The sequence below is a fragment of the Eucyclogobius newberryi genome, unplaced genomic scaffold, assembly GCF_026437365.1.
Source record: "Eucyclogobius newberryi isolate DKJ021-1_F unplaced genomic scaffold, fEucNew1.0.hap1 SCAF_12, whole genome shotgun sequence".
Taxonomy (NCBI): domain Eukaryota; kingdom Metazoa; phylum Chordata; class Actinopteri; order Gobiiformes; family Gobiidae; genus Eucyclogobius; species Eucyclogobius newberryi.
This window is the reverse complement of record NW_027315746.1, coordinates 25,569,000-26,119,587: the sequence shown is the minus strand read 5'-3', so window position 1 is coordinate 26,119,587 and position 550,588 is coordinate 25,569,000. Positions and strand designations below refer to the sequence as shown.

The window sequence follows — 550,588 nt, the reverse complement described above, 5'->3', positions numbered from 1 at the left end:
AGGAGCTGCTGCTGCTGGTGGTGCTGCTGGAGGAGCTGCTGGTGTGGGAGCTGGTGGTGCTGCTGGAGGAGCTGCTGGTGTGGGAGCTGGTGCTGGAGGTGCTGCTGGAGGAGCTGCTGCTGCTGCTGCTGCTGCTGCTGGAGGAGCTGCTGCTGGAGGAGCTGCTGCTGCTGGAGCTGCTGCTGCTGGAGAAGCTGCTGCTGCTGCTGGTGGTGCTGCTGGAGGAGCTGCTGCTGCTGCTGGTGGTGGTGCTGCTGGAGGAGCTGCTGGTGTGGGAGCTGGTGGTGCTGGCGCTGGTGCCGGTGCTGGAGGTGCTGCTGGTGCTGCTGGAGCTGGTGCTGGTGTGGCGCTGGTGCCGGTGCTGGAGGTGCTGCTGGTGCTGCTGGAGCTGGTGCTGGTGTGGCGCTGGTGCCGGTGCTGGAGCTGGTGCTGCTGCTGGAGCTGGTGCTGCTGCTGGAGCTGGTGCTGCTGCTGGAGCTGGTGCTGCTGGCGTTGGTGCCGGTGCTGGAGGTGCTGCTGGTGCTGCTGGAGCTGGTGCTGGTGTGGCGCTGGTGCCGGTGCTGGAGGTGCTGCTGGTGCTGCTGGAGCTGGTGCTGGTGTGGCGCTGGTGCCGGTGCTGGAGCTGGTGCTGCTGCTGGAGCTGGTGCTGCTGCTGGAGCTGGTGCTGGTGCTGCTGCTGGAGCTGGTGCTGCTGCTGGAGCTGGTGCCGGTGCTGGAGCTGGTGCTGCTGCTGGAGCTGGTGCTGCTGCTGGAGCTGGTGCCGGTGCTGGAGCTGGTGCCGGTGCTGGAGCTGGTGCCGGTGCTGGCGGTGTCATGCGCTCCTCGATCGATCGTCTCCTGCAGCAGCGATGATGACGATGAGCATTATAATAAAAGCATGATAAAATACCTTTTGGAAAAAACTGTTTACAATTTATAATACTTCACATTGATTCCAACTTTAGATTAAAATGTGAACGTGTTATTTTTGGTTTTCATGACACAATGTGGACTATAATAAGAAAATGGCAATTAATTGAATTATTATATTTGGCAAATCCAAATAAAACATTGATACTATAGTAAAGAAAAAAAAGAATAGGAAAGAATAATTTAAAAAATATCTTATTAAAAATAAGTGAGTCGTAGAATAAATATATTGTTAGTTTATAATCGGAGAGACCTTTATCAGTGGAAGTGGTTACATCTTTTGTGTTTTGGTTATTCTAAAGCCAGATTTTCTCTAGTTTGGCTAAAGAAATAACAATATATTCCCTTCTTTACTGTTGGACGGTCTCAAAGTTGTCCAAACTGAGACAACTGGGACATGTCTTGAATAAAGCTAGGACAAATCAATGGTTTGGATACATCTGCTGGAACATGGGACACAGGGCTCAAAACTGGGATTGTCCTGGGTAGATAGGGATGGAGAGGCACGGACTGCATTTCATGTGACTGAAAATTTAGACAGGGTTACTTAGAGTGTTGACTGTAAATTACATTTGTAGAACGTTTGTTTTTTTGTTTGTTTGTTTGTTTGTTTCGGTGTCTGTTCAGAACTCTTCTTTTCTGCTGCATTAGCTATATTTATCATTTATTTAAAGGAGACGTATTATGCGTTCATTGGGTAGTTAATACTGAACTATAACATAAGTAGATCATTATTCTACATTTTGTTCACTGCAATATTTCTGTAAAAGCTTTAGTTATAGAAACAGGGCTATTGACTGTAGACCTGATAAGCTCCGCCTCTTCACAGTGACTTTTCACCGTAATAAGCAGTGGATTGTCATTTACATGTTTTACCTTTTTTGAAAATGGGCTACATGATATTTTAGAACCCTCTGTATCTTATTTTTTCCAATAATTACAACTAAGTGCAGCGATGTGGGCAGGATAGGGGGTAGGTGAAAACAGGAATTTTCTGAGCACTCAAGCCTCAGTCGCACGACAATACATGATTACTTGAACATGCATAATTCAATTGAAATACAACTTTGAGTAAACTAATTGTGACGTAGTAAAAAATCAAGTTGTATTTATTTAACCTTATAAATACCGACAATACAGACGACAAAAAGTGTTTCACAGGCAGTCATCTGTACACTCTTTTAGGAACAACACATTTCAAAATAAAACATTATTTTCAATCTAATGGAATTTAAATTTACTCTTCTGAGCTCAAGTTATAACTGAAACTTGGCCTTTTTCACTCTTACAGCTTGGGTCATTTAGGCCTATTAAGGTTTGGTCACTTCTTCAGAGCTCTCAATAGTATTATTAGACTGGTCTGTTTTCCAAAGTGTTGTGACGCTATTGTAGACAAGGGAAGGTTGTATCTCAGACCACAATTCCTTTTTATTAACAAAACATTGCCCCTTCACTCATCTTTCAAACCATTTTTCAAGATACAATGCCAAAAAAATCAATTGCATTTATTTCACTTTATTTATTTCAATATAATACAACAACAACAACAACAACAAAATATTTGGTGTGGTGTAATCCCTCAGTTGTTGCATTATGTTGTAGTGGCTAACAGAATTGTTTTTGGTGTGAATCATTATTGTCCTAGTCAAAAGAATTAAGATATAAGTGATTAATGACAGTTATTTCATTACGTTGTCTGCACTGAAATGGAACAAAGGCTCATGGTCTATGTAGTTCCTTCTGTTTCTGTGGCTGCAACGAAACAATGCATTTGAACAAAGACGTTAATAATTGTAAATATTGTGACAGCTCACTATATTATTTTTCTACTATTTTTAGGCAGGTTACAAAATTCTGATTCAGTATCTTTTGTGCATGTTTATGCCATATGACATTAAAGCAGTCGCCTATTCAGTGACTTTTTCACATTCCATCTTTTACGCATACCTCTAGGTGAAAAAGCGCACTTGCAAGTATGAGCATCTACGACCCGGTAGCTTCTTCTACAGTGATCCCCAAAAATATATGTGGGCGTTCCAAAGAGGGAAACGACCGGCCAAAAACAGCAAAGAAATAACACTTACCGAGTTCTGCTTGAGCTAAAAAGTTGTCACATTTTAAAAGACTTTCTTCAGCTTCTATACATTTGTGTCGTCCTCCTGTGTGGCAATTATAATGAGCTCTGACTGGAGCCGGCCTCTGCGCTGTATTTCACCGTGTTTACCTTCAATCAGCCACAGTTTATTTCCAGTGCGCTCCGAGATTGATTTGTTTAAATCAAACACCACGCCACATGATGTAGACGTATTAGCGTGCGCTGCGACTTCAAAACACAGACGAGAGAACATTTAGCACGGAACTGTAAACGATGAAAGTTACACTAAAGGCTAAGACCTATAGGTTAAGTATTGATGATTGATAGTGGTATTTATAAAACATTTTGACCTCCATTAGGCGTCCAAAGCACTTCAAATCATATTCACTCAGGGATCGAGAGCAGGGATCGAACTTTGGAACTTTATGTCCGCCACCTGCTGTCTCCGTGGTGACCAGCGGATGTTACAGGTCAAAATCTGACCCCCGCTCCCTTTTATTTTGATCATTAAAAACACAGAATTTGATCATCGCAAAATAGATCATTTTAATCAATACTATAATACTATTATATCGATGTAGACAGGTGGTTTCATAACTTTAACAGTCTTTTCCTTTGTGTACAAATCACAGGACAATTAGAGTGGTATAATTAATACAGTTTGTTGTTAATGGCTCAGTAGTAGAGTTGTAATACACATTCAATACCAATGGCTACCTATGGCTTCATAAACGTCAATTTGATTCTGACTTTATCGAAGGTCTCTTCTTGCTTCCCTCCCAAATTATGCAATAAGATCATAACATCACAACTCTGGATTGGGAAGATCACTCTTACATTTGTGAAACATATGTCAGATATGTTTTTGACAACTAAACAAAGAACTAAACAAAAACTAACAGCTAACATAGTAATTACCACGTAATATACTATTATTATGTCATCCCCAAAAAAGTGTTACACATGCATTGAATTGTCTGTTGTTAAATTTCACACTGACTTGGTGCTCCATCCATATCATGAATATAGAATAAATTGCCTGTCACATTTAGTAGAAAAGCTGTATTATTGCTGTTGTTCAGAGATAGAATGCAGGCTCAGCTTCATGGCACCACCACCTTCTTCAATGTGTTAACCTACATTTAGCATTACCATTTAGCATGACCTGAACTCGCATCTCTGTAATGATTCTCCGACACAACATTCAGGCAGACCGACACAGCGCCTGCTTCTGTTAACCATTTAAACTGTCTTTTTTCCACAGATCAGTAACTTCAACACCACCATCACCACAAGTTCAGCAGTTCAACATACAACAGTCCCAGCTTCAACGCCGCGGCACGCAATGTCTCCACATCACAAGCCCCTGTAATCATGTTATGAATAAATATTAGAACGAGCTTCATAAATCAATTGAGAAATATATTAATGATTTGGGCAAGGAACCGTCTGTGACATGCCAAATCACTACACATTTCAACATATTTGACTGTTTATGAGGACGATAACCAAAACATTGCGACAGACACGAGTCAGAATTTCTATTGAGACTGATGATTGGGTTATTTATTCAAAAAGTTCAGGAACACAAACATCAACACGTGAATGAGGCCATTGCATGATCAGTGCAATCCGACCTTCACAAACCTGTCGTTAAGTGATGACAACATTTCGGATGCTTGCAAAAGAGTTTTTAAATGTCCAATGTTGCTAAACTCGACTTTGCCAGTGCAGCGTTTAAGTGGCTCCACCTTCCCTTAAAGGTGTCTGCCATCTGCTTGTCTTCTGGAACGTTCTACTGAATGGTTCTTTGCAGCGCTACAGTTCACAGTGGTGGTGGTGGTGGTGGTGGTGGTGGACCCAAAACTCAAACAGAACCTTGTAGTCAGATTCGTTTTTTTCCGTGACGCATGTGAAACAGAAGAGGTCCTTTTGAACAAAATCGAACTTCTCGTCTTTTGTGCTTTGGTCATTGATTCTGCAGAAATTGTAAGCAGTAATATTTGTTTTGGTGCAGATGGACCGTGCGTGTCCCGGATTGACTAATTTACCTGTCATTCACAACCATATGAACTCAGGGAGATGAAGCCGGTGATTGATATAGATCTGAATAAAATTAAGAGGGAGATCATTCTTGAGTTTCCAGGTAAGCCAGCTCTAGAGTCTGATTCTGGCTGCGACAATTTGCAGAAGGTCTTTTCCTCTCTAACCCCAATGTCACATTACAATGTGGTGTCCAATAAAGCCTACAGGCCAAAAAATAATATATATATTTATTCGTACTGAGAGTGGGGTTTCTTTTCTTCTAGTGCACTTTAAGCTCACCAGTACCTGTGATTTTTGTTTCAATTCCATTCCAAGTAAAACAATGGCAAATATCACAATATTGATATTGTGATATTTGAAATATCATAATATTGATTGATCCCATGTTGAACTGATCTTAAAATGTAATGTATATGTACAAAAAATCTAAAAAATTATCAAAAAACTAACATTTTTGCACTGATATATTTTGCATAGAAATCAATACTGTTTGATACCTCAGTCAGAACCGTATATATATATATATATATATTTTTTTTTTTTATATTGATCCGTCCATCACTGTTGAAAATTGTCAGCTGTTTTGTGAAAGTATTTGGGACAATGAAATGTTCAGGACAAATAAGGCGAAAATGTATGGACTTTAAAACTTGGAGGAGCCCTCTGATATACCACCCGATAATAATCAAAGTGTTTTTAGAGCGAGAAGTCCTCACTATGTTAGAGTACTCAAACACATGCGGTTCCATTTTGGATGCGCATATCACATTATAACACACCAAAAAATCTGATCATTATTGGATTTTTGAAACGTAATCTGATTTCTCTCTTATTTCTCACTCTGTACAAGTTTTGACAGGGCAAATTTCCCAAAAATGGCAAACTAATATGGCAATATAAGACATTCTATAAGACCTTTAAACAAAACAAACTTGTGCTGAATTCCACAACAAATAGTGCAACATTCAAGCTCCACAAACAGTAGTCCAGAGAATGAATCACAGCTCACAATGTCAAGCCATGACAGAATCCGTGACAGATTTATTGGCCTGTTCGCTCCCACAATACACTCAAAGCATTTCATTACAGCGCTGTTGACTAAGTTGACCTTCTGATTGGTAAATAATGTGTGTTTACTGAGCCGGGGTTTCTTTAGTGCGGGACAGCCCTGCTTAAGCCCTGTGTAAGCACCCTTCAGTGGCATTGACAGGCTCGGGGGCCGCACACGCCTCGGTTCCTGGCAGGAGTAAAGCCGGAGGTATCTGAGGACGGGAACGGAGCCAGCACTTCTGTTCTACACCTGGGCAGAGCTCCGCCAGTGTTCCACATCAGGCCCGTTCAGCGTGCGATCTCAAAGTGAAGCTAAGTTTCTGTTTACCGACTGTGTCAACAAGTAGATTGCCGTTTCAAGTGCGTGATCGTGCCTCCGGAGATGTTATTTTTGAAGGCAATTCCAGCGCAAAGTGCAGTCCTGGCTCCAACATTTGAAATAAAGAAAGAAAAAAAAAGTACACAAATAAATGTACCTCTGCTTTTTTTTTTTTTTTGAATGGATTGTTTATGTAAAAATAATTCAGATTTTCAAAAGAATAGGTTGCTGTCATGAGAAATCGCAACACTCTAAACTGGCTGGAGTTTGACACTTAACGAGAGGCATGAATTCAATGGTGGAATGTCAAGCTTTTAACTGTCAAAATGTCAGATGTTTGGACCTGGTTTCATGTGTAATATCGCTGTATTTACTGGGTCCTTACATAAAACAAAAACTGGCACAAAGTTTGATGTTTTTTCTGCCAGAACAAATGAACTGAGTCATTTGAATCAGAAGAGCTTCTAAAAAGGACTCAGAACTGAAGTTTAATTTGACAGGTTTGTGGACTTCCCCAGCATCAAATTATAGACCGTGAACGCAATCAATTTATTAAAACACGCACATGTATTTCACAGACTAAAGCATTTTGTCATAGTTTTCATTATTTAAAAAAAAAACCTAAAACTAAGTAAAAAAGTAATCACAATGACCAAAACTATGACATACATTGTTGTCGACCATTTTAAAACCATCCCAATGTATTGATATTTGATAAGCCATATCTCGTCAATCTTCCCTAGTCGATCAAATGATATGTGAGTTTATACCTGTTGTCTTACCATTTGTATCTTGCTTTATTCAATCAGCTGGCTGACATTTTACTTTTTTTTTTACATGACACAGAACAGAACACACAAATAACAGAACATGACCAGAGAGAGAACAGGAAGCTTTCTTTTAAGACAGCAAAAGACAAAAAATTGAGGCACATATTGTCCAAAGTAAAGGTCCCATTTGGTCAAAGTACATTTGACCGATTGTTGGTGCAGCTTGTGTCATCTGTTTTGCTTTGTTTTACTTGTTTGTCTCAGTATCCATCCATCGAGTCCATGGCAGGAGTTTGATAATCCAAATACATCACTCTGAAGACAAGTGGAACGCCAATGTCCAAACTGTCTGCAATGCTTAGATAATCTCAGTCTGATAACACATCATAATTTATATTTACTTATAATTACACTTGTACTTGTTTGTTCCTGGTTAGAGCCCAGTTTAATTCTGATATGGATTTGATTTGGTCGGTCCATATTTAGTTTAGTTTAGTTTATTGTAGTTTAGTAGTTTATTTGAATGTGGTGTTTGTGCGATTGTGAGCACACCCTTTGTTAATCATCAGAAGTTCAAAATTAATGCAAAAACACCAAGTATTTTCATTAATTTAACTTCTTGAAACTTGAAACTACTTGTGTGGCATTAAAGGGCTAGTCTCCTGCTTTGACATGAGATGGCAAAAGAGTCCAAAGACGAGGGACATTTCTGTGACTCAACACTTCCTGTTTCCGGCTCCAAATGTTATCACCCTCAGAGTGAGACTGTGGGAAAATGTCATGTTTTCCTTAGAAAAAGTAATGCACAATAAATACTGTAAAAGTGAATGGATTAAACAACCTTACATCATCTTTTTACTTGTTGACTTTGTTGCAGAGTAGCTATATATGTGTTATATATGTGTCTATGGTATACAGTGGATAAAGTAGTCATTTTTACGGCCAGAGTTCAGCCGCAGTTCATTCTGTCATGACTTTTGGCAAGACACTTCACCCAAAACCAGTGAATGTGGTGTGAGGAAAAGGGAGAGATTAATGTTAGGCCTAGAGACACAGTAGATGCCTCTGGGTAACTGAAGTACCTCCACAGATTATGGGGAGTAGCACTGTGGCACAGGAATAGTTTTTTTTATAATGCTCTTGTAAAAGTAATGGTAAAGTAACTGTGTTTTAATTGGATGTTAAAGGAAACATGGTATGCAAATGTGACAGCTACTGAGCTTTTAAACTTGTTATAACAGTGTTCCTTCATTATTAGTGCACACAAAGTCATATTCAGATTGATTCATGCACATTTGAATAATCCTGTATTGTCCTGTTTTCACCTACCCCCTATCCCCGCCCAAATCCCTGTCAAATAGAACCTTCGGGCCAAATAAATAAATACAGTTGTAGTTTTAATACAAGTAAATGTGACTACCAGCCTCAGAATATATTTATAAAAAAAACATCCAACAGATGTAACCAATGGCAAATTGAATTATTACATTTATTGACTACTACATTTACTGAACATTTCCAAAATACGTCCTAGCACGGTACATTTTTGCATTTCTCTACATTGCTTCAACTGTCACGACTACACTTTCCCGTCTGCATGATTTCCCTTTGCCAAAATGACCCGAATCCCTTCATACAGGTGAGCACACAAAAGCCGAGGAATTTTGGCTCTTTTGCCGGCCCGCTCTGTAATAAGCTTGTCACTCATTCCTAGAGGGCACATATTCCCAAATCCCCCACGCTCCCCTCCTCTTTGCACTTTCCTTTAATAACACCTGGTTTTAAGGCAGATCAGCCAGGACAAGAATGGACACTAATCCTTTGCACTACCCAGCGGCCGTGTACGCCTAAACAGTGGATAATTGATTCCCACAGCCTTCTTAAAAACTGGCCCGGCCCCCGCGTTAACCAGAAAACGTCGCTGTACTGCCATTTGAGGCGATGCTACGGACAAAAGAATGTGATGTGTTTTTTCGGGGGACTATGGAGGCTGGAATGTCAGAAGTGTTGTAGGTGGAAGTTGAAATTTTGGTAATGGACACTAATCTTTTTGGGTTGTCAAGAGAGTTCAGCTGAGCAGATGTGGAAGAGATACTCAGGACTTTAAATGTTTTATTCATTAAAGTTGGGGTTCACTAAAAGAGAAGATTCATAAAGAAATGAATAAGAAAAATATGGTCCTCTTATGCATTGTTAAGGCATTTAAAATGATATCAACATTGCATTGAGCGCTGCCATTTGGAACCACGCCCAATATAACATCTTCGTTACATGCGCTGAAGCAATACAGGGGACAAACCTAATTTTTGAGATTTGTTCGAGCAAGTGTGTATTCTTAGAGTATTAATTGTTTAAAACTTCCTTAGAGTCTGTAATAATAATAAATTATGTATTTATGGTTTAGCAGCGCTCTTGGACTGAGTCCATCTTACACTAACCTCCAGTATTTAGGAAATGTTTTTCAGTGCAATAAAAAACAAAACGTTAAACATTTGAAATAAAAAAGGAACATTAATCTGGTGCCTGTATTCTGTTTTTCATGGAACTTTTTTTTTTATGTATCTAATTGATTATTTATTTATTTAATTAATTAATTAATTAATTATTTTGAAATGGGACAGTGCATAATGAACATATGATACATATATAAATATGCCAGATTTTAGCCATCTGTTGTCCCTGGTCAGGTTGATGTACTAAAAGGTAACACAATTTAAAACAGCACAGAACACATGACAATAACACAGGAAACACATGTAAAATGAAGAGTGGACACATTACAGGGAAAGACAGGAGCAATTCACTACCACAAACTCAGGACTGATCAGACAGAACTGTTCACATTAGTTTACAACTCATAAGTAATTCATTTCAGTGAATAATATTAGAAGTAAAAATGATCATACCCTACTGTATTATATATCATGTATTGCATGTACCTCAAAGTGCTGTATTTATTACATGGACATTAAAGTCCAGTGTTCCTTTTATTTGATGTGCTTGTATATTATAGTAAGTAAGTAAGTAAATTTGATTTGAACACAGAATAAAACGATAAAAACACAAAAAATTTACAGTGAGCAATACATATACAACAATATACAGTAAAATCAGCCGCGAAAACAAATGCAATTAAAAGGCTTGACTAAATAAAAGGGTTTTAAGCTGACCCTTAAAAGCAATAACTGAGTCCAGTGACCGCAGGGAGAGCGGAAGATCGTTCCAGAGTCTGGGGGCAACAGCCTGGAAGGATCGGTCTCCTCTGGTCCGAAAACGGGTGCGAGGAACCAACAACAGTTTCTGATCCAAAGACCTTAGTGAGCGAGAGGGAGCGTACGGTTTTATCAGATCGATAATGTACATGTGTTTGTGACTTTTACTCCTTTATTTCAGGAAAATGCTCTTTACTCCATACAATATGTTGTAAAAGTAACTCATTGAGGGGGAAGTGTTGATATGATATAGATGTGATATTAATGATATTAATGACCATAATGAGGAAATTATATTACCTTTACATTTTAATACACTTTTTGTTGGATGAGAACCATAATGAGGAAACAGCCAGAGAAAATCCATAATCCATAAATCTATCCAGACATAATTGAATGGTTCTGGTCCCATAAAATCCTGGTCATTTCAGCATGATGTAGGACCTTTAAGTGCAATTTGTGCTTAGAGGTCCCGCAGATGTAAATGAGGTAGAATGTGCTGTAAAAAAAAGCATTTCCCTCAGGCAAATCTCCTCAAATGCGCTCAATATTGGTACACAATAGATGTAGTCTTTGTCTTGGGTCATTTTCGACAGCACAAATGTGAGAAATGGTCTGCACTTTGGCTTATGTCTCCTCACAACTTTGAAAACAACAGCACATTTTCATAGTTTCATCAGAATTGGTATTTATGAGGTTTCATTTGATCGAAAGTTTGAGGCAGTCCAGTACTTTGACATGAGGTACATCATGTTTTTACTGAAGACAAATTATTTCAAGTATGCTCCAAAATATTTCTCTGGGTTATTCTCATCCAAAAGATTTGATCAGTACTAGTCAATGGATTTCAGATGATATTTGTAGACTTACGGTACATTCGACAAAGCTGAGTCATCTCAATCCTCTCAATCTTTTGGTCCTGGCCATTATTTCAACTGTGCACCAGCCGCAGCAGCAGAACTCTCGGCCTCCTCAGTCTCTCTTTCTCTGTCTCATCACAACGGGAGGAAGTATGGCCTCCAAAAAAATCCAACGTTGTTTTCCTTCATCACATGACCAGTGCTTTACCTGCAGTTATTTGATTTGATTTGACCTTTAAGTACAATCCAGCGTCTGTGTGTTTGTGTTTCTCAGAGTTGATGGTGAAACACGTCATTTGTCTTATAAATGGGTATAAATGCTCTTGGCTGACGTCTCTTGAATCTTGTATCACTGTGAATGAAAATAAAATGACACCTTCCAGACCTTCCACCGCCCTCTTAGTGGAAGTGGGCATGTGACCAAGATCCTGGCTCCAGCTCTGAAGATCGCTCCTCTGACTCTGCTCGGTGGCAACTCTCCGCTCTGACAATGGGCTGAAATCTAATGAACTAAATTCCTTACGGAGCCAATAAATCCAGATTCCTAGAAACTCTTAGACATGAACTGCCTTTCAAAGACATGGCTTGATTGTTTGTAGAACGTCCATTTACACCGTTTTCTTTAAACAAATGAGCCTGCGCCTGACCTTGTCTCGGTATCGCGTCCCAGGCTGGAATGTGGAAGGGATGGGTGGACCACATGATCTGCTCTGCACCAGACATGTTTGTGGTGAGGCCTGCAGGCTGACGGTGCGTCTCGGAGCTGATGAGGAAGTCTTCTGTTCACCTCCCATTACATCTCCAACAGTAATTAGTGAGATCATTGCCGTAATTAGGCTTGCCACAAGGCAGTCGGCTAAATGAAGACATGCTGCTTCTAGACAGCAGTAGTAAAAGTGTTGTCGGAAATTCGGAACTCTGATGCATGAAATATGTTGGCGACATCTGCCGGCCTTAGTGGTTATTGGCGTCTCATTCACCTTTTTTAGTCCCACAGAGATTTGTGGTCATATTGTACATGTTTCTGTTTGTTTTTTATTGGTAGGGAACAGAATCCTGGACCTTCTTACGCCAACAATGTTCATTTTATTTTATTAGATGATATTACCTTGTTGACATGTTTCTGTTGTTAACTGTAGACCAGCAGGAAAAGCTTGGAGGAAAGCCTCATCATCATGGTAGATGCTGCCTCACTTAAAAACAGAACTATTTCATTTTAAACAGTTTACAGAAATCCAAAGTCTTTGCTCACTTCCCTAATGCCTTCTGAACATCCACTTCCTGCTTTGCCGACAGTACAATGCCTCATAATTAGATGCAGACAGCACACAGTGGTCTAATTTTGACTATAGATGCTGCATTTACAGTATATCTGTGCTCGGGCAACACAGATTTTTGTTACATTGAAAAATCAGGTACAGGCTCTCTAATACATTGTTTTTATTAGTTGTCATTGACAGTTATTTTACAGTGGTCTGATATGGCTCAGTTTGTGCTACGCAATGACAAGGCAAGTTTATTTGTAGAGCACAATTCCTACACAAGGCAATTCAAAGCCTGTTTTCCTGTTGCTTCACACATCAGGAAAAAATACATTAAAACCACACAGACGTGACAGAAATCACAAAACAGTTTAAGACATAAAAGAGAAGAGTGCAAAGAAAATGATTTCAGTCATTTGCCACTGGGGCCATCTTATTCAAAACATGAGGTCAACGATGAAAAATCCCTATGCAGTTTTCAGACCTGTCAATGAGCTGTGCTGCTAAGAAGACATTTCAACATCCTTTAGTTCCTTATGTTTGCCAGAAGAGGGAGACATACACTCTTAATCCAAGAATTTTCTAAGTCACACACTTTAATGCTTGTGAAAAATAATACATTACATGAATCTACATTTCTGCATTTCTCGTTTCGATTGTATAATTTGTATTTTGATGTGTCTTTTAGCTGTTTCTGTTTTACATTTGTCTCCCAAGTTGACTCCATCCATCCTTTGAGTGATACACCCATGTGCTTGCTTGTAGGAGTGTAACCTATATAAAAGTTGACGTGGATAGACAAAAGTTGTACCTGAGCCTGTGTGAACATGTCCCTCACTGTGGAACACTGCTGCTGTTGTGGCTGCAGAGACAACGGGGACAAAAGCACGCCGGTGGTTTGAGAGCTGCTCAGTGGTCTCTGTATAGTGTTGATGCATGCAATAACGCCATTGAAGATTAAAGCCATTTAAGTGACGCTACAAACAATAGCTGCTTGCTTTAAAGTTGCTTTGTTTGCAAAAGATGCTTCATAAAGAACATTATTTGAGTTCTGAAATTAACTTTAAAAACATTCTGGAATACCATTGGACAGAGGTACCGAACCGAGGAATCTTTTTGATGAGAAAACAAGATTGCAAAAGTTATAACAATCCTTAGTGTAGCAGTCGACCGGAATAGAATTCTATAGTTCACAAATAACTTTTAACAACACCAGCTCTCAGCACCACTAGGAGCGACGTTTACCTGTGATGACGTTCTAGATTCTACAGAACAAACTTTCTATTATTCCACAAACATAACTGTTTACTCAGGGTCAGGCCGCGTCAGCACTCACAGCCATGACAAGCGATGATTTACAAAGAACAGGTTAGCGTCTTTGGACAATATTTAGTGAGCCGTGTTAACAACACTGAGCCATCTGCATTGCATCGCATTTATCAGACGCACTGACGTCCAGCTGCAGGCACAGTGTCCTCCCTCCACAACCTCGAGTGACCTGCACAGGAACTCAAATGAAGAAGAGTATAGAATAGTTTGGTCTGAATGAATTAGAGCTCATATAGTAGGTTGTGAAATAAGGTGTTTCCATTGAGAGTCATTCATACAAGGGCTGCAAAGGGAGAAGATGACGGAATATTACATAGTTTTATGTAACAGTGAAAAGAAAACAGCTGATATTAGCCCCATTTTGACTTGCCCTGGTCCCACAGACCTGTTAGTCTAGGAGCGCTTCAGCACAGTCTTTTAATGGTGGAGTGCGTTTCCATGCTGTGGGCCTGGCTCTGGGTCCGGGGAGGGTCCTGGGTCCACTTGGACAGCTGACGTCACCCAAACATAACAAAGGATTTTAATAAATGATATCTAAATTGAACCTGAATATTATATTATATTTAATCAAGAAATGATGAGTCAGACCCTGCTGGATGCGACTTCTACCAGGAAACAGGCCGACACGCTTCACTTCTGCCTCATCTCTGAAACGTCACAGGCACAAAAGGTCAGCGTTTTTGTACCACCCCAAATTGTCTTTTTGTAGGAAAATCATGCACGTAACATCTTTGTGAATAAGACGCTCGTAAAGGTAAAATTAACTCAGTTTACATTACTCTGATATGATATATTTTTATCTAAAGTTTGTGCATTATTTAATATCTTGTACCTCCAAATATCACTTCACATAATAAATCCCAGATTGTATCCAAACAGTTACTCTCACTTCAGCAGTAGTTCCCCCCAATTCATTTTACTCATATAATGCAATTTCCTGAACCATTATTTTGTACTTTTAGTTGAGTAATATGATGTAACACTACGAGCACGTGTTCCTTTCCAAATGTACTGCGTGCGTTGGCTCTTTAACTTTATGTAATCTTGAAATGTAGGCACTCGGTTCTTTTATCAGCCCTTTTCATTGTCTCGTTGGCGGTACAGATTTGTCGCTGAGCTCAGAGCTGATGTGGAAGGCGTGGCTGTGACCTTACGGGCCTCACAGTTTACTCTGCAGGTCCGAGAGGCGGTGGAGGTCACAGATAGGGACGTCGACGCCTCTGCCAATGCACATCCTGAAGATAACACCGCGGGGCTCTGTTCCCATGTACCACTGCAGCAGGAGAATGCACTGAAATGCTAACGTCTAATCTAGCGCCATGTTATTCTAGAAACGCAACAGGTTTGTCACAAAAAAAGTCACCACATGAATTCATCTAAGCAAATACAGTAAGTACAAGCCTCTTACTGGATGACTGCTGCAGGTGATGATCTTTCAGCTGCAACACGGTATTTAAACCCAACCATGTGGAAAGACGAATCCCGTGGTCATGGAACAGATGTCAGTGTGTTTTTAGATGGGTCAAATCATTGATATCGAGCAGAGAATCTACTACAGATCTGAACCCCAGTGAGAGTGTGTGGGACGAGCTGGAGAATGTGAGATCTTGGTAAAAATAAAGAAATAATGCAACACTGGATTTGAATGTATATCTTAATACTGCAGAAACTTATTGAAACTATGCCATGTGTGCTGTAATCAAACCTAAAGACAGTACAAAACAATATTACAGTGTGTAACTTTTATCTCTGCCATTACTTTTTTTAAACAGGCTCTAATGTCATAAATACAGAAAACATTCACACAATTTCTGAAAACAATAAATGGTGCGTTCATATTTGGAACACTAAAACAATAGGATGGTCCCTTCATGTTCTTTTACTACTGCACTACACTGCTGACATCTAGTGGAGATCTGTGTGCTGCGTACGCTCTGCATCAGGGGTCCCAACACAGAGCAGGGGGCCACAGACTACATGACAATGACGTGAATCATTAAACATGTTAAATTGAATGTAGTTTTGCCTGCCACCACACCTTTAAAAAGGCTTGGAATATTAATTTGAGGTCTATATAATGTCAGAATGTTTGTTATTTAAGTCATGATAGCAACATTTTTTACAATTTTACAGTAAAAAAGCAGAAAACCAGCAATTTGGCCCCAGAGTTTGGACCCTCCAGCTATAAATCGTTTCAATAAGAGCTCCAAATACTGATCTCCGGTGAGAGAATGACAATAATGTACAAAGTTTGTTCCACTATAACTGGAGGAAGGGGAACATGAAGCTGTTCTGAGGCATGATCTGTGTTGTGTCAAGGGCCACTGCGGACGAGTTTCACTGCTGGACATGTCCTCTCCAGAGTGACCTCATCGAGCAGTGAAGTCACTAAAGAACAGACAAATCCCCCGCCAAACACATAAAGGACTATTGTATGTCATCTGGGGGAAAGGTCAGGGTTTGTGTAACGGCTGTGACAAAGGCCAGATGTAATCATTGTTGTGATATAAAGCATTTCGTTTAGACCAGATTCAGGACCACGATGCTGGCAGGTTGTGCAGTGTTTCCCATGAGCACTTGCCAGGGGGTACACGGAATTAGCGCCTGGAGTGTTGTCGAACTCAATTTTGTTACCAAGGAATACGCTCGATACTTGATACCGATTTTGATACCACAATGATCAATAGAAATGTACTTTCTGTTGGCAAAAGAGTGTCATTTTTGTGTTCTTTGTATTACCTTATATTTCCTACCAGTTTTGATTGAGCTCAAAAACAGTAAAACTATTCAGGAAAAGTCAAATTTGGTCCTGTTTTAGTATTGATAATTGTTCAAAACTAGTATTGATTCATATTTGATTTTGACAACCCTTTAAGGGCCAGATTTAGTATTTTATTGAATCAAATCATCAAACACTCAAATATACTTTTCTTCTTTTTTTATTTAATTTTTTTCACACATAACAACACATAACAAAAAGAACCTAGAACAAGACCAGAGAGCTGCAGACAACATTAAAAAAATAAAAAATAAAAGAACTCAAAAGGCACAGGACAGAAAATAAATCTTTACACTTTAAACAAAAAACGTTGTCCCACCTGGTACAATATTTGTTAAATTTGTCCAGTTTCAAATTGAGTTCTAATGTGCTATTTTATTTCATTTTTTCTTTTTCATATATCCATCACAATGTTAATAACGTTTTTTTGGGATCAATAGACTTCAAACCTGCAGACAGTTGTGTGTGATGGCAGAGGCACATCGCGCACATGAGTATTTACAATGTACTATCTTAATGCATGACATATTTGCATAAAAATAGTACTACATTCATTTTCCTAGATAAGACTAGATTATTTGTGATATGATTGGTGACTTACAATAATGAGCTGTAACCATTAGCCATGACTGCAGTAACCGTGCTGTCCACTAGATGTCAGCGTGGCTCAGGCCTCGCACAGCCTGACGAACACGACGCGAATAAACTTACACAAAGCAATAAAACAAAGCAATAAAGATCACTCCAATGAAATGTTACCAAATACATCATGAGGAAATTTGAAGGCAATAGTATGAAATTAAATTAATTTGTAAGAGCAATAATTTCCACACTTTTACTGCTTATAAAAGGCCTTAATATAAGCATAATACGCATATTTACGTTTTCCTCATTGTAGCTTATATATCTCCATAAACTCATTGTTAATGTATTTATTCCCACATTTTAGACACTTTAATTCTTACATATGGCATTACACTACTGCAACACTCACGTATATTCTCCCACTTGAGTCACATAGAATGGCCTAAGCTATTTTAAATGACTTAAACACATGTAATAATAATTTTAGAATCTCCCTCTATTGTTGGAACTCTTTATCGTGCGTAATAGTTTCATTGGTGATTGATCAAATTGGTAACGGACACACATACAACAACAAAAAAAGCATAAATACTAATGGAACGTAGACTATTTGTTATATAAGCCCTAAACGTTGTTAATTGGCGAGGCTGTATAATTTATTGTGGACTAATCCGCGCGTAAGGAAGCGCGTCTAAACCCGGGCCCGGGATAAAGGAGCTCGGGGCTAAATAATGCTTCGGGAGCAATTCACACATATTTATTTGAGCATTTTAGAAGCTTCAAGCCGGGGAGTGAAATCCGGACAGGTTGTTATAGCTACGCGGTCCGCAGGGGGTTCTGATGCGTGTTTAAAAGGCCCCGGGACCCTCCCTCCCTCTCTCGTCTTTACACTACATTATATATCACACTCACTCACGGCATGCTAAATACGCCTCGCTTCTTCTTCTTCTTCTTCTTCTTCTTCTTCTTCTTTTTTTTTTTTTTTTTTTTTTTCTCAATGAGCACTAAAACGCGACGTGCACCCGGGCTTCAAAGCGTCAGAGCGCGCGGCGCATCGTCAGAATTCACCCTTTGGCAACGCGCACTGATTGGGTCCTTAGCGCAGACAAGAGGCTTTTTAACTTTTTAATATTTGCCTCCCCCCCCTTCCACCTCCCTCCAAGATCCTCGCGGACGCATTATTTGCTCTGTCAGTGGCCGTGTGCAAAGTGTGCGCGCAGGTTAAGGAGTAATTGTCCCACTTCGCTCCGGACGGTCCCGCGCGTGAAAGCCCCGCAGACGCGCGTGGAGAGACGTGCGAGAGAGATGTTGTTCCGCCAAACTTTAAGGATGATATTGTTGGGATGTTTCCTGGTGCTCTGTGGGCTCACGCATGTCATGGCAAGTTATCCCATCTGGTGGTAAGTTATTCTTTTTTCTTTTCTTTTTTGCATTGGAGAAGTGTTTGTTGACATTGTCAGCGCGGAGGTTTTTTTTTTTTTTGACTTTGTGACAGAGAAGGTTTTAAAATGCATAACGAAGAGGTGTGTTTCTCTGTTGACAACTTCTGATGGGACAAATGATGACTTAAAACGTGTCAAATTAATTGCTGAGAGATTTGATTGTAATGTGTACGTTTGGAACAAGTGCAGCAGGTGCGAGTTTGCATCGTGGGCATCATTTTATAACATAAATATTGAATCATAAGTGGTACATTCAAACTTTAAATAGCCAAACTTAAAACAAACGTATTTCTTCTCATCTATCTGAACTCAAGTAAAGAAGATTTGATTGATCATCCATATATATTAAAACATGTATAATGAAATAATGCTTATTTATTGGCATCTTTATGAAAACATTCACAGTGTTTGTCTTTTTAAATCAAATGTAGTAAAAGTTTAAATGGTGGAAGTCCATGAATAGAAAAGGCCTCTTCTTTGGCTGAGATTTCTACCACAGTTGTGCTTGTTTAATGTCAATTGGAATATATTCAAAGACAACATTCATTGGCAAAGGTTCTGTCTTTTGTATCCGTCTTGGCTAAAACTTTCATAATTCGACATAATTGAGCTTCATTTAAGGCCAGCTTTGAGAGAGATGGAAAAGGACCAGACCTGCTCAGACTTGGGGAGCAGTGGTTTACTCCAGGCAGGGGAGGGCCCACTCACTCACTCTGCTCATTACTGAAGCCACTGATCAATTCGACAAATCATGGGGCACCACAGGCCTCCGCTGGCTGTGAGCCCGATCCATCATTTCAATGTAATAGTCTCAGTAATTATATTTGTGGTAAATACTTGTTTACCTATCTCGTCAACTGTGGCCAATCGTGAAGAGCATCCCAGACTCGGACTCATTTGTGATTCATCTCATTATTGTGAAAAACATGCAAAATCAAATCAAATTAAGAAAGACCACTGCTTTGTGAGTAATTTACACAATTCACATTCATTTATATTTTTATTTCGATTTGTTGAGAAAAAAAACTTGAATAATTGAGTGTACAGTCTCTATTTTTATTATTTACTCGTTTTATAGCAATAATAGCGGTCATTCTTAATTGACATGACATATATACATTTATCATTTCTATCAGGAAACTGTTTAAAATTGATAACAAAAGCTATTTCAATGTCATTGAGTATGCATATTATTTTATGATTGTCTAACACTTACAATAGATAAATTAGCAGTGGTCGAGTTTCAATATCAAGTATATCAAATGTCAAGTCATATTAGTGTCAGTATCTTGTATCCATAGTTTTCTGGAGTTTTCACTGAACTCAATCATCTCAGTTTGATATGCTTTGTCCATCAGAACATAAATGAAAGCTTCTTCTCTTGATGAAATGCACAGAAAATACTTTACGTCATCAATGTGTTCATTTCTCCTTTATTCACGTCCTGACATATTTCGTTTAGAATATACGCTATTTTGAAGGAGGCTGAAACGTTGGCATGTTTGGCTGTTCAGACACAGGCCCTCTGCTTAAATGGTCTCCAATGCTAATTCTGATGAGGAACTAATTACACGCTCAGCTGGAAGGAAATCCTCTCAACACAGGCCCTTTGGACTGAGGCAATGGGAAGAAGTGGCCCGCTCATTTGAGCCAAAGCACAGCCTCACAGCGCTCCATGCATTCACATACCACCCAATTGAGGGGGATTTTATTTTTCTAAACAAGTGCAATTAAAGTGGAAATAATATGCTTTTTAGCTGCTTGAAAAATGGAAAAAAAAAGAAAAATTCTGTCAACATGGCACTAGCAGATGGTTTGTAGTTGTATTTAAGGCAAGACACTGCCGGTGAATAGTGGGGGGGAAAAACAATTTATTTAGAGATTTGAAAGTTCTTCAGTGGTAAGAATTTTGTGTTTTTTTTAAACTGCATTACACATTTTTCATCATATAATGTTTTCATATGTAAATGGTCAAAACTGCACATATTTGGGACATATCTGAAAATGTATCGAGCTAGATTTAAATGTCTAACTTCATGTTATTGAGATGTTTGTTACAAAACAATTTACAGAGGGAATTTTGGATGTCTTATTTTGGATTTGAGTAACAAGATCTTACTGGAAAATTGGCGTAAACATGTTTATTTTGTATTCTTTTGGGGAATTTAAACAGGCTTAGAATTAGTAATCAAGATCTTACGTCCAATATATGGATCCAACATGCAAGTACCGTAAATAAAGAATCCTTATTGGACAGTATTGCTTTTTTCTAGGTGAAATCTTGTAGGAAAGCAAAAAAAATCAAATAATAATACTGATAATAGTTTTGCTTGCAGTGTTCAGTGAGGCAGATAATACAGAACCTGACTGCGTACCCTCTAGATTTAGATGCCTATGTAATGTTGAAACTGCATGTTTAAATCTGTTCATATGAAGTTCTTGAGGTGCAAAAATGTTCCAAAGGTTTTAGCTGTATCTCCTTTAACCTCTTGACTTCTGCCTTGTCTGACTGACACGAGGAAATATGCAGTTCCCATCTTCCCCCATAAATACCTGGCTCCGCTGATCTCCTGTGTGGTTGCGTTAGATTAAAACAGCTAAAGCTAACAGAAGCGTTTCTCCCAGATTGTCGTACCACTGACGTCACACAGCGCTGCGTGTATTTTTGTGTCATGGCAACTCATCCCAAGTCAAATATTCAGATGTCTTTAAGGATTTCCCTGCATGCATCGTTATTGTTTGGTTTAAAGAGTTCTGGAATGAGATTTTGAAATCATTTGTTCAGAAAAATTGTGTAGTTGGTGTTTTCAGCGCTCACTTTTGACATTTATGATCGACATCTGTTGATATTAAAGGTAGATTACCTTCTAGAATTAAAATACCTTTGTGCTGTTAGCAAGTATAATGAGCTGCAATCGCAATCTGGCAATGGATTCAATGGAAACTCCAAAACGTGGACCAATTATTCAGAATTACAAAGACACAGGCTTGTAACAACCAATGCCATGTCCCAGTAGGTCTCAAATGGCAGATTTGATTTCTGAATGTTTGTAAGCCAAGTGTTGCCTTGGGGTTGACAAGGTTAAAAAAGCGGGCACCAGTCATTATGGCACCGCAGACACGTACAGGCACCAAATGTTCAAACGCTTAGCTGAAATAGCCTTGTCTTATGGCATTACTTAATTACAATAGATACAGTCTGGAACGTGTCATATTAGGGGGCGCGGTCGGGTGTGGGGGAAACTCACACCACGTTGATTCAATGGGAAACGCACCTTTTTCGCTCTTCTAATACATTTCCCGGTGCATTATGTGTATTTTATGCACAACTAATTCAAGTCAAGTGACAACTGAGTCATAATAGAAGTTGTTGACCTGACGTTACCTCAGAAAAGTAAACGGATTGCTTTGTAGGTATAAAAAATACAGCGAGCGACACTAGCATCGCAGTAACATACGGTATAGCCCGTAGCTGCCATTAGCATTCTTGATATTTGTACAAATTTGGGCCGTTCAACCACTTTATTCTTCTTTCAGTTTTATATATGCACAATAAATAGCAAAGACGGCATTTACATTTGTAGTTATAGAACTATAGATAGAGCAGTTCTTCTAGATTAACATGAATGGTCCGTTAGTGGCCGTTCCCTCACATGTTGACTGTATCTATTGCCAAGATCAGTTACACCATAGGACAAATAAAATATCAAGTTGCCCAATCCTATTTTTTTGTATTCTACGGTCGCCAAAGTAAAAGTAAAAATCTTCTTGTGCATGTTTATAACTGTTATCATGTTTATTTCAGACCCCATCTAGTTTTTGATGCACAACGGGCTCAACAAAACTAGCATTAGCATGTTTTTAGTGGTCATAAGAATATTTGGGATTCATACTTTTATCTTTTGTAGAGCTAAAGTCGACTTAAGAAACTCTTGGTAGACTTCCGCCCTTTGCATCAGTTAATCGACTAAAAAGCGCATACTCGATAAGTATTTCAAAGTTTTCCTGGACAAATCAGAATCACATAGACTTATTGACTCATGTGATTTCACGTGAAACCCAGAAATTGTAGTTCTTCCCTAAAAACGAATGACATAAACAATCACCCATTTAGAACCAATTAACCTGGTATTGAACTTCCTTCCTCGTCTCCTTCTTTCGCTTCCTGCCCACGCCGTCATGCGATGTTGGACTTTTGGGACAGGTTCATCTCTGCCCGTCTCTGTCCGACCTGCCGTGACACAGTCCGCCCCCACCCCCCTCACTCCCTGCTCTCCCCCGCCCCACCTCTGAAGATAAATACCTGGAGGTGAAAGCTTGCCGCGCATTCCTTCTCCCAAACATACTCTCTTGATGTCAAAGTCAGCTCCAAGGCCTCGGGGCCCACCAGAGTAAAGTGGTAATTCTGAGGTACCCTGCATGGGCTTGCTGAAATATGCATTAAAAACCTACACTGGATACACTTAAGGATGAGATGAGGGAGAAGTGTGTCACCCAAAATAACATTACTGGGTTTTAATATTGATAATTGTTTTGTATTTAAAGTAAGGTTGCTGTGTCTTCCAAGTGGACAAGCTGTGTCAGTGCCCTGCCTTTACAACAGTGATGCTAATGCAATCGTTCTAACATCATAAATCATTTAGTGCAGAATGTGCCCTGCAATTTGGTTACACAAGAAAAGCAAGAACCATTAGTCAGTTTCAGTGAGACATGGTGACGCATAATGCAATAAAGGATATGCGCAGATGAGATAAAAGGCTATTGACTTTTAAAGAATAACAAATTATAACTTTCAATTCTACATATGACGGGCTTTCATTTAGACTAGGGAATTATGTGTGGGTGAATACTTTGGCATATCTGAGTTTCTTCTGTGTATTCCCTCAGTATTAATCACCAAAGAATGGCTAAATGTGTAAACGATGATCCTAGGTAGTGTTGAGAAATGAAAGATGAACCACTTGTTGGTAGCAAAGTGGTTAGCTCTCACAACATGAGTGACAAAATCATATTTTTATTAATGATAGGTTAAGGTACACTATTGTCCCTGTTAAATCATGTTTTCCTCTGCATTTGACTCACCCTTCAGTGTTATTGAGCCTGTCAGGAGCAATGGTCGCTGCAGTGGGGACCCATCTCTTGGTCAGGAGTACCTTAGCTGGTGGATTTGACCTATTTGCATGTTTTTGAGCTGATGGGAGAAACCAGAGGAGAGAACTGTGCAATTGCTGTTGGAATTCATGTGCAATTACTGTGAAATTCATGTGCAATCTATGTGCTGTCGTGACACATATTCATGTGCAATTACTGTCGGGATCACATGCAATGGTATTTATTTATTTGTCTATGGGAGTTTTTATTTATTTATAGGAGATCTTCTACTGAAAGTGTTTTTCAGACTTCCTATAAGTGATCTGTTCTTCTGTATCTACCTCTGTATCTACCTGCGTTGCACCAATGAAATTTCCCCATGTGGGACAATAAAGGAATATCTTATCTTATCTTAACTGCAAACTCTGCACAGTAAGGCTTTGGCGGTGCCGCTCGGTGGTCGAGTGGGTAGCACGCATGCCGCAGCGTTGTAAATTTGAATCCGGTTATGTTCTTCCCTGCAGTCTCATCCCCATTTCATGCTCCACTGTTCTGACCAATAAAGCCTACGGGAAAAAAAACTAAAAAAAACAAGAAACAAGAAAAAGGAAAGGCTGTGGTCGCCTGGGAATTGAACCCAGGAGCAGCCACTGCGCCGCCAGGAGCTGCATGTCCACTTGAGTGTTTCTAATTTTTTCCATCAATCTAAAACATGCGCTGTAGACTAATCCTCCAACTGTCTTTAAACCCGATCAGGATCAGATCTGGAAAGGTTTACAGGGCACTGAACTGCAACCGTCTACTTCTCCTAAGACTATGTCTCCACAGAATTTAAAGTACACTCAAGGCAAGGCAAGTTTATTTGTAGAGCACATTTCATACACAAGGCAATTCAAAGTGTTTCACACAATAAGAAAAATGCATTAAAATCACAAAGAAATGACAGACCATACACATAGCATTACAGACACTCTTTCCCATATTTATTTGACATTGCCAAAATGACAGGTGTCTCCTGGATGGACACATCACTTTTAGATTGATTCTTTCCCATATCAACGCGCTATCTACAAACTGCAGACATCTGTGCTGAGCGTATGTATCTTTTACGACGACTCTCGTCGACGCCTCCACCTGATGTGGCGCTTTGTATCTTTAACGACGGACCCAGCTTCGACTGATTTATTATTCTGACAGAATATGCTATGTAAGATGCCATTAACAGTAATATGAATCGTGAAGAAAAAACACAGGCAACGTGTCAAGAGAACCTGTTCTTTTTAAGGGCAACACAAGACAGACAACAAGCTAGGAATATGTAAAAAAAAAGTTGACCTGCGGCGCTAGTTTTCACCGTCTTTAGTTTCCAGTAAACACTTGTAAAATATGTTCCCCTCCTAATCATTGCTCTAAACTTTGGTACAATCCTCAAACCTGTTGCAGGCCCAAAGTGCCTGAGGCCATAGAATGACAAGGGCCAAGCGGAGGTCACCCTAAAACATCAGAGCCCCTGTTTACTGATGGACAACGCAGACAAAATGCAGACGAACGCCATTTCCTCTGAAGTCTTGGCCAACTTGCTGTCACTTGCTTTCTGTGCTCGGCGTTCATGATTAACTCAAAACGGTCTGGTCTTGCAGAAGTCGGCCGATAAATTCCATTAAAAATCTGCGTCACGTCTTTCTACAGTACGGTTCAATTAGCAGGTCAGCTGATGTCTTACGCACACCTTAACACAAAGCATTAAAATGTAATAATTGCGGTATTCAAGGTCAGTATGCATGAATGGACCGGCTAAAAGGTCATACGTCTGAGGAGGACAGCCCCGGGCCAGTGTCAGAGCCCAGGTAATCTTGTTGTGATCAGCAATTAGCCGCCGCACAACACTGAATGGGTCAATACACAGAGAAATGTTAGCTAGCGACTGAGCAAGTGCACACCTGTTCCACTCAGGCAATGGGACTTCAAACCTGCAACAGTTTTGCAGTTTTTTCTTGTTGTTGTTTTTTAAAGATTTTTCAGCTTTATATAGGTCAATGTAGCATGAAATGGGGATGAGAGAGGGAAGGACATTTAGCAAGCGAGTTGTCGGAGCCGAAATTGAACTGACGACACATGGAGCTAAACTTAGGTGCTATTCACTCGATTAGAACCGTTTTAATGGATGTCAAATCTTGCTCCACTTTTTTGTTTTTGAGGAACTTATCAATTTGACTTAACTAAATAACTTCTAAAATGAATGGCGTAATTTCTTTCTAAAATATCCCTGTTTGTACTTTTTATTTGTCAGGTTCAAATCCCGATCACAAAACAGTTTGAGTGATTTTATTATTTGTATTAATATACTTAGTAGTATATTAGTAATTAAGTATTGATACAAATAGAAAATGTCCTTAGCGTATTGGCTATCACTAGTTTCACTCCGCCTACTTGTCCAGAGAATCTAAAATGTAAATAATGTATTTTGTGATTTTCTTTTTATTCTTTTTTTAATTAAAAACAGACATTTTTGGAGAAAACTGTCAATATTTTGTCATGGGAATCAATACTTCGATACTTCAGCCAGTATTGATGTATTGATCTTTTTTCTGTCACTTTTTAATTGGATTTCTTTGTGTGCCCGTGGCTTATTACCAAACAGAAATGAACAGATACTGATCACGCCATAAAGTTACTGACTACAATAGATTTTGATCTGAAAGACTGGTTCAATCACGTTCTTGCCTGAAAGCATGTGGATGACTTTGTGGTAAAATCAATTCGTACATGAGTTATAATCAATATTTTAATTACAGCGCTTTTATCCACATAAACATTGAAATATTGTGTTCCTCTACTGATAAAACCCTCACAGATTCCTTAATTGAGCTCTGAGTAAAGTTAGTCAAACCAGTGCAAGAGATTGTAACCAGCTATGAGAAGATGGGTCACATGATCACCACCAAAACTCTACATTGCCAACAAGCTACTTTGTACCTTCTGTACCCTGCTCTGCCAATGATAATAGGAACTACTACGCTTTTAAACCATTTTGCGCACTCCTGACACAACCAAGTCGGCTTATATTATTTTTGGCAACGTTTAATTAATAGGCGCACGTCAGGTCACAAGTTCAATGCTTCAGCTCTGATATTATCCTTTAATAAAAAGCTCAGAGTAGCGTCCAAGTCAGCCCACTAATAAATATAAGGCTGACATCCCGCTGACAAGTGCCATTTATAATTGCAGCGTTTCAAAACTTGTGCATGCAGTGATACAATGTCAGTGCATACCGGCAAACTTAATCGAGAGAGCAGAGAACGCAATAAAAGGCGCAAGACACACAGATGTAATCGGGAAACCAAGTTTGCACTTGTTGGAGCCTCAAAGAGAAGAAAGGGCTTTGGCGTGTGTGCTATATCGCTAATACACTGAGAGGTTTCAATGCAGGGTTTAGACTCTCATTAGCCTAAGCTGACGGCATGTTGGAGGGTATGGACAGTTAATAACAAGGTGTAGCTTTGCAGTTGTCAGCTTAAAGTCTATGAAGACCTCTGGATGGAGCGTGGACTTTCATCTCCACCAAACATGGGTTGCTCCTGAAGTGGCAGGCTGCAATTTCACTAGACACAAAGGCCAGGTGAAGGGATCAGGCAAGGACCGCAAATAGTGATGTGATACCGCCAATAAACAAACAACACAGACGTCAAATTACACAGACGGAAATGGGTATTCCTCTGCAGATTCAAAGGCACTGCTAATTTGGTTCTAGATGCAATGTATTATACTTTCAAATGATTACAGAGGATGGAAGAAGAAAATCCAGATTTTCCAGATCCTTCAAATTATAGACGGTCTTAATTCAGGAGGTCAGTTCTTAATTTTATGAAGGAATATAAAATTGATCAGCCAGAATTCTCCAACACAGGTCGATATTTTATTTTGGCTATTAGGGCTGTGCTCAATATATCGACATCGCGATATATCGTGACGGACTTCTTGGCAATACGTGTATCGATACAGAGATGCGTATCGTGATACTTTTAAACAACATAAAGCCATTATAAATTGCAATATCCTACACTTCTGAACCTACAGCCTGCTGCATCAAGGTTGAATCTGAGGAGCTGAACATGTGACTTCATCATAGGACAGTTGTATTCTGTTGTATTCTGATATTCAGGACATTGTGAACATGAAATTCAAATGCATTTTGATGTTCTACTTAATCAAAACATAATTCTAGTCAACTTTTAACACAAGTTTTAAGGGCTATCCATGAATCAGGGCATGTATCGTATCATGTTCCAAGTATCGGGATTCGTATCGTGAGGTACTCGGCAATACCCCGCCCTACTGCTGAAATACACAAAGCTTTTTAGTGCGAAGAGGGAACACCACAGAACAGGACTATACTGCTTTCTTATACATTTGTGGCAAAATAAGGCTGTGGATGAGTTTGTAGGAAATTTTAATCACATAGTTCTGGAGAAATTATAAAAATCGGCCCTACGTATCAACACAAAAATTATCGGCAGAGCTTATCGGCCATCGGTTTCTCTGGGTGCTTTGAGATAGAGAAACGCTTTCATCGGCTGTGAAAAAAACCCATATCGGTCTCAATCTCTAATAAAAATAGAGACCAAATCCTTGCTGTGACAACCCCAGTTAGAAGTGTGAGAGTATACAAAAGAAATGCAATGCTGTGTAGTCTGATGTTAGCTGTTTTGTTCCCCTGGTTCTTGTAGGTCACTAGCAGTGGGTCACCAGTATTCGTCGCTGGGCACCCAACCCATCCTGTGTGGCAGTATCCCCGGCCTGGTGCCCAAACAGCTGCGCTTCTGCCGGAACTACGTGGAGATCATGCCCAGTGTGGCGGAGGGCGTGAAGATCGGCATCCAGGAGTGTCAACACCAATTCAGAGGCCGACGCTGGAACTGCACCACAGTCACCAACAACCTGGCCATCTTTGGACCTGTGCTGGACAAGGGTGAGGAGGATGGATGTGGATTAACTCTTCAATAAACACTTTTTTATGTTTCTTTTTGGTTTTTTACATATGACTAATAGAGATGGCAAGAAAGGCCCGTCGTCATGTGTTTGTCCTTAGCTCTGCCACTATCCGAGCAGATCATATAACACCATATTCATCATATTTTTTTTATAGATTTACAACATTTCTGCCCCAATTCAAAGAAAGCTAAGCAATTTCAACAGTCCCTCAAAAAAAAAACTCAAAATTACAACAATGTTTTATTTTTGTAACGATTTGTTCAGAAGTTTCTAGGTATTTTTAAAATGCTGTACCTGATGTTTACTGTCTTAAAAATGTAAACTGTTTGCAGTGGTCCCTTTTCAAGTATTATTCTTACATATAATTGTAAGCACTTTTCACAACTTTTAGTGGCAAGAGCAAGTTTTGCCATAACGTTAAAGCTAACAACAACTAGCATGCTAACAGCGTACTTCCTGCTTTTCAGGGGAATAGAACGGTGTATAATTAGAGGCAGACAGTACACAGCCGTCTCATTTTGACCCAAAGAGCTGCCTTTACAAAAAAGCTGTACTGGGACAAAACTGATTTTGCTCAACTACACTGGGGAAACAATGTTTGCACTGCCTCTTAACTCCTTTAGGGTGCACTATGTAACTTTTCTGGTGGAGGGTCCACCACCTGCCTTATCTGTCACTGACTATATTTTTCTTATAGAGGACATAGTGCGTGCCCACCACGAGAGCTTGTACCCAGAAGTTATTGTTTTGCTGAATGTTCCACAGTATAGCATTGAACGTATCTATCTTTCATAGATTTAAACACAGCTATGCCATGAAAAACATTCTCAACAGATCTGACCTGTAACTTGTTCTGGTGCAACTACTACAGAACATTCCAGGCAAAGCACTAACATGAGAAAAGTTACATTGTGCCTCTTTAAATACTTAAAGCCTTACGTAAATACACAAAGCAATAGGACATATTTAAATTCTTGGCCCTAACAGCCTTCATAAAACCACAGAAAAATGCTCGCGTCTATTAACATCACACAATATTCCCCATGTCTTGAATTTGCATTTGAAAAGCTGCACTCCCCGCAAGCATCATTCATTTTGCTCATTCAAATCCTTGTTTAAATAGACTTTGGGTTGAGCGAGCGCGGAGCAGAGAAATAATGTACACAATTAAGAGGAGAGAGTGAGTCGGGTCTTGTCAGAGTTTTCTTTAGGAGGGAATCCCCTGTGATTCTTTGGCCGTACGTTCATCTGAGGCGCATTACGGCAGACTTTACAGTGTTTGTGGCAACCCATTTTTCCCATTCAATTCCTAGATGATGTATTACGGTGTAGCCTTATGGTAATTTGACTGTAATCATGGGCTCACCAGTGTAGAAATCCCCACCGTACAATGCTCAATCGACCAAAAGACAAAAATTGCAGTTTTACGATAAAACGCTTATGAACATATAATACATTAACACACAGGCACATTTAGTTCCATGGTGAGAGCAAGAAAGTTGTTTGCCTTTTGATTTATTGATTGGTCTAATTGAAATAAACACGATTGTTTTGTTGTTGGTTTGAGACTATAAATTACAAAACATAGACTTTTGGGTGGTGTATTTGTTCCCCTCTGACAATGCAGTGAGCGCCCCAGCCTTGTGCATGTACGCAGGGGGCGGAGGTTAGGCAGGCCAATTGCTTTTAATAAACTCAGTTCGTCGAGGTGCTTTAAACTCAAGTAGGTGGCTAACGATAGGGGTTCTCACTTTAAAGCCCCATTGTGGTGCAAAATGCCAGCACATCCCTAAATCGCGGGTTAGTGAGGGGAAAGGGGAGGCTGCTACCGGGCTTTAGTAAATCATTTTGATTGGATTAAGGTCACTCAGGCCCTTAATAATGTGAGAGGTCGAAGTGGCTGGATTAAGTGCCTTTGTCCCGGGCTGTGCAGAAGTGACTGGGGGCTCATGGGTCTTTGATAGGGCTTAGTCCCAGAGGTTCCCATTTCATTGGGTTTGATTGATGCCAGGGGTTTGTCCGTGCTACTGCGCTATTGTCCTCGCTGGTGTCTGTTTGTCTGAGCCCTGTGTAGGATTCTTCCTGTCTTTTAAGGTCGGGGCAAAAGGATGAGAAAGCAGCTTTATTGACTTAAAGACTTAGTGCAATAGATAGCCTTTTTATTGACTAGGACTTCTATACTTCATCAAGTTTGTGTCTGTGCAGATACACAATGACATGGCAATGATGGTTACAAGTGCTAAATAGTCCAATTCTGTCGTTTCAAAGATGAACGTGAACAGACAAGTCATTGCTTCTGTAATCTCAGAATTGTTTGGAAGATATTTTGGGAGCATAAAAGACATCGCTGATACATTTATAGCCATTACTTTTCTTCTCAGAAATTAAGTTTCCAATCCATGCCAATTTAAGTTTATAGCCCGTCAAGAGAGAGGAATTAATTGTCTGCATTTGACCCATCTTTCAGTGAGCGCTTGGGGAACCGTCTCCAGATCTCGAGCCAGGCTTTGACCTACTGTGCATGTGCTGGGTTGATGGGGGAAATTGGAGCGCCTGGTGGAAACCCACAAAGACACAGGGAGAACATGCAAACAGAAAGGCCCAGGAGTCAAACGGGTGACCATGTGACATGTGAAGCGCCTGCCACTCAGCCAATGAACCACAGAGTCTATACATAACAGTACCAGTATACTCAAAAACAAAGCTAACAGTTCATGTTTGCTTAAGAAAGGGCTGTAGTTTACTCCAAGATGGTTTAGGTATGAATCAAGCTGAAAATATGCAACAATATCTGCTTAACAATAAACCTATTCTTAAAAACCTGATTAACCAAAAGTATGTAGGTGACTAAAGTTTCTGCACATGGAGTTCCCTGTAAAGAGTCCCTCTCCTCTGCAGTGCTCCGCTCACATGCTCTGCTATCTGTACTCTCAACACTGGCCCTGCCTTTAGGCTACGTCTGCGTCAGCACTCATTAATTTACATTAACCAAAGTGTCAAAACATGCACCGCTGGAATCTGCCCGTGATGAAAGGCGATAGAAAGCTGCGCAGGTGTTCTCGACCCACTAGCCAATCCCGGCGCGGCTTCAGCATTTGAGGTATTTACTGAACACCTACCGACGATACGGCTATAATCAGGCCCAACTTTATGAGTCATATGATAGAATTAGTGAGGGGAGCGTGGCCCAGGTAAAGGAGACGGTCACACTTTTACAGGTGTTACAGCCGCACAGGTACAGGCCTGTTCTTCCCTACACAAACCATTACATGTAAAAAATAATTTAATGTTGAAGGAAGCCCCAGTGACCTCATGTGTGGGGCCAGGCCAAATCCATTCAGTTTGGACTAGTTTATATGCCCTCTGGGAAGTGCTGCCATAAATCATTAACGTCAGGATTTCATATTTTCCACACACCTTCAAGTATGGCATTTCGAACAGAGAAGATAAATTAATAAACTCAAATGATCCTGATCAAGATCTTCTTGGGCCAAAAATTAAAATACAAAATCTTTGAGGCCCATTTGAGGTAGTTGCAATCATTGTAATGCAGGAGTCTGCTTTACATACCGAGAGCTGCTTTTACTGTAAGTAAATGGCAGAGAGCTTTAAGCGGTCGCTAGAAACTAAGCCAATAACAGTGATGACAAGTCTTAGATGGGGTATAGTTAGAACTAGTATACATTTATAAGTGCACAAAGTTTGTCATCAAGGGTATACAGACATGATATAACTGCTAAATCCTTTGAGTTGCTACTTGGAAGGCGGTTGTTGACCCCCTGTACTACCCTGTGTTACCAGTGGCGAGCAGTCAGGGCTATCAAGGTAAGCCTAGATTGACCAGAAAATCTAATATTACCGTCTGTCACAGCTATATTTAAATTGGTCCAAATATATCCAAATAAACCAGTTTTCCCCTCACTTCTGCTGCTGAAGCTTGGCTGTAAGTCACGGTGTCTGTTAGCGGCCTCTACAGGCCACTGAGCAATACTGCGTGGAAAGCTTGGTTCTTCTTCTCATGCTCCGCTCTCTAACATGAGCTTTTACAACCAGAGCTGACAGCAGCTTCTTTTGGAGGTCTGCGCATGCGCTCTGAGGACCACACAGTCTCAAACCACACTGGATAACCCGGAATCTTGGATGTTCTGCTTACTGCACATGAGCAGAGGAGAAGTGAAGCAACAGCAGCGCCATGTTTCAACAAGTGAATTAAAAACTATATTTTAGAGACTTTGTTTGTAGCTAAGGCTCTGTTCACGTTTCTAATGATTAGTCGGTAGTTAGAAATCATCATCACAACATAGAGCACTAATTTGTGTCATGAATTGATCGGTGACGTGAGAGTATTTACTCCATTCAGCATTTTTGCCAGTTATGAGAGGTTAGCTCAGTAGGATAGGTGCTCACCCTTCACTTTTCTCACTTTTGCATGTAAATGTTATCAACTAAACAGCCCAAATCTATTTGCCCATCCTTTAAAGTCTGTCTTCTTTTCCAAATAAAATTTCACTTTTCCACTCAAACAGTGGGCAGTAAATGAGCTAACGCTTGTTTACAACTGTCTTGTTTGAAGAAAAAAAGTGTTGTCACGACACTAACAATGTCAAACTCAATTTTGATATCGAGAATATTGCTTAGGTGTTTGGGTTACAAATGTTTGGACTATAGAATAGAGTCATTTTCAACTTAAAATAATAGCATGTTTTGATTTTATCATTTGGTCTTAAACTGGTTTTGATATTGAGCAAGCCATTCTAAAATAAAACCATTCAGGAAAAGTCAATTTGGCCCTTTATACATAATATCTTTGAGTATATTTTGTTACTAGGTTTCTTATTGATTTGTATTTGGGTTTTTATACTTTTGACAACCCAAAATCTCTAAGTACGGTAATAGTATACAATAGTATAAATAGCAGTGATTATGGTAGTTTAGAATCTGTAGTTAGTTAGTTAGTTAGTTAGTTAGTTAGTTTTTTTGTTTGTTTGTTTGTTTTATTTTATTCAGTTTCATTTTTCCTTTTGTTTTTGCTTTTCTGGTAGATTTTGTACTTGTGTGTGCATTTTCTGTGCTGCAAACCAACTAGAGAAACATAAGTCTGAGCTGTAGCTCCCTCGTGTTGTGATACGTACTGCGACACCTCAGACACTAACACGGCAGAGGTCAGGCTCTGTAGGCTGCGACCTACGACCGGAGGATGAGAAAGTGTAACTGCTGAGGATGAGCCGGGCCGCCCCGAGCCCTTCTGGAGACGCATGGGTGTCCGTACTGGGGGAGGCTATCATTAACTGCGGCCCCAGAGAAAGAAGGCCTGTGGTAAATGGGCTTGATGGGGGGACCTTAGCCCTACTCCCCACTGGGCGCCGCTCCGAGCACAATATCTTCGCAACCATGAGATTAAGTGAAAGAAAAAGTGCTCTTCCCCATTCACACGCCCTTTAGATTGTTTTATTAAACCATTTGAATAGGGATTTCCCCCCGTCTGCAGACAAGCGCGGTCCGGCTAGTGCATAGTTCTGTGTTGCTATGACTTAACTTGGTCCCCACTAATCACCAACCAGGGCAAATTTCATATAAAATATCTGGAGCCATTGTGGGGCTAACGCAGCGTGACAGTGGCAGCACAATAGGGGATTGAGCCCCCCAGCAGGTCGCAGGGACCACTTTAGGCTGATAGGGTCTGGCAGAGTTTAGCCCCGTCGTAGGAAAAGTGTCTGGAAAGCTCATAAATGGGTCATAAAAGCAAGAAAAGATGTGATGCTAATCCTCGGGCTGGTGTTCCAAGGTGAAGTAAGTCCTCTCACTGCTATTAGCATGCCATGGCCCTGCAGCTATTCAGCCACGCAGTGGGGCATACGGGAAGCCGGGGAATTTGTTGGAATTTGTGCTACAGGAGATTTAAGCAAAGTTGTTTGTCAGAAGTTATTCACAGTATTCACACTTCTACTTTCAATTGGTTTGGTCTGTAAGTGTAAAGGGGACACATTATGAGGTTTTAACAGTGTTCCTGCATCATTAGCTAACTCATAGTTGTATTTCAAAGTATTGTCCTGCATTTGAGGCTTGAGTGTTCAGGCATTTTCAGTTTTCACCTACCGCCTATCCCCGCTCACATCCCTGTACGTAGTTGCAATTATTCAATATTTAGAGTTTTAAAATGTCATTTAGCAATTTTTTCCTCCTAAAATTTAAAACATGAATTTAAGTCCAAAATAACCAATTTAGTCCAATGTCAGTCAATTTTAATGTTAGTTATGATGTTGGTCCAGTCTTTAATTGTCGGCGCATCATGTAGTCATTTTTCAACAAGAAAAAACATAATTGATCATCTGTTTGCTAAGGTGAAATGCCAGTTTTGAACAGGAAGTCAGTTTGTCACCATACAGTGAACATACTTTAAAATAATGATCTATGTATATTGTAGTACAAAATATGACAAAAAAGCATGATATTTATTCTTTAATGACTGGACCTTGTTTTTTTCTCTCTTGTTTTAACAGTCAAATTGCTTTTCCAGAGTTGTGCGATTAGCTTACTTCTTGCATTCAAGCACAATTTTTTGTATTCAATTCTTAGGAAAATAAAGTTTAACTGTGTGAGTCTTAAGGTGTGAGTAATTTTGAAATGTAGGCCCTCCACCTTTACACCCCTTTGGTTTGTAGCAATGCACTGGAGACTAGAGGGTTTATATCACATATTATACTTTTTTCCTGGTATTCAATATCAAACTATTACACATGTAGATTGTGATTTTACATTTTGTCCATTGAACTCCAATATTGATCTAAAACAGCTTTATAATATAAACAGTTAACTTAACATTAACTTATGATAAGCCCTGTCTAGAGAGGTATTTCACCATGGCAAGTAGCAGATTTTCATTTAGTTTTGAAAAGTGGCTATGTGACATTTTAGAACTCTGTGACCTATGATCACTCAAATCTCAAATGCAAAACAATACAGGATTACTGAAATATACCTGAATCCACATACTGTGAGTAAATAAATGGTGAGGGATCAGTGTTATAAACTCATAAAGTCAATTTTACTTAATATATCCCCAGTAAATAACTTAGGGTGAAGAGAGTGCATTAAATTTTACGTGCTGAAACAGAAAGAAACAACCATTCCTCCTGGTTAAATTTACCTTTCAGCTTCATTTACTTTGTTTATCAGTCAAAGGTTTTGGACAAAGACTTTTTTCTACTAGAGGTTTGAAAAAACAACAAATTCTTGACATGTTTCTTCAAAAATGCTTCAGCCAAGGTCTCTTTTCCCGATCAAACACCCCACACACGGCCTGAGTTTGACTGCAGGTAACCCTCTCGTGCTCTCAGGGCCTGGGTGGTAGAAGATGCCAGCAGACCTTTTCTCTTGCATCATTGTTTCTAATGCCCTTTTGTCTCTGAACTGGTTGGAACCTGCTGTAAGGGCGGAGCTCATACCCCTAGCTTTATGCACTGCTATTTCCCCCTCCTGTGTTGTTCTTGTTCTGCAGATATAAATATAGACAGGCGCTCTCCATGTTTGCATAGGCGTCTATTTTAAGCCAAGCCGTAACGTAAGCACTGACTTTTGACAGGTTTGATGCACTGAACATATAGAGCTGGTTTTCACGCTATAAGACTTGATGTCAAAGTCTCTGATGACGGGGAAGGACTTAGAGCTGAGGCCATTTTTTAAATAAATATCCAAACAGCAACATCTGATTATTGTTTGAGTCCACACATTTGTTATATTAAACTTGTGACTGCCCCATCAACTACCAAACGTAAAATGTGTGATTGAAAAACAGTTATTTTACCTCAAAGTCCCATGTAATTGGTGAGATTTACAACAGACACTGCAGAATCTTATGACTTTATGCTAAAGCAACAGGTTCTGTGCATAGCAGCGCAGTGGCTAGCTCACCCTGTCTCAAAGCTAATGCTAACTTTTATTAAAACCATACTCTATCAAATAATAATAATATTTGTAGAATATATAATATTAAAATACCTCAAAAATAGCATTGAGTTAGCATTATCAGAATTGAGAAACAAACACCTTCCTTTTAGTAATATAGGGAAATATTCACCTCATCTGTAAATATTGTTAGCAATATTGCTTTCCACTGCATGATCTGTCAGTATTTATGGACAGGAAATAGTAATGGAGTAGTAAAAAACACTCAAAAGGGTGGATTATCTTGTTTGCACCCTCATTTCAGGTGCGTTAAATAATGACACTTAATGGAAAGGTATCATCTTTGCACCTTCAGTTAATTTGTCCTGCTAACACTGAGCTAGCCAGGTGTTTTAGGGTTAGGTCTCTCAGTTTGTATACTACTCTCATTGGAGCCACGACTTGTGCAAGGCTGCTTCCGAAATGTTCTAAAGGCTTGATTGAGTCTTCTAATGATAGGCCTGTCATTTGGGTTTCTTCCTCTCATCTCGGTAGAGGATCCTGATCCTTGTGAGTCATTCCTTTGCTATGTCAGACAGACAAACCGTGGTCCTGCCGCTGTTGGCCTAATTCAGACACAAGGCCATTGAAGTCTGGGCTACACCTCCGCCTTCATGATCTCAACACCGCAGACGATTATAGACACGAGTTAGACACTTGACGGCTCAGTTTGAGGGAGCCTTTCATAGACGTGGGCATTGACCAAGCGACAAATCAATCATGGTTACAAGCAAAGACACTGAATAGTCTAATTGTTGTTGGGAGTTAGCATAATATGGGTCACTGAATACTTTTTTAGTTGTAGTTATGTCAAAACTTTTGTCAAGAATGATCATAGAGAGTTTAATGTAGAAAACTAACAATGTAATGTATATCCGTTTATGTATTTGTCCTTGATTAAACCACAAACTTATTGTTGGGTGTCAAGGCATTTACTACTTTATCTCTGTGCTTGGACAGGGAAAAAGAACATTTTGATACTTGTGTACAACATTTTTTTTGAAGAATAATCCACTTCAGCTGTAATATTTTAATGATAGACAACAACAATCAGAAATCATAATCAGATAAATATTTATTGCCATTGTCCACACAATTCACCAAACTTTGATGATATTGTGCAACATAAACCAATAAATAATAACGTAAAATAGAAGAAACTATGATAATGAATAAAAGGCCTCCATAAATAAGCCATAAACATCCAAAAGATATCACCGTTATCAGTAGCATTTTGACCTTGTAAGTCTCACAAGTGACTTTATCTTTTTACTTTTTATGTTTTTGTCCGCAAATGATTTTTCTCTCGACCATATCCTGTTATCTGTAAGTTTTTTGAAAGGTTATATAGCTTAAATAAGTTAAAATAAATCTACATTTCCGTCTCTCCTGTGTGCTTGCAGCTACTCGCGAGTCCTCCTTCGTCCACGCCATCGCCTCGGCGGGTGTGGCGTTTGCCGTGACCCGGGCCTGTGCGGACGGATCAGCCACCATCTGCGGGTGTGACACGAGGCACAAAGGCCCCCCCGGAGAGGGCTGGAAGTGGGGCGGCTGCAGCGAGGACGTGGAGTTCGGCAGCATGGTGTCCCGGGAGTTTGCCGACGCCAGGGAGAACCGGCCGGACGCACGGTCAGCCATGAACCGGCACAACAATGAGGCGGGGAGAGTGGTACGTTTTGGTGGTGATCTTGTTTAACTGTTTCAACTTTTACAACTGCAGAGGTCAGAAAATGTTACCCAATAGTTAGCCCCAAATATCACACTGTTTCATGAATCAAACATCTGTCTGTCCCACACCTCTTGATTATGTTGTAACAAATGCATAGAACTGCTTTGGAATTAGTTATGTGGTAACTAATGAGCAAAAAACCTGTTTCTGTTTCTGAAACTTTATAAACCACTAAATTGCTGAAATATTTAGCAGAATTTTAGGTTTTAGTTGGAATCCAAGTAAACCCACATAACAGCTTAGGCTCCGTTGTGATCTCTAAAATGTACTTCTGGAACCACAACGGGACTGTTAGGTTCCATAACCATCGAGGTTAACAAGTGCTGTAGACCAACTAAGTGAAAATGATTGACAATAATGATTTTGTGAACATAAACTATACAGACTTTAAATCTGTGCCATTTAACACATATAATATTAAAACTACTTCCTCCAAAGTCTGACCTCTCGATTCAAAAACCTCTCCCAAATAATTGACGACTTCACAAGCCTCAATCTGTCGATCTTTTGATTAATTGCCAGTCCTCGCCCAAGTATTAATTATTATAAGACACACTTAAGTACAAAAGTGAATTAAAATAACAGCAACTAATAAAGTAAACTAATAAACTGAATAAAACAATGTCTTCTTTTCCTTCAGTCCGTGAACGACAACATGTTCCTGAAGTGCAAGTGCCACGGTCTGTCGGGCAGCTGCGAGGTCAAAACCTGCTGGTGGTCTCAGCCCGACTTCCGGGTGATCGGGGACTACATGAAGGACAAGTATGACAGCGCCTCGGAGATGGTGGTCGAGAAACACCGCGAGTCGCGTGGTTGGGTGGAGACCCTCAGACCCAAGTACAACTACTTCAAACCCCCGACGGAACGCGACCTGGTCTACTACGAAAACTCGCCCAACTTCTGCGACCCCAACCCACACACGGGCTCGTTCGGGACACGTGACCGGGTCTGCAACCTCACGTCCCACGGCATCGACGGCTGCGATCTCCTCTGCTGCGGTAGAGGCCACAACACGCGGACTGAGAAGCGCAAAGAGAAGTGCCACTGTATTTTCCACTGGTGTTGCTACGTCAGCTGTCAGGAGTGCACCCGGGTGTACGACGTGCACACTTGCAAATAAGACACGTCGCCACTTGTGCTTTGTATTCACCAAAATGTCAGAGACCAGTGGGCAGAAGGCACGGAGACTGTAAACCTGTCGGGGATGTCTGTGAATCAGCGGCAGACACGAGTGCTTTGTCTCCTCCTGCTTTGAAGCTGAAAGAAGTCACCCTGCCTTAATCTGCTGGAAAAGTTACTGGTTATTGTGATAGACGAGCCAGAACCAGTAAAACGTTTTATGTATTGACGTAGGAGAAGACTGTGGTAGACTGAAAGACAAACACCATATTGGTGAAGCCTTATATATATATATATATATATATATATATATATATATATATATATATTTCATCTATAGTTACAACGTTGTGCTGCACTGCTAACTCCTTCATGTTACGTGTCCAACCTCTCACAGAACACACAGCATGCATTCTTTTTCTGTGCATAGCCTGGCAAGTCGGACCTGTTCACTTAGGACACTAAAGTGGGTCTGGCACATTCTGTCTCACCGATCATGCGTTGTCATGCTTTGTTTTGTGTTATTTAAATTCAGTAAATCCATGAACAGTTATTCTCCACCGCTTAGATATTCACCGTAGTATGGACTAAATATAAATACTCTGAAGTGGATGAGTATGCCGAGGATGTATGGGTAAGAATGCACTTGCACTTGAGTGAATGTAGTTGTGACACTGTTTACATGCTCTCTAAGCTAACAAGTTAACGTCTTGAGCCTATCAACAAATGAAAACACCATTTAGCAAATCTTCCTGAAATGTCAACCTATCAAAATGAAAACACGGAGGCTTCTACTACCCTAAATGTATTGAATAGAAAAAAAGTTTTGACCAAAGATGAGATCTGTGGAGATTGTCCAGAAAAACTGTCAATGAATCCACTAAAGGTCAGCACTTGTCCCGATGAGTATTCTGAAGCATGATCAGAGTGTTTTTGACAGTATTAGCTTTGCCACCGGTGACTTATAAGAACACATTTCCTTTTTCTTGTCTGTTTGACTCTTCTTCCTGTACAACAACTAACAAGCTAGTCTGTAACATAAGCTCTGAAATGCAGTAAAACGTGACCAAAACCTGTGGGAGATGATTGTGTTGTTCCCTGAACTAAACCAGCAGCATCACTCAGCTCTGTGTCCTTAATGCTGCTAAAGTGTTTGCATATGTGCGTCTAGGTTTTATACCCAGCATGTCTTTGTATATTTGTATATTGATTCTTTCTGTGAAAGACATCTATTTTTATAGTTGAACAAAATGTGAAGTTGTGACTAATTGTGTTTTTAATATTCAGTTTAACAATGTAGGCCTATTTCATTTTTTTGTTTTGTGTAGTTGGTTTTGTCAAACTTAGTGATTTCTACTGTCCTCCCTTATTTCAAATGCAATATTATTTATTGTTTGGAGGTGATAAACTACTGAGACAAAATGTTTAAAAAAATGGTGACAAAGTGCATTTCACTGCTGCATCAGCATTGTTGAGGAGTCATTGTTTACAGCCATGTGCTGCTGTCTCAGGCCTGTGTTAGAATCAAAGCTTCCTATTGAGTTATTTCAATTGAAAAATCCCAGTTTAACCATTATGTTTCCTTCACTTTATACATCCATATATCAACATTGGAGATGTCTTTGTTTTTAAATCCAAAGGTTTGTACAAACTAGTTTTTCATGTATTTTAAGTGTTGTTTTTTATAATTATTTATTATTCTAAGCTCTGTATATTAGTAAATGTAAGTATATATTTGCATAAATACATTTAAAGCAGTGTGACTGGTAACACTGTAGGCCTTTTACCTCATCTTTGTTGATTCACTGCTCACTGCTGTTTGTCCAACTGCCTGTCGTAGATCTCTAATGTTAACTCTGTAACGTCATAATAAACCTTCAGATACAACTACGTTTTCTTTTGGAGATATTTTCTGATCATATTTCTCTTTTAAGTCAAATCAAGCAGGTCAATAAGACTAATGTCCAGAGCTCCTAAAATCAACTTTTGACACCAGTGCTTTATGACCCACCAAACGTCCAGGTTTGGGGTTTCAGACTCTTAATTTAGACGTAATCTTTTGTTTGAAGGATCCATATATTTTTAAAGGTTGGGTAAATTTGACAGATTTGCACATTGGTTGCAGCGAAACAAAGCTAAGATCTGCAATGATGAGCGTAGAGTCTGAAACAACACTGTACTACATGCTTAATGCTGAGGGATGGAAAAGGCAAGTCTTCCCTTTTCAAACCATGTCCAAGACACAATAAGAAGAGGAACATGTTGGCGCCTGGTTTAAATGAGATTGATGCTTTGTGGAAGATCTCCGAGCAGATTAGCAGTGCGTGTGAATAGGACTCCCCAGTGCACCAGCTCAGCCCCAGACCCCTTACAATCCCAGCAACAATGTCCCCATCAAAGGCCACCTAACCCTATTATCACAGAAAGATGGATACACGTCATCCATGGTGCACCTATGTCGCTCACAAATAACTAGAGAAAACGGTTTGTTATTTTTGTCCATGTTTTCATTTGTTGGTGTTTCTAATAGCACGTTGAGCAATAGCAATATTACTGGGATTGACTGAATTGTACTATTATGAATTAGATAACATAGAGTAACTTAAGATACTGCATGATTTATTCACTTCAGATACCAAGTGACAAGTATTGCAATCCAATATCAGTTTTGTATCAGAATGTATTGAAACTCGTCTACTGTAAATAACTTTTGTGTAGAAAGATACACTCCGCCCCAGCTTGAACTGATTTGAAAATGAAAAATAAACACACAAAAAATACGTTTTAAACATTTTTAAAAACGCCTCTTTGACTACATACAGTATTTTGGCATGAGAATGAATACTTTTTGATACTTTGATACGTCAGCTTCACGTATCAATATATTGGTATCTGCCCATTACTGATTTATTATTCTTTCAGAGTCTCAGTGATTTGAACTGCAACGCATGAGGAAAACTACATGAAGCCAATGGACAAAAAATATAGTTAAAAAGCTTACATTTCCTGCATCCTACAGAGGGGGGGGGGGGTTAGTGGAAAATAAATGATGCCCGGCCACCTGCAGAGTAAGGAAACCACCCGGGCTCAGGTTAGTGACTGGGAGGCTCTCAGTTGCTCTTTCCCCAGCCCCAACCTTTGACCTTTTTCACACCAAGTCAATGGAAGAAAACAAGTAAAAAACATGAAACAGATCACAGGATGGACAGAAACCCCGGCCCTGCAGCGAGCCTTTAGGAAATGGGTCTTCCCCTTGCACGTCGGCCCACCTAAAGCTGTGTTGTCACCCAAGTGAGACGGACATTGTTAGCAGATAGTTGCCATCGGTGAGCTACAGAGAATCCTGACTGTGAGAACTTCGACGCAAAGTCAAATAACCATATAAATAAGCCTCAATAAACAGGAAAACTTTTCAAATAAATGTAGGGTTTTGACACTGTTGTTTTTGTCATTTGTGCGTCACAACTTTGGCGTTTTGCTTGAGAGCTCGAGTTAATAAAGGTTTTATAGTGTGATTTTATTGTATTCAGTTTGTAATCAGCTTCAGAACTGTTTGTAAATGAACCTTTTGACAGTACAATTTTTTGAAGAAGAAGAAACTGTAAGATTTTTCACGTGATTTTCAAAGCCAAATCATCAAACTGAATTCAACACCTGCTTCTCCTTTTATTTGGATCTCAGGAGATAAAACAAGTTGATCACATTGAGCACTTGATCACACATCAAAGTGGAACTTGGCTGAATTCACTTTTTAGGTTCAAGTTTCTGTTTTGACAGGTGCAAAACGAGAATATGTGTAATGCTTATTCTCTATGTAGATTGCAACAATTCAAAGTGTATTCTATATATCTCTGGCTGTCACGGGAACGCCCCTAATTTCCGTTAAAGAAAAAAATAATTTGCTCTCCAATGTCCCTGTAGGAAATCGGAATGTGCTGCTATAAATACTATGCTGCTGTTGTGTAAGTTGTGTAGTCAAAGTGCAAAGGGGAGGGTATTGTGTGGGCATTTTATTATGTAAGCCACTTTGAAGCCAGAACTTTGATGTCTTATGTGTTCCTCTTTTTGAAATTAGATCTCAGCGTCAGTAGAGTGCCGTCAATATTTTTATTGCACAATGTATGTTGTATAGTAAAGTAAAATCTAACATTTAAAAGGCTGGGATAATTGTGAGGCCTTATTGATTACAAAATTGTTGCGCTCGGGTTGTTCTAAAACTTCTAAAGCTGTTCTAAAGCTTTGCATGTGAAAGTACCAGCGTGCCAAAGGGTTTGTCAAAGCTAAGATCAAGTTAGAGTAACAAAATAACTGTTAAAACTACAACCTTAGTATATTTATTATTTGGAAATCAGGTACTACAGCATTAAAATCAGTCATTTCATATGTTTTTGCATGGCTTGGAAGTGATAATTCTTCTCACTTGTAAATATATACTGAGAGCATTCACACCTCACCTGACGCTTCTACAGATCATTCTAATCTTAAGCGTTTCCCGAGTGCTGTTTCTCACACAATGCTAATTACAAAGTTAAACACAGTAAAATCACCAGACAAGACAAAACTCTTCAAAACTTGCTAATATCTTCACATTTCATATCATGCCGAATGTGGGGGGAACGTGCAAAATGTATCGCCTGCCTTGAAAGCATTTGATGGGTTCTCTGGTTTTAGATTTCTAAAGAGGCTCGTCCTCATGAATGGAGACGTGACACCTGTAAGCACCCTTCTGTCTTTTGAAGTGTCTGTTTGTATTGTTGGAGAATCTACAAAGACATTTGCCACCTCAGCACTTACATTAGTGAAACTGGGTGAGGATCCTCTCTGCAAAGGTCAACCAGTCTCAATGGAAAGGGTTTATTGGAAGAATTTATTCGGCTACTAAAAAACACACACATTTACAATTTGCACCCATAACAGTTGTGGTCATTGGATTTGACTTGGCTTTTAGAAGAAGAAAAAAAATGTTTAGAATTTATATTGATGTTGGTTGTAGATTTATTTGGCTGTGAAATCTAAAACAAAACCTCAATGTCCAAGTTTCAGCTGACCAATAGGGACAGGGCCCTCAAACGGATCCCTGGAGTTGCTGGGGCAGTTCTCTACCCTCCGTGCAGCCCTGGATGTGAGAGGTGCTCCGGTTATGCAGGTGGTGGTGGTGGGGTGGTGGGGTGGTTCCTGAAGGTTGACGAGGGGTCATCAGATCAGTGAAGTGGGAGGAGAAGGCAGACATGATGAGTCATTAGTCACCTTTTCACCTCAATTTCTGAGCCCTGGGCCACGGAGCAGGTTGGGTTCATCTGCACCACAAGTTTCAGTCTTATCAGTTTCCATGATGTCGTGTAAAACTGATCCGATGTTAGTCAACGTTGATAGCGACTGCACTGATGGTGTACAATGTGCTGTCAGTCGAGGATTGTTGTAAGTTCTTTTTGGAAAGTTTACCTTACAATGGATTGTTGCGAGATTTTAGATTTTTAAACCATGAAAATTGTTTGACAATTGCTGATGTGTATCAGTTTTCAATAACGACTGTTTTCAGCACTATTCAGTCAACCAATCCAATAATAATAATCAATAATATAGCCGCAAGCGGCAATGATCGGCCCTCGCCACGCCGCCGCCACGCCGCAAGAGGAGGGGGCGCTAACGCGCCCCAATTGTCCTTTTATTACGCCTACTGCTGAATCTGTGATGCTGTCACATCTTCTCCCCTTTGTTTTACCATCAAAAAGCAATTTTATTTTGAATTCTTGGCAAAATGTGCAGCTTTGCCGCACAGACACCGTGACTCTTTGAATAAAAATGTGAATCACTTTTGACGGTTCACCCCTGAAGATGAGTCTCACCAAATTTCAGGTTAATAGGGCTGACGCCCTGGGAGGAGTTTGTGAAAGTCTAAAGTGTAAACATGTTCTGGCGATTTCCCCATTGGAATAACATGGGAGGTTTTGGTCATTGTTACGGCAAAACCATAACAATTATGACATGGGTCTCATTGACTTTTTTGATGGGGATGCCAAAATTGAGTTGCGTGTCAAATTTCATAAAATTTCGCAAAACTAAACATTTAACCTCTATATAAAATCTGTAGGGGGCGCTGTGGTGCCAAATTAATTTATTTCACTTCAAGTACGTTTAGCGCAAAGAGTTTAACAACTGATTCTAATTTGACGCAATTCGGACTTTATCTGCGCAAACGGCAGAAATGTTAAATTTGGGAGATTTCTGAAATTCTAGCTAAAGTTTGCGGCTTCGCCGCACAGAGACCGTGACAGGTATCAATGTAATTTGAATAACTTTTGATGTCCCACTCCTCAGTAGCATTTTCACCAAATTTCAGCTTTTTAGAGCCAACGCCCTGGGAGGAGTTCGTAAAAGTACGACGTTTGGAAAAACTCCCGAGTCCTGCTTAGCCATTTTTGAACCAATATGGCCGACATTTGGTTGGGTGGACGGCGTTGCCGTAATCATATTTTTTACTTCTCTTGTCACCATCTACCTCTGCGCCAAATTTCATGATTCTACGATCAGATTTTTTTTGGGTCATTTCCTATCTCTCAATGCATTTTTGGTACATTTGGGGGCGCTGACGCGCCAATTTTTTTTTATTTTAGAAAAGGGAAATAGCCAGAATGTAGAGAGGCACGATTTTTAGAGGTGTGCAAATTTTTGTGACTTTTCGTCAATGTTCACTGGGTGAAAAATAGGGGTGTTGGTCCCGAGAAGAAAGAAAGAAAGAAAGAAGAAGAAGAAAGAAACATAGCCGCAAGCGGCAATGATTGGCCCTCGCTTCGCCGCCGCCACGCCGCAAGAGGAGGGGGCGCTAACGCGCCCCAATTGTCCTTTTATTACGCCTACTGCTGAATCTGTGACGCTGTTACATCTTCTCCCCTTTGTTTTACCATCAAAAAGCAATTTTATTTTGAATTCTTGGCAAAATGTGCAGCTTTGCCGCACAGACACCGTGACTCTTTGAATAAAAATGTGGATAAATTTTGATGGTCCACCCCTGAAGATGAGTCTCACCAAATTTCAGGTTAATATGTCTAACGCCCTAAGAGGAGTTTGTGAAAGTCTAAAGTGTAAACATGTTCTGGCGATTTCCCCATTGGAATAACATGGAAGGTTTCGGTCATCGTTACGGCAAAGCCATAACAATTATGACATGGGTCTCATTGACTTTTTTGATGGGGATGCCAAAATTGAGTTGTGTGTCAAATTTCATATAATTTCGCAAAACTAAATATTTAACCTCCATATAAAATCTGTAGGGGGCGCTGTGGCTCCAAATTAATTTATTTCACTTCAAGTAGGTTTAGGGCAAAGAGTTTAACAACTGATTCTAATTTGACGCAATTTGGACTTTATCTGCGCAAACGGCAGAAATGTAAAATTTGGGAGATTTCTGAAATTCTTGCTACAGGCCGTGAGAGGTATCAATGTAATTTGGATAACTTTTGATGTCCCACTCCTCAGTAGCATTTTCACCAAATTTCAGCTTTTTAGGGCCAACGCCCTGGGAGGAGTTCATAAAAGTACGACGTTTGGAAAAATTCCCGAGTCATGTTTAGCCATTTTTGAAGCAATATGGCCGACATTTGGTTGGGCGAACGGTGTTGCCGTAATAATATTTTTTACTTCTTTTGTCACCATCTACCTCTGCGCCAAATTTCATGATTCTACGATCAGATTTTTTTTGGGTCATTTGGGGTTTTTGGTGTGGGTCCCTGGTCACTGACGGGTACTTTCGTTAATTTTGAGTGGGCTCCGCCCACTTTGTGTTTTTGGCCCTCTATACAGTAATAATGTTCAATTTTTGCATTACATGCTTATATGCACGGAACATGCAAGAGATGGGGAACGTATTCGTGAGCTACTTAGGGCAAATGAGTGCTTTATATGGGGATGACGACCGCGAATGTAAAGTGCTCGTTTAGTGCGCACTTTTGCACGGGCTTCGCCCGTTTACAACGGTAATGTTCCATTTTCCTACTACTAATTAGTTTGCACGGGGCGTGCATGAGTGAAGGAGTGCGTTAGTGAGTGTTTGGAAGTGGGCGAGCGCTTCGCGTTCGATTTCGTGCGCACTACGTGCGCACTTTCGCAGCCGTGCTTTGCACGGCCTTACGAGATTAATAGGCCTCTCGCCAGCTTGTGGCGCTCGGGCCTAATAATTTATCTCTGAAGGGCAATTTGTTGCTCAATTAACTAATGCAAACCTTTGATAATGTGCTAATCATGAGCGCCATGTAACCAAGTATAACTAATGTGAAAACTTGAACAGGCCACATAAATGCAGCACCTGCTGATTTACATATTTGTGTTAGTTAATATGATCATGTCAGATGCACCTCTCTGCTTTGTGGGGTGTGCTGATGGGGGCATATCAGTCACAAGGTGAGGATTCTGAGAGGATTGGGGTTATCATTAGCAGGACTGGCGCTGGCCTCTGCTAGTTCCAGTAATTACTGCACAAAGGGTGGTGCTCGCCTTCCCACTGCTTTTCCCACACTGAACCGCAGGCTCAGAATTCCAATCGGCCCCAGACCTGCAATCTCCTCACTTTTAGACAGCAAATTACTGACAAGTCCCATTCTTCACAGCACTATAATTGCTTTTTAGTGCTGTTTTTTATTGAGGCAGCCCCAGCCCCTCCTTTGCCTCAATAAAGTGAAGTCAGGGAGGGGGCGAGGGGTTAATATAGATAGCATTAGCTCCTAATTGGAAGCTGTCTTCGTACAGGAAACTTTCAAACAACCTCTATCAGACAACTCTTAGCAAGAGGTAATTTATAATTTGACTCACTAAAACAGGATTCAATATTAAAACCAGAAAGAAAAAATAAAATTATTATCAGTATTTTGGTCAATATGGTCATGTATTTACAGATTGCTTGGTTGTACTAAACTTCAAAAGGCTTAAATCGTGAAAATGGGCTTTCTTGAAAACTAAATAGCCTTTTTCTGTTTGACGTTTGCTTTGTGACATTGTGGTGTCAGTCGGAATAAATGCTAATGAGATCATTTCAGTTTTGTATGTCTTCTATCAACTGAACTGGATATAACAAGTTTAGAGATCGGTTTGTGAGAGACAGAGCCTATTCCAAACAGATAAAGTTTGTGCTATTTTTCCCACCCTTACACTTTACGTTCTCAATGTACTTTGTGCAGATCATTAGTCTCCACGTCAATGCACAAAAAAGATCTCATTATAGGTCTAAACAGATCCGTAACATTCTTGGCTCAATCAAATCCAATAAACGTACTTTTCATTTACAAAGAGCACACATTCTCCAAGTTCCACTGCCGGACAACCGCGGCGTAGCCATTTGCAACAAGACCACGCTAAAGAAATGAAAACGGCTGTGGGATTAGAGGATACACTCAGGATAAAGGCAGAGCAGATACTTGGTGTGATCCATTTTAGCTTAAAGATGGAGGGTCTTAACAAGGATTTGAGACTTTAGAAACCATTGTGCCTTTATTTCCACTCACTCAGTGGCCAGTGGCCATTTTGCTGTTCGTATGTGCCCAAAACAATTTACTTGGCTACTTATAGAACATTGCTAGTTTGTATAGACTCAATTGTCAAGGAAATTGTAGCTAGATCTTAAGTGCCCATTGATTTCTACTTATTTATATAATCATTTCCCATCAAAACACAAACTGAGTTGATTATTTTGTATCTGTTTTTATCTACATGGAACTTCCCTATTACTTCCACATCAATAGGCTTTATGGCTATGTTGCTACTTTGATTGACACAGGAAATCCTTCTTGTTGCTCCTTAAATGTAAATTCAACGGGGTTTAGTAATGGGAAGCCAGGGCTATTCATTTGTAAGATTGTTACTGATATTTATTACAGTGTTTTATATTGGCAACTCTATTTTCTTCAGTGCAATTCCACTGGGGATGGATAAAAAAAAGATTCTTCCAATACCTTGCTTGGTTTTATTTAAGATTATGTTTTCAGTTAAAAGCTGTTCGGCCCTGATAGAAATAAAGCCACTGCACACTTGTTGTTCCGTTATTACATGGAAACAGGACTTGAGGCAACAGTGTCTTCAAGCAGCCATCTTTGTAGGAGATGCAAAGGGCCTTAGGGCTACAACCTGCAATTGACTTACGCAGCAGCCCAATTCTGGTGGGCCCTCATGTGTCCATCTCGTACTGACACCTCTGACCTTGTCACAGTGTCAAACAGCTTGTCAGGGGCTTCAGTGAAGTACAATGACAAGGCTGCTAATGCACTAGCCCACGAGTGCTAGGCACAAATGAGAGGCTGCAGCACTGACAGCCTGCAGGCAGACAGGTGCGCCTCCACACAGCAGCTACAGACAGTGGAGCAAATACCTCTGCTCATGTGTTCTTTCATTTTATATATTATAATAAATCCATGCACACTAATAGTCAGTAATATTTTAGAGATAGATAGATGATATTAATATATGATATTAATGATATCATACTCCAACGAAAGGCACATGTGACGATTCAACCCAAACTGCTGGTGGAAGAAAAGAGCAGTTAAAAGTTCCAGTTTCAGTGTGAGCTTGAGGTAAGATAAAAATGTATAGTAATAAAAAAAAAAATATTGTGATGATTATACAAGCTTTTTATTCACTGCCACTCGGGCATAACTATTGTTGATCATATCTCACAACATAGTACTGTAATCACATCCAGAAACAGTTTGTATTACCAACATCAAGAAGATATACTAAGGTGAAAAACTAAGGTGTATAAATTGTTTGGGATAAAAACCCTTAGCCTCAAGTGTGGTTTAGGTTTGGAGGTCACTTTTTGTCCGGTTTTCTGATTAATTTTAATGCTATCCAGTCCTGAATGCAATGCAAAATGTTACTGTGTCTGCAAGCCAATGGATTCCTTCAACATATCAAAGCTTTTAAAAAGAGTTTCTTTTGCAATCTGGAAGAAAACTTTTATACTTATAATCCAGACCTTAAATCTCAGGTCAGTGCAGTGAGGTGCAAAACATCACAAGTCAACCAGTTCAGGATTTTAACATCTTTGCTTAGTTTGTATGTTTTGATTAGCGTTTTCCAGGTCGTAAATTGAGATTTCCTCCACTTGAACAAACCGTTTGTTTTTGCTTCTGTACAGGAACCGCTGGCTCATGGGCCCCTGGTGGAGGTTTGGGGCTTCATCCCTCCTCTGGGCCCTGTGGCAGTGTCCTGTGGCAGTGGGCGACTCCCTGTGCCTGGTTGCAGACGGCTCCTCTGATGGTGCTTCCTCTACTGTTTTTCCTGTACTCATCCTCATGTATTAGCGTGTGTGTGCATGTGAGTGTGTGAAGGTGTGCGTGTATGTGTGAGTGTGTGGACCTGTGTGTATTTTGGCATTGTTTTTAATGCATTGTAAATCACTTTGTGTTAAAAAAAATGTGTATACAAAACACTTTATAAAACGTTTTTGATTGATTGATTGATTGATTGATTGATTGATTGATGAGTCCATTTTTAATGTCTATCTATATAATAATAATATATATATATATATTACAGAACAAATATTTGGACACACCTTCTCATTCAAAGAATTTTCTTTATTTTCATGACAATGAAAATTGTAGATTACACTGAAGGCGTCAAAACTATGAATTAACAAATGTGGAATTATATACTTTAAAACAACTGAAAATATGTCTTGCCTTCACTCTGTGGTGTCTGTCCAAACTTTTGGTCTGTACTGTATATATATATATATATATATATATATATATATATATATATATATACTACTACTACTACTACTACTACTACTACTACTACTACTACTACTACTACTACTACTACTGCTATATTGGGCCAATGGTAACACGAGGGGGGACCATAACCCTGCCTCACCTCCTGTCAGTGGGTCTGTCAAGTAACCATTCATTTTAATTCTTGATATTGGACTATCAATATTTTATTTGATTAAGTTGTCTATTTAAAATGTAATTAAAGTTAGCACTTTAAATAAATAAGGCCAGCTGATAGAATCAAAGGCTTTACCAGTGTCCAAAATAATTATTACAGCTTTTTTTGGTTTTGGTTTTTAAATGACATAAATTAATATTCTATTTTTATATTATATATCATATGTTATGTGTAAAAATGGCATCTTTTTAAACAATAACAGAATCTGCCATAACAAAAAAACATTACAAGAAGAGGCCATGTCCCCATACATAACATTTAGTTAGATATTTCCTGGGGCAAAGTGGATTCATTCCCATGAGGATTTATACCTTTATTAATCAAATTAATATGTATGCTATAATATATATTTAAAATCTAATTTTACTTGGATGAACATTGTGTAGCCTACGTGTGTATTGAGAGTACCTATCATCAAAATGGATAATTCTGCTATGATCTTGCAAAAACAGGGCATTTATGGTTATCTTTGAGGGGCTTATATAACTGTGAATGTTTATAGCAATGAAGACTGTTCAGTCCAGACCATCTTTGGAAGAGGTTGAATAGCCTGTCAATGTCATAACTGTCTGAACATTGGATAAATAAGACTGAGCCACATCACAAATCATTTGAGATCAACATGACAAACCCAAAATTACAAATCCAGATATAAAATTGATTTTGATGCTTGGTGGATGTTGTCCTGGAGGCTCTGCTTCAACATGCTGTGCATTCCAACCAATTATCTACCCCAAGGTGCAACAGGTTCACACTTCAATCTTTGATGCCTTCTCCATGGGATCGAGCTGGATTTAAAACAGGGAGCAAGGGCGGGACAATCCTTCAAATCCTGTATACACAGCAAACATGAATCCACATCAAACCAACCCACTTTAAGTCATCAGAAAACATGCCATTGTTTTATCTTGATTCTTTCAAAGAAAGCACCGACACATAGAAGGCTTCCTAAAGTTCACACAAGGTAGAGAAATGTCTCTTTAACATATAGGTCAATTAAAGGCCATGGACAATTTAGGGGAAATGGGGCTGGGAAACCTCATGTCCAACCAAGTCATCCACAGCCCGGAAATTCAATTCCTGGCATGGACACCTTGTTCTGTTTGTACCATTTTACCTTGCCAGTATGCCACATCACCCCATTTTCCTGAGCTCCGCTCCCGCACAGAGGCCCCCATCCTTGGAGGGCTTGTCTCAACCATCTGTCACGGATGTCCTTGTACATCTTCTATTGACTCCGCCAGCTCCCACGAAACACTGTTTAACGTGTTGTTGAAAGTAAGGGAAATTTGAAAGAGAAGTGTCTGAACACTTCTTATATGGTAATGGCTGTTTCTGGCTGTTAGGTAGATATCACAGTCTAAAAGTCAATTAAAAGATCACTATTTGATATCACAAAGAATTATATTACACAATTATTGTGTAATACAATTCGTTCTTTGTGTTCTGGCAAATCAAACGACACAATATGAAAGTGAAAATGTACATATGCACTGGACCGGAGTGCATTATGTAAAGACCCATTATAACCTTTTTCAGGCTTTCGACAATCATCTAACAAAGCCGATTGGCAGTCTACACTGGATATATTTATCCTTTGCCCCAGCCTGCTTGCATCTGTGGCGCCCCCTACTGTGAGAGGCGTGGGGTATGGTGCCCAGTCCTAATTGTTGCCAACAGACAAGGCCAGCATGGATCCTCACATGGCAGTGTGCTGGGACGTAGTAATAATGTTCGGTTTGTTTTTCGTTTCACACATCTTTTGGGATTTTGCCCGCCACATAATCCGATACATGAAGCGCAGGGGGAGGTGTGCCACGCCTGTCTATCCAAGTTCTAGCACTGATTTTTCCCAAAGTAGACCCTTTGTACCCCTAACACCAGCAATCTACTGGTTCCCCAAGGACAAGTTCAAGATGCAGTACTGTAGTCCTAATTATTACTAGGAAATGTAAACTTTTATATTTGAAAAAATCTTCATAAAATTGGGTCAACAGTTTGAGTTTGATCCGTTCTGCTGTGTCTACACAGTGCAAATCAGCATTCCCAAACCCCTTGTGGTGTTTTTATCCATGCAAGGCTCTTTCTCAGAGGGGAGTAAGGCCCCTACTGGGAACCTTAAGGGGTCCTACTGTGAGGTCCAAAATGGTCCCTTGGCAATCCTCTCTTTCACAAACTTCATAAGACTCTCATACTCGTTGGTGTTCACCATAAATGTACCTCGGCGTGACTGTGCAGAGAAACCTCATCTATCAGTGACATGGAGAGCCAGTCATCGTGGAAGGATTGTACATCCACAACACCGATTTGAACCAATCGGATTTAACCAATGTGTCTGTCATTGACGGTTGGCTCCTCTGGATTTCCATCATGACTTTCAGCGCAACAAACCAGGTTAGTTGGAATAGTGCATCCAAAAATCAATCTTATATTCTTGAGGTTATGAATTTTGCTCTGTCTTGTTTCTATGGCTTGAATATAACATTTAGGTAATGTTTTTTATCTCGGGTTTACAGTTACTTCTTCTGCATGCTCCTTATTAATCTTGGTAATGTTATTATTATTAAAATAAGGCTCACAGTAACTTGACAGGCTCAAATCATTCCACCTGGTGGTCATAATTATGTACTGCTAATTTATGTGTTTCAGGTGTCATCACAACTCTATTTTGAATATGTAAACCAAGCACTGGCAAAAATACTAGGAAATAAATAGGTCTAAATAAAAACAAGCAAAAGCACAAACAAACAAACAAACAATAAATAAATGTGATTCACTAGAATGTATTCTGCTGTCAGTGATCTAAAGGAAGCATACCAACATTGATGGATTTGACCCTGCAGTATCAGTGGTGTAGTGACGACTGTGAAGGTTTTAAAAGTGCTATGTGTGTGTTTTGTGTCTATGACAAATGAGCAAAACCCTCATTTTAGTGCATCTAAGTTATATTTGGAAGAAGCTGTGAAGGATGCCCGGCGTACAATAGACTCTCGGGAAACTGAATATTTTCTAACATGTATGTCTGTAATCAAAAGGAATAATTCTGAAACAAAAACTAACACAAAACACAAAATGTACCTAGGTTAGTACTATGGTCTATGTCAGTGGTTCCCAAAGTGAGGTCCAGGGGCACCTGAAGGACCTCAGAGGCAGCTCATTAAAATAATAACATTTGAAATCAATGTTTCAAATCTTTGTTTAAGTTCACCATATTAAGCTTATAGTCATTATGTAGCTACATCTGAAAGGAAAACATTACTTGATAATGATTTCAAATAGATAATAAAGTAAATGGGCCTCACAAGCAGATATGTATTAAAGTTATTTTAGATTTGGCATGTACCTCCACTATCAATATCACCATGACATCCGTTGACTTTTCCAGATAAATTTAAATAGCAGAATTGTTTTTATTTTTGACTCATCAGAAGAACATGAGCAGCACTTTTTCCCCTTTCATCTTAATGTGTGATAAGTTGAGGAACAATTAGGCCCACTGTTCTGTAAACATGTTTCAAAAACATAAATAGTGCACTGTCGCTGTGAAAATATGCTGAAAGCCATCTCCAAAGGCATTTTGGCACCGCTCACCCACAAATTAAGGTGGCATTATGTGTCTGCACTGTGTGGTCCATCAGCTCCTCTATACAGCCTCCTGCCTCCTGCTGTTGCCCCCTCTGCTGGGGGTAGGAGGCATAGTTGACCCTGGTTAAAATTCAACACATCCAACAATAACATGCCAGGGCATTCAGGGGCAAAGTGGAAGTGTCCTGGCTTATAAACACAGTCATAGATCTTCAGTGACTGGAGTCGTACCGGAGGACAGACTGCATGGCACCACCGCCAGGACCTAACAAAAGATTTCCTTTATCTAAGCGGCGAGCCAATGATTACCACGGCAATATCTCTTCCAACATGTATTTTAGAGATGCTGGATAAGTATGTATGCAAATGATGCCAGTTTTGATGCTGGTAAAATGTATGAGACAACACAAATTTAATAGGCTAGATTATATTTTTTTTAAAAAGGACCTAATTCCATTTGAATATTCAAAATTATTGACAATAACTGATCTAAATCTGATGAAAATGCTAATGTTTTTGCTTATGAGTACTAATTTGACCTGGCCACCACTTGGAGGCTGGCTGTTATGAGAGGGACACTTTTGTCCTGAGGGTTGTTACACACCCCCAAACTGCCCTGACACAGGATCTGCTGACTATAACTGACCAGTACTTGTGTTAAGCTGAGACTTTTGTTCAAGCTATTTAGTGTTATTTTATTCAAACTAATCAATATGTTGTAGAAAAAGATTCAGTTGTAGTCATCTAAAACAGTGTCCAGATGATTACAACTGAATCTTTTTCACAATGTAACACTCCTGGACGAATGAGGGATTACACCACCTGATCAATATGCTCGATTTTCCCCTCTGGGTTAATTTAAGTAATATTTCATCTATCCTCAAATTTATGTTTGAGCTTCATCAAAAATTATAAATGTCTCTCATAATCACCTTTTAAATAAACAAATAGTGTATACTATTTTAAATGACTTTAAACAGAGCTCTGATATCACTTTTACTTTCAGTGATAGTGATACTGATAGTTTTCAAACTTTAGAAAAGATTTTAATTGAACGTAGGCCTAATCATAAACATTGAGCCAATTTGTAAAGTGTGATCATATGTCTCTTTCATAATAGGCAATAGGATTGTATGTAGTTGTAGTCTTTTACTTTTTGATTACTTGGTCAATGATGGACAAAAATGGTTATTAGTTGACCATTAAACAAAAACTCGCCCGAAACGCAAAATTGACCTAGATTAGTGCTATAGTCTATGTCAGTGGTTCCCAAAGTGAGGTCCAGAGGCACCTGGAGGAATCTTTAAGTTCACAATAACAAGCTTATAGTCATTATGTAGCTACATCTGAAAGGAAAACATTACATAATTATGATTTCGAATAAAGAATAAAGTAAATAGGTTTTGGGAGGCCTCTATTAGAACATGGGGTTGTTAAGGGGGCTGTGGTGGTGCAGACATTGGGACTAAAAAGCAGAAGCCCACAGTCCAAGAGTAAGAGCACCTTTTCCCAAGTTACTCCAATTGGTCCTCACAAGCAGTGCCTCACCCCATGTATTTAAGTTATACTTTAGTTTAGATTTGCCACTATCAATATCACCATGACGCCCATTGACTTCTCCAGATTAATTTAAATAGCAGCATTTTTTTCCTTTTTCTTTTTGACTCATCAGACAAACATGAGCAGCACTTAAGATAAGATAAGATAAGATATTCCTTTATTGTCCCACATGGGGAAATTTCATTGGTGCAACGCAGGTAGATACAGAGGTAGATACAGAAGAACAGATCACTTATAGGAAGTCTGAAAAACACTTTCAGTAGAAGATCTCCTATAAATAAATAAAAACTCCCATAGACAAAAAAATAAATAAATACCATTGCATGTGATCCCGACAGTAATTGCACATGAATATGTGTCACGACAGCACATAGATTGCACATGAATTTCACAGTAATTGCACATGAATTGCACATGAATTCCAACAGCAATTGCACATATGACAGAATTGCACATCAGTATTAGGTTAGGTCAGTATTGCGACGGGATAACGTGACGATCTCCGGGTAAGACGACTGTTCTCCGCAGTTTCATGAGTTCCTCCTTTGTGGAAACGCGGTACGGCGCCGGCCGGGGGGCGGGGCCGGAGCCGGGGGGCGGGGCCGGAGCCAAGACACATCGTAACGACACGACGAAAACACTCAATCCAGCCGAATAAAGTCAAAACAAGTTAATTTAAAGCGATTCCAGTGCGTGTCCCGATCGTTCGTGAAGTTCCTCTTTCATATAAACGTGTACCGACGACACGCCGTACTTTAGCGCGGCCGGAGGGCGCGGGGGGGCTGGTGGGCTCGCTCGGAGCTAGCTCACGTCACAACAACACAACGAACGCAACGAAAAACGCTCAAATCCAGCCGAAAAAAGTCAAAAACAGTTGAATTAAAAAAATATTCCAGCGCGTGTCCCTATCGTACAGTAAAATAGAAAAAATATACTAACTATATTTACAAAATATAGGAGATAAAGCACAATAAGTGTGAGAAAGAAGAGAGAGCGTTTACACCGGGCTGCCAGCTGTACCAGCGCCTTATGACGTATTATTCCCCTTTCATCTTAAAGTGTGATAAATTGACGAAAGATTGGGCCCACTGTTCTGCAAAAGCATGTTCCAAAAACATAAATTGTGCACTGTCGCTGTGAAAATATGCTGAAAGCCATCTGTACAAAAGGCCCCTGTGTTCCTGTGTTCTTGTAGTTCCTGGGGCGGCCACTAGAGGCACTCCAGTGCCGCAGGGTGCTTTATGACATCACTGCACCTCCAGTGCCCTCTCCTTTGTTCTTCCTTGGCTTTGTGACACAACATAGCTGCTACATTCCGGCTTTGTTCCTGGCAGGGTATATAAGAGGGTAATATGTACTGTAATGGTCGTCGTCTTCTGTATCTACCTGTGAACCTGAATAAATCTACCACCAGCAGCTCGTCTCTTCTCGTCTTTCCGATCCTCATTCCTGGCCTCCAGTAGTGCTCTGACCGGCGCTCTCGGGCAATGACTTCCACGAACCAGAACCAGCACCCTACAGTCCACCCAGTCCGGAGTTACCTCTCCAACACCATCTCCAAAGGCAAGTGTGTCTTCTCCTTGATACGCCATATTTAGCCAAGGGGGGGGCGCGCCAGAAAAGGTTTGAGAAGCTCTGGTAGTAGCTGCGTGTGGGTGTAATTCTGCCGTGTGCCGCAGGGGGCGGTGTAGCTCAGCCTCAGAGCAGAGGAGGGAGGGGCTCAGCGGAAGTGGTGGCGCACTGACGTGTCAAAACAACAACGCCATTTTCCCCAACAAGGAAACGCCTTAACGACTCAACAAACAGCTCCAGCACTTTGTAAGATACTTTTACCTCATTTGACTGTGGATCTACGCGTCAAAGAGCATTACCTAACGCCATCCGCTTGTTGTGAAACGCGTGTGTATATTTATCGAATGACATTACGAAAATAAGTTGTCAAAACATGGTATAGAGCCGCTCTAGCTAGCTGTGGCTACACGCTAGCTAACTGGGGTGATTAGCCTTATCGATTCAACTTTGGAATGTTTTCAAAATCCGGTTATTGTAGTTCTTGTCGCCTTCAACTGTCATCCTATTTCATTAGATTTGACAGTGCATTTTGCTATACTTTAGGTTCACGCTTAATGTGTTACGTTTTCAGCCGTGGCGTTATAATTCATCTCTTCTGTGTTTTAATTGTCTGATAACTCGTTAAACCTCTGCCGTGTGTTCAGACTGGTTCCCGGGACCGTCGCCATGGGGAACATTTTCACTTCACTCTTCAGCATGTTCGGGAAGAAGGAGATGAGGATCCTGATGGTGGGACTGGACGCTGCCGGGAAGACCACCATTCTGTACAAGCTCAAACTGGGAGAAATTGTCACAACGATTCCCACAATTGGTGTGTCTCCGTGTTTGTGTCTTTGGGGCCGAACGTGTGTCGTGTTTAAACCGTCTAAACTGTGTGTGTGTCTTTCAGGTTTTAACGTGGAGACGGTGGAGTACAAGAACATCAGCTTCACGGTGTGGGATGTTGGTGGGCAGGACAAAATCAGGCCATTGTGGCGTCATTATTTCCAAAACACACAAGGTGAACGGGTTCGCCTGTCTTTGTTTCAATGGTCAAACGGTGGGGAGTAAAATAACGAAATGTTGATAATATTGTGATGTTTTAAAATTTCAATATTGAGTAAATTTATGGTAAAAAAAAAGAAGAGAAATTGTTAACTTTCAAATGAGGGAGTATCATTTATTTTTCTGTATTAGTTTGAGAGAAATTGCACATTTGTCTGATAATTAAGCTTGTTTTTAACAAGTTTCAGTTCAATTAAAATCGCCTGAAAATTGTTATTACAGTACACACCAAAAATCCTGATAAGGGCAAAGTTAATGGATTAATCACATGAATTGATTATAGTAATAGTTGTCAAAGAATTCACTAATTGAATAATCATTAACGCCAAAACATTCCACGATTTGAGAGAAGAGGTTTTATTTCTCAGACAGAGCAAGAATCACAAAAATGACATAGGAAATGTGTAAAAAATGTTGTTTTGGATGTAAACACTCAACCAGGATGTCCTCAGTTCAGCTCTTTTCGGGTAAATCAAAATCTCACATTCACTGGCCTTTCGCGTTCGGAATAACTAATCAATTAATCGAAAGAATAATCACTAGACTCATCGATTACCAAAATAATCGTTAGTTGCAGCCCTAAATGAGGTGGTGTCAATATCGCCCACCCCTATGTTCAAACCTTTTAAAACCTTTTTCAAACCTTTTCGTTCAAACCTTTTAAAACCTATAATAGTCTGTTTGCTCTGTTTCCAGGCCTGATCTTTGTTGTGGACAGTAATGACAAAGAGCGGTGCACGGAGGCGCGGGAGGAGCTCATGAGGATGTTGGCCGAAGATGAACTGCGGAACGCTGTGCTGCTGGTGTTTGCCAACAAACAGGTGAGTTTGGACATCAGACTGGACACAAAGCTCTCTAATGCCAAGTCAAACAGTTTCTGTTTAGAACAACTGTATCATTTACATTTGTAAAGTAGTAGGTTCTAATGAGAGCCCCATATGAAAAAGGGCTGCACACCACATAGATTAACATCACATACAACTAATGATGTGTCCATTCCTAATGTATAAGTTATATCAATAAATGTGGTACAAGCGCAGGTTTAAAGTGAAATAAATGTATGTTTCTATCTCAGAATGGTAGATAAGAAAACAAACAGTTTAACTTTGAAGTCCAGTAGTGTTGCCTCAAGTACAATTGTTGTATCTGAAAATGACATCTCAAACTGTCTCGTAGGATCTTCCAAACGCCATGAATGCTGCTGAGCTGACGGAGAAACTGAGCCTGCACTCTCTACGCAACAGAAACTGGTACATCCAGGCCACCTGTGCCACCTCCGGAGACGGCCTGTATGAGGGACTGGACTGGCTATCAAACCAGCTCAAAAACAGCAAATAATAGTTCCTCCGCCGTACTACTCCTGTTCTCCACCAAATGTCTTTGTATGTACTCATAAGGTGTTGAAAACCAAGCGACCTTGTCACAGACTGGAAGCTGCCTTGACCTCAAAGCCCTTTTTTAAGAAAACAGACGTGGGGTTAGGATATTCTATTCTTGTAAACTTTATTTTATGGAATTGTAAATAGATTTGGTAACGGGGAAGAGTCTTGCACATAAACTCATTCTACTTCTGTCGCTTTCTTTTTGGTGTAGCCTTTTATTTTAAATCAAAAAGAGGCATTTGGAGAAAAATCACCAGCAGCACCTTGGAGCCCACATTTCAATGCAATCTGATTTTTACAGTGTAGGTATAGAATGAACCGTTCTAGTTAGAATTGTTCACAAACATGACATTATTTACTTTAACAGCATTTCCAAGTCATGATCCAAGATCTCAGGTTGTGTTTTCTTGCCAAGCCTGATTGCTACTTCTCTGTGATGCACTGTGCAGATGCAAAGGAATCGCGACGCTCTTCGTGTTTGTACTAAAAAAGGCTTTATCAAATCAGAATTTTAATCATTGCTATTTTGTTTAGCTTAGAGCCTCTATATATTTAATCTGCATGAAGTTTAGGAATGTCTTAACAGCGTACGAGGCGTGCTTGTTGCAGTCTTCAAACTACAGGCTTTTGCTTAGGTGTGGAAAAAATGTATTTTTGTCTGAATGTTTGAAAACTGTTTATTTTGATCTTATGTCCTGTTTTGCAATGTGAGATAAGGCACTGTAATTGAAGGGACTGGATATTTTATGTAACTGATTTCTGTATTTTCTATGCAATAAAGTTGATTATTGAAAAGCTGTCTTAATTGTGTGTTACATGGTATTAATTTATCTAGTGTTATGTTTGATATTTTACGAAAACCCTGGGCAGCATTTAAAAGAAAATAAAAACTTCAATTGGAATTTGATTTAGGATTAGAATAAACGAAAAAATATTCACTTTTAATTGCAAGAGTGGTATAGTTTCTGCTATTAAACGTAACTATGCAAACTATTTTCTCCCATACTTTTGCTTTCAAGTAAGTTTTAAGTTGTACTGCTGCATAAAAGAGTTTTAGCTTGAATAGAATGCGTATAATAGAAATACTACTTAAAAACTGACTCTAAGCCTGTGTGGCAGCCTCCCCACTGGGCCATACACTCTTTGACCTGGGAAGAAATGTGTCCCCTCGAGGTATCCCGAACGGGCCAATATTTGGGTTAAAGCCGTAATGAGGAGAGCACACCCTTTCCACATTGTATGGAGCTCGCAATTTAGCACGGCATTCTTCTAGCTTGATTAGGCTGCTATGGTTAATGCACCCAGGCCTGTAAAGTATGGCTGCGGAGTGAAGGAGATCTGGGTGTCTCCATTGTCAGCCGTGCGTCCCCTGCTGCTGCCTGTGTGAGGTGCTTTAACGGTAACCAGACTGCTTCTCTCCGCACTCTTCATTCTTGAATGGCTCTTGCTCTTTTTAGTGTACCCCGCAAGTGTCCCGGCAGCAGAATAACCCTCTTTCAGCTCAATTCAGAGCCTTGTGCAAACACTACACTCCATTCTGAGCAGCGGACAGCATTCCAGGGGGATCACAGCGGTGCAGGGTCCGAGCCGGGATGGATGGTCAAGGATTTGATGAGCAGGTTGGGGGGGATAAATAAAAGCAAAGTTTGAGGCTCAAATTATTTAAACATCTAGACAAAATTAAAGAGTATAGAATTTAATAATCTAAAATTGTTGCCATGTTCTGTGATTTAAAACTGATTTTTATTGGAACACAGAACAAAAACAACAGAGCAACAACACAACATAAAAACATAATAAAATGTAATAAAAAAACACAGAAAAACTGTGTTAAAAAAGAATTAGCAGGACTAGGGAAAACATAATTAAAGTAGAAAATAAAGGATGGCATTCAAAAAAAAATATTTCAGAATATTGTCTCATTGTTTTTTAAATTTGTCTATTTTTAAGTGAGTCCTGAGGTTATTTTTTCCATTGTTTGTATGATCGTATTATATGATATTAGTCCAGTCCTTAATCGTTGGAGCAGAATTAAAACATAGGGAATGGTAACACTGGTATTGTAATTGTTGATGTTTTTCATGGGTCTCAGCTTCCTGTTATATGCAACATTTTGAGGATTTTTCCAATTCAAAAATGCGGTCCTAATTTCTCATCATTCTGCAACCCCTGGATAGGCAATTCTCCTGTCAATATTGGGCACCAAAATTCTAGATCAGTCTGGTTTTCATACATTTTCTCTCTCCAGATTAAGCCCTTGAAACTACACTTAACCAAACAACATGAGCCTGGACAATTACAATATCGACTTATCGGTCAATAGATATTTGTTGGCATGTTTCATTCTGCTATTTATTTAGCACAGCTTAAGTTTTTGAACAGTGTAATTAATTTAAAAAAGGGTTTACTTGGATCCTGTTTTTGGGTTATTGCGTGAGTGGCATTAAGCAGTTTCAATATTACAATTTAATGTGATATTTTTTCTGTAGCACCTTTATTGTAACACATTAGAAAGATTAATTTTAAGGGTCTAAAATGTTGTATAAACATAAGTATTATATACAAATTAGAAACTGAGAAAGGAATAATTGATGTTAAGCGTGTATGAAATAAAACACACTGAAGTCACTGAGCAAAATATTTATCTACTCATTTAACCTCATAAAATCAAAGAAAACACTTTTACAGCAGTTGTAAAAGAATGACAAAAATAGTTAAAAACATCACAACTACCCGTAGTGAACCCTCGTCTCAGACGCTGTCCGCTGTGGCACCCCTCGGCTCTTCTGGGTCACGTCCAGCGCCTCTCCTGCCTCGTCTGTACGACCCACCCTTAAGTGGGGGGGTGTATCACATTAGTCCGTGTCGTGGCGTCGCCTGTGGCTTTGTGCCTCTCTGCCGGGGGCCGTCCTGAGCCGGGCCCTGGGAGACCCCCCGTCGGACGAGTCTGTGTCGTGCCGCTGCCTCTGCCCGCCGTGGGAGGGGTGCGCGCCGGCCTTTGCTCCCCCCTGTGAATGGTTGTCATGGGGTCTGGCTCCACTCTGACTATGGTATGATGGATTATGACGATGGTGGTCCTTTTTGTGCCTGAAGAGCGAAAGGAAGCAAACAATCAGTGGTCGGGTCGCAGAGCTGGACGAGTGGTGAGTGAGAGGTGTTCAAGTGGGGCTCTCGCTTCAAAAGACTAGTTTACTATATCTTTTAAGAAACTCTTATCACACGTATGAAGAGGATGGAAATGGATATCCCTCAACAATAAACTGTGGATTTTTTTCATTGCTTACTGTAAGGTGCAAGTGTTAAACAGTTCTTTTGAAACCAGATGCCCTGTCACAATAAACATACGGATGTCTTTGCTAAAGGACACAACTACAGAGAGCACATGGGTGAAGCGCAAACCTTTAAGTGCATATGACAGGTTAAATTACACTTTTCACTAAAACTTAATTACAGTTAAAATCTTACTCAAATTTTCCTAGTTTTCCCCAGTTTGATCTTTTACTTCCTGGTTGAACATGTGCAGCAGAACGAGCAACCATACTGTAAGCAAGGACCAAAGCTCCACTACATTTACTCATATTTAAACTTTAAAATGTGTTTTCCTTATGTGTGAACTGCATTTTCAATTAAATGTTGCTTATTTATGAAGTAGACAGAGGAATTCATTTTTAGAACTTTACAATGCCCAAGTTATTTCACCCAATTTTTCCTCACAAACTCCCAATTGACTGGTGTAAATGATGATATACGTGCACAGATACTATCCCACCAAAGAGACATAATTAGTCATATTACATTTTAGGTCCTTTCAAAATGTAACATCAGATACCTACTTTTTTATATTTCTGTCTAATAAAATATCAAAACAACAACTGATTTCCCTTTAGGAAGCCAAATGTCTGTAATTGGAGTTTGAGAACCTGTTATTTTTCTGACTAGACCAGGGAGAGTATGGACAAGAATATTGTATCTTAGTGCCCTCTAGTGGCGAGATCTGGACAAACCTTTTCCCATCTTCCTCTGAATCTGAGCAGGACGAGTCTCTTCTGTGTCTCTTCTTTTTCTTTTCCTTCTTTTCTTTCTTCTTTTTGTCTTTTTTGTGCTGCTTCTTCTCCTTCTTCTTCATTTTGCTTTCCTTCCTGAAAAAAAAACACAGTAATATGTGGCAACTGGCAACCGTGATTTCACTCCTGGGTCTTGTTTTACTGCCTCACCTTGATTCTTCATCGACTTGCTGCTCTTTCTCAGACGTTTTTACTGTGGACGGTTCTAACTGACCCTCTGTTTTGTGATGCTGGAGGAACAATATTACATTACATTTTACAAGTGCCATCTAAAACATTTGAGAAGTGAAGTAAACTTACAGTAAAGACGGGCAGTCCCATTTTGGCAGCTTCCTTTTCCTTTTGAGACAGCACCATCTTCCTGCCACCGCTGTGCAGACAAATAAACATGATTTATTAGATGGAAATTGGAAAAATTAGAATGAAATAGAGATGAACAGATCAAATGTTGTTGTTGGAAGCCACACCGTTGATGTATTTCTACACTATTCACTGGGTGCTGTTGATGGAGATGGACGCCAGGACAAATGAAATGGGTGTCTGGACGTACCTAGAACTGCCCAGTCCTGAGACACGATCAACGTTTCGCTCATCTCCTTCTGGCTCTTCTCGTCTATAAACTTCTGCCAGGTCCTGACAGAGGGAACAACAACATTGTCAGAAGGAAAATACAAATGCTTCAAAAATCTTTTGAGCAGCAACAACATATTGAAAGTAGAGCTGAGAAATTTGTTTGCATTACCTCTTTGGTGAGACCAGTGGGTTGTCTCTTTATATTCTTGTGTCCTCTACAAAAAAGACAGAATGATTGAATGCACTTTTTGCTGATTTGGTGTGTAAGCTTTATTCTTGTGTGACTCACAATGCTGCCATCATGGCCTCCTGTTCAGCAGCTTTCACAGCAGCCATTTCCTCTTCTTTGGATAAACGTTCACCTTTTTTGTCTTTGGAGTACCAGCTCAGATCTTTCCCTTTCTGCCATCGTCCGACAGGAGCCATCAAGGAGTTCCCTGCAAACAAACACCAGTTATTATCCACAAACATAATTCGTTTATACCTACAGGTGGCTACGGCAATATTTATTTGACTTGAATTGTTTTATCTCTCATCAAAACTACGCAACCAAAGCCGCAAGCCTTTGCTTGAAATGATAGTTCTTGATCACAGAGTATGTAGTGATCCAGTGGTGACTGGCAGGGCTAAAAATACTTCATGACTTCAGGTCGGTCAGTGGCGCTGCGCCACCGCGTAGCTCCGCTTGGCACAGGGACAGCGCTGTCCACATGAGACGTGTCCTCTCACAGGGCCGTGAGGGCAAAGACCCACGCTGTGTAAAGCCGCACACACGACCAGTCTCCTCCAAAGCCGCCAGTACGTCCACAGTGGAATGAGGGACGCTCGAGGTAAAGGTATGTGAGCGGCAGATAAGTTTAGTATCACCGCGCTTCTTTCACCGATCAGAGCCATGTGTGCGCACACGATAGGAGCATGCGCCACTTACCCAGATAATTCTCCCGGTGTTTATCGACTTTCACGTCATCCCAGTTGAACTGGTCCTGTCCCCCTCTCGACCCGCCAGCCCTCGACGAACCAAACATTTCCCGTAGATTAGCGGAGACGCAGAGTGCGGTATTACCCGTTAGTTCCCAAAGCTAACGTTAGCGGCAGTGCTCAGGCCTGCACTGGGCTCATCTCACACTCTTCACTAAAGTCTCCTGCGGCTGGTGAACGGGCCACTGCTTGATCCAACCACCCAAAAGATCACGGTAAATACTAGTTTACAGCAAATTTAGCTTCGTTTCGTTGACGCCGACGCGTTTTCTCGTTTGCTTTGCTATGCTAATGTGAAGCTAAAGTCTACCGTAGTTGCTTAAAGCGTGTTTAAGAGTTACTGATTTAGTAGTTTTCTCATTTAGCATTCGTCAAAACGTATTTTGGTGTACGCGACTTAACTATTACACACACGTATTTCCAGATCGCTAAAGTTTAAACAGCAGTTTCGGTGTGTGGTTACGCGTAATTACGGCGCCCATGCGCTTGTTATTGTTTTGTCGCGGAGTGATGACGTAGGCTGTATAAAGCGCTGCCCTGATGGCTCTCACCGCGCTCACTGCAAAAGTAAAGCTCGCTGGAGGCACAAAATCCCCTGAACACGGCTCCCACAACTCGGATTAACGCACACTCGGATGTACATGAGATATTTCTCCAGGTTATTTTCAGGTAAGCGCTTGAAAGTGTTCTTTTCCTAACGCGTCTTCTGCAACAAGGATCACCATGATGCCATTCGTCTGCCAATGCCTTCCATTATCTGTGGAATGCAGCCTGGTTCGTTTATTTGAGAACATTTGAGCAAAGTACCATAATACACATAATAACACCTCACATGTGCTTTGATGTTTATTGCCTTTTTAGTATCAAAGTGCAGAGCAGTTGTGATAAAGTGGCTCTGTATAATGTCTCTTCCAGTTTTTCAGTCTAAACATCTACTACTCCCGGAAGATAATCAAACGTACAAAACATAATTATATGTATGTTGCTCTCTTACAACATATGATAACATATGATGCATAAAGGCACATTTGACCATTTGTTGGCCACTGATTCTTAATTGAGTAATGGATGGTGCATGACTGATCACATGCTGAATGAGCAGAACAGTGCCAGATAATAGTAAACGTGTGGTGTTGATGATCTCACATGCTTGTCATTTACTGTCTCATGCCCTTAATGTCAAGTTTGTTGCCGTGCAGAGTTTTAGTCCATTTCTTCAGTCACTTTGGTGTAATAGTGGTGTGTAACAGTAAACAGAACTGGTGCAGCAGGACAGGAAGGACACGCTGCTTTGTCCTGCTCTTTTGTTATTAATGAAGTAAAGTGCAGATTCAGCTGGACAGAAAACTCAGCAAATTGACCAAAGTAAAAGCAGCTTCCTCCTTAACTTCTTGAATAACCAACCATCAATTGTAATTATTAACGTTTGAAAATGACGCACGTTTGAGTTAAAAAATAAAATTAAAAATTTGGAACGTAACTAGACCTTAAAATGATTAAAATGACTTCTGCTGTTTCTTCATATCTGTTATTTGCATACAAACAGCCTTCTAGTTAAGAAGCATGTGATGAAATGCATAAAGTTCTTGTATTATATATTTTTTGATATTGCTTAAATATGTATTTGTTTTTGTTCTCATTTTTTGTTCCATTTAATGCATTTGTTCCTGTTAATGCTCCTGACCTGAAATGTATAATTTGTAGTTAAAACAGAATTTTGATAGAAAAAAAATTAAACAAAAGATAAGAATCTTGTTAAGATTTAACAGATTAGCGAATTAGTGCAAATACATGCATATGATGATTGTCAAAGGGCCTAATTACAAATAAAATGGTGTGATTTCGGAGGAAGGCTGCAACAAGCTCAAAGATCAATCGCAACTAATTGATTATTGAAATTATTGTCAACAGTGAGTTGAAAAAGAGGTTTTGTGACTCAGTTTGAGCTGTAATAACAAAATATTTAAAATAAAAACATTATCTGGAAATATTATTTGATCAGAATGTCGTAAAGCGGCATCACTTAAGATTCATCTCTCTTCACCGGCCTTTAGCAATCTACTAGTCTAATAATTGATTAATTGAAAGAACACTCACTAGACTAATTAATCAGCAAAATAATTGTTAGTTGCAGCCCTTGACTCTGAAAAACTGTAGTACTGGCATTATTAACTGTGACATCACTCAATCAAAATGTCAAAGTATTAAAAAAAAAAAATCAGATTTTCCTTGATTATAATTTACTTATTTTATTCATAAATATCTTGAAGCCTTCAGTCACCAGTGAAAGTATACTTCGAAATATTGAATGAAACAAACAGGTCAATGGGAAAACCATGTAAGTTTGTATTCAAAACTACATTTTGAATCACTGTAAATTGTCTTTTTGATCAGAACCCTTACGAAAAAATGGGCTTGAATTCCTCATTCAAGCCCTCAAGAGCCAGTGTCTGCAGGGGGTGAATCCAGACAGAACTTTGGAACACAAGTGATGATCTAGACCGTGTGTGTGTGTGTGTGTGTGTGTGTGTGTGTGTGTGTGTGTGTGTGTGTGTGTGTGTGTGTGTGTGTGTGTGTGTGTGTGTGTGTGTGTGTGTGTGTGTGTGTGTGTGTGTGTGTGTGTGTGTGTGTGTGTGTGTGTGTGTGTGTGTGTGTCAGTCAGGAGGTGTATGCCTTTAATTAGCCCGGCGTGTTGAAGTGATACGTGTCAGATGCACCTGCAGAGGCCGAGTCTTTCACACAGAGAAGGCTGAAGTCGTCGTGTTGTTTCTGTAAATGGATTAGCCCGACTGGAACGTTAGGACAGCCGTAATGTTAATGTGGAGCAGTGCCATTTCAGACGAGTTACGGAGCTGTCTGAGAACCACTCGGCGTGTAAGTAGAAGTAGCTCCGCATCCATTCGCTAGTTTTCACAAAACATAGTCCGCATGGAATGATCCTTTTCTTGAATAGCACACGCACGGCTTCGATTCATTGCAACTAATCGATTGTTAAATCAAATCAATTTATTTTTGTAAGGCCCAAAATCACAACAACAGTTGCCTCTGAGGGCCACAGGGAGAAATGAATCAACAATGTCTGTGGTGGCGAGTGAGTCAGACAATGTCTGTGGTGGCGAGGGACGATGTCCCAGGGTCCTCTGTCCTTAGACTCTCCTTCTCGGCCAGGAAAAACTACAAAAAAAAACCTGTTAAAGTATCCCTCATCTAATTTTTACGGTAATCAAAATGCACTCAAGCGACATCACTTCAGCCTAATCTCGGTCTAGCTTGATCTAAATTCTAATCAGTTTGTCAAAGAATGTATTTCCCAGATTTATTTGCTGCACTGATGGCACCAAACATTTTTAGATTCAAGTTGTCAAGTCTTTTATCGTTCCACCAAAAAATATCAACAGCAATACAAATGTACTTTGCTGTTTCATGTTAAAAATAACTAGTTAAATGTACCGTACTATTACTAGTAACGTTTGAAAATGTTTCTATCTCTTAGTCTGTTATCTGCCTAAACAATACATTTTTTACATTCTGAATATGGAATAAATAAGTACTTTCCATCTGAATAAATATTTAATCCTTTCCATGGTCTGCTGCCGCTTGAATAACCAGTGGTTCCTGTTTGTACTGACAAAACAAGTGACATCATTTATTTCCCTTTTAATCACTACGGAAATCCCCAGGAGCAATAAGTAAAGTAAGAAAAGTAAAAGCAGAACCAAAGCAGGACCTCACTAGATGAAAGATTTCAGATGTAGAACATAGTGTGAAGTCAGTAAGTAATAGTTAATTTTGTATTATAGTATAAAGATACAAGATAATTGTCATTTTGTCACCAGATTGTTCTCTTCTATTCTAGGCCACTTAAGACAAAACCTGAATCAGTAGTTTCTATTTAATTCCAGTTTGTTTTAAAAAGTCTTAAATATAAATAAAAGCCAAATGCTAAAATAGCTTTCCATATTAATTTCCTGAACATAGAGTAGTGGTGGATCAAGTACATAATTTGAGTATTTTTGTCTCCTGTATCTGTACTTTTACTTAAGTAAAAGTATCACACATAATAATAATAATAATACAAATATTGAAATACCTATAGAAATGTACTTTTATGGCTATATATTCTCATTTGCTCAAAGCCGGGACTTGAAAAAACCTTCAGGGAAAATATCGTCATAAACATGCGTAAAAACATCAGGAATAATACTTTAAACTCTGGAAAGTACAGAGACCTGCTCTCCAATGCGGTAAAAGTAAAAAGTATTGACGATTTGAAATGTTTTGAATCTCTATATTATTGAATTATTCAATATTGTATTCAGTATTGACAATATATCTGACGCTCAGTTATGTGTGTGGGTGTGGTTGTGTGTGTGTATTGCCTCTCCCATGCATTCTCCAAAAGCGTCCCGCCCGTCTCATTCCCTCCTACCATCTGTGCACTTTGAGCTGTAACAAAAATGACAGAAACAAGACTAAAGAAATCTACTCCTCGAGGTAAAATCATTTTCACTTTCTCCTGCAGGTGAAGCTAATGAACTCCAGGCTGGTGTCGTTTTTGTGTTGTTTTTTTCCACTGCAATCACCACAAGCTCAAGTGGGGCTCTCCAATTAGACCACTATTGTCTCTGGTTTAGCTCCATGGTTACGTCACAGCTTTCTTTCCTCGCCACGTAGTGAGAAGTGTCGAGGGTGCGGTGTTTTCGCTGACTTGTGCTCTCTGTGTGACTCATGAACACAACACGAGCAGGTCTGAGCACCCTCACCTCACACTCACACTTCCTGCTCTGTTTGTGTGTGCGTCGTGTAGCGATGGCTGGACCCCGGCCCGTGGTGCTGAGCGGCCCGTCCGGAGCAGGGAAGAGCACTCTGCTGAAGAAGCTGATGAAGGAGTATGACAGCGTGTTTGGGTTCAGCGTGTCCCGTGAGTGAGCGCGCCGAGCGATGCTGTGGGAAACCAGCCGCAGTGAAAGTAAACGTGTGGTGGATTGTGTTGCAGATACGACCAGGAAACCGAGGCCGGGAGAAGTCAACGGCAAAGGTAACGCTCCGGCTTTGATTCAAGTAACTTAGCAACAGTGTGTGACTTTCTGGAGATGGAAATCCCCTGCATGAGTCCATGGAAAAGGTCAAAAGCATACTTCAGAACACACCGTGCAGATTGTGTTTTATGCCACACTGTGGAATATTTTAGTCAAAGGAACTATATTTCCATGGAAACGAAGAGGAGGAAGTTTTTCCAGGCCAAGTACGAGTCAGGTATTTGGAGATGCAGGAAGAACACATGTTTTTAATAAATGTTTAGAGCAAAAGAACCATCCAAAATGACAAAAACACGCTTTTGTTTTACTCTATTTTGGCCTAAAAGTTATATACTGTGCTTTTTCATCTGAGGACATGAATGGTGATGTCCATAAAAAATTCACCTTTTCAGTACACTTTGAATTTAGACTGTAAATTTAAAGTTTAGCTCATTTAAACTACTGAATTTGAAGGCTTGAAACGATGTTAAAGTGCATAGTTATGTGTTAAGGCTCGGACTGCTCATTTCACTAAAACATAGTGAACATAATTATATTTCACTAATAATTGTACATATTTTTACCCAGTTTGTAATTTCCTGGTTGGACATGTGACATAATTAGGTAGAGGTAGTTCCACAACAGTTACCTAGCAACCCATACTGTAAACAAGGCCCAAAATTCTATATACATCTCAATCAATATCATTTGACAAATAATAAAACCAGATAACACCTTTTGTATTTATTTAAATGATTGTAAGTTTGGGGGGGGAAATTTTTACTTTACTCCTTTTTGTTCTTTTTTTTTTTTTTTTTGCTTGACTGATTTAAAATTATGATAAATATTCACCAATATTCAAGTAATTATTCGAAAAACATATGCACATAAATGTTGGGAAAACACATTCAGCGACTGAAAACATGTTTTTTCAGAGATTAAAAATCAAGGGGTAGAAATTAAAAATATGATGGAAAAAAAATGATCTTCCATAGTTAAAATGTTTGTAAATGTATTAGTCGAGCTTTAAGTAACAGACAATAGAGAATAGACTGTAAATGAACCCACAGAATGCTGGTATTTTCTAGTATTTTTTAGCACCTTTTTATTATAAACAATTTGCTGAATATTAGAACTAAAACATAAGGATCATTAAAGAGCAAGTATAGCAGCCAAAAACAACCCAAACCGCGCTGATCCCATCGACGTCCTCGTGTTTCTTCTTCTCCTGTTCGCAGACTATCACTACGTCACTCGGGAGGCGATGCAGGCCGCGATCGACGGGGACGAATTCATCGAGAACGCCGAGTTCTCCGGGAACCTGTACGGCACGAGCAAAGCGGCGGTGCAGGACGTCCAGGCCAAGAACCTCATCTGCATCCTGGACATCGACATGCAGGGCGTCCGCAACATCAAGCGCACCGACCTCAACCCCATCTACATCTCCATCCAGCCGCCCTCCATGGACGTGCTGGTACCACCACTGCACCGCCGCATCCACCCGTATTCACACTCACTCAGCACTCACTCGATGGAGAGTATCCGAGAATGCAGTGTTGACAGCCCTTTAAACCAAAGCCCAAAAACTGAATTCTGTTTCAAATCAGAGAAGCAAGTCTCAAAAATATGCTTTAACCATTTTAGGCCTTCAGTAAAACATCTAACTCATGCTTTAGTTAGCTCTGATACTCAAGAGACGCTCAGTAACACTTTATTTTAGTGTACACCTATCACCATCAACTGCTCATTTGCATACAGTTAATTTGATGGTAATTGGTATTTATTTAGCTAAACATTTAACACACTGAGCTCGAGACTTCTAATTCCAGGGTGACGTGGGGCAAAGGGACAAATGTAGCACACAGCGTGTCAATATTACTTTCTTATTCAGCTGCTACTTAGACATTTACTAACACTTTATTTCCTATTAATAAATGTATTACTGCTTATTGATATGATGTTAACAAGTGAAACTACATTTCCCCTCGCACTCTAATAACACTCATTATTACTGCTTATGAATTAGTTTAGTAATAGGAAAGTGTTAGTAAATGTCTAATTAGCAGCAGAATAAATGATAATTGACTCTGAATTAACCACTTTTATGTATGCAAATTAGCAGCTCGTTAGATGTTTGTAAATGTGCTCTAATATAAAGTGTGACACGTATTGTATTAGTGTGACCATTGTCTGATGGTAAAGGGCAAATGTCCTCAGTGAAACATTACACACTATACACACACTACACACACACTATACCCACACTACACACACACTACACACTATACACACACTATACCCACACTACACACACACTACACACTATACACACACTACACACACACTATACCCACACTACACAAACACTACACACTATACACACACTATACACACACTATACCCACACTACACACACACTACACACTATACACACACTACACACACACTATACCCACACTACACACACACTACACACACTACACACACACTATACCCACACTACACACACACTACACACACACTATACACACACTATACACACACTACACACACACTACACACACTACACACACACTATACACACACTACACACACTATACACATACTATACACATACTATACACACACACAGGTGAAGTGACATTATCGTCTTGTGTTTCAGGAAAAGCGTTTGAGAGACAGAAACACGGAGTGTGAGGAGAGTCTCCAGAAGCGTTTGAACATCGCTAAAGTGGATATGGAGTTAAGTAAGTCTGAGAAAAAGAAAAAGAAACAAACTCGATCCATTTCTCCTCAAACGGTGTGTGTTCTCCAGGTAAAGAACCCGGCATGTTCGACGTGGTCATCATCAACGATCACCTGGATGTGGCCTACGTGCAGTTAAAGGAAACTCTTCTTCAGGTGAAATGAAAACACGGCTTTTTATGGAACTGTATTTTTAAGATTTACAATTATTTATGAGCAATCCTTTTCTGCAGTCTAATTAGAAGCAGTAAATTAGTCTGAGAACAGTTTCCTCACACTTAAATATGACATGATTAATTATATACCGGTAATATAAATGATCTTTTCCTCAGTCCTTTCATTTGCAAGTTATTTATGTGGTTTCCAGGATATAACTCTTAAACATTCAATTTGAGTGACTCTTTTTATAAGATTACTAAAGCTATGTAATGTTTTATCAATTGTGAAATGATTAAAGTATGATTAAAATGATGTGTATTGTGCGGTTTGTCTTTCAGGAAATCAACAGTGTGAAGAAGATCTCGGCGTCGTCGTAGGAGACGGCCTCGTACGCTCGGCTCAAACATTCCCCATCGCTCCAGAGGAAACTTACTTTAACGTGCTCTTTCTAAATCTCTTTGACATAACTATCCACACAAGCTCTCCAGTGCTGCTGAAAGAATAAGGAAATGTTACTCCACAGATGTTTACGCTTTATGATCTGGGCGGAGTTTCCTGTTCAGCCATGATTCTGTTGACGTGATTGGATGAAATGCTGGGGGAGATTACAAATGTTCAGTGGCTAAATCTGTTTTATTATTTACACCGTGACTAAATTGTTATTCAAAAATGCCACATAAACTGGACTCTACGTTTCCATGTTAAGTGTCGTACAGTTTGCTACTTCTTAAGTGTCAATACAGTTGCAAAACATTTACTTGAGTAAAAGTATCACATGTATAAATCTACTTCAGTATTCTTGAAGTACATGTAGTGATGAGAAAATGAGTAGAGGTTTGGGTATCGTAAGCAACTGAACCCATTTCCTAATCTTTAGTCACGATGTCACCATAAAACTATAAAAGTGTATTGTCCTCAGTCCAGGTAAATGTGACTGAAGTGTTCTGCCTCTAAGTACTCTAAGTATTAGTACTTTGTTACGTTCCGCCACAGTTTCTCTCTAAAAGCATCTTTACCATTTGAAGTTTGTAATCTCCCATCTTTGAGCTCTGGACATTTTATAAGAAGAATAATTCTGAGACGGCTCTAGCTCCGGCCTTTGTCCAAAGGTGTGGAGTATATTAGTGCTACTGCTGCTACTGTTGTGTCTGTGGATCAAATCCTGTGTCAAATGTCGCTTTAGCTAAAGCTTTATTTCTTGTGTTAACTTTTGTATTTAAATGCTAAAATAACATTATTGGACATCAGAGTTTTTTACTGCTACAATTCTGCATGTATCAAAACTTTTACTTGAAAATATTTTATGACCCTTTTTTAACTTATTAATTATGAGACATCTTTTTCCTGAAACACTCATTCCACAGAACTGTGTTTGTTCGGGTCGATGTGGAAAAAGATCTTCTTAAATAACTCCAAATGTTTTGTGTTTGACTCCTCTTGATCATAAACCAAACTGTCAGTTCAAATAAATGTTACATCCGGGTATGTGACTGTTCTGTTGTAAAAATCACACCAACATTAACATGGTTTATCACATTTTATTGCAATGTAGCATAGGATATACAAGCATTTCACATAAATAACATGTCACACGTTCTCTGTGCTTTTGACTGACTTCAAATCATGATTTCAGTAAAGGTAGTTTTTCAGACTGCTTAATTTATTTCTACATTCAATACACAGCCACACAATACCTTCATATGAATAATCCATAGTATGTTGTGGTAAAACACATTTTATCTACACAAGAACAAGCCATAACATAATGTAACAAACCCAAACAAAACAGTCAAGTTTGTTTTTCTGTAAACTGACGGAACTTGACCACCGCTCTTACATTTGACTCAGTCTGATATAGTCAGGCTGGAAAAGTATTCACTGATCAAAACAAAGAAACATCTTTATAAACAGATCAAAATCAATCACAGTCAAGTCAATAATGTTAGTGTCGTAAGAGTTTAACAAAAATACTGTGCAAACTAAGGACACTGACCGACTGTAAATGACTCATTTTCTCTGTCAGAGTTGGTTGAAGCTTCTCCTAAAGTAATCTCTTAACCATTCTAAGTATCCAAGACACAGCAGTGCAACTGTATTTAGGTAAAAAAACAAGAAAATATAAACCAAACATATGTTTTGTTTATCATAAACAAAACGACTGCAGCGGTTGCATTTGAGAGCTTCGGGTTTAAAAGTAAAAGTCTTGGGGGTAAAAGTCTGAATTTGACAATTCAAATCAGAACATGTATGATTCCATTAGTAGCGTGCAGTGACTTTTATGGATGGGCAGGTTTGGGGTGTTCATCAATATTTGTGGATAATATTTGCAAAAGGGAAAAACACTTAAACGCAAAAGCCAGCGCAGTACTGCTCAGCAGCCTGTAGAGGCCACTAAAAACACCCTAACTTCCAGCCAAGCGTCAGCAGCAGAAGTGAGAGGGAAAACGGGCTAATTTGGATATATTTCAGAACAATTTAAATATAGTTGTGACACACAGTAATTTGAGATTGTATTGGTCACTGCTTGCCTTGACTGTCCTGACCACACGCCACTGGATTCCGTACATTGCTCCCAAAACGACACATTCAAATGTCGACTTCATGACACAATTGCTTATTTTCTGTTTCATAAGTTTACCATCTGATGCTAACTGCTCGAGTTAGCCTCAAAATGGAATGATGTGCTTTGGCTTGAGTGGACTTTGCCATACATTTGTCCACTGTAGTAAGACTGGCCCAATATTTTGAGTATTTACTTTTTCTGGTGGTGCTTTTCACTGACCTGCAGAGTGACTGGTTTGCCCACTGAGGTGTAGCCATAGGTCTGAGTTGACACCTTGGTTTTAAAACTCTGCTGTCGCCCCTCCACTCTCTGCACCTCGGAGCAGTACGAGGGCTTCACCTCCAGCTTGGCCTGTGTCACCAGGATGGGGATGTTTCTCTCTGTGGCGGTGCACGAGCTGCTGGTGTGTGGGTGAGCAGAGGACGAGAAGAAGCTGCCGGACAGATGATCTCTGAAGCGGTTGAAGAGGCCACTGCGCTGCCTCTGGGCTGTGACAGGACGGCCCACGTTCAGGAGCACAGGCTGGCCCACAGACGAGCCCCCGATCTCTCTTTGTAGCACAGAGATCTCACAGGGCTTTTCCACAGAGGCGCTGCTGGAGCTCGACGTCCCGTAAGTCTCGCCCTCCTGAGGAACGTAATCTTCTAAGTCTTCCAAAGTCAAAACCCTTTCTTTTGGGACTTGTATTGGAGCTTCCTCGTCCTCCACTAGAATAACGGTCTGCTTGTCGTTCTGGTCGTCGCTGTCTTCAGTGGAGGTGTTTAGGACAGTGGACAGCTCCAGTGGTTCTGTGGACACTGGCTGCACCGGGACGCTCCCCTCCTCCGGCTCCCAGGACAGGGCCTGAGCCTGGGCCTGAGCCTGGGCCTGCTCCAACAGCTTGTTGTTGGAGTTATTGGCGTTGGGGTTCGCGGACAGACCTCTCTTGGGTCTAGACGGAGTCCCAGCGCGCTCCAAGCCTGCCGGAGAGAGGCCTCTTCTCCGGGACAGGCGAGGAGACTTGTTCACCTTGTATTCAATGACCTCCTCCACCTCCACCCAGCGCGGCCGGCTCTCCTCGCTCTGGGTGACGTACACTGTGGGGATGGTGGTCTTCCTGGGGGTGAGGACCCTCCTGGTCCGGGCTCCAGGGTCAGGGGTGGAGGTCTCAGAGCGGTGCCCAGCGACGAGGGCTGCTCCTGGGGATCGGTGCCTCCTCATGCGGGAGTTCTTTACCACCGTGGTGATGGTCTCCTCGCTGTGAGCAAGAGCCAACAAACATACAGTTTGATTTCATACATCAGCTAAAGTAAAACTGAAATGATTGTGTTTAGAGGGTCAAAATGTTGTTATTCATACATTCTTGTTTCAGCGTCACTTCTGTGCACTATGCCTACATTTGATAGATTTGGTTTTATGAGCAAAAATAGTTTGAAACAGTTAAAAACGATATGCCTAAAATATATTATAAGATTAAAACTACCGTCTACATGACCAAACACTTCCAATGGTTTAAAGAGTGATTGTTAAATTCCATAAGTCTTTACTTGACAAACACTTTTGGACCCATGTAAGACATAAAGATTTAATTTTTGACAGTGACACTTGAAGTCCACATCACCGGGACGACAACAGCCCCGCCCCTTCACCAGCCTGTGGTAGATCTCATTTACACACTTATATCAAATCACATGCACACGCCACAGTTTACACACACACAGTTTCCCACTGCTATACTTACATGATGATGGTTTTCCTGGGTGATTTAGTCTCCTGTTCCGTGACTACAGCAGAAAGTAGCGACACAAAAGAAAGTTAGAGCACACTAAACATTAAAAGAGAAACACAGACTTGCATTCTTTTCACCTTCAATAGCGATGGCTTGTTCTCCAGAGCGGGCCACAACAGTAGGAAGGACTAAATCAGCGGCACACTTTGCAGAGCCGAGACGATTAGACAGCTAGTGACACAAAGGAAATAACAATCACACATCTCTTTTGTGTTGAGATGAAAAACGGAACTGTATTTGGGACTTGCCTCGCACTCGTAATGTCCAAGATCTCTCTCAGTTGGGTTTTTGATGACCAGAACCACCAGTCCGCTCCTCATCTCGCTGTACGTCTGGTACTTTTCCTGGTCAGTCAGCAGCCGGCCCTCTCTGAACCACCTGCATCAAACACAAGTGAGACACGCAGCACAAGCATCAAGGCGTTGGAAAGCAAGAGAGCAGCAACGCCTCAAAAGGATGTGACTCAAGAAGTATTAAGTGGCCCAGGAAATTACTATAGAAAAGACGGACAAAACTTTAAATGATGCACGCGATCTAGTATTTCTAAAAAGAGAGTCAAATGAAACAGTAACACACAGGTGCAAATGCAGGCGGTGGCATTTCAAACATGAAAAGAAAACTGAAAAGGACGCTCAAGTTGGGGAATAAGGGAATAAGCGGTAGAAAATGGATGGATGGATGGACACTCAAGTTTGCATTGCAGTTTTGTTTCATGTAGGATAGAAAAGGTAAGGAAAAGGAAATGTAACCAAAGCGTATACGCAAAAGTGTACAGTTGCAATAGAACTACTTAAAAGAGACATATGGTGCTTTTCAGGTATTTAATATTGAACTACAACATCATCAGCATCAACGTACATCATTTTACCTTTTGTTCATCGTAAATTGCGACATTGATCTAAAGCGGCTCTTAATAAAAACAGGCTCATTGACTTCCTGTTCAAAACTGCAGATGTGATAAGAAAAAAAATATATATATTTTTTAAAAACGTATGTTGATGTTTATAATCACAAATAAATACATTAATGTGGTTGGAGATAAGGGGTAGGTGAAAACAGACCTTTTCTGTCAGTTGCAGGACAATACAGGATTACTCAAACATGCAAGAATCAAAATACAACTTTGTGTAAACTAAAGTTGAGGAAAATAAAAGTATAAAAGCTCATCAAAGTTCGAAAACTGTGATAAGAGGTACAATTTCAGTAAAACGTGACTCAAGTAAATCTAATCTAATCTAATATCATATCATACCTGATCTTAGGAGACGGAGCGCTCTGTATGACGCATGTGAACTGAGCGTCCTCCCCAGCGTAGAACACGGAATTCCTCATTTTGTTCACAAAGCGAGGAGGAACTGCAAAGACAAGACGTGGGCGTTACCCTCGCAGCGGCGCACTTGTACTTGTACTTGTGCGTTAGCGGCGGTTTCGGGACGTACCCTGGACTGTGATCTTGCCCAGAGTGCTGGCGTTTCCGGCCGGGCTGGAGGCGAAGCACATGTACTGGCCCGAGTCGTCCGCGCTCATGTTGTCCAGGATGAGCGTGCACGAGCCGTCCGGGTCCTCGATGATGATGTGGTGAGGGTCGGCCTCCACGGCGCGTCCGTCTGCACCAGAGTGTCACACAAACAGGCATTCGAATGTAAGCTTTGCATAGACGTTACACATATCTTCTGAGGCGGTAAGTAGCAGTTATAGTGTTTAAGAAGACAACGTTATATGAGTGATATCTAATGAACAACTGAAACAATATACAGATCTTTTCAACCAATACATAGCCAATATTGGTTATTGGCAAAAGAAACAAGACAAGACCAATATCAATGTTTTTGAAATCTATAGCAATATCCACAAATTGATGTAAAGTTGTAGTAAAGTTCACATACTCAAAAATATCCCATAAATAACATTTTATCAGAACGAGAATGAGCCCTCATGGCAGTCTGTGCTGCCCGGTGGTTGAGTGGTTAAGGCACAGCACATGAGTCGATATTTTTCGACTCATCTGGGGAAAATCCTCCTCCGATATCACAGATACTAATACATACACTGATATAGCGACCACGCCTAGAATAAATACATGAGTAGTTTCCCAGAGAGTTTTGTAGTAAGGACAGGGGGCGCTCTGGGTCAGTTCTCCATTTGCTTAATTCCTATGAACGTTGGTTAATTTGCTATAATCTCCATGATTGACCGATGACATTGTTTGAATTTCAAACTTTCAGCTTGTGAAATCAACAGTTTTGTGCAGCTCTGCCTTGTGATGACACTGGTCAAGATGTGCTGCCTGCTTGATCTTGCACTGGTCAAGCTCTAAACTGTTGTTACAAGACCACTGACAACTCATATCCCAATAGCATCCTAAATGTGAAATAATATCGTACCTTTGTACCAGGTGACCACAGGTTTAGGCGCCCCGGTCACTTTGCACGCCAGTTTGACCGTTTGTCCCAGCTCTGCCGTACAGTTGGCCAGGATTTCATCAAAGTCAGGAGAACCTGCACAGACACAGACACGTGTCAAACACATTCAGAGCAGACGTGCAGCAGCCATAAGCTCTGGTGTGGTGCACTGACTCCACGCGGGCAGGCTGTATCTCTGCTGCAGCTCGCGCAGGTCCCGGAGCCACGAGTTCTTGATGTTGACGGTGCGCGCCTGCAGCGTGTACTTCCTCACAGTGTCCTCACGCTCGTGCCAGATCTCAAAGGCCCTGTCGTCGCCCTCCACGCTCTCGTTCACGTCCATGTTGTTCAGCTGCAAACACACAGACAGAAGTGACCCCGCTGGACACTCGGGGCGGCTGAAACTTCATAAACGCCTTACCTTCATCATGTTTTTGAACACATAGGTCTGTGTGTCTGTGTTGCTCTCTCTCTTGGGCTTGCAGATGATGCAGTAGTTCTTGAAGAGGAAAACGTGACGATGGTGACCTCTAGAGGACGATCGGATACCGGGCGCTCCCTCCCAAACTTGGAATGGACCCTGTTGAGCGAAACAAATATAAGTAAGAGAAGAAAAAGTACTCTAAAAAGTACTGCCCGTTGGTCAGGTCCTACTCAGAGTAGGATAAATATCTGAGTTCTTGATTCGCAGATTGAGAATGACTCTTGGATGGGAGTCCAAGCGTTCAGGTAACTACAACTGAATCTTTTCCTACATCAAAAATCTTGTTTCTGTAACTTTCTGGAGGTAGAAATTCAACTGCATGATTCCATACACATATTAAGGACAGAAAGGACTCTTTAGTGCAATTAAACCATCAAACAGACTAAAACAAAAGCATGTTTTTTATATATATAAAAAAACATGCTTTTGTTTTAGTCTATTTTTGGTTTAAAAAAAAAAGTTATGTAAGGTGCTTTTAAGTATTGCAGTTTAAGAATTTCATACAAACAAAACTATTAAAGCATCATATTGTGATTAAAAAATAAACCTCAACCATTTCAGCAGGTCTAAAATGGAGATGCTTTTACTATTTAGTACAGTTACAAATGTAGTGTAATCAAATGAAAAAATATGCACTCTTCGATGTACTGTACTTAAAGTATTTTATCTCTCCTCCACCTCTAAATAAGAACAGAAAGCAGCGCTATGATTGGCTGTGCTTGGGCGGTCCACCTCCGTTTCACTTTGCCGTCTGAAAAAACTGTCCTAAAGCCCTGTCGGCGCTCGGAAATAATGCATGTTGAGGCTGAACAAAATAATATGTGTGTTTGCTGTAACCCGACCGCTATAAAACTAGCAGACAGAAAAAAAACTATCAGCATTTTGTTAAAAAAACGCAAAATTCTTTTATTTTTCAAATATTTTGCCGACTCACCGACCGGTCTTTCCTAAAGCGCCGTGTAGAATAATTTTATAGCGCTGGTAAACAAACTGTTAGTCCTGAACACTCGCAATACTGACCTAACCATGTGCAATTCCGTCATATGTGCAATTACTGTTGTGATTCATGTGCAATTACTGTGAAATTCATGTGCAATCTATGTGCTGTCGTGACACATATTCATGTGCAATTACTGTCGTGATCACATGCAATGGTATTTATGTATTTATTTATTTGTCTATGGGAGTTTTTGTTTATAGGAGATCTTCTACTGAAAGTGTTTTTCAAACTTCCTATAAGTGATCTGTTCTTTTCTTCTGTATCTACCTCTGTATCTACCTGCGTTGCACCAATGAAATTTCCCCATGTGGGACAATAAAGGAATATCTTATCTTAAACCTATCTTTCATCCCAAGGAACAAATAACGCATTGCGCAACGCATATGCGTCTTCATTTTTGGTCCTCCATATGCTTGACTGTTAAAGCCTGACCCCTGGCGGTCACTGCGGGTCAAAAAATTGCAAAATTTGGATCTTTTTTTTTGCCTTCAAAGTAAAAAAAATAAGAATTTACCTACCGACCGACCCACTTGAAAAATGTTTGGTCGGGTTACAGCAAACAGACAGTTTATTTGGGGTAGCCCGATATTAAAAATCAGGAATCTCAGCTTTAAGTAAAGCACAGATATCGAAAAAAAATCGACTTAAGTACAGTACTTTTTCTTTTCCACCACAGATAATTACTGTGTACATCATCACTTTGGGCCAATAAGAGCAGCACCTGTCTGACTGGCTCTCCCAGCACTTCCAGCGTGGCAGGGTAGTTCTCAATCAGAGACACGTGGTGAGTGTTGTCTGAGCGCTGAGGCAGGGCAGACACCATGGCGTAGGCCTCCTCCAGCAGGCAGCAGTTCTGCCCGTTCTTTGCCTTGTTTCGAATCAGCTCCTGAACGCAACAGAAAGAAAACATATTGAGTTTTTTTTTGTTGAAATCTAAAAAAGATATAGTTATTTGTTGATTAAAGCCGTCACCTTGAGAACTGCCTTGTATTTCTGAATCCTGTCCAGTGGCTGTTGGAGGTGGGCGTTGATGCTGCGCACAGGGGGGCCGCTGGGGTCCGCACTGGCTTGTTCGACTTCAGTATACTCCTGAATTAGAAGAGAAGATAATAATAAAAAATTGAAAAAATGTATTTTATTGCAATTGAGACCAGACTATTTATTTATCTGATTGTCTGTTATTGCTTTGCCTGGAATGTTCCACAGTATTACGGCTTTAAACGTATAAACCTCCATGAAGTCAAGCAGGTGACACAACCGGGTCAGATCCGTGGAGAGACGACACCCCTCACAGTAATGTTACGTCCACGCCTCTGCTTTTAAGGGCAGATGCTGGAGACACTGAACGCACCATTAGAATGCACGTTTTTTCAAGGTATTTGTTGAAAACAAACACCTGAGTTTGAAACGTTTTAAATGAAGGTTTCTTAGTAAACTGTTTGTAAGGCATTACGATGCACTAGTTATTTGTTTGTGAGCAGTTAAGACAATTAATAGCATTTGTAGATGGATTTTAACACCTTCTAAATGTTAATAAGCCATTCACCAAAAACGTGTGTTAATAAATCATGTAAAAACATTTTATAGAGCGTTAATACGCTGCTTATGAAACGTTAAAGAATAACCAAGTGATAAATGCTTGTAAATGCCTTATAAGTGATCCTATAATGCATTATAAATTGTTTACGAAGGAACTTAATTTAAAGAAATTTAAAGTTCCTTCGTAATTGAATAAATGTAAGATGAATAAGTTTAATGCCATACTGTAAAACATTCCAGTCAAAGCAATAACATCTCCATGGAGACAAGAAGGTGAAAAGTTACAAGACGTACCTTAAAGAAAACTTACGACCAATCCCACTTTCAACATTTGAAGTACATGGCGGTAATAAGAATGACATAAAGAAACAACAAAAACAACTTAAGCTCTAAAAGTACCTTAAAGAAGTGGTGGACAGTCTTATCACTGACAATGGCCTCGGCCCGGCTCTGGCCCACCAGGTACTGCAGGTACTTCTCAAATCCCTCCTTATTCTTCAGGAAACACATGGCCACGTCGTCGTCCGTCTCGCACTCGTTCAGCTTCGGGAGGAATGCTCTGGAACCGTCACACAGCAGGTCATCAAACACTTCTGATTTATAATAGACTACGACGGCGCGGTGAGAGAAGAGACCTGTTGTGGAAGACTTTGATATCCTGGATGTTCCTGAATATGGTGTCTTTGTTGTCAGTGACATCTGGCGGTGCTTCTGGAGTTTCTGCATGTTTCAGGTGGTGAGAGGTGAAGAAGTCCACCTCTTTGATGAACTGAGATTCCGAGTTCACCAAGTCCTGGATCAGTTGGCTAAAAACAGTAAACATATTATTCAACTGTATTATTGGTTATAAAACAATGAAACATAAATATGAAGTATAGCTGGATAAAACGTACAACAACTTCCTCTTGTATTCGCCCTCAGACACCTCCTCTACGTGGCCCTCGGGAAGGTCGCCAGCGTCAGCAGAGAGCTACAAACACAATGGTTTATGAACTGTTTAATACCTTGAATGATTTATTTTTGACCAGGTTTAGATCTGGTGGACCTGTATTGTCCCCGTCATTGCCCGATTTGGAAACCGATTCTCCAAAATGTGTTCTAACTGCACATGCCCAAATAAGTCATCATACTTGGGACAAACCTTATTTTTCCTCTGTTCAGTTTTCCTCTGTTCTCTAAACATGTGTACTTGAGGCCACATCGGACAGAACACACAATAAAAGTAGTTTAATGAAGGATGTGCCAAATGGGCCAGGTTCCAAATCGGGCGATGACAATGTTGATTTTTTTAGGAAGGAAATAGCTGCAAAACCTCTTCCTCGCTGTGTGAGAGCTGCTGCCAGACTTTACAACAAACACTGTTAGCCCTGAACACGTGTATACTCTCATACCCATGTGCAATACTGACATAATCATGTGCAATACTGACCTAATCATGTGCAATACGGTCATATTCATACTCAATAATGTCATATTCATGTGCAATACTCCGAGGTATTGGTGCAATATTCTCCGTCCAGATAACTGCTGTAAATAAGAGTGTTTACTTTTGCCACAATTATTACTATTTTGTATCTTATTTTATTTTATTTTAATGACTTTTCTTTCTATTCCTTATTAAGAATATGAGAGTTTTTTTGTCTATGAATGTTTTGTTTATAAGAGCTTTTCTATTAAGAGTGTTTCTAAAGCTTTCTATAAGTTATCTGTTCTTTTACTTTTGTACCTACTTGCGTTGCAACACCAAAATTTCCCCATTGTGTGGACAAATAAAGGCTTATCTTATCTTAGAAATCCAACCTACGACACAGAGACCGTAACAACCACACATGTGCAGCGCTTTAAACTACTGCACCACCACCGAGCAAAGTGTCAGCCTTCTTATTCCACTCCTCGCTGTTACAACACTGAAATGTCCCCCTTGTGGGACAAATATATATTCTTTTGTTCTATTCCATCTGGTCCTGGGACTCACTTTGAGCTTCTTGTCCAGATAGGCAGGAGAGACCCAGCCTTGTCGGGACGGCGTTGTTTTGGTGGGTTTGGTCCTGACCAGCCATTTGAGAGGGTGAGCAGAGTCCAGCACCTCCACGTACTGGCCTTCTTTCAGCGAGATGGACTCTTTGCACGCCATAGTCGGGTTGTAGTCCGCCGTCGCCACGTAGATGTCGAACATCTGCCGAAGAGCCCGTACGGCACAAGACAGGATTACTGCGCTGCTGCTTTTGGTGACTTTGCACAGGTGAAGTGTGAGCTCACCTCTCCGCGGGCGTCCCCCTCGTCGGACTCGGAGGAGGAGTCAGCGATGAGGGAGGCGGGCCTGGAGCGGCCGTGGTGAGGAGTGGCCGTGGGGGTCTTGGTTTCATCGTCGCTATCGGCACCGGGGACCCGCAAAGAGGCTGTCCAGCACGCAGAGAGTTCATGTGGGACAAAGGTTACGCTGTATTAGTCCTGTTTTATATTGGCAGCAGAGCAATTCAAATGTCCTGGACAAATCTGAGCTGCTGCTTATTATTGGAGGTTCATTCACAAATACTACAGCGGCAGTTTAGCTTTTCTGTGTCGCCTTTGTTACCTCATGCATTACTCATTAGTAGCACAGTGGGTTGAGTAGAAAGTAGAAACACACATGCCTTTCTGCACACAATATCCTTTGGGTGGTCAGTCCAAACCTATGTAAAAATATAAAGATGATATTAACATGCAGAAACATGCACATAAGAGTGTAATAAAATAGTGGGACATGTAACAGGTTTATTCAGTAAATATACCTGATATAAAAGTACATATGAATCCATCTCTGTTAATAGGCCATAATGGTTTCCCTAAATGCTAAACGTTTGCATTAAAAGCACATAGTGAGGTAGTGCACTGAGATACATACTGGTGTTTTTGGGCCAAGATTTCATCCACTGGAGCACTTCCTGATTCTGTGGACTGTCTGAATAACACATTGATTCAATGAGTTGTCACTTGCTTGTAAACTAAAGGATGAATGGTGAATGAGTGACGTTAGCATGAAGCACAGGACTCAGGTGGTCCACATGCTCTACAATTAGCCCTTTACTGCATTTCCTTGGTCCTTAGACTCGTTATATTTATATTGTTTGTTTTCTTCTTATTGGCACTAAACTAATGATGGTAAAGAGAAATCCTATACTTTGAACTGTTACTGCTATTTTCAATCTTAATGTGATGATTACTCATTCTTTGATTCAGTTACATGACGATTGCAATTTATCCAAGGACCACATAAAGGCAGAAGCATTTGATAAGCAGCCAAACTAAAGGGACGGTAACTTCCCATTCAAACAGTGGTTTTGAATGACATCACTGTGATGCACATTGATTGCATGTAGCAGTGTCAGAAGCAAAGACAACAAACATATATATAACATATATGCATCAGAAATGACTTGTCAGAGTCCATTTCAGTAACTCAACAGTTAATTATTACACACACAGTTTTATCAAATACAATTGAATAGTGAAGTATGTAATTTGGATTCAGGGTGAACTTTGTTTGGGACCATGAGTTATTGGAGATTGTGTAGAAGAACACAGAAAGTGTGTACCTTGTGTGATTTTAGCAGACACCATTTCAGTGATCTGGGAGGTCAGTTTCATGAGGAACTCCTCAGTCCCGACTTCACCCAGGTACGGGATCCTTGTCTCTGATGACATAAGCAAATGAGACATTTTACAATCTATAATACGTTCTATTATTTGTTCAGAATATTAGTGAAATTATTCAGTACCTTTTGGTCTGGCTGCTTCCTCTGCTGGTGGACTTACTGTAATTCCAACAACCCTAAGAAGCAAAACCTTCAGTTTTCCCTTTACTTACATGATTCCATACTGTGCAGAATAAGAGGAACTTACTCTGCTGCTTTAGCCTCTTTCTTTGGCTGTGCTGGTGCTGCAAAAAGGAAATGAACAAACCCATAAATAAATCAGAAATAAATATATTGTATCTTATGTTTTGTGTAGAGCATCAAGTGTACAGTGGTCCACTTCGAGGTGGGCAGTGCAGATGGACTGGCCGGCCTTGTTGGTGGCGATACACGTGTAGGCCCCGCTGTATTCTGTGCCCACATCCATTAAGATGAGGCTGTGCTGGCGCCCGGAGCCGGCTATCTTGTACCCTTTAGTGTCAGGCTTGATCCACAACACATCCTCCACGGACTCTTCTTTGAGCCAGTTAATAGTAGGAGTGGGAGAACCTACAACGAATCAAATCAACTGTAATTACTGTGAAATGACATGAAGTATTTGTGTTTAATGTGTATAAAAGCACAGCACACCTTCCACTTTGACAGACAGAGTAATGCTGGCTCCTTGCTTGACCTTCCTGTTGGGGAACCTCTCGATAAAACGTGGCGGCACCAGTGGTAGTTTGGAGTCCTTCTTATCTTGAGGAAGCATCTCTCCTGGATCTAAGAAACACATTGTATATATCAGAAGAATATACGCAAGAATATTACGTAAAAATCAACAATAAATATAAATTGTCGTCTTTTAAACTTCATATCAGTCAGGCATTTCTCACGTCAGAGCGTTTGAGCTACATCTACTGGCCGCAGAGGGAATTACAACGGGGAGCTAAACAAACCTAGCTTGCCCCCACCATGCTAATGCTAATGCGCAGCTGTAATGAATGTGATTTGACGGGAGAGAGGTCAAGAATATTGGGTTAATTGATAATAGTGATTATAATTTATCGTAAGAACCAAATAAGAAGAAGTCTTTTTAGCTCAATCTATTGTTCAAAAAATATACCTAAATGTAAATATATTTAACTTTATTTTGAGTTTCAGAAAGTTCACAAACTCGATAATCATGAATAATCGTAGAAAAAGATTCTGCAAGGGACGATTTTAGGTGAGGGATGATTTTCAATGAGACACTCCTGGACAAATGAGGACTAATCATGAATAATCGTTAAATCATGATACATGATTTCTAGACTTAAAGACGATCTCGGAGCTTAACCTATGATGTCACAAAACTGGGGAGTGTTTTCTGAGGCTCAGAGAGGAGAGGACTTGTTTTTGATGACGGAACAATGTTATAACAGACAGTGAATTGTGCGTAACGATAAATAACAATGGTCAACATACTCAGCACCAGGAGACGAGCAGAGCAGTACGCTGACCCGGCTGCGTTGCTGATGAAGGCAGAGTACTCGCCCATATCCTCTTTAGTCACCTCCACGATCTCCACACCGTGAACATCCCTCTCGGCCAGCAGAACAACTCTCTTTGACGAACGCAGGGGCTGGCCGTCTTTGAACCAGTAAACTCGAGGTTTGGGGAATCCTGAAGGACATACATGGGTAAGAGATGAGGTGATTTCAGTGATTGCGGTTATTAAATATGAAATATGCCGGAGTTCATACCCTTTACTCGGAGCTGCATCTTGACGATCGGTGAGCCTGGACTGACGTGGAGGTCGTGAAGCTCCTCCACCACTTGAGGAAGCTGGTCGTCTTCAGTGACAGACTCAAAGGTTTCTGTTTCCCTGTTTGCACATTAACAAAATACAGTACTTATCATATACATAACACACCCTATATGACACGTTTTGATAAGTTGTGTAGCTGTCATTTAGTAAGGGTAGATTTTCAAGTTCTAAGTTATGGGTGGGTGAAAACAGGGCGGCGACAAACAAATATTTTAGTAGTCGACCAGTAAATTGATTATTTCTATCGTCCATTGAGACTTTTTAAATTCATTATCAACCAAATAAAGTTTCAAATCTGGTGAATGAAGGCTTTTAGAAAGAATATTTACAGATGTATATCTGGTGTATCATTTCAAACCAGGCAGTTTCTCTGTATGTTTTTATAATTGCTGGAAATATGTGTTGTAAACTATGTCATATGCAGGTTTGAAATAAATAAATATTATTGACAAAATTTTACATTTTGATTTAATAATGCCACTGTCTTTTTGTTTTGTCTTTGTTTACGATTACAATGCTCAATCTAAGACAATAACTATTATTTTATATGGTCATGGTCAGTTGATTAATTGTTGTTGTACTTGATAAAAAAGAAAATGTGAGATTATATTTCCTTTCAATTCATCAATAATGTGCTTAAAGTTTTCTGCTTAATCTTACCACCTATCCCCACCCAGAAATGAAACATGTAAAGAACAAAGTGTAAAATGATGATCTGCTTATCTTATTGTTAGTAGTTCAAAAATAAGTAAGTGAAAAAGAATAATATATTGCCTTTTTAAATTTAGCATCACATTTCAATCTACGTAGTGTTACCTGGATGTGTCCTTCGCACTGACATATGAAGACGTCTCTGTGGCGTCGGCGGCCGTGTCATAATCTGAGCTGCAAGACACTGTAAAAACAAATATTGATTTTATTATTACCAACGCGCATGAGTTTACAAGTCACTAAACAATCTGAGCGATGGCCGCTGACACACATTTTGCTTTACAAATAGAAATGACGCAGGATATGACACTTGTCTCCTCTCCCAGTAAATCAATCAACAGTTTTTGGTTCAGCAAATTGGGATTGTATTGCAGCCTATTTCTGTTAATAATCTGACATTGAAAAAAGTAATGAGTCTCTTGCAGGTGGATGAGGTGGTTCCACAAAGACGTATTTTCAGAAACAAATGCCGTCGTGAAGTATCTATGACAGGGGCGTCCAAACTTTTTTCACCGAGGGCCACATTTTGAAACTTCTACGCAGCAGAGGGCCACAAACAACCTGACAATGTCGAATTGTTACTTATTAAAGTGAAGTTTTGCATTTGATATATTTTCGATGAGCCTCCACACCTTTAATAAGACTCGGAACATTAATATTAGGTTGGTATAACATCACAATGCATGAATGTTTCCAAATGTTAAAGTAAAAATACTACTTTTTGTTGTTTGGACCAACAGCAGGAAGCCGGAGGGCCAACAGAAATGAGTCTGAGGGCCGCATTTGGCCCCCGGGCCGTAGTTTGGACATGCCTGATCTATGATGTACTTACTGTCCACCCTGAGCTCGGCTTTGGTGGCCGTGATGCCGCTGCTGTTCTCGGCGGTGCAGCGGTACGCGCCCATGTCCGAGGGCAGCACGGAGGTGATGATGAGCTGGTGGCGCCCCTCCTGGTCCTCGTTGATCATGTAGTGGTCGTTCTCCTCCAGCAGTTTGCCGTCTTTGTACCATTTGACTGTGGGAGCGGGTTTGCCAATGGCCACGCAGTCAAAGCTGACCGGGTAACCATCAGGAACGTCCTGGCTCTGCAGCTCGGTCAGGAACACTGGGGCAGCTGGGAAAGAGTGCAAAGAAGAAAGAAGAGATCTGACCCATGTGAAGATGTTATGTGGAGCAATCAAGACAAGATTTTCTGACATTTTAATGTACATTATTTAGATTTAGGCGCAAGAGTAAAAATGATAACCAGTTAGCTTTATTAGGGACAAATAATATGTTTATAATAATGTCATTTAGTAATATAGTATGATTCTGCACTGTGTTGTAGGACTGATATATTTATGCACAGTTATGCATATAATTTAAACAATCTAAAAGTCCACTAACACAATCCTAAAGGAGCAGAATTTTTTTTTTAATCTTATACTATCTGCCTCTTTCTTAAACAAAAAAATAGATGGTCTGGAACAGAAAAAATTAGTGGTGTCTTCATAAATAGTTTTGATTAATTATTCAATTAATTAAATTTGATTTGATTGTTATTGCTTTATATTGAGTGCTAAACATATAGACATTAGAAAATAATACATTCGTTTCCCGCCGCTTGTTCCTGTTCGGGGTCGCAGGTGACTGGAGTGACTGGGAGTGACTCCCAGTAACTTTGGGCCTTAGACGGGTACAGAGGCCATCCCAGGGTTGCTAAATTATATTTCAGAATTTTTCTTTCTTTTACTTTTGTTTTTATTATTCCTTGTGCATATCTTGAGTGTTATTGTGTCTTCAGAGCTGCAGAACAACATTTCTCAATATTGAGATCAATAAAGTTCACTCTTAAAAAAAAAAAAAAAAAAAGAAAAAAAAAAAAGGAAGAAACCAAAAGTCAATTTGAGTAGAATTATCAGTGAGTGCACAGTAAGTGATAGAGATAAAAATGGATCAACCAAGTACTAGTATTGAACCAATAGGCTCAATAGTCGACACAAAGTTTTTTTAAACAATATAGTAATGACTAGTTTGACAAGCCTTACATAAACAGTTCTCACCAGCAGCCCCAGTCATGAAGGCAGGAGCTTGTTTATCTGGAGTGGGAGTTTCCGTGCCATCCTGCGAGTTTTCCATCTTCCTGATCCTCAGCTCCACCTTCTGCAAGCTCGCCTCTATTATGGTCGTCTCCACCGGGACTCCATGCACCGTGAATATCTCCTGGAACCTCTTGGACGCCACCTCTGCATCCGAGCGGGTGTCGAACTTTATGTAGATGTAGTTCTCGTCCTCTCTGTAAGAATGCGGGTCCGGCGTCTTCAGCTCTCCTTCGTCGGCGCTCACAAACGGCTCCTCCTCCACGTCGGGCGGCAGGCGGGTGCGCCACAGTTTGCGTAGGCGTCTGCTGGCTTGCCTCAGCGACTCGTCCATCTCGCTTCCAGACGAACTCTCCGGCTCGCTGTCCGCGCTGTAGCCCACGGTCAGGGGTCTGCGTCCGGACGATTCCCTGGCCGTGCCCACTGTGACTTTGGCGCCGTGAGAGGACACGCCGAACTTGTTGGTGACCTCGCAAGTGTACACGCCCGTATCCTTGGTGGTGACGGCTGTGATCACCAGAGCGCACGTGCCGTCGTTGTAGATGTCGATGTGGTGGTGTTTGCCGTCGGTCAGGGGCTCGCCGTCTTTGAGCCAGCGCACTTTCTCCGGCTTGCCCTCCGCCACGCACTCCAGGTGGATGGTGCCGCTGGGCTCCTTAGTCTGCTCTTTGAACACCTCTTTGAACACCGGCTTCATCTCTTTGCGGGCTTTGAAGCCTTTGAACGCGGCTTGGATCTTGACGGCGGCCTCTGTGAGCTCCGGTTCGTCCTCCTTGCTGATCTCCATGACTTCCTCTGTGGAGACTGCAGTGGCCTCAAGTGTAGTGCTGGTTGTAGCTGTTTTAACCTCTGTCTGCTGGACGATAGTCTGAGAAACCAGTGTTTGTTCGGTGGTGATAACATGTGCCGCTGCGACTGTAGAGGTGCTGCTTTCCTTGAGGTAGGACACGAGCGATGCCTCACTCTCGGAGCTGGTCGTTGAGGTGACCGCCAGCTCCTTCTCAGAGGTCTTCACGTCCACAGTCTGTACTGCAGTGATTAGCTCTTGTTGGGCGGCTTTAGTTTCGCTCTGCTCCTCTGTTTGCACTGAGGTGGAGTCCAGAGTGAGCTTCTGACTCTTTTTGGCCAGATCCTCAGCAGCAGCCTCTGGAGGAAGACTGCTCTGTCCAAGGTCACTCTTTGGCTTTTCATCTACACAAGTAGATCACAATTATTTAGCCCAGTCAGTACTTTATATAGTGCTATGTAAAATCAATGAAGCAAAATTGCAAACAGGAATTAAAGTATTACCTTGAGAGACACTTGGCTTTTTAGGTTCCTCTGTAAAAGAAAATGTGTGCATTTAATCATTTTTAAATATGGTCTTTGAATGTTTTATTATTATTTATGCAATTATTCTGATCTATACAGATATTTACAAAAAAAAGGAATTGCCCCCAAATAATAATGTGCCCATGACAATTTGACCATCATAACCCAAAGTAGATTGTGTATTTAACATTTTCTTTATGTTTTCTTTACATAAGTGCTGAAATAAAGAGCACAGACTCACCGAGCTGCACAGTCTGGGGCAGCTCCACAGGCTCTCCTGCCCCGGCTTTGTTGATGGCTGCCATTCTAAACCTGTATGCTGCCCCAGGCATCAGGTTTTCTACCACAAACTCTGTGTTACAAACGGGCTCTGTGTGACAAGGCATCCACAGGACACTGTCCACCAGCCGCATCTCCACCCTGTAGCCCAGAATAGGACTTCCTCCGTTGTGTAGAGGGGTGAACCATGACAGGCTCACAAACTGGTTGGACTTAATTAAGACTTCAGGATCCTCTGGAGGGTCAGGTACAGCTAAGTACGACACACAATCGAAGCATTAGTTTTGGACTTCAAAATTCTTCTTGTGGAATCTGTGGTACTTACTGATAATGGAAAGCTTAGCCAAAGACAGTGCATCTCTGGCTGCAAAGGTGATTTCCTGTTGAGGCATAAGAGGTGCCTTTTTCAGGATCAGACAATAGGAGCTGCCCTCGGCCTTCATGGCCCAGAGGTCACTAGGCTTCAGCTCTACTCCGTTGGTGTACCAGATCACCTCAGACATCGGCACCGGCTCATTGAGCTCAACGCAGAATTCCACCTTTTCTCCCACTGCAGCTACTTTGTCCTCCAAGGCCTTCACAACATCCAGCTGCCAGCCTGCCAGTCAGGGAACAGAAGTCAAGCACAACATTGTAACGACAGTAAATACGTGATTATGCTGCAAAACAATCCAACGTTTGTCTGAGAATATATCTAATGTAATCTAATATATCTAATGGTGGACCATATTTGTCTATTGTGGATATGGTGACCACCTGAAAAAGTTGCAAATGTGGGACAGGTCATGGTATTTGGAGGGACATGGTGGGACAGTTACAACTTGATATAATAACTCAATTAAAATGAAATGTAAGCTTATAGCCCAGGTCACTAATAGACATGAAACCTTCAGGCTCTCTGTCTGAGATGAGGGAGTTTTAAGAAATTGTACGAAATTAACTGGAAGCTGGCGCATTTCCTTCGTTTTCTCTCGCTCCAAAAATGCTGGAGCCCAGTGTAGAAAGAGCAGAGCAGACGTGGAGGAAGGCTGACGGAGTTGGGGCAGCACAGAACTGTTTTCTGTGTTAAGATGCAAAATGATGTGTGTTTTATTACAATCTGACACATATTCACAAAGAAACGAGTCAGATGAAGATATTAACTAAATGCAGAAGTGCAGATGAACCACAAATACACTAGACCGTGGTCATTGTGAGCCTTTTATGAGCCAGGCCAACTTGTCTTGGTGTGAAATGATACTTTCTTGGCCCGACCCGCACCACGAGCCCACTGCCCGTGCATCACTGATCACCGCCACACGTCATGATCATTCTGATGTCCGTTTTATTCTGACTAAATTAGAAAGAAGCGCAGCCTGATGAGAAGGTTTGCTTTTTGATTATTTGATCAGTTGGCATGTTCTCCCCGTGTCTGTGTAAGTTTCCTCCAGGCGCTCCGGTTTTCAGTGCTTTATAATCTAACTAAAATCAACTTCAATTCATGAAAAGGCGGGACATAATGTAGACATGCGGGACGCAAGACAGAAGCCCAAATTACAGAACAACCAAAAGCAGGACAAGTGGTCACCCTCATTGTGGATGATGCTTGGAATAAGATATCAAAACCTTTTAATACATTTATTATGTGCTTGCTGCTTTGTTGACAGTTTAAAGATGGTATGTATACATATAAGAACAAAGCAGAGAGAGACATTTGGAACCAGAATGTGTTGATCCAGTGTTGTGTGAGGTCTCACCTTTGACTGTGAGCTGAGCGGACGCGGACGCCGTGCCAGCTCTGAACGTCACGGTGCAGCTGTCCTCCACACGCAACTCTTTGAGGAGGAGCAGGTGACGGAGGCCACTCTCAAACGACACCACCTCCACATTTGGAGACTCTTTCACTGGTGTCCCGTTCAACAGCCACCGACAGTCTTTGGTCTCAGGCCGACTCAGGGCACATTCAAACAGGGCCTCACCCCCGTCAAACGTTTCCATGTTTTCCAAATTCTGGACAATGGTGATGGGTTTGTCTATGATAAGAAAAGAAAAAGACAATTATTCACCCACATACTAAATAAAGTATCAAAACACAAATAGTGGGAAACAATTAACAATAGAGGATAAGACAGGAGAATTAGGGTGTGTTCACATTAAGCAGTCAAGTTGATTGATTTGAGCCAGTGCAGTGAAAGGTCAGATCAAAATGTCAAATGCCAAATGTCCACTTTTCAGTTGCATGTAATTATAACATAGTCATTTCTTATGTGATTAATTGATTCTCCACCTTATCTCAATAGAAACATGCTTGTTTTATGTTTGTTCCTTTGAATATAAAGTAATTCAAATTTTGGCAGCTATGCTCACTTTATTTTAATCACCCTGGACGAAGACGTTTTTAATTCAAATAGAAAATAAAGTAATCACACATTCATAAATAAAGCCGTGTCCTGCTTAAATGAATGCGGCTTTAATTAAAGTGAGCAAACAGTGCTAGAGTGAACACACCCTTGAGATGGTCGCTCTCATGTGGAGGGCAGCTCACCTTCCACATGCAATGTTGCCACCACACAAGTGCCCTGAGCCTCACAGGAGTAAGTGCCTCTGTCCTCAGCGGACACGGAGCTAATGAACAAGCGCGCCACATTCCAGTCCTGCTCCACCACCACTCTCCTGCCGTCCGGCTGCAGAAGCTGCCCGTTTTTCCTCCACTCGGCTTTGACCGGCCGGGAGTACTGGCAGATGAACTGAGCTGGCTGGTTCTCAAACACCCGCAGGTCCTCCATCGCGCTCACCACCTCCACTGTGGGATCTGAGGGCGAGGCCAGGGTCATGAGGCCAGCACAGAGGAGCCACATGCACAGGACATGCCTGCTGACAGAGGGGCTAAGCCCAACCCTCCCTTTATTAGTCTTTTCATTAAATTGTATCCATAGGTTGGTTTGCCCAAAAAAATGTAGTTTTCATTTCAGTCACTTTCAATTGAATAATGTTACTTATTGGTGATACTTGACCAGAAAGGGCAAGTACATAAGCCTTTCTGTCAGCATTACAACAATAAGAGCTTATGAATGTATATGGGCATGGAAAGTGCACTAGTCAAAGTCAGGCTCAGAGTTACAGGAAAAGGTTTGATGTTATGGGCTGTATAAGGATGAACATGGCGTCATGGAGCAGCAGGTGAGAGTGGATGGGTGGAGCAGCACTTTTACCACAGTCCAACAGAACCTTACGCTCAACAAAGCTTTATACAATATATACAATATTTCATCATCAAAGTCAGGACTGTCCATTTGAATCAAAATCTAGAGGGCTGCATGTTGACCATAATCACGATCATGCATTTTCTATTATCAAACTAAATATTGTAAATTCAAGCTGTTAAGTTACAGCAGATAACAGCAGGAGAGTCTATAAGTGACTATATTATAGTGAAGACCACATACAGTGAGGAAAGCAAGTATTTGAACACCCAGCGATTTCGCAAGTTCTCCCACTTAGACATTATGGGGGGTCTGAAATTTCATCGTAGGTGCATTTCCACTGTGAGGGGCATAATCTAAAATTTAAACACCTGAGAAAATCAGTGTTAATATTTGGTACAGAAGCCTTTGTTTACAATCACAGAGGTCAAAAATTTGCTGTAGTTCTTGACCAGGTTTGCACACACTGCAGCAGAGATTTTGGCCCACTCCTCCACACAGATCTTCTCTAGATCTGTCAGGTTTTAGAGTTGTCGCTGAGCAACACGACACAAGGGAGTTTCAGCTCCCTCCAAGATTTTCTATTAGATTTAGGTCTGAGACTGGCTAGGCCACTCCAGGACGTTGATTTGCTTCTTACGGAGCCACTCCTTGGTTATCCTGGCTGTGTGCTTCGGGTCATTGTCATGTGTGAAGAGCCATGACCCATCTTCAATGCTCTGACTGAAGGAAGGAGGTTGTCACCACAAATCTCACAATACACGCCCCCATTCATTCTCTCCTTAATACAGTGCAGTGATCCTGTCCCCTAAAGCATGATGTTTCCACCCTCATGCTTCACAGTAGAGATGGTGTTCTTGGGATGGTACTCTTCCTTCTTCCTCCAAACACGGCGAGTGGAATTTATACAAAACGTTTCTATTTTGGTCTCATTTGACAACATGACTTTCTCCCATGACTCTTCTGGATCATCCAAATGATCACTGGCAAACTTCAGATGGGCCTGGAGTCTGGACATGTGCTGACTAAAGGAGGGAAACCTTCTGTGCAATGCATGATATTAAAACATGACGGCGTAGTGTATTACCTTAAACTGTCCCAGCTCTCTTCAGGTCATTGACCAGCTCCCCCCGTGCAGGTGAGATCTTGCATGGAGCCCCAGTCCGAGGGAGATTGAGAGTCATCTTTTTCCGCTTTCTAACAATTGCTCCAACAGTTGATCTTTTTTCACTACGCTGCTTGCCAATTGCCCCGTAGGCCTTTCCAGCCTTGTGGAGGTCAATCAATTTTGTCTCTGGTGTCTTTTGACAGCTCTTTTGTAGTAATAGAGTCTGACTGTGGGGTGGATAGGTGTCTTTATGCAGCCAACAAGCTTTAAAAGGTCCTATTATTGTAGTTTCATATGTGGATTAGAGGTGGACTTTTTAACAGCAGACTAACAGGTCTTTGAGAGCCAAAATTCTTGCTGATTGGCAGGTGTTTAAATACTTATTTGCCGCAATAACATACATTTTTTTTAGATTCTGTCTCTCACAGTGGAACTGCACCTACAATGAAAATGTCAGACCACTGGGAGAACAAGCAAAATTGCAGGGTGTTCAATTACTTACTTTCCTCACTGTAAGTAAGAAAGTAACATTCAACAGATCTCATTTGTTTGCCTTTGAAAGCATCAACTTCTCAACCGTCTCAGTGTTAAACTACACCCAGAAGTCCTCATCGCATCAAAACGTCACCACCACAATTGTCCAAAATCTAAATCCTCCTCTCCTTGGATACAAAGCCCTCCTCAGTGACAACATTCTGTAGTGTCAGCAAAGAGTTAAAGTTACAATAATTTGACTAGACCTTAGTTCAGTGTGTGTAGATTTATAAAAACATGATGTGAAAACATAACCGTGATTATGTCTGTAAAGTCATGTTTTTGGCAGCCCAGCTGACAGAGTAGACAGAATGTGTAGAGAGGTTGAACAATTTTGTCATGGAATGTGTTGCTGCACCCACTGGATTGGACAATTACTATATCAAGTCCAGCGCATGGCAATTGATATAATATTAGTGGTAAAAAATAAAGATCTGATCATGCAAAATCCACAAGGAGCTGGTGAAATAATAATGTTCAAAAAGTTGCCAAAGGCATTGCTGAAAAGCAAGCATTTCGGTTAAGCAACTTTTAAAAAGCTGGGGAAGTTAGATGTTCATATCCATTAAGTAAAGCCTTCTTTGTCTCAGCCTGGATATAGTAGCTCTTCTTAAAGTACTACCTTTGACTAAGAGCTTGGCCGTGGAGAGCAGACTGCCCATCTTAAACATGACAGTGCCCGAGTCGTCTGTGGCCAGGTTCTTGAGGGTCAGCGTATAGATGTGTCCCGAGCACATTCCTATCTCACTAAACGCACTGTTTTCCAGCAGTGTGCCGTCCAGCCACCACTGCACTGCACCAGGCGCCCTGCCGGACAGCTGACAGGAGAAGGTCGCCCACTCCCCCACAAACACATCAGTTGTCTTAAGACCAGTCAAAATGAAGACTTCTTTCACTGTCGAGTTGAGGCAGACACAGATATGGATGCTGAGCCTCTTGGAGAACTAAACACTTCAAAGATACCAGACAAAAATATCTAAGATTTAAAAAAAAATGCTACCTTGCACAGTCAAAGAGGCTGTGGTAAGCTGGTCTCCAGCGTCACAAGTGTAGAACCCAGTGTCTTCTGGCTCCACGTTGAGTAGGCGGAGCTCCTGCACACAGCTGTCCTGCTTTATGTTCACTCGCTTACCCGAGTGGAGAACCGCACCTCCCTTTCTCCACTCCACACGCTTAGGCTTAGAAAGCTCACAGCGCAGGACAATATCATCGCCCTCTACAGCTTCCTGGTTCTTCAGTTCCTTTAGGAAGAAAACTGGGGCACCTGATGAGATTTTGAAACAGGAATATAAGACGTTGACATGGCCTCACAACATTTGTGATTGAGAGTAGACGTTTCTTAGCTTTGCTCCGGAGTTGGCAGACTTCATTACCTTCCACTGTGAGCTTTACTTCACATTGGTCATCCCCAGTGTCACAGGTGTATGACCCAGAGTCCTCAGGCACCAGGCTGTGGATGCGCAGCTGGTGGAAGGCTCCGTTCTTCTTCAGGTCATATTTCAGACCTGCTTTGAGGACAGTACCGTTCCTCGTCCACGTCACAATAACATTAGGGTCTGATATGGTGCAGGCCAAGGTCACTGTCTCACCCTCTAATGCCAATGTGTTGTGAGGTTTCTCCACAATCATCACTGGAAAAATGGAAACTAGATTAGCTTCAAATTAGCCAATTGCAACTAGAAGGAATTAAAATCAACCTAGTTTGACTGAATTTAACCTTTTTTTGAAACCTAGTCTGGCCGCAGTTATTTTATTACTTGGTTTACGGATTTTTAGATGAAATATATTGCACAGGCGGACGAAATATAAATATAAATATAATTTCAATTTCAAAAGATGTTTTCTTCCGGGTTTGTCCAAAACGCACCACAGGAGGAGGAGAGGGGGATACGCGGTGCGCAGGAGCGTGTAACTGTAGATTTAGCGTGTTTTAGACAGACAGAACTGACGCTGTGGTAAACGGGTTTAAAATGTGTATTTGCGATATAAAGGCACACAGCAGACAGAGAGACGGGCACAGAGCAGATCGGAGCAGCTCCGTCAGACTTCTGCAGGAGTTTGTCGAGAAATTGCTTCACGCGCTCTTATCTTTTGACTTAATACCGCTTTTTACATTTAATTTAATGCTATTTTGGGTTGTTGGCAGTACTTTATTAAAAAAATATATATAATTTATTTTAGTTCTATTGTATAAATCAATAATCTAAGTGCGGCGGATCCGTAAACCAAGTAAAAAAATAACTAAGGCCTCTGGTAAAAAGAAAACGTCACAATTATATTTGTGTAATCTTGAATAAAATATTTTGAATTGTGATTATAGAATTGTGATTATTATTAGAAACAACAATATCTGAAATGTAAATGATTCTCAAAATGTTACAGATGTTTTAAGTAAATTCAATTTTGTAAAACTGATTACATGGTAAGTATGGGAATCACAGAGTAGGTGAGTGAAAAGATAAGATAATCCTAATAAGATAATCCTTAAAATAAAATAATCCTTTATTGTCCACACATGGGGAAATTTCAAGGGAACAAAGGAATTTTCATGGTATCAATAAATGTGTCTTCCTGGATTTATTGATAGTGATACTAAAATTCGATATTGTGAAATTGCTACCTTCAGGAGACCTATTGCGCATTTTTCGGGAACATAGTGTTAAAGTATAGCTATGATATTAGATTTTGTTCATTGTAAACTTAAATATTGATCTAAAATATTTAATAACAGCAATATATAGGTAAATAATAGGTCCTTTGACTTCCTGTTTAAAACTGCCAAACTGATAAGCCCCGCCTCTTCATGTTGACAATTCACAGTAGCAAGCCGCAGCTTTTAAATTACGTGGAGGTTTAGGTGTAAACAGATATTTTTCTGTTCATGATGAGCAAACACCATTACAAGATGGTTTAAACGTCATAAAAGTTGATTTTATTTAATGTTTCCCCTTTAAATTATATTATTATGAACACTATAAGGTCTTTTACCTTTGTGTTTCTCCTCCACAAGAAGACAAGCCACACACTTCTCCTCTCCCAACACAAAAGCCACGTCTCCGGACTCGTCTGTGGTGACCATCTTGAGGACCAGCCGGTGCACTGTGCCCTGGCTGCTCATCTGATTCAGGTCGTTGTTCTGGAGCAGGTTGTCCCCGAGCCACCATTGCCCGGTGGTGACTCCAGGGTGGGACAGCTCCACCTCGAAGGCCGCGTCCTGACCGACGGTGACGGTAACATCCCTGAACTCCCGGACGATTCGCACGTGCTCTGTGGAATCATGGACGGCTTTCAGGGAGCGCTCTTTACTGACACTGCTTCAAATACATCTTCAGAATGGTTATTTCCAAGTTTAAATGGGATGGATTGGATGAGAGGATGAGAGGGTGAAGACACAAATGGATCTTGTTACCTTTGACGTTGAGGGAGGCAGTGGTTTGCTTGTCGCCTGTATCACATGAATATTCTCCACTATCTGCAACACTGAGCTTGTTTATGAGCAATTTGTGAGCGGAGCCCTTCTTCTCGATGCTGTACTTGTCTCCAGTAATGAGGACCTGTGTTCCTTTGCGCCAGGTCACTTTGGTGTCAGCGCTGGAGGTTTCGCACAAGAGCGTGGCCGTGCTCCCCTCTGTGGCCTCTTGGCTCTCCAGGACTTTCTTGAACGTGACTGGAGCGGCTGCTGGAAAGAGCAGTGCATTTAAATAGATGTTCACCGAAATAAGACCTGACAGAAAGCTTCCACGATTCAATCACCATGTTTCTATAAAGAACAACAACAACGCAATCTGTAAGGAAAATTAATTTAGAAAGGACCAGAAATATACAAAGCGATTCAAAATCATTAGAGCCCATGCACCAGACAGAATCTTTCAATAAAGAACCAGCTGACACGCAAGTAAGAGGCCAAAGAGGAAGGTTCAAGACGTTTACAATAACTGTGATGCTATTTCCAGTTGATCTCAAATGTCAAAATCAAACCCTACATCTATTTACCATATAGATGCTCTATTTAAAAGATGTACTATGCAAACAATTATAAAAACAATAACTAATCTATATCAATTCCACTTTTGAACACCGGAGGGCACATTTTAGAGCACTTTTCTACATTACCATGAGGGACCACTGTTCTAATTTCCTTTGACCCCCCACGGAGACAGGGGGTGAGTGAAAACTGATTTTCTGAGCATTCAAGCCTCAGTTACAGGGCAATACAGGAATAATCAAACATGCATGACTCAATCAAAATACAACTTTGAATAATGATACAGTTGTAACAAGACTCAATTGAATAAAGTTGATTTAGCTTAACAAGTGTTCTTTGTCGCATGTTTGGGGTTATGTTGCTATGACTACATTTAAAAAGCTCCTGTCTGGTCTTACCTCTGACAGTGAGAGAGGCGGTGGACGTGTTGTTACCCACAGTAAAAATAACTGAGCCCGAGTCTGCTGTAGTGACCCCTCTTAACGTGAGGATGTGCACTGGACCCTGAGTCTCAATCACATTCATCTCATTGTTCTGCAGCGGGACGTCCTGGAGCTTCCACTGGGCCTCGGGGGCGTCTTCATGGGAAAGCACACACTCAAAGCGGACATCTTCTCCTTCATGCACAACGCAGCTATCCAAGAACTTCAGGATGCAGACGTCAGCTTCTGTTTGGGAAATTTACCAGTATTCAAGGATTCAGTCAAAGCTGAAAATGTGTGAACTCAACAAGGAAAGGCGGGAAAGGATGGTAAAGGTTGAGAAGGAAATAACTCAAGTTTATGAGCGAAAAAAAGAGTGGAAAAAGAGAGTGCATAAAAAGTGCAAGGAGGAAAGGAGATGGGGATCAAAGTGCATGCTACATACTGTATATAGGTTCTGTGTTATTCTTTCAAATGTATTTATTATTGTGTGGGCAGAAGAGGAAAGTAAAAAATATTGTGAAAGAAGGCTGAAACTGTGTATGAAAAGTGCTACAGTGGCATGCTCAAAGGCGGTTTGGTCAAAAGAAGGTCAAAGTGAAATGGGTTAAAAATAGAATAAAGTTGAAATCCTACCCTTCACTGAGAGGACAGCGGAGGTCCTTTGGCTGCCTGTGTCACAGGAGTACTCTCCTGAATCCGCTTTCTTCACTTTATAGATGACAAGCTGCACAACTGTTCCTTCCTGTTTCAGGTGATATTTGCTGCTGGATTCAAGCACCTTGTCCCCAAAACTCCATATGACCGAGGCTCCCGATTTTGTGATTTCACAACGGAAAGTGATGCTCTCGCTAGCCTGACTGCTAATGTTCTTCAGTTTGGTCTTGAAAAGAACAGGCTGGGCTGGAGAAAATTGAACATTAAAAGGCACTGTTAACATCTGAGAGAATAGAGGCACCTTCAGTTTACAGCAGTGGGATGACCAGGTGACTAATGGCCTCCATAAAGATGATCATGGATGAAGAATGACTTCTCTAATCAAAACACAAAGCTTTCCACACAAAAAGCTCATATTACATTACACTACAATGTGCATCCACACAACATCTATGTTTTAACTGGAATCAAGTGTCTTGTCATTGCAATTCCTACCTGTGTGGTTTATACCTATAACAGAGGTTTAACACAACTTTAAAAGGTCCTTAACTTCCCTAATTTAAAATCAAAATGAACTTTTAACTTAAACACACAAGACCAAAATATATGATATTATTGTAGCTGTGAGCCTACCCTTGACCATGAGCTGAGCTCTGCTCTGCTTGTCCCCAGTGTCACAGGTGTATGAGCCAGCATCCTCTAGGTCTACATCATGGATGACTAGTGTAGCCAGTGGTCCCATCTGCCTAATGTCATATTTGGCACAAGGACAAAGGCCCAGCTCCCCTTTTTTCCACTCCAAAGAAAGGCCGGCTTTAGACAGCTCACACTGTAAGATAACACTGTTTCCCTCATCAGCTGACTGGTTTTCAAGCTCCATTGTAAAAGTGACTGGAATTGCTATTAAATAAAGAAAACATGTTAAAAATTAATATGTCACCACCAAAAACGCAAATGTAACAAAAATCACAAGTGCACATCCTACCATTAACTGTCAAAGAGGCGGAGCTGGTTGTGTCCTCACAGTTACAAGAATAGCTGCCTATGTCTCCAGGTCTTAAATCAAATATTTGCAATTCATATTTGCATCCAGTTTGATTTATCTTGTACTTTTCTCCGAAACCCAGTACTTGGGTTCCCCTTCTCCATTCCACAGGAAGCCCAGGTTTGGAGAGCTTACAGAGAAAAGTGACAGTGCCTCCCTCCTCAGCCTCCTGGTTCTGCAGATCCTCAATCACACTCACTGGAACAACTGGAGGGTAAATGAAAATAATTATGTGTGTGTCGTACAGCAGAGTTAATGAAAGGGCACCTTCAAGTTGTAATTTCCTGTAATCTATTGGTAAATTGGAGTATTGTGACTAACGTATATCGTTGTAGAAAAAGCTTCAGTTGTAGTCATCTGGACTCAGTTTCAACTCTCATCCAAGAGTCATTGTCAATAAGCGAATTTAGGCCGGGAACTCAGACATACTATTCTGTAGTAAGTCCAGCCCATTGGGCGGGCCTACCTGAAGTGGAAAGAGTTGTTTGTTTCAACAGAAACTTACCCCCTTTGTTTTTAACGATCTAGCCTATTTGTTTACACACAGTCCTTTAATGGGCTATTAATCTCCACTTTGTCTTTGTGAGACCCTGGCTCACTCACCCTGAGGACCTGATTAGCATCCAAATGTCCTGGTCCTCTACCTCTCCAGGGTGTCAATATTCCATTATAGACTACAGGAAGGTTGAATCTTAACCCCCCATTCCTGTTTAAAAAAGGTCTTTCTTTTTTAACAAAAATAGCTTCCTTAACTCCTCTTTCAAACCATCTTTTCTCCCTGCTTAAAACCTTCACATCACCGTCTTCAAACGAGTGATTGGAGGCTTCAAGATGGAGATGCACGCCGCTCTGTGGTCCTGAACTTGTATTTCTTCTGTGCTGATAAAGCCTCTTGTGCAGAAGCTGTTTAGTCTCTCCTATGTAACGTTCTTTACAACTTTCTTCACTGCATTGGATCGAATAAATTAAGATTGCTCTGTTTTTGGGTCGGCATCTTGTCCTTAGGATGAACCAGTTTTTGTCTTAAAGTGTTTCCTGGTTCAAAATAAATAGGGACTTCGTGTTGTCTGCAGTTTTTTCCGACAGTCCCAAGACATAAGGGATAGAAACACCCTTCCTTCTCTGTTCAGTTCCCTTTTGTCCTGCTTCTTGGTTCTCTTTACTCTGTTGAGAGCCCAAGCGGGGTAACCACAGGCTGAGAGAGCATTCCGGACGTGTTTTTCCTCTTTCTTCTTGCCCTCTGAGCTGGTGGGCACACCTTGAGCTCTGTGTTGTAAGGTTCTAATCACACCCAGCTTGTGCTGTAGTGGGTGGTTGTAACTAAAAATCAGGTACTGATCCGTGTGTGTGGGTTTCCTATATATTTCTATTTGGAGCTTCCCGTCCTCTCCTCTGATAGTGGAACAATCAAGAAAGGCCAAGCGGTTCTCCTTAGCGTCTTTTCTAAACTGAGTCCAGATGACTACAACTGAAGCTTTTTCTACAATGGAACACTCCTGGACGAATGAGGGATTACAACGACATATTACTTAAGTATATCATCAACTCCTCAGACTGATGTAGAAACACCACTTTTATGACCACCATCACAAATATGCAACAACATTAACAGTGCGGTCAACCTTCCAGCTGGGTCACCAAATGAAAATACTGACCCCTGAAGAAACTGATGTGGGCGACAATCATCCAGTAACACAAAAACCAACAGCTTTGCTTTTAATATCTACTAATTATCACTGCTTTGTCAGGGGTGACAAATCCACAAAAGCCAGGGAGCCAGATCTTGTTGAAATGCAACACTTGCAACAGTATTTGTATCCATTGACACAGAATGACAGCCGCGATGTCTTAAATATACTACCAGCAGAAGGTTTATCGTATCACCAACAATGCAAGCACATCGATACCCAAAAGCAAGAAGACTTTGTACAGGTTGCACATTGACCTCACTAAACCTACCTTCAAATGTCACCTTTCTTGCCTCGTCCTTCTTAGGAATGATGGAGGCTGCACTAGGGGCAATGGACATCTCTGCTGTAATTGACGTTCATTTCAATACTACATTGCATCTGTGTACTTTACAAGTAACAAGAAAAACAGACAACACTTACAAACTGCAAGCAGCAACAATGGAAGCTCAGAGACAGAGACATGATCCAAATCTCCATTTCAACACATTTGTACAACACAAACATTACAAACATATCTTCTCAGCATCAAGCATGTCAGAAGGCCTTATTTTAACAACTCAAAAGGGATATAAAAAAAAATACAAAAACATTTAACATAGAAGTGGCTAGAAACCATGTACTTATACCTGTGTTAAGTTAGAAGCGCTATGATAATAACATAATAAGAACACATACTGTAAGACTCCATAAAACTCAGCAGCTGCGATGATCAAACACAGTATAAGGTCTTCAGCAACAGCCAGAAGACCACCAACATTTAACACACAAGACATACCATCAACCTTCAACTCCTCTGCCGCCTTCTTTAGTTCAACACCGGAGGTTTCATTTGGAGCAAGAGACTTCTCTGCTGCATTTCATTTCAAGACAATTTTACTAACACTAAACACCATGAGAAAATACTGCAACACACAAAAGCACTTTACTTTACATGATAATATGGAACTACATGGATGTCTAATTGTGGTGACCGTCCACCTGAGCTCTACTTTATTTTTATTTAGTTTTATCTTTCATTTTTTAATTATGATTAGTATAGCAGTGGCGGCTGGTGATGCAAAATATAGGGGGGCTATTTGACATTAGGGTTAGGGTTTTTTTTAATGTCCAAAAGGAAATTTTCCATATAGCAATTTTGGCTGTGATGATTCAATACAAAAATGTAAAATGTTATACATATGTAGTTCAGGGTAACTATTTATGAAAAGAAGTTAAGCGATGCTTAATGCTGAGCGTTGGCCTTATCCAGCTTGATAAACTAAAAAAAAAGGATCCTATTCTGTGTGTCAAGTTAATGGAGCACAAGTGCTACACTGGTTCGACACATCATGTCCGATCGGCTTGGATAGGAAATCAGCCGCTTTCACTTCATCATGAATATAGTTTTTATTCACAGCCAGCAAACAGTCAAGGAGCTCATTATGAATTGTTTTTGACGTACCTTAGGACACTTTCGTCCCTTTCCCTGACGCTGCCATGATCACGTGTGAGGTGAACCTGCTACGCTGTGTCTCCAGCGTAAACAGTGTAGCTCCGTGGCGTATACACTACGCTTAAATGGGTGATGAAGGAAATCGCCCATTTGAACAAGTTTTACTATGGCTTTTCTCATAGTGACGTAATCATTTTCTTGGAACTTGATTGGCTAAAGAGTCCCATTAATTTCCTACCAGGCTCACGGGCAATTTTAAACAGCCCCACGATGTACGTTGAAAAGAGACAGGCTGCGTCACACAGCAGACCGCAAAGTATCCTATATATATATATATATATATATATATATATATATATATATATATATATATATATATATATATATATATATATATATATATATATATATATATATATATATATATATATATATATATATATATATATATATATATATATATAGGATACTTTGCGGTCTGCTGTGTGACGCAGCCTGTCTCTTTTCAACGTACATCGTGGGGCTGTTTTAAATTATTTCACATATTCAACCAAATAATGATATAACATAATTCTGAACAAATTATGTTGTTTTTGTGCAGTTAAAAAATTGTTAAATACAATTTGATATATAATTGACTAAAATGTACGCCCTTAATGGACCAGCCGCCACTGTAGAATACTTCAATAGTATACAGCATCTAATCCATGATCTCAGTTGCCATGCTTATTCCAATCATTTATCATGCTGTAACTGTGCTCTAACATTTGAAATCCAACAACATGTCTACAAGTCGCACAATGAAAGCACATGTAAACAATACACACAGATCCACGTTGAAAAGCTTGTCGAAACAACATCTCAACAGAAGCAAAGAGCGACAACGAGGTCAAAAACATACCTTCCACTGCTTTGGTGGTCTCAACAGAGGAGGAGCCCAACTTCAGCTCTGTTATGACAAAGTTCAGGCTTGATTTATTTCACTTCCAGTCATATTATTTTTGTTACTACTTCCACTGTAATACTACACCATGCATTGAGTATCTGTCATGTTTCTGTAGAGCTGTACGTTTAAATTTCATGATCAGTTCAGGTCTATTTCATTGAGAGTTCTACAGTTAATCCGTTCTCAGTAAAAGCTTGTGGTTTGGAGAAGAGTTCTGAGACTGAGGTTTTTTGTGTTAAATGGCAATGATTAAAAGTCTGTCTTGTTTATGTCCTAAATTAATATTAGGTAAGCCATTTGTATTTGTTTTCCCGATGGACAAATATTATTGGGACAGCACTATGTTTCTTTATCATCATCACAAATCGAACAAAAGGCCTCCGATACAATGTTTGCCTGAATACTATAAAAAAATATATATTAAAAAAAGTATACTGGATTTATACGCTTTTCTTCATCAGATTTCACCTTACGCATCCTTAATGTGACAACAGATTCACATGTATCTTGGAACATACAATATCATACATCCTGCGAGCAGCAATAAAGGAAGCTACAATGTAAGATAAGATGGTCTGAAGATGAAACAACTACAATGCAAAACAACACTACACAATTGTAGAGCACAGAGAAGTAAACCTGAGGTAAAAGTATATCTTCAACCATTTTATCAGCAAAGCAAATGTTCAGTGTGGGATCTAAATGAATATTCAGGCCATCTAAATGATGTCTATAAAGTACTGTACAGTCATGGCTGCATTGTGTAAGAATGCCTCATATTATTTCAATTATGCAAAATGATGTCCAGACCTGATACAAAATACTCCACACAGACGATTAGCACTTATAGAAACTACTAGAGAATACTCCCAACATGAGCTGCAGAAAACATACCTTCGACCTTCATCTTCTCTGCCTCGTTCTTCTTAGGTTCAACACCGGAGGCTGCGTTTGGAGCAGTCGACTTCTCTGCTGCAATTCATTTTAGCCCAATTTTACTTCACTATATGACGGACTACATGCCCAATAAGACAACACTTCAGGACACACTTGCAACTTAGAAATCAAACAACAGGGAGCAAAATAGTCTGCTGCGGTCAACACAATGAAAGCTTGAGCAAGAATAGAAAAAGCCACATCCCAAAAGCCTGCTTCAGAAAACCACATAGAACTGGAGAAGACAAACGCCAAGTAACAGAGATAAAAACATACCTTCCACTGCGTTTGTGGTCTCAAAAGAGGGTGTTGCCGACGTCGGTTCTGTTATGACAGATTTGAGGCCTTATTCATGTACATTGTAACCCCATGTATAAATGCATAAATGTCTAAAGTGATAGAAACACCACTAAAATCTTAGTAGTGCGTTCATATTTTAGAAAGCAGCCATTGTGCGCCATACCTTTATCTTTAGTCCTCTGCTTCTGTTCTGCTTGTTTTTCAGCAACTAAGATCAAATATAACTTTATTATTCATTAAGACACAGAAAGACCAGCGGACAACATTTTGGCCAGACAAAATAACCAAGCTGTACACTGATTTTAAGCAGAAAAGATTCATACAGTAGAAGCTTTTGGACTTCACACCATAAGTTTCACAACCAGACAAGCGATAACTTTACAGTATATAGCCGGCCAATATCAACATCTTAAGGGCGCCATAAAAAGCCATACTGATTAATGTGAATCAAACATACTGCAGCAAGCCTTTGCTAGGCATCAATACAAAAGTAGAATATCTATCGTCTACTTGAAGCCAGCCCGCACAAAAAGTATCAAAGAAATTAAAATTCTGGGCACCACAAAAAAATAATAATAAGCAAAAGGTGTGCATTTATTCTCGGCTCATGAAGGAGAGCAGAAAGCTTGGACCTCATTTTGGCGGCAGAAAGCGGTGCAAAAAAATCAAGTACCTTGTGTTACTGTTGTTGTTTCCTGCTTGTAAATCTGCTGAGTTTTAGGAATCTGTCCAGTGGATGACAGCATGACAGCTACAATAATGAGAAATATAAAAGGTTGAAACATCTGGAATTGCAGTAGTTTGAGCATTGAATAAAAGAATATCGGCACACCAGGTACTATCAAATACTATAAAAGACAAGGAGCAAGTGAATATTGAATAGAATGGCATAAAACATCTTTTAAATGTTATATCACCTCATACTGTATGTCACATAAAATATCACAAAATATCTTACCCTGTGTAAAACAGTATAATATGTTGAAACCACAAGGGTCTATCTTAGGTCCCTTTTTTCCTCAGGAAAGAGATATTTGTCTTTAAACTGTAATGTGTGAGACAAGCCAGAGCTTGGTCAGGAACACAATATATGTCGAATTAAACACCTTCACATACGTAAAATAGACTTAAATGGCTTAGCTGTTAGCTAGCTAGATGTTATATAGCTATAGGATTGGATGCAGATAACCTGTAACAGAGTTATTTGATCTGTCCTTAACAAAAGGAAAAAAATAGAGAAATACGGTCCCTATAATGTTTTAAAGTGCTTTTTGCATTGGTCTTTATTGCTTCCCCTTGGCCAGGTCATCTATTCTACTTTGTCTTAATGCTAAAGCTTCTACAAACAAGCAGCAGCTGACAATTGTCATTATATTACCTTCAACTGTCTCTTTAACTTCTTTTTGCCTGGACGCTGCTTCAGTTTTACTGTCTGAAACAGAGCAATTGCTGGTCAGTAACAACTAGGACAGTTTTACCTCAAACACATCACAAACTGCAACAAAAATCAAGCTCTAAAACTGTACGGCAGGTATAACAAATGTAGAGGGACAACCCAAGTTCTATGTTTTAGATATAACTACAAAGTTCACTTCAAAAGCCAGTCTGGACCAAAAGCAGCAGATAATGTAGAGCAATATGCCAAAGACGCCAAAGGACAAACAACAAAGTTCCCCGTGAATTACCTTCCACTGTCTCATTCACCACCTGCTTCTTTTGCTCGTCTTTGGAGATTATGGACGGTGCTTCAGGCTTATTGGCTGAAATATACATGATGTATGAGAAACATAGAAGCTTAGAAGACCATAGACCACTTGAGAACTATAGCAGTGTGATATTGTACTATTTATTGTAACGTGCAAGTTTCAAAGGAAGTAATTTCACAGAAGCCATGTTGTTAACTGCACAAACACAAAATGACGAGTGAGCTCATGACACAGCGGCAGCACATTTTCCTCCCTTAATACCTCCTGTGTTTCTGTGGTCACCTGCCTCTGAGGTGACTGAGTTGGAAACTGATAAATAATTCTTTACACAACACATTTCTTCAAGAAGGCATCAAATAGCTTAAAAGACTGGAGACCATTAATTAAAAAAATAAAGGTCTGGGGACCACAGAAGTATAACAAAAAGCAAAAGGTGTGCATTTATTCTCGGCTCATGAAGGAGAGCAGAAAGCTTGGACCTCATTTTGGCGGCAGAAAGCGGTGCAAAATAAATAAATAATCAAGTACCTTGTGTTACTGTTGTGGTTTCCTGCTTATAAATCTGCTGAGTTTGAGTAATCTGTCCAGTGGATGACAGCATGACAGCTACAATAATGAGAAATATAAAAGGTTGAAACAGCTAGAATTGCAGTAGTTTGAGCATTGAATAAAATAATATCTGCACACCAGGTACTATCAAATACTATAAAAGACAAGGAACAAGTGAATAGAATGGCATGAAATATGTTTTAAATGTTGTATTACCTCATACTGTATGTCACATACAATATCACAAAATCTGACCCTGTGTAAAACAGTATAATATGGTGAAACCACAAGGGTCTATCTTAGGTCCCCTGTTATTTAGATTTCCTATCTGTGAATTATCCCTCAGGAAAGACCAGGCTGCAGAAATAATTGTCTTTAAACTGTAATCTGTGAGACAAACTGGAGCTTGGTCGTGAACACAATATATGTTGAATTAAACACCTTCACATATGTACACAAGTTTAAGTTTAGCTAGCTAGATGACACATAGATTGGTTGCAGATAAACCTGTAACAGAGTTCTTTGTTCTGTCCCTAACAAAGAAACTGCCCCTATAATGTTTTAAAGTCCTTTTTGCATTTGTCTTCATTGCTTCCCCTTGGCCAGGTCATCTATTCTACTTTTTCACAATGCTAAAGCTTAGAATGACAATTTTCAGCTGCTGCTTGTCTGAACATTACCTTCAACTGACTCTTTAACTTCCTTTTGCCTGGACCCTGTTTCAATTCTCCTGTCTGAAACAGAGGAATTGCTGGTAAAAAAAACAACTAGGACAGTTTTACCTCAAACACATCACAAACTGCAACAAAAATCAAGCTCAAAGACTGTACAGCAGGTATAACAAATGTAGAGGGACAACCCAAGGCTTATTGGCTGAAATATACAAGATGTATGAGAAACATAGAAGCTTAGAAGACCATAGACCACTTGAGGAAACTATAGCAGTGATGTATAACAACTGTGATATTGTACTATTTATTGTAACGTGCAAGTTTCAAAGGAAGTAATTTCACAGAAGCCATGTTGTTAACTGCACAAACACAAAATGACGAGTGAGCTCATGACACAGCGGCAGCACATTTTCCTCCCTTAAAACCTCCTGTGTTTCTGTGGTCACCTGCCTCTGAGGTGACTGAGTTGGAAACTGATGGTTTTAAAGCCAAAAGGATAAATAATTCTTTACACAACACATTTCTTCAAGAAGGCATCAGATAGCTTAAAGGTCTGGGGACCACAGAAGTATAACAAAAAGCAAAAGGTGTGCATTTATTCTCGGCTCATGAAGGAGAGCAGAAAGCTTGGACCTGATTTTGGCGGCAGAAAGCGTTGCAAAAAATCAAGTACCTTGTGTTACTGTTGTGGTTTCCTGCTTATAAATCTGCTGAGTTTGAGTAATCTGTCCAGTGGATGACAGCATGACAGCTACAATAATGAGAAATATAAAAGGTTGAAACATCTGGAATTGCAGTAGTTTGAGCATTGAATAAAAGACAATCAAATACAATATAAGACAAGGAACAAGTAAATAGAATGGCATGAAATATGTTTTAAATGTTATATTACCTCATACTGTATGTCACATACAATATCACAAAATCTGACCCTGTGTAAAACAGTATAATATGGTGAAACCACAAGGGTCTATCTTAGGTCCCCTGTTGTTCAGATTCATATCTGTGAATTATCCCTCAGGAAAGACCAGGCTGCAGAAATAATTGTCTTTAAACTGTAATCTGTGAGATAACCTGGAGCTTGGTCAGGACACAATATATGTTGGATTAAACACCTTCACATTATGTACACAAGTTTAAGTTTAGCTAGCTAGATGACACATAGATAGGTTGCAGATAAACCTGTAACAAAGTTCTTTGATCATAAAGAAAAATATACCGTCCCTATAATGTTTTAAAGTCCTTTTTGCATTTGTCTTTATTGCTTCCCCTTGGCCAGGTCATCTATTCTACTTTTTCACAATGCTAAAGCTTAGAATGAAAATTTGCAGCTGCTGCTTGTCTGTACATTACCTTCAACTGACTCTTTAACTTTCTGTTCTTTTTGCCTGGACCCTGCTTCAATTGTACTGTCTGAAAAAGAGGAATTGCTGGTCAATAACAACTAGGACAGTTTTACTTCAAACACATCACAAACTGCAACAAAAAAAATCAATCTCAAAAACAAGTGTCCAGCTCTAAAACTGTACTGCAACTATAACAAATGTAGTGGGACAACCCAAGTTCCAACCCCTGTTTTAGATATAACTACAAAGTTCACTTCAAAAGCCAGTCTGGACCAAAAGCAGCAGATAATGTAGAGCAATATGCCAAAGACGCCAAAGGACAAACAACAAAGTTCCCCGTGAATTACCTTCCACTGTCTCATTCACCACCTGCTTCTTTTGCTCGTCTTTGGAGATTATGGACGGTGCTTCAGGCTTATTGGCTGAAATATACATGATGTATGAGAAACATAGAAGCTTAGAAGACCATAGACCACTTGAGAACTATAGCAGTGATGTATAACAACTGTGATATTGTACTATTTATTGTAACGTGCAAGTTTCAAAGGAAGTAATTTCACAGAAGCCATGTTGTTAACTGCACAAACACAAAATGACGAGTGAGCTCATGACACAGCGGCAGCACATTTTCCTCCCTTAATACCTTCTGTGTTTCTGTGGTCACCTGCCTCTGAGGTGACTGATGTCTGGAGACCACAGAAAAATAACAAAAAGCAAAAGGTGTGCATTTATCCTCGGCTCATGAAGGAGAGCAGAAAGCTTGGGCCTCATTTTGGCAGCAGAAAACGGAGCAAAAAATAAATAAATTTAAGTGATGGTTTTAAAGTTAAAGGATAAATAATTCTTAACATTTCATTTCTTCCAGTAAATAGATATAAAGATGGTGCTCTGCACATCAAAGTATTTTTGGGGTACTGATAAGTATGGTATATTTGATGATGTTTGCTCTGATCTTTTCTAAACATGTGCTTTGGTGTCTGTAAGTGGCCACTCTTATTTTTGAGGCCACTCCTATTTAAACCTCTGTCTCAACCTCAGTCACCCTCAGTCAAAACTTTGCCTCTCCACCTGTAAATAAATTTCACCTTGCAAGTAAGACAGTGTACAGGAACTAAATGTGTCGTGCATGGAATTGTGAGGAATGATGACACACATTTCCAGTATTTTATATCATCCTTTTTGGGTTACACTTTTTAAAAAACACACATATACTAACTGTATATACCTAAATGTGAAAATATTATACAACTGACATAAAGGGAAATATCATGATACAAATAAAATACCAAATGTTTAAAAAAGAGGATTATTAAATAATAACAAATAAATGCTTAATAAAACAAAATGTCCTACCCTTGACACTGAGTTTGGCGGTGGTCTGTTGGTCTCCACACACACAGATGTAGTCTCCTGAGTCTTCTGGCTCCACTTTGGTGATGAGCAGCTCGTTCATACACTCTCTCTGCTTCAGCTGGAGTCTGTCTCCAGACTTCAGGCTCTGTGTGCCCTTCTTCCACTGCACTGAGAGCCCAGGTTTAGAGAGCTCACAGTGCAGGGTCACACTGGCCCCCTCCTCAGCCTCCAGACTCTGCAGCTTCTGACTGAAGGTCGCTGGTAGGGCTGAGTGAGCATCAGCAGATTAGTAAGTAATGACAAGACAGACAAGTTTAAGACAATCTCTGACAAACAACGGCCCTGGGCCCATAGACAGAACACAGACAAAGCTGTTACAGGTGTGTACAAATATAAAGCTGGACACATATCTAGACTTTTGGGCCAATTCATAATTAGAGTGTAAATCAGGGCAGACTGACAGCTGACAGTTCATTGGAAAAAAACATACTACATGACACAAGACAGACATGGCAAAACATCAGACACAGTTATTCATTTTGTATAATAATCCTCTTCCTACCCTTGACACTGAGTTTGGCGGTGGTCTGTTGGTCTCCACACACACAGATGTAGTCTCCTGAGTCTTCTGGCTCCACTTTGGTGATGAGCAGCTCGTTCATACACTCTCTCTGCTTCAGCTGGAGTCTGTCTCCAGACTTCAGGCTCTGTGTGCCCTTCTTCCACTGCACTGAGAGCCCAGGTTTAGAGAGCTCACAGCGCAGGGTCACACTGGCCCCCTCCTCAGCCTCCAGACTCTGCAGCTTCTGACTGAAGGTCGCTGGTAACACTGGGCAATCCAAACTTTTGGATTTAGCCATGGTATAACAATCCATTGTACATACAGTATTTCATTATTACAAAAGGCCAGTGGAATAGTTTGTGGAATTATTCTTCATACATTTAGAAAATTATAAAAATCAGCATGATTTTATTCATTGATTAATGGCTGTTTGACTCACTATGTAAATTTGTTTATTTGGTGGGGACAGTGAATGTAAATGAACATGGGCTCATTAGCATCCATTGTCCCACATTCAGTCTCACAAACACACCAGCATTAGACACCGCCCCACTGTGGCACCTGGCATTCTGGTCTCCCATCCAAGTACAAACCAGGATGATCCCTGCTTAGCTTCAGAGCTCTGAGATCAGCAAGTTGGTATGGCCTGGTTAGTACTTGGACATTAAAGCATATGAGAGCATTTTTACTACTATACTTTAAGTGGGTTGGAATGGTTTGAAAGAGAGGAGACATGGCTGCAACATGTGATCAAGTTGTTAATAAAACATTTTTGGTGTTAGTTAGATGTAACTTAAACTCAACATAGAATTACAGTTTCAGTCTCATTCAGTCTCAGTTAATGACACAAATAGGAAGGAGCTGAGATCTTCTACAGCCACATTAACTTTTACAAAATATAAAAACATGCAGAAACTCTTACCTTTGACAGTGACTTTGGCCATGCTCTTGGCGGTGCCCACGTCGCAGGTGTAGATGTCAGTGTCCTGCTCCTCCAGGCCTGTGATGGTCAGAGTCAGGAGGCCCTCTTTCTGAGTCACCTGGTACCTGCCTCCAGCTCTCAGCTCCGTGTGGCCCTTCAGCCACACCACAGTGGACGCGCTCTGAGCTGTTTCACACTGCAAACTCACAGAGCCCTTCTCCTCAGCCTGGCTGTCTTGCAGAGCTCGGGTGAAGGTGTGCATTGGCTCTAAACAAAAGAGGAAACAATTATTCATATCGACATGTTTTATCTTAATACCGAGTGTTGTTGAATATGACATTACTTTAAATAATGCCTGTCACTTAATAACTCATGTCAACAACACTTATCCATTGCACTGCCAATGTTTGCACATTTGTGTATATATTTAGTATTTTTATTGTATTTAGTCATCACCTTATTTTTCATGCCCACCTTATTTGCCATGTCTGTTTTCATTATTCAATGTATGTCTTTACAAGTAGACAATTGGGATGGTAAAGGTAAAATATTTGAAACAAACAATATCCAAATAAGGAAGTGATTCAAAACATGTGATTAATTACTACACATACTCTCTGTTCTTATTACAGTAAAGCAACTGCTGGAAATAACACTCCTGGCCACTGGAATGCCTTACTTCAGTTGAATGGTCAAATATAGAGCAGGCTAAAGATAAGCAGTGATAGCTGCTGTTCATAGTAGTTGCAGTCCACCTTTGATCTCCAGAGTGGCCCTGGTGGTGGCTCCTCCCACCACTTCACAGCTGTATTCCCCTGAGTCTTGTGCGCAGACGCTGTGGATGGTCAGCTTCATGAGTGTGTCCTCTTGGCTGATGTCATACTTCTGGCTCTTCTTGATCGCTCTTCCGTCTTTGGCCCATTTGACGGTGGAGCTGGACTTTGTTACCTCACAGATGAAAACAGCGTCCTCACCTTGGACAACGCTCACATTCTCCAGTGCTTTTGAAACAGATGAAGCTTTGCCTATAAAATATTAAAACTATATTAGCATTTTTACCTAAAAAATCATCACATTTAATCAACATCATATCATACCTTCGACTGTTAATGAGGCTTTGGAGCAGAGGTCTTTGATACTCAACACCACCTCCCCGGCATCTGCAGGAGTTACATCACTTATGGTCAGCATGTACTTGCGGCCTTTGCAGCTGATTTTGTATCTGCCTCCGTTAGAGATGGTTTCCCCGTTCAGGGACCAGGAGCACTCGTCTGAGCTTTCACGGGACAAAATGCACTCAAAACTGCAAGTCTCTCCTTCATTGGCCTCAGCAGGCTTCAGCCATTTGGTGATGCCAATCGCAATTTCTAGAACAGAGTACACATAATGCAAATTTATATAGAAATTCTACCAAAAAGATGCAAGACCATAATACAACATGTTAGGTAATGCTAGGTCGGATGCAGAATGAAAGACATGGGCACATATTAGCAGATTGTGGTAAAAATATACAACTGTTATAAGCTTTTAAAGTGAGGCATATCATCCTAAATTAACCTGTATGAGCCTCATTATAAGTTTGCTTAGAGTATTATTTGATGTTTGCGTAATCCTGTATTGTCCTACAACTGACAAGATGTCATTTTTCACCTACTCCCTATCCCCGCCCCTATATTAGATTAAAACTAAACTAAAGAAAAATCCCCAGTTTGCTGAGGTGAAATGCCACTAAAAATGTTGGGTTTGTCAATTTTACATTTTTGAAAAGAAGTCAATGGACATGCTTGTATTACTAAGGAGTTTTAGATCAATTGTTTTGTAGTTTACAATGAACAAAATGTAAATAATGATGTACATTTGCTAAAGATTATTACTAAGCACTAGAAAAAGAGTATTATGTTTAATGGTTTACCCTTCTGAGGGCTGAAAGCAAGGTTAGGCCATGTGTTACGGTGAGTGAGTGAAGTAGAAAGCAATTCCGTGGTTTGGGACCTAAACCAGACTAGTCTCTATTGTAATTAACATTATTCTATTATTGTATATTTTTTTAGATCAATATTGAAGTTTACAGTAAAGCAAATATCATAAATGAGGACAAATAAATCATAATTCACTCTTGACAATGAGCCGAGGTTTCTACCCACCTCTGACAGTGACCATGGCTTTGGAGGCCTCGGTCCCCAGGTCGCAGATGTACTCGCCGGCGTCGTCTTTGGTCACGTCTTTGATGATCAGCCCCAGAGACTTGCCCGTGTGCAGGAGCTCATACTTTGGTCCGGCCTTCAGAACCTTCCCGTCCTTTCTCCACGTGGGGGAGACTCTGGGCTTGGAGGCTTCGCACGCTAATGTTATCATGCCTTTCTCCTCTCCTACAACGTCATCCAGAGACTTGAGGAACACGGCACATTTCTCTGTAACCAAAAGTAGTCTTCGTGTCACTCTATGTTTTAAGCCGTAAAAGGATTTCTCACATATCTTTTAAACCGTTTTGTTTTCCTTACCTTTCACCTTGAGAGTGACGGACTCTTTGATTTTGCGCACTTGAACGCTGATAGTGCCGCCGTCTTGAGGCGCCAGGTTCTTCAGGGTGAGCTTGTGGACTTTGCCGTCGTGGCTGATGGTGTTGAGCTCGTTGGTGAAGAGCGCTTTGTCGTTGAGCAGCCACTGCACCTCCTCGTCGGGGTAGTTGACCTCACAGGTGAACACAGCGTCGGAGTCTTCATCCACCTCGGTGTCGGCCAGGTGTTTGGTGATCTGGACGTCACGCACTGCAAAGACAATATACAATCTCCTCCGTGATAAAGAAGTTTCAGTTATTTTAAATATTTATCCTTAGGCCTTAGTTATTTTATTACTTGGTTTACGGATCCGCCGCACTTAGATTATTGATTTATACAATATAAATAAAATACATTATTATCTTTTTTTTTTTTTATAAAGTACCGCAGACAAAGCAAAATAGCATTAAATTAAATGTAAAAAGCAGTATTAAGTCAAAAGACAAGAGCGCGTGAAGCAATTTCTCGCCAAACTCGTTGGAAGTCTGTGACGGAGCGGGTCTGTCCCTTGTATTGTTGTTGCACTAGAGTAACTTTTCTTTTCTGGCATTTCATGTTTAAGAACTTCTACTGAACTCACACTTTATACTACTTAGTTCAGTCAGGCGTTCCCGCATCATAACTGTGTTCACACTCCCTCTACTGGCAGTAGAGGGAATTGCCAAGGGGAAATAAGCAAAAGCTAGCTTGCTCCTGACAATCCTGTAGTTTTAATGAACATAATTGATGGCAGAAATGCTCAGAACGAGTTTGCCGATGATTTATGGACTTAAAAACAGCACAGAGGATCTCAGGGTTCTACCAGTGTTAACCAAACATTTGGAAAAGTGATTTTTGAGGCTCAGAGAGATATGACTTAGGAAACAAAATTCAATAAACAAGCGTGAATGTAGCTAACTACAACTCCAGGTAAGTTTTTGATGAGCGGAAGAATGTTATAGGATGATGGTTGAAAGCTCAAAAAAGTCAATATAGCATAATGCGTGTCCTTAACATCCGGGTTGGAAGAACGCTCAGATCTTTAGCAAGATTTTATGCTGAAGGCATTTCAAGTTGCAACCAGCCCTGCATAGTGTGACTGGAGTAGACAACAAGAATAAAATAATATTAAATTAAGCACAGAATTTTAATCAAGTTCACAGTTTGATTACTTGATGCAAATCTTAAAAGCGACTTAAAAACACACCCTCACCTTCAACAGTGAGGGTGCCTTTGGTCTCGGCAGGTCCAGAATGACAGCGGTACTCCCCCGTGTCCTCCTCCGTGAGCCGCTGAATGGTGAGCTGGGCCCTGGTGGCGTCCTGCTTTATGTTGTACTTGTCCGACGTGGCCAGAGGAGCGTCGTCCTTGAACCAGTGAACGTCTTTAGGAGGAGCAGAGAACTTGCAGCTGAGGATCGCCGAGCTCTTCTCTTTCGCCTTCACGTTCTTGATTGGTTCTGTGACCTCCAGAGGGCGCTCTAAATGACACAAGAATGTATTTGTTAACAGACGTTACTTGATGGTCAGGCAGTGTATTTTTGCATCACACATCAAATAATTTTCAGTTAAATCAATGTACATTTTATGACATTTTGTGTTTATTCATATGTATTTAAGTATTATTTTTTTACCAATAGTGACACAGCAGTTTATCAAGTTGGTCCACTGCTCTTTTGTTCACTTTTTATATTTTTGCTAATAATGGATTTTTGTTGACGTTTAATTCAGAGCTCTATCCAACTGCATCAGCATCACTTTTTTGACAGAAAAAACTAAATATAAAATTGTAAAATATTTATATTTTTTGGTTGGGGATTAGGTCTGCATATTTTCCTTATTAATTGTGAATCTTAAAGTCTGTTCAAGGACAACAATCGTGTCTGGAATAAGACTGGCCTAGTAATCATTATAAACCCGCTAAAACTGTCAATGTCCAGCACAATTTTTTGTATTCATGAGTTTCCTGTTGCGCCATTTTAAAGACCATTTAAAAAGCCTCAAAATGTCAATTATTGCCATGGTAACGGTAATTTTTTTTCATTTCAGGCCAGCTCACGGATTGGCCTGTTTGAATGTTGTCATGTCATGTGAACACGACCTTTTCAAATACCTTTGACAGTGAGTTGTGCCTGAGACTTGCTCTTCCCGGCTGTGAACACGACAGGTCCCGTCATGGCGGCTTTGGTCTTTTTAAAGGTGAGTCGGTGCAGCGTTCCCTCTTTCTCCATCTCCACGTCGGCGCTCTCCTTCACGCCGACGCCGCTCAGAGTCCACACAGGGGGCTTCACCAGCTCCATACTGATCTCCACTTCAAATACGGCTGCGAACGGCTCGGTCACTTCAACAGAACTAAGCTCCCGCACAATGCTGATGGACTGCTCTGTGAGGGAAAGGAACACTTTGAATAAACTGAAATCAAAGTGGCGGTAAATTCAATATACAATTAAAAGTATTAAAGCCAAAAAAAAGTAAATTAAACCAATTTTGTCATTGTTTATCTGTTGTTTGTCCAATAAACTTTCAAAGATAAGTTTAGTGGATGTGGAATGTTGGTGCTAGTGTTTTCACATTACTAAAAAAAGGAAACGCATGCTGCAGTTTCTGATCCCAAAATAATACATACACAATTCTAGTTCTGATATAGATCAAGATCATTCTAAAACTATTAAAGGTGACATATTGTGTAGTTTATCAGTTATTTAGTACTAAACTACAACATACATAGATTCTATTCATTGTAAAACGCAATATTGATCTAAAAAGGTTAAAAATAGAAGACGGTCCACTGACTTCCTGTTAAGAACTGCAGCAGATTGTTATTTACGTGTTTTTACTGTTAAAAATTGTTGCGTTACATTTTTGAAACCTACATTATGGTCCAGAGTCTGACAGTGTTGATCAATCCCAGGTAAGAACAGGGACGTGCTCAAAATTGAAACTTACTGAGCGATCAAGCTTTGCGTGCAGGACAATACAGGATTATTTAAATGTACATGCATCAATCAAAATACAACTTCAAGTAAACCTACAGTGAAGGAAAACTGTCATAACATGGTTTAAAAGTCATAAAAGTAAATCACACACAATTATGTCCCTTTTAAGGAAAGATGTATGTTTTCAGAATGGATACTTGGGTATGAGTATCTAGTTTTGATACTAGTTTTAATATAAACTAGCATCTTAGTATTGATTTTTTGACGGATCAGCAGACGTTACAAATATTAAGACACCATATAACAGACAACAACTAAAACCTCATTGCATAAGCAGTCTGATGGCAGTTGTGCGTTTGCGTTTGTTTTTTCCTCCATAGTTACAACCCTATGCCGTGTTACAGTCATGATTCCCGTTACCTTCCACCAGTAGTTTACATGAAGTCTTGTCATCGGCAGCGTCACAAATGTACACGTCTTCGTCCCCGGAGTCCACGTCGTTGACGGTGAGCTGGCGGTAAACGTCTTCGCTCTTGATGTCGTACTTCTTGCCGGGCTTGAGCTCCGTCTTGTTCTTGAACCACTTCACTTTAGCACTAGCGCGTGACACTTGGCACTCGAGATGGCCGCGGTGCTTATAAATGGCTATCTTATCTCTGAGTTTCTTCACAAACTTGACTGGCAGTTCTATAATAACAATTATTCAGACAATTACTTATTTAATATTGTTTTGAGAAGTAAACGTTTTGTGAAAGGCTGGAAGCAGTCGAGTGTTTAACAGCCAGCGGTATGAAATTGCTGTGCATCAATAATTCCCTTCGCATACAAAGGCCAGTCTCTTATATTATATTGTTGTAGTTTTTTTGCCATCAGGTCTCAATGAGGCACAACAATGTAGATGCAAACGTCATGTGGATTGGATAAATCATCAACCAAAGCATTGTCAGATGGCTGCACTGCATAAGTGACTGAAACTTTATGTTCAACGCTTTAAAGTAAAGTTTCTTTGTCTTTGTCTTTATCTGAAACTGTTTATATTGCATTAATGAGCACTCATTATTTGTCTATAAGCCCTAATAAGACATTTGCTATCACTTAAAACTGTTTAATAAGAAGCTTAATGCTCTTAGAAACATTTTGTGCAAGGTTTATTAACACAAATGTTTTGGTTAATGTCATAATCATCTACAAATAATAGTAACTGTGCTAAGTTCTTATAAACAACTAGTGCTTATTAATGCCTTTACTAAGGAACCTTATTTTAAAACGTTAACATCTTTGTCCAACATCAAAATTAGCATTAAAAGACATATTTACTTGTTTTTAAAGGGGAAATGTTACAGCCGTCCAACAATGATTTGTGTGTGATTAATACAATGCATTTGCAATCACATGTATGAACTGTCACATAAACTACAGGAAACATGCACAACACACACAAGTACGACTGCAGCACACTCATTACCTTTCACTTTCAATTTTGCCGCAGAGGAGGCTTTCTCTGCTGTGAATTTGATCTCACCCATATCTTCTACTGAAACAGACTTGAACACCAGCGTGTAGGTCCGGCCTGTGGAAACCACAACTTCAGTCGTTCAAACCAAACAGATGGACATTTGATTACGATTTGTATGTTTTATGGTCTTACCTTCTTGTCTCATTTTGATGTTATCACTGGCCTTGATTTTGTTGCTTCCCTTGTACCACTGAACGTCCACTTCATCATGGGAGACTCCACAGACAAATGTAGCGCTCTCCTTTTCCATCACCTCCACATCCTCAAGCCTTTTCACTATCTTTATCTCTCTGGCTGCAGAAAAAAAAGAAAACATTAGGGTCGCTCCTTGGTTTCCAGGTTTGTTTTGAACTTTCACACTGATGGAAAACGTACCATGAACTTGGAGCTTGGCAGAAGTGTTGTCATCTGGCGTGCGGCAGATGTAAGCTCCAGCGTGTTCAAATGTGCACTTATTGATGACCAAAGAGTGCTTTTTGCCCAGAGAATGGATGGAGACATCCTTTCCGGATTTTATCTCCTTTTCATCCTGAAGATTCAGAGTGGTTATTATTAATGATTTTCTTAAGAATAAAGAAAACAATTGTTTTCAATGTCACTCACCTTTAACCACTTAATATCTGCAGTTGTTCTAGACACTTCACATTCAAAAGTAACCTTCTCCTGTTCAGCAGCACTAACATCCATGATGGGCTTGCTAATCATAACTGGTGGCTCTGTAAAACATACATGCATTTACCAAATGCACTTAATCTGACCAATATGTTAAAAAGTTACAATAAATAACAATAATAATTTATATTCCATTTCTACTCCTGTAAAAAGTAGTATTTTCTATTTCATAAACAAATACTCTCAATTAGCTAAAAATAATTGTTTAACAGGGACATACTGTGAAAGTTGATGAGCATAATATTATTATGCTCATCAACTTTCACAGTTTCCTCATCATCAGTTTACTCAAAGTTGTATTTTGATTGATAGCTGCATGTTTGAGTAATCCTGTATTGTCCTTCAACTGCGGCTCGAGTGCTCCCGTTTTCACCTACCCCCTATCCCCGCCCATAACCCTCTACTTTTTTGTAATTATGTGAAAAATTAAGACTTCAAGTGACACTTGAAGAGTTCTAAAATGTCACAAAGACAGTTTCCAAAATAAAAACATGTAAATAAATGTAAATCTGTTTGTTACGGTGAAATGTCACTATGAAAGGGCAGGGCTTATTAGTTCTGCAGTTTTGAACAGGAAGTCGATCAATATTACTGTTTACAACGAACAAAATGTAAAATGATGTTGTTCTTATGTTACAGTTTAATACTAATTACACAGGGAGAAAAAAAACATAATATGTCTCCATTAAGTGAACCAATAGATCAAATACAGTTATTTACATCTTTAATTCAACCCAACTATAAGAACCATGTCAGATGAAATTATGTCTCGTACCTGTGACTATAAGTTTGGCAGATGTGTGGACGCCCTCTGCTTGGAAAGCGATCATACCGGCGTCCTCCCTCTTAAGATTGGACACAGTGAGGACGTGTTTCTTTCCCAGAACCGTGGTGCTGACACTGGCCCCAGATCTGAGCTTGGATCCATCTTTGGTCCAAGAGCCTTCCACATCGGCCTGACTCAGCTCCACCTCCAGAGTCACCGTTTCTGTCTCACAAGTTTTAGTCTCTTTTAGACCCTTCACCAGCAGGATTTTCTTCACTAAATAACACACATAAACAAGTCAATATTTGAATATTAATGCGTTTTTTGGGTCAACGGCGGTTTCTTACTCTCCACATTGAGTTTAGCCTGTGTCTTGTCATCCAGTGTTTCGCAGGAGTACGAGCCCCGGTCAGCAGTGGTCACCTTCTTGATGACCAAGGTCTGTTTGGCGCCGCTGACTTGTATCTGGACGTTTCCGGACGGCTGAATCACGACGCTGTTCTTCATCCACCGCACGTCCTGTGAGGGCTTGCTGAGCTCCACCTCCATCTTGGCGTCACTCTGCTCCTCCATGGTCAGGTTTTCCAGCTTCTTTTTAAACGTCACTGGTTCGTCTGAAAAGTACATTGGACAGGAAGAGATAGAACTTTAGTAATCGGACGGTGGAGCAATGAACTTAACAAAAACGCAGATAGTAAGAAAGGATTGCAATTAAAAACACATTCCCAATATTAAGATAAGATAAAATAAGATAATCCTTTATTGTCCACACATGGGGAAATTTCGGTGTTACAACGCAGTAGATACAGAGGGAAAGGACAGATAACTTATAGGAAGTTTCAAAAAAACACTCTTAATAGAAGAACTCTTATAAACAAAACAAAAAACTCTTATAAACAAAACTCCTCTCATATCTTAATAGGGAATGAAGGAAAAAGAATAAATAAAATAAAAAGATAAAGATAAAAATTAAATTAAATAATAATAAAATAAATTAAAGGTGGTATGGACGATTTTTTTCAGCAAATTTTTTATCATATTTCCTCGTGGCGTGGATAAATCATTTGTCCTGCCACGTATCAATCATAAAACGCACCTACCGCTCACCTGCAGCCGCGTGCGGTTTGTCCTCACGTTTCCGCGTGCCTAAGCGCATGGATCTATCATAATATAGTTCCCTCAGTGTACGGGGCAAAATGAAGATGGAGAAAGACAGTTCGAGCTGACGCAGAAGTGGACAGAAATCTACGGGAGACGAGTGGTGCGATGCGCTCCGTTGCGCTAATAAACAAACGCACGTGTGTGTTGTATCAGTCCACACGAGGGAGTGCGCATGCGCACTTCCGCCTGCGTTCTCAAATCGCCGAAAAATCGTCCATACCGCCTTTAAATAATAATAAAATAAAGTAAAGTAAAAATAGCTAGCATAAGACAAAATCATACTAATATTAATGGTAAGCAAACAAAACACTCTTATTTACATCAGTTATATACACATGAATATGGCCTTAATTGCTTGTGAGTACGACAGTAATTGCACATGAATATGACGGTATTGCACATGGTTAAATCAGTATTGCACGTGAATATATTATATATAATAATATATTATTGTCCATGTTAAAAATAATTATTATAAAGATGAGTTGATACATTAGCATAGTCGGTTACTGCTTTTCAGTGAATACGATTATAATGTTTTTAGATATAAATATGAACGTCACTAAATATTAGGCACTGTATAATGTTCTGTACAAACATTAAGGAAGAAAGCGGTTATTATTCTGTAGAAAAAGAGTTATTAAAGTCGATGAAACATTCTTACGTTGGACTTGCAGAGTAGCCGAGCATGTTTTCCCCTCCGCGTCCATGCTGATCTCTCCTGCGTCGTTATGGGCGACGGACAGGATGGTGAGAGAGAAGCTGGAGCCTCCGTGCTCCGTCTTGTACTTTGGCCCGACAGTCACGGGTTTGTTGTTGTGGAACCATTTCAAGTTAGTGTCTGCCGGGGTGACGGCGCACTTAAAGATGGCGTCTTTGCCTTCCATTGCTGCCACGTTGTTCAGTTTGGTCGTAATCCTCACTAGTTTGGGCTCTGGAAGAGAACAGGCGTATTCTGATATATATAATAAGTTGTGTTCAAGACATTGTAGAATCTTGTCTTTCATTTCAGACAGAAGGCAGGGGCAATTTTTGAAAGGACTACCAATCTGTACTTCACTTGATTCTTATTATAGTTGAGGACTTATATTATATTTATTTTTCAAATGAAGTGGAGTCAAAGTAATGTTGTACTCCACTACATTTCTAGTAGTATATGAAGGTTTGCTGCTGCACAGTGTGACTTGGCTTTAATCTATTTAAGAGGCCGTTCAAAAATCGTGCCATAATCTACAGCTTTAAAGGACAAATATTATGGACTATTAGTATTGTTGTTATCCTTTAAACATGCTCTTGAGTACCTTTGGTTTGGCGTATCATGTTTTACAACTAAAAAAGTTGTTTATAACAAACAAAATTACATTTTGATATCTGCCGTTTCCTGGGACAAGCTGAGTTTTGGCTCCATCTACGGGCTGCAGAGGGAATTACAAACATTTAAAGCTAAACAGATCCACAATCTACGCATTTAAAGCTGGATTTAAAAAAACAGCAGAGATGATTCTAAGAGTGTTTTTGACGCTCAGAGGGGAGAAGACTTACATCAAACTAGCGCAAATAAAGCTAAATGCTACTCAAGATATGTTTTTGATGAGGGAAACAGGGATAAAAACTAAACATTCTTTGCATATATGTGTCCTTTAAGCCCTTTCAACAGTTGTGTCTGTGTGCGTTTCAGCAATGCCACCACTTTTAGATATATGAACTTAATGCTACTTTTTGTTTCACATGGATTGACCATATTAACCATAAACCAGGTAATTCTCAGATTTGAAAAGAGACTTGTTGAATATAATGATGTCACATGAACACAAGGATTTCACTGACCCTTTGAGGAGACTTTCGCTGTCGTCTTGTCACTTTTACACTCGCAGCTGTATTCTCCCTCATCTCCCTTGCTCATAGCCGTCACAGTGAGAACCCGTTTAGTGCCGTCCGCCTTTAGACTGCACCTGCCGTCGCTCTTAACCTCACGGCCGCCATGGCGCCAAACTACATCCCCTGTGGCCAGATTCAGCTCGCAAACAAGGCTCAGAGTCCCTCCCAGCTCCACTGAGGCGGGTTTCAAAGGAACGACAAACTTCACCGCCGCCTCTGAAATAACAGAACTTGTGGTCAGATAAAACACGCTACACAGTATGTAGAGCTTATAATATTTAGAGCTTAACCTTTAACATGCACTTTAAACTCTAGCTTGTCGCCGGAGGTCTGGCACGTGTAGGTTCCGCTGTCTTTGGCCTCGCTGGATTTGACGACAAGCGTCCGCGACACGCCATCTTTTTTCATCTGAACCCGAGCGCTCTCCTTCAGCTCCACTCCGTCTTTGAGCCATTTGACCGAGCCGCCTTCCGAGGTGAGCTCTGCGGTCAGGACCACGTCTTCTTTGGTTTGGACAGAGGTGTCTTTGACGGCCTTTTTCTGGAACTTTACCGCTACATCTGGGAAATTTAGGGAATTGAGGATTTTCTTCTTTACACTTTCATAAAAATTAGTTGTCTTTGTCCCAAAATACAAAGTAAATATGTTTTTGGTAACAATTATTAAGTTGATTGACAGCGTCCCTGACCTGTCAATGCGATTATACAGCGCTCATGACCTATTGTCCAGTCAACACAGACGACAGGGACGGATACAAAAAGTGACCCAGCTAAAGAGTAAGTTAAACGAGAAAATGTAAATTATAATAAAACGCTTTAGGCCCTATTAGTGCTTACTGGCACTTTGTAATTTGTCAAAGTGAACGCCAACTCTAGCAGTTTAGACATCTATTAGGATTAGGCCATTTGTGTCGCGGATGTAGGATAAAAAGTGTTGCTTGTCGCACCAGTTGTGATTATTGTGCTGATTTTGGCTGCTAATACTTTTATACAGCACAAATGTTCTGTCGTAACGTGTGGAGAATTCATTAATGTTAAAGTTAAGGTCACAATATGGCATCAAACAAACTACAAGCTCACTTAAAATGGCCAAACTACCAAAAATATATTGTTTAAATTGTACTTGTTTATATGATGTTGTACTGTTAACAGAGCAGTCTTAAAAATGAAAACAATAAGATGTTTTATAGCCATTAAGCAATTGCTTTAACAGTATTGAACAACATGTAGCTTTAAAAATTAAAAAGTAAATACCAATAATTCTAAATGTATATATTTTATAGGCCAATATTTTCCTCCTCCCACAACATGTGACTATATTGTCATTTTAAAACCAGTAGGAGCACATATACGCTCCTAGAAGAGTAATAAAGAACATCTTATACTCTTGATCAACAATGTCCATTAGTGTTACCTTGCACTTGCAGTTTGAAGGCGAGTTTCTCCGCCCCGGCCTCACACGTGTACTCTCCCGCGTCTTTCTTGTCCATTTTCTCGATGACCAGCTCGCGGCTCTTGCCTCTTGTCTCCGTGTGAACCACTTTGCTGGAGGCGAGGAGTTTCCTGTCTTTGTACCACTTCACCTCCGCCTTTGAATCGGAAACCTCACAGCTCAGTGTGGCCTTCTGAGACAGCGTTGCTTTCACCTCCTTCTGGACCGAGTCTTTGTTCGTGAAACCGGCCGGAGCTTCTACGAAAGACACAACATTGCAGCGGATCAAACGAAACTCCAACAACTTATTCAAGCAAATGTCACTGTACCTGCTACGTGCATCTTAAAGGACAGCTTCTCAGTCCCGGCCTCGCACGTGTACTCCCCCGCATCCTTCTTCTCCACATTTTCGATAATGAGTTGCCGACTCTTGCCTTTGGACTCCGTGTGAACAGTTTTGCTGGAGGTGATGAGTTTTCCGTCTTTGTACCATCTCACCTCCGTCTTGCTGTCAGCCAGCTCACAGCTCAGAGTGGTTTTCTGCGTCAGCGCGGCTTTAACCTCCTTCTGGACCGATTCTTTGTTGGAGAACGCTGATTTTTGAACGATTTTTTGCTCTGATTTCTGTTCCGATTTCTGCTCCAGCTCCGTAACCTGTATTTTGAAGGAGATTTTCTCACTGCCGGATTCACACATGTATTCACCGGAGTCTTTCTTCTCCACACTGTCGATCACGAGCTGTCTGGTCTTTTCTTTAGACTCCATGTGGACGGTGCGACTGGAGCTCAGGAGTTTTCCGTCTTTGTACCATTTCACCTCCGTCTTGTTGTCGGCCACCTCGCAGCTCAGCGTGGCCTTCTGGGAGATACTGGTTTTTACTTCCCTCTGGATGGACTCTTTGCGTAGGAAACAGGATTTAGCCTCTGATTTAGCCTCTGAGAAGACAAATACAAGAACACACATTCAATCCTATTGGCTTAAAGGACCTGTATTTGATAAATGGATCATACAACTAACTGAGAAAAAACAAGGCTTTAGACATGTATCTGTTCATTCTACCACACATTATGTTGCTATAGGCATTTAAACCAGAAATAACCAGAAAGAGCACTGTTAGCATGCTCTAAAATGGGTGAAAATTGCTTAGAAACTCATTGCAGTGAATAATTAGGATGTTAGGAATGTGAGGAATTTCTCTCTTTCTGTCCCTTCAGCTAATTTTATTGCATATACATTTATATAATTATAGTATTTACCATGTTACAATCCGATGGTCTTTTCTCTTACCTTCCACATGGATTTTGAAGGCCAACTTCTCAGTCCCGGCTTCACAGATGTACTCTCCTGCATCCTTCTTCTCCACTTTGTCGATAACCAGCTGTCGAGTCTTACCCTTGGATTCTGCACGTGTCGCTCTGGACGAGGTCAGCAGCTTTCCCTCTTTGTACCACTTCACCTCAGTTTTGGAGTCGGCCACCTCGCAGCTCACAGTGACCGCCTGCGACAGCACAGCTTTCACATCTTTCTGGATGTATTCTTTGTTAGAGAACGCTGACTGGACTTTTGCGTCTGGGGAGGGCAACGTTAAACATCACAACGTCATCAGAAAGTTCAAAAATCAAGCCATTAAACACTTTCAAAGATTTAACTCACATCAGATTTAAATCCTAATGTTTTTAAGGCGTTTTGATTAAAAAAAAAAAAAAAAAAAAAGCAACAATTTTGAATCAACACAGTATCAAGTGTAATTTAATTTGCTGGGAAAATACAATTTAATAGCCTCAAAATTCAAATTGAGTTTCACAAAAAGTATAATTTGAGGAAATGTATGTAATATGTCTGTAGATAAAATGAAAAACTATTGCAAGCTCAATATTTCTTAAAGTTTTTGTCCAGTAAAACAGTGTCATATTCTCCTGTTGAATAAAAAATAATGTGCAATTGCAAATTTGTTATATTTTGTGATATTCTGATTTTAATTCTACCCGTCTCCATTGAAGTCTCATATCCATTCCGGACGTTAGAGTCTATAAAAGTTAGAGCTGGGTCATACCTGCCACGTGTATTTTGAAGAGCAGCTTCTCAGTGCCCGCCTCACAGACGTATTCTCCAGCGTGGCTCTTCTCCACACTGTCGATCACGAGCTGCCGACTCCTGCCTTTGGCCTCCGTGTGCAGAGTCTTGGAGGTGGTCACCAATTTGCCGTCTTTGTACCACTTGACCTCAGAGTTGGTCTCGGAGACCTCGCAGCTCAGAACAGTCTTCTGGGAGAGCGTCGCCTTCACTTCCCTCTGGACAGACTCTTTGTTTGTGAAAGATGGCTGTGGCTCTGTGGAAAGTTAAAACATTCAAACATTATGCAATTGTTTTCTTATATTAATGATTGGAGAGAATGATGATAGTAGAATGATGATAGTAATTGTTTTAGGATCAGTCCCTAATAAACATAAGTAGAAAGCCATCCAAATAAGACAAAATGGTTCTTTTCTTCTTCTATATAAACAAGACCTATGATCTAGTGTGATCAAATCGTTTTATTTCTGATCAATATTGAATGAAAGTGACCTAAAATGAGGCTCTAAGACTTGGCTCAGCTGGATCGGAGACTACTGGATCTACTGTTAATAATATACCGTAATATACTGCCGTCTGGATAGTTCAGAAAATATGGTGATTTTATTGTTGACTAATATTAGATACAGTGCCATCTGCTACACTTCTCTGCTGTTATTGTCTTGTTGAATCTGGTTATTTTGATTTCATATTGTTTCTCTCTCTGTTGTTTTTTTCTTCTTTTTACTATGGACCGTGAATCCACAATAAAAAAAAAGGTATCCATCTGTCGATCTCATTCAAAAGCAATTTTCAAGCATCTGTGTTGGAGTAAAAAGTAGGAATGGCCTAATATAGATTTTTTTTGTTTTTTTTTGGCTGAAACTGATATTGACAACTTTTCCAACACATAAAATATATGGCAAGGACGACAAATTTAAGTAAAGTCAAGTGTAGTTCAGGTCCGAAATTAAGTATAACAGAATCTATATTCCTGGATTTAAGGATCATTTGTTGTAATTTTGATGAATTTTGTGTAAACATACAGCCTCATCTTTAGCTTCATTGCCTGAGTGCAGTATACTGATGTTTTACCCACACTGGTATATGAAGTATTGCCAATTCTAATATTCACAACAACATATTGCCCGTACGTAGTCAAAACATCCCAAACACAATGTGATTATTCGCGTTCACCTGTAACTGCGACCCTGAACACCAGCTTCTCCCCTGCAGCTCTGCACGTGTACTCTCCGGCGTCGCTCTTCTCCACCTTCTCCAGCACCAGCACTCGGGTGGTGCCTTTCACTTCGGTGTAGACGGAGCGGCTGGAGATGATCTGTTTCCCGTCTTTGTACCACTTCACCTCCGTCTTACTGTCGGACACGTCGCAGCTGAGAGTGGCCTTCTGCGACACGACGGCGTTCACGTCTCTCTGCGCCGACTCTTTGCTGGAGAAGGCGGTTTGAGTTTCTGGACAAAAAACACGTCAGTTTCATTAATATTACAACGTATTACTCATCGTTACTCTTAAAGTTGACGTACCTTTGATTTTAACCTGGAATGTGACTTTGTCTGCTGCGGTCTCACACGAGTAATGCCCTTCGTCGCTCTTCTTGGCGCCCTTGATCACCAGTTTCCTTTGGGTGCCGTTGGAGACAAAGACGGTTCTTTGGTCCTCAGTGATCGTCACCTCGTCTTTCTTCCACACGACGACCGCGCTGGCCGGGGACACCTCGCATTTCAGCTCCAGGTCGCCTTTGAGGGAGGAGGCCATTCCCATCGGGCCCCGGGCCTTGTTCAGGAATTTGGCAGGTTCGTCTACAAAAGAATAATGTTTACGATAAGCTAGACGTGTTTTTATTAGAGAAGTCATTTTCATTCTAAAAAAACACCTGACAGAATCAAAGGCAGCAACAGCAGCTTTTGTTTGCCTTTTCTTTGGCCTTATTTTAGTCCGTAAAGCGACAGTCTCAGTCGAATATACTTTGAGTTTAGTAATGTCTCTGTTGTTGCTCTGATTAAGCAGAGCTAGCTTGGTGGCTAAAAGCAGGGGGAGATAAAGGCCACTTTCCCTTGGCCCACAACAGTATATTTCCTTAAAACATGGACTCAGAAAGATCTTATTTGAAGGGCCTATGACAGGTATGCAGCTAATTATAACAAATATATTTTAAATTGTGCTAAAAATTATACAGATTTTATCCCAGAATAGCACAATGACAACATCACTCTAGGAAATGACACAGCAACCACAAAACCAATCTAATGTCGCAATGTTTTTAAATTGACAAATAAAATGAGAGCACCTTTATTTTGTTGAAATAATGTTTAGAGAGTCAAGTTTATACATATTTTTAGTCAATCATGCATAAACTTTGGATGGAATGAGTGTCCCTAGAGTGATGTCACTTCCTGTCATTTTCTACAGATTTTCCAACTTTTCTCTACAAATAGCTACTTGATTGTCGAAAAAATATAATTTATATTTACAACAGGTATAGATACACCAAATAAAGTCAAAATTAGACAATAAAAAACTGTCATATGCAAAGAAAGGTAAAGAAAGCTCATCTGTGTATGATCCCAAAGTCTGGATCTGTAATAAATGTGCGAGTCGCCTCCAAAGTCACACATGTCTATCGGCTTTTCTACTTTTATTTACTTGTTCTTTGTTGGTTTCCAATTTGCAAACTAAATACTAAGCAGAGTTGTAGACTTTTATATTTGCTATCAGACTGTGTTGTGATGTGCTCTTTCTTGGCCGTACCTTTGAGCGCCAGCTGCAGTTTGACTTTGTCCTCAGATAAAACGCACTCGTAGACTCCCACATCTTCCTCTGTCACATTGTGGACTCTCAGGATCCTCTTGCGGTCGATGATCACACATTCGTACTTCTTTCCCATTTTAATCTCACGTGCATTTCTCATCCAGGAGACCTAGATAAATATTATTTTGAAAAGTCAATGAATTAGGAATGAAGTAGCCTGTGTATCGCAAAAGTACTTTGAAAAGAATATATTGAACTGATTGAATATCGTACATGTCTAGGAACAACTGGTTTGATTGTTCACAATTAAAGGAGTTCTATCAGTTTTAAAACAATACAAATGGCTTCCATTTGTCCAAATGTATTCTTCTCATTCCAAACACATTCCTAGCAGCACATCAGCTCAAACACTGGGTTTATGACTGATAAAACTGCTTTATAGTAAGATGCAGGCGGCTGCGTACCCTAGCCTAATTTTGATCTTATATGAGCTGCTTTTACATCATAATATTTTAATAATAATATAATATAATAATTTTTTCGTGTACAGGAGAGAAAAAAAAATGTAATACAGAGTAGGGATGTCACGATAAACATTTTACTGTGAAGAATATTATGAAAGGAAACATAATTATTAACAATTACTGAGAACGTGACCAAACAATAGTGGAAACTTGTCTAACACACTACATTTCCTCAGCTTTATGAAATTGAACTTTCTGAATGACAAAATAAGTTAAATTGTTTTTAAACAGTTTTTTACATTTGGATTTATGTTTTGGACTCTAAATTTAACTAAAGACTTAATTTTGCTCCTAAAATTGTCACATCATCAAGTTTAGGCTCTTACGATTATATTCTGAACTAAATAATCATGATTATCGATTAACCGAATAATCTTGACATGTTTAATACAGAGTAGATCTTGTTGCTGCGAATGGCATGTTTTATTTATTCTACAGGCTGGTTAATAAAGAAGCACTAAGTAGGTTTTAAGGTGGAGGGTAAAAATCCTTCTCGTCTTTTTTTTTTTGGCAATAAAAACCCATCTAATTGAATAAATGAATGAGTCAGTGCAGTGTGGGTCTGTGTGCAATGGGGATCAGTGCAATACAAACACATTAAAAACAACTGAAACACCTGAGCGTCGTAGTCCGACACTTCAGCGGTCAGCTCAGCCATCTCCTGGACGCTGCATGTGACCGCGTGCTGCAGCGCCGACTTGTTGGTGAACCTGATGGGAGGAGCTAAAAATAAAGCGGTCACGTTAGAAGCTGTTAAAGTCAGTTTCACAAATAAAAGACCGAACGAGCGGACCGCGGAGAACGCACGGCTCCAGATCCCGTTACATCCTGCAGGTGTTAACGAGCTGTGGCCATAGACTTACCCTTCACATTTAAAGTGCATGCGGTCTGAGAGCCGCCGCCCACAAACTTGACCTCGAGTCCGTTCATTTCCATGGTGACGGTGCGGAGGAGGAGGGTGTGGACGTTCTTGGATCTTGTGATGAGGTATTCTCCGCCGCTGCGTAACAGGCGGCCGCCCAGAGACCAGAAGCCGGAGCAAACGGCCGACAGCTCCACGGAGATGGAGAACTCTTCTTCAGCCAAGGCCACGCTGTCGGAGAGGCCCTTCTGCAGCTCGGCCCTGGGCTCTGGAGCACACGGAGATACATCGAGGGAGTTGTGTAAACATGTGTTATTATTTAGGCTGATGACAAGACGATGTGTGAGAAAATATGGCAGAAAGAGAAAGAGAATGGACTGGAAAATGAACCACGAAGGTACAGATGCAGAAATAGACAGTTTTTTCCCTCTTTTCAATTATTATCAATTTATTGTGTATTTTTCATTTGACTTTTTGATACCACTTTATGATAACCTTAATGAATAATAAACAAATATTGTATTAAGAGTGATTCAGGCTTCATAACTTAATTAAGGGGCATTAGGGGTTATAATAAGGGTAATACTTAAATAGTTACGTTACGTTAAATAGTTAAGCTAGACACATTTTTTTATAAACTATTTGTTCATTATGAGTTAAGTCTTTGTTCAGACTTTGTTAAGTTGGATAAAAGTGTAGTTATTCTAAGTGTATATATTTAGCTTCAAAAGGACTGATATTATTGTGTAGTGTAGTGTATTGCTCAACTCAACTGTAAAGAACAAAAATACATTCCCAAACTGTGGACTCGCTGAACATTTTAGCCAACAGCCTATAAAAGGAGTCTCACCCAGGTAAAAGGTTCCGGGCACCTCCAGGTACGGACTCTGGCCAAAGTCATTGACAGCAGAGATTCTGAACTGGTACGTGGACTCCTCAGTGAAGTTGGAGATGGTGAACTGGGTGATGTTGGATAATTCTCCAGGGTTGCAGCGCTGCCACTGCTGGGCTCCGACCTTCCTCTTCTCCATGATGTAACCCTTGATGGGAACGGGCCGGTCGCTCTCAGGAGGAGACCACTGGAAGGTGATGGACGACTCGGTCTTGTTCTGCACCACAGCGTTGACTGGGGGATCGGGAGGGTGCTTTCTTGCAGCTGGAATAAAAAATAATAGTTTCATTTGAAATTATCTTGTTAATGTTTACCAGGAGCTTTATAAACTGGAGAAGAAAAGTATCAAACTACAGGACCAAACTGTTGAGCCAGTCCCTCTGACTTTATGTTAAAAGAGCCAGACCATAGAGTTACTCAACTGAGTAATAACTTCTTTTTTCTGAAATTTGCAAAGTTTATTGCTTCTTTTGTTGATTCTCCAAAAATCCACTTTGTTTCTAAGTCCTCCATGTAACAGTTCTCCTTTCTTTTTAACCATGTTTGTTGTTGTTGTTCAAACTGTTAGTCACGCCCATCGGAGGTTGTCAAGACAGGACATGGCTCCATACAATATGTCTTCATAAAATGGTTATAAAAGCATGTGGTAGAATCAATTCCAAATCAGTGTTACAAATATTTTGTAACATAAACATTTGTACAATAGGTTGATTTTAATAGTTGCTAAAGTAAACAAACATAAATCTGCATAAACTGCTGAAATATCAGAACATTGACATTGATACAAAAACAAAAACATTGTAAGTTATACATAATAAGCACACAGGTCAGATATAATGGACTCTAAGAGACTAAACATGGCTTGTAAGAGTTGTAAACCTGGTCCTAGCAGCCCTCTGGATCAATAAGCTCCAGACCTATCGGTGCTCTTAAAAGGTGCTGCAAATGTCACAAAGTAAAATATGAAAACTTCTCTCTTCTCATAAGACACTACGTTCTGTGCACATGACCCAGGCTCTGACCACCCGGAGCTCGTGGTGCAGGATCATTCCAGTGTCCACATGTCCCCTCTGTGTCCGTGTGTGGAGCAGATCGCTGACATTCAGTTCAATTCAATCTATTTTTGTAACGCCCAGAATCACAACAACAGTTGCTCTGTTCATGGTCCGAGGCCGTGCACAGAGCAAAGCCGGGCCGACAGGTCATGTGCTCAGGAAGACGAGGTCAGTGTCATGGCGTCATCTAGCACTGCAGAACACAGACTGTGGGCTATTTTTATTTTTTTGCTTTTGAAGTACTGATAAGACGGCCGTTAAAATACCGGATGGATAAGCAGTATCAACAAGGGTGGTAGTATCTATATATCTTAACAATACACATCCCTAATAATAAACCTGCACTTACTATAAATAAAGTTGTTGGTGCTTACGTTGGGAACCATGTGAGTGATGTCACAAAAAACAATTCATTATTGTTTTTTTTCACTACATGATTATAGATGACTCTTGTTCCTCTTACATTTAATTGGTTCAACCTTAATTACAAAATGAGCAATACAAATGTCTTATCTTCATAACATTGTAAACTGACCAGTGACAGTGAATCGTGTGGAGGTCTTGCAGTCTCCGGCCACAAAGGCCACCTCTCCGGAGTCCTGGGCCTGGCAGTCCCTGACGGTGAGCGTGTACTGTCGGAGCGAGCAGGCCATGGAGATGCGAGCGTCCGCTTTGAGTTTCTCTCCGTTTCGGGTCCAATACACGTCGGGACAGGGGTTCTCCAGCTCCACACAGAAGATGACCGTGTCACTGACCGGCACCACCGTCCGACGAGGGAGCTTCTTAGTAATGTTTCCTGTAAGAGACAGAAGATGTAAGTTTGTGTTGTAGCAGCAGCTTGCACCAGGATTTCTATGGTAGAATCTTCCTCCAGAAAAGGTCCAAGCTTGTGTATAGAAATGTCTGATGTGCATACAGAACTAAAATATTCACTTTCTCATTTTCATTGACATGGTGAAAATGTATACGTATTTTGCTTCCATCCTGTCATACAAATTACCCAAGAAAAATAGGGAAAAAGGAGAAAATTACAAAAAACACTGTTTAAGAACTTAATTCATGAACATGATGCTCTGAACATGTCCATGTTTGCATTGTGGTACCAGTATTGAAAAAGAAATCAGACAGTGATTGAGCAAAGGCCTGCACAATATATTGTAAAAGTATTGATATATTGGCAATATTGGCTGATGCAACAATCAATATGGCAACAAACTAAATATACTGCAATAACACCATCTGAAATTAACAGTTTTTTTTTTATCAGAACGTAAAAAATGTGATGTTTTACATTTATGTTTTCAATGTTAAGGCCTGAACTAAAATAGTCTTAGTTTAATTTTTATTTTAAAACAGTTTGAGTAGTACGTTAAGGCATTTTACTGAGTCAGAAGGTGTCCATATTGCATCCATTATCGTACAACCCTAATAAACAAACATTGAGTGAGTATTGTGTGTTGGAGTCATACCCAGCACCGTGAGCTCAGCCACCGTGCGGCTGCCTTCCTGGGTCTCACAGATGTAGACTCCGTCGTCGTTGGTGGTCACGTTGTGGATGGTGAGGCGGCGCAGCGTGCCCTCCTGCTCCATGCAGTACTTGGTGTTCTGCTCCAGCCTGGTCTCCTCCATGAACCAGTTGGCCTGAGTGAGACTCACGGGAACCTCGCACAGCATGGTGGCCGAGGACTTCTCCTGGACTTCCACATCCTGCAGCTTCCGCTTGAACGGCACCTTTGGCTCTGCAGAGGTAACATCAGGAAGTATTGTGATTGTGAGTCGTAAAAACGACAGAACAACAACAGAAAGATATTCTCAATCTAGAAAAGCACCAAGGCAGAAAGCACGTCCACATTCACTATGAGCTCTTCGCTCTTAAAACTTTAGTCTCAAGTTTCTTTGGCTATATTTATCATTGATGAAAACAATATTATAGCAGAATGTATTTGTAGTTGTACAAGTAGTGTGTAGTGCTATGAACCCTGTGCCATCGGGATGGTATTTCAATCTGCACTCTGGGTTACAGCTTTGGAGCAGTGCCAGCTCTAGTACTACAGGGACGAGTGGAAACACAATCCCATTATCATTTTTTGGAAAGGAACAACATTCACCATTTAGTTTTCCTGCTATTTTAATGAGCCTTTCACTTCCAGAGTCACGTTGTGCTCACTATTTCACTGCATCCACTCAGCTGTGGGTCTGGCACCGTTCCACATTAACACACAGCTCAAACCAGCAGCCTCTTCATCCTAAAGGCAACATGACCAGAGTGATAAACTCTTGCCGTTAGTGTTATGTCATAAAAACATAATGATTTATCTGTATGAGGCATTTTATTTGCCATCTGGACTGTTTTTACATGGCCAGAAAAATCAGATTACTTCTGTAATCTGATTACCCAATAATTAGATCTATTATAGGTGTGCGCTTTCATGCACATCAGAAATGTGAGAACCTGGTGATGTGTCAGTTAATGAAGTATATAACAACATATTTTTAAATGTCACTTTTCAATTATTTATCTGTAATCTTGTTCACTGCTACATTTGTTTGCCTTTTTTGCCATATTTTCTTCATTGACAAATTCAGATTTAGCTGTTTACGTGCTTTTTGAATAATCTGATAACTGAATCAGATGATGATGATCAGACTATAAAGCTACTGCTGGCACTCAATTTAAAGCACACAATTCAAATAGAAGCAAATATACACATTTACAATTTGACTAAAGTCAAATTACAAAAAATGGACCTTAATGTAATAATGAAAGATCTATAAAAGATCTATTAAATTGGTTTAAAGTTGTTGTTGGGCTGTTCTGGCCCGGGGGGTGGGGGAAGTCACATTAGCGCCAGTGCTTAAGTGGTCTGTAAGTGAGTGGCCATCTTAGACTCTGTGAACAACTCATCACCAGCAGAAAATAACTGCAGCAGCAAAGCCCGACCCCTGTACACACAGAACATGGAGCGTGACACTGGCATTACTACATAATTACATTTACTGTTGGGACAGACCCTTTGGGAAGCACTAAAGAACCATGCAGAGACTTTAAATAGCATGTTGATATTAGGGATAGAAATAATTGTGTCCATTAAATCTATATGTGGAGCGGGTGGTGGCAGCAGATATGGGTCATCATCAGTGTTACGCTCAAAGTGCTTTAGGCGTTAAGACTGGGTTAAATGTGGAGATGCTTCAATACAAGCAAAGCAAGTGGAATAATGTTCTTAAAGCTTGTTCTAAAAAAATGTACACTGGAGCTCAGCAGGGAAAACCTTCACTTTTGGAAGCAAATGTTTCTCAGTTTTACATTTTAGTGCAAAAGTTAAGGTTTCTGTCTTGTATGCCATTTAATAAGATTAAAACATATTCTGAAACTCAGGGCAGTGCAATAAATCACAAATTGATTACCGGTACCCACAATTTATACGTCCAGGTTTTACAAAACATTTAGCCACAATGATTGGAGCTTTTCACCTCCGTACCTGCCTTTCTTGTGATGGATGTCGCTCTTAAAGCTGGGGACACACACTCATAACTACTCAATTCTGTTTTCACTCCAGAAAGTGCATTGTAGAAGCAGAACTTTGTGGGGCAAAAAAATAATGATTAAACATTTGATCTTTTCAAACTTGTAAGAAATAGCCATGTGAGTCACTGTGGGACAAGAGCTGATTGGCTGTTTAGAGAGATCTGTTTGAAAAGAGTCCGATTTATTTGACTGTTTATTTTTAAACTTAACTGTCACTTTCTGGATGTGGCATGTTACCTGCATATTTCAGTGGAAAAGGAAAGTTAAAATGATACTTTGGAACATTCTCCATTAACTAAACTAAAGGAACATGATGTAAACAAGCAGCAGGAGTCTGGTTTATGGAGAGGCGAGCAATGCAATAAAAGCAACAACAAAAACAAGCTTTCTTGGCATTTTCTAGTTTATCTTTTGGCAATTTTTTGAATATATTTAGTTTTACATAATCTATCTCCGCTACAATTATATACAAATAAAAATGAATTCTCTCTTTAGGCCTCCTCGCCTCTCTCCACAGCCTCTTCATCCTCCTCTTCCTCACCCTTACCCTCCTCATCCCCCTCATCCTCCAAATCGTCTTCTGCCTCCCTCTCTCTCCGGGTAGAGCGGTCAGATATACTGACCCACAGGTTGGCGGCGCGATCGCAGCTGCTTCAGTGGAATACTGCTGTTGTCCTTGGGCAAGACACTTAACCTGCGAACACTGGTGTGTGATTGTGTGGGTGACTGGTTCCTTAATGTAAAGCGCTTTGAGTGCCGTGAGGGTAGAAACGCGTTATATAAATGTGACAATTTACCATTTTTGCCTCATCCCCCTCTGCCTCATCCTCATCCCCCTCTGCCTCATCCTCCTCTGCCTCATCCCCCTCATCCTCATCCCCCTCTGCCTCATCCTCATCCCCCTCTGCCTCATCCCCCTCATCCTCATCCCCCTCTGCCTCATCCCCCTCATCCTCATCCCCCTCATCCTCATCCGCCTCATCCTCCTCTGCCTCATCCCCCTCTGCCTCATCCTCATCCCCCTCTGCCTCATCCCCCTCATCCTCATCCCCCTCTGCCTCATCCCCCTCATCCTCATCCCCCTCATCCTCATCCCCCTCTGCCTCCTCCCCCTCAGCCTCATCCTCCTCTGCCTCATCCCCCTCATCCTCATCCGCCTCATCCTCATCTGCCTCATCCCCCTCTGCCTCATCCCCCTCTGCCTCATCCTCCTCTGCCTCATCCCCCTCATCCTCATCTGCCTCATCCCCCTCTGCCTCATCTGCCTCATCCTCATCTGCCTCATCCCCCTCATCCTCATCCCCCTCATCCTCATCTGCCTCATCCTCCTCTGCCTCATCCTCCTCTGCCTCATCCTCCTCTGCCTCATGCCCCTCATCCTCATCTGCCTCATCCTCCTCTGCCTCATCCCCCTCATCCTCATCCCCCTCTGCCTCATCCCCCTCATCCTCATCTGCCTCATCCTCCTCTGCCTCATCCCCCTCATCCTCATCCCCCTCATCCTCCTCTGCCTCATCCTCATCTGCCTCATCTGCCTCATCCCCCTCTGCCTCATCCCCCTCATTCTCATCTGCCTCATCCTCCTCATTCTCATCTGCCTCATCCTCCTCTGCCTCATCCCCCTCATCCTCATCTGCCTCATCCTCATCTGCCTCATCCTCCTCTGCCTCATCCCCCTCATCTTCCTCTGCCTCATCCCCCTCATCCTCATCGTCCTCTACCTCACCCCCCTCATCCTCCTCTGCCTCATCCCCCTCATCCTCTGCCTCATCCCCCTCATCCTCATCTGCCTCATCCTCCTCTGCCTCATCCCCCTCATCCTCATCCTCCTCTGCCTCATCCCCCTCATCCTCATCTGCCTCATCCTCCTCTGCCTCATCCCCCTCATCCTCATCGTCCTGTACCTCACCCCCCCTCTGCCTCATCCCCCTCATCCTCCTCTGCCTCATCCCCCTCATCCTCATCGTCCTCTACCTCACCCCCCTCATCGTCCTCTGCCTCATCGTCCTCTACCTCACCCCCCCTCTGCCTCATCCCCCTCATCCTCCTCTGCCTCATCCCCCTCATCCTCATCCTCCTCTGTCTCATCGTCTCCTGCTTTAGAGGTGATACATCTGTATACTTCTTTCTGTCCCTTAGGCTCCACCTGCCGGCTTTACTCCCAAACACAGGAGAACATACATCTCGTCTCGTCTTGACCTCAGTCCTTACCTTTGACAGTGACCAACACAGCGCTGTACGTTTGCCCGGCCATGTTTGTTGCGTTGCAGGTGTAGAAGCCGTTGTCGTTTTGTTTGCAGTAAAGGATCTTCAGGATGAAGTTCTCCGCCTGGTCTTCATAGATGACATGTCTGCGCCCTTCGCTGATGTTACCGCCGTCCTTCCTCCAGATGATGTGGGGCTTGGGGTGGCCGGTCACAAAGCAGCTCAGTTTGGCGTGCTTGCCCTCCGTCACGGTGCAGGTGCGAGTGAACACACCTTTGGGGAGTTTGGCCAACATGGACGCCCTCAGCTCCAGCTCCAAGTTATTAGTGATGGTCGTGGAGCTTTTCTCTTCGGTGCGATAGACCGCGATATCCTTATTCATTTCCTCTTTGCGTTTCTGAAGATGCGACAGGAGCGAGGTGGACGATTTGTCCGAGGTGAGCTGACGAGGATCCTGGGAGTCAACGACCAACGCGGCAGAAGTGTGGGCCCGTCCAACTGTATTCTTGGCCCGGCAAGTGTATGTGCCACTGTCTAAGTTACGCACGCATTGGATTTTTAACGTACTGCCGTCGTTGTCGCTAAAGATCTTGATGCGGTTGCTTTCCCCCAGGTAACGGCCGTCCTTTTCCCAGTCGAAGTTGGCATCCGGGTGAGCGGCGACTCTGCAATGGAAGACAACATCGCCGCCCAAACCTACTCGAGCTGACGTGGGCTTCTCTAAGAAGGCGGGTGCTCTTTGTGCCATCTCTGTCGGTAAAGCCACTTTGAGCGTGACGGCCGCGTACGCCTCGCCCACGTTGTTCTTGGCCCGGCACATGTACTGCCCGCTGTCATCCAGTGTGAGCTCGTAGATGGTGAGGCGGTAGATGTCTCCGTCCTCCACGGTCTTGAAGCGTCCTCCAGATTTGAGCCGGAGCTTGTCCTTCTCCCAGGTGATGAGGGGAGCGGGACTGCCCACTACAGTGCAGCTGAGCGTGGCGTCTTTCCCAGTGCACATGGAGAAAGCTTTGGGCCTGGTCAGAAACCTGGGGACGCCACCGAAGAGGTTGGGATCCATTGTGTTCCTGCAATAAACAAAACTTGAACTTAATACTCACTGGAGCACAGGGAAATTGGTTAGCAACAGTCAGCTTACAGTAAAGGCCCAACTCAAATATACATACACTTTTTTAATGTACAATATTAATGATTTGTTTGTTACATGTGTGGATTTGATCAACTGGTTATTTTGAATGTTCTGCAAAGTGTCTCGTTCGGCTTTAAAAGACAATATTTATAAGGCAACATAGTTTTTTACATGAAGAATTATGAAGGAATCCAGGCAGTAAATTAGTGGGATCTGTTCTTCCAACACAACCTTTGTCTCTGAACATAGTTTTACCCTCAATGTATGTCAGTTATTGCCTGTGGACCCGGGTCAGTGGAGGGAACTATATTATGTTATGAAAATAACCATAAATCCTGCTCAGTTTGGCATTCACAGCAGGATGTCAGTGTCAGTCAGGGGCCCAGGGGCCTTCTGTGTTGCCCTGGCTTCAGAGACATACTGTGGGATAACTTTAACATTAAAACAATACAGCCTGGTCATTATAGGTGATTAGAAACATGAATTACACCATTCTGACTGGATTGTGCGCAGCAAGGTCATGCTGAGCAGATATGTGCCTTTCACAGAGTGACATTTGGCAGCTTTGTCACCTCTGAAGCTGGAACTGCAGCCGAGGCCCAAAAATAACCTCAGCTGTCAGGGCGCGTCTCTGCTCATGGCCATTTGGAGAGCAGATATCACATAAAGCACGCTTAAAACACTTTCAAATGCTGCACTTACAATCGTGTAAATGTGGATTCTTTTGAGTAAATGATGTAGGATTCTATGAGAAGTGAACTAATTTGCTGTTAGCTTCAGTTTAAGCTCGTGAAGAGACAGAATAATAATGAGGCCTCAATTGTGGCGCTCGGGCCAAACAAGCGCAACAAAGTGCGCGTCAAAAGAGCCAAACTTTAGTGACGATTCAGAAATATAATGTTCAGTGATGCCAGCACAGCTTTAAACAATCTAACATGCACAAACTTCAGTGTAGACGATATGAACATGAATCTAAAGGTGATGATTTTCACCTTGTGTCTTTCCAGCCGCAGCTAAATCACGTGGGCCAAATCTTCAGAGTTCCAGTCTCCTTCCGGTGTCTCCGCTTCCAAACGTTACAATTCCAGTGAAAATACGCTGTTTGTGCTGAAATATCCGTAAAATGGTAGTAAATCCAGGATGATGGAACATCCCCAGTCCCCTGCAGTGGGCGGCTGACCAGACTTATTTTTTCCTTTCTTTTCCAGAGCCTCTGATGCCAAGAGCTGACGTGCCTCGTTTGGCGCAGCCTCCTTTCCAAAATAGACTTGTCATTTACCGTAGACCAGAGATAGGAGCTCACTCAGCCCAGGACAGAGGCAGAGACAGGGCCAGAGGCAGAGACAGGGACAGAGACAGGGCCAGAGACAAGGGCAGAGACAAGGGCAGAGACAGGGGCAGAGACAGAGGCAGAGACAGGGGCAGAGACAGAGACAGGGCCAGAGACAAGGGCAGAGACAGGGGCAGAGACAGAGGCAGAGACAGGGGCAGAGACAGAGGCAGAGACAGGGCCAGGGACAGAGACAGGGCCAGAGACAAGGGCAGAGACAAGGGCAGAGACAGGGGCAGAGACAGAGGCAGAGACAGGGCCAGGGACAGAGACAGGGCCAGAGACAAGGGCAGAGACAAGGGCAGAGACAGGGGCAGAGACAGAGGCAGAGACAGGGACAGAGACAGGGCCAGAGACAAGGGCAGAGACAAGGGCAGAGACAGGGGCAGAGACAGAGGCAGAGACAGGGACAGAGACAGGGCCAGAGACAAGGGCAGAGACAGGGGCAGAGGCAGAGACAGGGGCAGAGACAGGGGCAGAGGCAGAGACAGGGCCAGAGACAGGGGCAGGGGCAGAGACAGAGGCAGAGACAGGGGCAGAGACAGGGGCAGGGGCAGAGACAGAGACAGGGGCAGAGGCAGGGGCAGAGACAGGGCCAGGGGCAGAGACAGAGCCAGAGACAGGGCAGGGGCAGAGACAGGGCCAGAGGCAGGGCAAGAGACAGAGACAAAGACATGGCCAGAGGCAGAGACAGGGCCAGAGACACGGCCAGGGGCAGAGACAGAGTAAGAGGCAGGGCCAGAGACACGGCCAGGGGCAGAGACAGAGGAAGAGGCAGGGCCAGAGACACGGTCAGGGGCAGGGCCAGAGGCAGAGACAGGGGCAGAGGAAGAGGCAGGGCCAGAGGCAGAGACAGGGCCAGAGACACGGCCAGGGGCAGAGACAGAGGAAGAGGCAGGGCCAGAGACACGGCCAGGGGCAGAGACAGAGGAAGAGGCAGGGCCAGAGACACGGTCAGGGGCAGGGCCAGAGGCAGAGACAGGGGCAGAGGAAGAGGCAGGGCCAGAGGCAGGGCTAGAGACAGAGGCAGGGACAGGGCCAGGAGCAGAGCCAGGGGCAAGGTGCAGAGACAGGTGCAGAGACAGGGGAAGGGGTAAGGGCAGAGTAAGTATATTATTATTATTTTGTCACTGCAATATTGATATAAAACAGCCTAATAATAGAAACAGGACGATTGACTCCCGTTCAAAACTGCAGATTTTCAGCAAGGAACAAATTTGTATTTTAATTGAATGTTTTTATTACAGAAACAAGGGTCTGACTTGACTCTACATGTATCACTCAGTCTTCATTTTTCAAATAATCTCAACAAAGTACAGGCATGTGGGCGGGGACAAGGGGTAGGAGGAAACAGGACTTTTCTGAGCACTTGAACAGTACATTAATGAGGAGGAAACATTGTTGTATCGCAGTTTAAATCTCATTAAAGTTGATTTTGCATAATACAGTATGTCTCAATAATAAGGATGTAGTGCTCTAACAAATACTTTATTCACACAAGTATCCAGACATTATGAATCAAATATGTGCTGTTCATGAGGCCGGGGTTTGCTCAGCTGTTTGAATCAGCTGTTCTGCCCCATGATTACAACATGACATCACAACATGAACAGGCCCAATCATGTCGTCCATAAACCATGCAGCTGTTCAGTCACTTTAAATGCTGTTTTACCCATTTGTCTCGAGCCTATGCTACAGTCAGGTCCTCTTCCTCTTCCTCTTCCTCTTCCCTGGTGGAAGTGTGGTGTTTTGTCCGTGTTGTTGCAGCGGGCTTTCCCCCCACAGAGGCATGAGTGACAGCAGCAGGCCGCACGCCCCTGATTTAAACTGCAGAAAGTAACTCTAGCACACGGTAATCCACTGTTACTGCTGCTCCGCACTCGTCTGCTGCTGCTGGCTCCTGCGGCTGCTTTCCATCGTTACACAGTGACAAAATGGAACATTTCAACAAACTGCCCGAGAGAATATACTCTTTATGTGAATGACATTTTAAAAGGCTTAACAAATGTATGTGTGACGCTGTAGAAACATTTCATGCAGTGTAGTAAACAGCATGTTCTTTTACTTTCAGATCTCTCCATCTAATCTTGAGTGTCTGCAGGGGTCCTACACGTCATTTAAAGGTGCACGATGTCACTATGCGAGGGGTTCTGCACCGGTTTCATGGAGATGCTGTTGCTCTGCTAGAATGTTCCACAGGATAGCATTGATCTTTCCTATCTTGTATATATAAAATGTATTTTTATAGCTCAAAAATACCTTCAAGTAGAATGAAGTAATTTCAGCGATAGAGCTCCCCCTGCAGCTCCCTTGTGGAAATACACTATTAGAGAACAGACCAAAGAGTATAAATATATATATATTATATTTCATCCCTACTGACCGCCAGAGGGCGGTGCTGAGGCACTGAATGTTCTCTTCGCACATGCGCAGTTCGAGTAGTAATACCAAATGAGTCACACCTGTGACCCTGGATGGCACCCCAGAGGTAATATATTCCCCCGCCATCCATCACTCCGTTCTCAGAATCTTCTCACGAAACCGCAAGGATTCGGAGTGACAGAGCGCCTGTTCATTCATAGAACCGTAGTTACATATGAAACTTTCGTTTTATACGAGACCTTGGACACTCCAGGAATGTTATGAATGACCTCTGCTCTACCTATGTCACATATACTGCTCATGATCAAGCAGGAAGTAACATTATACTTACAAAATTGGAAAACAAGGTAACATTTTTTTAAATTTGGTTGTTTTTATTGCAATAAAAGTTTAATTCTGGTATAGTTCCAACTTATAAAGATGACATGCTACCTCCAGAAAGTTAAACATTGTTGCTTTATCCTGTCAGTTGCACTTTAAATTGTCTTGTATTATATTGCAGTGTATTGTACCCTGGTGATTAAATTGTCTTACATATTTGTGCAATGAATATATACTTAAGATCCCCTCATTCTACACTGTCTTTAACAGACGGAACATTTCCCAAGTATAAATACAAGATACTCGGCCTTTAGAATAACCTCAGCCATTGTAACTCAAAACTAAGCTGGCATCTTTTTCTCTCATCACAAGCCAAATGTCAAGATGCACTTTGCATGTGCTGCCGAGGATCGCCAGCAGAGGGCAGAAAATCACCACAAACTCACACCAGATTCCAGTAGGTTTTTTTATTCTCTCAAGCAAACGTCACATCATCTCAGCCACTCTTAAAATGATTAAATACACTCCAAAGAAGATAGGTTTGTCTCTCTACTCACACACAGATAACACGTGTCATAAAGCTGTGCCCAAAACGACATATTTTGGCCTGTCTGACTTTTTTTAAACTGTTTGTTTTCTTGTGGAACCTACGAACAAACAAACAAACAAACAAACAAAGAAAATAACAAAAACAAAGTCAAAATGAGAAAATGTAGCACCTTTTCCAGTCACATGATGCTCTGACTGGCATAATGTTGATATAGTCCTAAACAAAAAACAAGTTACGAGTCTCCAACATATCTGCTGCTCTCGTCGTGAACATAAATAGCAGAGAAATGGCTTTTTTATAGTGAGCACATCCTTAATACTAAGGCACGGCTTAAATAAAACAACACATTGAGGCGTGCAGAGAAACGTGACCTTCCACCAGCAGCCAGTGTCCACACAGTTGACTCGTGATCACAACACTGAGAGAATGTACGTTTGACCATTGAGTGCTACTGTACGCACAATGACAAAGTAAAATCACACAAATCATAAAAAGGGTGAAAACAAGTCTCTTTATGTAAAATATAGTAGTTTTGAATGATTGGTTAGTAAGTTTGTTATAGTTAGACGTCCTAATTCCAAAAAATGTTGAAAGATTTCTCGCAGAAAGGAATAATAAAGGACTTTTTGATTACTTTGGAGAATACAATTTAACATTCAACCTTTTAATAATATAAATGTCTTCCTAATAAACTGGTACTTTTGATAAAACTGTAATGCATTATGGATTAATCAACAAATACTACATAATCTGACATGATATTTGATATGTGAATAGTTCTTTCTTTTCTAAAACTAAATATGAGGAATTCAGATTGAAATCGCAATTCCTTCATAACATTTGGTGGTAAATATTTTTATTTATAGAATTTAAATACTTCTGCCAATAAATAGTCTGCTTGTCTAATTAAATAACTAGAGGGGGATTGATAATAAATAAAGCAAAGAGAAGCAAGACTGCTTTTTCTTCTGGGCAATGTTAGCAAACGCTGACAGATACTTCAGTGGTAAACACTTCCGAGCTCCAAACTAAAGCCAACACAAATACTAATGTGTGGACGTTTTATTGTTTTTAAGATATGATTTGTAAAAGCAATCTCACCCTGTTTCTTTTCTTTCTTTTTTTTTTTTTTTATACTGGATTCATTCTCGCATTCTTCTCTTTTGTTTACAAGGAGCTCTGATGCGTGGCTCCAGAACAAACAATTATCGATACAAATGTACAACGGACAGTAAAAACGCTGTCAACGACGCTTCTTACTCTGTACACTACAAAAACACTTCTTTTTCCTCTATATTTAGACAAATTAATTCGGGAGGTACAGAGATGTTTTTCCCACTGCCAATGAGGTATCGAAGGAGGTCAATATCAAGATGTTAAGGCAAGAATCTGGCCAAGTTTACCCCCAAAACGTAAAGAAATCTTGCATTAGTTGGTGTCAGTTGAGCAAATACTGTGTAAAATATATGTATTCCAATTGCAGTAGCAGCATGTAGCGTTGTGAGTAAGATGTCAACCCATGCGCGTAGCGGTCAATATCTACTTTTCAAATAAACGCTGAAGTAAGACGCTGTAGTGTATTTACAAATGCTGAGGGAACATGTAAAAAATAGTGGCCGTGTTGTTTTTTTTTTGTCTTTCAAGATGGCGGTTTGCTGAAAGTAGAAGCTCAAATCTACAAAACCCAATTGCGATTCCGATTTGGAAAACATTCACAAAAAGCCTTTGCGGTTGTGGTCTGTACAAGGATATGGCATTGGTTTGGACGCGGCGGACGGAAGACGAAGCGATTTCCCTGATGCCGCGGTCTGCCGTAGCTGGGGGCAGGGGGCGGGGCATAAAGGTGCAGTGAGACAGTGGTTATCGCGCGGGACTGGCCCCGCCCTGATGCGAGCTTTCCGTGGACGTCCAAAAAAAAGGTCCGTTCTAAACCCCGAAATCAAAATCTTCTAAGGCCACGATGTTCACTGAAGAAAGTACGATGTAAACACTGGAAAAGAGGAGAAGAAAGGTTGGATTTCGGTCGGTATTTGTCGAAACGGATCTGCAAAGTCGTCGTACTTTATGACGCAAGGCATCAGCAGCTACTCCCGGCGCTCTGTTTAGGAGGCGACCCGCTGTTTATCTCTTGGTCGTCTTCATTTTCCTCCTCGTCCTCTTCTTTCCAGCCTCCGAGGTGCACAGGGGTGGGCATGGACAGGCTGGTGCTCAGACCACCTGCCGATCAGAAGAACACAGTGTTAGTGGTCACCAGGGAGTTTACTTCATTTCATTTAAGGTCTGTGTTTTTAATAACAGTACGATTTTTTAATTCAGGAAGTAGGAATAATGTTGAAAAGCCAAATCATAGCTTTCATAAAAATAAAATAAATTAAATCAACATTTGCTTTGGGAGCAATATGAAATTTTTAATATTGCTAACGTTCAGATTTAATTTGGAAATGGACAGATTTGAGGGACTCTGGACTAAATGCGACACTTGTTTTGGACTCTTTCTTTTTTTAATTTACTTTGATCTCTAAACTTTTGAATTAACTAACACCTGGAGACACATTGAGACTCACCAAAATAACAACAAAAATGTACCTTTTGTGTTTTTGGTGAAAAAACGATGACATATATACAGTACACTCAGGATGTCTTCAAGCGGCTTCACTTTAGCTGCATTTGAGTTAAATTTAGTAAAACTCTCACATTCCTGGGGCTTTCACAAACAACTAATTGATTAATCCAAGAATAATAATCACTCGACTTATGGATGAGTAAAACGAGCGTTAGCTGCAGCACTATTTGTTCTTCTGACCAGTACAGAAGCTTTGTGCAGCCATCCAACAATAATAATAATAATATAGTGCATTCTTCCAGACAAATGTGAATACCAGAGTGATGGTGAGAATGAGGATGAAGATCTCTCATTGGCACCGGGTTCTGCCAATGTCCTGAAACTCTCTGTGACTGAGAGTTCTGCTGGTGGAGCTGTAGGACAGAGCACAGAACAATCCTTCATAATGGAAACATAGACAAATGTAGATAATATTGTGCAAGAGTATATTGTTTCCCCCAAAAAAACATGCTAAAGAAAGGTTAAGGGGTATAAAGTGATATTTCTACACTTTTGTTATTTGTTTACAGATATTTCACATTTGTCTTACACCTTGACTACCGTGTTTAAAGACATGTTTTACAGTTTGGCTCTGTGTAAATGTGAAAGGATGTGTACGGTGAACTCGCCTCGTGCATGTAAATGGCGTGGAGGCTCATCTCTGCCGAGGCGAACTCCGACCGCAGTGCGTTACTTCTCCCGTGGTAGTCACTGGCCGACATACTGAAAGAAAAGGTTGTCACTTGTTTTACGGCTCGCCAATAAGATCCTTCTGTCGTCGAGGTAGGCGCCATAGCACACACTTTATCATATTTGTACTTTACCTAATGCTCTACCAAACCAATGCGGAACATTTTAGGTGATACATTCTTCCTTTATAGTATCAGTCGTAGGCACGTCACGATTTCAAATTTGAGCGATTTAAAAATGATTCACGATTATTAACATCAAGACAAAAACAACAGTGAAATCCAACATTTTCTTTCCTCTTCTCAATGTGTGACATTATGAAGTCAAACTTTCTGAATGATTCATTTGACACAAACAGCAAGATAAAAAAGCACTTTACATTAGGTTTTTTTGGCTGAGCAGAAAGGACTTCTTCTAAAATCATCACATTTATTTTAATTGAACTAAAAAATACCTAATTTAGTTAGAAAAACAAAAAAAATCTTCAAAAAAATTTCACAATTTTCTTTTTGTTGTCTTTTTACGATTATACTGTAACCTAAATAATCACAATTAGCGATTAATCTGATCATCTTGACATCCCTAATCAGTCGTGAAGTAAACTAAACAATTATGAGCGTTTGTGTCCATAAGGTGTATTGACACAAACATGGTTTAATTCTGCAAGTGTTTTAGGGTAAATATTAACATTAAAAAGACCTCAAATATACTATTATGTGTTAAACCCTTTAATCTTAATTAAGGCCCTGTTTTAAGGTTATTTTCTGTTAGAATTATGCAACTTCTCCAGCCACAGTCTCTCTGGCCCGTGTGACTGGGGCTGTGGTTTGTACCTGTCGTTGTTGGTGTGGGCGCTGTGGTACATGGTGCTCTCTGGGTGGATGGAGGTGGGCAGCGGGCCGTGGGAGCGCCCTCTGCTGGTGTGACCGTGGAGCTGCGAGGAGGACAGAGAGGCCAGGACGCTGGCCGCAGCAGAGGCGGCGGTGCTGGGAGGGATGAAGCGGTGCTCACGACCCTGAAGTCCAGACGCCGTCAACATGGGGTGAGCCAACACACTGGCCAGGAGGTTATCAGGCTGCAACAACAGTTTAATATGAGCAGTCAATACAAATGTGCAGTATATTGCTTTGTAAAAACCTTTACAGCTTCACTTTTGACTTTGATTGTGCAAATTGAATAAGAACTTTATTTCATTGGCGGTAACAGGCGGTGTGGGTGCGGTGCGCTCAGGGACTCAGAGCGAGCAGAGCTTTTCTAAAGAGAAAACTTTTTAAGAAAAAAGAAAGCTTTTTTTGAAACTAATTGTACTGTACATAAAAAAGACAAAATGACTGTTGTGTTTAAAAAAAAAAAGAAAAGAAATTCTCTTATGTTGATGTCTTGGATAGGGGCCATATGACAAAATATCAAAGTATAATTGTTCTTTTGAAGATTTACTACACAAAATTAGACTATAGGGTAATTGTTTAAAAGGTAAGCCATTGAAGGGGCACATATTATGCATTATTTGTAGTGTTATTGGCCTTTAAACGTGCTCCAGTATTGTTGCTTTGGCATCTCAGGTTTTAAAATGAACCTTAAGACAACTCCAGGTATGTTTTTGATATTTAAAAGCTCAAAAAAGCTAAATAATAAACAAGAATAAACTAAAAATAAACTTGGTATAGAGAGATTCTTTCGCAATAGTGTAATTAATTTAACACATTGAAGTTCAGCACATTTAATTCACTATAATGATAATAATGAAAACAACAACAGAGAGATGCTATTTTTGGTCAATATTTCTCACCCCTTTGATGCCGTTTAGATTAATTGGTTTATTAGTTGTCAAGTTGTAAATGTAAAGCATTTCAAAGTCTCCTACATGCAAAGTGTAAAGAGTGCAAGTTTCTACAATGTGGTCTCACCCCAGTGACTCCGGACTCGTGGGACTGCAGCGAGGTGCAGAGTGGGGCCTCGGACATAAGCTGCTGTGGGCTGGGGCCGGTCAGTGCGTCGTGGTGGACCTTCTCCTTCAGGTGGCTGATGAACACGGAGCTCTCCTGGGGGGGCTGCCAGCGCGGGTTCTTTATGGTGAAGTGCATCAGAGACAGCTCCGTTTTGCCGTTCTCTGCCTGCTGGTAAATGGAGGCTTCTGTCTGACCCTCGGACATCCACTGCAACATGAACGATACAAACGTTAGAACTCGAGATGTCCAGATGATTAAGTGAATCCACTGTTGTGATTATACAACTGTTCATGCAAATACAACAAACTATGTCAAACTAAATATTGCAGTGTCCCTTGATTACAATAGCTGCGTACCAAAGACATAAAGAAGCCTGTACTTACTGTGGGGTTTCCATGGCGCCGGATGTCCATCTGTGCAAAGGAGCAGATGTCTCCGACTCCCACCACCTCCACTGTGAAGTTCCTGAAGAAGTCGATGATCTCCAGAGACTTGTTTCTCAGGTGGAAAATCAGGATGAAGGGCGTAACGATGGGACTGAGCAGCTCCTCCAGGATGAACACCTGAACAGGACAGTCATATTTAAAGCTTCTATTGTGCTGAGCATTTATTCAGGCTGTATTTCTTCAAGTCAAAGTCTTATTGTTTGGTTTATTGGAAAGTTAATTTTGCTGCGGTGTGATATGAGCCCACCACTCCTCCTAAAGACCGACAGCAATTCTGCGAGAACAGTGTAATGAAGAATAATGACTCTGTTTTCCACAAATGCAGCAGTAATTCTGCTCTTTCAGCCTGTTGCCACGGCTCAGGTGTAATTCCCTTTGCTCATCAGTGAGGTGCTTACTGCTTTGTATTGGAACAGCTGTGCCACCTCGTCCCGGGTCTCACTCTTGTTAGCGTGTCCTCTCCAGTGGTCGGGCATGTAGTGAATGTGTGCCAGCACACACTGCAGCAGCTGCTCAGGGCACCACACCATATGCTCATCTGGGATGAAGGACCTGGCACCAGACACGGACAAAACAGAGATGACATTTAACACGTTCAACAGCAGGCAGCAGGCAGCAAATAGGGGCATTTTCAGGGGCGAAATTTGAATATATTTTCAATTTATTCTTCATCAAAGCGTTATTTGAAAACTAAAATGTTTTTTTTCACTTTTCTTCCTTTTTTGATTCTAATTTGACACTTTTCTGGCACGTAAAAAGGTTTAATGTGACAATAAATAAATATTGATAATAAAAAAGATCACTACAAGTTTTCTTTTTCACAAAAATACACATCAAGACAATATAGAAAATAATTTGAATATTCGCTAGAAGTTACTTTTGCCCGTTCTTACCTGGTTACCGTGATAACCACGCCCAGCACAGTGATAGCGGTCAGAATGTGTTGCACCGTCAGGACGTCCTCATCGTAGACAGTGAGCGCAATGAGCACGGCCAAAACCGAGCCGGAGAAGAAGGCTACGTTTTTGGCCAGGACTGTGAGCAGAGGCGAGGTGAAGGAGTTCATGTATTTAGACGTGGCTTTGTACCCGCGCCCCAGTCGCCCGTGCAGTTCATGATCCAGTTCGTTAAAATGTCTGAGGTACAAGCGGCCGAACAGCGACCAGCGCCTCGCCCCGAGACTTCCTGGTTCTCTTCTGATGATTTCAGTGTAGCTAAAGAACGCATAGAGGACTTGCCACACCAGGATAAACGGGCAGAGGAGCAAATTGGCCAAACCGATGAGGAGGATGACTCGACTGAGCTGCTGCGCCAGTTCTAGCCTGTTTCCACTGCGCTTGTATTTCGGATGGAGGTTCCACTTGTTTTGGAAAAGCGAGCCAGGACCCCAGAAGAGAATGAGTTCGAAGTTGTACTTGAGGCCCTGGGTAAGGAACACAACATTACCCAGCAGGGGGAGCTGTAGTTGCACTGGCAGCAGAGACTTGTTGATCATAGCCACCATGTAGTTCTTGAAGCGGAGGATGCGGTGGTAGATGTCGAGTTCTGTCAGCTCCTTCTTGTGGATGCACATCTGGTGTTCCCGCTGCAGGCTGATGAGGCGGTCCTGAACCTCCTGCCAGGTGAAGTTGCATAGTTCATCCTGGGGAAATGAGAATGAAGCAAAAACACATTACAACACACCCTATGTTCCCATGACACAAGCTCTACTAAAAAACAAGTCCATGTCTAGCCGTAATTTAGGCCTGATATACTGTAGTCGTCCCGGTTTAGCTCTAGGTGTACTTGGAAAGCCAAATATAATCTCAAGTGGTACATTTTTAGACCAGCTGAGGTAAACATTGTACATGAATAAGGTATAAAGTGACATATAAGTGTCATTGCCCATAGAACATCAGTCTGTGTAATGTCTTATCTTATCTTATTTACTAAAGTAATAAGGAAATGAAAGGTTAACAACGCCTTCTCATCATTTTTTCTTACCATTCTGATTTTCAGTGCCTTGATATAGAACTGCCTTATCTCCCAGTAGCTCAGGATATTACAAAATACTTTGATGAGTCGATAAATCCAGAATATGGCCGCCATGATGAGAAGAAATATTATCCAGCTGTCTTCTTGAATCCTGGAGACAAACAGAAGACTGTGGTTATGGAGGTTTAAAGAACACAACAAAGTGACAAACAGCATGTTGGTCAGAATGTGACAGTCACATAATGTTACCACAGCCCCACAGTGGCTTTACCACAAGGGAAAAATAAGCTTTTTAGAATTGACTGCTTGGAGTAAATGGACAGATTAAAGTCAGGGTTTCATGTTTTTCTATCTTTTTGAGGGCGAGAGAGCCAGTGGTTATTTTTATGCAGTTTTATGTCAGTGAAAAGGCAGTATGTGAAGTTTTGGAGAAACAAATAAAAAATTTAAATAAAGGAATCGCTTCATCCATGTCATTAATACATACAATTCCAAACAAACTGCGTGGAAACCGCATTACTTTTGTTTTTACAGTTTAAATAATTAATTTAAGAAAAGAAATGTGTTGTTTGGTGCATGTTTATTGTATAGGTAACAGTTATAAAACCTAAGAAAACTGGTAAGCTCTTTGGTTAAAGCGTAATTATCTATGTTTTGGTGAAATGAGTAGTCTAACATGTCATATACACACATAGTGATAGTTCAACGTGCTCTGACAGACAAGGTGTTTTTATTTGTGTCAATAAAATATTGTTATATCGTTATAGCGTGATATGAAAGTTGGCAGTTTTCGATATTGTTGGCTGCTGTGTGGACATCGAGTATCTTTCCGCATATTTTCCTAAATTATTTTGTGACAGCGTTCCAATTCTGTTGCTTGTGTGAAAGTGAAAGGAATTGTTTGTGCAATACATTTGACATATTCACTGTTTTGATGATTCAAATGAGTGTATTTCATATTATATTAGTGCAGGTAGAGGTTTAACAAGCAAAAAAACATAATACATAATATTGTGCAATTGACTGATTATTACAAAATCGTGATATAATCGTATTGAAGGCATTATCAAGTGTCACATCAAATGTAAACGACCTGAATAATTTACACATTTTTAAAAATATGTTTTACACTGTATCTCCACTGCCTGCACTGCAAGGAATTAGAGTTCACACTGACCTAACTCAGTATGTAATCCACACTAGTAACTCACATGATGATAATAATAATAACGGTCCACCCCTGAAGATGAGTCTCACCAAATTTCAGGTTAATAGGGCTGACGCCCTGGGAGGAGTTTGTGAAAGTCTAAAGTGTAAACATGTTCTGGCGATTTCCCCATTGGAATAACATGGGAGGTTTTGGTCATCGCTACGGCAACGCCATAACAATTATGACATGGGTCTCATTGACTTTTTGATGGGGATGCCAAAATTGAGTTGTGTGTCAAATTTCATAAAATTTCGCAAAACTAAACGAGGAGGAGGAGAAGGAGAAGAAGGAGGAGAAGAAGAAGAAGAAGAAGAAGAAGAAGAAGAAGAAGAAGAAGAAGAAGAAGAAGAAGAAGAGGAAGAAGGAGAAGAAGAAGAAGGAGAAGAAGAAGAAGGAGAAGAAGAAGAAGGAGAAGAAGAAGAAGGAGAAGAAGAAGAAGAAGAAGAAGAAGAAGAAGAAGGAGAAGGAGAAGAAGAAGAAGAAGAAGAAGGAGGAGGAGGAGGAGGAGGAGGAGGAGGAGGAGAAGGAGAAGAAGAAGAAGAAGAAGAAGAAGAAGAAGAAGAAGAAGAAGAAGAAGAAGAAGAAGAAGAAGAAGAAGAAGAAGAAGAAGAAGAAGAAGAAGAAGAAGAAGAAGAAGAAGAAGAAGAAGAAGAAGAAGAAGAAGAAGAAGAAGAAGAAGAAGAAGAAGAAGAAGAAGAAGAAGAAGAAGAAGAAGAAGAAGAAGAAGAAGAAGAAGAAGAAGAAGAAGAAGAAGAAGAAGAAGAAGAAGAAGAAGAAGAAGAAGAAGAAGAAGAAGAAGAAGAAGAAGAAGAAGAAGAAGAAGAGTGGGTCCCAATTTTTGCATTACATGCTTATATGCACGGAACATGCAAGAGATGGGGAACGTATTCGTGAGCTACTTAGCGCAAACGAGTGCTTTATATGGGGATGACGACCAATGTAAAGTGCTCGTTTAGTGCGAACTTTTGCACGGGCTTCGCCCGTTTACAACGGTAATGTTCCATTTTCCTACAACTAATTAGTATGCACGGGGCGTGCATGAGTGGAGGAGTGCGTTAGTGAGTGTTTGGAAGTGGGCGAGCGCTTCGTGCTCGATTTCGTGCGCACTACGTGTGCACTTTCGCAGCTGTGCTTTGCACGGCCTTACGAGACTAATAGGCCTCTCGCCAGCTTGTGGCGCTCGGGCCTAATAAATACAAATTAAAATAATAATATCATCATCATCTTAGGCTAGTAGATTAAATGCACCTTTCCGGATTGTCGAGAATGCTGTAATAAAAATAGTTCATGACAAAATAAAGATGGAAAATAAACTGCGTGTTTTGCAAAAATATAAGACAAGGACGAGCAGACTATGTTCTTTGGGCTGGTGAAGTGTCAGCTTGCTGTCCCAGTGCAGTCATCAGTGTGTGACGCCGGCATGACAGTTTTACCTCAGCAGAGCTATCAATTACACGTTTCTGTTCCCTGAAGTAAGCCCAGGACACATCGCACTGAAATACCTTCCTGTGGATAACTATGAGCCGTCGGGAATGTTGCAATCAAGAGCAACAGCACTAAATATGAAATAAACATCCCGTCAGGAGAGTGCAGCCACTGGAAATGGTAAATATGTAGTGTCCAGACCTCACTCAAATGCTCTGTTCAATAGCATACACAGTTTTTTTTTAATCTCACAACAATAAACATGTACTTAAAATATGGCTGGACAGTTTAGCAATCAAACCCTGATCTACCAGTAATCCCTGTGACAATAAACAATTTGGATTAAATTGTAATTTTGTTTTCTCAGACTTTCCCCCGTCCTCCACTCTCCTGTGAGTGACGGGTGGATTTAACCAATCACAGTAAAGTATGCAAAGACTTTAGAAAATAATCTGATTGTGATTTTGTAGTGCGATTGCTATTAGATTTGCGATATACGTTTTAAAAGTGAGATATTTTTTGTTCAGAGTGCACATTGTAAACAACTCCAGAAGCATTAATATTTGAGAGAAGACAGAATATATGAAGTGATTGTCTTGTAGTTTCAAGACAATCCCATCCATTTCAGAAGATGTTTGCAGAGGTCTAAACTAAATGTACAACAAGATTCTACAATAAACATATTTTGTTTGTATTTGATTGTGATTCATTGTGCAGCTTACAATAGTTGCCTCCAAAAGACACTAAAGATATTAGTAAATTGTGATCAAATCCAAATTGAGAAGAAACCACCCCTAACATAAATTTAGTTAGATAATGAGAATATTTCCATTTATCTATTTATCTATAATCGAGACAATTTATTTGCTTCATTGACGTTGGTAAAAAGGCAAACATCACATGTGTATCACTTTTAATTAAACACTTTCACGCTTTTTAGTAAATAAAATACAGATCCACAATTTTGTAAAGTAATTTTATGTCTCCATTACTGAAAGAAGAACGCTGTCACTGACCGTATCTTAATTGGCGTATCATTTTATTTTATAGGCTAACAAAATGGCCCGCGGCTAGATTAATAGGTCACTGTCCCACTTTTCCAGCCTGAAAATGTCCTGTCCTGAGAAAGCTCTGTCATGTAGTCTGAAAAATATCCCATAGGAGTTAGAGGCTGGTGATTACAGAGTATTAAGTCAGCCACAATAGACCCATGCAGAGCAGTGTCTCTGAAATAGCTCCTTTAATGTCCCGGAATGATAATGAAGCTTTGAACTGGCTCAGGAGGCTAATTATAACTACAATCACAAATCTATAATAGCAATATCTTGAGTATATTTACCTCTGGGTGCACTGCTGGCTGGGAAGGATGGCGTCAGGGAGAGTTACTTTGTTCCGGTCCATGGGGTTGTGCCCTGGTTCGGTGTGATTGACGGGGCGGTTAGCGAAAAGGACGTCATACTCCACGCAGTTTACCAGGAACGTTGTGAATGTGACGACGAAAAGAAACTGACTATTTGGGTCAGAAAAGAGACATAAATTGGACAAAATTAACAACACAAACACTTAAAAAAAAACAACAACAACATTGCATAACATTATGAATGATAGCGAAAAATTACTCGTAAATTGTTCCCAAATAAAAAGCAAAAGGTGGCCCACAGCAGGGAATTTTAATTGCTTATTAAATAAACGGATATATAATAGCATGCTACAATAGGAATGCAGGTTAGACTATATATTTCACTGAAACTTAGTGACTGTGATTAGCTTTTAATGTTGGGCATAAGCAGCAGATGTGGCATATAAAGAGGTAATTTCATAACTGTTATCTAACTTTATCTATAAAAGGTAAACAAGGGCCAAAAACCATATGAATTACACAGTAGTTATGATTTGACAAAAAACAACACCTTTCATTTGTTAAATGATTGTTTGAACTGTCTATCTGTCTGTATTGATGACATAGAGAGCGGGATTCTGTTTTAGAAATTCCTCTCATTTTTATTTTTTAAATTTCTTTCTCAAACTGCAACTTGACTGATGTAAAACTATAATACATATTTGCCACAGGTGCTGCACCACCAAACACCTGAACGAAAACATGCCATATGCACTTTAATGGCATTAAAAAAATAGGACTGATAGCTATTTTTACCATAACCTAATGACTTAGTAAGTTATAGAGTTAAGTTATAAAACCAAGTTATAAAACTTGTTACACAAGTGGGATTATTAAAGATAAGAATCATCTTGTTGAGCTGGTTCATATAGAGTCCCGGAGCAATTTGGTCTACGAAAACAACTCTTGGCACATTCCCAGAGTCATGTATGTAGCACATGGGAGCTGCAAACTAGTGGGGTGACCAAATAAATAAATAAAGAGTATACTCACACAAGCTCAAAAAACTCAGTCAGTATCATACAAGCGAATCCATTCTTTTGATGGAAATGATAGATGTAGATAAATTAGTCAAGGAAAACATCCACCAGGATACAGGAACAATTCTTAACATTCTTATCATTATGTGACCAGCTTTAGGAAATCAATCTTTCAAGTTAATATGACATTAATAAACAACCAGCACTTTTATATTAAGATGTTGTTTTTTTTAGTATCACGTGAATGGAAATAACATAATTTTCATGATTTGTTGATTACTGGTATAGTTTTTACTTCTTGGGTTGACATTGTGACTTGAATAATCATAATTATCAATAATATAATCTTGACATCTCTGAGTAAAATCAAATCATAAGTTGAAAATCTCGTAAAAGGATATCCTAGTGAAGAAGTTGTCCAAGTTCTCGATGTGGTTCCATGAATCTGAAATGTACAATTGCACAATGAGACAGCTGCCATTTTACACAGAACCTAGTTTGATCACAACATGCAACTAAAGTTAGGAAACACAATAATACATCCAAAATTCTAGAACGGAGGCAAACATAAAGTGGAACATAATATGATATAAATCATGGTGAAAGGTGAAATTCGGATTAACTTAACTTAAAATAAAGGCGGTTTAGGCAAATACTTAACCATAAATTATACTTTATGTGAAGCTCAAATACAATTTTGAGGCATGAAAAACAAAAGTAACTGAAAGCTCTGTGTTGCAATCTCGTATTACTTTTCGTTATAAATGGTCAATATGTAATAACTTAAAATAACTACTGGTGAGTTATACACATGTTATTATACATTATAAGCTATTACCTTTGAGGCCCTCGGGCACGTGTAGCAGCAAGTCTTCCTCTCCTGGTGGGGAGTCTTCCTCCAAATCCTCTATTCTCTGATAAACCTGATACTCTTCAAAGTTTGCCATTTTCCTTACATTCTCAGGACCGATTCCTAATAAATCTACTTTTAATAAACACTGTCTTGTGCTATTCTAAAAGATTTGCTACATTTTTGTCGCAGAGTGCCTTGTAAACGTAGCAGCAGTTCATATTGGGGCAGCTAGGGCTAACGTTAGCTCGCGGCTAGCAGGCTAGTCAGGCGGAGACACATAACAATAACAGCGTAATAACACTGGACGTCTTGCAAACGGTTACAAAGCTAACTAACGATTACAGCAGACGATTCACAAATACGTATTAAAACACGTCAATCCACGCTAACCCACGATGCTTGGGGAATGATTCAGCCTCTCTTGTAACGTTACTCAGGGTGACACGGTTTTGTTTTGTTCGCGACTTGCTCCTCCTCGGTCCATCTGCTCAGTTTAGTGTCGTTTGCGCTTCGCCGTCACTGCATTCTGGGCGAGATTGTGGCGGAATGTACACGCTGTTTGGAAATCGAAGCGTCGTTTCTCTGTTCAAGCTCTGCCGAGGTCAAGCAGTGTCCAAAATACACCATCCTCCCGTGCGCGTCCACTGTTTTTGTCTTACACAAACAAATGTCAACAAAACACAGATTGCGTCACTTCAGGTATGAGATAACGTCACATCCGGTATGTACGCGGAGTTGTTTTTTTAACAGTAAAATTAATTATCCCATGTTATAAATGAGTCAAATTATCCCTAAGAAAATGTGTTGTATGTTTTCCAAGAATTTACATAAATAATAAAGACAAAATGTAATACTTTGTGACAGAAATGCACTCTGGGTCAAAGGCAATATGGCAGCCCGCGGGTTTGCGGTGGATTACAGAGCTTAAAGACTACTACTGCTTTATTAGCTTGTTATCGAAGAAAAGGGGAGCACAATGATTCAACTACTGTGCTGCCGTATCAACTCGACCTGTCCTGCGTTATTACTGCGTAGAAGCAGTAGATCGGCGGAGTTTTGCAGGTTTTCACGGTATGTGTGTGTGACTGGGGCTAATGTGGCTACAGCTGACAGGGAGATCTGCTGCTGGACACATCACAGGGCAGGACAGGACAGGGGAATCTGCTGCTGGACACAGCATAGGACAGATATAGCCTATGAATCAAATGCAATATATGATGACCACTTAAATACTTTGTGGACTGTTTCCCAATCAAAATATATAGTATTTTAATTTTGTTTCACAATGGCAACAGAACTAATTTCTCATCATTCCGAAACCTTTGGACAGGAATGTCGAGATTAGTCAGTTCATTATTAATAGCTGTGATTATTACATGTAAAGTACTTATAATATCTGGCTGTCAGTGTGACTATATCAACGTTTCATTCAGAAAGTTTAATTTAATTAAGGTAGACTTGTGAAAGAAAGCAAATTAAAGATTACAGTGCTGTTTGTGAATCATGGATAATTGTAAAATTGTGATGATTGTCTCACAATTTTGTGACTTTCTGAAATCAACCTTTTGATTAAAAAGTATAATTGATGTGGGTAAGAAAATAATCAAATTTTTGGTCTGAAATTAATATTTTGTTACCACAAAATGGATTTTGTACCCTATGCAACTATGCAAATCGATATTTTTAATAATGTTGTTGTATTAAGCCTAGTTTCAAATATAAATCGACCAAACTGTCAATCCGTGTATAGTTCACACTTTTTTTTCTTATTTTTCCTGAGCATGGATACGCAGATATTACTAGACCTCCATGATTCTGCCATGAAAAGAACCGCATCTTAAAAGTGCTTTAAAGTATCGGCTTTAAACAATCCATATGGAACCATCCCCACTGAGGCTGTATATGATCATTCATGCATCTGCTACACAGGTCACGCACGTCTCCAGAACTGAACGTCTCCTCACTCCATTCCAGCAATGCAGTCCGTCACTTCAAGAGTTTGGCCAGGAAAACCTTCCAGCAGAGTTCTCCCAAGACCCCCAGACCCTCCAGATCTGCCCTCCGCTTCCTCCTGGCACCAGCTCTACTCACAGTGTCCGGGCGAGTGTTTTGTAAAGTCGCGTATTGTGAAGCTGACGTCAACAACAATAAAGTATCAACAGCAGCTAAAGACGCGCCTGAATTTAACTGGCATCTTTTCTGGGAATTTGTTAAACCTCAGTTTTTAGCTCTCATCGGGGCTGTCGTGGTGAGTGTCAAATTGTCAAATACAAAAAGAGAAGCACAAGTTGTAGAATGATTGATTGTGTTTCTTCCCAGCTTGCATTTTGTGCTGCTCTTCTTAATATCCACATCCCCTTGATGCTTGGGGATTTAGTGAATGTTGTGGCGCGATATCTCAGAGAACAAGCGGGAAACTACGTCCATGAGATAAGAGTTCCTGCGATGAAACTGCTCAGTCTGTACGCGATGCAGGTACGGTGGTGTTAAAGAGGCCGGCAAAGATGTGTCGGGGATAAAGGCAAAGATGGAAGGGAGGGAAAAGTACATGAATAAGAGGAAGAGAGACCTGTAGTACACGGCAGTAAAAAGGCTTCTGTGCAGGATAATTTGATACATGGTATAAATAGGTTTTTTTTAATCAGTTAAATGATTTGTAACATTTAAATATTTTTTTTAACATTTTTGATGGGAGAAACAGTATACCATATATACATTTTATATTAAAACATTTATAAATGTTTTAATATTTAATATATGTTCGTCATAAGGCGCTGGTACAGCTGGCAGCCCGGTGTAAACGCTCTCTCTTATGAAATTTCCCCATGTGGGACAATAAAGGAATATCTTATCTTATCTTATAAAATTGCTGGTATTTTAGCTGATAATGTTTGTTTTTCGAGATATTTCAAAATTAGAATATTGAGTGTCCATACAGTAGTGTGTTTAGTGTTTTTAAACACTGTTTAAAAATAGTGTACATTTTGTCAATATCAGGACTGCACTGATTCATTGGAATAATTGTGGTAGTTAAAATGATCATTATTTAAACAAAAAAGAAAGAAGGATGAATTTAGGATTTTGATCAATATTATACATATAGTTTCAGGTTTTTTTTATTTATTCAGTCAGAATATTTTACCTTAATCTGATTAAAAATGTATGTAAAAATTCTCATTTAGAAATACAAATAATAATGTACTAGTTGACCAATGGAACAAATAATCTAGTCTACTACTAACATAATTGTTAGTTGTTGCCTTAGTCGATATAACTTACCCATAATTCAAATTCACATATCAATAGATCACCTCATAGATTCCATTGCAGTTCATTTTGATTAAATTAACCAAAAATAATTGCATGTATACTGCTGAAACAATTCTTGCATATATTTCTTCTTGTTGTACCCGCTAACCCTCCACGTAAACAAATGCTCATGCAAACTCATAAATGTCATTGAGTTATTTACTGGAAGATGGGCTCATTAATCATAGTCTGTGTGCAGGGCTTGCTCACAAGTGGCTACATCATTCTGCTGTCGCGAGTGGGTGAGAGAGTGGCGGCCGACATGAGAAAGACTCTGTTCTCTTCCTTACTGAGGTACTGGAGGCTTATGTTCATTAAAATACACACAAATGGGACAACGGCTGCACTACAAATACCGTATATACATGATTGTCTCTCGCTTGCTGTAGGCAGGATGTGGCTTTCTTCGACGCCAATAAAACCGGGCAGCTGGTGAATCGCTTGACTGCCGATATTCAAGAATTCAAGTCGTCCTTTAAGCTAGTTATAGCTCAGGTAGTATGAATCCGAGTTGTTTTAAGAAGATTTAATGAATGTTAACACACGTTCACGTTTGTTTTCCGTAGGGCTTGAGGAGCGTGACGCAGACGGTCGGATGCTTCGTTTCTCTCTACCTCATTTCTCCCAAACTCACTGGACTCACTGTGGTGGTTCTGCCCTGTTTGGTCGGGGGAGGAGCTCTCATGGGGTCACTGCTGAGGAAACTGTCCCGAGCGGCCCAAGAACAGGTGTTATTCTGTTGTTTAAGTATAGAAAGTATTAGAGATAGACCGGTGTTTGCACTTTTTTCTCCAGTAGATGCCGATATTTAGTTTGAGCCGTCCTGCTGCCTAAAGATTACATAAAGTTTTTATTTGAACACTTTAGCGTGAAGTTGGAACTGCACAAAACCTGTCCAGTTTGTAGTAAAACAGGTATGTTGTCATTTAAAATTCATCATCATTTGGGGAAAAGAATCAAAATCTGTCAAAACGCTTATCTGCCGTCGGTTTCTCTGGATTCAGAACAATTGGTATCGGCATCGGCAATGAAAAAACTCACATCAGTCTTCTCTAGAAAAAGTATCCCATGTACAATCTCATGTGTAAATGTTATATTTGTGTTTTCACCCAAAGGTCGCCAAAGCTACAGGTGTCGCTGATGAGGCTCTTGGCAATGTGCGCACAGTGAAAGCATTTGCCATGGAAGACCGGGAGCTTCAGTAAGTAACTTTTTCTCATTTGAAGACTAACTACATACAGTATTTACTCATACTTTGTCATTTTCAAGATTATATGCCCACGAAGTTGACAAATCCTGCGAAATGAATGAAAGTCTTGGTAACGGAATTGCCATTTTCCAAGGACTTTCCAATATTGCACTGAATTGTGAGGATGTTTTGTGTTTTTTTGTGGAAGATCTGCTGTGTATTGTGTGAAAATGCTAATTGTGTTGTTGGTTCCTGGCATAGGTATTGTACTAGGAACTATATTTGCAGGAGGCACGTTAATATCCAGCAATGAAATGTCCCCTGGAGAACTCATGTCATTCCTGGTGGCTTCCCAGACAGTACAGAGGTACAAATCACTTACAGAATACTTATTTGTCTTCTACTTGAGCTAATAAAAATGCTTTGTTTCAGGTCACTGGCTAGTATTTCTATCCTGTTTGGGCAGGTACGTCACATTTAAAAATGTCACATCACTCTTTGATTGGTGACATTTTTGTGAGCGTGTTAGAATTATTATATCGAATATGTTTTGTTTTTCTTGTAGATGGTGCGAGGAATGAGTTCTGGGGCCCGTGTTTTTGAGTACCTTGCTTTACATCCCACTATTCCAATCAATGTGGGCGGTCGCATCCCATATCATTCACTCATCGGGAGAGTGGACTTCATGAATGTCTATTTTAGGTTAGTTTTAATTTGTGTGTTATAGTTTTCATTTATTCAATTTAATTTTGAATACACATTTTATTTAGTTTAGTTTAAAATAACTAATTGATTTTATTTATTTATAGTATTTAAAAATAGCCTAAATAACCCTAACCCAAAAATATAGAGCATGACCTGAGAGCACTACACAAAACAAAAAGAATTCTAGCAATATATAGGTTTTTAATGATATAATAACAAGATCTTAGAATCATATGTACTTTATCATCCTGTTTTATTATAGTGTTCAGCTAATGTGTAATCTTAATTGTCAGATAAAATGTTTTGCAGTCCTAGTGTTTCTTTGCCTTTACATTATTCATCAATGTTATTTGTGTTGTTGTCAGTTTATTGTCATTTACAAATACTGTAAACTCAACAGCACAAAACACGAGGAGCTTTAACTAGTTTTACTCTTTATTCTCAGTTACAAAATGGTTATAAAACATGTTTATAATTACAGTTACCCAACCAGACCTGGCCACCAAGTGTTGAAGAAGCTTAACTTAACGCTGCCGCCATGTAAAACTGTCGCCATCGTGGGAGAATCAGGTGGAGGTAACGAATCAATGAAGCGCTATCAAACTATTGCAAGATGATGTTATTTCACACTTTATTTTGAATTGTAGGTAAGTCCACTGTCGCTTCCTTACTGGAGCGTTTCTACGACCCAAACAGCGGAGTGGTTATGCTGGACGGACTGGACATACGGACACTGGACCTGGCCTGGCTCAGGGGACAAGTGATTGGCTTCATAAATCAGGTGAAGGAATGCTAATTGAATGCTAATCCTCTTGGGGTTTTGTTTTTCTTGAATTCCTCGCAGCTCAAAGCCTCTCTGTGTGCAGGAGCCGGTGCTGTTCGGATCATCTATCATAGAGAACATCCGCTTTGGGAAGCCCGAGGCCTCAGATGCAGAGGTGGTTAATGCAGCCAAGCAGGCCAACGCACATGGCTTTGTAATGAGCTTCCCAGACGGCTATAACACAGTGGTTGGTATGTGCATTCTGTAACCATAATTAACACTTGTCTCCCACTTATCATAATCAAGGTTGTGAAACAAATGCTAAAAAGTGACAGTTTGGGCAGAATCTCTTTAAGTTTAAATTTATTTATTTTTTACAAGGAAAAACCCCCCAAAAAACTCCAGAATATACTAATATAATATAGTTGGATGGACAGCAGGCTGCATCAAGGAAAGTATGAATTTGGAAGGAGCGGTGGACGTAAGAATTGTTTTAATTACAAAAATGTGTAAGCTAGATTGCTTACCACAGAGGATCCTATGGAAATTGTCTCTTGTTTTAGTGTAAACCTGTACATTTTGTATCCTGCAATTTTCACTTTGCCCCAAATCACCCTTGAAAAAACGGTTTCGATCTGAATGGATTTTTCACCTGGTTAAATAAATACATTCATAAATAACACAGATATCTAAATGTTTCAAGAACATGATTTAACACCCATGTCTGTGAATATTTTGCTTCTTGAAACTAATTTGTTCAACAGAAATCAGTCTCAACCTTTTTTTGCCTCATTTTTGACGTTACTAGTTTCATTTGAGCTTTTAGATTTCCCTTTCTTTGAATTCCAGGGGAGCGAGGTGTGACTCTTTCCGGGGGACAGAAGCAGCGCATAGCCATCGCCCGAGCGCTCATAAAGAACCCCAGCATCCTGGTGCTGGATGAAGCCACCAGTGCTTTGGACGCAGAGTCAGAGCGAGTGGTCCAGGAGGCGCTGGACCGAGCCACAAGGGGGCGCACTGTGCTCATCATCGCTCACAGGCTCAGCACCATTCAAGGAGCAGACCTGATATGTGTGATGAGCAATGGAAAGATAGTAGAGGTAGAGATATTGTATTTTGTATTTTATGTACTGGGCCGCACTCGGTGTAACTTTTCTAACAATTCTTAGTGTTAGAGATGTAACAATAACCTGAACATGAAGAAATTACTATTATTTAGCACTTTTATAAACAAATAATTCACACCAAAAGTCTCACATCTACAATTATGTCAGACAATATTGCAATACATATCGTGCCGTGAAATGAATATCGGGATAATATTGTACCGTGAGATTTGCATATCCTTACATTCCTACTGAGTTTATTGTAAAACTTCTGCAAAAACTAATTTAACTGAACCCGAAAATCTCCTGTCCCATTTTTAAGCCATTTCAAAAATGATTTTCAAGTTTAGTTTGTCAGTGGTTGTGCACCAAATGCCTTTCCTTCTGTCAACCCTCTACATTTCTCCAGACTTGGAGGCATCACCAGAATTCAGTGAGTTGTGACCGTTTGTGAGGTCAGATAGAAAGTAAAAGACTGACGTTTGGAGTTCACTTTAATAATCATACATGTATTTATTTTATTCATTGCAAATACACTGCTACCAGAACTGGCAGCAGCAAAGATTTGAAACAACTAATTGGATCTCCTTGATTTTATGATGGTAAAAAGTCTTGAAATTGACCATACGCTGCGAGTATAGGAAAACAAAATGAAACTGTATGGTCTTATTCCTCCAAGCCAGTTCCTATTACAGTTATAGCTATTAGAAGATTGAATTAGGTGGTGAACATCTAGTGGTGGTTTTCTCTGGTTGGATAGCTTGAGCTGGCCCTTCGCTCGTTCATTCATGCGCTTCTATCAGACACTTCTCTCTAAATGAACTGTAGACTTTAATTACCATCTCACGCATCTTGTCTCTTTTCAGTCTGGGACTCATGTGGAACTATTGAGCAAAGGAGGACTATACGCCGACCTCATCCGCAGGCAAAGAGCAGAGGAGAAGAAATGAACACACGTACGACTTGTGAAGTCAAGTGCATAGAAGTGTGTTGATCGTGAGACTGAACTTAATTCAGAAAGTGTTTGCTTAGGAAAAGGGTTTAATGTATCTTTGTCCTTTATGAGATGTATCGAATGAACCAAGGGGTGGAACAAACACTACTGTACAGTCTAAATTTCATTTAAGTCATTTTATTGTTATAGAAAAAGATGTTAATAATAAAGATATTTTATTTGGAAGATATTTTATTTATTTTATTAAAATTGCTCTGTGTCTGCTATATCTACCATATTTCAAACATTTAGTTTGCTTATGTTTTTTGCAAATTGTGAATTAAAATATTAAACATATTTTGGAAAATTCCTGAAATTCAAATAGTTCATGTTTATAAAGAGCAATTCGGCAAATGTATGGTTGTCAAGCCATGTTAAGGTTGTATACGATTTGGGTTAAACTGTGACCAAGCAGATGATCTGCAGTGTGGCCCCCAGGCACTGCAGTGTGGCCCCCAGCTGCCCACTGATTATGATTACATTTAAGATTTTACTCAAATGTTGGCCAAATGTCTCCCCAGTTTGACCATTTTGGGACATGTATATATAGCTGAACTTCTTGGTTAAACATGAGCAGCAGGTGTGGCATTAAACTGTCAACGGTGTCCGATGTGAGTGAATTTGTCCCTGCATTTTGAATGGAATGTCGCTTATTGATGACATTGATGACAAATTCTGTTTTCCTGCAATTTCTCACTTTTCTTCTTCTTTATATAAATATACAAACAATTAGAATAACATGAGAACCTGCCATCGTAAACTAACTAATAAAACCTGATTAAAACAGATATATACACAAACTAATTTATAAATGTTGTATATGAATGTAAATATATATGGATATAGATACATTTATATCTCAAAGGTATGTGATGGTCTGACAGTGGTGCAGTTCGTCGCTTGACCTGCAGGAGTCCCCAGAGGGGGCCCATGCTTGTTGTCAGCTGCTGCAGACCGACACAAGCAGCAAGTGTAGCTTGTTTGGAGCTAAACCCAAATCAACCACAAACTTCTGCACTTTTGTTTAGTTTGAGGTCAGTGAACGAGGCTGGCTGTACGGGCCAAACATGCAGAAATATGAAAAGCTTGAAAAGATCGGGGAGGGTAAGGTTTGATTGTTCTTTTTTTAGAGATAATAGACTGATTTGCTTAGTAGCATTCGTAGCTGAACAGAGCTAACATTAGCATTCATTGAAACGGGCTTTACTAATTGAAAATATCTTCTTTTTCATTGAATCGTGTATTTTCTTGTGAAGTAGTGAAGTGTAGTTTGTGCTTTACAATCCGGTTGAATTGATTTCTATAAATAGCTAATCTGCAACACGTTTAGAAGGAGGCTAAGCTAAGGCTGTTTGTTTTGACAGGTACTTATGGAACAGTGTTCAAGGCAAAAAATAGAGAAACTCATGAAATCGTGGCTCTGAAACGAGTCCGACTAGACGACGATGATGAGGTATGGGCTTTTTATCTTAGAAAATGAAATGATTATAAATGTGTCATTTATTAACAAGTTAATAACAATCTTGACTGTATTTTGCCAGGGAGTGCCCAGCTCAGCTCTCAGGGAGATCTGCCTCTTGAAAGAATTGAAACATAAAAACATTGTTAGGTAAGTGACTTGTTTTCTAACATTATCACCTTTATTTGGGCATTTGTGTTTAAGACTATGATGATGTTTTTTTACAGGCTACATGATGTTTTGCACAGTGACAAGAAATTAACTTTGGTTTTCGAATATTGTGACCAGGTGAGTTACAGTAGGTTTTATTACCTGTAGTTCAATTTAGGGCTGCAACTAATGGTTATTTTGGTATCGGTGTAATCCCTCATTAATCCAGGAGTGTTCCATTGTAGAAAAAGATTCTGTTGTAGTCATCTGGACTCTTGTTTTTTTTAATTTTTTTTTATTATTTTTTTTTATCAATGATATGTTTCGACTCTCAATCAATGACTCTTGGATGAGAGTCGAAACATATCGTTACAAAAAACAAAAAAACAGTCCAGATGACTACAACTGTTAATGGTTATTTTGGTTATGGAACAATCTGGAGTAGGGCTGAAAAAAGTTAATAAATTAATCACAACTTATCAATTATTGAAATATTTTTCAACGCATTTTGTTGCCGATTAATTGTTTCCTGAACTACACAGACTCCAAAACATGTCATGGACCGAGAGAAGAGATTTATGACTAAAACTGTTTTTAAAGATGAGCTTAATTTCAGTGTTGCTCGATATTGGAACAAGTATATTCACATTTATTCAAATAATTATTGAAACAATGATTTGCTTCAAGAGAAAGTGCCTGAAATGAAGGGAACAGATAGATTACCGCTAAATGAAAGTAGGCAAGTAGGAAAGTAGTGTGAGATTACTAATTGTTGTACAAGTAGAAAGATACAAACTGCGAGCAACTTTTCCACTGAACACACTTGCACTTACTAATGTAAATAATATTGATTGCTGGATTTTAATTGAATACATAATTTAAATTCGATTAAGGGTACAGTGCTCGGTCAAATGGGACAAAAATCTCATATTTAGAGGCCTTTTACAAGACTTTTACAATACTTGACCGAGAGGAAGCTAAAGACATCTTCTTAAAGTCAATTTACAACTGAAGACGTTTTTCATTTAAAGAAACAAAACAGAACACATTTGATGTGTTGTGTAATTTTGGGGTAATTAGCTTTGTCTTTAGACTTTAAAACCTTTTCTCTCGCACAGGACATGATTTGGAGCCTGTGTATAGTTCAGAAAAAGATAATTTGTTATTATTTGATGCTTATTTCAATAGTCCGATTAGAAGCAATTAATCAATTAACCTCATTCAGCCCTAGTTCAAATACAGAAGTCCAAATACTAACTAATATTGATTTGGTATTGAAGGATTTGAAGAAGTATTTCGACAGCTGCAATGGAGATCTGGATCCTGAAACTGTAAAGGTAAAAGATGTCATGTGTTTTGTGGCTAATTAACTTTACTCATAATATTAAATGTTGTACTTTGTGTGTTTGGCAGTCGTTCATGTATCAGCTGTTGAAGGGCCTCGCGTTCTGCCACAGTCGAAACGTGCTGCACCGAGACCTGAAGCCACAGAATCTGCTCATCAACAGAGTAAGGAACTCTCTTATTCGTCCGGGAGTGTTCCATTCTGAGTTCTAATGTACTTTAGTTAAACCCGGATTTGATTTTTCTTTCTTTCTCAGAACGGAGAGCTGAAACTGGCAGACTTTGGCTTGGCCCGGGCTTTTGGCATTCCTGTGAGGTGTTACTCTGCGGAGGTACGTTCACTAGAGAAATGAATGATAGCAAGTTCTAATTATGTAATATTTTGTGTGTAAATGAGTTTTGGCAAAAATCCTAATGAGGTCGATTCCAAATTGGGCGCAACTAACGGTTATTTTACTAGTCAAATCCTTATTTTTATTGTACAATGAGACTTTTGAGACTTTCTGATTTAATAATGCAGCAGCCGTCTTTGTTTGTTTGGGGATGAGAGAGGAGGAAGGACATGCAGTAAACTGAGTTGGAGTCATTTTTAAAGTCGACTAGTCACATTTAGTCTAATAGTTGTTGCAGCCATTCAAGTGTAAAAATATTAGTGTTTTTTTCTTTTGTTACTTGCTTAAAGTAGCTATAAATCCAATTATATGTGCATGTTTATACTTAATTTCATATTAACGGGCCAAAGAAGTGTTAAGTGATAAGATGCCTGTGTTCAACCTTCGTGGTGAGAGTTTGTGCCAATGACAAGCCCAGATAAATGATGCAATGTGCTTTGGTCACTTTGAAAATATGCAAAGTTGCAGTATCATAATTATAAATAAATAAATAAATAAATAACATGACCAAAAGCAATAACAGCAGACAATAAAGTAATTCTTGATAGCGAACGCAACACATTTGCATTTTAATATGAAAAAGTATTACTCATTCTGCAAACGACTTTGTGAGACTTTTAAGCCACTTAAATATTCTGTGCTGTTATTGTTATTTGTCCAAATTGATGTCAAAAATGTTGAGGGCCAGCGGGGGGTGAGCTGTCGCTTCAGTAACAAATTCAAGCACTCTATTCTGTATTCAACCCGCCCACTCACACAATGGGGAAAAAAACACTTTTTATCATTTTTTTTATTTCTGCGCTCTGCCTGCACTTCATTACAGAAAAAAATAAGTATCTGTTGGACTGGCGCTGCAGGACTTTGTTAAACATGTCAAGAAACTGTGCGAGGAGCAGATGGCGAGTAGTGACAGCGCTGCCAAGTCGCTCGAGCTGTATCTGTCAAAGTCTGTCAGTTTAAAAATGTCCAGCCGCTCTCTGAATAGGGCTCATAATGGCTGCACATTTGTCATCAGTATGAGTGATGTAGTGTAGTGTAGCGTGATGTAGAGTGATGTGATGTGGTGTGATGTGATGTAGTGTAGCGTGATGTAGAGTGATGTGATGTGATGTAGTGTGATGTGATGTAGTGTGATGTGATGTAGTGTGATGTGATGTAGTGTGATGTAGTGTGATGTGATGTAGTGTGATGTGATGTAGTGTGATGTGATGTAGTGTGATGTGATGTAGTGTGATGTGATGTAGTGTGATGTGATGTGATGTAGTGTGATGTGATGTAGTGTGATGTGATGTGATGTAGTGTGATGTGATGTAGTGTGATGTGATGTGATGTAGTGTGATGTGATGTGATGTAGTGTGATGTGATGTAGTGTGATGTGATGTAGTGTGATGTGATGTAGTGTGATGTGATGTGATGTAGTGTGATGTGATGTAGTGTGATGTGGAGTGATGGAGTTATGTGGTGTGATGTAGTGTGCTGTAGTGTGATGTAGAGTGATGTAGAGTGATGTAGAGTGCTGTAGAGTGCTGTAGAGTGATGTAGAGTGCTGTAGTGTGATGTAGTGTGATGTAGAGTGATGTAGAGTGATGTAGAGTGCTGTAGAGTGCTGTAGAGTGCTGTAGAGTGCTGTAGAGTGCTGTAGAGTGCTGTAGAGTGCTGTAGAGTGATGTAGAGTGCTGTAGAGTGCTGTAGAGTGATGTAGAGTGATGTAGAGTGCTGTAGTGTGCTGTAGAGTGCTGTAGAGTGATGTAGAGTGCTGTAGAGTGATGTAGAGTGATGTAGAGTGCTGTAGAGTGATGTAGAGTGATGTAGAGTGCTGTAGTGTGCTGTAGTGTGATGTAGTGTGATGTAGTGTGATGTAGAGTGATGTAGAGTGCTGTAGAGTGATGTAGAGTGATGTAGAGTGATGTAGTGTGATGTAGTGTGATGTAGAGTGATGTAGAGTGATGTAGTGTGATGTAGTGTGATGTAGTGTGATGTAGTGTGATGTAGAGTGATGTAGAGTGCAGTAGAGTGCAGTAGAGTGCTGTGGAGTGCTGTGGAGTGCTGTGGAGTGCTGTGGAGTGATGTGGAGTGATGTGGAGTGATGTGGAGTGATGTGGAGTGATGTGGAGTGATGTGGAGTGGAGTGATGTGATGTAGTGTGATGTGATGTAGTGTGATGTAGTGTGATGTGATGTAGTGTGATGTGATGTGATGTAGTGTGATGTGATGTGATGTAGTGTGATGTGATGTGATGTAGTGTGATGTGATGTAGTGTGATGTGATGTAGTGTGATGTGATGTGATGTAGTGTGATGTGGAGTAGTGTGATGTGGAGTAGTGTGATGTGATGTAGTGTGATGTGGAGTGATGGAGTTATGTGGTGTGATGTAGTGTGCTGTAGAGTGATGTAGAGTGATGTAGAGTGATGTAGAGTGATGTAGAGTGATGTAGAGTGATGTAGAGTGCTGTAGAGTGCTGTAGTGTGATGTAGTGTGATGTAGAGTGATGTAGAGTGCTGTAGAGTGCTGTAGAGTGCTGTAGAGTGCTGTAGAGTGCTGTAGAGTGATGTAGAGTGCTGTAGAGTGCTGTAGAGTGATGTAGAGTGCTGTAGAGTGCTGTAGTGTGATGTAGTGTGATGTAGAGTGATGTAGAGTGCTGTAGAGTGCTGTAGAGTGCTGTAGAGTGCTGTAGAGTGATGTAGAGTGCTGTAGTGTGATGTAGTGTGATGTAGTGTGATGTAGTGTGATGTAGAGTGATGTAGAGTGCTGTAGAGTGCTGTAGAGTGCTGTAGAGTGCTGTAGAGTGATGTAGAGTGCTGTAGAGTGATGTAGAGTGCTGTAGTGTGATGTAGAGTGATGTAGAGTGATGTAGTGTGATGTAGTGTGATGTAGAGTGCTGTAGAGTGATGTAGAGTGCTGTAGAGTGATGTAGAGTGCTGTAGTGTGCTGTAAGGCAAGGCAAGTTTATTTGTAGAGCACATTTCATACACAAGGCAATTCAAAGTGCTTCACAGAAGGAAAAATGCATTCAAATCACAAAGAAATTACAGAAACAGAAATACAATAAAATTAACTAAATTCAAAATTATCAATCCAACTGATTTTCTAAACTAATAAAATCACAAACAAAAGAGAAGAGTGCAGTAGAGTGCAGTAGAGTGCAGTAGAGTGCAGTAGAGTGCAGTAGAGTGCAGTAGAGTGCTGTAGAGTGATGTGGAGTGGTGTGATGTAGTGTGATGTAGTGTGATGTGGTGTGATGTGGTGTGATGTGGTGTGATGTGGTGTGATGTGGTGTGATGTGGTGTGATGTGGTGTGATGTGGTGTGATGTGGTGTGATGTGGTGTGATGTGGTGTGATGTGGTGTGATGTGGTGTGATGTGGTGTGATGTGGTGTGATGTAGTGTGATGTAGTGTGGTGTGATGTAGAGTGATGTAGAGTGATGTAGTGTGATGTAGTGTGGTGTGATGTAGAGTGATGTAGTGTGATGTAGTGTGGTGTGATGTAGAGTGATGTAGTGTGGTGTGATGTAGTTTGATGTAGTGTGGTGTGATGTAGTTTGATGTAGTGTGATGTAGAGTGGTGTGATGTAGAGTGGTGTGATGTAGTGTGATGTAGAGTGGTGTGATGTAGTTTGATGTAGTGTGATGTAGAGTGGTGTGATGTAGTTTGATGTAGTGTGATGTAGTGTGATGTAGTGTGATGTAGAGTGGTGTTATGTAGTGTGATGTAGTGTGATGTAGAGTGGTGTGGTGTGGTGTGATGTAGTGTGATGTAGTGTGATGTAGTGTGGTGTGATGTAGAGTGGTGTGATGTAGTGTGATGTAGAGTGGTGTGATGTAGTTTGATGTAGAGTGGTGTGATGTAGTTTGATGTAGTGTGATGTAGAGTGGTGTAGTGTGATGTAGTGTGATGTAGTGTGATGTAGTGTGATGTAGTGTGGTGTGATGTAGTGTGATGTAGTGTGATGTAGTGTGATGTAGTGTGGTGTAGTGTGGTGTGATGTAGTGTGGTGTGATGTAGTGTGATGTAGTGTGATGTAGTGTGATGTAGTGTGGTGTGATGTAGAGTGGTGTGATGTAGTGTGATGTAGAGTGGTGTGATGTAGTTTGATGTAGAGTGGTGTGATGTAGTTTGATGTAGTGTGATGTAGAGTGGTGTAGTGTGATGTAGTGTGGTGTGATGTAGTGTGATGTAGAGTGATGTAGAGTGGTGTAGTGTGGTGTGATGTAGTGTGATGTAGAGTGGTGTGATGTAGTGTGATGTAGTGTGATGTAGAGTGGTGTTATGTAGTGTGATGTAGTGTGATGTGGAGTGGTGTGGTGTGATGTAGTGTGATGTAGTGTGATGTAGTGTGATGTAGTGTGATGTAGTGTGATGTGGTGTGATGTAGTGTGATGTAGTGTGATGTAGTGTGATGTAGTGTGATGTAGTGTGATGTAGTGTGATGTAGTGTGGTGTGATGTAGTGTGATGTAGTGTGGTGTGATGTAGAGTGATGTAGTGTGGTGTGATGTAGTGTGATGTAGTGTGGTGTGATGTAGTTTGATGTAGTGTGATGTAGAGTCGTGTGATGTAGAGTGGTGTGATGTAGAGTGGTGTGATGTAGTGTGATGTAGTGTGGCTTGTGTCATGTAGGTGGTGACATTGTGGTACCGGCCCCCTGACGTGCTCTTCGGTGCTAAACTCTACTCTACCTCAATCGATATGTGGTCTGCTGGCTGTATATTTGCAGGTGAGATTTCCACTTCAAATATGTGTCTTTTTTTTTTTTTTTTGCTCTAAAACCATTTTCGACAGATGTCAGCCGTTTCCAATCTTATTTCACTGACATGCACACAAAGCAGAGGGCCACAGACTGGTGGTGCTGTATTTTGGACCATCGTAATAAAAGGTCTGGCTGCCTTTCAGAGCATAATGGAATTAATTAATTGACTTTAGAATCATGAGCGATTTTCTTAGTTGCTGTATTATCTATAATTCTTGGGTGAATTCAGCTGGAAGCCTGAGGGTCACTACAAATTGGTCAGCGGTCAGAGGGCTGCATTTGGTCCCCGGGCCATAGTTTGGATTTGATGCCCTGTAGTAGTTAGTATATACATTAACCTCATGCTTGGCTTATCCAGGTTACTTGGTGTTGAAAAATATTCATCAATTATGAAGCGCAGAGTTTTAGGCCTCATTATGCAGCGGTTCATACATCAACCAGCCTGAGGTCAAATCTTGGCCTGCGGGTGCTGAAAGTGAGCACACATCACCCTAATTAGGCCCCGACTTCTAAAAAACTCTCAGGTTGTGCGTTCTCTGAAACACCTCTACTATTTAAAGGCGGTATGGACGATTTTTCGGCGATTTGAGAACGCAGGCGGAAGTGCGCATGCGCACTCCCCCGTGCGGACTGATACAACACACACGTGCGTTTGTTTATTAGCGCAACGGATCACATCGCATCGCTCGTCTCCCGTAGATTTCTGTCCACTTCTGCGTCAGCTCGAACTGTCTTTCTCCGTCTTCATTTTGCCCCGTACACTGAGGGAACTATATTATGATAGATCCATGCGCTTAGGCACGCGGAAACGTGGGGACGAGCCTGACGCGGCTGCAGGTGAGCGGCAGGACAAATGATTTATCCACGCCACGAGGAAATATGATAAAAAATTGCTGAAAAAAATCGTCCATACCACCTTTTAAGAGACGACTGCAAACGACTCTTCCAAGTCCTACGTGTTAAAATGCATTTTGTATTTTGTGTTTAGAGCTGGCTAACGCAGGGCGCCCGCTCTTCCCTGGCAACGACGTGGACGACCAACTCAAGAGAATCTTCAGATATCTTTTTGAATTATTTGTAGATATTGACCAAGGTTGAGGGCTTTTTTCAGTTTAGTGAGCCAACAACCCAAGACGGTACTGGTTCTGTATTGATCTTCCACTGTGAATGATTGACTGCAAAAGGAACATGCTTCTGTTGGTGTATCTTTAACTCTGAGCACGTTGCTGGGAACACCGACTGAAGAGCAGTGGCCCACAATGACCAAGCTCCCAGACTACAAGGTATTGATTTTCCATCAGTTAACACAGCGTGTGCTTTACTGACATGCTCAAACTGATATATTTTTGTCTGCAGCCATATCCAATGTATCCAGCCACCACCTCGCTGGTCAACGTGGTACCAAAACTAAGTAGCACAGGGCGGGATCTACTCCAGGTAATGCTAATGCCTATAGAGCATTTAATTGTTTTTTAATGTGACATCCTCATCCAAGCATACCTGGAGTTGTCTTTCACGGCTTTCATGCTTATTTAGTCTTGCTCCTTCTCCAGTTACTTGTACAACTGCAAAAGAAAAAAAAAATACCTCAGTTTTGCTGTGTACTGTATTGCAAATGTATTTTATTGCAATAAGCTTTAAAACAGAACTAAGTAACTTTAGCAATAGAGCTCCCCCTGCAGCCTGTGAAAATACAGTGTCAGAGAACAGACACCAAAAGAGTTTTTTTTAAATTGATTTTATTATTATTATTTTTTATAAGACACAGTAATCACATACAATTTTTTTTTTTTAACATATATATATATAAAAAAAAAGAGTCAGGGTTTCTTCGGGTCGATGTCTGCAAATGTTGCAATGCTGGGACTTTCAAAGACATTTATTAACGTGAAAAAGTTCTCCTTTTAATTAGAGCATTGATTGATGGTATAACAATCCCTTTAGATTTATTGAATATTACAGTTGATGTTCAAGGGTTTCATTTTCCTGTTTGCTGCCATTTTCAGATTCAACATTTTATTTGTTAAGAGAAAACCAAAACGACAGAAGAAAAAAATCAAGATTAATAACTATTCAAACATATATTTGAGTCTAACTGTTTACCTAGAATATTATATTATACTCTGAATAAAAGTAAGATACAAACAATGGAAAAGTAGGAAAGATGTAAGAAAATGCTGTTGCTGCTCTTTTCCTAAATTAAATCAAATTGTGGTTTAACTGCTCCTACTTTTTCTAGCTTGCCCTAGCAACAAGCGCCACAGAAACCTCCTCAAATAACATGAAATCACCGACTTCATTTTATTTTTACTTCTCAATACTCCACGAATGATGCTTCAGTGCATTAAAAACCACTTTGTTTCCCCCAGAACCTGTTGAAATGTAACCCGGTGCAGCGGATCTCGGCGGAGGAGGCCTTGCAGCACCCGTACTTCGCCGACTTCTGCCCCCCATAAGCGAAAAAGACCGCAGCTCCGTCGACCGATTGTCGTTCTCCGTTTTAGTTTTCAACAGTTTCCATGACTCCCGTCCCTCATTCTGTCGTACCTCGGCGTGGAACAAAATCACAATGGCTCTGCAAGATTTGAACTTATTTATGCCGGTACAAACGTCTCCCAATCAACACGCAGGAGGTTAAGTGTTACAATATACCACTTTTATGCATCTTGAACTACATAGAATTGTTTTGTTTTTTTGCAATAGTGACATACATTTTCGTTTCAGTGACTTGTTTTTAAGATAAAGAAGTCCTCTAGGAGCAATAATTAAATCACTTTAGAACAAATACAATCTCAGAAATGGTTTAGATATTATAATTGCGTTACATGATTTGTGATTATCAGCTTAAAGTAGTTAAATTAGTTCATCTGTTCAATTGAAATGATTGTAAAATGGCACGGAAACTAACAATTTTCTCAAGCTATTTTATGTTTTTGTGCACTTTTGTTTTATCCTGGGTTGTTCTGTAAAGTATGTTAAATGGGCCAATATAAATCTGATGTGGACCAGTAATGACGCTTTTGTATAGTTTTATTAGAGACTTGTAGATTTTGCATTGTTGGTTGTTTTAATGTTATTCGGCTTCAGGGTCTAGTTTCACAAAGGTATTCAAAACTGTAGACCATTTGAATTTTGTGCTTTGGTAGTAATTCTAATGTACATTTTGGACAATTACAAGAGCTAATTATTGAAGTAATGAAATGTATTCGATATTTTCACTCTCTGTTGACATGCCTTTGTGAAATGAACCCCAAACACAAAAAGTCACCTGCATTTTCGGTGACTTAAAGTAGCCTTGTTCATAAACATTGACTTTTTGTTTTCTTTTTTGCTGATGTAGAGCCATGTAGTGGATGCATGTATTTATTCATGAAGGAATGACTGCTCAGTTTGTACTTTTCAACGTAGCATTATGTCATTTAGAGGCGACAAGTTTTTTATTTTTTTTCCAGACAAAATCCTGTAATGTGGTTTTATACGACGAATGGACAGAGGATTTTGCACTTTGCTAGAACAGTTTAGCCTTTGATGGTAGAACTTGGATCAAATGCTGTCATTGGTATTTTGTGCACAAATCGGCCAATAAGATTCAGTATTCAGTAAAGACGATATAAAAATGCTTTGCACATTCTGCTCGGCCTGTTTATTCACTCACTGCATCAGAATCAACAGCACTCGCTTCACATATTATTATCACTTAAGAGTAACAATTAATGTTGGCTGCATAAAGGCAACACTTTTATGCTACTTCCAAGATGCACAAAGAGGTGGGCGATATGGAAAAAAATGTATATCAATATTTTTGTGAGGAAGGATAAACTATATTGTCTTTAAATGTATTAGCTGAGGTTTAAATGTGAAATGTCTGTAAAAATGAATCACAAAAGTGGATAAATATTACCCTATACCCTTATTTGAAACGTTACAACATAATTTTTTTACTGTAAACAATATAGATTTAGCCTTTTTATTTCTACAAAACAACATTCACAATATTATTTAAATTTCAATATATATTTCCCACCTCAAGCCGCATATTCAAGACGAGGCTTTGCTCATTTGTTTGTTGTACTTCTCAAACAAAACAAGAACACATCAGTATTTCTTCTTCAATGACTGAAAGTACACAACGGTGTGTAGTATAATAACTATTTAATGTACAGTTCAGAGTTAAAATCTCGTATCTACAATAGAATGCACTTGGATTGTGTCGAACCAGATGAAGCAAAGCTAAATCCCCCTGGCATTAGTATCTACAGTCAATCGTTTCTACCTGTAATCACCGGTCTTAAAGGCACAACATTCTGTGGACCGTGTGAATCTAATGAAGTGTCCGAGGAATTTTCCATTTCAGACTTTCTCGTGATGGAGAATTGCACAGTCCAGGGACGGGTTTTAAGGGGATCTGTGGGGAATTGGTCTGGAGAACACCATAGTTTGTTTCATCTGGCTCTGAAGTACATTTTCCAACAATACAAAATGAAGGATGAAGGATAATATTACGTCTGAGAGCTGAGATAATACTGTTTTCGGGTTACATAATGATCATGCAAGGTAGAAGCAACTCATGTGTGCAAAAATTGTCATGTGAGTTTGAGAAAGAGTTCAAGCAGAATCTACTTGGCTGATCATTTTAATGACAAACAGCGCATGGAAGTTCAGGTACACTCTGCAGTTCTGGGCTCAACATCAGGACATTGTCACTTTTTTTTAATCATTTTTATTTCATTTCATAATTAATAAAATGACTGCTCTAACCCAGTATTGTCAGAACAGCATCATTGTGTAACATGAAGTAGTTTACAGTCACTCAAAAGACTAGACATTGTACAGCGATAGCCTAAATGTTATGAGATCAGACCGCGAGTGCTGCCCGGTGCGAGTGGTTGTGAGTTCGATTCTCGACGCCAACAATTTACTGCATGTCCTACCCTTCTCTCTCACCCCCATTTCACACTGTACTTCCCTGTCACAAAAAAAAAATCTATGTATACAAAATCTGAACGAGACAAAACAGTGGTATCAGACCCGGTGCATTTATTGCTCAAAACACAGTGCCACATTCAAGTTTCTTCTCTAAAATGGTGGCTCTTGTGCTGATGCCAGAAAGTATGGACACTTAGTAGTAACCCTGACATACAGTGTAACAGCATTAAAAATATTCTGACTTTCAAAATGTTTTAAGCCAATACTTTGTGGCATTAATAGTCCCAAATCCTGACCTCTCCTTGTTGTTTTCCCAAATAAGAGCCTTGAAAGTAGTAACAACCGTAAATGTCTGATCAGAGGCTTTCAGAGTGATGGCTGATCTTCGATTGTTTGTGCTTCACGTCAACAGTCGTGTACAGTCATAAAGCTACGGCGGAGTGAGCGGATGAAGTGACGTGATGAAAGTACTGTATATATAAACAGCTTTGAATGGACTTAAGATAATTATTGGTTTAGTATAGAAACTAGGAATGGATGATTTTTTTTGGGAATGGATTTTTAAAGAGGACAGGTTAATACGAAATCAACTTTAATGAGATTTTAAGTGTTGATACTGTCGAGTGCTCAGAAAATGTCTGTTTTCACCAACCCCCTATCCCCACCCACATTCCTGTACTTAGTTGGGATTAGTTGAAAAATGACTCAGTGACACAATCAGAGTTCTAAAGTGTCATGTAGCCACTTTTCAAGAATAAAAAGCTGCTGCTTGCAATCTGCTGCTTGTTACAGTAAAATGTCACTATAAAGAGGCGGGGCTTATCAGTCTTGAACAGGAAGTCAAAGGATCTGTTTCTTTAGAGTAATAATTGTAGTTCAACACGAATTACCTTAAAAAAAAAGCACAATATGTCCCCTTTAAAATATTTTCTGGTCCAAGGGTTTTGTGTTACAGGAAAGCTGTAGCGTGAAATGGGAAGAAAGAGAGAACAACACCATGAACCCACAATACCTCGAGGTGGAAACAACCACACGTGTGAAATCCCTTTAACCACTACACCACCGGTGAGCACCCAACACATGTCTTACATTAAACACATTAGGTTTGGCTGGTGTGGTTTGTTGAATGCAGCTATTATGTTTAAATGTGCAGATTGGTATTAGTAGCATTCCCACTGCAGCGGGTCATAATAAAACTGCATCTAAAATCATAACCTGCGTCAGGGAATTGAACCCCAGACCATACGCAAACATTTGGAACTAAAATGAAGTCTAAATCTAAATAGTCTCTCTATAAAGTGACACGTCTCCTTTTGAAGAAGATGGAAAGCGCGCAAAGAGGTACGAGTTACGCCCGTGAATAAGATGAGTAAATATAGTTTATTATATTCGATTGTTTATACGTCACAAACTCTTTATCTGTGACTTACATGTTCAGTTATAGCAACGATAGTAGGAACAGAATACAAAGGTAGGTTTGTACAGTGCCTTTTAAAATGAAGCGAAGAGGACTGAGGTGAGCGCTTCTTATGGTTTGAGGCAATTCTTGAGTCAAATCAATCCAATCACCGCTTTTGTTATGTTATGAACTCAAAGACACTTGCGGTCAACTCGTAAAAACGCCATCCTGATCTGCTCCCACACAGATGAAGAACAGTTTACCTATATGTAAATACGGTACTTCTAATATATACTCTAAAGATATCTATTTATATATTGTATTCTGACAAATGACGTGAGCGGTGCTGAATTTCTGAATGGCATTTGATTGTGATTATTTACACATTCCTGTCGAGTTTCAGAGGGTCTCCACGAGCCTTTAACGTGAGAGAACAGAATACTATCACAGAGCTTTGTGCTGCAGCTGAACCCCGTACGATGAGAACCACAATTATAAAGTGTCTTTTAAAAGGCTATACCACAATATATATTTATACTGCATACATAAGAAACAACCGATTATCCACTTATGATCCTCGTAAATTACATCGAAATGACCCGAAACAGTCTGTTCCCCAAGACTACACTCTTAAATAGTACATTTACAACGATCAACATTTTCCCCACAGGGCCATGAAGAAGCAGAAGGCAACAAAGACGCCAGTAAAGTCTTACAATCGTGTTCATATGTTTAGAAAGCCTCTCCCTGGTGAAACTGTGACTGAGTGCTACAGATATAACACGGACGTGACAAATGACACCTACAATCTTACAGTTAATGCCGGATTGGATCAGCCACGCCTCTCAAGTGCCATGAAATGTGTACAAATATTGAAAACTAGAGGCAGAAATGAAATGTTTTTATGAATATGTTACATCATCTATATTCTCTGGTGAGTTTTTCCCATAAATAACAACTGATTAAACTGTTATTGAAGGAGGTATTTACAAGCTAAGGGTGGGCAATATTGACAAGAATGTATATCTTTTTGGTGTATTTTGATCATGATAATCAGGCTATATTATATCAATCCAGCGGAAATGTGGGTATTTAAACGTATTCGTTGAGGTTTAATATCATAAACATGTGAAATGTCAGCTAAATGTATTACAAAAGTGCAGAAATATCCACTCATACCCTCATTTGAAAGTCTACAAAATAACATTTTACATTTTTATATTTAATCAGCTCTTTTTGTTGCATTTTTTTCCTATAAACCATATGCTTGATAATCAAATTTTGCATCTCTTAGAAACAGCATTAGCAATATTATCACATTTTCCATATATTGCCTGCCTCTTGTACACGCTTTACAGTCGACATGTGCTCGTTTCCCCCTGCACAGCGTTGATTCGTTCTATAACCCTAGACAGGTACAAAAATAGGCACCAAAACAAATAAAGATATTCTGAGTTTGTATCTTTCCAGAGGGCTCACGTCACCATCTGCTTTCATTCTTTTACTGCTCTGACCTGAAACCAATCTTACATTTTTGTGTCAAGCTCAAGGGCTTTTTCAAACGACATGGTTGTTTTGAGACGTTTCAATTGCTCTTTGCACTTTCAGCATTTGTAGGTGAAAGAAAAGGCAAAAGAACAGCTCTCTACTTTCTGTACACCTGCACTATTATTTATATATACACACAACATTCAGTGGTATTCAAACACACAGCAAGGCCTGTTACCATAATTATTATAGTGACATTTTGGGGCTCAATATTTATTTTCCTTGCAATAATGTGGAAATGTTTGTTGTTTCTGTGGTAGAAAGACAAGATTTGAGCAGTAGAGGCTCGAATAAGTAACTCCAAAGTCTCATTACAGATACTAACTAACTACTTGTGTTTAACTAAGCTATTTATGTATGTATTTATTTCTTGCAGCTCATGTTTTTAATTGAAGAATATTGTTTTCTCGGATCATCATGCTTCAGAGTTGCTGTGTCAGGGCTTCGTTGTAATATTATTTATACATTACAATTTATGTTATTCATCTTAAGCCACATCTTGCACTTCCAAATGTGTTTTCGTGTCAGGCCTGCACATCATAGTTACGTTGATAATAGTTACTAATCTTGCGTATACTGTTCCAATCTAGCGTCACCAATTATTCACATTCAACGGACATGACGAGTCGCTTTACATATACTTCCAGTCCTATAAGCACAACTTGATGGTTAAGTACAGTGACTGGAGAAGGACCATAGCCTTACAAATGAACAGATAATAACAGTGATGCCTGGACATGGCTGTAAACCTGAGATCTGCTCTGGAAGTAATTTGTTTTCTCTGATGATAGTATTCTATTTCTCTTCCGGCATTGAGGAGTGTAACGTGTGTTTTTTTTCTCACCCTTTTTAAATTGTATGTGCGCTCTTTTGCGGTATTAACACATAAATGATTTCACAGTTTGCTGTCTTTAGCCCCGCCCCGTCCCGTCCCGGCTGCGGATTACGTTGTCAACAGGCGAACTCCTCGAAGTTGCCTAGAGTCGGGTGACGAGGTAACATGTTCGGCGTGAATCCGAGACTGTCCGAGTGACTCCGGAGTGTGTCGCAGGTGCTCTGGAAGAAACAAGGAGCGGGACAAGGAGCAGGAAGGAGGGGAGCGAGGGAGGGAGGGAGAAGAGGTCAACCGGATTTAGGAAGAAAGGATGGAGGAGGAGAGGAGTGGTGGCGACGGGTGGACGACGTGGTGTGAACAAAAACAGTGATAGCAACGCATGACAGGAAAATATGTCATGTTACACAGAGATAAAAGAAAACGAGGGGAGAGATGAGAGGAAGGAGGCAGAGAGGAGAGAAGAAACAGCATATTTTAGTCCTGGGATTGATTTAGCATGAGTAATATTTAGAGATCGTTTTTTTAATGTGTCAAAAGCTATAACCACAGACAGTAAAAGAATAGTGGGTAGTGAGGTACTGGTGCAGCTTAGAATGCATCACAAAACTCTAAAGGATCGGACTAAAATGAAATAAATACACAGATAAATACATATCAAACTAATATCTTAGTCGCCCATTTATTCAGGAAGTACTTTCTGATTAACTTTAAGGTGCAATATGTACATTTTCTGTTGGAGTGTGCGATGCCACCTGCTTTACCTCATGTAGTTTTGCCTGGAATATGATGCCACGGTAACAGAGTGACAAGCCTCACTATGCAGAAAGAATGAATGACTTGGTTGAGGTTAAAGTAAAAATCAATCACTAAACTGCAGAAATATCACTTTTCATCCTTGTTTGGGAGACTCCACTAAACGTCTCTTTTTGAGCTAATTATTTACAGTTTTAATTATGGACAATTTACTCAATATTCTAATTATTTATATCTCCAAAACAACAATTGCATAAGATAAGAATTGATAAGAATGTATGTTTTTTGGTACAAAACAGCTGTAATCTAAGGAATGCCAGATGTTTAATGATGAAACAATCCAGGTAAAGCAATAACAGCTCCATGGAGACAAGAAGGTGACGTACCCTTCACCACACATACTTCATAGTGCACCTTAACTTTGGTCTGTTTATGCATTGTCTTTTCCCTTCACGTCTACATTCTACTCGCTTACAATTGACAGTGTTTGGAAGTTTGGGCCCTTGCATGGCTGACATCACCGGTCATGTATTCTCCCACTGTCTGTGATTACATGCAGTGTTAGCCAATTTGCAGCTTCAAAAAATATCGCAGCAGTGTTTAACTTTGTATACTTTTAACCCTAATTCCAAGAATCCAACCAACTCGAGGCCACAGAATGCAGACACACGCCGCGCTAATCTATCCTGACCGAGATATTTAAGAGCACAGTGCTGCAAGAATATCCACCCTCTTTTTTTGTATTTAGTCATGGTGTATGAGATGGCTTTAAGAATGTATGACAGAGAGGGACAGCGTGGAGGGAAGGAGCATCCATTATCAATGGGGTGTGCTACCTGGGGGCATGATTAGGCGTGACACCAGGGCTGGTTGGGTTCTCTGGAAACTCCTGGAATAGACATGATGAAAAGAAAAGATGGGTGAGGGTGACTGGAATGAAAATAAAGCACAATGCTAGAATCAAAAACGGTAGGAGGGAAGCGAGCGCGCGGCAGACACATCATTATAGCTCCAAGGGAATTTTCAGGTCCAATGAGGAGGAGGACGCAAAACAAGGTAAAAGTTAGAACAGGGAACACAATGGAAAACATGACAAATGAATGTCTAATGCTCTGTTTCTATCAAGTGTAGAGTACAGATATTCCCCTGTGGCACTCCAGGGGAATGTATTACCACACATTTTCCATGTATTGGTATCGGCGAGTACCTAAATCAATTCATCAGTCCAATACCATACTTTATTTTACTCTGCAGCTCTTTATGGTGTTGTGTTGAACAATTCGAAATCGTATTGGAAGAACCCAAGATACAAGTTGTATGCATAAATCTAGTATTTAAAGTTGCACTATGTAACATTTCTGGTGGAGGGTTGACCACCTGCTTGTCTGATTATAGATGCTTTTCAACTGTCTGGTATTGAACCCTATCCATCCATTTTCTTCCGCTTATCCTGGGCCGGGTCGCGGGTGTCGCAGTCTAAGCAGGGAGTCTTCCCACACTCCAGACACTTCCTCCTATTCCAGTTCCCAGGCCAGCCGAGAGACACAGTCCCTCCAGATGCCCGAGCCACCTCAGCTGGCTCCTCTTGACGTGGAGGAGCAGCAGCTCTACTCCGAGGTCCTCCCATGTGACCCTTCTCAGTAAGAAACTATCTCAACAAAGAAGGGGGCCCTATCTCTAAGGGAGCGCCCAGCCACCCGGCGGAGGAAACTCATTCTGACCGCTTGTATCTGCGATCTTGTTCTTTCGGTCTCTACCCAAAGCTCCTGACCATAGGTGAGGACAGGAACCTAGATTGACCGGTAAATCGAGAGCTTTGTCTTTTGACTCAGCTCCTTCTTCACCACGACAGTCTGATAACGCGGCCGCATCACAGAAGATGCAGTATTAAACTCTATCTTGAATTTATTGAATTATAGCTGGGTTTTTATGTTCAAAATATACCTTGAAAACATGCATTATTACTGCTAGCAGGATCCCCTCTCCACAGATCTGACCTGTAACTTCACCTTATATGATAATTTGATGGAAAATTCCAGCAAAGCAAAGACATCTCAGACAAGAATGTGGCAGATTTTCCCCCAGAAAAGTTACTACAGCTACTTTTTTACAGCACATAGAACCCTCAGCATCAGTCAAATTATGCCAAGGTGGACGTGCCACTAAACCACACTTGATGGTGGTTCTGATTGATAAACTGATTGGTTCAGAAACTAATACCAAACTGAGCGGTACAAAACTTTGTGACAGAAACAGAGTTAAATGTGTTGGTATACATTTTGGCAAGTGGAGATATGTTTATGAGAAGATGGGATGGTTTTGTATACACAGAAAATATGACATGAATATAGTAAAGACAGAAAATATCCCGCAAACCACACACCAAACCAAAAGACCTGGCAAACTACACCCGTCTAGGTGTAATTTAAAAACAAAAAAGATCTAAAACCACCCTGTGGACATTTCTAGTGCATATTGGAAATTTCTATCTCTCCTTTTCAAACAGAGTCATTATTTCCTTTTAAGAGCTCAACTGCTGCTATCCAGCATTAGTTGAACCTTGAGGCTAGAGTTCATGCAAAACACAATCGATGCAGAAACAAACCCACAGCCTTTTCACTGCCAATGGAGAAGTAGAGTCTTTGAGCCGCTCAGGGCGTGCATATCAAACATCCTATTGTATTTCATGAAAACGTTTGGGTTCGTTTGGCACGTAATTAAAAAATCTACCAAAAGGAAATGTGGATTTGACAGACTCAAACGTGACAGAAACAGCCTCTATAATGGTTTGAACAAAGCAGCACCGAAGGAGGAATGAATGTGCTTCTCTGAAAAAGCATTGTGAGCTACAAGTGGGAACAAGAGCCACAGTCATGCAAATGCAGATGCTGTATTCAGCCGACTTTGTGACAGGAGAGGATTGGACCTGAGAACCAGCCTCACTCTAACATGTATTATAGAGTCCCACTGAGTGAGTTTGGACCCAAAAGTTAGGCTGTATCAAGTTTAGGCAAGTTTAAGTGAATTTAAAGTGGTCCAAATACAGTATATTGGAGGACACCACTTGTATTGTATGACAGATAGGTATAAAAAGGCCTAAACAATTATCAATTGAATTGAATATAACTATTTGTATTTATTTGTTTTAAGCCTTTTAGAGACAAGAGTAGAGTCGTTTTTTTTAATTACTTACATTTCATCACAGACTATTTCATTACAGCTATTTATTTACTAGTCTCTCACTCTTAGTTACTACTTTAATTCTTCTATCTATTTCTTATTTACTTAAATGTTTATGTTCTCCATATCGTTAAGACTTTCAGTCACCATATCTGTACAAATCCATTTACCCACTATTTTGAATTATTATATACATTTGCAAATCAAAAATAGGACCAAAACCAATTTCAAGTAATGGCACTTCAATAAAAGCCTGGAAATACAAGGTTTTGATTCAGCTGTGCGCAGGGAACATTTTGCTGATTGAAGATATTTAGAGGTGCATTTGTGTAATAAATAATTGAATGGTCTCAGTGTGACGTGGGAGAAAAGGCTGCAGGGGAGTGAGCTCAGCCCCGCCTCTGCTCCACACTGTTAAACCACAGGGGCTGGTAAAACGCTGTGATTTAGTGTGTGTGCTAAAGCCCTGCTAAAATGTTGAATTCTACTTAAGACGGCAAAAGCGAGCTGTGAAAGGCTGCTTACATATTGTGAAGACCTCGTAAATCTCTCTGGCTGTTGGCGTATTATGTTTTAGCTGAATCTCAATTAGATTACACAGTTTTCTCTCCTTTTTCTCTGTGTATTATAAAGTTGAGTCTTGCAGTGAAACATGTGTAGAATAGGGGCCATTGCATTCGACTGACTGTGATTAAAGATACAAATGATTTTCACTTTATTGTTCATGCACCATGCACACGGATACCAAAACACTTTACAAACAAAAACAAGACCAGAACGACGTGCCTGACCAGATTATGCTCACGGTGTCATATAATAATTTTAGAGAAAGATAGACCATGCAGTGTATTCAAAAAGGAAAAACAAAGTATGTATTAATATTTATGTTGTGTGCGACTGTAATCCACGGCTTGTGTGTCTGGAAAGTTGAAGGCATAATACTGTTTGGATGTTGTGTTCTCTCTGGTACCGTTTATTCAAACCTTTCAGCAGTTTCGTACATGAGCAACCTTTTATCTGTACAAACGCTACATTCATAATCAGCACGCATTCAGAGGAGGAAGTTACCAGATTGTCGCTCTGACTCCGCTGTGGACGCTTCTTCCGCAAAAAGGTTCCCATGACTTTATCCTTGAACACCTGCAGAAAAATATACTATAGTACTGGACTGCCATGACATAAAACGTGCAACATAAGAACAAAGAGTGACAAATGTGTTCCAACAAAATATTAAAAAGATTCTGTTTTTATGTCATTATAAAGGTTAAAGTGGTATTTGTCTCCTTTTCACTTTCAAACCGTGTACATTGTGGCAAAGACATCGAAACCTGCTATTACCTGTTGTCCTTGGCATACAATAAGACGATTTGATTAAAAAAAGTTAAAAATAACTTTTGCAATTTGTGGCTGTATCACTGATAATTAGAAATGGCTGGAGCTTGATCTTGTTTAAAATTTTAATAATTGCCAAGATCTTGTGATTGATGCGCGCAATTATTAAATGCCTTTATTAAACCCATAAGACATGCAATTAAATGCTAAAACAATTTATCCAATACAACTGCTGAGATCAATTAGATAGAACTGCAAAGACCAGGAACTAAAATCTGAAGAGCTGCAGATATATACAATACAATATATTGTAAACTTGAGATATCGCAATATGTGCTGACGCTATAATCAATGATGCAACTACTGTTATAACTAAATATATTGCTAATTTTTTTAATGAAAAGGGCAGATTTGATCTAGTATTTTCCCAAATTTGCCTTGATTTAATCTTGATTTAATCTTGCATTTGTCAATTTTAACAGAATTGAGGAGAATCTGACTATGCAAAATGTTTTTTAGGTTAACTGAAATCATTGTGTCCAAAAGTATATCAAAGTATTGCAAAAATATCAAATATCGCAGTAATTAACAGCCATATCGCAATCTTCTCAAATACCGTGTTGCCCTAATCTCAAGTTTGCTCTGTGCTAAAACATAATGACATAGATGTTTTTGAACGCTTTACCTCGTACAAGTAATCAAATATTTCCAGAATTGTCAGCACACTGGCTCCGATGAAGAGTCCCATCTGCCCTCCGATGTCCCCTGGAACAGAGAGATGGTCAGATAAGTGCAGGAGGGCTGATGGATCTGTGGTGAGTGGAAGCGCTCCTGTGGCCAGTCCACTATCAGCATCATTCATCTGCGAGGAGTTATCATAAATGTCCATCGCAGTCTCTTTCATCAAACCTGACCAAATCTGTCCTTGCCTCCTATTATGAAAATGTCTGCAGTCTGTTTGACAACTTCAAACCGGATTCAGCTCGGAGCGATGTGGGGAACGTGTGTGTGTGACGAAGCGTTTTCAGGCTCATGCGAAGGGCAACTGACGATTTTCAAGCTTAAAATCGGGAATTCTTACCAAGAAGCCCTGCAATTTCATAGGCCTTCTTCTGCTCGATCTTCTCGTAATTCAGCGCCTCAAAGAAGATGTCCAGGACTAGTATATTATCCCTGAAAATGGGAAATACCGACATAAATGGATTATAGACAAAATATTGCGTCGTTTTTTTAAAGTGATCCTTTTTTATTACTGTTACATTGAAGGTGAACGATGGAGACTGAAGACGTGCTATCTATACCACAGTCCAAATACTGCTCAAAAATAAACGCATCCAAGTGTTAAACAGGAGCGTATGTGAAAACGCCTGTGCAGAAACTACATTTGAGTTATATTTTCTTCAATTAATATACATAGTTAGCGTGTATGAATAAATAAAAACACTCCCTTTGGTTAGTATGCTGCAAACATTTCCAATCAATTAATTTATATCCGTGCTTGTGGTTGTTCCTCTGTTGCATGCAAATGAGCAATCAATGGTCTTTATTTAACACACAGAGGCCCATAAAGTATCAAGTAAAGTTGATCAAAATGCAATTACAATTTACTGCTGCTTTATTGGCCCAAAGGCTTTATTAAGCGGGAAAGGAAAGTGTGAAATAGGCATCTTATTTTGGCTCTGGCTCAACATAACTTTAACTCCCCGTTTATTCATTTTATTTCCCACCTGCTCGTCTCCATGGAAATATCAATGCTTTGCCTAGAATGTTCCACAGTAGGGCATTAAACATATCAATTATCCAATTACATGTGTTTTTTTTGTTCAAAAATATCCATGTCTTCTTGAGCGCGTTCGCCTCTCCACAGATCTAACCTGTAAAAGCTGCTCATCTCCATGGAAGCATATAAATTATCATAATGTCATACTGTGGAATATTCCAGGGAGAGGTGAGAGGCAATATATCAATATTTATATGTTATGCAATATTTGAATTTCCAGTATATTTTTTATTTAAAAAAATAAAATAAAAATGCTACAACAAAGGTAGCATTGTAGCATTGCAATTGATGATATTTCTACACTTTTGTGATTCATTCAACAGATAATTCACATTTTATAATTAAATCTCAAGTAATACGGTTAACACATTTTTGTTGAATGGATATAATACTGTCTGTAGGGCTCTAATCCTTTAGTCGATTAATCGGTCGATGGTGTTTAAGTCGAACACAATGTTTATTAGTCTACAAACTACTGTATTTAGATTAAAAGATTTAAAAAAAAAAACAGCAAAAAGGAGAAGATGTTGAAGTGACTCATGAGTTTAATCTAACTTGTCTAACACAGTACTTACACTGTTTACTTTTCTGTATAAATAGTTGTTTTTGAATAAACTCAGTTGCAGTTGTAGACTTTTGAGTGCAATTTGGGTTAGACATAAGGAGAGACTTAACAGTTTTGATAGCTTCCGTTGATAGGGCATGTCTTTAGTCGACTACAGTCTGGTGGCTAACATAGTGAGCCTTTGAGTTTATTCAAAACGAGCGCATATGCTTTAAAATGACACTGGTAATGAGCTAAGAGCGTCCACATATTTCTGAGCAGTACATAACATCTACAGTTTATTTAATAATCTGACTGCTGTATACTTACCCGATGTACTGCTCAGTTTTGTTGAATTTCTTAGCCAGATATTTAGCGGAGGCCTTACTGGGGATCTTAACCATGGACAGCTCCTTGCCATAGCGGGTCATGTTGCAGGGGGTCTCACACACACAGTAATCGTTGTCTTTCTCAACCAAAAAGTCTGTGGAGGATCAAAGTCATTCAAAAATAGTGCCACATCAAAACTCGGCTAAACATACCACAACAAGAAAAAGAACTACATTCGCTACCATCGTTCACTTTCCATGACTAGACTTGAATAGGACATTATGGGATGTATTCAAAATCAAGGAAGCATAAGGAGAACATCACAAATCTTCATAATGTCTTATTATGTGGGTTTATTGTTCTCGCCTCGGCCTTTTCCCAGAATAGTTTTGTCAAGTTAATGGCACAGAAATATAATAACGAAGCAGGAAAGAGTCACTTTGTAAAGCCAGGCAGATTTGAATGAAGATGTCATTGTGAAATAAACGTTGTGGAGCAAGTGTTCTCACCTAAAGCCGGGTCGGCACAGTCTTTGTACTGCTCCGGAGTGCACACTGTGGATGTACCTGTTTAATACAATAATCAAAGTCACAACACGACTCTCTGTATAACCCAGGGCTTCTCAAATGTTTTCTGGTGCGCCCCCTTTGGAGATTAAAGATGTATCTGTGCTCTCCTCTCCCTCTGTCTCTTCTCAGCTGCGCAGGGCAGGACAGTCCCCTGTCTGCAGTGGGAAAGCGCAGAATAGGTGCTTCACTGCGGTGAATGAGGAGCCGCACTCAGGTTACTTCCCATCACTGTGGATCACTTTTACCAGGGCGGGTCTACAATTTCACACACAGACTGCTTTCTGCGCGGAGCGGACTCTTACAGCTGCACTTATGTTTCACATTTTACTCAAAAAGCGCATGGGATCAACGCGGAAAGGAAATAAAATGCACACACATTCTTCAGATAAGCTTTATATCAAGGAGGAGACAAGCGCCAAGGGAGGGAGCACATATTGTGTAAGAGGTCAAAGCCGTGGCTCGTTCTAAACCTGCTGCCAACGGGTGTGAGGGGCACAGAGGCAAACGGGTGTGAGGGGCACAGAGGCAAACGGGTGTGAGGGGCACAGAGGCAAATATGTGTGAGGGGCACAAAGGCAAATGGGTGCGAGGGGCACAGAGGCAGACATGTGTGAGGGGCACAGAGGCAAACATGTGTGAGGGGCACAGAGGCAAACATGTGTGAGGGGCACAGAGGCAAACGGGTGTGAGGGGGCACAGAGGCAGACATGTGTGAGGGGCACAGAGGCAAACATGTGTGAGGGGCACAGAGGCAAACGGGTGTGAGGGGGCACAGAGGCAGACATGTGTGAGGGGCACAGAGGCAAACGGGTGTGAGGGGCACAGAGGCAGACATGTGTGAGGGGCACAGAGGCAAACATGTGTGAGGGGCACAGAGGCAAACGGGTGTGAGGGGGCACAGAGGCAGACATGTGTGAGGGGCACAGAGGCAAACGGGTGTGAGGGGCACAGAGGCAAATATGTGTGAGGGGCACAGAGGCAAACGGGTGTGAGGGGCACAGAGGCAAACATGTGTGAGGGGCACAGAGGCAAACGGGTGCGAGGGGCACAGAGGCAGACATGTGTGAGGGGCACAGAGGCAAATGGGTGTGAGGGGCACAGAGGCAAATATGTGTGAGGGGCACAGAGGCAAATGGGTGTGAGGGGCACAGAGGCAGACATGTGTGAGGGGCACAGAGGCAAACGGGTGTGAGGGGCACAGAGGCAAACATGTGTGAGGGGCACAGAGGCAAACGGGTGTGAGGGGCACAGAGGCAAACTTGTGTGAGGGGCACAGAGGCAAATATGTGTGAGGGGCACAAAGGCAAACATGTGTGAGGGGCACAGAGGCAAACGGGTGTGAGGGGCACAGAGGCAAATATGTGTGAGGGGCACAGAGGCAAACGGGTGTGAGGGGCGCAGAGGCAAACATGTGTGAGGGGCACAGAGGCAAACGGGTGCGAGGGGCACAGAGGCAAAAATGTGTGAGGGGCACAGAGGCAAACATGTGTGAGGGGCACAGAGGCAAATATGTGTGAGGGGCACAGAGGCAAACGGGTGTGAGGGGCACAGAGGCAAACATGTGTGAGGGGCACAGAGGCAAACGGGTGCGAGGGGCACAGAGGCAGACATGTGTGAGGGGCACAGAGGCAGACATGTGTGAGGGGCACAGAGGCAGACATGTGTCAGGGGCACAGAGACAAACATGTGTGAGGGGCAAAGAGGCAGACATGTGTCAGGGGCACAGAGGCAAACATGTGTCAGGGGCACAGAGGCAGACATGTGTGAGGGGCACAGAGGCAGACATGTGTGAGGGGCACAGAGGCAGACTTGTGTGAGGGGCACAGAGGCAGACATGTGTGAGGGGCACAGAGGCAGACATGTGTGAGGGGCACAGAGGCAGACATGTGTGAGGGGCACAGAGGCAAATATGTGTGAGGGGCACAGAGGCAGACATGTGTGAGGGGCACAGAGGCAGACATGTGTGAGGGGCACAGAGGCAGACATGTGTGAGGGGCACAGAGGCAGACATGTGTGAGGGGCACAGAGGCAGACATGTGTGAGGGGCACAGAGGCAGACATGTGTGAGGGGCACAGAGGCAAATATGTGTGAGGGGCACAGAGGCAGACATGTGTGAGGGGCACAGAGGCAGACATGTGTGAGGGGCACAGATGCAGACATGTGTGAGGGGCACAGAGGCAGACATGTGTGAGGGGCACAGAGGCAGACATGTGTGAGGGGCACAGAGGCAGGCTGACCCACTCCTCCACTGCTCTCTCTATTTAGAGATTAACCCCGTGTTGGCACTGGGCGTTTATCTGTTGCTCAATACACGTCACGCTTCCCCCTGCCACGGTTCTGTGCCCCCCCAAAAGGGTGCGCCCCACACTTTGAGAAGCTCTGATATAATCACTAAACCACAGTATTTGGTAACCATGGAAAATACTTTTCTTAAATATAATAATCAGCTAAAACCACAATGATTAAAGTTTATCTTGTTCCGATGCACAGCCGGGTTGTTATTGTGTGACTGCAGATGTCCTTTCCAGAAAGTCTAAAAAGAATTGCATATAGTATCAGGAGTACCATTATACAATATGTGTAGGTTTAATTGTATAATGCTAGAGGTAAATTATGAATAGACTGTCTGCAACAGAAGCATATTATAACACTAACTGAGAAGATCTTAAGGTTGCATAAAGATCTACCACCCACATTTATGAATCATTCATTTGAAATCTTCTGCCTCTCATTTATTAATGGCTGTTGCATATTAGTCACAGCTTTGTATTTTGTTGTTGCTTTAGCCAAAGGAGTTGTTTTATATTAGTCAAATGTCACCAAAAGTACAGTGCAAAAACACAGCGGTTGTGGGTTAGATTAAAGACCCACTAGTATATCATAATTAACAATCGAGTCCTGTTGTCTTTCTTGTAAATATATATGTATAATGTTCACGCAGACTAGAATTATTTTCAAAGTCAGGTACATCTAACACTAATGTACTTTTTATTGATCCAGTCTCAACTTGTTAGGCTTTGACATCAATGATATATATTACATTTAACTAACCCAAAATCCTCCTAAAACCCCTGTTTGCATCCTCTGTGTCAGTTGTAGCGCCCCCTACCTGGCATGTGCACCATCCTGCAGTTGCAGTTCTCCAGCAGGTAGCGTGTCTCACAGTCAATGCGGCAGCCTGTGATGCTGTAGGTGGTGAAGAACTCGGACTCCATGGGGGTCGACTTACAGTCCCCCCAGGGCCGTGGGAGGTACAGGAGCTGAAAGAGCCCACAGTAGATGGTCTCTGCTTTAAACAAGCTATACATCTGCAGTCTCAACGTAACACTGGTTATTACAAAAGCCAACAGCAAGCCCACAAAAAGAAACGTTCCACACAAAAAAGTACACAAAAAAGGTACAACTGCGGTACTCGGGTCACACTGTTGTTATTATTGTGGAGCAGCAAGCATCATGCACAACATTACTGATGCAGGTCTAGTCCCCGGTAAGAGGCAGAATACCATGGGAGTAGAGACAGGCTTAACAGAAATCTTAGAAAATACACACTTCCAGACAGGACACCACAAGAAATGGACAAATTTTACAAACCTCACATATAAATATGTATATAATATATATATATATATATATATATATATACACACGTCTTGTGAAAAGTTTTCCATCTCTCTTGGGTTAATGAATAAACTGACTACAGCAAAAGGAGTATGCAGTAGTAGTATGAGTGAAGAATTCTGATTTCCATATAGCTCGTGGGAGTAATTACAAAAAGCTTGACTGCAAAGCTCATGGAATTACTTTGCAACACAGTTACGGTCTCATTAAAGGGAGCAGTCATTAAAAGGTGAGGCTCAGGAAGAACTCGGATAATGATTCATTCATCCACTAATGAGGATATTTAGTGGGTGAATTTTTGAAGTTTTCCTTCATCAGGCTCTTGATGCACATGTTGGATTCATAACCAATATTCTGCCTGTATGCATGGTAAAACATATAGCCCCAAACGGTTAGCAATATCTAAATTGTTACAAAATTTAATTTAATTTAGTTGAATGAGTCCCTTAGGTCTTGTTGAGCAAAATATTCTTAGCGTAACCTCCATTATTCAGCATCTGTAAAGTAAAACTAAGCTAATTTGTGAATATATTAACAAAAAAAACACAGCTAATGATTTAGGAACAGCTGCATGTTATGTTATTTTTACTCTTAACATCTGTACTTCTATTTAGGCTGAACAAGTATTTCTTCTGCTCGTTTCCATGCAAAAAGCTCTGTACGTTCGAACTGTGTTTAAGTACCACACTACAATCAATACAAGTCTTGTTTCCCTGACAAACATTCACAAAGCAACTGTTAGCAGCTCACTACTGTTTCCCATCACCTCTGCCAGCGCTAAGCAGCCTATATCTGACAATCTAAAACTCATTTAGTCAATGGGAAGTGACAGCAATAGAGAGCGATTCACAGCAAAGTGGACTATAACTGGCAAACACGATTAAGTCCTTATTGAACTCGTCCTGGAGGATGTGGCTCTGCGGATACTGTTGGCTGGATCCCATAATAAAGCTCACGTTGTTTCTCTGCAGGTGATATTAAGAAGCAGTGCAGTGGACAGTAAAAGCAAGGCAAACAGAAACTTAGGGATGTCCTGATACACCTTTTATAAAGCCAGTCCATAAAAAGTAGTCTTTGTATAGCTTGCTTTGGATAAAGACTGCGTCCACAGTTGGGAGAACCAATTTAACAACTTGCAGCATATTTGGCGTCTGCGGTCTCAAAACTTAGTACATGGTATGCCACTTGCTAGTCCTGTTTTTGTTTTGCTGTGCTTACTTTTTTATCTCCAGACTGTGGCAAACATTTATAACTGACCATTTATTCAGACTAATAAGGACCAACTGTGCTACAGTCTATTTGATTGAATACTAGAGCCTCAACAACATATTTTAGTGCCATATTGACTGTAGCCTGTAATACAATTAACTACAATTAACTACTAGGTATCTGGACACCCCTTTTGAAAATGCTAATAAAGCACATATATATAGCAGCTCCAATAATCATACAAACAAATGGCTAAAAGAAAAGACTGCTGAGTAGACTCTGACGCAGATGTACAGTGTGGCCACACAGGGCACAGGTACATTCTTCTACAGGGTGGGCTCCAGAGCACAATGACACTGGGCAGGGGATGGATAAGCGTGACCCGTACAGCACTGGCATGCAGCAGGCCCACACTCATACACTACCCTCTGCTGTTGGACGGCGACAAACGTTTGGAAGCCGGGGGCCACCCCAAAGCCCAGCTCATGGAGGAAGGCGGGCTCTGAATGAGAGTGCAGCTGGACCTTTATCCCCGCCTCATAGGACGTCTCATCTAAAGCAAGAGCGAGGAACACAGCCCGCAGCGTGAGCGCAGTCATCAACAAAATGTATGCATCCTCGCAGTCAGGCAACACTACTCCCAACGGAATGTTCAATTTTATACATGCAGCTAAAGTATGGGCCAAAAACGTTAGTAAAACAATTTACAAATGAGAACAGAGAGTAGCAGTTATGACTCAACTCTAACAGAAAATTATTTTCTAAAGTACTGGACATAAAATCTGGACTAAAGTATAACTGTAGCATTGACATTTAAGATTTTTAGTGTCGGATTTGCCCTTAAACATTTGCATTTGTGGTGCATAGAGACAAAATAAATGAGCTTTCTCCAGAAAATGGCGTAAAGAAGGACTTAAAAATAGATTAAAAAATGCATTTAAAGGCCCACTTAAAGAGCCCAGAGATCAATCAAATGTGTATTCTAGACTCTCATAAACCATTTGCAAACTGTTCTGCTTCCAACACAGCCCCGAATATCAGCCGCTTTTCATTCAGCCATTTTGTAAGAATCACCGTTCATTCTGTGCTAATATCCAATTCTAGGTTACACACAAGTCAACTTCTCTTATTCATAATTCAACTCCAACGTGCTTACAAACGAGGCGCCTTGACCATAAGTGCTTTACTCGGCTGTCGATGGAGGAAATGGTAACGAGAACTCATCGGAGACGGACTGAAAAAGTACGCGGGCCAGATTTTAATGACAGCTTAATTAATTCAGCCTTGCTTTCACGTTGTAAACCTGTCTTTTGGCTGTCATGGCCGCTCACGTCTGGATTATGGATGATGAAGTATGCTGTCTGCTGGGACAAACTTTCATGACAGTGATTAATTCAGTAAATTGCAAAAATGGCTGAATGCATTTGGACGAGCACTGGATTTCAGAAGGAGGCCGTAGGTTTTCTAAACGGTAAAAATTGCCATCTCTGTGGTGTCCAAGTGTTCCCAAATCTCCATCTTCCCATGTTATTCTGCTGAAATGGATGCGTATGAGTCATCACAGGCAAAAACAACAACAAAAGAAGAGAATTGAGCTCATCCCGATAAAGCGACAAAAGCCATTAACTCGAGGAGCAAAATCGTTAAAGTTTAGGCTTGATTAATAACTGAAGTAATGACTTTGATTTACTGTCAGAATGTCCCTTGACTTCACAAAGGCTACCAACGCATGGGGAATTTTTAATGAGCCTCGAGGCAACATGGCACCAAACCATGTGTTATCAAAGCTAATCAGTGCTGGAGTCTTTGTTCCATTTTCTATTTGAAGGTTAGAAAGCTTTGTGCTAAAAATCGAATGAGGAATATCACAAAAAGAGTGATATTCACCTTGTTGCAAAGATTTAAGGGGCAAATATCATCAAAGCAAATGGATGACGAGAAAACTGAGTGTGAAAAGAGAATTGTAGAAGGTTCATTTTAACACGGTACGGTTATAAGTACAGGCAGCAACAGTCTATCGTTGTAATATATATTTGATAATGATTAAGATTTCATATTTTACTCATCAGTTGTTGAAAAACGCTAAAGGCAGAAGGCACCGTAGCATATTTAAGAGTAAACTGAACTGTCATTGCGGCATACTTTGTTCCATTAGCAGGCAGGTGAGCAGCTCTACTTTATGATATATACAGAACACAATGTCTAAACTACAAAGTGGAGAGTGAATATATCTCTGTGTATTGACCTTCCGCAGAAGGCTGCCAATCAATTTCCGACTTATTTTTCATCCTCGATTGAAGGCTGAGAGAGAAGTCTGGGAATAAGAAGCGTATAGTGTCAGCTGCGGGCGCCTTCAGTTTGCTTCAATAATACGCACACAAACTTTTGACTACATCTCTTAATCATTGTGGATTCCCTCAAAAATAGCTTCAGGTGCATCTTATGTGTCCATGAAGAATTCTAGGGAAGCTGTCGCAGAGGAAATAATATGACAGGTAAAGCGGCCGGCTTGTCCTCTAAAGGCGAGTGCGGGAGCTTGTAACTGGAGAAATGTCTTTGGAAAGGTCAGTTTTCGGTCATTTGGTTTAGTCTCAAAAGATTAACTACCTATCTGTGTTCTGCAGTAATCATTGTATTTAGTGGAATTGTAATGCTATATAGGACTAATCGAAACATAATGAGCCATTTTTTAATTTTGGAGTTGAGCATCAGTTTGATTACAGTAGCTATATGTTATTCTCTATATTTTATTCACAACCACTATGCTTGCAAATGCTGTCTTTTATTTTATTTTATTTTTTACAATATATTATTTCACAATCAGGTTTGGGTTTGGATTATGAACAGGTATTTTGGTTGAGGTTAGGGCTTTGGGACAAGAAAAGCGTCGTGAAAACGTTCATATCAATGTAATAAAATATTTTCCAACAAATATTATTTTTAATCTTTATGTTTTTACTATTTCACATACAGATAAAATTTGTCTCTCTGTAAATTGTTAAGTCATAAATGGGCCGCATCTCAAATGACCTTTGAAAACGTTAGCTATAGTTCCAATATTTTCGAGAGAAGTTGGCAATACTAAAACGCCTGTGAGTTTGTTTTGCTTTTGCTGAAAGTCAAGCCAATGCGAGGCCATCATTCGGGAAACGTCTAAATATGGCAAGTGTGTATGTGTAGCCAATTCAAAGCTGCTACATTTGTTTGGACCAAATGCTTTAATGATATTTTTCTGCTCTTTTCAGATGGCCGTGTCAAAGCCGATAGCTGTTTAGGAGTCATGAAGACCGTCTGTAGTCAAATAAACACTGCGGGTTGCCAGATACTATTTGCATGCTGACAAGTCCTGCTCTTGGCTCGTACAAACACAGTATGCTCGCAGTCATTACTTTGATCCAACTCTATCAATATTCCTTGGGCTCTTTAGCACCTCACTGCCTGTTTTTGTCACACATTTTTTTTTAATTCTTAACATTTATTAGGAGCTGCCTCAAACATCCGATTTTGCTCCAGGCTTGGTGACAACACGGAAATGGTGCTAACCGGGGCGACCGTCACAAAATTAAGCAGAAAAGAAGTTGGTGGCTGGAGGCAGGTACCAGTTGCTGTTGACAAGAGACAAAAGTTTGAAAACCGGGGGCTACTCCGAACCCCAGTTGGTCAATGAAGGGCGGCTCGTCCTGGCTGTGGATCTGAACCTTGATGCCTGCTTCGTAGGACGTCTCATCTGTGGATATAGTCAGAACATATCACCACCGCCTCTGGGCTCTTCACTGGCTGTGACTCGTGGCATTTAAGGAAGATGGATTGAGCTACTGTGATGGAAAACAACTCTACTAGTTTATTGTAAATGTGTGAGAGGGGCAAAAGTCAAAGCCACTAAAATATATTCAAACAGGTAAATAATATGCAAAGTTAGTTGGAGAAAGTTTCACTGCTGAATAAAGTATGTTTTTATTTTCCATTATACATTTATAAAGCAGTGCTGATTACCTTGGAACAAGTTTTGGAATGACAAAACAAAGTATTTTGCAATCATTGTTGTTCTACTGGCAGTGTGCAGGCAACAGCCAATGGCTCTCAAAGAAAGCCAACATATCCACCCTCCTGGCTATTCATAACTGTGTAATGAGAATTATATTTACATTGGTCTACAACTGTCTAAATGGCTGCTCGCTTCAATATGGAGTGTTTAAACGGGTTCATTATTTTCCATCACAGTGAAAATAACTAGTAACCAAAGGCATGTATAGCAGAAATCAAATTAAATTATGTTAACAAATGACTACTCATAAAAACAGAAAGTAATTATGTTGATGTCAAAGTTAATAAGTAACATTAATTGCCATCCCGCTCAAAGCCTTAAAACTCTAGGTTATATACATTTGGATATGTGCAGTGCACTCTTGCAATACCTCACTATGTGCTGAGAGCAGACCTGCACTAGAGTAAATGATCAAAGAGATAGTGGAGATGCTATTTTTATCTTTATGCTCCTTTATCCTAGGATTCAAACGTAGATGTACTGGAACAATTTTAGCCAAGAGTCACTGCTGCTGTACATTATTTATAGCAAAGAAACACATCTATCCATAGGTCCAAATAGGCAAACAAATGTGCATCATAGATTTAAATTGATTGAAGTATTTGGTTTACTGGTTTATTTACCGTGTGCAAATACAGAAAAACAAATCACAGCACATGCTCAAGTGCTGAGATTTGTGATTTGAGTTCAAAATACCCGTTGCAACTTCAAACTTTTGACTATAATATCTAAGAGGCTGTTTATCATGTCCCACTGACCTGTCTCTCCCCACACAGGCAGGTACTCGTCTTGCTGGATGTCCAACATGATCTCCAGCCCGTTTCCTGTCCCGCCCTTTAACGTGGTCAGCAGCGGGTTTCCGTCTTGTCCTGAGTTGAAAGTGTAGCATTTCCCGTACCTTGTGTAAATCTGCAAAACAGGAAAATACATGTTAAAAAAGAGCTGGAAGAGAACATAACTAGAGCAGAATAGAGTCAAAGAATCAAAAAATATAAATGGTAAAACATATATCTATATAAATATCATTTTCTGGACAGTAAAGCATTGTGTAGGCAAACAATTACATTTTGATAAAGGATGTGACAATATCAAATTATGGTCATTATAACAACAAAACAAAAATAAAATCTTCTTTCATTTTAATACATTACTGTTCCAATTGTATGAGCTTTAAAAAAATTCTGAATCCAAAAGTAAAGTTATTGTGATATAAAAAGCCAACTAAAAAGCACTATACCTTTAACATTTACAAGCACAACAGTTTGAATTGAAAATGACTGAATTTGGCTTCTTAATTTTTTTTTATAATGATTAGGTTTTATTTTTTATAGTTATATTGTGACCTAAATAATCAACCAAATAATTTTGACATTCCCTATTTAGCAATAATAAATCTTCTATAATCAACACTAAACTTCAAGATCATTTGCAGATTGAGATGCAAAAAATAAGCAAACCAGGACTAATATTTTAGAATGTTCCTCTGCAATTTATCTTTTGAAATATTATTAATGCACACATACACACCTCTAAGGTTAACAGATGCTAACAGGTGTGCCAGGTTTTAGATGTGACTCGTAACTGCTTAGGACAGCTCATCTGTGCACAGGCTCGGGCACTTGGCACCTGCTTGGACAAATTAATGAGTACAGGTATTTCCTAAGCAGCCATCAGTCTTACCACCCAATTTCACTCTTCACTCTAAATTAATCCAAAACATCTGATGTGCAGTTAGACAAGTAAACAGATGCTAAATTGGGTTTATGTCTTCACTTGAATCTGTTTGGAGACCGGCGTTTGTGGAGCCTTAAGTCTCGACATGTAATCACTGACGCAGCACCTCGGAGGGTTTAATTAGTGAAAGTACGGGTCCAAGAGTGCTGAGCTGGTAGCTGCACGGGGGACGCTCACTGTAGTCGTGTGAGGAACAGTGAAGGCTCATAAGACTTGACATTTGCGATGGCTGAAAGCAAAATACGACATCAGCTTGAGATGGGGGTGTCCATTTCAAATAAGATTACCTTGAAATAATTAGGTTGAGCAACTCTCTCTGTAAAGCGTTGTAAATCCGAGCAGATACAGTATCCATCTAATGATCTGTTGATATAGTTTCAGATTTTAAATGTAATCAAATTAAATAAAATGGCTACATTCAATCCTTTAACTCAAGTCGAGTTATATACCACTAGTAAAAATGTGCTTGTTTTTTGAAGCTTTAAAAAAAAGTCTTAATAAAAAGTTGAGGCCATTAACTTTTCTTTAACCCACTGTATTATTTTATTCCTGTTATAACAAACCAAAAACTAACAAACCAGAAATTACACAAATTATATTTTATTGTCCTTAGTAAAAAATAAAACAAACAAGCTTCCAGAGATTTACGGGTTTTGATCCATGGGTATGTCAGTGATGAAAATGTAGCTTTAGTTTTTGCAACACAATTCAAAACTGAATATCATATCTTTTTCATGGGGCAAAAACTTGATTTATATGTTGGTTGTGAATGATTTTATGCCCCAGAGAACTGGATGTGAATGATGTCACAGAAACTTTTAATGTCTGGTCATTGTTTATGAACTTTAACCCAGATACAACAGGTAGAAATTACAAGCTACAATACGTCTCTCCTGTTAAGGTTGATACATATTGTGCACCGTCTAATTAAATGAATAAACGCTAAACTCTTTGAAACTCTGAAAGCCAACTATATGGAAAGAATCTATTATTTCTCTTGGCTAAATTCTGGACAATTTGCGCTTGCATAATTCTTTTCCCAGTCTAAATAAACGTATATAATGCTTTAGAATGTACACTCTTTGCACAACTCTAACAGTGAGGTAGATGAGAGTTCCTTGATCTATAACAACAACATTGTGTTGTAAAACTAACATTCTGTACACAATGCCACCTTTTTCAGTCCTCCATCCACCATGCCAGCTCCCTGGTGCCAGTTCCCTCCAACATTTGCTTTACATGCCATAAAACAAACACAAAACAGCTTCTTATGCCATCTTCAGTGCACATTTTTCACGTTGGCAGTCTGGGTCCAAACAATTCCCCCGTCAAACCGCCTGTCCGCACAACATGTCACAGAGAAAAGAGAGAGGATTTGATTTGGCAGTAAATGTTCACTATTCCCTGTGTATCGGAGGTCAGGGTTGAAGGCATCCAGTGAAAACTGAAGCGGCATGAGGTATTCTCTAGAGATCCAAAGTCAGCCTTCCATGTCCGGCTTTAGACAGCAACACAGAGCGCCTCACGGATAACACACAGCCCGGTTCTTCTCTTCTTATTATTATAATGAGGCAATGGACATGACAACATACAAGGGAACATTTTAAATATCAAGCCTCCTGACATGTGTATAGGTTTAAGGAAGTACAATTAAGGAATTACTGGAGAGATAAAAACAAGACAATGTTGGTGAACACAATTATTGTGTTTGGCAAACTTGAACGGACCACACAGTTTAATGGACATTTAGTGTTCTGAATCTTTTGTTTACTGCATCTAAAATGTGAAAGCACTTTGAAAAAGGGTAATAAGTGCTCTCCGGTGGTGCAATGGTTTAAGGTGTTGCTACCACCACAGCGTTGTGGGGTCGATTACCAGCCTCCACCATTTGCCAAATGTCTCTACACACGACATGGCCCAGTCAAGAGCACGGGCCGGAATCTAGTGGACTATTAGCGTATAGTATGTCACTCTCATTCATGTTTCAATGGTTTTATGGTCTATGTTTACGACTTTGATATGCTTGGGCCCAAAACAATCATTGTACATATAAACCAAAAATGTCAAAATGTCTCCATAGATGAAACTGCTCTATAATGCACCAAATACATTACATACAGACATTACATACAGACATTACATACAGACATTACATAGGCAATTGGTGTATTATACAGTCAAAGCAGTGAACTCATTCCCTGTAATTCTACTGTGATGAATGAGGTTTTGCTCATCAAAAATACAAGTACACGGTTGCATTCAATCGCAGCCGCCAGTCAATACCTCCAATCCACTTGTGTGTTCCTGCTTTTGAATAATTCTCACTCCAAACAGCAATGGATCAGAAGCCTCTCTGTGCGCAAAAGAAACGTTCGGAGGCGATACACTTTCTATTTTACGTCTCATGATCCACTACCTACCTGTGCATCGTTTATTTCTTTGAAGTGGCATTTGGCAGTTCCAGAAAAAATGAACGGGTTTAATAACTTACGGCTCGTGCCCCTTTACTTCTGAGAGGGAGGGTGAATTTTCAAACAAGGTTATACTTTCTGCATGCCCTCCTGATGTTTGATAAACCTGGATTTCAGCTAATTTATGCTTTCTGTTCTTTAATTATTAATGTTTTATTTTCTCAGACACGAGTTATAAAACATAGTGGGTGAATAACAAAACTTCTCCAAGGTTGATGGGTCCAATTGGATGATGTATTTTGAGATCCAGTGAGTGGAACTTGAAAGATACTCCAAGTTTGTGAGTACAGAGAAAATGGGACAGTGTAGTTTGCAGTTTTGACAGCGACAACTTAAAACAGCCTGCGAGGATGAGCGCTTGGGGGGCATACATGAATTATTAATAGACCTTGTAAACAACGCTTATTTCTTCACCTGAATATGACAACTGTTTTTCCAAGTGGCTTTTATCCCTGACAACTTTTGAAACCGTCACGAGTCACAGTTTTAACAAGCAGGAGAATATGTACACAGCAGCTTTAACTGGAATTCAAAACTGCGCAAAGAATAAGTTACTTGTTGGATGTACTTTTTGATATTTAGTTGTGAGATTCAAGTAACAACACACAGTAAACAAGATAACTTTTTTTTCTTATTTGATAGAAAAATGCGTTAATGTATGTAAAAAAACAATATTCAAAGTCACTTGAAATGAAAGCTGTTGATCACAATTATGTCTGACTTGTTAAACATGCCATGATAATATTCTCAGCACTGCACGTTGCATTACAATGAAGGACTTAATGCAAGGGAAAAGCAGTGTTGAAACGTAAACAAACAGCATGCACAATGATGCTCTGTCCGACATTTCCATCTTATCTTCTTTCAATTTCTATCTTTGGCTGCCAAATGTATGTATTTATTCATTTGTGAAACTTCATTACCAAAACACCATATTTTATTTACATTTTATAGCAAATGCAATCCAAAAGCTTTGACTATTTGGGCACACATCCACAAGTGGATTCATGATGTGTGTCTTATACATACTGGTGTGAAGTTCTTGTGGGTGCACGTCTCCCCTCTAAACTTGCACTCCAGCAGCATGTCCTCCAGCTGGTGACCCAGGCGACCCATCATTTCTGTGGTGTTGACGCGGTAGCCCGGGGGAGGTGAGTACTTATTAAAATCCAATAGGTTCACGAGTCCTTTCTTGTGGCTGTCCTTTAGGATGGACAAACTTCTCTCCATTACGGTGTGGTTTGAATACAGGAGGTCCATCCAGTAGCCGCTGTGATACAGGTCCTCCCGTGTTAAACTGGACACTCGGAAGACATTCTTATTGCAGAAAGTCACTGCTGGGAACGACATATTGTGAGCCCAGACCATGTGTATTTTAGTGACCGCCGGATAGGACATTAAGTAGAGAATACGATTCCAAGACCAAGTAAAAAGTAGTCCCAGACAAAATAAAAATGCAAGGACCCAAATGAACCGGAGCGGTAGCGGTTTGTCTGGTGAAAACATAAACTTCAAACCATGGATTTTTGTTCTGGTGATAAAACTTACTGTTATTTCCTTCATTGTCGGTTTGTACGAGCTGGGGTCTTGTGTCTTTCGGGCATCAGGTGGTTTCTCCTGCCTCATGGCGATAGATTCAGTTGTCGTGGTAATAACCATAATAGCGCAGGGGAATGCTTCTCACACTTTGTTCACCGTTTGGAAAATCCTGGACACATCAGATTACTCCTTTTGCAGCGAAAGATAGACAAAGAAACTGCGCTCCTTGGCAGATGCAAAATTGATTTACATAATGGGTCCTTTATGGCAAAAAGCTGAATGTCCCATTAACAAAAAGCGTCAGGCGGAACACCCTCCATCACCAGATAAATGGTTGTAATAACAGCACATGGAGGCGACACTTGCACTCCCGGCAGCAGTCACTTAAAAAAGAAAAAAATATCCAGAGTAGCTCACCCCTGTTGCTCAGATCTTTCACTGCGCTCCACTGGCGGACAATACTGGTAGATTTGGTTGGTTTGTCGTATCACAACTCCTCCCTCCATTCCACAGATGGAAGAGATACGTTTCGTTGTGAGCATTGACTTGCAGGATGCAGAGGGATAATCTAATGCTGGGAGCCCCCCTACCTTTCGCTCTATGCTCGACTGGAGAGTGAGGTGGAGCTACTGAATGAAATTGTTTTCCTCCTGTGATGAAGTCCAGTGGTGTGGAGGCGGGCGGGAGGTATCAATTGTTGTGGAAATAATGGTCATTTTTTTTGTTACACAGCCAAAATGTGTTGAATACTGATGTGTCGTGTTAATACATAATTATGTATGTATACTTATTCTCTATTCAAAATGTAGTATTGATATTCTGCCATTTTGACCCTTAAAACATTTGTTAAATATGCTTTGGGTATGCTGCCATTCTCTGAATACATTTGAAAATGTATTTGTTTTGTGCATTACCCTCTGCAAAAGTGGTGCCCAAATGTAATTTCCTTCAGTCAAAAAAAGGACTAAAATGAGTTTTTGTTTTTGAAAAAAATTCCAGGCAGAATTAACATTTTGTGAAATTTAGGCTTATTGTTTTTACTTGTGGATTAATCCAGCAGTGGACAAAAATAAATGAAAAAAATGTTGAAAAGGGGTTTGAATAAATTAAAATAAATGTGTTTTATACGCACAATTTGGAATTATAAAATTACCCTAGTCCCTCAAAAAGAGGTGGTCTTCCTGTCCAAATGGATTCTGCAGTGTTAAATATGTAATGAAAACAATTTCAATCAGACAACAAAACAGTGACGGTTAAAATATGTTAATATTCACTACGTTGGATAAGGGGGAATGGTCTGCTAGTTTGATAGAAATCAACATAATTTTCAAAGAGCAGTGATTTAAGCACTTATCCTCTTCTGTTCTAGGTTTGAAAGTGCAGCTAGTGGTTTGCTGTTTGCAGACGTGCTTGGGACTGTTGCTGGGATGTGTTTGTTGTAACTTTTTTTATTACTCAAATCATTTCAAGTAGTAAATGTTGGCATTGGCTAGAGTCATTCAATCACAGCAGGGCAGTCTAATTTATGGTTTCAGAAAATTACAAATAGCCAAAATATTGAATGGTGTGATCTCTGCAGCAAGTGAATACATTTCACATAGACGCTCTGACTCAAATTGCGAGGAAATAATTGGATTTCTGCTGGAAGAATATTGTAAAAATGTTGGTAATACCTCACAGGTGTTAGTGAGGATCACATTGACAGGAGCATGCATAAAATACATAAAAGTCCATGTCAGTCTACAACGATGGATTGTCCACCATTTCATTAGTGAAAGTATATGAAGGCAATGGATACAGATTTATCTTGAGTACCATTAGAATGAAATAAAAGAAAGAGAGATAGTATTCTATAGAGCTCGGGATGGAACGTCAAATAATGTCAGTTACAGTGGAAATTAGAATCTTAAAATCTCCATTGGTTTAGCGGAATATCTATGATGAGTGATGTTACAATTCTGAGCTCTATATTACTGAGCTGTTGATTTTGCTCAGTTGTACTAAACACCCACGACTGTTCAATTTTACTTTCATATTTGTATTTCTCATGATGTTCCCTGTCTATTTTTGTTGATGTGATTAATACATTCACATTATGGCCTGTTCAGACCGGGGTGTCCAAAGCGTCCAGTTTACATTCAAAGTCTATGTAAACGAGCGTCTTGGGAGTTCTGCATTTTCCACCGTGCGATTCCTGCGTTTTAGCGGCGCAATTCCAGCGTTTTGGGCGTTGGGGGCGTTTAAGCGTCGGACGCTCTGGACGCTTTGGATGCACATCCGAGGCGTTCGAGGTGTCCAAAGCGTTTGACACAGAAAAGTTGAGCTTTGTCCAAATTTTCTGCGACAGGCGTGGCGCAGCAGCCAATCAGAGATGACGCGGAAGAAGAAGAAGACCCAAAACAGACCCAGCAAAAATTTAAAAAAATCCGTCGCTCTTGGAGCAAATAATGATATTGACTAAACTCTGCTCACCTCTGAAGTTTATGCAGATCCCAGACAAGCCCCGGAGTCCATCTCCTCCGTTAATAAACCAAAGCCATGGTCCGCCATTAAACTCCATAACAGCACGAGAAAAGCGAAACAGCACAACTCCTCCAATGCGCATGTGCGCAGTACGACTCGGACGCGCGTCTGCTGGCGTCAGCCTTCCAATGTACAGACGTCCAACTTCTGCGTTAGGCGTAAAGTTGACACGGCGGTGTGAACAGGCCGTAAGTCCATCGCCTGTATATACTAAAAAAGACCAACCAATTGAAGCTAATCAACGCTAACACTACCGAGTTCCATATTTGGAAATCTGAGTGCGTGTCTCATGGCAAACAGAGAGCTAATCAGGAGTGAGGTTGTAGAAGGTACTCGGCCCTTCATGCCTGCACTGGTGGTTTCACGGATCAGGAACATAACAACCTGTGCCAACTTTTAGTGGACTGCATGTCCACATTTTTCTCTCATTCTCATTTCACACTAAGCTGCCCTGTCAAAAAATCCCTTAGAAAAAGGTTTAATGTGAAAAACACAGTTAATCAAAATGTAATTAAGGCTTGAGGTTATTATATGACATTACATGTTTGGAAATGTGTATTGATTTGAAAACAAAGTGTGGTGAAATGAAATGTTGTGCTATTTATTTTTGTGTTATTAGGCATAATTCAATAAGTCTACTTATGCCCAGCTACTTTAATTAAAGGCAAAGTTATTCATCAAATCAAACCTGGTGAGAAAAATGCAATGCTGAACATGTTTATTGCTCTGTTACATTGACTGATGCCCAAACAATGCAACAGGATAGAAGGACCCTTAGTGTATTTCACTCTGTGCTTTGACGGGCAGAAGAAGCACATAATGATTTGTGTCCCACAACAGCTACTGTAGGTCATGTCCACTTCTCCTCAGGGCAAAGCAAAACATCTGACATGCAAATGTGTTCCAGTCACAAAAGCATCAGCTACCATTGTGAAACATCCAAAACAAGAAGCCAAGCAACGCATGTAAATACAAACATAACGCATTCACAATACCAGTGTCAGAGACTTATATCTTTTGTCTGGTTCATCCACTTATCGACCGAGCGCATTGATTTCCTCTATTCCTGGTTACTACAGAAAAATGATTAGCACATTTAGGCAGGGAATTCATTGCATAGGCTCATTTTGTGAGACATTAGGCCAGGGAGAAACAAGGCGACCAGTTTTTGCTGGTCTCCAAATCACCACTCGTCAGCACTTTAAACCAAAACACAATTTCATTACTCCAAGTACTACGCTGTGAAAGCATGACAATTATAATCTGTCTTTGTTAGACCAGATTTTCCCCTTTGAAAGTGGTTCACTATTCAGCCGGACATTAAATAGAAGGGTGGTCTCGGGACAGGTGTATGAAACCCATACTTAGCAGATTGAGTAGGGACACTAACTGATATTAAAAGAACAAATAATGCAAATTTGAAATTTGTTCAATTGAGCTAAACCAGGGCCGCATCAGGCATCCCAGACGTTTTAATCCAGCCTGCCGAACATTTCAATCCGGCTCGCCAAACATTTCTAATTTATGTTTGTTAATATCCGACTTATACTCCGGAGCAACTTATAGTCCGAAAAATACGGTAGTCTGCCTTTAGAAAGTCCACCTCTACTCCACTTATTAATCTAAATAAGTAGCACCTGTTTGTTAGCTGCAAGACCCCTGGTCAAGAACTACAGGAAACATTAGACCTCGGTATTTGGAAAAAAAAGGCTTCTGTACCAAATATTAACATTGTTTTTCTCAGGTTTTCAAATACTTATTTGCAGCAATAACATACAAGCACCTACGATGAAAAGTTCAGACCACTCAGACCACTTAAGCGGGAAAACTTTCAAAATCGCATATTGCAGGGTTTTCAAATACTTACTTTCCTCAATGTATTAGAGCTGGGTTTCGATTTAAATTTCAAGAATCGATTCGATTCCGATTTTTACGTTTCAAAATCGATTTTTTCCGATTTCTCAGATCCCATCCGATTCGCTCCGATTTCGATCTGATTTCGATTTGATCCGATTTCGATTTGATCCGATTTCGATTCGATCAGAGGGTTAATGTTATTAAAAATGAAAAATGTATTTGAACCGTTTCCTTCACTTCATGACTTTGTAGAGAAGCAACATATTAAAACTAGTATTATATCAATATTAAACAGCAAATCTTACAAGTATTGGTAGTTACTGATGGCTCTACAATGTATGTATGTATGTATGTATGTATGTATGTATGTATGTATGTATGTATGTATGTATATATATATATATACATACATACATACATACATACATACATACATACATTGTACATACATACATACATTGTACATACATTGTTTTTCTCACTCCAGAAAAGTGCATTGCTAAGAACAGGTACCCTCAAGCTCCCTAGCCTCAAAAACACCAAAGAGCCAACCTAGAAAGGAGTTGACAATATCATCAGAGCCATCATTACAACAGACTCGGCCCCTGCACCCCGTGGGGTGCCATATGTAATTTACAAAAGGTGCACCAGACTCTAAAGACGACTATGGAAGCTTATTGGGATCATCTGAAAGAGAGCAAAGGAGGAGTTCCTGGATGTTGACTGCTTAGCTTTGTCAGGTCTGTCGTTCTGCGGTCCAATTCGTTGGATTTATCTGTCTATATTAGGAGTTCACCTGGGGAGATCCACTATTTCTGTGAGGGAGCAGACATATAATGAGCTTGGACACTTATTTCTGGAACATGTCTAAGAAATTGAGGAAGAAAAATGCCACAGAGAACTGGGCTAGCCATGCTACACCTAAGCTAGATAGCCCTGGAGCAGAGCCGGGCCCCTCCTCCGCCCACTCTAGCTCCACGCCAGGTGCTGCTCCAGGGTAGACCAGGAGCTTTGCAGGAGATACCGGATTTAATACAAAGGCAATAGATAGTTGTGGCCCTGGCGGAAAAGCATGATTTGTGTGATGTGACTGTCGAACAAGACAGCCCATCAACAGCAGTCGAAAAATGAAATCTCTTGATTTGAAAGACACTGTTGTCTGCGTAATGTGCGTGTCCAGAGGACACTCAAGTTTCTGGAGGCTTGGATTCCCGAATATCTAAAACTTCCAACAAAAACTGGGAAAATAAACCTTGACCATGCTCATCGCTCCCTTGCTCCCAAGCCGGGTCCCGACCCCCAACATACAAGACCTATATATAATATATAATAATATAATACCTATTATACTGAATTTCCAAAACATTTTTGAAGTTTGGTTGTTCTATTATGTTCTGATGTTGTGGTTCCTGTGTTTGTGTGTCGTGTTTGACCAGAGAACTGTGTAACAAAAGCTTATTTAATGGAATGATTTCAATATGGTTAATACAATGGCATGTGAAAAATTACAAAAAGCATATTTAATGTTAATGGCATATTGAGTCCAATTAAGCTGTGAAAGATATTAACAAAGATGAGAAAAGAAAAATGGATCATCATAAACTGTCCTTACAAGAAACCCATTTAAACGACTTCGAACCTCAGAAATCAAGCAGAAAAGCCTTTGAAAAGAGTTGAAGACAAAGATAAAGATTTGTACTGGTCAAAGGAACTACTAATGGAAGTGTATTTACTTTGCTAAATGTATATGCTCCCCCAGGTAGAGAGCTCACTTTCTATACAATACTAAAGTTATAGATCTGACATCCTGATGTCCGCCAATATACAAATTTTTCCAACAAATTTCTTATTTTTAATAAAGATAGGTCTAATTTCAGAGGTAGATATATGTACAACAGATCTAAGTGATGCTCCTATACATCACTCTAGATCTGGAAGAGAAACAAAAAAACAAAAACAAAAAACTTTGGAGATTTAATGCTAGTCTAGTCAATGACATTGAGACTTATGTGGAGGGGAAACATTGGAAGTTTCTCCCCATCTCTGGGATGCAGTTAAGGCAGTTTTGAGGGTCGGGGTAATTGCTGTCACTCAGGCCAAAAAGAAGTGAAGGCAGAAAAAACTAAAAGATTTACAGAACAAATTAAAGCTGTCAGAAGCTAAATAATATACCAAAAAACAAGGATCTTCAAATGCTACAGGAATGTAAAAAGATAAGAGGCAAGATTAATGAGACGCGACAAAAAATAGGTGCTTTAATAACAGCTTCTGAAATTCAAATTGCAATTAAAAAACCACAAAACAATAAATGACCCGGGAGTGACTGGTTCACCTCAGAGTAGTATAAAGCTCTAAAAGACACTTTTATCAACTTTTAACTGGGCTCTTAAAAAGATCAGATCCAAAAAAGAAGAAGCCATCATATCCTTAATACCTAAAGAGGGTAAGGATCGACTTTAACCAATTTCAATTCTGCATGTAGACAATTTCATATACACTTAAATTATGTCCAATACAAAAACGACAAACACAAGATGATCTTTACATAAAATGAACCATATGCAAAAGCACCATAACAATGGAGTTACCGGGGTGGGGTCCCGGTAACGCCATTCTGCAACATAATGGACATCAATTTGTTTAACATTCATGCTGTTTCAGTAGCTTTTTGATATGCCACACCTGTGATGTGGGATAGATTAATATAATATTAATGCTAATTGCACATTAAGACAGATTTTGACAAATGTGTCTTGAGTCTTTTTGTGTCCAGATGACTACACCTGAATCTTTTTACTAACTGTTTACTTATTGCAATATTTTGGTAGAATGTTTCGCACAACAATTTTGTGTAATCTTTTATTATGATGTGATAAAAGATTAAAGTATTTCGTGCATTTTAGCAGTTGGTTTATACTGGTTCACAAATCTATTCCGGTATGTAAGCGTCTTTCTATGCCATGGTTGGACACTGGCTAGGAAATCCTGTCAGTGTGTTGCACTATCCACTGTCTCCTGTCAGAGCTTAACTCCAGGGGTCTCATTAGAGGAGGAGACACTGTTGACTGGGCTAAGAAGAGGTGCTGCTTTCAAAGACCAGTAACAATCTCTGATACCACATTCCATCCTGGCACCAATTAGCTCCACATCACAGAGGGATAAGACAAAACCGTTGATAACAAGTTTTAATAGTCAGCCGATTTAAAGCTTAAGTGATCTCAACAGAGTCACAACGATAACCATGCATGCAGTATGGTATAAAGGATTTATATCTTTAGTATTTGTCTGTATGAAGAATGAATCATCTTTATGTAAATCTGTAATAGAAAATATAGTGCAACATATATCCATAAAGGAAAGCTTTGAAGTAAAAACATTGTGTACACCTAATTAATTTGTTATTAGCAAGTGATTCACAAAGGCGACTAAGAAAAATACAACGTTTGGTGTTCACATTCTGGATTTTGATCCTGGAATTTGATTCTGGACTTTGATTCTGAATATTTCAGATGGAGGGGTCTGTATAAAGACCCCTCTATAACTCTATAGTTCAGAGTTCAGCTCCATTCTGCTGAATATTGGCATCCTGACACAGAACTGTACAATTCAAGCTTTCCACTGAGCTAATCAGGGTCCAGGTGGGAGTACAAACCATTTGATTTGCATTCAGGGTACAGGGAGCATTTAGAGCTCTTGCCTTCTAATAAGGAGACCGTGGGTTAGATTCCTGGGCAGACCAACATAACATGATCTTTCTGGGTGAAATGTCCCCCCTGTGTTGCCGTGGATTCTCTCCTGGTTCTCCAGCTTCCCCCACTGTCCAAACACAGGCTGTTGTTGTGCTTTGTGATAGATAAACTGACAACTCTCAAGTCACTTGCCCCTAGTCACTTAATGTGAGAGGTTGTCTTTGTATTAACCCTGAGACTAGTTGGCCCCTGTCCAGGGGCCTAAAGTCACTTGCCTGACCAGTCAGTCCTTCCTACAAGAAGTCTGTCAAAACATGTTGGCACTGGCTGGTCAGGCAATAAAGTCCCTGGATAAGCTCCAAACTTTAGCTGTTCAGAGCAGGTTTTAATCAGTTGTCCATATAGTATTTGTGGCTCAACAAACTACAGCCATTGTGGTTCATGATTCATTGACACAATGCGAAGTTTTGGCCAAAGTGCACGTGAACGGCACAGCACACTCTGCAAGCTTTCTGATTGGCTCCATCTGGGCAGTGAAGAACTTCCGCATTGATGTGAGCCGGCTGCAGTGGCGTGAGTTTGAATCCTGACTCAGACTTACTGCATAACCTTCCTTCCCTCTCATCCCCATTTCACTCTCATCTGTCCAATAAAGCCTATGGGGGGATCCTTAAAACTATATTTGTTCAGGATTAGCTCTTGCCACATTACTTGTATGGCCTTTAGTCCTTTCAACTGCAAAATCATGCTTTTGTGATTAAATAATTTCCTTTTTTATACAGACAAAGATATTCTGACATGAATGAAAAAAATAATATGTACGTAATATAAAAAATGTGGTACTATGGTCTATGAAACTAACAATAATGTTTTATTCACAAGAAAAAGCTTTATAGACTTCTAAATACAATACGCAGAAAAAAATACGCAGAAAAAAAAATACATTTTGACAGCATGAGTCACCTTACTGGTGCAAATGCATTCTGTCTGAGCACATCAAACTGCTAAAACAACTGACCTTTTCTCAGATATTCAACTTCACAAGTTCAACTTCACAAGTTCACAAGTAGTAATACTGTATATACGTTTAAGGATAGTCAAGCTTGTTCGTTAATATGCAGGAGACTACACACATTAAAAGTTTTTACCACAGCTCCTTGAGAAGAGAACTCTAATCAGTGCCAGGGAATGCTAACAAGCTGAATCGCCAATGTTTTCCGACGCTAACTGAACTCGTGATTAGAGTGAATTTTGTGGTCGTCTATTCCGTTTCAACCACAGTGTACCTTCATGTCCTAAATGCAAACCAGCTCCTACATCATTAAAAAGACAGAAACATTGTCCACTGTCCAATCATCCATGACAGGCCAGGTTCATTGACGCATAATGATTAATAGCGCAACCGTTCAGCCATGAAAAATGAGCCATGTGGCAATGGAGAAACCCTTTTGTACCTGTTGGAGATAACATATTGTCACTCAACCAGTGGTGGTATGGGCTGATTTTCTGTCACCACGTGTCATGATTTATATGTTTACACAAACAATAGACACTTGACAGTGTTCTTGTCTGGAGGAGATTAAATTCAATTGGAGTGACATTTAGCAACCAAGCAACATACAATCAAATAAGGTCATTTCTGTATTACATAAAGTGAGGTCTAAAATCAAAAGCTATAGGCAATTTATATAAATGATCTGTTGGTTAATAAATACTGATCAAATATATGGTTTTCACAAATTAATTTAAAATATTTGTTTTTAATGTGTGTGCTGCTGCAGTATACTTTTGTGACTTTAATTGGCAGTTACATTTCTTGAAAGTTATTTAAATTTGAAAAATGTCATCTTAAATTAATTAGAAAATATTTATTCTTCATTTTTAATATGGATAATTACTACTACAACAATCAAAAAACTAAACTTATTGTGATAGGTATTCTGACTTAAGTCCAACAGCAATCTTATTTCTGCCTGTGTAAGAAACAGGTGTATTGAGTGCAGCAGATTTGTCACAGAGAGAACCGGCGGCTTCTTTGGGCGAGAGAGACATCTTGTGGCCTGCTGCTAAATGGAACTGCTACAGCTCAGTCGCTCTGTATGCAGAGGGAGTAATGCCAGGGCTGCAAGAATGGATTTTTGGCTAAGTGTGTGATGTGCTATGCCTCATATAAAATGATTCAAAGAGGGAAATTATTGGCATGTAGCACATAAATGAACAAAATGAAGGCGGTGCAGAGGAGATTTTAAAATGGGGAGCATTTTGTTGTACAGTGCGTGAACGGATGTGCAATTATTTTAACTAAATTACCTCCTGATAACATATTACAGTTTTAAACGGGGGAAGATGACATGAGGACGTTGGAAATTATATCCGCTTAGTTGCAACGGAAAAAGACATATCTTGTACACTGCATTATAAGAAATGTATACAAAATAGTGTGTAACATTTGGTGACAAAAAATATATGGAAAGCCAGAAGGGTCAGGCAGAACTTTAAAACCAAACACATCTTTAAATAATGACTAATTGTGTTGCATTGATTACTCACACGTTTTCTGGTCTTTAGCAGATACAACATTGTTCCAGTTCTTTGTGTGTGCTAAATTGTTAAATTAGATCTGATCAAGATTAAGACTAAAGATTTGTCGTAGTTATTTGTTGTTGGACTGTAGACCTGGTTCAATTCTCCTTTAGTCTTGCGTTTTCCATATTTGGGCAAGATATTTAGTGATCAGATATCCAGACCAGATATTTGGTGAGCAATTAAGAAATGTTAATTTAATTTCTTTTTAATCTTTTTAATAAAGGTGGAAAAAACTCATTGAGAGAAACTTTTTAATGAGTAACCTGTTGAATACAAAACACATTAAAACAAAGCAAATTATCTAGGTAAAGTGTCAATAAAACAATTCGTAAAACATTCAATAAGTTAACACACTTTAAATATACACTCTCATTTGTAAAAATGTATGTGGACATGCACTTTATAAATGACCCCAGTCCAGTACTTAGCACTCTAAAACTAGGTTTGCTCAGATATGGCCATTGTCGCTAAGCACACATAACCTGGGTGACTTGAGTGAGTCACATAACCAGCCCTGCATAAAGTCCAACACCTTTATGCACATTTATGCACTGCCAATGGCCAGTCTCATAAAGCATGTATCAAAGAACTTAGCAGTAGCAGTTCCTGTACTACTTCTACAATATCCACAAGCTGTAATTATCCATCCATCCATCCATTTTCTGCCGCTTATCCGGGGGGCGGGTCGCGGGGGCAGCAGTCTGAGCAGGGACTCCCAGACTTCCTTCTCCCCAACACCTCCGGGGGGATCCCGAGGCGTTCCCAGGCTAGCCGGGAGACATAGTCTCTCCAGCGTGTCCTGGGTCTTCCCCAGGGCCTCTTCCCAGTGGGACATGCCTGAAACACCTCCCGAGGGAGGCGCCCAGGAGGCATCCGGAACAGATGCCCGAGCCACCTCAGCTGGCTCCTCTCGACGTGGAGGAGCAGCGGCTCTACTCCGAGCTCCCCCCGTGTGGCCGAGCTCCTCACCTTATCTCTAAGGGAACGCCCAGCCACACGACAGAGGAAACTCATTTCGACCGCTTGTATCCGCGATCTTGTTCTTTCGGTCTCTACCCAAAGCTCATGACCATAGGTGAGGGTAGGAACGTAGACCGACCGGTAAATAGAGAGCTTTGCCTTTCGGCTCAGCTCCCCCTTTACCACAACAGTCCGATGCAGCGACTGCATCACTGCAGCCGCTGCACCGATCCGCCTGTCGATCTCACGCTCCATCTTTCCCTCACTCGTGAACAAGACCCCGAGATACTTGAACTCCTCCACTTGGGGCAAGGACACCCCACCCACCTGGAGAGGGCAAGCCACCTTTTTCCGGTCGAGAACCATGGCCTCGGATTTGGAGGTGCTGATTCTCATCCCAGCCGCTCCACACTCGGCTGCAAACCGTCCCAGTGCATGTTGCAGGTCCGGGATTGATGGAGCAATCAGGACAACATCTTCTGCAAACAGCAGAGATGGAATCCTGTGGTCCCCAAACCGGACACCCTCCGACCCCTGACTGCGCCTAGAAATTCTGTCCATAAAAATTATGAACAGAACCGGTGACAAAGGGCAGCCCTGGCGGAGTCCAACATGCACTGGGAACAGGTCTGACTTACTGCCGGCAATGCGAACACAGCTCCTGCTCCGGTCATACAGGGACCGGACAGCCCTGAGCAAAGGGCCCCGGACCCCGTACTCCTGGAGCACCCCCCAAAGGACACCCCAAGGGACACGGTCGAAAGCCTTCTCCAGATCCACAAAGCACATGTGGACTGGTTGGGCAAACTCCCATGAACCCTCGAGCACCCGATGGAGGGTATAGAGCTGGTCCAGTGTTCCACGACCGGGACGAAAACCACTCTGCTCCTCCTGAATCCGAGGTTCGACTATCGATCGGATTCTCCTCTCCAGTACCTTGGAATAGACCTTACCTGGGAGGCTGAGGAGTGTGATCCCTCTGTAGTTGGAACACACCCTCCGGTCCCCCTTCTTGAACAGAGGGACCACCACCCCGGTCTGCCAGTCCAGAGGCACGGTCCCCGAACGCCACGCAATGTTGCAGAGATGTGTCAACCAAGACAGTCCTACAACATCTAGATACTTTAGGTACTCAGGGCGGAGCCCTGCCACCGAGGAGTTTGCGAACAACCTCAGTGACTTCAGCTTGGGTGATGGATGAGCCAGCCTCTGAGTCCCCGGTCTCTACTTCCTCTTCGGAAGACGTGACTGAGGGATTAAGGAGATCCTCAAAGTATTCCTTCCACCGTCCGACGACATACCCAGTCGAGGTCAGCAGGCCTCCACCCGCACCGTAAACGGTGTTGGTGAGGCACTGCTTCCCCCTCCTGAGGCGCCGGACGGTTTGCCAGAATTTCTTTGGTGCTGACCGATAGTCCTCCTCCATGGCCTCCCCGAACTCCTCCCAGGCCCGGGTTTTTGTCTCTGCGACAGCACGAGCCGCGGCTCGCGCTGTCCTGCCGATACCTGTCGATGACCTCCAGAGACCTACAAGCCAGAGTGGCCTGATAGGCCTCCTTCTTCAGTCTGACGGCATCCCTTACTTCCGGTGTCCACCACCGGGTTCGGGGGTTGCCGCCACGACAGGCACCGGAGACCTTGCGACCACAGCTCCGAGCAGCCGCATCAACAATGGAGGCGGAGAACATGGTCCACTGGACTCAATGTCCCCAACCTCCCCCGGGACATGGGAGAAGCTCTCCCGGAGGTGCGAGTTGAATACCCTACTGACAGAGGGCTCCACAAGACGTTCCCAACAGACCCTCACAATGCGCTTGGGTCTGCTAAGTCTGTCCGGCTTCCTCCTCCGCCAGCGGAGCCAACTCACCACCAGGTGGTGATCGGTTGATAACTCTGCCCCTCTCTTCACCCGAGTGTCCAAGACACGCTGTAATTATAACATGTTAATTCAACCTTGACTGCTTAAATATATCACATTTTACACAGTACACCTTTAATGTAAATACTGTCATTGTGGCACTCTTTTGATACAGCACATGCACGTAATAATGCACCATCTGCCTGCGTACTTCCACTTACATTAGATGTTGCTTGTATCATTAAAATACAAGCGCTCCCGGCTACACATGCTTTCCTCCTCCCTTTGTCCTGTTCACAGCTAAATTCAGTGGAAAAATAAATATAAAAGTAACACGTCAGTCAAGCTTTGAGCGTACAGACCAGCAGTCTCACTTTGATAAACTGGCTCCTCAAATTTCCTTGGTATCTGTCACTTGAGCCCAATTTTTGCCACTCTTTCCAAAAAAGTTAAGCAACGCTAGCATTTGCCAAGGTTAGAAGTAGCACAGGGGTAAGGAGCTCCACACACACACAAAACAATCCTGAGTATTTGCAGCTAAGCAAAAGTCTAATTACATCCTTTTAGATTCTTCATAGCAATATCACATCACATCAGACTTTAAATGCTTAATTTACAGTTTCCACGGACGTTTTCCCCTGTGAATAGTGCTATGGGAAATCTCAACTTGAAAGGAAATACAATAGTCAGTGGGTGCATGAGGATATTTAACTGGACGAGAAAGGATAAATAGGGTCCCATTGGTAGATATCTAAATATAGTCATTAGCAGAAATTAAGATAAAAGGACAGGATGTGCGGGCATGAGTCATTTTTGCTTTATCACCATACAGATTTTGTTTCATAGCATACACTAGAGATCTATAAGTATTATGGATAGCATATACATTTTCACCATTGGAAAAACTGATTATATTGTTTCTATCTTCTCTGTGCCAGGGAGCAAAAAGGAGTTTTAGCATTATGGCACTGCTAACAACTCTGATCAAGCTAAAACCATTCTAACTCTATCTTTTGGTCAGAAATGTATAAAACACTTTTCATATTTTTTAAAGCTGCAGACAGGGCATGGCCATCTATCTTGTTCACTAATTGTATTGTACTGGGGACCAGACCCATGGATAGCATGAGAACTAAATCTGCCCATTAATATCAGTAGTTGTGTTCTTGTGCTTTTATAATCCAGTTGTGCTTTTTGACTTAAGTGAAGTGCTTGTAGGGCTGGGCGATAAATCTTCTTCTTTAATAATGTCTTTAATGATGACGATGTGAAAAATGGCTGTGTCCAGCACACGGAATGACAAACATCAATGTTTTTCTCACTTTGCCTTAATCACTTAATTAGAGCTGCAAGTTGAATCTTTAGGGAGCCTTAAGTAGTTTAATCTGTGAAAGTTATGAGTGAATTGTTCCTTCGCAGAGAACCCAGAGTGCGGTACATTGCAGCCGTATTTAGTTCTACTCTGCCTCATGAATATTTTCGGGAAGAGTCCAGCAAACAATTAAGTGTCTTTTTGACAAGTCTTTATTTTGTTATAAGAACTTCAACACGTGCTTTGTGAGTGAACAGAGAAGTTTTCTCTGCAAAAGTCCCTGTTTGAGTTTTGTCATTTTAGAGGAAAGTAAAAGCACCAGCCCAACTAGTAAGGCCAACAAAAGATTTACAGAAAGGCAACAAATATTAAATTGAAAAGCCTAGATGACAATGTAAAAAACGTATAACATATTAAACTAAATCCGCCCGCCCACTTTTGCCTCTTTTTGCCACGGATCAGCGCTTCGACTGTATTGCCACTTCAAGACGAGCCCTCCTTAAGTGGAGAACGAGGGAAGTCTCGCTGCTAAAAAGTACACTGCCTTCCAAAGCAATTAAATTATTACGCAAATTATTATATTTTTCTCAGAATTTCAAAGCATGTAATTGTTGTAAAGAGTTGAAAATGGTCATTTGTTAAATTAGGAGCATTAGCAGGTCATATTGACTGAAATCAAAAGATATTTCAATATTGTAACAGGTCAAGTTACGCTTTCACATATTGCTTGAAATTGAAAACCACTGCACGCTACTGGTGTATGTTATGCTATGGGTCTCACAAAAGAGAAAAGAATAACTCTTCTTCGGTGCATAACTGTACATAAGGTTTCACAACGAAGCTTTAAGGTTTAAAATGATAAATAAGGCAAAGCGAGGTGGCAGTGGGCAGGAGCCGACAAGTATGTACAAAGGGAGGTGAGAGCGAGAGGTTGGATGGAGGTGGATAGGTGATTATACTATACATCTATATAGTAAATTAGGGGAAGGTGTGATGATATTAAATTACCCAACTCTACATCTAATACATTATTGTTTGGATATGGCCTTGTGCCATTACCCAAAGAGAATGTATGCCATTACATTACAGCTCGATTGTCTCAGTTGTGTTGGGTGTCTCAACCTAACAAGCTCATTATCTTAAGAGGTTCTGTCAACTGGCACCTTCAATATGTGCTTGTGCTACTATCAGCTGTCCAATGTGCAAGTCAGCGAAAACTGCTTGCTCAATAAATACCTTGAGTATTCCTCCAGCAGGGCCATTGATCTTCATGCCAATAGTGCACTTACAGTAACACCAGACCGCTCTGGCACTGAGTAATAGCCCAAACACATTAGCTAGTATGTGCTATGTGATCTGTCACCTCCAGTCACATTGTTTTATTTCACTGTGTTTACATAGAGGAAAGGCTGAATTCTAATCCCGCCCATTGTATGCTTGAGGTAGCGATGTCATTTTGAATCTCTGCTAATACTTCTGGTTATGCACCAGAGCTCTGGCCAGGATCCAGAGTCAGGCTGAATGACAGTTAAGTGTCTCAGTCCCACCTCAATTTGAACTCCACTCTGCAGCTCTCATTCACACCTCCCCCTGCACGGACAACCTTTGTCTCCACTTTACCTCAGCTTTGACTTGTCCTTCAACTTCTGTCTTTTTAAACCATAATTCTTCCCAGACGTCCTTTCCTGTCTTTAAAAATCACTTGAACTGTCTAAGCACCTTACCAGAAAAGCATGCATACATTCAATGCATAAATCTATTCAATACTGTCGTTCAGAAAAAACAATACTACAGTATTGTATATACATTCTGCAACACAAAAGACTATAGATTATGGGGCAGCAATAATATCAGAGATACCCCAGATCAGTGTTGCCCAAAGTGCTCTCAAAAACGTAATAATATTTTTTTGTGGTTGTTGTTGTTGTTACAGTTTGTGGTCAATGCATTTACATATGGTCTCTTTCAGTTTTATTTATTGTCACATTGTCTCTGTCATAATCTCTTCTCTTTTTTTTAATTATACACAAACCAAAACCTATATTTAAAATCTGGTTTATTACAGGTTAGTCCCCTTACCTTTTGCTATTTTTGGAATCAAATATATTTGTATTATTTCCATTCGCTATTCTATTGATACCCAGTAGCGTTTGCACGGCACCAGTCTTGATTAGAGCCGGGCCCCTGACTCTAACCTTTCTGTCCTCCGTTGTTTATCTGCAGGCTCACTCTACGGGCGCGTCTCGTCCTACTATGAGGACGGCTGTGCAAAATTTGTGGGGAAATTCCCAAATAAGTGATGTAATATGTAAACATTTTTAAAACAGTCCAACATCAACGCAACCTGCCAAGCCAGATTTTCCCCAGCAACAAAAAAAAACAGATTGTGCTGAAAATCTTCAGACCTGGCAACTAAGCCCCATCTCATTAATACCACATCCATTGCTTCTCTGGTGCGTTACCCACGCGTCTGTTGCAAAATAAATAATGTGTTAAAAGTAAATAAGCACACACCATTGCGTCACGTCTCTGGTCCGTCTATGCCAGAGGCACTGCGGCACAAATACGTTAAGTCTATTTTTGGTGGTATGAGTAAAGTTGAATGAGATTTATATAGCCAGTCAAAAGATAAAACGGGAAAAAAATATTTTTTAAGTCATCAACACGGGAAAATATTGGACAAAACTTGTTTTTTCAGCAGAAAATCAGTTTTGCTGGTATTTCTCATGGATATATTCAGCCTTTATCATGAGATTGCATAGCTTCACTTTTTACTTTCACATCAAGATGCAACTGTGGATGTACTTGATGAATACTGAGGGGAGAAATCACGTAGGCTCTATGGATTTACGACAACGAAGAAGAAAGCAGAGGAGCGGAGGAAAAGGAGATTACTGGAGGAGAGGAGCCACATGCAGCCAGCTAGAGGCAGGTCCCTGTGTTTCTGAGTATTCTACATAGCACAGGTAGTCTACAGTCAGCGTGTTCACATGATTACGAAAAAAACGTTTTTTATAACATTCGGTTTTAACATCTTGGACAAGCTCTGTCCTTGTCCAAGTATACACGCAGACGAGAGAGTCGAATTCCTGACAAGAACGTGTCGTCCACCTAACACTAGGTGGTGATATGCGTCGTTTCAGCCGACTAATACGCCCCCCCCATTCCGGTTGACCTTTTGCGTCACATATAAACAACTGTCATGTGCATTTTAGAACAACAGCAAGATGGATAGTCGTACAGCTTTGTTCATCTCGTATGTAATGCCCGTGTTAGTTATTGTGCAGACAAAGTGCACGCTAACCCTGGTGTTCATGGTGATTTCGAGAGGGAGACAAGAACGGCGTATGCTGTTGGAGGGCTACAACAATAGCATGTCTTCGTCGTTTTGTTCCGGGGTCACACGTCAGCGTGGGCTGTGAAGCATGCGCACAAGCCTTGTCTAGTTTCAGTGCGATTAAGGTGTGTACATGCAACGAGGAAACCGAACACAACTGCATAATCTGGGTGTCTCAATCGGAGATTTTTAACGCCGATTTCTATCGGAGTAAGATGTTAACATGCACATGAAGATGTCTAATTGTATCGGATTAAAGCAACAATTTGTTTTTTTCGTTTACATGTAAACGTAATGAGTGTTATTACCCTACCATTGAATAGGAGGGGCGCCTCGCCAACAGCGCCGTAACACCTGTTCTGCTTCTCCATAAGAAACTACTGTTTTCATAGAAATCCAGCCCGCATTTTCTCTCATGCTTCACCTGCCTAATCCAGTCCCTGATTCCCACTGATCCATTTGTGTTTTGCGACTCCGAGCTCCGACCTGCCTTCAAAAGCAGCGGGAGCTGCGCTGGTTCTCGCAAACAAAACTGTCCAAGCTCGAGAATAAGTTAAAATTGAGTGAGTGGATAGTACTAAAATCAGTATTAATCCTTACTAGCAATTTGTCATTGACAAAAGGCAAGTGAAATCTAGCAGTACAGATAAAGCTGTTAGTAAGACATATATATAAAATAGTAAAACTTATAATAATTAATTCATTAATGTATTTTAATTGAGAACTTGAGTTTCATTCATACAGAAAAGTGAATATAAAATTGACATGAAATATGAAAAATGTACTTTAAGTACTTACAAATGCCCAGAGCCCTTAACATGTTTCTAAGGCTTTTTTTTACCACAATTACATTGAGATTTTAAAATGACAGTGAAAATAATACAAACTACTAACAACTACATACCTCTATATATATATATATATATATATATATATATATATATATATATATATATATATATATATATATTGTTTTCCTAAAACGCGTTTAAGCGTACGGTCGACTGAGTGCACGTACGCAGCCAAACCTCCCCTACCAAACCAGTAAACCTAGTGGAAACACTGGGCTGGATTGAAACTCGAAACACGACAACAACTCACCACGATGTTATATGTTAAACATGCTATATCAGACCCCACGCAGTCGCATCCTGCAGCAGAGGACCACACGCACGATTGCACCATAATGCTTTATTGACGCAATGCTGTCTTTGATTCCAGCAAAGAGACAGACAGGATGTGGCATTATAACACATGAGATAAGGGCAGATAGTTTGGAATGTGTAGGATGCTGTTGAGACGCAGAGCTAGTGATCGATTGAAAGTGTATTACTCCATCTTCAGCATTCAGGCTGCGCAAACTCACTGACACTGATGATTTATTTGGTCCGAGACAGTCTTCCAGGTTTAATACAGAGCAGTGGGACGAGCAAAGTGAAGGGCTTTTTTAGCATTAATGAGACAATGAATCACTCACTGAGACGAATGTATCTGATAAAGAGGCAATGAGATGTGGTTGCTTTTACGATTGCAAAGTTTGCAGGAGAAATAGACAATATCACATTCCTTAAATTAATGAAAAGAAATGTGTTAAAGGACTCAACCAATCAACAGTAGTTTGAGTTATGGCCTGCTGTTTGGACAAAGAGTCCGCTGCTTGTGATGTTGAACTGGACTCTTTCAGATAGAAAAACAATGGGTTATTTGTCATCTGTTATTCTAGTCAATTCTCTTTTGTTCAGCTGAATTAATACAAGTTAAATGGTAGTTAATGGGGAGTGAAAATGGATCCCTTCAAATGAAATGTAAGTTTAATCGTCACAATTGGTCATAAAAGCTACAACCAAAAGCCTGCAGTCATAATATCAAAAGGCCAAATGCTGATCCAAGAAAACTACATTCCAAATTTTCTTGTTTTCCAGGACATTTTAATGAACATAAATGGGAAACTCGTCATATTGTACCCATGGCCATTTCCCATCCATTGAACGGTATTTCCTCTCGCACACGGACACCAGTGTGTATGACATGGACACTGGAAAGGTGGGTTAAGTATCTTGTCCAAAAGAATACCAATAGTATGCATTTCAATAGAAGATTTATTCATTCAGGACACCAAGTTTTAATGGATGATAATTTCTATTGCACTAAAATTGCAGTGATTCAATTATTATTCTAATTTTGCCAGGTTTGATGTAACATGCCTTTTATACAAAATGTTCTGCAAATAATTAGTTCAAGGACATTCAAGCCAATGTAGAATGATATGAACATTAGACAAACTTGTATGCATTTACCATCTGCTAGTCCTATATTTCACCACACTCCACCCAAAAGTATTTGATTACTTTGAGGAGAGGGAATAATTACACTAGGGAGCCTTACATTTCTCTGAGATTTCTTAATATTAGTGCAGCCGTATTCAGCTCATTAGACGAAACATCTGTTCCTTCATGCACTGTAGTCTCGCTAAGCCTCTTCTAGCATCAATACTTTGGTTACTACAGAAACAAATGCATCCCACAAACACACAGACCAATGAATAATTGTATAATTTAAAATTCAGTGTAGGTTTTGGCTAATGACCTCAGATCAATAATTGTGAGACATTAACACAATTGTTGATTCTGTAATTAAAGGCAAGCTATATTAGTTTATTGGAGCAACTTGGGGCACCAACCATGGATTAGGCATTTAACAATTCTATAATAAAATATTCAAATTCATTAATTTATTAAATATATTGCATATAAATCTGAAGGTTTGTGACATTGACCCCCTTTTCTGGAAATGAACACTTCACCAAATGTGGTTTATGAAGATTTATTGACCAAACAATTAAACAGATAAATATGAATTTGGAATGTGCAAATGAGTCTATGGAGATGCTAGACATGATTGTTCTAGATCTATCTAGTTGTGTGTTAGAGTTAATTCTAGATAATATTATTATATTATATTATATTATATCAGCCAGGCTGTTAAATGCATACATCCGACCAGAACCAGAAGCTGTAATCGTGATCCTGAAGATATGGGCCTGAGTGTGTCCGAGAGCCTATGTGTCTGTGTCGCCTCCAGGGTTCACTCAGGGGTCACGTTGCAGCTCGGTCCACACGCTGGGCACCGCTGCTCTGGAGCTCCAGGCTGACGTGTCAGGCCAAAGAAGCACTGGATCAGGTTTAGTGATCTGCGTTCTCCTTGGCTCTGAGGCGTTCCTCAGATAAAAAGGACTGTCTTAATTTACCGATGAGGCTGGTCCGAAGAGACTGTCCTGGATTCAAGTGTTGTCGCAGACTAGAAAAGTTGGTCTTTTGCTTAAGTTTGCGTGATGCAATTTTAATCACATCTAAAAACAGGGCACAGAATTCTTATTTATGGGAAAGAAAATCCGCGGGCGTGTCGCCGAAATGTCTTTGTTCAGTAGGTAACTTAGCTAGGCCAGATATGAGCCCTCATCTCCCGAGATACTATCTCATGGACCTCCTCTGATGGAACTGAGCTGTCTTCTCTCTCTCTCTCACAGACCCTTGGGGTGTTGGTTTTGCACCAGTATTCGACCAATCAGCACGCATGATGAGTCAGAGTTGATCAGAGAAAAACGATCCGGAATGATGCAGCCATTGTTTAGCATTAACATTAGGCCACAAAGGTAAAAATATTCACAAGACCTGTTATAAACCAGTTAAATGAACATGCAGAACACAATAACATTATGTACAGTGAAGTCATCTTGTGGACAAAGTCTGCAATCAGATGATTGTTTACAAAAACTGCATAGTCTTCTTAGCGTTTTAGCTTTTGTCTTTGGAGAGAAAGTGTCTCTGTGAGTTCATTTTAATCCCAACACAGTCATTTGATGGAAAAAGTTTTTCCCAACGTTCAAAACATGAACTCTCTGCTCTGTATGCAGAAACATCATAAATCTCCAGGAGTGGGTTCTACGATAATACGACCCGCATTCCTGTCACCATGGCAACATTCAGAGGTCATCTGCAGGTCCCTACATCTCTACCTACAAAGTCTCACAGTATTGCAATAAAATGATCAATTCTTAGTGGGACCATCTCTTCTCATCATCATCTTCTGTAATTTGGCCACCTGCTTCTATCCTTAGAGATAAGTTCATAATGTGGAACATTCCCCAAGACCACCAACTTTGACATTATCATTGATGAAGACCAAGTTTGTTAAGTTAGTATGCTGTGAAATATATCATATTCTGTTTTGCTTTAATTCAAATTGATTACGAAAAATGTTGTAGATTAATGACAAAGGCATCTTGAATATACAGTATGTATCATTTATATTAATCTACACACAAGAAGTGAAAGTGATTGTGTTGTTATTGTGTGTCATGAGTTATGCCGTGTCAATGGTGCCCAAGTGTATAATGGTGGCTCATTCTATCACATCTCCAATGAGCAGCCTCGCAGTCAGATTGTCAAGCCAGCGAGAGGGATCCAGGCAGTCCCATGAATCTTTAATGAAGCGCCTCTATACTTAGGCCTGCATCTCTAGTTTCTGACATTTAGCTGAAATTTGTCCTTTGAGTGTGCCATGAGAAAACCCAAGGTCACCTGATAGATTACTGCCATATCAAATCTGCCATGTGTTTGTCACCAGGATTTGAAAGCCATTGTACTCCAAACAAGATGTCAGATTGTTTGGTTGTATCACACCAAATATTAGCCTTCATTTCAGGTTGACAATTTATTCGACAGCAAAATCATATTCTATTATTCATTTAAATTTCTTCTTTAACAATCTGAGAAGCATGCCATTACTAATACTGTACTAGACTTTCAACACTCAAATCAATGGTCCATTTTATTGAAACACAATCCGTCCCATGTCTGCTAGATATTCTGCTGATATGATTTAATGCCTCTGTTAAGTGACTTAAATTTAGACTAAATTGAGTTAAAGAAACAATCAATAGCATACAATAGGCTGTTTTTGGTAATATGCATGTCTTATTGAGGGAAACTGACAAATGACTTAAACATTAGCCATCATTGCTACTAAAAGAAGCAATCACATTTCTCATGTATTTCCTAAAAATGCTAAATTCAGTGGCTCTTGAAAACACCATATGTTTGCTTCATAATGTATGATGTGTGATGTCAGAGGAGATTTGCAGAGCCATATGGCACAAATCTATAAAATAACCACACTTGTATGAAGGATTACAATGAATTCGAAATCAAATCCTGACAAGGAGATGGCGAATCTGATTCAGTACAAACAGCGGAGCCGTCACAAAGACAAGGGGTCTTATTGTGTTTGGCTACGCATCTTGTAAACAAAGATGAAGCGCATTAGTATTCCTCTGCAATGTTTTCTGTCCTCCATGGCAAACACATAGTTAGACCCAAAAAAATTTTTGTGAAACACAACTTGAACTTATATTTGTACACAACAATAAAAAAGTGAAATCAAACATTAGTAGAAATGTTAACTGCTTGTTTACTTTGAATTGTAAATCCCTAGTGCTGACTCATTCTGTTTTGCTACGTACGAGATGTGGCCAACCAAATAGCAGACATTTCAAGAGCTTTTTAATGCTCTGGTCTGACTATACAACCTATTTTCTTTCAAACTGTACTTCTATTGTACATCAACAATTTATATGTGTATTGTATGCAATTGATGCTACAAATCCGATACGCGCATCCTTTTTAGGCAAATAAATACTTAATAGAGATACTTACAGTAGTAAAATTCTCTGGGCCACAATCTTTTCCTCGATATTTGCAGTCAAGTAACATTTCATCAATGTTGTGACTAGTTCTCTGTACAAATTCCAGCATGTTAAACGTCTTGCTAGGGAAAAACTTGGTGTTGTCGGTTGGTTGTCCCACTGCAGCCATGAAGTCATCGAAGTCTCCTTGCTCCACACCCAAGAGCCCCGCCATCCAAAACAGATCATTCCGTCGGATTTGGGATTTGCGAAAACTATTGTAGTTGCAAAGGGTGATTGCTGGGAAATACATCTCGGGGCTGTCCATTTCATCCAGAATGGTGACATGAGGGTACTGGTAGTATTCGATAACACGGTCAGCGACTTGCAACAGAAAGATGGATAGGGAGGAACTGAAGGCTGCGGCCCATAGCAGTCGTCGAAGGGTCACTCCACCGGGCAAAAAGATGTGACTTAGGCCGTGGAGGGTGCAGTTTGCCCCAAAAACGGTGATATCAGATGGGGGACGAGGAGCTTCTTCTTCAGGCACTCCCATGCTTATGTTGTGAAAGAGTGGCAGAAAAAATGGGTGAGAAAAAATGGGTGAGTACTGCAGTGGTGGTGGCCTTCTGACTAATGGAGCTAGCATCCAAAGACAAAGAGTATAAGGGAGGGTGCACCAGACAGGGTTCAGTTTCAGCTTCACACCCATGAGACAGAAGGGGGATGTTATCTGCTGCTGAGAGGTGGACACGGATTTTTGATCAACCAATCCAGTTCAGAGAGGGCAAAAGATCAGGTTACTTTTGGGAAGTAAAGGTTTGTCTAAAGGGAAGGATGGTCATAGCGTATTCGATTTTTTTTTAACCTGATAGTAGCTATACATAGGGAAATTAAAGTCAAATGAAAGTGATTAAGCACTGTAGAAAAAATACTGTAATGCAACTAAACTGAGGTAACGGTTTAACAGACTAATTACATTAATTCAGTACACCCAATGTGTACTGTGTGTAATAGTATTATTTGCCACTCCCAAAAGAGTACTTAAAGGGAAAGCATCGTGTGGCCATGGTTATCTTGTCAGATATCGGAAGCTAAGCAGGAATGGGCCTGATTAGTACTTGGATGAGAGACCACTGGAATGCCAGGTGTTGTGTCCTTGGGCAAGACACACTAACCCACCTTGCCTCCAGTGTCCAATGCTGTGTAAGAAAGAGTGCCGCTGGGATCTCTGGCATTTTGACAGAGGGAGGTGTGAGGATTTTCTAACCAGTCAATTTTGCATAATATGTGCCCTTTAAGTGAGTGAGTGGTTCGACTCTGAAGGTTTGCAAAGTTTGTTTCTTCTTGATTGTATAAATACACAGTGAGAGACTAGACCTACTTATTAGCCTTTTTGGTCAAAAAAGACATCAAACTGAAAATCTGGTTGGTTCTTGATATTCAGGTCTTCAAAAATTTGGACACATCATAGGCACCAAATTCAACAAATTCCCAATTAGCATCACATTTATTTTAAAACAACAAGCTGTTGTTGCTGTGTTTGACGAACAGTTTCAGTAAAAGCTTATCAGAATGAATAGGGCAAGAAACCAATTATATAGGGAATTTTAGTATCTGGCACTTTATACACTAAAACAATTGCTACACACAACAAAGCTCTAAAGCAACAGTACAGGAGGAGGAGCCCTAGAAGGAGCAGGTGGAGGAATAGCAGTAGGAGGAGGAGCATGAGGTGGAGCAGGAGCAGCAGGAGGAGGAGCAGAGCAGATGAACATGATATTAATACCATTTTTAATTCCTTTTTCTCCATGGTTTGGTTTACCGTGTTGTTGTGTGCAGGAAAGCTAATGCGCTAGTTACAGCCAAGCGTTCCGTTCTTCGCAAATAGGCTATTTTTAATAGACACCGTTGTCAATTTGCTTTATATGAAAGTTGATGTTAAATCACCGCAATGTGGCAATCATTGGGCAAAGAAAATACGTATTCAAATTGATTAACAAACAGATAAAACATAAATGTTGCATAAGTGACTCTTGTGCACTGCTGCAGCCTTCCTGTAAGACGTTTTGTAACAGCATCAATTATTAATCTGATCCCCTGCATACTGTATGTCTGGGCTCATTGACAAAGGTGTATCTTCTCTACACTTGTCTGCAGGTTATTTGAAGAAACAGTGATAAGCATCTGTCATCACGCAAACTGATTTTCACAGAAAGTTGTCATCTTAAAATCAAACTAAATGAGGTACTGATGTGAAACTGAATTCTGAGACACTTTTAGATCTTTGTCTTTGTCTTTAAAAGGCATTGACACGCTTCTGTTTTCATATCTTCTATTAAAAAAGAAACATTATAAGTGCATTTCTGGGCACACTGTTGCACATACATCAGATGTAATTTGGGGCTGAAAGCTTATAAATATGCCAAATGAGTTAGTGCTTAGAAGTTAACCTCAACAGAAAAATAAAATACATAACAGATTATTTTGTCTGGTAAAATGATTGGGGTGGACCTCCCACTCCTCATAATATAAACAAACCCCTCTATTGTAATCATATGTTAGTCTTTAAAAGTTTCTATATACAGTACTATATATAGTTTTCAAAATATATTAAAATGTCTGTTTATGCACTCTTACCTTATCATTGCTGCTCCTCTCTCATCCATGCCCTGTGCCAAAACCACTACAAAATTATTCCACATCCTGTACCACTATCTCACCTCCTCTCCGCTTCCCCTCGGGCAACAGACTAAACTCAGCATCTGTAATCCCCAATATGTGCAGCAAACTGTATATTTTATTGATACCGCTGTGGGCTACAGTGTGTTGCATTGCTGATATTACATCCTGCAAGCTTGAATAATCTCAAATGAAAACAAAAACACAGTCAGCTGTAGTGACCCAGCTATAAAAGTGACTTTTAGAAATGAGTGCTAATTATGTGTTTGCATTAGCTCTTAAGTAGCCACTTTATCATAAAACAGAAATGTGCAGTAAACAAATGCTGATTAGGTACACAGTAGCATAATGATATCATGGAACCACAAGCAAACATCTTGTTGTTTGCTTTAACAACTTTGTCAGCTTTTAGGAATGAAACTTTCCTACCAAGTCACATGAGGACTATTGTACGATAATCGGCTGAAGGAAAATCATTTTATCTTAATGAATGGCCACGGTCCATTTAGCCGTATCTGTTGTTACAGTGAGAAGGTAGTTGCCGCACATTTCTGTAAGTAATAGGTGCACTCTGAGGGAACCGGCACTCAATCAATAAACTGGACTTTTCCCACACGCTCTAAGTAAGGTGTGCCGGTTAATGTACTGCCTCAGTAGATCAACCATTCAGTACATCTGGGCTCGATCGTGGCTTGAAAACATAGTGTGAGAACAGAGAGTGTGGCAAGGATACAGATATCTGCAGGCATTACGATCAGGATCCCTGCTACGTTTTAAGAAAGTTAAGTCTGCATGATGTGGAACTACAATACACTGTCATTATATACACAGTTAAGAACAACACAACTTCCTTTATCAACTCAAAATCAAACATTTGGATTGTAAAACTAATATTTAGTGATGGACCTCAAATTTTGGCCACAACTTATTTTTCTTTTCATTTTACTAGATTACTAATGGCACACTTACATATTTTAAAGTATGTACATAAAAACAACAACGAATACCACATTTCTGTTTTCTATTGACGCTTGCTTTCTTTCTTTTTTAAGGACTTTTTTGACCCATGGGCTTTCTTAGACAGGATAATATAGCGTGAAATGGGGATGAGACCACTGAGCAGCTCTATCGATGCTCTCTATAGTCAAAGTTTCATACATAAACTGTACTGAGACTTTATAATCTATTGCTGTTGCATCAAAATTTCATGCCAAAATGTCAAAAAGAGCCATTTCCAAGACTAAACGTTGTCTAAATTTGTCCTCCTCAGTATGGGGAAGGGCCTTTTTAAGCCTTTCCAAAATCAAGAGCGAGAAAAGGGGCCAAGTAGAAAAGTGCTGAATTGACATAAAAGTGTAATGACACATTTCACATCAATAAGCCTGTCTGGGATAAATATGCAAATAAACTTATTCAAATGCATAGCGCATGATGAACGCACCCCAAAGGCTTCTTAAAATGACATTTTTGGGGACAGCTCTGCAACTGAACTTTTATCCAAAGTGACATATACAACACAATGACCATTCTTATTCTGGTCGCCTATTTGACATTAGTGTCACAATTCTCAGAGTGCCTGCTCTTTAGACAGTGACCTAGACGGGGAGACTAGTTTATGAACTATCCATGTCAAGTTACAGACAAAAAAATATTTATTGAACAGGATACACAGAGGGTGCACGGTGGCAAAGGCGGTTAGCGCTCTTGCCTCCCAAGAAGGAGATCATGGGTTCGATTCCCGGACCAGACCAATATCACATGATCTCTCTGGGTGGAGTCTGCATGTTCTCCGGCTTCCTCCCACCATCCAAAGACATGCATGTGTTAGGCAAAATTGGTGACTCTAAATTGGCCCTAGTGAATGAATGTGAGCGTGAACTGTCTGTAATGTCTATGTCTCTGTGTTGGCCCTGCGACAAGTTGGCCACTGTCCAGGGTGTACCCCGCCTAAAGCCCGAAGTTACTGGGATAGGCTCCAGTCACCCGCGACCCCGAAAGGGAACAAGCGGTAGAAAATGGATGGATGGAGGATACACAGAGATGATTTGTGATGATTGAGAAAAGTTAAATCAATTATTCTGTATAATAAAAAAAATATGTTTTGAATCAAAATAACTTTTACAAAATATATAACTCAGTGCTTTTTAAAACTGTTTAATGATATTTATCACACTGACATCACATAACATTTGACATACCAAACATAAATCCGTCTCAAAAATGTCATCTATGTCATTAGAGATGATAAAACTCCTACAACAGAAGCATAGGCAGACTTGATTGGTAAATACTACCACAATATGTTGACAGTTCATGTCTCAAATTGTGTTAAATCCAGATTGTCCAACTATTCTACAACACCCTTGGAAAAATATAGGCATCATTACAATTGATCAAATGCTGTCTACTAACTATAAATCACAACTGACTCCCTTGACTTCTTTAATATGTCTTTTAAAAGCTTAATCGCCCAATTTTCAAGGATTTGCACATTCCCAGCACGCATAGACTCCTGGACGGGACTCTATAAAGCTTATCACTTTCCTTCACATTGACTGTGCAGCTGTTGGCTGTTCTAAGCTCGAACCCATTGGCCACGCCAAGGCAATAAATCTTTCAAATAGATCACATACTCTCATTTGTGAAGAAAGCCCAATATTCTCCAGAGAACCATTTCTCAAGGCAGGGGATGTTAGCTCAGAGCTCTCCGGGATATTTATCTCAGTGTAAAAGTATATTTGGCCAAAATAAGCACACCTGTCCATGCGCGGTGATGTGTCAGTGCAGCAGTGTGGCACCTCATTCAGCTCAGAATACATTCCACTGGGGCAGACCACTTTAGAGCTGTTAAGAGAAAACCACAACCCAAGAATATTCAGTCTTTTCAAAGTGATGTATGGCACAGCTTCCCACACAATTTTACAGTCTGTTTATCCTATTTAGAAAACTGTTAACAAGAACATTAAAAAATAAAAAATAAAATCTAAACAAAAAAATCTAAACACAGCACATGAAACAGCCCCTCTAAACTCCGTGCCAACCAGGTTTTTAATAGCAATTATCAGAAACTAGGCCTCTCTGAAAGCATATGCAGCTGGCCTTTTACAGAGAACAGGAATTATGCAATAAATAATGAGGAAATTTATCACCAACCGACCCGAAAGCATGAGAATATCAGATCAAAAAGTGATCTGAAAAGAGAAGGCAGATTGTAGCAAGGCCTTGGACTTTAATTCTGCCTCTGCATTGTAAGAAGTGGAAGTCTCCCTGATTTGATTTAATGCTCCACTCCGCAGACAGTTATTCATCAGGCAAAGGCAGAGGACTTCATCCAGGCTCCGAAGCAATCACATCGAGAATAAAGGCACAAACGCTTCACTGGGAATACTTCAAAGGCCCTTTCAAAAATTAATTTCTGTCAATCTAAGATGGTAATTAGCTGTAAGTACAGTTAAGGGGGAATTAAAGGTGACTTTGTGCCTCATCCATTCAGACGGCTTGAGAAAGTAGATCCCTTATTCAAGTTCAAAAATACCACTGAACTGGTTTTCCGAGGGCAAGACCAATGCGACAACTCTTAGTATCAAATTTAAACTAGAACTAAGAAACCTTTCAATGTCTTTGTAAATCTCTGTGACGTTTAGATATGTGTTTCGGGGGCGTTTGAAGTGTCCGTCGTCTCTGGGCGGAAAACCAGCCCTGCCAGACAACTCTCCTGGGAAACCCTGGCTCTTTGTATTTTTATTTTGCCATGCTGGTGGATGGATGTTAAATTATTGTGCATGTGATTATACTTCCCTCCTTCAAAAAAAAGACAATCGGAGAAAAAACTGACCTCATATTCACAAGGGAGCTGCAGGGGGAGCTCTAAGGAGGGAACGTTACCTGTTAATACACCAATCAATTTAGGGTTTTACAAAAGATATTTGAATGACTCTTAGCAACAGCAACAAAAGAGTTGACATCTGGAAAAGAATATTTGAATCCATGACAGCAAACAGATCTACCCTAGAAGATTAGCGTAAAAAACATTAGATCCTATGGTGACTTGGAGAAATTTTCATAGGCTTACACAACATGTGCAGCACCTATTTCTAAAAAACATGACTTCTAGTTCATTCACTGTTTCAATACGAGACATGTAGTGTGCGAAAGAAAAATCTCCCCTGATATGGATCTTTTGGATTGCTTTGTTGGTGTCAAGGAACCTTGTTGAAGTACATAGTTTCCCGATTTATTGTATGTGTACAAGCATCGACAACAACAGCGGAAGCCAAGCATTATGAATTGGTATAATCTGTGCCAAGAAAAAAGCTGGCTAGCATTGTGACCTGACAGAGTCTAACCTGCAATGGGAAGGAGAACATTTCCGCTGGCAGATGCTGCTGAAAGATATGGTGAGAATTGAAGTACGGTATATGTCGTGCCTCTCGTATCATATGTTATCTTTAACTTGTTATATTGACACCAGCTCCACTGTCTCAAATATGCTGAGTGAAGAGATAGCAATCCTATCCAAACATTGACCAAATCCATGATGCTGGGATGATATAAGGGGTGGCTAAAGTGAGTGTTAATATGAACTCTCTGATTTAAATATCAAGGAAGTAGAGGTGGGAAGTATATCAAAATATATATATATCACAATCAAAGTTTTGGGGATTTGCATAATTGTATCATTATAACTATTAAAATGACCTCAAAAGAGACAGAAACATCTATTGTAATCTCCCAAAGAAGGGTACAACATGATCTTTCTGCCCCTTTTAATTTTATGGTCCATTTACAAGACTTGTTGTTGTGTTACTTTTAATGGCGGTTCGCAGCCAACTGAAAAGGTGCATTTACTGCCACCTACTGTAGTTGATCAGAGGAGAGGATCGCTTGGCCTTTCTTGATTGTTCCACGATCAGAGGAGAGGACGGGAAACTCCAAATATAAGTATATAGGAAACCTACACACACGGACCAGTATCTGCTCTTTGGTTCCAACCACCCACTACAGCACAAGCTGGGGGTGATCAGAACCTTACAACACAGAGCTCAAGGTGTGCCCACCAGCTCAGAGGGCAAGAAGAAAGAGGAAAAACATGTCCGTAATGCCCTCTCAGCCTGTGGTTACCCCGCTTGGGCTCTCAACAGAGTGAAGAGAACCAAGAAGCAGGAGAAAAGGGAAACTGAACAGAGAAGGAAGGGTGTTTCTATCCCTTATGTGTCTGGCCTGTCGGAAAAACTGCAGAGAATTTTTAGACAACACGAAGTCCCTGTTTATTTTAAACCAGGAAACACTTTAAGACAAAAACTGGTTCACCCAAAGGACAAGTTGCCGACTCAAAAACAGAGCAATGTAGTTTATTCGATCCAATGCAGTGAAGAAAGTTGTAAAGAACGGTACATAGGTGAGACAAAACAGCCTCTACACAAGAGGCTTTATCAGCACAGAAGAAATACAAGTTCAGGACCACAGAGCGCCGTGCATCTCCATCTTGAAGCCTCTAATCACTCGTTTGAAGACGGTGATGTGAAGGTTTTAAGCAGGGAGAAAAGATGGTTTGAAAGAGGAGTCAAGGAAGCTATTTTTGTTAAAAAAGAAAGACCTTCTTTAAACAGAAATGGAGGGCTAAGGTTTAATCTTCCTGTTATTTATAATGGGTTACTGAACCCCTGGAAAGGTAGAGGACATTCAGATGCTAATCAGGTACTCAGGGTGGTTGAGCCAGGGTCTCACAAAGACAAAGAGGTTTCTAATAGCCCATTAAGATTGTGAATAGGCTAGCTCGGTAGATACAAGGGGGGAGTTTCTGTTGAAACAAACAACTCTTTCTACTTCAGGAAGGCTCCTCCCAATGGGCGGGTCTTACCACAGAACAGTATTAATATCGGAGTTCTCGACCTAAATTCTGTTATTGACAATGACTCTTGGATGAGAGTCGAAACGTCTATTTTTGCAAACTGAGTCCAGATGACTACAACTGAAGATTTTTCTACTATGCAACATAATATCCACGGATTTACAATGCCACTTCTTGTCGATAAGACCATTTATTTTGTAAGTTTGCATTTACCACTTTAAGCTATAAACTACATTTGACTAATTAGAAGACAACCCTAGGAAAGTTCTTTTGGTAGCTGTCAGAGAGAGAGCGTTCGAAGAGCACGAAAAAGGCAGTTAGAGTGACAGCCCATTGAAGCTGTCTGGACTGTTTCCCAGGAGAGTTAGGCAGTACAGCCCATCGAAGCACTGGCTGACACCTGTGGTGGCCTGCAAGCTGTGGATGGATATGTCGGCAGATGTATTCTCCGACTCCCGCTCTGTTTACTTTGCAGTGGTTTAAGTGTGTGCTGACTTGTTTTCTGATTCCAACAATTACAATATTCAATGGAACAGGTGGATATTACATGAATAACACTATCTGAAGGATTATATTGATCCAAGGTGGGCCTTTTTCAGATCAGTGTTCAGGCAGAAAACTTTATTAAAAGGTACTAAACCTAAAATGTATTTATTGGTACATAATAATTGAGCTCCAGGTTGTTGCCACCAGTGTTGTGCCTGAACGTGTTCATTGAACGAAAGTTCATGAACGCGTTCATAATTTTGGTGAACGTGAACTGAACGAACGGTATTACAGCTGACAAACGATAATATGAACGCGTTCATTCTGGTGTCTGTGAACGGCACCTTCGTTCTTTTTATTTTCGTTCAATAAAGTGTCAGATTTCTAGAGACTTCCAGGCGAAAAACACCATTAAGTTGCCCAAAAAGAGCCTCTGCCCGGCAAGTGTGAGAGCTCCGAAGTTGTAGAGGCCGATACATCGCGGAGACAGAGATTTCGCGTGTCGCACCGCACTGCGCATGCGCATCAAAACAAAAAGCAGTAAGGACCATGGATGTATTATATTGGTAAGGACGCGACCGCAGCGTGAAGTCATCAGAGCAGCAGGAGTCCCTTCTACGACCAGTTACGTGAGTCTTATGATGAGGTCGGTGAGGATGGGAACAATCTAACATTTATGTGCAAACTTTGCCCAGCAAGTTTTCCCTCATGTTTTTGAGAATATACTGTGGGGTTGAAAGCTGCAACTGCTGCTAGTGTGGACTGAATGGACAGCAACAAATGGGGGAAGGAAATAATTTAGAACAATTATTGCATAATATTGAAAAAAAGAACTGAACTAGTTCATTTTTTGGAGCTGTGAACTTAGTTCAAAATTTTGAATTATGAACTATGAACTGAACTAGTTCATTTTAAAATGTATAAACTATGAACTGAACTAGTTCATGTAGAAAGTGAACTTTCCCAACACTGGTTGCCACTACACCAGGACACCAGCCGGTCCACCTCCCTCTCGTAGGCAGACTCATCGTCATCAGAGTTGAGCCTGATGAGGGTGTTCTGATAGTCCAAGAGTCTGAGACATACTTTCCCTGCCACACACACTGCCTCCTGTCTGTCAGCAAGTCAGTGATCCAACTGCAGGTGGAGTCGGTCCAATCACCTAGAACAGAGTTTAAGTTTGAGTCAGAGTCAAAGTCTTTTCAAATGATTTTACTAGTGGTAATCACTCAGTTGGATATACAGTGACTTATCTAGCTTCAAACTGTATTTGAACTTAAAAATATTTATTTTAAAATATATATAAATGCCCACTTGGGAGATGAGCAGCCAGTGTGGGTCCTTAGGCAAGACCTACCTCATACCATGTTGAGAGCAAATGAAATGAATGACATGCTGGCTCGGACGTACTAATACGAATACTAATAATACTAATGGATTATTTATTTATTTATTTATTTATATATATATAGGTTGGTGGTAAGGACTTGATGGATGTTAAGTTCTTGTCCTTGGTCCATGAGTCCAAGTCCTCCTATCTGAACCTCCAGTCAAGTCACAAGTCATCGCACGCCGAAAGGTCAGGCCACGAGTTGTCGAGTTCAAGTTAAGAGTTAAAAGTAATCTTTCAAACTTGATTTAAGAGATAAAAAACCAAGAAAGATTTTCATATTCGAGCCTTTTGTCATGTAAAATATATAGTGAGACATAAAGGTTTCGGAGCGTGAATCTGAGAGCACTTTTTTAATGCCAGGGTGGACAGTCGCAGATCCTGGTCACCCACAAAATATCGAGAGGCTTATACTGTACTGTATATAACAAGGACAGAGACTGTTTCACTTACTGTCTGAGGAGTTGAAAAGAAAAAGCCATTCATTGAAATTAAAAGAAAAATTTAGCTAACCAAACACTCCAAATAAAATGAATAGATCATATGCATTTAACTGAGCCAAGGACTTCTATTGCAATATAGAGCTCATTCACGTGACGTCACACGAGCACCTCCAGGCTCGTTTCGCCATATTGTCAGCTGATCGTGTTTACCACAACAAGCCAATTCAATACTGCCGTCTGTCTGCTTCGAGTTACAACAAAACACGGTTCGAAGAGGCCCAAACCTCATTAATGATATCAGACGCTTTACTATAATCAAAATGGTGAAGATATATGGGGCAGTTGGGTGCAACAACCGGGAAGATTAATGGAGAGAAGTTCTATTGGATACTGAGAAACCCGGAAAGAAGAGCGCGATGGACAGCTGCAATAAAACTTTCAAACTGGGAACCAAACGATCACCACAGACTACGTAGTAGTCATTTCATATCTGTTAAGTTACTATTTGTAGTTGAATTGAAATTGTCACTCACTCGTGCGGCGGAGGGAGCTTGCTTGCAGCCTCACGCACCGCTGCCTGCGCTGGAGCTCCGGATATATCAAGTCTATCATGTTCCGCGCACGCTGTAGAATCAGTTTTTTTCAGGCGTGTAGACCCTTTGTTCAAAATTGGGACTTGTGAACCATCGGACCAGTGGGCTTGAATTATGTGCAATTACTGTGAAATTCATGTGCAATCTATGTGCTGTCGTGACACATATTCATGTGCAATTACTGTCGTGATCACATGCAATGGTATTTATGTATTTATTTATTTGTCTATGGGAGTTTTTATTTATAGGAGATCTTCTACTGAAAGTGTTTTTCAGACTTCCTATAAGTGATCTGTTTTTCTGTATCTACCTCTGTATCTATCTGCGTTGCACCAATGAAATTTCCCCATGTGGGACAATAAAGGAATATCTTAATCTTAATCTTAATTGTAAATGTCCGGGTACGACATATCCGGAAGAGTCGATGATTTAGGCATTAAATATGGATCTGAGTTGATTGATTGCAGCTTTTCTAAATATCGACCTTTGTGTAGCTCATCCAAGGAGTTTGTGGAATCTAAAAGCACTGGGGCCTTAATTTATGTTTGAGATCACTTTCCACACTCTATTTGTGCATAGGACAGCAACAAGTGACGGACAATAACGGCACAGTATGCGATGACGTGGTTTCGTGACGTAGGTGAATGAGGTCTATAGAGGATACTATTCACCTCATTCTGCCCCCGCCTCTTTTTGCCACAGTTCAGCACCTTCATTGTGTTGACATTTCCGGTCTAACAGGAACTCCGTTGACCAAGTGGGGAACACGGGAAGAGTCTTGATGCTAAAATATGATAGTATACTGATTATTGTAAAGGCCGTGGCTGGAGAGCCGCGGCGCGGTCAAATTGCCGCACAGTTTCAGGGACCGCGGCATTTCCCTTATAGCTCGTTATAGCCTCATGGCTAACCCTAACCCTATCCCTAACCTTAACCTTAACCTTAACCCTAACCCTAACCTTAACCCGGCGTGGTCTAAAATGCCGCTAAAACGCGGTCAAATAGTGGCGCAGTTTCAGGAGCCGCGGTGCGCGGCCAGCACAAAAATAACATGGCTTTTTCGGCCGCGCGCCGCGGCTCTGCAGACACTCCCTATTGTAAAATGTTCATAACCAAGTCAACAGTACACCAATTACCTGTGCTGCTTTAAAATGGCTTTTTAGTCTGTGTTGAACACATCTCAAGGTCGGCAGCCCTATTTTAAAGGTTGGATAGAGAATTTTTTGCCGATTTAAGAAATCAGCAACTGATTGTGCTTTTTTTTTTTTTTAAATGTGCATGTCCACACTCACCCCCATCCTCCTGTTCTTTCCGAGAGGCCGTCTACAATCAAACCTTGTGCATTAGCACGCTACAGCTCCACTGCTACATGTGCGTTTGTTTATTAGTAAGACCGGATTGCATTGTATCTCTTGTCTGCAGATTTCTGTCTCTTCTGAGCCAGCTCGAACACAGTCTTTCTCTGTCGTCATATCAACTACACTCCTCTATTCAACCTTTAACTAATACAAGCGGAAAGGGGGGGATTCATAGCGATACCCGCGGCAACTTCTAGAGTAAGGTTAATATATTGCAAATTGATGACAAAAGAAGAATCAGTCTTAATTAAAAATCTGATGAGAAATAGAGACCACAAGGGAAATTAAAAAAATTAAAAAAGAATATGCCCGTTATTCTAGCTGTCTTATCTATACATTACACCTTCTTTCTTGTGCGGTACTAAAGCTTATAAAGTAGCAGCCAATTTGTAGTCTTTATCAAATGACTGCTATAAATGCAGTTTAGAATGCAGCATCTAGCATCCCTTGTTTGGAAGTACTATTTACTTGAAATATGGCCTTTTAATGTGGCATACACATCTTACCTCTGTGTCTATGTGCACCAATTATCATGCACTTTGTTATACCATCTACTTTGTGTCCATATAATAGCTTTTTGCAAAACACTTTGTCTTCATTGTAATACAAATAAATATGCTCCACAGACTAATCCCTGCACTGTTTGGTTATTTACATGTTTAAATTATCTCAAATTTTTTTGTTAAACCAGGCAGTACCAAAGGGGACTATTGCACCCGACAGACAATTTATGCTGAAATAAAATAAGCGCAGGAATCAATAGCACTAAAGCCTCTAGTTTTCTCAATTTTATTTGTATAACATTAAATAGTCAGTTGAAGGCAAAGAAGTGGCACTGGGCTGCAGGCATGAGTTAACCAATCAGACTTTCTTCACTTGCTAATGGCTGTGTATAAAGCATAAGGAATTCAATTAAATTGGTCAAATACACATTCACTCGGCCAAGAATGGTCAAATTAATCCCTGGAAATACCCAGCAGAGCACTACTCTAATTAGTTGTCGAATGTGCAATATAAGCAGAATTGGAAAACAAAATTGAGTCGCATAAACATGCAATGTTGTAAAACTAAAAGGCCATACTATACAGACACTATACTTACAATCCATTTGCACTCCTTGCATGTAAGCCCAAGATGGATCAAATTTTAAATAAAAATGTGTTAGAAACATCACATTTCCAAAGTTTTAAATGTAAGGCTATACATTGTATTATGCATGAAGCCAAGTTCCTGATTGCCTTGACTATATCAAAATCTACTGCAAGCAACTTGTGAAGCAACTGGGCTGCATAACAATTATATATCAATACATCTGAATAAAAAAATAAATAAAAAAGATTAAAATACATATACAATCTAACCTCTTTATTTCACTTAAAAACAACAAACACATACTATTCAAGTTCTAAAATTGCAAACGTCTAGTTGTTTTAACTTAAGTTCAGTGCAAGTCATGGTGGCTTAATTCATTGTGTTTCAATATTGGCTGAACAGTGACTACCTCAGTGTGCCCACCCCATTACCTGTTGTCTTACAGCTTTCACCTTTTTTGGCCATCCAATCTTTACTCTAACAGCTAAACTGAACTCCCCCAATCTCTGGTCAAATAGCGTATAGTACTTACACTGTACCTTGCTGTATTGTATCTGTTCTTATAGTATTTTTCCGAAAGCCTTTAGTGGGAGAAGTTTCCATTATCTTTACAGGCTCCTGTTTAACAAGCTCTCCTGTGTGCCCTAGAGCTAGTATTTCTGTACTGAGCACTTGCTAAACACCACAAGCCACTATCGCCTTCCGTCTGAGACCGAAGTCGATCATTGTAAACATTGTACAGTAAAAGCCCAGGCTGCTTAGTTACATTCTTTCCTAATTATATTTGTTCGTTAGAGAAAATATGGTGAGAGGTGAACCAGTGTTCTGTTCTTTTAAAGAAATGCACATTTTACCCAGAGAGAATTTCTAAATTTGACACAAAACTATGGTCTGATTATATGAAATAAGATTGGAAGATAATTAGTAATTTGAAGTGATATGATCATTAATAAGTCAATACTTACAATAGTCACAATATATCGTGATGGACCCCAGTTATAAGCTGTATAGCTTCTTAAGCTATACAGCGTCCAACGCAGAAGTTGGACACCTGTACATTTGAAGACAGACGCCCCGGACTCACGTCCGTAAAATACACTCGTCGAGTCGTCCTGCACATGCGCAGTGGAGGTGTGCTGTGTTGCTTTTCACGTGGTGTAAATGGAGTTAAATGGCGGACCATGGCTTTTGTTTATTAACTTTGCAAAGTCCAAAAGCGGAGGCGATGGACTCCAGGGCTTGTCTGGGACCCGCAGATACTTCAGAGCTTAGCAGAGTTTAGTCAATATCATTATTTGCTCCAAGAGCTGCGTCTTAAGGATTTTTTTTTATCTTGCAGGGTGTGTTTTGGATCTTCTTCCGGGTTGTGCATAGCACGTCACTGGAGCGTCATCGGCGCATCTGCCGCAGAAAGTTGTACAAAGCTGAACAGCGCCAAAAACGCAGGAATTGCGCCGCAAAAACGCAGAAATCACACCGCGGAAAACGCAGGAGGCGTTCGACGCGCGTTTACATAGACTATGAATATGTAAACGCGCAAAACTGGACGCTTTGGACGCCGCGGTCTGAAGGGGCCATTAGGGAGTCAATTTTCCAGTGACACTTTTTCATCCTAATATATACATATTGCGGCTCAATGGCAGTTAGCGCTCTGGCTTCACATCAAAAAGGTCCTATTCCCGATATATATGTGTGTGTGTGTATATATATATATATATATATATATATATATATATATATATATATATATATATATAGGGGTCTGACATTTTCATCATAGGTGCATATCCATCATAGGTGCATGTGAGGGAAAACTGCAAAACTTATTGGCACCTGCAAATAAGCAAGTCCACCTCGATTTCACTTATTAATCTAAATTAGTAGCACCTAACAGCTCGTTAGCTGCATACTACTTGCTACATGGACAAGACCAAAGAGATGTTCAAAGACACCAGAAAGAATTGCAGACCTCCACAAGGCTGGAAAGGGCTACGAGCAATTGGCAAGTAGCTTGGTGAAAAAAGTTGGAGAAAGTGTTAGAAAATGGAATTGAACAGTTTGGTATAAATTCCACTTGCCGTGTTTGGAGGAAGAAGAAGGATGAGTAGCATCCCAAGAACACCATCTCTACTGTGAAGCATGGGGGTGGAAACCTCATCCTTTGGGTGTGCTTTTTTGCACAGGGAACAAGACGACTGCAATGTAAGCATATCAAGGTTCTGGAGTGGCCTAGCCAGTCACCAGACCTAAAATCTTTGGAGGGAGCTGAAACTTCTTGGTGCCCCGCAATCTGATCGATCCAGAGAAAATCTGTGTGGAGGTGTGGGTTAAAATCCCTGCTGCAGTGTGTGCAAAACTGGTCAAGAACTACAGGAAACGTTTGAAAATCATTCAATGTGATTTCCGGATTTTGTTATTTTTTTTTAGATTCTGTCTCTCACAGTGGAAATGCACCAACTATGAAAATGTTGTAGTAGCAAAAGCAGTTGTTAGTTATTCATTGATTGCAGTTAGAAACGCTTTGATATTATAGGTGGACATTAGATAATATTGTGAATGTTGTTTTGAAGATTTGTGTATCGTTGGTAGTAAAAATGCTATGAAAAGAGCTGAAATCAACAAGCTATGTTGTAAACTTTCCAAGTATATAGGCATTAAAAGGAATTTGTATTCCCAAGGTTCATGTCTGACATTTCTCCAGGTCAATTAAAAGATCATGACATTGAGGAAATGTCACTCAGTAATGTCACAGAGAAAGCTATTTCAAAGAGTCTTTAGAGAGCGAGTTAATAAAGCCTGGCAGTAGGTGGCAATTTGTATTAGGCCAGGTAGATCTGATGTGAGTGTGAAAAGGTTTGGTTTGTGGAAAAGTACAGTGGAAGTTAATGGAGGTTGTGTTTTGCATTTGTATGAATGCCAATGTATAAATGCTTACATGCACAAATGGATATTTTGAAAGTTGCGGAAATATTATGGGTTTCATTCGTCCACTTTTCAAGGTAATTTAAGCCCTATTCGGACAGGATTTGTTTTAACTTGGAACCTTGGGTAAATTGTAATAATTATGAAAGTCGTCTACGTTTCTAGCCTATGCAAATTGTCCATGTCTGAAAAAAATCCCCCAGATATTAACTACTATAATGCAGCACATGCTTTACATAAACACATTATTTTCTAGACCTGTGTGAATGCCGCTTCTTCAGAAACAGGAAGAAAACAACAGCTCTGTGTTAATTTTATTCTGAGTCAAAAGACACAGAAATGGCAAAGTTACAGACTTTTAAAAGCTCTAGACGAAACTTATCATTAAAGGTGGTATGGATGATTTTTTTCAGCAAATTTTTTATCATATTTCCTCGTGGCGTGGATAACTCATTTGTCCTGCCACGTATCAATCATAAAACGCACCTACCGTGCCCACGTTTCCGCGTGCCTAAGCGCATGGATCTATCATAATATAGTTCCCTCAGTGTACGGGGCAAAATGAAGACGGAGAAAGACAGTTCGAGCTGACGCAGAAGTGGACAGAAATCTACGGGAGACGAGTGATGCGATGAGCTCCGTTGCGCTAATAAACAAAAGCATGTGTGTGTTGTATCGGTCCGCACGGGGGAGTGGCATGCGCACTTCGCCTGCGTTCTCAAATCGCCGAAAAATCGTCCATAACGCCTTTAAATAGCACGACCCACAATAAATGTTTTTTTCAGACATTATTTGACTCCTAAACAAACAGTTTAGACGTGTTTACTCCAAATAACTTTAGTGTGAGAGGTTTAAAGAAGTAGAGAAGAGAGTGTGTGATCAGAGACACAGAGTCTAAGGAGGCGGAGCAAGATGGCAATACATGGACTGGAGAGGTACAGAGAGACACTAAAATCTGAGACATAATCTAAATAAAACAGTGTGAAGGCTAATTTTAGTGTTAAATGAATGACAGCCCTTTAGAATAAAAAAAAATGTATTGGTTTATAGCTTGCTTTATTTATCTATTTATTTTAAACACCAAACAATGTATGAAAAAATATCAGCCTAAAATTTCCATATTGGTTAAAAAGTTCTTGTCATATTTAAATTTGTTAACCAGTCCACTGTTTCTAGATTAATGTCGGTCAAAACAAGGGAAATACTGACATTGTTTATCCCGTGCAAATCCAATACACAATACAGTAAAATTTCGGAAAAACCTACTGCAAACTGGTAGTATAATATAAGGTGAAGAATGCTGTCAAATCCTGATAAAAATCTCTCAAATCTACAATTCACTACAAGAAAAAGAATGATAATTGATGAATGAGTAAATTGTGATATATTGATACATAAAATCACAATATTACCAAAACCTCCAGGCCCAACCCTGGTAAGCTTCGGTGATCAGACATTCACAAGGTAGTATGGCTAAGGTGGTAAAAAAAGGGCTATACAGATACAAGAAAACAAAACATTACAGCCTGTGCAACAAAGTGCACTGGATGTCAGCAGCAGCTTTCAATGCAGTTATCTAAATTTGTTGAGATGTCTTGCTGCCAACCATTGCCTGCAATCATTTGTTGCCATGCATATACTCTACCTAAGGCCCAAAGGAGCTGCCAAAGACTAACAAAAAGGAATTAATGAAGAATAATGTTGCCTCATTGTTAATGCAAATGAAACACAGATGATTAACAGATCATTAATTGGCAAAATCACACAGGGCAACGCCAACAGAACACCAGAGCTGTACTTGTATCTCCTCCCACAAATCACTGTGTTAGAATAAATAAACAAGCTAAAGAACAATTAATGGATAGGTTTTTACTCTGCTGAATGTGTATGCTCCACCAGGGACAGATCTTACCTTCTATACTGATGTTGTGGCCTGATTGTAAACCACTCTGAGGGAACCCTAATCTGTGGCCGCGATTGGAATTATTGCATCCAACCTACATTGGACGTATCTAACTCAAGAACCAATAAATAAGAAGTTCCATAAATTAAAAAACACACTATGGAGGTTCAATGACCCTTTGTTTAAGGATGACATTAACACTCATCTGGAGGAAGATTATACAGGGGAAATTTCCCTGACAATCCTCTGGGATGCTTCTAAAGCAGTCTTGGGAGGAAAAAATATAGCCTTAAAAAAAGAAGCAAAGGGAGAAAAAGCGAAATGAACAGCAAGAAAAATTGTAATGGTTGGACGTAAATCATGCCTAGAAGGGGAGTCCTAAAATGTTACAATAATAATTAAGTATTTTTCTCCTCTTATCTTTTTTAATATATTATATTAAAAAAGATAAGAGGAGAAAAATACTTAATTCAGAAAATGCTCTTATATCACAAAGATATTATCAGGGTGGATACACATTTTCTAAATTACTATCTTGGAAACTTGTAAAACAACAAGCTGAAATAACTTTTTTTTAAAAATACGGGACAGGCAAAAGAATTTAATCTTTACCAAACAAGACCAAATTCAAATCAGCATTTGAATCCTTCTGTAAACCCCTTTATCAAAAGTTCCAGTAGATAAAGAGGATAATATAAATTTCTCTGGGTGGAGTCTGCATGTTCTCCCCGTGTTACCGTGGGTTCTCTCCGGGTCCTCCGGCTTCCTCCCACCGTCCAAACACATGCATGTGTAAGGCAAAAATTGGTGACTCTAAATTGGCCCTAGTGAATGAATGTGAGAGTGAACCGTCTGTGTTGGCCCTGGTACAGTGGCCCAGGTACACCCTGGCCACTGTCCAGGGTGTACCCCGCCTAAGGCCCATAAGTCACTGGGATAGGCTCCAGTCACCCGCGACCCCGAAAGGGACCAAGCGGTAGAAAATGGATGGATGGATGGATGGATATAAATTCCTTTCTGGACACCCTCAATTTTCCAGTTATGTCAGATGAACAAAATAAAAAAATCAGAGCTGAAAAATCAGTTTTGGAAATACAAGGTGTAATCAAAAGATTAAAGAACTAACTTGTTTACTGGACTAACATCAACTTGGACATTTGTAAAAAAATATTGGACTTAATTTGAAAATGGATATATTTGACAGACTTTGGAATAAATGGGACATTTTCTTTGGATTTTCTATGCCATGACTTCCTCTCCTTTTTGAATTTTTTGTTGGATGTCAGCTGTTTTTGTTTTGTGTCTGTTTTGTGGCCTTGTTTTTCTTTCATTGTGTTTGTTTTTATGTATCATAAATTAAAAAAAATAAATGCTGGAGATGATTTACTGCCGGAGATACTTTCACTGTTAAATCTATTGTCTCTGAAATATGCTTTTCTGTCACATTCATTTGGTCCTATTTTAAAATGATTGAGACTCCCTAATTCAAAGAAAATACTTTCAACTTTGAGCACGGCTGTAAATGAATGTCATCATTCATCACAATATTTTGTTTTGGTACTTATGTGATTTATGGGCAAAACTTTATACGTTAAGAAATGAATCTTTGTATCTCCTAAGCGAAATACACGAGAAGAGGCTGGAAGTGTTTTGAGGCGGCCACAGAAGTGCCCTCGGCGTCTGTGACACCTGAGAATCCCCATTTAATTGGAGCCTAGTCATGTGCGAGATTGCAGTCAGAGGCAGGGAGGCGAGCGGGTGCATGCTTCAGCAAAGGGGCTGCGACTTTAACCTATCTTTCTATCCCTCTTGAGCCGCGATGACCAATGGCAGACTGTGAGCATCTCCACCCGGCCATGAGAAATGCTCTTTGGACCAGTCCGCACTGGACATGAGAGACTGCGTTCCAGGAGTCAAATCAAGTCTATTTTGTGAAACCTATCATTTTCTACACTCACTGTGACCTAAAAAGATCAAGCCCTGATAAGACTTTTATCCTGTCAGTGGGAGCCTCTATCATTTTCATGTAGAGTGGGAAAGGGTACAATGTCCATGTGAACGTGTACGCTTTGATTTTTAGAAACTCTTTGAGTCCTATGACATTCAATGGTATAGTATGAAGTAGGGCTGGGTGATATGGCCAAAAAAGGACGCTTTGGACGATTACAATGTGATTACTCATAGTATGTCAATATACCTGCCTGTATATATATGCCTTTATAGGCTAAAACTGTGATTTCAATCAATTTATTCTTCTCCTGCACTCCGCTCAGTCAGAAGTAAACTCGTCCACCGTTCACAGACAGCCCACCGTCGCCATGGAGTCTCACACCGGGGGGAAATGGGCAGGGCTGCTGCCTCAAAAGAAGTGAGGTGACACGGATTGTGTTTATAGCTGAGGGGAAAAAATCACCGTTCACTCAAACAGCACATGCTGTGGCTCTTGTAATGTAATAAAAGCTTATTTGCCTGACTCTTCCAAAAATATGCTCCTTCAACATACGACTCGCAGCTCTAATTAAGTGATAAAGACTCTCTTAATCAGCATTAGGTTTTAGTTTGTCCTTTGTTTGAAAAGACGGTTATTTTAAGTTATTTTTATCATAGCAACATTGGATACTAATTTAATAAAAAATAAACACAGTTAACCCTGTGACGAGCTGGCTCCTGTCCAGGGTGTACCCTGCCTAAAGCCCAAAGTCACTGGGATAGGCGCCAGTCACCCACGACCCCTAACGGGAACAAGTGGTGGAAAATTAATAAATTAATGAAAATAAACACAAAACATTTAAAAGATGTATTATGCTCCAGAAATCCTTTTGACTGCAAAAATAATTCTATATTCTGAGCTTGTTTATGTATTAGCAGCAAGCGGTGTGGTTAGATTAGGTTATTTGAAACGGGACAGGAACATTTCATAAAACCCATGAAAAGAACACAAGTAAAAAAGCCAGAATCAAAATTAGGGCTGCAACGATTATTCGAGTTAATCGAATAATTTGATTCTAAAAAACTTTGATTATTATTTTATTGTCTCGATGCTTCGTTTAATTTACATATTTTATTAAAAACACGTGAATCTGTGGCGCGCGGAGCGACTTTTGTTTCCCACGGAGCTTCTTCCTGAAGCGCAACAGAGAGAGCGGCGTGTTTTAAACTCAAGAGTGCGACCCATTAGATGTAGGTGCGACCGGGAAGAGTTTTTTTGTGTAAAAGAGCACGGGGCCGCGAGCTGCCGCTCTAACCACCACAACTAGTTACGCGCGCCTCGCGCACCAGCCTCCGCGTCCTCACTGCGCCACTGCGGACCCCGCTCCACACTCTGCTTCCCAGTCACACTCGTACGTTTAAAACATGCCACACGCTCCTCTGCGACGCCTTGAAACGGCAAATACATCTATGGAAACAGCAGGAGGACCACGACCGTGTTATAATAATCTAATGTGAAACAGAAAGTCAGCGATGACACGGAGCCAACGCCGTTGGCTAAATGCCAAAAAAACTGGCAAAATGTAGAGCCACCGCTCAAAACACTAGCATTACTGTCCAACACACAATGTTACAAACAAATGTCTTATTTTAAGTTAGGTGACAAAAACGCAAATGAATTCATACTGTAACTGTTTACAAACAGTCTGGTGAAAAGTTAATTTGCCCTTTATATATATTCTTGATATATTCTTTATATACAAACCGAACACTTTGGACTGGTGAAGTGAAATGTTGCTGTTTTGGGGACAAACTTATGTGAAATTAAGAATAAAATGTGTTTTTTTTTTAAGGCAGAAACTCAATTTCTTATTTGTTTATTACAATGAACTATTTGTTTATTACAGTGAACTATTTGTTTATTACAAGGAACTATAACGTTTATTTAAAAAAACGATTTAATATGCTTTTGAACGGTTTACGGATTGTACAAAAAAATTAACCGATTCATTGATTAATCTAAGAAAAAATCGATAGATTAATCGATTACTAAAAGAATCGATAGCTGCAGCCCTAATCAAAATTAATATTGAGTGTCGAGTCTATTCCCTAGTAGTGTTGTCAAAATACTGAGTGAGTATGCAGCAAAACCCACTGTACTGTCCTGTAGGTTATAATGAGGTGTACTGGTGGTGTGTCACTTTGGGCATGCATCAATATAACAGTGTAATCAAGAGCAGTTAACAGGCAATTACACACAGTCTCCTGCATCTATAAAGAACAGGCAATCCTTTGTAAACAACAGCTGTCCAGTCCATCAAAGTCTATAGAAACGTGCAGTTTCCTCATCAATTCTCACAAGCCAATGATGAGGTTTTTGTGTACTGGTGCAGGACAGGAAAAATAAGGAAATCAAGCCAAACCCACTCTTTAAACCTCTGTCTATGGTTTCCTATTCGATGTTCAAAAATTACACTTATTCCAGGTTACATTTCATACAATTATTATTACTGGAATTCTCTTTTAATGGTTTGATTTAGAAATACATTATACCACAACAGACACAGCATGTAGCAAAAAAGGAGAAACATGCCTGATGCCAAGGAGCTCAAACAGTACATCAAGTATCCTATCTCTGTGATATAAACATGTTAAGTAACCTTTTCTCTCGTATCTTTGGAGGCACGGTTGGGTAAACAGCGGATTAAACCGTCTTAGGTGCCACCCGGTCCGGAGATGGGCACGTTTCTGATCAATGGCAGAGGATTGCTTTGGTTTCAGGGCTGCTACTTTTTAATTTGCTAAGGATCATTAGCTGGAGTCTCTTGCCCGTAGCTCCGGGGGGATGGGAATCAACTAACAGCAGCACAAAGGCCCCCACCTCTTCATCTGTCCGGTGTCACAATCGTATATACTCATGCTGGGAAGTGAAGTATTACTCATTCAATGTGGGGAACACGCTAGACCCATAGGCTACATGTGATAAGACCTGGTGGAAAGAGACTCGCATTCTGGGTGAATTACACGGCTTTTTAAATACACTAGAAGAGATAGTGAGCTGCAGATGCATCCTAGGCTCCACTCCCACATCCGCGCTTCAGTGTGTGGGCTTTACGTGTCAAGCCAGGGTCTCATTTACTGTCGCAGTCACTATGTAAAGTAGATTCATATATGCAAACAGTGTACACAAGTCAAGCCACAGGGTAAAAATAGACGTTTTCAGCAAACCGTCCTACACCTCAAATGCGGCATCGCTCTACGCGTTCCACCCGTGTTGGTTTTCAACTTACAATTCGTCCAGAGAATCAAAGGCTCCATCTCAGATATCAAATGCATTTGGAGTGCATGACAAAAATATGTACATTCTTCTAACATAAATTATAGGTACAAATAATATTCCCAAGGCTGAGCTTGTCTGGCAGTGCAGGGTTTGTTGTCTTATTTTATATGGTGCACAGACAAATATCTCTCTAAATGATGTAAGTCTTACTGGCCTACAACATAACCTGAACACACACAAAGGTATAGATTCCATTTAAACAGGGTTAAATAAGTGTTTCCTCCAATTCCTTGTGTATGGAGCCTGCAGTGCACCCTCAGCAGCAGACAACGTGTTATGTATCCCCAAGCCCACACGCTCTTTTCTAAAATGAGACAAATCAATAGAAAGAATACGATACAATCAAGTGCCTAGGGCTAACCTCTCATTCTATTGAACACATGTCTACATCATGATTGCTCCTGCAGATTGAGTGAGCTGGAGGCAGAGCCAACATTTTCCTGGCTTCCTGGCACATGATTCTTTGGGAGAGACTCAAATATGGCTTAACTGGATCCATGTTGCCATCATCAGAGAAACCCACACATTTCCATTGCAGCCAAAAGAAATCCAAACACTAGAGGTCCCTTATCTTTTACAGTGCATCTGGTGTACATTTTGGAAATGATCCCAGCTTGGATAAATAACAAGTATCAGTGCATAACCGTATTTTAAAAAGATTTTAGAAGCTACTAATACTAACTTCTTTTATTCGCATATATTTTCCATTGAGCATGAATGGGGTAACGGTCAATTATATAGAGAACAATTATAATATAACGGTAACTTAAAAACAGCAATAAACTTCTTGCAGTAACTAGTAAAAATAATAAAACCAAGTGACAACAAATGTATAATACGGTTAAGCCATATTGAGAAAACAGAAATTCACTAAAGAAACTGCTCTGAAAAAAGGACTGAATGGTCACATGGTACAGTATAATCTAAGCAGCAGTTTCCATGTGCCAGTATCCGCCCCTTCTCTGAGCTAATTAGCACACAGCGTTTGTTGCTACTAATTATAAGCAAGGTATGTCACACGCAGATACCGCTGGACAGCTTTTGCCGATTCAAACATAAAAAAAAGCTAGGCTATTTATAGAACGGCGTGGATGGGCAGCTGGGTGATTAAAGCCCGGCGAGTGCTGTGGACACTTGGAAGCGATTTACTGCCTGGTTTCCAAGCGGTTCTGCCGGAGAAGAAGAAGGGTGAAGGGAGGCTTTTGCTGTGTCAGGTAAATTAGATTTAAATTGAAAATATCATGGCAGGATGTGGGGGCACTAAAGTGCAAAGATGTATGGATGAGTGATAATCTGTAATGGCTTCGGCCCACACCAGCACTTTTTATAGCACGAGGAGGTTACATAGATAGAAGATAATTAAGCTTTAAATAGTCTAATTATGGCAGAGAGAAAGTTTTTACACTGGCGAAACTAGAATGTGATCCATGTTCAAACTAGGGCTGGATGGTATGTATCGCACTTTTTTCCTGATGATGTTTGATTTAATTTTGTCCATTTTTTTATAGATTTAAAAAGTGGTTTCAATGTTGCTTTCTTGAACATAAGCAAGAGAGACTTTAATATTGCCATTTATAACAAAACAATTTCCTCAAAAGCCTTAACTCTGGCCCAAACTACTTGCTTTTATATAGACAGAGGATCAATAACAATTAGAGATGACTGAACGTCTATCTCGATTAGAATTAAATGAATTGCACATTAATTGCCTTCTTCAAGAAATGGTTTTATGGTTATTATGATTTGAAAAATTACTTGCAACATAATTATAGTTTTTATGGCTTTGAACAAAATGTCAATGCAAAGTCTCTTTTCATCAGTGATAACAGAGAGCTATTTTAATTAACGTGGATGATTTAACTTTTTTCTTTACCAACAAGAACGTGAATTCATAGTGCGGTCATCACCAATTTGTCAGTCATGACGCCTTTTCTCATTATGGTAAGTAAATGCAAAGAGTACAAAAAAAAGAAAACATTGAATGTCATAAAAGAAGTATGACAATGAAAATATATGGTAATTTTTAGAAGTATAGAGTTATAAAGTACGTCAAGCACTACAACACAATCACTCATACTTCAGTGTTCTTCTAAAACAAAGTAGTGCTACCAGATCTTGCATTTAATAAGATTGTGAACAAATATCACAGTTCATAGTAAAATGTAGTGTAGGCAATATTGACAAAGAATTATACTTTTATATTTTAAAATATTATGGCAATCACTCAGACATGTGCTAAAATGTGCCTGTAAAGGGAACGGAATAGCAACGTTGTTTTATTTTTAAACAATTCTCTTTGCAGCCTTTTTAAATCATTCCAATTTAGTACATCTCCAAAGCAACAATTGTTTTGACAGATACATTTTTGAAATCTCTCACCAGTAGTAAAAACTATAATGGTCTTACTTATAAAATATGCTAGCTTCCCCCGCTGTTGAGGAATATGGAGCACTTAAGTGTTGTGTGGTTAATGGTTAAAAGAAACAAGTCACTTCTGTAAAGACACTGGCCAATATCCACAGGTTTAAATATCGACGTGGTTCAGGGGACGATTGACCATGTGCATTGACTTTACCGACCCACCATGAGACACATGCAAAGTCTGATTATCTTATGCCAAGATGGAAAAGCCAAATGCGCTTCCAGGAATGAACACAGGTTTACATGGAAACAGCAAAAACACAATTAAGCCTGTGCTGCCTTTTGCCAAGATAGATTCTCTGTGAGACATCAGTGGCACCATTACAAAGATATGTTCACACTTTGAATACTTTTTCAAAACACATTTTGTCAGATTTGAAAACAGCTTCAAATTTATTACAAGGTTTTAAAAGAAAACAATTTTTCACAGTGTGGTAAAAAGTATTGACTTAGTTGGCATCACAAATGTGTCTGCCCAAGCATATGCCAGGGCTTGTCATTTATGGAGTAAATTCATCATTTTGATTCTGTCAGAGTTCCCAGTGAATGTGTAAATGAGCGTCAAATTGTGCCGTGATTATCCTAATTTCTGTTAACTGTCGAACCTGAGAGGGAATAATCATGCAGATTAAAGCAAGAACTGATCATTTGTCTCTAAACACAATTTCTCATCTAACGACATCAACAGTCCTTATCGAACTCAAACTTTTAAAAAGAACCAGCTGTCCCACTTGTATGATTTTTATCAACATCAAATAAGTGAAAGTTATCTTGGAAAAGCCTTTTAAGTTGTTAACATTTATCTTGAAAAGGTTATTTGCAAATTCAGATCGTTCTGTGTAAAAGAGTCACACATTTACGTATTGTCCTTTTCGAAGACATTGAAAAAAAAAAAACCACACACACATTTTACTCCATCTATATGGGAAGGTTTTAATAAGGGTGAAATTAGATTGGATCCTACCTGTATCAGATTGTGTTTGCTCACAGCAGAGAAATTAATTTACTTCATGAATTATGCTATATTTCAACTTCCCATTTGCATTCTTTCACGCCATCAGTTTGAGGCCTGTGTAATTCTCATTACACGGCTGTCTTTAGTGAAAAGGTCACTGCAGCACTCAACAGAAATATATCTGAGGGGGCTTATATTGTTTGAACTGCATTTGGATTGGAATCCGGCTGACATATTGAATTATAGTAATCAACAAGAACAGTTGGAAAACATATTTAATAAATCCTTCCTCTGACATTTATTTATGACCTGAAATGCGTGAGTAAATTAAATACAAACACTAGACCAAAGAAAAGGAAAAGTGTACGTTCTCATCGAGTCTAGCCTTGAGCCTTGAGTGATAATTTCCCCCAGAGCTACGGCTATATTGTACAAAAGCAAGAATAATATGTTCTTTTCGTGCTGATAACGACGCGCGAACTGAATTCAAATTAGTTCTGGTATAGAATTTACATATAGCAGCAAACTGTGGAAGGTATTGGCATCATTTAAACCTTAGCTCTGTCTAATTATGAAGCTCTCCTCATGTCATGCCAACTCTCTCTGCACTCACCACTGTAGGTTCAAACAAAGACTAGGAACCCATTTTCCAATATGCCACCTAATATACCACATTCATTTGTTCTTTCGTATTGGAAGCACAGGACTACAGTTTAATCGGGTCTAGGGTAATTAAATGCTGAATGTTAACACTGGGTCATGCCAAAATGGAAGGAAGAGAAAGTAGAGTATTTCATTTGAGCGTGCAGACAGGAACAGAATGGGTGCAGAACTGAGGTGTGTCTGTAGAAAAGAGAAAAGTGCTGCTTCAGTGGAGCAGAAACCCTGAGCCAGAGGAGCCAGAGGTCTTTGCAGTAGTTACATATGTACGGAAAGTGAAGACAGTGTCATATATAAGTATTCAGGTGGACATACAGACCAAATTTAGTCATTCATTGTTAGTTATATAATTGTTCAACTTTAATTGTTCAATTGTTCAAAAGAAAACTGTAGGTTTACATATGCGTAAGCAGCAAGTAGTTAGGAGATTCTATCTTTGAGTAGGCCATCTTGACTGGACCCTCGGAGTGGATGGAAGAGGATGGAAGTATGGCAGCTTGAGCACAATCCTCTGCTTTTGACTACCTTTAATATCAAACAATATTTGATATTTAATTTCACTTGCAATCTGTTCATTGCTTTTTCTTATTTTTCCACTTCCCCGCTGGGAGTGGGACAGACACATCAATGACCTGTGGATTCAGATGCTCCTCAACTCCCTGGAGGAACGGTCTGCCTGGAGAAAAGGTCTCTACTCCATATGGAGGGTTCTTCATCTGCCTGGAAGAACTGGTTCTCCTCCTGAGTGGCTCCAGCTCCACTGTCTATCTTGCGTCCGCCTGTCCGTCTGAGGGAGTTGGATCCCTCCTTCACTGTGGAACTCCACCAGGATTCTACTTTCTCCCAAGGAGGTTTGGTAGTTTTTCTTGGCCAAGAAGGAGGGTCTAAGGATAGGACAGGGGAGCTTTTTCACCGAGGGAACTGTTTTTTTTTGGGTGTTCAAAAAATAAATGTATGTACATTTAATTGAATTGAATAATCTATCAATAATCATTAACTATCATTAATAATAGATTATATAAAAAAAATATTACATTCATTTGTATATAATTTCTATTAAAAAAATGTGTTTGACATTACAGTAATACCGAAAAATTCTACCCATGGAGGAGTGTAATTTTTTTATGATCATTCATATTAGTGAATTGTTTTTTAACATACTGTACTAAGTATGTTAGTTATGTTGCTAACTAAGGACTATAAGTCCTTAGTTAGCAACTTAAATGTGATATTATTCGTTATTTTCACACTGACAAACCGAAAGAGGGCACTCTAGGCTCTTGTTAGCATATTCTTTATGCTATAGTTATCTGAATAACTGTTGATATGTTACGTTAACATACCAGACAGTTCATTAGTTTGTTGTCTGTATGTAGCTGAAGGTTTTACATCAACATACGTTCACCTATTCACCATGTTGTTCTCTAATTGGTTAAAATATGTGTTTTTTTTTCATTTCTGTTATGCATTTTTCGGCTGGTGCAACTTATACTCCGGAGCGACTTATAGTCCAAAAATACGGTAATATGTTGGCCTAATTAGAAGCTGCTTTAATCATGGTTCAATTAATAATCAATCAATAATATTATGGAGGACAATTAGAAAAATATTAGTTCATGCATACTTTCTGTGGTACATTGAACGGAATCTGCTGATCTTTTGACAGGACAATTAGGATGGATTTGACTATACATTGTTATTTTTCCTTCTGCTGTCACTGAGGGCACCAAAAAAGAGGGGGCAAACAAATAGCCTAGCTGCTTCGAGAGCTCCGTCTTAATTTTGGGCATCGCACTGTGGCATGTAATGAAATCAAACTGACAGAATCGGATAAACAATGGCCGTTAGCCTACCCTGTTAGCCCCTACTCTTTTGCTTCTGGGAAAGTGACTCATCGCTCATGTCACCATTAGTGGCAGGCAATCTCTCCATCTTCAAGTATCAGCAAACAGGAATAGATTTTTGAGATTGCAAACAGGTGAAGGTGAATGAAGCAGAAACAGAAAAAGCTGCTTTGCTTTTCTACCCTTTTTTCTTAAGGCAGAACTAAGTAACATTTTCACCTTATTGAATGTAAGTCTTTGTAAGTCTTTGTAATTGTAAATGTAAATATTTTGTATGTGATTATACTGCCATATTATGATAAAGAAAGAAAGAAAAAAAAGCTTTTTCTGGCTATTTAATTTCACATGTTTCACAAGTTTCGCTTTAAAGGACAAACATTATGCATTTGTAGTATAGTTATTATTGGCCTTTAAACATGCTTGAGTACCTTAACGTTTTAGAACTAAAACATATTTGGCCACTTTTTTTTCTCTCTTGGGAGACGCCAGAGTAACTGACATAATTTTAAAATCAACACTGTGCTAATGAAGCTCCTTGCCAAATTCCTGGCTGAAGCATGCAGTCACAATGATTGTGATTTTACAGCAGAAATTCACAGAACAAGAAGGGCGTTGATTTATTGACTTACAAACAGCAGAGATGATTCTCAGAGCCACATCAGAGAATGTCAGTTATTGAGGTGATTCTCAATTGAGGTGAGTGTTTTTGACGGTCGGGAGGGGATCGGACTTTCTAATCAGGATTCCTCAAACTAGCGTGAATTAAGCTAAATGCTCCTAAAGCAGGGTCACTGCTAGCCATTTGGGTGCCCTAAGTAGAAATACTCAGTGGTGCCCCCATACCCCCAAATTCATTCAAACTTATAAAAGGCACATATTTCTAAGTTTTTTTTATTTTTCATATGTAGGTTACTTAATTTATGTATTGCTTGAATCACATCATTCTGGGGATCATATAATTTCCTGTATTGTGGTGAATTTTAAATGTAATATTATTAGCAACTCAATACTCAGTCCATCATGTGTCCATGTTTATTATGTGGGCCCTCTTTTTCAGTTTCTAGTTGAATCTAGTTTTCATCCTCTAAAGATCGTTTGGTGCATTGTGGATCGAAGAATACCTATGTGGAGTCTAAACCGCTCCCAGCTGTTCCCCTGAGCTCTCTGTGCCTGTTTAAACTGTGGCTTGTACCGTGGAGCGGCCTGTGCGCATTTCCAACTGCTCTGGAGAGAGAGCGCAGCGACGTCGCTCAAGTCCAAGAGTTAGTTTTAAATGATAAACAACAAAGTAAAGACAAAATAGGCATATGCTCTCTGTTTAATTGTAAAAGGAACAGTGCAGCACTAATTTCCTATTCTGCCATTCAATCCAAACTGCATAAACAGCCTAGTGCCCTTTGGAGCACTTGATGCCCTCTGCACTGCGAGTTTTGTGCGTGAAAGGCAGCTGTTGTACTGTACTTCAGGGGTGTTTTTGATGAGGGAACAAAGTTAGAACAAGTTTAAAAGCTCAGAAAACAATATTTAGCTAAATATTTGTCCTTTTTGTAAATACATTTGTCTTATGTTATTTGATTTTTTCCTTTCTGTTCCTTATTAAGAATATGAGAAGTTTTGTCTTTAAGAGTTTTGTTTATAAGAGTTTTTCTATTAATCAATACCAAAATTTCCCCATTGTGTGGACAAATAAAAGCTATCTTATCTTATCTTATCTTATTTTTGTAACATTTACAACTTTTCTACATACAGCAATCAAATCAAAGTTAAGAGCTTACCTTAATGCTGACTAGTCCGTCTCTGTTGAGGCTGACAGCCAATCAACAGAATAACCAGAATTTCCACCAGCCAAATGTGGCTCTTTGCAACGCTTCGACAAGCACTTTTTAATACCTGCTCAGCCTGAGTTCTATCCAGGCTAAGCGAGAAGGGTCTGGCTGCAGCTGATGGGGAGCACTACTGTATGTTGAGGGGAGCTCCACTAGCTCCACATCCGGTTTGGTTTAATACTAATTATCAACCCCTAATCCAAACTCTAACACCTAACCACCATAACCATGTAGCTATCGTAAATCAATTTATTTTCCCCCACAAGACAGAGTGGAGCTCCACCTAGCAGACAATTCCCCGGCTATCCTTCACTCTCTACAGCGTATACAGCTGGACTCTTGAGCCAAGCAGGTACTAAACTGACAAAATTGTCACTGATTGGTGAGAGTGCTGGGGGAATTCATGGTTACCATGGAATTTTCACTAACATGGATTTGTTTGGGGCAGTAATAATAATAATAATAATAATAATAACTTTTATTTATATAGCGCTTTTCAGTGACCCAAAGACGCTGAACATAATAAAAAAAGGGGGGGGGTATTTACAGACAGGGGGGACAACACGTACAGAACACATTAATATACAGATAAAATGAACAAGACAGAAGAAGTAGAGAGAAAAAGATGGGGATGTAACAGGGGGTAGAAGTGTAGGCAATGGGGTAGAGGAGGCTAGGGGTAGGGGAGGTCATAGGCTTGGGTGAAGAGGTATGTTTTTAGGCGGGATTTGAATGTTGTGAGTGAGGGAGAGTGGCGGACAGGTTGGGGGAGGGAGTTCCAGAGTCGGGGTGCTGTTCGGGAGAATGCTCTGTCGCCAAAACTTTTGAGTCGGGATGTTGGTGCAGTCAGGGTGAGAGAGGAGGAGGATCGGAGAGCTCGGGAGGGGCGGTGGGGGATGAGGAGGTCAGACAGGTAGGGGGGGGCAAGGTGGTGAAGAGCTTTGAAGGTGAGGAGGAGTATTTTAAAGTTTATGCGCTGCTTGATGGGGAGCCAGTGGAGAGAGCGGAGAACGGGAGTGATGTGATCACGGGACCGGGTGTGGGTGAGGAGGCGGGCAGCGGAGTTTTGGACCATTTGGAGTCTGTGGAGGGAATGGGAGGAGATGCCAGTGAGGAGGGAGTTGCAGTAGTCAAGGCGGGAGGAGATGAAGGCATGGATGAGGGATTCAGCAGCGGGGAGGGTGAGGCAGTGTCGGATTTTGGCGATGCGGCGGAGGTGGAAGTATGAGGTCTTGACAATGTGGCTGACATGGGGAGTGAAGGAGAGGGTGGGGTCCATGATGACACCGAGATTGCATACCAGGGTAGAGGGGGTGATGGTCGAGGTGTCGATCCATCCATCCATCCATCGGTTTCGATGTGGCTGAGGGGAGGGTTTTGGGTGGATTTGGTGGTGAGGTATATCTGGGTGTCGTCAGCGTAGCAGTGAAAGTCCAGGTTGAGTTGGCGGAGGATGTGACCAAGGGGGAAGATGTAGCAGATGAAGAGGAGGGGGCCGAGGACTGAGCCCTGGGGGACCCCTGCGTTACTGGGGAGAGGGTGGATGAGTGACCGGAGAGGGAAATGAACTCGTGCCTGTTGGTGAGGTAGGATGTGAGCCAGTCAAGTGCAGAGCCCTCAACACCCAGTTGGCGCAGCCTTTGTAGGAGGATGGAATGGTTTATAGTGTCAAAGGCTGCGCTGAGGTCTAGTAGTAACAGGATGTTGAGGGCCCCGGAGTCTGCAGAGGTGAGGAGATCGTTGAGTACTTTGACCAGGGCTGTTTCAGTGCTGTGAAGTGGGCGGAAGCCAGATTGGAGGGGTTCATAGAGGTTGTTTGACTGGAGGTGGGTGTGAAGTTGGGCGGCGACGATGCGTTCCAGCGTTTTTGAGAGGAACGGCAGGTTGGAGATGGGGCGGTAGTTGGAGAGGTTGGCGGAGTCTAGGGTGGGTTTTTTGAGGATGGGGGTGATGGAGGCCAGTTTGTAGATGGAAGGAACATGGCCGAGGGATAAAGACTGGTTGAAGAGGGTGGTGAGATGGGGGATGAGAGCAGGGAGGCAGGCCTTGGTTAGATTCGTTGGGAGGGGGTCGAGAGAGCAGGTGGTGGTTTTGGAAGCGGTGATGAGGTCTATGATATGAGAGGAGTTAACAGAGGAGAAGGTGGTGAGGGCAGGGAAGGGTGGGTGGTCAGGGAGCGGAGGGGGGGCAGGGGTGGGGGTGGTGATGGAGTTAATGGAGACGGCAGTCATGGAGCTGTTGATTTTGGAAATTTTGTCATTGAAGGCAAGGAGGAAAGAGTTGCAGAGGTCAGGGGAGGAGGGTGGAGTGATGTCCGGTGGCTGGAGCAGCTTGTTGACGGTGGAGAACAGGGTGCGAGGGCTCCGGTGGGAGCTGTTGATGAGGGTGGAGAGGTGGGCAGATTTGGCGGCTTGGAGAGCGTCACGGTAGGAGGAGATGTGTAATTTGAAAGCTTCGGCGTGGACGGTGAGGCGGGTTCTTTTGAGGAGTCGTTCGAGTTGGCGGCCAGTCTGCTTCATGGTGCGGAGTTCAGGGGTGTACCAGGGGGCGGGGTTGATGTATGAGACGGAGGAGGTTTTCCAGGGGGCTAGGGAGTCAAGGGAGTCGGAGAGGGTGGTGTTGAGCATGACAGCATAGTCGTCGGGGGAAGAGGGGGGGGAGTCAGGGGGGAAAGCAGAGGATATGAGCTGGGAGAGCGTGAGGGGGTTGACTGACTTGATATTGCGGTAGGTGATGGTGCGTTTTTTGGGGTTGTGGGGCGAGGGTAGGGGGGCAGAGAAAAGGATGCAGAGATGATCAGAGAGTGGGAAGGGGAGGGGGTGGGGCTTAGATATGGGTAGGAGAGAGGAACAGACTAAGTCCAGAGTGTGGCCTTTGGTATGGGTGGGGAAGTCAATATGTTGGGTGAGATGGAAGCAGTCCAGGAGAGAGAGGAAGTCGGATGTCAGTGGGGCGTTGGGGCAGTCAATGTGGATGTTGAAGTCACCAGTGAGTAGGAGGCGGGCAGAGAGAGAGGATGCGATGGTGAGGAGTTCAGACAATTCAGTGAGGAAAGAGGGGTGGGGCTTTGGGGGACGATAGATCAGGATAGCGGTGATAGAGTTGGGGAGGGAGAAGGCGAGGTATTCAAATGATGAGATGGATGGAAGGTTGAGGTTCAGTTCAGTGATGGATGTAGATTTTTTATGAATAACAGCAAGACCTCCCCCACGCCCGGAGAGGCGGGGTTTGGCAGTGTAAGTGTAGTTGGAGGGAGTGGCTTGGTTGAGAGCATAGAAGTCCAGGGGCTGTTGCCATGTTTCACAAAGGAGAAGCAGATCAATGTTATTGTCCAGTAGCAGTTCAGATATAACAGGTGATTTGTTGGCGAGGGAGCGGCAGTTCAGCAGTGCAAGGGAGATGGATGGGGGCGCGGAGATGGATGGGGGCGCAGGGGTGGGGGGGCGGAGGTTGCTGAGGTTGGCAGTGCGGCAGGTGGGGGTGACAGGGGGGCGAAAACTAGTCCAGAGTGAGGGGATAGGTGAGCCGTCGTTGGAGTGTTGGTTATGGGAGAGACCAGAGCCCCTGTGGATGTAGCGGGGCCGGCGAAGGATCCCAGCTGAGCTAGCTGCAGAGGCAGCAGCAGCTGGGAGACGGTGGTTATGGTTGAGGAGGTGAAGGTCAGCAGCGGTGTAGGTGAGTAGGCGAGAAGTTGGTGGAGCGGTGGCCTGGAGGCGTGGGAGTGATAGTCCGAGGAGGAGATGGAACGTAGCAGCAGATGAGAGTAATCCAGTTAGAATGTTGGCGGTGGCTAGAAGCTGGTTAACTAGAAGCTGGTGGGCAGAGAGTTGTGAAAAAGCAGCAGTGGACCGGGTGTTGAAGCTGGTGGAGTGAGTGGCGTTGGTTGCCCCAGACCTTGTCTGCACGGCAGGGAGGCCCCGCGATACCATGACGGACCTCCGCAGGTGTTAAGCCAGCTGTTAGCTGGCGGCTAGGGCAGTAGATAGTCCAGGAGTGAGGGAGGAGATGAGCGATGGACGGTGCAGTAATGTCCGATGAAGTTAAGGAACAGGGATGTAGACAGAAGACAACACAGAGACGCGGGAACAAAACAAAACAATGGAAACGACTAACAAAACAAAGACGTTGGGACAGAAGCGGCAGTCCACATACCAGACGCCGGCGTTGCTCTAGCCCAATCAAGACGCATTTGAGTCCAGTTTTGTGACCAGATCGCCCCCGTCTGTGGAGCGGGGAAAGCAGAGAAACGGGGCTGTACCTTGGTTGTATGGGGCTGCTTTTCTCCGGGTGGAGCCGGTGCCCCGCTCTCCGTGTCTGCTCCTGTGGCGGGCTGGGGCCACACCTTCGCCCAGGTACAGACCTCCGGGGCGGCGGGTGCGGGAGCGCGGAGCCGGTGTTCGGGCGTGGAAACGCCGGTGCAGCGGAGGAGAAGCGGCGCCGCTCACTCGTGGTGCGTGCGGCTCGTGGAGGTGCGTGCCGCTCGTGGTGGAGCCGGTGATCGGACACGGAAACGCCGGTGCAGCGGAGGAGAAGCGGCGCCGCTCGCTCGTGGTGCGTGCGGCTCGTGGTGGTGCGTGCCGCTCGTGGTGGAGCCGGTGATCGGACACGGAAACGCCGGTGCAGCGGAGGAGAAGCGGCGCCGCTCGCTCGTGGTGCGTGCGGCTCGTGGTGGTGCGTGCCGCTCGTGGTGGAGCCGGTGATCGGACACGGAAACGCCGGTGCAGCGGAGGAGAAGCGGCGCCGCTCGCTCGTGGTGCGTGCGGCTCGTGGTGGTGCGTGCCGCTCGTGGTGAAGCCGGTGATCGATGGATACTAGGGCTGGGTATTCCCCTCGTAGCTCACGATACAATACTTATCCCGATACTCAGAACAAAACATGTCCTGATACATGGATATCCTTTAAAATCAGTGTTGATGGTTTACTATATCTATTATTTGATTATGAGAGCAATGGGCTGCGTCCAAATGTCAATTCTAGTCCGTAACCCCACTCTCACTACATAGCCCTGCACTCTTTATTTGACACTAAAATCGTCTAATTAAAGACCTGTCTCCTGTTCGCTTTGCAAGTCTTGCAATACAATGACAGATATAGTTACTTTCTCTGGACTCTATGTTTCAAGGTGCATTATGGAAAGTTTTTAGTGCAATACTTTTTCCTCTCCTGGACGTTCAAACACCACTAAAAAATCCCCTAAATCAGGGATGCCAGAAATACGTGGACGGACCGAAGCCGGCTACCCAGTCGTTTTAATCCGGCCTGCAAAACAATTGCAATTCGTCTATTTATTAATTTCTAAAAACGTAAAGAGATTTGACTGAGAGAGATATAAGTAGGGGAAAGGGATGTGTGGCTTTGGAAAACACATGGAAGAGAGGAGATTCGTTTTGTGGACGTTAGAGCTGTGCATAAAGTGGTGCTAATGTGGAGCTAACTACAATAAAACAAACTTCTGCGATGACAGCTGTGACAAAAACATCCAAACCAGTGCAACACCTGAAAAGACCAGGAGCTAATGGTGAAAATACAGGTCAGGTCTCACTGCAGTGTAATAAAGCATTAAAATGACAGAGTGAAGCTGTTGTGAGCTCTGGCCACACTAATGAGACTAATTTAATTCACTAGTTTATCATCACGAAGGTTATATTAAGTTCATATCGAGTTTGATAGCAACAACATCCAACAGGTCTTTGATATCAACATTTTATGTCAGAAATAATATTACCAGTCCTATTCATGCACCATGTTACATGAATATGGATTCAAAGTATTTCACATGCTGCAGGTGTGTGTAACATTGTCCACAAATAACTATTTCTAGGCTATATAAACCTATTACATTTTGTTTTGTTATGTTTGGTCCATGACCCATCCTGAGCATGGAAATTCGGGACACCACCCAATAGGAATTTGACACCCCTGCCCTAAATAATGCCCTAGGTAGGGAATACGTTGGGCACAGCCATGGAAACACAACCAAGCGAAGTAGGGGCGAGTTGAGCTGAGTAGGGCAGGCAGACAAAAAAAGCTGTAAAAACAGTGCCATTTACTTTAAATATAAAACAATATGTACAAGGATTTTGGTAAGCATTGAGCAGCATTTATATCCCACTAACAAGCAAAATAAAAGCCTGCACCCAGATTGGATTAAAGACATTTCACAAAACATGTTCAATGTTTGTGGGACCACGATCATAGACGCACACACAGCTTATAGAAACTAGCATGTCAATGTAATTTTTGGCTCAGTTTTGGGCAAAGTATATTCATTTGTCTACTTTTTTTTTTTTTTTTAAATACATCAACTCAACAAATTTCTGCAGAACCCCTAGAACAGCCTGCTCTAGCATCATCTCATTAGTTTGGCAAAAACATCAGGACTGCTTTTTGTGAGTTCAGGGAAAGTATATAAGACTACCTGTATTGTGTTGTGGTTAGGTAAGGTCAACAAGATGGTATACAGAGTCAAGCTTCATTTAAATTTAATAGATGGAGCAAGCATAGACAGAAGGCATGAAATTAGTTATCCGAGCGGAGGCGCTCAGCAGTACCTGTTCTTTGTAGTGACTCCACACTCCACAGCTGTCCATGCTGACCTATAGCACAAACTGTAACAAAGCAGCTCTGGGGTTCACGTTCACATAAATTCTACTTTGGATTCAGATATAATCATACATGGGTTGATCACGATTTCTCTCAAATTCAAAAAGAAAGAAAGAAACAAGACAAAATAACATTACGACAACAAAAACATTAGCAGCTTGGGACCTTTTCAAAACCTTGATGCAATATGAGAAAGCAAGAGTTTAGCCTTTGGTTTGAAAATGTTTCCCATTCTACCAAACATACCCCGGAAACCAGTCCCTCGAGTGGTGATGAGCAGAGAAAAGATTGGAAGGAAGCAAGTGTGGCCAGCTGCTGAGTGGATGAGCTCCAGCAGGGTTACCTTAGCACAGTGCCGCCGCATCACCGAGCACACCACATCGACCAAGAGGGGCCGCATCAATCACTGCACGCCACGGGGAACTCACACTTTCAGGCCTTTGAAAAACTCTATGTCTGTGTCAAAAAATGCAACAAAACAACCACAAATGATGCTCCGATTACATTACTTTTTCAAAAAGGAAAAGAACATCCTGCTGATTTTCCTGCTGAAGCGCATGGTAGAAAAGCTATACTGGCGTGGGACATTAAACATATACACAGAACAACCAAACAAACAGCCTGGGATGTTTCCAAAAGCCTTGGGTGAGCTGAATGGAGATGATTTGTTGGAAACTGATGAGGGAACCACTCATCTATTATGTCTTTCAGATCTGGGAATACAAAGATATAAAATTATTAAGAATAAGAATAGAAGAATAGCAACAGTCTTTAGTTTTAACCAAGACATTCATTTTAATTATGTGTTGATAACAGGTTGGAAACTGTCCAAGCATTTGAAGTAACACCATAGAGATGAAGAGCATGATGGAACTATGCAACAATGTCATTTAAAAGGAACCATAACAATAACTAGTAGCAGTTGTAGCAGTACATGGTAAGGATACTTGTAGCGTGCAGGATTAGGTCAGAAATGCACACTAGGCAGACACACATTAAATAATGTGTAACATGTAGCATTTAAATGTTAACCTGCCAATTCATCAGAAACATCCATAAAAAGTAATCAAATATAGGATTTTCAAGAATATACATAATGATTTGGCTTAGTAAAGGTAAAGCATGTTTCGTTTATTTAAAATGTTGATGCAAATATGCATAATCTTCAATTTGTGGTAATTAGTTCATGCTAGTGTACAGTAAGTAGCTTTGTACTGTAGGTTTTATAAATGCAGCTACAATTGTCTGCTTCTTCTGAGAGAATAGGAGAAGCTAATTCACTCCATCCCTTCTTCTTCCTGCCGTGCTTCTTATAAATCCCTAAAACCAAAGCACAACGTTTGGTTGACTAAAGAAACTGACTTAAGTCTTTCTGCAAATAATATTTGCATTATGTTAACAGGGAAGCCATCTTGGGAGTGAACTAGAAAACCCAATATTCCAAACCGGTTCACAACAATAAGTATTGGCATGAGTGTTAAACCCACATTCTTATAAAAAATGATATGTTCCGTTCATAACTTATTTACAATACATTTTATATTTCTTGCTGCACTCCTGTCCTAAAAAGCTGCCATGTTGTTGTAGAACTGGTTGTATTCACTGGACTAATAAAGAGAATTATAATAACTTGTAAACAAGATGTGTGAACTTCGAAATCCTCTGGAGTTTTAAACGTTATTGAAACTTATAGAAAAGGAGGCAGGCTTTCTCATGAAATGTGTTTTAGCTCTGCACACAACAGGCACAGACCAATGTATAGATTCAAGAGCTCTTATATAAAACTATATTCCTTAAAAAATCCATGTTTAAATGCCCTCCTTGAGTTTAAAAGCCAACGCAGCCGTGGCACATCAACTGATAGCAAGCCCATGTGAAAACACGCATTGTCGCATGTCACAGCATTTTTTGGCCCGCAATCTGATTTCCTCGTGGCCTGGACAGCCGAGTAGTTCTCCCACATGTCAATCATCCCATGCGTGCTACTGCACACAGCCTCGTTCCCAGGATAGCGGCACGTTTCCCTGGTTGCGCATGCGTGGTTGATATGCTGGGGTGTGTTTAGCGAGTTCCTGCAGTGTACAGTACAAAAATGACGACAGCGAAAGACTGTGTTCGAGCTCAGAAGAAACGGAAATCTGCGGAGACAAGAGATGCAATGCGATCCGTCGAGCTAGAAAACAAACGCATGTGTAGCAGCGGGGCTGTTGCTTCCGCACGAGGTTTGATGGTAGGCGGAAACAACAGGAGGGTGCGGGGTGAGTGCGCATGCACAATTTTAAAAAAGGGTCTAACAGTTGCTTGAGTTCTCAAATTGGCGAAGAATCTTCTATTATTTAACTTTTGGGGGGCTTTAAATTGGAATTTCATTTGCAGATTATTAACAAAATGGGAGAGATAGCACAAATGTGAGGAGAGGAAAGGCAGTTGTTTGAGTAGATTATAGTGACTTCAGTTCTTACCAGAAAATAAACATAGACGCCGCTATTTGAGGTGTTGTACTTGCGGTCATGGCCTCTTGGTGCAGCGTTCACAGTAAGGACTACATTTGTCTAAAAGGGTCCATTCCAGGGTTATCTAACCTTCTCTACAATGGGAATTTTTTGTTTGTTTACAAAGCATGTCAGCTGCTGTTTGACATAATTGCTCAGCCATTCTTGCCTTTCAAGGTTATGGATATAAGTAATTATGGTCCTTACAAATCTTATTTACTCGTACACTCATTGACTTTCTACCGACTGTTGATATAATCAACTTTATATTTTTAAGATAAATGACAGATGCCTTAATAGACTATACCTGTTATTTAGCATGTTACATGCTTAAGTTCAATTTGAAGAAACATTCTTTGAAGCACATATCTTGAATTGAGAAGGGGTTACTGATATGTCTTGCTGTGTTTGCGACACTTCAAAGTGCATTATCTCAGCTGGAAAAATCTAGACTGGGCTAGAACAGGCTTTGGTTACAGTGTAAGTCGAGACAGAAGTCACTTTTCTGAGTGGTATCTATGGAACAGACAGAGGAGCTATCAATGTCTCCGTAATAAAGCATAAAGCTCTTTGTCTTTAATCTATATTATTCAAATTGTCTGTGCTTATTTGATAAATGCACATTAGCACATTTTCTGCATTCATTTACCACAAAGGGTTTATGAACAAATACATTTGTGTGGCCCAATGCTGGTGTTCTTGTATTGTTCATTATTTAGCAATATAAACTGCCAAGAGGCAGAATGTGGCCATACCTGCTTGCCAATGCCTGATCTCGTTAGCTCTGGGAGGCGAGGCAGGACAGGACCTGGTTAGTACTTGATGGAACACCAGGTGCCACAGTAGGGTGCTAGAGGAAATGTCTTTGTGTCTTCGTGTCCTTAAGCAAGACACTTCACCCACATTGCCTAGTAAAGTGCTTTGAGTGCCTTGAAGGTGGAAAATCCCTATATACACTGTCATAAAAGTATAAGTTTGTTTTTCAATGAATAAATGACATTTGGCAACGCTTCTGGATAATAAAATAAAAAAATACAACTTTTGAACTTCCAACAGCCTTTATACTCCATATATGGGGGAAAAGTGACTAATTTTGAAAAGTGTGATAAAATGCGAATATATGATTATATTTCTGTGATGTATTTTATCTGCATAATAGTGATATTTTATCTGCATCATTAGTCTAAGAGAAGAACGGGTGTGTGACAAACTGCATTTGTGAAGGTATCATAAAGATGGGCCAAAGAATGTTGCCCTGGGAGGGGGGGGGGTGACAGCCCAGAGGAGTCTGGGTAATGTTTACCCAAGGCTTGATCTCTACGGAAAAATACCAAGTGCCTTGATGTGAGGCTGACCAATGAGAAATGTGACCCGCCTATTCCAGAATATCTAATAAAACCAACCAGCATGGGAAAAAACGGGGTGAGAAGCAGGAGGATCACGCAGGCTGCTTACAACAGCTTGCGTGATCAGTCCCCGCGTTTTCTCCCAAGCTTGCCATACAAATGTCTGATATTTCTGTGTCGTTTCATATTCTAAGTTGAATTGTGTTCTCTATGTGTTACGGAATAGCATCGGTGTTTGTCTAATTCCATGACAATAAGCCACACCGCAGGTGTAAAATTGAAGAAATGCAACGACTTGTGAATAACATTCTAATATCTATTTATTATTATACAGTGTGTGTTTTCCTTCAGCATGTGCCTGCTTTGTAACAGAAGCCTAGTATCCACAAGGATTAGGCACCGCATTTGTGATAATATGGATACCAGCTGGTCTCTACAGTTAAATGCAAGGTAATATGCCCAAGAGTGTCTTTAAAAAAAACGATATGAAACAGAAAGAAAAGACCACCAAGCCGCCTTTCATGTTAAAAGCTGTTGTGAAGTCAGCATGTACCTAACCAGTATTTCCCCCTAATGCCTTTGGCCTTTCAATCCAATAGGCTATGCCACAGAGGTCATTCTTTTTTCTTTTCTTTTTTTTTTAGAATGTTTTGGCCCGAAGGCTCTATTAGACAGGAAAGGTGTGAAATGGGGGATGAGAGAGAAGGGGGGACATGAAGTAAATCATCGCCGAACTCATGACACTGCGGACGGCTACACTTGGAGCCTGGCATACATGTGCTGTGACTAGACCACCGGGCAGCACACCCAGTGGGTGATTCTACAGAAATATCACATACTTCATTCATACAAAGTGTCAAGAAAAAGTCAATGATAGAATAAATCATGTATGCTTTAAAAGTAAGTATGGTCCCATTAGCAAATTGTAACAGTTGACCTTTTTCCTTTTACAAAACAGAAACAACATTCTAATAATAATAACTGGTTATGGCAAAGCAATGTTTTTTGTAGAGCACATTTTTTATACAAGACAAGTGCTTCACACAACAGGAAAAACAAAACACAAAATAGATAAAGACATAAAAGTATAAGAGTGTAAATAAAATATTTTCAGGCAAAAACAGTGTTGAAAATAATATTATTAAATAAGTTAACAAATGATAAGAGTTTTATGATGATTTGATATGTTTTTTTGCAAATGCTTTAAATAATCAGTTTTTCAAAGATAATAATTTTATGAGGAGAGTTGTAAAGGTGCCATAACATACTTTTTTTCACGTTTCGTAGTCTATCCTAAGTGTATAATTAATAATAAGGGTTGTGCAACACCCTTAACATAATAGTTAAGAAATATCACCCATACCTTGGACCCCCTCACCAACCCGGAAATGCAAACGGCTTGGTTTGATATTCGCCCCCACTCTTGCGAAGAGCGATCTGGCTCCCCCGCCCAACCTGTGACGTAGTCTCAGAAAGCATGTGTGCCCCGCCCACCCGTGACGTAGTCTCAGAGATCGTGTGTGCCCCACAGCTGTGTGCTGTAAGCTCCGCGGTGCGCCGCTCCGCGCGAGTGAGTGAGAAAGAGTCAACTTTGAGACTAAACGTTGGTGACGCCTGCTTGCCCTTATGACGCGGTCTTGCCCCACCGCCCATCAGTTTGGAGATTCACGGAAAGAAGATAGTCTGTACTATAGCTAAAAACTGCGGGAATCAATCAAAAAAACACTCTGGGCACATATATGAAGCACAAATAGCAAAGTAAGAAGGTTAAAACCTCTGAAAAGTCGATTTTGCTTGTTATAGGACCTTTAAGTGCCACTCGGTAGTTGAGTGCACAGCACATTTGCACATATGAGCAACCGGCGTGTCATAAGTTTGAATTGCATCCCCATTTCACACATAGTTTTCTGTCTAATTAAGCCTATGGACCAAAATTATCCTTTGGAGAAAAAAAAAAATGTTTGAAAAATACATTTAAGTGCAGCCAATAGTCGAGTGGTTAAGTCACAGCACACGTATGCCAGGCTCCAAGTGCAAAGTCCCCCAAAAAAATAGATTAACAAAAGCTTTACAATTTATAAAAATGCATCAAACGTATCAAAGCTTTACTCCATTCAATGTGGCTCTCAGGGTCCTCCATAAACTAGGGCTACAGTCGACTAGAGATATTCTCGGGCGAATAAAGACATGCTTTGTGCATTGCACAGTCGACTAAAGGAAGTAGGGCTGGCAAAACTCTCATTTTGATGATGTATCTGACCAGTGGCATGCAGGGCAATAAAGGCAGTGGTCAATCATTGGTCAGTGATTGACCAATAAAATCTAAAATTATTGTGTGTCACAACAATATAAGAATTGTTCTAAAATATATCCAAATCTCATTTTTCCTTCACTTCTGCTGCTGAATTTTGTCTGAATTTACGGCGCACACTGAGCCTGGCATGTGTGCCGCTGCATTATCACTCGAACACTGGGCAGCACTACAGCACTGATGCTAACATGACATTTTAATATGAAAATACTGTTGTGGTTTCCAGTAGAGTAGTGGTTTAAAGTTTTGCACATAATGTGGTTGTAGGTTTCAAACTACAGCTGTCCTGTCAATCAAAGCCAGAAAACAATTAAAAATAAAGAACGCTGCAGCTTTCTCTGTACTGGAGTGTTGTTCTTTTGTAGTGTAGTGTTTTTAAGGATTTGTTCACCATCAATATCAATCCATTGATATTATTCTTGGTATAGACTTAGTTTGGTGCTATGACAAGATGTAGACCTAGACCTGTTTATTCCTGTCTAGTCCATGTGTAATTTCGGGTTAAGTTACAATTTGGATGTGGTGAATGTGCACGCGTGAATACACCCTAAATCCACAACCACAAATCTACAACCAATTAGAAGGCATTATATTATTAGGAAGTACATGTTCTAGGAAGCTAAAAATGTAGTCTTCTATCGAACATCTAGACCACATGTGTCAAATACAAGGCCCGCGGGCCAAATCCGGCCCGCCAGACGTTTTAATCTGGCCCGCCGAACATTTCAAGTTTACATAAAAAATTTTTTTTTTTTTTTTTTTTTTTTTTTAAATCGATTCATAGAACCGTAGTTGTGGTGGCCCCCCCTCCCCCACGGAGCTCTGTTGCACTGCTGTGTGAGCTACCGAGGGAGAAGTGCACTAAGCAATTTTGAGCAGACGTTTAGTGGTAAATGTTAGTTAGTACATTTAAAAGGTTTTTTTAGATCTTGAGAAGTTTATTCTGTTATAAAGTCAAATGTTTATCTCTGTGTAGATCAACACTGAAGTTGTAATGAACATAAACTGAAGCACAGTATTGGTGAAATTACACTTGTTTTTCTAAATACATCTCAGCTTATGAGAACAAATTAATTGATTTATTTTTTTAATCAATCCAGTAATTGCTTCAAAACAGCGTAGGATATATTAAGCTATTTATTTCTTATACTTTTAATAGTTTTATGTTTTACGTTATGTTCGGCCCACTACCCAGCCTGAGCGTCGAAATTCGGCCCGCGGCCCAAATTAATTTGACACCCCTGATCTAGACTCATGGCAGCCCCCTTCAGCCCGTCACATGTGCACGCGTCTAGTCTTGCACATACACAAAGTAATAAAACAAGATAATGACAGTGTGCTTCTGAATGGTACATGGCTTCTCTTTTATTTTGTTAAAAATGGTTTAGGTAGATTGCAGTGCTTTATAAGTCTCTGAAGCAGATTTAAAAGGTAATGTATACTTCTAATGCTTTGGAAGTGACCTGTTTGTTAGCGTGCTGTTGCTCATGTGTATAATAACATGCATATGTGTGTGGGTGTCTGTTTGCTTCTTTGTGCACAAATGAGTAGGAGAACAAGTGCATGCATGGGAAAGGGATTTCAGAGTGCTTTTGTACCCGTCTATATGTTTGCTTTATTTTTTATTTTTTTTATCTTCCAGGTTGTATATAAATTTATACATTTTCAATTTGACCTTTAGCATCACCCAAAGCTACCAACAGGCAGTGAAAGGAACACTTCATATCAGAAATAATATCAAGCTGATGCATCCAACAGTGTCCACATATAACTATTACAAGTGTATATAAAGCTATTTATTCCTATTGTAGAAAAAGCTTCAGTTGTAGTCATCTGGACTCAGTTAGAAAAAAAAGACGTTTCGACTCTCATCCAAGAGTCATTGTCAATAAAAGAATTTAGATCGAGAACTCCGATATTAATACTGTTCTGTGGTAAGACCCGCCCATTGGGCGGAGCCTTCCTGAAGTAGAAGGAGTTGTTTGTTTCAACAGAAACTCCCCCCCCAAATTCTGAATAGGCTAGCTCGGTAGATACAAGGGGGGAGTTTCTGTTGAAACAAACAACTCCTTCTACTTCAGGAAGGCTCCGCCCAATGGGCGGGTCTTACCACAGAACAGTATTAATATCGGAGTTCTCGATCTAAATTCTTTTATTGACAATGACTCTTGGATGAGAGTCGAAACGTCTATTTTTTCTAACTGAGTCCAGATGACTACAACTGAAGCTTTTTCTACTATGGAACACCTCTGGACGAATGAGGGATTACACCGACATATTTATTCCTATTGTTTTATTTTGTACGTTATGTTTGGCCCGCAACCCAGCCTGAACGTCGAAATTCACAAAGTGAATCAAGTGCAAAATGCTCGCCCACTTCCAAACACTCACTAATGCACTCATGCACGTCCCGTGCATACTAATGAGTAAATCTCTGAAATTTGAACATGCTTACACTTTATACTTCTCCTAGGGCGTTTGGTGAGACTTAATTACGTTTTTTGTGCGATGCAGCCGCAAACTTTTCCCAAAATATTGAAAGTACACAATAATACCCCTAATTGTAAAGCAAAAGGGAGAAGGCGCAATAGCGCCACAGTTTCGGCAGTAGGTGTAATAAAAGGAGGAAAATAGGGGCGTCAGCGTCCCCTCCTCTTGTGTGGTGTGGTGACAGAGTGGTGGCGGTGTGGCGAGGGCCAATCATTGCCGCTTGCGGCTATATTTTGAATTATTTTTGTTAAGGGAGCAATGCTGCCAAGATTTAAGATAAACTAATACTTTTGAAATTCGACAATTCTGCAAAAAGTACAAGTTGTCAAAAGTAATAGCACATGTACTACTGCGAAAGCGATCGTAATGAGTAACATGTTGAAATCGGTTGAAGGGTTAAGGAGTTGAAACTGGCTAAATGGAAAATCATGGAAAATATAATAATAAAAAATATGTGAAAAACAAGAACATATGGTGCCTGCGTGACATTACGCAGACACTCAATAAAGATGCCCCATTGAAACCGGTATGTCATTGAGCAGAAACAAACACCCGTTTACAAACCCCTGTAGTGGCTCTCAAGCAATGGTAAACATTACAGCATTCACAAGACACAGCAAAACGGATACAGTCTGACCCAAACCAAGTTTCACAATCTCTTATTCTTTCTCTTTATTTACGAATACAAAACAGTAACAAGAACAACAGCAAGAGACAAACAACACAGACATTAGACAATTAAAGGGACAACAGTCTAGAAACTAGAGCGTTTGCGTGTACGTGTGTGTGAGAGAACGTTTGCGTGTACGTGTGTGTGTGTGTGTGTGTGTGTGAGAGAGCGTTTGCGTGTACGTGTGTGTGTGTGTGTGTGAGAGAGAGCGTTTGCGTGTACGTGTGTGTGTGTGTGTGTGTGTGTGTGAGAGAGCGTTTGCGTGTGTGTGTGTGTGAGAGAGCGTTTGCGTGTACGTGTGTGTGTGTGTGTGTGTGTGAGAGAGCGTTTGCGTGTACGTGTGTGTATGTGTGTGTGTGTGTGTGAGAGAGCGTTTGCGTGTGTGTGTGTGTGTGTGTGTGTGCGTGCATGTATTCAAACAGAGTAAAAAGGTGTTACCAGTATATTATTAATATTACCATCATTACAACACTACCATATTGTCTCACATCATTTCTGCCCCTTTTTTTAATTAAGGTTTCTCCATCTTAATGAACACAGAAAAAAGTAAAAGTACCAGAAATGTACCATACTTTTTCCATAATGGTGATATAAAGTACAGTTTAGCTGAAGTTCATTCAAATTAGTAAATGTATGCATTTGACACACTGTAGAAGAAGAAAACAAGTGGACAGTGGAAGCACTGTCAAGGAGAACCGTTGTGTTCTCTGTATTCTAAGATATTCTAATCTTCAATACGTTGTTTGTTTTCAGTCATGCGATATACAGCAGTCTGCAGTTTAGAACCTGCCGCATTGAAATTAAACTTTCTTGGCCAGACCTGACCCAGGAAAACCAGTATCACTACCATGGACACAGGTAAATCAGCTCACACAGAATCATCAAGGACAGAGGGGACAGTAGGGACAGCTGTGATGTGTTTTCTGTTCAAGCTTCAAAATGTTGTGCGTTTTATTATAATACAACTCATATTCACTGCGAAATTAGTCTAATTAGGTCGGCTGTGCCACCTACAAGACCCGCGGTTCCAAAGACAACCCGCATAAATATAGACTACCATGTATTATATGTGTAAATATCTCATGTTACAACGTGGGCACCTGCGGCTTATTGACATGTGTGACACGGATATGTAAAATTTATTTTTTCTTTGTACATTTCGTGGGAGCTGCTTTTATTCAGCGCTCTCTAGCCCGAAAATTACGGTAACTTTCAACTTTTAACAATCAATTATAAGCTTGCTCTATGCCTTGACTTGATGGACACTCCTATTTTATCAATTACAATTCAAACCACACTTCACAGCTAAAAAAATCAAACTCAAGGACATTCTGGCAACCCAATAAGCCTCAATACTAGATATACCCAGCTTTACTGCTTTAAATTCAGAGTAAGGAACAGTTGCCACTAGGTAAACAAATTCCACTCTGGCTTATCTCAAACCATTTAATAGATTCCCAACCTCCCCAGGGAGGCGTCCAGGAGGAATCCAGAACAGATGCTCGAGCCACCTCCAGCTGGCTACTCTCCATGCGGAGGAGCAGCAGGTCTACTCCGAGTTCCTCTCGAGTGACTGAGCGCCTCAACCGATCTCTAAGGGAGCGCCAAGCCACGCTGCAGAGGAAACTGGGTAATGACCAAAAGGACAAGCAGTCGAAATCAAAGCTCATGACCAAAGGTGAGAGGACTGGGCAGCATTAAAGAGCGGGTGCCTGGACGACCCAGGCCACGGACACAGCATCTAGCTGTAGATGTGGTGCATTATCTTGTTTTTATGAGATGTAATAATATTATTCAGTCATTAAATCCTATAATGTATAAAAATAAATATTTGTGTGCTTTAATATAGGATGTCACAATATAAATATTATCGCCAAAAATATATTTTAATGCTTCAACTTGCAGAATTTAAGCTTACAAGCATATTACTACTGAAGGCAAATACACTATAAAAATAATACAATTGGAGACATATGATTAACAGACATAAGAAAATAAATGTTACTACATAATGAAGTTGATGTAATCCCTCATTCGTCCGTTCGTATCATCTGGACTCAAAACGTTTCGACGTTTCGAGTCTAGATGATACAACTGAAGTTTTCAACATTACATCATGAAGTTGATTTCATTTGTTGTATAATCATAATGTTCATTATGACTAAAATACTGACAGGTTTTTAATAAAACATGAATGTCTTATAGACATCATAAGTGAAATTATGATCCTCAATCTAATACAATTCAATGACAATATTATTTTATTGAAGTAGTTCTCCTGCGTGCACTTCAAACATGTGTTACTTTATTACTTTCACTTTCAGATCGCAGTGTTTTATAAAATGTAGCACATTTGTTTTGTGCAGGAGCCCCATACACTTCTGAACGACTTCATTTTGAGGATTGGACACTATTTTTACCTTTACAAACTGGGATGGATGTTGGAGTAGTGTAAGCACTAGCTTTGGCTGCAACGTTACTACATGTTTTGCATTTTGGATAACCATTGGCTTTTGCAACATCTGGGGAAACCAAATGATACCCAAAATGGTCCCACATGCTGACCTGACTAGGACAGAACAGGATAGAACAAAACACACGCTTTCTTTTTTTCATTAATTACTTCAACAGAGCTATTGTATCACAATGTGGAGTACATACAAATATTAAATCACGTTGAGCTTTACGAGACACTGGCCACTGCTTCAGCCTGTAACCAGTGGAGGTTGCGGAAACCTGAGATTACCTCAATCTGTGGATAAGGACATTCTCTACAGAAAAGGATAGAGCAGGCTGTGCTTCCTTAGGATGCTGAAATCTGAGGTCTTCTGGGGAGGAAGCCACAAACAGAAGGACGTCCTATGGCTGGATAAGCTGGTGAGAAAGGCAGGCTTTGTAGTGGATGGAGAGCAGTGTTCTCGCTGGGCTGAGGTTGAAGGATGGCGGAGCCGCCATGCTAAAATACCTCAGCGAGAACACTGGACAGTTTGAAGTACATTAGCTCCTGTGATCATTTTAAAATCTTTCAAAGCATCAAAACACCAATTGTTTCAGTTCCGGGTGTTTCACTCACCACAGGTTACAAAAATCTTCTGTGTTTATCTATCTTGGTTAATACTTTGCCACTTTCATTTATCTCCATAAAGCCCTGACAGCAGAAATAAAACATCTTTCCACTGGGTGATCACGTGGAACAGCCCTATATTACAAACATGCTAATTTTTCCTCTCAAAGCAATTAGAACTGCATCCCAGAGGGTTTTTTGACTTCAACTCTTGAAGGCCCTGACAAAATATTTACCGTACTACTTTGAACAGATGCTGAGGTTAGCTATACGTCTTGCTTGCAACAGCTACTTATTAATGTATTCTACATTTATTTTAAAGGCGATGCATCTATATAGCACATGCTGGACAAAGATAAAACATTTCAGATCCAGCAGGAGACAACAAAAGATCTGTGTGTGAATCAATGCTCCAAGACCAGAAGCTGCATGATATTAGGATTGGCGCTGTGTAGTTTGAGTGCTTGGTTATCCTTGAAATCATTATATCTACAGTCTCGGCCTGTGGCAGCAGAAATCAACAGGAGATAAACACAAACAAAATATGAGAAATATATAGATTTCTATTCAGCAAGTAAACACCTGTGTAGATATCCAGAGTTCTTTCATATTATAAACAAGAGCGTAGTTGTGAAGGCTTATGAAAAAGTCAGTGCCTTGACTTGCAAGTGCCACAGTGCATTTGATTGTGAGCTATTTAAGGAGGTATAACGCAACTGATCTCCTATGCTTTGTAAATCTGTTGCTAAAAGAAATCGAATTAAATTATAATTCAAAAATTCCCTTCAACTATGGCAACGTACTGTGAAAACCATCTGTCTACAGTTGTCCAGTCAATCGCCTCAGCCCATGATGTATCACCTCGCCGAGTGTCTGAGCCATGAAGCTCTCTGAACTGTGCAGGAACCAGGAGTGAAATCAAAACAAAGAGCTCCCTGACACGACCAGGTCACAGGCTCAAAGGATGTGTCGACACACTGTAAACAGAGCCAATACACGCGGGTCAGGCTTACACAACAGATGCACCCATTACTGTGGCTGTCCGGGCACTCTGCAAACCTCACACAGAAATGTCACTGCTCAAGCGTCGCAGATGGAAGGCACGCAGGAGGTAACAAGTAACTACATAGCATTTGGAAAACTTTGATTTTCGGTTGGCACAGAAAGACCTATACCGTCATTTATATTCCATATATAAGTCAATATCAAAACTATATGGCTATTTTAATTTACAGTTAGAGACACACTATTGTACAAGGGTCTAATCTTGCTGAAAAATATCTGCTCATTTTGTCCCCATTGTTTTCAAGACTTCCATAAATCACTTCTACTATAGCATAGAAAATTTGATACAATAATACATTTTATGTGATACATATAACAGCCACTTGCCCAATAAGAGGTTTGTTTTCAATATTTTGATAGATAAGAAGTTCCATTTATTATTGAGAAAGAGAAACCACAAGATCTATTGGAAACTTAACACAGTTATTTATATGAACTACAATTTTAATGAAATCTTGTAACACTTAAATTCTTATTTCTGGCAAGACACCTCACAGAAAAGACAGCATTATAGACTCTCCTGAGGATGACGGTAGACAAGTAGTCGAAAGAAAATAAAGACACAGAATCATCACAGATCAAATATTTTTGGGGGGGAATACCGCAGCAACACAGTAGGTCTATGCAGAGCGAAAATAAGGATCAAGTATTAGCATGTACCACAACAAATTGCTATGTGACATTTAGAAAATAAATCTTCTGACTTCACAGTTTAGATTATTAATTTCAGAGCCTTCTCCTTTGCTTCCAATGACATTCTAATTCACAGCCTAATCCCACCTATAGAGATCAAGGTAATTACATATGTCCAACACTACAATATTGCTGCAACAGACCTGCAAGAGAACGCCTCCCATAATGCTGCATGTGCTTTACTGCTGAACAAAGGCACTGTCGTCACTTGCTTCTCTCATGACAATGTTCAGTGAGAAGCTACGACGTACCCACATGTCTGCGAGCGTCACAAAGGCTCTTTAAAAATACCAATGGTGGTTTAGCTTCAAATTGATTTTTCCCACAATGCAGCAGTGGTGAATATTGAGAGTGAATTAAGATTAAAAATAGAACTGAAAGATTGTGAAGCTTGATAAAGATATGAACGTCTGACACATGCACAAATCTTACCCTCTATGTTGAAATAGTGATCGATCCGAAAGACATGACTGGGAAAAGAGCTCTCTACAGATTGATTTGTTTGAAAAGGGAACTAAATGAAGACGTGTATTAGGCACCCAGCAAGTCCATTAATCAACCAAGTGTGCTTTTTGGTACTTACTTCCAGCTGAGATTTGCTGCATGGTTGGCTGACCAGAGTGGCTCTATGATGGATAGATTGCGAAGCCTGCAATAGGCTGCCCCACCATTTATATATATATATATATACTGTATATATGCGTTTAATATATCAAACATGCATAAACAGCGTTATAATTATTACCAATGGTATTTAATTTTAAAGTTACACAAATTAAACATTTAGCAAACCTTAAGTCATATTACAAAAATTTGAAAGATTTCACTCTGAATAACTAATACTGTATCATTAGCAACAGTTTGTTGACACTCCACCCATCACCGACACACACGAGCCATATGCTCAAAGACAGCAGGACAAATATTACACACACTAATCAACAACAGTTTTTCACCAAGTCAAGCAAGGCAATCTGCTTTGGGCTGTTTGATGCAGTCAAATGTTACAGCTGTTTAAATATCATAGGTCATTTGTATTCACTGTTGCACAAAGATATAAGCTGCAAAAAGAATAGCAAGATAGGAGAGCAGGGAATTGACATGCATCGCCTTGGTCCTTTGACGTTTGTTGAATCAATGAGATAAACAAGGGGCTCTGAAAGTCAAAGTTTACATCTACAAGATTGAAGTCTTAAATTTGGTCGCTGGCAAATGCGCTTAAAGAAATTCCATTTAAAAAGGTCAACCCAAAGACTCATCTTGAATCACTAAACGTCTGCTGCTGTGAGACAGTGTCAGATCAGCCCGAGCTGACAAAAGAGACATTTCTGAATCTCAGAGGTTTGGATTTTTTCAAGACGACATTACAGTGCATATGTCATACTTTTGCTGAAACATTGTTAACATCATTTTATTCAAGATTTTACAAAAATGTTTGCCAATTATACTTCTTGGTTGGACATGGCAGCAGATACGTAGAGGTAATTCCATAATTGTTACCTAGCAACCATCACACAAACAAGGGGAAAGGCTTTACAGCTTTTGGCAAATTAAAATGTATGACTTTAGTGGTAAACTCAAGTTTAAGCTGTCAAAATAATGTTTCTTGGTTATAAATTGTCCCTGCATTTTGGATTGAAATTTCTGTGCTGATAACATGAAGGGATTCCTTTTAAGAACTCTGCGCTACATCCTGTATTATTGATTGCAAATTAATAAATAATGCAATTATAAAGTATTACTGGCGTAAAACTAAAATAAATATTTTCCACATGTGGTGTCCCACAAAATCGCGTCATAATTCCAAAAACATGAAAACCTGCCATATGCATGCTCTGTTCTATGGGTGTTTTTTCTCTGTACCTAAATCTGAATATAAATACGCATAATAGTATATGTGGTTTGTGCTTTTTGGTAATTGTAAAATACAATCCTTCTTCAAGGGTCACACAGGAGATCTTACAATCACTTGAAATCTGCTGCATGGGTCTACTTGAATAAAGAAATCCTGATGAAGGTAATTTGAGTCAATAATAAAATTACTCATTCAGTCCCATAATTCAATTATAGGTAAAGATGATTAGCTAAATAATTGGCCCGGGGGAAGATTTGTTTAGTCTATAGTCATCACCAGAGTCTTGGTGGAGGTCTGATGGGGAGCCAACAAACCCCCGGTGTCTTGTGGGAAACTTTTTGGCTGTGGACAGGAACACAACAGACGACCAGGTGGGAATGCGGTAGGAGGGTTTTGGCAGGAGGATGCGTCTTCGCCAGACTTGAGGGAGGAGAACGGTATTCTGCTAGCTGACTGAGTCGTTTCACACTCGCCTGGTGCCATCCGAGCACCCGTCTGCCAGACGTGTCTGAGGCAAGAGTTCAAAGTAGGGCTGGGCGACAAATCAAATTCATTTGAATAATTCCATTAAGTTGTGTGTTTAATAATCGACAATGTGAAAAATTGCTAAATGGTTCGAGGGCACCTGCGCTGTGTCCAGATGTGCACATGGACTGGACAACTTCTTCATTTCACCTCTCCCTTGCAAATATTTTCAAAGAAAGGACCAGCTAAAGCCTTCTGCTGATTTAGCAAAATCAGAGAAATTTAGAGCTGCGAGTTGGAGGAGCCTTAATGAAGCCTGCGTAAATTCAGCCTGGAAGACCTAACTCCATCCATCATGTCAAGGCCACCATGGAAGGACCCCTCTCCCCAGCGCCATCATCGCACTCAAGCGGGCGCCTGCCTGTCCGTCTGTGAGAGTCAGATCCCTCACTTCACCATGGACTCTTCCAGGTTTCTACGCTTATCCCAAAGAGGTTATGCAGTTTTTCCTGGCCAAAGAAGGAGGGTGAAAGGTCAGGGGGCGTCTGCACCATGGCCCTCGCACCTGCTCCTCATCCCCAATCGTCGCTCTCAAGTCGCTCCTCCCCGCTCCAATCAGCACCAGGCGGTCGCATTTAAGCCCTCAGGCAGATGGCTCGGCCGCTCAAACCGTACTGCGACCCACCACCTCCCCAGCTCCTCCTCTACATTCCCCTCATCCTCTACCTCCTCTTAACATCTACCACCACCAGTCTCCAGGCTCCGAGGGGAGACATCTAATACAAATAGATCATGGAGTGCCCATGATTGCAACGTCTTCCGCCGGGGTCTGAGCGCCAAATAACTCACGAATAAAGCTTGCTAAACAGTCCATTCTTGTGGTCTCTCCAGGGTGAAATGTCGTTTATTCTGCAAAAGTTGCAAGTTGTTCCAAGGACCACAGAGCCACAGCAGTTTTCAGCTCTGCCTCACCAACATTTTTGGGAAGAGTTCAGCAAACAAGCTTCAGTCTTTCATGGTATTTTTGACGAGCCTTCTCTACGTTACTGTGTGCCGCAGCATGTGTTCTTTGAGTGTAAAGTGATTGTGATCACAGGTTTCCTTTTATCTCATCTCATCTATCTAAAAGCAGCACAGCCTCGCTCAGGCCCGCCCCTTTTACTGCATGTGTGTGTGTGTGTGTGTGTGTGTGTGTGTGTGTGCGCAATTGTGCGTGGGGTGGACGAACGCAAACTTTTCGATATGAAGCAAGTTTACACCTGAATGTGCAGAGGTTATTGTGTAGAATGAAGGGGAGTGAGTTTAGCATGAAGTGGACTGAGAGAACAGTTAGGCCTCGTCACCTTATCACACCCCGCCCACTTTTGCCTCTTTTTGCCCCGGATCAGCACTTCCATTGAAAGTGCACTTCCGGTCGAGCGGGAACTCTAATACTGTGAAGAACGAGGGAAAAGTCTTGCCGCAAAAATATGCAATAAAGTAGATTGATTTATATAAAATGACCACAAAGCATCGATTCCTTTGGCAGCCTGAAAATGACTTTTCAGTCTGTGTAGAACTTATTTTCTTTCAAAGACAGCCCTATGTTATCTAATATAAGCAGAAAAGGGATCATGTAGCGTGGCAGCACACAGGGCAACTTCCAGAATAAGGTGAATAGAGGATTATCAGACAAAGACAAGACAAAACTGTTGAATTGGATGAAAATAATACAAACAAATCTTAACTTGAATAGATGGTGAAAAAAAAGAAATATGTTTTGGGCTATGAGTTTTGTTTTAAAGCAGTCCCCGGTAACTTTGAAATGGAATAAAGTGTTCAAAAAATGTTTATTAAATTTTCTTTAATAAAAATCATGTCGACACAGAAGCGCTGCGCCTTCAACGAAGGTGCATGTATAACAGCAATAGTCTACTAAAATTGATACAATTAAGCTACAGTGAGATTGCCCAGATCTATTCAGTTTGGCCAACTGAGGACAATTATCATGTCCATAATGAATTCATTAGGATAATGAAAGCGCCAAGGCAGTATTTTTTATTCCACATTTAAAACCCTTATATTAGCTTCAGCACTAGCAATTAAGATTAGCAAAGCACACATTGGGCTGATAACAGTGTTTTAGAGGGTCTAGAACACAGTTGAATTGAGAATAATAACCAATGAGAATGCAAAACAGCTAGGGGTGTAACGGTATGCTAAAATCATTCAAACATTTGCTTCCTGATGTAGATTTTTGTAGACTGAGCAAACAGTTTCCCTGTTAAATTAATATTTCTCTCTAACGTTGTATGAATAAAATATAGCCTTTAAAATCAGTGGATCATTAGATTCAAATAAACTAATCTAATCAATGCAAACTTGCAAAGTGGAGCGACCACATTTTTTTCAAGGCTGTGATAAGAATCTTGATTATAACCTGTGCATTACGGTAGAACACAGGCATTAGTATCTGTAGACAGGCCTCTCCTCTTTAACAGCAGGAGATTGTAAAGGGCAATAACTTTTATGCATTAGAACTGTGCGTCTTCTGGCGAATGCAGTACTTCTGAAGCAAAGGCAAGTCCAAACCCCTGTTTACCATGCATTGCCATTTTTGGTGTTTACGAGCGCTGGATAATGTAATATTTGCTGGTTACAAATGTTTACAGGAATCCCTGAGGAAACGTGTGACACATGAACTTTTAAAGTCCATTCCAATAAACTGAATTATAAAAACCCTGTTAGTTAGGTGGTCAAGTGGTCCGAGCAGCAGCAGGTCATACTGTATTGATTCTCGGCTTCAGAAATTTGTTGAATGTCCTTCCAGCTCTTCTTCACCATTTCCCACTATGCTGCCCTATTTAATAAAGCCTATGGGCAAAGAAATGATTAAAAAACAAAAACACAGTTGAAACCGTATATAAGTGGACCTGACTGAAATGAACGCGTTGTACCGAAATAATACACTAGCTGTGTGTATTGTTACACCCCTAAAGTCGACATATTAAATATGAGCCGAAATTGCCGTTTTGTCTCATCCATTTCCTCACTGCACTGCCAGGTGTTGCAATGTTTTGGTTTACTTATTCACAAAAATCCATCTTGTCAGGTCTGCTGCTTATTCATGCTTATTGTGGGTAGAGGATCTTAATGATGGATACAGAACTCACCACTGTCACTTATATTCTAAAGTAGAATGGCAAATGGCAGCACTGCCATTTGTTTATTTATAAGGCTTTTGTAGGCAATTTGCCTGATTATTTGCACCCCAGGTCAAGTTGTCACTGTTTGAGGTCTCAGAACATTTTTATTTATCTTTCAGTCCCATCGAGTCAGCACAGAACAGTGCCCTCCCGGTGGCACAAAACAGACACTTTTTAAATCAAATAATTTCATGCCTTTTAATGATTTTAAAGCACTGGTCAAGGACAGTGCAGATGCCCTCGTTTTGTTTAATTTTATCTCATATTGTATGTGTAAATGTGTTTTTATGGATAGGTCAATTTTACTGAATGTTTTATTTGTGTTATAGTATCCTTTGTGTTTGTACTTTATACTATGTTGTGTTTTAACATGGTCACCATTAAAAAAATAACTTTTCTCATTGGGATTTCCCTGTATGAATAAATAAAAAGAAAATGATTTGACCATCCATCCATCCATTTTCTGCCGCTTATCCGGGGCCGGGTCGCGAGGGCAGCAGTCTAAGCAGGGACTCCCAAACTTCCTCCTCCCCAGACACTTCCTCCAACTCCTCCGGGGGGATCCCGAGGCGTTCCCAGGCTAGCCAGGAGACATAGTCTCTCCAGCGTGTCCTGGGTCTTCCCCGGGGCCTCTTCCCGGTGGGACATGCCTGAAACACCTCCCGAGGGAGGCGCCCAGGAGGCATCCGGAACAGATGCCCAAGCCACCTCAGCTGGCTCCTCTCGACGTGGAGGAGCAGCGGCTCTATTCCAAGCTCCCCCCATGTGGCCGAGCTCCTCACCTCATCTCTAAGGGAGCGCCCAGCCACACGGCGGAGGAAACTCATTTTGGCCGCTTGTATCCGCGATCTTGTTCTTTCGGTCACTACCCAAAGCTCATGACCATAGGTTTAAAGCAGTCCATGATTTGACCGTTAAGCTATTAATTGAATAGATTTTCATTTATCCAAAGAAAAAAATATACGTTTCTAACACTTACAGGTTACGCCTTACTCACCACACAGTCTGCAAAGTATAAGACTGCCACGCTGAGACACTACTTTGTAAAAAGACATTGCCGCAAATTAACCAGGTTCCTTGCTGATCTGACGCACATGTGCTATTGTGATATTGCAAAGTGAGAACAAAATCAGTCAGCCCTTTAGAATGTAAAGATCCAGAAGAGGTATGTAGTCATGCTATAAATATATATGTTGAGTTTTTATTCCCTGTTGAAATACTGTGGTTCTATTCTGAGGGGGCCTAAGCAGTATGATCTGATCTTGGTATGAATCTCACAATCACTCTCAGTCTCTCGCTGACTCATATTGAGGCTGTGCCATTTCAGCCCTTGTCAATAATCCAATACAAGACTTTAACCTCCCATGGCTCTGCTGATTGAACATGACTTTTGTCTTGTTTCTAACACTGGATGATGAATTGCAGCATGCCCAGAATTAAAATAAAAAACTATTATCTCTTTATCTCTATATAAAGAGATAAAGAGATAATAGTTTGATTAAGTTATAATTGTTTAAACTCAGATTAACATATGCCAATAACAATTTAAAGTTACAACAAATTAAATCAGTTGGATTTATTAAAAATGTATCCCAAACCACCACAAAGCACTTGAAGTGATTAATTATTTTGACTATTTTTCTGAGTGGATTAAGTGTTAAATAAGTGCAGACAATGTAGAGCCATTGTAGACTATTTTCTTTCATTTATGAGTTAAATAAAGTCACAAAGAACCACAAGGTCATCCTTAAACAGAGTTAAAGAACAATCTAAAAAACATCCTACATTGAGTGCCAATAAGTCCAAAAAAGGTTGGTTAAGTTGTCATTAAACACTGGGAAATAAGCCCCAACTTTCAGGGAGATGTTAGAAGCACAGCCAATAATACAGCTCAGCCCAGACTATCTACTTGCATTGATATGCAGCACAGAGGGATGTGCCTCTGGCGTGTAGGCCCTGACTAAGCAGAGTGAGTGAGCCACTGACTGGTCTATGCACAAGCTTCCCACGGCTCACTCAAGACAAATGCTGTTTCTCATGTTCATTCACTAATGTATGCTGCTCGTCATGCTACCACACACTCATCATGCATACTAACCAGATGCACACCCATAAACATCCTTTTAAAACCAAAAGCAGCATTATGCACCTACCGCATTTAAAGGTCCCATAACATGCAAAATCGACTTTTCAGCGCTTTTAACCTTCTTACATTGCTATTTGTGCTTCATATATGTACCCAGAGTGTTTTTTTGATTGATTCCCGCAGTGTTTAGCTATATTACAGACTATCTCCTTTCCTCGAATCTCCAAACTGACGGGGGGTGGCTACAAGACCGCGTCATAACCACAGGCACGCGTCACCATCGTAGTGTTGATCTGAAGTTCTATCGTTTCTCACTCAGTCGCGCGGAGCAGCACATCGCGGAGCAGACAGCTGTGGGGGACACACTACGTCACGGGTGGGCGGAGCACACACGCGCTCTGAGACTACGTCACGGGTTGGGCGGGGGAGCCAGATCGCTCTTCGCAAGGGTGGGGGCGAATATCAAACCAAGCCGTCTGCATTTCCGGGTTGGTGAGGGGGTCCAAGGTCTGGGTGATGTTTCTTAACTATTATGTTAAGGGTGTTGCACAACCCTTATTATTATCAATTATATACTTAGGATCGACTACGAAACGTGAAAAAAGCATGTTATGGCACCTTTAACATTCGCTTGGGGTAAAAAAATTCCACAATCAATTACTTTAGAAAATCCATTTTGTATACGTTCTGTACTCCCCAGACTCAATATGGCCCAGCAGGAATCGGGGACAAGGCAGGTGAGAATATTACCACATCATTTAGGTTATTGAAGTTGAAGAGTTTAAAATATCTTATGGGTGCTGCCCGGTGGTCGAGTGGTTAAGGTGGCAGCACACATACCTATGTGCAGCCGACCGCAGTGTCGTGAGCTTGAATCCGACTATTTGCTGCATGTCCTCCCTTCTCTCTCATCCCCATTCCATGCTGAAACTGTCCTGTCTAATAAAGTCCAAAAAAAGCCTTAAAAACTTCAACATAGTTTGATTTGATACACTCTACTCGATGCATAGGGAGTAGTATATTGAGTATGGATAACAGTACCTGTACTTAATTAATGCGTTGGTCCATTCCCCCCTTGACCCCCTTCAGGCTTTTAGCTAGGATTTGAAAATACCTCGTCCACCCGGGGGCTTTCAAAATTTGGAAAGCCAATATGTGTTTCACGACCTTTTTTCGATGCTTTTACTAAATAAAGCGGCGCTTTTAACGCGGAAGCAATCTAGAGCGGCGCGCGCACGCCTCTCGTATCATATTGACTTTCCATACTCTCGCGTCGCCTGTGCCTCTCGGCCGTGCGGATCACACTGCGTATTGCGCCGTATTTCACATGGTATTACGTGGAGGTTCGGCATTTTCCAGACCACGGCTCGGCAGCCAATCAGAGCCAAGCACACAAACTTTGTCGACCAATCAGCGCGCAGCATGCAAATTTTCACTTGTAAACACTCAACTGTCATGGCGCGGACCACGGTCGACTATTGTCAAGTGCTTCCCGGCCCGATTTAAAAACTTTTCTAAAATGTATTAATAAAAATTACACCGTCCTTACCCTCGAAAATGTCCGTCCACATGTCGAGATACCCCGTCCAAAAGACGGGAAGACGGCCCTCTAGCTAAATGCCTGACCCCCTTTCACATAACAAGATAATATGCATTAAAATTGCAAAGCAGATAATGATATGAAAGAAAAGAGTTCCAGATTTTAGCTGCATAAAACTGAACAGCAGGTTCCTTATGTTTAGTCCTGACTTTGGGCACCAGCAGGAGACCGGTCCCTGAGGTCCTCAGAGACCGAGATGGTTCATACTTCACTAACATGGTGCTAGGCCATGGAGAGACTTATACACAAGTACAAGTACACACGCTTTAAAGTACACGATCTTGGGAAATTTGTTCTCTGCATTTGATCCATCCTTGAATGCCGCAGGGGAAACCTGTCAGGAGCAGTGGTCGCCACAGTGCAACGCCTGGGGAACCATCTCCAGATGTTGAGCTTGGTCAGAATCATCATTGCTGGAGGATTTTTTTTAACCTATTGTGTTTTGGGTTGAAAAAGGAAACTGTACTCGGTACAGAAAAGCCCGTCTGACCACGGAGTCAAACCTGCAACTTTCTTGCTATGAGGCGTTCTACTCACTCTGCCACCATTACGCCTTTGAGCCTAAAATAGACTAAAATAAAAGCAAGGGTTTCCTTTTCATTTTGGATGTTTTTATTACACTGAAAAACATCGAAGAAACATCCATCTTTACTGTGAGTGGGCTTGCAGCTCTACAAGCTCTGCTTTACTTAATATTGCTCCTTTGGTCTCCACAGTATGGCATGCAACTCATCTATCTGCATAGAGAATGTTCAGAAATATGGTTTTAATTTTGTATTTTCATGGAATCATGCAGTTGACTTTCCACCTACTGAAAATTGCATATTGTAATAACAGGCATTTACCAGATAGACCTGCCAAACACCTTTGTTGAGGTGCATCTTTCATCGGTTTTGAAATAAAAACACATCTTCAAGCGCATATTAATAAGTTGGTCGACACAAAAAACATAAAATAAGAAAGCCCAGTTGACAAAACTATACAGGGCAATTCAGCCCCAATAAAGATATTATGTTTGCTGGTTGGGACAATGTCTCGAGCTTAAAGTCTGTAAGTTCCGATCAAGTGAACAGAATGATTCAACAACAGCTTTTTCTAATCGCCGAAGCTCACAGAAAAGACATAAGGTCTGCACTGGTTTGCATAATAGAGAAATTTTTGAGATAAATGCAGAAAGAGAAAATGCAAACCAGATGAGTCACAACTCCTCCTCACAAGCATCCGAACAACACGTTTCAGGTAAAGTTGTTACAATTACTGATAACAATATTCTGCTGGTATCTGAAATTCTGTCAGTGTCCTCCTTTATAACCCCTCTATTGCTTCTGCTCTTGCTAAATGCACTTAAGATTTTTATGATCATTCATTCAGGGTTATTTCTCTCACATAAGCAAACATACGTACTTGGTTAGCATTAGCGAGTTACCCAACTGTTATCTTTATGGTTCACATTGATATAATTTAAATTGCAGCCAGAAAAGAGACAGTGGCCATACTGTATGGCACACCAAAATATACTGACTGAGATACAATTTTAAAAGGCCAATGCCCATATATTATTTGAAGTAGACAGAATTGTATAATTGTACTCTATAATACAAAAATGATAATAAAACAAATCTTCAAACAAATCTTCCAAAGTCTGGAAAGTATATCATATGGTCACAATGTCTGATTTCTGACTGCAATTTAATTATAGTAAGGTGAACCATAAAGATGCTCAACCATGGCAACACCAGCATGGATAGCCATTGAGATTTAGTTTACATCTTGACTGTGACTACAGTCAAAACAAGTCAAAGATTTATACTACCTAGTAAAACTAAAAGCAAAATAAAAGGACATCAATCAGAAAATGCAGCCAAAACTCAAAATGTTCCAATTACAGGAGCATAAACAAAACAGTTACACAATGAGTGATAACTTAAAGGCGCAATGGACGATCGGCGATTTGAGAACGCAGGCGGAAGTGCGCATGCGCACTCCACGTGCGGACTGATACAACACACACATGCGTTTTATTAGCGCGACGGATCACATCGCATCTCTCGTCTCCTGTAGATTTCCTTCTTCTTATGAGACAGCTCGAACTGTCTTTCTCCGTCTTCATTTTGTCCCGTACACTGAGGGAACTATATTATCATAGATCAATGCGCTTAGACGCGCGAAAAATGGGGACGAGCCGCACGCGGCTGCAGGTGAGCGGTTGGTGAGTTCTATGATTGATACGTGGCAGGACTAATCGGCAGTCCATGCCACGGGGAATTGAGACTCAGATTTGGGCCAAAAAAATCGTCCATTCAACCTTTAACATTCCAAAAACAAAAAAGTCAGACAGCTGAGATCTGCTCCCCAGTGTAACCATTATTTTATATCCTACAGTTCCACTGCTGTAATGAGTCTCATAGGAATGCACAGTAGCAACAAGCAGTTTCCTCAAAACACAAAGAATGAAAAAGCCAAATATTCAAGGATGATACAGTCATCAGTTTGTGACGAACACCCTTCAAAGAGCATTAAACATAAAGCAATGATAAACTAGGCAATGTTTCAACTCATAGTTAAGTTAAATTAATAAAGCCTGTCAAACTTGTTGCCAAATCTAACTAGCTTTACGGAGATTTGCTTCGCTATCATATGGTATAAATTTAACCAATATAAATTCTACTGTTGATTAGAGTCAAGCACATTACACTGAACCTTAAGACTTGGAGTAATGTGGTCTATAATTGGACAGCACTGAAGCGCAGATGAACGCCATAGCAACAGACTGGCCCAAAGTAACAGAAGGCCAACTTTAATTTGAGTTCACACTCAAGAGAGAGAACCAATTTATTATTAAACAATATAGCAGCCTCTGACCCGTTTGAACAGACAAAGAGCAAGGGTTTAATGAGTGGTTTTGAATACCAGTTCATAAATTAGAAAGAGGTTATATCGGAGATTCACAATTTTGAGCAATCCCTTGTCAATTTAAAGTATGCATGTATGCATGCATTTGTTTTGCTTTGACTCGACCTTCACATATAATCATAAGGGAACACTGAATTAAAAAGAACGTGAAAATCTTTTCTGAAGACAACAAATTCAACAACAGCATTTGACCAATTTGCTTTTGGTGCTTTTGACTTACTCGATGTGTTTAAAAGAGTTTAAAATAACCATAACAACATAGAAAATAATAGGCCAAATATCTGTAATTGCCCAAAGAATTTCCCACAACATCCATATTGGCCCAAAATTTCCATATTGGTGGACCACTATAACACACCTTAATTATGTCCAAAAGAATGGAACAAATACTACCAAATTAATGTATCAATGATCCGACAGGATTTATTAACAAACGACCAGCCCAGGTCAACATAAGTCAATCTTTACATGTAATGTTTCATATATGAAAACAGCAAAACGAAGCTGCAATAATTAGTTTGGATGTTGAGAAAGCATCCAACTCTATTTATAAATAATAAATAAATATTGGGGCACTTTACGACGGTCCAACATTACGAATTAAAATCAAAGGACATCTGACAGAGGGCTGGCCTTGGTTCTTCCTTTCGTTTGCTTTGTACTTAGAACCATTGACTCAGTATATTAGAGAATCAAAAACAATTTATAGTGTTACAATCAATGTGACAGAACATAAAATAGCCTGCTAAGCAGATAATCCATCCATCTAGCTGGATCGCGGGGGCAGCAGTCTAAGCAGAAACTACCAGACTTCCCTCTCTCTCAGCCAGCCAATAGACATAGTCCCTCCAGCGTGTCCTGGGTTTTCCTCCGGGGCCTCTTCCCGATGGGACATGCCTGAAACACCTCCCCAGGGAGGCCCCCATGATGCATCCAGAACACTGACTGACTGAGCTGCTCACCCTATCTCTAAGGGAGCGCCCAGCCACCCTGCGGAGAAGACTCATTTTGACCGCTTGTATCTGCGATCTTGTCCTTTCGGACATGATGCAAAGCTCGTGACCATAGGTGAGGGTAGATTGACGTGAATCGAGAGCCTTATCTTTCTCTGCTCCTCCTGAATCCGACGTTCGACTATCGGTCGGATTATCCACTCCAGTACCCTGGAATAGACCTTTCCAGGGAGGCTGAGGAGTGTGATCCCTCTGTAGTTGGAACACACCCTCCGGTCCCCCCCAGAGAGTGCAGATAATATCCTATTATATTTGACCAAAACTGAAATTTCTAAACCTAATGTGACGAATTTCCTTCATGATATTATTCCAATATCTGAAGACAAACTGATGGTGCAAAAATACGAATCCTCTCTTACTGGCGACCCTTTGACCTTTAGAAAAACATACCCATTTAAATGGCTAATGGAATCACTGAAATATTTAGGTTTAGTTTTCCCATAAGAATCATCAACAATCTTGGTTTGTTTTGGCCAGATTTCTCTCTATTCCAGACTCTCCTAATTTCCATCCCCAACAGGCTATTTATTGAGTCAAAACTCTACAGCTTTCAAAAGAAAAAGGAGGTTTGGGTTTACCTAGTCTGAAAAACTTTATTTCTGCTCACATCAGACTGGTGTGATCCAGAACATAATAGAGAACGTAATAGGTACTAAAATAAGAGAGCACATTACGCCGGTGCTCGAGTCTCTTCACTGGCTCCCTGTCGAGTTTAGAATCCAATTTAAAAATCCTACTCCTGACTTACAAAGCCATAAATGACATGGCCCCATCCTACCTCAAAGATGCTTTAGTGCCATATCATCCAAACAGAGCTCTTTGCTCTCAAAATGTTGGCCTTCTGGTGGTCCTAAGAGCAGTGTTGTGCCTGAACAAGTTCATTGAACGAAAGTTCATGAACGCATTCATAATTTTGGTGAACGTGAACTGAACGAACGGTATTACTGCCGAAGAACGATAATATGAACGCGTTCATTCTGGTGTCTGTGAACGGCACGTTCGTTCTTTTTAATTTCCTTCAATAAGGTGTCAGATTTCTAGAGACTTCCAGGTGAAAAACACACTGTTATGTTGCCCAATCAGAGCCTGCAAGCGTGAGAGCTCCTGAGTTGTAGAGGCCGATAGAGCAGACAGATTTCGCGTGTCGCACCGCACTGCGCATGCGCATCAAAACAAAAAGCAGCATGGAGGCGACAGCAACAGAGCAGCAAGAGTCGCCCTACGACCATTTACAAGGAGTCGCCCTACGACCAGTTACAAGGAGTTGCCCTACGACCAGTTACTGAGTTTTATGATAAGGTCGGTGAGGATGGGAACAATCTGCATTTCTGTGCAAACTTGAACCTGTACCACTGTTGCGCAAACTGCAAATGGAAGCATTTTGTCCATCAAATGAGCAAACAGGAGGCACACTGGTCCCTCTCTTATAAACAAATCTTGTCCAATACAAAGGGACATGTTGACAATTTGGCCTTGATACAAGTAATCCGGATTTAGCAAAGATGATAAATGGACGGTGCAGCCCATGAATGCTAATCAGTTAACCACTATGGCGCTATTTACAGACCTGCGGCATGGGTCACCATCGGGCCAATGACAAACTAAATGATTTTTCACACTGTGCTGTCAGAGTGATTAGAGAATTGATGAACTAAAATGTGAGGGACCAAATGAGTCACCTACCGGTACTTTAAACGCTCTCTCCAAAATTTGGTGGGAATTAATAAACATTCTGAATGTGTAGGCGGAATAATCGATTTACTCCCAGACATATTCATCTGTGCTTCCTTCCTGTATTGCTGTGTTAGGTTAATGGAAAATGCACTCATGCAAACAGTAGGTGCAAAATGCTCAATGTGCAAAACAGAATGTGCTCCTATAGGTCTGTTTTAGGGAACCTATAGTTATCCTTTATGTCGACAATTCTTATCTACTGGAGGGAGGGGATACTGCTAACTTACTCTAACGCAATACTTGTCAAGAATCTGATACAGTGGCAGGTGCAAAGATCAATTTACTTTCATTTATTAACATTTCTTTAACCAGGTAAGAATCAAAAGAGACCTCTTTTTCTTTTATTTTTCAATTAAAATTAAATTGTGGGATAAAGCAAAGCATTATCCACTTTCTTCTGTCTCAGACAAGACTTCACTTTTTGCGTTTCTTGTCCACTCTCACAGAATAGTCATTGAAGAATCAGACGTGGAGCTCATTTGGTCTGAACTGGTCCACAGCGAGCCATCTAAATGCCGTCATGACACACTGTTTATCACAAGTTATGGAACTTCAGTATAATTTGTCTTTGACGCTGGTTCGGGGCTGGCTTGGGAGCCAGGGAGAGATATGAAGTCAAGCTTTATTTTTGCAGCTTTTGTTGGATGTTTTAGATATTCGGGGATCCAAGCCTCCATAAACTTGATCTTTCCCGTTGGTGTCCTCTGGAAGACCGACAATCTGCAGATGACCTGTGATTACGATTCTCCAGGTAGTCCATTTAGTCAGTCAGGACGGGTCTGTCAAATCTGACACTTTGCCTTGCAGGGTAGAAGATACCTCTGTTTTTCAAATCAGAGATTACATTTTTGGCTGCTGTGGCTTGGCTGTCTCGTTCATTAGTCTTGAATTTCAAATCACGCATTTCTGCCAAGGGCGCATCCATCTTTAAGTCTACAGCCTTTTTAAACGTATCCGTTATCTCCTGCAAAGCCGCCATAATCACTGGGTTTAACCAGTTGGAAGTCCGTGACTTCTTTTTCAAGAGGGACTTGGGGCAAAGGGAATAACATGAGCATAAAATTGATGAAAACATAATTACAATTCAAAGACATTTAAGAACAAATAAAAACAGAGTTTACATTTAAAAGCACATTTTTTTTAATGGGATTTTATTTCTTTGTTTTTTTAAATCGTGCAAAAACCCCTAAGCAAGACCAGTTCTCCAATCTCCAATCCGCTTGAAGCGACTTCCAAGCTACAGGAGCAGCGTAGGAAGAGCCTCTTTCCCCAGTCAGCCATACACAAAATACCGACAAGCAATACAATTTGCGAGCGCAGGGCATAATAACCCTCCGCTCTTTGCTTGAAGACACACAAGTCGTTAGGTGCCCATTTATCTATTATTTTATACAGTAAAATCATCCAATGTGTGAATCTCCTGGCATAGAATTCACAGTGGTGGATGAGCCTGCCACAACCTGTTGTGAATCTCAAAGCAGAGGGTTATACACTGTCCAAGGATTTCAGACATTTTGCATTTATATAGAGAGCATCGTCATAATCCAATAAAGGCATAAACGTGGCCGATACCATATGTTTACGAGCTTCAAGGGTAAAAATGACTTTTACGATCAAAGAACTCAAGTTTTATATACATTTTTTGTAGATCTTTAAAAGACAGCTCTATGTCTAGAATGAAACCAAGGTATTTATAGTAGAAAAAGCTTCAGTTGTAGTCATCTGGACTCAGTTTGAAAAAATAGACGTTTCGACTCTCATCCAAGAGTCATTGTCAATAAAAGAATTTAGATCGAGAACTCTGATATTAATACTGTTCTGTGGTAAGACCCGCCCATTGGGCGGAGCCTTCCTGAAGTAGAAAGAGTTGTTTGTTTCAACAGAAACTCCCCCCTTGTATCTACCGAGCTAACCTATTCAGAATCTTAATGGGCTATTAGAAACCTCTTTGTCTTTGTGAGACCCTGGCTCAACCACCCTGAGTACCTGATTAGCATCCGAATGTCCTTGTCCTGGTCCTCTACCTTTCCAGGGGTTCAGTAACCCATTATAAATAACAGGAAGATTAAACCTTAGCCCTCCATTTCTGTTTAAAGAAGGTCTTTCTTTTTTAACAAAAATAGCTTCCTTGACTCCTCTTTCAAACCATCTTTTCTCCCTGCTTAAAACCTTCACCTCACCGTCTTCAAACGAGTGATTAGAGGCTTCAAGATGGAGATGCACGGCACTCTGTGGTCCTGAACTTGTATTTCTTCTGTGCTGATAAAGCCTCTTGTGTAGAGGCTGTTTTGTCTCACCTATGTACCGTTCTTTACAGCTTTCTTCACTGCATTGGATCGAATAAACTACATTGCTCTGTTTTTGAGTCGGCAACTTGTCCTTAGGGTGAACCAGTTTTTGTCTTAAAGTGTTTCCTGGTTTAAAATAAACAGGGACTTCGTGTTGTCTAAAAATTCTCTGCAGTTTTTCCGACAGGCCAGACACATAAGGGATAGAAACACCCTTCCTTCTCTGTTCAGATTCCCTTTTGTCCTGCTTTTTGGTTCTCTTCACTATGTTGAGGGCCCAAGCGGGGTAACCACAGGCTGAGAGGGCATTTCGGACATGTTTTTCCTCTTTCTTCTTGCCCTCTGAGCTGGTGGGCACACCTTGAGCTCTGTGTTGTAAGGTTCTGATCACACCCAGCTTGTGCTGTAGTGGGTGGTTGGAACCAAAGAGCAGATACTGGTCCGTGTGTGTAGGTTTCCTATATACTTCTATTTGGAGTTTCCCGTCCTCTCCTCTGATCGTGGAACAGAGACTCTTTCTACTTCAGGAAGGCTCCGCCCAATGGGCGGGTCTTACCACAGAACAGTATTAATATCGGAGTTCTCGATCTAAATTCTTTTATTGACAATGACTCTTGGATGAGAGTAGAAACGTCTATTTTTTCAAACTGAGTCCAGATGACTACAACTGAAGCTTTTTCTACTATGGAACACGCCTGGACGAATGAGGGATTACACCGACAAGGTATTTATACCGTATTCTCTGGACCATAATTCGCGTCTTTTTACATAGTTTTGGCTTGGGAACGACTTATTCTCTGGCGCAACTTATATGTGATATAATTAGTTATTTTCACACTGGCAACCGCATTTCACATTTTGATTATTTTCTGAAAACCACAAGAGGGCGCTCTAGGCTCTAAGCGACAAAGAATCGGTGGGCAGAGTTGTTTAGAAGTGACATTGAGGAAGAACAATTCAATGGATTTTGTGATTTGGGGTAATACTAATGCTTTGGTTAACTTGATTGAATGTTTTGTATTCTGTAGTTATCTGAATAACTGTTAATATGTTACGTTAACATACCAGACACTTACGACAGTTTGTTGTTGATGCGTCATGTAGCAGAAGGTGTTACGTTAGCATGTTCTCTAATTATTATTTTTAATTGTATTTCAAGATGAAATGTCTGTTCTTGGTCTTGGATTTCATCAAATAAATATCACCCAAAAATGCGTCTTAAATGTGTGTTTTTTCTTCTCTTTTATGCATATTTTGGCTAGTGCGACTTGTACTCCAGTGCAATTTATAATTGGGAAAATACGGTAATTTGAGACAAAATCAAAAGTTTCCTGAGCTCTTAGTCCGGGATACCCTCAGTTAAAGGCGCAATGGACAATTTTTTGGCGATTTGAGAACGCAGGCGGAAGTGGGCATGCGCACTCCCCCGTGCGGACTGATACAACACACACGTGCGTTTGTTTATTAGCGTGACGGATCGCATCTCTCGTCTCCCGTAGATTTTCGTCTCTTATGAGACAGCCCGAACAGTCTTTCTCCGTCCTAATTTTGTCCCGTACACTGAGGGAACTATATTATGATAGATCAATGCGCTTAGACACGCGGAAACGTGCTGCTCTCTAGGGACGAGCGGTAGGTGCATTTTATGATTGATACGTGGCAGAGCTAATTGGCAGTCTACGCCACGAGTAAAAAAAATCGTCCATTCAACCTTTAATGCGTGTCCATGAAAAAAAAAACATAGTTTTAGTGTATTGCAGAATATGATGAAGTTTTAGTCCTAAGAGAACAGATCTTGTAAGTAATAGTACTGTGTGCTCCACTGGAATGTTTTACAGTTGGCTACAATTTGTTTATGAGCAATAGAGATTACAAGTCAGATGGAACAGATATTTCTCGATGTGGTGATGCATACAATGTATCATATAGTGCACAGGTTGACAAGAAGTGTATTTACATGCGCAGGATTAACCTGTTTATTAGCAGGATTCTGGATATGGCGTGTACATGCGCTCCGAGAATGAATTTACAGACATGTAGTTATACCTATAAATAGATGTATATCAACATTTCTAAATATGAATTCACTTCCATTATTGGTCATATATAGAATTAAGAAAAACACTAGCACAAGAACACAATGTTGATCTCAAATTGTATTGCTGTTGTAGCTACTTTCAAAGCTAGAATTATTAAATATTCCTAACAGGAGAAAAGGAAACAAAAATGCCTCTCTGAAAATGCATATACCCAAACAATAGTGGCATTCAAGAGTCATTCATATTTAATGAGGTAAATAGATCAAGCATGCATTATTGTAAAATATTATTGATCTGCCTAAAAACATTCTTTGTTATTTTCTCACTATATATTGTCTATTCCAGGGTACTGTTTACACTTCCAGGAGTTGTTTTTAAAAGAAAGGTCAGCCAATCTATCAAGCTGTGGCACCCTGCTTGAATTTGACTTAAGTGTGTAATGCCTGCGGTGATGTGGTCACTGCATCAGACTGTTGTAGTGAAGGAGTCGAAAGGCAAAGCTCTCGATTTACCATCAATCTACGTTCCTACTCTCGCCTATGGTCATGAGCTATGGGTAATGACCAAAAGTACTAGATCGCGGATACAAGTGGTCGAAATGATCTCCTCCGCAAGGTGGCTGGGTGCTCCCTTAGAGATGGGTGAGGAGCTCTGAGTAGAGCCACTGCTCCACCATGTGTGATGTGGGGCATCTGCTCCAGATACCTCCTGGATGTGTCCTTTTGGAGGTGTTCCAGGCATGTCCCACTGGGACCCAGGACATGATGGAGGGATTATGTCCTTCAGCTGGCCTGGTAATGCCTTGGGTCCCCTCGAACTGGAAGAGGTGTGCATGGAATGGGAAGTCCGGGTCTCCTTACTCAGTCTGCTGCCTCCGTGACCTGCCCCCGGATAAAGCGGAATAAAATGGATGGATGTGTACTGCCTTTCAAGTACCATAACTTTTAACATAACACATATTTTATTTAGATGTTAAATATGATCCAAGTTAGGGGCTCTTGTTCCTTTTTTTATACATATGGGAAATATAGTTAAAAAAATAAGCAAGTACTAAAAAAATAAATCTTGATGCTTGTGACATCTCAGCAGCTGGTCACAAACAACTTTCACAAATGTAATACTGTTTGGCCTCCAGCCCTTTCTATAACATGGTGCATTTATTTGTAGCTGCAGTTAAGATTACCCTTACTCGTGAACAATATAGGAGCAGAGAAAACCCCTTCACATCTGTCTTTTTCCCACAGATATCATCATTAAGGCACATAACACATAATTTGTCCTTCAAATTCAAACTGAATAGAAAGTAAAAACAAACCAGTCGGCTTAAGTAAGGTTAGGAGCCATCACAATGAATTCATGCAATTCTGTTGAGCCAGGAGGATAATGCAAAAGGTTTATTTGTATAATTTTTTCTAATGAGTAGGTATGACATTCGCAACCTGTCAAAATAATTTATGGCGGAGCTAAAAATGTTTTGCAGCAACATTTAACACTATGCAAACAGTTAAGCAACTGGTGATAAAGAATTGCGAGAAATATAGTGAAATAATATGTTTTTGTCACTTGCATAATGCCAAAATTGTAGAAACATTGTATTGTTTGATGTAGGTGATTTCTAGGGTGATTACAGTTGGCTGAGGTGATTGAGTGGAAATGGAAAAAACAACAGCACAGAGTCATGAATAAATTCTGCCTTTCTTTCAGATTATTAACACCTAAGTTAAACTCCACACAGTCCTTGCAGGATTTTTTCCCCTCAAGTGATAAATTAACTATTAAAATGTGCACTGATTTTCCAGGGCTATTTTTAGCTTAGCATGCAGCCCATTCTTCGCAAACGGCATGCTGGCAGACCTTCACTGTGTTTTGGAAGCTTTAAACTTTGTGGACACCTTTTTTTCACCCATATGTTAGACGGAGTAATAGCAGCAGAAATCAATTCAGTAGTAGGCTCTTTTTGGCGCAGCACTGTAAATTCTAAAATGTTAATGTTAGCTTCTCTGCTAGGCTTCTACAGATGGTGGATAGTTGTCGCTGCTTGTTTTAAAAGGCTTTCTCAAGGGTAAAAATGACTTCAGTGTCTTTTAAATCAAGACTGTGTCCACATATCTATTTTAAATGAATGAAGAGTATCTTAAAACCTGTCTGACATCTTTCCATTGTAACTCATTTACTCCTCTAGGGACACAAAATACACATTGAATCCATGCACACTCTTATTAACCATGCATCTCTAAATAAACAGAAAATACAGAAACCATGAAATACGGAAACCATGAACAAAATACAAAATTATTCAGTACATGCCAAATAAAACCAAAACTGACTTTGAACTGCTTTGAACTCTTCACCCTCTGGTCACCTTAGGACCCTCGAGGGTTCCAAACCTCAATATTTCCTCAGGTCAAATGTTAAAATGCCAACATTTAATATTTGACATGTTCAGTTCAATAGCTTGAACACATAGGGTAGATTTGTCACCTTCAGAGGCCCTGAGCGTGAAGGAAAGAATGAGTTAACTTATTATAGCAATTTTCAATAGACGAGAAGTGGGTTGAAAACATAGATGCCGTGGTGCGAGGCGGCTGCTGCAGGTCAGAGGTCTCCAAAAACATGCTTGATACAGTACATGTGGCCTAGTGACAAGTGCTTATTGTAGGATTGAAGGAGATGAACGTGACTTTATTTGGTTACCAGAGGGTTAAAGAAGAGAAGTTTACTTATCATACCATACCATAGATGCATAGCAATGACTATGTTAGTATGTACCATAAACAGTAGTACACAACTTTAAATGTCTTTCGCATCACCATGTTGTGACTAAACTAACACCTACACAGCAAGTATAAAACAAGTGAAAATATGCCTGGGGAATGAGAATGTGTTGGACTGAAAAATATATAATAAAAACGAACAGCTTCTCTCCCTCTCACAAGTCTATTGTAGCGACAGTATCTCTCAGAACACAACTTCTCTCAACTTGCTTTGCAGATAAGGCCCTGGCTGCCTCTTTTCCCACCTCCCGCTGCTTTGGAGTTTCTATAGTGTACTTGTGCACCACTCTGCTGAGCACTCACAAATCATCTCTTGGAAACATCATGAAGCATTTTGAATTCAAGCATCTAATTTTTGTTTGTAGCTGCTTTCCGCAAACATTGTCATTGCGGCTCCTCCTAAGGTGAACAAGACAATACTGTAAGACAATAAATACTTTGTAATTGTAAATGGCAACTTATAAATGTGAGTCTGTGTAAATTAAGGTATGGTCATAAGGCGCTGGTACAGCTAGCAGCCCGGTGTAAACGCTCCTCTTTTTTCTCACACTTATTGTGCTTTATCTGCTATATTTTGTAGATGTTTTTTTCTATTTTACTGTACGATAGGGACACATGCTGGAATCGTTTTTAATTCAACTGTTTTTGACTTTTTTCTGCTGGATTTGAGTGTTTTTCGTCGTGTCGTCGTGATGTGAGCTAACTCTGAGCTAGCCCCTAGCCCCCCCCCGCGTCCTCTGGCCGCCGCTAAAGTACGGCGTGCCGCGGTACACATTTATATAAAAGAGGAACTTCATGAACGATCGGGACACGCACTGGAATCGCTTTAATTCAACTTGTTTTGAATTTATTTGGCTGGATTGGGTGTTTTCGTCGCGATGTGCCTCGGCTCCGAGCCCCCCCCGGCCCCCCCGGCCGGCGCCGTACCGCGTTTACACAAAGGAAGAACTCATGAAACTGCGGAGAACAGTCGTCTTACCCGGAGATCGTCACGTTATCCCGGCGGACATCCTAAGGAAAACAAAGCGAAGCAGAAGGGCTAGACGTAAAATCCGTGAGAAGAGAGGAGGAAATAGAAAGCCGGTTCCCCCCGTAGTCATGGGTAACGTGAGGTCCCTTCAAAATAAAATGATGGAAATAGCGAACCTCATGCGGTCCCAGAGGATTTATAGGGACAGCAGCGTCTTGATTTTCACAGAGACCTGGTTAACAGCAGAAATGCCAGACTCTATTGTAGGTTTGGACAATTTTCATCTGCTGCGGGCGGACAGAACGAGAGAATGCGGAAAGAAAAGAGGAGGAGGTCTGGCTATGTATGTGAACACGAGCTGGTGCAAACCCGAACACTGCACAGTGAGAGAGCAGCTATGTAACGGGGATATTGAACTATTGGCTATTGGCATGAGGCCATAATATCTGCCCCGGGAGTTCTCACATGTGATTTTGATCGCAGTCTATGTGGCCCCGTCTGCCAATGCTGAATATGCTTGTGAAGCACTGCTCTCCTGCACTTGTAGGCTGCAAACACAGCATCCACAGGCTCTCTTCCTCATCTCTGGTGACTTTAACCACGCTTCTCCCTCTTCTGTTCTACCAACATACACCCAGTATGTTATCTGCCCCACCAGAAACAATAGAACATTGGACTTGTTTTTTGCCAACACCAAAGAGGCTTATTCTTCTTCCCCCCTCCCTCCCCTGGGCAGCTCGGACCACAACCTTGTATCTGAGGCCTGTGTATGAACCCATCATGAGCAGGCAGCCTGTTGTGTCCCGTGAGGTGAGGATGTGCTCTGCTGAGAGTGAGGAGGCTCTGAGGGACTGCTTCAGCACCACTGTCTGGACTGAGCTCTATGGCCCACATGGGAAGGACATCAACACCATCACAGAGTGCATCACGGACTTCATCAACTTCTGTTTTGAGAAAATTGTTCCCTCCCGGACGGTGCGGTGTTTTCCAAACAACAAGCCATGGATTAAGCGTGAACTGAAGGCTCTGCTGAAGGAGAAGAAGAGAGCCTTCAGGTCAGGGAACAAGGAGGAGCTGAGGACTGTGCAGAAAGAGCTTAGGAGGAAGATCAGGCAGGAGGAGGCCGGCTACAAGAGGAGGATGGAGGAGCAGCTGCAGCAGCAGAACATTCAGGGAGTGTGGAGAAGCCTGAAAACCATCTCGGGCTTCAAAATGCCCCCTGCCCAGACAGAGGGGGATCTACAGTGGGTGAATGATTTAAATGCTCACTTCTTGAGATTTGATCGGTCACCTGCCCCTCCCCCTGCCCAGCTGCATCTTCCCTCTTCCACAGCTGGCCAATGCCCTGCATCTGTTCCTCTTCACTTCTCTGCCCCGGACAGAAGGGTCCTGGCTAGATTCACATCTATGCTTGACCATGAGTGCCACCCCCTGCAGGACACTCTGTCCGCTCTGGAGAGCAGCTTCAGTGAGAGACTGATCCACCCTTGCTGTGTGAAGGAAAGGTTTCGCAGGTCTTTCCTTCCTGCTGCTGTCAGACTTTATAACAAACACTGTTAGTCCTGAACACTCGCAATACTGACCAAACCATGTGCAATTCCGTCATATGTGCAATTACTGTCGTGATTCATGTGCAATTATTGTGAAATTCATCTGCAATCCATGTGTCGTCGTGAAACATATTCATGGGCAATTACTGTCGCGATGACATGCAATGGTATTTATGTATTTATTTATTTATTTTTATCTTTATTATTTTTTCCTCTCCATCCCTTGTTGGGTTTTGTCTATGGAAGTTTTTGTTTATAGGAGATCTTCTACTGAAAGTGTTTTTTCAAACTTCCTATAAGTGATCTGTTCTTTTCTTCTGTATCTACCTCTGTATCTACCTGCGTTGCACCAATGAAATTTCCCCATGTGGGACAATAAAGGAATATCCTATCTTTAAGTAAAAGAAAACTGTTTCAACATTTTACACTCTGGTATAATATGCACATACTATAGAGTATATTTATGTCAAAATACTGTCGACATTACATGTAATTAATAAGTTAAACTATGCTTGCTAATATAACTCTTTAGTACATGCTTGCCAACACACGCAAATTGGAACTTCATAATAATGTATTCATGAGCATTTGTAGTCAAACTAGAATATACATCAGTGAGGCAGAGGAGGAGGAGAGGTGGTAAATGTCAAATACTTGGCCCATAACTAACAGAACACCACCAAGTCAGTTTTGTTAAGCGTCTCTCATTGCAACTGCTCCCCTGGGCCCCAGCTGTCATATACATGAAATGATGAAAGACTTCCACCTAGAACCATAGACCCAGATTCAGCTAACAGTGCCCATGAATTCTGATTTCACGCCTTGGATGAGAACTATATCCTGTCAAGGTTTGAGATGGGCAATTTACCTCTGCACAATCGCATTATGATAATAAACATTTGTTCATGAGCATCATCAGCTATTTATATACTGTGTTAATAAGACCTTTCCATTTTAATACATAATTATTGATAAAGGTTCACAGAAAGGCCTAGAGATTTACCAGCTCAAAAACAGTTCAAATATTTAGGTAGGTTTCAAGTCTAAAGATGCTATGGAGGTAGTGTAGCATGGAGTGGCTAAAATGGCAAAGGCTCGGGGGCAAAGGTCATGTCAAAAAATGTGATTTTTATTTACAGTGCCACCAAAATGTATGTATGTACATGACAGCTGCACAAACATAGCATAAAGCGGCCACAAAATAATCTCCTGAATGAGGAGCACCCCTGCCTTTTATACTGAGGTCAATTGGATTGGCCCATTCCACATAGCTGGAACTAACAATTAATAAATGCCAACAATAGAACAAATATACACAATACAATATACAATATACAATGCAATTTTACACCAGGGACACACAAAAATCAGGGTTAATTTAAGAAACCCCTTTGCCAAAAAGTAGTTTCTGGTGATGTCACTAAGTCATTTCTCAAGCCACATCCTTCTGTAGACGTCCTTGTGGACTTGTTAAACGTCCTCCTCTGCGTGACAAGTCCTGTTCCAATTCAAAGTTTGCTGGATATTCCTGGAAGAGAACGTGCTCTGCCCATTTCACAGAGGATGCATCAGAGGAGACTTGTTTGTACACGGCTCAGGATATTTCCTACAATGCACTTCCTTATAGTGAACGCACTGGCCCTGCAACGCTCTGCCCACTGCCCTCTCCTCAGCGTGCACATAGAGACAGAACCGCGAGCAGCTCTGCGCGGTCAAGCTGATCAGATGCATTTATCAGTAACAACTCTTTATTGTAAAAACAAAAGCAGCAGTTGTTTCCGTAAACTAGAAAAATACTATTTCTATCCGAATAGTGAATACATTAAAATACAATTTTTCCACTTATTTTAATAAAAAAATACTATTAATACCAATAACCATAAAGAAGCTTATCAGTCTATATTTATTGTAGACACTTGCTTGGACTGAGCTGGGAAAAATAGCCTACTTTGAAAATGCATCTAAACAGAATACTAATAATACTGAATACAATGTAGTCACTCTGCCAATGCTATATTTGGAATAGGCTAATTAACATACTTAAAGTTGCATTATATCATAGTGTAGAAACAGAGCAAATGAATAAAACAGCTGTATGTCTGTTTCACCATTTTTTATGAGAGAAAAATGTTCCACACATTCACCACAAGGGCTGTATTACTTTAGAAAAGTAACTGTACTCTTAACACCACCAGATGAAATAGGAACTCAAAATTAGAATTCACTTCCCAAGACAATGCAATCCAAATGATATTCATAAGTTATTTGGACAATTCAAGCAGTATAATAAAAAGGTAATAATACTGAAGATTGAGGAACGGACCGGGTTTAAAACCAGGAAATGGCTGGTCACCCCACTCCTTTACATTTCTACTAACCACATGGATCAGGTAAGTATGAAAAGAAATCCAATCAACACAAAGTACTTTAAACAGATGAAGTAAAATAAAACAGTAAACCAATAATAATCTAGTGTTTTTTAACTAATCAAGCCTACGTAGGTTCACCCGGAAGACCTAACTTCATCTGCGTCGACCACGATGCCAGGGCACCGATCCCCAGCTCCATCAACGCACTCAAGCCGGGCGTCCGCCTGTCCATCTGTGAGAGTCAGATCCCTCCTTCACCGTGGAACTCCTCCAGGTTTCTACTTTTCCCCAAGCAGGTTTTTTGTAGCACCCAAGTCACTCCTCCCCGTGGCACGGCGCACCTCCTCTGCACCACCTCTGCTTCCAATCAGCGCACAGCTGGTCCCATTTAAACAGGCTCGGCCACTTCAGACCGTACTGCGACCCACCACCTCCCCTCCTCCTCCTCCTCTGCATCCCTCATCCTCTGCATCCTCTGCATCATCTCTACCTTCTCACCACATCTACCACCACCAGTCTCCAGGCCCTGGGGGGAGACATCTAATTCAATCAGATTATGGAGTGCCCATAATCACCATGTCTTCCGCTGGGGTCTGAGCGCCAAATAACCTTCATAATAAAGCTTGCTAAACGATCTTTTCTGTGTTTGTCTGAGTCTCTCCAGGGTGAAATTTAATTAGGGATGCACCAATATATCAGCCCAGTATTGGTATTGGCCAATATTCCAATAACCAGTTTTTGTCTTAATGTGGTGCCTGGTTTAAAATAAACAGGAATTTTGTGCGTTCTAAACATTCTTTGTCATTTTTCAGACAGTCCAGACAAATAAGGGATAGAGACTCCATTCCTTCTTGGTTCTGTTTCCCTTTTGTCCCAAGAGCCCAGGCGGGATAACCACAGGGAGAGACGGGAGAGACCATGGCACAGCTGTGAATCTGTCTGTAGAAGTGTTGCTGAAGTATGTGGTGTTCAGACAAATGCAGATGTGTTCAGGTTTCAGCTCTTTCCTGTGAGGTGGTGTACTCCTACAGTCTCATCCTCACCACTGCTACTGCCTCAGAGGTCAGGATACAGGTGAACTGTGACACCACATCATACAAAACCATAACTGAATCTTTTTCTACAATGGAACACTCCTGGAAGAATGAGGGAATACACTGATTTAACATAAGTATGTATTTCTATAGGATTGTCAAGACTTTCATTAATGCTTGAGCAAGACAGCTGGAACATTTTCCAATTAGTACATTCAGCCTGACAAAGTGACTTGAAATACTGGCATAGCAACATATCACAGATACCATGATGAGAGGGGTCACAAATCATAGCTGAAAACTAACATGATAAAGACAGCACTCATGGTTCTCTAAAAATCTAACATTTTCCATTGTTTATTAAACTGACTGAAATGGAAATGAGTGTAATCAAACTAGGGCTGGCCAATAAATTGATTTAATCAATTAATCGATTTGAGTTTAATCTCGAAGAAAATTCATTTTATTTCCCCCAACTATATTTTTCTAGGTTTCCCTAGCTCAGCCTTGCTACAGGAAGTTCAGTGCGAGTGTAAACAGCAGCAGGGCAAAGAAAAGTGTCTTTCCTGGAAAAAACTCCAAATTGGATTAAATTTACAATGTCAAGACTCTGCTACAGCTTTAGCCCAATGCTAATGCAGAGTCTCCTGATCACAGGAGAACTCACTGAAAAAGGTGACAGACAGACGTTCGTCCATCTGTTTTTTGTAAACATAAAATTATATCGAAATATATAAAAACAATATAAACATATACAGTATTTTCCGGATTTTAAATCGCTCTGGAGTATAAGTCTCAGCATCCAAAAAATGCATAGTAGAGAAGAAGAAAACATGTAAAATAAATATGTATAAAAACATTTAAGTCGCATTTTTGGAGAAGTGTATTTCCAAGACCAGGAACAGACATTTCATCTTGAAATGCAATTTAATATAATAACAGATTAAAGAACAACATGGTGAATAGGTTTACTTATGCTAACGTAACACAATGAACTATAACAAACTGTCGTAAGTGTCTGGTATGTTAACGTGACAGATTAACAGTTATTCAGATAACAATAGCATAAAGAACATGCTAACGGTGTGTGTGTGTGTGTGTGTGTGTGTGTGTGTACTACCATCTTTTTTTTAATCAATTGAACGAATAATATACGGATTACAAAAAATATTAATATCTTAAAGCAGCAGATGCATGCCGAGGAAATACTTCAGTGGGATTATAGTAGTTAAAAGCAGTGGGAATACAAATTGCCACCCTCTTGCCTATTCACCCATTACAATACCAAGCACTGCGGATGCCTTCTTCTCACCTGATCCTACCACACACTAAATAGAATTCTCCCCTAATTTATTCAAGGTCAAAATTCATAATTTCAAGTCTTGCCTTATAAATCCTTCTCAACATGTTTGGGAGAAAACTTCCTGGAGGGGTAAACTAAGGCCCCGTTTACACAGCCACATTGGTCAGGAATGAATCTGAAGTCTATCTGCATTTAGACATCATCAATGAAGCGTGAAAAGAAACCACTTTAAAGGGTGAAAAGATGTACACATATTTTACACCAAACGGTGCTGTACTCTACAGACACACTACATTATAATGCTGTTTACAACTTGGAAAAAAACAGCGCTATCTTGCAAATGAGAGCTTGCTCTGAAGGGTCATACCTGTAATAAAGGTCAAATAGTAAATTACAATTTAAAAAAGGATTGTAATTTGTGATCGCAGGTCGGCTGCATGTTGACCGCAGCCTATCACTGCACAGATTAGTTCTGTGTGCTCACCTCAGTGAGAAAACTGGTTTGTCCAGTCTCCCTTCCCAAAATAAATTACCTCTTTCATCAAAGCTGGTTCAAATGGCACATAGCTTGTTGTTGTGTAAAAGAGAGACCAATCCAATATCAAAACATTGTAGAATCGTACAAGAACATGTTCTCCCTGTGGATTAGGTTTTGTAGAACTGTATACCGCCTCGTTTTGAGTTAACACTTGCATGCTTTTATGTCAGGCATTTTATTATTCCCAATGGACTGGAATATGTAACTGGAAGCTGCTAAATCAGTAAGCAATAACATGGAATTGTTAGTTTCAAGTGGAACACTCTGAACTATGTTAGTAAGGAAGAAAGCTAGTTGTGGGAAATTATAATCATATTCACCACCAACAGAGAGGGACAGCTATGGCACTGCTGGCAGCTCTCCAGTTCTCCACAGACACTCTTTGCCCATTAAGTCACAATGCAGTGAGGTAGTGTTTCAGCCACGCTGACAAGAATAATCACATGATACAAGATCAACTTCTTATTGACAGTGACCAAGTCTAGCCCAATTGACAAAGTGTCTGAGCTTGAAGTAAAGTCAGTTCCCCATGTCTTGAAGTAGAAAAGCAGCCCTTGACCATCACACTGCCACCACCAACATAAAATCTTTTAATCAAGAGCTGTGTTCAGGGGCTTCAAATTTTAGGGGTTAATACATGCATGTGTGCGAAAAATGACATGCTGTGTGCCCTTTCTTGGCTCTCTGTCTCTTTATATCCATCTTTCGTCCAGAAAATGAATGTGTGAATACATTAATGTTATCGTCATCTGCTTGTTGTTTACATTCATTAGGCCGCGGTTATTTTATGACTTGGTTTACGGATGCGCCTAACTTAGATTATTGATTTCTACAATATAAACAAAATAGATTTTTGCCGACAACGCAAAATAGCATTAAATGAAATATAAAAAGCGGTATTAAGTCAAAAGATAAGAGCACGTGAGGCAATTTTTTGCCAAAATCAGGCAGGAGTCTGTCTGCTGCGCGCCTTTATATTGCAAATATACATTTTAAACCTGTTTACCACATTTTCTCCAGCACGTTATGCCGTGACTATAAGGGTGCACACTTAGAAGCGTCAGTTCTACCAATGCAAAACACCGCTAAATCTACTGTTTCACTCACCTGCACACCACATCCCCCCCCCCTCCTCCCGTGGTGCGTTTTAGGTAAAAAGTCGTGTTTATATTTATATTTCGTCCGCTTGTTCAAATATTTCATTTAAAAATCCGTAAACCAAGTAATAAAATAACTGCGGCCTTAGTCTCTTTCCTGGATTCCCTCACTTTACACATGATCACTATGTTTTGCTGTTCATTCATTTTCTTTCTCTTTTTGAGCTGCCAACCATGAGATAATAAGTTCAAATATTTATGGGCCACTTATAAAAATAAATCCAAAACACAATGTAGGATATTAACATCACACCAGAAGACTTCTTATAAACAGTCTAACGATCACAGCTTGACTGTTGTCTCAAACACACAATTGCGCAACGCGCATTACCACCAGCTAACCAGTATCAAATCGTCCATTGGCATTACGGACCCAGAGCTAAACATCAACCTATTAGAATGTGATACTGACCCTTCTCCACTAGCCAGAAGAGTAGCTAACGAGACCGTCCAGCATTGCACTCCGTGTTACGCACAGCGAGTCGATCAGAAGCTAGCCCAAATGTCACAGGCCTAAACATCCAGAGCCCACACAAGCCGGCACTACCTCTACACTAACGCGCTCCTCAAAACACCAGTCTATCGTCCTCAGGCGTCACGCTCCGTGCATGTCTCCTCAGAATGCACAGTAGTATCCTCCCAGGATCAGGCTCCTCGACATACGGGACTTAACTTTGACTGTGACTGTGTTTTCAGCAGTATTCGTCTCATGCGGTTGCCTCTGCCCTCACTACCTACATCACTCCACTTCCGGGTTCCCTGACAGCAGAGCACGCCGACATCATCCGTTCACCTGCAGCTACACAACATCAGACTGCCACTCCAGCTCTCCCTAGAGGGAGCCAAGCAGCCTGACCCTCCAGGTTGTTTTCCCCGGCTTCTAAAATTAATGATTTTGTGCTGTATTTTCTGTCATCCTTGTCTGTGCAGGTTGCTCAGGTTGTTGTTCACATTGTCTGAGGGAGTGGGATCCCTCCTTCACTGTGGAACTCCTCCCGGTTTCTACTTTTACCCAAGGAGAAGGAGGGTCTAAGGACAGGGGACCCTGGGACATCGCCCCTTGTCCCTATGGACATTGTTTATTCCGTTTTTGACTGTCGCCCTCCGAGGCAACTGCTGTTGTGATTTTGGGTGTTTCAAAAATAAATTGAATTGAAATATCTTGTGGTTGCTTGGTCCTTCTTTTTTGTGGTTTATCCAGTTTCTATCTTAGGGTTGAGTCATGAACACTGTCCCCAAACTGAAGCCAGTAGGGCCTGCGAGTTTTTGGATTTTTTTGTTGCTTTTGTGACCTAATGCATGACTGGTCACTGCGATCTTAGCATTGAGTCATAATACATTGAGGAAAATAAGATTTTGAACACCCTGTAAATTTGCAAGTTCTCCCACTAAAACATTATGGAGGCTTTTCATATGATAATCTTCTACAATCTGGTAAAAAACCTTTATTCTTTTTGAGATCCAGGCCTTGAATCTATAGTCTGTTCTATTAGGTGCAAAGCCTTGGACATAAGCCAATCAGTTTAATATTTTTACTTCTATGTTTAGTTTGTGTGTCTTGGCTAGCTCCTTCCATGTTGTAAGCACAGATTTTACCCAGGGATTCTTAACGTCCTCCAAATTACTCAACCTGGCAGAACATTGATCTCAATATTTTTCAACTGAGTTTCATATTCTGGGTCACACCAGAACAGCAACTTTCTGATTTGAACTGAAATAATGGGTGGCTACGGTGAAGAGACACAACTGGCAACCGAATGCCACTGGCAGAATTTCCGGCAAATTACACTTCCCGAACGTTTAGTTTTTTGAGCCCAAGCTGTAACAGGCCTTCGACACGATCAGTGTCTTATTCGGCACTTTCCACAGCTGGACTCAACTAACCCATCCTGACATGAAACAACTGTAGGCATCTAATCTTTTATAAGCTTTTATCACTTTACCAGTGAAGTAGGACTGACGATTCACTAAGTAATTGTACAGGTTGTGGCAGACAAAGTCGGGGATGTCTGATGGACGGTGTAAGAGCGATGTTGCATATGTTGGCACTATTTTGTTGTGCGCAAGGTTACGTGCTGTTTAAATGATAAAGGCGGAGCCTCCTGTCTCTCTGAAACAGAGCGGCTAAGCAGCGCGGCTAGCGAATATGAAAGACACACAAGTCTCCTGTCTCGTGTATTGCTAACTTGGTGTGCTACTGGTAGTATTCTGTAAAGATGTCTACACAATCAGAAGGCACGGGTGAGAGTTCCCGTGCACAAGCAGAGCGACCCGCAGCAATAGACCTGCAGGCAAATTATAGTGATCCTGCACCAGAACAAGTGCACTTTTTACCACATATCGGTTCTTTAACTCTCCATCTAAATGTTCTAAATACTTAGATAATGTCGGGTTGGCTGAATCACCGCTCATTTTGGATCGATTCAGTGTAGTTTGTGTTGTGGAAAAATATAATCTGGCCCTTTACTTTTTAACTTTCAATCCTATTTTTAAATCAGATTTAGTTCTAACACAGTCAACAGCCTGACACAACCCCTTTTGGCCTGGAAATTTACATGTCCGGACCTCCTGGAGTGGCTAGGAAGTCCCACGTTATGTTTCACACTAGGCAAGACATGTGAATTGAATTAATGCAAATGTACTGTCTCCTTCCTGAAACCACTGTTTCTTTGATGTCCCATTTGCTCCTTGGTTCCTTTGTACCTGAGAGACCAGTGACCAGGAACTTCTGTGTATGTGTGATCATGTGACCATCTGTGATTTAAGGAAGGGGACAGAGGTGGGACGGGAGGACTTGGGAGATACACATTTTGGAAAGCAGGCAAGAGACAGACGCGTGGACTCGGCCTTCCTTGAGAATGGCCGAGTCCACACGAGTTTCTTTCTGATTCAGCCACAAGATTAAACAGTTTACTTTTGAAACGAGACAACTTGCTTCTTTGTCTTAACAAGAGATTTTTGCCACCACATTTGTATCAAGCTGTAGTTGTCAAGTATACGCACGCGCTTGCCGTCCAGTGTCAAACAGTCGTCACATGACTGCACGAGGTCTATATTTGATGTTACCATCCCAATAAACGTCAGAACATAGTACTTGGGCCTCAAAACTCCTGTCATGGACACAATAAACGAATATCTTTGGAATATAATTTTGGCAGCAGGAAAAAATGCCATCACAAGGAAATGGATGACGCAAAGCCCCCCAACGATTAAGGACGGGATTGACATTAGCAATAGGGAGGCACATTCAAGTCAGTCCTTCCCTTCTTTAGGTATTAGAGATATGATGCTTCTTTCCAACAAGGAAAAGTGAGTTTTTTAAGTTCCTAGTTAAAAGTTATAAAAAGCAGAGGGATAAGTGTTTGTTTTATTTAGCTTTATCCCACTCTGATGTGAACTCATCACTCGTGGTTTATCAGTTTCTGGTCTTCCCTATGCTCTATATAGTATAGTATCTATAGCTGGAGACAGAGCTCTGCTGTGTGGTGGCGGCTACCCCTCAGGAGTTGCGCTAGCATTAGCATTATTATCTTGTGGGGAAGTCAGTTTTCTGCAGAGATTATAGTCCTTCAGTTTTGACTGTTTAGCTCCCGAAGCAACACCCCCCTTGCCTTTTTGTGTTGTTTCTCAGTTTGACGGAGAAAAGGAGACTTTAAAGGCAAATAAAAGGCAGCAGTGTGTAGCAGTGTGATCTACACCATACCCGGAAGGAAAGCACCATTTGTTTACACTCATCGACTTCCAATATAAAGATTTTTTGTTGTTCTGCAATGACAAACATGATTTCTTGATCATCTGTGGCTTCTTCTTTTCGGAAGAGGTGAAATGTTTGTGTGATTTATGTAGTTCATACTGAAATTAAGAAAACAACCGTTGGAAACAGACTCCGGTCCGGGTGCAGTTCGGGACCCACGCGTGTCCCGCCAGACTTAGAAAGTGTCTAAAATCAGTGCGCCCTTTTACCGCACAGAGACCGTAGCACTTAGAATATAAATATGGATAACTTTCGATGCCCCGCTTGTGTCGATGATATTTCCCAAAGTAAAGCTTGATCGAGCTATTGCCCACGGAGGAGTTTGTTAAAGTGTGAAGCGTAAATGTGAACAATTCAAGGATTTGGCGTTTTTCCCATTTGTGACAGTATATTTGCAGCTCCACGGCACAGAGACCGTAGCACTTAAAATCAAAATATGAATAACTTTTGATGCCCCGCTTGTGTAGATGATATTCCCCAAATATGAGCTTGATCGGGCAATCGCCCTAGGAGGATTGTAGTGTAAAAAAGTGTAAAAATTTGGTCATTTTAGAGCTTTTGCGGTTTCCCCATAGGAATAACATGGGATGTTTCTGTCATCGCTACGACTACGCCGTAAAAATTAAGGCATAAGTTTGATTGGCCTTTTGCTCGGGACCCCAAAATAGAATTTGGGGCAAAGTTTAGAACATTTGTGTAAAACCAGTTTTTGTCCATCAATGTTCACTCAAAGGCAACTCTGTAGGGGGCGCTATCGCACCCATTTCAATTTTGTCATCCTAAACTGGTCCAAACTTGAAAGTTTAACAACTGATTCAAATTTGGTCCTAATCGGACTGGTTTTGATCAAATGGGAGAAATTTTTAGATCTGCAATATCTCAAAATAAGTTGTCCAACTTTGCGGCTGCGCCGCACACAGACCGTAAAAGGTATCCCAAAGATTTGGATAACTTTAGATGCCCCACTTGTCCAGAGGACGTACACCGATTTTGAAGTTGGTGGGCAAAACGCCCTAGGAGGAGTTCGTCAAAGTTTGACGTGAACAAAATGGCAAACTAAGCGTGCTTTCATTTTCAAAGGAAGATGGCGGGCATAGGGTAAGTCTGGGGGCGTGGCCACAATAATATTTTTTTTTTGGTCCTCACGAGAGGAATGCGTGTTCCGAATTTCGTAGCTCTACGACAAAGTTGACCTCGGGGCGTCTCCCATAGGCGCAATGTATTTTGACTTTTGTCGGTGGCGATGTCGCGCCATTTTTTGACAAAAAAAAAAAATGGCCCAGAAAAAAATCTAATTTTTCGCCGATTCTGAATTTTGGGCAAAGTTTGGTGAGTTTTTGAGCATGTTCAGGGGGTCAAATTAGAGATCAAAGCGCAGATGAAGAACAAAAAAAATAATAATAATATTTTTAGCAAAAACAATATAGCCGTTTCCACTATAACAACAAATTATACATCGTTTGAAAGCTCTAAGCCTTCCCGATGCCGCCATGGGGTGGAATCATCATTACGAGCGCTTACGCGCTCGTCACTCCCTATTCCGTCGGGATGCCCCGCCCACTCCCCATAGACTTCCATTGATTTGAGCAGATACAAGCATGGCCCATGCCTGCGGCATGGATTCTCGCGTACGGGACGATGCCAGGAGGGTTGTTGTCAGGAGGGTTGTTGTCAACAATGAGTGAATGGGCTACGCCCATTCACTCATTGTTGACTATTTCTGTCATAGCAGGAGTAAGTATGCATGATCCATGCCTTCGGCATGGGCTAGTTCACTGTACTTGCCAGGGGCTGCGCCCGCATGTTTGGTCAGAAAGTTGCAACGCTGCTTTGGCAGCGTTGCGGGAGCAATAGGCCCTCCGCCCTGCTGGGGCTCGGGCCTAATAATATCCGATGCGAAAACAATGTTTCCCATTTTTCAAATATCATAAACTATACATTTTCGGAAAGCGCTCGCGCATGGTGTGGGTCCCTGGTCACTGACGGGTACTTTCGTTAATTTTGAGTGGGCTCCGCCCACTTTGTGTTTTTGGCCCTCTATACAGTAATAATGTTCAATTTTTGCATTACATGCTTATATGCACGGAACATGCAAGATATGGGGAACATATTCGTGAGCTACTTAGCGCAAATGAGTGCTTTAAAAGGGGATGACGACCGCTCCAATGTAAAGTGCTCGTTTAGTGCGCATTTTTGCACGGGCTTCGCCCGTTTACAACGGTAATGTTCCATTTTCCTACTACTAATTAGTCTGCACGGGGCGTGCGTGAGTGAAGGAGTGCGTTAGTGAGTGCCTGGAAGTGGGCGAGCGCTTCGCGCTCGATTTCGTGCGCACTATGTGCGCACTTTTGCAGCCGTGCTTCGCACGGCCTTACGAGATTAATAGGCCTCTCGCCAGCTTGTGGCGCTCGGGCCTAATTAAAAAAAAATCCATAAAACATGTGCAGTTATTTGGTCTCTCTGAATGTTCTTTGCTTATTCTGCTTTTTGCTCTCTGGTCACATTCTGTTCTGTCCTATGCTTTATATAATTATTTATTTTTTTGAAAAAATAAAATAAAATGTAGATTCAGCAAGACTATTTCCACTTCTTCCACATCAAACTACTGCTGCTGCTCTCCAGTTATGTAGGGTTTCCACTTTGCTGGACATTCAGATTCTACAAAGTCAACATACAGCATTATCTCATTTCATTCACTCTTCTCACCATCTCATTAAACGCAGCAAGCATTTTCAATCAAGCAGCACAGCTGCAATTAGCTTCCCACCAAAGACTTACTTCTAACGTCACATGTTGATTCTGCTTCGGAATAAAAATGTAAATGGAGACTTTATCAATTCACCATATTTATAGCACTAATTAAAAGGCAACAGATCTGACAGGTCTACATTATTGAGGGGGGTTTAAACTGCAGCTTTGCAATTCAAAAACTGAACACCAAGAACTAAGAAGTATGCTCTAACAAAATATAACATATAAGAATATACAGTAATAATTAACTGAGCTGAACAATGAACAGGATTTCTAAAAGTAGGAAGCAGGGTAAACATTTTAGTGACCACCAGTGACACGCACAGCACCAGTGACACGCACAGCACCAGTGACACGCACAGCACCAGTGACACGCACAACACCAGTGACACACACACCACCAGTGACACACAGAGCAACAGTGACACCAGTGACACGCACAGCACCAGTGACACACACACCACCAGTGACACACAGAGCACCAGTGACACCAGTGACACGCACAGCACCAGTGACACGTACAGCACCAGTGACACGCACAGCACCAGTGACACGCACAGCACCAGTGACACGCACACCACCAGTGACACCAGTGACACACACAGCACCAGTGACACGCACAGCACCAGTGACACGCACACCACCAGTGACACCAGTGACACACAGAGCACCAGTGACACCAGTGACACGCACAGCACCAGTGACACGCACAGCACCAGTGACACGTACAGCACCAGTGACACGCACACCACCAGTGACACCAGTGACACACACAGCACCAGTGACACCAGTGACACACACAGCACCAGTGACACACACAGCACCAGTGATACGCACAGTACCAGTGACACACACAGCACCAGTGACACCAGTGACACACACAGCACCAGTAACACCAGTGACACACACAGCACCAGTGACACAAACAGCACCAGTGACACACACAGCACCAGTGACACACACACAGGACCAGTGACACACACAACACCAGTGACACACACAGCACCAGTAACACCAGTGACACACACAGCACCAGTGACACACACACCACCAGTGGCACACACACCACCAGTGACACCAGTGACACACATAGCACCAGTGACACCAGTGACACACAGCACCAGTGACACCAGTGACACACACAGCACCAGTGACACGCACAGCACCAGTGACACAAACACCACCAGTGACACACAAAGCACCAGTGACACGCACAGCACCGGTGACACGCACAGCACCAGTGACACGCACAGCACCAGTGACACGCACAGCACCAGTGACACGCACAGCACCAGTGACACCAGTGACACACAGAGCACCAGTGACACACACAGCACCAGTGACACGCACAGTACCAGTGACACCAGTGACACACACAGCACCAGTGACACACACAGCACCAGTAACACCAGTGACACACACAGCACCAGTGACACACAGCACCAGTGACACACACACAGGACCAGTGACACACACAACACCAGTGACACACACAGCACCAGTAACACCAGTGACACACACAGCACCAGTGACACACACACCACCAGTGGCACACACACCACCAGTGGCACACACGCCACCAGTGACACCAGTGACACACATAGCACCAGTGACACCAGTGACACACACAGCACCAGTGACACCAGTGACACACACAGCACCAGTGACACACACACCACCAGTGACACACAGCACCAGTGACACACAGCACCAGTGACACACACAGCACCAGTGGCACCAGTGACACACAGCACCAGTGACACACACACCACCAGTGACACACACAGCACCAGTGACACCAGTGACACACAGCACCAGTGACACACACACCACCAGTGACACACACAGCACCAGTGACACCAGTGACACACACAGCACCAGTGACACCAGTGACACACACAGCACCAGTGACACACACACCACCAGTGACACACAGCACCAGTGACACACAGCACCAGTGACACACACACCACCAGTGACACCAGTGACACACACACCACCAGTGACACACACACCACCAGTGACACACACACCACCAGTGACACACACAGCACCAGTGACACACACAGCACCAGTGACACACACAGCACCAGTGACACCAGTGACACACACAGCACCAGTGACACACACAGCACCAGTGACACACACACCACCAGTGGCACACACACCACCAGTGACACCAGTGACACACACAGCACCAGTGGCACCAGTGACACACAGCACCAGTGACACACACACACACCACCAGTGACACACACCGCACCAGTGACACCAGTGACACACACAGCACCAGTGACACACACAGCACCAGTGACACCAGTGACACACACAGCACCAGTGACACCAGTGACACACACAGCACCAGTGACACACACAGCACCAGTGACACCAGTGACACACACAGCACCAGTGACACCAGTGTCACACACAGCACCAGTGACACCAGTGACACACACAGCACCAGTGACACACACAGCACCAGTGACACAAACAGCACCAGTGACACCAGTGTCACACACAACACCAGTGACACACACAGCACCAGTGACACAAACAGCACCAGTGACACCAGTGTCACACACAGCACCAGTGACACACACAGCACCAGTGACACACACAGCACCAGTGACACAAACAGCACCAGTGACACAAACAGCACCAGTGACACCAGTGTCACACACAGCACCAGTGACACACACAGCACCAGTGACACAAACAGCACCAGTGACACCAGTGTCACACACAGCACCAGTGACACACACAGCACCAGTGACACCAGTGACACACACAGCACCAGTGACACCAGTGTCACACACAGCACCAGTGACACCAGTGACACACACAGCACCAGTGACACACACAGCACCAGTGACACCAGTGTCACACACAGCACCAGTGACACACACAGCACCAGTGACACACACAGCACCAGTGACACACACAGCACCAGTGACACCAGTGTCACACACAGCACCAGTGACACACACAGCACCAGTGACACACACAGCACCAGTGACACCAGTGACACACACAGCACCAGTGACACACACAGCACCAGTGACACACACAGCACCAGTGACACCAGTGTCACACACAGCACCAGTGACACACACAGCACCAGTGACACCAGTGACATGCATTCAGGGAAGAAAGAGCCTCACAATTTTTACTGTATAATTTCTCACAAACTGTGCAGGTGCGATACAATTAATGTGTCACTGTCCTTCTGTATAAAACAAATAAAACACTTTGTCGGAATATGGAAGTACAGAGCATATCGTCAAACAATACACCTGATTCATGGCAGAGGGCGCTTCTGAGCCCATCTTCTTCGTTCAACTTGTTTATTTTGTTATTTACAATAACAAAAAGGTAAGACAATCAACTTTTATTTATTTTGGCTTGAAATAGACTCAATTGGAATTATATATGGTTAAAATATGTGTCACATGTTTGTGTAAAGAATGCTGATATGAGAGATATAGCGTAACTCATTGTTGTAAATTAACATAATAAAGCACCTTAAACATAATTTGTTTAAGGTGTTTTATTGGGTTCATTCACATTTGTAAATCTGGCTCTGAAAGAGTCAGTGCCTCACGAACCCTGAACCTGACCGCACGTCACTGACACTCTCTTGTCTCTAGAAATATTACTTGCAATCACAGAGAGAATCATACTTTTGTCTGAACAACAGCTTAATCAATCAAAATATGTTTGGCAAGGTAAACAAAACACAGCATTTGTCTTTCGAGCATTTAGCAGTAAAAAAATATATACATATTGAATAAACAAAGCACATGATTAATAACAGGCATCATACTGAGACCATATCTTCCCCTAACAGAGCCAGCCGAGGGTCACTTTCATACAAGGCAGAAGGTGCCAAAATCAAATCAATAATATAAAAGCATTTCAACAATACAGACAAACTGATAAACAAATACAGTCAACCCATTATAAAGATCAGCATCTGCAACACTAATAGAAGAATAAACTATTTGAATCCACATGTAAAGAATAAATCTGGCCACTTCCTTACTACAAGTTACAAATTGTAAGATTTTTCATCAGAGCCTTGATTGAACTCTTATAGCAGCAAATCATTGGACAGTTTTTCTTTACACTGCTAAAAATCTTTTGCAAAATAATCTTCCACCATTTCCACAAAGATCTATCAATTAGTATGAACAAATGCAATATTCCACTAAAAGCTGTCTATGGCCTTGATGACAGTTGCGAAATACAACAGACTTACAAAACAGCAACACCATAAATATACAAAACGTGTTCTTCGGCACTCCAATTACTAAACTTCCCACAAAACCAAGCGCACATTGAACTCACATGATCCCTCAACTGTCAGGAGCCGCACTGTCAGCTGAGGCGATGAACAATGACAGATATTCTTGCGAACAGAGCTACAAAGACATGAGTACTTACTGTGGTGAAGTTTGCTGGATAGCACTCCTCTCCTCGGAAGGTGCACTGCAGCAGCATTTCCTTGATGTCATGCCCTGTGCGGTTGTAGAAGTCCGTCATGTTAAACAGTTTGGGCTTAAAGTTTTGAAAGTTGGCTTTATCCTTTAGGGCAGCCAGCACCTCAGGGTCAGCGAGGTGCGGGTTGGCTATTTGGTAGTTGTTATTGAGGAGGGCCAGGAGCTCTCCCACATGATAGAGGTCGTTCTTGGTGAATTTGGAGAAGCGGAACTCGTTGAGGTTACAGAAGGTGACAGCGGGGAAGGTGAGGTTAGGCGCCGCCACCTCGTCTAACTTTGTGACGTGAGGGTATTCCAGGTAGTATATAATTCTGTCCATGCACACTATCATTAACAATGCTAATGAACCTAAGAATGACAGGGACCATAAGAAGCGGCGAAATGTCATGTGTCCGTATGCAAATATATGACTCATGCCGTGTAGAGTGGACATGTTGGCAAAAGCCTGCAGGTTGGACGGCCTGATGCTCTCGATGCTGTCCTCAGAGCTCCCCTTCATGGCTACAGGTCTGTCCTCACTGTCTCCCAAGGAACTTCGGATAAGTCTTCGCTTAGCAACAGCACAATCCGCCCGGCAGCCTTCAAGATGTGGCAATGTTCCCAGTGAAACACTCCAGCAAAACGCTTGTCAGTCTTTGTGCCACTTTTTTTTTCATCACAATTCACCTTTTACTAGTTGTCGGTTCTCTCTGTAGTCCTAGGTCCCTCTTGTTCCTCCAGGCAGTAATGTTAGTATCTCCAAAGCTGTTTCTCCCTGCTCAACTGTCCCTTTGTAGAGGCACCAAACACAATGACAGCTTCAGAAACACCCACTTCTAACCCAAAGAAGCGCGGCTTCTTCTTAGTCTTGAGAGCCGTGAAAAGGGAACATACATGCAGGAACAAATCAGGGGGGAAGAACAAGGGAGACACAAGAAGCAATGAAAAGGGCTAGCGTTTAGAAGAGAGGCGCTAAGCCTAAAGCAGTGAATGGGACCCTCCTCTGAGCGGAGAAAATGCCGCTACATCGCTGTGATAATGGGATGCAATGCTTTTGTGAATGGAGGAAATAAAGACAGCGGCTGGTCCCTAGCCGGCACCTCTGTTTGTTCCCTCTTCTTGGACTGCTTTCTGCTTTGCCGAAATATAAACGAGAGAAGGGTCAGAGTCAGAGACCTCCGACCAGCTTACCAATGTGCTTGACAACCGGCAGCTTCCAACGCACTCCCACTTCCTTATTCGCAAAGACCCTCAGTTGCCACATAGGAAGCGTTACAGTCACCCATTTGTGACATGCCAAAACAAAACCGCGTCCACGCTTCCAACAAGTCCAGTAAACACACAGGTTTAAATAGTGCCGTGTAGAGCCTTGCGTTTTTCGCGTTTCTGCGGTTCTCTCCTGCTTCCCACTCCCCCCACTATCTCACCTCTGTGTTCAGTGTCCCTCACTCGCCCTTTTCCTCTTTAGTAGTCAGGATCCATCCCACTGCTGAATGGCTGTTTTGCTGTGCGTCTGCTCGCAAGAAAGGGGGGGTCTCTCAATCTGGACGCCGTATTATGATTCGATCTGGTCCAACAGCACGCTCCATGTGTGCGCTTGATGCTGTACAACAAAGCCACATGTTGCATGTTTGTTATTCTGACATATGCAAATGCAGTTTTATATTGTAATGATATTTGACTTGCAAACATTTACAAAGCAATTATAATAAAATTAGCAACATTGTGAAATCTTATGAAATTTGAATTTGTAGGTAGGTAAGAATTTATAATAATCCCATTAGCCAAATAGAATTTAAGTAGAAAAATGTGGAGAAACCTTTCATTATGTACAAGCATATGATTACATGCATAATGCTAATTCCAATATTAATCATATGAACAACCATAAAATGATTGCTCTTCATGCAGCTCATGAAATCATACTGTGACTGCTGATATGCGATGAAACAATGCACTGCTATCTGACTGTGTCTACTGCAGTCATTTCTCATTACTGAAGAATAACAATGTTGGGTTTTATCTCATTGCTTTCTGTGATGTGTTGAGTAAATACTTCTGGTAGTCAGTCATTTTATGCCTTGACCATAGCAGTAACATGACATTTGATTTCAGGCTTGACCAGAATCCGGACAGGAAATTTTATTGAGGTCAAAAGTTCACCACGCCACTCACCAAAACCTTTCATTTCTGCTAGTACTAAACAAGATTATCACTCACTGGCAGTGCGGGACGTCTCATTATCATAATAATGGGTGAACCGCCAAGGATATGACCACAGTCCTTAAGGATTAGATCAATACTCATCCATGGTAACCAAGCCAGGAGACCATAGCAACCACAACCTATAAGACTAGAGATGATGGCAATTCAGATAAAACCACTTTGCTGTATTGAAACCAAAAAATGATACAAGCGCTGTCACCAATAACATGTCAGATTCTAGATGCAATTTAGATCAAGTTCACCAAACAAAATTAAACATGATATGGAGGTAGACCTCTGTGGTTGTGAATTCACCATTTACTATACTAGATATGAAAAAGAAGTTGACAGCGTATGACCATGAGAACAATAACAGCTAAATTGGAATTTCAAACCATGCGTTGTAGGTTTTGACAATATGCAATAGAATATTATTATTATTATTATATATAAAATATCAAAATAGAAATAGCTCATGTAACCCAAACAACCGATCATGTTGTGACAGAATCACTAACAACTACAGCAAACGAACCGATAGCTCCTTTCTATTTCATGCTGCACTGTCCTGTCAAATAAAGCCTATGGGGTAAAATATCTAAAAGAAATTAATATAAAAATACCATTGGAACATACTTCTGGAAAAATGTGCGTCACAAAAAAATGGATGACACAAACACAAACTACACCGACTACACCTGGCATACACACATTGGAGAAAAAAAATAATAATAAATCACATATGGACCCGGAAACAGACAAATTTGAAAGAAACTGGGCTAAAAGGGACTTTAATTTAGAATCTTGTGTGCCTTAACTTTTCTTTTGATGTCTTATTTTTGTCTAAAATCTTAAATTTATCCAATTTGTTTTTCTTCTTCAGTCTTACTCAGCATGTGAGAGGCCCCACCCACAGCAGAGGGCACACTCTGATCTCAAGATTACAAAGGGGGTAAATATTTCAAATGTCAATGTGGTCGATGCTGCTCTGTCAGCTGATCGTTTCTGTGTCTTCTTTGACCTGTCTGTTTTCCCCAAACCACTGGCTGGTCCAGCAGCTGTTCAGAGGAGACACATGGCACAGATGCACTGTTTATGGAAATTATCAACTTTGAAAATGTCTCATGTTCTAAAGTAAATTACTTGTTGAACACTAGTGTTTTGAATGTTTTGGACGCCATTGCCCCTATAAAGCTAAAACATGTTTTAAAAATAAGCAGAAGGCGCCATGGAGAAATGATGATGAAGTCAAAGCTCCAGGTTTAAAAAGAGATTTACAAAGAGAAGTTGTACATGTACAACCTCATTTTATGTAGAACTAGGGAAAGATATTTTTCTGAAATAATAGGAAGCTGCATTAACAACTCATTGAACTCTCCAGCTCAGCTGCCGTTAGAACTCATTTCCACATCTAAGTGTAATGACTTTATTATTCTGTAATGACAAGGTTCAGGGCATTACAAATAATATAAATCCCACAATGCAAAAATAACCCTAAAACCACCAACACACTTAGAGCTACCTCACTTTGCACCTGTAACTCACAAAACTGTCCAGGAGATCCTCACCAGTCAGAGTTCATCTACATGCTGCCTCCATGTGTTACCCACCACCCTCCTAGTTGGAAAGATGCCATCAGACCCCTATTACCTAAAGAGGGGAAGGACCAACCCAAGTGTGCCTCATATAGACCCATTTATATTCTGAATGTGGACTATCATATATACACTTAAATTATCAGAGAGGATCTATTAACAAACGACAAGCACAGGATAAAATAAGACAATCCTTACACATAATGAACATATATAAAAACAACAAAACAAAGCCGTAATAATTAGTTTGGATGCTGCGAAGGCTTTTGATTCTGTTAGCTGGCCTTATTCATTTAAAGTGCTAAACAAGTTTCAAATAGACAATTTAATAATACAAATATTGGGGCTCTTTACGATGGTCCAACATCGAGAATTAAAATCAATAGACATCTGACAGATCTACAGACTGAGGGGTGAAGCAGGGCTGTGCTTGGTCTCCCCTCCTGTTTGCTTTATACTTGGCCCAAACATTGGCCCTATTTCTTAATAATTTCCATACCCAATGTGATGCTTTTTCTAAAAAAAAAAAAAAAAAGTCCAATGTCTGGATACGACATTAATGTACAAAAAACTTAAATCATCTCATTCTGGCAATATTTAAATGGCAAACAAGCAAATGGATATTTAGGTGTGGTCCTCCATAGAGATCAACCAGCAATTTTGGAAGAAAATGATGCCCCTCTTTTTACTACTATAAAAAAAGATCTTGAAAAATTGACTCTTATCTCATACTTAAATCTGAGTCAAAGGGTTGAAACTATAAACTATTTGTTCCAGACTCTTCTGATTTCCCTCCCCAACCGGCTGATGAGTGGAATAATAATAATCTCACAATTTATACGGCAAGGCAAGAGACCACGAAGCCGATATAGAACTACAATTATCAAAGGCTAACAGTAGGAGTCAAAGGCTAACAGTACCTTGCACTGTTAACAACCATAGTCAGCATGGAAATTCAGACTTCTTTGTGTTTTTCACAGTGGCGGCTGGTCCATTAAGGGCAATGGGGCGCCGCCCCTCCTGGCAATCAGCCAATTATGTCAAATGGTATTCAGCAATTGTTTTGTCTAAAAACAATTTAATTTGTTCAGAATTATTTAATTATTCTATATTGTTATTAGTTTAAATATGTAAAAGAATCATATTATATATATATATATATATATATATATATATATATATATATATATATATATATATATATATATATATATATATATATATATATACAAATAGACGGATAGACAGATGGATGGATAGATAGATGAGCTATAGGAAAACTGTCTGAAATGGGCGATTTCTTCATCGCTCATTTCAGCGTAGTGTTTACACCACAGAGCTACGCTGTTTACGCTGGAGACACAAACATGTGCGCGCGCTGTATGCGGAAATGCCAAGTGCCTTGTTTTTCGTATATACTTCTTAAAACTGTATCTACAGACGTCTGTGTACAAAAGGTACGTCCAAAATGATTCAAAATGAGCTCCTCAGCTGTTTGCTGGCTTTAAATAAAAACAATATTCGTATTGAAGTGAAAGCGGCTGATTTTTTATCAATCCGAAATGTGTCAAATTCCGTGCTCCGTTACCTTGACAACAAACACACCAAAGAGGAGTGTTTTTTGTTTTTGTTTTATTACCTGGATAAGGCTAACGTTAAAGGTTGAATGGACGATTTTTTTTGGCCCAAATCTGAGTATTATTTCCTCGTGGCGTGGACTGCCGATTAGTCCTGCCACGTAGCAATCATAAAACGCACCTACCGCTCACCTGCAGCCGCATGCGGCTCGTCTCACGTTTCCACGTGTCTAAGCGCATTGATCTATCATAATATAGTTCCCTCAGTGTACGAGACAAAATGAAGACAGAGAAAGACTGTTCGAGCTGACTCAGAAGAAGACAGAAATCTACGGAGACGAGAGATGCGATCTGTCACTCTAATAAACAAACGCACGTGTGTGTTGTATCAGTCCGCACGGGGGAGTGCGCATGCGCACTTCCGCCTGCGTTTGCAAATCGCCGAAAAATCGTCCATTGCGCCCTTAAGCAAAAAGTATGAGGAGTATGAGAGGACTTTCAGCTTCATTCTGCAATACCCTCCCCTCTGTCATGGAGTAGACAGAGCCGCTGCTCTCTGCCTGACAGCAGCGCTCTCAGAGCCGTCAAAAAGGAAAGAAGAGGAAAAGCAGCTGGATCAAAGACTTTCTTCTGATAATGGGTTCAAATAATTTGTATCTGAAAAATTTACTGGTGACTAGGGATGCGTACCGCTACGACGGACCGGATCTGGACATTAAAAACGTTTTGGTTCAGGTCCAAAAAAAACGAAACCCCAGTGATTCGGTTCTGGACTCATTAAAAATCTACCACTCACATTCTATATCCTTTACGTTCTAGAATCAAAACCATCCTAAACCTTCCATAGATCGCGAAATTCATGCTGGAAAAGACGTAAACACTGACATTGCTGTCAATGGCGCGCCCGGAGCCATCAGCGACGCACGCGTCTTCCGCGCGGCAGAAGTTGAAGCCGGCGCAATGAGTTTAAAGACGCAAGAGACCGAACATTCGGGAAGATCGCTGGCTTAATTGAACCGTTTTAAGTCGCCGCGTGCGTCGCCGCTTGTGCCGCTCCGTGAGTTAGTTTAACGCTTGTTAAAGGAGCGGGTTGTGCTTTGGTTTGGGTGTAAATATTGTAACTTCTCGCTCAGGTCAGTAATGCTGGTTTAGTGCTCACAAGTTGTCACTTTATTTCTTGAACAGAGTTGGTTACTATTGGCCGTAACCATGGTGATGGAACAGGAACATCAAAAACCACCTCGTCTCCTGAGCCCGCTCTTAGCTCCGCCCCAGAGACCGCACGCACGCGCACTAGAGAATAGGGTCGCTACAATATGAATAAAATAACTGTTATGTTGTGGTGTGATGTAGCATTTATTTAGGTGGGTTAATGTGCAATATACATATTTATACATCAAAGTAAATACTAAGTCAAAGTAATATTGTTTAATTGCTGGATTCATTAACTGGAGCTTATATTTTGTAATAGTATTTGTATTCTAGAGTTGTTAAATATGGTCTTGTGTTTAATGCTGTTAATATGATGTATTGTGTGTAGTGTAAAATATTTTCATATTCTATTTTTGATACTGCTAAGTTGATTGATTTATAGTGGTTCGAGTTGACTGTTATGCTAGTTTTTGAAGGTTTTTACATGACTTTGATGCCAATGGATCTGCAAAATTGAAGAGTGGAAATGTATCTAAAGGCATTAAACTTCAGGTGTGGGGAACACCACAGTTAAACCAGTAACACACTTGACAAACATAGTATCAGATGAAACAGCTGCCCCAATACCAATACTCAACATGCTCTTGTTCGGAAGTTGTTCCTCTAGTAAAACACATGAATGTGTGTTAGCTCGTAGCTTGTGATTTGTAAGTTGTAACTTCTGTTAAAAACAGTGAATAAACCAGATACATTGAGTTTATTTTAATCTGCAGTTAAGCCTTGTGTTTGATAGTCGTCCTTGTTCAAGTGTCTTCAACTTAATTTAGCCAAGTAGCTTGTGTTATGCTGTTATAACATTATGCAAAAATGGCATGAGTTCAGCCGGACTCATTAGGTCCGGACCTGAACCTAAACCTCTGGATTCGAATCCGGACTTGAACCTGAACGTGGGTTTAGGTATGCATCCCTACTGGTGACATATTTGCCATTATTAGCAGATAAACCATGATTATGTGATGATATTAAAGTGCATGCCAACTGGTCACCGGTGTAACCTAATTTAATTTTGGTCTTCACATTATACATTTTTTTCATCATTTCCAATACAGAGAAAATCCATTTCATACAGGGCCCAACCAATGTGGAGTTTCTGGAGCCCATACCGATGTTGAGGGGCTCCGGAAATGCAGATTACGATCAATTGGTTAATGTTTATTTAACATGAACAACCACTTTTATGGTTATTTGATTTTGGTTAATTAGTATGCAGTTAATGCTGTTCAGTGGCACTTTTCTACCCTGATAAACAATGTACATTTTTAACTTTATACAGTAACTCTGCAACTGCAAACCATTTGACTAGAGACCAAAGAGGGCCTTACAAGGGGGGCATTAAAGTGTTAATACACTTTAAAGTGTTAATACACTTTAATGACATCTAAACACCTATAAAATATGTCAGAGCATGATTCTAATGCTGTGGCCCTGAACTTTGACCCACGCTACTTCCATTAACTTTTGCTTAAAAGGTGTTGACTATGCTAACAGCCTGTAATTTAATGTTGCTCCATTGGAGTTCAGATTCATTATCATCTCTTTAGTCAATCAGTCTAACATTAAAAAAGCTATATATATTAAAGACAACTCTAATATGCTGTACCATATGTCAAACTGGTTGATGCAATGGGGAAAACAATACCTACATCATTGAATGCATATTTCGTTCAGCTTTAATTATTTGCTTTTCATTTACACACAAGTATAACTGTAATGTATAAAGATAAGTAAAGTTTAATTTGAGAAAGGGACTAGCGGGCAGGCCTGTTGTGGCAGATTGCTGGGCTAAAAGTGTTGGACTTTCCAGAGTAATTGGCTTTCAAGTGGATGGTAGAATGCACAGCCTAATGTAGTGAATTTTAATAAGGGGCATAATATTTGAAGCGCTGAATTTGTTTTGGGGTCTGTGACTGTGACTATTCCCAAAGGAGCAAACAGGATCCAGCATGTTTTGTTTACACAAACTGCACATTCAATTTAATTAATTTTAGTGATAATGAGTGTTTTACCTGTCTCTCCATCACTAGTGCGTCCTCCAGCTCAGGGTTGTCATGCTGTTGCTCAAACCAAACTCTGTCTGTCCAAGGTCTGTGCAGTTTCCATGACCACCAACAATCCATCGTTCTATATGGACATGGAAATTAATGAAATGAAGTGAATGTCTTTCTTCAAGTAACATATTAACAGCTGAAACTGGCTACTACTCCTGAGCCGTCTGGTGTGTGTTATGAGGTTGGGTATTAGTCAATTGTTGCCAATAATGTTGCTACGATGAGTGGAGATAGAAAGCAATTTAGTATGCAACGTTACTTATAGTTCCCTATCTAGGTTATGAGCTAAAGCAGAACTTTGTCAGGCTGAATTGAACTTGATTTCATTGTGTTAAATTAATAATAATTTATTTGACAGGATTAGTTCAATCAAAGACATAAACATTTTACCATCTCCTGAGTTAAGTAATTACAATAAGTTATTCAATTAGTGACAGCAACACATATTGTGCAAGCTCTTAATACACTGAAACACAGAGAAGCAGTATAAGCAAATATACCACATCCAAGAATTTTCAAGGTCTGTTCATAATTTTGTTGTAATATTTTCCTGGTCTTCCATTCTAGAAAGTGAAATTTGACCGAAATGTTTCAAAGTATGGAATTAAACACATCAAAGTTGTATTTATTAGTAATTTATTACGCAAGTAAAAATATTTGTGTGACCTGCTCAGGTTTAGTGCCATTATGTAGAGAATTCTGGAGAACATTTGGAGCAAAGCCATAAAATCTTTATAGAGACAAGCACAAAAGCAATGTTGCGTAAAATAACAGCACCAATAACTGCACACAATCCTGGAAGTGTAGCAAAAATAATGGTTATCTCCAGCTTCATCTTAAGCTTTGTTCTTTTGGGTCTAAAACACAGCAGTCAAAATAAATGAGAAACCACTGCCTGTCTCTTAATCAATAATTTTATACGAAAGGTGGAAGTGAACAGAGCAGCCAATATTTTTGTTTCTCGTCACAGTCCAACAAACAGCAGACGTGCGCTCACCTTCAGCCCAGCTATTGGAGATGAAACAGTCCAACAGCAGTGGAGATCTGGCAACAAGAGACGAGCAAATCAGCATACAAGCCCCAACTGTGATCGGAACATTTGTGACAATCACAGAGAATGACCTTTATTGACTGTTGTGAGAGATAATTCAGACGTGTTACTGAACTGCAGTGGATTTGGGGCAATACAAAAAAATATGTGGACAAAGTAGTGTAGAGTTCTGTAATTAATAACATGGTTTCAAAATGCACAATACCTCAAGGCTACAAGAAGAATTTGTATATTCAAGGTCGCAACATGCAAGGCCATTAGAAAAAAAACGGCTAATGGAAAAATGAAATACCAAAAACTTGTTATGCAAATTAACATAGCATTTTACATGGCTGCTACTATCTCTTCTCTTGCATGGCATGTTTTTTTCTGTGGAAGTTAAATGGTTGGAGAGCCTCAACTAAATATAAGGTTAGCATAAAAGCTATCATAAAATGCTGCCATTTAAATAACCAGAAGTATCATTTGGTTAAAATGCTTGCAATGTGAAATTATCCAAAAAATGAAAACATTAAATTATATCATAAGGAATAGTAAGGTACATTCAACACTCTTGGGTGTCACAAATGTAATATCTGAAGAGGAGTTTTGTTGAATAAACTAAACCCTTGAATGGTCTGAAAATTTAAAACAAATGAATGAGATCACGAGTGCAAGACAGAAGGAGTTAATGTATGCAGATGAGCAGACGATTCCAGAATGTATACAAATCCATCATAACTTAATCAAGTGCAAAATGCTCTGGGCAAATTGTCCCTATCTTTTGAAAGATGGAATCCAGTGAGCTTAACAAAAGTGCTTTACCATCTGGATACAGTGTTATAACACAATGAGGCTTTAAAGACCTACTGTTTTATAAACGTATTTGATTGGGACATTGCATGTAAAAACACTGGATTGTAGCTTAAGGCTAATGTCCACACATTAAAGGCATTATAGTCCCAGTGCCTTTGTTTAGTAATAAAATGCTGAAAAATGCATATCTCCATTAAATGTATGTATTCAAATAAATTGAAATCCAAAAATTAAAAAAATGATGATACCGGCATTGGGCACTTGGAATACGTTTTTACTTTTTATTAATCAATTGTATTAATATCAAAACTATTTCTTCAGCCAATTTAAATGCTGACAGTTTCAAATTAGAGGCAATTTTGACTATTTAATAACATGGGGACATTGAACAGGGACATTTTATCTTTACTTACTTCACCAGTCAAAAGAGCAAATGAAGCCACAAGGGGGCCCCGTGAGCAGCTATTACAGCACTCACACCACCTAGATCCAGCTCCACGGAGGCTCTTTGATAGACCTATTGTAAATTGTGTGAAATAGAAAATATTTTGTCAGATGCAAGGGTGGGAACATGAACACAAAAAAATTGCAGTACTAAAAGGCTGCTTGTATTAGTGCTTTAACATTCCTAACCAAGCTTTTCATTTTGGGGCCCAAACAATCTACATGATATTGGAAACCATGTTGAGTATCAAGTTTTGTATTAAACAAATAAGCATTTATAAAATGTTAGTATTAACCACTATAATATATACTAATACTTTTAATAATACATAGGAGTTGAAAAGTGAAGTGTCTTTGAAAGTGTCATTCAAAAACGCTGTGCAAGAACAACACAAGAACATCATTACAAAGTCTACAGCACAATTCTCCCACAGAACTTCTGTACCAGCCTCTTCTCTGTGTCTGTGTGCAAAAGCAGACACGACATATTTGCCTGTGGCCATGATTCTGAAAAACCCAGCATATTTATAACTGCAGTAAAACAAAACGAGAAAAAGTTAAATCAGGCCACAATACATCTAAATATGAACTCAGACCGCAATAAGAACATTACATGATATTCCTTTTGTACAGTCAAAGAAAGAAAAGAATGTTAATACATAATTAACATTAAATAAATAAATCTGTCTGTCCTTATTTTGATTGCATTATTTATCACTTGAGCACTTTGCGGAAACAGAAGTATTACGAGAGTGACACCTAGCGGTAAATGTGATGTACTGCACGTTTAAAGATAGAAAGTGCCGCTGTTTGTTTTAAATAACGTTAATCCGGAGAAAATAAACGGATAAATGCATCATAAAGAGACAGTGCTAAATAAACAAATCCCATGTGAAAAGGACTGTGCGTCACCTCGTGCGTCTCTGCGGAAAGAACAAAGCAGGTGCGCTTCATTTAGAGATAATTAGCACCCACTATAAGCGCGTCCTGCCGCCATGGCGCTCGGACTACTGCTCCAAATAAAACTGATTTATGATACGCATCTAAACTAACTGAAATATATAAAGAGATCATCATTTTTAAAAGTAATTCTGGCGAAATGACGGGGGAAGTATCAAAAAAGAAAGCCAAGAGTGCTTCATCTGGCGAGAAAAAGGCGAAAAGGAAAGTAAAACGAAGAGAAACGTACGCAATGTACATCTATAAAGTGTTGAAGCAGGTGAGCGACAACAACTGCGTCACGGTCAAATCAACCACGTGAAGGAAAGGAAGCTCCTACATTTAGGAAAATAAATAATTAATAATTTGAAAGCTTAACATGTCTATGTGCAACTTCAAATTAAGACTAATGTAATGGAAGTACTTCATTTTACGGTACAGATACTAGATAAAAATGAAAATCACAACAAAAATCTACATGTTTAAGTAGGCCTACACTTACAATGTGTAAAACACATTTCACACATTGAGAACTGTAAATGTAGTTTTTTTAAAATAATTGTGCTGCAATAGTTTGTCCAAATGTTTCTAATTCATTTTACGTATCTGTTTGCTCCATGTCCAATTACTTAATACTTTTCAGTCCGGTTAGAAAATGCAGATGCCTGTTTTTGTTGTGTGTGTTTTGCTTTATAAAACTATAGAACACATTTAAGTACTTTTGCTTTTGGGTTACTACAAAAACATTTCATAAAGTAACACTTAGGACCCAATCCAGCCAAACACGTAATAAATATCCCACTTGCCTTTTGTGCACGCTGCTCTGCACGGTTGTCTTGTAGGTCCATCCGGACACGGGCATCTCCAGCCGCGCCATGAGCATCATGAACTCCTTCGTGAACGACCTGTTCGAGAGAATCGCCACGGAAGCGTCCCGTTTGGCGCAGTACAACAAACGCTCCACCATCACGAGCAGAGAGGTGCAGACCGCGGTCCGGCTGCTCCTGCCCGGGGAACTGGCCAAGCACGCCGTGTCCGAGGGCACCAAGGCGGTCACGAAGTACACCAGCTCTAAATAACACACCCGAGATTAGACTCCTAAGAATCATATAAAAAATAAGAATAATAAATGGGCGAAATGAACATTCACGTTTTCTGAACTTTTCTTTGGAAATGTAATGCGTTGAACTGGCCACAAGATGGAGCCGTTGTGTCGTCGTGCTGGAGTAATGGAGTTCCGTTCATTTCATTTTGAGAATTGCAGTTTTAGTTTTTGGAGACATTGAACTCGCAAATAAATACATTTTCAACTTTTGTAGTGTTGTTTTTGTTCTGTTTGTTGGCTGGTGTATACTTTTAACCAATATTATAAGCCCAAATTGGCCTTGTAAATTGCCTGCTAGCTAACCATCCGATTATGGCTAATTGTGTGATTGGATTGATGCTCGTACACCTGCAAAGGCCTATTATCCACTTGTGTACAGTAAATGTGACACCTGCTTCAGGCTTGACACGAACACAACTCCAGCAGCTGAAAAGTTAGGCAGCTGGTGGAAATAAGGGTTTACAATTTGCTTCGAAATGAAACGAAAACTTTAATATGCCTGGAACAGATAAGGAATCACAAACCTGAAGATGCTAATGTCTGTGCCTGGGCTGCACCTTTACCCTGTGAAATAAGTGCAGCCAAGAACATATTTATATATTAATACAGTACTGGAATCAAACGAGTATTACCTTGATAAGCTGCATTATACTTTACACCATCGTCAAGTTCGTTTTGATAAAGATTTCTGTCTCGGGGGGGAAATAGGTTGACCCCGCCCGGAAGTGGTTTACAGACTAATATTTTGACTAATAACTACGATTTTTTTTATTTTATTTTTAACTTGCAATAGATCGTTGATGCAATAGACACCACATTGTAATTGCCCCAAGGCTAAAAATCAAAAATAGTTTTATATTATTTTTCAACGACACTGAATACATTAGGCTAATAAAACTATGCCTATGTCAAGAGCCTGGATTTAGAAGGCTCCTGAAAAACCATTAGACAAACACATTTTTATGGGCCTCAATCACAGTCACAGTCATTGTGTCCAGACATGTCACATTCACCCACTTTGCCTCTGTATGAATGTGCTGTGTGTCAGGGGTTCGGGTCGAAAGGGATAAAGGTTTATACATGTATTACTAGAATAAACTGATAATAAAGGAATATTTTATCTTATCTTAATCCTGTAGCCAGATACAGTAGTGGACATGACATGTCAGTAGTGGATTTTCAGCGTACAGAAATGTGCAGAATTTGGAAGACAAAGGAATGATTAACATAACTCCTTCAAGGTTTAAAGTTCTTTCATTTTTGTCATTGATATTTTAGTTTGTATGTTTTTATTGCACATATTTCCTTCACCACCTGTACTCGTGTGAACAATCAGAAAGATATTAGATTACTCATGACATCAATAATCGGATAACTCTAGAAATCAGACCATCAGATTTTTGGTGTGCATAAACATATCCTCCTTTATTCAATCCCCAAATGAAAAACACACTTGAAATTGTAAAGTGACTATGAGTATCTGCAAAGCTCTATTTAGGACTCATAAATGCATTATTATTACTATGTTTATCCTCTATTGTGATGTAAATCTATGCACACATCCCATGTTAACTAATTGACCATGCATCACTTGTTTTTACAAGCCTATAAAATGATGATTTCCAGTTCAGTATATCATGTAAGCATGCACCGGTCAAAGACACAACAAAGGAAATTGTTAACGCTCATGTCACCACAATTAATCTGCTGTGCTTTCTATTTTTGTTAATTAAAATGCCAGCAACCCTCAATTAATAGGGCGAGTTAATGATGTGTGCCTGTGTTACCTATGCAAAGTTATTCATACTGATATATTTGTCAGAAGAAGAAAAAAAAGACTCCAACATTGCATCCTTGTTATGCATCCTAATCAGGTTTTAAAAGACAACACCGTCAGCTGAATAGCACTTGATTACACGATAATGACAGCAGCAGTTGCACTTGTCCAATCTGCATAAATAAGCCAACTGATAAAGGTCTCCGTAATTAGGCTGGTGTTTAAATCACGTTTTACATATACATATATTGAGCTACCATGATCCAAGCCTCAAGCTCGTCTCCATATTGCACCAGTGACTGTTGTTGTCGAGCTCATCGGAGTCGTTTGCTTGGTAATGACAGAGGTTTTTAGGATGGCCGTGCAGTCTTTTTCATGCCTTTGACTCCGTTCGTGATTATCATGGTCATTTAGAGGTTCTGTGTCTTCTGCATACGCCTGGTGGTGGTAGTCATCTCCTTCAGGCAGAGACACTGCTCCCGACGCATTATAGATGGGTGCATTAGTGAGCGATATGCCTCGGACCGTGTTTCCTTGCCTTGTTTTTTCGTGTGAGAGTGCGTCATTAGAAAATGTTCCACTTGGCAGGGAAGCGCGTATTAACTGCAGCCGCAATGAAATGAGGTTGTGATAGATGGTTAAAGTTATACAGGACTATTAGGTTGAAATATGAAGCTCTCAATTGTTGTGATGAAGCGGAGGGCTATTTGTGCGGTGATCAGTGCATTGAGAGGCAATTGGAATCGCGCAAAGACTGAGACAATACATTACAGACAGAGCATTTCTGCAAAAGTAATCACGCTGAACTAGTTTAGGGCGAGTGGTCAATTCAAGAGTCCGTAAATGTATTAAGGGGCTTCACTGATACCATGATGAGGCCGTTGGGAGGGTTAAAACACAGGATCTTGGGTATTCTCGTGGTTATAGGAGTCCTTGGGCACATCAATCGTGTGTAAATTAACTTAAATAGGGTAAGGGTTAGGTTAGTACACTCCAGACTCATGGTGATGATATTCATGGGTTTCAGTTTCCCGTTTCATGCGATATTTTGAGGATATAACATAAAATTGTGAATCACTGTCGCAACGGTCCTAATTTGTTATCATTCTGAAACCCGTGGATAGCACTTAGACCAGGATTACTAATTCATATTTTCTACTTCAGATGAACCATTTGCTGTATATTGTGAAATGAAATAAAAACTCAAAGTAAATTGCTTGATGGTATTTTTCAGTTTTGGTTCAGCTGATGACGCTCCTCACTGGGTCATTAACTAATTATTAGCTGTCGCATTCTTTTGATTATTTGTAGGGATTGGACCGGATGTTTTGAAAAGTTTTGGTTTAAAACCGCAGTTCTACAATGACAAAAATATAAAAAAATATATAAAAAATGTGAATTGAAAGCACAATTGTATACTATGTCAAAATCTTGTGGTCTCATTGTCGTGGACCTCATCTCGTGTCTCATCTGACATTTGTACACAAAATGATTCTGTAATTATTCGAGGCTCAGGAAGTACAGCAGTTGAACTGAAAGGTTGGTGATTCAAATCCTGCTCTTGCCAGTTTGTACTGTTTTGTTTTGTGTCTTTAAGTCAGAGACTTTACCCATTTTTGTGGAAACAGCTGTGAAGACTCAGTAGAAATGGAGATGTTCTGGAGTTGAGAATACAGAATGGAACAGGTGTGAATGGTTATATATATATTTTTTTTAATGGGAATAACACTACAGAAATGTAAATGGCTGAAAAAATTTAACTTTGCATAATTTATTTCTTTTAAAAGGAGACATAGTCTGCCTGATTGTTTTTGCCCTTTAAATATGCACTTGAGTACCTCTCCTTTGGCATCTCATGTTTTAAAACTTTAAGGAATAATAGAGGATTTTTTGCTGATTTGAGAACTCAAGCGACTGTTGACTGTTGACAGTCCCTTTTTTTTTTAAATGCGCATGCGCACACTCACCCTCCTGTTCTTTCCGAGAGGCCGCCTATCATCAAACCTCATGCGTGAGCACGCAACAGCCCCGCTGCTACACATGCGTTTGTTTATTAGCGCGATGGATTCATCGCAACTCTCGTGTCGCAGATGTCTCTTCTGAGCTCAAACACAGTATTTTTCTGTCGTCCCTCAGCAATTTTTGTACTGTACACTGAAGGAACTCGCTGCTAGCTCTGCTAAACACACACCGGCATATCAACCACGCATGCGCAGCCAGGGAAACGTGCTGCTATCCTGGGAACGAGGCTGCAGGTGTGCAGTAGCATGCAGGGAATGATTGACATGTGGGAGAACTACTCGGCTGTCCACGCCACGAGGAAAAGAGACTCTGATTGGTCACAAAAATCCTCTATTATTCCTTTAAAACTGAAACAAACCTAGTTTTCCCTGACGTGCAAAAGCAGGCACAGAGTTGTAACAAACACAATTTCATAGCAGAAGGAGTCTGACGGTGCTTTAAGGACGGCAGAGGAGACCTCCGGATCTCTAACTCAAAACAGAGACATTTGAAACAGGGTGTTTTTGTGAGGCTCAGAACTTACTCAACAGGATTCATCAACAAAGCATGGATGAAGCTAAAGACAACTCCAGTTATGTTTTTTTTTGTTATAACATGGTCAAAAGCTCCAAAAAGTTAATTTGACATATGTGACCTTTAAATCCACTTGTGTCCGGATAACTCTGATAATTTGTGTTCATTATTTATACCGTAACCACCTGCACAAAGACAGGTTGTTATAAGACCTTCCTGTAGAAGTTCCTTTTGCTAAAGTGAACGTTGAACAATTGCAATTCCAAAGCCATTTGTGTTTGATATTACTGTAATTACTGTGTACATTTCATTATGTTCTCGCCTATTAAAGGAGTGCTCAGTGTGGAGGCGAGGCTATGGTTTAATTTCTTTCTGTGTTACGGCGTGCCACAGTACTCAAAACAGCATTAAGAGCCACATAATCAGAGGGAACTAATTGCCTATGATTGAATAAATGAAGTGCTTATGTCTATCTGATGTCCAGTCTCCAAGCGCCTTCTCAAAGCTCGACAGTTCACCGACATAATGTGAGCAAACCACTGAGCATGTCCGCCCAGAGAACACACAGGCCAGGAGGTATCACTTATTTATTTATTTTATTCTTTGCCATCAGAGTTACCACAGAGAGAAAGAGAGAAACAGTGAAAGAAAAAAAAATACTCGAATGCCCACCATTTGAGAAATGAATTTATCGTGGCTGCTGTCTTTTTCCCCATTAGTAAGTGTTTAGTTCAGCGTTTTAAATAATTGCGTTACCAGGAATGATATTTAAAATACATTTGGGAGTCAATGAGGCGGGAAAGTGCCTACATGTTTTGCTGATGACACCCAGGCCATTTGGAAGACATCAAAGTAGAGAGGAGGTAGCCCAGATGCATATTATAAACTCATTATGGATATCATTTAAAAGGATGTAGTGCAGCCGCAAAAACAATATTCCTAGTCTCTCTTTGGTAATGTGTGTTTTCAAAGTTGAAACTCTTATTCGCTCTCAGTTTAATGTGGCGTCTATTATCAAACTGTAACATAAAATAAATGGCCTTGATTTCCATAGCGCCGGTCGTTTAGGTGGAGATGATGTTTCAGATGAGGAGGTGCGACGACCTGTGGTGCCGACCTCGTTTGCCTCTGCCTTTCTGATAATAGATAAGAGCCATACAAACTGTGCACTTGGGAATCAGCACCTGTAATTACACTGTAATTATACAACTATAAAAGTAACTAAATATAATATAACTGCACAGTGTCATAATAGAGGCTATATTTTTAAACTGAACACAAAATGGGGAAGGAAATTACGCTAAATGCACAGACATATTTCCAATTTCATGCAACTATAGATTATTTTTGGCATGTTTAAAGAAATGTCAATGAATATACACTGTACTTGATGAATAAATAATTCGGCACCAATCATCAGTTTAATTCTTAATGTCATTCAGCTTTTTGTATTGTGTTGCAGATCACAATCTAGATGGTAAACAATGATATAATTTATCGCAATAAAAAGTAGACAATTGTTTGTGGTACATTTTGTATAATCATGATAATCACCATGTTTGATCCAGATTGTGCGGAAAACAGCAGCTTCTCCATAATGACTCTAGATCATTGTTGATTTCATTTAATAGGTTAAACATGGAACTTAAATGTCACGTTAAAATTATAAATACCCATTTACATTTTTAAACAGCAGCAACAATTATTGAGATTTTATTGTCAATCGTAATGTATATGATAATCGGGACTAAACTATTCAAAATTGTCCCATTTTGCAACATTCTTGCATTAGTTCTCAAATGTGAATGATCCTGGGCGTGTTTAAAATATGCACTTTGAATAGACTTATGCTGTTAAAACATAAATCACATCTCTAATCACAATCACAACTTAAAGTCAAGTTGAAAAGAAAGGTGCTAAGCAAACGCAGACATGGAACATAAAATGACATGAAGCTACATTTAGCCATATACTGAATACATTCAATATCAGATGAGATTGGATGACTTTTAACCCATATTTAGGACTTCCATGGTCCCAGAATGGTGATGAGGAAAGCGATTAATCAAAATGCACTCGGAGTGAAGAGTGATAAGCAGCTCTGTCCTGTGGCATGAGAAGAGGACACGCAGGACGGAGAGAACAATGGCTCAGACTAATGTGCACGAGCCGCATGGAGCACACACATCCATTAAGCACTGGGAATGAAGACACGGAGCACCGACACTTTACATGGAACACGCTCCAGAGCAGAGACAAAGCACTCGTGTTTGGTGGCATACAGCAAGAACCACGAGGATCACGTTTTCAAAGCCGATTTGGATATAGAGAAAAATAAAAATTAACTTTATACTTAAGGAATAATTCAACTTGAAAACTAGACAGAAACAATACTTATTCAGTCACTATGTAGAAATGATTAATTACAGTTTAGTAAAAAAAAGTATAGAGCCTAAGAATGAGTAAACATGTGTAGGATGTACAGTGTTGGTTGGTCAGGTTACTGTGTAAAAATGAGAATTGGATTACAGATTACTCCTTCTAAAATTAAAATAATGACTATGAACAAACTTATATAAAGCATGAAATTTTCCCACTTATTAAACTTCCTGTTGCCTATTTTTTTATAAGCAGAGTAAACCAAGTTGTATTGGCTTCACATCGGATCTGTCACCAAACGAGATATTATTACTGTTTTTAGATACAGTTCTGTGGCTAAACTAGATTTTGGCAGGGAAATAGTATGACTAAAGTCATTAGGGCCAGTAATTGCAATCCAAGTACTGTGATTTAAAAATGTGATGTTTTGTATTAAAACAAAATATTATCTGATGACAGTAATTACTTTGAAATACTGCTCAACGCTGCACATGAATGATCAGAGCATAATAGGCAGATGTGTTCTTTGTTGACTTTATATAACCTTTTTAAAGTAGCCTATGGGTGAAAAGACTTTGGATTGGAAGGTGTAAGATGCTATTAGCTCTGTTAAAATGGACCACATTTTCCAGTATTATTTTTTGTGGGGGATGCAATAAATAGAAAACGTCAAAACAAAACGTTATCCGCGTTGTAGTTTAAGAATGGAAAACTGCTGAAGTGACAAAAAAGTAAAATAAGCTACTGTCCAAATGCTTTGGAGGATTGTATGTGCTGTGCAAGCCCCATATTACAGTTCAAAGTTCCATGTGAAAGCTGCACTTGGACCTGTTGGACGCGTCTGGCCGCGGGGCAAAACAGCAGCGGCTCAAGTGTCTCTAAGCGACATAAAAATAGCATTAGTGGTCACGCTGCAGGGAGGGCCCGTGCCCAGTATCACAGCAGGGAGACTGCTGACGGGCAAACAGTGGGCATTATCAGACACATCTGCGTGTCTCTGTCTGAGCACTGCGAGGGGTGAGCCGAGGCTATGTCCCGGAGCAGCTTCGTCTTCACCCCCACGGCCCTGCGCTCTATGGCCGTGGACGCGGAGATGTTGGAGCGGCAGAGCCACAGCAGGAACACGGCGACCTACAGGGGCTACATGCTAAAGAAGGAGGCGCGGGACAGGGCCGCTCTGAGGCCCCGCGCGGCAGTCCCAGCATCACCGCCCGTGTGCCATGACGCCGTGGTCCACAACGCGCTGTACACGGGGGACGTGGAGGTGCTGCAGCAGCTCTTCCCCAGAGGGGCCCGGGTCAGCATGCTGATCGAGCCGCAGGGAGGAGACATGCGCTGGCTGGCCGAGGGAGACGGTGAGCGATTGACTAAAGGCTTGACTAAAGGTTGATGGTTCGAATCCTGGGACGTTTATGCTGTTGCTGTGTCTTTGAGCAGAACACCTGGAGTGGTGTTTTCAGTCAGCCCCAGTTGATAAAGTACCAACAGCGTGAGAGAATAATGACTTAGACTTTTAACAACAGAATAAGTCTAGTGGCCTAACCCAGGGATCCCAAACCTTTCAGGCCAGTACCCCAATGTAACCATGCAACCAACTTTGGACCACCACAGTAAAAGGAAATAGAAATCTGTAATCATTTAAAGTTGTATACCTGTTAAAACTAGGTTCATTTGTATCTATTTTAGTAGTTTTGTTATCTGACCCAATTTCACTAAAACACATCATTTTGAACACATGTGAACATCTAAATCATCTCATGACCCCCTGCTCATGTTTTGCGACCCCCAATTTGGGAACCACTGGCCTAACCAATGCGTTAGCCACATATCCAGGGCTAGAATGTAAAGAGGCAATCCACTCTCACATACGTGTTAAACACACACATTGATCCTCAAAGTCAAGAGAAACTACCAGTTTCACAAAGCTGTCAAACTGTTTCACAGTTGCAGAAGTTTGACCTATTATTTTTCACTAGAGTCACGTGAACTTCCTGTGACATTGAAAAACTAAATGTCTGACTCCATAAATAGGTGCCTCTGGAGCATACTTCTGGCTGCCAATACACATAAATGGATGACACAAACTGAACCAACAGTTAAGGACTGGACCGATGTTGTAACGGCATTTGGGAAACTGACAAAATGACATCCGGACTCAATTAAAAAATTGACCTATTTAACAGACTTTGGACAAATTAGACCATTTATGAGACATGTAATCCCTCATTTGTTGACACTGTTTTGGACGTCAAGACGTTTCTTGACTTCCATCAGGATGTTTTTTCAATCTGATGGTAATTATTAGAGCAGTTTGCTAATTTGAGCACACTACGGTGACTACTTTTGAAAACTTTTCTACACACAAAAAAACCCACACTAAACTGTGATGGTTTAGTTTTCTTCTTCTAATACTTTTGGATATATGTTGTAAGGTGTGTTATATATGTGTTATATATGTTGTAAGGTGTGTTATATATGTGTTATATATGTTGTAAGGCTGTTGCCCCCTACAGATCATGGTTAGGTTAACAAGAAGCATGTGACTTACAGGGTTGCAAAACCCAACACATAATACTGTATGGGATATTTAGTCAATTAAAAACAACAAATAAGAATATTTCTATTAAGATCCTTCATCATGCAAGTACATTTTGCACTAGGTTACTTTCTGGTGGAAGCTGATGTTTTTTCTAAAAAGTAATAATGAAATTCACCGTTAAACAGCTAATTAAAGCTATAAATATATATATTTATAGATTTGATAGATTTAGTTATATATATATATATATATATATATATATATATATATATATATATATTTATTTATATATATAGATGTATATATATATATATATATATATTTATATATATAGATGTATATATATATATATATATATATATATATATATATATGTATATAAATAAATCTATCAAATCTATAAAATATTACTAAATTTGCATCACATTTTAGCTAAAGCCAATTATTTTGGTAGTAGCCTATTTATTTAATATTGTACCTTTAGTACTCTTTCTGCCACTGAACGTTTCTTTAGGCTGTGTCTGAAAGAAACAACATAGGCTATTAGAAATATGTCTGAACAAAGAAACTCACAAACCACACACTAAATAAATGTTACAAAGAAAAAAACTATGCAAAAATGAACATTTACTTATGTTCCAGTTTAAAATACAATTTTAGTTAAAGCTTATCAGCCAGTTACAGATGTGGTTTTAGGATGTTATCCGAATGCTTTTTTCTCCTGAATGGACACAGATCTCACCTCAGTACCTACAGAGGGATGTCACGATGTAAAATTAGAGTACTGGTTATTATGAGAAAAAACACCACGATTTAACAATTATTCTCGATTACATGACCAAACAACAGTGAAATCTTTCTTTTTCTTTCATTCACAATGTATTCTCACGTTATTCCTCAAGTTTGTGACCAGTTTTACTAAATTGAACTTTCGGAATAACAAAATAAAGTTAATGTGCGGCTGGGGAAGAATGTCTCGGACATGACTATCAACACAGGAGCTCCACAGGGCTGTGCACTTTCTCCCCTGCTCTTCTCCCTGTACACAAACTGCTGCACCTCCAGCCACGACTCAGTCAAACTAATCAAGTTTGCGGACGACTCCACCCTCATCGGGACGGAGATGAGTCTGTCTACAGGAGGGAGGTGGATCGGCTGGTGTTCCACGCCCAGAAGGGAGTGGAGATGATCGTGGACTTCAGGAAAGTCACAGCCCCCCTCACCATCTTAGACTCCCCCATCTCCACTGTGGACTCCCTCCGCTTTCTCTCCACCACCATCACCCGGGATCTTAAGTGGGGGCCCACCATCAGCTCCCTCACCAGGAAGGCGATAGTGATGATGATGGTGCAGTTCTACACGGCCATCATGGAGTCCATCCTCACCTCCTCCATCACCGTGTGGTACGCTGGAGCCACAGCCAGGGACAAACAGAGACTACAGCGCATTGTGCCCTCTGCTGAGAAGGTGATCGGCCGCAAACTCCCATCTCTGCAGGACCTGCACGTTTCCAGGCCTCTGGGATGTGCAGGTCGGATCACAGCCGACCCTTCTCACCCTGGACATGGACTATTTGAGCCACTCCCCCTTAGGCAGGAGGCCACTCCCCTCAGGCAGGAGGCTGCGGGCCATTTGGACCAGAACCTCCCATCATAAGAACAGTTCCTTTCCCTCTGCCGTTGAACTCATGGACACTGCCTAAGCACCTTGCACTCACTGCGCTGTTCACTTCTATTGAACTACACAACTTTAAATTTAATTTTATTATGTACATATCATGCCGTTTTTGTATAAAGTGTTCAATGTTTGTTGTTTGTGTTGCACCGAACCACAAGGACAAGTTCCTATGTTTGTGAATTTTTGTTCATCGACAAAAGGCAACAAACCCTTTTCTGATTCTGATTCTGAAAACCAGCCTGATTAAAAAAGTCATTTACATTTCAATGTATTTTCCGGATTAAAGATCGAATAAAAGATCTTGAAGTTTACTCACGTCGTAGCCTAAATAGGATAAAATCCTCTCTGTAATTTGTCAACAAAATGAAGAGCTCCATCAATTTTTCAGATTTATACTATGTCCCAAATATGCAACATTCTGGCCAATTTTGCATTATACAATTACGTTTTTGTCCCATTCACCTACAGTGTCTCACCTGAAAGAATACATTTTCTTCTTTAGACAAAATTCCTGCAGCATTCAAAATATGATAACTTGTAACTGTAATTTAAAAATGACTATTACAAAACCAGCGTGTGTTATTGAAGGCACTGGACCATGGACTCTGCACTTGTGAGGTTTGTTGTGTCAGCCAAAATATCAAATATCAGCCCTGAAATAGCCCCGCTCCCACAAACAGCCCACACAAGACTTCTTTTCTGGAGAGGGAACATGGCTTTCGTTGCCCCCAAAATCAAGTGCCGCAAACAAAAGAAGTATCGTGTGGACGTCATCGCCACGGCCAAAGCGTCGGGCTGCGTGCTGCAATTCTGGAACTCTCTTCTGGTGGGAGACGAGATCACCCTCGTCAGTATTATGGATTATGAAGAGTATGAATACCTCATCGATGCAGTATATGACACCAGCGACATCGAGGAGTGGAAGAACTACAGGTTCAACTATAGGAACCTAAGTACGTGTCACCATACTCTCTTTACCTCATGTGTATTGGTCTGATGGATATGTACAAAAGGAAGTTCAACTAATAGAATACTTGTCAATGTACATAATTACTACTGGATATTATACAATTGTGCAGTCTACACTTTCTGAATTTATAATAGTGTTGATGTAGTCGATGCTGTTCATGTGATCAGATGGGAGATGTTTGAATAAAGTAGTTCAAAGAGATTTTAGCCATGTTCTGAAAGTTTACAAAAGGTAATTCAAATATCCCAATCAAAACATCAAAGCTTTAAATATACTTCGAGTTCTAACTCACACAAGTTGCTACAAGTAAACATGTTTTATAAATATAATGGTTCTATATTTGAGAGTGTAAACTGTTGTGTTTCAGGACTGTGGTCACTGACATATGAGCAGGAGCTGACCACTCCTCTACACATCACTGCATCACGGGGCTTCTCTGAGTGTCTGCGCCTGCTCCTGCAGAGAGGGGCCGATGTGGAGCTGGCCCCTGGAGGCAGCACAGCCCTGCACGAGGCCTGTGAGGACTGTCAACCCGAGTGCACCAAGCTACTGCTGCTACATGGCGCTAACGCTAATGCTGTGTCTGAGGAGGGGCTGATGCCTCTGCACCGCTGCACTCAGCCCGAGTCTGTGGAGTAAGTAGGATCATAACATTGATCTAAACCCAAACCTGTGTGTAGTACAAGTACAAAGTACAAACATAAAGAGGAAAAGGAAGGCATTTGGGTTACTATATAGACTGCTTCAGCAGTCACTTTTATATACATCTAATCTAACAACTAACCGGTGACCGGTGGCTGAGTGGATAAGGTGTCAGCGCACATGCCAGGCTCCATATGCCAGGCACATTTGAGCCCCTTGAAAATGTAGGAGGCTGAATATTAGTATAAACATAGGTGAATGACACCGTTTTCCCTGAAGGAACTGTCAGCATGTCTGCTGCATAACAATGAGATCATTATCTACTTTAATAATCACATAATAGATGCCCCATGTAATCTTCCTCAAGGTCACAACCTCACCACACCCAAAACACTACAGCAGCAGTCATATGTGTTAGTTTGGTTATGTAAACAATATCAATCACAGCACAGAAGCTGTATACAGTATTATTGGACTCAATTTGACCGTTATAGAACATCCAAAGTGCTGTACCACTTCAGTGGATTTGATCCTTATGTTCACTCGCATCTTTTCAGATGCTTCTGTAAATACTTCCCATAACAGCCTCTAATTGTGCCACATGTTTCTCGACTAATTGTGTGTGCAGATGTGCCAAGTACCTCCTCCAGTACGGAGCAGCAATCAACGGGCGCACTATAGACGAAGACGACACCCCCCTGCACACAGCCGCCAGGAACGGGCTCCCAGAGCACGTGGACCTGTACCTACGCTACGGGGCCCAGGTGGACCGGCCCAACAACGAGGGGCTCACTGCACTCAACGTGGCCTGTGCCCAGCCTCAGGAGGCCTCACAGCTGGACCGCTACTTCCATGTGTGCCAGATTCTGTTTGGAGCGGGGGCCAACGTGCAGACCATGGACCAGGACAAGCGTACGCCCCTGCACTTCGCCTGTAAGAACGCCAACCCCGACCTAGTGGAGATGCTGCTAGCCAACGGCGCCTGCGTGAACGACATGGACTACAACGGCGAGGCTCCCATGCACAACATCCTCAAAGTGGTGTGCTACAAGAAGTCCCAACAGCCCGAGAGGGTGGTGCGCGCACTGCTCAACCACGGCTCCATCAGGGTCTGGCCTGGAGCGCTGCCAATGGTATGTCACCGAGCTCGGTGTGGAAGGGGCCATGTCTGTTAAGTATGTTAAGTAATTTACTGTTTTCATTAGAACATAGAACAAGATAAACTAAACAACAACAGAACAACAACAGAAGAGGGAATAAAATAGAAACACAAGCAAAACAAACAAACAAACAAAACAAAGAGAAAAAATAACAGGTAAAAAACACAAGCTGGACCCTGGACAATGTCAGTATTTTTAGACAAAGAACATAATATACACAAAATAATGTGTACTTGTGCAGCAGTTTCCCTTTAAATGCCCTCTGCTGGGAGCAGCGCAAATTGGAGCATTTAAAAAAGAAAATCTAGCAGCATGGATATTTTCAAACATAATCAACATGATAGACAGATGACAGGCGGCTGCAGTGATGCAGTCGCTGCATCAGACTGTTGTGGTGAAGAAGGAGCTGAGTCGAAAGGCAAAGCTCTCGATTTACCGGTCAATCTACATTCTTACCCTCACCTATGGTCATGAGCTTTGGGTAACAACTGAAAGGACAAGGTCGAAGATACAAGTGGTCGAAATGAGTTTCCTCCGCCGGGTGGCTGGGCGCTCCCTTGGGGATAGGGTGAGGAGCTCGGCCACACGGGGGGAGCTCGGAGTAGAGCCGCTGCTCCTCCACGTCTAGAGGAGCCAGCTGAGGTGGCTTGGACATCTGTTCCGGATGCCTCCTGGGCGCCTCCCTCAGGAGGTGTTTCAGGCATGTCCCATCGGGAAGAGGCCCCGGGGAAGACCCAGGACACGTTGAAGGGACCATGTCTCTCGGCTGGCCTGGGAACCCCCCGGAGGAGTTGGAAGAAGTGTCTGGGGAGAGTGAAGTCTAGCAGTCTCTCCTTAGACTGCTGCCCCCACGACCCGGCCCCAGATAAGCAGAAGAAGATGGATGGATGGATTAACATGATGCAGAAGGATAGATGCTTCGTAATGAAGGAAATTCATGTATGAAAACGAGTCTGGTGAAGGTGTCTGGACTTCCAAATGTCTATACATGAGAAAACATCACTAAATAAGGTTAAAGTTGATGAAACAAAACAAATATTCATTGTTTTGATATTTCAAACATTACAATATGGTTAAAACAAAAAAAAACGTGACCTATAAACAAAGTAAATTGTGTATATATTTAAACTGTTACACTGTCATACTGAGAATAGTTTTTATATATGGAAACTTATTTTGTTTATACTCTTAATATAGAGCAAATTTTGGATAAAAGGTATACACGCTCAAACTGAACACAAATGTCACAGTTTCCAGATGGATTGGCTGTGATCTCAAATGGGTCTTACAGCTTGTAGCACACATGTATGAAGGTGCCTCATTTGGCGTAATTATCTGGTGTCACACGTTGAGTAAGCGCCTTGAGACTGCGCCTCACTGTCTCCGCTTTCACGCCTTCAAATCACTCCCATTTTATGACACAACATGAAGTGTTGCACCCGCTGCGGGAAACAGACTACAACTACGACTGAACCCACGTGCACAAGACAAAATCCCGGCTTCCTAATTAGGCAAGTGTTAATAGGAGATTAATTAGCACTAATTGCATAATTTCCAGTTAAACCCCTGGAGGGAAGACCAATCTGTTCATTTCCAAGTGTTTAATTACTTTGTTTCTTCAGTTCTGTGCGTCTCTCTCGCTCTCTCCAACTTAAATGATGATTGCGTTGCTTTGCTGTGTGTTTCCTTTAGGTTATGAAGCATTGTTCTGAATCTCCACGCACAATTGAGGTCCTTCTAAACGCCTACAGTCGCCTCAAAGTCAACTACAAATGGGTGGAAGCTGTGCCCCCTGAAAGTTATCAGGTATTTCAAAATTGGGGGGGGGGGGGGGGGGGGGGGGGGGGGGGGGAATCTAATCGCATCTCATTTTTTTACTGACATATTGTGATAGACATATGTTTTAATAAATCAAAATGTGGTTCACTGGGCACATTTTTGACTGAAACAGTAAGTGCTAAACTAATACAAGAATCACAAGAATTTCAGAACAGTTTGCATGTCACACACATTAAGACCCCCCATGGAGGCAGGACATTTTTCAATCAGTTATTCAAGTTGCAGCTCTGATTTGATTCATTCCCACAAAACGTTTTACTTGAGAATGATAAATAAATCTTTGTTGCTGTGGTTTATAGGCACACAAAGACTTCTACGACTCCGTTTTTGCCTTGGAACAAACCACCAGATCTCTCCAGCACTTGTGCCGGTGTAACATCAGAACATTTCTGGACGGCCGCGTGCACAAAGTCATCCCTAAACTCTGCCTGCCCACTTTCCTCAAGAACTACCTGCTGCTGGACTACAGAGACTATGTCCACTAATGCTATGTGGACAGTACAAGGTGATGTTTGCTGCTGCAACGTGTATTTAATAGAAACAGCTGTTGAATGTATTTATTGTTATCATATTAAAGGGCATTTGACAGGTTTTTATGATTTTCTAATTTTGAATTGATTTAATGTACTATAACTGTTGTAAATATAATTTCTAGTTTCAGTCCAGTCAAGCAGGTATTTGTGAAGAAAAGTCTGTTGAGAATTACAGGAAGTGACATCACACTCATTCTATCTAAAGTTTATGTATAAGTTACCCAAAACAAACGTTTTTGACCCTCTAAACATTAATTTAACAAAATGAAGGTGTTCACGTGCATTATTTTGATTCGTTTAAATAAAACAAATTGTGACGTTGTATTAGTTTTGGCCTGGTGGTTGCTTGGTAATTGTTATGTCATCAATTACAACCAGGAAATAAAATTGGATTATTTTTTTTATTTTTTTTTTAATTGCTATTTTGGCATGAAAAAATATATATATATAATTGTTTTCAAAGTTTTAAATATATTTCTTTTAACAGATTTTTACTTCAATGAGCAGTCCAATCTGTCATAAGCACTTTAATATTAGTTTTAATGCCTGTGTAGAAGTGCAACTGAAAGCTTTTGTTGGGTGTCTAACGTTTCCGCCACAAGAGGGAGCTGCAGACTAAAGCAGTTAAGGCAGGTACTACAAAACATACTTAAGATAAGATAAGATAATCCTTTATTGTCCCACATGGGGAAATTCCATTGATGCAACGCAGGTAGATACAGAGATAGATACAGAAGAAAAGAACAAATAACTTATAGGAAGTTTGAAAAACACTCCCAGTAGAAGATCTCTTATAAAAATCTTAGGATGTCCGCCGGGATAACATACTTTTACTCTTTATTGGCATGTTTTTAATGCTGCACTTTGTAATGTAATAAATTGCTTCCATTTTTGTACAGTTTTGGTTATAAAATAATTTTAATATTAGTGATTTCAAAATAGTGTTTGAACTGTAGGACAGGAATTCCAAATAGTACTTAAAATGTTACTATTTTAAGAAAATAAATATGATAAAACTTAATGAATCGTTACATCTTGTTTTGTGGAGTTTTATATCACTTCAGGAACCTTAATAATGTGGCTAATTATGTTTTGCTGATGATCAAAAAACGTTTTATCGATTAACTTAAGTTTAAACATTTATTTTTCCCAAGTAGATCATCTTATTCTTTGTTTTCTATTCACCTATATTCATTGGTATTTATCTGAAATTATCACAGTAGCCTATATTTGAATTTCACATTTATTATTTGCAAAAACTGAAAAATTTCACTTAAAACCTCAAAGATTATCTCGAAATAATTTCCATAAATGACATCTGTAAAAGGCTGTAACAAAAACACATTTTTGACCAATTGTTTTTGGCAATCAAACTCTTCTTCATCATCTTATAAATGTTTCATTCGATAATTTCCTCCTTTTATTCTCTGCAATTTTTCCTTCATCATATACTCAAATTATACATATAAATCAAACTTTGGTGAGTGTTCGTAATTATTTTCAAAACTAAATCACGCTTTGCGACATTGCCTGCGTAAACGTGCGTAAACGTATGATTATTTTAAAATACAACAGCGCACACGAGTCTATGCTGAATGCAGAAACCAAAGCTGAATGGAGAGGAGTCAGGAGACGACATAATTAACCGTGTGAGGGCCCCGGTGTCATGAGTCCTCCTCGGTGTGAGTGCGCGCGGAGGGATGATCTGGGCCAATGGTCTCACTCGTTTCCGAAAGAGGTGCTCGTCGTTCTTCTGCTGCTCCTGTTATTACGGCCGTCGCGCGGAGTCACTTGCAATTATCAGAATTAGCGTGGCCTGGCCCTTCAGTGCTAATCAGAGTCGGTGGTGATCTGTTTATGTCCTCCTCGTGCAATCAGACGAGCGGCTGGAGAGTGCACGCGCCCCGGACTCAATAGGGCCAATCATCATCAGGCCCCATTGCCGTTTGAAAGGTGAAATAATACGCCATTCAACCTAGGAAGAGAAAGGGTTATATTTTTATGGGTTTGAAACAGAAACCTTTGCCAAAAAATGCTTGGCGAGCTCAAATAAATATTATAGCCCATTTAATGATTTTAAATGAAGTCCTGTTGCTTTAAAGGGGACATGTTACGCAAAATAAGCTTAAATTGCCTTTTAATCTTGTTACAACAGGTTTCCTCATCATTATTGTACTCAAAGTTGTATTTTGTAATCTGTATTGTCCTTCAATGCTCAATTCCTGTTTTCACCTACCCCCTATCCCCGCCCACATCCCTGTACTCAGTTCAGATCATTTACAGAGGCGTATGCTTTTTTCCAGTCACTTAGGGAACTACGTCTTAATCAGATCATGATTTTACATTTTGTTCATCGTTGACTGAAATATTGATCTAAAACGGCTTAATAATGAAACCAGGTTCATCGACATTTTAGGACCACACGGAGTCTTAATTATTCCAATAATAACAAGTAAGTAAAGGGATGTGGAATCAAACAAAATAACATTACAACAAAACATTCATTAAAGGCGTAATGGACAATTTTTTTGGCCCAAATCTGAGTCTCATTTCCTCGTGGCGTGGACGGTGAACGCACCTACAGCTCACCTGCAGCCGCGTCAGGCTCGTCCCCATGAGCAGCACGTTTCCGCGTGTCTAAGCGCATGGATCTATCATAATATAGTTCCCTCAGTGTATGGGACAAAATGAAGACGAGCTGACAGTTCGCGCTGACTCAGAAGAAGACGGAAATCTACGGGAGACGAGAGATATGATGTGATCCGTCGCGCTAATAAACAAACGCACGTGTGTGTTGTATCAGTCCACACGGGGGAGTGGCATGTGCACTTCCGCCCGAGTTCTCAAATTGCCGCCTTTAAAGTTTATTTAGGATATTATGTCCACTTTAAGACAGTTCTAAAATAGTCACATAGCCACCTTAAAAATCAAAACACAAATAACAATCCCCTACTTGCTACACACATTTTCACTAATAGGCGGGGCTTATCAGTTCTGCCATTTTGAACAGGATGTAGATGATCTTGTTTCAATATTTTTTTTAGCTATTTCAGATCAATATTGGAGCAAAGAAAATGTAAAATGATGACTTATGTTATATTCCAATAATAAGTACTTGAAATTACCTGGAGGGGGAAAAGCATAACATGTCTCCTTTAAGCGCGCGCCTTGACTTTGACGTCGCGCGCGCACAAAGTGGTTGACCCCCTCCAGCATCTCTCCCTCTCCGGGGATTAATCGCACCGTGGCACTGGTCCTTTCACGCATTGTTTTAGTTTGAGGAGAACGGGCCAAAAGCGCGTCCAAACATCTGCTTCTTCTCCCTTTTAACTGCTTTCAATAAAAACGGAGAGAGACACACACACACACACACACACACACACACACACACCGTTTTATTTCCCCCCTAAGTAATTACTCTTCATCAATCAAAATTAATAATAGCTGATTGGCTTGGTGTGGTCAACTATTATGGCAGGGGACGGGCTGAGGCAGTCACACCGGTTGTGAAAGTGACCGGGGGAAAAGAGAGAGGAACGGGGAGAGAAAGAGTTCGAGGTGGGGACTTGGGAGTCATTTGAAAGAGAGAGAGAAAGAGAGAAAGAGAGAGAAAGAGAGAGAAAGAGAGAGAAAGAGAGAGAGAGAGAAAGAGAGAGAGAGAGAGAAAGAGAGAGAGAGAGAAAGAGAGAGAGAAAGAGAGAGAGAGAGAGAGAAAGAGAGAGAGAGAGAGAAAGAGAGAAAGAGAGAGAGAGAGAGAAAGAGAGAAGAGAGAGAGAGAGAGAAAGAGAGAAAGAGAGAGAGAGAGAAAGAGAGAGAGAGAGAGAGAGAAAGAGAGAGAAAGAGAGAGGAGAGAGAAAGAAAGAGAGAGAGAGAGAGAGAAAGAGAGAGAGAGAGAGAGAAAGAGAGAGAGAGAGAGAGAGAAAGAGAGAGAGAGAGAGAGAAAGAGAGAGAGAGAGAGAGAAAGAGAGAGAGAGAGAGAGAAAAGAGAGAGAGAGAGAGAGAAAGAGAGAGAGAGGGGGAGAGAGAAAGAGAGAGAGAGAGAGAGAGTGAAGAGAGAGAGAGAGAGAGAGAGAAAGAGAGAGAGAGGGGAGAGAGAGGGGAGGGAGAGGGGAGGGAGAGGGGAGGGAGAGGGGGAGATGGGGGTGCGACCCGTCTATTCGGTCTCCACTGGGAAACCACCGCCTCTCACGACGGCCAAAAAGTCAGCGGCTGAATAAGGAAATGAAGCGTAATTTGAAGAAGATGGATGAGCCCCCAGGGAAACACCCCCTTTTCATTCGCCTTGTACTTCACATGATAAACCAATGACGCTCACTCGACCCTCTCCCCTTCTCCCTCTCCCCTTCTCCCTCTCTCCCTCCCTCTCTCCCTCCCTCTATGAGGACGCACACTGAGGAGGAGTTGTGGCCAGGACGCGCGCGGCTATAGAGCTCAGAGCGGGCTGTTTATGTCTTAGTGTGGGACAAATAAGAGCAAAAGAGTAGCCGCACACACACACAACAAAGCCGGGGGGACTCACTGACAGCCACAGCCGCCGCGGTCCACTCGCCCGGGATGACAGCGCCGAGCAGGACCTACTTTCCGACTCGTTTGACGCACTGAAACTTTTTGCTGCACTTTTCCCCCCTCCTCGTCTGTGCAACTGCAACAACAACAAAAATCAAAAGAAGTCGCCATGCAGAGACCGGGAGGACACGGGACGGCGTTTTCCATCGACTCTCTGATCGGGACGCCCCAGCCCAGGCCGGGACACCTGCTGTACACGGGTTACCCCATGTTCATGCCGTACCGACCGCTCGTGATCCCGCAGGCGCTGTCGCACTCGTCGCTGACCTCCGGGATCCCTCCGCTCGCGCCTCTCGCGTCTTTCGCCGGACGTCTGACCAACACGTTCTGCGCGAGTCTGGGGCAGGCCGGGGTGCCGTCCATGGTGGCGCTGACCACCACCATGCCCAGTTTTTCGGATCCTCCGGACAGTTTCTACCCGCCGCAGGAGCTGCCCGGGCCGCGGTTGAGCGCGGCGGAGCCCGGGGCGAGGAGGCGAGAGGAGAGCCCGCACCGGGACGAGGCGCACGGCCGGGACAAGGGCGCGGAGCTGCTCGGCTTCTCCGACACGTACCAGGCCATTTCAGGTGAGGCTCGACTCCAACCTGCGGAGAGAGGGACAGAGGGGGGAGTTTGCTCTGGAGTGAAGTGGTGTATTTGGTTATAAAGGTTATAAAGCTGCAGTTTGTCACATGAATAAAGACTCAGCTGAATCGAGAATTGTATAGGACTTTTTTTTAGTTTTAAGTTGATTATTCTCTCTTGCAGTTGTTGGGCTGTAAAATACCTACAAGGGATACATATTAAATCATCTTAGTAGTTTCAGTTAGTTCAATAAAAGGCCACATTATCAGAAATATGTCAACTGGGCCAGAAGGCTAAAGTACTGTCATGTGTATCAGTGCAGGAGTGTAACACTGACTGCAGTGTTTACATACTTCTAGATTACTACATGACATCCTTGCTATTTTATGTCACACGTTGATGTTGTTCCAAAGGGGAGGAAGTGATTATTTAATTAAGAGAACATACAGTGACAACTAAGATTCAGGCTATTAAATAAAAGCAACTGTATAAATCATGACATTTGAGCAAAAAAAACAAAAAAAAACACAAACAATAAAATACAAATATAGGCCAAAGAGCTTAAAATGTAACAGGCCTGCATTCTTATATTGAGTTATGTTGTCACGTGTTGCATAACAGTGTTTTATCATTCACAGACCACAAAACACAGTTAAATGGCACCGTTTAGTTTTGTCATTTAGGCCTTTTGAGCAAACTTGAAAAACACTGTCAATGCCTCATAATTATACTTTCAAAATCACACACGTGCTCATGCATCTGTAGTTGTCGTTCTTTTTTTGTATTGCCCCATGCACTGCTGCTCACATAATAATAATAATGTCCCCCTCTGTCCCTGCTCAGGTGAGACCAAACTCTACAGCTCGGACGACGAGAAGCTGGAGCTGAAGTCCGGGGACACGGCGTGCAGCGAGCGCGAGGACAGCTCCGGGGACAGCGAGAACGAGAGCTTCTCCGACGGCAACACGTGCGGCCCGCTGTCCCAGAAGAGCAAGCTGAAGAGCGGCTCCCAGGACGCGCTGCCGGGCAACGGCGGCTCCAACGGCTCCTCCGCGGGGAAGAGCCGGCGCAGGAGGACGGCCTTTACGAGCGAGCAGCTGCTGGAGCTGGAGAAGGAGTTCCACTGTAAAAAGTACTTGTCTCTGACCGAGCGCTCGCAGATCGCGCACGCGCTGAAGCTGAGCGAGGTGCAGGTCAAGATCTGGTTTCAGAACCGCAGAGCCAAGTGGAAACGCATCAAGGCCGGGAACGTGAACAACCGGTCGGGGGAGCCGGTGCGGAACCCGAAAATTGTGGTGCCCATCCCGGTGCACGTGAACAGGTTCGCGGTGAGGAGTCAGCACCAGCAGATAGAGCAGGGCAGCAGGCCGTGAGCTCTGCAGGGGCCCGTGCAGGACACACACGCGCGCGCGCACCGGACTGTCTACTACGAAGCACACGAGGAGAACTGCCAAGCCGGACTCTTTTTGGGAGACACAGCAGCTCCTTTTTATTTATTCTGGTGTAAATATGTGGATAATGTGTATGGGGAAATCCAAATGGGCACTATGTCATGAGACTGTAAAGATTTTTCTAAGTATTTATATGTGGGGCCAAACGTTCTCTTTGGTTCTGTTGTGCATGTTCTGTTCTGTTCGGTTCTGTTTTGTGTTTTTTGCGTATATTTGTTGAGCACATTTGCATGTTTCTCGTTTTGTTCTGGAAGAAAAAGTAAATAATGACCAAATGGGACAAGTGTAAAGTATAATGATCTAATAAATTGCTTTATATAAAATATGTAATTAAAGATTCAGTTATTTTTACGCGTGAAAGACTTTGAATGGAAGCGTGAGTTGTTGAATTATATGTTACAGAAATTATTCCTGTATTTAAAAAACAAAAAAAACTACACTGTGGTTTAATGAATCTTTAAAGTACACGGATATATTGTGATATTTCTGAACGATACAGTGCAAACGGGCCAACAGCTTGTGCGTAATGTCGTGCGTCACGCCTCGTTTTGCGCATTTGTTTTCGCACCTTTTACGGAAACAGTCGCGTCTAGTTGAAATATGCCTTTTAAAGTACGCCTCTGATTGATTTGTCTGTGGCACGTCGCGTTGTGCGTGAGGTGGACTGATGGCTCCTCATTAGACAACACGCAGTAATGAACTTCTCCATCAGCGCAACAGACAGCAGCCATGCGCACAAGACACAATTAGCAACGCATAATACATAATTGTCAATCCAATGGTAAATCAATAACTAAAACCAGATCAATTAAATAGTATGTATACAAACAAATACAAATTATCCACCGATGAAATCTTTTTTTACAGTACTTCTGCTGGACCAACTATGGCAATATCCTTGGACAGTGTTGAATTTCGGATTTCACCACAAATGTATGCCAGGAAAGGGAATAGTTATTGGAGGTTTATACTTCATAACTGTGGCTTCTTTTTGGTTTCTTTGAACATGCTCCAACAAAACCACCTTTGAATAATTTGTAGATCTAAGCTTGGATAAAAGTGATTCTGTTTCCAATGTAGAAGCTCAACACCTGTTTGATGATAAGGTGGAATTCCTCACATATTTTGGTTGCATAAAGTTCCAGTAGCTACAGTTTGAGGAAAAGACTGTATTGTATCTGTTATATGAGAGTTAACAACACTGACAGTGACACGTTTGAATCTGAGCAGTGCAGTAGGATGTGTTCAGAGCTCTGGACTGAGGTGAGGCAGTGAAACATAATTATGTTCTAGAGCCATGACTACAGACAGCAGAGTGAGGCAACGACTCAATGCACCGTGGTTTGAAATGTGTTCTTTATTCTTGACTATTGAAAGGTAATAATGGGATCTCACTTTATTAACATTGATTTTTGTCAATTGGTAAGTGTAGTATATTTTTAAAAGGGGATTTCAATGAGCGTCTCTGGAAAGTGACACGTTGATAACCGCTGTTTTGTTTTGTTCATTTTTTATAGATTGCATTAAGCAATTTGATATGCTTTACTGAATTAAAATAAAAATAAAATGTAGGCTATAAACACACATTTTGACTCATCCAGATTTCACCCATGTATACAACAATATTGTGCCAACATGAAATCTGGATGAGTTACAAGAACTACTGATTAGCTTCTATAACACACAATTGTAAGATAAAGCTATTCTTGAACAGTTTAACAATTGTGTTTAATTAGCTTTCTGAGCACATTTACATAAAAAAAAATGCATAAGCAAGACATTTTCCATAGAAATTTTAGTTTGAAATTTTTGATATTCATATATACAATACAAAGAAAGTGCACAAAGTTCAACTAAATATATAATCCAATGTTTGCCCTGTTCATCACTTTAGGTGTTTCAGTTATGTCCAACTCGAGAAAATAGTTTGATAGAAAAGGAACAAAAAAAAAAACCCAAGAGCAATAAGATGTACGTTTGTAACAGATGATTGAACAACTTCAATTAAGTTTCATAGCCATTTATATAATGTATTTGTCAAAATGTCTTACCGCTAATAAATGTGAAACATCATAGGAATGTTCTATTCTCTTCACTATTTCAGTGTTCAATCTATGATCCAATTAGTTCTCCACAAACTACTCTTAATCCCAAAAATATAGTCATTGTTCCATAAAAAAGAAGAAAAAGAATAATAATTCAGGCTTAGTAACTGCTTAAACTGTGGTTGTTATAAAGTAGTACCACCATTAATACTTTAATTCATACCACTTCATAATAACTACACACCAATTAGCCTTAATAAAGCATGAACAAAGACTTAATTCATAGTGAACAAATAGCTTATTAAGGCTTAGTAACTATATTCATGTGTTCATTAATTCATTAGTGTTGCAGTGTATCGCCTCATAATATTGTTCATTTTACAGCTTGGTCACATTCTCCAGCATGACTTCTCGGGAGGGTCCACTATGCTGGGCTCCTACAGTGATGTATGGGCAGATGCATCAAATCGCACAAGATAAACAAGCGATGAGTTTGATCAGGGCCATCATAGCTTTAATTTGGCTGCCTAATGAGTCCGATCCAGCGGCGGAGATAAGAGTTGTCAGAGGCGCGGTGCTAATGAATTTCTTGCCACTTGTAATCAAGGCTGGCTGTCTGAGGGCCCGTGATTAATGGGGCCCTGGAGGATTCCCTCGGCCCTAGCCTTCATTACAGCTAATGCATTCTCAGGCAAATTAACAGAGAAAAAGCCAACGGGGGAGACGCAGAGAGGAGAGAGTGGTATGGCCGAAAAAAGAGCGTTTATACAAGACAATAGATGGGAATGGGAAGGTGGAGGAGGAGGTTATTAAGGAGAGGCTTGGAGGGGGAAAAGTTGGCAATTTTTTTCCAGGTAAAATAAGTGAGCAAAAACGGCTCAGAAAATGTAAATAATTAGGTTGTAATTCAGCAGGGGTTCCCAAAATGTGGTACCTGGACCACTGATGGTATGCAATGTTTTGATATCGATGTGGATTGTTCAATAAAACAATGATATTACATTTGAAAAATCGGTTTAATTTTGAGTGTAAGAAGTCAACTTTAAAAAAAACATAAACTATACAAATTTATATATAATATTATAATATATATCATAATTCTTATAATTTATATTACAATAATTATTTCATATTTTCAAATTTATTTGGTGGGACAAAACCTGTTGTAAATATAAATGCAATTTCAACAATAAAGTAACAGTTTGGGTAGAAAAATTGAAAGTTTTGTTGAAAATGAAGTATGAATGTTCTAAAACATATTGATGACATCACACTAGGGAGACTCAGATTTCCAACCAGAAGTTTGACAAAACTTACGCAAACACATTTCAAGCTCTTTAAACACAGTCATAAAAAAGGGTGGCATCAAATATAGTTATTGGTCAAATAATAATTTCCGTGACATTAGAGCAGTGTTTACAAAATGGTTGCTAGGTAATAGACGTCCTAGTGAGATGTCATAATTATAAACCTAAAAATGACTATACTGGAATACATGTTTGTAGTTTTATTTTGTTTTCATTTTTATATTAACAGTGTATTAGCAAAATGAGTAGTCCAACCTATGAGCATTTTAAAGGCGTATTATTTCTTTTTTTAAAAAACATATTTCCACTGCACATGCCAAGTAAGGCATTGCAACTATTTATTCAATTGTTTTTTTGGAGTTTTTTGCTCAGAAAAACATACGCTACACTGGGAGCGGGGATCTGACCTTAAACTTGGCCTGGTGATGTCATCTGTCTGTCTCCATGGATATATGTTTATTGCGATACATGTGTAACATTCCAGACAAAGGAATAACATCTCCATGGAGACAAGCAGGTGATGGACCATCCACTTCATAAATAATGGTGCAACTTTGAGGGGCATTTTGAAAGAGCACCAAGTTTGAAAATACTATGGCAACACATGACCTTTTTCCATTTTAAAATACCCCACAGAGTCAATGTAAATGCCTTAATGGTTTCCACTGCAGTTAAATTCTGCACGGCTTCGCACTCAGAGGGGTAAATGTAAATGAGTATGACATGTATGGAGTGGTGGACATGACGGAGCAGAAGGTGATGAATGCAGGTCAGGTCTGGGAGGCCACACTGGATGTAATTACTGCTAAAGAGGGTCAAGAACTCTCTACTAAACCATTATTTTATGAGAAGTCAGTAGCCTATGCATGTTAGTAAGAGCCCGTTATTATCAATGAATGCAGGGTGTTAAATAAGGCAATTGTGTCACCTGTTGGATTAATGATTCAAATCAGCATATCACAATACTGCTCTTTTTTTTAATCTAATTTAAACGCAAATATATTTATTATTGTGTATTAAGAGCTGACAGAAAGTAGGGAAATTATGCCATTTAATCACTTTTATTGTTGTATCCAATTAGAAATGATACATAAAAATGAATAAAGTAAACAAATAAATGTAAGTTAATAGTAACCTAGAATGATTAAAATGTGTAACTCCTCCCATTGATTAGTTTATGTAAAAAATTAGATTAGTTTAAATGTGGGCTTAAATATTTTTAGTGATTCAACTCAAATAGTCAGATTCCACGTCTTAAAAAGTATAATTAAGTGTGTTCCTCATGTCAATAAACAGCCACTTGGAGACCTGTCGCCATCTTGTCCAAACATTTAGATTACAAGCGTGCCTCGCTAAACAAACTGGTGCAGGGGCTCGATGGAATGGAAATATGGATTTAATGTTTGCAAATGGGCCCGTGTCAGGTCTTTGTTGTGCCATCCATCAGCACGGACCCACCTCTGCAATCGGGAGAGGCAATTTGTCTGAGAGGAGGTGGGCGTCCGAGAGCCCTCCTCGTCGGTTAGCAGCACTGCCCTGATGAAATACACAAACATGCAGCAGCCAGAGTGAGAGAGGAGCCCAAACATGGCACCCAAACACGAGTGGCCTGGGTGGAACCGAGCAGACACAGTGCTTATAATATGCAGAGTGGCTAAGTCAAACTATAAGAATGGATGTGCTATGTAAATGAGTGCAGGTAGGTTTGAAGATTAATAGATGCAGAATGACAAGTTGATGAGTAAAAGATAAACAGTTTTGTAAGAGAATAATAATAATAATAATACTATGCTTGGTAAACCGTTTGAATGAGGTTGTAACCAAAAGGTGCACTATGTAACGTTTTGGGTGGAGGGTCCACCACCTACTTGTCTCCATGGAGGTGTAATTGCTATGGCTGCAATGTTGACATTTAGGTGACACAGATTGGCAGTTCAGATCTGTGGAGCGGCAACTACACATACAGTAATAATTCATGTTTAAAGATAATACTATGGCATAAACACAGGTAACAGAATGAAGGCGAGATGGGCCAGTTTAATGCCAGACTGTGGAACATTCCAGACAGCATGGTGGCGTAATGCCCGACCAGCCAAGAATACATACTTCTTCAATACTTTACAAAGATGTGAGTCTGGACAACTGTTTTGTCTCTCTGTGCAGCACAGAACACTCATTCCCAGGCCAGCAGAGAGACATAGTCCCTCCTGCGTGTCCCGGGGCCTCTTCCCCCTGGGACATGCCCGAAACACCTCCCCAGGGAGGCACCCACGAGGCATCCGGAACAGATGCCCGAGCCACCTCAGCTGGCTATTCTCAACATGGAGGAGCAGCGGCTCTTTTCCGAGCTCCTCCTGTGTGACTGAGCCCCTCGCCCTATCTCTAAGGTAGCGAACAAGCCGCCCGTCTGAGGAAACTCAGACTCAGATGAGACTGAAATCATCATCTTTGGCCCACAGAAACAAAGAGAAAGTGTTAGCAGTCACCTCGCAGAGTCTTCACATCTTCCTGAAGATGTGAGACAGGCCTCTACTCAATGTTCAAATCCAAGCTAAAACAGTTTTGTTTAGCTGTGCATATGACTGAAATTTTCCTTGCACTCTTCTCTTTTATATTTTGTGATATCTGTCATGCCTTTGTGATTTCAAGTTTTCCCTTGTTGTGTGATGAACTTTGAATTGCCTTGTGTACAAATTGTGCTCTACAAATAAACTTGTCTTGCCTAGCGCCTGTCGCACCGGTGAAATTAGCATGTGCCAGAAAAGTTACATGATGCACCTTTAATAATAGATGTCTCGTCTCTTGCCAAATTTCCCGAAAAGCCCACCATTTCACAGTGATGGTATTCATGACCTATAATCCTGACCCGACTGTGGCTCGATGTCGGGCCATGTGGAGGGAAGGGGTGGGGGTTTGGGGGGTGTACACAGAGGAGCACCCCACAAAGAAAGAGGAAGGGATGAAGATATGCTCCGACAAGATTAGCAGGAAATCAGAAGTGGATTAGTGCGGCCTGGACTCCTGTGCACACACGCAGCTTTCACTTTTCCCCAACGTGCTGACACTAAGCCTAGATCGCACTGTCTAATCCCCTTTGAGAGACTGCTGGGGGTCCGAGAGCAGGAAGCGGAGGGAGGGTTAATGGACTTACCTTGTAGGGCTTTAGGAGATGCTGCAGGAAGTAGCTGTACCTTTAAAATTAAAATCACTCAAGACAAAATAAGGTAGTTACTGAATGTATCATGAATGTTGTCAACTTTTCTGCAGGACATGTACGGGAAGATGATTCCAGGACAATTTGTTGAATGTCTCCCCACTCTTCACCACAATTCACACTTGCATCTGTTTTGTTCAATTAAAGGAAAATAAAACACATGCATGAGTGGAAAATGCAGGACAATTGTGCATTAAATTGTTCATTTTACACAGAACTAAAAGCAAACAAATCAAAAAAGCATGACAACTATTGAAGAAACAATTTTTAATACATCTCTAGATTGTTATTGTTGAAGATATTGATTTCCTATGTACATTTCACAATGCAATGTATTGGGCTACCCGGTTGTGGTGTTTTGTTTGTGAAATTGTTGTACGGCACAAAAGTGAATAACAAACCTTTATGTAATAAGTTGGTACCACATATCTTGAAATTTCATCCAGTCCAGGTTGATAAAAAAGGTTGCATTTTCTTCAAAACCTGAGAGAAGGTCGTGGTGGGAGCCTGAAAAATGACACGTACAATTTCACTTTATAACAGATGATTAAGAATGAAGTGCACTCAGACCAAACAAATATCCTTTTCCCCAGGTCCGGGGAAGGCTACATTGTTTTATTTGAGTGTTTATTAATAGGTCAACAGTCAGCCAAGCATCCAAGCATACAACAAGTTACTCTTTAGCTTTTGTATCACGTTCTGAATGCAAAAAGAATTACAATAGGTCAATCAAATCAACGAAACAAAAACAAAATATATTTACATACTGCATTATAAATATGTCAAATGTACATCATTATACACAAGTACCAAAGATGGCCGGTTAATGTCGAGACCACAGTCTACCTTAAAATATGCTTAAAAACAAACAAAATCAACATATTAAACTGACGGTTTGTGGGTCAATAAGTAGTGTTGACTTGAAACCAGTTGAATTTCATACGAGCAAGAAAAAGAGCTAATATGTACACTTGTTGAGGGAGATAGGCAGGTTTCTAGTGTGAAACATCTAAACATTATGTAAATCTCAGGAAATCACTGTACATGTTTACCTAACCCCTCGAGCTGAAGAAAAAAGCTAGGTCAAGTAATCAGATCAACATAAGGCTAGTACCGCTGTACAGTACACGTGGAACACAGTTTAATTAGTGGCTAGTAGTGTTATGTCATTAAAAAATTGCCGGACATTTTAAGGAACAAGAATATTTCCCTTTGTGTCGAGAGCTGTTCAGGTTTAGCGCCTTTTAGCTAGGCAGTTAGCTTAGCATCGACAAAACTTAGCGTGTAAATTGACGCTTCCCAATAAATGTACATTTTTATATGTAAACAAAACAACAGAGAGCTACACAGGTTTGGCATCTATTAGCATAAAAAAACAAGAAATAAATGTAACAATTACAGCTATATACAATATAAACATATACGCTTGAAGAAATAAATCTTGCTAACTAACTGCTTAGCTTATGTAAAAAAAATGTACTCTCAATTTCGCGCAAAAGTATTCCCCACAATGTTCGACTATTTATTTAGTGACCACTTTTAAATGAACATTAAAAGGTATTGTAAACAAATATCCTGGTTTAAAAGCTTAAAACGGTGATCTTAAAATGGCTGTCAATTAAAGGAACACATCAACGAACTCCCTTGAACGATCAAGTATGACTCCAATGGCTTATCGTGTTCTTTCTTGTGTAATATGAATAGGCCAACTTGAAAAAGAAAACAACAACTATGCTTTCTGCTCTACACATTGCGTTTAAAGTTCAGTCATCCGCGGCTTGTTGTACTCTCTGCGGTTAGGCTGCTTGTAGCATTGACAGTAAGAGGACACAGAGACGAAGGGTTTTTAGGGATTTTGACCACTCTAAAAGTCATAATTAAGTTGAAGCACCATACTACTTTTTACAGTTCTGTACACAAAGTTAAGATGGTTAGTTACCTCGCTTTACTTTCTACTGTGGTCTGTACCTATAGGGGTGCTGACATACTATGTTACACAGATTCACTTACCGGTACATACCCCAAAGAGTAGAAGAAAAGTGGACCAGCAGGACACTGAGGACATGTTTCTTGAATACATGTGATAAATGATAAAATTAGGCTAGTTTCGATTCAAGCAAAATTAGCTGCCTCTTGCTAATCGGTGCTAATGAGCTAGCAAAGCTCATTGGTACCACGTCTTTATGCTACTGCTGACCGTTACGCTAATGGGTGTATCCTGAGTTAGTCCTAGTTCCTTTTTTGGTGTCATTTTATGCTCATTTAGATAAGGTCCAAAAATAAGTTGGATCATTATTATTATAGCTTCTTGTTTGTGTTGCAATTTTTTAAGTTTTCTTGATTTTTTTCCCACAGAAATCTATTACAGAACTGGCAACCTTACAGAAAAATTATGAGCTACTTTCCGTCCACTTTTCTTCACGTCTCGGTGATACGGCTCCCAAACCCACGTACAGTAGACACGACTAATGTTCCATATATATCGGCCATTTCACAGCAACAATGGAGGAAATGTTCTTAGGAAAATCTAGCGCTCGCAGATCACAGGAGGAGAAGGGATATTCCATTACGCTATTGCCTTGTAATCTGCGTGGAATCTTCATCAAACAATTATCAACACAATCTAGTCTATCGGAGAATTACGGCAACAAAGACATCATAATGGTACAATTTTACTGTTTCATTCCCACGCGGGAATCTGAATGAAATCTGATTGAAGAGGCACATTAACAAAAGCGGTGCAGCTCGATGGTCATAAAACATGGTGGCCTGTAATTTCTTTATGGTTAGGGACACTTTCGGCGGAGCATCGCTGAAAAGGATTCACTTTCAACCGCTGAGAATCCAGCAATCAAACCTGAACCCATTTTGCTTCAAATTAAGTAAATCATTTGGACTTCTCAACTACAATTGCTTTGCCTTTGTATATGGATTGTATGTCAAGAGTTTGATGGCTGCGTTCGAGACATGCATCATTACTGAAGCTGTGAGATTTTGTCACATTTGTCACTTGAAAAACTATTCTTCACAGTTTTATGATATTGAGATGTCTGCGAAATTCTCATTCATGCTCATTAAGGAACCGGGACGTGTTCACAAACGAGGGAAGACAATCAAGCAAATGTTGAAGCATGAAGGAAATGCTGTTGTGTAGGTACGAATGCCAAAGTAAGTCATCTGTTTGGTTGATGCTTAAAAAAAAAAGCTTAAATCCAAAATGAATTATTTTACAAACAAAATTACAAATGATACAAAACAATAGAACCCGAATCGCCCATGTCTTTTCAGCGTATTGGAATATCAACCAACTGAAATATCCGTCCCTATTAAATGTTGTACAATGGCTGCACAGCGGGACAGAGGAGGTATAGACAGGATGGGTTACAAATGGCTCCTACATGATGCTAATACTGCGGTTGAGCTCGCACTGTGCGTTGTTATTGTTGATGTTGGGGTTTCGGCGACTCATGTTAGGGGTGGCCACCGAGGCCAGGGTGTTGTTGTCGTTGGGGCAGCCATGTTGGAGCAGGATGTCGGCGCACTCCTGGCTCGTGGCTCGACGGGCGTACAACAGGGGCGTCTGCCCACGGGCGTCCCGGCTCTTCACGTCTACGCCATACTGGGAGGAAGAAGGCAAGATAAGAAATACAAAAGCAAAACTGATGTGTGGCCTTTAACAACCAACTGAGATACTGCCATTACCCTTCAAACTATAGCAAGTTCTGACACTCGATAATGCATTAGTATTATAAAACACTTTTCTAAAGTCACATAGAAATATATTGTATTATTCATTCACTCCTCATACATGCTGGTGGCAAAATTCTTTTGTAGCGTGCTTGTCAGTGGTGCAGTGGTTTAAGATGATGCACATGGATGGTTACAACTACCACAGTGTTGTGGGTCTCTACCCTCTCTTTCCCCATTTTATGCTATGCTGTCCTGTCTAATAAAGCTAAGACAAACTCCAATAAACAAATCATGTGTCTTGCTCAAGGACACAGCAGTAATCAAATCTGGGATTGAAAGTAAGAGCAGGAAGGAGAGCTACGCCATTTACATGTCCAAGGTGCTGATGCAGGTGGGACATCTTCTCCAAGGCCATGAGCATCATTGAACCATTGCCCAATGCCGCTGCTCCTATAATGCACATAACGCACAGTGCGTAGGGCATCCAGTGCTCCGAGGGGCACAAGGCTGTTCATGCAGTTTGGATTGAATTATAGAATACAATTTTTGTGCAGCAGCTGCAACATTTCTTTTGCAATGAAAAGAGAAGCCTACTTTATTTAATTAAAAACCAACTTCAGTATTCAAGTGATGTCATTGCTCTCTCTCTCTGAGGTGGAGATGCCCAGGCAGACTGTACAAGCCAGTTTAAAAGGACGCAGACAGATGGGGCAGTTGGAAGCAGTTTTGACATACATACTCCACATAATGTATGTACGATCCACAGGGAGCAAACTAGTATTGATGTTATGAAAATCATTTTTAACTAGAAAAAAAACAAAATGTAAATAAAGAGAAAACAAGACAAGTGCAATTTTCCAGCTGGTGCAGCAAACCGGGGAGCTAACACAGAAGCGCACGCAACGGCAAAGTGGTTGAAATTCTTACAAATGTCTAAATCATGTTTTTTATAAATTCAACAGAAAGAATCAATAGTTTGCAGGCTGTTGGGTTTTCTAGAGCCTCAATCTGTTCTGCAGAAGAGAAAGAGAAGGGCTTCAGGGGACTCTGGATCAGGGACGGTGCAGGGAAATTTAGGGACTGTGGGGGCCCTCATAATAGCATACGGCATACAGTATACAGTAAATTATATGATCCAGAGATCTCCCTTGAGATTCAATTAAATAGCCTATAAATTGTTTTTGAAATCAGAAATAGTTACATTAATGTTGTATTACAACAGAATAACAACCGGTATGTATTTTTTACATCTTCGAAAGGGTTGGGGTTATGTGGGCACCACTGAGCATTTCTGCTTAGGGCACCCAAATGGCAGTGGGCCTGCTGTTGCCACAAATAATAATAATAAATACGCTTTTTAAAATTTCAACCTGATTCATGCGGAGGTTGTTCAGACAGACCCACAAATATTTTTTACTTATTCAGAAAATAGGGCTATTAGTACATATTAGTTCAGACTGACTACATCCTCTTTTACCTTACCTGAAGGCCCTAAAAATAAGCAGCACTCACCCATATGAGCAGCTGTGTGATCACCACGTTGGCCATGGCACAGGACAGGTGCAGTGCGGTGCGCCCGTCTCCGTCCCCGTACGTCTCATTCACCTCCTCTTTGGTGCCATGGGCCAGCAGCACTACCACCAGCCTCAGGTCGTCCTCCACCACGGCCCGGAGCAGCTGCTGCCCCAGGGGGATGTCCGACTGGGGAAGGCCCACCAGGAACAGCTTCTGCTCATATTTGGCCCGGATCCATCGCTCCTTCTCCTCCCTGTGCAGACACATGACATAAAAGCAGGTCAGACTGGGTTTGGACTCTTTATGCTAATGCTAACTTGTACTTTGTCTGCGTAATCACGTCCAGGACCAGGTCGGTTACATAGCAAAAGAAAATAGAATTCAGTCAACTGGACAACAGTTTTAAGAGTTTTCGCTACTCATCCAAGTACCTTTTGACAGAGAACTGGTAAGTCCCTGCCTTATGGAGGAGCCAATTTCACTGAAACTACAAAAACTACTAGTGTTAGTTTCAGTTTACAGTAGTAAACTCCTCTTCTCAGACAGATATAAGTCAGTTACTTACCAGCATCCTGTCAGAAGAACTGAAGAAGCCACTTGGATGAGTGGCAAAACATGTTCACTTTAGTCCAGTTGACAAAATTGTACTTTCTTCTGCGTCTTTTTACCTTTGTAATTTTGTTTCCATAATGTAAATATGTACTGTCCTAACCCTATTCAACCATGTCACACTCCAAAAAGACACAGCTGTGCCAAATATGTATTAGTTCATTTGTGTATTTGAAGATCCTGAGTGAGTCCTGCTCACCATGGATTTTCTGTTCTTTAATTAGGCAAGTTCCTTTGGTTAAACTCAATGGAAGATTGATGGAATATACATAGTCTGCCTGCTGCTAACATCTTCTGAACCAATAATAGAATCATGTATACAGTGTTCCTTCTCCCTAGAGAAGGACATGACACGGTCATGGCGAGTCAGCCTGGGTGAAGCATGGACCAAGCATCTGGCACCTACGCTAGCCGTTTGACAACAACAGCACTTCTCTTATAAGCAGATACAAAGCGTTAGGGGAGACACAGGGGAGATATTTCTGTAATTGTCCGGGACACCAACTGATGCGAAGTGACATTTCTAAATTATTAGTGCTCCGACCAGCACTTGACTCAACTATCACAGTGGGAAATAATAGCGAGATAGGAGAATGCCAAAGGGGTCCAACGTCGCGGACAATATTCCACTTTCTGGGCCGTTAAGACTCTGGCTGGCTTTCTAAAGGTTACAACAGCTTGTCTAGTGCGGACAATACAGAAAGGAGGGGGACATATTTTTATCTTAGCTGTCGGCTGTCACTCTAAACTGGAGGATACCCCACAAAAGGGCGTGCGTGCGTGTGTGTGCGCGTGTGCGTGTGCGTGTGTGTGTGTGTGTGTGTGTGGAGCCCCGAGGTCCCTGGAGGCCTTCAGTCAGATCGATGTGGCTGAATGGGAGCCAGAGACGGCTGTGTGCGCTATGGTCAGCGTCACTCTAAAGCAAAAGCACAGAAAGGACTGGCACAAGGCTGTATTGCTGGGCCGAATTATATCTACAGCACTCCATCTTGACCCAGACAAACTGTCCAAATAAGAGGGGGAAATCGATACGCATAGGTGGATGAGTGGGCATGAGTGCAGTGGCAGTAACCTGGTGACCCCGTCTGTGGATGCGATAAGAGCGGCAGTGTGGGGCCGTTGTCAGGGCTGTCAGGTGAGTGACAGGGCGGAGGAGGTCTGGATGGAGCAGAAAAAGAACTGACGCTGCCTGGAGTGACAAGCTCCTCATGGGACACGCTATCACCGGGACAGGCCCTCACGCTGGGTATACGATGACAATTTGGATGTTTTATGCCATTTCAGATTACGCCAACATTTTCAAACGAAACAAACTAATAAAAAACAACAAAAGACTGCCAACTACTCGAATATACACCATTCCATGTTGCTGTAGATAACCGGGCGCACAGTGATGGGAAGTAATTTTTATGACTGATGCACAGTGGTGGGAAGTACTAAATTGTGTATAAGAGCAAAAATGTACTTTTAACAGCTTCTAAATATATTCAAATAGTCCCCCCTTCTCATTTACACTCAAAGTTGTATTCAAAGTGATTCATACATATTTTGCGTTTTTATATATATTTTTATTCTCCTGCGGAAAAGACTACATATACGTTTGTTCCCGTGTTTACCGCTCCCTGTGTCACGCCCACTGCTCTTTACTTACTTCTGCCATTTTACACGTGGGACTCGGCAGCTTTGTGCCGCTATTTTGACACAAATGAAAACCCCCAAAAAATCTACAGCTCATTATCATGAACAGCAGCTCTACATAGGGCGACATACAGTGATGCGATGTAAAAGGCCCAGCGGCTTTCAATCTTAGGTGAGCTGACTTGTTTTTTAATTAAGTGATTTTAGATCTATATTTAACTGTCCAAAATATAAAATAATGACCCACCGATGCAATAGATCAGAATTATATAGCAAGTAAAAGTATTGAAGAATCAGTTAAAATGTACTTTCTTGTATATGCCTGCAGTGTGAGGCAAGCTGCAGCGTCAAAATATTTATATACTTTATTACAAATATAAATAAATGCAATTTACTTTTACATTTTGATAACTATTAATTGTACCTAGATTATATATTTGAATAGTTTTTATTTACTCAAAGTTGAGATGTTAAACTCAAACTATGGATGTGCTCAAACCAGAGTTCAGTTAAAAATGTAATGGAATATAAACTACAGATATCTGCTCTCAAATGTAGAGAAGAGAATGTAAAAAGTTAAGTCAGTAAAGTTCAGTATAGTACTTTTTCTTTTGTACTTTGTTACTTTCCACCACAGAAATTGCACTGTCTGATACAATATGCACCTTTTATATTTTGTTTATCTCTGATACCAAGTCGATACCTATCTCAAGCCATCAGGAATCTTCTTATTTTTTTAAAATATTTTTTTAATTAACAGTTTGGTCTGATGCTGCGCGTTAATATTCATAGGTGGGCAATGCCGAGTTTAAATCAGGCCTGCTTAAAATAGCCCAATTATTTGTTATAGTCAAGGCTGTGTAAACCCTCATTTGTCCAGGAGTGATCCATTGTAGCAAAAGCTTCAGTTGTAGTCTTCTGGAAACAGTCCTTCTAAAACAGTGTCCAGATTACTACAACTGAAGATTTTTCTACAATTTGTTTAAAATATTACTCCTCCACAGTACAGAGCCTCACTCTCAGTAACACAGAGACATTAGGCGATGTTTCAGCCCTCTTATGAAGGGAATTCCCCCCCCCCCAAATTATTTATGTTCAGGCCTGTAAAAAGTTATGAAGCTTGAGAGCACATGGCTAATGGCTACTTAATGCACGTAATCCACTTAATATGCATGTAAACAAATATTGTGCATCAGCTATGCACCGCTGCTGGAAGACCGCTCAGTGAAGACCACAAAGAGGTAAAACAAACACTATGTCACCTCCGTGAGCATCAGTCCGTGTTTCAACTGCTTTTGGCGTTATCAACTGCATCGATGTATCACGCTTCTACCGACGCATTTGGTGTATCGGTTCATCTTCATGAAGGTGTGTCTCTTCTGAAGTTTGAACTCTCTACCACCCAGTTATTGGGTATATATTATTAAACTGCTATGCAATCATCACTCTACAATGTCAATGTCACTTAAATATAATACACATTTTGGTTATTAATCAATTTCATTACTTCCTGCAAATCTAAAAATATGTTATAACCTTTTGACACTGCTGATTATCGTATTTAGATGACACAGACGTGTAAGAATAGTAAGCAACTCAACATTAGTCACTCTATTATTCCCATCTTAGTGAGCAGGTGTCAAAGCTGCTCGCGGAGTCCCCACAGCTCTTTTTCCAACTCCTGTGTCAACTGTGGACTCATCTTTCCTACAGGAGCCTGCACGTCCACACAAGACTGCAGACTGAACCAGGAGCATGACAGTCTTTATCAACACAATTGATTAACTGCTGTGGAGCTAATAAAGCCACATGGCCCATTTCTTCAAACAGCCCTGAAGCAATTGCAGTTGTTGGCAGATGGGTGCATTTTGGTTAAGCGCTCCGGCCGTGTAGTGTCCTTTAACCCACTAAAGTATAAGCAAATCTTTTCTTAAGGATGAGGGCATAATGTGCACAACAATACCGCCATAATAGCGTGCAATTGTGGTCGTTTTGAGTTTTATGGTGTAAGACCTCCATCAATTCCTACTCAGTCATTATGTGGGGACAAGCCTGTTAGCAAATCAATTGGCTCCAGAACAAGTGCACAGCACAGCCCAGGAAGGGGCTGACCCACCCTCCCAACTTATTTCCGGTGATCCGTTATAAACAAGTGTTTTTTCCTGGCTGATAGATTCAAGTGTTTGCTGCAGAATCCTAAAAGTGCAATGTGCAGCGTTGTATGGTCAGGGAGAATGGCTCTGAAACAATCACGAGGGGCAGTTGTGGCAAAGTTAGTTTCAGAAAGCCGCGCTGTGAATGAGATGCTGAATCGGTGGAGCCCAGTGAATTGATATGAGCTAAATGAGGCAGAAAGTTGCACTGAGATGCGAAACAAAAAGGCTGAGGAGAGCCATTAAGAAGATGTCAACGTCCCAGAAAGGAGGCCCGAGGACACTTTGTAACACCAACCAGAGAAAGAGGTGACGCACACTTCCAAAATCTAAACAGCCATTTCAAGCAGGAAGAAATAGCAAATGTAAGCGGCCAGTGGTTTAAGAAAAAAAAATTAAAAAAAATTCCTCAGCTGGTGCCACTTGAAAAAGGAAATTAAATGGTAATCCCGCCTCTGTCTTTTGTTTGAATTAGAACAACAATCTAAACAGAGGTAGGGTTTAGACGGTCGGGGGGAAAGCCGAGAGCCTTGAAAAGGACACTTCCTCACCACAGGAGGAAGAAAAATAAAATCAGCAGATTTAGCATGTCAAAGCGCCTGGCCGGAGAGAGGAGGGGGTGCGAAGAGGGGACCAGAGTGAATTTTCTCAGCATGGGGGGATATTTAGCCAGCCCAACTTACTGATCCTGAGTTTAACACAAGCACATTTAAGAATAAATAGACACCAATTTCCCCTCCCATGAGTGCATACTTGTTCTAAATTTCGCTGTTGCTCCGGGGACAAGGGGGCGCTTAAACTTGCCAATAAAAATGCCTGTCCCTCTTACAAAACTCGAATAAGCTTCCCATTATTCTCTTCAAAGCTGTTGTAACCGAGCTGTTTTGGTCAATTTGATTCTGAAACATAAAAACCCCGAAAGATCTTAAAAAGTGGGTGTCGCATTTCAATTGGCCAACCTCAAAGTAGGCAGCCCCTCAAGAAAAGGCCTATTATTAAACTTATGTGCTTTAAGGGCAGTGTTGAGCAATGGATTCTGACCCCGACTTAATTAAGTGGCAAATGGCAGAATGATTCTCCTAAAACCCAGCCCACGGAGTCAAGAACACATGACTGCATTCAGATAAAGAGGGACAAACAAGGGTAATTAGTCAAGCCTGAAAGACAATGGCGAATGGGGATTTATAGCACGGGATGGGAAGCGGAGACAGAGGGGGCGGAGTCAAAGTCCCAGTAGCAACAGAACGACCAATCTGGATACCTGCAAGTATAAAAAGTCGGATGGGAGAGAAAAGCAGGATGTCCATCCCACCAACAAGGCATCGTTCAGTGATTCCTCCTAGACAATCAAAGCCTCACCCCCCCTCCCCTTATATATATTTTTTTTCGGGAGCGGACACATCAAATAGAGCCACTCCAATGGCGCGTTGGGAAGGGGTCTTTGCGTCCGAGCGAGCCTGAACAGAGCGCGCGGTGGGGGGTGGGCTGACTTTCCCATGCAGTCTCCACTAGCACAGAGAGGGGCGGGGCCAAGGAGACAGACAGTGAGGAAGAAGACCAGGGGACAGGAACAGAGAAGAGTGCGGGGCCCCAGAGCATCAAAGGTTGCCAAGGAGCAGAAATGGAGCGTCCACACAGTAAACGCGGCAGCTCCAAGTGGTAAATACGGCCTCCTGCGGTCTGCCGGGTACACGGCCCGTATTTGGGACAAAGAAGTTCAGACAGTCTTACTATCATTGTTTGGAGTGTTTTGGAGTATTACACCTTCAAATGTTTTGCTCAAAAGTGAAATGCTTAAAAAAAATCCATAAAATTACACTAAAATAAAAAAGGATCAAGGTAAACCACTGTTTTTCAACTAGAGCAAGTCTTCAAACTCCTCAAAGCAACAGGTTCATAGTTACAGCTCCATACACGGACTGGAATGTGCCAAAGCAGCAAAGTGTCTTGCCCATGAACAACAAACAACAAGATGAATCTGGACTTATTGTGACACTAATTGTTGAGAAACTTCCATGAATCACTTGAACCCAACTAAATAAATATTTTGTAGTTTTGTGTCTCTGTAGTTAAGCCTTAGAATTATTGAGAGTTGCTGCCAATTATCCGCTCCTTAATTTTGTTCTGTACTGCTGTTGATTTAATTAGAAAAAGAAACATTAAAGCTAAGATTGCTTTGGTTTTTAAGTTTAAGTAAAGTTTTGTCCAAACGTGGAGTAGAGTTTTATAGCCTTTTTATTTCCTTGGACTTAAAGGAGCACTATTTAGCTCTTGTGGAGGGTCCGCCACTTTCTTGTCTCCATGGAGATGTTAATGCTTTGCCAGGAATGTTCCACATGAAGGCATTAAACACATCGCGCTTGCATTCATTCTATTAGAGGTGTTTTTGTTGATTAGAAATACCACGAAAATCATGTATTCTAATCTAACCAGGAAACTTTACCTAGAAGCGTCACCTGCTCGAGGTTTACAAGTTTACTGCTCTAAACATTCTGGGCAAACATCTCCATGGAGACGAGCAGGCATCAGAGTGCACCTTTCATGAGTTAATGAATCGTAGTCTGGTGAAAGTATCTGGTTTATGGATTATGTTGTTTGGGAAGGAAAATTCCAACAAAGAATTATTATTAAAACTAGAAAAATATTTATCTATGCATTCTACTTTAAACAAACAAATAAGGGTACACGTCTTTAAAAGCACCACCTCCAGTTTTCTAAAGGCTGCAAACACAAACATGTCTCCAGCTTTTCCTGCTCCTCTCTGAATGTGGACACAGCATATGTAACAGCACTAGCACCATTGAAATGTTGTTTTGTGGGAGCCGAGGAAAGGCCAATAGAAGAGCATCTGGGGACCATGAGCCGGCAGAGGGATGACTTGAATATATTGTGACATTAATGAGGTTGTCCGACTCGTCATGATGGAGTGGCTGTGTTTTTGTGCCATTGGACCAACACCCTTAAATGATCATGCTGTTAACCCTCGCTGCACCCCGCCTCGTGCACAAAGCAGATGGCGCCGCGACACAGACCCATGTCAAAAAGTACTTATCTGATCATAACATTTGAGGTGAGGGGCAGATGTAGAGATCAGCTGTTGTCGGCAATTCTGTCTCACGGAGCAGTGTGTAACTTTTCTGGTCGTCTCCATGGCGACGCTACCACTACGTTCCCAGCATGGCATAACATTACCTATGTTGCATTTGTTCTGTTTAAGGTGTTCTTATAGCTAGAAAAACTGTGAGTGCCCTCGCCACAGATCTGTAACCTGGCCTTGTGGCAAAGCACTGACTATTATTATTTTTAGGCTGACTTTTTTTGGCTGACTGTACATATTAATGAACATAAGCTACATTATATAAATGCTGTAAACACGCTGGATTCTAGCCACGGACAAATTCCCATCAGGTGTCAAGCATACATTGTCACAAACATTCACTCATTCCTATTTCTACACAGGCAGTAAGGTACCGGTAGGTGGAGTGTATCGCCCCATGACACAACAACAGCATCCACAAGAGCCACTGCTGCACCAAGTATTCCCAGTGGTGTCCCATCCATGTAGTACCAGTCCCAAGCCTGGTCTTTCTCAATGTCTAGTGAGTCTATTGAGTATAGTGTACCTTTAAGACCGCTCAGTTACATTTTGTATCATTGCTGAGCCTGAGCATATGGTCGTTGTACAGTTGTGTTCTTTAGTAATTGCGGTAAATTCATCCTGGCATACCTGGTCCTGAAGCCCAGTGGCATGTGGACAATTAGTGTCCGCGCTGCACTCCTGCCACACCGGGCTAATTACTGACCTGTGGGTTTCATTTAGACAGGCTGCGAGAAGGGGAGCGCCAACACGCAGGGACCCACTCACTCATTTGTCTTAATTAATTACCCCTTTTTTCACCGGGGCTCCTGGCAAGGCCGCCTATTCTGAAAGCTCAGATGAGAGCCGGCGCTTAGGCCTCTTAACCTGTGAGTAGCCTTGAGCTTAAAGGAGGGAGTTATGAACAAGGGGAAGATTGTAAATGCTTTTGTAATGTAAATATTGGGGAGGGACTAATAAAGTGATGTCAGTAATAAAGTTAAAGAAGACTCTTTTAACAATAAAATACAGCCATAAAATCATTAACTGCGTCATGCATCATGAAAGAGGAGCAACAGTGCCACCTGCTCACTGACACAGGAGCACACAATTCACTGCATGGAGCATTTTGAAAAGGATATCACTTACGTATGAGCATAAAGCTACTCAATTTGTGTGATAGAATACATCCTGTGGAATTGGAAAATGCATTAAAAAAACAAAACAAATGTGCACATTGTTTTGCGTAGCTTGGTTAAGACTTTGGATAATAAATCATACCTTAAGGTTAACTATATTCTGTATCACACATGTACAATTTTGAATGTGAAAGTATTTATTATTACATGTTTCTTCATAGGTAATTCCTAAAGATATAAGCGGTATAAAAATAATAATAAAAAATCCTGATATTATGGCAATCGATCAAACATGTGCTAAAATGTGTCTGTAAATGTCTTAGTTGAGGTTAATATTGCAACTATTTACAATTATTTATTATCATTAGCAGTATTAGTAGTCTATTTTTACATTCCTATATCGCCTCTAGTTTTTCCTTTTATGATTGTACAGTATAGTAATAACACGATGGGTGCTGACCGCGACAGAGCAGCCTGTGCACAAAGGGTTAAGAGCGGCCAGTTTGCAGAGGTTAGTGGTGTGATTCATTTTTATTACCGCGTCGCCCCTGCAGGCGGCAGGAGTGGCAAATTATTTCTGAAACAAAGTGGAGCGCTCTCTCTCGCTCATCAGAGCTATTACCTGGCTGTGGCCGAGGGCAGTGCGGCCCACGGAGGGTGACAGTCAGAGGGCCCGGCAGTGAGGGATAGCCGTCTACATCCGTCCACGCTCCGGGACATCAGCTGCCCCCAACCCCGCAACCAAACCCCCACCAAGAGCTGCACCGCGGCTGTGAGGAGGCCACAGTCGAAAGGACTTTGAAGCATTGTTACAGATAATTTCCCACTATATATTACTGCATTTCTCTATTGATTATTGGCGAGCACAAGAACATGTAATAGGTGTAACATGCGCTCCTCCTGGTTTAAAAAAAAAAAAAGCCATTCAATCATCATTTATTTTAGGATGCCATTAGGCGTCATATACTGAAGAAATATCATATAAAAGAAAGCACAAGGGGATTAAGTTACAAGATCTGGCACCCCAAAGTAAGGAGCACATTCTGTTTTCTGATTGGATAATTGGCCTAAGAGGGTTGGCTATGATCACTTATTTCAGTAACATATTTATATTCACAACTGCTATTCTTGCGCTTTGCTGGTGAGAACAACTTTTTGTTCCACAATGTTTTTCTAGTATACAGTGTGAAATGGCTAAAAGTGAACCGTGAATTGATCTGATCTTAAAAGTTGTATTTGGATAATTGTAATTGTTACTATAAAACAAACAACACACAAAAATAACAGTTATAACAAAGACAGTGACATTATTAAATAAAAATGTCAAATAAGAAACAATTTCATCAATAATACACTTTATTTGCAACGATTCTCTATCTATTCTCACCATATTTCAAACTTTATTTTGGTTAAAAATATGCACAATTAATCATCTTTTGACCAATCGTCTACAAAAATATTTGTTTTGTTTGTAATTTTTTACTTAAATCTAACTGCCATAACTTGTACACAACCTGTTTCCAAAGCCGACAATAAATCTCTTGAACATTTTACATTTCAGTTTGTCTTCGTTTATTATCAGGTTTACGCCAAACCAATTAGGGCTGGTGTGCCAAACATGTCGACTGCTTGGTGCTAATTAAAAGAACAACTAAAAGCAGAGCGCACACAAAACAGTGACAGCGCAAAGAAAAAAAAACTGTCACAGACAATACGATCTTTTACGTTCTCATTATTGTAATCACAGCCACATCTGCACACGACAATCCCAGATATTGTCTCCTCTGTATGCAGAATATCGTAAGCTAAACCAATCTTGTGGATGAATGCTTTTAAATAAAATGTCGCCAAAAAGTGAAGCTAGCCTTGCGGGAGACATTCAATCAGAGGAGGAGTTGATATGCAGGTAGTTACTCAGTCGTTTAGATTAGGTGTCACTAATGTTTAGCACGAGTCGGGAGCCATCTAAAGCCGGCCTCAGTGCCATCAAGAGGGGACTGCATGTTACTGCTGTGTCACAATTAAAATCTGATTTATATTTAAGGAAATGCTAAGAGAAGAGGGAGAATAGTTAGCACGTCTGAAGTGTTTTCAATTATGCAACTAGTTTTGTATTTTACATTGATTTTCAATTTAAAAATGAACACTGAAATAACTGAAAAACTAAAAAAAAACACCCTAATGCATTTCAAATTGTTAGACTGCAATGTTAGCAGGTATTATACAGTATTATGATGAAAATGATTAGCAGACTATGATTTTGAATTTGGGACCATTCAAATTGCAATTTCAGTTTGTTTCGCAATTTTCTTTTCAAGCCTAAACCAAATACATGCTTCTAAATGCAAGTTTATTAATATGAATTACTTAAATGGTTTGAAGTAAAAAGCCTTGTTACTAGAATGGACAACTGTTTTTAGCAAATTAACAATGGTTAATAAAATTTAAATCAATTGGTCTATAATTTCCCGTTTCCTCGTCTTCCTCTTGCCTAAATACAACACAAATCTTCTTACCTGCATCATATTTATCAAGTTATATTAAACGCTGCTCACAATGACCAGCGCCATCTAACTGGCAAAATGAGTGGAAAATGTTACGTACTTTCGCTTCTGTCTGCAGATTAGTTATGGCACAAATGAGATTTATGTTTGTACAGTGGAAGCCAATGGAGCCGCCGCTACTGCTGTGAGATAAAGATCGGATTTTGAGACAATGAAGTAGCTCCCTGCCGGCGGCGACACAGGACTGACAGTGGTAGGCGCGCGAATCAACATCAATAATGTTTCATCAAGTCCAGCGAGGAGCAGTTTAGACCAGATACATTCAATACATTACTGTGGGCCATCATTCAGCGCGGAACTGGTCTCACACTGGGAAATGGGATGCAATTCAGCCTTCATTTAAAAGATGTCAGTTTTATTGTGAGTGCTGGGGAAAAAAAAGATTATGAATTTGAGTTTTATGCGCGGTAGATACGTTTCTTTTGGGCTCAACCACATAGACGAAAATATGTATCAACTAGATTTTTGTCTGTAGCTTGGATGTGTTTCATATTCCCAGTTGCATATAAATACATGAACAGAATCTAAATACATTTATAAGGGAAGAAACACAACTAGACAAAATATCAGCCCACATTTTAGGAGTCCAGCTTACTTCTGTTTTAACCATTAGAGGATTCCTGGCTGTGTTTCAATATAATAAGGAGGAGCTCTGGAACCAGACTATAGACATTGAAATCTGTTTAGGATAGTCCAATTACAGCCGTTTATTTCTAGCACTTGTCTCTAAAATGTGGAAGATATTATTGTTGTATCTTTCAGAACAAAATCTAAAACTGTAAGAGTTTAGTGCTTTGCGAGTGTCGTTTTTTTAGTGCTCCATGTTATTTTTTTCTTTCTTTTTTACTCTTATTAGCCGCACAAAAGTGGAGACAGGATACAGTTCCACACTGAAAAGTCTTTGTAAAGTACTGTAAAAGCGTGGCTGGTCAGGCAAGTACAAACCGTTCCATCTCGCAAGTGTAGAGGTGCAGTGTGGTTTTGTGATCCAACAGCACACAGAATGGACAAGGTAAAACTTTCACTTAAATGGATGAATCTGTGTTCAAGAAGAGGCACGTTTCTTCTTCAGCAGTGCTCAGTTTGACGCTCCGGGCAGTTCCAGAAGTGATAAGTGATAAGGTTAATATTATCTCAAAAAGAATAGTCCAAAAATTAACTTCTAAAATATCTCATCAGCCCAGGGTCTTTCAACTCAAAAGTTCAAGCCAACTCCACGACCCACAGTGACAGTGACGGACGAAGGCACAAGTCACAACAACTGACTGTGTTGCCATTTCACTTTTTAACAAAGTTACAAAGCTGTGATGTGGAGACGGCTGAAGCCACCAGGGACAGCCGCGAGTCAGGCTTCTCTCTGACAGTCGGAGTGATGACCCGGGCCGTGCTGATGGATATGTGACAGGGCAGTTTGGGGCCCGAGGGCCTGGCTCTTGGGGTGGGGTTTAGCCATAATGGTGTGCTTAATTACCTGCACAGCCACATAGCAGGTCATTAGTCAGAGCGGGACGCTAGGTTTCACCTGTCACCACGAGATAAACAATCCTTCTACCACATCTGGGTACCTCCGAGTAAAAGGAGCAGATAGTCGTACAGTAAGTTAGGGCCAGGGAGCCGCGAGTGTGCATAATTTAGAAATACATATTAAAAAGATGGAATGCCACCTATTAGGCTCCAAAAGTAAAGAATGAAACTTTCAGGTGTTTTTTGACAATGCTAAAGAGGTTGAGAAACTTCTAAAAAAAAGTCCAACACTTAAACTATCGAGAGTAGAGCTGAAGAAACAAAGGATAGCGGTGAGCAGCTCTCGATTAGCGCTTACACGTAAAGTGACTGCCTTGATGCATTTGAAGCCGGTCAGGGCATTTGTCAGGTAAGTGCAAAACTGTGTCACACGGCGCCATGTTCATGAATTATGGCTTTCAAACCCAAACAGAGGAGCAACACATTGTGCACGGGAAAGAAATCATTGCACAAAGTATCAGAAAGAAATGACCAAATTGAACTAAGGAAGTGTAGGAAGAAGTATGATTTGTACCTACAAGAGATAAACATCCCTTTTCCTTTAAGGATTAGCAAGAGTCACTAAAGCAAACATTTATATATTGGCTGTAAGCTGACATTTTTAGATCCAAATGCTAAAAGCTGTGAGTCCTTTCTAAGTAAGTACAAAAGCAGAAGCTGAGGCTCTTGTTCTGTTGATCTTGATCCGTTTAAGCGTGTATGCTAACCTGGTGCTGTCGGTGCCGGGTTTGCTGTATCCGTCCAGCGCTCCCTCCCACACGCTGTTGGCCATGGCGTTTCCGATGGCCGTCATGACCATGCTCAGCTCCACGGGCCAGTCATCCAGGTCTAAGGAGCGCACACGGGACAGGTGCGTGCCTAGGTTCCTGTGGATCCCCGAACACTCGATACACATTAGGGCCCCCAGGTTCAAGCTGGCCCAGTCTGGATCTGAAGAAGAAAACAAGGAAATATTATTGAAATGGAAGTTGTGATTTGATTTAGCAGATTTGATGCAAGTGAACGTCAACTACATCCATCCCCTTTTCAATCTAAGCATCTGTGTCTGTAGTGGTATGTGAACTATGTGTGCAGCTTTGAAATAAATATATTTAATTTAATTTAACTACATGCTGGATTGTATATAGTAATGTAAAGACACATTTGATACCTAGATACTGATTGTCACTGAAACTAGGGCTGAAACTGGAAACTCATTTCGGAAGGTAGCAATACTGACAGAATAAAACAAATATATATATATTTTTTTTTAAAGGACAAAATTGGAATCTTGAGTAGATTTAGGATTGTCTTTATCTACATCAGAACAGGTGTGAGGCAACATTACAATTTTAAATAAATCAAACATTTTAATTTGTCTTTAATTGCATCTTATTGTATAAAAAGAAGTGTTTTTAGTCATCATTGTGGTATGAAAATAGATATTGCGTATGTGTAAACTGTAGAATCTCATCACCTCACAACACAACACAAACCCATCTCTTCAAAACATGATTTCAAATTGAAAGACTTTTAAAGATAAAGTGGAAGAAGAAGATAAAGTATACTGTATATATACATACACATTATATTATGAAACACATATATTTTTTTTATTGGCCCAAAGGCCAATAAAAAGGTAGAGGCCAGAAATGGGGGATGAGAGAGAAGGGAGAACATGCAGTAAATTGTCGGGATTTGAACTCACGACACACACGTGTGCTGTGCCTTAACCACTCGACCACCGGGCAGCACCTCCATATATTTTCCTGTGAATGAGCATCGTCATAGTCAGTACTCACTGGGTCCATCGCAGTCCACGCAGAAGCTGTTCCCCCTCACGTTCCGTATGGACTGGATGGCCATGGCATCACTCTGGCTGCCTAACCGCGACTGTAATGGAGAGCGAACAGGTCAGCGGGAACTAATCACTGCAAAACAATTACAGCTGAACTCCAAATGGAACTCAAAAGTGCTGAAGCAGATGGGAACGGAAAGGTGTTTCAAAGCGCAGGGAAAAGGACTGAGGCGGGGGCGTATGAATATGAAAATGAGGCTGCTCTATGCTGACACAAGCCATGTTATATCTCTGATGTGTGTCAGTTCTAATAAGAGATCCCCCACACCGCGGCGCACCTGTCTGACAACCTCCTGTGACAGCCTCGAGTTGGCGAGAGAGAGTCGGGAGCCAGGCTACGCCACGGAGACGAGAAGGAGAGCGTTGTGAATGAAGCACATAATGACTAGGCTGCACTATGCACGATTTAGGCAGGTGCAGTGCTAGTTTTTGAGCTATAAAAACTACATGCAGTAGGACACTTGAAGACCATTGTCACATATAAATCACCATTGTCACATAGAAAATTTAAATATAGTGGAAAAAGGATCATAAAAGTTTGAATTTAGTATTCGGAATTTACATACCATTTCGATTCAAAACTCTATATTTGGGCAATTTTATCTTATTGGAATGAAGTGGTAAAAGCTGCTATAGACCCTCCTGGTGACAAGTAAAAAGGATATAACAAAAAAATGTCTAAATCCTGTAATGCCTTTTTGAAATATTTATAACTAGAAATATAACTTGAAAAGCTAACCTATACTAGCAAGATTAAAACCCCAATAATTTCTTCTTCTTCTGAACAGTAACTACATTTTATTGTATACTATATAAACTTCTCTTTTTGCATTTAATTTATGTAAGCTTTCTTGTTCTAGTTTATTCATAATTTTGACTTTTTGTTTTATGTACAATATCCATGGAGATTATATAATGGTCAATACACACTGAAGGGATTAAAATACATGTACAAGAATAGAAATAAATGAAAACAAAAACAAAAAGGGAATTATAAATATAGTGCTTCAGAAATCTGGGAGAAAATAATAGAAGTTCACTGATGAGAAGGGAAAATGCTGCTCCGTCCTGAATAGCCAAAATTAAAATTTGGATTTTTATTGAGTTTGAGGGTTTTCTTCTCCTTCTCAATCACAAGTGCTCCATCAGGCACACGTTTAGTGGAGATTTATCTGTGCTAATGCAGTCTGACTTTGATTGAGTATCTATATTAACACTTGAAAATTCTAATCCAATGTCCAAAAAGCACTTCAACATCAACTTGGCTGTAAGAATTGACATGAAATGTACGATTTGCACGTTGTCACTGGGCGTCTTTTCGGATGACCAGGCCGTACCTTGTTCTTTATGCTCTCACAGGACTGAAGACTCGCAAAGATCTGGCTTTCAATGGCCTGGACCCACAATTCCCTTTCTTCGTATGTAGACGCTTCGAAGTTCCACGTCTGACCCGTCAACGACACAATGATGAACTCGAAGGAATCTTCTTGCTCTGAAAAACAAAAAAAGTAAACGTTAATTGTGGGCGATATAATATGTCAAAGTATTCCTTGGACATACGTATATATTATGTAAGACTTACTGTGTAGGTCAAGTGTACCGCTCTTTACACCATGTTAACAAATAAAAAGCACTCAGAGCTCATTAGGTCCACATTAAAATTATTTCCTGAAACTAGGATTTAAATGCTCCTTTTTCATTTCTCCCAGCAGGATTCTAATAGCTTTTAATGCCATTGTAATTTTCAATCTTACACCACATCATTCACGAGTTAGGTCAGACATAATTTCTCATTAGTGTTTAATTTGTACTTTGAGCGAGATGGAAATATTACATTTGATAAGAAAAAGCTTGTCCCATCTAGAGTTTCCTTACTGGGCCAGACCTCACTAGGAGCCACATGAATTTCAGCAGCAAACATTTGCAGTTCCACAACATATAACATATAACAACAATATATATGCATCATCTCCTCCTTGAACCGACACCTTAACGTGGTGGAGGGGTTTGAGTGCCCGAATGATCCCGGGAGCTATGTTGTCGGGGGCTTCATGCCCCTGGTAGGGTCTCCCAAGGCAAACAGGTCCTAGGTGACGGGTCAGACAAAGATCGGTTCAGAAGCCTCTTATGACGACGACACAATCAAGGCAGTTCACGTCGCCCGGATCGGCGTCACCGGGGCCCCATCCTGGAGCCAGGCCTGGGATGGGTGCTCCATGGCGAGCGCCTGGTGGCCGGGTCTTACCCCACGGGGCCCGGCCGGGCACAGCCCGAAAGAGCGACGTGGGGCCGCCCTCCCGTGGGCCCACCACCCGCAGGAGGATCCATAAGGGGCCGGTGCAGAGAGATCTGGGCGGCAGTCGATGGCAGGGGCCTCGGCGACCAGATCTCCAGACACAGAGACTAACTCTGGGGACATGGAATGTCACCTCGCTGGGGGGGAAAGAGCCTGAGCTTGTGCGGGAGGTTGAGCGATACCGACTAGATATAGTCGGCCTCACCTCCACGCACAGTTTGGGCTCTGGAACCCATCTCCTCGAGAGGGGCTGGACGCTCCACTTCTCTGGTGTTGCCCGCGGGGAGAGGCGGCGGGCTGGTGTGGGCTTGCTGATAGCCCCTCAGCTCAGCCGCCACGTGTTGGAGTTTACCCCGGTGAACGAGAGGGTCGCGTCCCTCCGCCTTCGGGTGGGGGACAGGTCTCTCACTGTTGTGGCGGCCTACGGGCCGAACAGCAGTGCAGAGTACCCGGCCTTCTTGGAGTCCTTGGGAGGGGTACTGGACAGTGCACCGACCGGGGACTCCGTTGTTCTACTGGGGGACTTCAACGCCCACGTGGGCAATGACAGTGACACCTGGAGAGGGGTGATCGGGAAGAACGGCTTCCCCGATCTGAACCCGAGCGGTGTTCAGTTATTGGACTTCTGTGCTAGCCACGGATTGTCCATAACGAACACCATGTTCAAGCACAAGGGTGTCCATCAGTGCACGTGGCACCAGGACACCCTAGGCCGGAGGTCAATGATCGACTTTGTTGTCGTGTCATCAGACCTCCGGCCGCGTGTCTTGGACACTCGGGTGAAGAGAGGGGCAGAGTTGTCAACCGATCACCACCTGGTGGTGAGTTGGATCCGCTGGCGGAGGAGGAAGCCGGACAGACTTGGCAGACCCAAGCGCATTGTGAGGGTCTGTTGGGAACGTCTAGTGGAGCCCTCTGTCAGTAGGGTATTCAACTCGCACCTCCGGGAGAGCTTCTCCCATGTCCCGGGGGAGGCTGGGGACATTGAGTCCGAGTGGACCATGTTCTCCGCCTCCATTGTTGATGCGGCTGCTCGGAGCTGTGGTCGCAAGGTCTCCGCTGCCTGTCGTGGCGGCAACCCCCGAACCCGGTGGTGGACACCGGAAGTAAGGGATGCCGTCAGACTGAAGAAGGAGGCCTATCAGGCCACTCTGGCTTGTAGGTCTCCGGAGGTCATCGACGGGTATCGGCAGGCCAAGCGAGCCGCGGCTCGTGCTGTCGCAGAGGCAAAAACCCGGGCCTGGGAGGAGTTCGGGGAGGCCATGGAGGAGGACTATCGGTCGGCACCAAAGAAATTCTGGCAAACCGTCCGGCGCCTCAGGAAGGGGAAGCAGTGTCTCACAAACACCGTTTAGGGTGCGGGTGGAGGCCTGCTGACCTCGACTGGGGATGTCGTCGGACGGTGGAAGGAATACTTTGAGGATCTCCTTAATCCCTCAGTCACGTCTTCCGAAGAGGAAGTAGAGACCGGGGACTCGGAGGCTGGCTCATCCATCACCCAAGCTGAAGTCACTGAGGTTGTTCGCAAACTCCTCGGTGGCAGGGCTCCGGGGGTGGATGAGATCCGCCCTGAGTACCTAAAGTATCTGGATGTTGTAGGACTGTCTTGGTTGACACGTCTCTGCAACATCGCGTGGCGTTCGGGGACCGTGCCTCTGGACTGGCAGACCGGGGTGGTGGTCCCTCTATTTAAGAAGGGGGACCGGAGGGTGTGTTCCAACTACAGAGGGATCACACTCCTCAGCCTCCCGGGTAAGGTCTATTCCAAGGTACTGGAGAGGAGAATCCGACCGATAGTCGAACCTCGGATTCAGGAGGAGCAGAGTGGTTTTCGTCCCGGTCGTGGAACACTGGACCAGCTCTATACCCTCCATCGGGTGCTCGAGGGTTCATGGGAGTTTGCCCAACCAGTCCACATGTGCTTTGTGGATCTGGAGAAGGCTTTCGACCGTGTCCCTCGGGGTGTCCTTTGGGGGGTGCTCCGGGAGTACGGGGTCCGGGGCCCTTTGCTCAGGGCTGTCCGGTCCCTGTATGACCGGAGCAGGAGCTGTGTTCGCATTGCCGGCAGTAAGTCAGACCTGTTCCCAGTGCATGTTGGACTCCGCCAGGGCTGCCCTGTGTCACCGGTTCTGTTCATAATTTTTATGGACAGAATTTCTAGGCGCAGTCAGGGGTTGGAGGGGGTCCGGTTTGGGGACCACAGGATCTCATCTCTGCTGTTTGCAGACGATGTTGTCCTGATGGCTCCATCAAACCCGGACCTGCAACATGCACTGGGATGGTTTGCAGCCGAGTGTGAAGCGGCTGGGATGAGAATCAGCACCTCCAAATCCGAGGCCATGGTTCTCGACCGGAAAAAGGTGGCTTGCCCTCTCCAGGTGGGTGGGGTGTCCTTGCCCCAAGTGGAGGAGTTCAAGTATCTCGGGGTCTTGTTCACGAGTGAGGGAAGGATGGAGCGTGAGATCGACAGGCGGATCGGTGCAGCGGCTGCAGTGATGCAGTCGCTGCATCGGACCGTTGTGGCAAAGAGGGAGCTGAGCCGAAAGGCAAAGCTCTCTATTTACCGGTCGGTCTACGTTCCTACCCTCACCTATGGTCATGAGCTTTGGGTAGTGACCGAAAGAACAAGATCGCGGATACAAGCGGTCGAAATGAGTTTCCTCCGCCGTGTGGCTGGGCGCTCCCTTAGAGATAAGGTGAGGAGCTCGGCCACATGGGGGGAGCTCGGAGTAGAGCCGCTGCTCCTCCACGTTGAGAGGAGCCAGCTGAGGTGGCTCGGGCATCTGTTCCGGATGCCTCCTGGGCGCCTCCCTCGGGAGGTGTTTCAGGCATGTCCCACCGGGAAGAGGCCCCGGGGAAGACCCAGGACACGCTGGAGAGACTATGTCTCTCGGCTGGCCTGGGAACGCCTCGGGATCCCCCCGGAGGAGTTAGAGGAAGTGTCTGGGGAGAAGGAAGTCTGGGAGTCCCTGCTCAGACTGCTGCCCCCGCGACCCGGCCCCGGATAAAGCGGCAGAAGATGGATGGATGGATGGATGGATATATGCATCATTCCAGAGCACTATAGTAAAAAAATAAAGGCTTTTAAAGGCTTCTGTTGTACAAGACATTTACAATTTATCATCCAGATTGTTCCATATACTAACCCCTTTAACAGAAATACATTTCCTTTTTTTAATTAGTTGGTTTTGAATTTGCTTTTCTAAGAGTGACAGGTTCACTGACTCTCTGATCAAATAACTTTTGTACACAAAGAGGGAGCATATAATTGTATACCTTATATGTCACTACGGCCACAGTATTTAATTAAGCTCATCTATCTTTTGCATGTATTCACAACATTCATTGAAACAAACTCTTAAAACTTCTTAATATAAGTGGGCTCACCTCTCCATAGATCTGGCTTAGCTCGTCTCCATTGAGATGTATGCAATATTGAGGAAGATTCTAGTCAAAGCATTACCATCTCCATGGAGACAATGTGATGGAGCTATAGAAGTCCAAAGTGGTGATAATGAGCTCTAAGTACTTTTTATTTTAGCAATAAAATTGTATTGCTAAAATATCCATCTAAATATTGCAAGTGGGTTGAACAAAAATTGAATTAATAACACAAACAAACCAAAATATCAATGATATTATTCCCCTCTCATACTGGATAAGGAGCGGCTGTGTTAACCAAGTATAAAAATGTCACCTGCCACTTTGCGAGCAGAGGTCTGACACAACATATGCTGAACACATGCTGCTCGCTAAAGTCATTCATTAAGTCGCTACTGTACAATGGAACATCCCTGCTCCGTGCACATGCTTCTGTTCATAGCCAAATGATTTGTAATTACCTAATTATGTCTATGCAAATAGTCATCTCATTTACATAAACCATGTGCGCAGGACTCCAGGCAAGGAGACACCAGGGAAATGGCTCTTCTCTTTAAAACTAATTTTAATATCTTTCTATTAATTCTATTTTAAGTGAATTACACTATGCTGGCATAATATGTTGTGTACAAGAACATTAAAGAATAAAATTGTGCAATTGTACTATGTTAAAATACAAACTTCACCCACCATGTACAAGTGTTGCACTTTGAATGACTTCAAGATTATCAAGTGGAATACAAATGTTCACCCATAGTCTAGATATGTTCTGCTGTAGTGGTGATGTTGAGATAAAACCGTTAATTCTAATGTGTTCTATGGCTTAGAAGTACCAGATGTGTTTATTCAAATTTGCACTTGTACACAGCAATTGGTTGTATTTTTGAAATGTAATATAAGCCCATGAAAGCGGACACAATATTAAAGGGGTGGTACTTAGTATTGAACTATAACATAAGTAGATAATTTCCCTTTACTTGAATTATAAACCGCAGTATTGGTCTACAAAGGCTTACGGTAATAATAAAAATAGGTCAATTGACTCAAAACGGTAGAATTGACAAACCCCTCTTCTTCCTAGCGTCAATTCAACGTTACAAGCAGCACATTTACAGGTTTTTTTTATTTTCAAGAAGTGGTTACGCGACATTTTAAAACACTATATGTAGTATCACTCAAATATTCACAACTACAGGAATGTGGGGGGTGAAAGCCTCAGTTGCAGGACAACAAAGGATTAAGTTGATTAAAAATATGTCCTGTTTAAAATAAATCATTCATTGTAAGGCATTAATACTTGGCAATTTCAAGATAAATAAGCCAAATCCTTATTTCCCTTTCCCCCCTTCACAATTCTTTCCAATTTGACGGGTGAAACGCAACAACTGTACAGCTAAACTAAACGTGTATCATAAAATATTGCAATAGCTGTTCAAATCACTCAGTGCTAGAATGTACTGCTTCTTCTATGAGCCCGTTTTCCATTGTTGCTCGTTGTGTGAGCCGTGTCCCGTAAAAGGTGCTTCCAGATGACAGATGTCAGACACTAATGTAGCAATCTAACTGTGAGGCGCGGGCCATCTCTTCAGGGGGAAAGCCATAATCCAATTAGCTCGACACCAACTTCAATTATCTGATTTAGTTTGTGCCATCGACTACAGGTCACAACCAATCAATACAGACTAGAAACCTCTTTGTTTAGACTCCGGTTGAAGGCGGACGGATAACTGTGTGCAGAAATATTAATTCTATCCTGGAATGATAAGATTAAAACTAGGAAAAAACGGTCTGATTAATTGAAATACATCACAAAATCAATTGTTAGCAATATAGCTTCAGGTACAATAAGCAATGCATTTGATTATATTCTGTGGACACAATTGTTGTTCCACTGGTGTTTTAGTATTTTTGAAAAACCTGAACAAAGCTAATTATTCTGTTGGCTGCCCAGGCAATAAATTGGAGGCATTAAAACACTTTCATTATGGAGATTAAAAAAGTCACGGATGGCTGACTTCTTAAACTGATGAGTGTACAAGGGAAAACAAATCAGATTCTCCATGCACAGTGGGTCACAGGAGAGGCAGACTGCAGTGTGGTAAAGAGTCTGATCTATTGTTGTTGTTGTTGTTGTTGTTGTACAAGGTTTGGGAAATGTTTAGGTCTAAATATATAAGTTTAGTTAATTATTCAACAGACAGATAAGATGATGGATAGTTGGGTCATGACTTTGACGACAAAAACCACAAGATTTGGATAATCATAAAATTACCCAGTGATGGCAGATCATTGTATTGGGCTTGTTAACTTAAAATTATAATAATTGATGATAATTCAATAAAATATTTTTTTTTGTAGCTATATCTACTTTCATAACAAGAAGATTTAAGGCTGACATGACATGAAACATGTCCCGTAACTTTGGACATTTTGTAAATACAAAGACGATTCAGTCACTAATGGCTACGAGATTGAGCAGGTGGGTGACACACTATGCTTTCTTTTGTGTATTTAGTATGAATCTGTAACTTCAGATCATTATTTTTGTTCATTGTTATAGAAACAGAACTATTGGCTGTTCAAAGCTGCAGAACTGATCAACTTCATGGTGACAATTCACCTTAATAAGCAGCAGTTTTTTCATTTCAAAACGGCAATTAATCAAATTAAATACAACTTTGAATAACATTATGATGGAGGGATGAAGGGACCACGTTTAAAACAAGCTTGTAAAGGATCCTGCAATAAAAAAACTTTTCTCTAAAATTTCAGGAGATAGGATGATGATGATATAAATTCCTTTCTGGAGAACCTTAATTTTCCCATTATGTCAGAAGAGCAAAATAAAAAATTAGGAGCTGAAATAACCGTGTTGAAAATAAAAAGTGCAATCAAGAGATTAAAGAACAATAAATCGCCGGGAAGTGATGGGTTCACCTCAGTGTGGTATAAAGACACACTTACTCTTCTGCTCTTAACAACTTTAACAGGACACTTAACTATAATACCTACAGAGGCATCAACTCGATTGTGCCTCATCTAGACCTATTTCTATTCTGAATGTGGACAATGGTATCAGTGGGTACAGAAAGTATTCGGATCCCTTTAAATGTTTCACTCTTTGTTTTATTGCAGCCATTTGCTGAAATGAAAAAGTCTACTTTATGTCTCATTAATGTACACTCCACCCCATCTTGACAGAAAAAAGTCCTGAAATTTAGAGATTTTAGCCAATTTATTAAAAAAGAAAAACTGAAATATCACATGGTCATAAGAATTCAGACCCCTTGCTTAGTATTGAGTAGAAGCACCCTTTTGAGCTAATACAGCCACGAGTCTTCTTAGGAATGATGCAAGTTTTTCACACCTGGATTTGGGAATCCTCTGCCATTCTTCCTTGCAGATTCTCTCCAGTTTATCCCATCTCTCTACTGCATCTCTGGAGATCAGCCACAGTGATATTTGGATTCTTCTTGACCTCTCTCACCAAGGCTCTTTTCTCACGATTACTCAGTTTGGCTGGACGGCAAGGTCTAGGAAGAGTTTTGGTCGTCCCAAACTTCTTCCAGTTAAGGATTATGGAGGCCTCTGTGCTCTCAGGAACCGTGAGTGCTGAAGAAATAATTTTGTAACCTTGGCCAGATCTCTACCTTACAATTCTGTCTCTGAGCTCCTTGGGCAGTTCCTTCGACCTCATGATTCTCATTTGCTCTGACATCAGTTTAATTAAACACAGCTGGACTCCAATGAAGGAGTAGAACCTTCTCAAGGAGGATCCGAAGAAATGGACAGCGCGAGAGAATATGAGTGTCACAGCAAAGGTTCTGAATACTTATGACCATGTGATAGTTCAGTTTTTCTTTTTTAATAAATTTGCAAAAATGTCAAAAAGATAAATGAAAAATATTTCTTTATTTTATTTTAGCAAATGGCTGAGTGAAAAAAGGTGTCTGAATACTTTCCGTACTCACTATATATACACACCTCTATTAGAATGGAACAGATTCTTCCAAATGTAATCCACAATGATCATACAGGATTTATTTACACACAAACAAACACAGATGATCCTTACACAGAATGAATCATATACAAAAACAACAGAACAAAGCTGTAATAATTAGTCTGGACGCCGAGAAGGTTTTTGATTCTGTTCCCTGGCCTGATTTAAAGTATTAAATACACAAATTTCAAATAGAAAATTTAATTAGAAACAATATTTGGGCTCTTTATGAGGGTCCAACATCAAGAATAAAAATCAATGGTCATCTGACAGATCCACTGAATCTGGAAAAAGGGGTGAGACAAGGCTGTCCCTCCTAATTGCTTTGTACCTGGAACCATTGGCCCAATATAATAGACAATCAAAAACAATTTACAGCCTTTAAATCGGTGGGATGGGACATAAAATTGCCTGCTGCGCAGATGTTTTATAATATTTGACCAAACCAGAAATTTCCATACTGATTGTGATGCATTTTCTGCAAAAAACTGGTCAAATGTCTGGATACAAATTAAATGTGCAAAGAATTATGTCATTCTGGCACCCCCCTTTGACCTTTAGAAAGACCTATCGATTCAAATGACAAACATCAAATGATTTTGAAAAATGTACTCTTATCCCATACACTCTCTGGCTTCTGGAGTCATTATTTTTGATTAACTTCATGTGTATTTTAATTGTTTGTATATATGTATTATTGCACTAGGCTTTTAAACTGGTGGGACCCAGATTATGAAGCTCAATGGAAAAATATTGAGAGTGGTGTTGTGCCGGGGGTTCCTGTACAGGCCTTACTGGCAGGTGACAAACGGTTGAGTCATTTGGAGGGCAGAGAGAATCTGTGTTTACAACAAGGAGCTACCAGATTATAAAAGAAAATCAGGTGAAAAGCTTTGATAAGTTGAAAGAATCTTGAATTTGACTTGGAGAAACAAGACAAAAGATGCCCACACTAGCCCTCTGACTGAAATATGTATTAAAGCTTATGAATCAGAACTTGCAAGGGAACAATATCTAAATTATGCAAATGCATTAACAATTTGGAGAGCCACTCATACATACATTAACACATACAGTGTGGCACAATAGATTTCATTTTACATCTGGTGGATCACTAAACAGGGACAAAATGTATGATTCATTTTTTTTATTTATTGTAGTTTGGTCAAAAACAAAACAAAAGGTGCTCAACATTCAAGCACAAAACTAAATTCGAGATACATTAATGTTTTTTGACCAGGTGTAGGCAGAAGCCAAAGCTTATTGTGCCTACCCACTGATTCATGCCAGCAAAACTGTTAAATCGAATGAATAGAAATTCAAGTTTTGTGATTTCTGTCATGTCTTTGTGATTTAATGCAATTTCTTTTTCCTGTTGTGTGAAGCACTTTAAATTGCCTTGTGTACGAATTGTGCTCTACAAATAAACTTGCCTAGCCTTAAAAATAAATGGGAGGGAGAAGGTAATTTTATTTTGGTTGACTAATAATGAGAAAATGTATGTACATTGCAGGGGGGAACCACAAAATCATATTCTGTGTTGGATGAGTTCATGTTCTGTTGGAAGTGTGACAAATCTTTAATAACACCATGTCAAAGTGCACATTATTCACAGGGAAATGCAGAATGTTGGAGAAACTGGTTGCAAGGAGGCAAACCATCCTGCCCTGTTGCTCTGAGATATTGAATATTGAGATATTGGATTTTTAGTAGCCTTTTGTTTTCATTTTCATGCCTTGAAATGTTTCATACATCAGCATCTTAATTTTCCGTGCAGATTATTTGGCGTCTGTCAAAACATCATGCTCATCTTTTATAGAGAATAGTTTGAGTCAGTTCTCAGATATGGGATCACCAGCTGGTTTTCTGGTCAAATCAAAAACACTATTAAAAAAAAATAGAGAACCAGAGCCCAGGGCCTTAAGGGTTCTGCGCAGTATCTTTGTTGTTCCTGGTACAGAACTTTTGAGGTCTGATGTTTTTCCTGGGATCTGCTGTAGCCACTCCTCCAGTCGGAGGGTCACTGCCTTAAGTGCTCTGATGACCACGGGCACCACTTTTGCCTTCACCTTCCACACATTCTCCAGCTCCTCTCTGAAACCCTGGTATTTCTCCAGTTTCTCATGTTCCTTTTTCCTGATGTTGCCATCACTTGGTATTGCCACATCACCCACAATGGCTTTCCTCTGCCGTTTATCCACCACCACAACGTAAGTCTGTATCTGGAAGTCCCACAGGATCTTGGATCGGTCATTCTGTACCATCTTTGGAGGCGTTTCCCAGGTTTACAGGCCCGCACAGTACACTATGCCATCCACTTGGTTATGGCGCTTCATGTATGCTTTCCCTCCCAGCGTAATGTGTTGGATTGTCTAAGGGGCTTCTTTACACAGCCTACACCTAGGGACTTGTCTGGTGTGGTAGATCTAGGCCTCTATTGCTCTGGTGCTCAGGCCCTCTTCCTGTGCAGTCATGAGGAGTACCTCTGTGCTGTCCTTCAGTCTGGCCCGCTCTAGCCATCGTTGACATCAGCCACTTCAGTTATGTTCCGGTGGTACATCCCATGTAGAGGCTTGTTCTCCCATGATGGTCCCTCCAGCACCTCATCATCCTCTGTTCCCCAGTGTCTGAGACATTCACTGAGCACGTCATCTGTAGGAGCCTTGTCCTTGATGTACTGGTGGATCTTGGAGGTTTCATCCTGGACAGTGGCTCTCACAGTCGCTAGTCCATGGCCTCCATCCTTACGGCTAGTGTACAGTCTCAGGGTGCTGGATTTGTGGTGGAACCCTCCATGCATGGTGAGGCGCTTTCACATCTTAACATCTTGTCTGTATCTTATTATTCCTGCAGGGTAACTGATCCCTGGCAAGGTGTAGCTGTTTATACCCCGGGACTTGATTTTGCAATTGAGCTGGCTTCTTAGGACTCGTCTTACTTGTTGCAGGTATTTGGCTTTTGCCGATTTCCTTATTAGCTCTTCAAGGTGGCCATGTACCTGTGGTAGTCCAAGGTACTTGTAACCATCACCAATGTCTGCTATTGTTCCTTCTGGGCGTGACCCCTTCTGTGAAGACTACCTTCTCTCGCTTTGTCATTTGACTATTCAGCTCTGAAGATCCTGGTTGTGTTGATCAGTGAGTCTATGTCTCTCTTGAACTTAGCATACATCTTGATGTCAAAATAATACATTATTATGTTTTTAATTATTCTTGTAGTTTTGAAAACTACATTGAGCATATTCATATTTTTGTTTTTTAAAGGTTTTTTTGGCCCATAAGCTTTATTAGACTTGAGTGTGAAATGGGGATGAGAGAGAAGGGAGGACATGTAGTAAATTGTCGGAATTCCGACACTACAGCTGGCTGCACATCGAGCCTGGCATGTGTGCTGCCGCCTTAAGCACTTGACCACCAGGCAGCAGTATCAAGCCTATTCCATGGTATAAAAAGTTTGAACTTGTTTTATTGCGATAAAACTACAGCAAGATCATATTTGTAGAAGTGTTGAACATAAAAGAGACATCTATTCAAGACCATCAGAGGCTAAAATCCTGACTAAATGATCACAGATTTGTCTCACACAAGAGTATGATTACAAGTCTAGGCATCCCATCATTACGTCTTGATGTTATCCACAGTACAGCTATTTCCTCCATAAGACAGAGCCATTGAGCAGTATGTGGGGTCAAAGTGCTCTCTACAGTAAACATGAGCCATACGCATCACTGCTATTGTCCAGGCACCTGCCACGAGGCGCTAGTAAAAGAGCCATTAATGCTTTTGTTATTACGCGTACAGTGAGCTACAGAACAATCACCTCGTCACATTAACGTGCACATTAACCCTCTGACCACATCTTTCTATGAACCCACCATCAGTAAGATCTTACCAATTACAGAGAAATTAACAGCGTTCTGACAGTGGGGGACAAGAAAAAGGACAATTTAAAGCCAACTGAAGTGATGAGTTAAATATAATTTTGCTTAATTAACGCAGCTAAATGAAAAGGAAATTACAGTCAATTGGTTGTTGAGGTGCAAAGTACAGTCCAGATTTAGATGTTCAACATTAACAGTGATTATGAAACAGCTCAAATGACTGTCAGGACGAAATGTCATTAATGAGTGGTCAATAGCTAGCAATGAAGAAATTAAGCCATTAGTTAACATTGGCTGCAGTAATATCACTTTGCATTGTGAAATAGACCATTAAATCAATGAAAATTTAGTTAGTTAGTCCATAAAATAAACGACTGTAGAAGACTCTTGAGTACAATCATTCTGTAATGGTTTGGCACCAAAATGTTTTAAGGGGTGCCATTCACTCACTATCTAAAGGAATATATAATGTTTCAAGATAGTTTCCAGCTTAATTGAGCACCTGTTTTAATTTTCAAATACCCACGCAGCGCTCCTTATTTCTATTTTTCCTTGTAGCCATGTAAGAGGGAGCGCTAAAAGAAACAGACTTGTTGCTTAATGGATATAATGTGTTTTATAACTTTGTATTCATACTTGCAGAATAATAAAATTGGTTTTGTTATAAGGGGTTTGTTTCAAGGATTGGTATTGGTTTGCTTTTAGTACGGGCAGATACTTTAAGCCAAAATGTCAGTATCATATGCACTGAACTTTTTTGATTTAGTGTAGTTTAGTTTATTAAAAACTAGGGATGTTCGGAAATCGGGCCCGATCATGTGGTTTCAGACTCGATCGAAACCGGACGTCACCTCCCGATGACTGATCGGATATAAATTTGACTCTTATTAGTTTGATCAGCGCTATACATTTCAAGCTTATTATTAGTCTCTCACCTCCGTATAACGCATGAATGGATCGCGACATTCTACTGCTGTAAAGCCCACACTTTAGGGCAGTAAACTTTTGTTTTGTTTTGCGCCGTGCGATCCTGCATGTCACAGCAGAGCGCATCACACAGATTAAGGAAAAATGCTAAATAACTGGCATCGACAAGCAAGTGGTTGATGTAATTTTGCGCGACAACGCTGCTAATATGAAGAAAGCTATGGGTGAGATGATGTGCGGTTTGGGCGAGGGCGTCATCACCATTCCGGAGCGCAGAAACGGGGGTGCGGAGTGCGGGCTGATAGCGCGGCGTGATAGACATCGTGGCTACCACGAGGATCAGAACACTCGCCCCTGGCTTACTCTCGACTCGACATTCAGATGGATTTCATCAAGGAAAACATACATTTTATTATTTAAGCCAGAAGAGTATTAAGAGTACAGTTCTGACTTTATGACACTGTTGCACTTTCATTTAATATGCACTTTGCTTATTTGTTTACATGCCTGCTGGGTATTTTAAGTTGAGCTGCAATTTTTATTTAATTCAAATTTTGCATTATTATTTCTTATTCAAGCTACCTCAAAGAAAGGTGCACTGTTAAAGTGTTGAGAAATAAAATGAAAACTGGGGACAACCCGTGTTGCATTTGTGCATTTTTAAAAAATGTGTTATGAAAGTATCGGATCGGGACTCGGTATCGGCAGATACTCAAAATCAGATGACTCGGAATTGGATAGAGGCCAAAAAAACCTGATCGGGACGTCCCTATTAAAAACCCTATTATCTCCGGACATATTTGTTGCTATTCTTCCTGGGGTCTCTTCAAATCCATTACATTTTGAGAACATCTTCGCTCAAATATTTGATCAATTATAACTAAACTTGGGTAAGTCTTTTCAAAATCTCTGTGGTCACAAGCAAGATCTTTCATGTTCAGTGTGTGTTCATTTCAGAGGAATGTAAAGCAGTAGAATTATTCTCAAACATAGAAGCTAGAGTGCTTTTAGAGTCAGTAAATGTTGAAGCAGAGACACTGGTGCTGAGCTCTAGAGAAGCAGATGCTCCTAACTCTCAGGACGATGGCCTGATTAGCACCTGGGGCCTCTGCTCTGACACAGCTGTGCTCCTCCACCAGGCTGCAGTCGCACATCCATTCAGTGTAAGCTCTTCACACTAGCGCCGTCCGCACGGGGCCTTCAGTAGTTTGTTAAGCCTGTGTTGTATCCATTTGTGCGGCGCTGAACGATGACAGGGCGCCTGGTGCAGAGGTGAGCTATTGTTTTTGTGCGCAGGATGTGTTGTGTTGCGTCGTCTGCATGCATCAGGCAGTCACTTAAAGAAGTGCTTGCCGTTCCTGTGAATTAACGAGCAGTTGGGAAGAACAGGCCAAGGCGGTGCCATCTGTAAATGTCACAGGCACTGCTTGCTCATTTTACACATCATTAAAGCCAATATTCCTAACCTGTATCAGAGCAATCAGGAGCAGGCCATTACTGCCACAGCGGCCCCAGGGGAACCAGCACCAAACTCAGAGAGAAGAGCGGGCAGAGAGAAAGCACACTCTTTATCTGTGACACACAAACAGAGGAGCCATGATGCAGCGTCATACACCGCTCACCTAACTGCTATAAACAAACACATGGACTCAGCACTCAGCGCACTTCACTAATACTGCTAATAGCTAGTGCATTTAACAACAGCAGAATGAAACAGGGCCAATTACACATGTGTCTGTGGGCAGTGTGTATACAGCCCAAATGAGAATCTTGTTATTCCTTTGCTTCGTACTGAGGGGCTCACAAAGCGAAGCCATTACAAGAGTGGGGGCTCCAGGGACAGCTTTAGGAAATGAGAGCGAGTCTGGGAGTGACAAAACAAAGTATTGAGATAAACACCCACCATTAGCACAGGCAGTTAAAGCTCCATTTCCTTATCCTCAGCTGGACTCCAGAGGATATTAACCCTTACTTTACTGAGGTGCGGGACAGGAGGCCATACCAGCTCAATATACCACAGATTGTGTTCACTTTCACCAAAGAATCCCAGGAGTAACCAAGTGGGCCAGGCTGAATGCTGTAGATTAGTGCAATCACATCAGAGAGGATAATTGAAAAAGCCAAACTAAAGAAACCCTTTGAAAATCAGAACATATGTTTATTTTAGAGCTTTATTGTAATAACTTCTGTTAATGGTTAGCTTTTCGGTACAAACATGTTCATTCACAAACTTGACATGGCTATAGTCTTTAGTCTAAAAGGGGACATATTATGCAAAATAAACTGTCAACAGTGTATCATCAAAATTCCTGTTTTCACCTACCCCCAATCCCCCCCATCACATCCATGTAATTGTTTGCGATTACTCGAAAAATGAAGACTCCGAGTGATTACATGTAGGGTTCTAAAATGTCATGTAGCACCTTTTCAAAAATTCAAAAACGTAAATGACAATTTCAAAATCTGAAATTTTGCTATGTAGAGTCTTAACAGTTTTGCGGTTTTGAACAGGAAGTCAATGGACCCCTTTCTAGTCCTAACATGCCTATATTGCAATTCACAAAGAACAAAATGTAAACTTGTTCTACTTATGTTACAGTTCAATACAAAGTACCTGAAAAAGCATATAATGTATCTTTTTATAATTGTGTTGATGAAGCCATTCAATTCAAACTAAAACTCTACACATTGTCTCTGTAGTATGAACACGAGGGGCCCAGGCATGTGTCTACTATAACATTATACCTTAGAAAGGCTTCAGAGTTTCAACAATAAGAAGGCTATTCAGATTAAAAAAACTTTTCTCAACATACACAATTATTGGCATAATTAGATAGTTACGTTACTTCAGACCAACACGTAATCACAAAGACACTTAATATGTCACAAGACATTCAATCCAAGTCTGTTTGACAGTGACAGTATTTTGTAGATAATCATTGGACACAAGAGGCCACTTTTCATCTGGTCACGTTCTGATTTAATTTGCTAAACAATAAAACTAATTTTATGATCATGTCATTTAGTGGAGAGTTTCTTACAATCATTTTATAATTAATCACTTGAAGAATGATATTAAATCCTTTATTGATTAAAACGTTATCAGCCCTTTCAAACACCAGAGGATTTTAGAGAATATAACAATAGTTACAACAGCACTTCTTTTTGTTGCCCGTAGGCTTTATTGACAGGAAAGTAGAGAGTGAAATGGGGGATGACATTCAGTAAATGTTCGGCCTGAACAGGAAATCGGTTGAACATACGGTATTCTGGAGATGATATTGGCCTCAGAGCATCCCCATTCCTCTTTCTTCTCTAAAACAATTTAATTGACAGCATGACAAGCTTCTTAAAAGACTACGGCAGGCCATTTGTTATTAATTTAACAATGTCTACCAATCTGCGCCAACAGCCTTCTGAACACCAGCACAAGCTTTCTGAACACTAGAACCAAGGGAAAGTAAGGGAAGTGTCTTGCCAAAAGACACGATAACAGTAGAGACGGGTCAGAGCTAAAACTAAATGGTGACACTGTTTAAGGATTACTAAGATCTCTTTAAAGTATGGAAATGGGCTGCAGTTGTTCTTGCATCTGTGAAAACGGTTTTAACTGGGATCATTCAGGGTTTAGCTGAAAGTGTTAGTGCCAATGCTTACATGGGCTGTGTCTACAAATAGCTGACCCAAATTTGAAGCAGCAGACTAAAGAAAGTGAAAAGTTGTAAAAGATGAACTAGATAGAGAAGCTTGTTCTTTATTATTATTTGTATCACCACTTAAGTTAAGAGTTAAAACACATGGAAGTCTGAAACAGCCAACAATGAACATTTGGTGCACTTTCTTTAAAAGATAAATACATTAATGACACGCGCTGACAGTCAGCATTCATCAGAGGGCTCCCCTTGAACATAGCTCTTTATCGGCCATCGATTTTGCAGTAGGTTTATGGGAGCAACGCACGGAGAGAGGCGGCCGCTGTGAAAGGCATTACGGCACTGTCAGTCGCCTCGCTGTGCGTCCTGCATCATTCTTTAAGCACATGAGTTCATTATAGCGCACGGCTCTGACAGAGCACAGTGTAATAAGGACAGTGTCCAATTGGCTTCTTCTCAGTGAAAATATGGACTCTATTCCATCCATTTTACCTTTTACATCTTTTTATTTGTGATATGTCCAAACTATAGTGATTAATCTCAATAAATAAATACATGTTGTGGAACTATTTCAGAATGTATACATAATTTTAAAAAACAATCTAACATTTAAATATGATCATATTCATCAGTTATCTATAAGAATACATTTACAGGTGGGTGGAATTGATGTGTAAGGGGACAGAAACTCTTGGGCAAAAATGTTTCAAAGTGAAGAAAATGTAGGATTGGAGCCATTGCAATTGAAGTTTTTAAACTAAATATGATATCTGCTGAACGGGCCAAAGTCACGATTTATACCATATAAAACAGTTATACCAAATACACTATCTGAAGGCCTTCTCTTTTCTCTAGGTTCCAGCAAGGTCTATTTTAATATTTGTGGCTAAAGACCATTTCACTCCAAATAATGATATGATAAAACATGCCTGGATATAGTTGAACAGTACTACACAGGAACTCTCATTCAGTGAAAGTTTCCTCCCAGCTCCCCTTCAAACCGAACACATGTTATCATGACCAAAATTATATCTCATCTTAAGACGCCGCCTTGATTTATGATGCTTCAAAACTACTAAAATTCAATTTCAGCCTGCACTGCACGCTTCTGATTGCCCCGTAAATGAGATAAACTGATAGCAATTTATTCAAAGATCGCACCTCGCTCCGCTCCTCTCTCTCCTGTGCGTCTGGATCACATCAAGACCTGGGTGAATCCAATATTTAAAGTGGTACGTCTGTATTTTAGGGCATTCAGCAGAACAGACAAGCCGAGGCTAATAGAAAACTTCACAGGGACCACGAGAGAGACGGAAAACAATGTGCGTGTTTGATGACGTGAGGAACATTGGGGATATGGCGTTTCCTGCCTGATCGCTCTGATACCTCCTCCTCAGAAAGTGGAGTGCAGCCTGGCTTCATTTACTACAACCTACGGAGGACAATTATCACACACAATCCCTGTTTAAAAATGCTCTTACGTCACTGTTGGCAGAGTGTATTAGTAACATTGATTGTTTGCTATTCCGGACTTTGGATCGGCTGAACGTTACATTTCGAAGAGTCCTTGATTTCTCATGAATTTAGATAGATCCTAAATGTCCTTGCTTTTACAGTATGTGTATATAACCTTTGACCTTACTGTGAGCGGGCAACTATCTCCACAAACCTGACTTGACGTATTGTGCTGGTGGAACCTCCTCTTGGTGGTTTCCATGGAAATGTTGTTGCTTTGGTTATAATATTCCATAAAATGTATCTGACATGTTTTAACTCGGTTTCCATGGAAATAGCTAGTTACATATTGTGAATTTAAAAACAAATCAATAAGGTATGACGTTAAGAAGACGCAAAATAAGCATGTAGGAAAGCAATAACTTTGCCAGCAAGATGAATTCTCATGATTTTTGTGAATTCACAAACTCTTGAGAATTGCTGCTGATTCACTTGCAGTACGCTCCAGTGGTAAACGGGCCAATCACATGGCATTTAGGGCACGTAGGCGAGACCTGAACCAATCACAGAGAAGCGTTGTGGTTTGGGCAGAAATCAAAACAACCCTAACCAATACAAACTTATGACTCTTCATCTACAGTATGTGTACCACACATTTGACCCATCCTTCAATGCCACTGAGGCAACCTGTTCTAGGTTGACAGTGAAAGTTCAAACTACATATAGAAAGGAGCTATGACGGGTTGTGGACCTCCACTAAATGACAACTTCTTGATGTGAGAGTGCTAGCCACTAAGCCATAATGTCGTCATCTTAGAACTCAAAAGACATGCGGAGCAAAGTCAATGTACATGAAGAAAGTCGGTCGATTTTTTTTCCCCCTTGTAATGAAATAGTGGCACATTTTCTCATCCTATTATTTTAGTTTGAAGATTTTTAGTTGAACGTGTAAAAGAAAAAAATAAATCTCCTGGAGCTAAAAGGCAAAAGGGCCTATACAAGGGTCTAGTGTTTGAACAATACGAACAGCAGCACTTATCTCTGTGATGCTGATGATGTGCGCTCCATACAATGTGGTCAACAGAGCCATTCAGACTTTAAAGAGGAGCTGTCAGCGAGCGTGATAAAAAAAGTATAATGATTATTAATGCTAAGCCCCATTTAGGAGGCGTCAATGCCATTGTTGTTGTTATCCAGCGTATCAATCTTGTTGATTGATCATCGCGCTCGGGTGACATCAGTTTTATGGCCTCTGAAATGCGTCTCAGTGTTTTCACAATGCCATCCAATTAGGGCACTCCATTCATCATTGGGCCGGGGAGTCATTATTAATTGGGTGGAGAGGAGACCAACACTCCCCTGCTGGGAAGGACCCCGGCTATAGGAGAGCGCACTATTCACAGAGGTGCAGAGAGGAAGAGAGAGGAGTCTGTGAGAGGGAGGCGCATGGACAATGCAAATATACTCACCTTTAATGAACGCCAATGACAATTAGAGAGGCAAAAGCACGTGTGATCAGTGGATTTATTTTGCACTTGTAATTAGAACTTGTAATGTTGATACTACTTAGAAAAGTGCATTCAAGTTTGACAGTGGTACAAATCATATGGATCATTTGTGGCAATATTCCTGACTAATACAAGAGTAAATTCAAACCCTGACAGTTAGCAGCAAAAGCAAACAACTGAAATGTAACATTTGCTTTTAAAATTTACCTCTCGTAGTGGGTGGGCAATATTGAAAAAATATATTTTTTTTGACTATCCCGATTCAATTCAATAAAAATGTGTTAATACATTTCTTTAAAAGTTTTAGTTGAGGTTTAGTTATCAGACAAATGTGAAATATTACCATATCCAAAATTACTTTTACCCCACTTTTATTTTTTATCAGCTCTTTTTGTACATTTGTTACTATAAACACTATAATTGATATGTAAATTTGGAATATCTTCAAAATATTATCGAGTTTTTGATATGTTGCCAACATCTACTTACAAATCAGTTGGATAATTTGTGGCTTCTACATTTTTGTATAAATATTTTTTTTGGCTATTGACTAATAGAATAATAAATACAAATCCTAAGAGTTAGCATCAATAGCCAACAAAGTAACTTATCAGTCCTTTAAATTTCACCTCTGAGCTTATTGAGCTTATTGAGCTTACTTTTTAACCATGCTCAGAGCCAGATATGTACGCATTTGATTTACATTAGCTGCACGTAAACTGTTGAGTGTGTGTATACCTTCATTCCCCGCTGAAAGGCCGTCTGGCTTGGTGATGCCGGTGCTCTTTTTCCTTCGGTGTTTCTTGCGGTTGGCGTGGGGCGACGGAGGGGGTTCAAGTTTGGGACTGGTAGCACTGCCCAAATTGGAATTGGTCGGGTCTCCCATACCATTGGCTGAAAGAAACAGACCACAATTAGATGTTAAGTGGCAAAATTCACCCTCAATAGAGAAAGAAAATGTTTGTCTTTTTAACTTTATTTGCAGGTGACACATTTTGCATTCAAATTGAAAAATCTCCAATTACCCGGAGTCAGAGGTTGAAAAAATATATATCTGTCGATGTGCAGTAAAGTATAACATTAAAATTCTTAGAAAACATTTTGAGATGTGACCTAAAAGTAAGTGTGTTGGTGATGCTTTGGACAGAGTGAAGGACACGTATGGGGCTATCAGTGAACAAATGGTTACCTGGCTTGGCCCCTGGCAAAGCTCTCTATATAACTGTCTCAGAGTGACAGGGGGCTAAGAGCCGGCTTTGTTTCTTGTAAGTGATTTTATAAATGTGATATTAACCTGTGCTACCGTTGGGCAGAGGCGTTTGAAGGAATGGGACCACGGGAGGGGGTTGTCAGCTTGCCATCCTTCTGATTTCCTGACATTTGACATCACTTTCCCTTCTTTCCCCTCCAGATGTCATTATGAATCTGAGAGTAGGGGCCAGGGGCCTGGGGGAGCAGGAGGGGAGGGCCAGTAGATGGGCCCCATATTGCTCTGCTCTTACCACCCTGTGAGGTGCTGGCAGCTTCCTCCATTGTCTCCCATCAAAAGCTCATTGTAGTGTGGCAAACTCCATTCATTTCCCTGCGCACCGTCCCAGCCCCAGGGGTGGGGTGCAGGAGGACAAGGGGCTCTGGGATTATTGCTGTTGTCGTTGCCAGTTGCACATGCGATAATGTGCGGTGCTGTGCCATTAGCCAGTGTACAACATTAGGCCTAATTCGGTCATTACCTTTAGGGAGATGGGGCCGTCTTGGTGGAGTAAGATGAGCTCAGCAGGGGTGTGAGGATGCTAACGTTAGGGGGAGAACAGTGTTGTTACGGCCTAAGGATGCAATGTTTCAGAGAGGAGCCAGCACCTGAGACACTTCATTTCATCTGAGCTCAATTTAAAAGTTAACCATAAATGTTCTATTCATTTAAATCATATGAAAGAACAATCAAACTGAGGTGGCTTGTGAGACCACAGTAGATGGTACAGTATGTGCAACAATCTGAGTCTTTTTCTTCTGTAATAGCATTTATTAAATAGCATCCCATCAATAAACATAACCCGAGTGCGTGTGCCGGACTATTCTGTTTGAATGGCAGCACTCAGCCACACATGTAGCAGCGCTAGTCGAAGCGTCTGTTTCAATTTCCCTGCTCTCTTACAACAGCCCCCCTGAGACGAGTCATTAGCTGGCTCAGACAGCTGGGGGCACAGGGGTCCTCCCTGTGCGCGCCAGCGTCTGTCCCAACTGCACTGCTCCGTATGGCAGCAGCAAGACATGAGCGCAGACCTGCCTCCAATGTGACAGCCAGCATTTGTTTAATGTCGCTTGAGGTTAAAGGGGAGGGCTGCCCCTGGGGGCCACAGCCGTGTCATAAACACCTCTAATTATCAATTTTAGGCCTTAATGTTGTGGAAAATGACCCTGGCCCATTCAGCCCACACCTGCAGCACATGTGGGACAGGAAGTCTCTCAGTGTTCCCTCCACAAAGGTGGAAAGAATTATAGTTAGACTGGATGGACAGAAAGTAAAAGGGAATTAATATGTACAATATATATAGGAGGATACATGTTAGATATAGCAAACAAATAAGATGTGTGACACGATGGATTTTGTATTTTAGTCTGTTGTGTTTGTATAACTTGTTTTCTGCTTTGTTTAAAGTTTCTTTGTGGAGAAATTTGACACATTTTTTTTAGTGATTCTCATTTCAAACCACGTGTTAGTCACCCTAGCATTTACATACCTACACCATAACTTAGCATTGCATACCCTACCTTTAAGTTCCTGAACCTTAAGTGCTTCTCATTTGAGAGGTAAGAGCTGCAGATTGGATTACTTTAGATGAGAATGATGAAGTTGGCCTAGTGGCGGTACATTATTAGCCGGCTGTTAGCGCCTTTAGAGCCATCAGAAGGCAGCGCCGTAATGAAGTCTCTTTCCCACTCTGCTCAGATCACCTGGGCAGCGGGATAGGTGCGTGGCTAACCTGTGATTACACTGTATTACGCTCCTGCCATGGAGATGACAGTTTAAAGGCTTCAGAGTGGAGCCAGCTTTCTAATGCTACACTGGAAATGAATGACAATGTAAAAAGGCCCAGAGTGGGGGCTGTGAGGGGGGGGTCATTCATTGTTATTCAAGAGGCTTGGGGTGAGGAGCACTATGATTCTGCCGGGCCCCTTGACATGGCAGCCCTGCCTGTCCTCAATCAAAGCCAACGGCTGCAATTAATGGCAAAAATTAGAAACAATCACCGCCTCCCCCTTATTATCCTCAATTAGAGCGCACTAATCAAGGCCTGATCGCGCTCCGCTGCTCTCTCCAAACTAAATGTCAAACTTCATTATGGCCTGGCGTAGAAATCAAACGCCCCACATGCTATCACCCTCACATCGGGAGGCCAAGGCGTAAAGCGCGGTGCCACAGGAGAAGGCTATTGCTGCATTAACTACCCGTGTGTCCTCATTTGCAAACTTAACACTGGAAAAAGTCTCTACTAAATACACATAAACATTTTCACATTTAATAAAATGTGTCTGAAGTTTGGGTGAGCTGGTATTAAGGTCATCAGTGTTGGAGTTTTGATGTTAAGAATACAATTATAAATATGGTAATATTGCCATCAAGTAAATACTCATTTTGAAGTATTGTAGAACAGTTTGAGTCTGAACTGTTAATATACTGTTCAATATTAGAGAATTTACAGAGATTGAACACATAGAAATTAGTTTTTGAAGATCAAATAAAATTAAAAATGTGTGAGAATTGGACTAGAATTGCCTTACATTAACAGTTCAAACTAAAATTTGACAATCTGATTAAATCTGATCTGCAAAATACATAAATTAGTCAAATTAAAGTGAAATGATAAAACAATAATAATTTGTTGTGTGTTAAGCAGAAGTCTCACCATTTGAATGAATTTAACTTCATAGTAAATTTAATCATTGATAATTTGCAATACAGTGTTAAAGTATTGCCACTTATGCTTTAACTAAATAGACCTTTAACAATCATGGCTCTTAATATGCCATCTGGCTGGAATTAAATCTCTAATTAAATGTTTAAATGCTGTCTTCCTACGTTTGACAACCACCAAAGACTTCACAAATAACTATATTTGCTGTGTAAAACTGCCAAATACCTGGTTCTAAGTTTGGCTAATTCAAGTATTCAAAGCTGTGCGATGTCTTTTAGTAATAATTGGAGACTACTTTAAATGCTAAGCAACTTGTGACTTTGGCTGTCTGACATTACTCTTCAGGACTACCGCGTATGAAGTTCTAGTCATCAGCTCCACTCTTTAGAACGCCTGTCTTTTAATTCAGGTTCAAAGATTGAGACGTGTCCGAGGAGCGCTTCATCTAAACAAGCATTAAGAATGACTGCCTTTATGAATGCAAGCAATGGAAAAATTGGGTAGAGTTTTAATCAAAAATCGGCGCTCAATATTCAAGAGACGTGACTACCTGCTGCTTGTTCCTGGTGCTCAATGGGTTTACAAATGAGGACATTCTTTAAATAATATGGAAATGGTTAGCATTTATTCTCCGGTGAGTCATCAATCTGCTGTTTTTGCATCACAGAATCACATTTTATGTTAACCCGCAACCTTCACCAAGGATAATGGAGTGATTGGTTCAAGTCAATACAAATGGCAAAACATGAGCACCCTTCACCGCGATACACCCGCTATTGATCCATCCATCCCGGGGTCACAGCGCAATCTAATCTGCACTTTGGATGAAAAACTTATGCTTTTTAAAATGAAAGAAAGTTTTTGAGGTGAAAACTCTTGCATTTGCATTTCAGAGTCTGTACGTTGCTGTTCCGACATCTATCATACGACGCGATATTATCTGCAGCTCATTTGCCGCGTTCATTTGTGGTTACCTTAAGAGTGGCGTGAAAATAATTGGACAAACGGCAAAATAATGCGAGCAAATTACAGCAGCGTTTTAGTTGAAGGCTTGATGGTGGTTAATGGGCTGTGGTAATATTTTGGACCAAATACAAAGATTTGAGCATATTTGAACAGGAAAATGTCCTCTAATTGTCCACATCAGAGACATTTAAGTTTGGAAAAAAAGTTGTATTGGTTCTTGCTGCTTATTAGTGCTAACAGAGTATTTTAATGACTAGAGATATAATGCAGTGTAATAGCATCAGATTAATACCAGATTAAATAGTAATATTGTCAGAAATTACTCTGTACAGGAAATGTGAATATGAAAATATCTTGTGAGGGTACTGTATATTTTTTCTAAGTTAAGAGTATTCTGTTTTACAGGGGGTTTAGCTGTTAAAAGAACAGATTAATAGTATTTTATTCTTACTGTGGACTGATTTCCGACTATTTCTTCTGTCTGTAACAAAATAAATTAGAACAGATATGGGATGTAAATATGGCAAATGTTTTGTATGTATGTGTACTCTTATCTATGCCCTTTATTAACTTTCTATTGTACAGGTTTTTCTTTCTGGACTAACACTTTTAAAAGCCTAAACTGGGACGGGGGCTGCAAATTAGCCTGTGACTAGAAGCCTTAAATACATGACCATCGGTTTCCTATTTGGTGTGTATGAATGTCTATGTGTGTGTGAAGTATTTAACGCTGTCATTTGCAGGTTCACTTTTTTCTGGTTACTGCGGAATTAATAATTTTACTTATTAGGCGCTGTACCCGATTTTTGTTGTATTATAAAAGGATAAAAACAGAACTAGTTCATTTTACACCGTCTGCAGCAGTCCAAAGTTATTCTCACTTTCTCATTTGTTCCGGGCATCTAATTATTCACTGTAATGAGTTTATAAGCACTTTTCAGAAACCAAGGTAGTTTTGCCATCACAGTAAAGCTAACAACAACTAGCATGCTAACAGCACATTTCCTGGTTTTCAGGGAATAAAACGCTCTTCAATTAGATGCAGAACACACTTTGTGGTCTCTGTTTGACTTGAAGAGCTACTATTACAATAAAGCTGTACCGGGGCAAAGCAAATTGTGCTCAACTACATGGAAAGAAACAGAGCACCGGCTCTTTAATATTACTGTTTTTCTGATTGGTTAATTCAAACGTCAATCGCGGTCATAAAGCATGTGAAGAGATCCCAGATTATACATCTTTTTGTAGTACAGGAAAAGTGTGCAGTTGCTTGATAGTTATCATATATTATCATTATAAGTGAGCAGATTGTTCCACTCATTGAATAGTATGAATCAAGAGACCAAGTATTAACTTCAACAACCAACAACTTGGTGATGTCAAGATCTTGGACTAAGCACTTAGTTTAGATAGTTTAGTTCAACAACAAAATGTTTGGGAATCCGATATAGCAAACACCCAAGCCTCTCCCTCCCACACTCATTTATTTGAGGACCCCACGAACCTAAGTAATTCTGCTTTGGGCTCGGCGCTGATGGGAGACGGGGGTAGGGGGGTGATGGAAGTGCCTCGCGTCCAGGCAGAATTGATCGTTCGCCGGCTCCAAATGAGAGACACAAGCCTTGTCTGCAGAAGCACGAGGGCCGCGCAGTCGGACTCCTGCAGCGCTCGTAAAAGTGCGCTCTTTAAACTGCCGGGGCCCCTGGGAGCCCGCGGTGGAGGTGGGGGGAGCCGCCGCCGCGCTAATGAGAACTACCAGAGTGCAAACATGCATGGAAATGACTGTTATTCTGTTGATGTGCATTTAAGTGCTTTTTTACTGCCAACCACAAAGAGAGGGAAATAACTGGTGATAAATGGTAACCCCGAAAAGCATTCATTTTCCTCTTCGGAGGAAAACAGTGCGATGGGGGGGTGGATGACAAGACGGGAGGAGGGATACAGAATGGGGAATATATTATTTTACTTGATTCAAATACAGTGACAGGGTGACAGGAGCCGGAGATGCATGGATGGTGGCACTGCTTCCCTCTTGTGATCAGACTCGAGAGTGTGTAAAAGCCTAAAAAGGTCACGGCGATCACAGGCCTGATCACCTAATTATGAAAATGAGCCCGTTACAGCTGCTTGACAGAGAGTGGAAATGGCATCTTCTTCCAGTTATAAGCTTTACAGAAAATATGTGAATGTGTATGAAGACAGACGTACACCCTGATTGATGAGCTTTAGAATGTAACTGTTATGTATAAAATATAAAAGTTTTTATGGTGGTGTAATACACTAATATAGAATAGTGTTTTCTAGTTTGCTTAGCTCCTCTCTAAGGACTAAAATCAAAATTCCACTAAAGATTTGTTATTACATTCAAAGTCATGCTGTAATAGAGTAAAATCTATGTTGCTCCAATACAGTTGTTAGCCTATTATAAAAGTAGTAATTAGGATGAAAATTAAGTCTGTTGTGCGCTGTCTGCATCATAGAGCATTGAGTCTCCACGAAGCAAGAAGTTCACATACAAGTTGTTGTTAGCTTTACTATGTTGGCAAAACTTGCAACAACAAAAAAAATTGTTCTGTTTTTCAAGTTTTTACGAGAGACAGCACCTTAATTTGATACGATTTAATTAAAACTAATAATATGTAGTAATATGTTGCATCACATTTACAATAAATTGGCATACTTTTTTTTTTTTTTTAAATCACATTGTACATTTTCTGGACTGATACTTACCAGACTTTCCCAAAATGCCGCAGGCTATCACACTAAATGGTTTGGATGAATGATACAAATGAATAGCATGATTGTAATTATTGGTCTTACATGCGCCGCTGGTCGTACTGGTGTTGATGGCTTCGTTCCACTGGTCAGCGCTGGACACCGAGAATGAGCGTTGGTGCATACTGTCTTTGCCAAACACTACTCCGCCCGTCAGGGATGAACTGCTGTTAGAATGGGGTGCTCCTAAAACACAAAACACAGACAAATCATATTAAATGTCTATGTTAAACAGGCAATGATGTAATTTCCTTTTCGCTTCCACCTTATTTGTGCACATCCAAGTCAACCCACACATACACACCCCTCTCGTCTCCTCCGCCAAAGCCTCTAATTAGCCCTTAATTAACAAGATACACTGTGAACGCTAATTATCTCGCCTCATCCCTCTGACTGCCACATCCATCTCCACTGGCGTCAGCAGACTTCCAATCAGGCGAGCCGCGGAGGCCTGGATCCCTTTACTAATTCATGGGCTAGGCCTCGCTGCGTGGGGTCCCTCCCTCCTGTTTGCAAGCAGTTACCGGTACTACCACCATACTTTCTAAAACCCATCCATTTACCCAAAGCCTTGCTCAAGCCTAACGCTGGGAGGATGTTGAAGCAGGGGTCATAGATCTTTCCCAAGGTCAGCTTAAAGCATTCATGTGAACCTTGTGCCAGCTATAAACGTTTTCAAGTTATGTAAATGAATGAAATGATGGACATGTTCGACGTAAAAATCCACACAATAATGATAATGTTCTTGCTTTTGTAAGCCAGAATTTTAAACATTTAAAATATAAAAAGAATAAACATCTTTAAAGTACAATATATCCTAATTATCCCAAATAGGTATTTGTAAGACCAGTCATATTCAGTATTCACAAAATCAACCTTTTTTTTTTTTCAAACCAGGATTTTATTCAAAGAAAAGCTATTTAATATTTTTATTTGCATTAAAATGTGTTAAATATCCCAATCTCCAGAATCTCATAAAAGCCTTTGAATCCAATAATTAGAAGAGAACAGCAGTTTGTGACTGAGGTGACACTAACAGAAAATATAGTGTGGGTCGTGTGTAAAGTAAACTAAGCGGCACGGGTGCTTGTTAGGATAATATGTCCTACTCATTATCTAGAGTAATAAGTGTATCAAATTCACATAATCATGTCTAATTAGTATCAGTAATTATCTTGTTGGGCCCAGGAATATTAATCTTCGCTTCCCAGAGGGGAAGGAGCACAATCGCAGCAAGAACGGGAGTGAGAGCGAGGGAATCACGCTGAGGAGCTCTGGCTAAATTAGCATGTTGAAATCAGAGCAGGCGAGGAGGGGAGGAGAGGGGGGCGGGAGGAAACGGGAAACTTTGTTTCTCTATAAGTGATAAGAATAAAAGCTAAGACAGAATATTATATTGTGTAGTCAAAAACATAAGGATAACAAATTGAGGTCATAGATATATTAATTATAATTTTAAAGCAAAACAAACGTTTACTGTGTCTAAAATATGAAGTTTGTAACAAACTTTTATTTACATTCATTTTAACTTTAGATAAATTGTATAATGATGGCTAAATAAATATAGGCACAAATGCATAAAACAACAATGACAAAAACATACTTCTGTTTATTATGTCCTAGTCCTGGCTGCTCACTGGCTGAAGTAGGAATTTAACCCATAACACACATAAAAAAAGAGCTTGAAATGTATTCATACTTTGCACTCTGAGAGACTGCAATGTGCAAAATGTCAAAACACAATGGGTGTTTGCCAAAAATGTATCTTTGAATCTAGTTTGCAAACTAAATCCATTACTACTTGTCTGTGGCCCTCTGCTGAACAACACTATGTAATACTCTACATACAAGTTTTGTCCTTGTACAAGAGCAGTAGCACAACTCTGAAGGAGTAGCACCTTAGGGGAGCTAATAGCATGGAGCTAATAGCATGGAGCTAAACGTGGCCTGGCTGGAGCCATAATGGCGTGCTCTTTTTAATGCCACAAGCTGATTATTGCTTCAGTGTAATTACATTATCCTCCCCTTTATGCACAAGTGGTCTCTGGGGACTAATGGATACAGCCATGTATAATTCATTCATCATTAGCATGCAATTTGACAATTAGAGGTGATTGTTGAATTTTAAGTATCAATAGAAGTTACCTAGCACTTATCCAACTACTTTCTTGAGCCATTTATTAAGAATGATACAAGTCAAAGTAGACTGTACTTTTCTAATGAACATGAACTAATGTAAAATATATATGTAATGGCCTTTTAAGTCTTGTGCTTCTCGCCAACTTCGGGAAGACGTGACCAGAGTTTGGATCCTCGTAAGCAATTTTTAAGCCGATGCTTTCCTTATGTGTGGGATGTCATGACAATTGTAACCATAAAACATCACCGCTACAGCAAAAGCCAAATAAAGCGTCAAGAGGCTGGATACAAAGCAGAAATAGCACCTCTACAGAAGTTATGAAGTTAAACTGTAGTATTCTCTTTATTCCACAAATTCATGATGCCAGTAATCCAATTTGCAGCATTCTTTCAAAATAAAAGTAAGAAAAAGGGTGAGAGTAGTTGTACATGTACAATGCTTACGCTGCGTGGATGGGTGAAGCTGCAGCAGATCAGCCACAGTAAACACAACACTACTTCCGGTGTTGTCTATTGCCAGCTTTCCATGCAAAATATTATTTTCATCCACATTTGATAAAATTTTGGTATAATGGTTTGTCTTGCATCTAAACTAGAAGCTAAACACTTGAAGTCTCAAAGTGAGAGTCACCTTGCTCTAGACAAACAACTGAGGCTAGGTTAGGTGCTGTAGCTCTGTTACCACACAACTTTAAGCTCCGTCTATAGACCTTGTGCTTGAATGATCAAAAGATTTAAAAGATTCTTTTCATGTCTGTGACAAGCCTTTTTTGTATTAAAAAAGCCTCTAAAATTCTGTAGCGTGTATCACTCATTTATATTTTCTGTGGTGAAATTCTAAGCTTTATGTAACTAGGCTTGTATATTGAGTACATTGAACGTCTCCAAGTGGACATAGAGATGCACACAACCATCCACTGAAATCAAAAGTTTCACCATGTTGTCAAGTTTATATTGCATATGATTAAAGTATTACAACAGGGCATCTGCCTTTCTTTGGGACAATCATTTGTGTTTTGTCAGGTTTCATGTCTTTACGTCCTTGAGGCAGCCTTTGGGTCTGAATGAATCAAATTATGACCTCCAGCAAAACAGCAGGCTAACCATGCTAGCTATCGCAAGACCAACCTTTGGCGTGTCAGTATATTTTTCACATTTTCCAATATAATTTTCTGTAAATTGACATTTAAGTGTACTTTCCAACCAAGATGCTGCACATTAGCATTCGCAAAGGCAGTCCAAAAGACATTGGGCTCCAGTCGGTGTTAAGTAGAGGCGATGGATTAGCGGGGAGCGGCGTGCCTTGCTCCTCATTTCTCTTTAGGCCGGGCCGTCAGTGGGCTGATGAGCCGTGACGAGGCCTGACCCCTCCGTGGAGTTGTTGCCATTATGTACAAGTAGTGAGATAATGAAGCATTCATGCTAATGTGGGGCCGGGCGCCACATCATCACCACCATCATCATCATCTGTGGCTGTGTAATCCACCAGACCCCGACCCCCCCGACCCCCCCCAACTCTGCCATCCGCCATTTGTGTTTACGCCTGTGCGCTTTTCATTACATCCTCTGTGAGCGTCGCAATCATTTACTCTCATCTATTTGAGTTGGTCATTTTGTCTTTAATTTTTTTTTAAATTTTGATCTCTGAAAATTTGATGACAGCTATAGAGCTAAACATATGAGGCCTGACAGTCAGGTTTTGTATGGGTTTTACAGTTAATTTGAACGATCACCAGGATAAGTTGCATTACTTATTAATACTACCGACAGGTTTGAATATTCCTTTTATTATTCCAAAAGTGGCCATGGACCTTGTACTGTAAAGTTATTATACAATCTTTGGTTTCCATTGAGAGGCCAAGTGGCAATGAGCAAGACAACCACGTAGTGGTCCACTACGTAGTAGACGGTGTCTACTAGAGTGTTGTAGAGACTTGTGATATGCAGTGCCAAAACCAGTGGTTCCTTTATTCTCCTTTTATATGTGAAGCCTCAGTTCTCTGCTGCGTCTCTACAAATCAGAGCTGTAGAAGGATTAAGGATGAGGTAGAACCCTCCACGTCTGCTCTCACTGCAGGATTGATTAAAAGTGACTGGGCCCATTAATACTGTGATACAATGTATCTGTCGTGGGTGACACGGCGGGATGCGCGTTAACAGGGACGATCATATTTAAAACGGTTCCGCTCAGCACCCAGCCGAAGAATTAAAGAGGCGCATGCTCACTCACTCCTGTCTCCAGCTCCTCTCCTGCCCTCCCCTACTGCTCTGCCCCACTATCCCTCTTCTCCCAGTGATTATAAAGGTCTTCACATCTAAGGGATGAATGAATTACTAAAGGCAAAGACAAGGCTTGTGATTTGGACGACATGAATGAAAAATTACCCCTTTGTTCCCTTCATCAATTGCATGTCTAATGAAATCAAAATCCCGATCGCATAATCAGAAGAGGGTCCTCCACCCAGAGAGGGACCTGATGTGATTTGTAACCTTTCTTTTTCTAAGTGGGGATTAAAGCGAATCTCTCACATTGTTCCCTGATGCACAAAGGGATGGCAACATTGGAGCCGTAGCAGAGTACGAAAGAGCAGCTGGTGTTTGGCTAAAAAATGCTTGTCTCTGTGTTTCCAAACCGTTTTGGTCTGATGACCCTGTGCCTCTTCTACACCCAGCTCAAGGTGAGCACATTTCGGGATGGGACAACCTCCATCCAGTGTCCCTTGTTAGTAAACTCTTACATCTTTCTGTCTGTGACTGATTAACCTGTTCACAGTGGCAGCGTGTTGGCCGGTTTCCTCCCTAACCTGGCCGGATGGTGGCTATGGTCCCCACTGGCCCATATTTGGCACCGGACTCACTCAGAGCCATTTAGCTTTTAGCCTGGGAGATGGAAACTCTTTTACAGCGCCCTCAGGGATCACGTTGCTAATTAGTATTAATTACTCTTAATCTTAACCCCTACATCTAATCTCTGCATCCTCTTTGTTGGGGTGCCAGACTCTCCCCGCCTGCAGCTATCTGACACAAGCTATTTTTAAATGTGTGGTGGAAAAAGCACTGCAGAAATAATTAGGTCAGTGTCATAGACAGGGCAAACAAATAAAATTACTGTCTGTATTAACTCTGGTATGTGTATGCATTTATTTCTAATTTGAAGTTAATTTGTACCCCCCCAAAAAAAAATTGCACTGAAGATATTATGATGTTACAAATAAAAGTGATTCAAATACAAACTAAATACTTTCCAGACACCTAAATGTGTACTTATTATTAATTTACTCCCCATACTTGATGGTCAGGTCAACTGATGGAAGTGTGGCTGCTGCAGAGGTAAAGTGGATGAAGCCCAGAGAAATAACAGTATCACCTGATGGTAGTTTCAATTCAAATCATCAATCTTCAAGTTTGTGGGCGAATGCTCTGACCAATGAACTACAAGATTATTGAGCATGTAACTTTTCTGAACAGCTTTGGTGCATTAGAATGATTGCGAGTTGTCAACATGGTAATATGACTTGGCCCATAATTGAGCAGATAATTTGGTCAGTATAATAGACAGAAGCAGAGACAAAGACACTTGCCAAATGTAAATGCATAATTCCCCATTCTGAAATTCCGGAAGCATTAATAGATTTCTCATAGCTGCTCATTAGCTCATCATTGTGTATACAGCGCGGAGGCTAATCAGCTTTGATGCAACGTATGGAATAATTAAACTGTTGGGAGCCATTTTTATGATTAATTGCAAACTGAGGACTTAGGAAATGAATACAGTAATAAAGCGCTCATTGTGTTCCCATTATGTGCAATACCTGAGATAATAATTATTCTGGAGTGTGTGACACGTGACATCCATTTTACATTCAGTCTTGAGGGAACTGCGCTTTTGGTGGGTATTTTTACATCACATTATTATTTTATTTTTATACACAACAAATGCGTCAAAAAACAGATTTTTGAAGACTCTAGTCTGTAGTGGTAAATAAAAGTGTATTAAATTGCTGCTTCAACGTTTTCAACGCAACACTAGAATGAGACTGAATGAGCCCAAAGATACAAACTACAAAGAAAATGTTTGGTGATGGGACGACCAAGTTTCAGGTTAGTGAGGCTTCTAAATGCAGTTTTCTGCAATGATTTATTTAAAATGTATTTTAGTACTTATGCGTAATTGATTGTATGATCAGGCCATGCCAACTTGTCAATGCCTGATCTTGTCAGATCTTGGAAACAAAGTAATAAACCCGGCCCATTCTTACTTAATTACGGTAGTGTATACTGTTGTTGTGTCCTTGGGCAAGACACTTCACCCACCTGGCCTCCACTGTCCAAATACACTGGTGTATGAAATACAGTATGTTTGTGAGAGTGAATTTGGGACAGTGGATGCAAATGAGCCCATGGCTACAATCCAGAGTGTTAACAGCTTATGTCTCATGTATGTTCATTCACATCCACTGTCCCAACCAAACAAAAGTTTGTATTTTCATCCCTGTGTCCCCATCATCTCATCTCATGCACAATAAGTAAAACTCCTCCAGCTACAGTAGCCCCCGCAGCAACAGCTGCTCCTGACAGTTTGCCCCAGTGGCACTGAAGTCAAATGCAGAGGACAAATTTCCCTACGGGACCAATAAAGTACCTTAATGTAACCCATTAAGTCTGGTATGTTTGTGTCTCAAAGACCTCACCTATCTACGCTGCTCTGTAAAGGGTGTGTTATTTAAGTTGTCTGTTTTGCATGAAATGTTCCACAGTGTGGCATTAAACTTGCTTATCTACTGTACATGCAGACAAGTTGGTGACATTTGACACAGAAAAGTTCCACAGTGAACACAGTTTTTCCCGAATTTCCATAAAAAGATGTGCAAAAATCGGGTCAAAATATGATCAATAATTGTAGTAGAAAAAATAATGGACTAACCACTTGACAACATCTTTCATGAGCAGTTTTGTATTTGGTAGCTGTATTCCAACTTTACTCTACTGTACATTATATTTATTTTTCAAATGTTAAAATGTACCTGTGCTTCCTATGCCCAGCTGCAGTCCACTGCGGTCCTTGGTGAGCCCGTTAGTTTTGGGACTGGCGGTGGGAGCTACTGTGGCTACTGCGCGGGGCGGTCGCTTCCCTGGAACCTTCACTGTCGTCCTCAGCAAGTCGATCTCCTTCCCATGCACATTCTGCATATAGTCCTGGACAGACACAAAGCAATAGAAACAGGTGAGTATTTTCATTCACTAAAACTAAAGGGGAAAAAATGTAATCAACCCTTTACTCAAACACATTCTTCAAAGTAGGACTGCGTGATCACAGAAGAGGTTGGGTTCAAAAAACATCACAATATTCAAAATCTTCCCATATAAATTGATGAAGAGCGTAGATCATCAAACACCTGCTGTGGTGGTTAAAATGCAAATGTTTTGGCCTGGTTTGTGGCCAATATTTTTATAGTGACTGGGCCAAAGTTGAATTTGTGTCAGCACAAATAAACTAAGGACGTTTTTTCACTGTACTATTAAAAAGTTGTGTCATTGTTCAAAACATGAACGAGTGAAAATGTGGGCAGTTGAAAAGACATAAAAGTACAGATACCTTGCAAAAGCAGCACAGTATGTTCTGCATCTAATTCCAGACCTTTTTATTCTCTGAAATTCTCTGTGTACTGTTAGCATGCTAATTGTTGTTAGCTTTACTGTGGTGGACACTTTTACGATTATTTGGGATGCTCAGAGTATGTCAAAAAGTGAGGAATAGATTTGGACCACTGCAAACTGTTTAAAATGAACTAGTCCTGTTTCTCACCTTTAGGTACAGCATCTTTAAACCTTTAGAAAGTAGCTTGAGCATAAGTATTCTAAGAGATGACAGTAAATCACCCATTATGTTACAATGTCATTTCCCCTCCATCAGAATCAAATCAAATTCTAGAATACCTTGGCTTGAACACAACCTGGCTATAAATGATTACATGCCGATTATCACCTGTACCCACACAGTCGCTCCAAATAGTGCAATATTGAGCTTAATGAACGCAAACAATCTAATTCCCCTTCAATTTTGCGATTAGATTTGGTGTAAAGCAACTAGCGCCCAAATGTGGGAAGCCAAGGTGAAAATCATTGGGCTCAGCAGAAAAAAACCCACCTAACAGAAGCGGGTTTGGCCTGCGCTGTCCCCCCACTGGCTCCTCCGCTTTATTACCGTGTCATAAAGCACTCATTTCTCTCCCAAGCCTCCTTGCTAATTACCCAGTGAGCGCTCTCATTTCATTTTATTGCTGGAATTAACAGCCAGATCGAAGCGTGCAAAGCTATTAAGATGTGTGATTAAGCCACATTCAATTAGTTTCTACAAACAATTTAATTGATGTAGCAGATAGAATTAACAGAAGGTGATTGTGCGGATGGCTTGGATGGCTGCGAAATTAAAGGTTCCACTCTCAGCCTTGCCCCCCCTCCTCTTCCTCTTCCTCTCCCTTTCCGCTCTTTCCCTCCTTTCGATCTCTCCCTCTTTCTCTCTCGTGTTCATTCCTTCCTTCTTCACCCCCAATGAGCAGGAGCTGTTAGCGCGCTAATGTAACTGTCTCCCTGAGTTCACCTCCTCTCAGTAAGTCAACAGATTCATAGATGGCGAGATTGCCCCGATGACCTGTAATAGCCGTAATGATCGAGAGATAGCCCGTTCAGTCAATTACATACATCACTGTAGTGCAGAGCTGCTCTGCTAATAACAGCGTGTAAATTAAACGGCTAACGCAGCGTCAGTGCAACACGGCCCGCGTCCACAACTATGCCTTCAAACTTTGTGCAGTCTAATTATGTGAGAGATCATATTTGAAGCCCATTAAGTTCATAAACGCACCACTTAAACCTCGAATACAAGTGAAGAATTAGACTTAATGGTTGAATGGCCACCAAATGGGTTCAGCTTTTGTCAAGATCTCACAATAGGTAAACAATTAAAATGTATAATAAATTGGACATTATATCACACTCTATGTCCTTTTTTACACTTAGAGTAGACCCAAGATGCAGAATTTAAATACAGTACTGAATATAAACTATGGACAATTGAATTTGACAAGGCTTTTTATCTTGTCGTTTTCTAGCAACCAATGCTTTCTAATTTTTCAGAATAGAGTTTAGAGTCATTGTCAAAAGTATAAAACAGACTGCTGATTGTTTTAGTTGTTACACAAGTGTTTTTCCTCATTGAGACAGCACACATACAGAAAGAAAGAAGAAAATTCATGGAATTAGTCAAAAATTGTGAATTTATGTTCAATGAAAGTTAAAAACAAAACAACAACTGCATGTTGCAGAGATTGTACATGGTAAGTGAGCTATAGTACAGCTAGTTACAGCTATATAGTATAAATTATATATGTAGTATACCATGAAAATGAAGCCATTTGTTTTAATATATCAAAGCAGTCATGTGATCACTAGTTAAAAATGTACTTTTTAAGTATTCCCTGTGTTGTACCAATATCCTAAAACCAATATTTGTTGTATTTGTTTTGTTACCCGGGACTGCAGATGTAAATTAGCTTCAAAGAATATAATATGTCATATTTACATTTGTTCAATACAGATAGTCTTTAATGTGCATTGTCCCTATTAAATAAAAAAATAAAAAAATGACGAGACCTCCAAAACTACTACCATCAAAACCTGACCAATATTGTAAGATCACTGATGGAAATACTTATTTTAATGTAGTGTGCATGAGGCAGGTGTATTTAAGTGCGAGTGAGACTGATGGAGGGGCTGAGGGAGCAGACAGGCAGGACGTCTGAGCGCGGGGCACGGGGCTCCGGAGCTGTCTGCTGCCAGCCAACCGACTGTTTAAGAGGTATTAGCGGCCCAGCGGGACTGTGACAGAGATGGATGTGGGAGGCCGCTCGGGCTCGGCTGGTGAGCGCAGAGAACCATTATAAATACAAGGCAGCGTGGAGCCTGGGCGCGGCGGCACACGGCAGCCACGTCTCCATTAGCTCACACCAGGGGACGCAGATGACCATCACCGGGGGACAGCCTTTCTTAACACTGTGGTCGGACTGACAGGCAGTTCATACAGAGTTATGGAGGAGACTGAGCGTGTGACGAGAGAGACTCAAGACACTGTGTTACGGTCGACACTTGGAAGACTCTTTTAGACTCAAGTTTATTGTGGGACAGTTGATAATAGAGGGCGTTTGGATTATGACAAAAGAAAACAAACTAAAGATCTGGGTTTATAGTTTGTTGGTAACTAGAGTCATTAAAGGTGCACTATGTAACTTTTCTGGGGGAGGGTCTACCACCTGCTTGTCTCCATGTAAATATTATGGCTTTGCTTGGAATATTCCACGGTTGGGCATTAAACAGACCCATTTTCATTCTCTGGCTTTTAAAGTTTTGTGGTTCTCTGTGTATTTTTTATCATTTTATTTATTTATTGTCATTTGATGGTTTTTGCTTTTATTTGCTTTTACTTGTATTATCAAAATTAGTATCAAGTACATAAAAGTAGTAAAATTAACTGAGCATCTATTCCTTTTTTGTTTGTTAATTCTCATTATGGTTGTCACTATCACTGTACAGCACTTTGTAAACTGTTTGTTTGTGAATTGTTTGGATAAATACACAATTCAGATACAAAACACAAGCTGCTCTTTGGAATCAAATGGAAATTCAAAATGAGAGAGAGGAGTCAATACTTTTATGAATGAAGTCACCAACATTAGCTGGGAGTGTGAAGCTAACTGGAGGCACTGCTCTGTCTGAAGCTGGTCCTCAAATTAGTGAGTTTAATCTGAGTTTAGTTTTAACACAATCTGACCATAAAGAACTGATTTAGTTGGAACTACAACAGGTGATCTGATGTGTGCTGTTAACCAAGTCCTTTTCTAATAACATTACCGGTAGTTTAGTAACTTCATTAAGGTTAGGTGATAAGGTTTAGAATTAGGTGTTAAGAGTATTAATTAAATAGTTACTAAGCCTGAAACATTCTTAAAAATAAATTGTGATTACATATTTCTGAAAAATATTGTGTTACCAATTAATTTAGAATTTTTCTTGAATTTTCAGGCAATCTAAAACCTATCTGGCGGTGTCACTTAATGTGTGCATGGTGTCACCATGGTAACTATTGAAAAAGCCCCCCGGTGTGATGTCACAGCAAAGTATCAGAAGAGGTTATGCTAATTACTAACAGTTAAAAACAAGAAATCACGCATTTTCTTATATTTACAGACATATTCCACATCATATCAAATCGGCATCATTTCATACAATGCCTAATAGGTTGTAGGCATAGTTTATGCTTTTAATTGTGCCTGTGTAGTGGCCAAAAAACAGATGAACAAACCATATGTTAACTTTAGTCAAAATAAATCTCAATATATCAGTGAACACATGCTGTTCCAACATAAACTTGATGGTACCAGACATGTGAGGGGGGATGTAGAGGGAAGACGACTTACATGTAAACTGGGGTGGTAAGTGAGCACGCCATTATCACACAGTGTGACATATTTCTTCTTCCATTCCTTGTTGAGGGATTTGCCACTTCGCTTCAGAAGGATTCCCTGTAAAACACAAGAGGTCCCAGTGAGCTGTCTGAGCGGCGCGGAGGAGCGGCTGCCGTTACTGATGTTAAATACCATAACGCAGCATTATACGCAGCATTATACCCATCATCACTGCGCATTAAAGACATTGTTTTCAGGGGTTGAGTCATAAACGCAAATAAACATGTACTTTTGCAATTACGGCACAGTGCGAAACAATAGATAAAGCAGATAATGTTCATAATGAATCTGTCGTTTTTTAAGACGGGCGATATGAGGAAAAGGGTTAAATTGTCAACCTGCTTCAAGTCTGTAAATCAAACGCATTCCTTTTGATATGTATAGCTGCTAATGAGGTAGGTGGGGACAGATTTTAAGAACTAAAAAGGCTCTTAAACCCTCAGAACTACTATGAGTGAAACTGAATTTACATGGCTGTCTTACACTTGCAAATTGATCCTTTCTTGCCACAAAAACGAAGTCAAAAGTCCCGTAAATAGAAAGTGTCAAAATATTTGTTTGGTTGCAATAATTTTACTTTTGCACCAGTTGTTTAAAACGGCGCCAACAAACACTTTTTGTCTTATACCGATTATTCAAACATGAGAAATTTGACAGTTTGTGTAAAATCAACGTTTAAAGCCAGCTCGTCTTTGATTGACAGCTGAATGACAGGGCTAAATGCAGCTACTGTTTGTGATACAGGTTTAATGGCTGTTTTGGTCTGTTTTGGCATTCATTCACTTCACATGCTGAACTCTGGAAGACCTCTCCATCCAGGGATTAGCCAGTGTGATCTGCGCTCTTCAAAGCTCACTCTCCTTTTATTCTTTTCTACTTTATCTTCTGGGGCCTTTTCATGGGCCCTCAGATGGGCTCCTTATCTGCGGAGTAAATCCACTGTAAACAAAGCAGTTCCTCGGCTGGAGGCGACCAAACAGTGGCGAGCGAAAGGGCCAGAAGGCTCTGCGGGTTAAATACTGAGGAGGGGCCGCTTAATTAGGGATTAGGACAGGTCAATGTTTGTGCTTTTTCAGCCAAGCCTCTGTGAGTGTGAGGGACGGCTCGGCCTGTCCTGTAGCCTCTAATCCCTATTAACACATCAGGAAAGGCGACCTCCCGACCCAGGCACCAGGCTGTTTGCCGACAATCATCCTAATCCAATCTGATTTATCTGGAGAAGGCTCTGGTCAGTGCGTTTACATGCAGGGCTTAGTCGGACTTTAGTTTCATCAGGCTGTCAAACTGGACTTCTCTTCTTTGTTGCAAGAACTAAGTGATTCTGTCCACAATACATCACTATTCACAATGAAAATTAATTTATCACACTAAACGGTTAATATAACAGATAGAAACTGTATCATCAGATCAATACAGTGTGACCGCTCTGATTGGTCTCATTTTCATCAATAAAAAGGAGTGTAAAGACTTTTAAAGTGCTCTCTAATCATACAAAGTAAATGATGCAGTCGCAGGGCCTCTGGCGACTCCACTGTGTTTTACAAGCAAATATGTCACTCATCTGCTGCTCCTACTGGAGCATACACTAATCTATACATGCAATCACTGCACACTTACATATATTAATCAGCACTGAAGCAGATCGATGTGGCAGACAAAACTGTGAAAATCTTTAAACTCATTTTTCAGATGCAGTATTTTAACACCATTATGTGGAAGATCAATACTGAGTACACTAAAGAAATGCCAGTGTAATATTTTAAAGGAGGATCACAGAATTAAGAGAATTGATACATTTTCTGACATAAACCACCGTATATTACAATAAGGGTAAAGGTAAAGGAAGTCATGTCCAGTAATATAATGTAAGTCTTTCTTATGAATCATCATAAAAACTATTTTTAAAAAAAGAGATAATTACAGGGTCATATCAATTAGTTACAAGAATTACATTTTTTAATTAGAACGTTTGATACATTTTCAGGATAAGGAGGATGAGGATAAGTTTTAAAAAAATAAAAGAACCTGCAATATTTTGGGTAAATAAGTTCAGTTAAAAATGTTACTTTCTACTCCACAACATTGCTGTATTGAGTATAGTATTGAGGCAGAGCAGGTGCTTTCGACACCCACACCGTGAAGTCGAGTGTGTCCGTGTTGTGCTGCCAGGAAACAGCCGATTGTGTAGTGTCATATCTCCACACAGGGAGATAGTGTCTTTCACGGCTTTTGTCGGAGGGAGCAGGAGAAAAGCCTCGCGCTGCCACCGCCTTTGACTGATAGGCCGCTCTCTTTGTGACAGGCCACAGAGCACGAAGAATGCACCCCGGCGCTGCTCAGCATTGTGTTACCACTATTTTTATAGGAAGGCTCCGAGGCAGGGGAGGGGGGCATGTGTAATTTGGTGAGAGCAAGGGGGGTGCCGGGGGTGGAGGGGTGATGGGGGTGATAATTAAGCTCACTTTGGGGCTTTGATCTCCCTGATTGTGCATTTGACTGGCCACACCAACCCACCATCATGTGAAACCAACACCTCCACGGCCCCCTGCCCCTCTCCAAATACAGGCCTTTGTGGAGAATGACAACAAGCGGGTGGAGGGAGGGGGGGTTCTCCTGTCAAAAGTTACCGCGATACTTTCAAAATATTAAGAGCACAGGAAATAATCTCATTTCTAAGTGGCATTCTTTCTTCATTTAGAGTTGAGATTTTTACGTAATTATTTAAAATTTAGAATAATAATAATAATAATCTAATAATTCTAAGCAATATGATGTTGTGCAAATGGAACATAATGGCTCATAATATGAAATGTAAGTGCATGTGTGCATTTTGAGGGACGCAAACAGGTTTTATTTTGTCACACATTTAAGGTTGTAAATACACACAAAGACACAAAGAGATGGCCAAATACCGCATGGGTATGTAGTACTTTGCGTTATGGATTGTGAATACAGTTTATATACAATTCTCAAATGGAATAAAAATAGTGTTAGCAATAATTTCTTATTTAATGCTATTCAAATGCCAAAAAGGGAGAATCGTTGTTCTTACACTTTTGATGTTTTTATATAACTTAACATTAGTATAAATCTCCTTTTAATTAATAGTTGATTAACTTTCAATTCTTACTACATAAGAGTAAATATAATCTTTAAACCACACTGTGCTATAAAATGATATTTCCTGATTGAGCCGCGAGCCTTAGAAGTGCCATCCTGCAATTACTCCGACCGGACCCGATATCCTTGGCAATTTTCTCTGAATGGGGCAAGAGAAGGTCTCTTTTTTCAAGGCACATTATCTTGCCGGGCTCGCAGGTAAAGAGTATAATAGGTATATAACACATCATAGACACTGACCCTTCTCAAAGCCTCCGTATAATCAGGAGTGATTACTAATCAGTGTGTCAATTCTTCAGGTTACAGCCGGACGTTTAAGAAGCGAGCCTCGCGCTGGGCTCTAATTGGATTTCTATTCTATGTGAAGAAATGCATGAATAAAAAATCTGTTCAAGGAATAATGTTGCAGTGGAAGTTGGACCAGAAGGCTATTTTTATTTTAAGCATCAAACTGAAAAATTATGGTCCAAATCTTGGGTTACTGTTATATATTTGCATCATTACATAACAAACGTGTGTTTTCAAAGGGGGAATGTTATTTGATTTTATTGGAGTTAAGGTGGTTTGTATTAGAGTATACGGTAGTAATAGTTTTATTATTTAATAATAAAACTGTTACTACCGTATACTCTAATACAAACCACCTTAACTCCACAAACTCTTCTAAATCTCTCTTTAGTATAAAAATCTAGTTTTTACACCATTATTAATATAGAGACCAATTGCAACAATTCCACACTTTCGTTCATATTGTTTTAAGTAACTATTCATTTTTAAGGCTAGCGATGCCTAAAAATATCCAAAAGTATAATGCATGTACTGATTGCAAGCATCTTCACGGAAACATAAAAAATAAAATAAATAATGCTAGCGTTTTCCAATAGACACAATATAGATGTGATTCATCAACATTGTGAGCTCACGCAGTAGTGTAATATAGTGCTGTGTCTCCATCTAGTGGTTATTTCAGAAGTGACATTACCACAAATTGAACAAGCCTTCTATTGTAGCTGTGACAAAAATAGAATACTTACCCTGTGACAAAAGGGAAGAAAGTGAAGACGAGTGCTCACCTGTTTGATAGGAATGGCCCTCCCACTGCCTATGCTGTCTGTTTTACTGTCAACGCTCTTTGCCTGCTCACTGGCTTTCCGCGACTGCAACGAAAACAAGAAAAGTCAGTTAACACCCAGGACAACGCACGACAAAAGCGAAATCATAAAAAATAAATAAAATATAGTTGGTGTTGCTGTAAATGCGTGGGCGTTTGAAAGATATTGACTGTGGGTTTGGAGAGTGTGTGGGAGTAGTAGTAGTAGTAGTAGTGTGTGAGCAAATAAAATTAATTGGGGGAAGAAGAAAAAAGAAAAGAAGAAGCGTCAAATCAACAGACAAGCAGACCAGCGGACCAAACGGCAGTAACATCAACGTGCAATCGAAGAACAGAGAACAAGACCACACGGAACACATCTCAACACAGAACACCGAGTCATGACTCCGTTTTAAACCAAACTATCGGCATATACTTCCTTTCATATGCGCAGGCTTTGTTTTGTCAACCTGCAAAACCACCTGTTACCATAATATGTGCAAAACATGTTAAAACAGCTTTAAAAAGGAGAGAGAAAAATATGGTTAGTTAATAAGTCTTCAGTGCAGTCTGTTGAGGTTTGAAGAAGGCTAAGAGGGAAACAATCAGGTAAGTTAGCAAATACATAGCTTGCATTTCAATAAACCTGTGGAGAAAATGTATAGCAATAACAGATCATGAAAATGCATTGTCAAAGTTCCCACCCCGGTGCAAAAAAATCGAAACAAAAGATGATTGACATTGAAGACAGACGTGATTGTGTATGGTCTCACTCATAACATGGGAATGTCCACTCATCAATGGAATGATGGAGAGGCTCAATTCAAAGCAAAGCCAGGCTGCTTTTTTAGATTTTTTCCAACATTTTATTTCATAATGATGACTCGTTTTAGTTTCTATACAGACACCATACAAAGCAAGTCACAAATTTCACTTCAAAATATTCAACAGATTGAGCCAAACATTGCAGTTCCCACAAAATATAGGATGGACAATAAAAGGCATTATTTTCATATAGTTCGTATAGGTAATGTTTGTATATAGCATTATAAATAAAATACAATACAAGATATACATCAGTCTATAGTTTTCATCAATCCGGTCATCACTTCAAAATATGATTATGCAAGTTCATAATCTCAAACCTAAATGGTAAAAAAATAAATAAGGAATGACTGAACACAAGAAAAAAATTGAAATAAAGAATTTTAAATAAATATATATCAAGTACATTCATACAAGTCGGTGCAACCCATTGTCCATTTATTTGATATAACCTGTAACCCTGACTGTCTACTCTAATGTTTATGAAGGCCTTCATAAGTCAACAGTTATATACTATTCTATATACCTCCATGTACACTTCAATATCATATTCCCTTTGCATTTTCAACAACAAACGCTAAAATCAAATCAGAATTGTCCAAATCAAAGTAGTAAAGTTGGTTAAAAGGAAGAAAATAAATAACGTGGCACCTCAAGTCCTCATTCCTTGAGTCCTCATTCATGGCAAAAGGCAGTGTGATGTAAACAACGGGTCCTTTGGGTGGCAGAGCAACAGTTCCAAGACTTGACTGTACACTTTTTTAGGATAAATGAATGTACGCAATGTGGTAGGGTCTGGTGTGGGCCAAGGGCTTTTCCAAAAGAGTCTCTATGTAATGTCATGTTCGACAGTCTACAGTGAACTTGGCCAGACTTGACTTTAGCTTTGGCAAAAGTCTTACATGTTTCGCACTAAAAGTCCCCAATAAATAAACTCTTTTCTATTGACAAAGCAGCAGGACTCTGGTCTTTTATAAAACATCCTCTAATTTTGAAGGAGTTGGAAAGCCCTTAGTGTTGACGAAAGGTGGGGAAACAGAAGCACGTATCTGCAAATATTGAAAAACAAAGTCAAATGGTTTGTTTTGGAGAGTAACTAAATGTAAAAAATAGCAAGGATAAAAACAAAATAGTCTACACTAATATATGTAATGCTTGAGCAAAATGGAACAGCGTTAAGTATAAAAAGATTCATAATCATCAAGACTATGTACTAGGGACAGACATTTTCCAAATAGTTATTGATGTGGAAGCACTAGGAAGAGTGATGTGTACTGTGTCGACATCTAGTGTTCATTTAGGGTATGGCAATACGGTTTATTCATACAGATTTGAATGTGAATAGTATTGTTTTGTGGTAAAGCTTGAGTCTTGATTACTTACATGAAAGAAAAACCATTAATTAATGTTGCATTACTAACCAGTACGGCAGACCTTTAAACTCACTGCAAGAGTCCCATTGCCAGTCATGACAAATTACTACCGTAGAAAAAAATCTTGCAGAAAAGAAGATGCAATTGCATGTGATCCTCTGAAGTCTGTCAAAGCATGTTGACATTAAGGCATAAGTCTTTCTCTTCAAACAACATAAATTGACCTACTAACAAGAAAGTATTATGGGAATAGCATTTGGTGATTGAAACATTTGATGCCATTTGTAATGGACAAAGCAACAGTGTTGAAAAAGCCAAGTATTTGCTCTCATTTGTAAAATGGCCAAAAGGTGTCGTTTCCTCTTCAAAGTGCGCTTCCTTGATTCCTTCTCTCCTTCCCTCCCTCCTACCCCCTGTGCGCTCTGGGGGGGCTCCTCAGAACGTCATGAGCTGAAACTCCCGCTCGGCCTGCCATTCGGGCACCCAAACCGGGTAGGTGGCGTGCTTCGGTATCTCCATGACGCGGATGGGGAGAGAAGGCTCATTTCTCTGGTGGACATGGTTAGTCACTACCTAAGCAGGGGGAAGGGGAAGGGAGACAACAACAAGAGGGGAAGCTAGCACGTAGGCTGTGGTGGTGACTGTGCACTGTAAGGACGCCACGCTTAAAGGTGGCACCCTACAGCAGATAACAAGGGGAAGAGGGAGGGAGGGAGGAGGGGAACAGAGTGAAAGCAGAAGAGAAAGAGCTAGAGAGAAGCAGGGGGACAGAGAGCAGCCTTGCCTCGTCACTAGGGATACACAGTTGTTAAAAGGACATTGACTTTTGGCTAAATTACTTGCGCGGGAAAAATCGTTTCAAAAAAGCCGTTTGCATAAAAACCTGGAAATCCATTTAAACACTGTAATGACATTGTTGGACCAGCAGGTGGCACTAGACTAAAACAATAAAACGAGTAAAACATGATCTGAATTGGAAATAAGAAGTAATGCACTTATATCAACCTGTTTCTTTTGGCAGCAGATAAACACGCCTTTGCAATTAGGAACTACGCAATCTGCCAAGGTTTGGAGGAGGAGGAGGGATGAGTCGGCAAGTTTGAACGCAACAAAATCAAGTTTTTAAAGTTGTTAGTGTTAGACATTTTAAAGGTCACTCGAACTAGCTTTGAGGTAGAGCAAGCACACGAAAAATTAACATATTTAGAGGATTTGTAAATGTTGTAAACGTGTTAATAATACTATAAGTTTGTATCTCATTACCAGTATGACTTTGTTGACTGCGAAAGGATTAGTTTGAATCGATTGTACTGTGCATCCCTATTGATCTGTGCCTTTAAGCCTCACAATCTTTCAGAAAGTCTCCAATGGGCAGAGTCAGCTTTTGTCAGTTTTTAAACTTACAAACAACCTCCCTATGGACCCAATTTCTTTGATTTTGCCTTTGGGTTTCCTTTTCAGACCAAAGCAAGGCCTGGGTATGTGAGGTTAAAAAAGGCAAAGAGGCAAAAAGAGTAGAAGGACAGAAGGGAAGAGTGAAAAGGCAAGAAGGGAAGGGCACAGGCTACAAGTAAAAGACAAGTATTGTGGATATCTGAGTGGTTAGTGCACACATTTGGTTAGAGCAATGGGCAAATACAAGAGGACATTAGGTGAAGGCAGGCAGACAGGGGCAGGACATTGGTGCGGTGGGGAATCAGACCAGATTCGGGGAGGAAAGGTACAAAATTTCAGTCTATGGGGTTAAATTTTGAGTTTGTGGCTCATTCTCGGTTGGCCGTAATGACGTTTTTTAGCCTAAGTTCTCTTGGGCGGGAGAGAAGCGGATTTGGCGCGCTCTTTTGACCGCTGCTGCCGTCTCTGCCCCAAAAAGGGAAGTCACTGCAAAGAAAGGATCTAGTAGAAATAAGAGGGGTGGGGAGAGGGAGGGTTCAAACATTTAGACATTGCCAAAGGGGCCCAGTTTGTTATGGGTCAGACTTGACTACATCGAATTAGAAAAGGAAAAAACAAAACATGAAGACACTTTAGTTCCACAGTGCTTGTTGGAAATTAGCTCGGGTTTTCAGGGGGATCTAGAACACTTGGATTTCTGTTTTGCCCATTGTACTGCTGTGTACTTTCTCTGCCTGCATGGAAGGCTATGAGATGTGCGTTTAAGCTGAGCTCCCTCTGGTGGACAGAGTTAGCCAGGGCAGCTCCCTCTGGTGGACAGAGTGAGCCAGGGCAGAGCTTAGTAGTGCGCGTGGGTGTTACTTTGCATCAGATGTCTCATACTTACTGTGAAAATGTTGGAGCGGCGCTTGGACTGCTTGCGGATGGGTGTGGGCGTGTTGGAGGCGGCGATGGTCTCGATGCGCATCTCCCGCTGGCTAATGCTGGGGGTGGAGGGGACCGAGGAGGAGTAGTCGCTGAATGCACCCCCGCCATTGGCCGCCTGGGGAGACGCAGGGATGGAGGTAGAGCGTGGATTAGAGGAGAAGAGGAGTGGTGGAAGGAAGGAAAGATAAACAGTATTTGACTAAAGTATTAAATCTGAGAAGTTAATTTGTTGACCTTGTATCAACAGTTAAATGTAGTTATTAGTACTACATTTATTATTATTTTGGAAAAAATAGGGGCTCCTAAATTTAACGGTAAATTCCAAGAAGAAAAAATACTGTCACAATGTTGAGGAAAAAAAATCCCAATTTAGCCAGTAATGTATCCATCTATAACAATTATTATTTGAATTTCCTGTTGTAAACACAACAACGTACCCTAGATCAGTGGTCAGGGTGTCCCAAGATGATTTCAAGATAATGTTTTTTAATAGTGAGGTCCTGAGTTGTATGGCTTATTTGGAGGGTCTTGGCCTCCTGCCCTAGATTATATCATAGCTTTCTAAGTATACGAATACAGTATTAGAAATTAGTCGACACATATTGAATATTTCCCTTTTCTTTTTTTAGTTCCTATTGTACATTACTGCAGAATAGATTTAAGCTTAAGTCAAACTAAAAGTGTTTAAAAAGAGTAAATTGCAAAAGTGAAATGTACCTGGTTGAGGTGAACAGAGGGGAGTGAAGCCGCGGGGACCGACGAATGACTGGGAGAGTTAGGGAGGGATTTACACGGACCAATGGACAGCTGCTGCTTTTTCCTCATGGCCACCACCTTCTGGGCAACTGTGATAGACAGACAAAGAGTGGAACATGATTTCGTTATTATTTCAACGGGTTCTGCAAATCAAGCTTTGGTATAAAAGAAAATATAGTTTTTATACGCCAACAAAACAGTGCAATATAAAATTGAATGACATACAGTACTATAAAATGAAATAAACGTTTCTCTCTGTGGTTGGGGAGTATACTTCTCAGTAATGACAGTTCCGATGCTGTGCCAGGGCCTTTAAAGTTTCATATCACAAAAATCAACAGAAGGTATTTCCCCTTAAGCCCAATTAGATGTGCCTGCAGAAGGAGGAAGGACAGGTACTGGATTTCCAGAGAGATAATGCCATTCCTTGACTGATCAAAAGTCGAGCGATTCAATAACTCTTTCCAGTGAATAGGAAAGTTTGGACACGGTCAATCAAATAGGAGATCAGAATGCAGCACAAATTGAAATGAGATCAAACTATTACCGTTTACGTTACAAATTGGAACTGGATTGTCACAGGCAGTTACACAGAATCAGGCTAGACTGGATAATAAGGAACATTATATAATCTATTTCACAGTTTTAATTAGTGAAGGACAGTAAATCGAGAATTTTTTTATATTATATTCTAGGGTGCAAAGTAACTATTTACACATCCTCACGTTACTGTAATTGAGTAAATCTGTTGGGGTAATGTACTTTGTTTTGTACTTGTAATTGAGGATCTAATTCCTGTAATTGTACTGGATTACATTTGAAATAAGGAGTTACTGAGTACAGCACAGGTTCCAGCAGGTCTCAGCTCTTTCAAGAACTACAAACAGCATTGCATCGCCTGCTCTGATTGGCCAAAGATCAGAGACTGTGTGGTTTGAGGTTTAAAACTATTCCATTCAGCTTCAAACAGATTCATTGATTAAGGTTTGTATAATACAGTAATTCAGTAACGGCGTTGTGAAAAGAGTACCATGTAAGAGAAAAACAAAACTCAAAATACATGGGCCGCTGATATTTAAAAAAACAAATAAATCAAAAACACATATAATTATTATTTCTTGAAAAAAAAAAAAAAATATATATATATATATATATTGATTGTTTAGACTAAAGCATAGGGAGAAATTCTTCATTAGAGGTATTTAACTAATACGGACTGTGTTAGGGAACAAGTCTTTATTAGTGACCAATAACAAATAAAACATTTGTGAACACACAGTTCAAGTGTTTTTAAATAACCCCATTACCAAAACAATACAATAAAGCAAAGCAGTAGAATCTACTTGTATGAGCCCTGTATGAGTGCTTCATTTCATCCACCTCGGGCGACTAGTTTTCTAGTCAGGTAACAAGCCACTGCAGTGTAGTTCTGACACATCTCCTGTGAAAAGTGGCTTCATTCTGAGGAATGTAATCAAATGCAATAATACCTGCCAGGGCATACATCCAGTATTTATACAGAGTAGATAAAGCCATATTGGAAGCCCTGATTTGCCATGTTGCCTATGAAACCTGTCATTGGGTTGACAGCATAGAGCCAAAGACTGGGAGGGGCAAGAATTAGCACCAAGGGAAAAGGAGCTGTTTTGAGGTGGCACTGACAGCTGGGACCACAGCGCACGGAGGAGGAGGCGAGAGTGACGCCGAGTGCTCTCACAGACAGCAAACACTCCTTCATCTCTTTTAATTATTTCAAATTGGGCTTCAGGAAGCAATTAAGGCACAGGAGGAAGACAACACACAGACATTAACAGAGGAGGAAGTGCAAGGCGAGCGTGGTGCAGCATATACTGATGTTTCTGAAGAATGGCATGCTTTCAAAGGAGCACCAACAGCTTCATGACTTCACTATAGTAGAAGGGACATGTTCTGTAGACTAGACTTTGTAGATGGCATAAAGGAAAAAAATAAATCTTAGATTATACACAACTTAATACTAGGCAGCATGAAGAGCAAATGATTTATTTGCTACTTGTTTAGCCGTCTAGACAAAGCTAATATTTAGAAGTATGTGCATAGACATAAAAAAAATCTTACATTCCCAATTTCTTTCAAACAATCTAGCATTCTCATATTACCAAACCTTGAGAGCTTTGTTGGTAGTGGAGGTAGTGCTCAGAGAGAACCATTTGCAGGTACAGGACAGAAAGGGGCGAGTTTCCTTTTCCAAATAAAATACAAACTGTCCCAAATAATTTTGCCATCCATGGTGTTCTGGTGTTCAGTTTGATCAATAGTATGAAGTAACGAAACATACTAATGACAGGAAAGGGCAGTGCACAATGGGGATTAGAGAGAAGGGAGGACATGCAATAAACTGTTGGGATTCGAACTCACGACACTGCGGCCGGCTGCACATGCATAGGAATCACTTATAATAGTAACTGGTTGGACAATCTATACCAGCAAAGTCATACGTGCGCCTGACGGGTGTCATTACGCCAAGCGCCGCTCAAATGAGTTGTACCAGACCAATGACGTCGTGTACACTGGCAGGATCCCCCCTGAACTGCAGAGTCCTCTGGACAAATAAGTGTAAATGCACCTTAAAAGGTGCACCGTGTAACCTTTCTGGTTGGGGAATAACCTTGTGGTATCCTCTGCTTTTCCATGAAAGCCAGCAGGTGGCATACTCTCCACCAGATATTACCTAACCCCAACCTTTAAAAACATAGTAATAGTAGAGTAAAATAAGTAACAGAGCAAATTAGCACTAACCCTAACCCTGTTGTTACTACAGCCTTTACCTTGCAGGTGCAAGAAAATAGATCTTACCATATGATTGTGAAAGTTCATGGTAAAATGACATGAGATAAATCAACAACCCTAGTTTATATTTCCTCCCTCTGCTGTGAACGTCCCTTTGAACATAATCGTCTCACAAATCCTCTTTACCAGACAACAGTGCTAGAGGTAACAGATGTGGTTGACTCCCCTAGCTCCTTGTAAAGCATAAATCAGAGAGCGGCCCTCCTCACCATCCTGGAACACTCTCTCCACGTTCAGGCCATAAGTGGAGCAGGTCTCGTAGTACGTGCAGCGCTTCAGGTCATTGGACAGCTTTCTGGCTCTCGAGTCATCTATCACTCTGGGGTTGGCTGCACTGATGGCATCTGAAATGAAGAAAAACAACAAAACACTTTTAGGATTCAACTTTCACGGTATTTAAAGTTTGGCAGTATCAATATTAAGAGATTTGTATTCTGTTTCATGGAGTAGAACTGTATTGTAGTGATTCAGCATGTTTAAAGGTGCACTATGGAACTTTTCTGATATAGTGTAGCTAGTCTTTAACAGGCCTTGAAATTACATAAAACCATCATTATTTTACTGGCCAAAAAGTCAATCTATTGTACACTGAGACTTTTTAAATACACGATCAAACAAATAAAGATTGAAATATGAGGACTGAACCGTGTTTTGTTGTTAAATGAAATGCCATTGTTTTATAGTCGGTATAGTTCAAATAACGATTACATATTTCAAAATACGATTATGATTCTTTTTCATGGTTGACTAAAGGACATTGTTTCATTTACACTCATTTACATTTCATTTATATCTAACAAGCTAGAGCTATTGGCAAAACAGATCTTTCTTACCTATAATGCTTACTGTACTATGATTAAGACAAAAGTAGTAGAGCTGTTCAAAAAGGAGGATTTTCTTCTGCTAACCATAACCCTTGAATCTTAAATAATGTGAAATACTGTATGTATAATAGTTAGGGGTGCATGACATTGACAAAAAATACTGCATTCTGCTTTTTGCATTTACTTGATAACAAAGCATCAGGAATGTGCTAAAATGCCCCTGTAAATGTAGGTTCATGCATCGCACAAACCGCAAATGGATCCAAAAATGACGCAGAAATATTACTTTATATTATGAATCGTAATGTTTCTGTCTTTGAAAAAAATATTGTTTGAAAATATACACAATATTTTAATTTTGCATATCTCCAAAACAACAATTGCAATATTATCAATGTCAATATATCTCCCACCTCTGATATTAGTATCTATACTGTAAAAACTGTAACTGTACTTCATTTTATCCCCTTTAAAAAGTGCCTTGACCTGACTTGCAGTATTTGAACTTACAAACTTGAACTTCTCATATAATAATACACTGCACTGTCTCTGTTCATGTATTTTGATATATTCTTTGCAGCGTAGAAGCAGTAATATCCTGAACCTTGCGTCCCGACCAGCACCATGGGGACCTCAGCTGCGTTCCTGTAGCTCGACAGTCGCATAAAGTAATTGTAGACGGTCTGAAAGCTGATCTCATCCTCCAGGCTGAACACGAACACCACGGCGTCCACCCAGGCAGCGAACTGGAACAGAGCACAGAGGAGATAGTGGGGATTACTGCCACTGGAGGCTCATTCACTGGATACGTCAAGAATATAATACATACAGTCATTTCAAACCAATTTTAGAAACGGGTATAACAAAAGCAGCGACAACCAATCCAATGCAAAACATTTCTCAAAACAAATTGTAATAGTGATATAACAGCAGCAGAAATAATTTGAGTGCACTGATATAATGGTGTAGCTGTGTGCATAGCCAAAAGCACAAAAACAATCTGTGTTTTGTCTGTAAGTAAAGGTTTCTTAGCTTTAACAGGAAATTATGGGTTTGACATAACTCACTTTACCACATCATAATTATGGTATGGGTTACTTTCTGTTCCATGTAAAAGGCTGGCCTTGGCTGGCCAGGTAATGTATTTATTTGTTCACAAAAGAAGGGCGATTGGGTGAGTAATTTATTCAATCATAAAAGCTTAGAAGCATAGAAGCTTTTTCTACCAATCATAAAAGCAAATACATTTCCTCCCCAATCTACTTGAATAAAGCAAGGCATTTCATAAAATTAAGCAGCAGCTTTTGGCTTGTGTCTGTGTAGCTTTACATACTGATGCAAGACACTTCATGCCCAATTAAAGCGTTTTGAGTACACTTAAAGGAGGTCAAGTGCTATAAATAAATATATATATATATATACTGCAGTAATAATAACAGACGAAAACAAATACACAAAAAAGACAGAAATAAAAAAAATATTTTGCAAGGCCAACAAGTGCACATGATGCTGTTATTAAGGCTGCAACTAACTAATATATTTAGTAGTCGACTAGTCAGCTATTTATGTTTTAATTAGTTGACTAGTCAAATGATTATTTCTGTTGTACATTGACCCTTTTTAAATAGATTATCAACCAAATAAAGTTTGAAATATGGCCACTAAAGGCTTTTAGATGGACTGCTTACATATTAAGTGTATTATTGATGAAAATACTATATACCATAGTTTATTATTTTTGGACATTTTGATTTAAAATTGTCACTGTCTTAGTTATGAAAGAGCTCAATTAATCGTTGAAGCCCGAGCTGTTTTTTTCTTCTTCTCCTTCTACTGCTGTGATTCTACAAAATTATCCTCACTTTTGGACTACAATAGATAATTTTCAATGCACTGTGGCGATCGGTTTCACTTCCATCCATATGTAAACCCTGCACTTCTCTGCTATGCCAGAGGGGGGCAGTGCAGCAGCAGCTACAGCAGCTTCAGTTCACAGTCTGCACACAGGGTGGAATGACAATGAATGATTCCACTACAGCTAAAATAATATCTGCTTGGCTCTATCCCCATTGCGATCATCATTTCTGCATTTGCTGCGTCACAGAAACAACCAGTGATTATTAATCCCCAAAAACTTTATGATTAAGTGCGCGGAGGACTCCCCAGAGCAAAGGACATCAATTCTAATCACCATCAATAACACGCACCATAACTACTGGAGCGCCGCGTGCTAAAAAGACTGGCAACTGCTGACTATATTCTGGATGTTTTCCTCTCCTCCCCCCCCCCCCCATAGAGATGAATGGTAAATCAAGCCTGCAAGCCACAACTCGGCTCGGCTTGCTCCTGTGAGTGGGAACATAATGGAGGCCTTTAATTATACTGCTAATTATCCGAGCTGCTGACAACAGAGCCAAATGCATATGTATTCCCCAATCTAAGTAAATGCGAAGTTACCTTAAATCAACGCAAAGTCAGGCATCGAAAAATGAGTAGTATGTATTTGCCAAAACTGCACCGCAAGCTCCCACGATTATGAATGAATGAAACTACAATCCACTCATATCACATCATATGCTGTGTGTCGTTTTCATTTCAAAATAAAGCCGATGAGCTAAGTATTATAATAATATTAGTATAACCTCATATAATAATTGTAACAGTATACTTTCAGTCCATTTTACTCTTTGTTGGCAGCTCAGTTCAAGTAAGCTCCAGACTGGCTTTGCTTCAATACATCATCAAAGTTGGAAAGTGCTCGAAATGCAACTACAGTTTGTTTAAGCTTGAGTCAATGGCATATTTTGTTCTGCTATATATCTTTTCCTAAAGGCCTTGTTTCACTTCCACCTCCTTGACACCTTGCAGTCATTGCAATGGATGGCATAAGCTTTATGAAACAAAAATGACAGCGCTACAACAATTTGAGATTCATATTCTAAATGGAGAAAACTAATACATTTAAACTTTGCAATCTGCGTTATTTAATATTCTTCCCAACTTCTGCTCATCTGAAAGTACACATTGGAAAGATATTGGACAAATTAGACGTGCTTCATTATTTTTTATAGGCAATTTTAAAACTTCACATGTACTTTATTCATGTTTTAGCTAAACAGCAGCAGCAAGGTTGTATCTATCATGCTCTTTGACAAAATTACATAAAACTACAATATATGTCACAAGGCCCCAATCAGAAATGAACTACATTTGACTTCCCCTACACATCAAGGTCAATGTGGCTAAAATACAGTTTGTTGTATAATGCAGAAGCCTTATCTCCACTTCTTGCTTTACTTTTCTTTTGTTTTGTAACTTCAACTTAATTATGATTCCTATCACAGCATTAGCAGGAGGCTTACGCATTCATAATATCAGATTTAGCTAAGCTGCAAGACAAAATGAGAAGGGGGGGAAAGCTAGCTGTATTATCTTAAAACCGCCATATCTAACCATATTCGCAGCATCTTTTCTACAAGCTTATTTATCTTCCAATGTGTCCATAAATCTCTCCTTTGGTTCAGCACTAGGACTCATGTCTGGCAACTCCCTTTAAAGATGACTCCAGCTCTCCTCCTGTACTCGACCAACCCGTCTCAGTCTGGTTTGTCGGACTTTATCTGCAAAACATCTAACATGAGTCGTCCCTCTGATCTACTCATTCCTCATCTGTTCCCATCCTTCATCCTGCTGTGATACAAGCTTTTCTGTCACTTTTCATTCATGTTTTTTTGCTTTTTTGTTTGCCATGCTTATTTATTTATTTATGTAACTTCTCTGTGGCAATTTATTAGAAATGCATGTATTTCAAGGTACTTTTTAATATTAATACTCTACTGTACTCCAGTAAGTAAATAAATGTATAAAGGAAATATTGCCTTTTACAGCATTTGTACCTGTAATTCCGGAGGCCCTCCTTCATCTCTGATCAGAAGAAGATAGCTCTGTCCATCCACGACTATTTCTTTCTTGAATCGCCCGCCTGTGGAAAAAGACATTTCATTTTTATTATTTATTTGATTTAGACTTCTGGATGAGAACATGTCTCCTGTGGACCGGATCCAACTGCTGAGAATAATATTAGTGCCCCACCAGCTGGTTCTGGGGCAGTAAAAAAATCACATTATGAAATCATACATTTCTTTAAGCCTACATTTCAAGTTAAAATACAACTTGACGTGGCTCGTAAAAGTTTGCAAGGGGAGAAAAAGGTAAAGTAGGCTTTCTCAGCTTAGGGTTCCCAAAGGGTTGTCAGCACGATGTATGTCAACAGGAAAAGCAGGTCTCTTTGGAGCCAATTACAGGGGCGAGAGAATGCCATTTAGCGCATCTAATGCACAGCTGCTGAGGGAAACAGTTCAGTGGTGCGGCTGTCACGTGTCCTGGGGACATGCACTGCTCACTGGAGGAGGGCGAGCAGGTGCAATGTGCACGAGGACTCTTTGTCCACAGCAATCAAACTATTAGATGAAGAAAATTCACTCATAAGGTCATAAGAAATGAGGGATGAGTGGAGACCAATAACCTTTAAGATGCACTTGACTACAGCTCTCTATTCTAAAGTTACGTGGCTTTTATGTATGCAAAATGGATAAATAAACTGACTTCAATTGATTACACAAATTAGCTTTCTATGTTGTTAAATGACTGCCTGTATTTCTAACTAACATCTAGTCATTGGAAACATGAACAGAGCTTTAGCTACAGACACAAACTTGTCTCTAAAAGATAGTTTTTAAGTCAGTTTGTTGAAACTTGGCGCTGCTGTTGTTTAGCTTCTCCTCTGCACATGCAGGTTTATTCAGCGTGGCTTGAGCATAGATCCATGGGTTTGAGGCTGTGTGGTCCTCAGAGAGCATGTGCAGAGCTCTAGAAGAAGCTCTGGTTCTAAAAGCTCATGTTTGAGAGCGGAGCATGAACGGGCCCTGAACACGGTCACAGACTGAGCCGCTGTGGTAAAAGCAGATCCATGCTTCCTGCACAGTAATGCCCAGCGGCCTGTAGCGCCACTAAAAGACACCGACTTCAGCCAAGCTTCAGCAGCAGAAAACAGGCTTATTTTGATATATTTTAGAACAATTCATATATAGTTGTGACTCACAGTAGTGCCCAGAGTCAGGACAAAACATGGGGAATCTGCGTTTCAGTTTTATGTAGCTAAAATCTGGAACATTCTTCCTGAAGATGTGAGACAGGCTTCTACTCTGACAATGTTCAAATCTAAGCTAAAAACAGTTTTGTTTAGCTGCGCTTATGACTGAAAGGATTTTTTCTTTGCACTCTTCTCTTTTGTTTGTGATTTTATTAGTTTAGACAATCAGTTGGATTGATAATTTTTAATTTAGTTAATTTTATTGTATTTCTGTTTCTGTAATTTCTTTGTGATTGAATGCATTTTTCCTGCTGTGAAGCACTTTGAATTGCCTTGTGTATGAAATGTGCTCTACAAATAAATTTGCCTTGCCTTGCCTTGCCTAGTTTTAGATTACATTGCCCTGACCTCATGCCACTGCTGTATTCACTGATGCTATATAATGTCACTTATTATATTATTTTTGATCTGGTTATTAAATTTTAAAGCGTGAACAACTGTATCATCATTACTAACATGCTCTTTGTAGTTTTGGAATATAAGTGCATTACATCTGGACAGTTTCCTATTAAAGAGCTCCTATATAACACTATAGACTGTTTAAATGTCACTTCACTATGACTATTCACTTATATACATAAGTATATAGAACTCTAAGAAAAAGATGTCGCCTGTCACATTAAAAAGCACTCACTTTTCCACATTTCAAAAACCAAAGGAAATATATAAGAACAGACAGTATAAGAAATTTAATTAAGAATGTCAGAATATCTTGTAGGCACATCCAAAGGACAGAGTGAGGGCCAGTTTAGAGCCCATGCCGTCTCCTCCTTTCGTTCACTCATCGCCATGATCCAGTGCTTGTTCCTTGCCTCTAGCCAAGCGGATAAAGCAGAACCCGATGGGAGAAGCAGACATTAAATTTGATTTTGCATATCATTTGAATGGTTTGCGATCCAGCAAAGATTAAAAACATTCAAATGAGAAAGTCGTGAGGCTACAGATGTCCCTGGGAGTGAAAACACTGCCTTATGAATACAGAAATTTATGCAGAGAGCAATTGGGCCAAATTGAATAATGCACACATTTGAAAAAGGTCCAGGAACGATCATGAATAGTTTGAGACCTGTGCACGGAGGACGGTGCGTCACATATTTGCTCTGATTTTTCTGTTTCGTAACACACGCCTGAGTCAAGGTCTGTTCATTATTAGATAACACTGACGGAAACGCCACTTTAAAATGTATGATTTGCTCCCCAGCATGCAAGATTAACATCAGCATGTTTCAATCATTTTGAGACGCCTAATGTGAGGCAGCCTTTTAAAACAACAACTAAATTTAATAGGCAGAGCTGAACTAGGAGACACTTAGCACATTTACTAGTGAAATGGGAAATTGAAAAATAATGTGAGTATTGTTGGATACTAATTAATTTCACAGGGACAGATCGATTAAACAAATTTTACTCTTCCCTACATCGGATGAACCAAAGCACGTGGCCAGTTAATATCACAGACACTAATTTGAAAACAATGAGAGTTATTTAGCTTAGAGTTTAGACAAAAATATGCTGGCTCTATGTCGAGTTAGTATTCAATAGGAGTCAAAAGAGTTCATAGCACTTCTCTTAATACTTTTATCTCACTTTGCAAATGTATATTTAAGAATGTTGCTATCTTCTTACCAGAAAATAGCAGATTTAACTCAAAGTTTAATGATGCATCCTCCTGATCTCTATTAGACACTTAGCAAACAGTGAATGTTAGGAATTTAATCTCGATTGACTGCACAGCAATAACATATTTCAGACATGTTACTGGGCCAATATTACTGTATTTTGAAATGCTAGCCTCCAGTCACACTCCCATCTTCTTAAGTCCACTTTAGCCCCCATGGCAAACAGGAAATTCCCCCATGGCTCTGCACAGCCTCTGAAGCCCTGACAGATGCTGCGGGTGTGACACTCCCCGAGACGGATCCACAGAGCCAGCACTTTCTCCCCCTGCACTGAAGTCACGGAGCTTTACGGATCCTCAGAAAGACAGAGAAACTATTCCTCAGCACGTCTCTCAATCCAAGTTTGAAAAGCCCAAAGGATGAAACGGACATCTTTACACCGAGAGAACAAAGGGATCTGAACAAAACCAAATCAAAAAAGATATGCCAGACTTTGTGCTAAACTGAGAACATCCCATTATATTTGGATATTATAAATAGCAGAGCATATTAGCAGAGTTAGTTGTGTACACACACGGCTTCAGCGCTAATGAGGACCTGAAAAGAAAATGGCAAGTGAAATAGTCACGCACAAAGTGTAATTCTATTAGAAGGGCATTACATTATCCTGCTGTAAAATGACAAATATGTATTAGATTTGAACTAGGTTTACCTGTAATTGCCCATTTTAACTTAGTTAAAATTGATGTTCTTGCAAGATCATTTAGTAATACGTTAGTAATGCATTTGTTTGTGTAGCGTTTACATAAAATACTAGACAGTCGAAATCACTTCATTTGGGTGTTGTGCTCTCTAAGACTCAATCACACAAAAACGCATATTTTGACAAACATTTTATCTCGAAATGTGTATATGTATGTATATATATATTTATTTACACACAGGCACACACAACACACACATTATGGACAGTCTACGCTATACTCTAATCTTGCATATTCCCCCAAACATCATTTTTAAATACTAGTGTTGCTCCGATCTGGATATTTGAGGCCAATCACCGATACCAATCCTCAGAAATGTTATCTGCTGAAACCGATCACATTGACTTTGTTTCAAAAAAACTTTTTTCTAATTATAATAAATGTTTGTATTAAATATACTGGGCATAATTCATTAGAAAAAAGGCTTTTGCTAATATGAATATCTAGTTTATAAGATAAACAGAATTTCCTTAGCAATTTAAGCCACTAATGTGCTTCTGTCCATCAATCATCTGCGTGGTTTGAATACTTGTGCCGTTCATGTCATGCAGCGGTGCGCATCTGTCACAGCCATACGGAGTATATATATAGGAGCAGGCTTTCATCCTCTGAGCAGTTTGGACAATTTGAGGAAGGAAATTGTGCAGAAGAGAGCAGCGAGGACGTCTATGATGTGCCTCTTTTAAACGCGACTTTGACAAAACTATGATGCGCTTTGCATTTTCGCTTTATACGTAGGGAACTCTGGTAACTGTACTGCTTCAAAAAGCACATTTTCTCAACAAAATAAGACATGACAGCTTTCAGAGGCCCATGGATCTTTTTACATTTACGGCACGCATGAAATGAAATGCTTTTTAATGAGTAAATCACCAGCGTGTACCTGCAAACCAGTGAAGTCTGTGCGTTCTGTGGATGCAATGGGAAACCATTTGGCACAGTCTGAGCACGTTACTTCACATGGCTGATAGACGACACATTTGGCTCCAAGCCTCTATTATGCTTTTGACTAAAAGACAAGCGGGAGAGCTCATAGTTCCGTCTGTGTTTACAGAGACACATGGCTGCTCCGAGTTGTTGTCCGCTCTGGGAGCAGGCGAGGTGCGAGAGGGATCAGGTGGTGGATACATTGTGGACTTAAGGACCACTTTAGAGCGTTTTACCAAAGAGGGTTCATACGGGGCTTAAATAACATTACTGCAATAACTTACAAATCATCTACCTCAAGGTAGATGTGATCGATGCATGTAAAGTGTGATTGGTGCATCTGATCAGCCCATTTTGCAGATCACCAATCACAGCGGCCGATTGATCAGAGCTCCTATATTAAATATATTTCCCCATTTTCATTTTACAGCTCTTCCACAGTCATTGTCACTCACTCACACAATGTTTTGCACAAGGACAAAATTGCTATATGCATTAGCTCCAGTGGTATTTGAACCACTAACCTCTGAAACCCGAGTCATTAACAGTAAGTTAACACTTGTTTACAATGCTATGTGCAAAATTATGGATACAGTTACAAGACATAAGACAAGACATATTGCATGTACTGGCTTCCATTCACAAACCTTTGTATACTGTACTACACTGACATATGCAAGTTTAGACAGACAGTAATATACAAGTATGGATTAAAATTCTCCTTCTGACTAATGAAGCCATAAATGACATGGCCCCATTCTGCCTCAAAGAGGCTATAGTCTCATTTCATCCAGACAATGCACTTTGCTCTGCTGGACTTCTGTCGTCTCTAAAAGCACAGTAGGAGACGGAGCGTTTAACTACCAAGTTCATGTGTTATGGAATCAGCTCCCTGTCCATGTGAAAGAGGCCAACACAGTCTCTTCATTTAAGGCTTAAAACCCTCTTTGAAATAGCATGAGATAGGGTACCTTAGATGATAGTTAACTGCCTGGAGGAACTCGCTCTACTCTAGATGAACTGCTCCTCATCTGCCTGCTGCTGCAGCCTTTCTGTCCGTGGGGGAAGGATCTCTCCATCACTGTGGTTCTCCCCGAGGTTTCTACTTTTTCACACAGGGTTTTTGTAGTTTGTCCTTAATGAGAAGGGGGGTCTAAGGACAGGGGATGCTTTGGGACAGTTATCCATTTTCTGTGAACATTGTTTAATCAGCTTCTCTGTTATTTCATTGGTCGCCCACCGAGGCAACTGCTGTTGTGATTTTGGGCGTTACAAAAATAAATTGAATTGATGTAAGAGTAGTGTTTCTTTAAAATATTGTTACTCAAATAAAAAGTAGTTGCTCAAATAATGACTGAAGTAAGAGTAAAAAAGTAGTTGGGAGAAACTACTGTTAGTAAGCGTTTGTTACCAAGCGTTTGAAGGTAAAATCTATATATATTTTGAATTATAATTACAGAGTTAATGTAATTGGACAAAACATTAATTCAGGCCCAGACTCCAGCATTTTCCAATATACACAATACATTTTAAAAAACTGATCATAATATAATAGGTTAAATCGTTCGTTAACATCATACTGTATACAGTATGATGTTAAAGAACGATTAAAGGACGATTTAACCTATTAATGTATAAAGACAAAAGCTTTATGTGAATGACATTTACAGTGGGACCCAAAACTTTTACTCAAGTAAAGTATTCAAGTAAATGTAACTCGCACAGTTTGCCACAAGCATATTATCGCTTTGCCTTAACTGTCCCACAGTATGGCATTAAATGAGTCCATGGTGGAGTTACAGGTCAGATCTTAGGAGAGGCGAGCCTGCTCATAGTTAAGTCCAACTCATACTTCAGAAGTTTGTTCTTGCACCTGAAGCTGCATGAAGAAAATTATGTCTATTTGTTCATGCTGCTGGAAGGGCCTTATAGGTCGGACAAAGAGCAATGCACTGAATTTATGGGAAGCGACACACTGCCAGAGTCAATGGAAGCGCATGTAGTAAATAAACAAGCAGGCATGGCAGTGTGTTTAGGCCCTGAGCAGTGACTTTACTTAATACTTTAAGTGAAATAAATAGTGTATTATTGTGGGCTTTAAAAATATGTTATACAGCCGACATGGAGAGGAGATGTTCAAAGCCTCACTTCTCTCATGGCAACAGTTGGGGGTTCATGGGAGGAGGAGCCTAAAGCAGTTACTCTAGCAGATACTTCTCTTGAAGTATAAAACACCAGAGCCGAAACTAACGTTTTAGTTCTTGCAGCCCCAGGTGCAAGGTGCACCTCTAAACATTACATTGCTGATCTTATATGGGTAGAGTACAAGTAGAACATTTTAGGGCAAAAGGATGCTTTGATACCAGGCATTTGCAGTTCTCACAAATGTAATAGAAACAACACTAATTAGAATAGAGCTTTCAAGACTGAACAAAACATTACATCTTCTCCACTAGTAAACATGCATTCAAATTAGCATTTACTACATAGTCTACCAACAGCATGGTTAACACGCAGCCTGCATTCTCTGTTACACGGAGGCGCAGACCTTGACATGGCGCCACAATGCAACTGAGCACCATCCTGCGTTTCCATAGCAACACACCCCAGTACCTTTTTTCAGACCACCACACCGAAAGCCCGGGAACAAAACGGCGAAGACAACAACCGCGGCTGTAACAGACGTTTCTCTGATCCCGCACAGTGCATTTTTCGATTTCAGAAGATGCAGCACCAAAACAACGAATTCAACAGATGCCTCTTTTGGAACAGGTGCACGTTGCAGACCAAGTTGTTGACGGATGCAAGTTTGAGTGGACATGTTGGCTTGATTACAGAAAACAGCACTTGTTCTGTTTTGCACCAGTTTCTACCATTGATTTCTGAAGGACTAATTAAGCTAGGAAGATTTTTTTCCTGCTCCCTCAGCGCAACAAAACGCCAGAAACTAATTATGCGCTCTATGTCTGAGTCCTTGCTATAATTGCACCAAAATGAGAAACTTCAATAAATATCACGACTGAGCGGATTCAGAGTGCGATCAAGTCCACCAGGGAATGTTTCTGTCATGATTTTTGTGATACATTGAGAAAATAAAGTTTTAGCGTTTTCATAATTTATCAAGACAATTATATTATATCTTTAGGCTAGAGGTGATTGAAAAAACCTTGGAAATGAACAAGGTAAGCGATACTTTATTGATCCCTGTAGGAAAATGAGAACTAGCGTTTCGACTCATCCTTCAATGACGCAGAAACAAAATGCAGCGCCTGGAGACCGTCTTTAGGTATTGAACTGGGCTTGGTCAGGAGGATTCTGCCTGATCTGCATGTTTTGGATGTTGGAAACCGGAAAGCCCAAGGAAATCTACACAAACGCCAGGAGAAATATGCAAATGTGACATAGAAACCCTCTGTTGCCTTTTGGAAGTCAAACCTAGAACCTTCTCGCTTTGAAGTGAGTGCTGGCAATGAATTGAACATGATTAATCGTTGTAATTTTCTTTAGTCCATCCTACTATGCTGCTGATAATTTTTGAGGGATAAATAAACCCATTCTGGTGTGGTGAAAACACTTGTCTGTCTATCTAAAGGAGTCAATATTGTAGATCTATTCAAGTCAGTGAGCTGTTTGTAATGAAAGAGGAAAACAGCAGCAGGCTTATCCTGAGCAAAAAAAAAGCATCCGTTGCCTTTCACCCTGGAGCATTTAGAAGATGTACACAAGCCCAGTGTACTCTGCTGCAAAGAAAACAACAAAATATCAAGGTTCTTGCACGTGGGGTGGGGTGGCCTGTAAGTGCATGCTGGAGCGCAAAAGAAAAGAAGAAATACTAGACTGTCATCACGGTGGCGTCTTCACTTCTTAATGAACTGCGTTAAGTGACAGACCTAACTAAGTTGAAGACTCTTGAACCAGGGGGAAAACTGATCTGACCTACTGGACAGGAGGCTTTTGTTTTAAAATGTCCAATAAAAACTTAGTAAGTACACTTAAGTACGTACAAAGTCAAAGAGACATTACCCAGAACTGCTTTGTAACTCACCTGCTTTATAAGATAAGATAAGATATTCCTTTATGGTCCACACATGGGGAAATTTCATTGTTGCAACGCTGGTAGATACAGAGGAAAAGGACAGATAACTTATAGGAAGTTTAAAAACACTCTTATGTAGTTTGATTCAAATAGTCAAAAACCTTGTCAATCACTAACCAGATTTCCATGCACTCAATACTTCCTTTTGAGTTATAAACAGCCCGGCGTCAGACAGTCAGACTTCTGCTTTGACGCGTTGGGAAGAAAAGACTAAGTCAAACTTATATAACGACTCCCCGTCTATAGGTGTTGCATAACCTGATATTTATGGCCTTGAAAGGCGCAGTAAACAGGCTGCGTTAAAAGGGTAGCAGACGAGTGGAGTACTTACCTTCTGGAGACTCTTCCTGTACATATGTCCCCGTCAAGTATCGGTGGACCAAGGCAGACTTTCCACTGGATAGATTACCCACAATCCCCTGTGAAGGCCAAAACAGAACACAGTTATTAGGGACAGAAGTGATGAAAAACACTGGTACCCTAAAATAGCAAGACCTTAATTGGAGACATGATAGATGGGAGTTGTTCTTCTCTGGGTGTTTTGGTTATAGCACAACATTGTTAAAAAAAAAACGAGCAGTTCGTGACAATGCAGCTTTCCAAAGTCAAAAGGTGTGAAAGTATTATATTGCAAATTAATCAGCTGCAGGTCCTTGTTATTTTTGTTAGATGAGAGCATAATTCTGCCAGACCATTAGTTTCTAATTATAAATCAGTTATATGTTTGGTCTCGGTGGTCTTGAAGTAACTTGAATGAAGCCGAATAAAAGAAAGCAGAATAAATGTAACCTAAAACAACATAGAGCATAGAGCTAAGGAATAAAGCAATATCAATGAATTTACTGAATAGGGATGTCAAAGCTAATTAAGTTTATTGATAATTGTGATTATTCAGGTCAAAATATATAGTAAGACCTGAATATAAGAACTATGTAGAAGCAAAATTAAGTCTTTTTACTTCACTCCATAGCCAAGACAATGCATCTAAATACAAACCACATTATCTGGCTGTTTTTGTCATTGACTTTATTTGTGATTAAGAAATGATTTTGTAAAAGCAGGTCACAAACTTGAGTAATTATTACTCATTTTTTATGATTTTGTTTCCTGTAGGCTTTATTAGACAGGATAGGACAGGGTGAAATGGGGAATGAGAGCGAGGGGAAGACATGCAGTTAATTGTCGGAGTTGGAATTCAAACTCACGAAACACTTTGCTTGTGGGTGAAGTGTCTTGCCTAAGGCCACAAAGACATTTGCTCTAGCGCCCCACTGTGGCACCTGGTGTTCCAGCGGTCTACCACTCAAGTACTAACCAGGCCCTGTCCTGCTTAGCTTCCTAGAGCTGACGAGCTCGGTCTTCGGCAAGCGAGTATGGCCATAGGTAATAATAACGTGTTAAACTAAGGGAATGAAAGATAATTAAACCTGTCATTGTTGTTTGGCTATGGTCTCATAATTCTTTGTAATTGTTAATACTCGTTAAATTGTTGTTTTTCTACCAATTATTGTAATCATAACAGAGTTTGTGACATCTCTAGTACAGGATGAAGGCATCACTTCTTATATTGTTTTGCCCATTATTTCACCATTCAGTAAAATGTACTAAATTAATAGACTCCAAATCTCTCTTAAGATTTTATAATCCTTAATTTAAAGCAGAGGTACCTGATTTTCAAACCGCGAAAGGAGGAAGTCCATCCAACTCATCCAAAGCTCTCACAAACCCTTTGTATTCACATGCATTCATTTGCAGGCGACTTGCTGCTTTAGAATAGCTTTTTCCACCTAAGCACAGCCAATCAAGAGCTGCTTGTGGACATTATTAGCTGCAGACAGGGTGCAGCGGTCTCATAGTGCTACTTTTACAACAGACTCTTTTGGGAGAAACACAAAATGCAGTAATTTAACAAAGTAAAAAGTCAGGTACCTAAGCTTTTACAAACTTAACCAAAAAAATGTAATGGTGTCAAATGGTTTTAAGAGTGTGAACGTTTCCAAGTATCTTGTTCAGTTCCTCTCAACACAAACATAGTTTTAACTTTATCATCTGCACACCCAAATTATGAACTTATGGAAATCTATAGGCCTTTTAAATACAACCAAAAGCTTATCAAAATGATTGATGAATGATGAGTTTGCGCCTTGTTGCCGACTGTGTGAAGCTCATACACAAGAGGGTTTAAATGTAATCGCTTTGACTGTTATGTTTTTCCTGCTTCCTATCCCCAGCGTCTCCAGATCAAACCAAACACTTGTGTAGCTGTGTCTCTGGGGGGCAGCGGGCTGATGGAGGGTGGGCCCGCGATACAGTGCGTCTGCGAAGAAAGAAAAACCCTCCTTTCGTACCCACCGCGGCCCTATCGTCGCTGCATCATTAGTGGGTGTTCGCGGCAGGTATGGTCCTAATTATAGGGAGGTTTAAGACTCCGGAGAACAGGCCTTTACCAACCCCCAACCCCCTCGCTGCAGTTGAATCATGAGGTATCGCAGAAGCAGCAGAATGGAAGAGGTTGAGGTTAAGAAAAAGTTGGTAGGCTGCGCACTCGGAAACATTGGAGTTGACAAAAACGGTCTTGAACTGTACCGCAGACTTGGGGTGCCCCGCTGTTTTAAATGTTAAGCTTTGCGGGTCGGCGTTTTGTAGTCGAACATCAAATGAAATGTTGTATCAGCACTCTTACTTTCAACTGGGAGTTGAAAGACCTGGCATGGATGTTTTGAGGAGCGGAAGAGGTAAAGGTTGTTTTAAATTTAAGTGTTGTGATTGTCAAACTTTGCACAAATTAATTATCTTGAATTACATATGTTTCTGGGCAACAACTTACATGAATTAGCCAAATATCCAGGACTAAATTAGGGGGGGGAAAAAAGACTACACCAGGTCTAAACTATAACTATACCAGGTTGATACACAATTAACAGAATCAAGACTTAACCAGTTATTGACTAACTAAGACTACAGGACTAAAACAGAACTTTTCTGAAACTAAACCAGTTCCAAACCCTGACTACATCATATCCGGCAAATAAACCTGTGAACCATTTAGGATTGTACTCATGCCTGCATTTATGTTATATTATATATATTAAATTTCCCGACATTAATGGTTGAAATTACAAGTTTAATATGTAAAAAGAAAGCTTATCTGTGTGAAATATTGGCTCAGCACTCTGACCTGGAGCAGCAGAGACCGAATAATGGATTCTAATAAGCTGCACACTTGCTGGTCTTCAGTTTTAGATGTCTCTAGAAGTCAGTGAATTGTCATATTCTATTCTGAAACTTGTACTTGTAAGGATGACTGCACACTTTAAGTTACTTTTAAAAGAATAATATCAGTGCAGCCTGGTGGTTGAGTGGTGAAGGCAGCAGCAAGCATGCCAGGAGTTCAAATCCCGGACATAGGAGATTGATTGAATATATTTTAATTAATCCAAAATTGACAATTACATAGAGGATGAATATACTATCAGACTTATTAACAATGTAAAAAAGCTGTTTGAGAGATGTCTTATAGTGTTACTTCCTAGACAAAATAAACATGCGCAGGGATAAATGAGAGTGCGTGTATCTACAGTAATTGGCATGTTTAAGTACAATTTATTTTAGAGATGCAGGAAAACATGCTTTATTGAGTGTCTGTTTCAAGATATTGATTCAGCAGACATCCTGTTTGGTCTCTGACTTGATGCTTTAAGACTATTGACTGGCAGCTGTCCAGAAAGTCTCATATGGTTTGAACTGTTATTAATAAAATGCTTTCTGCCGTTATTTGCATAACATAATTGGATCCATTTAGTCATAAGTTATTATGTTTTGATGAAATCGTCTCTGCACTGGTATCAGTTGATTGCTACTCAAGACCAAACGATCAATATTTGTCTCAAAGCTGAAAAAGATGGATCAGTGCATTCCTAAATAAGTCTCAGGTATGAATATCATCTTAAAATAGGAGGACTTTTTTCAGATTCTGAATTATTGATAGTATTAAAACTAGCTTGAAACTAGATACTCATTTGAACAAGTATTGACACTATTTAAAAACAAAAAACATCATCTATATTTGACAATGTTGTAAAATTAATATTTTTCTTTCTTTAATTATCACTGGAGTATAATTGCTAACGAGCCTTTTCCTTAGTATCGAACATGAGAGTTAGTATTTGAGAACACTAATTCTGTTTCCCCCCATTTCCCATCACACAATACTACATTCTCACATCACAAGTTTCCTTTTCAGTTCAACTTTCACCAATCCATTTGACCCCACCGTGAATCAAGAAGGAACCTACCGATTTACGGCAAATAGCTTCTTAGAACTAAGTTAGGATGAGCGTGACTTTGACTGAACCGTTTTCTTTTAAGTTTGTAAAACAGTGTTCATCAGAGCACTTAGATTAGATTTTCATGACCTCAAGTCTTAAACTGAAGCTGCCAATTAACACCCTCCAAACTTAAAAAAGAACAGTGTTTGAGGCAAGAATGCCGGTTAAAGTCCTCGAGCGTTCAATCCCTGCATCTCTACCTGAAGATGGAACTAACACATCAGTGGGCACAATGGTGGAAAACTCATACGAGAGCTGCGTTTGTGCTTTTTGGCAGTAGCGGCGTTGTCAGTGGGGATGAGACCCAAGAGGTGCCACCAGTCTAGCCCAAAACTGTCAGTCATTGAACATCCCGCTTCAAGCCTCCATGCGTCTCCATGACGACACAGCATCATTAGAAAAGCGCACTATATACAAGTAAAAAAAAATAAAAGAGAACAAAAATGTTACTCACCACTTTGAGTTCTGGCACAGATCGACTCAATGTCCATTCTTGGCTGTTGACGAAAGAGTCTGCAAGAAGACAAAGGATGATGATGAAAAGTACATTCACGGATTATGTGACAGTGATGATGGTTACGTTACTGCGTGGAGAGTGTCATACAGGCAGCTAAATCCATCAATGTACCTTCTTTGAACAATGCAATCAGTGGAACTATAAGCGCACATGAATACGTACGGCATTTTCAAAAGCACAAAAGGAAGTTGATGACAGCTATAGTGTTCCCTAAGGATGGATTTAGATTTTAATGTCTTTCTTTTTCTTTATTGCGAGTCCTTTTGAATGATAAAACAAAAAGTGCACTCTTGCTAATGTTCCCTACCCACGCCACACACACACCAGTGGATGTTGTGACAGTTTGCCACACGTGCTTAAACACTGGAGTCACAGCTTGTAGCCGGAAAGATCATTAAAGCATGCTATTTATATCTACTGTTCTTCTGTTGCTATGGTCACGTTTGATTTGGTACATAACATTACCCCAATGTTATTCATGCTAAGCACATCTACGGTACATATATATTAAAAAAAAGTGTAATAAGAACAAACCAAAAACAAATCACTGTTCAAATCATCATTCAAATTGTGCAAAGCTATTTCCTTTAATTGCAGCACACAATAATAAGTGTATGAATCATTCAAAGTAATTTCGTTCAAAGCCAATAAACTAAGCGACACATTTGTCACAAGTCATTTGTTTTGTTCCCTTCTCAAATAATTCTAAAATGAAACCAAGGTCAACGATACAATAAGCTTGTCCCCATTTTCTACCACAGATGATGTATTCAGGTGAAAATTCAACTGGGCCGAGTATCTGTTCCAATATTGGGGTTTCTACATGGGGTGGACTCTAAAAAGGGATTAAGCTAATCCTTTTCAACAGACACATTTCACGAGACTTGATCCAACTTGTCGACTTTACCAGTGGTATTTAGGTAAAGATCACTGTGGAAAAGACCAGAAGAAACTCCTCAACTTCCACAAGCTGTACTTCTTTCCCACAGGACTAGGTCACAACAACAATTAGAATAAAGACTCCCTTCCTGCCTTGGATCAGCACTTCAAACTACTAAACATTTTGAAAACTAGTCTTCAGACAAGTAGGTGTGTAACACAAGGCTAACGCTGTCAGAACCATAGAATTAAAAGTGTTAATGCTTGCTCATTATTGCAGTAAAGCCCCGAGAGTTGCAACAACAGTATTTCCTTAAGCGCTGCAGGCCATGCTTGAAGAATGACAGTATAAACTATTCAAACTTGCACCACTATTTTACTCCCGAAAGCACTTTCAAACTGTAGAATGACTCACAATGGGAAAGGGGCCAGCCAAAATCCCTTTTAACCCACTGCAATTAGAGTCAAATAGAGCCCGCACATAGATATTTACTTATTTCTGACCCCTATTTACAATGAGGCTTGTGCCGCTCGGGGCGACTCACTTGTTGTGGTGGAGAGCACTGGAGCCTCTCGAAAACAGAGAAGCCTTTTATTTAGCGAGGGCAACGCGCTCAAAGACATGTCCCAACACGTGGGACAATGCCGTATTTCAGTGCACACGGCTCTTTGACAACATTTCCGATAAAGTTATTCGATCATTCTCCCAGGGGGTTTCCAACATAAGAGCTATTCTTACCAGAAGCTTTCTTTTTACCACAAGAAGTGCTTATCTACAATGGCTTTGGGCAAGTTAAAGTGTTTAAAACCAACCCGACAATGACCCAGCTGAATTTTATCACTAGTAGTAGAATTAGAACTAGTCACAATGGTTATTAACACAGAAATATAAAGAAGAACAAAAACAACATGTAGATGTAGAACAAAGAGCCTTGTTTTCCCCAAGTTGTTGAGTTTTGCTCCAGTACGAATATGTTGTAAAAGCAGCAAGGCGAGTCAAAATGAGATCACAAAGTCCGAGACGCGTCTAATTATGGGGCGTTTAATTCCCAGAAAACCAGGAAGTTAGCATGCTAGTTGTTGTTTGCATTACCGTGATGACAGAACTCAATGAGGCTTCTGAAAGTTGTGTAAAACACTAATAAACTCATTGCGGTGAATCATTAGAACGCTAGGAATATGTGGAAAAGTGAGGAATAACATCGGACTGCAGCAAACAATAGAAAACAAACTAGTTCTGTTTTTCACATTTAAGGTCTTCGCGCCAACTGCTGTTAGTTTTAAATGTTGCCGTTTCTCAGTTGAAGTACAAATATGAAAAAATAGAAGTTGAGGATTTAATGCGTTATTTGCCAATTGCATACAATTTTGTCAAATAATCAAAGGAAAAATAAAGCTTTTTGGCCAACCTTCTACACTCATGTACTGACAACACATATTCTTGTAAGTTCAGGGCTATTGTCTTATCCCTCTTGACTAATTGTGTAAATTTTACTCTATATGACGAGTAATTTTTGAGACATTTACCAATCCGATCATCACTTCTGCCTCAGTAGATTAGTCATGCCAAGAGCCTTGACATCCCATTGCACTTTCACAAGGTTTGACATATAACCTTTTCTCTAACAAGCTTAAATGTTAGTTGCTTGGCACATCATATTTCTGATTTCATAGCGGTCCAAACTTTCACTCTTCTTCTTCAGGATACATTCGAACAAAGGCCAGTGCACTGATTACCGCGCACCAACATAAAATGTCACCACAGGCCAACAACTGAATGGACATTTTGCCCAGTGACACATGAAACACCTTTGGAACAGTAACATTGACCATAAGCGCATCATTTATCCATCCAGAAGGGCAGAGACACAAAAGGTGACAGGACTACTGTGCACGCTCGTCACGTATTCCACAATGTACTTTTAAGAGTTTGACGCGTACTATAGTTGTTGATTTGTGTTGTCCGTGGATGGTTTGAAAACATTTGTAAGTCATGGGTGCAGCTTCAATGTCAAAATATGCATGTTAAAGCTTCCATAAAAAGTTAAATACAATGCAAAGTTCGATTATTGCCTCATAAAATACAACTCTATAATTATAATCAGTTGTAAATGTATTGTTAGTAGATCGGACTGTCCCTTTAAACTGCCAGAGTACGCACTGAAGTCAACACATGATTTGAGCCATTCTTTTCTGTGTCTTGCTCTGCCATAGTAACAGAAATGTTATTATACATTTTGTGCTGGGGTCCACATGGAAAATTGGATTTATTCTGGTCTGAAAATTACATTACCCAACTCTGTGCCACAGTGCGAGCCAGTCCACCGGCTCCAAAAAGCAACCCCCTAATTGAATCCATGTGCCCGTTTTGCGTCATTCTTTAAATATGAGCCGCCCCATGTTACTGTCCCAGAATGCCTATGGAAACAGAGAGCCCTTGCGACCGGGATGTCCAGAAGAGGACACCAGCCCCTTTGTCTCTTTGACGGGGGGGAACATTTTGAGTTGCTAGCTTGTTTGTCAGGTCTTTCACTTCACTGCCCATGTCCGCTTACAGAAAATTGTCTATTCAGTGTGAAGGAACTGAGTACAGTGTGGGAGTACAATGTGAGCTGAATCCTAGTGCCTATAGTAAGTAGACAGTGGTTTCTGAAATGGCAAGAGGAAAACTTTGAGGTCTCAACCAAGCGCTCTGGCTCTGACTTGCCTCCTGACCAAGGCTTTCCCATCGCCGTAAATTACAGGGTGAGAATAAGCTTGCAATTAGTACTTTTACCCCCCCTCATTTGCCAACCTCACAGCCGACCGACATTCCTCAGACTACTTTTAACATCCAGACGTACGGCATCCTCTCGGGAGCTGTTTACAAAGATGGGACGCAGATAGAAGTGGGATATATTGACAACACTTAATATCCTTCTTCTATTTTTATTATCAAAGGACAGTATTCAGACAGTTGCATGGCTATGTGCTACTATGGGATCCAGAATACACACTCCAGTCCCAGTGCCTGGAGCCAAATTCACAATGTTTTTCAGTCACCAAGGATTTTCCCCCTCTTTCTTTTTTTCTTTGTAACCAGGCATGTTGAAAAGATGGGCGTGTCCCTGATTGGCTAAACCACGTGTCAATCACCCATCTGAACTGAGGAGAGATCAAGGTTCTCCAGCTGACTTTTTAGGGTGAAGGTCTAAATTTTTTGTCGCAATTGAGCTTTGTTTTGATCATGGAGTATTTATTTTGACAATTAAATTAGGCTTTTTTGTATTAATTTACTTTCTCTAAATTGTCATCGCAACACTAAACCCTTATTGAAAATAACTTTTTGGGTTTTTGTACAGCCCAATTACAAAGAACGAAAGTTTTAGAATCATATTTTGTCAGGCTTCGGAATACTAATGTCTTACATCTGTCAAGACTGACAAAGTGACAAATCCCTTCAGCAACAAACAAGGGAACGAAAATCTAATTTCGGTGCTGCTCCATGGCACCCTGAAAGCCTTAGTTTATCTACAAACACGCATTGACTCTTGGAACACAAGTTGCTTTGATTGTGTTATACTAGCTAATGATAAAGCATATAATGCGATCATGGGGAGCTCAAAACCATGGGTTAGTTTTTCATGTCTGACTTTCTGACAAGCATCATTAATACAAAGAAAAATAGCTACAATCCAAACAAGATTAAAACATGTCATCAGCGGGTGTTGTAAGTGACAGATTTAATCAAATTTAACAATCATGCATTTAAAATACAAATTGAAATCTTTATCCACACTATTATTTTTCCTTCACCAATGTGTTAGTTGAGTGTTTATAAGCATTTATTTTCATTAACATGTATTCAATGCTGTGAAAATGTAATTGATTTCAGGGATTTTTTTTTACATGGAAAAAACGGTTTACTGTAGATGTTTTACGGGGCGATGGGAGTAAGCTTAGCCCATCTTCATTTATTTTGAATATTTGGAAAGAGCTTTATCTTGTTTGGATTTGGAGTATCTTATTTTCCTGTTTGGAATCGACTCCTTAAAAATGTTTTTCCAAGTTCTGATTAGCTGAGGGGTGAACATTAAAACTACCCAAAGCCTGCCAACAAACCCCATTAAAATGTAAACAAACGACTGCAATTAAGTACATTCAAAATTGTGAAAGGAATACAGAGATAATTATCCTTTTTATTCACATTCATTTCATGAAATGACACTAAACAAGAAACGCATTCAAGTCAAAAAGTAGAAAAAGAACATTAATCCTAAAGGTCCACAGCCATAAAAGTTATAAAATTGTTAAAATTGCCAATAACTACCATAAAATGACACCATAAAACAAGGGAAGTCAAACCTAACCTTGAGGCAACTTTAAAAGCATCACCTTGTAGAGCAAATGAGGTATAATCCAATAACTTTGTTGCAATGACAGATACCATGATTGTATATTGTAAGACTTTTCAAAGTTAGGTGCATTTACGGCCCAATACTGTACATTAAGACGACATCATCACAGAGCCATTTTTTGGTAACCCATCTATCTTTCAAAATTCAACACGGCTGCTCTGAAGATGCAGGTCAAATGCATAATTCATATCTTTTTCAAATAGCCTGTTTCTTAAGCAGCCCGAGTTCAACTTTGACTGAGAAATAAATTTGGCAGTGGTTTGTGGCTAATAAAATGCAAAGAAACGGAAGTAAAAAGGGAATTCAAATCACTGTGAATATATTTTCTGTCAGTCTGGAGTTAAAGGATGGAAAGATCACACGGTGGAATTTTGCGTAAACTCTTTAATAGATATAGGCGAGTCAGAGCGAGTTAGGATAAGCGCGCATCACTGGGCTGCTTCCTGTCTGCTGTAGAGCTGTGATACCTTACACCGTGTTGGTTTAGTGACGGTGTGGTGGGCCCCTATTAGCAGGTGATGATAAGGTGAAAGACTAAACATATGGTACTGCTATGTTGTTTTGTCAATCATTCATTAATTTACATACAGACTACATGCAATTTGTAGCAAGTGGGAAGGAAACAAGCTACCTACATTTGCATAAGCTCAAAGAGTCGATAATAGAATAGAAAGAATGTGTAATTTAATGTACATTTTACAGGTTAGACTACTCATTTCACTAAAAAGAAGTTATGATAATCATATTTTAACATTTTTGGCATTTTTTTTGTTTTACACCGGGCCAAATCTCCTGACAAATAAAAAGACATGAAAACACATTTGTTAAATGCACGTTTGAAGCAGAACTAACTAAAAACGTTAACCTTGTTGAATGTCTTTGTAAGCCCCTGTAATGGTTAAATATAAATATTCAAAGAGTTTGAAGTGTCCAGCCTATCCGTCTGGTGTCTCTGGGCGGAAAACTAGCCTTGCAACATTTGTCGACATCAAACCAAAGACAACCAAGAAACCATGGCTCTTTTTTTATATTCAGCAATGAAAAATGTTTTTGCATGCTATTGTACTGTCTTTTTATGATAGATGTTTATTTTCTGACAATGTATTTTCACAAGGGACCTGCAGGGGGAGCTCTATCTTAGTTACTTAGTATTTTAAGATAAGATAAGATAATCCTTTATTGTCCCACATGGGGAAATTTCATTGGTGCAACGCAGGTAGATACAGAGGTAGATACAGAAGAACAGATCACTTATAGGAAGTCTGAAAAACACTTTCAGTAGAAGATCTCCTATAAATAAATAAAAACGGATCTGACAATGTATTTCTACTCTAATTTTCAACATGTTTCAACTTTTCTTCATAAAACTCCACTTGATTTCTGTAAAACATTTGTATTTACAGGTATTAACACACCAAATAAAATGTGAAAATACATAATCTGTCATACGCACCATGCTGTATATGAAGCACACTGATGAACAATATAGTTGGCTTAAAAAACAATAATGGCACCAACTAAGCTAGCAGTCCCTGAATTAATTTCAAGAAAACATTCTTAATGTTAGCGGGCTAGCCTCTCACAGATCTGACCTGTAACTAGGCTTGGTGGTGCCACTTGCATGTCTCAATGCCAACAGTCGAACATTGGAAAAATAATTATCTTCATGAGGTATGAAAGTAGAGCATGCTCCATCAGAAAAAAGTATAGTGCAACCTTACAAGTTCAGTATGGCTGCAAGATTAATCACAATCAAATCAAAATTTTAATCAACACTATAAGCAAGGGTCACAATTCTACCATAATTCTTTCCACAAACAACATACAATGCCTTATTCTGCATTAAAGCTGCTAAACCTGTAGTTTAGAGTTGTGCAAACATGTTCTGAAATACATAGCTTGACAGTTCATGTTTTAGTCTCCTCATCAATTCTCCTGAACACAGGATTTTTAAACATTTGTAAATTTAAACAAGATGTGATTATCAAATCCTGAATCCAAACTAAATTGCAATTATGTTCTGAAAGATTGCAGTAAGATATTGTTCAGCTCTAGAACACATTATTTCCATTTGACTGGTCTCAGGTTATTTGTTGAATAATGTTGCTGCTGTTAATTTTCATAAGCCCAATATACTTATTGAGAGGAGCTAGTTTTGTAAATGTAAGGAAAACAATGGCGTCAAGAAAAATCCGTTGGTCTGTGCAAGTAATACAAGAGACTATTGTAAAAAAAAAAAAAACTGGATAAGGATTCATTCCAGGCTTCAGCTTTAAAAATACATGTCCTCACCATTTCTTGATGCTTACTAAATTCTTCATGCACCCCTGTTCCCATGACTTTATTAGCCGAAAGACATCTCCTGACTTTATGCCCCTCCTCCACCGTCTGCAGGAATCTCCAGGAATCCCCCAACCCACAGCAGCCTGCGGCCCACTGACCCCTCACGGATCTCTGAGCATGACTGATCTACAGGTGGGGGCAGGGTCGGCTACGTCTGCAGCGCATAGTACCTCAAATTCATCCACAACTTCCTCTTACAAAATTTAAGCTTTCTAGCACAAGAGAATGTTGGACCTTGCAGGCAGAGTGTGGACATGTATTCTGTGGCTACTCATTTGAAACAGCCTGAGGTGCTGGGTATAAAAGGTGATCTGGAGTTACTCTCTTAGAATAGGCAATAGTTTGAGGAATTTTGTCTGGAGCTAGCTTGTAAAGGTAGGCTTATTGGGCAGTTTTAGGTCTTAATTGATTCTTGTCAGTGGATTGTTAACACTTGCAGTTGGTGAAAGTCAGCAGGAGCCCGCTTACAGTAAAAGTGCAGTTTTTAAAGGTATTTATGAACAATGAAAATGCCAAAAATGCACAAAGGACACATTTCATGTCTGCTGCAACTTTAAGTGGCATAGCTGCCACGCATCGGTCTTGTCCTTGTCCAAAGGCTACACTAAAGAAGCATAAGCAAAAGTATACATTTGAGAAAGTAGGACAATTACATCATCCATACACTGAAGATTGTGTATTCAGAGCTGACTACTAACTTTGTAGAGTTAATTTAGCAGCAAACACTTAGGCAGGTAGTGACAGGCACAGAGTCCCGCCCAGGGCACAGAGCACCTTGCTGCACTCAGGCCCATTGGCACACCTACATTCCTAATGCTGAGTGAGTCAACGCAGCAGAGAGCATGGACAAATAGCACTTAGCACAGTGGCCTGACGAGACAGGTTTCCTTGACAACCTGACACGTGTGAACACAAACAAAACCAAGGAGCAAAAAAGTCTATCTACGAAACTATTAAAAGCACAATGTGGCAGTAGAAATTGAACTTGTGTCCTCATGGTTCAAAGGGTGTCCTAATGAGGATAAATGCAGTCATTTGGCTGTCAGGGACAACTAATGAGATTCAGGGAAAGGTGTGAAATCAGAGGCTGAAAAAATACCAAATGACAGCAATTAAATCACATTAGTTAGAAATATTTCCATTTCATCCTTTCCAGGCAACTGTTAGGATACAGTAGTATACTGTCAGGGTTAACCATTGAACACAGAGCTTCTCCCTCCATTATTAGACATGTAATCCTATTCATTTAGCCCTGCTCTCTGCCAGCCATATCCCCACTACAGCCACTAACGGCTCCACTACCACTGCTCTAATGCTTTAAGCCACAGCCGTCAGCAGTACTAGTCTGGGTCTACACACAACAGCCACTGGACCACAGTCGTTTCATTAACTTAAAAAATTGTGTGCAAGGCCAAGTAATGCTGTGTTAGTGCATACAAACCCAGCTCACACATGAAAAACTCTGGCAGAGTGCATTACCCCAAAATAGACATTCCAAGTAGACTGTAAAAAAAACTTTGTATTTGAAAGTCATCCAGGCTTGCATTTCCCCATGTGGTTCTCGTTTGCCTGCCCCCCTTAAAAAAAAAGCACACTTCCGCGTTTCACACGGCCAATAACTTTCTATGAAGTAAATGGGGGTAGTATTGGTGGGAGAATGAAACTCAGTAACAAACTGAGCACTCTGGAGAGCTTACCTTGACCTTTGTAGGAGCTGATGTCTGCCAGAGTCTCTATGGTGACTGACTGGGGGCTATTATTGCTGCCCGGGTAAAACTGGCTGCTGCTTTTACTTTGGGAGTGCTGCACTTCACATTTGCCACTGTATGTCTGCTCTTTCCTCCTAAAACGACTGGCTATGAGCTGCCATAAACTGCGCTCTTCCGGAGTAGGTTTTGAAAGTTTTGAGGGGCAGAAGGGTACCTCCATAACCTTGACCTTCCCCATGCTGTGGTATGTATTATACTGCATAGTCCTCTCATCCACCTTCTCTTTAGGCATGGGAAGGGTCCTTCCTGTGAGGTATGAGAAAGGTCGCAAGGGCACTGTTGTCTCTTCTGTGGTATTTTTAATCCGCACAGAGTCCTTTGAATCCACATCACGAGGTCGAGACCTTCGTATTCGCAGACTCAGACTGCGTTTTAATGAATTTAGAGTACCCCTTGGAGTGTCAGACTTGTTCAACCTCACAAAATCTTCACTTTCCCCGTCTTTGTTCTTGTCTTGTGCTTTACCAAACAGCCTCCTGAAGCCCCCTTTGAAAAAGCCCACACCATCTCTACCAGCTCCTCTGTGGCTGTCAAAGTCATCTTCAGAACCCTTTTTCCTCAGCTCTAGCACAGTCATACTAACAGGTCTGGGCCTCCAGCTCCTGCTGTGGACCCTGGGGGTCACCTCAGGTGGGATAAGTGGTCGTAGAGCAGGAAATGTGCCAAGGCCATCCACTGCCCTCAGCTCTGCTCTTCTGCTCCTAAACTGAACAGCCTCTGCAGTGCTCTGCCTTTTGGAGGGTTGGCAGACCTCAGGCTGTAAAGGTCCTGGAGCCAGCATGCACACACTCCTGGGTCGCCGCAGCCTCGGCTGTGGTTCAAGTGGTTTTGTATCCTGTTTTTGCTTGGCTGGTTCTCCATACATGCTCAGTGTCCTCCTGTCCAGAGTGCCTTGACCCTGGCACGGTCTCCGGAGCACAGCCCGAGGCAGAGAGCTGTGCCCCCCCACAGGGCCATGATCTCTGCAGACCAGGCCCGGTGCAGGGAGTGTGACCGAGCTGTGGATATAGTGCTTGTGGCTGTCTGTCTGAGCAGCAGCCTGTGCCACGTTTGCGTCCAACATGGAATAGTTCCTACGAGGCTGCTCCAAAAACCAGTCGATCTTAGTTTTTCCCCTCTCCGCCTCCAGTTCCACACTCTGCCTCCCAGCTGTACCTGCACAGCGCAGGGAGGGTGACCTGTTGAGCTCATGTCTTGCCCTGCCCGGCCTGGGGCTGTTCTCCATAAGAGGTACACTCATTATATCTCCTCTTGGCTGACGCTGCTCAGCCTGGGTGTGGGTGTCCTGGCCCATTCCCTCTGACACCAGCTCATCTCTTTGGGAATCCTTCAAAATGACAGAGAGGTTGTACACTGGTTTTGTTTGCTGCTGCTGCTGCTGCTGCTGCTGCTGCTGCTGCTCCTGCTGCTGCTGCCAAAAAGTTGTAGTCCTCAGGATTGTATCCACTGTCCCACTGCTAAGAAAGAGCATTGCACTTCACTCCCGCAGTTTCACACACAGGTTCATTCAAAACACTGAGGTCAATTCCAAGTCACTGCCTATGACTTCATATAATTCACCTAATAAAGTCCTTCGTTTGAAGACCGGATTGCAAAACCAGACCTTTGACATGGAAAAAACTTCAAGTTGGACCAAGTCTGCATCCTGTGTCCTCATCACAAGGGACTCTCTCACAAGCGTAAAGTTAGACACTTTCTCACCACATTTCTGCTACCTGTCCCGCACACGCAGCTGAACAAAAGAAACACTCCATATCCAACTCGCGTTGCATACCCAATGTAAAGACTACAAAGAGTATACAAGTTAAAAAAAGAAGAAAAAAGCTTTTATGGCAAGTTACAAACAGTGCACAATCCTTGTTGTTGGTGGAGCAGACAAACCCCTTCATCTCTGAGCTCTTGCCATGCTGAGCATGAGGGAGTGTGTGTCTGTTTGAACTTTCAGCTGCCTTCTACTCCAGGGAAACATGGAAAACATGGAGTGGATCCCACAGACTCCAAGCACATTCTGCCCATTTCTCCAGAGAAAGGGGCAGCCCCGATAGAAACCACCAGACAAATGCAAAATGAAACAGACTTGAACACATTTAAGTCAACATCTGGGAAAGTAAGCAGTGTTTAGTTGAAGAAGAAAGAAATGTAAATTTTCATTATCAGGAAAACTTCCTAACATGATTAGGAATGTTAAATTGTCAAATTCTGCCATTGCAATTATTGTGAGACAAAAACAATTGACTACCTTTGTCTTCAAATAGACTATCATAACCCATTACACCAAAAACAGACGCAAGTCTATAGGTCAGGCTTTTCAAGGATCCAGGGGGCATGAGGTAGTGAGAAAAAATAAAGATCCAATTTAATGGTGAGGTTAAATAATCCATCCATAACCAACATTATATTAAGGAATGCTAGATTTAAAAATACTGGTAAAGATAACATAGAGCGAGAGTCTGTGTTTCATGGAGACAACTACTAAAAAGTGGTTCATGGCTGAACTTTTCTGCATAGTTCCACTAAGAATAACAGATTCAATTAATTTATTTTTTATCCATATCATGTAAAAGAAAGCTGAGTGAATCTTCTCGGGTTGGTTCCATTGAGAATAGAATAGTTTTGGTTCGCTCAAAAACACACATGAGTTTTGTTCTAAACACTGCCCCATTGTGGTCAAGAAGGGACATGCTCATTTCAATCAAGATTTGATAAAGAATGGCCCATTAGAATGTGGCTGTAAGTCTACAATGCCCCTGCCCAAACAAATGTATGGAACAGCCACAAATATATAAAATACTATAAAATAATACTACAACTACAAATTAAACAATATAAGTTGTAAGGAGAGTATACCCTCTGATCAAGCATTACACATGGATACAAATGCCTTAGAAGTATGAATTTAGATCTTTGACTGAAATTTTTCTTCTTTCAGTTGAAGTCTTATCCGACAACTGCATCATATGACCCATGGCAGGTTGCGTGCATATATTGGCCTTTATGACATGGCTATTGATATGTCTCTGCATATCTCTGGTGTAGAATGTCTGAGGAATAAAGTCTGGCGGTAATGCAACAATTGGATGCCAACCGCCATAAAACAACAACAACAACAACAACAACAACAACAATAAAAAAAAAAAAAAAACTGTACAAAAAACCAAATACTAAATCTGTTGAACTTTTGTATAATTTTTAGCAAATCCCATTGAGGAAACATATTATGTTTGAAGAAACGCCTCAATGGGATTATTTCTAGTGTTCCTCCTGTAAACTTTGGCATTTATTTCCCAGGTAGTCTAAGACAGTTCAGGATTTCAATCAAATCTGTTCAATATACGTTTAGATATGCAGTCTGCCCTCCATTTCTATCTGAATCACTTGAGTCTACACGCTGTTACAATACAAAAGTCAAATGACCTTTACCTGTGTCGAGAAAGCAGGGATTTGGAATAATTTGTTGCTCGTCTGAGAGTAAGCAGTCCCTTTCGCTCCACTGAATAGGGTGTTGAGTTCTCCTCCTTCCGAAGCAAAGCAGCATGGTCAAATCCAGAGTTAGAGTGCCTTTTCCATACTTTAAAAAACTCCTCTAAGCGGCAAATTTCCCGTTTCATTCCTATATGACCCCTCCATCTCCCAGTCACTAATAGATTACAAGAAAGCCACCATAGTCCGTTGCATCCCTTTGTTTGTTTTGCGTGATGCTCCTTGCTGCGCTTCTCCAAATGTAGTTAACATCGGTTAGTCCTCCTTGGGTAAAGTTCACTCCGAGTCATTTCCTCTTGGTAATTGCAAATGCAGGTGTAGTTTTAGCGGGGCTTTACGTGAGATGCAGCTAATAGCATTAAAGTTAATCCCATTGTCTACGTTATGGTTGAATCCAGCGGGGACCTACGGCGTCGTAAATCCGAGGAAGTGCTGACCGGGTAACAAGAGTTCTCCTTGTCTCCCCACGGCTAAATCTTTTTGCTTCTTGTAACTATATCTTGATGGTAGCAGGAAAGGCTGGAGGAGAAAAAAACTGGACGGACATGTTTTGAAGTTCCTGAATTCCCCATGCGTGCTTAATGTGTGTGTGTGTGTGTTTGTGTGCAATGAGAGTTTGTGAAAGGACGTTTGGAGTTTTATCTAATATCTGTATGCGTCAGTGAGGTTGTCTGTGTTGTGTTGTTTTGCAAGCACATAACTCTGAACCAGATTGTCCTATAGTACCCTAGGGCTGAGCTGCCTTGCAAGCAAACTTCAACAGAGAGCCAAAATAGCCACGTAATAGAGGTCTGTATACTCATTATTCATCTCTCACTGTGTTCAAAGAAAGTCAGTTCTATTTTGCATTTCCAGAGCGGAATACAATGCTTCAACATTCTAGCATACGCAGCTGTTTTCAAAGCTTAGACTTTCAGATCTAAGCTAATTTTAATGTGATCTAGAAGGTAAATACATTATTCACAATCATTTTTTTTCCTGAATTACATTAAAAAAAATGCCTTTTTAAGTTGTAATCATGTCCACTAAAAACAAAGTCTGGCGGTAATGTAACAATTGGATGCCAACCCCCATAAAACAACAACAACAACTAAAAACAAAGCTTCACATGGAGCTTGCATGACATGATTGAAAACAGTTACAGTATAGTATTTAAAGGGACATTTTGTGTCATTTGTTACATTTCAATCTCCTGCCACAAATACAATTAAACAGTTGAAGGAACTATAAATATTTAATTTAAGGAAGAAGCAAATCAGTTTATGTCCATCATGACTGCGTTTGTAGAGTAAATGATTTGGGTTCTTTCCATCGGCACACCAGACAGGACAAACAGTATGTTGACAAAAAGACTCCAGCATGACAGACTAGTGTTGTCTGGCAGATTGTGTGATGCATTTGTACCGCATGGGCCCAGCTTATACCCAGCCACATCCAGTATTAGAACATGAGTCAGCTTCACGTATGTAGTCTCAGGCATGAAGACAATTTCCCCATCCGGTAAAGAAATCTGTGCGCACGAGATCAGAATCACAATTTTAACTTCAACAATGATGAACTTTTGCTGAATTATATACTTTCTTGTTTTGCTTTGTTTACCATAAGCTGTGCAATTGTTCCATCTATTATTGGCAACTACTAATTAGTGATTGGTGAAAACATGTCCTGAGATGCAAAATGCTCCATAATGTTTTTGTTGTTCAAGATATACTCAGAGATGAACACGGGTTTAATCAAGGTCAAGGTACATTACAAGCTAATTAAGACTCTGAAATGTATTGTTCAAATATTTTCCCCACAAAGGATTCCTATTATAATATGCTAATAAGCCAGTCCACATTCTAAAAGGCAATGCATGCATATTTTCCATATAATTAACACATTGATTGTCATAGTTGTACCTCAGTGACACATCTTGGATCTTGCTGCACGACTCATCTATGACAAGGTGCTGTATCCGACATTGCTCCAATCAGAAAACCAAACCTGACGCTTTTCCGTGATGGCACTACACCACACGTGCTACGGCTAATTTTGACAGGTGCGAGCTTCACGTGACGCATCAGTGTTAAAACCAGCGGTAACACTAGCTAAGGAAAAACACCTTGGACTTCTGCGAGGTTCTGGTGTCACAGACTTAAATTGAACCGCCTCCTGTGAGATAAGATTGGATGTTGAGGAAATCAAATCTGGAAAATGTACTGGTGCGACTTATGCGACCTCGGTAGACAAAGTCAGGACACTCTTTAGCGCAATCACAGAGCGGAAAGATGAGCTTTGTATTGCAAATTTTCCACGCGCCGAACTGTGCCTGGGGCGATATTCATAAAAAATGACTAGCTCCTGACAGCAGCTTTTAGATTTTTAATGATTAGGGGGGTTACGCGGACCAAATACTAACAAGCAAGGGGAGCAATTATGAAGATACTGCTCAAGCGAGGAACAAAGAGAAATTGATGTTTCTAATTTGCTAAATAATTCAAACAAGAATTAGCAGGCAGGCACTGTGTTAAGAACACACTGGCTTATAGCGGGACATTCAATGGGAACCTGGAAAACCAATCTACTCATAAACAGACTATTACAATATTAGGCAGCAAGATACACATTTGCCGGTTAATTGCAAGTAGCCTTTGCCAATGACATACGCAATATATTATAAAACTTATCTCGATAAAATAATTTGAAAATAAATTTGGTGAGTTAAATCTTTGTCAATTTTCATGCAAAGATAATATACGACCATCCAAAGTGTGCATTTACGTTCCTGAATTTTTATTCTAGTTCAGTAAATGCCTTTTAGTTTAGTTTGTTTTTTATTTAAAAGGAGAATGTGTTAAGTCATTGAGCTTATAAAAAACAAAACACACAAAAAAACAGATGCTCTGCACCAGATTATAGCTCAAGAGCTATAGCTTCCATCTGCATTCCTTGATTTACAGAAATAAACTATCCATATAGTATATTGTAAAAATAAATAAAACAATGAAGCAGAATGATAGAATTTAAAAGGCATTCTTAAAAATAAGATGGGAGAATGCATTAGCAATATCAATTCCAAGTGTCATGAGGGAGATATGAAAGCCAAATGTAGCCAAGAGTGTGATCTCAAGGAACAAGTACTTTGTTTTATCCTCTCATTTGTATGCTTTTAGTTGCAGTGGAGTTTTAAGTGTGTCACAAATAAAAACCCTTTTGTTGCATGGCTCAATGTGATCCATCTTTAATCATGCAGACCTTCTTGGACCTACAGACGATGCACTTACACTGCAAATGAGATGCAATGGTTTTGTATGGGTGTAATTCATGGTGCTGCTCCTTATTTTAGAGGTTTTGTGTCACTGAGTTCAGACCTGAAAAACCTGAGCCACACACTCAACCTTCAAACAACCAAGGTCTCTCTTATTTATCTGTCTCCTTGCAATAGGGAACTGTTATGGGTAGTTATTAAAAAATTGTGGTGAGGCTAACCGAATTGTTTTCTTTTTTAAATGCTCTGACAAGCCTTTAATGCGAATTATCATGTTTCAAAGAATAAAAAAGGTCATGTCTTCAGTCGTCTGCGTTGAAATGGAGCAAAGAATCATGGTCTATCTTGTTTCTTTAGCAGTTGCTGCAACAACACAATGCATTTAAGCAAAGAATTAATGACAGCCACAATATTAATATGAGACAATACAAAATTACATATATTTTTATCTTGATAGCAGCAGCGCCAAGCCAGGATTTGACTTTTAAATGTTTTTTACATTTATAATTCAGAATACTGGACAATAGGGTGTGCATCATTTGTGTATGTAATCATTTATTGCGCAAAATTAATGTTTGTTATGATCTGTGTTGCTTTATCACTTTCTTTATGTAGCAAAAGAAAAACTCAAGATACTGAAAGAAATTAATAACAAAGAGGCTCATATCTTATCTTCTTAATAAGCTTGTGCAGAGGCTTAGGTAAATACTAACATGTAATTAACAAGAAATAGGAATTTGGCAAAGTTTTGGAAACAGAAAAGGAATGTTTTAATTGGGAAATGGTGACAGAAATAGTCAGAACAAAGTCATAATCACATCCTTACGCTGCATGCCAACAGGAAATGTATAGTTGCTTACACAATAGCCCCTCCCCATTCCCTTGTGTGGATCAACACTGCATCAATGTGGATAAATGAATAAAGCGCAGAATAGTACACAGAGACAGGGGCTTACAGACAGCAGGGAAGAAAAAAAAACTTTATGATAATTACGCTTGCGGCAGTGGCATCGAGTGTGGGCGTTGGAGCTTTTTAAAATTCAGCTGCACTATCGACTAGCATACGTCACCGTTGCTCCACTGCAGAGAAAATGATAGGTTCGAGGACATCTGTGGGAGGCTGTGAAAGTGGGGGGGGGAAAACTCCAGACGCTTATGTCTCTAAAATTTCTGTTTTTTGTAGAAGGGCTGAGCGTGTATGTAGTGTATTTGTTTAGTTGGCACGTGTGGGAGAGCGAGGAACGAGGGAGGAGTGAGTTGTATGCTGCTGGATAGGCACAATGTAGCCTCTCATTAAAGCGGTTGACAGCCCAGACACTTGTTGCTAATTTCCCGTGTGTCTTTGACGGATAATACTACGCAAAAAATGGGGGCTTGTGTGCCGCGTGAGAGTGTTGACGCATCCCTAGCGGGAACCTTGACTTTTCTTACCCCTCAGCACTAGCCTCCTTAAATTGAGTTTCTAGCTGAGTTTTATTTGAAGGTAGAAATTTGATTTGCCATCCAAGTTTCGGAGTTACATTTTCAAGAGCAAATTAACAAGATATTTCCCCAAGTGAGGCAAACCTAAGTTCGGGGGAAGCAATCTGAATTCAAATGGCCGCACAGTTTCAGGGACCGCGGCATTTCCCTTATAGCCCGTTATAGCCTCATGGCTAACCGTAACCCTAACCTTAACCCGGCGCGGTCAAAAACGGATCACATCTCTCGTCTCCCATAGATTTCCTTCTTCTTCTGAGTCAGCTCGAAGGTGCAGGTGAGCGGTAGGTGCGTTTTATGATTGACACGTGGCAGGACTAATCGGCAGTCCACGCCACGAGGAAATGAGACTCAGATTTGGGCCAAAAAAATCGTCCATTCAACCTTTAAAAGGAAAAAAAATTCCATTCCTGAATAATCTTGATCTATAGAAGAGATGAGTGTATCAAGCCTTTTCCTTAGTACACAATTGCCACCGTAGTTCTAACAAAGAACTTGACCCAATAAAAGACAAAAATTTGATACAAAATGACCAAATTATGCAAAAGTTAGAACTGCTGAGGAATCTGTACCCCCAAACGAGAGCTCGCGTAACCACAGTTTGAGAAACACTGTTCCACGTTGTCAATTATAAATGGATAGTTAGTACAATGAAAGATTATGATTCACTGTGGACCCAAGATCAGCTAGAAGAATTACTTTCACAATGTGCGTGATATTTGTTAAAAAAACACATTAGAGTTCGTGACAGAGCACCTGCTTAACATTCAAGTCACTAAATGTTAATGTTATTATCTCTTTAGCAGATACCACCACCCATACAAATGGGAATTTCCTGTTTGTAGAAGCACTGATGAATTTTCAGCAGGAGTCTTGACTTTTCCTTCATGTACCCATCGCCAGCAGCAGCCTTTACGTTGTGTCGCCATTTGTTTACTGCCAGAAGATTCAATTCCAGCCCCTTCGCAGCGGAATAACAAAAAAGGTCAGTGCGAATCTTAGGGAAACACAAAGACTTTTATGGACTTGCATTTGATGACAAAATGAAATGGTGTAGGCGGAGTGCAGAGAAACAGGTTTTGTGTGCTAGTATGGGCAGCTCTGTGTGGGCTGGTGGGCTCCCGGTCTTCCTACGCCACTACATTAGTTTGCAAACCTCCACTCACTGCTGGTATCTTATCAAACGAGGCCTTATGCTCATTCTTTTATGCAATAGCTTTGATGTTGTACACCGCATCCATGTAATTGTGGAAATTAGTAGCAGCATTACATAATAGAAATTTGGGATAATGAGCCAAGGAGCTGGCTGAGAAAACTAGAGGGAATTAAATCGACCTGTGGTAGAGGATTGCAAAATGGTGATTTAGAACTACAAGGCAGAGAGGATAGAGGAATAACGTCTCTAAGAAAAAAAAAAACTTTACAAAAAATGTCTATCAAGAAAATTTAAATATGATAATGTCCCTGGAGAAAAAAAAGGCTTACCACACTGTAAAACAGTACACTTATATTTCGCAGATTCTTTTCCCCTTTTCCTAAAACCATGTAGTTCTGGGGTAAATGCTCAATATCTATTAAACCACAAGTGACATTTCCTGACATTGCAGAGAATATTGATTAGAATCTGACCATTACGTTTCATGTCTTTTAGCAACAGGAAGCATCAACCAAAGCCACCACAGCAAAATCTCATCGTGGAAAACAACAAAGATAAAAGCATCAGCCATTGAGCAAGCTCATTTCAAACACTCGGTCGTGTAATTAGTTTAATGATTCAAGCTTCATTGTCTTGTTCCATATGTGCAGTGAAACCCTCAAGCCATTTTCACAACATACAACACATTAAACATACCTGCCAAAGGCTAAATGTAATCTGTCATGCACCATCTGCAGTTTGTTCTTGTATCTTCTAAAGGAAACAATGGAGGAGTTGTTGAGGAAAATGAGGTTGTCAATCAAAAAATTGTTCAACCATGTATCAATGATGTCAAGTTGCAACATGATAACCTTGAAGGGCATTCACTTCACTGAACACTGAAGGTGGCAGTAAGCGTAACTGTGAATAGAACATTTTCTCAAAATGTTGGTCAAATTTTAAAACAAAAAATGTAGATTAATGAAGGGATATGCACTACAAGGCTAACTAAGTATTTGGCGCATCTTCCACTAGAAAGGTTATGTACTGGTGCACATTTGGAAGGACACAAAATTTCAGTCAGTGCTAGCCCTGGACAATAAATGAATGCAATGCATGCCATAAAATGCCATGCAGTATGAAGAGGGTCATTGATGTAAGTGTATAGCTAGATAGTCATTTGAAGTTTACATTAAGTAAATGAGAAAAATGTTGCCGCGTGGCTAGTGTTTACATGTTTTACAGTATCTACCAAGCTCTTTTTTCTTTTCAAACAAATCATCTGTTGTTTTAACCCATAAGCTTTTATCCTTATGTAAGCCTGTGATTAGCATTTTGCATCTTCTTCCAGAACCACAATTTTCCCTCTAGTCAATGTTTGGGGTTAAAAAAACATACATTGACACTACGCTCCCATTGTCTTGTCTTCTGAGGATTTTTATGCTTTGTTGTTCCAACCAAGGGCCAAGAATAGCGTTGTGTTAGTGCCCAAGCTCCCATGTAATTTCCTACTTCTTTGTCTCTGCTTATGTGCCATCCATGCACGTTCATGCACACTTTGACAATAAACTTGGGGCTTGCTGTCAACACCAGAGAACAATAGCGAATGTCCTCACTCCTTAGAACTACAATATTGTGGTTTGGTTACATGCAAATGGTTCAATCTACTTTCACCAGCAGAGGGCGCAGGCACAAATTCAAAGTTATTGCAAACACCTCACAGGGATGACAGGCTGCTCAGATTTGAAGCGCTAGGCTAGTTTTACGCAACCACGCCCACTTGCAAGGGCCCTATGATCCCCTATGATGACCTGGGTTAGGGTTTTGGTTAGGGTTATATGCTACTATATTTTATGCTGTAAAACCATACATTTCTGCTATTGGGGATGTGGAACCTGAACTAGTAGCCTATACTAGTATTGAAAATGGGGAACATAGGTACCAGGGAATATAGGTAAGCACCTCTTGCAGGAAACTAGCGCAGACTGTGTGTAACGCTCTGTATGCTCCAGTGGGGATTGATCGGAATTTCAAATTGAAATTTCAATGGTCACAACTAGCAAAGGCTGTAAGTACTTCCACAAACAACTAAATATTGTGCTAATGCTACCCTTTTAGTTTAGATGTGCACAAACATGTTCTGAAATAAATGTGATTATTTTATTAGTTTGTCAGTTCAGGCCTATTTTAGTCTTTTTGTCCATTTTAAATAAGAACAATGAACAGAATCCTAATGTTGAAACAACAAAATTGAAGGTCCTTCACAATTCGTGGAGCCCTACAACACCATATCATTGTTTTTTGCTTTTCTTTATATATTTCAGGTGCATTTTAGAACGTGGACACGACAACCACGGTTTTATTCGCCGTGACTACGCAGCATCTCTGTTGGCTTTGAGTTGTTAGCCTCCGCACAGATAAGCCTTCATCCCCCACTCCCCCGCAGCACACGGACTCGCTCCTGCTGTATGCAAATGAAAAATACAAAAGTACAGCAGACTTTATAGACATGGACGTACTGCACAAAGCAGGAGAAGAGACGGGGACAGTCCCCAAAGACCATCACAGTGCGCCATTTGTAAAGGGCTCAAGTGTCGTCTAGGTTATTTGCAATTGTGATTTTTCAGGAGAGCAGTGTGATTATGACAAGAGCTTTAAAATTGGAAATCTGTTCACCTGTACTTTTTAAACAAATCACAAGTTGATTATGATGATTGTGACACGTTAATAGTTGTAAATGTTTTAATAAAAGCATATAATAAATACAACTACAAATACTGCAAGTGTCAAAACCCCCAACAAGCATATTTCTCTTTAACCGCTTTCTATGGCTAATACCTTCAAGCTGATTGAGAGCAAAAACCTGTAGCCAACGTGAAAACCTTCAATATTCTTACAGTACTAAAGCCGTGACGCAATCCAGTTTCATTAAGTAATAGCTCCCGGATAGTGAGGCGCCATTGATTCGACATTCAAACCCAAGGATTAATTGTCGGTTCAATGTAACTGCCGTGACTGTGACTGACGCGAATCCTCAGTGAAAGCGCATCGAGGAGATGTGCTTCTACAGGTGACTTTACGATTACACTCCATCAGCTGAAGTTAAATGGCGCTCACGTTGACGGGCACTTTCGCCACAACAGGCAAACAATAAGCAAAGAAAATGAACACAGGGAGGTCAGGTAATATCAGCAGGAGGTATGGAAGGTTTATTTCTAAAGGCCTAGGAGGAAGCACGCAGCAGGTTTGAAAAGTCTGGCTTAAAGCATGAAATTGAGTAGGTTTAAAATGATTTATAAAGGAGCGGCAAGAGGGAAGACAAAATCAGTATTCTAGGGGAGAATTGTGAATGTTCGCAGTCAGTCTGACATTGGGGCAACGTGGCTTAGTTCAGTATTATTCCTCGCCAACATGATTCAGAGCATACAAAACATATCCATCCTTATTGGTCATGTTTTAGAGCAATCCATGTGTCAGGAGGTAATGTTTCATGCCGTTTTGAGTTCCTGACTTAGATCAAGCAGTTTTATATTTTACTTAATGACCATCTTGTCATTGCTATATGCACACATGTGCCTCATTTGTCTTCAAATCATACTGGGAAGGGAAACCCAAAACTCAATGTAATTAAGTTGAATGTGAGACAATGACTAATGGGGGACAACGACAATGTGCTGTAATTTAGCAATGGGAGAAAAGTGGCCTGCTTTTTGACTGCTCTTCTATTGTGGACTCAACACATTACAATGGCAAATATTGTGAAACAACTGGATATTCTGATTTAAAATCTGACTAAACTGAGTTTAGCTGGAGGATTTGACCTATTCTGCATGTTTTAGGTTGGTGAAACCACTGTTCCCACTGGAAACCCATACAGACACTGGGAAAAAACAAATTCTGGGAGTCAAATTTGAGAGCGAGAATGCTGGCCAATTGGCTACCGTGCCACCCAACTTAAGTTAAGATGGGACTACAGTAAGTGGAAAAATAGAATTGACAGTTCTGTCAGTTAAGAATTCTCAGAAGAATTCACTATTTCTATTTCAAGGTAGATTCAATATTTTAGATTCATCTTTTCAGTGTCACAGACAAAATATGCCCAAAAACTCTGCTGAGAATTAGTGGCGCCAAAATGGTCTTTTACAAACCTCACAAAGCATTTCTGTGTGAGAGCTATCATATGACCAGACAAGCGCTTGGGTCTCAATCTGCAGGGGAAGAGAAATCACACTCACTTGGCATTTATATCAACTGATACACATCTGAACACAGATTTTTTTTCCCCTCCAAAGAATTGCCACAAAAGATCAGCTTGCCTTGTTCCTATTTTAAGTAGGGCCTGGAGAGTGAATTCTTCCAAACGCTGACAAGCTTTCTTTATTAGACAAGAGGAGTTCTCCCTTTGGGTTGGACTGTCAGAAACCAGTCAATTTAATTGAACCATATATCTGACGTGCCAAAGAGATTTGTTTAATATCTCTTTGGTAACTCTCAGTGGAGGAAGTTACCTAGACAGCTGCCAGTTAAGACTTAACCGAGGTTTCACTGGGAATGGCTTCACTCATTGGCCTGCAATCACTTTGAAATATCAGACTTCGGGAAGTTTACTGGGACTAAATAGTCTTAGAATAGTGTTACTTCATCTCCACCTTTATTACAGCAATTCCGTAATATTTACGAATACAAAATGTACTCAAGCGTACACTTGTATTTCTTGCACTAAAAATATCCATATTTAGACCAATTTATTTAGATATTTGATAAGGGGATACAAATGGTGGCAGTCATTTTTATTTGCTATGTACAAGCAACTACTCACAATGTGGGGTCACCAAACATGGTCTGCACAAAGCGCTTTAGCTAAAAATAAGTTAAAATACATTTAGAGAAAATAGGAATATAATGAGCATTAAGTAAAAACAAGGCACTTAGAAGATGTTTAGATAAATAAATAAGAAATAAACTAAATTACCCAATCATGCAGCTACAATAATGAGGATGTTCAACTCTGGCAAAGAAATGTGAACACGATGAATTGGACCAAAATGAATCAGTGAATCTAATCAGAAAGACTCTTTGAGCCCGGAATGACCACAATCAAGTGATTACCCATCAGACCTTGTGCTTACCAAACACGCCATACATTTTAATCAGAGAGGCATCAATTTACTGTCATAACCAACATTAAATGCGAGTCAAAAGGTGCTACTATTCCAAATATTTAGCTATGTTCGGCGGCAAAGTGCATTGGCCTCTTGACTGCACTTACGGTGAGTGTCTTCAGTCGGCACTGTACATTATCATTCACTGTTCCAGCCCCATTTAGCTCGAGTGTTATGGCCTCCCACACTTCTGCTCTAACTTTTCACCAATTGATGGCCCTCTTGCCACTCAGGCTTTTGAAAGTCAGTTACTTTTTATGCTTTTAAGCTAAATAGAAAATAATGTGCTTTTTATTGTCATCAAACTGTTAAGTACCTACAGTATGAATTAATAAAAAATGGGAAAGCATTAGCTAATTGCATTTTTGAATAAGATCTCTTTCCACAGAAGAGAGAAAGCAGCTATTCATGAGTTATATCTTTTGTAAGTAGAAAGGCGTCCGATTTTGTACCTCTTTGTTTATCTTGATCTTTTAGCTTAACATCATCTTAATAACAGGATTCTTTTTAAATCCGAAATGAAGTACATCATACTCTTTGTTCTGTTATTGCTGCAGTTCTGTTGCAACACTGTAATTTCTCTTATCTTGCTGTTGAATAAATCACAAGCAATACAACGATGTGACGAATAGGGATGTCACCATATAAAATTTTATAGTAACGGTTATTGAGAAGAAAACATTTTACAATTCCAATTCTGTTTTTACAATTCAGAAGAAGTTATGATATTGTCACACAAAAAAAGATATGCGACCAAAAAACTGTGCCCTGAATACTGTGCCCCGTCTTGGTGAATACTGCCGTTGTGTCCTTGGGCAAGACACTTAACTCGCCTCGCCCCCAGTGTCTGCGAACAACTGGTGTGTGAATGTGTGTGTGAATGGGTGACTGGTTCCTTGATGTAAAGCGCTTTGAGTGCCTCGAAGGTAGAAAAGCACCATTAACCATTTAACAGAATAATCTTGACATTCCACGTGATGAATGTGCAACCAAAAATTGTTCATATTGCACTGTAAGCCCATATACCTTCTGCTTGGTCAAGAGATAACTCAAGATAAACAAAGTGAATTGCCTTGACAAGTCAAGCTAGATGTCCGCGCCAGGATTGTCAAAAGGTTGAAAGAAATGGCCAGCAAATCCCAGAGCAAACTGTCCATATAACTACAAATGCTGTCTGCTGTGGACATGGTTAGAATAAAAGAATGCCAAATCCTCCAGTTTCCTCCCTCCTCCTCCTCATAAACTCCTCCACTCTGCGCCTCTTCATCCTCAACTCCATCCGCCCACGTTCACCATCCACCCCGCATCGGCAACAATCCCACGAGAAGGGAGCCCTATTCTTCAACTAGCCTCTTACGTAAGTCGGCAAGCATGACAGATAACTGCAGAGACTCCGAGACGAATGCGATGCAAGGGAAGTCCTCCCCTCCTCCGTGGAGCAGAGGAGAAGAAGGAAGAGGAGTTTATTTTTACCCGGGCATCTCCATAGGTTGTAGTTTGTGAGGTCACATGGTTCCCCGCCCGTTTGCGAGGCGCACTGTGCTGCAGTGTGCAACTATTTTGAGGTCGCTGGCAAGAACAGACAGGTGCGAAGGCCCGTGGAGAGAGAAACCTGCTGAGAAGATGTAGCTCCAGGCGAGATGGTGGATGAAATGGAGGAGAAAATAGTCGCTCTTGTCTGACTAGTGCAAGGTAAACAGTCAGGTGGTGTCAAGCAAGTATAGGGGCATTTGAAATGGTGGCAAAACAAAGAATGTTAAGTTTAAAAAAGAAAGAAAAATCTGGATAATGTACTGTAAAGGATCACGTATACTCAGTAAATAATGGCATGTTTAATTTTTTAATGAACAAACATCCCTCAAAAATGTTTGCATAAGTGGTGGTGATTCCAATCTAGCTGTCGTTCGTATTCTTATTGCACTAAACCCCAGCCTGAAAACATTGTTGGAAGCGATGCCACCTTGTCAATGCCCAATCTGCATTAGTGCAAATCGTTGTTAGGCAAAACACTTCACCCGCCAGGCATAGAATGAATGTACGTACGCATGAGTGATCGGTGCGGGGCGGAGCGGTCGATGGCGCAGAATAGCAGTCTCACTTCCGTCCGTGAGCCCCCGGGAAGCCGTGGCTACAATAGTAACTTACCACCGCAGAGTGTGGAGGGAATGAATAATGGACAAAAAGTAAAGCGACTGTGAGCGTCTGGGAAAGTGTTTAGTTTAGTTGCACGACAAAGACACCGTCATGTACTGTGCCTAGTCTATGTCCTTTATTTCTAGTTGACCTGTCTGTGTAAACAAAGCCAGATAGAGGGAATAATTGATTAGCACTACCTACTAAGCGCTGCGTGCAAATCTAATAGGAGAGCACTATTTCTGGCCTGCTGGCTGGAAGGGACAGGTGTGAGCGCCGGTGGAGAGGAAAACCTGCTGAAGAGGTGAGACGGTGAAAAGACATCGGCATAAACAAAGTCAAGGTCAACAGCGAGGGATCAGGAGGTAAAAGCGGTGGTGTGTCGTAATCATTTTTTCCACTGAAGGGACATTTGTCTGGGAAGTAGTGCTCCAGCTGCTGTGAGGCTCCGGATGCATGCCAATGAGAGCAGCGAGCCTGTCAGTTTAACGTCTCGTCCCTGTGACAGCCGTGAGGTGGCAGGAGTCATGTCGCAAATGGTGTCGCAGAAGTTAAGTGCGTATGGAGAAATGGCTGCTGTAGTCAGAGGATGATGCAAAAATGGGGAAAGTAATTTAAATGCGCAAAATCAGAGCAAAGGTAAGAGTCACGGTGAATTTGCCTCCTGTAGTTTTAGTGGTGCACTATGTAACTTTTCTGGTGTGGAGATGATTTGTTATGCATGGATTGGGTGAGATTTGACCAGACTTTTTTTCTGGTTGGAGGTTAACATTTTACCAACTGTACCACTGGGAGTCAAAGTAGAAATCTCAAGTCGAGACAACTATGTACGCAAAAGTCTTTAAAAACAGGGTACAATTTAAAATGTACTTTCAAAAGAAAATTATAGGGAAAAAGAGGGGCTGGGCAAACTGCCAGACAGCAAACCCAATCATTTCTACCCTGGTTTAATACAGTTCTCTGCTCAATATTTAATTCTATATAAAACTATACCGGCCATCGAAAAATCTTATATTTATCGTTATTAATTAATCTTAATAATGTATGGCAAAGATACAAAATGTAATTGTGTTTTTATCCGCAAAATAAGGACATAAATTGGTACCTTTATCAATGCAGACACTATGACGCATAATCTCAAAAAATGATTAAAAGTGATTTCATCTTTTGACAAAGTGTGGCTTTTACAGAATGTTACTTATTTAATAAAATATAATAAAGACAAATATTTTAATTAACATTTTCCGATGCCAAACTTTCAAAAGAAAAATATGGATTTGATTAAAATTAAATAAATGCTTGAGTATTTTATGAAAAGGCACAGTATTAATGGTTTCTTTGAGCACTGATGAAAACTTTGCTAATAAATAAGTGTGATGCAACAGAAAAGGCCATTACGAAACACGACTGCCGACTTGACTTAAATCAGTGATGGGTTTTTTCCTTAGGCCTGTGTGGCAAACAAGGGTCTTTGATGTCCGCCTTTGAGTAGAACGCAGGATAGACCACTGACTGCATTCTGCCCTATTAGACAGGATGAAACACATTATTTTAGTCGTTGAACCATGGCAAACACAGAGAGAAAATACAGCTTTAAAAGGCTGTGCAGAAGATTAGACTGCGTGTCAAGGAGCAAAATGGTGCTGTCTATTACACATACAGCTATGCAGATTATTTAATTTGATGCATTGCTCAAGGCTAGAATGTGTAGGAATTTGGTTGAATGAACACATTGACTGATTTTAATTATTATTCCTCAAGTCAGACATATTTACATCACATTGAGGTAGTATAAACAGACCTGCCCAATGCCTTCTGAAGACAAAAGCAATTCACTTAAGAGGAGATTGAGGGATTTACGGCTAACAGGATATGGCATTCTTCTCATGAGTCCTTGGGCATGACCCTTTACAGCTGAGACTCCTCTTCATTACAACCTGAAGCACGTATGGACTATCACAAGTAGGGCACATCCTATAGAAGGAACCATCAAATAAACCAATCAATTTGCAATGAATGATGTGATAAGACTTTTCAGCAGTGTTAAGAATAAGAGGAATGAGGTAATCGACAAATGGTCTAAAACATTTTGCAGCAAATCTGGTAGTCTTGACAACCAATACTCAACACAAATCTGTTTCAAATAGGAATAGACGATCTTGTTTTAGCTTTTTATATCATCTGGCAAAGTATAACATTGTTTCCGTGCCTTGGGTGTACATTTCCAAGCTCTTATATTCCAGACCAAGCAGTACCCGACATGGAAAATATTCAGGCGAACACGTGATTGTACATACCCGCTCAGGCTGCTAATTTCTTGCCACTCCAATGGCAAATTAACATGCTGTGTAAACTGACTAAATACATGTTTGCTGGAGACGTGCTTGACGGATAAGCAGCTGCTCTCTGAATCGGGCCGCATTTGAAGATGGCTTTTTGTGGCTCTAAAGTTAAGTCGTCTTTTGTAATTCAAGGAGCTCCCGGCATAAGCGGCACAGAAAGTCATGACACATACGCACCGGGTGGAAAAACAAACAATGCTGAGGAGGCACATTACCTGCGCTACCAAGCCTGCTGTGAAGAACCTCCCCTGACATTTGCAAGGTCTGGACGTAAAATAAAGCGCATGTGGAATGTGCAATGAATGCATTGATAATTGTCTTCTCCAGGTACAAACAGCAGTTCAGTCCACAGAAATTCTGCCTCATCTAGAAGTCCGATGGTGAGGCAGACAGTAATAGAGCTAAAACCAGGAGAAATACAGATCCAAGTGCTTTTCAGACGGCTAAATTACTCAGAAGCCCCATTTCAGTCAGCTAGTAGCATCAACAGAGCCAGACAGTTTTTTTCCGTCTTTGTTAAAACTGTTAACTATAAAGTTAACTCCAATTACTTACTACTTTTGACAGTGTTCACATAAAAGCCAAGCTTAAACTATGCTATTTGGGAAAATGTGTTCAATTTTCCAAATCGCAATCATTGGTTTGGTGTTTTTTCATCAACATGCTCTACATCTTATCTTGTTAGTAAAGGCTTGTGATTTGGAGCAGAGATCAGACAATGTAAACACTTCCATTCAAAATCCAGTGGAACACACGGTAATGTGATTTCAATGGAAAAACTGGGATTAGCCTCAGAATATCACAAAATATAACAAATCAAGGTGGTTTCAGCAAATGAAAACCCATTTAAGGTTGTGCATTATTTGTTGAAATGTCAAATTGTTGCTTATTTTGTGTTATAAAGACTTTATTGGAATGTCGATCGGATGTCAGTTCACTTTGCCCCCAATCGCCTTCAGAATGTTGCACATTTTGATGTCTTTAAAGGGTCTATAATTGTGCGTGTTAATTGGCACTCTAGATTAACTTCTGTATTGTCAATTTTTGGCTTTTCATAACAAATCATAAAATCAAACAAGCAGTGAGATTGGTTGATTTTTTGTTGCCATTCCGCCCTGCCCTAAACTATGTCATTGTGTACTATAGGTTTGAAGGCTGAAAGCATGCCAGTAGTTGGCTATTGAAAGTAAATCAATAGTTCATTAGCGGTTCAAAATAGCTATACATGAATTGATAACCCATTGTATAAGCAGGATGTTTTGAATTATAATTATTAATCAGCCCAGACTAATTATTTGCACAGAGAAATGTCAGCCAAGGCTAGACAAGGCTTTCCTTTGAACCAGAACAAATAAGTGCATTAGTGTGGCTGTGTTGTGGTGCAACAGATGCTAGTGAAGTTAATGCTTATGCAAAACTAATATTACCTAAGCAAAAGGAATAAAGAGACAACTGGCATGAGCCTTACCTCAACGTAATCAAAACAGAAGCTAAAATATGATACATATATAGAATGTTTTACAGCAATTAAGCAATACGTAAGTGCTTACAAATGCATAAAATGGGTAATAGTAACTTCATTTTTTTTGGCATGGAAGATGGAAGCGGGGGATTTATAGTTTAATTTTCAAAAAGGTCAAAGTAGTCTGGCGCACGAAGCAGGAGATTGTATTCATATTTAATTAATGGGCTAATTAAATGTTTAGTAATGACAAAAAATCTGCTCAATCTTTTTTATGACCCTTTCACAAAGTAATTACGAAATATGAATGCACACATTTGGTCACATCCATCAGAATTGTGCGAGGTCATTTCCAATTATATAAATCCAATGCACTTGCCATGATCAATGTGTTTTAATCGTGTTTTATGCATTTATAAACTGTTCACACTTGCATTGCCGGTTTTCTTATCAGTTTTCTTGTAAATTTATTTAACCCACTGACAACAAAATTGCGTTCTTTTAACAGCAACTGAGAAAGGTCAAACTTTTCTCTTCTGTTAGCAATTTTTAAATATATTCTGAACTTGAGTGGGGAAAGCAGTCATATTTGTCAAGGGCGAGATAGGGCTATGTAAAAGCCATTAGTGCTGGGACATTAGATTACATTCTTGATAATGTCATTTTAATTGATTTTCTTCTGCCACAACAAGCTTTAGCCATTGGCCAACAAACCAGAGGATACTCCAGTTAGATGAAGAAAGCGCTATCCTATGTGACAATCATAAACATGGTATTATCTGAGCAGGGGAAAGGATAGTGGAGATCACAGACAAATGGCTGATCTGGCTTTAGTGTTGCCGTGACACAATAAACGGAGAGGCTTCGCCTAAATCCCAACATAAGCTGCTGTGTGCGGTGCAGAGATGACACGCCCTCTCTGCTGCCCCCGGAGAATCTGTACGGTAAAGACAGGACATCAGGGTTATAACAGGCCGCTGAGCACTTTGGTGGTTGTGCAAGTTGTAAAAGGCAATGCAAGCAAGCTGGGGTGTCAGGATTTTAAATGTAGTGGGATGGAATCACCACATGGGGTCACTGTTGCTGTGTATGAATGGGTGAGAAATGGCCAAACAAGGGTGATTGGTATGAGGGATGTATATTCATTACATTTTGGGAGAGTATTCATATTTTTGGTCATGTAAAAAGAATTTGATCAAAAACCCAAAAACCTATCCAAGGAAATGGAATGAAGCTTTACTGTGAAGTTGGCTTATATGGAATGATTTGAACAAAGGAGTCAATGAATTAAGAACAATAGTGGTAAAAACAAATCATCAAAACTAAGACATTAAGTAAGTATGAGACAGAAAACTCGTTTTTGGGGGTTAAAATATCCAATATTGGCATGCATTTAATTTATGTATGTTATTTATATGCAAATGTATAGTGTAATGTTTTAAACTTCAGTGTTGAAAAAAGGACAGATAACACAATATTGCTCTTCTTTTAACTCCTTTTGATTAATTTTTTTGTTTGCTTAACAAATGTTTTTTTTATGAAATACGTAAGATATTCTGTGACGGCAAATACGAAAAAGAAATGTGCACACCGTGGCAGTAATCCAACTCTGCATTCTCAAAGAGATCTCCAATTTGACAATATTGAAACAACACAAGTTTACAGACAATTCCAAGTAGACTCCACAAAGAGGAACTGGAAAAAGTAGTGAAAGTGCTCTGAAACGCAGCTCCATTAATCAAACTCTATTGTTTTCTATAACACGCAGAAATGCTACAATTAACACCACCGCTATTCATTCCTCGCTTGTTTAAGAAAGTAAATGACGCTGAGGAGTATTCAAGATGGGTAATTAAACATAGATAATAGCAGGTCTATTTACTAATACACTCGTAAATAACTATAATTTCAGAGATGGATCCATAAAGCTCATTAGTATTTCATATTTAAATTCCGACCCCCGCCCTGTCTGCAAGTCACCTCAGCCATTTTGTTCCAATATTTTTTGAGTGCGATTTTCCGACGAGAATGCGGCGTGCGTGGGCCACTACCCCACTGATGAGCCTCTTATGTAATATCAGTCTTCTTCCAGCCTCTCACTGCACGCTGCTGATGGTGCATGGGCACACAATCTGGCACGCTCCTGTTCTGGATGCGCTTAACATTTTGGAGAAAGTTGTCAAGACTTGAAATTTAATGTACATAAGCTTAGGAAGGCTTTTTGGGAGCGTGTAGGATTAGTGTAAGGTTGGACATCACTTTAGGAGAGCTTTTAAGTCCACGAAATGAAGATGAGGTTATGCGTTCCCATGTTTAAAATAGAATATGCATATGTAATCATTTAACTGTAACGTCATAAAAAGGCTAGATATAATTCCAGTTCTATTCTTACTAAAACAATACTTCTCTTCCCAATACAACAACTACCACTGCAGCTAAAACTACTACAAACGACTACGCCACAGATAGTACTACTGAATAAACAACTGTGTGAAGATCATAGTAATTTGTGGATTTGTACAACAATCAAAAGCGTAACAGGTACAATTTTACAGTCACGCTCATCAACTTTTAACAACATTGCCCATTGCCAACAACAACTTTTCCTTAATAACTTGTCATCATTTAGCTTTTACATAATGAGAAAGCAATTCATCATCTCCAATCTCCAAACCATCCACCTTCATAATTCTTACATAAATCCTGATTTGCCAAAGTCGGATAGTATTTAAATAATATCATCAGTACTTATTGCTGTAAATTTGTCGAGTAGTAATGAAGCTGAGAAAGTCGTGCAAATTTATTTTCCTAATTTATTACTCCGAAGGCAAATGCGCTACAGCAAGGCCAGTTCATCACAAAATTATTTCTGAATGGGTTATAGTGTGTCCTTGTAGATACAGTGGCTGAATGCCATTGGATACTGAAGAAAATGTCAAGAGAAAACAGAGTGGGCCAACCACGTCATTTCCAATATGACCTCTTGTTGTTCTATTTTATTGAGTCAGACATTTCATATTGCTCAATTTGTTAAGCATGAAAGATACTCTTTTGGGGTTTAAATTAACTGTACGGGAATAAAGTGTCCTGCATTTGGCTAACAGAACACGCATACAAGTATGAGTGTTGCTGACCCGGAGGTGTGACTACTTCAGCACAACATCCCTGGTGAACAATAAACGTGAGATAGCTTTACTTTTGTTACCAGCATAGATGAACTTTATGTTAAGAGTTAAAGATGACGTGTTTGCCTCTTTTACCACGGCTCAGCACTTCCCTTGCATGGGGGAACTTGCATTCTATAAATTACAGAATTCTTCATTCACAATTTTTTTTAACCTTTAGCAATAAAATAAACATATTCAAAATAAAGCAGACAAAATTGATTTTAAATTTCTAAAAGTATAATACCAAATTATTAAATTATGATATGGCATTAAGCTAAAGGCCACTGGAGGTTAAAGCACTGTTGCCCTGATATAAGACATGAAACAATCTGAGAAACAAGTGCCACTCCGTATTGGTCTATACAGGGCAGTATTGCATTTGGAGAATGGAGCATAGCTAACCTGGCAGACAAACACATTAGTATGACTAAATATTCACTTGCTTGAAAAACATTGAGTCCATAGTGTAGTATCAAGAATATTATATACACATACAATAACTTGATTTTGGCAATTCTTTGAGAGTAATACTGTTTATCTGGGTTCCTGAAGCCATTTAATGTCAGCACAGCCAAGTACAAATTGAATTCACAGAGACCAGACTGATTCTTTGTAAGAAATAGAACAGAATTACAATGGCTAATAACCACTCTGATAAAAACACAATAGTCTGCAATAATTTCATTGAACAGCAGCAGCAACAGCTTGACAATTGAATGGGAACTTTACAGGAAAGTAACCCAGACAGAATTTCTAAAATGAGACTTTACTAGCCCAACAGTGACCTGTGATTGTTCCTATCCAGCCTATTGTGTGAGCGGAGGCCTGGTCCCAGTGCCCCCCTGGTTCACAGCAGATGGTGTGGGGTCACACTGCTGTTAGAAAGCCTGCTCCTGTAACACACTGCTGTGGGCCAATCAGCTGCCACCACTCCCCGTGCAGCACCCGCCCACCGGCCCATCCACTGCACAGGCAACAGTTGCCTAGGCAACCCCAAAGCCCTCACGTCTGTTTTTGTCAACTCAAATTACATTTCACATTTTACTTGCATTACAGTTTATTTCTTATTCGTTCATCAATGTAAAGCCACATTGAAATGTGTCATCTGCAAAAACCCTGCTACGTCCTTCAGTATATGTAGTACTTACCACACAACCTTAAAACTAAAACAATCTTTTGAATTGTTCTGATAATAAAAAACAGTTCTATGTATAATTGGTTAGAATAGTTCCAAGCAATGGTTTCTTCAGTAGTTTCTGTCATTTAGTTACCATTTAGCTAGCATCAAAGCAGTTATCTGCAAGTGTAATATTTCATTATCTTTCTTGTGAAAACAATCAAAAGGAGATTACACACACGATCGCATATAAAAGTATTTGAACAAAGGAAATACTTTTTTGTAGGTTCAATTGACCCCAAACAGAAAATAACAAGAGCAAATGGTATTGTCCCTTGATGACGTAGCTCTGTAACCAACGTTTCTATTTAATTGTGAATACACACATCTAAAACAGCACTTAGAACGCTATGTCATGAAAGCCAAGTTCCTGCTGGGTATTGTTTAAAGATGGCTAAATACGCTTAACTTAATTGTACTTTTAAGCTGAATCGGGGTTAAAGAGATTCCAAGCCACTGGATGAAAGAAACACTCAGATTTCATCTATTATTAACTCAAAGGCACTGCATGCCCAGAAAACAATCAGTATGGAAATTAATGAAGCCGGAAAATGCACAAAAGCAATTATGTTGCACAAGCTTAATGCAAGATATCATTTTGTTGTATCATGGACACTATTCCACTAAAGTTTAATCTTCCTGTTGCTTAAAGGAATAATATATTCCAATACAACAACGGAAATTCCCCTTTTTCCTCAACTACGAGGTTCTAAAAGTATGTGCTGGATGTGCACACTTTACTCTGTCTGCAGTTCATCATTTCAGTATTTGACATGAATGGCACGTTTTTGGAAGGCAGAGGAGTTAGAAAAATGGTGGATGTGCTGCCAAAGAAAATACAGAGGATCTACAAGTGGATGAAGCAATAAAATGACGTTTTGGATTAATTTTGAACATATTATGATCAAAAGCGTGAGATAACAAACAAATGACAACATTTAGAAGAATCTTTGCCACTGTAATCTCGTTTTTGATCATCTAAAAGTCTAATCTGTCAAATTTACCGTATGACTGTGATGGGATCAATAATGTTTTAACCATTTTCAATTGTTCAATATTAACCCTTCTTTTGACAAGATTCAGCACTGATTTTATTTTATAATGCTAAAAATTAGACAAAATTCTGTCGGTTGATTTATGGTTGAACATTACAATATTAATTTATTTTGAGTGTCCTTTATATAAACAGGCCCAGCATCTAGTAATCTATTCCAAGTCTCGATTTTCGCAGTGATTTTGCACAGTCATCCTTCACCCAGCAGGCTATATCACCCTCCAATCCACATCCAGTTTGGAAGACATCTTGTTAACAAAGTCCATTTTCATCCGGCTATTGAAATGTAACCCAGGTACGGAAAATGGGGGGAGAAAATACAAATGGCAGAAGACAGAAGTGAAAGTAGTGTTCTGTTAAACCAATTCATCTTCGCCGATGGCATGTCAAGGGGCATGATTCACAAACAAGGGCGCGCACAACCGATGGAAGCCGCGCTCATCAATGTCACTGCAGCCGAGCACCTTTCAGCACAAATCACAGTGGGACAGCGGCCGAACGACGCATTAGACGACGTATACAACTGCCAGGGAATATGTACCGGTACGTATAGATCTGAAAATAACTTTGTTGATTGAAAGTCTGTCAGGAAACACTGAAAAGTACATTAGCTGGGGTAAAAAAAAACAAAAAAAAAAAAAACATGTTGCCTTCCAGTTGTCCTCGGAGGTCAGATTTTTCGAGTTCCGACATGTAAATTCCCAATGGAAAACACTCACATCTCGGACTACTTACTTGGAAACTCAACATTTCAGAACCCAGAGTTTATCCGAGTTAGCCAAACCAACATGGCTAAGCTTGCGTTTGGATCCGACTGGTGGGATTTTCACTTTAGTTGCCCTGAATCTGTGAATCTGCTCCTGTGCTGCCGTGGAGCCTCTGCAGTTAGAAATGCATTGTTGTGGTAATGTTGCTAACGTCGACAGGGAGCTAATGACAACAAAAGCAAAAATTCACACTCAAATGTTGATGTGATAACAGTGTCTGGGTTGATTTGAACACCTTACTTGGGTTTTCATTGTTAGATTTGAGTCGCTACAGTCCATTCAATGTAACATGTCTCTCTGAGGTTCAAGGTTCCGACCTCTGAGGACGAGTGGAACGCAGCCATAGTAGTATACGGTACTATCCCTGTGACAATATTTCATTTTCTAGCCATCGACATTATGATTCAGTGCTTCTCTGTTTGCCGTAGCCAACAGCCTCAGAGGCAGGCATTTTTTCCCCATCCAACCATGCTCCGAGTAAGTGACATGTAAACTTGACCAATCAATCAGTGAATTCTCAGAAGTTTAAGATGCTAGCGTTAGCCGCGTACCTTAGCTTGAGAAGGTAAAAGACCGAAAGTTTCCCATCTGAGGCAAATAGCTGAATACACCAGGCTGTTTTCTGTAACTGTGCAAAAATGCCATCATCATATCATGTTTCTTATATTTTACATATTGTTTTTAATGGTGATTAATAACCTACCAAAGTTCTGGACATTGGACATCGTTTCAGTTATTTTCTGACCATTTCTCCCTTGGATAAAAATCTAACCGCAAGCTTCAGAATGATGTGTTTGAAATAGAAAAGGGACTGAAAGAAAACTTACAATTGGACCCACTTCACTGAAAATGTAAAGACTAAATAAAGGCTGGTACTTTCGGAACCCATGCTTGATCCATCGTTTCGTTTCCACCTGAACAACTATACCATGGATCAACTCCATCAACATAGCCTTGAATCTACATATAATTTTTCATTTCAGTCTGCACACAGCACTGATATGTTTCTGCACTATAGCTATACTCAGCAGCAGACCGACCCGACAATGGTAAACAAGACAAAGCATGGCGTTTATGATGAATGCTTCCCTGGCTGTTGCCTTTCTTTATTCCCTCATTTCTGCATTCAGCGGCGTGCTGCTGACATGCTCTGTACAGCCGCCCACGTTCGCCCTCGCCGCCAGTGAGAGAAAGCCAAAGAGAGAGAGAGGACGAGAGTGGGTGGGAGGTAGAGCACAAAAACCTTGCTTTTCACCGCGCCAGAGCAGAGATACATTATGGAAGGACCAAACATATTGCCCCATGCTGTTCCCATTAGAAACCACCACTACTTCACCAAACAAAGTGCATGTACTGTACAGACCGGGGCACCGTGCCAAGCCCCCTTTGACCGCTATAGGTCTGAATAGAGCCAAAGGACAAGGATTATGTGGTGCAGCTAATGCCAGCAGGATGTCCTTCTATACACAGCTTGTTTATCATTCCTACGCTTTAGCAATTTCAGGTAAATTGAAAGTCTTTTTTTTTTTTTTCTTCACTAACAGCCGTGTCAGTGGAGTCTGGGCTTGTTTATCCCTCGGGTCACAGTTGCATTGATTTTTTATGTGGGAAAAGTGCCTCCATCACATATCAATCTGTTGTCTAAGCCTATACAGGATCGGCTTGTTTTCTGTTGAGACAAGTTGAAATGCAGACTTGGTTGCATAGAATCAGTAATTATTACACAAGTGATGCATTGTGTATTTGGTTAGTTTATCCTTCGTTTCGTTGTCTCCTAAAAACAGCAGATTTTTCACAGTGTGCAGCAGAAGTAATACAACTGAATGTTACTAAGGCAACTTCTCATAATGAGCGGCTTCACAGTCTATGCCTAAAATATAAAAGTCCAAGTTCAAAATGGCTGACGTTCTTTGATTTTAGTCTCAGATTCAGTACAAGTTTACATAACCATTTGAACAAGTGCTGCCAGGTGGTCGAGTGGTTAAGGCGGCTGCACATATGCCAGGCTCCATATGCAGCTGGCCGCAGTGTCCAGAGTTTGAATCCCGGCTCTGACAATTTACTGCATGTCCTCCCTTCTCTGTCATCCCCATTTCACACTAAGCTGTCCTGTCTAATAAAGCCTACGGGCCAAAAGATCCTTCAAAAAAATTATATAGTAGAGCCCAAAAATTGCAGTGCCAGAATGCAAAAGAAATGTTGAGGAGGACACTCGATTCTTGTAAAATATATTTTTGAAAGCAAAACTCAAATTGTTCATCTTTTCAGGTAATTGCTTCCAAGGTGCATTCCAAATCACTCTGAACAAATATAACACCTTCCTGCCAAAGCAAACAAACACAGACTTGAAAACTATGTTCCTTTACACATTATAAACATCAGGTTCTCTAGCGTTACCAAAAGTTGCAGTGGCTTTGAAGAGATTATGATGAAACGAAATGAAGTGTCGTGTTCGGCTGCCGATGGACTAAATTGGGAATTGCTTCGGACTTGAGTGGTCAGAGCTATCATCGGAAATCCCCCTGACCGTGACCCACATCAGAGCAGGGGGCACAATCTTCAGAGAGGATGAGCTGCTGTCCTGAGATCAGACCTGTGGCTCCCATTCAAGGCCATTCATTTATGAACACACACACACGCACACACAGCCTGGCTCTCTGCCCTGACCGGACCGTTATGACTTCCTATGTCCGCCTCTCCTGTCCCTGCAGACCACAAGGCAGACAGGATATGAAGAGGACAGAGCAAAGCAGCCGCTAGCTCTGTTTGCACTTACAGGGTTTAAGAAGGTGGTGCGGGACGGAAATAATCAACTGTAGTCTCATTTCCACAAAAGGGTACAATAAACAATCGTCGGATAAGCAACTGCTGACTCACGTTGGCAATTGTAGTGGACAGCTACGTAAACATAGACGAGTTGGAGCGCTATATTGGACTATTGATGCCACCATTTAACTTTACGGCGCTCACTTTGACACTCGGCTGGGAAAAAGGCAGTAAAAAGAATCCTCCTCAACATCAAGGGATAATTTGGTTATCTAAATGACAATAAATTTTGACCCTTTTTTTAAACCCTTTGGATGAGGTGTCATATTGAATTATGATGATTGCGATCTCATATTATATGTTAATATGAGATTGCAATCTGTAGGCTAATTTTCACAAAAGGGTTTGATTTGAAGTAAGGGTGACTCGGCATTATAATAGCAGTGCAAGCAGTGACCATTATGACATTGCATTCAGACGAGGGCTGGGCAGTAAGGTGATAAAAATCTAATCAGGATCTCATTTCTGTGACCGTATGTTATTTTGCTAAATCACCGTATTGTGATTCTGTAATGTTCTCTTGAATGCAGCTCTATGTTTAAATAAAGACACCTACCCACACCCTTCTATAATTTAAAATTGAGCTGGAGACCGGTCCGACTTGTGTGGTGGACTGTCAGATTGCATATTTGTTGACATGGTTTATGATTAATAACTTTAAAATAACTGGACAAAAACTGGCACAAAACTCAATGTCTTCTCTGTCAACATAACTGAACAACATTTAAATAGTTTTATTTCACAATAGCCTCAGAAAGTGGTGCAAAAATAAAAAATAAAAACTGCTGTGATTGTTGCCATGAGTTTAAACCATGAGATTAATATTGCAGGTTTGCGGAGCCAATCCCACACAAATAATTAAAAGTTTCAACATTTGTGGATTTCTATTTTGGGAATTTATTTCGAAAACTCCATCTGCGATTATGACACCATCATATTCTGGAAGAGTGAGTGACGAGCATGCAATGAAGTTTACACTTTCATTAGAAGCAGATGACTTTAGAAACCCCTTCAAGGCAATATAAAGGAAGATACAATGACTTGTGATAAGATGAAAATCGTAATTAATACTCAGGCATATCGCTCCAGCCCTAAATTCAGACAACTTCCCTGCGGACACTTAATGACAAAACACTATATTATAAAATGTGATCGATTGAAATGACTCAACAAAGAAAATAAGCTTGTTTCTTTGTTAGTATGATAATAAAGGAACATGCATGAAGCTCACACATTACAGCCTTATCATGTACATGTATTTGGGCAGTATTTTGAATGTGTAACTGTGCAGTGTTTGGGGAAACCAGCTGTGGACATGAGTCATCCATTATGTTGTTTACTTAAAAACATAGCCACTTTGCATACATTTCTTTATCACTTGCAGGTGTTGCACACAATCCCAAGAATAAATACAAGCTTTTGGAAAATGCCCCGTCATTTTCATTTCAACACCAGCAATCATTCAGTGTCCAACAATCAGCAGACGCGTTGTTATTTCTTCATCTAATTTCTGTGCAAAGTTACATGGACAGAAAACTGAGTAAGTTGCGAGTATTACAAATATTCTAGCAGTTCAGCTCAATCCAGTTCGTTCGCAATACTTCACCGAATTCCATCTGGCAAAACAATCGTGGTGTCGAAGACGAAATGTTCTTTACTTCAGCCGACAGACGCATCATGAGCCCGAGGTAACCATGGAGAGGAGTAACTTCCCTCTCCCATCGCCAATTAGCCAACTGCTATTGAATCAGGAGACAAGAGGGTCAATCTGCCTATGTTTTCTGTAAGTCATTATCGGCAGCAGGACCAGAGTTATTATTAAAGACTTTGCACGCGGCAGATAGAAAAAGAAAAGTGTGGCGTATTATAGATAAAACATACAGGGTGGCATTGTTGGGCTCATTAAATATTGCAGCCGAGTAATAGGTATCTTGAGTTCTCATTACTTGGAGATAGACGGCGCTGTGCAGTTTAAGACGCTCACGGGGTTTGGGAGCTTAGAAATGGACTCTGCATCACTGGACGAGGCCTGACCTTAATGCTTAAAGGTGTTATCGCAAAAAGGGGAGAGCGATTAAAAGGAAAAAGGAAAATGATTAAAAAGGCGTACCGCGGCTTAAGCTTGGTGATAAGTTTAAGATTAAGATTCAAAAGAACCACTACTGTTGAGTTCTCATGCAGCAAAACATGCAGGCTTCAAAGAAATCGGCGGTTTACAACAAAAATTAGCTGAAAAGCCTCACGTGTAGCGTATGCATCTGACTCTGATTACCTTCTAATGAGTGCTAATCAGTTTTCACCATACGAATAATAACAAATTAAAACCACAATTTAAACACTAATGAAAAAGATCCCAAGAGAAAACAAGCTCCAATGTGTGGCCGCTAAAATACAGTGAAAAATGAAAATGTAATATATCTAACAAATAAGATATTTTTAACATAATTATCAAAAGGTGGTTAAGTCGGTGTAATCCCTCATTCGTCCAGGCGTGTTCCATAGTAGAAAAAGCTTCAGTTGTAGTCATCTGGACTCAGTTTGAAAAAATAGACGTTTCGACTCTCATCCAAGAGTCATTGTCATTCTTGTCATTCTGTTATTGACAATGACTCTTGGATGAGAGTCGAAACGTCTATTTTTTCAAACTGAGTCCAGATGACTACAACTGAAGCTTTTTCTAAAAAGGTGGTTAAGTTATTCCACTAAGTAGGGCTGTGACTCAGTAAGATACGGCATAAACCTTTTTTGGTGATGAATCTTGATTAAACTGCTTTCAATATTGATTAACAAACAAGACTTTTAATCAGTGCGGTCAAACACAACAAAACAGTCCTCTAAAGACTGAATTCTGCTCTAAACAACAAGCTTTTACTGACTGAGAATTGGGTGTACCCCTGCCATTGAAAAACAACAAGCAGAAAAAAATGTATTACTGGCACAACTTAACTGCAAATACAAGTACTAAAGTAAACATGCGTGATCAGTTTTCCAAAATGTTTACAACTTCAATCATCGCGTTACATAAAAGATTGACTTCAGATGACAGCTGAAAGTCTTGTCGAGAGATCAAATGCTTACATGTCGGCTCTGTCTCCATAGTGATTGGTAATGGACGGCCTGAGCATGATGGTACAAAAAGGCTTTCATGGTCCAGGATAGTACTCTCTGGATATTAGCAGAGCTGCTGGTGCCATGAGCAGGCTCCGTCACTCCCTCCAGATGGTGAATGGGGAAGATTCAGACATGAGCGATGACTGGTTCGTGGCTACATACTGTATTTCCGGTGAACGCAGCCCAGCCTCAGCCTCCTGCCGTCGCATGTGTCCAAAGCGGATCTGACACCATTTGTGTTCAGTCTGGGTGTGAAGTAGTTTATTAGTAGGCAGGTGACAGGTTATGCCAACTCATTCAAGATACGTTTGAAGGGAACGGCTCCATCTTCGAACTTAACTTGAAGAGTTGAGCTTGTGGTTGAGGTTGAAGATAACAAACTAGTTATAACAAACTTTGTAACAATATTCAGTGGAGAATAAGATGACCAACGTCGGCCCCTCCTTTGTGTTAAAGTGAAAGTAAAAACTACCGGAGCTTCAATGTGTTTATTAGCGCTGCAGTTCCTGATCTGAAACTCAAATGCTCCATTAGAGTTTCCACTTATCTACGTCTGTCAAAAGTGTGGCTGTATGTATGCTAGCTGTTACAAGTTTAGGTACTGATGCTAAATTACTAGACTCCAGACCCCAGATCTGCATTTAGATTGGGACGAGGGCATTTTAAAATAGTTTTAAAATGTAGAGCATATGTTCATCATTGGGATAAAACAAAGTGAAACAAGTACAGTTCTAAAAACACTTTGAGAAATGCATGTATGCCACAAATGTTCCATGAATCACTGCTGAAGATCTGCAGAGGTTAGCTGTGTCTTGCATTTACAAGACTTAAATTGGTGTCAATATTTAAAGGGCTGTTCAATACTCTTTGGCAGAGTATAAACTGACTTTAGCAGTATTGGCAGAGAAATGTATTCAAAAATATTAAAAGAATAAATGACATTTTGATATTTTTGTGGAAAGGAAAGTGCTCATAAGAACCTTACCAAGCATCAAGCAGCATACCAAGTGTAGCAGTAAGAACCTTGTTTTTTTTCTATCAAAGCTCATCCAGGGCAAGAAACGCAATTATGGTTAAGTGAAAACGAAAAGTCTAAGAATGAGAATCAATATGAAGAAAACCAGTAAGTGCGAGAAAGTTATGTTTGCTGCTGTGTGGAAGGAACAAGTAATAAGCTGCAATTTGAGAGGGAAGAATGGGGTAGAGAAATGTGCCGGTGAAAAGTGCCATAGCAAATTTCACACTCCCAAAACTGGCAAAGCAGTCCCCGGGAACCCGCTAAACTCAAAATGCGTGGAAAGAGTTGCATCAGCTCGCAAGTGTTTGGAAGACTTTCAGAGGGATGCTTACGCCAAGTTTCTCCTCCTCCAGAACAAAAGGACTAGAGGCATCCCCATTTTTGTAAGGAAAGATTACAGGAATTGCATTGCACATTAGCATTGATCCAAGAAGAAAAATGGCACAAACAGGGCTGTGAACGGTCCCCTAAAAGTTTGGTAAAAGTTTTTTTGTGTTGCGCTGACAGGATGATGTATGAGTTTCCCAGTTAGCTGTAGAGGTTCTGGTCTTTCGTGTAATTTGTTGGCTCAGAAGGGCTACAACGAGTGCCGCTGGTTGTAAGTGCTCTCTGCTGTATATGTGCCTATATTCCTTTCCATCAAGGGCCATTAGGGCTGAAAGGGGCAATGCAAGAATGGAGAAGAAGGCAGGATGATAAAAGCCAATTAGGACAAATAGAATTATGTGTGATTGCAAATGGAGGCCAAAAAACGTAGATTTTTTAAATCTTTGATAAAGGACGTCTGGGGTGTCATGAGGAGCAGTGTTTAAAAAAAGGCAGATCTTAGAGAGCTGGATTTAAAATGGTGATTACAGGAGCTTTGAGCGTCCAAAAATCCAGTCATGAATGGAAATTTGAATAAAACGCACTCACAATAACACATTCTGAAGCACAAATTATTACTACCGAAAATATTATGCAAAACAGCAATGTTGAAACTGCTTTATTAACCCCAGTAAACTATTTCTAAATTTACACTATTTTAAAAAAGGTATGAGCTGCAAAAAACATATAATCGAATGGAACTGTAATTATCCATAAATAGAAAAAAATAAATGGACACTATTGTAAAGAAAATATGCACACAATTATTAGGCTTTCAACTAGTATGTGTCTTCTTCATTTTTAAAGTGAGATGAATTTAAGATGTTGTGAGATGTTGGAAAAGTTAGAAAAGTTTAATTGCCATTGTCAATGGACAAAAACTCTTAAGACTTCCTGATCTTAGAAATATTACACAATAATTATGCAATTTTACGATGCAGGCTTAACAAATCGTACTGTAAAAGTCAAGTAAAGAAGTAATTTACAATCATAGGGCCAATCACTCTACCCACCAGCATGCTTTTCATTATATTTAATGCTTCTCATGTGTCACATTGCCATGTGAGTAAAACCACAATTAATTAAAAGGTCTAATCAAAAGTATGATCCACACTATTTAAGTGGCATTACAAGCTTGCCGTGCAGGTTCCAGGCCAGCACATCCTGTCGAGCTGCTTCTGTTTGGACATTTGGGAGCTGCTGCATTGTCTATCAAAGTGTGGACAACACGCAATTAAAGCCAGCAAATAGAAAGTCTCCAACAGACAGTGAGTGCGGACTATACACTCCCATCACTGACAATGGTTTGGTTTGATATTGTGAGAGTAGATGGGATGTAGGAGGAGGTGTAGATTGAAGTGATATCTTCAACCATGAGTAAAAATATGTGACAATTACCAGTATATATCAGTAATGGTTACATAAACTATTGGGATGAGCGACTAGCGTAAAAATAAAAAATGCCTTGACCCCAGTTAACCTGTTGTGTGGTCATATACTAACCTGAAAAAGTGTGGCCATGCTGATTCATTAGGAAATATAATGTCTTTAGACTTAAATCACATCTAGTTGAGCTTTTAAATATCTATCAAGATTTGTGAGACAAAGAAATACTGTTATTTTCAGAAAATGTGCAAAAGGTTTTATATTATATCTATTACATAAAAATGAGCACAGAATGAGATTATTACAGAAATCACAGAAATTGTGATTACCATATTTCAAAAGTGTTAATAATTAACAGCAAATCTTGATATCTGTACCTGCAAATATCAGCAAGAAAAATCAATTAAAAAATAATTTTAAAAAATCTATGAAAGAAACCTTTCTAGATGAAAATAAAGATAAAAATGTTTAAAAATACAAGCACCAGAAATTGTCCTCCATAAAATAATGTAGCCTTTACTGCAGCATACAATTTCCATTCTAAGAAAAACGACTCAAGAATGGCAACTTACAACATAAAATATACTTGATTGCATAATTCACAAGCTGCAGGTCATATTAGGACTTCAAATCCATGCCACGCAGAGGGTTCCCCTTTCAAGTTTGGAGGACCCTCTACTGACTCAGAATTCAGCGTCTCAGAACAGTGTGCCGAGTCGTGATGATATTCATTTCAAATGTGCCCTCACAGCAGGGAGACCAGCGCCAACCTGCAATATTGTGGGCCGCTTGTGTCTCTGCCATCAGTTTGGCTCGCAACATGTGGTCCCACGGCTGAGTCAAAAGAAATCAGCATTTGGGGAGTTGCTACGCTCGATCTGGGAGCATTAGTGAAACATGCAAGGTCTGAAGAGATGGTGGGTTCCACTCCTACATGGCTGTTCACACTTTGTTTTAACAAATAACAACATCAGCTCTTGTTTTGTAAAACTATAATTCGTGTATCGCCTACTCCATTCTGGTGGGGGCTGCGCCAGATTTGTGCAGGTAAATGATGCCAGAACAACAGCCAGGAGAAAATGACTTGTTAACGTTCTTTCTTTGTTTTCTTTTTAACTACTCTCTTTGGGCTTACGCAAAATAATTTATTGACTCATCAAAACCATAATAGTTTTCTCACATTGAGTCAAGCTAGTAGCTGTATGGGGCCAAAGATGGGGTAGCCGACTTAATGCCACAAAATGACTTGGCCATAATCAAATAAAATCGATGGTATAAAAAAAAGAAACATATAAAAAGATCATTCCTTGCCGTTTGATCTATCAGAACAAATGGAGATGTAATGTATTTTCATGTATGTAAAATATACACATTTATTCTGTTTAATTTACTTGCGGTAGTAGTTGTAAAATGTTTATTGAGGGGTAAGAAAAGGTCACCAGTAAAAAATAATAATAATAATAATCAAATATATCAAAACAAATAGCAAAGTGTTCATTGTAAACCAAACCAAGAGCTGAAATCTGAATTGATAAACTAATACAAAAACCTCATGCATTTCAGAGAATGTTTAGTGAAGTCAGGATTTTTCTGTTGAAGATGGGATATTTTGCTTGTTGTCGAGGACATTCTATTATCAAAATAATTGCAGTCTTTGCCACTTGACAACTAAAATTGTGATTCCCATCCACTTGTGCAGCCCTTGTCACCAAAGTGTTATGTTCTTTAGGATGGAATAGACCCTCACTACTGGTTTAGTTACATAACATGTATAAGTTTATCTTAGGAGAGTCTTCAGTGTCTACACAGTAATTACATGGCCGACTTAGCAGGAGAGGAGGCGGTGGCAGATTGGAAAAATTGCAAGTGTTATGAGGCTAAAGAAGTAGGCCAGCTGAAAGGATATGACTATGAGCGATCCCCATAGAGAACAACAATCAGTGGCTCCACAAATCCTATTGGTCTGCAGTGCCACGACACATGGTCTTTGCCCTGCTTAAGCCCTGCCCTGGGCTATAGACTCCTTTTCAGTCGGTCAGCTTATGTCTGAGACCGATCAGACCGCTGTATATCTGTACGGGTGGGTGATATTGACAAAAATGAATATCTTTATATTGTTGTCACCATCTTGAGAACGATATTCAGAAGATATTTTAATAAAGCATCGGGATGCTTTATTAAAATATGCTAAAATGTGCCTGTAAATGTCTTGTTGAGATTGAAGTATTCACAAAACATGAATGGGCCATAAAATTAACTATAAAAGTGCAAAAACACTTGCTTGTTTTGAAGATTAAACTAGAAATGTTTCTTTTTGAGGTAATTATTATAGTTTTAATACTAGATGACATGCCTCCAAAACAACAATCGCAATATCATCCATTTTTCTATATACGCCCACCTCTATCAGGGACTAAATCATTTTTAATAAAACAATGCTACTCCTATTAGTCTTTTTTTTATACTGATGAACGATGTTAAAACATGAATTAGATTATAGAAGGTCATGCTTATTTACTTAGATGTCAACCCCGGTCAAGTGAGCTGAATGTATTAATACCGGTATATATTTGTTATATAAAAGTATTGGACATACCTGAAGAGTGGCACGTTGTCAGAAATTGACGGGAGTGATTCCAAGGCAGCAAGCGCATGAAAGAAAGAGAGAAAACAGCAAAAATCAATATGCAGTTCAATAGATGTCAAGATGAAAATAAATCACTTTAGACCGTAGCGGGGGACTCAATAATGCAGCGTCTTCCATTAGGAATCAATTAGATTTATTTACTGACACACCCCATGCCAAGCTCTTTAACCAATTTTCTATGTTATTAGTCATAGGCAGCGATTCAACACACTCATGCAGGTCATAATGAGGGAAGGCAAAAACAATTTAATTTCAGCTAATGTTATTGATTTCCTGTTAGTACCGCTGGCTGGTATGAGTTGGCATTTCTTAGCAAGTTATAAACCAACCACCTGGAATGCTTGCCTCGGTGTAGGTGCCGCTTTGCACTGGAGTAACCGCATAAGACAGTATTGCTTTAGCGATTGCGAAAGTGGTCATTTTTCGGATGTGAACGACGCCAGTGAAAAGATGTCATCCGTCATGGTGCTCTGTGATAGAATGTGCCGGGAGAATCCTCTCTGTGGAGGCACCGGCCGCTTTCGTGGGACTATAATGAATGCTAAAATGTCAGCTCTGACATTCCCGTGACATTCCCGCTCGGTGATATGACTTCACAGAAATCTAGTTATGTTCTATGAATTCTAATCATATAGCGTTGAGGTAATCCGGTGTTGAAAACTACATTGAATGGTGCCTTATTTCCTCCGCTTACATTTTTTACCATGGGTCTATTGGTTGGCACAATGAGGGTCTCAAGCTTGCATTTGTGTTTTACTTTCAAAATGTACTTCACCTCTTCTGTGCTTGCAGGATATTCTGTGTGTATGTATAGGGGGAAAAAACATTGTGTCGCAGGAACTGGAAAGACTTTAGTAAAGTAGGGATTTTTAGTGCTTTTTCCTACACTTTCTGCAGTTTCAGTGCAGTCAACATGAAGAACTCGCTATGATTTTATAGGAGTGGGCTAGATGCTAAAAAAACCTACTTATTTTTACGAAACGGAATATAACAATAATGATTGCACTGAGGAGTTTATAACATAATGAAACTGCACGTACATTGGATTCGGATATCATCTTGACTTCATATGTCTAGTGCACACTTGGGTTGTTATCTTATTTGCATTAACAGATCTTGAGTTGATCGTGTAACAGCCATGTTGTATTATTATCTGTCACGTTCAATTACTTTTTAATTATGGCTCTGTGCTGGTGATGGGTACATTCACCTGCTGTGGCATAAACAAAGCAGATTATTCCGTCTACGTGAGCCCTTCTGTTTGACCTTGCCTGCTCATTATGTCACCGCACTTGTATTGTGAGTCATTTTCTGCAGATGCTAAACAATACGGCATACAAAACAAAAATGTTGTCCAAACTGCACTTTCCGGCTCTCCTCTCAAATGAACCTACTTTTAAAGTCCAAACAACATTATAAAGTAGCATCTTGTGTGTAGTTTTGCCTGCCTCTGTGCTGAAGAAAAACTACAGGAGAGCTTCTTTGCCAGACTGTAAGTCCAACTGAGACCGTCTAGAGGCACTCCATGTTTGGTTTGCGAGCAGCTAACCCCGTCCTTGAGTCAGCGCAGACTAGGGGATGGTGCATTGCTCATTGAAGGGTCATATGCAGCTTGAAGAATGTGCAGTGAGTCATAAGTGCACTAGTCGTTTCACACATTTCGCTTGCGCTTCCAGCACATTAGGAGACAATCTGAACAATGAAACCCATTAGAAGTTAAATGAAAACAAGCCGCAAGAGGCAAGTGAAATGTAGCTGTAAAATGCAGTTTGTCTTCCATTATAGTTTGAGAATGATTTGAATCAAAGAATGCCAGGATGTTGTTCATGGGTTCAGTAAACACATTTTCTTTTCGGGTCCTTCAGTGCATTGACAATTGTGCTGAGTTTCTGAAGGTTTTCATTGCCGTCACATTCTTCCATCTTGGACATGCAGGAGGATGTTCTGTTTGAGCTTTATTTGTGATCACGACTAAGCGGATGAGGAACATGAATGGGTGAGCACAAGGTTAAAAAAGTACAATACCTCCAGTGAAATGTTGGATGATCTAATCTCATGTACCGTATCCCAATACAGGCTCTGACCAGTCCCACTAGCTCAGACAAAACAAGGCAACCTGCCCTCAGAGCACTCTATCTGATGAGATGTGATCCACTCTTTGTCAGGGATAAGAATGTGGAGGCCAAGAGTGGCTGCAAACAAAAGGGATCACAGCAACACAGGGCAATTATCTGAACATAGATAAGATATGGAGAGGGATGAGCAGAACAAGCGTAACCCCAGGAGCACACGAAAATTGCATTAATTGGACAGTTATTAGGTGTGTGCAGTTTATTTTGACTGTGCTGAATTTGTTTGTTTATATAGAAAGTACATTTTGGGTTGTCATTATATCTATATATTTAAACTCACTTTTTAATAGGCCTGCAACAAGTATTTTAGTAGTCGACTAGTCAGTGATAATTTGTTTGATTATTGTACACCAACTCTTTTTAAATCCAGTTTGAACCAAATAAATGTTGGCATAGGGTGATTGATGATTGGTGATAGGATTTGTAGAGAATGATTACAAATGAAGTGTATTATTGATGAAAATAAGACTTGTTTATTAAGATAAGATATTCCTTTATTGTCCCACATGGACAATGACACTGTCTTTGTTATAAATAGGGATGATTATTCTGTTAATTGATGATTATTCAAGTGAAAATATAATCATAAGACAATTTTAAAAGCAAAATGTATGATTTTTATTTCGATCTATAGTCCAAACACAGCCAAGAGTAAACTACTTTTTTATCCGGCTGTTTTTGTCACAATAACTTTATTTTGTCATTAAAAAAAAAAAAATTAATAAAATTGGTTGCAAAATTGATGAATAGTAGTGTTTAAGACTAAAGGAATGAAAGAAAAGTAAAGTTCTCAAATGAATAATAATTAATTTGTTGTTTTTTTTCCTCACAAAAATTTTAAAATTTCATATTGTGTAAAAAAAGTATAAAAAGGTATTTTCGTCTGCGTTTTAGGGTAGATGCAGATAACGATGATTAAAACACAGCTACGATTTATTTTAATAGTCGATTAATTGTTGAAACCCTAACTTCACATATTTGTAAAATCAAATACATTTCAAAACCACAGCTATGAAACCCAATACACAATTCAAAAGTTTAAAATTGGATTTGGAGATAGTTCTTTGTGACATTCTGGTAAATGTATTATGTGAAAAATGAAGTCTACCGTCTACAGTCAAAATAAATAAATGTAACAAAATGAAAACTTCTTAAGAACTATAAAAATCTAAATTTGTAATCTTGTGCCGCTACACAACCCACTGCTCATCACTGCCAACTCCAAACCTATTAAAATGACCTCCTCGGGGCATTGTATCCCAGCCAGCCAGCCACCAGGTCAGGGGCAGAGGCCTGTGTGGGGAACTGCCAAAAAGAATGACACAATCGGCACAGTCGTGTAGAAGTACTCCTGCCACCCACAACTGTTACATAACCACATCGCCTACCCATCCACCGCCGACTATTTACACTGTGGAGAATCCAAGCCTAATAACTCATTCAAAGGCACGAGAAAAGAGAACGCTAACCTGCAGCTTACCCCCCCTGCAGTTTAAGCAGATTTCTCTGACTCTCCTGAAACGTGACATCTCCAGATCCATGAGGATGAGAAGGGCCAAAGGGTTTCAGTTTAAACGCAATGGCAGAAGTCAGATTGACATTAAAGGACACAAGTAATATATTATTTAGTGTTACTTACTGGCCACACATGCCTTTCTATGAGTCTATCAGGCGTTTCCTCATCAGGATTGGTCTTAGCACTTCACACATCAACATCAACTCGCAGCAAAGGTAAATACCATGGTGAAACAAACAAGAGCTAGCCTTTAGTAACCTGCCCTAAAATACTAATACAAGCACACAGTTGTAATGAATGAATGATTTGACGGCAGAAATGCTCCGAACGAGTCTGGCAATGATTTATGGACTTACAGCGCCGGTCACCTCAGCATGTCTTCCAATGACATCACAAAATTGGGAAATGTGAAACAGAGGAGAGAATACGAGCTTGTAAACAGGACGAAGGAATTAAGCTCAAATTAAGCTTTTGGATGATCTCCTTCTTGGGAGGCAAGAGCGCTAACCGCCTTTGCCACCGTGCACCAGCCACACGTTTGCAAATAAAAATTATTATAACCCCGGAGATCAAACTCAACAGGGACCAGACTAATTTGTATGGTGTGAAAATTAAGCAGGCTAACTGAAATGTGTCTTATGCTTCATATAATGTAAATCATTTAATTTATATAACGCATAAGACAAAATTATATTGGATAGTAACATAATTTTCTACATACTACAAGGTTTACAATGTGGTATAGCAAAGAAAACAACTCACCGTGTTAATAAGTGTCCTAATGTCCAGCAAAATTAATACAAATGGCCTCTCTATTCTTTAATGCAGCAGCAGGGTGCATCTCTTGACACCAGTTGGTCCAATTTCACAACAGAATGAGCCCAAGAGCACAGCGGGAACCGAGATGTACTATGTGGCAATGCCAGTGTCATAATTCTTGCTTTTTAACTGCTTGGTATTTCATATGAGGCCAGCACTACTTTCCAAAAAGAAAGAGGCATTGCTTGTCTTCTGAAGAACGATGTCAGGCTGCTGAACGGTGCACTTTTCACGCCAGACTCTTCAATGGGGAAAATCTCATCATCCTGAAAACATCGTGGCTGAAAAGCTGCACTGACACAGCTCTGAGCCAAATGCTTATAGCTGCTCATATCAAATGGACAGTGTGCCCCTCTCACAATAGGCGAAGACAGAATTGTGCCGAACTGGCTTTTCGGAAACACTGCATTTTGTATTTGGGGGGGAAAGGGAGAGAATGACAAACCAAATGGTGTTTGACAAACACTCGAGCATTCTGGTAACCTTTTTCCTTCCAAATCTCCATAGTAACATTGCTCCTAAACTGCAGCCCTTTATAAAACACCCCTCTTTGGTCACGTTCGTCTTCTGCGTGTGCTTCCGTTTTTAGACCAAGAATAATTTTGGTTTGCCTGAAGATAAATGTTCAGTCCTTTGAATAGTCTGATTTCTACATGTATACAAGATATTGCAGCAATGGAGTCGTCAGTGCCCTTATTCTTATTCAGATTGTCAGACAGTCAGAAGGTTGAAGCTCACCATAACAAAATCTAATTTCCCTATTGTGTAGAAGATGAATACATTCAGTGATTCAGTAACATGTAGTATGGAGAGACTGATGTATTTTTATGTATCAACGATGGTGACAAAATAGAAAGGGACAGAAAGACTTGTACTGCGTAAACAATATATCCTGTGAATGTTGGTTTGAATATGTTGAATATCCAGTATATCATATATAGTCGATCAAAAATAACAATGAAAAAAGAAAAGAGTATACTTTCAAGTTAAAAACAACTAATACGTTTAAAGACATGTTTTAACATTGTTTTGTTGGATTGTCATGATCTGACTATCGTTATCGGGATGCTTAAAAACAATCGTGAGAGACTGCTTTTTGTCTAACCCTAACTTTTAGTCCTTTTGCCTTTTTGCCTAACCCTAAGTGCATGTGCTTGAGTGGGATTCAAACCCTCAACAAGGAGGCAAGCCTTTGCTGATTACATACAAACACATTTTCAGACAAAATATTTAAAAGGATGTTTGTGGCCCCTTGAGTCATGTCCGATACTTAAAAAACTTTGGTCAATGGAGCCCTGACGTTTCCCACAAAAAAGGCAGGAAACACTAACAACCAAGTAAACAACCTGAATGTCACAGGAAGTAAATTTGTGCTGCTCCGAGCCAACAGGGGCCGTCCACAGATGTCGGGCCCTTCATGGAAACTGTGTGCTTCCAGAGGAGATGTAGAGCATGCAGTTCACATAGCCCACCACATGACACCAGGCCTGGGTCAAAGCCAGGGGGATTGAACCATGGAACTGGTCTTGGCTTATTCAAGTGGGGGGAAATGGGAAGTGGAGCATAAACAGTAATGGGGGTCGCATTACACTTCCTCTTGTAGGATTCCCATAGAATAAACCAATCCCAAAATAAACCCTGTAGAGATTAATATCTGGACCAGCTGGTATGGAAGGGCATGTTATGTAGTGTATTTCTATTTTTAACCTGTTATAGATCTATATAAACATTCCATTAGAATGTTAATCAGTGGCAATTTGGTTACAACTATGGAATACATTGCATTTGTTGAGTAGAAATCCATATTTTTTGCACTGATAAGAAAAAAAAAAGAAAGAAAGAATGAAGCTTATTTATTGTGTTGTGTATTTTGAAAAAAGTCTGAGTAGAGTAGAAAATGTTTTAAATATAGTCATCAGGAGAATGTTTATGAAATTAACACAGTTCAATTACCACCAGGAAGTAATTTTAAATCTTTATAGTCTGAACACAAATACATTTGTTAAACTATGTTCCTGTGGGGACATTATCGTGATTAATGTCTCTCAGGCCACAACTTTGTTGTTGTTGTAAGTATTTGTGTTGTTGTATTTTAGGTTGAATATTGAGCACAGAATTGTATGCCATCCTTTTAAAAAGGGACCAATATTATTTTTTATTGTGTTTGGCCTTTTGGGTACCTTTACTTTGACATCTCATAATATCAATAAAAAACAACATTACTTTATGTCACACTGGCATTTCCCACGCCAAGAATTGCCTTTTGGCTCCATCTACAGGCTGCAAAGGGAATTGGATCGGTGAGGTAAACAAACGCTAGCTTTCCTCCGAGATGCTAATGCAGGCACGCCGTTGTAATGAAACATAAATTCTGACATCAGAAAAGCTGGGATGAGTCTGGCGATGATTTATCAACTTCAAAACTGCACTGAAGATCCCAGAGCTCTACCTATGACATCACAAATCTAGGAAGTTGAGTCTTGGTGGGGAAAGGACTTTTAAAACAAGATTGATCTAACTAGAATAAATTAAGCTAATTACAACTTAAGATGTGTTTTTGACAAGTTAACTGTTACAACATGGTCTAAAGCTAAAAAAAATTGCAATTGCATAATTAATGTCCTTCAACCTATGACATTAAACTAAAATGGAGTAAAAATAAATATATTTAAAAGTTTGCTAAAAAAATATATAAAAGGTTTTAGGATAATTGTACTTCCTTTTTGTATTGATGACACACTAGTTAATTAGTCTGCAACCACTAAACCTGTATAGTGTCAATATTTGAACAAATAAAAAAAATATAAGAGCACCTTTATTTAATTGATTCATTGTTTAGGGGTGCAAATTATGCATACACTTTGGCTGGAATGAGTATCCCTAGTGTTATTTTCACTTGTTATTTTCTACAGATTTTCTCCACAAATTGCCAGATTGTTGTAAAACTATAAGTAATATTTAGAATAGGTATAAATACACCAAAAAAAAAATGATAAAAGCCAACCATAGGCACTACCTTATGATCACTTAACAACAAAACAACAATAAATAGTTCACGACATTCTGTAAACATTATACACATATACCAAAGCAGTCTATTTTTAGTTATGTGGTAAGCTTGTAGAATTCCATCATGTTATACTATCCAATGCACTAACACAAGCTGGCTGAATGCCAAAGTGAAGCCTTTTAAGCCAGCCAACACGAGCACAAGTGGACAAGCCGAAACACCTTCAAAACAGTGACATCCACAAAAGGAATGTAGGACCCGGGTGATAAAACTCTACTGGCACATGTTAAACAACTGAACTGTCAGAGGGGGACTAACCTCAGTGCAGCGCTAACAACATGATAACTGTTCTCTGCTCAAACAAAAGGCACCGACAGGAGGAGAGGGCTTCTATTTTTGGAGACAATGTCAAACTACAAAATGTATAGACAACAAATGGGCCATGTGATTTCAGCTTAAGGTGCTTAAAAAGTAAATAGTGACATAACTTCAACATTATGAATGATGAAAAAAAAGGTATAAAAAACGTCAAATACATAGATTCTAGACTTTGCTACAATAAACTCATGATAAAAATGTGTGATTAGGGATTGTAAGGTTTTTCAGTTAATCAATAACTGACTATACAAGTCACCCTACAATCAAAAGAGCTAAAAAGGAATATTTGTGGGAATTCAGTCATCTTAAGATAACTAAAATGTATAGATCATATTTTTAAATGTAAAAAAAGAAAAGAAAAGTAGACTACTAAATGAACTGTTAATTCCAGCCCTACATGAAATCACTGTGTTAGCTACCTGCCATTGAATAATACTTTCAGCACTGCCAATTCATCTTTTGCTTGACTTAATTGTCCACACGAGCTGAAGCTGAAAGGCTAGGTTCGTCTTTCCATATGTTTTGTACAAGGTGAATTTTGCATTCAATATTATATTTTAAGGTTATTTAGTGTCCCCTGGTTACAATAGAGTCCCATGACTGTTTCTAAGAATATAAGAATATGAGTGTCTTTGTTGTTTTGTTGGTTTGTTGTTCCAGCAGGATCATTCTTCTCAAAGCTATTGGAAACAAACAAAGCAAACGTGTGTCCTTGGAAGATTGACTGATGAGGGGAAAAGTGTGACATGCCCCTGAGCTATTAAGGGAATAACGTTGAATTTCCACAGCAGTGTGAACCTTTAAATAGTCTCTGTGTTCTCAATTACATGGTTCTCCTAGTGACTTCTAACAGGAAAGCTGGAAGTAGCATGGCGTATGCATCACACAAGCTGCACACTCCTCCTTTCCCCAGCCATTCCTCTCATGTTCCCCCAAGGGTTCACACGAGTCCCACGGTTTTATTTTTTTGCAAATACAAGAAGACAACGTGGGTTTCTTTACTCCACCACAGGATAAACAAAACAAAAATCACTTCAAGGATTACTCTGAAGATCTGTAAGTATAAGACACAGTATTAGTTCTGAAAGAGGAGTTGCTATTCTGAGGACACTTCACAATGATCCATCCCCAACCTGGACGAGAGCGATATCTTCCCACAGTTCGTCACGGGACTGCTGGCAGGCTAAGGGACTTGGAGGCATATGCGCCGTTCCATCTGTTGCTCACTCACTGCTTTCCAAACCCCTTCCTCTGTCAGCGGCCATCTGTTTCCAACCCTACCCCACTGGCAGGAAACATGAGCACTTCCACCGAGGACAGGCTCAGTGCCTAGGGCAATTCTAGGTGACCACTGTCCCGGTAGAATAATAAACAGGTGAAGTCTTATATCACAATTGAGGTGATGGAAGGGGAAACAAATATGGAAAAAAGAATCCCATTTTGTTTAAAGCGTAAAAAACTTTTACACATGCACTTTTAACAGTCATTCTCAATCAAAGGACAAATCACATGCCAAAACTGTTGTCATCTACAGAGAGATGGCAACATTCAACTGATGCAATCAAATTTGCTTGTCGGTCTGGGCAGTCTTAAAGCATAAAAATGAAACTCCAATTGCCCTTCATAAAAAGGCCGAAAAATTATAAACATCTCTGCTGGGCTTGGCAATTGATCATCGTGTCGAAACATCAATGATCAGCTTGGGTCTTTTTAATCAAGGTCTACTGTCAGTAAAAGCATGTGATTTGTAGCCAATTTCAGACTTTGGAAGAAGAAATTGCGGTAGGTTTGTGTAATAGCAATTATTTAAAGTCTTATGTTCAGAAAATTCACATTGAAAGCCATTTTTGTCTGTCTATAATAAGAAATAAAGAACAAAAACCTTCACAGCTCTCAAAAGCACAAACAAGTTGGAGCATCAGATCTAGTGTCTGTATTTCATCTGCTGTTTGAGTTTTTATTATTTGTTTCAAAGTTACTTTTTCATTCCCACAAAATCAATGTAGACAAACAATACCTATCATAGCACGAGGACAGAAAGCACTATACTTGGCCCTCTTGAGATGCCGTGTATCCTCACAGTTTTCTCATCACAACCACCTGACCGGTTCACCCCTGCCTTTCTGCCTTCAACACAAAGGGGGGAAATTAGCTGTACATCAATGAGGAGAGAGGACATCTTTGTCTAATGGCACAATGGAGGACATTCTGTTGTGGAGGATAGTGTCTCATTCAATAGTGGCGCTGCAAAGGACAGCAGGCCTGACACAGTGACCCTGTGGACGTCGTCACTGACCACCAACAAGGCTCAGGAATCAGGAGTCTAGTCTGGTAGTTATGTTTAGCCTCTGTCCGGTGAAGGTGGGGTTTTATTTGACTGACCAGCCAGTCCCTTCTATATTCTGTTCAAATGCAGAAGGGTCTGGAATAGGGGGAGTAAAGCCGCTGATTCATGTAAACAATATGTGCAGGTTTAGAATAAATGTGTCTCTCAAATGCGGACGACGTCTCCTCTCGAATATCCTTGTAACATTCAGAACTAAATATATAAGTTAATTTACCTCAGATTTGCAGAGTTTAGTGCTTTGCTTGTTGACTCTGCAGAAATCGGCGCCGTTTCTCAGTCTTCCGTTTGTTATAATTTTATGTTTTCCTCAAAAGCCCCCAGGGTTTGGGTAGACATGATTGGTTAATCCGCCTGTCGATGACGCCCTTTGGAAATCAGGGAGACAGGATATGATTCCAGACCAAAAATGTCATCTTTGTAAAGTATTGTCAAAGCGAGTGGTCTTGGCTGGTCAAGCACACTGAGCTGTAAAGTGTTACAGAACAAAATAAAAATAGACTTATACTAAATATTTTTACTGAATATATACATACAATTTATAGTTTGTCAGACACAGTGCAATATTACCTATAACTGACAGGTGGAAGGGTCATTTTGTGATATTTTAGGTCATTCTGAGACATTTGAAATGTTGTTTGTTTTTGGTAATTTTTGGTTTTCTATTACATCATTGGAATATATGTGAGTCATTAACAAATCCATAATAGCCAGGAATTCTGCACAATAATAATCTATTTCATAAGTTATGAGAACAAAACCTTTGGTCTCTGGCATAAAAGTGATCCAGGCAGACTTCTGCTTGATTAACTTGCAGTCACACATTAAGTATTGCAGTTTTTAGAAGGTATTATAGAGCTGTGCACAATGGTTGACTACGCTCTGTATTTGGATGTCGGCAATAGAAATCTGAGAATGACACTCAGACTATAAAATACTGCATCACAAATGGACTGTAAAATCAGTTACTGTTGGACCGAAGTGATGTGTTGAATTGTCTTTTTAACATGTCTGAAACTTGAGAGCATGGTCAGCAGCTCCAGATGCTACTCTGAGTTTTACAATGTCTCACTGAGTACAACATCAAACGACTTTGTAAATCCCTGCTGGGTGATAGACACCAGAGCTTCACGCTCTAAAAGCTGACGGTACAGGGCAGAAGACCTTCTTCAGCCACCAGTGACCAGAATAATCACACTCACTTTATGTTGGTGGAATGTGAATGAATCAATCGGACGGGGCACCTTCCTGACTCACACAAAAGACACAGAGGAATCTGGTATACATTTTTGAAAAAGTTTATTTTAAGTCTAGACCCCCAATAAGAAAACAATTATGGCATTAAGTAAAAAACAACATCTGGAAGTTAAAGAAAACATTGAATTATCTAGATCTAGAGAGACATATATATATATATAAAAAACATAATATAATATAAAACAATACATTTATTTTTTCATTGATATTAATTCAATACAATTATATTTTTCCAGTGAGAGGTACAAGAGTGTAAAACAAGCTTAAGTTGGGTAGAATTTGTGCCTCACAGATGTATTTATGCTTGGAGCTTTATTTAGATTCAAGATCTACAACTAGTAAATACTTACTGAGCTCGTCTAAACACTGGCATTCCAAATTAGAGCGCATCTACATCGACACAAACGTGCAATGCAGCTGGTGATATTGACTGACATTTCAAACTCCAAAACAGGTCCTCATCCATATTCAAAGACATAATTTGGAAATATAATGGGCACATAGTGTGGCCTGCACTTGCAAAATGAAGCAGCAGCATCTCTGTGACACAAACGGCCCACAGGGAAGTATGGAAGCACAGTTTCAAAAACACTTGCTCAGTGAAAAACCTCTGTGACCTTAGTCTGCCACTCAAGAGTCTACAGCACATAATCAAAAAACAACCACACATGTTATTCAATGAGTTAAAGGACAAGAGCCAGATTAGACAGGACAAGTGCTGTGCAGCATTTTCAATAAGAGTGGTGTTAATTCAAAATGTCCAATGATGATGATGGGTCCATGAATGGTTACTGTAGGTTCTACAAATTACAACCAAACCAGCAATATTTTTAGAACAATAATTTCACTTTCTCACATGCGGTAAATGTATCTGCACAAAACATACTGCCACAGTGCACAGTGCAATGTTGGTTTTTGCTTGTCGGAATGACAAATAAACCTTGAGACAGGAATTGCGGTGTGGCGGTGTGCCATTATATTTGATCCAGTATCTTGTAGTCTCCTTTGTCCTGAATTTCAAGGAACTTATAATCGAATTCAGTGTACAACCCTGGGTCTGACATCGGACAGACTATTGAAGAGTACAAAAAGTACAAACTGTAGCGTGACAAAAGTGTATATTGAGACAGTTAAAAAAAAATTCAGTTATTACTCGAGATAACAACAAAATGCTCACTTGAAAGAAAATCCTTAAAATGTCTAACTTCTGTGTAGAATTAACTCTCTCACAGGCAAGTACTGTAACTTTTAGCGAAAGCATTGTTTAAAGAAGATCATATTTTTTAAGGCACTTTTTATTGAACTAAAACATAGGTAGATCATGATTTTTTATGTAAATTGGAAACCGCAATATTGATCAAAAACGGCTCACAAGCAGGTCCTGTTCAGAACAGCTCTTCACAGTGACATTTCACAGCAAAAAGCAGCTGATTTTTATGTATGTTTTTTATTTTATTTTGACAACCTATGCACTGAGATGTGGGAGGGGGTAAGGTGAAAACAGGAATTTTCTGAGGGACAATACAGGATTACTCACACATGCCGAAATCAATTAAAATACTTGAATGACTAGATTATACTGAGGAAACGTCATTGTAATAAAGGTTACAAGTTAGACGTGAACTTGGAATTGTTGGAAGGTTTAAAATCCAATGAGCAAATGGAGGGTAGAAATCATAGCTCCCATTGATAACAGTTACAAAAGATTCCCAGAGATTGCTCTTGTTAATGGAACACTCAAGATTGAAATAAAAAGCTAAAAATATAACTGACTGAATTCACTAATCCCGTACCAGCAGCTTTCCCATCAAGGAAGTGAAATTCATTTTTAACCATTTAAAAATGTTTACTTATTATTATCATTATTATTAGTAGTATTATTAATAATACTTATTTGTTTTATTATGGTTAGAACGCTGGGCAGTATGTATCAAGCTTTTTTATTTAATTGAAAAAATGTCTCTCTATTAATTTTCCTGGACATAAACAATAAAGGAGTTTTACTCATCGAACACAACTCCAAACTGAACTGACAGAGGATTGGCTGTTGAATTAAAAAGCACCAGAAATCGTTGTGTAAACAATGACATCATACAGCACAAATTGTATGTTTCTTATAATGAGAGTGTAGTATTCGGATGATATATTGGAAATAAATCTGTGCTCAAACGAGTCTATAAATGGTATGGTTGATGCTAAATAAATATTGTGCAATATGTAAAACAAACACAAGTCAGTGCATCTATGTCACTTAATATGCCATTTGGCCCTTTAGCAGTCTTTCTTTAAGACTAGTAAGTAGGTAATTACTACTTTTACTCAACAAATTTGGATTAAGAATGTTTATGGAAAAAGTGACAATAATTAATAGATGTTTAGCAAATAAGCATGTAAGCTTTAGCCAATGACAAACTTGTTCTGCATTCCCCTGGTGTTTATGACTCATAGTTGGGGAAAGTAAACTGCCATCAGGATTAGTCAAGTGGTGCAGTGCTCTATGTTCATTGCTAAATGTCTGCAACAAACTTTCGCATTCTGCTGCATCATCAGTGCTACTTGATACTGGTGCTTCAAGATGGCCACTGGCAGCGAGACGGGCGTCATGATTGAGACGAATGACAGAGGTGAACACTGGACTGGCAGTAAGGAAGACAAAGCGTTTCATTTTAAGCTTGACTGTAAACAAGTGCAGACTGAAACTATGCAGTGCCACGCTGCAGTTTGGCATCATTTTACATGTCGGTCTCCAATCCATTATGGATTTATTGCTTTATTACTTTTATGTGACTGTATGAATCCACATGACAAGCCCAATCTTGTATTTTATCATATTTAGAGGTATATTAATAATTGATAGTGGCATTATTGATCAGAGAAATCCATCCTACGCCAGAGTAGTTGCCCTCAGTTCTATGGCAAGGGACATTTTGAAGCCTTAAAAGAGAATAACTGAAAATAACTAATTAACAAAGCCTGAAAAGTATTCATTATGTTACTTCTGCAAGCAGGTGCAACATTTAGTGTGCTTTGATTTGAACTTAAAATAGCTTATACCTGCTAGTCTTAAAGAAGACCTATTGTGATTTGGTCTGCTACTGTTATAATCTACGACACTCGTGGATCATCATGGTATGTTTTTTCACATGTTAAATCTAAATTTTGATCTAAAACAAGTTTGCTTTCTTCTGTGTTGAAAGCTGTGGTGCTATTTTCTGTCTGTCCCTTTACGGTATGAGACTGTAAACGTCATCACTACAAAGTGTCGCATGCCGTCGCCCGACTATACACAATAGCCAGCAGCTGATTAAACTGCAGGACAAAGTAAGCTCAGGCGTGTATCGTGGGGAATTTGGAGAGTGGTGAAGCTGGGATTGTCGGAGCAATTGCCTCTAGTTTTCCATGAGAATAAAGATGACTTAAACTTAAACTCTCAAAATGCAACTTTGAGTGATTAAATGAGATGGTTAAACATACCAAAACATGGTTTAAAAACTCAGAAAAGTAAATTTTACTCGATAGGTCTCCTTTAAGAACCGGAAGAGTAATAGAAGATAATTGTGATTGATTGGTTTTATCAATTACAATTCTGCCGGACGGTAGCAGAGTTAAGCATTTAAGCTTTAGTTTAACCAACAACTCTCTAAAGCCTATTATCACTATTGTTATAGTATCCTTAGTTACAAGAATCCACATAAATATCACATTTGTTTTGCTGAATGCCGAGTTAATCAAGTTGATTCTTAAGTATTTGCTTTATCTGTGATATTATAGAAAATTACTACCATTGGTGTGGAAGAATCCTCACACTGGAGAAAGCAGTGTGTCAAAGCACTTGCACTGAAAACAACTCATCAATGCGGATACTGTATTCTGGGCGCTAATAGACTGATGAGGACACATGCTCTGAATTCCTTGGATATAGCAATGCAGTGTTGTAAGCAGAGAGCCACTGGCAGCCCATGACACAAAACTCATAACAACAACTGGAGAATTTACAGCAGCCATGGAAACAATTCTGGCCATAGCCTCAGACTTGAGACTTGTGAACACAGGGTCCCACTAATCAAGAACATATCTGGGGATCCAAGTAATAGGAATTCATCTTGTAAAAGCTGTAATTTCCACTCACTCTTTCTTCAGCAGTTCCAGCCAAATGCATGAGCCACCGGTTCCTTAGCAACAGTCTCTGCAATGATGCAAGATTGAGGAGGAACAAATCTGCAGTCCACGCACAGGTGAAGAGGAGTCTGGCTATTTCGTTTGTCGCTGCACCTCCGCGCTGTGCTTGTTAGTGCATTTTAACGTAATCAACTCTGGCATGCGGGCTTGTTTCAAAGTCTCTTAACACGATGTTCAAAGCTCACATTGGGTCTAGTGCTGAGAGGCTTCTGAAACTATCCCCTGCATTTCGATCAGATCTCAAATAGTAGAAAACTGTTGCAGCTCACACATATTCAAGCAGGAAAGGGGAAATTTGAACAACTGCAATGTTAAACAGAAAACAAGCTCTGGTAACAAAATGACATGCTCTAGTACCTACATGTAACTTAATTAAACTGATTTGATAGTCTAAACATACTGCTATAAGACTATGCATCTGTCTGTCTTCACTACTCACTTGTCCAAGCACAACCACTTACACAGACGACGTGGTGTTGAACTCACATGATGCTCACCACAAGTACCACTTTCAGGTCAGAAGTGACACTCAACAGGGCGTGTGTCTTGTGAGGACATTATTATGTATGTGGATGTAAGAGTTTTGTGGGGTTTTACATTCCCTGTAACAAGCTTGTGCTTCCATGCTGCCATATAAGGTGAGATGTTTTAAGCTGCCCACAGATTGACACATACTTCTGTAATTTCAAGCCAAATAGAAGCACGCATGAGAAATCTTATCTATAATATACATCACTGTAGGCACTAATGTGTGACTGATGGGTGTTTTGGTTCATTTAATGTTCATCTATGGTCCAAGAACAATATTAAATTCTATGGCTGAATATTGCAAATGGGTTTCAATTTAAATTTGAGTGAGGGTTAAAACATAAAATATGTGAGAGCCAAGTTTAGTCAGCCCCCATACAAAGGTTGAAGTGAAATGTCACATCATTGCGGTCATATTTAGGTAACCAATACAAATATTTTAAAGTAGATGGGGAAGTTCTGAAGTCAAGCGACAGCAGCCCTTTTGGACAGACTCAGTTCCTCTGTCTGCAATAACCAATTCGTTATTTATTTTCACACCTTCTCCAGGAACATTAACATTTGAACAAAAACTTACTATAAAATGCTGATAACTAATACAAGAATCTAGGACTGTGTAGGAGCCAGTATATAGGATTTGACAAGATGGACATGTGTCTCAAAAGCATACAGTCAAATGTGGACTTATTGATCGGCAGCAATGCTCCCAAAGTATTGGAACTCTAAGAGGTAATAAACAGCCAAGACAATGGACCTTATGCAATAAAAACTGCTTTGGGCTGGGTAGTTAATGGCCCTCTTCAAGGCGACAATAGTCTCGGGAATGAGATTTCTTCAGCAGTTGACACAGAGAAACTGAAAACCCAATCTGAGAAACATGATTAGGTGATTGAACAGGTCCTCGACGAAGAAAGAAAAATAAAAGATCGTCAATTTACACTAAAAAAGAGCTAAGGTCTCGTCGACAAAAATCAAGACCATGACGGCGACGATATCTGCTGCTTCCAGTGGTTAAAATAAGGTGGACAACACGATAACGACCCTGAATGAGAAACGGAAGAAGGTAGAAGCAGAGAAATATAAATCTGCAGAACTCGTGAAGGAGAAGATGGACAAAATAAAAGTGCAACTGGAGATGCTCCAAATGGACCTGGAGGATAATGAGACCATGATGAATCAGATGGAAGAACTGAAGGGAACCAGAGTCACTAGAGGCTCAGCTCGCTTACAGTAATGCTCAAATGTGTGAGATGGAGACCCGGTTAGAAGACGTTCAGGCTCAAAATACTTTGCTTGAGGCTCAGAACGTCACAGCCAGAGAGGAGCTGATGGACCGGAACTGTGAGATAACAAGACAAGAGGAAGAATCTGCCCAGCGAAAACAGCTGGAGGAAGCTGTAGCTGAACTGCAGAGTGAACTTACGGGATCAAAGTAGAACATGAAAAGATGGAGACTAAGCTTACACTGACAATCGATCTCACAGACCAATTAGTCACTGAGAAAAATAATCTTGAGGATGACTTCACTCAGGTTAATGCAGAAAGACTCAATAAACCACTTAATAGAAATGAATAGACAACTACAAAAAATAGTTTAGAAACAAAAAACTAAAATTGATGAGGTCCTTGATTTAGATTCCATGCTGAGGGACAATGATGAGCTCTGTGCGCAACTGACCAATTTGCAAGAAAAATCTGACACTGAGACATTGTGATTTTAATGGAACAAACTGCACCACGATGCTCTTGGCCATTGGGACGTGTGTAAGATGTTCTCCTAAATAAAGATGAACTGGTGCGATCCATACACTTGCAGACCAATCACAAAACTCTGTATGATTATTGATTACATTTGAACTGTGGCTCCTTCAAGTAATAGTTTGAAGAATTGTTCAAAGGTGTGAACAATTATGGGGAGGGTGTGTACGTGCCAAAGCCCCTGATAGAGATGTTGTGTTTGGAGGGGCCTCGGGGTGTCGCAGTGGGCTCAGGAGCAAATGTGTGTTTAGGTGAGAACTTTGGTGCAGGAGACAGGTGGCGAGATGGACACAAATTGATGACCAGATCGGTTTATGTAGTGAGAGAACTATGGTGATTATGGATTTTATGATTGATATAAAATGAAGCACAACTTGGACTGGTTTTAATACTTTGAAATGAATAAAGGAAGCCATAAACGTGGCACTGCCTCTGAGAAGTTTCTTGGATCACACGAAACAGTAAGCTAGTGCGTCAGCTAACATGCCGTCTGCAACTTAAGAAGCTCAAGTTGGAGCCGACTTATACAGACTGCAACTAATGATTATTTTAGTAGTTAACAAGGCAGTATTTTTTGTGCATTAGTCGACTTGTCTCGTCAGATTATTTTGATTGTAAATTTAGTTATTTAAATGCATGTAAAGCAACATTTGGGTAATAAAATGCTCACTGAAGGCTTCAAGATGGAGAATATTTACCAAAAAAAGTGTTATTGCCGCTTTGATATAATAGTGGCACCGTCTTTGTGGTAAAAGATCGTCCAGATAGTGATAATTAAAATAGTCAGCAATTATTTTAGTAGGTAGTTGATTAGTCACAAGTATTTCAAACTAATCGCTGCATTGTTTGCAGAGGAGATTATGTTACTTAAGTCTGTGGTCTGGAGAAGGTTTTGGAGGAATAAAACCTAATTAAAAGTAATATGTATTAGTTTTTTGTGAGAAACTACATTTTATTGAAAAAAAAAGTGATCAAGCAATAAGAGAGAAAACCATGTTTTTCTTATGCATATAATGGCAAGGTAATTTCAATCAAAGAACATTCAACAGTAAAACATATTGAACAGGCTTGCATAACCACATGATCGCTTTCCAAATACTCCATACAGTGTCTTTTCTGATGTTGTCCATATTAAACCACCTTATAATTGTAATAAAATGATGAAATAAACATTGACTGGTTAATTGATAAGGCAAAACATCAGAAACATAATTACTGTACAAGGTTCCAGCCGAAAAAAATCAAATATAAATCTTGGGAACATCAAAAAGAAAGACACAAATACCAGCAAAATGAGAAGTAACTCCATGGCAATGCCCTCTCAAAGTAACTTGATCTTGTGAATGACTTTTGTCCTCTTGTCATTTAAATTTACTGCATTTTCCTAAGCACCTGGTCCACCATTGTGCTCCCACTGCTGTGTTGGACTGGCTCCCACTCAGTTTTCTGTTAGGACTCTGATTGGCTGAGAGCTACACACCCAACATCCTGCACATGTCAACTAAGCACCAGATCACGCACAAGGCAATGTGGAGTTACAATCAGAATAACTGTGATTTTAAGGAAGAATCTTTGAATACAACTTGAATGTCGAAAATACCAATACATTATGCCAATTTGCTGATAATACCGATTCCCTATAATAAAGGTTTTCAAAATAATGAGATGTTAAATATGACCGCAACAGGCTTATATATCATTTTTCAACAATAATACTTTTTGTGGAATACATGAATGCACTAGTTTGCATAATAAAGCTTACCTAGTTGTGTGTTTAAGGTGGACCTCATCACGTGATATCATTCAAACATCACAATGCAGCAATACATTCTATACAAAAGCCTCCATCTGAACGCACTTGTTCCTCAGCTCTATTGAAAATGAAAGCTCCAGTATGGGTACGGCACAGTCCCATATTACATTACGCTGCCTTCAAGCTCGCTGACAGCAGACTTTGACAGGCAGTACAGTGACCCTGTGTCAACACAAGCACTGATTGGACATAGGAAAGTGCTACCATAATGCACACACATCATCTTCCAGGTGATTCCCGACAGGCAGCAATAGCATCGCAGGTCGTATCACTTTTTAAACAGGTCTATGGACTGCCCAAGTTATATCTTTCACCTCAGTCACAGTGCATCGTTACCTCTAGCTCACGGTCTAACGAGTCAGCTACGGTCAGCGGGTTGGTAGGTCAATTAAATAGGAGCATGTGAGATCACTTTTGACTGCTGCCTTTGCTTCACTGGAACTCCTGCTTTGTGCGCAAGGAATAAATCAAACGGATTGAATTGTTGTTGGTGGACAACCCATAAACATAAACCAGTACCACAATAACCGAGGTGCAGTGAACTTATCAATGATCAGGTCTACAAAACCAGAGGCGCCAATTCTAATAATAGTGGAATCTCATGCAGCTTTGCAGATAGTTTACCTGTTTATCAGTCTATGTATGAAATAAAAAAAGAAAAAAAAAAAAGAAAGAAAAAAAGAAATGAAATAAATAAATCAAATTAAGTTGCAATCAACATCTATGCAGCCATTCTTGGACCGCCAGGCAGACCACATGGCCCCCCCTGAGCTGGTGTGATTTGTTGTCATTAACGGTGGGACATTTGACCATTGCTTCTGAGCATGTGGGAACTAAATGGGGGTAAGAGACACCCCCTAAACGCCAAGTGTGACTGTTGACACTGCTGACACCATGTGTGCTGTGTCCTTAGAGCTGAAGGCAACGGGACCCCCTTCAAAACAGACACCCCCATGCGAGTTGATTGTGAATGAATGAATGGGAGGCACATGAACCCCCCCTGTGTGACGATCGCGCTCACCTTCAATCGAGATAACGTGCTCCCGGATCTGGTTCTGCAGGGCCAGGTCATCGATGCGCTCGATCAGGTCGTAGATGGCGTAAATGTTCGGATGGACCGACTCAAACCGGTGGATCTCCGCTCTGATGGCCGCGGAGTTGGACAAAACAAACTGCGAGGACGCCGACCCAGACTGGCCAGCACCCTGTCCGGAAACTGTCCCGGAGCCGAACTGACCGGCCCCGGATCCCCCGGACGAGCCGGAGCCGAACTGGGACGGGATGGACTGCGGGACCTGCACGGGCGCCTGGACCGAGCCCGGAGAGGACATGGCCGGCTGAGACTGCTGCGAGATACCGGACACTGCGCCCGCCTGGAAATTCATCTCGGCGTTTTTGTTTCTTTCTGTTGAAGGAAGAGTTAAGAGCGAGTATGTTTTTTGTTTTTTTTTGGGGAGGTTTTGAAGCGATGCGAACAAAAGAAGTCCGCGCGATGTGCCAGAGGAGAGTGGAGAGCCGATCGGTGGTGGTTGAGACGCCCGTTGCAATAACACGCAGCTTCTGCTCACATCACTACAACTTGACTGTGATTCATTTTCCGTTATTGGTCAGATGATGTGTCCAGGGCCGGTTTCTCTTGTGTGGCTTTACAAACGGCGGCCGTGTTGCCTCCCACTCTGCGCTCACTCCTCCTTCCACAGCCGTGTGTCCCTGCTCCTGCTCCTCCTGCTCCTCCTGCTGCTCCTCCTGCTGCTCCTGCTGCTGCTGTTTGTGGGAGAGACAATGGGGCTCGGCTTCAGCTGCACGGCTCCCTGGTCCTCTGCCGCCACTGCCGTTGTCTCTGCGCTCAAATCAAACAGTCTTCCTCGGTCCGAGTGGTCCCTGCCCAGCGCCCTCCTCCTCCTCCTCCTCCTCCTCCGCATGCTCGAACGTCACCCATCACGTAATTGTACTTGAGATGGGGGAGGGTGTGATTGGATTTGGTCGAGGGGGGGAAGAGAAATCGCAACGTGCACATCATTATAATAACCTACCTGACAGTTATGCAACGTACTTTTGTGCTTGCTGCAGTCTATACGGGTCGTTTGGTTATTTTTGTTGTTGTTATTTTTTACTGGACCATGATGTGTAGTAGTTCAATTAATGAAAGACTCTCCAGTGGTGGTCTAACTTCATGACAAGTTATTATTAGGAATCGAATATCGGGCACAGTTGGTAGTTATGATACGATACTTTGATCAATCTGATAGTGTTTTGATTATGAATTCAGAGTTTGCATCAGTAACGTTCTACACCGTTCTGTTTTTAACGTATATACCTTGGAAATAGTGTCAGATGCAGCAAAATAAGTCGCGTTTCATACTGCAGTTTCTTTGCATAAGGTGAGCCCTGATAAACACAGTCTACTCATGCAAATACGGGGCCTAACACGGAGGAGAAACAAGCAAAATGGCTAAAACTTAGACCGTCATTACAGCTCTACACATTTGCCCGACATGTCCAAATTATAACTCAGGTCCACATGCCTAAAATGTTTTACTAATGATGAGGGGCCAAACTAAAATGTTGTAGCTCACGTTGCAATACAACACTGAGGAGAAACATTGGGAGACAGCGCCACCTGCTGATGTCTGTCCAGAAGTACCTACTATTTTATTTTATATTTTTGTCATCAGTTACAAGAAAGCATTCATATATTGATAGTAGAAATGAGAAAAACATGGTATGAATATTTATAATATGTTTTGGTCGATAAGAGTTTAAAATGTCATTGTACTGATCCCTACCCTTTTTGTAAAGTATACTCATTTTAAAAAAATGGTACAAAACAATATTTTTCAGTAGATGGTTTATACCTTGTCCTAAATGAATAAAACTGCACTACCCAATCACATCATGTATGCATACACCCACAGTCTCATTTTCACCCGTCATCTTGCATCTTTGACTTAGTTTAAGCTCAATACACAATTTTATATGGCTGGGTTTTGCCAAGACCCTCGCGATACGATACGTATCCCGATACTTGTATATTCTGATACAATTCCCTCATTACAATACGTATCCCGATACATTTTTGAACAAAGGGTCTTAAAAATTTACCAAATGTGTAATGTTTTTACTCTGAATAAGAAAATGTATGAAATTTCATGTTTATCCACAAAGTACTTATCTATAAATCCATTATGCTCTAATAACTTCATACATCCAACCAACTGATCCAAATAGAAATATAAGGAACACATTCTAGTAAAGTATTGCATGTTTCATGGTCTGAACATGCTGCAGCAACATCTTCTGCACAGATCAGCTTCTGGTCAGGTCCACAGCTTCTTCTCACCTCGGCCCAGAGGAGCAGCACAAACAGCAGATCAAAAGTACTATTCCACCTCGTGGAATAATACTATACTATAGTCTAGTTAAAAAAAAAATGTAATAAAAAATATATATATGCGTATCGATACGGAGTCCGTGACAACATATCGCCGTATCGATATTTTGAACACAGCCCTACAATTTTATGCCACACATGGGAATACTAAAACTCACTGTGCATATTTTTCTGTTTCTATTTTCCTGAAGTTATGTCCACTCCAGTACTTGGAACATAGACTGTATTTGTCTCTGTAATTACTACTTGTTTTGGACATATTCTGTGCACTTTTTTCATCTCGTTTGAGAATTTTTGAATGCAAGAATAATTGATGAGAATGTTCCTAAAAACAGGCAGCTTGTTTTTGTAATTTACGCAGTGGTTGTAATGCACTTTTAGTGTGTTTCTTCAGAACATGCTTTGCTTTTGCCAGGGTTGAGTTTCTGCTGTAAAGTTGTTTCTAATGTGAGGTTCCTAGCTTTATTGTACCAAGAAATTTCTGTTAAGTTACTTTATCTAGCATTAACCCATCAATTTGTACCTGGATTTCATTTTTTTTTTTTACTTAGTTATCATGAAAGTTTATTATTATCATCAAACTATTGCTTTCAGAATGTTTGCCAGAAAAACATACTACTGTTAAGACCATAGATATTAAATACTAATAAAATTGTCCTATTTAAGCGTAAAAATTTAACAAAGCTGCTCAACAGTTAAGCAAAGATCATGCATTTTGATACAGTGCAGACACACAAGCATTGTGAGACTTTTGATTTATATTGATATATTACACAATTATGGAACCATCTCAAACAGACAAAGTTGGTTCTGTCTGTGGCCTTATTAACATTTCTTTTTTGGGGGGGTGGTAATTTGTGTTCAACAAAAATCTCGTGAACTTTGTCCTGAGCTACAACATTTGAACAAACCTATTTATAGAATAATTGTACAGGACTAGTGACCATCTCCTCAAAACACTTTTGAAAGAACCCAGCACGGCAACAATAAAAGTGTGGAAGGAGAAAAGGAATGCTGTATGTAGGGCTGAAAATCAGATAATAATCTACACTAAAACTAGTATTAAAACTAGATGCTCATTTAAGCAATTATTCATACTTAATCCTATAAACATGACCTTTTCACAGTTGTAGAATGATCTTGAGCTTTAGCAAAAGTACAACAAGACCATATGGGAACATAAAGAAAGTACTATTTAGTGTAGAAAATGTTGTCTATTGGCTAAAATCTAGACCTGAAAAAGCGCACTGTTAAATTACTGTAGTATTGAATTGTGTCATATTGTGGTAATAGCATATACTGTACTCAGTCAAAGTATTAAGTCTATTTTATTAAATTTGGTAAACTCCTTTCATATTTTCCATTTTACTATTATTCTTCATTCATTGTTTCACCATATTTCTGAAGAAAGTTCCTTGTTTGTGAATTTTGTTCACTGACAATAGCAATAAACCTATATGATTATGATTGTAATAATAACATTAATTGTGATGGCTGCCAATCTACCCCATCGGTCCCTCTGACCACCACAAACACTCATTTGCACACTACATTCATACTATGCAAGGTGAGTCAAGTGTCTTGCTGAACACGGTAATCGAATCTCCCAAAGTTATGAATGAATAAATGAAGAATGATTTTACTTCTCACCGTTTTTTTGTGTGTAAAAACTGTAGTCAATATTTGAATTATATATATTTTTTAAAAAGTTCTTACCACCTGCTGACCACATTTGGTACCAGGTTGCCCTCAAGTGGCTGCAAATATGTACTACACTTTAAAGTTTGTACCTCAAATTACAAATACATTAATTTAAGAATAATAACTTGTCTAAGCTCAATGATACGACAGTTTTCTACAACTACTATTTTAAATACCTTCTTACAAATATAAATGTTTATTTTGTAATATTTTGTACAAGTAAATTAGTGTACTGGATTTATTAAAAAAAAAAACTTAGCGCTCAAATTTGGATCCTCAAAAAGTCTTAAGAGTGTATTAATTTACAGGTTGAACTTCAAAGCAGAGTCAAGAGACAGGTTTATTTTACAAAAGGAAATGTTGCAGGCAGTGGAGGCATGGAGCAGTCCAACTTAACTGGAGCACAAAGGAAACACACAAAGAGCTGAACGTGATGTAATTATCTGGCAGAGCGGGGGTGAGCGGTGGTGAGCAGTGGTGAGCAGTGAGTGGTGAGCAATGGTGAGCAGTGAGCAGTGGTGAGCAATGGTGAGCAGTGAGTGGTGAGCAATGGTGAGCAGTGGTGAGCAGTGAGTGGTGGTGAGTGGTGAGCAATGGTGAGCAGTGAGTGGTGAGCAGCGGTGAGCAGTGGTGAGCAGTGAGTGGTGAGCAATGGTGAGCAGTGAGTGGTGAGCAGTGGTGAGCAGTGGTGAGCAGTGAGTGGTGAGCAATGGTGAGCAGTGAGTGGTGGTGAGCGGTGAGCAATGGTGAGCAGTGGTGAGCAATGGTGAGCAGTGAGTGGTGGTGAGCGGTGAGCAATGGTGAGCAGTGAGTGGTGAGCAGTGGTGAGCAGTGAGTGGTGAGCAGTGGTGAGCAGTGGTGAGCAGTGAGTGGTGGTGAGCGGTGAGCAATGGTGAGCAGTGAGTGGTGAGCAGTGGTGAGCAGTGAGTGGTGAGCAGTGGTGAGCAGTGGTGAGCAGTGAGTGGTGGTGAGCGGTGAGCAATGGTGAGCAGTGAGTGGTGAGCAGTGGTGAGCAGTGGTGAGCAGTGGTGAGCAGTGAGTGGTGGTGAGCGGTGAGCAATGGTGAGCAGTGAGTGGTGAGCAGTGGTGAGCAGTGGTGAGCAGTGAGTGGTGAGCAGTGGTGAGCAGTGAGTGTTACATCCCCATCTTTTTCTCTCTACTTCTTCTGTCTTGTTCATTTTATCTGTATATTAATGTGTATTGTACGTGCTGTCCCCCCTGTCTGTAAATACCCCCCCCCTTTTTATATATATGTTCAGCGTTTTTGGGTCACTGAAAAGCGCTATATAAATAAAAGTTATTATTATTATATTATTAGTGTTGAGCAGTGGTGAGTGGTGGTGAGCAGTGAGCAGTGGTGAGCACTGAGCGATGGTGAGCAGTAGTGAGCAGTGGTGAGCAGTGTTGGTTTTCGGAGTAGGTGATGTGGGCAGCTGCCCAGGGCGGCATTGCCCGAGGGGCAGCAGGAGGAGGATATGCCAGATGCATAAGATGCACTGTTTAACATAATGCACCTTCAGATGTCATACTTCAATGTAGCCTTAGGTCAATAGTTAGCACACATAGGCTCATGTGGGTGCATTGACTATAGCCTCCCAGAGCTGTCCCAGTTCCTCTTCACCGTCCCCCTGCCACACACATGCTCTGCTGAAACAAAGGGGAGAGGGAACACAAAACTAAACCATAACAAAGATATCCCAAACCCAGTTTTTTATTTTTTAGAAATGAGGTCCAAAATAGACATGAATTGAAGAATTATGATTGAACCTTAAAATAAAAATCAAGTAATTTTGTAGTCATTGGAAAATACTGTGACAAAATGAGTAAATAATATATATAATTGCCAAAATATAACTAACCTGTAATAAACACATAACCCTAACCCACAAATATCAGGTATTTATTATCATTGAGTTCAGTGCAGAGCTCTAACGTATAAACAAAAAGGCCCCTAAACTTGCTTCATGAACCATGTGAACAAGTCATATCTGTGACAGCATCTGTTTCAAGTCTAGACAAACGCAAAATGCTCTCCTTCTTTAACACACTTAGGCACTACATGTGACAACAACAACAAAAGTAAGGGCAGAAATTATGCAATTTATCCAACTACTGTCTTAATTGATTAAAATGGTGACAATGAATAAGAAAGAACCTGACTACACAAAGACAATATATAGTGATATATAACAGTGATATTAATATAATACATTTTTACTATGTTTGAATGCCTGTGCAGCCATACACTCACACAACCGCTCCTCCACTTCGGAAATTTGTTTGACTGTTGTTCTGCTATGGTCTAATGTCTGTTAGTGTTGTTGTGTGTCTTCTACTGCTCTTGTTGTCAGTGCTATTCATGTTTAGCATTTACAAATCTTACAATAAAGATGGAAAAAATAAAAGCATTGATCTGCAATAGCAGCAAAATACAAAAAGCTTTGAAACCTACAGTACAAACAGAAATGGGACAGTGAAATATTATGTAATCCAAAACTGAGAAGATATAATCAAAGGCAGAAGGTAGTTTTGTTCCTGAACCACAGAACCACTGACCAGAGGTCAGTGTGTGCCCAGCTGAGGTGTGGTACTCTGCCTCTGGCTTTGGAGACTGGACATTTCCACTCAGGCCCAGAAGAAGAGTGTATATGCACTCTGTGTGACTTGAAATATATTGAAAAGAAAATGCATTTTATGCATTAATTACGCCCGAGCGCCACAAGCTGGCGAGAGGCCTATTAATCTCGTAAGGCCGTGCAAAGCACGGCTGCGAAAGTGCGCACGTAGTGCGCACGAAATCGAGCGCGAAGCGCTCGCCCACTTCCAAACACTCACTAACGCACCCCTCCACCGTGCAAAAGTGCGCACTAAACGAGCACTTTACATTGAGATGACGACCGCGAAGCGGTCGTCATCCCCATATAAAGCACTCATTTGCGCTAAGTACCTCACGAATACGTTCCCCATCTCTTGCATGTTCCGTGCATATAAGCATGTAATGCAAAAATTGAACATTATTACTGTTTAGAGGGCCAAAAACACAAAGTGGGCGGAGCCCACTCAAAATTAACGAAAGTACCCGTCAGTGACCAGGGACCCACACCATGAGGTAGGAAAGCGCTCGCGCTTTCCGAAAATGTATAGTTTATGATATTTGAAAACTGACAGTTGCAACGCTGCCGAAGGCAGCGTTGCAACTGTCTGACCAAACATGCGGGCGCAGCCCGCATGTTTGGTACCCCGTCGCCCCTGGCAAGTACAGTGAACTAGCCCATGCCGAAGGCATGGATCATGCATACTTACTCCTGCTATGACAGAAATAGTCAACAATGAGTGAATGGGCGTAGCCCATTCACTCATTGTTGACAATGAGGGTTTTTGCATTCCTCCAAAAACCCTCTTGGCATCGTCCCGTACGCAAAAATCCATGCCGCAGGCATGGGTCATGCTTGTATCTGCTCAAATCAATGGAAGTCTATGGGGAGTGGGCGGGGCATCCCGACGGAATAGGGAGTGACGAGCGCGTAAGCGCTCGTAATGATGATTCCACCCCATGACGGCATCGGGAAGGCTTAGAGCTTTCAAACGATGTATATTTTGTTGTTATAGTGGAAACGGCTATATTGTTTTTGTTAAAAATATTATTAGGCCCGAGCGCCACAAGCTGGCGAGAGGCCTATTAATCTCGTAAGGCCGTGCAAAGCACGGCTGCAAAAGTGCGCACGTAGTGCACACGAAATCGAGCGCGAAGCGCTCGCCCACTTCCAAACACTCACTAACGCACTCCTTCACTCATGCACGCCCCGTGCATACTAATTAGTAGTAGGAAAATGGAACATTACCGTTGTAAACGGGCGAAGCCCGTGCAAAAGTGCGCACTAAACGAGCACTTTACATTGAGATGACGACCGCGAAGCGGTCGTCATCCCCATATAAAGCACTCATTTGCGCTAAGTACCTCACGAATACGTTCCCCATCTCTTGCATGTTCCGTGCATATAAGCATGTAATGCAAAAATTGAACATTATTACTGTATAAAGGGCCAAAAACACAAAGTGGGCGGAGCCCACTCAAAATTAACGAAAGTACCCGTCAGTGACCAGGGACCCACACCATGAGGTAGGAAAGCGCGAGCGCTTTCCGAAAATGTATAGTTTATGATATTTGAAAAATGGGAAACATTGTTTTCGCATCGGAATATTATTCTTTCTTCTTCTTCTTCTTCTTCTTCTTCTTCTTCTTCTTCTTCTTCCTCTTCTTCGGCGTTGGCCCTAAAAAGCTGAAATTTGGTGAAAATGCTACTGAGGAGTGGGACATCAAAAGTTATCCAAATTACATTGATACCTCTCACGGTCTCTGTGCGGCGAAGCCGCAAACTGTAGCTAGAATTTCAGAAATCTCCCATATTTAAAATTTCTGCCGTTTGCGCAGATAAAGTCCGAATTGCGTCAAATTAGAATCAGTTGTTAAACTCTTTGCCCTAAACCTACTTGAAGTGAAATAAATTCATTTGGCGCCACAGCGCCCCCTACAGATTTTATATGGAGGTTAAATGTTTAGTTTTCCGAAATTATATGAAATTTGACACACAACTCAATTTTGGCATCCCCATCAAAAAAGTCAATGAGACCCATGTCATAATTGTTATGGCGTTGCCGTAACGATGACCGAAACCTTTCATGTTATTCCAATGGGGAAATCGCCAGAACATGTTTACACTTTAGACTTTCACAAACTCCTCCCAGGGCGTTAGACATATTAACCTGAAATTTGGTGAGACTCATCTTCAGGACCATCAAAAGTTATCCACATTTTCATTCAAAGAGTCACGGTGTCTGTGCGGCAAAGCCGCACATTTTGCCAAGAATTCAAAATAAAATAGCTTTTTGATGGTAAAACAAAGGGGAGAAGATGTGACAGCGTCACAGATTCAGCAGTAGGCGTAATAAAAGGACAATTGGGGCGCGTTAGCGCCCCCTCCTCTTGCGGCGTGGCGGCGGTGTGGCGGCAGCGTGGCGAGGGCCGATCATTGCCGCTTGCGGCTATATTTTATATTACTCTCCCTTGAACCATGACTTGCATAGTGAATTATTTTAAGATTTTTATGTATTTGCCAAGTCAGATGAAGAGATTGGCACCTCTGTTTAAAAGTTGTATTTAAGCTGTAAAACTTTGTCACCTGGGACTGCCGTAAGAGGACACTGTATGTTTGATGTAGTACTGTGAACACTGTGAAGTCTGCATATTGTTTGTTTTTGTGTCTTATAAGGCCATGTGGGCTGGGCACTTCTCACATGGTGCACAGCACTAATTAATTAAATAAAATAAACTAAATTATATAAAACAATTACATATGGTATATGATAACATGTTAAAATAATATGCCTGTACAGCCCTCACCTGTAGTAACAAGAAATAGCAGAACCATCACTACTCAACCACACCCGTTCGCTCATGTTGCACCAACAGACCCAGCACTCTTCCCAGAATATAGCTGCTGCCAAAACAGTGTACATACAGTAAGTAGCATTACAAAAAAATTATAATTGTCATCACATCTCAGAACATTTTCAGTTAGTTAATTACCGGTAGTCAATTTTCTAAAATTAATTTAAGTAATTCAATTACTAAAATTTGCATTAATTTCAAAGTATTCTGACGTTCACAAAATGTTCTTAAACGCATGGGATTCTTGTATTAGTTTATCAGTACATGTCAGTCTTATCTCAAAGGGTAATGCTCCTGGAGTTGTTGCAAGGAACGTGCAACCTGAACTAATACTAGAATTATTAAAACATATAGTAAATCTAATTTCAATCTCAATACTTAGCAAGTTGCCAAGATTTTTGTTTTCTCAAACAATCCGTTATGTCTAGCCACAAATGGAAAGTTTGTTTCTACCTCTGACTCCTAAACCTAAGGTGAGTCAGAGGTAGAAAGCAACTGCTGTGCTCACAGCCCTCTCTCCTCTGTGCTTTTCCATGCAGTGAACATGACTGGTTGCTCTGGCTGTCCATCAAAGCGGCTCTTTTTTCACCCTCTGTCAGGGGTAAAAGTTAAGTAAGTTGCCCACAGTTGTCCACAACTGCATACCCCTAAAATATTTGGGGTGGTACGCCTTGCGCCGGAGGAAGCACTTAGATAACTTAATTTTATTCTGGGTGTGCACTTTTTGGTATTTAAGACACCCTACACCGAACTTTCACGCTTGAGTTCATTCATTGAGGATAGGACTCCCTCCTTCACTCCCTGGGTCTTTATACAGCATCACAGGTGACAACATTGAGCACACATCTCAGACTGCTCTATCTTCAGCACAAGAGTGACTGATGGAGGAAACGATCTGAGCAATTGCCACGGCACACCTTAGGAAAAGATTCAGCTGTAGTTATCCAGACACAAGACATTTTTACTTCATTCAAAAGTAATTCTCAATATGCGGACCTAGTCTAAGAACTTTTTATCCAAACCTGGGCTGCGTAAGCCCTGCCCACTGGGTGGAACCTTCTGATAATAACCTGTTTTGTTAATCTATTTTGTTTGCACTGTCTAAGGTTCACCTGAAACTTACCTGAGTGCATATGTAACAAGGTGTAAAGTGCTTTATGAACACAGAAGCCCCTTCTCAGCTTAATAGAGGTAATGAAAATGGTGAGGGTAAATAATAACGGCTCTGACTGACACAGACTTTATTGAGGACTGCTTCCTTGTTTTGTCTCAGGGCTACTTCAAAGTTGAAGTTACATCATTGGTCAAGAGTAAACTGTTAACAGTCATTAAATAGGCCAAGATTAAAAATATGATCTAAACATGATAAACGCAAGCTACTTTGTCTATTGGACTTGCGTAGGAAAAAGAAAGCAGGTTGGAGAATTAGTGTATGGTGCACAGTCCTGCTGGATGTGAGTCAGTGACATAGCCTACCTGATAAGTTACAAGACAATATAAAAGTTACATGACAATATATTGTAACACGTACAACTTCAGTAGGTGGCGGTAATGTAACACTTGGATACCAACCGTCATAAAACACTAAAGAAGAAGAAGCAGAAGGAATGTATAGGCATCAACATATTCAGACAAAAGCCATTTCAGGCTATAATCTTCCTAAACATATTTATTTAGATCAAGTTTGTCTGTTTTATATTTAAGTTAATGTATTTTGCCTTTAACTTTCAGTTTAAGTCTTCGCATGCAGGGTGTGTGTGTGTGTGTGTGTGTGTGTGTGTGTGTGTGTGTGTGTGTGTGTGTGAGTGTGAGTGTGAGTGTGTGAGTGTGAGTGTGAGTGTGAGTGTGAGTGTGAGTGTGAGTGTGAGTGTGAGTGTGTGTGTGTGTGTGCATACAGGTATGTTTATTTATTTGTTTTTGTTTGATGTAATCCCTCATTCGTCAATGGTATAATTTGAATGTCTATGAGCAAACACAGCCGCAAGTTTGAGATGGCCACAAAACAGAGGGGGGAGGCGAATGTGATGAACTGAAAAACCGTTGGCCAATGCAAGCTAGTTTGTAGTTAAACATGTGTTTAAGTTGTTTTAAGAGTGATTTGTTTAAAAGAACAAATCAACTAGCCTGCAGCAATATCAACTAAAATCAGATTGTGTTCAAACAAAGACCAGGTTAAAGTCTTGCTAAATGCGAATTCGCCAAATCATAAATAAAATGTTATTTCAATGCCCAAATTCTAGTCCACATTTTTAATAATGAATATACTTATATTCCATTAAATCCATTCAGCGTGAGAACTTTAATGAAGTGCGGCTTTGGAGGCGTGTAGTTGAACAGAGCAGACCACTGACGAATCGCACACAGATGACAACAACAAACAGCCACCGAGAGAGGCTGTTAGCATAGTTAGCTGCAGGAGATAAACAAATAGCGTATAGTGATTTGGCTCGTGTAGCTCATAGCTACACCTTATGTTTTACATTTAATCTGTTTATGTGACCGTGGCGGAGCGCGTAGCTTACATAATAATGTATTTCCGCACGTCCAGTATAGCTTAGACAGGGTAGCATTGGCTGTGGCTAAGATAGCTGATGTATGCCAAGCTAAGCAAAGGAGCTAGCTAGCTTAGGTGCTAGCTTGATAGCTAGCCAACTCGCTAAACCAAGGCGGAGACCAGCAGCAGGGAGATGCGAGTAAAGTGAGGTAAGGCCAACGGTATTGTTTCTGCTGTTGTTTAAACTCAATTTGAAATTTCTTTATATTGTTTTGAATATATGACATTTGGAGACAATTTGGTCTATTCTGTGACACCTGTCATTTTTATTGACGTTAGAAATAGCTAAACAAAACAGCGCTAGCCTCACAGCTGTTAGCTTAGTTTAGCTGTGGCTCATAGCCCTTTCTCTGGCATTGCATTCACAAATAACCAAAGACCAAGGTTACCTAGGACTTGCGCCATTCCTAAACACACACTTGTGCGCAGACGACTAACGGCTAGTTATAAAACAAATGGAGTCATCTCACTTCTTATTAACTATTATCACTGTAACATGTCAACAACCCTCTTACTGTCATAGCAACTCCAGTGTCCATAATATGTAGAAACTCAAAAGAGCACTGTATACTAATTTTTTACTGAGATTTGCCCAATTTCCGCTGCTTAATTCATACCTTGAATAAAACCTGAAGTGACAAAGAAAGAATTAACGTTAGGTCTGTTATTGGATGTTAACTTGTAATTAACAACAATAGCCACCATAACCACATGGAGACTGGGTGACTCAGCTGCTTTCTTGATCATATTAAACTTAACATGATAAAACTAACTACCAGTTTGGATTAGCAAAATACTAAGTTGACAACATTATTGACATAGTTAAGAACATTATTGACTGTTGATTGTTTTAAAGAACCGTGTACAGTAGCTGACTTTTATGTCAAGGAAATGTCAGTATTGTCTTTGTCTGTGTGGCAGAAGAAAACTTAAAACATATTAAATATTGTGTTTGTGCCTGGAAACAATACCATTTGTCTAATGTATGTGCTTATATTTTCTTATAAGGGTGGCCCTGCCGGACTTAATGAGCAAAACTCTGGGCGATCCAACATGAAGTTGTATGTGTTCCAGGTCAACAATGGCAGCACTTTGACATTTGACACTGATCTTGCTGTCCAAACGTGAGGCACTGGCATTATGTAATGGGTTATTATTTGATGTTTTGTTAAAATACTTTATTTATTTTTTTCAGTGTGCTAGAGCTTAAACATGCCATCCACGCAAAATATAAGATTGCCATTCAACATCAAGTCCTTGTCGTCAATGGAGGGGAATGTATGGCTGGAGACAGACGGGTCTGCAGCTACAGTGCTGGCACTGTAAGTAGTGTAGTATACTATAATAGTAGACTGAACCAATGCACTTTAATTAAATTAAATTATAATATATTATTATACATACATTATATAGAGAAAATGTATAATACAATGTCCATGTGCATAACTATTGGTTTAAAGATTACACTTTCAAAGTTCTCATGTGCTTCTTTTTACTAGGAAACCAATCCCATATTTCTGTTCAACAAAGAAATGATTCTGAGTGACAGGGATCCAACAATTTCCAAGACAACATTCTCGATAGAGAGTGAGATTCAAGTCAAGGTGGAGGAGTCTTTGTTGATGCCAGCTGTCTTTCACACTGTTGCCTCACGAACACAACTTGCTCTAGTAAATACATTTTTGGACAATAATGTACTGTGTCCTATGTTTGGCTTTATTAATGATGTTATAATATTTACATTAACAGGAAATGTTTGAAGTTGCCAAGAAACTTTCCTCTTTCTGTGAGCGGCTGGTTCATGATGAACATCTTCAACACCAAGGCTGGGCTGCAATTATGGCTAATCTGGATGACTGCACTCTATCATATCAAAAGTTGCTCATGAAATTTGAAACTTCATATATAAATTATCAACAGGCTTTGGAGGAAATCAAATTTAAACTAACAAAGTAAGTGCAAGATAGAAATGGGTAGCATGCTTAGTATTGGGAGTACCTTTTATAACTTGTGTGACTTTTTTGACACTTTTTTACTAATTAATAGCTTAAAGTTGGGAACTAGTGTGGAAATGTTGTAACGGTGGTATGCTTGCAGGCTTGGGACAGCAGTTGCAGTGATGGCCAGGATACCGCTGTTGGAATGTTTGACACGTAACAGTTATAGAGAGAGCATCGAAAAATCCAGTTCTACGCCAGAAAAATATTCAGAAGAGACGGAAGATGAAAGATCTACTGAATCTGTACTTGGCACTGCTGGTGCAAAGAAGCATGCCAAGTTGTCCAGTTCAGTTTCTGCTTCTGGAACTGGAAGTGAGACCACTGGAGATCAGGAAACACATGAAATGACTGACAGTGGGGGCCTAAGAGCTGCGTTACTAGATGATGACCACCTAGAGCTGACCAACATATGTGCTTTTAATGTTACACTACTAGATTGGATCAATGTGCAAGACCGACCCAATGATGTAGAATCTGTTGTGAGGAAATGCTTTGACTCTATAAATAGGGTGAGTGGCCAGCCTTGAAAAGCCAATATGTGAAAAACAATGGTTAATAATGTTGTCTGTCTTTCAGCTTGATCCACGAATCATTCAACCCTTCTTGGCAGATTGTCGTGACACAATTGCAAAGCTAGATAATCAAAACATGAAAGCTATCAAGGGGCTCGAAGACAGGTTGTATGCACTAGATCAAATGATTGCAAGTTGTAAGAAACTGGTGAATGAACAGAAAGAACTTGCTCAGGTGAGTATGGGACAAACGACAAAACGCTTCTCAAAATAGGCAATGGTACTAGGATCTCTTCTTTTAACAGGGATTTTTGGCCAATCAAAAGAGGGCTGAAAACCTGAAGGATACATCAGTTCTGCCTGACTTGTGTCTGAGTCACACTAACCAGCTGATGATCATGCTTAACAACCACAGGAAGCTGCTCGACATCAAAAAGAAGTGCACCACTGCCAAACAAGAACTTGCAAACAACCTTCAAGTCAGACTCAAGTAATGCAGATTATGATTATTTCCTTCATAGCATTTCTACTTATTTGTTTTGGTGTTCAAAATACAAAAACAATGTAAGTTAACCCTGTTTTTCTGTTCTAGATGGTGCTGCTATGTTATGCTTCATGCAGACCAGGATGGGGAGAAGCTCCAGGCTCTCCTCAGACTTTTGACAGAGTTGATGGAACGAGTGAGAGTGGTAGAAGCCCTCAGTAGTGTGCCCCAGATGTACTGCTTGGCTGTGGTTGAAGTTGTTAGGAGGAAAATGTTTATGCGCCACTATAAAGAGGTCAGTAAGACTTTTCAGACTTTACAACAAAATATGCATGTAATCACAAAAACTAGGGTTTGTTATGCATACTTGCTATTAAAGTCCTGTTACAACAGCATGTACATTTTGTCTAAGCACAATGTTCTGGATATTTGTCGTATTTCTAGTCTTACACTCATTGAATGCAAGAAGCATGAGCAGAACTTTGTGTTAAACCTCCTCTGTGTCATTCCAAGAAGGCGGAATATTAAAATGACTAAAATGACTAACTTATCAGAGAAACAAAGGGTGGGATGGAATCTGTTTTTCCCATTAGCACTGTGGCAGGAGATGTAGAAAGACATTTCATAAAATATCAGTATATTGTATACTCTATAAAGTAAAAACCTTTTTAAAGGTTAAAAAAAAATAAGGCTGCACAGTGGACCTCGTGGTTGAGTGGATACCACCTATGCCTGCTGCAGCGTCAGGCCGAACTATGCCAAAATAATTTGGCCGCAGCAAAAGTAAGTTGAGTAAGCCCTTATGAAAAAAGGTTTGCTGCAGCGAGATCTTTTTTGTCAGCGGTCAATTACATAGTAACAAATTAAACATTTTAGAACTGATCAGCGGTGCAAGCTTCTGAAGAACTATTAGGGAAAAGCACAATCAGAGATGAGAGTGTAGGCATTTGTCTGCATATTTTACAAGAGAAGGCAAGGTTCATGTTATAGGTTTAGAAAAAATGACTTGTACTTGCTCTACAAATGCTAGACAGTTCAAGTTAGTTCAAATTGAAACAAATTAATCTCTGTATATATATCTTATTTTTTTTAGTGGGCATATGCACTTGTAAAGGATGGGAAACAACTGTATGAGGCAGAGAAGTTCAAAAGGGAAACCTTTGGAAAACTCTTCAGTAAGTGACCCCTGAGGATTACATTTATTCTAATAATCAGTCCTATGTATTATTTGTGCTCAAACTATTATCAGAGTCTTGTTAATACATTGTTCTTTGTTTACTCTTTCAGGGAAGTCTTTTCTCAGAAATAGATTATTTAGAGGACTTGATTCATGGCCTCCATCTTCCTTTTGTGTAAGCCACAGATGAAGCAAAGCAAATAATTGACTGTATGATTTGGATTGTTTGATGTAACTTATTGTCTTTTCATAGACACGAAAGCCCAGGAGATTTGATGATGAACTTCCAGACATCTCACTTGATGACCTGCAGTACTTGAAAACCTGCTGTCCAGTTGAGGTTCAACCTTTCCTCATGTAAGTATAAAAACACATTTATTTATTTTACATAAAGTCTCTTCACCAGGTACTTTACAAATTGCTAAAATAGCTTTAGTATAGTATTTTTGCATTGAGCTATTGTCTTTGAAAATTCAAATGTTTACATGTTGCAGGGTTCCCATTATGTGTGATTTTGAGCCCCTCATTCAACATATACTGACGCTCCGCCACTTGGTTCAAGCTGCACAGAGTGTGGATGAAATGTCTAGGACTATAACTGACCTCCTAAGTGAACAAAGGGTAAGCAACAACAACAAAGATCCCCAAAACCTAAGCTTACTCACTATATAAATCCATACAATCCCAATAAAAATACTAGTTCTAGACAAGATGAATTGACTAAGCGACCAAAAGCTTACAGCCCCAAAGAGTATGTGTTTTTTATTTAATTTTTTTAATAGCAAATGTTGACTTTGTTTGAACAATAATAATAAGAAAGTGTTGTGTTGTGTTTTTCAGGCATCCTTTAGTCAGAGTGCTCATAGATCCACTCCAATAACGCCACAATCCGAAAACTTTACAGGAACCACAACACCAGTGTCATCCAAAACCCCACCCTCTCTAAACCTTCAGGTCCCAAACTGTCAACCGCTTTATGTTCCTGTCCCTGCTCCTTTGGAGGATCTATCCCCAGACAGCATTGACGCGCAAACATTTGACTTTGAAACAATTGGTCACCCAAATATGGATCCAGTTTTGCAGCAGGGTTCTCTTGATCTGGACTCTCTTGCTGAAAGTCCTGAATCTGACTTTATGTCGGCTGTCAATGAGTTTGTAATAGAAGGAAACCTACTCTCACCCAACCCCATAAGTGACCCCACCAGCCCTGAAATGATGGTGGAGTCACTCTATTCCTCTGTCATTAATGCCATTGATAACAGGCGCATGCAGGACACCACTATACTGGAGAGGGAGAACGCTGAAATGACTGCTCTTCAAGAGGCTATAGAGAAGTACAGGTCCACAGCACAGGAAACCCAGTGCAAATTAAGAAGTGTAAAGGATGACTTGCATCATCTCCAAAGTCAAGTTATAAAAGAAAAGCATGACTTCAGTGCAGCTGTACAGAGCATGTCATTGGAAATACACAGAATAGCAGACACTTGCCAAACACAAGAGCAGGAGCTGAGCACACACCATCAAAACGAACTTCTGACACTACGGGAGGAGCACGAAAAGCAGATTCAAACACTAACAGAAGAAAACCATACAAATCAAAACATAGTAAAAGATGTCCAGCGAGCCATGTTGGATTTAGAGGGACTAATGGAACGCAAAGAGAAGGAACTGACTCAAATTGAGACCGAAAAGCAGCAGTGGATAAAGAAAGAGGGCAGCTATTTTGATAAAATCACAAACCTAGAGCAGATAACGACTGGCCAAACGGAAGAGATTAAAACTCTGTCTGAGGCAAAAGACTCTCTGTCTAACCAGGTTGAGAATCTGCATACTGAGATTGAATGTAGCCAGCAGAAGATTTCTCAGGAGTTTGAAGTAAAAGAGCAGTCCCTATTAAAAGAACTAGAAGAGAAACTAGAGAAAGTACACTGCGCCAAAATTGAGACTCTTACCAAAGACAACCAAGAGGCCATAAAGAAAATTGAGGCAGATAATAGATCCAAATTAAGTGATGCAAACGACGAGCATTCCACTCTTGTTAAAGAAAAAGAAAATCAAATTAAGGACTTAGAAGCTCGTAATGCAGAACTGGCAGAACTTCGCTGCAAATTAGAAGTGGAGCTGGCCTTTAAAGAGTCTGAGACCGAAGAGGTAAAACTCTTACTAAATGAAACGAAGACGCAGCATGCCGACTCTGTAAAGTCACAAGTTGAAGCTGAGACCAAGGTCCTAAGCAAAGAGGTAGAAGAATTAAAAGGACAACTTCAAGCCAAAAATGAAGAGCATGAAGTGGGTCTGGCTGAACTGAGGAGCCTCATGAGAGCTGAGAAGGATAACTGCATCTCAGAACTGGTAGATCGCCACGAAGAGGAGATGCAGTTATTGCGGAGGGAAATATCATTGCTGCAGCAGAAAGCCCTGGATACTGATAGAAACCACCATGAGCAGCGGGACAAACTTCAACAAGAGCTAGACCAACAACTAGTTGCTCTAAATGAAGCACATCAAACACAGCTAATGGACTTTAAAGAACGCAAGCAGGAGTTAACGACTGTTATCAGCAATTTACAGGCTGAAAATGACCTGTTTGCACAAAATATACAGCAAAATAGACTAATGGTGGAGAACGAGGCCTGCACTGTCAAATCACCAGAAGCCTTTAATGAACTGGAGCAGGAAAAGAATGACATGGAGAAAAGACTGTTAGATAAAATTCGACAACTTGAAACAGAGCTCAGTGAAATGCAGTCTCTAAAGAGGTAAAATAATGTTATTATTAAAATTGTTACTGTAAATATTACTTTTTAAAAACAAATTATCTTTTCAGTGATGAAAGTTTGCCATTGTATAGTGAGGAGTGCGCCACTGCTGAAGCGCTGCTGTCTCTGGATTCACCACTACATGAGAGGCTGCAGCAGGAGAGAGACTCTTTACAGAGCCAGATAGAGCTTTTGGAAAAGAAGAAGAATGAGGAATTCCAGAACCTCAAGACATCCCTCATTGCAGAGCAGCAGGTTGGTATATTTTAAAGAAAGTAAGCCTATATAAAGCATATATAAATGACTGTTTCTGCTCTTTAGACCAACTTCAACACAGTCCTCACGCGAGAGAAGCTACGGAAGGAGCAGATCATCAATGAGCTTTCTGACAAACTGAAGACTGTTACCCAACAGCAGGAGAAAGACAAAGGTGGGCTATTGAGTAAGGAAAAGTAAAGTGTAATAATGACTTACAAGTGCGGCTTAAGTCACAATCTTTGAGATATGATTTAAGTTCAGTATTTAGTTAATTTAGTGACATACAAATGGGAAAGATAGTTATATTGTTCTAGTTAGAGGTTTGATTCAAGTATGCCAGTGAAAATGTTATTAATCATCACTAACCTCACTCCTTATATCTTTGCCATAGGTCTAATAGAGACCCTGTCTGAGGATCGGGCGAGCCTGATGCAGGAGAAAAAGCAACTAGAGGAGGAGCTGAACCGCATGCGCAGCACAGCTCTAGTCTCATCTGCCTTCTTCGTACCTTCAACTTCAGTGCAGGAGTCCAGTGAGACTGGGGCAGTAGGAGGTGCTGCTCTGCCCTTTGCTGGGGCCTGTTCCTCTGTGTCCATGGGAGAAGCAGAGAGACTGCTCTCAGTAGCAGTATTTCAAGATGAAGAACAAGTGGAATCGGCCGTGGAGGCGAGCATGGTCACAGTCCAGTAAGCATCTTCAATAAACTTGATTCACATCGTAATCGGAGGTTTTCAATGGGAAAATTGAGTTGCAAATAATAATGATGATGGGTAGATGATGAGTCGAGGTGTTTTTTATATATTACCCATACTGTGTTGGTGCACTCTATTGCGCCATCTGGTGGTCTATTAAAGATAGGCCTACTGCCTCTTAAGCAGACGTTAACACAACACTGCGTTTGTTGATGCGAACACTGAATCAGAATGCGTTCTGATCAACCAATAAGAGTTGACTTAGTGAGAAGGAAACTCAATCTTAGTACGCAAATAACAGTCTATTGTACAAGAAAGTAGGCTGTAATATAACAACTGACTCAAGAAGTGAATTTATGTGAAAACAATTGTAAAATATGGGGCTTGCAGAGGTAATTCACAATCATTCCTCTATGAGGAACCGGACAATATTTATCACAGAAGAACCACAAAACAAAGCCACA

At 40.4% G+C, this 550,588-nt stretch overlaps 14 protein-coding genes and 1 long non-coding RNA gene across 45 annotated transcripts in view; 9 read left to right on the top strand and 6 right to left on the bottom strand.

Annotated features, from left to right (window-relative positions):
• Positions 1–18,515: 18,515 nt before the first annotated feature.
• On the top strand, positions 18,516–39,826 carry wnt3a (wingless-type MMTV integration site family, member 3A). The gene is made up of 4 exons (XM_072441705.1): positions 18,516–18,616; positions 28,477–28,718; positions 38,089–38,354; positions 39,055–39,826. Exons 1-4 carry the CDS (start codon positions 18,522–18,524, stop codon positions 39,532–39,534), a joined length of 1,083 nt encoding a protein of 360 aa, XP_072297806.1. The 5' UTR covers positions 18,516–18,521; the 3' UTR covers positions 39,535–39,826.
• An 18,471-nt stretch (positions 39,827–58,297) lies between these two features.
• On the top strand, positions 58,298–61,417 carry arf1 (ADP-ribosylation factor 1). The gene is made up of 5 exons (XM_072441704.1): positions 58,298–58,439; positions 58,838–59,004; positions 59,083–59,193; positions 59,934–60,058; positions 60,414–61,417. Exons 2-5 carry the CDS (start codon positions 58,860–58,862, stop codon positions 60,573–60,575), a joined length of 543 nt encoding a protein of 180 aa, XP_072297805.1. The 5' UTR covers positions 58,298–58,439; positions 58,838–58,859; the 3' UTR covers positions 60,576–61,417.
• Positions 61,418–63,244: 1,827 nt separating this feature from the next.
• Positions 63,245–66,383, bottom strand: cunh1orf35 (chromosome unknown C1orf35 homolog). Its single transcript, XM_072441738.1, has 8 exons — positions 66,185–66,383; positions 65,546–65,693; positions 65,426–65,471; positions 65,234–65,316; positions 64,984–65,053; positions 64,834–64,913; positions 64,624–64,758; positions 63,245–63,706 (listed from the first exon to the last, which is right to left on the bottom strand). Exons 1-8 carry the CDS (start codon positions 66,279–66,281, stop codon positions 63,475–63,477), a joined length of 891 nt encoding a protein of 296 aa, XP_072297839.1. The 5' UTR covers positions 66,282–66,383; the 3' UTR covers positions 63,245–63,474.
• On the top strand, positions 65,940–75,640 carry guk1a (guanylate kinase 1a). Of its 5 annotated transcripts, none has more exons than XM_072441742.1 (7): positions 65,940–66,092; positions 71,042–71,155; positions 71,231–71,272; positions 72,491–72,726; positions 73,915–73,999; positions 74,068–74,153; positions 74,495–75,640. In XM_072441742.1, exons 1-7 carry the CDS (start codon positions 66,071–66,073, stop codon positions 74,531–74,533), a joined length of 624 nt encoding a protein of 207 aa, XP_072297843.1. In that variant the 5' UTR covers positions 65,940–66,070; the 3' UTR covers positions 74,534–75,640. The 5 variants fall into 5 exon arrangements, with proteins under 5 accessions (XP_072297843.1, XP_072297844.1, XP_072297842.1 ...); XM_072441743.1 differs by lacking the exon at positions 65,940–66,092 and adding an exon at positions 66,366–66,449; XM_072441741.1 differs by lacking the exon at positions 65,940–66,092 and adding an exon at positions 66,759–66,903.
• A 45-nt stretch (positions 75,641–75,685) lies between these two features.
• obscnb (obscurin, cytoskeletal calmodulin and titin-interacting RhoGEF b) lies at positions 75,686–146,256 on the bottom strand. Of its 16 annotated transcripts, none has more exons than XM_072441717.1 (82): positions 146,008–146,256; positions 143,893–144,953; positions 139,622–139,891; positions 138,688–138,948; positions 137,056–137,361; positions 136,207–136,473; positions 135,960–136,066; positions 134,820–134,988; positions 133,595–133,870; positions 133,247–133,522; positions 132,051–132,326; positions 131,285–131,566; positions 130,327–130,932; positions 129,980–130,255; positions 128,857–129,126; positions 128,516–128,782; positions 127,353–127,622; positions 125,875–126,141; positions 125,537–125,803; positions 124,693–124,805; positions 124,465–124,618; positions 124,222–124,383; positions 124,039–124,143; positions 122,994–123,260; positions 121,751–122,020; positions 120,852–121,118; positions 119,603–119,869; positions 119,246–119,512; positions 118,199–118,468; positions 117,857–118,126; positions 117,102–117,368; positions 116,180–116,446; positions 115,618–115,884; positions 114,612–114,686; positions 114,272–114,331; positions 113,592–113,669; positions 112,928–112,981; positions 112,227–112,304; positions 111,678–111,752; positions 111,371–111,424; positions 110,666–110,743; positions 110,156–110,200; positions 109,969–110,016; positions 109,651–109,728; positions 108,712–108,759; positions 101,988–102,257; positions 101,567–101,845; positions 99,952–100,209; positions 99,579–99,842; positions 99,201–99,473; positions 96,279–96,545; positions 95,491–95,766; positions 94,080–94,352; positions 93,717–94,007; positions 93,455–93,484; positions 92,129–93,355; positions 90,919–91,200; positions 90,192–90,270; positions 89,311–89,432; positions 89,033–89,230; positions 88,217–88,348; positions 87,917–88,135; positions 87,795–87,831; positions 87,671–87,723; positions 87,488–87,586; positions 86,797–86,853; positions 86,172–86,311; positions 85,888–86,088; positions 84,806–84,882; positions 84,548–84,718; positions 84,312–84,471; positions 83,346–83,462; positions 83,095–83,259; positions 81,311–81,469; positions 81,064–81,241; positions 80,872–80,985; positions 79,927–80,094; positions 79,740–79,842; positions 78,736–78,865; positions 78,565–78,658; positions 78,440–78,482; positions 75,686–77,956 (listed from the first exon to the last, which is right to left on the bottom strand). In XM_072441717.1, the coding sequence occupies exons 2-82, from the start codon at positions 144,944–144,946 to the stop codon at positions 76,909–76,911; spliced, it is 17,805 nt and encodes a 5,934-aa protein (XP_072297818.1). In that variant the 5' UTR covers positions 144,947–144,953; positions 146,008–146,256; the 3' UTR covers positions 75,686–76,908. The 16 variants fall into 16 exon arrangements, with proteins under 16 accessions (XP_072297818.1, XP_072297819.1, XP_072297824.1 ...); XM_072441718.1 differs by having other exon boundaries at positions 101,988–102,254; XM_072441723.1 differs by lacking the exon at positions 86,797–86,853.
• A 3,929-nt stretch (positions 146,257–150,185) lies between these two features.
• On the bottom strand, positions 150,186–163,800 carry atg9b (autophagy related 9B). The gene is made up of 14 exons (XM_072441687.1): positions 163,112–163,800; positions 162,675–162,718; positions 162,287–162,351; positions 161,234–161,404; positions 157,269–157,410; positions 156,179–156,927; positions 155,684–155,837; positions 155,223–155,402; positions 154,798–155,046; positions 153,724–153,965; positions 152,830–152,923; positions 152,478–152,574; positions 151,660–151,815; positions 150,186–151,588 (listed from the first exon to the last, which is right to left on the bottom strand). Exons 1-13 carry the CDS (start codon positions 163,218–163,220, stop codon positions 151,676–151,678), a joined length of 2,436 nt encoding a protein of 811 aa, XP_072297788.1. The 5' UTR covers positions 163,221–163,800; the 3' UTR covers positions 150,186–151,588; positions 151,660–151,675.
• Positions 163,801–163,994: 194 nt separating this feature from the next.
• On the top strand, positions 163,995–171,328 carry abcb8 (ATP-binding cassette, sub-family B (MDR/TAP), member 8). Of its 2 annotated transcripts, none has more exons than XM_072441689.1 (16): positions 163,995–164,197; positions 165,101–165,374; positions 165,446–165,601; positions 166,635–166,729; positions 166,825–166,930; positions 167,002–167,163; positions 167,551–167,636; positions 167,705–167,802; positions 167,886–167,991; positions 168,057–168,090; positions 168,190–168,326; positions 168,811–168,905; positions 168,977–169,110; positions 169,196–169,343; positions 169,942–170,192; positions 171,065–171,328. In XM_072441689.1, the coding sequence occupies exons 1-16, from the start codon at positions 164,103–164,105 to the stop codon at positions 171,146–171,148; spliced, it is 2,061 nt and encodes a 686-aa protein (XP_072297790.1). In that variant the 5' UTR covers positions 163,995–164,102; the 3' UTR covers positions 171,149–171,328. The 2 variants fall into 2 exon arrangements, with proteins under 2 accessions (XP_072297790.1, XP_072297789.1); XM_072441688.1 differs by having other exon boundaries at positions 163,996–164,197; positions 165,056–165,374.
• Positions 171,329–172,105: 777 nt separating this feature from the next.
• On the top strand, positions 172,106–182,917 carry cdk5 (cyclin dependent kinase 5). The gene is made up of 12 exons (XM_072441672.1): positions 172,106–172,296; positions 172,557–172,645; positions 172,734–172,801; positions 172,879–172,939; positions 174,082–174,138; positions 174,215–174,310; positions 174,403–174,477; positions 179,157–179,253; positions 180,275–180,344; positions 180,509–180,569; positions 180,643–180,723; positions 181,656–182,917. Exons 1-12 carry the CDS (start codon positions 172,260–172,262, stop codon positions 181,740–181,742), a joined length of 879 nt encoding a protein of 292 aa, XP_072297773.1. The 5' UTR covers positions 172,106–172,259; the 3' UTR covers positions 181,743–182,917.
• Positions 182,918–187,727: 4,810 nt separating this feature from the next.
• asic1c (acid-sensing (proton-gated) ion channel 1c) lies at positions 187,728–337,883 on the bottom strand. Of its 8 annotated transcripts, none has more exons than XM_072441698.1 (11): positions 337,785–337,883; positions 206,114–206,264; positions 204,910–205,037; positions 199,593–199,743; positions 196,423–196,479; positions 195,914–196,067; positions 194,341–194,432; positions 193,945–194,024; positions 192,996–193,067; positions 189,584–189,636; positions 187,728–188,215 (listed from the first exon to the last, which is right to left on the bottom strand). In XM_072441698.1, the coding sequence occupies exons 1-11, from the start codon at positions 337,794–337,796 to the stop codon at positions 188,137–188,139; spliced, it is 1,029 nt and encodes a 342-aa protein (XP_072297799.1). In that variant the 5' UTR covers positions 337,797–337,883; the 3' UTR covers positions 187,728–188,136. The 8 variants fall into 8 exon arrangements, with proteins under 8 accessions (XP_072297799.1, XP_072297794.1, XP_072297795.1 ...); XM_072441693.1 differs by lacking the exon at positions 337,785–337,883 and adding an exon at positions 329,155–330,613; XM_072441694.1 differs by lacking the exons at positions 204,910–205,037; positions 337,785–337,883 and adding exons at positions 201,736–201,863; positions 329,155–330,613.
• Positions 337,884–341,149: 3,266 nt separating this feature from the next.
• Positions 341,150–342,142, top strand: h2bk1 (H2B.K variant histone 1). Its single transcript, XM_072441702.1, has 2 exons — positions 341,150–341,335; positions 341,898–342,142. The coding sequence occupies exons 1-2, from the start codon at positions 341,216–341,218 to the stop codon at positions 342,132–342,134; spliced, it is 357 nt and encodes a 118-aa protein (XP_072297803.1). The 5' UTR covers positions 341,150–341,215; the 3' UTR covers positions 342,135–342,142.
• Positions 342,143–349,778: 7,636 nt separating this feature from the next.
• Positions 349,779–359,177, top strand: asb10 (ankyrin repeat and SOCS box containing 10). Of its 2 annotated transcripts, none has more exons than XM_072441700.1 (5): positions 349,779–350,206; positions 354,405–354,672; positions 355,308–355,812; positions 357,532–357,645; positions 357,978–359,177. In XM_072441700.1, the coding sequence occupies exons 1-5, from the start codon at positions 349,882–349,884 to the stop codon at positions 358,161–358,163; spliced, it is 1,398 nt and encodes a 465-aa protein (XP_072297801.1). In that variant the 5' UTR covers positions 349,779–349,881; the 3' UTR covers positions 358,164–359,177. The 2 variants fall into 2 exon arrangements, with proteins under 2 accessions (XP_072297801.1, XP_072297800.1); XM_072441699.1 differs by lacking the exon at positions 349,779–350,206 and adding an exon at positions 353,742–354,020.
• A 674-nt stretch (positions 359,178–359,851) lies between these two features.
• Positions 359,852–369,835, bottom strand: LOC140356609 (uncharacterized). The gene is made up of 3 exons (XR_011926080.1): positions 369,603–369,835; positions 363,331–363,361; positions 359,852–360,186 (listed from the first exon to the last, which is right to left on the bottom strand). It is a non-coding gene; the product is annotated as an uncharacterized lncRNA (long non-coding RNA).
• On the top strand, positions 362,839–365,127 carry gbx1 (gastrulation brain homeobox 1). The gene is made up of 2 exons (XM_072441701.1): positions 362,839–363,343; positions 364,185–365,127. The coding sequence occupies exons 1-2, from the start codon at positions 362,887–362,889 to the stop codon at positions 364,712–364,714; spliced, it is 987 nt and encodes a 328-aa protein (XP_072297802.1). The 5' UTR covers positions 362,839–362,886; the 3' UTR covers positions 364,715–365,127.
• Positions 369,836–371,938: 2,103 nt separating the features above from the next.
• agap3 (ArfGAP with GTPase domain, ankyrin repeat and PH domain 3) lies at positions 371,939–530,559 on the bottom strand. Of its 3 annotated transcripts, none has more exons than XM_072441675.1 (18): positions 530,169–530,559; positions 462,001–462,059; positions 457,550–457,637; positions 448,557–448,642; positions 445,265–445,406; positions 444,046–444,180; positions 440,969–441,096; positions 440,211–440,366; positions 435,715–435,798; positions 431,474–431,578; positions 427,025–427,196; positions 419,907–420,047; positions 412,945–413,100; positions 392,441–392,595; positions 391,048–391,138; positions 389,974–390,196; positions 376,561–376,816; positions 371,939–374,977 (listed from the first exon to the last, which is right to left on the bottom strand). In XM_072441675.1, the coding sequence occupies exons 1-18, from the start codon at positions 530,530–530,532 to the stop codon at positions 374,753–374,755; spliced, it is 2,766 nt and encodes a 921-aa protein (XP_072297776.1). In that variant the 5' UTR covers positions 530,533–530,559; the 3' UTR covers positions 371,939–374,752. The 3 variants fall into 3 exon arrangements, with proteins under 3 accessions (XP_072297776.1, XP_072297777.1, XP_072297775.1); XM_072441676.1 differs by lacking the exon at positions 530,169–530,559 and adding an exon at positions 474,872–475,080; XM_072441674.1 differs by lacking the exon at positions 530,169–530,559 and adding an exon at positions 471,380–472,979.
• An 11,490-nt stretch (positions 530,560–542,049) lies between these two features.
• Positions 542,050–550,588, top strand: part of rb1cc1 (RB1-inducible coiled-coil 1) — a 12,415-nt gene continuing 3,876 nt past the window's right edge. Inside the window, exons 1-17 of the mRNA XM_072441673.1 lie at positions 542,050–542,391; positions 543,251–543,366; positions 543,438–543,564; positions 543,742–543,912; positions 543,992–544,194; positions 544,340–544,751; positions 544,819–544,989; positions 545,060–545,244; positions 545,347–545,533; positions 546,332–546,413; positions 546,526–546,590; positions 546,669–546,772; positions 546,910–547,036; positions 547,256–549,174; positions 549,243–549,429; positions 549,496–549,604; positions 549,824–550,118. Of these exons, the coding sequence (XP_072297774.1) occupies positions 543,296–543,366; positions 543,438–543,564; positions 543,742–543,912; positions 543,992–544,194; positions 544,340–544,751; positions 544,819–544,989; positions 545,060–545,244; positions 545,347–545,533; positions 546,332–546,413; positions 546,526–546,590; positions 546,669–546,772; positions 546,910–547,036; positions 547,256–549,174; positions 549,243–549,429; positions 549,496–549,604; positions 549,824–550,118 (4,415 nt within the window). The 5' untranslated portion in view covers positions 542,050–542,391; positions 543,251–543,295. The remainder of the gene's footprint in view (positions 542,392–543,250; positions 543,367–543,437; positions 543,565–543,741; positions 543,913–543,991; positions 544,195–544,339; positions 544,752–544,818; positions 544,990–545,059; positions 545,245–545,346; positions 545,534–546,331; positions 546,414–546,525; positions 546,591–546,668; positions 546,773–546,909; positions 547,037–547,255; positions 549,175–549,242; positions 549,430–549,495; positions 549,605–549,823; positions 550,119–550,588) is intronic.

Coding starts and splice junctions, on each gene's coding strand:
- asb10 (XM_072441700.1), top strand. CDS start 349,882: ATGTCCCGGAGCAGCTTCGTCTTCACCCCCACGGCCCTGCGCTCTATG. Junction 354,673..355,307: donor ACTCAGCCCGAGTCTGTGGA/GTAAGTAGGATC, acceptor TTGTGTGTGCAG/ATGTGCCAAGTACCTCCTCC. Junction 357,646..357,977: donor TGCCCCCTGAAAGTTATCAG/GTATTTCAAAAT, acceptor TGTGGTTTATAG/GCACACAAAGACTTCTACGA.
- asic1c (XM_072441691.1), bottom strand. CDS start 211,219: ATGGTTATTACCACGACAACTGAATCTATCGCCATGAGGCAGGAGAAA. Junction 199,744..201,735: donor TCGCCGTCCAACAGCAGAGG/GTAGTGTATGAG, acceptor GGGCTCTTTCAG/CTCCTGTACCTCCCACGGCC. Junction 196,480..199,592: donor CAGGATGGTGCACATGCCAG/GTAGGGGGCGCT, acceptor TGTATTAAACAG/GTACATCCACAGTGTGCACT.
- wnt3a (XM_072441705.1), top strand. CDS start 18,522: ATGTTGTTCCGCCAAACTTTAAGGATGATATTGTTGGGATGTTTCCTG. Junction 28,719..38,088: donor TGGACCTGTGCTGGACAAGG/GTGAGGAGGATG, acceptor GTGTGCTTGCAG/CTACTCGCGAGTCCTCCTTC. Junction 38,355..39,054: donor ACAATGAGGCGGGGAGAGTG/GTACGTTTTGGT, acceptor CTTTTCCTTCAG/TCCGTGAACGACAACATGTT.
- obscnb (XM_072441717.1), bottom strand. CDS start 144,946: ATGGATCCCAACCTCTTCGGTGGCGTCCCCAGGTTTCTGACCAGGCCC. Junction 112,305..112,927: donor AGTTAAAGAGTCAGTTGAAG/GTAATGTTCAGA, acceptor TCATTATTGTAG/CTGTCATGCTGTCATCCACT. Junction 94,008..94,079: donor GGCTAAGCTTTCCATTATCA/GTAAGTACCACA, acceptor TGTCGTACTTAG/CTGTACCTGACCCTCCAGAG.
- arf1 (XM_072441704.1), top strand. CDS start 58,860: ATGGGGAACATTTTCACTTCACTCTTCAGCATGTTCGGGAAGAAGGAG. Junction 59,005..59,082: donor CACAACGATTCCCACAATTG/GTGTGTCTCCGT, acceptor TGTGTCTTTCAG/GTTTTAACGTGGAGACGGTG. Junction 60,059..60,413: donor TGGTGTTTGCCAACAAACAG/GTGAGTTTGGAC, acceptor ACTGTCTCGTAG/GATCTTCCAAACGCCATGAA.
- agap3 (XM_072441674.1), bottom strand. CDS start 472,922: ATGCTCTTTCTTAGCAGTGGGACAGTGGATACAATCCTGAGGACTACA. Junction 440,367..440,968: donor CCTCTGTTCACCTCAACCAG/GTACATTTCACT, acceptor GCGTCTCCCCAG/GCGGCCAATGGCGGGGGTGC. Junction 431,579..435,714: donor GGGCCATTCCTATCAAACAG/GTGAGCACTCGT, acceptor TGTGTTTTACAG/GGAATCCTTCTGAAGCGAAG.
- gbx1 (XM_072441701.1), top strand. CDS start 362,887: ATGCAGAGACCGGGAGGACACGGGACGGCGTTTTCCATCGACTCTCTG. Junction 363,344..364,184: donor CACGTACCAGGCCATTTCAG/GTGAGGCTCGAC, acceptor GTCCCTGCTCAG/GTGAGACCAAACTCTACAGC.
- guk1a (XM_072441741.1), top strand. CDS start 66,870: ATGTACATGAGATATTTCTCCAGGTTATTTTCAG. Junction 66,904..71,041: donor TTTCTCCAGGTTATTTTCAG/GTAAGCGCTTGA, acceptor TGCGTCGTGTAG/CGATGGCTGGACCCCGGCCC. Junction 74,154..74,494: donor TAAAGGAAACTCTTCTTCAG/GTGAAATGAAAA, acceptor TTTGTCTTTCAG/GAAATCAACAGTGTGAAGAA.
- cunh1orf35 (XM_072441738.1), bottom strand. CDS start 66,281: ATGTTTGGTTCGTCGAGGGCTGGCGGGTCGAGAGGGGGACAGGACCAG. Junction 65,694..66,184: donor ACACCGGGAGAATTATCTGG/GTAAGTGGCGCA, acceptor GTTTGTTTGCAG/GGAACTCCTTGATGGCTCCT. Junction 63,707..64,623: donor TCAGAGGAAGATGGGAAAAG/GTTTGTCCAGAT, acceptor TTCGCTCTTCAG/GCACAAAAAGGACCACCATC.
- abcb8 (XM_072441688.1), top strand. CDS start 164,103: ATGATTCAACTACTGTGCTGCCGTATCAACTCGACCTGTCCTGCGTTA. Junction 166,931..167,001: donor TTAAGCTAGTTATAGCTCAG/GTAGTATGAATC, acceptor TGTTTTCCGTAG/GGCTTGAGGAGCGTGACGCA. Junction 169,111..169,195: donor TGATTGGCTTCATAAATCAG/GTGAAGGAATGC, acceptor CTCTGTGTGCAG/GAGCCGGTGCTGTTCGGATC.
- atg9b (XM_072441687.1), bottom strand. CDS start 163,220: ATGGCAAACTTTGAAGAGTATCAGGTTTATCAGAGAATAGAGGATTTG. Junction 161,405..162,286: donor ACTGAGTTTTTTGAGCTTGT/GTGAGTATACTC, acceptor TGACCCAAATAG/TCAGTTTCTTTTCGTCGTCA. Junction 156,928..157,268: donor AGGCACTGAAAATCAGAATG/GTAAGAAAAAAT, acceptor TCATTTCCCCAG/GATGAACTATGCAACTTCAC.
- cdk5 (XM_072441672.1), top strand. CDS start 172,260: ATGCAGAAATATGAAAAGCTTGAAAAGATCGGGGAGG. Junction 172,802..172,878: donor AAACATAAAAACATTGTTAG/GTAAGTGACTTG, acceptor GTTTTTTTACAG/GCTACATGATGTTTTGCACA. Junction 174,311..174,402: donor AGAATCTGCTCATCAACAGA/GTAAGGAACTCT, acceptor TTTCTTTCTCAG/AACGGAGAGCTGAAACTGGC.
- h2bk1 (XM_072441702.1), top strand. CDS start 341,216: ATGACGGGGGAAGTATCAAAAAAGAAAGCCAAGAGTGCTTCATCTGGC. Junction 341,336..341,897: donor TCTATAAAGTGTTGAAGCAG/GTGAGCGACAAC, acceptor GTTGTCTTGTAG/GTCCATCCGGACACGGGCAT.